The 487,500-nt window shown below is 39.9% G+C and overlaps 2 protein-coding genes, 1 long non-coding RNA gene and 1 pseudogene across 10 annotated transcripts in view; 3 read left to right on the top strand and 1 right to left on the bottom strand.

Moving 5' to 3' along the window:
- Positions 1–19,631: 19,631 nt before the first annotated feature.
- Positions 19,632–421,887, bottom strand: LOC136833991 (transcriptional regulator ATRX-like). Of its 8 annotated transcripts, XM_067096290.1 has the most exons (36): positions 421,792–421,887; positions 415,881–415,998; positions 391,613–391,747; positions 376,500–376,613; positions 375,678–376,338; positions 354,289–354,432; positions 354,037–354,155; positions 339,661–339,795; positions 335,624–335,793; positions 310,785–313,694; positions 304,454–304,818; positions 303,024–303,124; positions 301,072–301,193; positions 300,811–300,915; positions 277,804–277,903; positions 273,048–273,176; positions 270,564–270,701; positions 235,275–235,391; positions 220,328–220,491; positions 198,034–198,197; positions 175,249–175,386; positions 174,934–175,109; positions 172,076–172,300; positions 168,448–168,619; positions 166,064–166,108; positions 165,428–165,605; positions 164,621–164,854; positions 151,675–151,852; positions 151,210–151,380; positions 104,754–104,910; positions 99,045–99,187; positions 98,679–98,789; positions 68,622–68,804; positions 56,290–56,442; positions 54,613–54,630; positions 21,680–21,801 (listed from the first exon to the last, which is right to left on the bottom strand). In XM_067096290.1, the coding sequence occupies exons 2-35, from the start codon at positions 415,953–415,955 to the stop codon at positions 54,616–54,618; spliced, it is 8,247 nt and encodes a 2,748-aa protein (XP_066952391.1). In that variant the 5' UTR covers positions 415,956–415,998; positions 421,792–421,887; the 3' UTR covers positions 21,680–21,801; positions 54,613–54,615. The 8 variants fall into 8 exon arrangements, with proteins under 8 accessions (XP_066952379.1, XP_066952387.1, XP_066952388.1 ...); XM_067096278.1 differs by lacking the exon at positions 54,613–54,630 and having other exon boundaries at positions 19,632–21,801; XM_067096286.1 differs by lacking the exon at positions 54,613–54,630 and having other exon boundaries at positions 19,632–21,801; positions 273,048–273,173.
- A 21,893-nt stretch (positions 421,888–443,780) lies between these two features.
- Arc1 (Activity-regulated cytoskeleton associated protein 1) lies at positions 443,781–444,446 on the top strand. The gene has a single exon (XM_067102260.1). It carries the CDS (start codon positions 443,781–443,783, stop codon positions 444,444–444,446), a length of 666 nt encoding a protein of 221 aa, XP_066958361.1.
- Positions 444,447–448,323: 3,877 nt separating this feature from the next.
- Positions 448,324–449,971, top strand: LOC136837456 (uncharacterized; annotated as a pseudogene).
- A 5,954-nt stretch (positions 449,972–455,925) lies between these two features.
- Positions 455,926–487,500, top strand: part of LOC136833974 (uncharacterized) — a 280,020-nt gene continuing 248,445 nt past the window's right edge. Inside the window, exon 1 of the long non-coding RNA XR_010851636.1 lies at positions 455,926–456,866. This is a non-coding gene — a long non-coding RNA (uncharacterized lncRNA). The remainder of the gene's footprint in view (positions 456,867–487,500) is intronic.

Below are 487,500 nucleotides of genomic sequence, written 5' to 3'. Positions count from 1 at the left end.
AGTCATTATCGAGGCGCTGCACAGCTCCACTCTCTACGATGTTGGTGAGTTTAAATTTGCAAAAGAAAGTGTGGGACACACTCAAGAAATGTATGGTGAATTTGGGATTATTCACACCATGTTGTTTTTCAAGGAAATGGCTAGGTTGGATAAAGTGCCATCAATGCCAATGGCAGATTACATTTCCAAGATGCATGAGTTGATTCAGAAGGTGAGAATGGGCGCATTCAATAAAGTGACACTTGCTTTGCTGCTTTCTTTGCTACTTGGGCTACCACTCAAGGAGTATGATGCTTTGTAAGATCCTTGAGGTGATCTGGATAAGCTCACATCAAGAAATGTGAAGAGCAAACTTGTGATGGAAGAAAGGCGACTATCATTGCACAACAGAGTGACATCAAGAAAAGAAGAACCTGTGGCATTGAAAGCAACGGCTAAACAGCATTCTAAGCAGAAGCAGAATCAGCAGCCTCAGAAGCAGGACACCTCTGGTGACAGTAAGATGAAGTGTTACATCTGTAAGGAGCCTGGACACAAGGCGAGGGAATGCCCAATCTGGAAGAAGTTCAAGGAGGAACGCACGAAGAAAGGGGATGCCAAGGCCTCTGTAGCTGAATTTGAAGAAATAGAAGCAGTGCTTCTATGTGCCGAAGTGGATGCACATGCCTACTTGTCAAAATCATCGGTGGGAAAGTGGTTTCTGGACTCAGGTGCATCAGATCATATGTGCTGTGACATTAAGAAGTTCAAGAACATCGACCTGCAACGCAAGGGATCTGTGAAAATAGGTGATGGACATAGACTTTCAGTGGAAGGGATTGGGGTAATCGTGATTCAAGCCAAATGCAAGATTGTGTGCTTCAGGAAGTGATGTATGTCCCTAACCTATACTGCAGTCTGGTGTCTGTACAACAGATCACTGCCAAGGGTGCTTCTGTATTATTCGTGGGCGACCTAGCAAAGGCATCTAAGGGTGGCATTGAACTTTTCATTGCTAGGAAAAAGGGGAAGATGTACATTATGAATCTGGATTGGCCTAGTAAAGATAATGAGGGAGCTACTGTGGCATTGCCTGCTCAGGTATCGATGCAGACCTGGCATCAAAGAATGGGTAATCTCAACTATGACGCTTTGAAGAAAATTCCAGTTCTGGCTAACTTAAAGAAAGAAGAATGTGGAAAATGTGAAGCATGCATTGAGGGGAAGATGACAAGGCTGCCTTTTCCTGCAAGTACATCAAGAGCATCTAAACCTTTGGTGTTAGTGCACACCGATGTTATGGGACCTTTTAATACCCCTTCGTTTGGTGGGTCCATTTATGCTGTTGTGTTCACGGATGATTACTCCAGGTATCTGACTGTAATGCCAATGAAGTCTAAGGATGAAGCATTGTCTAGACTCATTCAGTACAAGACCAGGATGGAGAATCTCACGGACCACACCCTAAAGAAAATTAGATCTGACTTCGGAGGAGAATACTCTGGCAAAGAGCAGTTGGACAACTATCTGGCTGCAAACGGAATAGTGCATGAAAGGAGTGTGCCTTACTGTAAACAGCTGAACGGGAGAGCGGAACGCTTGTAAAATCGGGTACTTATGGAAATGGTGAGGACCATGTTATCTGAAGCTGGGGCTGACAAGAGACTGTGGGCTGAAGCTATGTCAACTGCTGCCTACAACCGGAACAGGGCACCGAAGCAGTGCCATCGATTATAAGATACCTCTGGAACAAGCAACAGGAAAGGAACTCACAAGCAGTGATTATGAACGCATGAGACCCTTCGGATGCAGAGCTCAGGCAATGAGAGAAGTCAGAAGCAAGCTTGATGGCAAGACTGTTGAGTGTGTCATGCTCGGTTATCAGGAGGATACAAAGGATGGATACAGGCTTTGGAACACAGAAACAGGAAGGGTAATAATCAGAAGGGACGTTGTATTCCATGAAGAGGTTTTCCCATGGAGGAAGAAAGAAGATTCCAGTGACCAGGGGAAGCAGAAGATGGACAATCTACAACTCTCGAGTGAGTCAGACTCCGAGGAGGAAACAGAGGAAAAACAGGAGCAGAAGGGAGACGGTCTGGACAAGGAAGGCAGTGAAGATGACGGGCATGGAGACGTAAACAATGAACAGATTCCTGCCTTTGAAGAAATTCCAGTACTGCCTGAAGATGAAGAAGCTGAAGTCCAAGAAGAAGTCCCAGTCCTGCAAGGTCCGCGAGTGCCTAAACCAAAGAAATGTCAGTGCCAAGAATGTCAAGACGACCCTGAGTGTTTAGTGGTCAAGCCAGATGAAGAGACCACTATCACTGAACCAAAGAGTGCCAAAGAGGCCCTAGCTAGTCACCAAGCAGAAAGATGGAAATATGCTATGGGAGAAGAGATTAAGAAACTGACTGAGATGAATACATGGGAGATTGTACCAAGGCCACCAACCAGAGTCATTGGGTCAACATGGAAGTTCAAACTGAAGACTGATGCTAGTGGCAGACCTACAAAGTACAAAGCCAGGTTGGTTGCACAGGGATTTGCCCAGAGATATGGCTTTGACTACATGGAAACCTACTGCCTGTAATCAAAAGAAAAACCATCCGGTTGATGCTCAGCGCTGTGGAGTGGAGAAGGAACTGATGTGTGAGCATGTCGACGTAATATCTGCCTACATCAATAGTGATATCAAGGAAGAAGTATACTTGGAGCAACCCGAGGGTTTTGATGTTGACAAGAGTAGGATGGTGTGCAAGCTGAGGAAGTGCCTTTACGGATTGAAACAATCGGGACAAGAATGGTACCATAAGATCAAGAAAATCTTTATAGACATGAAGTTCAACCCCTCAGTTGGTGACCCTTGCCTATTCTATCATCAAGAAAGGAAATTGTTTGTTGGACTATATGTGGATGACATTGCTGTGTGGGGGAAAGAAAGAAGATATTGGTTGGTTTAAGAAAGAGTTGAGCCAACAAGTTGAAATACGAAAGCTGGGTGAAATATCTGATTTCTTATCACTGAGGATATTGCGAAAAGGACGAGCATACCATAAGCATCGACCAGTGTGCTTATATAGATCAGATATTGGAGCAGCACGGGTTATCTGAATGCAGAGGAAAACACAGTCCTCTGAGTGCAAATGCATTCTCTATCAACAATGAACCAGACGCAGATGCCGATAGTCATGAATATAGAAGAGCCATAGGAATGTTGTTGTATGCGTTGCAAACGGGACAAGACCTGACTTGAGTTTCGCTGTCAGTTATCTCAGTCAATTCTCGGCCAACCCAAAGAGAAAGCAGATGGCTGCAGTGAAATATCTGATAAAGTACCTAAAACACACCCGTGACTACTGCATAGTATTCAGGAAGAGTGGGAAGGAGGCATTGATTTTTCTGATGCTGACTTTGCCAACAACAAGGTGGACAGAAAATCGTTCAGTGGACTGGTGGTGTGTGTTGCAGGAGGACCTGTGGAGTGGAGGTGCAAGAAGCAAACTGTGGTTGCCACATCCACACAACAGGCGGAGTACATTGCTATGGCTATCGCTACGCAAGAAGCACTATGGCTATGTGGTATTTTAAGGGAGATCAACGCAAGTGATCTTTGCATGGTGCCATGCATCCTTGCTGATAATACAGCAGCAATCAAACTTGCAGAGAAGGACATTGTCAACGATAATTCCAAGGGCGTGGATGTGAAGTATCACTTCAAAGGGATGTGGTGAAGAAGGGTTGGTAAAGTTGCAATACGTGGCATCTCGTGACAATCTAGCTGACCTTCTAACCAAGGGTTTGACTGGGAGGAAGACACAGGAGTTATGTGCAAGAATTGGACTTAACATTCCTTAATGACAGTCAGAGCCATGCCAAAGTTTTAGTTTGTCCTTCTGATAAATTTTTTTTGCAGCATAGTAATCCTTTGCCAAATGTGATCGTGACAGATGTAGTCATGTTTATCCTTTTGTATTCTTTGCAGCAACAGTGTCTATTCAGTTCTTATGTTACTTGCTGCTTGTTCATATTACTCATTTTTTTTTTTTTGCCACTGTGTTATTCTTTATCTGCAATTATTTTGTTTTTGGCTCATGTGCTAATCATTGCATTTTTGCTGGTTTTGTGTCGTTGGCTATCCAATTTTTTTTGAAGTGTCAGTTCTTGTAATGTTCACTGCATTGCAATAAAATCAAGGGGAAGTGTTAGCATATTATGATTTATATTGTTCGTGTTGTGTTAGTAGCATTGCAATCGTTGCTTATGTCAATTTGTCTTTTGCATTTAGTTTTCTCTTTGGCCAGTCATGGCGCCACCTGCATGTAAACAAACCGTGTGTTCGCTGTTCCCGCTTCATTTCAGTCTAAATAAAAATCTACCGACGATAACACAAGTGTCTCAATCAGCCCCTTCCTGGAACTCTGTTAATAAGTGAAACTAATCCTAGAGGATCTAGAAATTAGTAAGGCCAACACTCATTTCAACGTGGGGGCGGCTGTTCCTGTGGAGTGTTGCTGAGGGGGAACTCTAGGTCGCCTGCCTTTCTCCTCACTGATTTCGTTGTCCAACAGGAACGCTGGGTTTAGCCTGTCCTCACGCCCGTGAATGTCTAGCAGGAATGCTTTAGGCACCCACCTGATGACTCTGTGGGGCCCCCTGTAGGGCCTAGTTAAGGGAGGCCGACGAACGTCCACCCTGACGAAGATGTAGGCGCAGGAGTCTAAGGCCGGTGGGTTGTATCTGCTGGTCCTGTCGGTGAAGGTCCTACGGCGGGAGCGAACTTCCGTGTGAGTTCCCTCAGCCTCAGGAGGGGCGTATCTGGGCCCCTAGCTGACAGCAGGAAGAATTCTCCAGGCACGACCAATGTTTCCCCCCGCAGACTTTTTCGGCCTGGGAGGCATTGCCGTCTGCTTTAGGTGCGGTGCGAAGACCCAAGAGGACCCAGGGAAGCTGTGCATTCCAGTTCTTGTTGGTGCAGTGTGCCATGAGAGCTGCTTTAAGAGAGTGGTGGGCTTTCTCGATCATGCCGTTCGCTGCAGGGTTGTACGCAGTTGTGCTGTGCAGCTTCTTGCCCATCAGACGTGCCAGGGAGACCCGGAGTTCTGAGAGGAAGGCAGGGCCCCTATCTGTGGTGATGCTGTTGGGCACTCTGAAGCGGCTGATCCGGCTGGAGAGAAGGGCCTCTGCACATGACGTTGTGGATGCCTCCTTCATGGGGATTGCTTCGGGCCAACAGGTGGAGCAGTCTATAATCATCAGGAGGTATCTTGCTCCTCCGGACTGCAGAAGGGGGCCGACGACGTCGATGTGGATATGGCCGAAGCGCCGGCGTGGTTGGGGAAATTCGCCGATCCCTGATTCCGTGTGGCGAGATGTTTTGCTCGTCTGGCACGCTATGCAGTTCCTCGCCCAATGACGTACGTCCTTGTTGATACTGTGCCAGACGAACTTGTTGGTCATAAGACGTGCCGTTGTGCGCCCTGAAGGGTGGGAGAGACCGTGTATCGTGTTGAACGCCTGCTTTCTCCTCAAAGCTGGCACAAGGGGGCGAGGGCAGCCTGTGCTGGTGTTGCAGAGGAGCGTTGTTCTGGAGTTTCCTAATGGCACGTCTTCCCACTTCAGTACCGTCGGTGACGTTCTGTAGGCTGCCGTCTCAGGGTCCACTGCTTGCTCCTTCGCCAGGTCTTTGTAGTCGATGCCAAGCTGGAGGGAGTTTATTTCTACTCTCGACAGGGCGTCAGCTACTGGGTTTTTTCTCCCAGGGACGTATTTGATGGTGCAGCTGAATTCTGAGATGGCAGTTAGGTGCCGCTGCTGTCTTGCCGACCATGCATCTCCCTGTTTTGCGAAGGTGTGTAACAGGGGTTTGTGGTTTGTCAGGATGGTGAATTCGGTGCCCTCCAGCAGATACCCAGCAGTTCCCTGTTGAAGGCGCTGTAGCTAGTTTCGGCTGGTGAGAACTTCCGGCCTGAAGAAGGCCAAGGGCTGAGGGGTGCTGTTCACCTCCTGCTCCAGTACTGCAACACAGGCGATGTTGCTGGCGTCCGTTGTTAACCTGAGGGTGGCTGCAGGGTTGTGGTGTGTTAAAGTCATGGCACTGGCGAGGGCTGCCTTCATTTCACTGAATGCCTTCTGCTGCGGAGTTTCCCAGGTCAGCGCCTCTGGCTTTCCCTTCAGGACTGGTTAGTGAGTATATGATTTGGGCGATGTTGGGGATGAACCATCTGTAGTAATTTATCATCCCCAGAAACTCCTGCAGGGTCTTGATGTTTTGGGGTTCTGGGAACTTCTCTATGGCCTTCACCTTAGATGCTGTCGGACATACTCCTGCAAGTGAGATCTCGTGCCCGAGGAAATCTATTTTTTCCTTCCCGAAGATGTACTTGTTGAACCTCACCACTACGCTGCTCTCCTGTAGATGTTTTAGGACGCCCGGACGTGTCGAAGGTGTTCCTTGGGCGACCTGGAGAAGATCAGGATGTCATTGACGCAGCAGACACAGAAGGGCAGGTCCCCCAAAATGGTGTCCATCAGTCGCTGGAATGTGGCACCTGCGTTTCTGAGACCGAAAGTTGAATAGAAGAATGCATAGGTCCTGAAGGGCATTATTATGGCGGTCTTTGGGACGTTGTCAGGGTGTACAGTGACTTGGAAATATGATTTGAGCAGGTCCATTTTGGAGAAGATCTTTGCCCCGTGGAGTGCGCTCGTCAGGTCCTGCATGTTTGGGAGGGGGTAGTGGCCTGGTGTCATCACTATGTTTAGGCAGCAGTAATCTCTGCACGGCCTCCACGAGCCATCCACCTTCTTTACTATGTGGAGGGGTGATGCCCACGGGCTCGATGCTTTTTTGCAGACGCCCAGTCGTTCCATCTCTGTGAAGGGCTGTTTGGCGTCTTGTAGCTTTCGTGGGGACAGGCGCTGGAACTACGCATGAGCTGGTGGGCCTGTTGTGGTGATGTGATGGAATATGCCGTGCTTTGCTGAAGCCCCTGGTGACTGTCTTAGCTCCGGTTTAAACATGTCCGGTTGCGTCCAGTAGTCTTTCCCTTTCGACGTCGATGAGAAGTCCGTGGTGTCCTAGGAAATCTGCGACCAGCAGCGGGAACTTAACATCAGCGACAATGAAGGGCCAGTGGTATCTGCGGCCCAGGATGGAGATAATCGTGCGGATGGGTGTCCCATTTGCTGTGATGAGGGCGTTTGTTGAGTCAGGTTTCTTCTTAAGATCTTCCTTCATTGGCGGGAAGACGGGTTGCATTGCCTGTGTCTACCAGCAGGTGGTGCTTGGAGATTTCATCTTTGATGGAAAAACCTGCAGGTCAGGGGTAGATTGGTTTTGCGGCCCACTGCTGTTACTTGTGGCCGCTGATGTTGTTTTTTGGAAAGGAACAGGGGTGTTTGCAGTACTTTGCTTTGTGATAGAAATTCATTTCTCGCTATAATGTGGTTCGGATTCCACAATAAGCTGTAGGTCCCGTTGCTAGGTAACCAATTGGTTCTTAGCCACATAAAAATAAATCTAATCCTTCGGGCCAGCCCTAGGAGAGCTGTTAATCACCTCAGTGGTCTGGTTAAACTAAGATATACTTTTAGTGCCGAATTTCTTGTGGTAGATGCACCACGTCGCAAATGATTTCCCTCTGTTCTCTTTCGGTTTCTCTTTGAAGACAATGTTGATCTCTCTGTCGTCGTCGTTGTTGCTCTCCGTCAGGCTGCAGGCTTCCAGGGTGGGGGCTGCAAGGGCGGCGGCATGTTCGAGGCCTTGGTAGCCTCGTGTACCTTCTGGCCGACGTCTATTAATGTCCTGGTGTCGAGGGCGTCAGTGTCCTTTATCTGGCTCACTTCCTGCGGGAGGCTTCAAAGAAAGATCGCCCTTGCCGGTTCGATTTTCCTTATCCTCCCATTCTCGTCTCGGCCTGGTAATGTCATGAACCCCTGCAGTTCATCCCAGGTCTCTCTGGGTGATGCTTCTCCGAGGGGCTGGGATGCCAGGTCAAGCGCGTGCTGTGTTCTTTCCATCACGGGCATTGAGTAGGTCTTGATTAGTTTATCTTTTAATGCCGCATATGTGACTTCGTCTGCATGCGCGTTGAGCCAGGGGGAGATCCTGTTCAACACCTCTACCAGGAGCACCGCCATGGTGATGATGTTGGATTTGCTTGCATCGTCTGTTATGCGCGCCATGCGGACGTGTACTTCTGCACGCAGGAACCATGATGCCGTGTTCTCGCGAGAAAACTGAGGGAGTTTGACCGAGTCTGCTATCTTTACTGCTCACGCACCAAAATGCGGGAAAATGTGCCGTGTTGAGTCCGTTAATGGTGCTGATTGTACTACCAAAATGTTCCCTTTGTTGGGTGCACCGTATTTAGTCTGTTAATGGCACGGTTTCTGCCAGGATAGGAGCTATCAGAGGCCTAAACTTGACGCCGCGTTTATTCCGTTAAAGGCTCAACGTGTCAACGTGTGGGTCGTTGGTTGAAATCCGCCCAACGAAAAAATCACACTTCACCAAAAACCATTTGTGTATTAGCTACGTGAAGATATTTGCAATCGGGAAATGACGTCGTAATCAGCTGATCTGTGCGAACCTAGCGACACCAAGCGGATTCCCCTGGAACCAACTGGATTCACGCAATTCAAATAGTCTGCGTATTTTTTTAACAGCCCTCGTATATAGAGGTGATAGGATAACCCCAGGGAATGTCCTGTGATAAGATGTTCTATGTAGAAACGTGCTAAGTACTCTACTGCTAACGGACTCTGCACCGTTGACAGAGATGTCCTAGTACTGTCAATGGAATGTGCATTGTAAACAGAGGAGACGTCTTATCAGGAGATCCCCTATGATGACATCAGTAAGCTACTCAAAAGAGGAGTTGCTGTATGATGATAGGACACCCCCCTCCCCCTTTTATTCATTGCATATATGGAAGTCAAAGGGAACTATATCTGTTCTAGCAACAAACCATGTCAGCCACGTGCAATGGGTTTGTCACCACTCCTCACTCCCCTTGCCAGAGAAAGAAGTAAAGGCTACTGAGAAGCATATTTTTAAGTTGTATGGAACATATAAATGTTGTAATTGCATGACTGCAACACTCACTTGCATCAAGCCAGTTCCAGCGTATGACGTGTCATTCTTCAAAACTGTTTGTAGGTCGAGAAGAAAGGAAATAGGGAAAGAAAAAGAGACCAGACATCTCACTCATTCCCTCTTCCACACTATCATGATAGGCAAGATACAAACTGGATGAGCTACACAATTTGTTGAGCAGCCATCACTGGAACTGAGGAAAAAGTGTCCCAGGACCTGTGGGCAAAATCCTTCAGGTAGAAGGAAATGAAAGTGGTCTGACGTAGCCAAGAACCAGCATTCAAAATCCTATGAGCAGACAAGTTCTTCTTAAATGCCATAAGGAACTTATTCTTCTGATGTCATGTAGGCTAAGGACTCGACTACTTAGGCTAGGCTAAGGAAGCCCCAAGCCTAATCCCACCAAGTTCTTTAGGAACAGGAGATATTTCCTTATCTGTCCTTAGCCAAGAAAATCCAGAGGTGTGTTGAATCCTTTCTTGAGCTTAGAAGAGCTTCAACAGTAGTAGGAGTGGTCACAGGTGGGAAAACTAATTCTTCAAATCCTCCATTTCCTATGGTGAAAGAAAACACCATAAGGAAAAGGGAGAAATTGAGAGAGGTCCTGATTGGAAACAGAAGACCTCTTCTCACACAATGGGCTCCCTTCATCCCCCACTCTTGATGAGTCACGTCCTCGGAATGGTGAAGAGTTATGTCCATGGCCATTAAGAGCCATGTCCACAGACACGTAAAGAGTTGCGTCCGTGGACGTGTTAAGGGTCACGTCCATGGACGGACTTGATAAAGTCATGACCATGGACGAGGGCAAATGGATGTGCCTCAGCTCTCAAACGTTGGCTGGCTATTGCCAATGGGCATGGTCACAACTGGCATGGCCATGGCCATGATTTGGCTCCATTCTAGATGTCCAATGAAGTTATATCAGTGCTCTTCACTCGACAGAATGAACGAGGAGAACAGACGGGAAATGGTGCTTCAATGTGGCATGGCCGCAGGCCATCCCATTCCCCTCTTAACCTTTCACTCGAGCAAAGTCGATGGTCTGTTCCTGGACACGCTATCTTGAGACAACTCCCACAACCCCCCATGCGACAGCCGTGTGCCGATATGCAGCTGTACGTCTGTGCTGTCACGTCCGAACTTACGAGACGACCAACTGGTAAGAACCAACTGCATGTACATGTGACAGGACACGTTGAGAAAGCTTGAATGAAGATCAGAGGGCCTTCTGGAAGAGCATGGAAAGTCAGTAACTAATGACACGGACATTCGAACATTAAGGCAACAACAGTCGTAAGGTGGAGACATGTCCAAAGCCTTGCAAATTCCTCACGTACATCAAAAGAAAGTGCATCATTTCTTGGCTGGACGTCTTTGAACATGGGAAGACGAACTCCGAACCTGGTCATGTCTATGGATATCTGGAACTACGGGAACTAAGTCACGAATGTGCAAGGGTCGAGGTGACAGAGCCTATGCTGGAAACACGTCCCCAAACGTCCAGAATCTCTCATGTCCAACGAAGAAAGTGCATCAATTCTCTGGCTGGAACATCTGCTAGAATCTCCACTGCTGCTTCTATCTTGAACCACCTGGTGAGAATCGTCAACTCGGAGTTCCAAAGAAAACCGAGTGCCCTGCTCGAGCCGAACCCCTAGCCAAAGCTGAATGCTCAAGACAAGCATCCCCCAAGTCTCGGATTTCCAAAGAAACCAAAGAAGTTGGAAGGAGCTACAGAGTCACTTACCGGACGAATGTCGGTTGCTCCCTCCACCAGTGTCTGTAGAAACACGGGCGGAGGAGATACTAGTTCGGGGAATATTCCCACAACTAATATAGGTGACACACGTTACCTCTTTAACTTGTCGAATACAAGGAAACCGTGCACCTGATGCTGTGTGTAGCAGGGTCTCGGAGAGACACACAACATGAAGAAATCCCAGTCCATTGACGAGGGAAAGCACTGACAGACGGTGAAGATGATGATGGTGAAAGGATTCTCTTCTTCGACTTCTACTGCAACCGGAGGGTCTCACCATGGTACACGTACGTGTAAAGAAACAGTGAAGAATTCCCAAAAACCCCTAACGTCTGTGATAGCGGAAGACAGGTCGTACTTCTCTTGAAACGCGGAGTCAATTGATTGAAACCATGTTGGAGGAATCAGAAGATGACGTCATAAGAACTAGTCATAATGTCATAATCCTATCCATGACGTCACAGGAGCAAACGACTCTTACCAAAGCAGAAAATACTATGGGTACGAGCAGGAATAATCAAATGTTCTAAAAAAAAAAGTGTGTGATTGATAATACAAGTTTATTTCATATATATGACCAAAGGGCAACCAAAGTGAAGGACACCAGACAATGAAACATCGGGAGGGAGACAAGAAGCCACGAAGCAGACGAAGGCTACATCAGAGAAGCAGTCCGTCTAAGATTGGTACCCCTGAATGATGAAGTAAACTGCGCATCTGAGCCTGGAAAAGAAGAACAATATGGCATTGTCCCCACCATCCCAGGAGGGGATCAACCCCTTTAAGTCACCACATAGATGGGGCTCCCAGGAACTGAAAGAAGTACACTGCTGACAGATCTGGCTCGGTTCCAAGCTTCCACCACAGAACTAATGAGTAGATGAGGTACAACAATATGTGAAGTGGCAACACTATGAGAGCAAAGAGAGTGTAGAGGGGCTCCCAGGATCTGAGCCGTACGACTCCAAGGCGAGCAGCAGGGATGACAACTGTTGCGAAAGAAGACAGGGAAGTCCAGAGGCAAAACAAGATCTGACCCGTTAGGCCCAAAAAGAAACAATATGCCTTTCCCCCTCAGGAAGGGAATAAACTTCCCACTCTGAGAGAAAGGAAAAGAAATATATCTGTATCTAAGGGAAGGGAGTGAGCCAACAGACTCCCACCCCCTCAAGACGGGAAAGAGGCAAGACGGTAAATTCTGACAGGTCCTGAGCATGTAGATGGGACCAGCGCAACCATAGGACTTACGCCCTTAACATTCATGTTGAGGAAGTGGAGGAAAGCTGGCTATGTTAAGTAAGACAAATCCTTGCACGAAACCCTTGGCTGCAACACGAACCTGTAACTTCTCAATCTACACAACAACTAAAGACTAAAACATTACCACATTCCCAAATATTGTGCAGTTTGAATCAAAACATTGTGTGTCTAAAAAAGAAAATAATTAAACACATGGCTGGACGAAGGCTTTAGAGAAACAACAGTGATATCAAGGGAGAAAAACTCCACACCTAATCCTACTATGCAGTATAAGTAAATACAGTCATACCCCTAACTAACGCGAGGTTAGGTTCCGGAGTCCCTCGCGCAAGGTGAATTTTCGTGTAAGTTTGGCATGGTCTTTAAAAATGCCAATAAATGTTTATTTCTAGAGTTTAAGTACTAAATATGATCCTAATCATGCTCCCAAAGAATTAAGCAAACTTTTAAATGAACTAAAGTTAGTGTAATTTTATTTAAAATTTAGCTTATTACCCTTAAAAAAGAAATGGTTGACACAAAAACTGAGTACCGCACATTTTCATAATAGCGCATTTACAGTAGATGTATACGTATACTAATGTTACCCCTAATTCATGGGATCCCATTTTCTTTTTCACTCAGAGTAAAAGGCGTTTTCTTTGCATCACTAGGTAAAATTCATGCATCACAGTCATAACAAAGGTACAACTCAAATAACGAAATAAAATAACGAAAACATGTACATAATGTTCGTAGAAGGTAGTACATTACAGGTAAAATTCAATCAATTTAAAATTATTTACTGTACAGGTAATGACATAGAGAAATAATAAGTTGTAAAAATATGTTTGAGCACTAACTACGAATGAGAGAGAGAGAGAGAGAGAGATACATACACAGGCAGTCCCCCGGTTACTGGCAGGGTTCTGTTTCTGAGGGTGTGATGATAACCGAAAATCGCCGCAAACCGAAAATCTGCAATTTTGAGATATATCAGTGCCAATACTCAAGGCGCCGAAAATTGCCAATTTTCTGCTAGACAAGCGCCATAAAACCGAATCGCTGTTAACCGGGGACTGCCTGTACTGTAATACAGTAACTGTACTGCTCTTGTATCGTATTTATGCGCAAATATATAAATACAAATTTTCCATTCTGATTTTACACCTAAAAACACAAAAACTTATAAAACACACTTTTTGCAGTGGTATCATCTTTGAAAAGTGCAGTAACTAAGGGTATCACATCTTGTAAAACTACACCAATTGAATGTGCTGTAATTACATGCACATACAGATTGCACCAGCACTTTTCTCTGAGGTTAACAGTGGAATTTTCAAAGAATGACACTTATACAACTCTTAGTTACATCTCTGATATTACATTAACGAATTCATTTTATCAAATGAGCTTGACTGAACAACCTCATCTCAAGGTTGTGTAAAGTCCTTGTGACAAAGACTTTGCGAATGGACATAATACTTGTATGATATTTATGTACAAAAATATAAATATAAATTTTCCATATCAATTTTACAGTTAAAAGCGTCAAAACTTATAAATGTACTTCAAACATTAAACAAGCATTTTCTGCAAGGGTATCATCTTTGAAAAGTGCAGTAACTCTGCAAATGGGTATCACATCTTGTAAAAGTACACTAACTGAATGTGCTGTAATTATCTTTGCATCATATTCATGCATGTACAAAAATAAAAGTAATACATTTTTCATACAGATTTTACGCATGAAAGCATGAAATGCATTTTTCATACAGATTTTACACATAAAAGCATGAAATACATTTTTCATACAGATTTTACACACAAAAGCATGAAATGCATTTTTCAAACCTATTTTACACATAAAAGCATGAAAACTTGTAAATTACTTCAAAAATTAAACATAACCACTTCTGCAGGGTTTCTCGAGAATTTCATGTCTATGAAAAAATCACCTGTGCCCATTAGTTAGGTTCCAGTGAAAAGTTTGTGTGTGTGAATTCGCACAACTCGAATCGTGTAAGATCGAAGTATTACTGTATATCATTGAAGACATAGAAACTGAACATATTGACATGTCTTAATATATCAAAAAGCACAAATGTTTCAATATATCCAAAACAATATTTCTAAACTGAACATATTGACATGTCTTAATCTATTAAAAAGCACAAATGTTTCAATATATCCAAAACAATATTTCAAATTACGAAATATAAAATACACAAGAGGAAAAAGGCCGAACGGCAGGACAGAGAAGACAAGCACGTCTTGCCGAGAGTGTGGCCAAAAGTAAACTGAAGAGATTGTAGGCACACTGGTTAGGTTGGCGGTACCTCCACCCCTATCACAGGTAACTGTTACCATAACTACCTTGCAAAAGTTTAACAGTCAGACTTTCCAGATTCACAGAAAGTTGTCCACATGTAAAGACTGAGGGTTAGTATTCGTGTAGGAACAACTCTTATTTAAGGTTATAAACAAACACACTCAACTAAGGTATTACATTTATTAGACTTGAGACTACCCAGGAATGCTACAAAATTCAATATAAGACTCATAAAGACTGAAAAAATAAATACTTAGATTCTACACCTCAGATACCCCGAGTTGTAATTATTAAAGCATAGAAGGGGTGGTTTACATTTCCTTATCTAAATGTTTATGATGAAACTAAAATGTTAAAAAAAACCTGGATTAAACTTATACCCAGCAGTATAATTCACAAGTATCTATCACAGGTATAATTCCAGATGTGCTTCTAGGTTTACATCTGTAATTATCTTCACCTATTAAGTGTATAAATGACAATCATACAGGTCATGCAAATCTATGTGTAAATATATATTCACATACAAATCATAATTGTATACACTGGAATATAAGTGTACTACAGAAGCATCAAGACAAAATAATGCAGCAGTGTACAGACATAACATTGAAATTTTAAAGCAAATAAAACTTTGTTAAAATGTCATATTTGTCCCAACGAAATGCCCAAGTGCTCATTAAAAATACCAGTCCTCCACAATATCCTGAATGTATCTCAAAAACATTTAGGTCTAAACAAACTGAAAATATTTTGAGTACTGTACAAATTTTTCCATTATGTACATAAAATTTACCTTTTTCAATAAGAGGGACTCTAATCAAAATGTGAAACCATACGATGATCGGAACATGCACTCAAGCTAATGCCAGATTCATTACCTTATGACCATTTTTGAGTAAAACCTGATATAAAAAAGTATGACTAACAACAAAATTGCTTTGATACTACAAATTATTTTTTGGCTATACAAGTTGTGAATATCATGTGTGAATAAAGTATTTTGTGATAGGAAAGGTTATTTCCCTTATTAAACAAATAAAAAATTTAACTTTCTATTAAGCCTTTTTAATTTGGTACAATACAGTATAACTGGTTTTGAAAACAGTGATTAGAGATTTTATCAGTTCTTTACAACACTACTTATGAAAAGACATTAAAAAACATAATGTAGAATAGCATAAATTATAAAGGAACCCATGCATTTTAGCACACCCTACCTAATTACATACACACAAGCAAATAGGTGACAATGTACCTATAATTCCAGTACAATTGCTAGGATTTTAATTTTTCAAGAACAGTTCTTCTCCAGTTGAAAATTTTAAAAATTAGCACCTAGTGCTTTTGGGTGCTTAACTGGCACATCTTTAGGACATAAGGCATGCTAACCACATTGTGTCGGGTATACAGTAATATAATTTTTGGATTTGTATCATATTTTCTGAAGCATTAGATATTAAGAAAAAACTGCTAAAAGTACATCCTTAACTACTTTACTTAACTATATCCACTTTTATTATTTTGAACAGGCGAAACATTTAAGTTACTTTCTAGGTTGATTTATAAAATTTGAAAACTTCAATCATACATTTTTTCACTTAAGAAAATAGCGTGCCAAGCCTGCCAAATTGCTGAGCTAACAAATGTTCAGTGATTTAAATTTTGATGGCAAAAAGCAAGATGATGGAAAAACAAACTTTTTCTACTATATAATAGTTCCTTGTACCCATCATGCCCTGTTTATTTTTTTTTCAAGAGTACAGGAAGTCCCCTAGATACAGTCCTTCACCCTGCACACTCTCAAAGATGTGTATGTGCAATATATTAAAAACTGTGGTGGAATTTCAAATTGTGCAGCAACACAGTTTGCGTTTCAGTCCTGTCCTGGCCTGGCTTCATCAACAAGTGGTCGTGTTATTGACTGTATACTGTAACTCCGTTTTTGTGGAATTATTGCGTTACTGTTCTATTTTACAAGGTTAGGCAAATTTTTTTTTTTTTTTAATTATGATTAACAATTTTTTCTATTAATAATCTTGGTGGAATTGGTTGTTGAAATACGTAACACAAAATTAGTGAAAAAAAAATCCTTCCGCTTTTAAAAACATTTTTTTGCTTATAAATAGCTGCAACATTCTTGATACACAGGCTATCATGATTGCTTTTGTAGGCTAACTCTATAGCCTATGTTTCAAAAACAAAGTAACAATGGGAAAAAAATTAGAGTTTGGTTATTAAAGTGCATGGGAAATCAATGAATAAAACACAAATTCCTTAAACTTTTGACAGCATTTTTTTGTCCAAGTAGCTGTACTGTATTCTCAATATGTAGACTAACTTGATTGCCCACATGGACTAGCTTGATAGCCTACGTTTCAAAAAAGGTATTATTGAGACAAACCGAACTTTCAGTTGTTGGTTGTTAAAATGCAAGGAAAATGAAAATATTATATATAAATCCATCATTTTTTAAAAAGAATTTATGTACAAAGAGCTGTAGGAACTCTTGACTAATAAGTACTAAGACTAGCTCCCTAGTAATAGTAAAATCTGCTGACTGAAACCTGGAAAAACAGAACTTTCAGTTGTTGTCATTACAGTGCAAGGGAAATTAAGAAGTAAAATACCACTTCACTTATGTTTAAAAGTATTTTATTATGTACAATAGCTGTATGACTTCGTGATGCATAGGAGCTAACTCACTAGTGGTAAGATCATGTGACTGAAATGTGTTAGGTAAGGAGTTGGAAGATCAAGAGTTAGCTGTGTAGCCTAATTATGTTGTCTGTAAATCTCTCAGTAAGCAAACCTGCTATCAGAATTCAACTGCAGTACATTGTATCTTGGGGACTTATTATATAGAAAGTTTGAAACACATGGTATTTAAATAACTGCCTGTATTGTATGCCATGGACAAGGGTAAAAGCTTTCATATCTGTTAAACATTAGGTAAAAACCAGGATAGAGCTACTGTTTACAAGGTGAAATGAAGGAACAAAGCGGATGCTAATACTCCACAGTTAAGTTGGCAAGTCTGTTGTCCATCACTTAAAAGCTGTAATGACAATTGCATCTTGGTTACCTTCCCAAAGGGAACATAATTACAAGGGAACGCTAAGCCCCAACACAGTACGGTACTACAGAATCACATTTACCAGGTGAATGTCATATATGGTGCTACTTTTTGGTACCATACAAAACAGCAATGGTATGATCACTCAAAAGTGCACTAACCACCCTGAAGATTTACTATCTAATAAGCAACATGAACTCTACATTCTGAGCTCAGGTGAATGAATGTCTAGCAAGTTTCAATAAAATGCTTGAAGGTTTTCCCGATTCTTTTTATACTAAGACAATGATTGCATTTACAAAAGCTTATTAAGCACTCATATAATGAAAAAATAAAAGACCTGGGCTGAAATTGACAAATGTCAGTGTGCCCATAAACAATAATTAATATATGTACTCTGATTATAAAAACTATATATCATTCCCAATGTTCAGTCAACCATCAGCAACATTTAAACTTATTTAAAATACTTAAAGCTACTTTTATGGCTATATACTAGCTCATGAGCTGGACTTTAAGCATTTAGAATATTTAATGCTTCAGAACAAATAGCTTTCTTTGAACAACAACTTTTCTTTTAATGAAGATAGTACTCAACACATACAAGTTCCATAAAAAAAATGGATTTATTAGTTTATAAAAAAACTGTCCAGAACAAAAAATTCAGTCACATCTTCAATATTGGAAGGAAATATCATACTGGAGAAATACCCTTCTGATTTAAGTTATCGTAAGGAGAGCATAAGAACTCTAAACATTCTCAACTAGTTATATTATTTTGTTTGAAAATCTTCAATAAGGAAAAACTGAATTACACCACGTCACAGGTTTGAGAACAGTGATCAATTTACTAATACTCCACTACTGAAAATAATGCAGTTCATTTAATACCTGGCAATTCTTGATGTCACATACTGAAAGATGGATCCTATAATCATTTATGAGTTTCAAAAGTTATTCTTTTTATGATTTCAAAACTTTTGACAATCCCATACCACTGAATTAAAAGTATGGCACAGTCTTTAGTCTTCCTCAAATCACCATTTTATATCAAGCAATACTCTGTAATATTACCCTATTCTGTTAGGAAAAGACATACAATGTAATAACCTAAATTAAGAATACTGAAACTCAGATTTTAAAATACAAAAAAGGTACTGTAAATGTTTTGGTAATGGTTACCATCATATTTAACTGCAATAACTAAATTGTTAATCAAAAGTTATGCAGGGAAATCACATTATCTAGGTTCCTTTTCCCATGGTTATGTATTTGCCACTAATTTTGCAATCTGAACAATTTTACAAGTGCTTTACATCTTTAAATACAGAAAAATGAAATTGCCTATGGCATAGTGATATCAACATGGGTTATGCCATTACAGTATGCAAATTAACTGAATTCATCATTGCTTTTTCAGATTCCCCTTTATGATTTGTGTCTGGTCCAAGTGGAAAGTGCATGACATCAAAGTAGAGAGAATTCACATGTAACCCTTAAAGGTAAAATTATATGCTAAAAACCTTTATATTGATGATTACTTCTTAAACTAGAGACTGCAGTGGCGCAGACTTGAAGATATCAATATGCTATATGGTTTTAGCTTTCAGTTTGAAAATATAAAGCACATTTTGAATTCTTCAACTAGAAAGATTTATAACAAATATGTAAAATGTAGTTAAAGGAACCTTCATAATGAAACCTGCTCAGATCATCTGCTTCTGTTCATATCTCATAATTTACACCTTTGTGATAGACTGCTGGCAACCCACCTAGACATTATGGAAAATGTCCAGAACAGCGATAGGTAAGATATAAAAATGCATATAAAGGCAGTCCCCGGTTATCGACAACCCGGTTTTTCAGTGCTTGTCTAGCAACGAAAATCGGTGATTTTCAGTGACAATTTCCGCTTATCAGCATCAATAATCACATATTGGTACTGATACATACCTAACAGGTGCCAATAACAGAAAATCTGTGATTTTCAGTGCTTATTGGTGCCGATAACCTCCAAAAATCACCAAAAATCACTGATTTTCGGTTATTGGCGATTTTCTCTTATTATCACGCCACTGGAATGGACTCCCAGCTGATAACCGGGGACTGCCTGTAATGTACAGAAGAGAATAAAAGGCAAATATATCAATCTTTAAAATTTCTTATTTATTGGAAATAAATATTACTACAGTGACACCTATTGAAATAAAGAGGGCATTTTCAAAGGAACTTCATTTACACTTGATATATTATTCCATGCAGATTCCTAAAAGCCTGTCAAAATTGCCAGTACACTGAACACACCTTGAACCATTTGGTTATGGGCCCAACATACTGCGAAAGACCCCAAGTTTTTTCAAGCATCATTTCCTATATTTACCGATTATAAAATATCTTCAAGCACTTGGAATCTTAGCATGTGCTTCATTGTAAAACATACTAAATACTTTATGTAAATTACTGCTGTTTTCCCTTGTAAAACATGGCTTTAAAACTAAAACCATTAATTTGAGGATAATAAACTGCTTTTTGCAAATAGGCAGTAATTGAGTAGCTGCAAACAAAATTTATCAGAAAAATTTCCCAAATACACAGGTTCATAATCTCTTATCCAAAACTCTTGGAGCAAGCTGTGTTTCAGTTTTTGGGTTTTCCCGATTTCAGAAGTGAAGGTTGCTCCAACATTTCATTTCCAACAATAACATTCCATAAAACTGAAAAATGCATAGCATCAAAAAGAACCACAGAAAGTAAAGAATATCAAATGCAAATGGTGTAAGGTCACAATGTTTATATTCTGTAATAAAATAACATCATAATAATACATGCAATATACTGTAACTCTGTACAGCAAGCAAAACAACTTTTAAATTGTTATCATATATTGTTGTACTGTTTGACTTGCAAATAATTACTTTTCTCCACAAAATATTTAGGTTTTTCGAGGTTTTCGGTTCTTAGAATTACGGATAAAAGATCGTAAACCTGTATTAACATTTCTTCTCCAAAACTTATACAAAAATTCACCTCTAACCCAGACATTAAACAGGTATAAAAGCACTTCTCCAAAATATACTAACCAAAGCCAACTGGTAAATATTGTTATTTCTGAAAACATTTGTTAGGAAAGAGGTTACAAAAGACCTAGTGTATAGCCTAATAGTAGGATTTTTCATTTTGAAAATATAAGTGAACAAGTTCACCCTTGGTATCAATCCCATAATATATTTCTTTAATTCACATAAATCCCTTTTTTTCATTAACATAACCAGGTTTTTAACTGTGTTTAATACACAAAAAATATAAGTCCGCTGCATTTCTATATTGAATTTTAAACAATCGATATAGCAGTTTTACACTGCATTCTCTGTAGTAGCAATACTTTACTTGGACCTGCTTTTGCATATAAAATTTCATTGTTCCAGCTGTACTATAGCATTAATAGATTGCAAGTTGAGGAGTGGATTCAAATTCTAACATTTTGGGGACAATCTATGTACACACTTTCCAAGTTACATTCTGCAAACAAATTCTCAACATAAACCTTGAAGTAACTTACATCCATTTCATTGGTAATTTTTATTTTGCATGTTAAAAACTCAAGAACAAAAGAACAGCAAATGATGATGACATCTTTACCAGATTTTCTTTAAAAATGATCTACAAACTTATGCCACAAACCAAATATCAATGGGACCTAGATACATCTGCAGCAATAAAAATTTTACATTTTTAAAGGTGTGTGCCCTTACTAATAAAAAAAAGAGGGCTTTTATTCATAAATTTCACAAGTCTCCCACTACACCATAAGATATACATGTTGAATATAACTAGCAAAATTTCCCTGCCATTATTCCATATGGATCATGACAAAGGACTCTTCCTCTCTTTCTGGATAGTGTCCATTCATTCTTGGGAATAGACTAGTCAAAATGTAACTCATCTCTTTAGAACAATAGTGATAGCAACTACATACACAAATTTCCAAGAACCACTTGTACTATATATTAGGATAGCAACTTACGTATCTAGCCCTATACGGATGAATCAAAATATCCAAATATGCAAGAAGCATCCCAATATGGGAAATATGGAAAATATCAAAACTAAGAAATAGAAACAATTAACAAATAACACTCAAAAGTGAAGGGGAGGGATGGACTACACAGTACAAGGGTTCTAAGTGCTGAAGACATGAGATTCCTTAAAACTAGAAAAAATCTTCTTTGTACACACTCAGGAATTCACTGATGCTGCAAGAGCTACAGAAGTGGACCTCAGTCAATCATTATCACATCACCTGTTCCAACCTTCTGTAAAAAATAAAAAGTAAACTAAAAATAAACTGTTCTCAATATAAAAACCTCTCCCAGATATTTTAAAAACTAAATCAAAGTGCTGTTGCAATGACAATGACCATAGGAATTTTTTCAAGTTAAGAGAGAACTAATTTTAAACTCTGGATATCTAAAAAAAAATAAAATACTGAAAAATTATACACCAGAGCTTAATTCTTGAAAAATATCAGCAAACTGGCATATTAATATAACAGTTACAATTATTGTTTAATTTCCATTCAATACTGTCTATATATATATATATACAGTATAGCAAAATTACCTGTCATTTATATTTCCCTTTAGCAAAAATACTGTTAACATCTAGAACCTAATACGATACAATTCTAAGTACAGTATTATAAAAATCTGGCTGATCTGGCTGATTACAATGCAAAACTGTTGATAAATAAAAAAAATATCAGTACCCAAGTATAATTGCCTATTTACCAGCCAACAAACATACTGTGCCAATGTTTAGTTTATTAAGAAATGGTTTTCAAAAATATCATCAGTACTATAGTAACAGAATACCTCACAAATTTACCTGGAAAAGGTAAAGTGTAGTTTTACCTGGAAAAGGTAAAGTCTAGTTTTAAGACACTATAATTGCACCATAAAGATACAACCATTGCCATACAGAGTCTAGAAATACTACTCGCATGAAGCATTTAAAAGATTAAAGTTTTAACCTTTGGTAATACAGTACATTAAAAGATCTATTTCAGTACTATGGTATCACAAGTTAGACAGAATTCTTTTATTATGTAGGAATGTTACTCATTTAATCTTATACTGTATTGTATTATTACATTTGATGTAAAATATTATTTTCATGATAAAATTAAGTTTCATATATACTTACCAAGTAATTACAGAGCTATAGTTTCAACCCGTGCAGCAGCCTTTATTTAAAAAATCGCGCTAGCACTTTCATAGTTTAGTGTAGGTGACAAGCCCTGCCCACTAACAAGAGTACTGGAAACGACTTAGCAGAAAACCTGTACTGGAAACGACTTAGCAGAAAACCTCATTCTGTTTGTGCCTTATGTCCATGAGAGGGGAGGGCTCCGATTCTGTAATTACTTGTTAAGTATGTACAAAACTTAATTTTATCATGAAAATAATATTTTCATATAAGTAACTTAACAAGTAATTACATAGCTGAATCCCACATTGACAGGAGGTGGGATACATGGACGACATATTCTGCTCCAAAACATTAAGTAATAGTAATGAACTTGAAACAGAAAAGTTTGCTAGCATTGAACCAATGCTTGTCGTTTCCTTATGTGGTAAGAGAAATACTGCAGGTGAATACTGCCTCTGGTTGGTGCTCATCTTAACTTGTAGTGGTGTGGCGGTAAAGCCATGGGGTGCCCTCAACTTAAGTGGGAGCTTTGCAACAAAGGATAGGATCAATGGCTAGCAAAGCATATATAAGTGCCCTTGCCCTGGGCACAGTACCAATATAAAAAACAACCAGACAACACTTCCACCTACACTGAAAACACCACAACCCATCCACTGAAACTGGTGGGTACTCAAGGTATATTGTAACTGGCGGCTCCAAAAAACTGAACACCCTGCTTCAAGGCGAACAGATAGTAGGATAAAAAGAGATTCCTATGCTTCCTCCCCCAATACCATGCCAGCCACTGAAAATAGCCACAAGGTACTGAAATTTTCAAACATCGTTTTAACTTCGTTCGAACAGTGAGACGCGAAGATTGGCTCGCACTTCCAGTAGGCCGACTGCAGAACGGAAGTGAGGGAATGTGCCTGAAAGCTAATATAGTAGAGACTGCCCTGATGTCATGAGCTCTCACTTTAAAAGTAGGCGAAATGCCCTCCTGAATCTGAGTGTGCCCCTCAGAAATTAAGTCTTTGAAGAAGAAGGACAATGCCTTCTAGTCAAGAGGGGCCCAACGGGTTCTTGACAGTGCACCAGAGGTCCTGCTCAGGTAGTAACTTGAAGCCCTAGCAGGACAAAGAACTCTCTCTTCTTCTTTAGAGCCAAGGTATCCATTAACGTCTTAATGGAGAAAGAACAGGGCCAGGGTTTGGAAGGGTCCTCATTCTTGGCTAGAGAAGCAAACTGCATCTCCTTGTGAAAAAAACTACCCTTTATCGATGTCTTGGAACTCTCTAATATGTTAGCAGTAGCCAAGGCCAAGAGGAAGAGAGTCTTCTGAGGACAGTTTCTCCAAGAAGAGGAACTAAGGGGTTCAAAAGTGACCTGTCAGCCACTTCTACACTGCGTCCGTTAAGATCTGGGATCGATGCAAGATTCAGGACCCGTGTTTAAACACTGAGCTAAACACAGGTTAATGCCCCTTAACCCTTCAACGCCGAGCCTCTATTTACAAAAGTGTCTGCCATATGCCGGCGGCATTCGGGAGTTAGCGCCAAAAGGGAAAAAAAGTTTTTTTCAAAAGATCACAGCACGCTTAGTTTTTAAGATTAAGAGTTCATTTTTGGCTCTTTTTCTTCTCATTGCCTGAAGTTTAGTATGCAAACATCGGAAATTAAAAAAATATCATTATCATATATAAATATTGGAATATATGACCACGAAAAAAAATTTCATATATAATTGTATACAAATCACGCTGTGAGCAAAATGGTTAAAGCTAATCAGTTATTTTTTTTCGTTGTATTGTACACAAAATTGCAATGATTTTGGTATATAACAAATTGTAAAACGATCAAAGCAACACAGAGAAAATATCATCACAAAATAATGCATGAATTCTTAATGAGCGGACGTAAAAAAAGATGTTTTTTCAAAAATTCACCATAAATCGAACTATTGTGCTAGAGACTTCCCATTTGTTGTAAAATGAAGGTAAATGATTGAATATTGTTGTAAAATGAAGGTAAATGATTGAATATTACTAAACTGAAAGTGTTTTAGCTTACAATTGCAGTTTTCGACCATTTCGGTTGAGTTAAAGTTGACCAAAGGTCAAATTTTTTCTATTTATCGTGATTTATATGAAAATATTTCAAAGCTGATAAAAGCTACAGCCATGAGTTATTTTTTGTTGTATTCTACATGAAATTGCGCACATTTTCATGTATAACACTTTATGTAACGCTTAATATAAAACGGTGCGAAAATTACGACAAGGTGACTAAAGAAATTCTGAGATTTTCAGCAAGTTATCGCGCGCGGAGGGAAGGAAAAAGTTTTTTAAAAAATTCACCATAAATCGAAATATTGTGCTAGAGACTTCCCGTCTGTTGCAAAATGAACGTAAATGATTGAATTTTACTAGAATGTAAGAGTTTTAGCTTACAATTGCATTTTTCGACCATTTCAGTCGAGTCAAAGTTGACCATAGGTTTAAATTTTGGCACATCGTGATTTATATGAAAATATTTCAAAACTGATAAAAGCTACAACTATGAGTTATTTGTTGTTGTATTCTACATGAAATTGCACACATTTTCATGTATAACACTTTATGTAGCGCCTAACAGAAAATGGTACGAAAATTACGACAAGGTGACTATAGAAATTCTGAGATTTTCAGCAGAGTTAGCGTACGCAGAGGGAAGGAAAAAGTTTTTTTCAAAAATTCACCATAAATCAAAATATTGTGCTGGATACTTCCCGTTTGTTGCAAAATGAAGGTAAATGATTGAATGTTACTAGAATGTAAGAGTTTTAGCTTACAATTGCATTTTTCACCCATTTCGGTCGAGTCAAAGTTGACTGTAGGTTTAAATTTTGGCAATTTCGTGATTTATATGAAAATATTTCAAAACTGATAAAAGCTACAACCATGAGTTATTTTTTACTGTATTCTACATGAAATTGCACACATTTTCATGTATAACACTTTATGTAATGCCTAATAGAAAATGGTGCGAAAATTACGACAAGGTGACTAAAGAAATTCTGAGATTTTCAGCAGAGTTAGAGCGTGTGGAGGGAAGGAAAAAGTTTTTTTCAAAAATTCACCATAATTCAAAATATTGTGTTAGAGACTTCCCATTTGTTGCAAAATGAAGGTAAATGATTAAATGTTACTAGAATGTAAGAGTTTTAGCTTACAATTGCATTTTTCGACCATTTCGGTCGAGTCAAAGTTGACCATAGGTTTAAATTTTGGCACTTATTGTGATTTATATAAAAATATTTCAAAATTGATAAAAGCTACAACCATGAGTTATTTTTTGCTGTATTCTACATGAAATTGCAAACATTTTCATGTATAACACTTTATGTAACGCCTAATAGAAAATGGTGCAAAAATTACGACAAGGTGACTAAAGAAATTCTGAGATTTTCAGCAGAGTTAGCGCGCGCGGAGGGAAGGAAAAAGTTTTTTTTAAAAATTCACAATAATTCAAAATATTGTGCTAGAGACTTCCCATTTGTTGCAAAATGAAGGTAAATGATTAAATGTTACTAGAATGTAAGAGTTTTAGCTTACAATTGCATTTTTCTACCATTTCGGTAGAGTCAAAGTTGACTGTAGGTTTAAATTTTGGCACTTATTGTGATTTATATGAAAATATTTCAAAACTGATAAAAGCTACAACCATGAGTTATTTTTTGTTGTATTCTATATTATATGAAATTGCACACATTTTCATGTATAATGCTTTATGTAACGCCTAATAGAAAATGGTGCGAAAATTACGACAAGGTGACTAAAGAAATTCTGAGATTTTCAGCAGAGTTAGCGCACGCAGAGGGAAGGAGAAAGTTTTTTCTTTTTAAATTCACCGTAAATCGAAATATTGTGCTAGAGACTTCCCGTTTGTTGCAAAATGAAGGTAAATGATTGAATATTACTAGAATGTAAGAGTTTTAGCTTACAATTGCATTTTTTGGCCATTTCGGTCGAGTCAAAGTTGACCGTAGGTTTAAATTTTGGCACTTATCGTGATTCATATAAAAATATTTCAAAACTGATAAAAGCTACAACCATGAGTTATTTTTTGTTGTATTCTATATGAAATTGCACACATTTTCATGTATAATGCTTTATGTAACGCCTAATAGAAAATGGTGCAAAAATTACGACAAGGTGACTAAAGAAATTCTGAGATTTTCAGCCGAGTTACAGTGCGCGGAGGTAAGGAAAAAGTTTTTTTTTAAAAATTCACCATAAATCGAAATATTGTGCTAGAGACTTCCCGTTTGTTGCAAAATGAAGGTAAATGATTGAATATTACTACACTGTAAGTGTTTTAGCTTACAATTGCAGTTTTTGACCATTTCGGTTGAGTTAAAGTTCTGTATCAAACTGTGTGTATGTTTCTGTTTGTGAAGACACCAAACGTCTCGCCACTCCGATGGACGACAAACACACACGTGTTTGGAAGAGAAGGTGTCAGGCTCTTACAATCTCAGAAATTCTTTAGTCACTTTGTCGTAATTTTTGCACAGTTTTCTATTAGCCGTTACATAAAGTTTTATATATGAAAATGTGCGCAATTTCATGTAGAATACAACAAAAATAACTCAAGGTTGTAGCTTTTATCAATTTTGACATTTTCATATAAATCATAAGTGCCAAAATTTCAACGTTCGGTCAACTTTGACTTGACCGAAATGGTTGAAAAATGCAATTGTAAGCTAAAACTCTTACATTCTAGCACAATATTTCGATTTATGGTGAATTTTTGAAAAAACTTTTTCCTTACGTCTGTGCGCACTAACTCTGCTGAAAATCTCAGAAATTCTTTAGTCACTTTGTCGTAATTTTTGCACCGTTTTATATTAGCCGTTACATAAAGTTTTATATATAAAAATGTGTGCAATTTCATGTAGAATACAAAAAAAAAATAACTCATGGTTGTAGCTTTTATCAGTTTTGAAATATTTTCATATAAATCATGGTAAGTGCCAAAATTTCAACCTTCGGCCAATTTTGACTCGACCGAAATGGTCGAAAAATGCAATTGTAAGCTAAAACTCTTACATTCTAGTGATATTCAATCATTTACCTTCATTTTGCAACAAATGAGAAGCCTGTAGCACAACATTTTGATTTATGGTGAATTTTTGAAAAAACTTTTTCCTTACCTCCGCGCTCGCTAACTCTGCTGAAAATCTCAGAATTTCTTTAGTCACTTTGTCATAATTTTTGCACCGTTTTATATTAGCCATTACATAAAGTTTTATATATGAAAATGTGCGCAATTTCATGTACAATACAACAAAAAATAACTCATGGTTGTAGCTTTTATCAGTTTTGAAATAGTTTTATATAAATCATAAGTGCCGAAATTTCAACCTTCGGTCAACTTTGACTCTACCGAAATGGTCAAAAAATGCAATTGTAAGCTAAAACTCTTACATTCTATTAATATTCAATATTTTACATTCATTTTGCAACAAACGGGAAGTCTCCAGCATAATATTTTGATTTATGGTGAATTTTTGAAAAAACTTTTTTTACGTCCACGCGTTACGAATTCATGCATCATTTTGTGATAATATTTTCTCTGTGTTGCTTTGATCGTTTTACAATTTGCTATATACCATAATCATCGCAATTTATTGTACAATACAACGAGAAAAAATAACTCATTAGCTTTAACCGTTTTGCTCACAGCACGATTTGTATACAATTATATAAGAAATTTTTTTTTTGCAGTCATATGTTCCAATATTTATATATGATAATGATATTTTTTTTCATTTCTGATGGTTGCATACTAAACTTCAGGCAATGAGAAAAAAAGGAGCCAAAATGAACTCTTAATCTTAAAAACTAAGCGTGCTGTGATTTTTTGAAATAAACTTTTTTTCCGCTTCGGGGCTAACTCCCAAACCCCACCGGCATACGGCAGACACTTTTGTAAATAGAGGCTCAGCGTTTAAGGGTTAACTTGACGAACATCTTGTTGGACGACAGAGTTGCCACTAGGCTCATCCAATGATGGGCCAAGCAAGACAAAAGGGCTAGAAACCTGTGGACTGTCTGAAGGCAGCTGGCAATTCTCTTGGCACACACAAAAGCCTGTAAAGTCCAAGAGCTGAGACTCATCCCCACATAGAGGAACTCCTGCGAAGGGGCCAACTGGGACTTCTGAAGGTAGATGATAATTCCCAGTTCCTGAGAGAGGAGATGTTCAAGTCCTTCATGCACTCTTCCCTCGAAGGGGATCGAAGAGGCAAGTCGTCCAGATATAGACTGATGTTTATGCCTATAAAATGAAAACTTCTGTTAGAGGAGCGAGGCTCAAGTGGACACTTGAGGTGCAGTAGAAAGGTCAAAGCAAAGAGCCTGAAACTGGAAGATTTTAGTTGGTGCCTGGCACTGGTATGCTCCAAGCACTCAGGTGGCGTCAGGCATTTAGACACTTTGATGTGGGGTGCCTGAGAGAGTGTTCTGGAAGATAAACCTTAGATACTTCCTAGAGTCCGGATGGTTGAGGTAGTGGAAGTATGTGTCCTGCAAATCCAAGGTTATCATCCAATCGGCCTGGTGAATGGATTAAAGTACCTCTGAGTTGATGTTCTCGACTTCTCCTATGACTCTCTTTTGAAGAAGAGAGGAGACCTCCTCCAAGAGGGCTGAATGTTTTTCCGAGCCTCGAGTAGGCCGTCAAAACGATGGGAGAAGGGACAAAAGGGGGGCTCTCCATGAGCAGAATGAAGTAGTCCTCCCTTAGAACTTTGACAGTTCACTGTTCTGCCCCTCTGATACTCCACTTCCCAAAACTCGAGAAGAATGGCTCTCATTTGTGCACAGCAGGCATCTTCCTCATTTCTTGGACAAGGACTTGAGCTCCTCTTGTCAGTTCTGGTTGAGAAGCAGACATTGGAGCAGGTACTAGACTGGACTTGGGCTTACTTCCACGAAAGGACTCCTAGCCAGTCCAAGGCGAAGTCTCCAACTAAATCATGCCATATTTCATCTTCTTGGCTGGAGCTCTCACCATCCACTCCAAGAAACCGAAGGCTTCGAGCACCTCAAAGAGGTCAAGTTCTGCCGATGAAAACGCTAAGCAGTGGGAAGAAAACTCCTACAGATTAAGTGCGAGGGAGGAAAGATGAATGAAGCCTTACCTTAGCAGAAAACCAAACTTCAATCTCCTTGAATGCCTTCCTAGACACCATTGTGGGGAGCCTAGGTCTGTCATCTGGATGGCTCCTCAGGAAGTTTGAGGTAGGTGAGACCGGGGCTCGCTAGCGCCAAAAAAGGTTCAGAGAGCTCGCCCGCAAACATTGAAGGAGAGCTGCATAGGCTAGGAGACACTCATTGGAAACGGGCGCTTGGCACTCTGAGCAGGAGATTGATATTGAAGAGTCGGCGCCGGGCACTTGGAAACAGGCGCTTGGCAACTGGCGCCGAGTGCTCAGGAGCTGGTGCTGGGCACTTGGGAGCTGGCGCCAGGTGGTCATGAGCTGGCGTCGGGTGCTTGAACGAAGCAACAGGCACCTGAGAGGGATCGTTGGGCACTTGAATGAAGACAATGGGTGCCTTAGAGGGATCGTTGGGTGCTTGGGAGCCAAATACTGGTGCCCAACAGGAGTACATTCAGGAGAAAACTACTCTTACTGTCCTATGCATTGAAGAATGGTTGAGGACTGCGCCCGCTCCTTAAACTGCTAACTGGGCAGCAGAGAAGAGCTGCCAGCATCACCTGCCTGTCTCTTCAATGGACAAGATGAATCAAGAAAGCAGTTGTGGTACTTCGAAGTCTGGGCTGGAGTCCAGAGAGTCGGACGACAACTGGTGCACATCCAAGATGCCTTTCCAGCGGCTGTCTGTCGAAACCTGGAATAGTGCAATAGGTTCGACTGAGGGGGCAGCAACCCATAGGCAAACTCCACAGGCCTCCTTTGGACTTCAGGCATGTCTTCTCCCAGGTTCAGGGGGAGCAGGACAGAAACGTTTGTCTAGAACTGGTGGGAAGAAAAGCCACCTCCTCCACTTACATAACACTGTTTCCCGTCAAGAGGCCTTTCCAGTGGCTGTCTGCCAATACCTGGGAATGTGCAACAGGTTCGATTGAGGGGCAGCTACCCGTGGGCCAACCCCCTCAGCCTCCATCGGACTTTTAGTATGTTTTCTCCCAGGTTTAGGGGAGTATGACAGTGACCTTGGTCTAGGAGGACCGAAGGGACAAGTAGCCACCTCCTCCACTTCGCTGCATTCACTACTATGTTAAAATCTTGTTAAACTAGACTTGAGACTTGGCAACGGCAAGGGTCGGTAGCAAGGGAGCCACGTGCGGGAGTAGGTGGATTAAAAGTAGGAGGGCTAGTAGCAGGAGAAAAAGTGGGAAGGGGGAAGAAGGAATAGCATTGTTATCTTCTAACCTAGGCTTAGCTAAGAGACGCACGTTTTTCAGCACCTTCTGGGTGCTCTGGCAATCATTACATTCAACACCAGTTCCTCCTTACTACATTACTGCACCCTACACGCTGCAAATTATATATCTCCTTACTACAAGCGTCATATGAAGATTTGATCAATCTGTTTGCAACCTTCGCAACAGTATCAAAACCTAGACGAACTTGAATCAGACAGATTAACAACAAAAACTTGAAGGCTACTCAAAATAAGTGATATGTCATCGAAATCCAGCCATACACCAAAAATCAGTAAACAAAAGCTGCAGCAAACTCCTGATGTCACTCAAGAGCTGGCAGAAACAGAATGAGGTTTTCTGCTAAGTCATTTCCCGTACTCCTGTTGGTGGGCGGGGGCTTGTCACCTACACTAAACTATCGAAGTGCTACTGCAATTTTTTAAATAAAGGATGCTGCGCAAGTTGAGACTATAACTATGTAATTACTTGTTTTACTTATATGAAAGTTCACTGACTAACCATGTAGCATTTTAATAAGACCACTGTATCAAACTTTTTACTTCTCCACAGGTTTTCCAGAATGATTAATCCATGAGTGGCAAAAACTTTAAACAATTTAGATAACCAAGTAAAAAGTTTTTATAGTTCTGGCAGTGTCTCCAAGACTGTAATTAAATACAGTATTGGCTAAATTAAGTCACAACACTGTTTTGCTCTTAATGCTGACTGCATTCTCAAAATTAGGCCTTGAATTTCATGCAGTAATAATCAGATACAATAATACCTTAGTCAAATAGGCCCTTTAAAAATTGACCCCCTAGAAGGAACCCCATAACAGTGCTAATACATTATAAATAAGTTGTTTGATAGTTAAACATTCACTATCTTTTTAAAAATGTATACATTATAAAGACTGTAAAGAAAAAATATGCATACATTCTATTTTACTATAACTATCTTATGGGTGATGTCAATGTGCTCGATGGGCAGAAGGAAGGTAGAAGGGGACTATACTGATGAGGGTGAAGGCTGAATTTCTCCTTTGGGGTTTGTATGCTTCAAGAATCAGTAGGCAGTGCCCATAATTCTGTTGTTTAATCTATAACAAGCAACACACAGTTCTGCACTGACCCCTTTACCTTGGCAAAGTGTTCAGCCCTGGCATCAATCTCCTTGAAAATGACAATGGCTTTGCCAACAAAAGCAAAGGTCTGCCATATCTTCTTGACATAGAAATGTCATGGCTCTGGTTATCATGTCTACTCCTTGTAGCACTGATCCTCTTGAAGCTCCAACTCCTCATTTGTCTGCCTTGAATAATGAGATGACTTCCTCCTCAAGTACATTTTCAGGTCAATGTCACCATGGCTTTTATTTTATTTATGTTAAGACTGCCTTGTTGATGTATCTCTAGACACCCAGCGGTTCTCAACCTGGGGGAAATTTCAGTTTCAGGGAGTGGGGGGGGGGGGGGAAATTGTTACCACAGATTGGCAGGCTCAAACTGGCTCTAGGACCACAAAATGCAGTGTGCACTTATCCGCACTACTGAGAGATCATGCTGGAGGAGGAGGAGGTGGAGGAGGAGAGAGATGACATTCTGACAGATGGTGATGGTGAAAGGGATAACCTATTTCTTATAATATTTCTGAATTGCAAGTACAAAGTGGTTGAGGAACCAATTATAAAAAATAATGAATGTCTCTCAAGCCTTGGGATTATCCATATGACTGGAATAAAGACCCTGAGGATGTTCTTCATTGCTTGAGAATTCTCCACATGATAGACTAGCACAGCTTTAGTTTTAAAGAAACCTGCACAACTGCCTCCAAACAGAAGGGTCAAATGGTCTCTTTGTGACCTTATCCTCCTTGGATATAAATGAACAATCTGGCACTGTATTTCTAGTAAAGACCAGTCTCATCCACATTAAATATTTGCTCTGGAAGAAACTGTGGCTCCTCTATAATCTTTGCCAACATACCACAGAATTCAGATGCTGCCAATTATTGGCCAATTCACTTTCGTCTTCATTCCTGATGCTGTGAAACCTGCCACTGCTTGAACTGCAAATACCATCTTGAACTTCCCTTGAATTCTGTGTATTACTCATCTGGAACTTCAAGTCTGTAAACAAATGCAATGCTTTCTCTGAAATCAAAAGCTTGTTTAATGGGATACACTGATGAGTCAGATATTTGTTCTAAAGAAATAGAAGCTATTCCATTTCTTTGCAGATCTTTCTTCTTTTCTTGCTGATGATGGTGTTCCTCATCGCTGAAGCATTAACCCTGACGTGGGCTAAAATCTGTGCCTTGTCCTGGACTGATAATAGTGTTGTCCAACTCAAGCCAAGAGAATGAGCTACGGTAGAAATTTTCATAATTTTCATTGTATTTTATCATACACATCTTTACAACAAAACAGCATTATGCTTAGTAGCACTTTCTTTGAAGGGATGGGACTAATAATTGAAGACAAATGCAATGCAAACATAACACCAAATAACACATACGCAAGCACGTTTACATTTGCTGTCAAGAATTAACACAGTAATCAGCAGAATGCTAAACCTATTATTACAGCCAGACATCATGCACTGCAAAATTTTTTTATATATGATTTTTAAGCTTTTAAATGGTTCAATTGTGTGTATATGTTATACTGCTGTACAGGCATGGTATACTGTATGGTTGGCCAAAAATCATATAATTAAGACATTTTTAGTTTTTTTTTTTATTATATTATATACTGACATATCATTAGTGTCTATTAGGGTATTTAATATATTTTAAAGTTGTTTTTCAAGGATTTGGCACTTTTTTATTGATTTCTATATTTTTATGGGATTTTAACATTTGTTGCTAATGGATATGAAGATATATAAACTGATGTAAATCAATATTTATTTTTCCATTTACTTTTCCCCATTATTCTCAACAAAAATCTCCGTAATTCTCAACAAAAATCTCCGTAAAGTCAAAAGAAACTTGAAATGACATAACTGGAGGTATTTCTGTATCCCTAGGATAACTATTTTGACCAATTTGAAAACAAAACAAATAAAGACTGCCATAACCCTGTGGTATGTTTATTTTTTTTTTAAAGTTACTCTCAAATTCTAATACAGGGAGTTCCTAGTTATCAGCAATCCGGTTTTACGGTGCTTGTCTAGTGATGACGATAACTGGATTTTCGGCACTGATATGCACCAATCTCCAGTTATCGGCACTGATCCCCGGTTATTGGCACCAATCCCCATTTATCGGCAGTACTAACCATGGTTATAGGTGCCAATAACCAGGGATCAGCACTATTAATGCCGATTTTCGGTTATCGTCATGCTGTCAGGAACAGAACACCCCCCCCACCCCCAATAACCAGGAACTGCCTGTGCATTACGTTTGACCTGGTCACAGTACATATAAGTTGTTCAAAGAAACTCAGGTCTTATTTCAAAACTTTCGCAAGTTTCCCAAAGAATTTGTTTTTAAATGATAAGAACACCAGAGCAGGGTAAAAGTTGAAGAGACCAAAGGGATATTCATACCTCTGTAATGGTCTACAGTGCATTATACAAACCACAAGGCACGCAGAAACCCCAACAAGGCACTGGTCATAGTAAAGTTTACCATCAGTGCACAATTTAGCCTAGTGTTCTTTCTTTAATGTTCATTGTATTTAAGCTTATAATTCTCTCTGGCAACAGTGAATTAAATACTGGTCCAGTTACATTTATACATACAGAATTATAGAGCATTTATGATGAAATTTCCTTACATTCGACATCAAGCTTCTAAATACAGTACAAGTCATTATTCTAGCATCTCATAGTTTGGTAAACCTACTGTGCAGCTTGTGTCAAAAGGTCCACTCCATATCAAATGCTACTGGTCAGGCAATTTTCTGCCAATACCATATTAAAAAAAAATTCTTAAAAATGTTGCTGATGGCTTAAATTTTGCCATGCTAGTGTAATTCCTTAGTGTTAAGCAATATATTTTTCTTGTTTATACAAATTAGATATTCTGCAACCTTGAAAACATATGTACAGTATTTCTTTAATTTGTCTTAAAGTCTAACCACAGGTAACTTATGATAACACTGTAATACTATTAGTTTTTTTTATATTTAATGTCTTGTCCCATATTAAATACCAGGTAAAATTATACATAATGCTTCACTGATTACTAATGAGTGCACATATTCTAATATTTATGAGATACTGTAAGGAAAATACCTATAGGAAGACCCAAAAAATCATGGAAAAGTGAATGGAAAAGGACCTAAATCAAATGATAGTTCAGGCATAATGTAAATAACAGAAGACAGAGAGAACTCAAATCAGAATAACTGTGGAAAGCAATACTCTGTTGTAAAAATGACAACTATTTCCTAACTGCATATTTCATTCAAAGATCTATTTGCCCTCTAACCTTCTCTATAAACATTTTTCATCCAAAACAACTTTTATTCCTTAAATCTTTTGCTCAGTCACGCTAAAAATTTATATTCTTTCACCTTTTTCCTCTAGCTCCTTCAATTATTGTTCTGAAATGTACTTTTAGCAAACCTTAATTCATTACCTGTTGATATAATTCTTTTTTTCCCTTTCCTTTGTACCTTGTACCTGTATAGTACTGTACTTTATCAATTCATTCCACTGCAAACCAATTACTTATAATCAAATTGCATTAATGGTCTTGGAATGACTCAAGACACCTGTTCAACAGACAAGTGAAGTGGTGGTAGCCCACATGTTATGGACCCCTGGGTCTTCAGCACCTGACTGCCTACTTTCCATGTCATAGGTGCTGTAACCAGCTTGGTAAAATTACCCATGTATTCACAGGACTGCTAAAAAGTCATTTAAATAATTTTCTCATTTATATCTTTCAACTAACATTTTGTTTCCCTTGTCTTTATATTTCAGTATGGATTAAAAAACCACATTATAACTCTTGTCAGGTTGAGTAATTTCTGCGACTACAAGGCTTTTGCTGGCATTCTGGATGGTAGTGGGAGAATACTAATACACTTGCTTCAACTAGCATTAATTTCTGGATTTATCAATGTTTTGTGGGTACTCTAGTATTCTGGCTTGAATGGCGTGATTATGTTTAGTAGTTGACAAGAGGTGATCTAGTTATCTAATTTTCTTTTGTTAGCCCTATCTGGTTTTCACATAACTTGAGGTGTGAATAAGGATTAGACTGCTAGATTAGTATTTTAGAAGTGTTTATTCTTTGCTTACCCACTATGTTTGCCTTGGTTACCCTGATTTGTTTCCCTATTTTAACACAGGGTTTTGTTACCCACTGAAGGTTTAAATTTTCAAAGCATTTATATCTACTTTGTACCTTGTCTTTTCAATCATGATTGGGTAGTCTTAATTATTTTAGATATTTTGTAATTTTGCATATTTCATACCATACAAAACATTATCAAATGAGGAAAGCTCTTTGATAGCCACCGATTCAAGAGATTTCGGTGCTAGATGGGAGACTGAATAAAAGGATTCTGCTGCTGAAGACAAGGATACATCCACCCCAGCAGTCTTTCCACTTTATCTGTAGGTCCCCCTGCTATGGTAAAGGCTACAGTGGAAGTGCAACCAATCATAGCAAATGAAACATATAATTTCAGTAACAATTTGCTAACTAATTATATTGTGTATTTGTACCCACTGTGTGTTTTACATTGTCAAATGACACATTTATGTTGCATATTTGGGTAACAGGCAAATTTTTCTATATTTTTTTAGCCTTTTTCATTTCACATGTCTTGCCTCTGTTATAAATAAATTTATGATTAATCATTTTGTTAATTTATATTTCAGTATATTTTATATGGTTAATGCTGCTGGAACCTTCAATCAGTTTCTTTCTTACAAATTTGGAACTGATCCTTATGCATATTATTACATTTATGCTGCTTCATTTTTGCTATAAGGAGCAACAGTCAGATGATTGGAATGCCTGACAGGCCATGCCATGTTTGGCAGGGATAGGTTCCCCAATATTACCTGTTCTATTGTCATAATTGGTTGCCTTCCATGTAGTCTTTACCCTAGTTAGAGGAACTACAGATTCTGTGGAAACACTGCCTAGATGGAAGCATTCTTGTTTTCAGCATCAGAATCTCCTTCAAAAGTGACTGTCAAGGAGTTTGGAGAAAACCCATTTCTTCTTTTGCCAGTGCTGTGGTACACAGCACTGTGGTACACAGCCTGAATGTTACTCCCACAACAATGCCACCTTACTCCAAAAGCTTATGCAGAAACACCTTCAGCAGTTGTTAGCAGGTGCTCCACTCCCTATCTTCTACCATCCTTAGCCAAATCATGATGATCCAAGACAAGTAATCAATGTCTTCAGATAGTTTAAGCCAGGTCAGGATGAAAACAGAGGTGCACAATATTAAGCCTTATACACAGACTCATCTTGAATAATCCCAATGTATACTGATGGCTTCTCCTACTACCTCACTGGCTTCTTTAACTGATCCTGCACAAGCAAGAGTGGAGAACTCAAAACATAAAACATACTCATGAACACTGTACATGATTGGGGCAATGTTTACAAATACCAGCAACCAGTACAAATTCTTGCTAACAATTACTCGCACAACCGCAAAGGGAGTCTGTGCTAAGAATGGGGGCAGCAAGGATTCCATGATCTACAGACACTGTAGCAGTCAGCTTAGTGATCCTACCACAAAGCAATGCCAGGACAAGAGCCATGTAGTGGTTAGAAGCCAATTGGATTTGTAATCACAACCTTGGTACTTGACCGGATAGCGAAATGACCAGAGTCATTGTAAGCATACATAGGCTATGACAATGGGGATGTTAGAGAGACCTTCAACCAGCAGTCTGCAACAAGCAGACTTACACTTGTGGGGAATTGGTGAAGCTCTTGTGACCCTGGACAAGAAGTCCACTATATTGTGATCAGAGCAGAACCATGAACACTAAAATGCCAGATAAGAAAATCATATCTGACAGCAATCCAGAGATCCTCTTCCTGGATATTTAACTCAGATGACACTGCTCTGGAGGTATCACTGACCTAACTGGAAGAAGCCATCACCAAGACCCTGGATTGGCTTAATGTCATTTCTAACAAGAAAGAGGCCTTAACACTACAGCAAAGATCCAGATTCCTCTCCAAACAATCCCTCATATTTGGTTTCAAAGCACCCATGGCTAATGCTACTTTAAAAATCTTGGCAAACAGACTGAATGACATCATGATTAATGCTATGGTAGAAATCTTGGCAGACAGACTGAATGACAAGAATATAACTCTGGTAAAGGGTAAGACAAGCTCATATCCTATCCCAAACTAATTGTTCTCCCTAGCTTAAGACAAAATTCAGTTAAATAGCTAGGTGCTCTATGAGGATACAGCAACAACCTTCAGGCACATTGGAGTTTTATGGCAGCTGAAGTGGACAACACAAAGTGTTTCCTTTCATACTTCCTGGCCATCACCAACTAGCAAGAATGGCTTTTCGGTGTAACCAGCAACCTGTTATCAGAGGGTGAAGACATTACAGGACAAAGGCAAGAGGTTGATGTGTTTCTCTTGGCTGAGCTTCAATTCTCTTCCACTGTACAATTTTATACATGCTTTCAAAAAGCATCCTAAGAAGGAAGACTTAGTGAATGTTACTAGTGGGTGTTCTCTTTGCCTACAGCAAAATTGGTCTGTCAATCTACTGTCACTATCAGTGGGCATCCTTCTGTCTCGTCAAGTGGGAAAAACTGCTCTGTTAACCTAAATATTGTTGGTTCTGCAGGAATCTAGAAATGCTATACCTCCACAAGTGCAGGTTGTCAGGCAGAACTTCGAAGTGGATTTCTGGCAGAAACAGCCAGCTATCACCATCTATACTAGGTGAAGTGAAACTAGTTCTGTAATTGGTGTAGTGAGGGGATACTGATCTGCCCAACACCACCATTCCTTTCCTAGCAGGTTCAGCCATCAAAGGGTATAGAGTGCTCCCCCACTTTTTTGTGGGGATAGGTTCCAGAACCCACCACGCAAATGCAAAAAATCCTCTCTAAAAATGCTTATAACTGTATGGTTATAAATGAGTTTTAAAAGTTCACTGCCTAATTTAGTAGTTCAAACAAAAATATACCTTAAATCATCATAGTAAAACAATATCAATTCAAACAAAAATACACCCTGAACCATCATCCCAAAACTCCCTAAGTCATCTTAAATTAATATCCTTTTACAACTGTTCCTCTTATGTATATACATCCCCTAAAATACTTATAACAATATTTTACTAATTTAAAAATATTGATATTAACCGTTAAATGCCGACTGGACGTATCATACGTCGACTAAAATTGTCTGTTCGGTGCCGAGTGGACGTACTGTACATCGACTACAAAAAATTTCAACCTTTGGTCAACTTTGACTCGACCGAAATGGTCGAAAAATGCAATTGTAAGCTAAAACTCTTACATTCTAGTAATATTCAATCATTTACCTTCATTTTGCAACAAATTGGAAGTCTCTAGCACAATATTTCGATTTATAGTGAATTTTTGAAAAAACTTTTTCCTTACGTCCGTGCGGTAACTCTGCCGAAAATTTCAGAAATTCTTCTATCATTTTGTCATAATTTTTGCACTGTTTTATATTAGCTGTTACATAAAGTTTTATATATGAAAATGTGCGCAATTTCATGTAAAATACAACAAAATACAACCCATGGTTGTAGCTTTTATCAGTTTGGAAATATTTTCATATAAATCACGATAATTGCCAAAATTTCAACCTTCGGTCAACTTTGGCTCGACCGAAATGGTAAAAAAACGCAAATGTAAGCTAAAAATCTTACATTCTAGTAATATTCAATCATTTACCTTCATTTTCCAACAAATTGGAAGTCTCTAGCACAATATTTCGATTTATGGTGAATTTTGAAAAAACTTTTTCCTTACGTCCCAGAAATTCTTTCACACGTTGTCGTAATGTTTGCACCATTTTATATTAGTCGTTACATAAAGTTTTATATATGGAAATGTGCGCAATTTCATGTAGAATACAACAGAAAATAACTCATGGCTGTAGCTTTTATCAGTTTTGAAATATTTTCATATAAATCATGATAACTGCCAAAATTTCAACCTTCGGTCAACTTTAACTCAACCAAAATGGTAAAAAAAATGCAATTATAAGCTAAAACTCTTACATTCTAGTAATATTCAATCAATTACCTTCATTTTGCAACAAACTGGAAGTCTCTAGCATAATATTTTGATTTATGGTGAATTTCTGAAAAAAAAAAAAAAAAAAATTTTTCCTTACATCTGCGTGCGGTAACTCGGCCGAACATCTCGGAAATTCTTTTGTCACGTTGTCGTAATGTTTGCATCGTTTTACATTAGTCGTTACGTAAACTTTTATTTATGAAAATGTGCGCAATTTCATGTAGAATATAACAGAAAATAAATCATGGCTGTAGCTTTTATCAGTTTTGAAATATTTTCACATAAATCACGATAACTGCCAAAATTTCAACCTTCGGTCAACTTTAACTCGACCGAAATGGTCGTAAAACGCAATTGTAAACTAAAACTCTTACATTCTAGTAATATTCAATCATTTACCTTCATTTTGCAATAAATTGGAAGTCACTAGCACAATATTTTGATTTATGGTAAATTTTTGAAAAAAACTTTTTCCTTACGTCCGTGCGGTAACTCGGCCGAATATCTCAGAAATTCTTTTGTCACGTTGTCGTAATGTTTGCACCGTTTTATATTAGTCGTTACATAAACTTTTATATATGAAAATGTGTGCAATTTCATGTAGAATACACCCAAAAATAACTCATGGTTGTAGCTTTTATCAGTTTTGAAATATTTTCATATAAATCACGATAAATAGAAAAAATTCGACCTTCGGTCAACGTTAACTCGACCGAAATGGTCGAAAAAGGCAACTGTAAGCTAAAACACTTACAGTCTAGTAATATTCAATCAATTACCTTCATTTTTCAACAAACGGGTAGTCTCTAGCACAATATTTCGATTTATGGTGAACTTTTGAAAAAAACATTTTTTTACATCCGAGCGTTACGAATTCATGCATCATTTTGTGATAATATTTTCTCTGTGTTGCTTTGATTGTTTTACAATTTGTTATATACCAAAATCATTGCAATTTAGTGTACAATACAAAGAAAAAGAAAATAACCCGTTAGCTTTAACCGTTTTGCTCACAGCGCGATTTGTATAAAATTATATATGAAATTTTTTTTTGCACTGTCATATATTTCAATATTTATATATGATAATGATATTTTTTTTCATTTCTGATGGTTGCATACTAAACTTCAGGCAATGAGAAAAAAAGGAGCCAAATATGAACTCTTAATCTTATAAACTAAGCGTGCTGTGATTTTTTGAAAAAAACTTTTTTTCCGCTTCGGCGCTAACTCCCGAACGCCGCCGGCATACGGGAGACGTTTTTGTAAATAGAGGCTCGGCGTTAGAGGGTTAATGTAAACATCAAACTATAAAACATTTAATACAAATTAAATAAAACATTAATACAAATTAAATAAATCTGTGTTACAGAACATTTGACAACTAATCAAGTTACCCCTTTATACATAAGCATAACCGTTTTCTTTCACAGTATTGAAGTCGTCCTATTTTCTTTATATATTGGTAAAGACAATTAAAATTATCATTAATTCACTTGTTTCTTAGAGCAACACTTTATTTACTAATTACTATATTTTTTCATATTGTGTTCATGACTAAATACAGATTTTTATGATAAAGAGTAATTTACAGTCTACTTACACTGTAGAAATGTTATCTACAAAATTTCCTGAATTAGTGAAAATTCCCCCGCGGAAAAGTGAATAATGCGTTCCACAAAATTCTGCAACAAAATAAAGCGCCAAAAACTCAGGTAGTACTGTAAATTTGTTCTTGCTAAGATTTACAGATTTACAAGCTTTGTGGAGCAGACAAATGTTTTTCAGTGGTGCTGAGAGGATTATGCCAAAATTCTGGGAACTTTTATTGATTCTGAAGTCTTGCTAAACTTCCTTATGAACCATTGAATCAAACTCCTCTTTTACAACTCAAATGGAAGATTCTCTTCTGGTTTTTACACCTTCAAGAGAGACCAGTGAAATTTATACACTATCCAATGAGGTAACTCATAGCAATATACTAGAATTTCAAAGGTTTATCTTTTGGAACTGAATTTGTAAAACAGAAACATATCCCAGATAACCATGACTGATCTGCTATCACTGTTCCTTCTCTTTCAGCCTGTGCCAGACATAGAAGATCTAATCTGCCATTCTTAGCCGTTCAGTTTTATCTTTGCAGAATGAAGAACTAGGGGGAAGTTCATCCAGACACTTTCTAAACTGGGGACTCATTCTAAATCTTGACATGAATTCAGTTTAATTAGCTCTTGTAAGTGCCAAACAAATATGTGAATTCGAGTCTTTGGGCATTCCTGATAGGTGATTATATTCTTAATCACTAAGACCAGTAATAACCATGGAATGGGCAGTACAATATCTACTTCATCTGAGGTTTTGCACTTAACATCATCCTCATCACCTTTGTTGTCATCCCATTTCCCACTGTGGCATCCTTGACGATGTGCACTTTCCAAGGTTACTTACTATCATGTTTCACATAACTGGTAACTACTATTTAGTCTTTTCAAGAATCACACTGACTTACATATACAAACGCCTTAATCTACCTGTAATTAGGACAGTTGCTTCCTTATGAATACGGCTCCCTGCTCATCAAAGAGACGGGGTTCACTTACTGATTTCATTCCCCATGCACTATAAGGGATTCTATAGGTCCTAACCAACCAGTTCTATGTCATTCAACAGCTCCATCATTCATCATAAACATTATTACATAAGATTTTATCCTTTATGGAACTGAAGTTAGTTCTCTTCAATGTGAAACAAGTTCTCTCCACTCTCCTCTGTCCTGTACTTTCTACCCAAAATCCCATCAAGTCTAAGTCTTCATGTCTAATCTTTCCATAATTTCCCAGACCTTCCTACTATTCTTCATCCTGCTCCTTCCTTATACTGTTCCTCATCTCTTCTCACCACATACCCAAACCATTTCAACCTTTGAGATTTTAGTTTAATTTTCATGCCACTCAATCCATCCGACCTAAGCTAATTTCAAGCAATGAGTTTGTGCTAAAACAATTTTTACACAATTGCATTACTTTAAAACTGAAACTTCTACCCCAGCTGAATTTCTTGCACCTAACAGCCCATACACAAAAGTGAAGGCGTTGACCACTGGAGACCCAAGGATTCCTAGGTGCATGCACAAAGCTACCATCAATCCTCCTTTGCCTGCTGAACAAAAATCTTAAGCACCTGGGGCATCTGAAGATCAAAAATGTAGGTTAATTGTCAGTACTGGGTTTGTATGCAAAAAAAAAAAAAAAAAAAAAAAAAAAAAAAAAAAAAAGGATGCTAAGAATGAGGTTGCAGAAATCCAAATATGGCATTTTCATAATAAAATTAAGTTTCATGCATACAGTACTTACCAATTAATTACATAACTATAGTTATGTAATTAATTGGTGCCCTTATGTCCATTAGATGGGAGGAGGGTGGGCTCCGATTCTGTAATTACTTGTTAAGTATATATGAAACTTGATTTTATTATGGAAATGTAATTTTCATATAAGTAACTTACCAAGTAATTACATAGCTGAATCCCACATTGAATGGAGGTGGGATATATGGATATATTCTACACCAAAACATTAAAGCATGGTAATGACTTTGAAACGGAAAATTTTGCTAGAATTGATACAATGCTTGTTGTTTCCTTCCCTGGCAAGAGAGTTACTGCAGGTGAATACTTCTGGTTGGTGCACATCTTAACCTGTAGTGGCGTGGCAGTTGAGCCATGGGTCACCTCTACTTACGTGGGAGCTTTGCCGCAGAGGATAGGCCTGATGGCTAGCAAAGCATATAAAAGTGCCCTTGCCCTGGGCCCAGTACCAAATTTAAAAATAACCAGACAACACTGTCACCTACTCTGAAAACACCACAGCCCATCCACTAAGACTGGTGGGTACTCCAGGTACAATATACCCCTGGGCTCCCCAAAAACTTGAAAACGCTACACCAAGGCGAAAGAATAAGAGGAAAAATGTGCTTCCTGTGAATCCTCAACCAATACCATGCCAGCCACTGGTAATGGCCCCAAGGTGCTCAATTATCAAACACTGTTTCCACTTCTTTCAAATAGTGAGATACGAAAATAGACCTACATTCCCAGTAGATTGACTGAAGAATGGAAGTTAGGGACATATTGTGCCTGAAAGCCAAATTAGTAGATACTGCTCTAACTTCATGAGCTTTCACTTTAAAAGTTGGCAACATGTCTTCATGGATCTGTGAATGTGCCTCTGAAATCATGTCCCTCATGAAGAATGACAAGGCATTCTTAGACAGAGGGCAAAAAGGGTTCTTAACTGAAAACCAGAGGTTACTGGATGGATCTCTGATCATTCCCGTCCTACTCAGATAGTACCTCAGAGCTCTGACCGGACAGAGTAATCTCTCCTCTTCCTCGGAGCCAAGGATGTCCATTAAGTTCTTAATGGTAAAAGAACGAGGCCAGGGCCTGGACAGGCCAGCGTTCTTGGCCAAGAACCTAAGGTAAAGGAGCAAACTACATCTCCTTGGGAAAAACCTACCCTTTTATCGATGGCTAGAATTTCACTAATGCATTTTGCAGTAGCTAAGGCAAAGAGGAATGAAGGTGTTCAAAAGCAGGACCTGTCAGCCACTTCAAGACTACATCCAAGTTCCAACAAACCAAATTGTCCTTCCTCTGTTTTGACATATCAAAGGACTTGATCAGGTCGTTAATATCCGAATTTGACGAACAATCCAGGCCTCTATGTTTAAAAACTGAGCTAAGCATGGCTCAATGCCCCTTAATGGAGGAGGAAGACAAATTTCTGAAGTTCTTCAGATATACGAGGAAATCAGCAATCTGTGTCACAGATGTCTCAGAAGAAGAGACATTGTGATTGTGGAACCATCAACCGAAAAATGCCCACTTAGCCTGGTAGACTAGGCTAGAAGATCATCTCCCGCATCATGCAACAGCCTCTGCAGCTCCCCTTGAAAATCTTTTCGGTCTGACGAGCTTGCGGATAATCTGAAGCCTGTCGGGGCAAGAGTGGACAACCCTTGGTAGTGTCTTCTGAAGTGGGGTTGTTTGAGTCAAAACAGTTTTTGGGAAGAAGTCTTGGAAAATCTACTGGTAACCAAAGAAGGTCCCGGAACCACTCCTTCTGGGGCCAAACCGGGGCTATGAGGGTCATAGTTGCACTGTGGTGAGCTTGAAATTTGTTTATCACTCATTATATATCGGTTTTTAAAGTTTAGTCATTATTTTATTTTTATTTTTCTGCATTGGTGAAACAATATGGGTGTTATTCATTTACAAAATGTATAAACAACACAGGTTTAATTTTATAAGATGTTTTTATAACAAAACAATCTTTAAGTTTCTAATCATTAAACGCTGAGCCTCTATTTACGAAAGTGTCTGCCGTATGCCGGCGGCGTTCGGGAGTTAGTGCCGAAGCGGAAAAAAAGTTTTTTAAAAAATCATAGCACGCGTAGTTTTTAAGATTAAGAGTTAATTTTTGGCTCCTTTTTTTGACATTACCTGAAGTTTAGTATGCAACTGTCAGAAATGAAAAAAAATCATTATCATATATAAATATTGAAATATATGACAGCACAAAAAAAAATTTCATATATAATTGTATACAAATTGCGCTGTGAGCAAAATGGTTAAAGCTAATGAGTTATTTTTTTTTCTTTGTATTGTACAATAAATTGCGATGATTTTGGTATATAACAAATTGTAAAACGGTCAAAGCAACACAGAGAAAATATTATCACAATATGATGCATGAATTCGTAATGCGCAGATGTAAAAAAAAGTTTTTTCAATAAATCGAAATGTGCTAGAGACTTCCCGTTTGTTGCAAAATGAAGGTAATTGATTGATTATTACTATACTGTAAGTGTTTCAACTTACAATTGCAGTTTTCGACCATTTCAGTCGAGTTAAAGTTGACCGAAGGTAGAATTTTTTCTATTTACCGTGATTTATATGAAAATATTTCAAAATTGATAAAAGCTACACCGTGAGTTATTGTTGGTTGTATTCTACATGAAATTGCGCACATTTTCATACATAAAACTTTATGTAACGACTAATACAAAATGGTGCAAACATTACGACAAAGTAACTAAAGAATTTCAGAGATGTTCGGCCGAGTTACCGCGCGGACGTAAGGAAAAAGTTTTTTTTTTTTTTAAATTTACCATAAATCGAAATATTGTGCTAGAGACTTCTCGTTTGTTGCAAAATGAAGGTAAATGATTGAATATTACTAGAATGTAAGAGTTTTAGCTTACAATAGCGTTTTTCGACCATTTCGGTCAAGTCAAAGTTGACCGAAGGTTGAAATTTTGGCACTTATCGTGATTTATATGAAAATATTTCAAAAAAGAACATTTTCATATATAAAACTTTATGTAACAGCTAATATAAAACGGTGCAAAAATTATGACAAAATGACGAAAGAATTTCTGAAATTTTCGGCCGAGTTACCGCGCGGACGTAAGGAAAAAGTTTTTTTCAAAAATTCACCATAAATCGAAATATTGCGCTAGAGACTTCCAATTTGTTGCAAAATGATGGTAAATGATTCAATATTACTAGAATGTAAGAGTCTTAGCTTACAATTGTGTTTTTCTACCATTTTGGTCGAGTCAAAGTTGACAAAAGGTTGACATTTTTTGTAGTCAACGTACGGTACGTCCGCTCGTCACCCGACAGACAATTTTAGTCGACTTACGATACGTCCAGTCGGCGTTTAAGGGTTAAGTTAAACTGTTTGTGTTGTGACATCTTAACCCTTAAACGCCAACCCTCTATTTACGAAAGTGTCTGCCGTATGCCGGCGGCGTTCGGGAGTTAGCGCCCAAGGGGAAAAAAAGTTTTTTCAAAAAATCACAACACGCTTAGTTTTTAAGATTAAGAGTTCATTTTTGGCTCCGTTTTTTTTTTTGCATTGCCTGACGTTTAGTATGCAACCATCAGAAATGAAAAAAAAAATCATTATCATATATAAACATTGAAATATATGACAGCGCAAAAAAAAATTCATATAAAATTGTATACAAATCGTGCTGTGAGCAAACCGGTTAAAGCTAATGAGTTATTTTTTTCTTTGTATTGTACACTAAATTGCGATGATTTTGGTATATAACAAATTGTAAAATGATCAAAGCAACACAGGGAAAATAATATCCCAAAATGATGCACGAATTCGTAACGAGCGGGTGTAAAAAAGGTTTTTTTTTAAAAATTCACCATAAATCGAAATATTGTGCTAGAGACTTCTTGTTTGTTGCAAAATGAAGGCAATTGATTGAATATTACTACACTGTAAATGTTTTAGCTTAAAATTGCAGTTTTCGACCATTTCGGTCGAGTTAAAGTTGACCGAAGGTCGAATTTTTTCTATTTATTGTGATTTATATGGAAATATTTCAAAACTGATAAAAGCTACAACCATGAGTTATTTTTGGGTGTATTCTACATGAAATTGCGCACATTTTCATATATAAAACTTTATGTAACGACTAATATAAAATGGTGCAAACATTACGACAACGTGACGAAAGAATTTCTGAGATGTTCGGCGGAGTTACCGAGAGGACGTAAGGAAAAAGTTTTTTTAAAAATTCACCATAAATCAAAATATTGTGCTAGAAACTTCCAATTTGTTGCAAAATGAAGGTAAATGATTGAATATTACTAGAATGTAAGAGTTTTAGCTTACAATTCCATTTTTCGACCATTTCGGTCGAGTCAAAATTGACCGAAGGTTGAAATTTTGGCACATCATGATATATATGAAAATATTTCAAAACTGATAGAAGCTACAACCACAAGTTATTTTTGGTTGTTTTCTACATGAAATTGCGCACATTTTCATATATAAAACTTTATGTAACGACTAATATAAAATGGTGGAAACATTACAACAAAGTGACGAAAGAATTTCTGAGATGTTCGGCCGAGTTACTGCGCGCGGATGTAAGGTTAAAGTTTTTTTTTTTTTTAAATTCACCATACATCGAAATATTGTGCTAGAGACTTCCAATTTGTTGCATAATGAAGGTAAATGATTGAATATTACTAGAATGTAAGAGTTTTAGCTTACAATTGCATTTTTCGACCATTTCAGTCGAGTCAAAGTTGACCGAAGGTTGAAATTTTGGCACGTGATTTATATGAAAATATTTCAAAAAAGATAAAAGCTACAATCATGGGTTGTGTTTTGTTGTATTTTACATGAAACTGCGCACATTTACACATATAAAACTTTATGTAATGGCTAATATAAAACGGTGCAAAACGACAAAATGATGAAAGAATTTCTGAAATTTTCGGCCGAGTTACTGAGCGGATGTAAGGAAAAAGTTTTTTTCAAAAATTCACCATATATCGAAATATTGTGCTAGAGACTTCCAATTTGTTGCAAAATGAAGGTAAATGATTGAATATTACTGGAATGTAAAAGTTTTAGCTTGCAATTGCATTTTTCGACCATTTCGGTCGAGTCAAAGTTGACTGAATGTTGAAATTTTTTGTAGTCGACGCACGGTACGTGCGCTCATCACCCGACAGACAATTTTAGTCGACTTACGATACGTCCAGTCGGCGTTTAAGGGATAAGATACAATATGGCAGCTGCAGTAGGGTGAAAAATGTAAACAATGAAGTTTGAACCAGCAATGCTTTTTGGTGTGTAAGGATACAGAGAGCTCTCTTTCTTAGGTTGTCAGCTGTGGGTTAAAGTCAGTTTGTGTTTGTTTGTGGCCTGAACCCTCTCACGGTTACGGGGTTTCCTATAGCGCTACCCAGCATGCGACTTAGGCCATGGAGGGAAAAGTGGGGCTCGCGCAGAAGAGTTTCTTTGTAAAAATTGACAGGTCCAAACTATAACTGATATACGCTTCAGGTTTGTTTTATGATGTCGGCAAATGATTGAATTTTTTCCTAAAACAATCAGAAAATCTTTGCAAGGGTTAGAAATAATAAAAAAGACGTGATGAACATGAAATTTTTAAGGAAAATCGTAGATATTTTTTTGAAATAATCATGAAAAATATAATAATTAGGTTTGGGGAGTTTATTTTATACATAAATTGTGGGGAAATGATTGAACTTTCATGTGGAAACAATCACTGTGCTATAAATGTTTGCTAATTAGCTGTTACCGATTAAAAAATGCTAATTTTTTACAGTGCAATTTTCAGATTTTCCAACCTACTTATGTTGACATTTCATTTCGTATCTAAGTAAGGAATAAAGATAGGAAAAACATAAAGGTGGCATTAGAAAGCTGAATAAATTTCCTATAAAATGCACAAAAGAAAGATATATGTGTTGTTAGAATAAAACTGTGCAATTGTCGTTAGATTACGGACAATCTTTTTTTTTTCTAAGAAAATATAGGGCAACGATTATTATATATATAAACGTTGATATTTTTACATTTTGCTGTTCAGCACGACAAAGTACACAGAATGGCCGTTCGAATGAGATATAATACATGCACACTGAAGTTATTTACAGATGCACAAACAGGCACACAAAAAATTATCTAAGCATGCATAAATTCCAGCCAAACTACGGCGTTCAATGCATATATATATATATATATATATATATATATATATATATATATACGCTGACTTTTTTTGTAATTACTCAGTAATACATAATGCTAGAAAAAAGTGAAAACTGTGTTTTCTTGTAGGTCCAAGATCTGTCCACGCAATGGTGCAGTCCTCCCCTTTAGTCAAAAGACAATCTCCCATCTCCTTGGAGGATGAGGAAAGTACCAACTTGGGGAGTCTATTCCTGTCGTCTGGTTGGTTCCTCATCATAAAAGTCGAGGCACGTGACACGGGGCAGCTGGGGTGAATAAAGGTGGGAAAATTTGCCAAAAGATACTGTAGAAGAGCTGCACAGGAAGAAAGAGGAGCAGGTTCTTGATTGACCTCTTCCTCTTCTCAGGAGACCAGGGACAGGATATCATCATGATTCGTCTTAGGAGCTGAGGAAGCTTCTGTTGAAGCCATAATCTCAGCTAACTGTCACTTAACCCTTTAACGCCGAAGCCCTATTTACAAAAACGTCTCCCGTATGCCGGCGGCGTTCGGTGAGTTAGCGCCGAAGCGGAAAAAAAGTTTTTTAAAAAAATCACAGCACGCTTAGTTTTTAAGATTAAGAGTTAATTTTTGGCTCATTTTTTTATCATTGCCTGAAGTTTAGTATGCAACCATCAGAAATGAAAAAACATATCATTATCATATATAAATATTGGAATATATGACAGCAAAAAAAAAAATTCGTATATAATTGTATACAAATCGCGCTGTAAGCAAAACGCTTAAAGCTAATGAGTTAATTTTTTTTAGTTGTATTGTACACTAAATTGCGATGATTTTGGTATATAACAAATTTAAAAACGATCAAAGCAACACAGAGAAAATATTATCACAAAATGATGCATGAATTCGTAACGAGCGGACGTAAAAAAATGTTTTTTCAAAAATTCACCATAAATCGAAATATTGTGCTAGAGACTTCCCGTTTGTTGAAAAATGAAGCTAATTGATTGAATATTACTAGACTGTAAGTGTTTTAGCTTACAATTGCAGTTTTCGACCATTTCGGTCGAGTTAAAGTTGACCGAAAGTCGAATTTTTTCTATTTATCTAGATTTATATGGAAATATTTCAAAACTGGTAAAAGCTACAACCATGTTATTTTTTTGTTGTATTGTACATGAAATTGCGCACATTTTCATATATAAAACTTTGTGTAACGACTAATATAAAACGGTGCAAATATTACGACAACGAGACAAAAGAATTTCTGAGATGTTCACCCGAGTTACACAAGAGAACGTAAGGAAAATTTTTTTTTAAATTCACCATAAATCGAAATATTGTTCTAGAGACTTCCAATTTATTGCAAAATGAAGTTAAACGATTGAATATTACTAGAATGTAAGAGTTTTAGCTTACAATTAAGCGTTTTTACCATTTTGGTCGAAAGTTAAAGTTGACCGAAGGTTGAAATTTTGGCAGTTATCAAGATTTATGTGAAAATATTTCAAAACAGATAAAAGCTACAACCATGAGCTACTTTCTGTTGTATTCTACATGCAAACATTACGACAACGTGACGAAAGAATTTCTGAGATGTTCGGCGAGTTACATGACGCAGAGCGTAAGGAAAAAATTTTTTTTTCAGAAATTCACCATAAATCGAAATATTGTGCTAGAGACTTCTCCTTTGTTGCAAAATGAAGGTACATGATTGAATATTACGAGAATGTAAGAGTTTTAGCTTATAATTGCGTTTTTTTTTACCATTTTGGTCGAGTTAAAGTTGACCAAAGCTTGAAATTTTGGCAGTTATCGTGATTTATATGAAAATATTTCAAAACTGATAAAAGCTACAACCATGAGTTATTTTCTGTTGTATTCTACATAAAACTTTATGTAACGACTAATATAAAACAGTGCAAACATTACGACAACGTGACGAAAGAATTTCTGGCGCGGACGTAAGGAAAAAGTTTTTTTCAAAAATTCACCATAAATCGAAATATTGTGCTAGAGACTTCCAATTGGTTGCAAAATGAAGGTAAATGATTGAATATTACTAGAATGTAAGTTTTAGCTTACAATTGTGTTTTTTGACCATTTCGGTCGAGTCAAAGTTGACCAAAGGTTGAAATTTTGGCAGTTATCGTGGTTTATATGAAAATATTTCCAAACTGATAAAAGCTACAACCATGGGTTGTATTTTGCTGTATTGTACATGAAATCGCGCACATTTTCATATATAAAACTTTATGTAACGGCTAATATAGAGCAGTGCAAAAATTACAACAAAATGACGAAAGAATTTATGAAATTTTCGGCTGAGTTACCGCCCGTGCGTAAGAAAAAAGTTTTTTCAAAAACTCACCGTAAATCGAAATATTGTGCTAGAGACTTCCAATTTGTTGCAAAATGAAGGTACATGATTGAATATTACTAGAATTTAAGAGTTTTAGCTTACAATTGCGTTTTTTCGACCATTTCGGTCGAGTCAAAGTTGACGAAGGTTGAAATTTTTGTAGTCGTCGACGTGCACGTACGTCCACTCGGCACCCAACAGACAATTTTAGTCGATTATGTGATACGTCCAATAGGTGTTTAAGGGTTAATAGGAGCCAGAGACGGTTCATCTTAATCTAAAGGTCTCTGAGCAGACTGAGGAGAAACACGCCTGGGAGCGGGTATTTGGCGCTCAGAAGCAGGTGTCAGGTACTGAAGAGTTGGCGCCGGATGCCCGGGGAGTGTCGCCGGGCACTCAGAAAGGTGAGAGAGACATTTGTTCACTGACACTGTGTGCCTATGAAAGGACGCTGGGCATTTGGGAGCCAGGCGAAGCTGCTCAGCAGTTGGGCGCTAAGGTGAGAAGGCCTCTGGACTGTCCCATGTAGACAAAAGTGGATGCTGGACCGGGGCAGGGACAGAAGGGTCCACAGTGTACCTACAAGAAGGCTGTGGGTTGGTATTAGCTTTCTATACCGCTTAACAGGAAGCTGAAGTGAATGGCAACCAACATCATATGAAGGGAATTGTTTGCGGCACATCCTGTCCACGCTGGAATCGTCAGAACTAGAAGACAACTGATGCACCTCCAAAGAGACACCTTTCCAATGGCTGTCTTCCGGCACCTGGGATCATGCAACAAGCTAGGCTGAGGGGGCGACTACCCGTGGGCAAACCCCAAAGCCCTCCTTTGGACTGCTGGTATATCTTCTCCATGTTCAGGGGACCAGGACAGTGACCTTTTGTCTAGGAGAACCATCGGGCCACATAGCCACCCTCCTCCACTTGAACTACACTGTCACTCATCACTTTTTTGGTGAACATTTTGTCCATAGCTGCTTTCAGTGACTCTCCCAATTCTGCCACTGTACTCAATACAGGATTAATCTTCTTATCAAACCTAGATTTGAGACTGGGAAAGGTATTAGGATTGGAAGCAAGGGAGCCAGGCATGGGAGTAGGTGGACGAATAGGAGGGCCAGTAGTAGGAGAAAAAGCAAGGATAAGAGTAGAAGGAAAAGCAGGACTAGCTTTTAAACTACGCTTAGGAGTAGTTTCTAGGCTAAGTGAACGTCTCTTGGCTCTAGAAGTTGCTTTCCTCTTCCTATCCCACTCTACTTTAAGCACGATTTCAGCACTTTCCACTATTTCTCAGCCCATGAAACACATTCATTACAAATTTTCTCCCTGCTACATTCTTGCCCCCTACATTTACTGCAGACCGATTGAGGATCATAAGGTTTTGTTAACCTAGTTTTACACCCTGTGCTGCAATAGTGAACACTAAAAGTTCTAGAATCTGACATAATTCTGCAAAAACTACGAAACTAATCTCAAAAAAAGCTAGCAGATTGACAAAAGCTTGTTGGCTACCAAAACAAAACAATTGTACTTGACCAAAATCAGCAAAAACAACTGAGTAAACCTGGCGGTTGTTTCTCCCGTGATCCAATAGTGGGTGGGGCCTGTCACCTACGCAAAACAGAAGCACGACAACGAATTTTTTAAAAAGTTGCCGCGCAAGTAGAAACGTTAGCTAAGTAGTTACTTGGTAAGTTACTTTTATGAAATCATGATTTAACCAATTAACAAACTCTGTATTAACCGCATTACATAAAATACAAATTGGCAATCCAACACAACTTGATACTGTATTCCATGTTTAGTATATTATCAACCATACAATTTTTTAATATGTCACATTGAAAGCCATAGCAGATTTTGTTTTTCCTTGACACATTGGGCTTCCTACTCTTCTTTGACACCTTCATCATCAAGATATTTTTTAAAACAAAATCACTCTATAAATGGATGGCCATTAGGAATACTAACAAATCTAAATTGACATTTCTAACAGCAATATAATACATAAACTTTAAAACTTCTGTCAATGAAGCATATACCAACATATCAGCTTCTGGCCAGGCAAAACTAGTGAGATCTATAGTGGGTATTCTTATCACAACTATGCAAATATGAGAACGCAGGTAATCAAAGACAAAACACATTTGTGATAAAATTCAAGTTAAACTATTAAGACAATGCATACTGTACTATAAACAAATCTGACTAAATGAAGACTCTTGCCAATTCCTGAGTGTCAAAATAACAGTCAGATTACTGTAAATTTAAAAATTATATCTTTGGGGAGCACCTGCACCAAGAGAAAGAGAGAGACAAGTACTTGCCACCCACTTCCTAGAGTGTTTGATCCACAAATACCTGTTACTGTAGAGGGATCTGAAAAAGAGGTTCATCTCACTTTCAGAGTTTCAACTTACCTGTTACATGAAGCAGTAGAATCAATAAGAAAAAATCCTATCATAAAGAAAGAGTAAAGCTAATATGCATACAACCTTAAAAGTAAATTATGATTATTATTATCCAAATTGGGCAAAAAGTCATTCATATATAGCAAGTCTAAAAGGCAATTAATTTGTGAAGCAAGTATCCCCTAAACAGAAGGCCCTTAAGCAACATGATGCTGTTTACTATTGACAGAAAATCATGAACATTTCAACCAAATAATTTTTATTCACTCTAAAGCTGATGCAAGAAAACCATATCCATGTAGGGGCAAGCGCTGATATGTAAACACAAAGCTCCCTTCTAGGCCAGAAATAAAAGCTAACTTGTTTCCCAGGCTGGGGATTTTTTTTTTGAGACATTCATTACCAATTTCAATAACCCATCTTGAAATTTTGTTACCAATTTTACTAAAGTCTACTTCAAAATTTTACAAAAGCTCTTCTAGAGTTTGATCTGCTTTAGTAATTATCTTTAAGCATTCAAAACTGAGCAGGTCATAGTTTGTGTTGGAATCCAGCATGAAAATATCAATTTTTCATACCCGTATATTCAAAGCTTGTTGTGTGAGGACATCTAGATATTAAGAAGTCAAAGTGGCTCCTAGACATACATAATATTTCTAATAAATTTCACATTTTATAGTATACAATGAAACATTCACACAAATCTTACTTGGTACAAGTAAAATGTTTTACAGTTATTAATTTAACTGCCATTATCTGAGGAGTAAGGTTTATCTTTGCAATTTCATCATTTTGTAAATAAAAATTATTTGCATAATTGTTGGGAGGTTCAGATACAAAGTTAAACTGACAATATCAGATCATGTATAGCAATTTACAAAAGTTAACAAACTTTATACCTGGATATTTATTTTTCCCCTCTCCTTTTTTTCTCACTTTCTACCTCCTCTTATGATTCCTCTGCAATCTTCATCGCATAGCACCTTATATCTTGCATTCTCCTCCAGTTGTCACATACACAATAAGGCAGTAAAAACTAAATCTCATATACAGTAATGGCTTTTGTATTTAATCAATTTGTTTTATTATATTTCTGCTGTGCTCTCTGTGTAATTCACAAATTTAAATGATGAATCTCTCTGCATTCACTGTCTTCAACACAAACTATAGTGTGTCTGAAGCAATAATTATTCTCATGACAGATCAGTGGAGTACAAGCATGTCTTTTCCCATGACAAACTGTGTATGTGATAAATGGGTAAATAAAGTGCACAAAACAAAGCTTTTCCACATGGCTGCCATCTCCGCACACACACACACACACACACACAAAACTTTGATGTGTCACTTCAGAATGTGATTCATTTTGCATTCCACACCAATGGTGTATTTAAGCATTGAGGTACACATCAGCTCCTGGTATTTGCTCCAGTTTGTCTTAAAAGCAGATCATGGGGTTTAAGGTTTAATAACAATTTTCTAAAATACTGTCAGCCATTTCAACTTGCACTACAGAAATGTACAGTATATCAGCAAACCCATTGTTCTATAAACACTGTTTACTTGTATGATTAACTATTCATCAATTCTAAAAACAAAGGGATTCTACTCAAGATAAGCTGCATACCTTACTAGCTGGAGTTTGCTGCTGTGTTGAACTTGAAGCAGCTGCAAGTCCCTTAGTAGAAACTGATGCAGCAATCACTGATCTTTCCACATAATCTGTTGAAAATGATTTTTCTGCTGTTACTGGCTGACCTCGTACTAATCCCGCCGACATCTGAAAATACAATCAATCTACATAAGGGAACAACAAGTAAAAATTTCTGACTATGATTTAAAGTAGTTATAATGAATGCAAAATATTTTATGGTAAGTAACCACCATCTGAACTTCCAACTATACTCACTTTCCTTCTCCATGTGAGGAAAGGATGTGGTGTTCAGAGGTATTACAAAACTGCTACTTACTCAATACCCATTTTATCATACACTGCCTTACTACCATGAAACATATCCCAGTCACTCATCTTTAACCATTCCATATTGCAAGGACACTACTACAAACATCAAGACATGCAAACGACAATTCGATTCACTCCTCATTCCTCTGTTCTACTCCACTAATTGACACCTGCATTATCATCATCATCATAGCCCATCCCAGAAATCCCATTCATTATCACTGTGATGTTATTTTTCATTAATTATTTTCAGCTGTGTTCCATCTTGCCTTTATCAGTGCCTGTGTCAACTCCCAGTATTCTGCAGACTCTTCCTAGCTCGTTTCCACTAATAAGTCCTTCTGCCATGTATGGGGGCAGATCATAAACAACTCCCCTCAATGTGTTGCGACCACAACAAAAGTCCCCTGCTGCTCATCCACCTCTGACAAACTATATCCACTGTGGCATTTGGCTCCAGCTGTTGGTAATGTTCCTATATTGCCTCCTTTTGAAGCATCATCTTATATTTGACAACTTCAGCTACTCCCAGTCCTGTTATCATGACCAGACTTAAAGATATTCTTCTTTTCGGAGTCCTCCCATGGCTTCCTCTACTGTTACTTTTGTTACTGGCAACCATCCTCCTCCTCATGGAATATATGTGATTATATTTCAAGATCAGATTACTCTTCATCCCCAAATTCACCCAGCAAAAAGATGAGCCCTGAGCTTTCTTGACAGGGCAATTCCTCCTCAGTTTTTGTATGCCACAGTCACTCTCGGTTCACATTCATGGCCATGATCATTCCTCAAAGAACAGCTGAGACTCCATTATTACTGCAAGCCAAGGTGCCACCTTAGGTGGAAAAGAATTATGTTACGAGCATGTTGGCCTTAATAGGGAAGGTAGCCCAGCACAAAATGGGAAACTGAGAAGAATGAACTTTGAAACAAAAAGAAATTGAAAAATAATAAAAATCACAAAATGGGAAATTGAGAAGAATGAACTTTGAAACAAAAAGAAATTAAAAAATAATAAAAATAAGAAAAGCAAAGTAAAATAAAAGACAAAAAACAAAAACTATGATCTGAGACTTATCATCCTGTTCAACACAAAAAAATGTTTGCACCAAATTTGAACTAAGGTTCCCACTATTTGGCAACAAGAGGAAAAGAACTTCTATTAAATTAACCCTCTAACGCCGAGCCTCTATTTACAAAAACGTCTCCCGTATGCCGGCGGCGTTGGGGAGTTAGCACCGAAGCGGAAAAAAGTTTTTTTCAAAAAATCACAACACGCTTAGTTTTTAAGATTAAGAGTTCATTTTTGGCTCCTTTTTTTGTCATTGCCTGAAGTTTAGTATGCAACCATTAGAAATGAAAAAAAATATCATTATCATATATAAATATTGAAATATATGACAGCGCAAAAAAAAAATTTTCATATATAATTTTATACAAATCGCGCTGTGAGCAAAACGGTTAAAGCTAACGGGTTATTTTTTTTCTTTGTATTGTACAATAAACTGCGATGATTTTGGTATATAACAAATTGTAAAACGATCAAAGCAACACAGAGAAAATATTGTCACAGAATGATGCATGAATTCGTAACGCGCAGACGTAAAAAAATGTTTTTTTAAAAATTCACCATAAATCGAAATATTGTGCTAGAGACTTCCCGTTTGTTGAAAAATGAAGCTAATTGATTGAATATTACTAGACTGTACGTGTTTTAGCTTACAATTGCAGTTTTCGACCATTTCGGTCGAGTTAAAGTTGACCGAAAGTCGAATTTTTTCTATTTATTGTGATTTATATGAAAATATTTCAAAACTGATAAAAGCTGCAACCATGAGTTATTTTCTTTTGTATTGTACATGAAATTGCGCACATTTTCATATGTAAAAGTTTATGTAACGACTAATATAAAACGGTGCAAACATTACGACAACGTGACGAAAGAATTTCTGAGATGTTCAGCCGAGTTACTGCGCGGACGTAAGGAAAACGTTTTTTTCAAAAATTCACCATAAATCAAAATATTGTGCTAGAGACTTCCAATTTATTGCAAAATGATGGTAAATGACTGAATATTACTAGAATGTAAGAGTTTTAGCTTACAATTGCGTTTTTCGACCATTTCGGTCGAGTTAAAGTTGACCGAAGGTTGAAATTTTGGCAGTTATCGTGATTTATGTGAAAATATTTCAAAACTGATAAAAGCTACAACCATGAGTTATTTTCTGTTGTATTGTACATGAAATTGCACACATTTTCATATATAAAAGTTTATGTAATGACTAATGTAAAACGATGCAAACATTACGACAATGTGACGAAAGAATTTCTGAGATGTTTGGCTGAGTTACCGCGCACAGACGTAAGGAAAATTTTTTTTTTTTTTCAGAAATTCACCATAAATCGAAATATTGCGCTAGAGACTTCCAGTTTGTTGCAAAATGAAGGTACATGATTGAATATTACTAGAATGTAAGGGTTTTAGCTTATAATTGCGTTTTTTGACCATTTCGGTCGAGTTAAAGTTGACCGAAGGTTGAAATTTTGGCAGCTATCGTGATTTATATGAAAATATTTCAAAACTGATAAAAGCTACAACCATGAGTTATTTTCTGTTGTATTCTACATGAAATTGCGCACATTTCCATATATAAAACTTTATGCAACGACTAATATAAAACAGTGCAAACATTACGACAACGTGACGAAAGAATTTCTGGCGCGGACATAAGGAAAAATTTTCAAAAATTCACCATAAATTGAAATACTGTGCTAGAGACTTCCAATTGGTTGCAAAATGAAGGTAAATGATTGAATATTACTAGAATGTAAGATTTTTAGCTTACAATTGCGTTTTTTTTACCATTTCGGTCATCAAAGTTGACCAAAGGTTGAAATTTTGGCAGTTATCGTGATTTATATGAAAATATTTCCAAACTGATAAAAGCTACAACCATGGGTTGTATTTTGTTGTATTTTACATGAAATTGCACACATTTTCATATATAAAACTTTATGTAACGGCTAATATAAAACAGCAAAAATTACGACAAAATGACGAAAGAATTTCTGAAATTTTCAGCCGAGTTACCGCGCGGACGTAAGGAAAAGGTTTTTTTAAAAAATTCACCATAAATCGAAATATTGTGCTTGAGACTTCCATTTTGTTGCAAAATGAAGGTAAATGATTGAATATTACTAGAATGTAAGAGTTTTAGCTTACAATTGCGTTTTTCGACCATTTCGGTCGAGTCAAAGTTGACCGAAGGATGAAATTTTTTGTAGTCAATGTACGGTACGTCCACTCGGCACCCAACAGACAATTTTAGTCGACGTATGATACGTCCAGTCGGCGTTTAAGGGTTAAACTCCTAAGATTAAAATTGCATATCTAATACTCTGTGGTGGGTGGCGTAGCCTGGGAGATCTGAATTATAAAATATCTTATACAGCACAGAGAGGACTAATTGAATAATGATGCCAGAGATTAACATCAAAACATGAAGAATAAAAGAAAAATATTTCCTTATATGTAAATCTCCAAAAATTTTTAAACACTTATTCAATATGCCAATTTTTTTGTGCAACCAAGAAATTTAAGAGTTGCAAATAGTTAAAGGAATGCAGTCAATGAAAAGGGGGGGGTGTACGTGTGTCTGTTTCCAACACCCAAGACCTGCAAACAACTACACAGTACTTTGAGTTTTCTCAGGTTTAACTTCTTCCCCATAATTTGCACCAAGCACTAATTTAAGCTAAATCTGTCTAGACACAGATTCAGCAACCACAGGAGATGAGATCAAAACAACGTGTACCATCATCTGCATTAGCAATAAGCTTGTTTTCAAGGTCAAAACACATATGTATAACACATTAACCCTTTAACGCCGACTGGACGTATTTTACGTCGACAAAAATTGTCTGTCAGGTGCCAAGTGGACGTAAAATACGTCGACAACAAAAAGTTTTTTAAATATTCGCGGAAAAATACTTACAGGTAGTGCTCGAGTTACGATAATTCGACTTACGATAATTCACTTTTACGGTGGGATTAGCAATTAATATCGATACGACAATATTTTGAAAAAATACGTATTTTTAAATTTCGCGGGCGACTGGCGCAGGCAACAACGTACAGTCAGGCAGCGTACGGTGTATGATACGTTGGCCCGAGAGGCTGGAATAGGTACATTAATTCAATGAGCCGACCTCACTTGCCCTCGTTATGTCGGAAGTTAAAATAGGTCAGTGTTCGTTTGCAATTTTTGTGCGTTTGTAAATACAGGTAGTGCACGAGTGACGATAATTCGTCTTACGATAATTCGAGTTTACAATGGAGTTAGCAATTAATACCGGTACGACAATATTTAGAAAATATTTTTAAATTTCAAGCGGGCACAAGCAACAGCATACACTACAATTGCCGTAGAATCAGGCAGCAAGAAAGACCAACTTACAATAGACCAACTTCTTTTTCTCCATCTCTTTATTCCATCTTCTAGTTAAAAAAGTAAGAGAATAATAAAAGCATTGTTAGTAACCTTATACTCTTGCGAAAATGCATACAGCCATAAACAACCGAACGAGATTCTGTTGTTTTGCTAATAACCAAGTCGGATAACAACTGTTTTGCTTGTATTTCAACCATCGTACGGTTAAACAATTACCGTAGTTATATTAAAAATGACGTTAAGTTCTGATATGTTTTTACACTACCCTTATCCGCTTTGGAGAAAAGATTGGCAAGGAAATATACTGCTGCAGTAAAATTAAGCTGCAAGTTGTAGCTGATGCTGAGAAAAGAATGTTCAAGCTGCTAATGACTATAAATTATCGCACATTGGCAACATGGATGAAACTCGACCGCAAATAAAATTGGAAAGTATTTTAATCAAAACTACTGGACATGAAAGAACACATATTACTGCTGTTTTCACGCCGATAAAAGATACATACGAAAAGCTCGTGGTATGATGATGAAATCAAGAGAAAATAGCGAACGGACTCTTGATTTTTTTTGTTTACACAAAACAAAGGGCCAGCCGCCAACGTCATCTACTAACGAAAAAAATGGCTAAAATAATTTCACAACGAGACATATTTAAGTTATATTTCGACATAAAAACACTTCATATAACAAAAAATACACGTCCTTTATAAATAAAGTATCTAGAGATTCATTTACGCTAACTTGAAGCAAGAAATGCCCTCTGAACCGAGTTAAATGCATCGAAATAAAGACTGCGTGATCGATTCCGAAACCAAAACATTTGATCGCTATGATCGGAATTTATAATGCAAAAGCAGTATAAGAATATTTACGATTGGATACAGTGTAGTAAAGCATAACATTTTAAAAGATCCATGGAAAAGATGCACATTCGTTATTTTGATGTTTGTATAATACGGCGGTGTTATGTGAAAATAGAATACAAAAGTGCAGGCCAGGCCTTGTTTGTTATTCAATTTCTCTTAATACTGGCTTATCATGTCAGTCTGCATCGAACCTGCAGAATTAGCTGACACTAATAATTACTATACCATATATGTATAAAGTATACTGTGTAGTGTAGGCTAGGCTACCATATATGTATAGATGGTACTGATTACCCTAGTGTAGGCTAGGCCATATTCGAGTTACAATTTTTTCAACAAACGATGGGTTTTTTGGAACCTAACCCCATCATAAGTAGGGGAATACCTGTATATGACTCGTTTGCGTAAAATTTTAAATCATGTGCCTTGAAGGATGCTGGGAGTTCACGGATCACGCTGTTGCTTTGTTTACAAGCGTGACCCAGCTGCGCATGCGTGAATTTCTTTCTTATCCCAAAAGAAAGCATCAGCTAACTCTGCTGAAAATCTCAGAAATTCTTTCGTCACTTTTTCTTAACTTTTGCACCGTTTTCTATTAGCCTTTACATAAAGTTTTATATATGAAAATGTGCACAATTTCATGTAGAATACAATTAAAATTAACTCATGGTTGTAGCTTTTATCAATTTTGAAATATTTTCATATTAATGATGATAACTGCCAAAATTTCAACCTTCAGTCAACTCTGACTCGACCGAAATGGTCGAAAAATGCAACTGTAAGCTAAAACTCTTACATTCTGGTAATATTCAATCATTTACATTCATTTTGCAACAAACGGGAAGTCTCTAGCACAATATTTCGACTTATGGTGAATTTTTGAAAAAACTTTTTCCTTACGTCCGCGTGCGCTAACTCTGCTGAACATCTCAGAAATTCTTTAGTCACTTTGTTGTAATTTTTGCACTGTTTTATATTAGCCGTTACATAAAGTTTTATATATGAAAATGTGCGCAATTTCATGTAGAATACAACAAAAAATAACCCATGGTTGTAGCTTTTATCAGTTTTGACATAATTTCATATCAATCATGATAAGTGCCAAAATTTCAACCTTTGGTCAAATTTGACTCGACCGAAATGGTCGAAAAATGCAATTATAAGCTAAAACTCTTACATTCTAGTAATATTCAATCATTTACCTTCATTTTGCAACAAACGAGAAGTCTCCAGCACAATATTTCGATATATGGTGAATTTTTGAAAAAAACTTTTTCCTTACGTCCACTCTAACTCTGCTGAAAATCTTGTAAGAGCCTGACGCCGTCTCTTTCAAACACGTGTGTTCGTCGTCCATCAGAGTGGACAAGACAACAAGAGCATCTCGTTTTCTTTCTCTAAAGGAATGCGATTTCAACCATACAATATTTCTGGCTGTTTCTCCCTAACCATTGTTGTCTTGATGTATCTACAATCACCATTACTTGCACTGCCATGCAAGCATTCTAATCATGTACTCATGATGTTCCAACAAATCTTCTGTATCAAACTGTGTGTATGTTTCTGTTTGTGAAGACGCCAAACGTCTCGCCACTCCGATGGACGATGAACACACGAACACCCCGTTTGGAAGAGACGGTGTCAGGTTCTTACGATCTCAGAAATTCCTTAGTCAGTCGTAATTTTTGCACAGTTTTCTATTAGCCGTTACATAAATTTTTTTATATGAAAATGTGTGCAATTTCATGTTAAATACAATAAAAAAATAACTCATGGTTGTAGCTTTTATCAATTTCGACATATTTTCATATAAATCATGGTAGGTGCCAAAATTTCAACCTTCGGTCAACTTTGACTCGACCGAAATGGTCGAAAAATGCAATTGTAAGCTAAAACTCTTACATTCTAGTAATTTTCAATCATTTACCTTCATTTTGGAACAGACGAGAAGTCTCTAGCAAAATATTTCGATTTACGGTGAATTTTTGAAAAAAAAATTTTTTCCTTACCTCAGCACGCGCTAACTCTGCTGAACATCTCAGAAATTCTTTAGTCACTTTGTCATAATTTTTGCACCGTTTTATATTAGCCATTACATAATGTTTTATATATGAAAATGTGCACAACTTCATGTAGAATACAACACAAAATAATTCATGGTTGTAGCTTTTATCAGTTTTGAAATATTTTCATATAAATCACGGTTAGTGCCAAAATTTCAACCTTCAGTCAACTTTGACTCGACTGAAATGGTCGAAAATGCAATTGTAAGCTAAAACTCTTACATTCTACTAATATTCAATCATTTACCTTCATTTTGCAACATACGAGAAGTCTCTAGCACAATATTTCAATTTATGGTGAATTTTTGAAAAAAAAAATAAATAAAAAAAAAAAAATCCTTACCTCCGCACGCACTAACTGCTGAAAGTCTCAGAAATTCTTTAGTGACTTTGTCGTAATTTTTGCACCATTTTATATTAGTCGTTACATAAAGTTTTATATATGAAAATGTGTGCAATTTCATGCACAATACAACAAAAAATTACTCATGGTTGTAGCTTTTATCAGTTTTGAAATATTTTCATATAAATCACAATAAGTGCCAAAATTTCAACCTTCGGTCAACTTTGAATCTACAGAAATGGTCGAAAAATGCAATTGTAAGCTAAAACTCTTACATTCTAGTAATATTCAATCATTTACCTTCATTTTGCAACAAACGGAAAGTCTCTAGCACTATATTTCAATTTATGGTGAATTTAAAAAAAAACTTTTTTACGTCCGCACGTTACGAATTCATGCATCATTTTGTGATAACATTTTCTCTGTCTTTGATCGTTTTACAATTTGTTATATACCAAAATCATCACAATTTAGTGTACAACGAAAAAAAATAGCTCATTAGCTTTAACCGTTTTGCTCACAGAGCGATTTGTATGCAATTATATATGAAATTTTTTTTTTGCGCTGGCATATATTCCAATATTTATATATGATATTTTTTTTCATTTCTGATGGTTGCATACTAAACTTCAGGCAATGAGAAAAAAAGAGAGCCAAAAATGAACTCTTAATCTTAAAAACTAAGCGTGCTGTGATTTAAAAAAAAAAACTTTCTTTCCACTTCGGGGCTAACTCCCAAACCCCACCGGCATACGGCAGACACTTTTGTAAATAGAGGCTCGGCGTTTAATGGTTAAACTCATGGGCCAAGAGCGCTTCCACGGGAGAACACAAGAGATTACCTTCCTGTTGTCACTAGAATGTACATCAACAGCTACCCTTTATCTACAAGCTACTGTACTTCCACAATGATCCAATGGATGAAGAATATACAAACGCCTCACAAGAAAATAGAAGAAAGATACCAAGACTTTCAACTTTTATTACAAAGTTACCTTCAGGTTACTGAACAGTTTTAAAAATACAAAATCTAATGGTAAAAAAATCCAACAATACTAAGAAATAGTCCACCACCTAAAATGCAGCAGTGAAGTCATAACCACTCATATAAACTTCATGACCAGAAGGTAGGGATTTCTACTCAATACTGGAAAATGAATAACAATATCTTTAGTACCTAGGCTCTTGTGAAAGCCAAACAGTGAAACAGGAACAAATGAGTACTTTCAGAAGCTCTTCAGACCATAGTTTTGGGTAATTCCCCAACTTGCTGGCAGATCCTCACTGGTATTAGTTGTCTAGACTGACTATGAATTCTCTTCCTGTGGATCATGCCTATAAACTGCCCTGTAGACAAGTCCTCAGTTTGCTCTTTCAGTGACTCATCACCTAGCAAGAGAACATATATGAATTATTTGGTGTTATCAGGCATCATAACTCCCAAGCTCAGTGACACTGCAAAAAAATTTCCCTGTAACCAAAGAATCACTCGGCTCAAATTACCCCAGATTAGCAAATGACGGTTTGTGACCCATCCAGGATCCCTCATCCTTGTCTTTCAGGTCTCCTTGAGACCCTTACTCCTGGCTATACTTCCAAGAGGGCAAGGTTTGACTCATTGCAAAATCAAATTCTTTTAGTGAGTGACTCTGACAAGACACTAGATGAAGTTTTTCATGCCTTCTGGGATGACACCTCCCAAAGGTGCTTGTTTGGGTATGCAGCAGTATTGCCCATGAGTGACCTGCTCAAATGCTCAAGGAAACCTCTGTTGCAGAACCTAGACATGATGATGAGGAGTCATCAAGCAGAGGTTATGACCTATCTATGGCAAAGTCAATTTTAACCATCCTCAGAGATGTGCTTTTCAGGACCAAAGTGGGTAGTACCAATTTAGCTTCTGACAAGGAAGCTCCTGCCAATTTTTTTTTTTACATGCTTTTATTTAACTTAATTTCTGCATCTGTCTGTCCTCTAATCTTGTAACTCAATTTTCAACCTGTTCCCTTCGTCTGATGGACTTGAAATTTCGCATGGTTACTCAATCTCTGTGACAATACAACCTTACATGATCAGTAAGTCAGCAGTGACCTCTTCCAGTGTTTTGGGTCCCTCTTCCATCCCCCTTCCCACTCCCCCTTCCGGAGCATGCGATCAAATGTTAATTTAGCTTTGTCCTCATCCTCCATTTCCCTATTCCATCTCCTCCCCTCCCCCTTCCCCTTCCAGAGCACAAAATCAAGTGTTAACTTAGCTGTGTCCTCCCCCTTCCCCTTCCCCCTCCCAGAGCACATGATCAAGTGTTAATTTAGCTGTGCCCTCCCCTTCACTATTCCCCCCCCTTCTTTCTTCCATCCCCCTAAACTTCCCCAACTGCTCCCACTTCCCCTTCCCCTCCCCTTCTCATTTTCCTCCCTTCCCCCACTGGCTCACCTTCCATCTTCCCTCCCTCTCCCCCTCCCGTAAGCCTTCCTCCTTCACCACTCCCCTCCTCTTGCCCTTTCATCCCCTTCCCCCTTTCCTCCTTTCTCCTCCCCTCCACTTTCCATCTTCCCTCCCCTTCCATTTTCCCTTGCCCTCTCCTGTAAATGGATATCAGTTTTGTTAACTACAATCATAAATTGGCTACAATTTCTGTCAAAACTAAAAAGCATAAAATAAAAAATAAATAAAATTTTTTTAAACATGCTTTTATAAAATGCACCAAAAAGTAAAAACTAATTTTTTGAGACACACCAAGATTTTCTTACAATTAATCATGTCTACAAAAATGAAAGCATGAGCCCCAAACAAGGAAGGAAATGCTACAAGAAAAGAAATAGATTTTTTAATTTCTTGTGGCAATTCTTTCCATGTTAAGGGGCCACGCTTTTATTTTTATAGACAAGATTAATTGCAAGAAAATCCTGGTGTCTCAAAAAATTATTTTTTACTTTTTAGTGTACTTATAAGCATGGCTATAAAAAATTATTTTATATTTTTTTTTTATTTTTGGTCCTTTTTCATGGTTGCCTTTGACAATGGATTCCTACAGCAGATTCTGCAAAGAAAGCCTCACATACAAGAGTTGGATAAAGTGGGTCCTTGGTGGCGCCTTTGCTCTGCAAGTAGATAAAGTGTGATCTCCATGAGTATAATCAAAGCTTGTCAAATGATCCTCTTCTTGGGCAAAGATTCCATCCTGCATATATGACTCAGACTGTGTTAACTTGACTAGTAGTTTTAACTAAGGACACCAGAGCAATTTTTAGTAATGGCAGTTCTTCATTAACATCTATGTTTGTCCAACTATGGAAGTTAACTCATAGACCAAGACTGTCCTTTAACCCTTAAACGCTGACTGGACGTACCATACGTCGACTAAAATTGTCTGTTGGGTGCCGAGTGGACGTACGGTACGTCGACTACAAAAAATTTCAACTTTCGGTCAACTTTGATTTAACCGGAATGGTCGAAAAACGCAATTGTAAGCTAAAACTCTTACATTCTAGTAATAGCAAATCAGCTTGATTTAAAGGAATACTTAAAAGGACCTCTGGTAATGTCCCAACATAACATTTAATCCACCAATGCCAGCCATAACATTGTTACACGAGTGGCATTAAGACATGGAAAAAAGTCTTAAGGCATGACATACTACCACTTATATCAATTTCTTGCCTGGTATATTATTAGAAACAAAAACAAGTACAATCAGCAATAAGGGCACGCATTTAAAAGCATAACTGATCATCCATACAAAACAAATAATTCATCATAGTGATAGTAGTAGTACTAACATGTGAGAATAATCATCAAGGCAGCAGTGAACTGGTACAAAAAGCTGGAATTAATAACAAGGAAACTACTAGTTGACAACCCTTACACACTTGTACTAAATGATCCAAGGCAAACATACCAACTCGCACTAAATTCCCTTTATACCACTATCTGATTTTAACATTCCCAATGTTGGCTTCATGATAGACTGATATTAATTCAAACAATCTGTAAACTTATGGTCAGGCAAAAAGTCCCACTGCACTTATGAGGCTTACAATGGGAGTAAAGATTTCACTTCTCTATATAGGGTTGCTTCAGAGTAAAGACTTCACTCCACATGGGGTTGTCACATCTGACCTGGAATTATGGCTTTGCTCATTATGCAATGTACATCAATTCCCTACCTATATCTCTGTTAAGCTGTTACTGCATCATGGAAGGTTTTAAAATCATACAAAAAAAGGCCTGAATACATGTGAAAAGAAAGAAGCACATTAAAAAGTTCTTACCATGCTAGCGTGATTATCTTTCCTCTGAGGGGTAATCTGAGTCATGTGATTGATGACTTGATTTTCACGCTGAATATTATCTTCCAACAAGCGAAGTTGCTGCTCTAACATGGGAAGCATTTCTGGATGGTTACCAAATGGAAGATGTTTGCGTTGTTCAGGAGCTATCATTGGATTCTTGAGCTATAGGTGGCAATAATTAGAGAATTTTAATAATCTTGACATCATATTTGGTAATGAACATTCTTTTACAGCATTCTAAATGTTTTACGACTGAAAAGGAATCAGAAAGTGGTATCTCAAGTAATAAAAGGTAAAAACATTACAATTCACTTGGTAGTGAATGTATTTTTGGCAATAGCTACAAATTATTACCACTTTCAAAGAAAGAAAATCAACACACTGATTTGAGAGAGAGAGAGAGAGAGAGAGAGAGAGAGAGAGAGAGAGAGAGAGAGAGAGAGAGAGAGAGAGAGAGAGAGAGAGAGAGAGAGATATTACATTTAGCAATCTAAGACAAGTTTATGCTACATGTCAACTCAAGCTGTTCTCTAACCAAACACATCATATATGGTATAATTTTTTATATACTGCATTTCAGCAGCTTTAGCAGGCATTCATAATGCAATAGTCTTTATACCATAAAACTAATTTTTCATACAAACCTGCATAAAACTAATTTTTCATACAAACCCGACAATCATATTACAACTACACCAGACTAAGATGATCCAAGCTCATCAATCTATTCTCCATAAAAGAAGGGCACCACCACCAGCATCTTGGCCATTATAATTCATGTACTGTGAAATACAAGGGGTTTAGAAAAGGGATTTTGACAAAGGAAAAATCTATTTCTGGGGGAAGACCTGTGTCACCCGGTGAAATTGGTTCCATATAGCACATTTCAAGGTATAAGAATTGCTATATATACCAGAGAAAAAGCTATCTAGAATGCTGGGGTTACTACCCCCAGTTCGCTCTTCTAAAATAGATGTCGGTATACACAAAGGTTGAGTGTTGCCACTGCCACAGGCCTCTGCCCTGTAGAGATCTCCAATCTCAAAATCCCGGAAAGTGAGGGGCCGTCGCATATCCAACGCCCATCTCCCAGCCAACCAACACCTCAGCCGCCATCTTGGCCTCATTCCAATTTAGCAACCCCCCCAAGCTGGTATGTCATTCAGGGGGGGGAAAGAAGAATAGGGGTGGGTCACCGGGTGACACAGGTCTTCCCCCAGAAATAGATTTTTCCTTTGTCAAAATCCCTTTTCTGGGTTCGACCTGTGTCACCCAGTGAAATCATAGCAGAGAAATAATCATACAAAGCTTGGTGAAGCCCTCTGACAACTACTGTGATGGAGATAAATAAAACTATAAGTAATTACTGAGTTTTAATTACCCAAGTAGCAAAAATAAGACATGATCAATAATCTAGGATAAGACATGATTAATAACATAGGGCATACACACACACAATATTGGTTAACACCAAGACACTTAAATGCTAACAAAAAGGGAATACAGGCAATATGCAACATGGTCAGGAGTCAGGCTGTGAAGCATGCCTGACCTAAGGATAGACAGCAAGGTGAGTAAACGAGGCAGGTAGGCGAGAGAGGAAGAGGGACAGGATAACTAAGATTGCATAGGCTAATCTACAGCGGATGGGACAATACTTCCTGCAGCCACTGTGGAAAATTTTAGGGCCTCTAGAGATTTAAGGTAGTGGCGTTTGAACACCGATGGTGATTTCCAACCCGTATATTTTTTAAGATCCTCAAAGTTCATATTATGAAAATAATTAGTGGAGGTGGCCACTGCCCGGATATCATGAACCTTAGGTACTGAATCCGGGTTAGCTTGCTTAATAAAATACAGTATTTGTTGCCTGATGGCCTTTAGGGAAATGGTTCCTCCACCTTCACTAACAAAAAGAGGGCCAGACATTATATTAGAAGTTCTATCTAAATAAGCCTTTAAAGTAGTGACTGGACATAGGACAGATCCTGTGGAAGGGGGATAACCTTCCAAGGGGACCATCTATCTTGTGGATCTTCATTCTTAGCTAAAAACTTGAGATTCGGGGATAACAGAACTTCTCCTGACGGGAGGAAATCAACATGGTTCGGTTCTCTAGAGAGAGCGGACAGTTCAGAAATTCTGGCACCTGAAGCTAGGCTAATTAAGAATAACGTTTTCCTTAACAGACTCAAATATGAACACCGTTCATTATCAGTGTCCGATGCTAATTTAAGTACGTCATTTAAGAACCAGGAAACCGTGTGGGGACGGGTTGCTGGTCTCAAACGAGCGCATGCTCTAGGGATTGATGAAAAATATGAGTCCGTTAAGTTAATATTGAAACCATGTAAAAATATCTTTTTTAAAGCTGACTTTGCTGTAGTAATGGTACTAGAGGCCAGTCCTTTTTCAAATAATGACCTGAAGAACGAGATTGCAAGGTTCTCGTGGTCATCTCTTTAGCTTCAGATTCTCTCAAGAATAATGCTAACTTTTTAACTGCTGAGTCATATTGTCTGAGGATAGATTCCCTTTTGTCAGATTCTAAGAACAGTGTATTAATAGGATCAATATTAGCATCTTTCTGAGCTGCGAATTTCATAAGTCCATAAAGCCAGGGCATTTAGAATTCTTGAGGAAGCTGACACAGTCCGAGTTTGTACTATTTGTGTCAATTTTGGCCTGGGGATTTGTATGCACCAGAGTTTCAACTCTAGAAGAAGAGGAAACCAACTGCTCTTCGGGCAGTTGGGTGCCACCAGGGCCACTTGACCTTTGAATGACCTGAGCTTGTGTAAAACTTTCATCAACAGGTTTATTGGAGGAAACAGATAGATCCTCTGCCACGTTCCAATCTATTGACAACGCATCTGTGGAGTGAGCAAGAGGGTCCAGATTGGGAGCAACATAACATGGAAGCTTGTGGTTGCTCTCTGTGGCAAACAGATCTACCTGGAGACCTGGTACCTGACGGCAAATCCACTCGAATGATGTTTTGTCCAGAGACCATTCCGACTCCAGCGGAGTTGTCCTGGACAGAGAATCCGCAATGACATTCCGGACACCTGCCAGATGGGTAGCTGACAAATGCCAACGGTGTTTTCTTGCTAGGGAGAAAATTGCTATCATTACTTGATTGATCCGGCTCGACTTGGAGCCCCCCGTTTATACAAAGCTCCAATACTGCGCTGTCCAGTACCAGTCTGATATGAATCTGTCTGGTTGGACGTAGTTTCTTCAGAGTTAGAAATACTGCCATTGCTTCGAGAATGTTGATATGGAACTGGCAGAACATAGTGGACCACGTTCCTTGAACTTTTTTGTGTTGGGAATATCCTCCCCACCCGCTCAGGGAAGCATCCGTGTGGATCACCAACGACGGAGGAGGAAATTGGAGAGGTACTGACTTTGACAAACTCTTGACTGTTGACCACGGTCGAAATCTTTTCCTCAACACCAGCGGAATTAGGGACACCTTGTCTCTGAATCTGTTGTTGGCTCGTCTCCGCCACACTCTGTATATGTCTTTCAGTTTGGCTTTCAGAAGCAGGTCTGTTACAGATGCGAACTGAAGAGAACCTAGGACTCTTTCCTGGGTACGACGAGAGGCTTTGCTGTTTTTGAGGAACTGCCTGGTGGCTTTGGCTATTTCCCTCCTTTTGGCTGGCGGAAGAGACAGTTTGTGTGAGTGCAGATCCCACTGGATTCCTAACCATTGAAATCGAGCCTCCGGAACTAGGCAAGATTTCTCCCTGTTTATTTGAAAGCCTAGGGATTCCAGGAAGCTGATCACTATGGCTGTTGCTCTCCGACATTCCTTGGCGTTGGATGCCCAAATTATCCAATCGTCTAGGTATGCGGCTAACATGATCCCCTGGGACCGCAGTTGCTGGACTACTGTTTCTGCCAGTTTGGTGAAGATTCTGGGCGCTATGTTGAGCCCGAATGGCATGACTCTGAACGAGTAAGCTTGTTTTCCTAGTCTGAACCCTAGGTAAGGAGAGAAATTTCTTGCAATCGGGACGTGATAATAGGCGTCTGAAAGATCTATAGAGGTGGTGACGGCTCCACGGGAAGTAGGGTCCGCACCTGCGAGATTGTAAGCATCACGAAACTTGTCGCATTGAATGTATAAATTGAGACGAGACAAGTCTAGGATTACTCTTTGCTGACTGGAGCCTTTCTTGAACGCTGAACAGTCTGCCTTGAAATTTCAGGTGTCTCACTTTCTTTATAGCCCTCTTTTGAAGCAGGTCCTTTACAAAGTCCAGGAGGGCTTTGGATGGGAACTGATGGAATCTGACTAGCGGAGGAGGACCTCTGCTCCAGCTCCATCCCAGACCTTTGGAGACTATGCTGTGGGCCCACGGACTGAAGGTCCATTGGTCCCGAAAAAGATACCACCTCGCGCCCACCTGAGGAGACTCATTGGGCGGGAGAGGGCTTACCTCCTCTACTACCTTGGCCTCCTCTCCCTCGAGAGAGGGAACGTGACGCAGACCTACCTCTGAAGGAGGCTCTGGCTCTGCTTCCCCTTGCGTTCCTATTAAAGCCCCGAAACGCCCCTTGGCTTTCAAAAGAAGCGTTGAAAGCCGGGGACGCCACGAAGGTTGGAGAAGCAAGGGTATGCTGAGCCGGCTGCATCAGCACAAATTGTTGCTGAGGCTGGGCTTTTGAAGTCGAGGGCTGACCGACCTGGGAGACTGGTACAGCCTGCAGCACAGTCTGGGTGTGAGGTCTTTTGTACCTCCTGAACCTTTTCCCTGATTTGGCTTGAGGTCCGGCGGACTCGGTGGCCTTCCTTTTGAAGGGGAGACCCCAGCAGGAGCAGAGGCTTTGATTTGCCCTGGTTGCCTTCGCCAGGACATTGTTAACCTCATCCTCCGGAAAGATATTGGCACCCCAAATAGAGCTCCTCATGAGCCTATTGGGTTCATGCCTTATAGTGGCGTCCGCAAAGATGTGTCTCCGGCAATTCATCCTCGCCACTATGAAGTCGTACAGGTCTGCCTGGAATCCCGCCAACAGGGATTTGGTTAGGACCTGGAAGAGAGGTTCTTCGGTGTAGGTCACAGCCGTTGCTTCCGTCAGAGTCAAGGAATGCAAGGAGCGACTCAACCTGCACCTGGCTTCAAATTCCGCTTTTAGAAGAGCCTCTGGAATTTTGGGAAGCTGTTCACTGAAGAGGGATGAAGCGCACTCGGGGTCGAGTTTGCCCACCGTGAACGCGGCCGGAGCTCCCAGCCAAAATTCCGAATCTCCGGGGAAGACAAGAGAGGTGGGATCTGTCTCCCGGAGTTGAGGTAGCGGCTTACCCTCGATGCCTGCCTGACTAGTCGGCAGTGCTACCTTAGTCATGCAGGGGGTAGGGATGGCATCACCTACCGAGAACATAATGAAAGTCCCCTTGAAGGGGGTAAGTTTAGTGTTCTCCGCCTCCCACTCCGTGAGAGTGCGCATCAAGGTGGATTGGGCTTGGTCCCTAGGGAAGATGACTGTCTCCTTCGGGACATCTGATCTGATCCAGGCTTCCTCTGTAAGCCTGGCGTAGCCTGGGTAGGGAGGCACCAGGTCGGGTGGAAAGAACTCCAGTTCTTCCAACCTACGTGTACCCAAGCCCTCAATGGTAAGAGTATCTTCATGCCGAGGAGCATGAAGAGCCAGACGCCATGGATTTCCCTTATCGAAGGGAGGAAGACTGGAGGCATCCGGAACAGCGTAAGTCTGTGCCGCCACTCCGGAGCGCATAAACCCGGAGAGCAAGCTCTCCTGGGTCTGCATCCTCTCGGCTAAAGACTTCACCGAATCTCCTGAAGACTTTAAGCCCGAAGCGAGCTGAGAGGAAAGGACATTGATCCTAGCTTCGACCTTCTTGTCGAACTTCTGCATGAGAAGTTCTGCAAAAGCCTCAGGGTCAAAGTTAGGTTGAGGGGGACTCGCCTTAACTGCCCTGGATCTCGACACCTTGGCAGGGGGAGTAGCCTTGCTAGAAGACGCCACTGGGCTAAGAGCCTGTGATGACCTCGAGGGAGCTGCAGGATTAGACCTTTGAGGCCTAGAGGACTTAGATAAGACCTTCGTTTTCAAGGTTTTCACCTTGGGGACAGTAGACCTCGATCTGTCCTCAAGGTAAGAAGATTTTGGGAAACCTTGAAAGGAAGAAGAAGAGGAAGAAGGAGAATTGAAAAGGGAACTAGGAACACTCGCTCCCCCTGCCTCACTTACCCCCCTACCTTCTACCGGGTGGTCCGGATCGACGCTCATCGGTTCAAGGTTGATGTTGATGGCCGCCACCCCTTCCGCCACCTCTCCGCATAGGTTGTCATCTTGGGAGGGTTGCGTCTCCTCCCGGATCTGCTTGATCAAAGGGGCGGCTACTTCCGCCGGAACTGCGGCTGAGATCTGGGCGCCGGTGTAGAGGAGATTACAAATCTCCTCTGACAAGACGTAAGGCTTCCCCGACGCGACATTCCTCCCAAACCCGCCGACCCAGACCTTCAGGGTCGACAGCAAAGAGTCGTGGGAACTACGGTCGGACTGAAAGAAAAGAAAGGCTTACTAAAATAATCTCCAACCGCCATATCTATCAATATAGGCAAAAAAGTCAAAAGGAGACTAAAGGTTAGCGGACTTGAAGCTTACCGACTCATCCAACACTTGCTCGTAGAGAGCGTAGCACGCCTCACAGCCGTCTGGGTGCCAGACGATCAAGTCCCCGACGCGAACCGCGCAGCCAGAGTGAGAGCGACACACCTCATGGCCACAGGGTTGCTGGAGGACCGCCGTACACCCAGGCTCCTGACAGCGTACCATCTGTAAGTGGACAGATGATACATGAGTATGCTAGTTAAGGCCCGCCGGAGTAGGTCCGGTGGAGATAAGATGCCTTAACCTAAAAATGGGTGATGGAGCATGCTTACAGTCAATCCAAATCCTGCCGGAGATAACTCCAGCAGTATAGAGGTAATATACAATACATGAATAACATAAAGTTAAGGGCCGCCGGAGTAGGTCCGGCGGTAACTGTACACCTTAACCTAGGACCATGCATCATACAACAATTATAATACGATTATATAATTAACTAAACACCGGCGGAAAGAGTCCGGCGGCGGTATGGTAAAGATATGCTACGGAATGGTCAACTAAATATGTAAACAGGAGTACTTTAAAGATACGCTGGTTATGATACTCCGCTCTGATTGCCCCGGGAATCTCGTTACCTCATACCTATGGTAGCAGCGGAGGAGGCGGAGAGGAGTCCTCAAAACTGGCTCAACTCTCAGCGCCTGTGGCGGGGAACAGGTAGTGGAAAGCGCCAACCAACCGAACACCATACCCACCGGAGTGGTAACATGTACAAGAAAAACGGGAGACCTGACCAACCCGGCGGAGAATGAACCTAGCGGAAGTCAAGATAGTGTCCCTGAACCTGTGTTCGATGCTCCAGCTAACACTGAGGGAAGCGAACAAACGAAACACTTGCAGAGTGGCGGAAACCGAAAGGCGGAGGCCAGATAAGTGGGTAACACTACCTGGACGCCGACCGAAACTCCCCACGGGGTGCCGGTCATAAGTGAACGATGTCCCTCGCGCAGGAGAAGACTAGGTCACACGCCAAATGCTAAGGAATAGGGAAGGAATAGCAAAGTGGTGGGAACCGAATAGCGGTGGCCAGATGGGTGGGAAACACCTCCTGGACACCGACAGAAACTCCCCACGGGGTGCCGGCCGTAAGAGACCGACGTCCCTCGAGCAGGGAGAAGCTAGGGTCACCCGCCAAATGCTAAGGAATGGGTAAGGAAGGGCTAGGCTAACGACACGAAAAAGTCTGTGCAACCTTCGACCCCAGACCAACTCCCAACGTCAAAATTTGACTTGGATAGGAAGGCTAGCAGAGGTATGGAAGGAGGGGGTGTGGGGGAAGGGGAAATCCACGCAGGGTCTGGCCACACCCTCCAACGCCGACAGCCTGGTCAGGTGGGAGGCTATGTAATGAGGAGACCCTCACTATTCTAACCTACCTTCCGAAACCTATCGGTCTGGACAGGCAGGCTAAAACAGGGGAGGGGGGGGCCGTCTCACAAGCCTAATAACACCTTCCAAAAACATGACGGCATGGTCAGGTGGGCCAAGAGAACGAAGAACTCCCTCAACCATCCAACACCTCCTCCAAGCCTCAAAAACGACCTGGTCGGGAGCTAGGAATGTGAGTTTTGTGAAAAAAAAAAAAAAAAAAGTTGTCCTCGCCATATTGCAGTTCACCCATCACGGTCTCACTGCATTTTCTCTTGATTTCATCATTTAATGTCAAAATTTGTACTGCATTTATCTTTTATCGCGGATTTTGCAGTATTTATTATGTTTATTTTTCATAAAATCAGTAGTTTTGATTAAATTTCATTTCTCCAGTTTTATTTAAAATGATTTACTAATTTTCAAATAATATTATTAATGTAAACATGCAAAATAATTTATAAAATGTAAATTAAAATACCATAAAATTGTTTTACAGCTTCAATGTACATAAACACCCCAGTTCAATCTCTCTAAGTTACTTTAATGAAAAAACAGCAAAATTTCCCTGCTAATCTTTTTTCCAAATACAGAATGACCTATAATATTAAAACATATCATTATATTGTATATGTATAAAAATCATTTGTCCCAACATAACTACTGTAGTAATTGTGTATTTCTTTTTCTCTGAATTACTTGAAATACAAGTTTAACAGTTGTTATCCGATTATCACACATAATTATTAGCAAAACAATATTTTATTACTGTTGATGTTTCATCTCTAGTCACAGTTTAAATATTTAAAATCCGAATTTCATATGCAAGTGACATAAGGCTAGTATACATAATGTTACTAACAATACTTTTGTCCCATCATTCTTTGTTTACTTTTTAACTGGCAGATGGAATAAAGAGATGGAGGAAAATTTCAAGAAGTTTTCCAATGTTTCTAATTTTCAAATTGGTCTCTCTCGCTGCCTGCACAAAATCTAAAAATATTTTTTAGCCTAAATTATTTTATTAACATATTAACAGTATTATAAAACATTGCTAATCCCATTTTCATAAACTTTTAAAATTATCGTTTACTACAGTGTTTCCAATTGTATTATAAATTGCGATCAATGTTTTGTTTTGGGAATCGCACTACCTGTTTATTTGATAATTGTCTTTTCTTTATTAACCAAATGTACTTTATTTATTTGGGATATTTTAATTATAAGATGAGGTGCAAAATATACTGGGTTGTCTTGTATAATTTAGCCTAACAAATTTCGCTAATAAAAGCGCACCCTCCAGGTCCCAAATGATGCCGGACTAGTGATGGTCAACCTGTTTCATCATAATCGAGCTATCTTTTATCGTAAAAAACAGTTTCTTCTTTCTGCCCGAGATGATTGTTTTTTATAAACATTACAAGTTTTATTTACAGATCAAGATGATAATACACTGTATAAATTGGATTCTGTTTTCTCAGCTTCAGCCACAACTTGAAACATATTAATGTATTTACATCTAACAAATAATATTTGAAAATTAGTAAATCACTGTAACATCATTTGTACATAACAAGAGAATTTTTATCACTGTTGATGCTCTGTTCTGTGAACTAGTTGTTATCTTTAAGATTATTAGAAAAACAACAGTTTCCCGTTCGGTTGTTTAAGAGTATAGAAAGTGTTTAAATGCAAAAAATCATTTATAACTGGCAGATGGAATAAAGGTTGATAAAAGAGTTTTTCTATTGTAAGTTGGTTTATAAAAATGTAAAAATATTTTTAAAGCCTAAAAATTTTCATATGATATGCAGTAAATAATAAAATAAATATAAGATCGCTAATTTCAGATTTTCACTACCTATCATAATTGTCTTTTCTTTATTCCAGAACCCAACCCGATTTATGGGATACTTTAATTCTAGATGAGAGAGACTGTTATATGAGTTTGCCTAACAAATGGCTAAAACAGCCACATCATTATCCCGGATGGTATTTTGATAGGCTCAACCTGTCTTAGAAGTGATGATGATTGTTTTTTTATTGAACTGAATATAACAATTTAGATGATAATACCAAAATGGATTCTGTGACCATATTAATGTCATTCATTAACATTAATATTTGATAACTGACAGTGAAAAGTTCTGTAATATGTACATAACAAGAGAATTTTTATCACTGTTGATGCTTGTTCTATGAACTATTAACCTTTAAGAGAGGGTGTTTAAAATAAGATGTTAGAAAGAGAATATGAAAGTGTTTACAGTAAAAGGAATGTTTATAAAGTTGCAAAGGTTAAAAAAAGTATACCTTAGTTTTATAAGACCACTTTAGCTGATTAAAAGCTGTATGCAGTAAATAATAAAATAAATATAAGATCGAAGGATTTTAGACTTATTTTATGTGGCTAGAACCAATTGGCTGATAGATGAAGGGACCTATAGAGTTTATTGTGGAATCAGCCACATCATTATAGCAAGAAATGAATTTCTATTGAACTGAAATAAATTCCTCTAACTCTTCATCAGCCTATGAGGTCATTGAGCTCTGGCCCATCTGACAGTGAAAAGTTCTGAAAGGCTCTAAAACCGCCTTGCACCAATGAAGAGCTAATAAGGGTGGAAAATAAGATGTTAGAAAGAGAAAAAAGACATAAAAGGAATAATAAAGCAAAGTTAAAAAAGAACCTTAGTTTTACCAGACCACTGAGCTGATTACTACAGTGCACAAGACTTATTTTATGACTAAGAACCAATGGCTACTTAGCAACGGGACCTATAGCTTAGGTTGAATTTCTATCACCAGAAATAAATTCCTCTAACTTTCATCAGCCAAACTGACCACTGAGCTGATTAAAAGAACAGCTCTCAGTGCACCGCATGAGGTTAAGTATACTGGCCAGACCACTGAGCTGATTAACAGACTTATTTTTTTACATGGCTAAGAACCAACTGGTTACTTAGCACCAGGACCTACAGCTTATTGTGAATCCGAACCACATTATAGCGAGAAATGAATTTCTATCACCAGAAATATATTCCTCTAACTCTTCATCAGCCAGCCGGGGAATTGAACTCCGGCCCATCGAGTGACAGTCCGCAGCTCTACCAACTCACCCAACGAAGAGCTGTGTGTACCAAGAGTACTGACCTCCTAAGGGGATTAGCAGTGTAAGAACATTATAGGATCTTTGTTGTTTTCCACCAGTTAGAATACCATGCCCCGAGGCATCTGAAAAGTTGAAGTGACATAGCTAATGGGTTTGTAATAAATAGTTTTATGTTATGAACTTACAAAGTTCTTACCAAACCCATTCATATCACACGTAAATTCCTATTTAGGTAAGATACAGGGTCACAATGGCATTGATCATTTGCAAAAGACTAGTGGAAATAGAACTCTTAGATACTAGAGCAGATTTGGGCCCATGGTTCTTAGAAACTCAAATTGGTTTACTCAAGGAGCAGATGAACACTAAGGAGTATAGCAATTTAGTAATCAATTATTTTGTGGTGAAGGATCTGAGTAGAAACAAGCCAACTAACAAGTAAGATGTAAGAGCACAGAAACCTGGTTGGCTACTTCTGAAAATATTAATGGGGCATGAGTGTGTGAGTAGAGGGAAACATAGCTTCATCACCTTCCCAAGGTAATGTTAGGTGTGTCAAAAATACAGATTTAATAAAATCAGATGCATATGTATTAGAGTATTGCCAGCACTGGCATTCTAGAAGCAAATAGATTATCAAAAAATGACACATAACAATGTTCTCACTCTTGCCTATCTATCCTCATCTTAAACTTACATAAAGGAATGATATATCGGTTAGTATGAGACTGCCATTGGGGTATGCTCCTCCAAAGCAGAAGAAATAAATGAAGATATAAAGCGAATGATTGAGCAACGAAATAAATGAAGACATAAAGCGAATGACTGAGCAACGTAAGTACTGATGTGTGGCTCAAAAACTATTAAAGTAACAGGAATACTATGCCTAAGGACCCTAGATAACTAAACAAGATCAGAGTAATCAAGGCCACTCTTGTAAGATGATTACAGATGATGCAAGCACACAACTCTACTAAATAAAACTTATGGAGAACAAGTAAATGGCTGAGAGAGGTGGCAAAGGCCAGAGACCTCTGTCTCAAGAGACCGTGGTTTCCTGGTCAAGGAGAAGACCTACTGATGCTGGGCAGTCCAAAGGGCAAACTACCGATAGACAAAGGCTGGCCCCACCTTGTCGACCACTTACTTCTGGCACTTTTTTCAGTGACACATGGTTAGGTTAACTTATACTTTCAAAGGATTTTTTTTTATGTAAATACTGTCATTGTTGATGTTATTATTGTTTATTGTTCTGTTAGTTAGTTATAAATGATTTGTTTAACCAGACCTCTGAACTCTGTTGATTTTTACAGTGTTAATGTTGTTATGAGTCTGTTTATTAGTTTTGCTACTGATTTTATGTTGTTAATTTTAATTCCTTTGAGAAACATTGAGCTGAACCCTGGGCCCGGTACTTATTACAGTAAGAAGAATTGCAAAATACTTTACTCATATATTCGGGGCTTAAGGTAAAATTTTCTTGATCTGTAGAGTTGTGCCTGTAACTACGATTTAATGTTTTTATCCGAGACTCTTGTAAGTCGTAACGAGTCAAAGGTTGAGTTTTTAATCCCAGGGTTTGATGGCCCAAACTTTATCATCATAACATCCCACATGCACAAGGAATGGCTGCATACACTAAGTCCAGACAGTCTATTTATTGTCAGAAAAATTTGGGGTGTAGTTGCCATGGAGTTAGTTTTAAAATTTTCAAGAATTTCTACAATACCTACGAATTTGCTCTTTACCGCAATCCAAATATCGATGATTCTATATATGACTGTCTCTTGCAAGGGATTATTATGGCTCATTATCAGGATTCAAAAGCTTCATTCATTGTTTGAGGAGACTGTAATGCAAAGCACAGCAAGCAGCTGAATTCAAATTCCACAAAATAAAATGGCCAGTTTGCTTTTGAGTTCTGTGTCTCCTCTGATTTTGTTTAGCTAACTGAGGAACCCACATATTTCTGGTAATAGATTAGACCTCATATTCACAGATGTTCCAACTACAGGTATTCCTCTACTTACGATGGGGTTAGGTTCCAAAAAACCCATCGTTTGTTGAAAAAATTGTAACTCGAATATGGCCTAGCCTACACTAGGGTAATCAGTACCATCTATAGATATATGGTAGCCTAGCCCACAGTATACTTTATACATATATGGTATAGTAATTATTATAGTCAAACTTAGCCTTTTTGGCCACTAAGGTGGTGGCCGCGTTAAGCCAGGAATTTCCGCACAATTGCCACGACAGTGATGACGAAATGTCTCTTGATATTTTTTATACTAACTAAATATAAGGTAATTACTCTGTTTTATAATAAAACTTCATATGTTTAAGAATGACTAAGTTTTTGCTGGGGAAATCAAAATTATTAAAAATGTTTTCCTGAGATTTGACAACACCGCTGTGCTGGGTCAATGAGCCATTGCCACCTCAGCCCGACAAGGTCATTCCGTGTCACTATCCACCATGGAAACATCTACTTCTCGCTGCCCCCGCCTGCACAGTCAAGGGAAGGAAATAATTTACAATGTCAATCGGTACTGTTTAGATGAAAAGGCCAACGGCGCACCTTTGTTACCAACCACTCAAGCCCTTGCTCGGACAGCCCAAGCCACCAAAGTAAGCGAAAGGACAGTTAGAAGGATTTGCTCCAAAGCAAATCAAGAATGGTGGTCAGAGGCTGAACACAATAAACCTATCTTCCATTCACCGACAAAAACTCAGCCTACAACAGTTACGAATTTTGATGACTTTGATAAGTGTCTCCTGAGAAGAACTGTACTGGAATTTTACAAAAGAAATGAAATCCCTACACTCTACAAAGTCACGGAAGAGTTAAGAGATAAAATATCTTACAATGGTAGCACTGAGTCACTTCGAAGAGTTCTGTTGCAGATTGGCTTTCGATTTTTTGCAAGTTCCTTATGGAACGAAGTGATGTTGCTGTTGTTCGCACAAAATTTTTGAGAGAGATGCGGCAAGTCAGACAGTCCTTCGAAAACTTCGTCTTCCTTGACGAAACTTGGGTCAACCAGAATTACACTGTTGCAAAGTGTTGGACTGACATGGCCTCCAAACAAGCAACAGGAGTAAAGCCGCCTACCGGAAAAGGAAATCGCCTCCTCATTCTTCATGCAGGAACGAAAGAGGGCTTTGTCAAGAATGCTGAACTATTTTTTCAAGCAAAAAATGATGGTGATTATCACAATCAGATGAATGCTGCAGTTTTCGAGCAATGGTTTAAGACTCAGTTGTTACCCAACATCCTCTCAAAGTCTGTAATTGTGATGGACAATGCATCCTACCACTTGATGGTGCTTGAAAAAACCCAACATCATCTTGGAGAAAAGAAGCAATAGAGGACTGGTTGATAAAGAACGGTGCACATCCACGTGACGACATGCTGAAAGTGGAGCTCTATGACCTTGCCAAAAAAATGTGTAATGGAAAGAAAACTTACGTGATTAACACACTTGCTTCAGAAGCAGGACATAAAGTTGTACGTCTCCTGCCATACCATTGTCAGTACAACCCGATAGAGCTCATATGGGCACAGGTCAAAACTTACATTTCCAAGAAAAACACATTCAAAGTTGCTGAACTTGAGCATTTGGTCAAAGAAGCTTTAAGCACTGTGACAGCAGAAAACTGGAAGCAGGCAATAAAACACACGGAGAAGCTTCAGGAACAAGATGCAAAACAAGATGTAGCAGTAGCGGTTGAGAGATTTATCGAGTCATTCGTCATCAACATCGAGGACAGCTCAGACGACAAATCTTCTGATTAAACACCATAGAGAGGATTAGGCCTACTGGGGAAACATCTATAAAAAAATGCACCTTTACCTCGAGAGAGAGAGAGAGAGAGAGAGAGAGAGAGAGAGAGAGAGAGAGAGAGAGAGAGAGAGAGAGAGAGAGAGAGAGAGAGAGAGAGAGAGAGAGTGTGTGTGTGTGTGTGTGTGTGTGTGTGTGTGTGTGTGTGTGTGTGTGTGTGTGTGTGTGTGTGTGTGTGTGTGTGTGTGTGTGTGTGTGTGTGTGTGTGTGTGTGTGTGTGTGTGTGTGTGTGTGTGTGTGTGTGTCAGCTAATTCTGCAGGTTCAATGCAGATTGACATGATAAGTCAGTATACAGAGAAACTGAATAACAAACAAGGCTTAGCCTGCACTTTCGTATATCATATACGGTAGCCTAGCCTTCATTACACTGTATTCTATTTTCACATAACACCGTATTATACAAACATCAAAATAACAAAATAACGAATGTGCATCTTTTCCATGGATCTTTTAAAAAGTTATGCTTTACTACACTGTATTCAATTGTAAATATTCTTATATTGCTTTTGCATTATAAATTGTGATCATAGAGATCAAATGTTTTGGTTTGGGAATTGATTGTGCGGTCTTTATTTTGCCGCATTTAACTCTGTTCAGCGGGCACTTCTTGCTTCTAGTTAGCGTAAATTAATTTCTAGATACTTTATTTATAAGGGACATATATATTTTTCGTTATACTAAGTGTTTTTAAGTCAAAATATAACTTAAATATGTCTCGTTGTGAAATTAATTTAGCTGTTTTTTCGTTAATAGATGACGTTGGCGGCATGTTTGTTTTGTGTAAAAAAAAAATCAAGATTCCAATCGCTATTTTCTCTTGATTTCATCATCATACTACGAGCTTTTTGTATTTATCTTTTATCGGCGTGAAAATAGCAGTAATGTGTGTTCTTTCATGCCCAGTAGTTTTGATTAAAATACTTTCCAATTTTATTTGCGGTCAAGTTTCATCCATGTTGCCAATGCACGATAATTTATAGTCATTAGCAGCTTGAACATTCTTTTCTCAGCTTCAACTACAACTTGCAGCTTAAATTTACTGTAGCAGTATATTTCCTTGCCGATCTTTTCTCCAAAGCGGATAAGGGTAGTGTAAAAATATATTAATACTTAACATCATTTTTAACATAACTACGGTAATTGTTTAACCGTATGATGGTTGAAATACAAGCAAAACAGTTGTTATCCGATTCGGTTATCAGCAAAACAACAGTTTCTCGTTCAGTTGTTTATGGCTGTACGCATTTTCACAAGAGTATAAGGTTACTAACAATACTTTTATCATTCTCTTACTTTTTTAACTAGAAGATGGAATAAAGAGACAGCGAAAAAGAAGTTGGTCTATTGTAAGTTGGTCTCTCTTGCTGCCTGATTGTACGGCAACTGTAGTGTACACTGTTGCCTGTGCCTGCTCGAAATTTAAAAATATTTTCTAAATATTGTCGGACCGGTATTAATTGCTAACTCCATCATAAACTCGAATTATCGTTAAGACCAATTATCGTCACTTGTGCACTACCTGTATTTACAAACGCACAAAAATTGCAAACGAACACTGACCTATTTTAACTTCTGATCCAGCCTCTTGGGCCAATGTATCGTACACTGTACGCTGCCTGATTGCATGTTGTTGCCTGCGCCAGTCGCCCGCAAAATTTAAAAATACGTATTTTCAAAATATTGTCGTATTGATATTAATTGCAAACCCCATCGTAAAAGCGAATTATCGTAAGTCGAATTATCGTAACTCGAGCACTACCTGTATTGTGAAGACCAAGGTCTGTGATTACATAGGCTGACCAGCCATGGTTTGATGATACATGTATACAAGCTTACCATGACAAACAGACCAAATTCAAAACATGGAGACAAAATCATTCAAATGAAAATTACACCATTTTTGTTGAGTCTCGCTGTGCTTACCATACAGCTAAGAGAATTACAATAATTCCTTGAGAAGGAAACTTGAAGGAATTACTCACCACATCTGTGGTGGACTAAATTGGCATCATCTATCTTTGAGTCAGGCTCGTCTTCCATTCTGCCACTACTAACAGATAATGGTAGATTTGTTACAGGCCATAGGGAAAAGACTGAACTGCTTCATCAAGCTTTTGAAGCTAAGCAATCAGCTCAGGATGTCCCTCTCCTTGATACTTGTCATCCTGAACATATTCTTACAAAATTTGCATTTTGCTAAATGGATGTTAAGAAAATTCTGGATAATCTTGATAGCTGGGGTGGAGAAGATCCTGGTGGTTTTTTCCCTTTGTTTTTTTAAAAAGTTTCTAGTGTGTTGTGTCCCAAGACTAGTAGATTCTATAGATTTTTAGTTGATGTGGTATCTTCGCAGATGAGCAAAAGCTTAGTAATACAGTGCCTGTTCCAAAGAATGGCATACCTGCAGACTGCAGTAACTACAGGCCATTTTCTATTCTACATGAGCTCTCCAAAGTTGCTGAAAACTTGTTTTAAGCCATTAAATAAGTATGGGGAGTATAAATGATTGTTAGCTGATAGTCAATATGCATATAGGAAGCAGTTAGACTTGACATGTAATCTGCAAGAGAACCTTGATAAGGGTTTTGAGTGCAGAGTAATTCAAATAGATTTTAATGATGTTTTCGATTTAGTAAATCACAAGGCACTTATTTATAAATTTAAGAATCATGGAGTGGATTACTTCAAGATTTCCATACAGGTAAGCAGCAGCAAGTTGCTGTCGATGGGATCTTTAGTGAACCAAGACCTATTGTGTCTGGAGTTCCACTGGATAGTGTCCTTGGTCCAATGATATTTTTAGTGTATACAAGTGATATGGTTGCTGGCCTGGAAAACAAGATTGTTTAGTATGCCAAAGATGCAACGCTTGTGGGTGTAGTAAAGTCTCCACTTAAGAGAAATGAAGCTGCCCTCAGCCTCAATTGGGACATGGACCAGATCGGTGAATGGTGTAGTTAGTGGAGGTATGAGTCTGAACTCCAGTAAAATGAAAACTGTTGATTAGCAGATCTCTTACAGATTTTCCACCCCATCAGGTGGATGGAACTTTGCTGAATGAGTCTGAAGCTTGAATTATTCTAGGTGTAACTTTTGACTCATGTCATACTCTTGAGAAACATCCAATGAAAGTTTCAGCAAATGCCCCATGGAAGTTAGGTCTTGTTCATGAGGCCTCATATTTTTATAACTGATAAAATCAGTGACACCTGTTTTAGGTCATTTGTGCTTCCTTTACTAGAATACTGTTCTCCAGTGTAATGTCTGCTTCTGCCAAAGATTTATCTCTTAGATTGAGTGGTTTTTGTTGGTAGGTTTCTGTATCCTAATATTAGCATTGATCCACGTCTAGAGAAACCATGGAAGAGATCGAAAGGTCCACACAAATTCTTATAAATAACATTTTTTCAAACCATATGATTACACGACAAACCCAAGATTCCATAAATAACTAGCACCAGAAAGGTATGATGGACATCAGTAACAACTAAAGTGGGTCCATAAAATTTTACTACATAAATTATATGCACCAAAAATATTTAGAGGATAAGAAGGCAATCAGGAAGATAATAAAAGAAAATGTCTCCCTTACTGTAGAAAGGGATAAGATTAACCTTAAAAACAACCTTGTGCCCCCAGAAACATCATTGAAGAGAAGTTGTCATCTACGGATTTACAAGCCTGGTGGAAGGGTGCCACACTCGTGCATCAGGATGACCACTACCAGACTCTTCAAGCATCTCTCCTGCCAACTTCAAGAATGGGCCATCTTTAACCATTACATAGAAACAGAATCATAACAAAAGACCAGAAAGAGCTGAGCTTAGAGAGAGAGAGAGAGAGAGAGAGAGAGAGAGAGAGAGAGAGAGAGAGAGAGAGAGAGAGAGAGAGAGAGTGTGTGTGTGTGTGTGTGTGTGTGTGTGTGTGTGTGTGTGTGTGTGTGTGTGTGTGTGTGTACCCAAGCCTACACCAACCTTCAGCCAGCATCACTGGCTAGGCCTAGAAGATCACAACGCCTCTGGGACAAATTTCGTCATCAACCTACGTCCAACCAAAATTCAGCCCACTAATCAACCCACCAGTTGTAAACCACCCTGCCTGCTTTATAAACCTGTGTATCATGTATCTCAGTTCATTCACTTTTATACTCATATAGATGACCGCCAGTGCATGTGTCGACACGTAAGAGGAAATAAACCTAAGACAACAGAAGATCTGTATATGTCCCTAGGGAACTTGATATACCAGCCACTACATGCTAATGAAAAGATTGTAAGATGAATAGAGAAAAGACTGTACAAATTAAATGCCGTGGAAACAGCAATAATTTTTAATGCCACAGCCCTCGGAGGTTGTCTCCTCCCTTATAGGAGAAGAACACTCCGAAATCAAACCAGCGGTCAGCAGGGACCCTTCAGCCTTTGTAGGTAACCCTTCTAAGAGTAGGTTACTCTGAATACAAACCCTGGTCTCCAACCTTGGACTGTGCCATAGCCATTGTACCGTGCATGGGCTTCCAAGGTCTTGGGTATGAGCCCCCTTGCCTGAGGGTACAATCAAGCTTTTTTTTTTTTTAAATGTATAGGTCAGTATGATGAGAAAGCAAAGTTGCTTGGTGGATTATCAAGAAAATCCTTTTGTCTTTACCTGATCTTTTCCTTCTGAGCTTTTTATAATTTCTAAATCCATCATGACTGTCCTGTGCTGGCCCCACCTTGGCGAATAAGGATATAGTGTAAAAAATATATCAGTCCTATTGTACAGTACTTAACGTCGTTTGTAACATAACTACAGTAATTGTTTAACCGTACGATGGTTGAAATACAAGCAAAACAGTTGTTATCCGGTACGATTATTAGCAAAACAACAGTTTCCCGTTTGGTTGTCTATGGCTGTACGCATTTACGCAAGAGTATAACATTACTAACAATACTTCCTCTTCCCCTCTCTCTCCAGATAGCCGACGTCCCTGTGGATGGTTCCGACTATGGCACCTATGCAGCACAGGCACATGCAACACTGCAAGTACGAAGATCAAGGAGATTGGCGCAACTGCCTGTTGAATTTGGTATTACATAGCACCTGGACCAGCACTTCCGTGATGGGCTGTTATCTTCTCGCCCCGCCCCCAATTTTTAAAAACTATTTCATAAGAAAACTACCCTTACTTTGCATATTAACGTTAACACTGATGAGGAACACCGTTCAGGTGTTCGAAAGTCTTTGGTTCTTTTTACACAGTAATATATTTACTATATAATTATGGATTTTTATTACTCAGATTGTTTTTCATGAAATTGTGAATCTATTAACAATACTTTTATCATTCTCTTTTACCTTTTTAACTAGCAGATGGAATAAAGAGATGGAGGAAAAGAAGTTGGTCTATTGTAAGTTGGTCTCTCTCGCTGCCTGCGCGAAATCTAAAAACATTTCCTAAATATTTTCGTATCGGTATTAATTGCTAACCCCATCGTAAACGCGAAATATCGTAAGTCGAATTATAGTAACTCGAGCACTGCCTGTATTTGATAATTGTCTTTTCTTTATTAAAAATTGTACTGATTTATGGGATATTTTAATTCTAGGATGAGGTGCGTAGCTACTGGGTTTTGTGTATTCTAGCCTAATAAATGGCTAATCCAGCACCCTCTAGGTCCCAATGATGGACAACCTGTAATGTACTAAAACCTTAATTCCCAATGACTATAATAATACTGCCTTAAAGGATTTACTCACAAATGCTTCTAAATGACAACACTTAATACTCATAAAATGTAATTCTATAAATTTCATAACTTTTGATTCCCCAGTCTATTTCCATGCACTAGGTAAAGGTTATAGTCTACGTTAGTTGATGCATAATAATAATTAATTATTGGAATTACCATACTAAATTTATATAAAATCAGTACCTCCAAGATTCTAAATTGTTTAGCAAAGCTCACCATTACTCATAATACTCTTGTATTCCCTTGGGAAAATGACAAGCTTCACAACAATTTTTCTCAACACCTGTGGTGTCGGTATCAGTGGAGTAATACCCGTTAGAAGTCAACTCGCATGAATGTATTTCCCTTAACACTTAAAAAGAACCCTGATGTTAAAAAAGTCATTGACTAAGTTTCAAAAACAAAACTGTCTAATATTATTGCATTAATGCTAATTACCACTCTGTTAGACAGGAAAACACAGCACAGCAATTACTGAGTAGCCTAGTGATCTACTCTGAACTTCTCTTCTTGCATGAGACCTACTGGCTCCCAATTTTAACAAATATAAGACTACCCGTTAAAATTTTAAAGAACTAAAAATTTACACTGGGTCTTGAAACTATGTACTTAGCTCGAGTACTATTATAAGGATCAACAAATGCACTGTCGAACACTATTTCTAGAGCAAAAACTGGGGACATTAACTTGTGACAGACCAGAGTAATGAGGAACATAGCTGACATGCATGGTGCTGTCACATCTGTGCAAGTAGGATGAAGGAAAAGCCAAGGCAGTCATTGTGGACAGGAGATAGAGCCATTCTGTCCTGAATCCTTTAAATTCTATCACTGTGCCAACAAGAACTATTCTGGCTGAGACCAACTAAAAGAGAATTCTATAAGATTGGTTGGTCTGTCTTATGGAGGCCTGGGGGGGGACCATGAGTTAAATTACAATTATTTTATCTATTATGCTCTATATGCACAATCATAACAAAGACAACACTGCAAAAGCCTAATAAAGGGATTTTGACAAAGGAAAAATCTATTTCTGAGGAAGGTCCCGTGTCACCCGGTGAAATTCCATTACAGCACGAATTTCTAGGTATAACAATGCTAGATATACCAGAGAAAAAGAGCTTTCAGGAAAGCTGGGGTTACTACCCCCAGTCGAGCGTCTTCTAGGAAGACGTCGGTATAAAGAAGGGTGAGTGAAATACCACTACCACGGAAACCTACTCGAAAGATCTCTCCCTATCAAAATCCCCGGAACAGAGCGGTGAGCCGTTACAGCCCCTACACTCAACACCCGCCAGGACGGCGACACCAGCGCCACCTACCTCATTCCATGCTAGCACTAACCCCAGACTTGGCATGTGCAAGTAGGGGAGTACTAGGTGATCCAGGGAGGGTCACGGGTGACACGGGACCTTCCTCAGAAATAGATTTTTCCTTTGTCAAAATCCCTTTTCTGAGTTCAGTCCCGTGTCAGCCGGTGAAATAGTGATAGAGAATCATGCCAAGGCTGTAACTACAAGGAAAAAGGGGGTAATCTGAAGAAAAAGGCAAAAATTATACGAAAATAATTTTAATCAAGTAATCTCTTTCATGTAGCAAGAATACTAAAACTAAGGTATACTAAATCTAAGGCACATCAAAAAACTTAATACTATGAAACGTGGGGAGGTCCCCGGCACGACAGGGAAGAAACCCCAAAAATCTTAAAATTACTTAAAGCAAGGTGAAACATGAAATGTGCATAAGATAATTGCAAATACAACCTTAATACTATACACGTAAACTTAGGCTAAACACGTAAGAGACAAGATCAATGAAAATTAACATATACAGAACATATACATATATCTGGGGTACATGGAGCCAAATAAAAACCGTCCAGTACCCCATAAGAAAAAACAATCATGGCATGTCAGATTACACTTTTCCATCAACAGATACAAGATACATCAATATGAGGAGCCAGGCAGTGAGGTATAATCAACCAGGAGAATAAGCAGAGAAGTAAATGAGGCAGCCGGGCAGGGGGGAAAGGAAAGGATAAGGATATGATTAGTTAAGGTGGGGAGATGACACTTCCCACAGCTATGGCTTCGAGCGATTTTAAATAGTGGCGTTTAAACACTAGAGGTGATTTCCAACCCGTGTATTTAGATAGTTCTGAGAAGTCCATATTATGAAAGTAATTAATGGAAGTAGCAACTGCTCGAATATCATGAACCTTAGGAACTGAATCTGGGTTGGCCTGTTTAATAAAATACAGAATTTGTTGTCTTATAGCATTCAGTGAAAGAGTACCACCTTTCTCCCTGATAAAAAGAGGACCCGACTTACTCTGTGGAGTTCTTAAAAGGTAAGATTTAAGTGTATAAACTGGACATAAAGACTGGTCTTGAGGAAGGGGCACCACCTTCCAAGGAGACCACCTGTCCTGTGGGTCTTCGTTCTTAGCTAAAAATCTAGGGTCAGGGGAAAGGAGGACCTCTCCAGACGGGAGGAAGTTCACAAAATTATCACCTCTAGTGAGAGCCGATAGCTCTGAGATTCTAGCACCTGAAGCCAAGCTAATCAGAAATAAAGTCTTCCTTAACAGATCCTGATAAGAGCATTGAAAGTTGTCCATCTCTGATGCTAACTTAAGGACGTCATTGAGAAACCACGTAACAGAATGTGGGCGTGATACTGGTCTCAGACGAGCGCATGCTCTGGGGATAGACGAAAAATAGGAATCTGTAAGGTCGATTTTAAAGCCGTAAAGAAATACTTTCTTCAATGCTGACTTGACTGTGGTAATAGTGGCCGGAGCAAGGCCTTTCTCAAACAGTGATCTAAAGAAGGAAACTCCTAAATTAGTCGTCATGATTTTGGCTTCAGATGCTTTCAGGGAGGAGGCTAACTTTTTGACTGCTGAGTCATAAATCTCTTTTATCTGATTCTAGAAACAGAGTGTTGACAGGGTCAATGTTCGCTCCTTTTTGGGCTGCGAATTTTATAAAGTCCATAAAACTAGGGCATTCTGAATTCTTGAGGAAGCTGACACAGTCTTGGTTTGTACTGTCTGGGTCAGAATGGGCTTGGGAATCAAGACTCCGCAATCCCAGTTCCTGAAGAAGAGGGAACCAATTGCTCTTCGGCCAATAGGGGCTACTAGGGCTGGTTGACCTTTGAATGTCCTGAGTTTGTGTAATACTTTCAGCAGTAAATTTATTGGAGGAACAGATAAATTTTCTCCCAATTGTTCCAATCTACTGTCATTGCGTCCGTGGCGCACCCTGAGGGTCCAGGTTCGGGGCCACATAACAGGGGAGCTTGAAGTTGCTCTCCGTCGCGAACAGATCCACTTGGAGACCCGGAACCTGGCGGCAAATCCATTTGAAAGACTCCCCGTCCAGGGACCACTCCGTCTCCAACGGAGTAGTCCTGGACAGGGAATCCGCCACCACGTTCCGTACTCCCGCTAGGTGGGTGGCTGACATGTGCCAGCCGTGCTTTTTCGCCAGGGAGAAGATAGCAACCATTACTTGGTTTACTCGACCTGATTTGGAGCCGCCCTGTTGATGCAATGAACTACCACTGCGCTGTCCAATACCAGCCTGATATGAATCCGGTTGGGGGCGGATTTTCTTTAGAGTTAGAAAGACCGCCATAGCTTCCAGGGTGTTTATATGGAACTGCTGAAACATTGTGGACCACGTTCCTTGTACTTTTGTTTTGGTGAATATCCCCCAGCCGCTTATGGAAGCGTCTGTGTGAACAACTAGTGCCGGAGGGGGAAATTGAAGCGGAACTGACTTGGACAGGCCTCTGACTGTGGCCCAAGGCCGCAGTCTTGTTTTTAAGATTCGAGGAATAGAGGAGACCTTGTCTCTGAGCTTGACATTGGCTCGACTCCGCCACACTCTGTTTATGTCTTTTAGTTTCGCTTTTAAGAGCAGGTCCGTCACTGAGGCAAATTGAAGAGACCCAAGGACTCTTTCTTGGGATCGGCGGGATGCTGATTGATTTTTGAGAAATTTCCTGGTGAGAGATGCTATCTCTTTCCTCTTGGGAGGCGGGAGAGATAACGTGTGAGAGGACAGATCCCACTGGAGACCCAGCCACTGAAACCGGGACTCCGGAGTCAGGCAGGACTTCTCTCTGTTCAGTTGAAAACCTAATGACTCCAGGAAGTTGATGACCATGGACGTAGCCTTCTGACACTCCAGAACTGTTGGTGCCCAAATTATCCAATCGTCTAGGTACGCTGCTAGGGATATCCCTCGGGACCGGAGTTGTTGAACTACCGTGTCCGCCAGCTTGGTGAATACCCTGGGCGCAATGTTTAGACCGAAGGGCATGACCCTGAAGGAGTAGGCTTGATTCCCGAGTCTGAAACCGAGGAACTGAGAGAAGTTCCGCGCAATCGGGACGTGATAATAAGCGTCTGAAAGATCGATAGAGGTGGTGACGGCTCCACGCGAAGTAGAGTCCGTACCTGAGCTACCGTAAGCATGCGAAATTTGTCGCATTTTATGTAGAGATTTAGACGCGACAGATCCAGGATCACTCTTTGCTGATCGGAGTCTTTTTTGGGAACAGTGAATAACCTGCCTTGAAACTTTAGGTGCCTTACTTTCTTTATTGCTTGTTTGTTGATCAATTCTGCCACGTAATCCTGTAGGATTGATGAGAGTGGCTGGTAAAACCTGGTTAGAGGAGGAGGGTCCTTGATCCAGCACCATCCTAGGCCTTTGGACACAATGCTGTGTGCCCAAGGGCTGAAGGTCCATTGGTCCCTGAACCAATACAGGCGACCACCTACCTGTGTTCTCTCAGTGGGAGGGAGCGGGTTTGTTCCCTCTACCACGTCCAGGTTTTCCTCTTGGGGTGGTGTTGGCTTTTCCTCTATGAGGGGCCCTGCCTCTTCCCCCCCTTGCGATCCTGTTAAGGCCGTGAAAGTATCCACGGCCCTCATAGGTGGGGTTGTATGCTGGCGAAGCAACATACGAGGGCGCAGCAAGGGAATGAGCTGGTTGGACCAGCACATATTGGGGGTGAGCCTTTGAGGTGGAGGGCTGTGCCACTGCCGAGACTGGGACGGCTTGAACTACCGCCTGATGGTGGGGCCTCTTATGCCTCCTGAAACGTTTGCCGCCTCTCGTCTGGGGGCCGCCAGATTCTGGGGTCTTGCGCTTGTAGGCAGAAATGCCCCAGCGAGAGCGCAGACTCTGGTTGGCCCTTGTAGCCTCAGTCATAACATTCGTAACCTCTTCTTCTGGGAAGAGGTTAGGCCCCAGATCGAGCTCTTTTGAGCTTGTTAGGCTCGTGACGGATAGTGGCATCAGCAAAAATGAATTTTCTGCATTCCAGTCTGGCCATGATGAATTCGAAAAGGTCAGAGGTCAGACTGAAAGCCAGCTAGCAGGGACTTAGCCAAGACTTGAAAAAATGGCTCGTCCGCGCAGGAGACGGCAGTGGCTTCCGTAAGGCAGACGGAGTTCAGGGACAGGGCTAGCTTAGTCCGGGCATCAAACTCCGCCTTTAGCAAAGATTCCGGCAGCTTGGGGAGCTGTTCACTGAACTGTGAGGAAGCACAAAAGGGGTCCAACTTCCCCACAGTGAAGGTGGACGGAGCACCCATCCAGAACTCGTCACTTCCCGGGAATACCAGGGAAGTGGGGTCTGTTTCCCTCAGCTGCGGTAATGGATTACCTTCAAAGCACGCTCGCACCGTAGCCAGAGCGACTTTGTTCAAACAGGGGGTGGGTAAGTTGTCTCCCAGGGCAAACATGGTGAAGTTGCCCTTGAAAGGAGTCAACTTTGTGTTGTCTGCCTGCCACTCCGTCAGAGTGCGCAGGAGAGCCGACTGAGCTTGGTCCCTAGGGACGATGACAGTCTCCCTAGGAACCTTATCAGAACGTACCCATGCTTCCTCTGTTAATCTTACGAAGCCTGGGTAGGGGGGCAAGAGATCGGCGGGGAAGAATTCTAATTCCTCCAACCGTCTCGTGCCAAGACCTTCAATTGTAAGTCTGCCATCATGTTGGATGGCCCGGAGGGCGAAACGCCAAGGGTTACCGACATCGAAAGGCGGGAGGTCCGCTGTGTCGGGGATGACATACTGGGGTTCGGCTGGGGGTGGGTGAGCCATTCCCGCCAGTATATTGTCATAATTGGCAAACTTTTCGGAGATCTTGTTGAACTTTGTGTCAATATCCTCCGTGAACCTTTTAAATAGCTGGTTCGCGAAGGCCTCCGCGTCAAAGGCAGGCTGGCGAGGAGGGCTTGGTTTTGCTGCCCTCTTACTCGCGCCTTTGGCGGAGGAACCAGACTTGCTCCCGGAGGCTACAGGTGCTGAGACCTTAGCCTTCGACGGGGGGAAAGGCGATGCTTTCTTGGAGGACGAGGACTTATAGCCCTTCGCCTTCCATGAAGTCTTCAACTTCAACTTGGGGATAGCTGATGGAGCTCTATCACCCAAGGAGGAAGACTTCACAAAACCTGTAAAGGAAGAAATGGAAGAAGCTGGGGAGTCAAAAAGGGGCCCGCCCAACAACCTCACCTACCTCGCGCTACTTACCACCTGGTCCTGTTCGGTATTCATAGGTTCCAGGTCTAAGTCCAAGGCGGCGACGTCCTCTGAAACCTCAGCGTAGAGGATATCCACTTGGGGTGGCTGGGTCGCATCCCGGATCTGCTGGATGATGGGGGTGGCAAGATCTTCTGGCACTGCGGCTGCCACCCGTGCGCCGGGGTAGAGCAGGTCCCTCAACTTCGCGTCGAGGACGTAGGGCTTCCCCGACGGAACATTTCTACCAAACCCAGCCACCCAGGCCCGGAGGGATTCCAAGGCCGACTTCTTGGTGGACTCGTCCGCCTGTAAGAAAACCAGCAATTAGCCAAGAACGAAAAAACAGTCCGGGAACCACGTAAACAATATTCAATATGAGGAGCGTAAAACGGAGGAAGACTGTCACTTACCGACTCATCCTGGACGGTTGCGCACAAGGCGAAGCAAACCTCACAACCATCAGGGTGCCATACTACCAGATCGTCGAGCCGGACCGCACAACCAGCGTGGGTCCGGCACACTACGTGACCGTAAGGTTGTTGTAGTGAAGCGGTACACCCCGGCTCCTCACAGCGAACAGTCTGTAAGTGGAAAAAGTACATGAACCTACCACTCTAAGCAATCTAAAGCCGGCAAGGCCGGGAATTTCAACTACAACCGGAATACTCCGGCGGAGAAGAAATCCCTTATCATAAACTAGGCCAATAAGCTCTAAAATACACAGAGCGGAAGGTAAAAGCTTCCAGACCCCGGAATACTCCGGGGAATGAAAGGAATGAGACAACAAGAACTCACCGCAAGGGTTGCCAGTAAAAATAACGGCGGAACCCCCGGGTGTAGAACCGGACTCACGTATATATATAAATGAGGAGAGTACTAGAGTACTCCGTTAGATAAACACACTTATCTAAATATGTATATTCATAAACAATAACATTAAACAAGTGATGGTACAAAGGGCAAATGCTCCGGAGACCGGAGGGATCCGCTCCTTATATAATTATATGAATCCTTCCTCACTTACTTCCCGCCAGAGAAACAAGGTGGGCAAGATGCTCAGATATACATAACATAAGCCGGAGCAAGTATAATAACCCAGCCAAGTAACCCGACGGGGAGAAAGAAGTGTGGGATAGAGTGTTCAAACACGTTCGAGCTACAAGTAAACGAAACACCAACACCAACACAGCGATGCTAGGGACTGTATGGGAGGGAGCGAATCCCTCTACCAAATGGAGGAGTCCCTGAACTCGGAGAAAAAACGCCATCTAGCGTCACCCGCACGAGTAGAGCAAGGCTGGAGGGGTGGGGGTGGAGTAGGGGAGAGTGGTAGGCTACGAAGAAAGAGAACAGGAGACAGGGGGAAATATATCACCTGCTCAACTGCACACATACACCACTCCAAGAAAAATGAAACTTAGGAGGGTGGCCTACTACTAAGGGAGGGAAGCGACCAAGCCTCGATGCCCGACTCCTGCCTAGGCAAAGCCTAATAGGGACCTAACCTAGTATAGGCTAGGAAAATGGAAGGAGTGCGGAGGGGAGGAGGAAGCAAACAGGGAGAGAAATTTTGTGCCGAGAACCAACCGGGATCGAGAAGAGGGGGCAAGAAGGCGATTAGCCTAGAGGAGACACATCCAAAGAACTCTATTCCCCCAAAGGAAGGAAGAGAACTAAGGGGCTCACTCTGCCCACCAAAAACGACCCTGGAGGAAACAGCAACCAAAACTCCTCAACCTGATGGATCTCACGCCGAGGGCAAGGGGATGGAAGCAAAACAACCCTACTCCACTAAATAACCATCACACATAAACATGGAAACAAAAATGTGCTCAATAGGGTGCGTAGCCTACCTCAGGGAAGCGGTTAGATCTGAGGCTGCCGCCACCACGAGGAGGTAAACAATGAATAAAATAAATTAAACAGAGAGCACCATCGCCAAGAATAAAATAATTAGCCTAATACAGACTAAAAATAATAAGGAACCCAACCTGGGGGGGTACCTGGACAGGGCATCACCCTCAAAAAGGCCGATAGGCCAATAATATGTAAATTTCGAAAAAAGGGGGGCCCACCGCAGGGAACCCGCCAGGAGGAGAACCATGGGGCAAAAAATAACATCTATAACGACAAGGAGACAACCCCAACAGAAAAGAACTGATGGGGTCGCCTCGCAGTCGACATGGCTGGCGGAGGACGCCGTGCCGTCATAATAAGATCTCAATATTTATAAAAAGACGAGACCATAACAGCCAAAATATAGAACAAAACCCCACAATAAGATGGTACTTAACTTGGAGATGGTAAAGCTGCTCGATGACATGGCGAAAGATGAAAATAAATCCAAAAAAGGCACGAGCACACAAAAGGAAAAGGTAGCTATCACATGCTAGAAAATGGAATGAGGTAGGTGGCGCTGGTGTCGCCGAGCTGGCGGGTGTTTGGGTGTAGGGGCTGTAACGGCTCACCGCTCTGATCTGGGGGTTTTGATAGGGAGAGATCTTTCGAGTAAGTCTCCGTGGTAGTGATCTTTCACTCACCCTTCGTTATACCAACGTCTTCCCTAAAGAAGACGCTCGATCTGGGGGTAGTAACCCCAGCTTTCCTGAAAGCTCTTTTTTCTCTGGTATATCTAGCATATTATACCTAGAAATTCGTGCTATAATGGAATTTCACCGGCTGACACGGGACTGGACTCAGAAATTATATATAAAAACACCTGGAAAAAAATTATAAGTTACCAAAACCATAATACTACTATAAATACAAACAACTTACATTATAAACCATCCCTTGCACTCTTTGATAGTGGTTGAGATGAATTCTTTGGATCTGCTTTGTAGCAAGAACAACACTTTCACACAGTTCATTCTGACTAAGGTGTGGATTCTGAAGAAAAAAATTCATCTTTATAATTTAAGATTTCATTTAACACATAAACCTATGTGGGGAAGAGAATAATAGGTCTCACCAATATTTTACTCTCATTTTTCGCACTATACTATATTCATAGTAGAATAAGTAAAGTCATTACTAAAATTTATTTATACAATAGAGAATATATGACACTATATTGCACATTAGTATAATCATGATACTATTAGAACAGGAAGGGAAACATGAAACATTGACACAAAAAATTACCTGTGCCTTGATTGTATTGACAACACCCTCAAAGCTGAAGGATGCCAATGAAAGAGATGGCAGACCTTGCTGAGTGTGCATGCCTTGTGTTGCCATCCCCAAAGCTCCAACAACAGGCATAACAGTATTTCGCTGGTGAATTACTGAAAACAAACATGTAAAGTATTAAAAGCTTTCTAATTGTACAAATGGAAATGGCAGTAAAACATTCCATAATGTTATCATAAAGTTTACAAACTTTTCTAAAACATATATCCTGATATGCAATGTTTGGTCGAAAAAGTAATTTCCATCTATAACTTAACAAAAAATGAAGAATTTCATAAGTTTATCCATAAAAATGAAGAATTTCATAAGTTTATCCATAAGATAATCAATGTTATTACAAAATCAAAAAGAACTTAAAGTATCTATCTCCCCTTCAGCTCCAACCAGTTTTTATAAAAAATATAATCTGTTAAAATAAATAACTCCTGAGAGCCTCTGGCATTTTGGAATTGCCAACTTTCATAAACTTGAACAATGGTGCGATTATAATAATCCTATAATCCTTATGGTAGATAAGACAGCAGACAATGCTTCTGTACAGACAAGAGATTATATCTGATAATGAAAACAGAATTTTTCTCTTGTAAGATACTGTAATAAATCCCACAGCACAGAAACGTTTTGAACCATCAGTATATATTGCATAGGAGCCTCTTCATGTTATTGTGCTAAATACAGATTTTTATGAATACAGAGCAGTGCATATTCTCACTTATGAAGGACCCCGATATATCTAACACAAAATGGGGTGCATATCTAATAAAAATATATTATATCAACTAATTACTACCATGTGAGTCCTTGGTTTTGTTTATCTTTACTACATCCATAAATTAAAAGATCACAGCATAAGGATTTGCTTGGGTATAATTCAACTGTGACTGTACTCTGAGGCCATCATTCTGAATTACATTTAAATTCACCGACTGAGTCTGAAGCTTGTCCCATGTGTTAATGGAAAATTACAGTAAAATGAAAAACTACTTTCAAATAGAGAGAATCTAGTGAAAAGACGATAGATTTTCTAATTAGGTATGAAAAGGCTGAGGCAGAGTGTAGTTGAGCGATAGGGAAAAGCATGCTTGAAGGGGAAGCAAAAGGTTTTCATGTACCAGAACAATTGAATCTCACAGAAAATCAAAAACAATTGGTATTAGCAGCTTGTGGTCAAGAAAAGTTGGAATATAAAACAGTGTCACAAATAATGAAAAGAATATTTGAGGGATTAGGGAATAAAGAGGAGGGGGAATGGTTGGGATCAGGAGATTGTGCGAATTTTGGAAAAGGGAGGAAAAACCAAAGATATTGGGGAAAGGTGAATCAAGGTAGAGGCGGAAGAAATCCTTTAAATAGAGAAGGGAAAGTAATGCTGTGTGCAATATGCAAATCGGAATGGCATTGGGCCAAAGATGTCCACAGGATTTTCAAAATAAGAAGAAATCAGAAACTGGACAAGAAGAAGAAAAAGTTTATATAGGAGAAGATAGTAAAATAGAGAAAGAATCTTGGGAAGAGGTTGACGCAATTTTAGACACAGGATGTAAGTCAACAGTTTGTGGTTAATTGTGACTAGCAAGCACTGTTGTGGGTTTGAATCAAGAAGAGTTGAGGAGAATGAATGATACTAAGAAAGAGTCTAAAAGAGTATTTAATTTCGGTGAGTTATCATACAAATCGAAAAGGGTAATGGAAATACCAGTGATATTGAAAAACAAAAAGTTTTATTTGAAGACAGAAATTTTACCCGGTGATGTACCATGATTAATAGGTAAGAAAACCATGAGTAAAATGGGTATGACCATAAATTTAAAAGAGAATTTTGTTAAAATAGAAGTGTTAGGGGAAATGAAGATAAAGTTAAGAGAAGACAAACAGGGCCACTTAAGAATACCAATTTTGAGGAGAAAGGTAGAAGAATTGTTACTGGAGAGATGGAAGGGAAAGAGTCTAAGGGAAATTAAAGGTGCAATGATGAAGTTACATCTACAATTTGGTCACGGAAGTGGAGATAAAATATGGATGCTAACAGAAGCAGCACAGTGGAGTGATCGTTTGAGAGAGAAGGAAAAAGAGGAAATAAAAAAGTTACTAACACACTTAATTGCAAGTTGTGAGGTATGTAAAAGATATAAAAGAAACCCAGCTAAACCAGTAGTAGGATTTTCTTGGAGTAAGATATTTAATGAAGTTGTAGCAATGGATGTGGAAGAGATAGAAGAGAGAAAGTTCTTGTCATGGAAGATACGGCAACAAGGTATTGTCAGGCTTTTTGGATAAAAGACAAGAAACCAGAAACTATTATAAAGACACTTTTGATGGGTGGTTTGCTATATTTGGGGCACCTTCTAAAATATTATCAGACAACGGGGAAGAATTTCAAAATGAAAAAGTAAGGAGGATGGAAGAAAGAATGAATATTAAAGTATTAGCCACAGCATCTGAATCGCCATGGAGCAATGGATTGTGTGAAAAGATGGTAGGCATAATAAAAAAAAAAAGCTGATGAAAGATGATGAGGAAGTGGATTGGTCCATAGCATTAAGATGGGTAGTGATTGCTAGGAACTGCTTAATAAATAACTTAATAAATAATGGTGGTTTCTCCCCTACCCAATTAGTATTTGGGAAAAACCCTTCTTTGCCTAATTTAATGGGAGAAGAAAGTTCAAGTCCTGCAAGCAGAGAGAAAGGTAAGGAAGAAAGCACAGTAAGGGATACACTGAATGCAATGCAAAAGGCCAGAGAAGTGTTTATCAAAAATGAGTCTTGTAATAAAATAAGAACTGCTTTAAACAAAAATGTCAGAAAACATAAATTTGAAGAAGCAGTAGTAGGAGACGAGGTATTCTATAAGTGAGAAAATGAAAATGAATGGAGAGGACCTGCTCAGGTAGTGGGAGTACCCGGTAAAACAGTAGTGGTTAAACATAGGGATTCTCTAAGAGAAGTAGCTAGAATACATGTTACTAGGATTCAAAGACTATCACCAGAAAAAGAGAAGACAGCTAAAATAGACAAAACACACACTGTGAAGGACGAATCCCTTGCATCAAAGGAAGGGTATATAGATGGGCAGGAAGGAAGGAAAGGAGATGATAATGGGCTGAAGAAGGAATGCAGATATAGAAGAAACTATAGAAAGAGATTTGGCAGAGGAAACACTGGAAGATGGAGGGGTAAGTGAGGTAACAGAAGATGAGTTAATAGAAGAGATACCCAAATTCAGAAAGGGAAACCGAGTTAGAGCTATAAACAAAAATACAGGACAAGTAGAAGAGTGGACTATATTGAGTCTTGCAGGAAAAAGATCAAGCAAATCTTGGGCTGATTCATACAATGTAGAAAACTTACAGTCAGGTGACAAGGGACGGGTTAACTTAAGAGATTATAGTCATGTACGAAAAACTGAAGATGAAGAAGAGGTTTTGCTAGGATTCAAAAATACAAGTTGAATGAAGCTAAAGAAGAAGAACTGCAAAGTTGGAGGAAAAACAAGGTATATGAGGAGGTAAATGACATTGGACAAAAAGCTATATCTACAAGATGGATAGTAACTGAAAAGGTAAAAGGGGGGGAGGGAAGGATATGTAATGCAATATTGGTAACTAGAGGTTTTGAAGAAGAAATGGCTGAAATTTAAAAATTTTGTTTGACATTAATAAAACTGAAAGATTGGAATTGTTATACGTAGATGTAAAAACTGCGTATCTACAAGGTGATATAATACGAGAAGTATATTTAAAACCATCTAGTGAAGATGGCTGGAGTGGATTATGGAAACTGAAGAAAACTGTTTATGGGCTCAAGGATGCAGCAAAGGCATGGTATTGTAAGGTGGTAAATGTGGTGGAGGAGCTTAAAGGTGAGAGGAGTAGATTAGAACCTAATATCTTCTTTTGGAGGAAAGACAATAAATTGAACAGTATTTATGTACACATGTAAATGATTTTTGCTATGGAGGAAGTGAAGGACTTTTAAAGGAAACAATTGGGAAATTGAAAGGAAAACTGCAAGTAATAGTAATAGTAGAGCATAAGGAAAATGGAATTTGTCTTAATCAGTGGCAGTATATAAATTCTAAAAGAGAACCAGAAGCTAGAAGATTTACAGGTAATAGAGTATTAGGACAAAAGGAGTTAACAGAACAGAGATCAGTGGTAGGACAGTTGAATTGGGTATCGCTACATACCATGCCAGAAGTACCATATGATGTTAGTGAATTAAGTAAAGCTTTTAAAGAAGGAAAGACTCAAGATATGAGAAAGCTGATTAAAATAGTGAGAAAAACTAAGAGCATCATGGGAAAACTGATAATAAGTGAGTTAGAAGAAGAAAAGATTTATTGGGAAGCCTATGCAGATGCTTCAATCGGGAATACAGTATTGAAGATGGTAATACTCAATTAGGTTATGTGATATCATTGACAGAAGGTAAGAAGAGAAGTCCCATACGGTGGAAATCCAGAAAATCCAGAAGAATAGCAAAGTCCACCATTGAAGCAGAAGCTCTGAGTGTGGCGGAGGCCATAGAAGGATTGATATATTTCAAAGATTTGTGGGAAGAGATAGGAGGGAGAAAATTAGAAGCACTGGTTAAAACTCATAGTAAAACCCTAATGACTGCAATAAAATCAAGTACTGGGTTAAGTAGTAAGAGATTAAAAATTGATATTTCAGCATTAAGAGAAAGAATAGAATCTGGAGAGATAAGTGAGGTGAGATGGATAAAAGGAAAGCATCAAATAGCTGATGTGTTGACCAAAGCTAGAGTTTCAGGAGAAAGTATTAGAATTTACGTAGAGGGTAAAGAATTGGAGAATAATGGAGATTGGAGGGATTAGGATAAGAAGAGGCTGAAGGGGAGGGAGAAGGAGATAAGTGTGATTATATGTTAGTTTTATTTCAGCCGAGGGAGAAGGAGATAAGTGTGATTATATGTTAGTTTTATAAGTTAGTCATTATTTTATTTTTATTTTCTGCATTAATGAAATGGTATGGGCATTACAAAATGTACAAAAAGCACATTTAATTTTTAAGATGTTTTTATAGTACAGCATTCTTTATGTTTAAAAAGTATCTGTTCTTGTTGTGACGTCATAGGAAGTGACGTCATAGGACGAAAATGGCAGGAGGGAGGAAAATGTAAACAAACGCGGGCGGCAGAGTTGAACAGATTGTAGCACGGTAGAGAGAGCTCTCTGAAAGTAGGTCGGTAATTTTGGTTTGTAAGTCTGTTTTGTGGTTTTTGTTGTCATACGCTGGATTGTATAGTGAAAGAAGAACAACATGAACAGGTGGGTGGATCGCAAAATTGAAGCATTTTCGGACGTGTTAGGCTAGGAAAATTTTCACCAATCATCTAAACTGGTACTTTTAAAAGTGATTTTGATGGAATGAGGCTATATGAAAGAGGTATTCTACCCATAAATTCTATAATATGGCAAGAAGCTAAGACTTACCAGGGATTTATTTTCATATTTTACATAATACACTGCACATACAGCGTTAAACCTTTGTTATGACAGGGCAGTCACTTATAAAATTGAGCCGATTGTACTAATTCACCATATTTTTACTAAAAATTCTTTAAAAATCATGAACTTGTTACAGAATGCAAAAGTAATACTCTACTACTGGTTCTTGACATAAAAAAACATACTTACAGAAGCCTTTCTTCTCATTCTCATAATCCTCCCATGCAGCCTTACGCTCCTCTTCTGACAGCTCCTCACTGGTCTGATTTTCTAATAGAGAATCATGTTCATGGTAATTTACTATCCAGTCTTTCTGACGTTTCAGAAGTTCAGCTAACAGTCGATCCTAAAAAACAAAAGAAAAAAAATTTTTTCCCCTCTCCAACCAGAGTCCATTTTACAATTCCTGATAATTTCTATCTTTACTTTTCTATTAGAAAAAACTGGTTGAAATAATTTTCTTTTACTAAACCAATTACCATTCAGTAAAAAAACAAAATACGCTATTGCTTCAAGATACATACTTGGAATTAATTTATCATGTATAGAACACAACCACCAAGGCTGTTCATTGCACAATTCCTATTACATAATTACTTTTTTGATGACCTAGTTAACACTAACTCATTGCGATTAAGCAATTTGTTTCACCACAAACTCATAACTTCAACATAGCCTATTTTGTCTTACGAAATTACGAACCCATTATTCTACTGACGAATGAATGAACAAATTAGGAAATTCAGGCTATAAAGCCAAGCACTGTGGCACCTTCAAACATTCAACATTTGAAGACAGTGAAGAGGGAGTCGGAATGGTTGGACAGTAACATAAAAGAATGCCAGAAAATAAATGAGATGAAGTATAATGATCTACAGGTGACTCTGGGGTAAAACCAACAATTGCACATTAGTAACAGTGTAGAGAAGATAAACAACAAGATGGAGAAAAGGACCAGATTTGAATATAAAATTTTGGCAAAAGGCCAAGTGCTGGGACCTATAAGGCTATTCAGCAGTAAAGGTTAGAAAGAATTCAGGAACGGAGGTAAGGTAAAAGGCTAAAGAATTAGTGCATCTAGGGTTTGAAGGGGTGCTGCAAAAACCCTTTAGTAACACCTACTGCACACCATGTGAGGAGCACTGATGGCACTACCCTGCCATAGGGGTTCCACCATAAAAGAAAAAGATCCAGATCAGTTGACTCAGGTAGACTGACATATACACAAATGTTCCTTACAAGGACCATACGTGGGTAACAGAATTATTCTGTGCGTGCCTACTGACTTGTCACCAGATTTCACAAATTCCCAGACTTGGAAACCATCCAGGATTACTGTGTGTTATTTAACAATGTTAACTTCATTGAATTCATTCCTGTTCATCACAATTTTTTTCTTACCTTTAGTAATAAGTTAACAGATAATACAATTTTCACTTGCCTCACCTGTCTGGTGGTACTCTCAGGAAGTTAATGCAGATAATTTTCTATTACAGGCAGTCCTCGGTTATCAGCAGGGGTTCTGTTCTAAGGGTATGATGATAACCGAAAATCGCCACTAACTGAAAATCGGCGATTGTCAGCGCTTTTTCTGCAACTTTCAGGGCTTATCAGAGCTGAAAAGCGCCAATTCTCAGTTACGGGCGCCTCTGTTAGGTATGTGTCAGCGCCAATACCCAATCATTGGTGCCAATAAGTGGAAATCGGCAATTTTCTGCGCTGATAATTGCTGATTTTCGTCACTAGACAAGTGCCGTAAAACCAGATCGCCATTAACCGGGACTACCTGTATTGTTTTTGTTCATGCTGTTTCAGTACTGTTTTGTAATGGCTTTACACTTATTGTTGCTTCAAGTGCATTTGTGTTAACTTGAAAAAACTGTTAGCTGGTGCTTTACTTTCAAATCTCAAAACTGAATATTACCTTACTAATTCAATGTATAGTCAAACTCAGCCTTTTTGGCCACTAAGGCAGTGGCCGCGTTAAGCCAGGAATTTCCGCACAATTGCCACATTCTCTAAATACGCCACGACAGTGATGACGAAATGTCTCTTGATATTTTTTATAAATAAATATAAGGTAATTACTCTGTTTTATAATAAAACTTACGTTTAAGAATGACTAAGTTTTTGCTGGGGAAATCAAAATTATTAAAAATGTTTTCCTGAGATTTGACAACACCGCTGTGCTGGGTCAGTGTGCCTTTGCCACCTCAGCCCGACTAGGTCATTCCGTGTCACTAACCCACCATGGAAACATCTACTTCTCGCTGCCCCCGCCTGCACAGTCGAGCGAAGGAAGTAATCTACAATGTCAATCGGTACTTTTTAGATGAAAAGGCCAACGGCGCACCTTTGTTACCAACCACTCAAGCCCTTGCTCGGACAGCCAAAGCCACCAAAGTAAGCGAAAGGACAGTTAGAAGGATTTGCTCCAAAAATCAAGAATGGTGGTCAGAGGCTGAACACAAGAAACCTATCTTCCATTCACCGACAAAAACTCAGCCTACAACAGTTACGAATTTTTATGACTTTAATAAGTGTCTCCTGAGAAGAACTGTACTGGAATTTTACGAAAGAAATGAAATCCCTACACTCTACAAAGTCCTGGAAGAGTTCAGAGATAAAATATCTTACAATGGTAGCACTGAGTCACTTCGAAGAGTTCTGTTGCAGATTGGCTTCCGATTTTTGCAAGTTGATGGCTGCAAGTTCCTTTGCAGATTGGCTTCCGATTTTTGCAAGTTGATGGCTGCAAGTTCCTTATGGAACGAAGTGATGTTGCTGTTGCTCGCACAAAATTTTTGAGAGAGATGCGGCAAGTCAGACAGTCCTTCGAAAACTTCGTTTTCCTTGACGAAACTTGGGTCAACCAGAATTACACTGTTGCAAAGTGTTGGACTGACATGGCCTCCAAACAAGCAACAGGAGTAAAGCCGCCTACCGGAAAAGGAAATCGCCTCATCATTCTTCATGCAGGAACGAAAGAGGGCATTGTCAAGAATGCTGAACTATTTTTTCAAGCAAAAAATGGTGATTATCACAATCAGATGAATGCTGCAGTTTTCGAGCAATGGTTTAAGACTCAGTTGTTACCCAACATCCCCCCAAAGTCTGTAATTGTGATGGACAACGCATCCTACCACTCGATGGTGCTTGAAAAAAACCCAACATCATCTTGGAGAAAAGAAGCAATAAAGGACTGGTTGATAAAGAACAGTGCACATCCACGTGACATGCTGAAAGTGGAGCTCTATGACCTTGCCAAAAAAATGTGTAATGGAAAGAAAACTTACGTGATTGACACAATTGCTTCAGAAGCAGGACATAAAGTTGTACGACTCCTGCCATACCATTGTCAGTACAACCAGATAGAGCTCATATGGGCTCAGGTAAAAACTTACATTTCCAAGAAAAACACATTCAAAGTTGCTGAACTTAAGCATTTGGTCAAAGACGCTTTAAGCACTGTGACAGCGGAAAACTGGAAGCAGGCAATAAAACACACGGAGAAGCTTCAGGAACAAGATGCAAAACAAGATGTAGCAGTAGCGGTTGAGAGATTTATCGAGTCATTCGTCATCAACATCGAAGACAGCTTAGACGACGAATCTTCTGATTAAACATCATAAAGAGGATTAGGCCTACTGGGGAAACATCTATAAAAAAACGCACCTAGACTTTTACCTCCATGGTGGTGTGGAAAAAAAGTCAAAATGAGAGCAAAGATAAGTCTGTGGCGGAAGTACTTACCTGGGGAGACGTGGCAACGGTGCGGAAAATCCAGGGTAAACAAGGCCAACGCCTTGGCAGACTAAAAGGCTGAGTTTGACTATAGTATGGGTTGCTTAGTCTTTTCTATTACCAAAAAAAAAAAAAAAAAAAAAAAAAAAAAAAAAAAAAAAAAACGGTTTTACATAAAAATAGATATTTTTATTCAAACCCAATCATTATAGTCAGCCTCATTCTGTGTAAAACAGAACCTGTTACACCATCCTGAAGAAAAGGAAAAAGTACAACCAACATACACATGCACAGCTCACAGGCCACTGTCCACCAACTAAAGCTTCTCATTCTTCGGTGCCGACTTTTATCTGGAAGAGCGAGTGGAAAGGACCAGGCCACTGAAGATTATGATAAATAGGTCTGTGTATAAAATCGTTAAATCGCAAAACCATCGTTTGTAGTACAAAACTCATCAATCACAGTTACCTTGAAACTGCAATTTAAGAGGAAGGACAAAGCAGAAGAGCCCCTAAAGAGAACAGGAGACTCTGATTCAAGAATTTCAATTTCCCATTGGTAATCCAGTGATGTAAAGAAAGATTAAATCTGATTCAAGAATTTCAATTTCCCATTGGTAATGCAGTGATGTAAAGAAAGATTAAATAGGGAAGCATAAGAATAGAATCTTAAAAAGAGAGAAGTGGAAAAAGATAAATTATACAGTGACTGATTGAGTAAGAGGAGAGAGAGAGAGAGAGAGAGAGAGAGAGAGAGAGAGAGAGAGAGAGAGAGAGAGAGAGAGAGAGAGAGAGAGAGAGAACAACAATTAAGCCTTAGTTGTTATGCATTACCGAGGCTAGACATGTAGAGTAAGCTAAAAAGCAGGAAACCGTCTTTACATGAACTCAAAACAGTGAGCGAGTATATCGTGCCCAAGGCCATATAACCGATCATAAAATCTGGGCCATAAAACCAATCATAAAATCTGGAACCTGTGCCCTCGCAACTGAGCTGACCAAGCATAACCTATAACCTCATCAGGAGCCAACGTTCCAGCCATATCTATAACCCTGCCTTCAATAGGAGGCGTTTACATGAATTTCCATGAAAAGGGGCTGGACAAAGAGAAGTAGTTCACCATTTCTCCGATTAGACATTCTAGGGAGGAGCCATTAACAACTCCCCGAGGTCATTTCCAATCAAATCCTCTAAGGAGAGATTCTGACAACACGCACAACTGTCCTTCCCAATCAAGCTGTTCGAGGGGAGGCCTTACAGATAATATCCTCCAATGAGTAACTTCAAGGGAGGAGAAGGAAGATAGCAAAGAGAAGCAGGGATTCCAGAGAAGAACGAAGCCAAAAGAAGGAAGATAGAGTTGCTAGTCACCAGTACGAGAAGACGCAGTACTTCCCCCTAGCTTCCGTGGTCCCAATCAGACTCTGACCGCAGGCTACTTAACCAGATTCTGTCCACGGGCTACTTAACCATACCCTGACCGCGGCTACTTAACCAGGCAGAAACTGAACTTCGACTAGCAAGAGTGGTTTTCAAGAGAGTAAAACTGTAACCGTAATTGTACTTGTGTATGTAATTAACTTTCATCATTAAAGTAAGAAGCTACCCATTTCGTTTCCATTACACCTTTCTAAGAGATATAATTACATTTAATATAAATCCCTTCTAAAAAATAGACTAGTGAGCTACTGACTTCGAGAAGAGACGCTGTGGATGAATACGTCGCCGACTTAGAAGAAAGACACAGGTAAGAAGGGAACAATAATATGTCACACGAGTTATGAAAAGAAACTTGTGCACGACAGTAAGATGGTGAATCAAGGAAGGTAGAAAGCTGAGGAGGGCTTCTCCCTCTGGATGATAAAATCAAAAGGAAAGAGGAAAGCCCAAGGAAACATGACAAACATCCACTACAGACTTATAGGGATCATGCTGGACAGACCTTGTCAATTACCAACACAGCATCATTGTGATCTTCTCCATGCAGGGCAGGAAGTGAATTTAAGAGTGCCAAGGGAGAGGAAATGTCTGATGAACCCTGGGCGGAGCCCAGTTAGTAGTACGGCGTTTTATATGATGATCTTTGTTATTTTTAATAAATCACATCGTTTGAAAGTGAAAATTTTTTTTTAATCAATTTGTATTTTTCATAGCTAAGAAACCTGTGGTATTAACTTATGGATAATTCTTCTAGCACCAGTTGGAAACCACTGAAAATAACAAACAAGGAATTGGTAGCAACAAGGTAGGCTGATAGGCCTAGGTGGCAACCGTTAAGTTCTTTTGTGCATGTATCGAAGGAATGACACCTCAGTTTCTTCCATCCCAAGACACTTGACTGAGGGGTGGCTAGAGGTGGGCCATACAAGTTAAGACGGCAGGTTTGTTAGCTATGAAAAATACAAATTGATTAAAAAATTTGTCATTTGTTCATATGCAGAACAAGCCTGGGTCTTAACTTATGGATAGACTCACTTTTGGAGGGAGGGCAGAAAGTCTAGAACTGACTGGAGGTTCAGCACACCCAGTAACCCTTCCTGGCTTATAGAAGCTAATGGAAGGGAACCAAAGCCTCTGATATAATAAATAAGTAATTATTTAGCAGTCAGACTTCTGGGATTTCATATAATGTGATGAGACAATGTAGGAGGAAGTTGAAGAACTATATCTGTAGATAACAAACCTTCGTGGCCACCAATAGTTCGTAATCAATTCTCTCTCCCCTTGCTAGAGAGGGGATGGACTTGCTTTTGTGAAAGTTTTATGTTCATGTAGGAATATGCAAAACTTACACAAAAATGCTGTACCAGACCTGATCCAGCACATGACGGAATGATTTCTTCACCCACCGGTTAGAGAAGAAAAGAAAGGAAACTGAAAGAGACCAGCCATCTCATTCATTCTCACTTTCATACCATCATCTTAGGTAAGATACAAACTGTCCCGCTAGGGGCACTGGATGAGTTAAACAACCTGCTGAGCAGCCACCACCGGACCCAAGGAAAAAGTGTCGAAGGACCTGTGGGCAACGTCCCGCAGATAGGCGGAAGTGTAGGTGGTCTGACAAAGCCATGTGCCAGCCTTCAAAATCCTTTGAACAGACATGTTCTTTTTAAATGCCAAAGAAGGGCGTAACCCCTAACATTATGTGCTCTTGCGTGCATGAAGTCAAACCATAGGCTTGTCTGCTAGTCTCATGCAGCCAAAAGGAGATCGTATTCTTGGACAATTCTTTCTTGTTTCGGCAGTGCTAAGGAAAAGTCTTTGGCACCTCAGTCCTCTTCAGGTAGCAGCAAAGTGCTCTGACAGGGCAAAGGAGCGATTCGTCCAGATCAGTATCAACAAAGTCATTAAGATACAGAACTGAGAAGGAATCAAATCTGTCATCATGATAAGAGGGGTTTTGGGTCTTATCCATGAATTCCAGGACAAATTTAAAGGCTACAGACATCCAGCCCCTTGTATGCTTGACATCATAGGACAGGCCATGGCGTTCACCAACTCGCTTTGAGAAGGCCAGAGCCAGCAGGAAAACTGTCCTGAGAGTCAGGTTCCTATCTGATGCACGATGCAGAGGCTCAAATGGGGCATGGGTGAGGCTGCCCAATACCAAAGTCAGGTCCCAACTGGGTGGTCTACGCTCTTTTGGAGGACAAGAGTGCTCAAAGCTCTTGAGAAGCATTGAGATCTCCCATGAAGAAGAAAGATCTACATCCTTCATTTGTAAAACTGCCCTCAAGGCAGTTCTGTAGCCCTTGATGGAAGACAGGGAAAGTTGTTTCTCTCGGCGGAGAAAAGCAAAGTCTGCTATCTGCTACCTGCTGAACAGAAGCTCTGATTGGAGAGAGACTCCACTGATGACACCAACCATAGTAAACAGCCCACTTTCCTTGGTACATGGCTGAGGAAGATCTGAGACAGCCAGACATCTCTGACACTGCTCTGCAAGAAAAGCCTCTCACTCGGAGGAGATACTGGATAGTCTCCAGCCGTTAAGAGATAAGGACTACTCAGTCGTGGAATCTCTGCAAGTGGGGTTGACACAGAAGGTTGTGCCACAAACTAATCTCTCTTGGAACTTCTGACAGCAGGATTAGGAGATCGGGGAACCATTCCGCATGGGGCCACATGGGAGCAACTAGGGTCATTCTATGGTTCAGAGAGGCCATTACCCTGTTCAGAACTTGATGGATTAGGGAAAATGGAGGGAAGGCATAGACCTCCAGATTGTCCCAGGAGTGTTGCAGGGCGTTCTCCACCACTGCAAGGGTATCTGGAACCATGGAACAGAGGACCTCTAGTTTTCTGAAGAACCTTGTTGCGAACAGGTCTACTGAGGGACTTCCCCGCAGATGAAAGAGCCTGTTTGCAATGTCCTAGTGCAGAGACCACTCTGTCCTTATGACCTGACTCCGACGACTCAGATTGTCCGCCACTACGTTCCTCCTGCCTGGGATATACCTGGCAGAGAGATCCACTGAATAATCTATCGTCCACTGATGAAGGAGCACTATCAGGGAGTGTAGTTAACGTGACACCAGCCCCCCCTGCTTGTTCACATAGCCAACCACTGTGGTTTTGTCTGACATGAGCACCAACGGGTGCCCCACCACCCTCTCCTGAAACTGCTTAAGAGCTAGGAAGGCAGCCTTGAGCTCCAGAACATTGATGTGAAGCTGCCTCTCTTGTGGAGTCCACACTCCGGATGTTACAAGACCTTCCAAATGTGCTCCCCAACCCTTTCACATGAGGCATCTGAGAGCAAGAGGATCTCTGGAGGAGGAAAATCAAAGGGAACCCCTACAGCCAAGTTCCTTTCATCCAAACGCCACAACAGGTCCTCTCTTAATTCTTGCATCAGTGAAACTAGAAAATGAGGAGGATCCCTTGCAGGGGACCAATACACTTTTAGCCTCCACTGCAGAGACCGAAGATGTAGATGACCATGAGGGACCAACTTCTCTAGGGAGGTTAACAGACCCAGCATCACTTGCCACTGACGAGCTCGCTAGGACTGCTCTGAGAGGAAGGACTGAGCTACAGCCTTGGACTTTTCCATTCTCTGATCTCACGGGAAAACCCTCGATGTGACTGTATCTATGACCATGCCTGTATAGATATCAAATAGGGTATATGTATTCACGCACACTTTCATTATTATTTTACAGGAAGAAGTATGCTTATGTTACCTTTGATATTTCATTCATGTTTAAACTATTTATATATTCTTATAAATACTGTAAGATCACTAGCTGAATTATGCAACATGGAAACACTGTATTTTAGCAGACAATCCTTTTGTCTTTCCTGCCAAGTGTGATGCATGAGATAGCCAGTGGTTGCTGATGAGTGGAGAGCATCGGATCTTATCCTCCGCTCTCACATTTGTTTCTGTCTCTTAACCCTTAAACGCCTGTTGGACGTTTTAAACGGCGTCCAAAATTGTCTGTCGAATGCCGAGTGGACGTTGCAAACATCGACTGAAAATGTTTTTTTTAAATATTCGCGGAAAAATAATTGTAGGCCTAGTTTGCGGAAGATTTCAAATCCCGCGCCTCGGCGGATGCTGGGAGTTCACGGATCCAGCTGTTGTTTTGTTTCTGAGCGTCACCCAGACGTGCATGCACGAATTTCCCCCCTCTCGCAGCAGAGAGCATCAGAGTAGCGCCTTGCGGGAGCGATATTTTGACGCAGACGTGTTTTGCTGAACTTTTGCGAGTGTTAGCGAATGACGTGCTGCAACAGAACGTTTGCAGAGATGTCGCAAAGGCGTCAGGAGAGTGAAAGGCGCACATTGCCTGTCGGAAGTGAGCGTGTGAGGCGAGTTTTGGACTTGGATGCTGGAGAAGGACCCAGCAACCAGAGTGACCCAACTTCTCAGCAGCGTGTTGTTGGCCACGTGTGACCTATGGCGACCAAGGACCACATCCCGTTCCTTTTCGACCCTAGGAAGCATCGGGGTGTCCTGAGGGGCATCCGAAAACATTTGGGAGGCCTCCAACAGAAGGACATTGATGAGTACTTGTTGGAGCTCGATCGAGAGCAGGTCGAAAGTCCTGATTTCGGTGGTAGTTGGTCATCTAGCGATGACGACATAACGCCTGACGTCAGCGATGACGAATATTTGCCACCAATGTCCGTACAGGATCCTCAGCAGGAAAGTGAATTAGAGTTTAGTGGGTTTAGTGCCTACGAGGGAGAAAGTGAGTTGGAGGAGGAAGAGGATGACTCGATTGTGGCTGGTGGGGACGAAACAGAAAGTGATGGAGACGGCCCAGCTGGGAGTGTGAGAGTGCGAAGACGTGCCCATGCACGTGCGCGTGCGCGAGCGCAAACCCGTAGAAGGTCGCAACGTCGCAGCAGCTCGGGTGAAGGCCGTTCGTCCGAAAGTGATGAGGGGTGGTCGGAGGACCCCACCCCACCTAACATGCACCCATTTACGGCAGTACCTGGACTGACCGTCCCTGTGCCTCTCACAGTACTGGGGTTCATTCAGCTTTTCCTGACGCGGGAATTGCTTGAATTCCTGGTTGCGGAGACAGTAGATTACGCTCGGTACTGCCGTGAGGAATTGCGGACGACGTTGTCGCACCGCTGGCGGGGCTGCAACCTCACGGACATGGCGCACTTTTTGGGGCTCCACATTTTCTTTGGGATGATGCCTGCTGCTGACGTCAGGCAATATTGGAGGCAGAATTTTTTTAAAATGTCGCCTAATGTGGCCAGCATTATGTCCCGTGATAGTTTCCTGGCGTTGGACAGGTATTTCAACGCCTTCAACTGAAGGGCTATACCCCGAATAACCCGACCGCCTCATCTTAGTCCGCCCAGTGTTGGAGTTCATTCGTGAACGGTGCCAGACTCGTGGTTCCTTCAAGAACCTTTCTTTGGATGAGGGTATGATGCCATACAAAGGGCGTCTAAGTATCAAAGTGTACAACCCGAAGAAGCCAAAGAAGTATGGTGTAAAGTTATTTTTATTACGGAAGCCAACACTGGATACATCGTGGACTTCTTGGTGTATTCTGGGGTCTTCTCCACGCTGCGTGACACTGTCTTCGGTCTTGTGAATCGTTTCCGTAACCAGGGATACCACCTGTTTATGGATAATTATTATAACTCGGTATCCATGGCCCAGGAACTGTATGAAGCAGGTGTGCACGTCAGTGGTACCCTTCGGTTGGTGCGTGGGGCCCGAATGTCCTCAAGAGGTTTGCTAGCCACCAAACATCTTGCAAGAGGAGAGACAGAGTGGCGGTGGAAGGAGATGTCTTCGTCATCTGTTGGAAGGGGTCCGACTCATGCCCATGATTACGACGAGTCATGAGCCCATCCAAGAGGAGATCACCCAGCGGAAGAAGACACGCCGGCAGGGCTGAGTTACGTATGAGGAGTTTCGTGTCCAACGCCCTACTGTCATCGGGCACTACAACAGGCACATGGGAGGAGTTGATCTCTTTGATCAACTCATCCAGTATTATCCCTTTGCCAGGAGAACCAGGAGGTGGACACAGAAGCTCCTCAAATACCTCCTTCAGTTGGCCCTCCAGAATGCCTACATCATTTACTGTGGGTATAATTCGGACGCTCGGAGGTTGACCCACATCCAGTTTCTTGAGGTGGCTGGGAATGCCCTCATCAACTTTGATCCGGAGGAGTGGCCTTCCAACGGCGCCCTCCTGCCCCGAGCTCCAGCTCTGCCCCGAGAGGAAAGGTCAGATGTCGTGAGATACCCCGACATCATAATTCCTCATCCTGCCGGCGCCCGCCCCTGCTGCCGCCGACCTTGATGATGACGCCGCCCCTGAAGATGCCGCCGCCCCTGAAGGTGCTGCCCGCCTCAATTCCAGTGTCCCGTCGGGTAGCCGACCCTGTGTGTCGGCTGCAGCCAGGAGATCACACACTGGAGCTCATCGAAGGGGGCAGACAGAAACGGTGCCGGTGTGCCATATGAATGGCAAGAGGAGAGACAGCCGGTACGTGTGTCGCACCTGCAAGGTAGCACTTTGCAGGTTGGATGAGTGTAACCGCAGGTACCACAATGCGGTTATTTATTGGAGTGAGCCTGCCCGAGCGACACCGGAGGGCGCAGCAAGCCGCCGAAGGGCGGCCCACCAGGAGTAAGGGCGCGCGTCTCCCTCCTCCGCTTGTGCCCCGTCATGTTGGGAGGAAAAAAATGCAAGACTTTTCAATGGAGGAGGGAGAAAACAAGAAACAGCACGAAGAGTCAGGATTACGAGTGAGTATTCTGCATTTATTTTTTTTTTAGTTTTATATTTACGAGTGAGTATTCTGCATTGAATTTATTTTTAGTTTTATATTTACGAGTGAGTATTCTGCATTGAATTTATTTTTAGTTTTATATTTATTACAAGCTTTTATATATCTGTATTCATTGCTGTTTTGTATAATTTCATTTTATGCAAATACAAAGTTTTTCACAACCATTCCTTTTAGTTATGTTTTCAGAACAAAGTAAAAACAATATAATTTATATGTGTTTATGTATGAATGTCTGTATATATATATATATATATATATATATATATATATATATATATATATATATATATATATATATATATACATATATATATATATATATATATATATATATATATATATATATATAAATATATATATATATATATATATATATATATATATATATATATATATATATATATATATATATATATATATATATATATATATATATATATATATATATATATATATAAATATATATATATATATATATATATATATATATATATATATATATATATATATATATATATATATATATATATATATATATATATATATATATATATATATATATATATATATATATATATATATATATATATATATATATATATATATATATATATATATATATATATATATATATATATATATATATATATATATATATATATATATATATATATATATATATATATATATATATATATATATATATATATTTATATATTTTTTTACTTGGGTCTCTTTTGGGTAAGCAAAAAATCTCATATTCTGGTGATATTCAATCCTTTACCTTCATTTTGCAACAAACGGAAAGTCTATAGCACAATATTTAGATTTTTGGTGAATTTTGAAAAAAAAAAAAAAAAAAAAATTTCCTCCGCGCGCGCGGACTCCGCTGAAAATCGTGTCATTCGTGTCATTTCTTGCGTCAGCTTGCCGTAATTTTTTTGCCATTTAATATTATTCGTTACATAAAGTGTTATACATCAAAATGTGCGCAATTTCATGTAGAATACAACAAAAAAATATATCATTCCTTTAGCTCTTCACAGTTTTTAAATATTTACATCGAAATAACAATAAATAGAAAAAAATCAACCTTCGGTCAACTTTGACTTCGACCGAAATGATCGAAAACGCATCCGTAAGCCATAATTATTACATTCGAGTAACAATCAATCATTTACCTTCATTCTGCAACAAACGGAAAGTCTCTAGCACAATATTTAGATTTTTGGTGAATTTTTGAAAAAAATTTTCTTAAGCTCACAGAATCAGCTGAAAATCGTGGCATTTCTTGCGCCAGCTTGCCGTAATTTTTGCCGCTTCATATTATTCGTTACATAAAGTGTTATACATCAAAATTTGCGCAATTTCATGTAGAATACAACAAAAAATAAATCATTCCTTTAGCTCTTCACAGTTTTAAATATTTACATCGAAATAACGATAAATAGAAAAATCAACCTTGATCAACTTTGACTCGACCGAAATGATCGAAAAAACGATCCGTCATTTAGTAAGCCATAATTATTACATTCGAGTAACAATCAATCATTTACCTTCATTCTGCAATAAACGGAAAGTCTCTAGCACAATATTTAGATTTTTGGTGAATTTTTGAAAAAAATTCTCCTTAAGCTCACTTGCGGAAATCCGCTGAAAATCCTGGGATTTCTTGCGTCTGCTTGCCGTAATTTTTTCGCCCTTTCATATTATTCGTTACATAAAGTGTTATACATCAAAATTTGCGCAATTTCTTGTAGAATACAACAAAAAATAAATCATTCCTTTAGCTCTTCATAGGTTTTTAATATTTTCACCGAAATAACGATAACTGACAAAATTTTAACGTTCGGTCAACTTTGACTCGACCGAAATGATCGAAAAACGCATTCGTAAGCCATAATTATTACATTCGAGTAACAATCAATCACTTACCTTCATTTTGCAACAAAGGAAAGTCTCTAGCACAATATTTAGATTTTTGGTGAATTTTTGAAAAAATAATTTCCTCCGCTCACATGAATCAGCTGAAAATCCTGGCATTTCTTGCATCAGCTTGCCGTAATTTTTTCGCTGTTTCATATTATTCGTTACATAAAGTGTTATACATCAAAATGTGCGCAATTTCATGTAGAATACAACAAAAATAAATCATTCCTTTAGCTCTTCACAGTTTTTAATATTTTCGCCAAAATCACGATAACTGACAAAATTTTAACGTTCGTCAACTTTGACTCGACCGAAATGATCGAAAAACGATTCGTAAGCCATAATTATTACATTTGAGTAACAATCAATCACTTACCTTCATTTTGCAACAAACGGAGAGTCTCTAGCACAATATTTAGATTTTTGGTGAATTTTTGAAAAAATAATTTCCTCTGCTCATGGAATCAGCTGAAAATCGTGTCATTTCTTGCGTCAGCTTGCCGTAATTTTTTCGCCCTTTCATTTTATTCGTTACATAAAGTGTTATATATCAAAATGTGCGCAATTTCATGTAGAATACAACAAAAAATAAATCATTCCTTTAGCTCTTCACAGTTTTTTAATATTTTCGCCAAAATCATGATAACTGACAAAATTTTAACGTTCGGTCAACTTTCACTCGACCGAAATGATCGAAAAACGCATTCGTAAGCCATAATTATTACATTCGAGTAACAATCAATCACTTACCTTCATTTTGCAACAAACGGAAAGTCTCTAGCACACTATTTAGATTTTTGGTGAATTTTTGAAAAAATAATTTCCTCTGCTCATGGCACATGACTCCGCTGAAAATCCTGTCATTTCTTGCGTCAGTTTGCCGTAATTTTTTCGCCGTTTCATATTATTCGTTACATAAAGTGTTATACATCAAAATGTGCGCAATTTCATGTAGAATACAATAAAAAATAAATCATTCCTTTAGCTCTTCACAGTTTTTAAATATTTACATCGAAATAACGATAAATAGAAAAAAATCAACCTTCGGTCAACTTTAACTCGATCAAAATGGTTCAAAAATGCAACTGTAAGCTAAAAATCTTACAGTCTAGTAATATTCAATAAATTTCCTTCATTTTGGCACAATTGGAAAGTCTCTAGCACAATATTTTGATTTTTGGTGAATTTTTGAAAAAATTTTTACGTCCATGCGTTAATTCATGCATCATTTTGTGATAATATTTTCTCTGTGTTGCTTTAATCGTTTTACAATCTGTTATATACCAAAATCATCGCAATTTAGTGTACAATACTACTAAAAAAGTTAACTCATTAGCTTTAACCGTTTTCCTTACAGCGATTTGTATACAATTATATACGAGTTTTTTTTTTTAAGCTGTCATATATTCCAATATTCATATATGATATTTTTTTTTCATTTCTGATGATTGCATACTAAACTTCAGGCAATGAGAAAAAAGGAGCCAAAAATGAACTCTTAAGCTTGAAAACTAAGCGCTGTGATTTTTTGAAAAACTTTTTTCCGCTTGGCGCTACCTCTCGAGGCCGCCGGCATATGGGAGACGTTTTTGAAAATAGGGCTTTGGCGTTAAAGGGTTAATCAAATGGGAGTAGAAAGAATCTACTTTTTCATTTCATCACCCTTCAGTGGGAAGACATTACATGCTGCAGTGAGACATCACATTACACGGTGCAGCGTTATGTAGCCGCTCACTCGATAGAGACTTTAATCAGCCAGACCCTAAGTTCGAAATTCAAGCAACCATCACTGTTGTATTTGCCTCTCACCTTGGATCTTACAGTGACTCAGGATATTATCGACTGTCTACGTGCATAAGTGTCTCCAGGAGTGATATAGTGTTTGTGAAGGGCAGTATTACTATTAATGTATCAGTGCAGTGTTATGTTGCGAGCCGCGAGACTGCTTCCCCTCGCCAATGCATAGGGCTATTCAAATTTGCCCCCAGCGATTCCTTGGAGTGTCCCACCCCTCTCCCTCTCATGCATCCATAGACACTAAGAGCCCAGAAGACAACCGACATCAGCAACACAACACACGTACGCATACACTCGCCTCCATTCGCTGGACATTTTCCTCGCACCCTAAAGATCCTAAGCTTTCTTATGATACCCAACTCCATATGGCTCAACAAGTGGAACAGCTAATTGAGTTATTGGATCAGAGAGGAGAGGATCAGACGGATGATCCAAAGGGAGATGACGGATCCATACATCCCCCCACTGCTGATGATGATACCAGCCCCACCACAGTTGATGAGGATATCAGCCCCTCCTTGCCTCCTCCTCTTACTCCCAACAGGCAAGGAGGCCATGATAAGGACATATTGCACCTCATACATTTTCTTCAAACTTCCAGCTTGAAGGAGCAAGCTCGAAGGAGACAAGAGGAACAGACCTTCAGGCAACAAATGGAGCAATCAAGACAGGAAGATAACCAGCGATTCATGGCTCTGTTTACACTGCTGTCAGGACAGCTGGCAGCATCACAACAGTCTCAGCAACCTGACACCACACTGGCACCTCCTGCCATGCCATTAGGAGCCCAACAGGTAAATACACCCATGACTTCTAGCCAGCCTAAGGTCCATCCCCCTCCACTTCTGCAACAAGATGTAACATATCAATCTTTTCATCACTGGAGACTCCGTTTTGAGGATTATGCAGCCCTAGTTGGACTTGACTGTTTGCATCAAGCTGCCCAGCTGATTCACCTGAGGACCTGCATCTCCCTGAAAGTTCAACATCTGCTTATGCATACACTAGGCATCCCTCACAACACTTCACTTTCCCTCACAGAGGTGTTGAATGCACTGCAAAAGCATTTTCGCAGTTTCAGAAATGAGGCCTTATGACACAGTTATTGTCCTGCAAACAGGCTATGGGAGAATCATTTGTAGACTACTATGCACACCTCAAGGATCTCACCGATGAAGTGGATTTATCCACTGGCAAACCCGCTTCCTGTGCTGAAAAGCAGTTGCAAATGGTAATAATGATGGGTGTGAGGGACGAAGAGTTAATACAACGCCTTATAGCCTCCAACCCTCATCCACCCTCTCAGATTCTGTGAATTGCTGCCGCTCCTTTGAATCTACGCGTGCGACTGCATCAGCCATTGCATCCGCCCCTAGCCAGATCAGCGCTGTATCTACATACAAGAACCAACGACTACAGAAGAGGAATTCTCATCGATCTCCCGACCAGCGTTCTCAACAGTCTACTATCGGCGACCCCTGTCAAAAATGCTCCCACAGGCACAACTCCGGACAGTGCCCAGCCTCGGGTGCCACCTGCAATAACTGTGAACGCGCAGGTCATTGGCCCCCATTTCAGAAATACCCTGCTAAGGATGCCCAGTGTAGTGCCTGCCAGAAACAGGGACACTTCATGAAGATGTGCAGGTCTACCAAGACAAATCGGACTGGATATACAGCTTCATCTCCAACAGCAAGTGGACACCAACCCCCATCACCTACTGAGTCAAACTCCAGCTGCCGTCTCGTGGGTGCCAACTCAGATAACGAGTCCCCTACACCAGTCACTGTCTCCCTGTCATTCGGTGACACATCATCACATCTCCAGTTAATCCCCGACACAGGAGCAGACATTACAGTGATTGGCACCACACCTGGGTGCACTCCATATACCCAGGTCAAAACTGTCACCTCCACCCACGATGGGTGTTGTGACCACAGACGGATCCATCATGCTACCAGCTGTGGGATGTTTACAAGCGACACTTTGCCTCGGGAACAAGTCATGTGTAGTAACCATACATGTTCACGAGGATATCCAGACCGCCCTCCTCTCCCATGGACATTGCCAAGCCCTTGCTATAGTGTCACCAGAATTCCCAAAGCCCATTCTTCAGAAGGTTACACATGTCAACAGGTGTGCCCAGATTCCTGACTCTGCCATGACATCACCTGCAGCTGATAAGGATTATTTTCTCCGCCATTTCAACGATGTACTCGTACCCAAGGCAGATCTGCAGACTCAGCCACTAAAGAAGATGACAGGTCATCCAATGCGGATCCACCTGAAATCTGGTGCTACACCTTTCGCTGTGCATACGCCCAGGCCCATTCTGTTCGCCCTCAAGAATCAAGTAGAAGAAGAACTTGACTCCTTAATACAACAAGGAATCATCACGCCTGTAGGAGATGAACCCTCCGAATGGTGCCACCCCATGGTCCTGGTACCCAAGGACAAAGGTGTCTGCATCACTGTGGATTACACTCACTTAAATTCTCAGGTTGCAGTTCAGCACTGCCATGGCCCGATGGGATTTGCAGCGACGGGTGATGCCTATTGCCTCCGTGGAGATATGGCTCTACAAGGTATTCCCAAATGGTGGTTATAGATAACATCCTTATATCAGACAAGGGTCTCCCTTCCCACATGCAACACAAACCAAATGCTGACCAGGTGCCGTAAATACGGCATTACCCTCGATAAGGAAAAGTTCACCGTAGCTGCCCCTCAAGTTAAATTCTGCGGATATGTCTTATCACCTGACGGCACCGAGGCAGACACCCTGACAAGGTATCTGCTATACATGACTTCCCCATGCCACCCAATGTCACAGATATCAGGTCATTTATGGGTCTCGCCAATCAACTTGCCGACTTCACCCCAGATATCTCATCAGCAGCACAGCCTCTACGCCTGCTCAGGAGCCTGAAACGCTCATTTATCTGGACACCTGACCATGAGCAAGCATTTAAGAATGTCAAGACAGCTCTAACTTCACCAGCAGTCCTGGCACCTTCCAACCCAGCCTTGCCTGTGATCCTGCAGACATACGCCTCACGCCTGTACAGCCTTGGCTATGCCCTACTTCAGGACAAAGGCCACGGTTGGATGTGTCTCGTCCAGTACGGCTCCCGTTTTCTTACGGATACGGAAACCCAATATGCCACTATAGACCTGGAGCTACTCATAGTCACTTGGGCCATGGCTAAGTGCTGCCTATACCTATTTGGGCTTCAGCATTTCACTGTGATGACTGACCATCGCCCCCTGATTCCTATCCTCAACCACTACACCCTGGATGCCATTGAGAATCCACGCCTGCAATGCCTCAAGATAAAAGTGGCCCCCTACATCTTCACCGCAGTCTGGTGCACGGGGAAACGGCTCTGCATACCAGACACTGTCTCGTTCACCGACCAGTCGCCCCACACCTGAAGATGAGGAAGACTGCACCACCTCAACTGCCCACGTCAGGTGCATCGTCACCAGCACCGCCACTTCCACCGACGATCAGGCAACAGGACCCACCATCGAAGAAGACAGGATGCTACAGGAACTCCGCACGGATGCATCTCAGGATCAGGACTGCGGCCACCTCATCCAATATGTCTCCAATGGCTTCCCTACCAACCGCTACGACCTCCACATCTCCAACCTCCCATATTGGAAGCTGCGGGATAGATCATAATACTGTTACTTAAAAAACTTTGCTACTTTAAATGGCTGCTGTTACTTAACAGAGTTTACTACATAATTTGAATAGCCTTTATGCAGATGGAGAGTTAGTGCTATATGGGCCCAGGATCATCATCCCTGCAGCCCTCCGCAGACGCACCTTGGCTCGCCTCCATGACAGCCACCGACGGATCGAAGCTACTCGACGTTGTGCATGACAAGACTATTTTGGCCAGGCATCGATGCTGACATAAAGAATACAGTAGAAGCTTGCAATGCTTGCCAACAGCTTCTCCCTAGCCAGCAACAGGAACCTTACATGTGCAATGACCACCCAAACCGGCCCTTCGTAAGTGTCAGCCGACTTCTTTCACGTTGCAGGGAAGGCATTCCTTGTTATAGCTGATGGACTTTCAGGCTGGCCTGTGACAGTCCCCTGTGGAAGCAGCACGACTGCAGCTAGAGTCACAAGAATGTTTTGTGTCTACTTCCGTGAAGTTGGTGTCCCACTCCGCTTACGGACGGAAGGAGGGCCCCCTTTCTCCAGCCAAGACTTCAAAGCGATTCACAGAACACTGGAGAGTCCGCCATATCATCACTTCCCCGCATTACCCTCAGTCCAATGGACATGCGGAAGCAGCAGTAAAAGCAGCCAAAAGTGCAGCCAAACATCTCATTATGGTGACAGCCCCATCTGGGAATATAGATTGTGAAGATTTCGATAGAGGACTGCTGGAGCTTCGGAACACTCCGACCCCTGCTGTACGCTCCCCTGTGCAGATTCTCTATGGCCACCCTCTCCGCACCTGTGTTCCGGCCCACCCACTATCATTCACAGAAGAGTGGCAAACCAAGACTGAGGACTACCACTGTTGTACTGCTGCCCGCGTCGACCAAGCCATAAGCCGCTACAATTCTCATGCCCACCCTCTAACCAGGCTCACCATCGGCCAGCAAGTCAGGATACAGGACGCCAAGGCACTACAAAGGGACAAGGTTGGCATCGTGATGGGCCATGGCAGGTCAAGACAGTATGAGGTGCACCTTCCTAGCGGCAGCATTTGGTTCCGAAACCGAAGACATCTACACCCAGTGCCTAACACGAGTGATGACCCCTTCCCCCAAGTCCCTGCATGCTCTTGCTTCGGCCAGGAAAGAGAGCCATCACTCAGCAACCCCCGTGCCCCTCGTCGTTCACCCCAACACGCTGAAAGAAGTCAATGTTCCACTCGAGAGGATGCTACGAGCATAAAGGGGGAAGGAGGTGTATAAATACCAAATATATGTATTCATGTACACTTTCATTATTATTTTACAGGAAGAAGTATGCTTATGTTACCTTTGATATTTCATTCATGTTTAACCATTTATATATTCTTATATGTACTGTAAGATCATTAGCTAAATTATGCAACATGGCAACATTGTATTTTAGCAAATAATACTTCTGTCTTTCCTGCCAAGTGCAATGCATAAGATAGCCAGTGGTCGCTGACGAGTGACGAGCATCGGATCTTATCCTCCACTCTCACATTTGTTTGTCTCTTAATTAAATGGGAGTGGAAAGAATCTACTTTATTTCATCACCCTTCAGTGGGAAGACATTACATGTCACAGTGAGACATCACATTACAATGCCCAGGTAAAGATTCTTCTGACTGGGGATGAGATATGACTTCCCCAAACTGATCACAATGCAAGTCGCAATGAAACTGAGGAAGAGGGTCCCTGTCTTGGAATAACTTTTCCTGAGACTCAGCCAAGACCAGCCAGTTGTCGATGTATCTGAGAAGGCAATTCCCCTGGGAGTGGGCCCACGATGAAACCAGGATGAACACTTGTGAAAACTTGAGGGCTGTTGAGAGGCCGAAGCACGACTTTGAACTGGAAAACTGACTCCCCCAGGCTGAAGTGGAGAAACTTTCTGGAGGAAGGATGAATCAGAATCTGGAGGTACACATCATTCAGGTCTCTGACGGCTGTTAACACCATTCAGGGAGTCTCCATCCTGAATCGGGTCTTCTTGATGTAGAGGTTCAGGGTTGACAGGTCTATCACTGGCCGCCAATCACCTGTCGCCTAGGGAAGAAGAAAGCCCTACAATAAAAACCTGGAGAAGGATGCTCTACTGTTTCCACTGCTCCTCTCTCCATCATCTTCGCTACTTCGCCTTGGAGAGCTTGATGTTTCAACAAGCTGAGAGTGTGCGTCAGGTGAAGAAGAGGCTGAACCAAAAGAGGAGGAAAGTTGAAGGGTAGCAGGTACCCTGCCCGAAAGACATCTACTACCCATTCTTCCGCACTGAAGGCCCATCACGTAGCCCAATGGCTCGCCAGGCACCCACCAACTGGTGGAGATTTGTGGGGAGGAGCACCTACTCTATTGCTTGGAACCTATCGCTTACTCTAGAGCCTCTTGTCGGCTAAGAGGAACAGGACTGAAAGGGACGCTGCTGGGAACTCTTCATGGTTACTGCAGCAAGAGTCTGCCCGGACCTGCTGGATGAAGAGGCAACTGCAGTCTTCTTGGGTGGGGCCGAGGATCTTGGTTTCAAGGTACCAGGACAAGGAGGAGTAGAAGACTTAGAGACGGCTTGATGAACCAGCCTACCATTATCATCAGCTCACTGCCGGCATATCTATGGCCAAGTCCAACTGATCTTTAGGGAAGAGAGATGAAGTGTTGAGGATGTCACCATTTCTCAAGGCTACCACAGAATCTGAACTAATGAATCTAGAGACCTTGGTTAAGTGCAGCATCCCTTCTCTTGAGCAAAATATTCACCCAAATTGTCGCGGTTGAATAAGCCAAATATGAAATGGCTTTACCGCCCGGATGCAAAAGCCTACGGTATGAATCATTATCTCTGGAATCACCAAGAGCAGAGGACGAAATCTTGGCCACTGCTTTCGACCATGAATCTAACCAAGAAACTGCTAGAATGCAAGGAACTGTCCCGTCCAGAGACAAGAGAATTTACATGACTAAGGATATATTCCACATGATTAGAACAAGGCAGTCCAATAGAAGTCTTCGATTCTCTCCTCAGTCCAAGGAGAGCTTCTACTCCTGTAGGAAAATTTAAGGGACCTGCTACATCCTCTTGCACAAGACTGTTATATTCGTGGATTAACCCAACCATCTCTTCCACCACCTGTCCCTGGGAGTTCCTACCTGATTTGTCGACGAACTCATAAGAATCCAAAACATTTAGGCTAAGACTGGAGTGTAGACCCTTTCCAGACCTAAAACCTTCCTTGGAGAACGAACACCTGCAGATGTTGAGGGGAAACTGTCTTGAGCCGCATTCCTCTCGACAGAACGGGAGACCGATACACCACGCAAAAACTCAGTGGAAGGATGTGGGTCGACGCACAGACATGAGGGAGTAACTGAACAACTATAAGCTACTGACCTGGAAAGATGAACATCATCTGGAGGGATGAGAATAAGGAGATGGGCAAGAACCTACGCACGGATTTGTAGGGCTGACACCAAGCTCCTTACCAGCACATGGCCATGCTCTGTAACATGGATGCGTTCTTCTGTACGAGCACAGTTGTGCTCAGGAACACTGCCTTGATCTTCCGCACGATCGTGCCCAACCACCCGAAAGCAGGAGCAGGAGTGCCTACTACGGGTCTTGTCAGGAGAATGAGAGGAACATCTAGACCAGACGACAGGGCACCTGGAACACTGAATCCCAGAATGTGAGCTCCAGACATCCTAAGGAGAAAATGGACTTAAAGGATGACGTGGTAAAGGAGGGCGAAGGGGATGCAGACGTGTACCAGAAGAGCTCTCTTCATGGACAGGAACAGCAGGATGAGTCTTTTTAACAAGAGCAAAATCATCCTTCCTACGAACGTTGGTAGAGGGAGGAAAAACCGCACTTTTCTTCAATTTGTGTAAATCCTCGACATCAGAAACACGGACGTCAGGAAGGGGAGAAGCACGGCCGTGGTCTGAAGCAGACAAAGATACAATAGGTCTGAGATGCTTCCTACTAGGGGAAGAGACAAAGTCTCTAATTCGCCACCGCTTGACAGGAACACGGGAAGATGGAGGAGGAGACGGCTTCCTATGACAATTCATTTGCACAATACCTCCATAACTCTTGCGAATTCGATCAACCACTGGGACGAGAGTGGACCAGTCAGCTGGAAAGTCGAAACAGCTGATGAACTGGGCACAGGAGGGGAGGAGCCGCTGGGAAGGGGACTGACAAGGCGGCTGACCCAGGCCCGCATAAATTCAAGTAGTGGGACAATGGGCCATCCAAGGTTGGTAACCCTGATAGGCCAAGAGAAGCCCAGAGACCAGCTATCTTCAGCACATCAGCATCTGAAAGGGTAGAACAAAATGGAGATGCATCTGCCCGTCAGGGGGAAGATGATGTAACCCCCACCCCCAAAAAGCAGAGGTAGCATTAATAAGGAAGTCTCCTGACACCTCTCCCAAAACTTCCATAGGCAAAGCTATAGAAGAGTGGGAAGGGGTAAAATCTTTCAAAAAAAAGACGTAGCAACTGAAGGATGTGGCAAAGAGGAGGCAGAACAAGAAGCAGTATGTGACGCATCCATCGAAGGAGGGAACCCCTTCCAAAATGGGGCCTCCGACTTCCTCCTATACAGCCTCTTCTTGGCAAAAACCCTCCACTGCTCAGGAGGCCAAAAACGACACTCAGGGCATGGATTAGTGATATTACAATCATTAACTCTACATCAGCTACACGAAGGATGGAAATCAGTCTCAGCTGATGCCAAAAAATGAGAGCAAGGATAGCCATCAACGCCAGGCCACATCCTCTGAGGCTTGGAAGGCCTGACAGAAACTGGAGGCTGGGATGATTCTTGAGGATGCATGATCACACAAAAGCACATGGCACACAAAAACAGAATCTCCCAAAAGCGCAAACAAACACAAGCACAACAAAATAAGTAAAAACACTAACTTCGGAGGGACAAGAGAAAGCACATCTTCCTACGAAGGTGGTAAAGAAGAATCCAAGGTGTCATTCCTTCACTACATGTGCAAAGGAACTTGATGTTAATGAAACTTTTCTTTGTAGTTACTGATTTTGCAAAGAATATTTCTTTAATTCAGGATAAGTGGTAAATCTAATTTTTATGATATAAAAAAGAGAAATATACTTTTACTTATTTTTCTCTAGCAGGCCACTTTTGGCCCATGGGGATGGGGTTGGACAGCCCTGTTCTAGGTTACTCATGCAGAAATGAAACTCAATAACAAACTAAAATATTAATTATATGAAAAAATTATAATAAATAAATGTGAGGGAAGAGTAAAAAACTTATACATCCGTATTCAGGAGACGTCAGCAGAAAGAAGGAATGAATTTGCTTCTCGCATAAACATTTGGAGATCAGATGACTCCACAGCTATACTTAGGCACAGTAATACACATTTTATTTGCAGCCAAGATAAAGCTCCTAGCAAACTAAGAAGTATGAAACAAAATACCAAAAAACAACATATTGTTTGCAGCAGCAGCCTGCCTAGAGTTTGCAAGCAAAAACAGGTAGGTCACGTAAAGATTGCACAGGATGTTTGTTATAATACATTTTACTTAAAAGGTCTCATGCTTAAAATTACAGTAAATTCCATAAAAAATCAGGTCTACCCAACAGAGTAGGGACCTTCAATTTGATGCTTACCAAATCCACAGTCTTCTGTAAAGATGTGGCAATACCTTTCCTTATTATAGATTTGATTTCTCACTGCCTTGTATGGATTGCACATAAAACATCAAGCTCCTCTTGACATTAAGAAAACTCAACTGGGAAACCCAATTTTGTGATGGGACCATCAACTACACCCTTGGAAACCTATTCTGATATACAAATTCTCAGTAACCCAATCATGTCAGGGGAAGTGTATCTCTTCTAGTTTCCTTGCCATATGCTTAAAATATAAGTATCCTCTACAGGCAACCAGGTCTATCCAACAAAAGAAGGCTTTTTTTATTTTATGCTAATGACGTCCAGAGCCTTCTGTCAATACATGGAAATCTCTCTTTTGCCATCAAAATTGTGGATTTGATTTCTCAGTGCCTTTTATGGATAGTCTCATTTCCATGGCAACCAAACTAATTCTAGTTGTTAGTGTTACACAACAATGAAGTTTAGATATGTTTATGTGGGTCTTCAAGGGTGGTGAAGCATTCAGCAACAAATTGGGATTTCCTTCAGCCCTACTTTTGCTGAAGATTCTTCTCAGCGGAAGACACGTGTTGATGACATCTCTAACCTTCAGTTCATAAGGACAAGTCATGTCGTGTTCCCTCTCTGGGACCGAGATGATTTTCTCGGGTCTGCAAGCCTTTGGTAAATGGCTTCCTGTTAGACATCAGAAAAGTATAATCAACTGACATTTAAGGTTAAACATGTACTAGCCAGGTTTTAATATCCAACAAGAGGGAGCAACTCATACTTGATCCTAAATTTCGTCCGAATAAGCTCTCATTTGTAACAGTCTTAAAACAAATGATTTTTTACACGTTCCAAATGTTTAAATACAATGAATAAAAAACTTTACTGATAAGCTGAATAGTATTGCTTAAACTTTGCAAGTAAACTAATGAAGCTACTTTAGCAATAGTAATTTATTCCTCAATTACACAGAACTTCTAAAAATTCAACTTATTAAATGCTGTGTTCACCGTCTTCAATCCTTGACTTTTAAAGATGTTCAGTGCCTCTTTTCCCTCATGGTTTCTCTGTTACAGGTTATTTCCTTTCATTTCTTCCCAGAACCCAGGTCTTGTCTGTTCCAGCATAGTTAAAGTGTTCTCCTAATAGTATATTTTCTGAACTTGGGAATTTTGTTGTTGAACTGATAACCTTTCTCAAATATTTGTTTTCCCCTGGTCATCCTGTCTATGGTAAACTTGCTGAGAATATATATAATAGAAGCGAGTCTAATGAAATGAATAAGGGCGTGCAGATAATAACTGATAAAAAGGCACAGGGAAAAAACCACAGAAAAGGGTGATAGCACTATTGTTATTATCAAAGTAGTTTAACCAGACCACTGAGCTGACTTTAAGCTCTCATAGGGCTGGCCCTAAGGCTTAGAATAAAATACCAGGTCCAGGCCCGAGGTCAAGCACTGGGACCCTATAGGTCATTCAGTATGATGATGAACAATTTATGAAATTAAAAACTGCACATACGAACATGCTCTCATACTGGAACACATGCATATAATGAATACATTTACTCATGCTTACACACATACACTAAAAAGGTATACAGTATTAAGATTCAGAATAACTTAAGTAATATTTCAAAATTGTTTTTCTTAAATTCGACAAATGCTATAAGGGTTTTTGTGCTTTTATTATTTATTTTTTATATTTTATGAATTACATCACTGTTCCTCACGAACATCAAAATCGGAAAGACTGAAAATGTAAAAGATTCTGACAAAATTTCCTTCATTGATTTATTTACAGAAGTTGACAGTTGCTGTTGGTCATACTTTGGACATTCGCACAAAATGTCTGACAGTTATTTCCGAGTTCAGCCCCGTGTCAGCCGGTGAAATTCCATTCTAACTCGAATTTCTAGGTATAAATATTACTAAATATACCAGAGAAAAAAGCTTCCAGGAATGCTGGAGTTACTACCCCCAGATCGAGCGTCTTCTAATGAAGACGCCGGTATAACCGAGGGTGAGTGAAAGAATCACAACCACAGAGCCACACTCGATAGACATCCCCATGTCAAGATCCCGGGAAGAGCGAGGGGCGTACCAGCGCCCACGCCACCTGCCCGCCACGCCGGCGACTCCAGCGCCATCTGAACTCATTCCATTTCTAGCACTCGTTTGATCGCAGATTTGTTTGTGGCTTGTGTTTTTTGGCGTGATTTGCCTTTATTTCACCATGTCGTCAAGCACCTTTACTGTTTCCAAGTTAAGTACCATATTCTTGTGGGGTTTTTATGATAAGTTTGGCTGTTTTACATCGTATTTAGATATTATACGTGATCTTGTTGGAACGCTGCGGCGTCTCCTTGTCAGCCATGTCGACCGCGAGGTTCGCTCGTTCAGCTTGTTCTATTCAGGCTTCTCTTGGTCGGTTACATTATTTATCATTCCCCCCATAGGATTCATCCTGGTGGTCTTGCCTGGGTTGGGTCTTTGGGATATCCTCTAAAGTTAATTTCGTAGAACTTCCCATCATAGGAGTTCTTACAATTAGGGTTCCCGTAGTATTTTCCGCCTAGGTATCTCCCCAGGATGTTTTCCCTATTAATTATGGTCATTATAGATTTCTATTATGTTTGTGCTTGATGTCATGTTTTATTATATTTAAATCTTATCATTATTACCGCAAGCGTCAGGTACAGTCCTATCTGTTTACTTCCTGTCGCTTTGTTGGTTAGGCTACGTGCCAAGCACAAGCCGATATCAATGTCTAGTGTATATATTTAGTAATGGTGGTTATTTATTATTTATTTATTATTTCTGGTTAACATCCCTGTCCTAGCCCTGCCTAGTGCAAGGTTAGGCTTTCCTGGTAGCCTATTTGGCCTCCCTCTCTCCCTTGTAGCCCGGAGTAGGTTAGGTGAGAGGAGGGGATCAGCAGATGGAGGGAGTTTCTGTTGTTGTTCCGTCCACCGACCGTTGTTTGGGTGGTGGAGTGAGACCCCATTGTCCTCCCCCTTCTTTTCGGAGGGGTAGAGGTTTTTCCCTTGGGTGTGTCTCCTCCACGCTATTTTAGCATTCCCTTACCTTACGGTTCTGGCTGGCCTTCGACACAGGAATTTCTCTCCCTGTTGGTTCTACATCCCTCCCTTTCATTCTCCCCTTCGTATTTTATAGACTGTGTCTATTACAAGGTGTCAGAGTGGGGGTCGTAGGCTACTTCCTTTTCCCTTCCTGTTAGGGCAGGCCTAGAGCTCTCCCTACTTGGGTATCACTTTACCTAGTACGGCTTGGGATTTCAGTTGAGATGGGTACATGTCTTCCCTAGTCTCCTGTTTTCCTCTTCTCTGGTCTAAGCCCTTCCTTACTTAGCTTTTCCCCCTTCCCTAGCCTACCCTAAGTCAATTCCTTGTCATCTATCATGGTGTGACATCGGTCCCCGATGTTCTCCCCGAGTGCTTGGGTCCTCCCTGGTGAAGGGATTCGCTCCCTCCCAGGGATGGTTCCTGGTGACACCGTCTTGACTTTATGTTTCGTTTACCCGCTCTCCTCGGATCGAGTGGGTCTTCGAACATTTTCAGGGTTGCCCTTCCCCCCTCCCATCATCCCCGGTCCTCCCTTTACCTCCCGCATTCACCTCGGCGTCTGGGTCATTCTAGTCGGAATTGATTGGCGCATACACCTGCCCATGTGGGTCCAGTTGTGTTCTGCCTCTTACTTCTTGTGTACTCTAGCGATAGAGGCTTGGGATCTCCGGTAGTGATGGTACCGGACTTCGGGGGACTCTACCTCATATGTGGCGTTGTTAACTAGTTTCTTTACCACCCTCTATGTGTATACACTTGTTACTGGTCCCCGGCGGCTTAACCCCGCCGTCGGGTTGATATGTTTGCTTTAATCTTATATCAGAGTCCGGTGATCCTTCCCTTGAGTTCCGCCGGTTTCATTACTGGCGGTCCTTGTGGTGAGGGTCCTGTCGATTCAACTCTCTCGTTCCGCCGGAGTATTCCGGCAGTCGGGAGGTTTTCTGTTTACCATATGTTTGTTGCTGGTCCCCGACGGCTTAACCCCGCCGTCGGGTTGATATATGAGTGTTGCTGGTCCCCGGCGGCTTAACCCCGCCGTCGGGTTGATATATATTTGATTTCTTTAATATTATATCAGAGTCCGGTGATCCTTCCCTTGGGTTCCGCCGTTTTTATTTCTGGCGTTCCTTGTGGTAAGGGTCCCGTTGATTCAACTCTCTCGTTCCGCCGGAGTATTCCGGCAGTCGGGAGACTTTTTGCTTACCATGTGTTTGCTACTGCTCCCCGGCGGCTTAACCCCGCCGTCGGGTTGAGATATTTACTTTAATTTTATATCAGTCCGGTGATCCTTCCCTTAGGTTCCGCCGTTTTTATTACTGGCGTTCCTGGTGGTGAGAGTCCCATTGATTCATCTCTCTCGTTCCGCCGGAAAATTCCGGCAGTCGGGAGGCGGTGCTTACCATATGTTTGTTACTGGGCCCCGGCGGCTTAACCCCGCCGTCGGGTTGATTTGTTTACTTTAAGTTTCTTTGCTTAGTAGGTCCGTCTATGACGGGGTTTTTCATTCCACCAGAGTTCTCCGGTAGCATGGTATGAAAATACTTATCCCTACATAGTTTAAGTTTCTTACAGTGGTAGATTCATGTACTTTTCACACTTACAGACTGTTCGTTGTGAGGAGCCCGGATGTGCCGCCATCCTCCACCAACCCTACGGGCATGTGGTGTGTCGGACCCATGCTGGCTGTGCAGTCCGGCTTGATGACTTGATCGTCTGGCATCCGGACGGCTGTGAGGTTTGCTTCGCATCGTATGGATGTCTCCAGGACGAGTCGGTAAGCTAATTACTTCCGCTTTACCACATTAGTCACAGTTTATTATTTGGTCACATTTGGCTCTTATATAAACGCGTATTAGCCCTTCTTTGACACTCTGCCCCTTTCAGGTTGGGACGAGTCCTTCAAGAAAGAGGCCTTGGGGTCTCTCCGCGCCTGGGTAGCTGGGTTCGGGAGGAATGTCCCGTCGGGGAAACCCTATATCCTCGATGAAAAGCTGAGGGACCTGCTTTATCCCAGCGCCCGGATCACTGCAGCCGTACCTTCTGATGTGGCCGCACCTATCATCGACCAGATCCGGGCGCGACCCAGCCCCTGCAAGGGGACCCCTACACTGGGGATTACAGAGTCGTCGCTGCGCCGACCTGGATCTCGAGCCGATGGTCACCGAGCAGGACCAGGGGTAGGTATTGAGGTAAGTGAGGCAGTGGGGCAGGCGCCCTCCTTAATCCCCCTCCTTCATCATCCTCTTCCTTTCAGGCCTTCACCAAACCTGCTATCTTGAGGGACAGAGTTCAGTCTACTGTCCCCAAGTTGAAGTCGTCGTTGAAGGCGAAGGGCTACAAGTCCTCGTCTTCACGAAAAGCCTCTCCTTTCCCCCCGTCGAAGCCAAAGGGTGCTGACCCTTTGCCTTCCAGGAGCAAACTGAGTACCCCGGGCAAAGGAGCGAGTAGATGGGCGACCAAGTCCAGCCCTCCTCGCCAGCCTGCCTTTGACCCGGAGGCGTTTGCGGGGATGTTGTTGAAGAGGTTCTCCACGGAGGTAGACACTAAACTAGATAAGCTTACTGAGAAGCTTCAAGATCATGAGAAGCTGATCGTTGATTTGTCGCGCTCCGGTGGTGCCGGGGTGCACTATCAGTTCCCCGACACCGCTGCCCTCCCTCCTTTTGACGTAAGGAACCCATGGCGGGTTGCTCTTCGTGCTGTCCAGCATGAAGGCACATTGACCATTGAAGGCCTAGGTACCAGGCATCTAGAAGAACTGGAGTTCTTCCCGGCTGATCTCTTGCCCCCGTACCCAGGCTTCGTTAGGCTGACGGAGGAAGCCTGGGTATGCTCAATTGAGGTCCCTACGGAGACGGTGATTTTCCCTAGGGATCAGGCGCAATCTGTTCTCCTGCGCACTTTTACCGGGTGGCAGGCGGAGGACACGGAGTTGACCCCCTTCAAGGGCAACTTCAATATGTTCTCTCTTGGTGGTAGGCTACCCACCCCCTGCCTGAACAAAGTTGCTATTGCAACCGCTCAGGCTTGCTTGGAAGGCAAACCCTTGCCTCAGCTCCGGGAATTAGACCCTACATCTCTAATCTTCCCCGGGGGTGATGAGTTCTGGAGGAACGCTCCGTCCACATTTACTGTCGGTAAATTGGACGCAGATTGCGCGTCAAACCAGTTCAGAGAGCAGCTTCCTAAGCTTACAGAAGCTCTCCTGAAGGCTGAGTTCGAAGCACGGTGTCGGTTGAGCCGGTCTTTGAACTCGCTGTGCCTGTCAGAAGCGACCGCCGTCTCCTTTTCAGAGGAACCATTGTTTCAGGTTCTGACTAAATCCCTGTTAGCAGGGTTTCAGTCGGACCTTTTCGACTTTATGGTAGCAAAGATGAACTGCCATAAGTTCATCTTCGCTGATGCCACTATTCGTCTTGAACCTGACAGGCTCATGAGGAGTTCTTTCTGGGGAACCAACCTTTTCCCAGACGATGAAGTCTCTGGTGTCCTGAGCGAAGCAACCAGGACCAACCAGAGTCTGCGCTCCCAGTGGGGTATCTCCGCTCTTAAGCGGAAGACCTCCGAGCTTAGCGGTTCCCAGAATAGGCCTGGGTAACGTTACAGGAAGCGCAGGAGACCCCAACATCAGGCGGTTGTTCAGGCAGTCCCGCTCTCAACGGTGAGCCAACCATCCACCTCCAAGGCCCAACCCCAACAGTATGTGCTGGTTCAACCAGCCCAACCCCTTGCTGCACCTACGTATGTCTCCTCGCCGGCATACAACCCTACATATGAGGGTTGTGGGGTTTTTCACGGTCTTAATAGGAGCACAAGGGGGGGGTAGAGGTCGAGCCCCCTTCAGAGGCAGGGCTGAGCCTATCTTCCGGAGGAAAAGTGGCCACGGTAGAGGAAGCAAATCTGCTTCCTCTCACTGAGACCAGTTAGGTGGGTGAACACCTTTACTGGTTCAGAGACCAGTGGTCCTTCAGTCCCTGGACACAGTATCGTGTCCAAAGGTCTGGGTTGGAACTGGATCAGGGGTCCCCCTCCCATGACCAGATTTTACCATCCTTCCTCCAAAAGCCCTACAGGTCTTGGTGACGGAACTACTCAATAAATGAGCTATAAAGGAAGTGAGGCACCTCAAGTTTCAAGGCAGGCTTTTCACTGTCCCCAAGAAAGTTTCTGGCCAGCAAATAGGGATTCTAGATGACCGAGTTCCTGGGGTCGTTCGGCTTTCAATTGAACACGGAAAAGTCCCGCCTGACTCTGGAGTCTCGGTTTCAGTGGCTGGGTATCAAGTGGGACCTAACCTCGCACAGGTTATCTCTTCCGCCGCCAAGCGGAAGGAAATCTAATTCTACCAGAAAGTCTCTGAAAGTAACCTTCCATGGGACTTAAGAGAGGTTTCTCAGCCCTCTTAAGTTTGCTTCAGTGACAGACCTGCTCTTAAAAGCGAGATTAAAGACATCAGATTCAGAAACAGAGTCCCTCATCCCCTCAAATCCTGGAGAGTAGACCCCGCCCGTGGACCACATCCAGGGTCTCTCGAAGCCTGTTCCACTTCAATTCCCCCTTCCGGCTCTGGTAATCCACTCAGACGCTTCTTTAAGCGGCTGGGGAGGTTATTCACCACAACAAAAAGTCTAAGGGATATGGTCTACAATGTTCCAACAGTTTCATATAAACACCTTGGAAGCTGTGGCAGTGTTTCTAATTCTCAAGAAACTCCGCCCCGCCAGCCAGTTTCACATCAGGCTGGTGTTGGGCAGCGCAGTGGTGGTTCGTTGCTTCAAAAGGGGCAGCTCCAAATCAGGTCGCGTTAACCAGGTGGTGGTAGCTACCTTCTCCCTGGCGAACAAGCACGGCTGGCATTTGTCAGCCACCCATCTATCGGGGGTGCGGAACATAGTGGCGGTCTCCCTGTCCAGGACTACTCCGTTGGACACGGAGTGGTCTCTGGGCAGGGAATCGTTCAATTGAATTTGCCGCCGGGTTCCAGGGCTCCAGGTGGATCTGTTCGCTGCAAAGAACAATTACAAGCTTCCCTGATACGTGGCTCCCAACCCGGACCCTCAGACCTTTGCCACAGATACGATGTCCATAGTTTGGAACTGTTGGGAGAAGGTGTACTTGTTTCCCCCAATAAACATGTTGTTGAGAGTACTGCACAAACTCAGGTCATTCAAGGGCCATCTAGCTCTAGTAGCCCCTTATTGGCCAAAGAGCAACTGGTTCCCTCTGCTCCAGGAACTCAAGTTGCGGTGTCATCAGATACCCAAATCCAGTCTGACCCAAGTAGTACAAACAAAGGCTGGGTCTGCTTTCTTAAGAATTCAGAATGCACGGGCTTTACGGACCTTATAATGTTTGCTGCAAAAAAGGGAGCAAACATTGACCCCGTCAACACTCTGTTTCTAGAATCTGATAAGGGAGATTCTACTCTCAGAAAGTATGATGCATAGCAGCAAGAACTAACATCCTTCTTGAAGGCATCTGAAGCTCAAACTGTGGCTACTAACCTAACGGTTACTTTCTTTAGATCATTGTTTGAAAAATGCCTCACCCCGGCCACTATTGATGTAGCTAAATCAGCCTTATAGTAGGTATTTCTGATTAGCTTAGCTTCAGTTGCCAGAATTTCAAAGCTATCGGCTCTCGCTAGAGGTGATGATCATGTTGATTTCCTTAATATCCCATCCGGAGAAGTCCTCCTTTCCCCTGATCATAGGTTCCTAGCTAAAAATGAAGACCCTCAGGACAGGTGGTCCCCCTAGAAGGTGGTGTCTCTCCCTCAGGACCAATCCTTATGTCCATTATATACCTTAAAGTCTTATCTACAAAGAACTCCACAGTATAAGTCGGGTCCTCTTTTATCAGGAAAAGGGTGGAACTCTTTCGTTGAGTCCCAAAGGTTCACGTGCAGTGGCTACCTTTACTATCTATTTTCATAATATGAATTTTGCTTAACTTACCGAGTATATGGGATAGAAATCACCTCTAGCGTTTAAACCACTATTTAAAATCACTCAAAGCCCTGAAATTTTCTGCGGTGGCAGTGGGGAGTGTCATCTCCTCACCTTAATTATCCTTATCCTTTTCCTTTCCCCCCCGCCCGCCTGCCTCATTTATTTCTCTACCTGCCTTTCTGGTTCAATCATGCCTCAACTGCCTTGCTCCTCATAATCGATACTAGTATTCCCTGGTTATTATATGTCTTGTTGGTCGGATTTTAATATGCTGTGAGTTTAGATTAAGGTAGAAGTACTGGAGCGGTTTTTATTTTGTTTCATGTACCTCAATTCCTGATTTTGTATATATCTCATTGTTCTTAGATTTAAGTTTGTATTTCATGTTTATACTATTATGTTAAGGGGTCTTTTATTCCACCCCTAATTACATTGTAATTTTATCATTCCACTATGTTCTTAGACTTAAGTTTACATATTCATGGTGTCTTTATACAATTGGGTGTGTGTTGTTCACCCGTACTTATCTGTTATTAAATCTAATTTTCCTTGATGAGATATCGTAATTAAATCTATTTTTTTCATAGCATGTGTTTTTGTTCTGATCACCTTTCGTTTTCTGTTGTAGCTTTGCAGTCTTGGCATGATTCTCTGTCACTATTTCACCGGCTGACACGGGCTGAACTCAGAAAAGGGATTTTGACAAAGGAAAATCTATTTCTGAGGGAGGCCCGTGTCACCCGGTGACCCTCCCAAAGCAGGTTTGCCCCCTACTTGCTCATGCCAAGCCTGGGGTGGTGCTAGTCTGGAATGAGTTCAGATGGCGCTGGAGTCGCCAAGATGGCAGGCGGGTGAGCGTGGGGCGCTGGTGCGGCCCCTCGCTCTTCCCGGGATCTTGACATGGGGATGTCTATCGAGTGTGGCTCTGTGGTTGTGATTCTTTCACTCACCCTCGGTTATACCGACGTCTTCATTAGAAGACGCTCACTCCAGCATTCCTGGAAGCTTTTTTTTCTGGTATATTTTCAAGTGGAAATGTTCTGGACAGAACATCATCAATTCTCACCTGAAAACTGCAATTTGTCAAAAGTTTTGGATAAACCTAAGTAAATGTCCATGGATGTTGTTTTGTAAAGTTTTTAATATAGCATACCTCCATGTAGTATCGTATGCTTTTTTAATGTCAAAACAGACACCTACAGTAATTCGCTTTCATCCAAACCTCTATGTATGTGGTCTTCCAAGTTAGAGAGAGAATCTAATGCAGATCTGTTACATTGTGACCTGAATTGAGTGGGAGTCAAAATTTTATTTTCTTGAATTTGCCATGTTAGTCAGACACTTACCATTTTCTCTAACAATTTGCATAAGCAGCTTCTTAAAGAAACTGGTCTGAAGTTATTTACATTACTGGGATCCTTTCTAGGTTTGGGGATAGGAAGTATTATAGCTTTATGCCATTCATCTAGAAATAAATTTTGGAGCCAAAAGTAATTATAAAACTCTAATACGTAAGACTATTGTCGCCTCCAAGAGCAGATTTATTGTTGTTCGAGAGAGCATATTCCAACTCTTCCATATTAAATTTTTTTTTTATATCTTCTGTTGTTTAACAATTTGTTGTAATTAATTCTATAATATTTTTCTTCGTGTGGAAGCGTTCATCTAAATTTTTATCACCACTTACATTTGCTAAGTTTTCTCCTATCTATTACTTACTTCTTTTGGATCAAGTATTCTTTTCCCATCATTTAATATGGCATGTCTAGGTGGTTTAACATGGGTACCATTTATTTTCCTGAGTTTTCCCCATATTTTTTGTATGGGAGTATTATTAGAGATCTGATATGTACTTCCTCCATGAAATGATTCTTCCTTGAATTACTTCCTTTTTAAATTTTGCAGGTATTTTGTTGTATAGAGGTTTCAATGTATTAATTTCTAGTAATAATAGTCATTTTTTCTAAAGTTTCTTCTAATACTGATGTTTTATTTATTTTACTGAACTTTCTGTTCAAATTATCTAATCATCTCCCTATTGAGTGTTTTATATCTATCAATTCTGTCCGCTTATCAGACCACCATGGAACTTTGTTTTGTTGGATGGGGTTTTCAATTTGGCATTGTTTTATTATCAGCATTTTTAATGAAATCAACAAGGAATTTATTAGTTTCATTATGGTCTTTTAAATATTCAAATGGTGGGATATTTCTACTATGCATTTCATATTGCTCCTAATCTGCTTTATAAATGTTATAGTGAGGGACATGTTTTGCCAGATTATTTTGTAATAAGGAAATTAATATTGGGAAATGATCACTGGTGTGCAAGTCATCAATTGTATTCCAATCTAATCTGTCAACTATACTTATTGTACATAGAGTCAAGTCTACTGAGGAAGATGTTCCATGTGTTTTTGAAAAATATTTGCTAATTTCGTCATCATTTATACAGCACATGTCGTTTGAATCCATGAACTCTTCTATTTTACTCCCTGCTCTATTTGAGTTTGTGCAATTACATTCCCATATCGGGTTGTGAGCATTAAAATCACCTACTAATAATGCAGGTTCCTTGGTACTGCTAGGTAAATCTTTAAATTTATCAATGTCGTAATTTTTATTAGGTTGGTTGCATAAATTATAAATTATGTAATAGTCGTTTTTTTATTCGTATTTTAATACCTGATATTTGCAAGTCAATAAAGTTTACAGGTACTCTGTCATAACATACTTTGCTATGTACAATACAAATATAGCAGTACAGACAGTCTCAGGTTATCGGCAGGTTGATCCATTCTGACAGCATGATAAGCAAAAATTACCGATAACCAAAATTCAGCGATTTTCAGCACTCATTGGCGCCTCTATTAAGTATGTAATGGTGCCACTACCCAATTATCATTGCCAATAAGCAGAAATCGGCAATTTTTTGAACTGAAAACTGCAGATTTTTGTCGCTAGACAAGCACCGTAAAACTGGATCGCCAATAACCGGGGACTGCCTGTACCTAAATTTCCTTCTTCCTCTCTAGATGTACATACAGTACTAAGGTATATTTACCTATTGTTGATTTGTTTGTTGACATCATGTACACATAATATCATTGGTTCATATTCCCGTATTAATCACAGTATTTTTCCCAAATGTAATCTGGTCTGTAGACCATTTACATTCCATTGTATAAAATAATTATTCAAAATATCACGTTAGTGTGTTCAAGTGTAATTTTCTCTTTGTGGATCATCAATTTGCATTTTTCCTAAAATATTATTTATGACATTTATTAGTTTTTTTTTAACACATTAGGTGTCCAATGCACATACAGCCATTTTCGTGAGTGTCTAAACTAGCAGTTTCTTTATTTCTATATCTTATAAATTCCGTATAGTGTTTGTTAAACGCTCTTTTACCAGGCTTTTGTTTTTGTTGCACAGTTCAATGAAACATTCACTACATCCACGTATTTTCATGTCTTTTGTTTCTTTTACTATTGGTGCACCAATTATTGGTGATGGAATACTCTCTTCTCCCATCACATAATCATTCTTGTCAATGGTTTGTTCCTCTACTATTTCTCTGATGTTCTGGGTATCTGTTTCCAATGGTTTTATTATTAATTTAGGAGAAAAGGGTATAGGTAATATTTTTTGGTTTATGTTCTTTCTTTGGGTTTCCCATCTTTAGTTTAATTGATGTATCTCTAAAAATAGTCGGTTTTTTGTTGGTCTTGGGTGGAGTTCTCTCTAAAGGCCTCTTTTTTTTCTTTAGCTTCTAATTCATCATAACTTTCTTATAATATTTCTGTGGTACTTGTATTATCTTCTTGTGTTTCCATTTCTCTTAGGATCTCAAATGAATCTGAAGAAATATTTGTATATGTTTCTTGGTTCTTTGCTACATTAGTTTCTTCTTGCCAAGTAGTTACTTTACCTTGAGATTTATCTCTCAGGGTTTAGTTACTCTTATCTACTTCCATTATGGTTCACCACACCACCGATGTGTGGTATGTTTGTCAGATCTACAATATTACAGCAATTTTGCCTTGAATGTCCATACGTACTACAGTTTTGGCACTGTAGTGGTTTTGGAACAAAGTCTCAGTTCTCTGCTCTGGCCTATGATTTTAATTTTTAAAGGTGATTCATGGCCTTCAAATGTTATCTTTGTTATTCTCAGTGTTTTTCCATTACTCCGTCTACTGGCTATGTATATTTTACAATCTTGTACTTTGTTGTACCTTTTTTTTATGGGAATCCAGCAATGTACTCTTTTCTATTGGTTCTTCATCATTATCAAGGAGTACTATGGTACCCTGTACTCTCTTCATATTGTCATGTTTTTCTATATTATCAATATTTTTTATAGTTAAGTAATTTTCTGATTGAATTTTTGTTGTGGTCTCTATCAACCACACCTGGTCTTTTATTTGTTTGAATGACATTTCAGTCGTTAAATGTCAATTCAACAGGAAGTTTTCTAATTTCACTGCTGATGTTTTCTTCTCTGTTTCTAAGGTTAGGAATCTTGACCAACTTCCACTTCCAAAGAGGGAGTCGAAGTCACGGTTCAGTCAAGGTATTTGCTTTTTTTTGGTTTGCTTTGTACTGGAGCATAGGATTCCAGTGTAATTACATTAGGATTTTTTTCTGATTTTTCCAGAGAAAGGTTGTCAGAGGAAGTTCCAGTGGTTGTCAACTGTGCAGAGTCGCTACCATCAAAGGGTCCAGGGTTACTTGAAACTTTAAACCTACTAGACATTAAGACTGAAGTAAAAAAAAAATTAAATAAATAAACCTGAAAACCTTAAAAAGATATCATCAGCCTTTCATGGAGTTTATTCTTCCACCAATGGCACAAGTGAGAACCAAGTCCCAAATGTCCAAGTCCCTACCCTACCCCACAGGGGATGGCACAATATGATTAGAGTGGCCCAAGTGTAAGCCTAACCCACTTGCTAGGACTAAGAGTATTACAAGAATGCAATCATTCCCACCCTAATCATGTTATGGGCAAAGCGGATAGAATACTGAGAGTCCTATCCCCAGAACCAGACGCCCCCTGGATTCCGTGGTCCACCCCCAAAGGATAGTTCTGCCTTTGAGCTATCAATCTGATAACTCTCAGGTCTGAACATTATAGGGTAGTTGATGGTCCTACTGCAGTCCCCACTATTTACCTTTGGATATGAACCCAATCCCAGCTATGATATCTTTTCTTATTTAACAGGTCCAATCAATTTTAGCATAAGTGGAAAATTCCGCAGAAATTAATCCAAACAAATATATAATCATATATAAGACACTTGGACTCAAACTTGGGAACAAATTCCTGGGGTTCAAGAGCACCCTCACCACGTCAAGGTGGTCATACATTGAGGGGTAGGGTGATGGTAAACTCTGAATGGATTTCCAGTTGTCAGGACCAGACATTCAACCATATAAACCCCTGTTGAGTGTCTTACAGGCAGTCCGCGGTTAACGGCGGGCTCGGTTAACAGCGATCCGGTTTTATGGGGCTTGTCTAGCGACGAAAATCGGCAATTTTCGGTGCCGAAAATCACCAATTTCCGCTTATCAGCGCCGATAATTGGGTATTGGCGCCGATACATACCTACCAGAGGCGCCGATAACTGTAAATTGGGGCTTTTCGGCGCCAATAACCTCTGAAAATGACCGAAAAAGTCGATTTTCGGTTATCATTACACCCTCAGAAACAACCCCGCCGATAACCGGGGACTGCCTGTATAAGGAAAATGAGGTGTCTTCAGCGTCTTAGTGGAAAATATGACATTTTTATAATAAAATAGTTTTATATATACTTACCAAGTAATTACATAGTTGTAAGATTTCCTACCACAGTAGCCTAAAAATTCAAAATTAGCAAAAACGATTCAACTAGCTAGTGTAGGTGGTTAACCCCGCCCACTTTCAGGGTAAGATGAGGATCAACGTGGCAGATAGACTCACTGGTTTTTTGCCCTGAAGTCCATGTGAGGTGAGGAGAGAGGACTCTGATTCAGTAATTACTTGTTACATATATATAAAACTTTATCTTATTATAAAAATGTCATTTTTATATAAGTAACTTACCGAGTATTTACATAGCTGAATCCAAACTGACAGGAGGTGGGATACATGGACATATTCTACCTCAAAACATTAATAAAGTAATGACTTTGATAGCAGAAAAGTTGCCAGCACTGGTACATTGCTTGTTGTTTCCTTACCTGGTAAGAAAGCCACTGCAGGTGGGTAATGCCTCTGGTCAGTGCTCATCTTAACCTATAGTGGTGTGGCAGTATAGCCATGGGTCGCCTCCTACTTTAGTGGAGGCTTTACAACAAAGGAGGTACTGTACTCTGATGGCTAGCAAAGTTAACAGGTGCCCTATAAAAGTCTTAATGTACTACAAGTCTCGAAAACTGTTTCTACTTCGAGATAAAACGATGCGAACACTGACCTGCGCTTCAAATACGTAGATTGCAAGATGGAGGAGAGGGACATGTGTCTGAAGGCAAGAGAAGTTGCCACCGCTCGAACCTCATGAGCTTTGACCTTGAATGAAGGTAGCATGTCCTCCTGGATCCAAGTGTGCCTCGGAAATTAGGTCCCTCAAAAAATAGGAGATCGCATTTTTTGACATCGGATGAAAGGGGTTCCGAACGGAGCACCACAGATGACTAGAAGGGCCTCTATCTCAGTCCTCTGAAGATAGTGACTAAGAGCTCTTATTGGACAGAGAAGCCTCTCCTCTTCCTCCAGTCCCAAGGATGTCCCCTACCCTTTTAGTGGAGAAGGAACGGGGCCAGGACTTCGAAGGGTCTTCGTTCTCCGCAAGGAACCCGAGAGAGAAGGAGCATACTGCATCTCCCTGTGCGAAACCTACTCTCTTGTCAATGGCCTGGCTTTCGCCGATGCGTTTAGCAGTGGCTACGGCAAGGAGGAAGAGCCTTTCTAAGGAGATCCTTTAGAGAGATCGAATGGAGGGGTTCAAAAGCTGGGCCCGACAGCCACTTTCAAGACTACGTTGAGATTCCATAAGACACCTTCAGATCTCCTCTGTCTTGTTGTGCTGAAGGATTTGATGAGATCACTGAGGTCTTGGTTGGAAGAGAGGTCCAACTCTCTGTGCTTGAAAACAAGAGCTTAACATGGACCTATATCCCTTGATGGTAGAGGATGATAATTTCTTGGATGACCTCAAGAAGAGCAGGAAATCAGCGATCTGACTTACAGATGTCTCAGAAGAAGAGACATTATGTCGCCTGTACCAGCTCCAAAAGACTGTCCACTTAGACTGACAGAGGTTGCTAGAAGACTGGCGCCTGCACCTAGCAATAGCCTCTGCAGCTGCCCTTGAAAACCCCTTCGCTCTGACGAGGCTCTGGACAGTCTGAAGCCTGTCAGGGCCAGAGCAGACAACCCTTGGCGGAACCTGTGGAAGTGGGGTTGTTTGAGAAGAAACTCTTTTTGAGGGAGCAGTCTTGGAAAATCCACTAGAAGGCAAAGCAGATATGGGAACCATTACTTCGTCACCCAGAAAGGAGCCACCAGAGTCATTGAGGCGTCGCGATGAGAGAACTTGTTTGGCACCTCTCTGATCATGCCCAATGGAGGAAAAGCGTAGACATCTAGGCCTGACCAGTCCTGGAACATGGCATCCATTGCCCATGCCAGAGGGTTCGGGGCTGGAGAGCAGAGGAGGGGGAGATGATAATTCCTGAACATCACAAACAGGTCAATCAGTAGAGTGCCCCAAAGCTTCCATAGATTGCTGCAGACCAGAGGATCCAGCGTCCATTCCGTGGGAAGTACCTGGTTGCGGCAACTCAATTTGTCTGCCAGAATGTTGAGTTTCTCTTGAATGTAGTGAGTGACTTGAGTGACTTAGTTCCAGTCTGCCCAGGGAAGGAGATCTCTGGAGGCATCATAGAGGGAGAAGGAGTGAGTGCCTCCTTGTTTGCGGATGTAAGTTAGAGGTCGTGTTGTCGGAATGAATGATCACCGTCCTGCCAAAGATCTGAGAAGTAAAGGACTGGAGGCCCAAATGAATGGCCTTCAGCTCCTTGACATTTATGTGGAGGCATCTCTGATCCGTGGACCAAGTCCTGGACAGTTCTTGGTCTCTTAGAAGGGTTCCCCAACCTAAGTCCGACGCATCAGGATATAAGTCTAGATTGGGGTTCAGAGGTAGAAGAGATTTTCCCTGAAGAAGTCTTCCTTTGCACAGCCACCATTGCAAGTCTGTCTGGATCTCCTGTACGATGGGAAAAATTTAAGAGTCCGTTTGGGTCTTCCTGTCCCAACTGGCCTTGAGAAAAAACTGCAGAGGTCTCTTGTTCAGTCTGCCCAACTTCACAAAGTGCTCGATGGAGGCCAAGGTGCCCAGGAAACTCATCCACTGGCTGGCCGAGCAGACCGGGAGAAAGAGAAATTGGGGGACTGTGCAAAGGCTGGAAAAACCTGAGAAGTCGGAGAATTCAGTATCATGCCCAAATACAGAACCTCGAGTGTCGGAGACAAGTGAGACTTCTTTATGTTGATGAGGATGCCCAAACCTTGAGTCAGGCAGAGTTGTCCGTAAGTCCTCCGTGCACCTTTCCTTTGACTGGGAACGAAGGAGCCAGTCGTCCAAATACCGGGAGATGTTGATCCCAAGAAGGTGGAGCAACTTGCCAAGGGAAGTGGGAACACGAGTGAATACCTGACGGGCCATCGAAAGGCTGAAGCATAAGGCCTGAAACTGAAAAACTGTTCTGAAAGATGAAACAGGTACTTCCTGAGTCCAATGTATGGGGGCATGGAAGTAAGAGTCCTGCATGTCTAGGGAAATCATCCAGTCGACTTGACGAATGGAAGATATGAGACTGGTTCATTTTCACATGGAACTTTGTCTTCAGAACAAAGGGGTTCAGAGTGCTGACATCGAGGACGGGCCTCCATCCCCCCCAATGACTTGAGAACTATGAAGAGCCATTTCTAGAACCACCCTGACTCGTGACACTCGACTTCTTCCACAGCTCTCTTGAGAAGTAGGGAGTCGACTTCCTGTGAAAGAGCGGAAAATCTTCCAGAGCCTTCCGAATAAGCGGTCAAGGGAATAGGAGACTTGACTAGCGGAGGTGTCCTCTTCAAAGGAATAGAGTACCCCTCCTTCAGGACTTGGACTATCCAAGGCTCCACACCTCTGCGACTCCACTCCTCCCAAAAGTGGAGGAGTCTGGCTCCTAAAAGACATGAAGGACTGTGTTTTCATTTCTTGGTAAAAGGCTTGAACGATGGTTTCTTGACAGCCTTTGAGTGATGAAGGTTAGCTTGGGGTCTCAACTGGAGTCTCTGTCTGCTTCCACAAAACACCTGAAGTTGGAGGGGGAGAAATGGATTTGGCTGAGGCAGAGGGTCCCTTCCAACATTTAGTGGACTGCACCAGCAGGTCTTGAGTAGATTTCTTTTGGAGGTCTGACGAGATACCGAGCACAGCGGACTGCAGGATGAGATATTGCTTGTCAAGAGGGGAGAAGAGGAGAGCAGACTTGTGTGTGTTGGTTACTCCTTTCGCAGTGAAGGAGCACCACAACTCCCTTTTCTTCAACACACCCATGGCGAAGAGGGAGGCAAGCTTGTGGGAACCATCTCTGGTGGCCTTGTCCACACGATAACACAGCCAACCAGTCGGAGGCCAGGTCCTCCAGCAAGAGTGGACAGCCCTCCATCTTCTTGGCGAGTGCCCCGATGAACCAATCGAGCAAGAACTGGTGATGAAGGGACACTGCTATCCTCTACTGACCTATAAGATTTCAGATTGGCTCTAGCGGTCACCTTTTTCTTTTTCTCCCTCGCAAGCCTAAGCAAATTAGACTTTAAAGTTTTCCACTTTTTCTCATCCCATTCTTGACATTCATCACAAGTATTCTCAATGTTACAATTCTGTCCCCTACATTTGATACATTTAGTATGAGAGTTGACTGACGACTTAACTAACCTAGTTTTACACCACTCGCTACAAAAGCGAACACTTGAAGAAATAGAGTCTGACATAATGCAAAGTAAAAGTTAACTAAGTAACTAAAGAAACAATGAAAAGTAAACACTAAGCAAATCCAATCGGTAGCGAGGCAATAAAACATGAAAGTTACAGTAAATTCTGAGTACATCATCAAATAATGATGTCGGCAGGCTGCGGGAACGAACGACGTTGGTCGAACACTGGCAGAAAAACAAATGAAGTTCTCTGCCACAGCGATCCTCTTCTTACCCTGAAAGTGGGCGGGGTTAACCACCTACACTAGCCAGTTGAATCGTTGTAACTAATTTTGAATTTTTAGGCTGCCATGGTAGGAAATCTTATAGCTATCTAATTACTTGGTAAGTTACTTATATAAAACCCAGATGTGAGAGAAACAGAGAAGGTGTGATAAACAAAACTATGAACGTTTCCCTTATGCGAGACCACCGACCTGGCCCATATCAATTATGGTTGAGTATCTCATAGGAAAAGGGGATGTGTGTACAGTGGTTTAATGAAAAATCTCAGATGCCAGCGAAGGATCCCTCAATGCTGACAACATGTAGACCAAGGAGAATTCGTCATCTTGACACTAGACAAGACTGATGATAGTCTCACACCTCCGGTGACCTTTTAGAGTGCCTTGAATTAACTCGAATGCATTGGAGGGCCTACCTGGCAAATATCAGTCCTTTCTTCCTTCGAGGGGAGAAGCTAAGGACTTAGGCTCCTCCTTAGAGGCCAAGGTCCACCTGATTTGGCCAATGGAGTACCACAGTGCCAGAACCCTAAGGATGTCCTAAGGAAGCTATTAACCAATGCTTAACAAGAGTACTCAGGGACATACCTCCAAAGGTGGGAATTGTGGCAGAAGAGGTGGTGTTCTGAAGGGATCAGTAACCAATAAACCAGATGAATCACCGAAAACACACCAACAAAGTCGAAATGGAATAGCTGGAGGGAGGTGCTAAAAACAAGGGTCTGCGAGTATAAGCAGAAACACAAGAGGCAGAGAGACTAAAGAAAAAGAAAGACAAAAGAGAGAGAGAGAGTGTCAAGTTGTGTGGTAGTGCGACAATGAGCAGACAACCAAGAAATTTGTCAACTTTTAGGGAACATATATTTCATTTAACCAAAAATTTTTTTTTAATTCAACTTACTTTCATCACATCTGCGACATCATTTTGACTAGCATACCGGTTCCACTTGTTGACATCCCCCGCGCTACTAAAACTGGCACACTTTGCCATTATCTATTATTTTTCTTCCCGCTCGTCATACCTAACTGCTCACGCATAGTACACGCTTGGTTTTCTTCATGAAATTGCCTTCGTGATCTCCCTATTCTTTTCTAACACTGGTCCAACATTTGCCCTACTCATTACCACTGCCATACTTCACTGCCAGTTTACATTTTTTTCCCAGATACTTTGAGCTCTCTTGATCAAAGGTTGCCTGATACCAGAACCTTTCCATGCATAAAGCTCAATGTGTTTGAATCGTTATCCTCCATTTACAACTTGTGAGCTTAACCCCCCAATTTCTGGGATTGGAACTGGCTCAAAGCATAAATAATCTTTCTTTGAAAACTATAATGTAACTACCTATTCAAGAACTTTTGTTGTTTGGTGTCTTCTATTCTGAGGTTTTATCTCAACTCTTGCTGACTTATAAATACAGGCAGTCCCCGGTTTACGACGGGTCTGGCTTACGACGTTCCGAGGTTACGATGCTTTTCAAATATATTCATCAGAAATTATTTCCCTGTTTACGACGCATGTTCCGGGGTTACGAAGCGGTACGCCGATCCGACGGAAGAAATATGGCTCCAAAACGGCAGAATAATCATAATTTGGAGGTTTTTTTGATGAAAAACTCAATAAAAATTCAGTTTACATCGTTTTCAATGCACCCAAAGCATTAAAAGTAAGGTTTTCTTATGATTTTTGACGATTTTCGACGATTTTTCGGTTTACGACGTGGCGTAAAAATGGAACCCCCGTCGTAAACCAGGGACTGCCTGTATATGGGACTCGTAACCTTGAAAACGTATACTGTACTTAAGATAGAAGTCTATAGGCGGAACATTCCCCAGATTTTGAATGATCTACTGTGAACGCCATTTCATGCTTAGTTGCAGTGCAATATGAACTTCATAAACTACTGTAAAGAAAGCTGATGTACATTTACTTCAAAATAATGATAAAGATCTTCAAATAAAATTTGCAGAATAATTCTACATTATCTCATATAAGCAATTAATCAATAAAATATAATTTCAAAGTAGTCACAGCAAACCAATTTTCAGTTTTCACATGGCTAGCCTAAGTATTAAAATGCAGAATGACAAATTCCTTCATAGACCTGTGGCCAAGACTTTCTTTTTTGAAATCAAGTTACAACAACAATGTTAAGAAGTCACCTTATGAATTGTGTTTACTATTTACTAAATACAATTTTTCACGCTTTTCACAACTGTTATTGCAAAGATAACAAACCTCAGGAACTGCAGGTGTCTCTCTCTCATCCTTATCTGAAGGAGTAAATTCATAAAGCTGCTGGAGATCTGCCATCTTGAAGTATCGCTTAATTTGATGCTCATCAACAACTCGAAGTGCAGTAGACATTTTTGTTACTTGCCTTGAATAGATCTTCTCTTCCATGGTACCCTGATCATCACAAAAATATATCAATCTTCATGCAAGAGAGCTAGCTGAACTTTTTATTGAAGTTTAAAGTAATCCTCTCTCAGCTGATGTTTCCTTTTCATAAGATGTTTTTTTAATACATATCTAAGATAACTTCACTAATGTGGCTAAGTATTCTGTTGCATTATACACCTTTAATTCTGTTTCTCCATTCTAGTGTGTATCAGTTTTGTTCAACAGTTACATATGAAAAGCATTAAATCTCAAAGGAAAATTCATTAAAAATAACGGAGGCAAACAAAAATCAATGCATACCTGGGCAACAAATCTATACACATAGCATGGCTTCTTCTGTCCAAATCTGTACACCCTAAATATAGACTGAGAGTCATGGGAGGGATTCCAAGAAGAGTCAAAGATGATGACTCTATTTGCAGCAACTAAATTGATCCCAAGGCCACCAGCTCTTGTAGAGATTAGAAAGAGACGACACCTGCAATAATTCAGACTAATCAAAGATAGTTTCTTTTTACAATTACATAAGGTTGAATACTCTGCTGACTGTTACTGAGTTTCTATTTACAATTACAGTAAGGTTGAATACTCTGCTGGCTGTTACCGGTTCTTTTACTACCAAATAAGGATCCTCTTCACAGTACAAAATTCTATTTAAATAAGTAAACTGACAAAAAAGAAAATTCAGTAACTAAAAGACATTTACATAAAATCACATCTAAGAACATCAAAAATGCTTTAAAGTAATTTGTATTTTTCCCTGGGAATAAGAACCAAAGTGTTTTAAATTACTAGTTTCCTTCGTCACAAACTGGGACTGTCATTGAACTTGTAAAATTATATTTTTTTATAATAAAATTAAGTTTCATATATAATTACAAGTAATTACATAGCTATAGTTTCAACTCGTACGGCAGCCTTCATTTAAAAAATCACAGTAGCACTTTGATAGTTTAGTGTAGGTGACAAGCCCTGCCCACTAACGGGAGTACTGGAAATGACTTAGCAGAAAACCTCATTCTGTTTGTGCCCTTATGTCCATGAGGGGAGGAGGGTGGGCTCTGATTCTGTAATTACTTGGCAAGTATATATGAAACTTTGTTTTATTATGAAAATATTTTCATATAAGTAACTTGCCAAGCAATTACATAGCTGAACCCCACACTGAATGGGGGTGGGATACATGGACATACTCTATTCCAAAACATTAAGGCAAGGTAATGACTTTGAAATAGAAATTGCTAGCACTGAAACAATGCTTGTCATTCCCTTAAGTGGTACGAAAGCATAACTGCGGGTGAATACTGCCTCTGGTTGGTGCTCATCTTAACCTGTAGTGGCGTGGCGGTAAAGCCATGGGGTGCCGCAATGGAAGTGGGAGCCTTACAGCGAAAGATAGGACTGATGGCTAGCATAGTATATATAAGTACCCTTGCCCTGGGCACAGTACCATCATAAAAAAAAAAAAATAGACAACACTTTCACCTGCACTGAAAACACCACAACCCATCCATTGAGACTGGTGAATGCTCCAGGTACATTGTAGCCCCTGGCCCCAAAAAATTCGACACCCTACTTCAAGGCGAAGAGATAGTAGGAGAAAAAGAGATTCCTATGCTTCCTCCCCCAATACCATGACAGGAACTGAAAATGGCCCAAAGGTACTACAATCTTCAAACACTGTTTCAACTTCTTTCAAATAGTGAGATGCAAAGATCAGCTCGCACTTCCAGCAGGCCAACTGCAGAATGGAAGTGAGGGACATATGTGCCTGATAAGGTAGAGACTGCCCTGACGGCACAAACTTTCACTTAAAAAGTAGGCAAAATGTCTTCCTGAATCTGAGCATCTCAAAAATTAAGCCTTTGTTGAAGCAGGACAATGCATTCTTAGTCAGAGGGTGCGACAGGTTCTTGACAGAGCACCAGAGGTTACTGGATGGTCCTCTGATCTTCTCGGTACTGCTCAGGTAATAACTTAAAACCACAGCAGGACAAAGAACTCTCTCTTCTGCAGAGCCAAGGTATCTGTTAAGGTCTTAATGGAGAAAGAACAGGCCAGGGCTTCGAAGGGTTCTCGTTCTTGGCTAAAAATCCATTGGTAAGGTAGCAAACTGCATCTCCTTGCAAAAAAACCTACCCTTAACTGATGGCTTGGAACTTGCTAATATGTTAACACTGTCCAAGGGCAAGAGGAAGAGAGTCTTCCGGGTAAGGTTTCTCCAAGAAGGGGAACTAGAGTTCAAAAGCCACTTCAACACTACAGTTTGTCCACGTTCCAGAAGACCAGATCTTCCTTTCTTGCTTAGACGTATCAAAGGACTTGACAAGGTCGTTAAGATCTGGGATTGACACAAGATTCAGGACCCGTGTTTAAAGTAAACACTGAGCTAAACACAGCTCGATACCCCTTAATGGTGGAGGACGAGAGATTCCTAGATCTCTCAGATAAAGAAGGAAATCCACAATTTAGGTCAGAGATGTCTCAGAAAGAGACGTTGAGTCTGAGACACCAGCTTCAGAAAATCGCCCACTAAGCCTGGAAGACGCAGCTAGGAAATCAATGCCTGCATCTTGCAATAGCCTCTGCAGTGTGTCTTGAAAACCCTTATGCTCTGACAAACTTCAAGAATGTTTGAAGCCTGTAAGGGCAAGAGCAGACAACCCTTTGGTATCTCTTAATGTGAGGTTCCCTGAGTAGACACGGTTTTAGGGGAAGGAGTCTCGGATAGTCCACCCACAACGGTAACAAGTCCTGGAACCATTCTTTCATGGGTCAGAACAGGGCTTTGAGAGTCGTCGTAATGTTGCAATGAGCCCCAGACTTGTTTCAGCACTTTCCTGACCATATTGAAGGGTGGAAAGTCATAGAAGTCCAAGTAGGACCAACCTTGCAGGATGGCATCTGTTGCCCATGCTAGAGGGTCCGGGGCCGGAGAACAAAGGAGAGAAAGGCGATGGTTCCTTAAGGTGGCAAACAGGTCCACTGTTGGCCTGCCCCATACTTTCGCAGATTCTGATAGCCCAGGGGATCCAAGGTCCACTCAGTGGGAAGGATCTGCTTTTGACAGCTCAGTTTGTCTGCCAGAATATTTAGTTTGCCCTACATAAATTGAGTGACTAGACTCACTTGATTTTGATCTGTCCACAGTAAAGGGACTAGCTGTCTGGCTGAGAAAATAAGTGAGTGCAGCCTCGCTTCTGTATGTACGTTAGGGCTGTGGTATTGTCTAAATAGACCTCCAGTCTTGTTGTGAATTTGGGTTGAGAAGCACTAAATCCCTAAGTGAATTACTTTCAGCTTTATGACGCTGATATTCCAGCGACAACGTCGACCAGCTATGTTTCCCTGTCCCAGTTGGCCTTGAGGTAGAACTGCCAAACTCTCATATGAAGTTTGCCTAACATGACGAACACCTTGATTGATGACAGAGTCCCCACTAGGCTCATCCACTAATGGGCCAAGCAAGATGAAAGAGCTAGAAACTTGTGGACCGTCTGAAGCCAGCTGGTGATTCTCTTGGCGGTTTAAAAAGCCCAAAAAGTCAGAGTTGAGACTCATCCCCACATAGAGGAACTCTTGCGACAGGTCAACTGGGACTTATGAAGGTAGATGATAATTCCCATTTCCTGAGAGAGGAGATGTTCAAGTCCTCCATGCACTTCTCCCTCAAAGGGGATCGAAGAGGCAAGTTGTCCAGATATAGACTGACATTTATGTCTATTAAATGAAGGCACTTGTTAGAGGAGTGAGGACTCGAATGGACACTTGAGGTGCTGTAGAGAGGACAAAGCAAAGAGCCTGAAACTGGAAGACTTTCGCTGGCGCCAAGAGCCTGGGTGGTCAAAACCAAACCTAATAAAGCCAACATGTTTAAGTGTGGTAACACACAAGTCCTAGTCAACAGACTAGAATGTCAGCTACACTATCTTCAGAGAAAGTTTAGGCTAATAAAAGCGTGCTCAAGAGAGCAGCAGAAGGTGCTATCATGTGAAAGACCATCCCGATCTAAGTGTAACACCACTGCATGTGAACTGATCCTCCCAACACTCAAAAGTACAGTAAATGGTCTGTTGTATGCCACCAACAACCCAACAACCATTCAGTTTGATGACTGCATGCACATTGGAAGGAGAAGGTGGCATTAACTCAACCTTGCTTGCCTAGAAAGGTAAGGGAGAAGAGTCAATGCACACATGTGAAGTTCAAGGTAACTAATCCCTTCTACACTCATGGGAGTTAGTGAAATGTGATCCACATCATCTGCAGATTTTCTCCCCTCCCTTGCTTGTTTCTGATCTTGGCCAAAACCAAAAGTACTTCTCATCAAAGAAGGCAGACAAGATCCAGAAGTTCTGCTGCCTGAACAGAGTTCAGACTTTCAATCAACCACCTGTCAGCTGCTATAATCAGTTGCAAGAGTAAAAAAACAAGGAAGAAAGTGCACCATCCCTCTAAAGAGCAGTTGATGCACACAAAAGGTGGACAGATTAAAGGCAATCTCTCCCTTGAGGGAGAATGCTAGGATTGCAACTGGTTTGAGCGAGCAAGAAAGTGACGCTTGTTACCCCCTATGCTGGCCCCCTCCCTTTCGAAGCGTGGGGAATAAAATATAGTTTTGCTAAAACATACATGGTCCGGAGATCACACATGCACAGAGTGAACAGGTTGTACATTACCCTGCCCTTGGGAGGGCTACCCTGGAGTGCAACATGCAACGGTCAACAAACCCATTATGGGTAAAACAAGTGACATACAAAGATTATGTACCTCTGTTCACCTGCTGAGGAAGAACGAGCAAGACAAGTCTTCTTAAACTTCTAAGGTACAGCCTCTTTCTTCTTAATGCATGGGAGTAGTGAGTATGGGGATGAGGAGATGGACAAAGACTAGCTCAAAGATAACAATCATGAGGAAGGAGGTGAAGAGGAAAAATATTTTTCCTTTTTCCTGAAATGCCTCAATTGCCTTCTACACTGAAGAGCTGGTCTAGCATGGGAGACATCAAAACATCTGCTGGAAGGAAGCTATTGGAGGAGCTACTCAAACTGGAAGATCCCCTTCTGTACAATAAACAGAGAAGCTACAGAGGCTGCAAAAACCAAAATATCTTGAAGAAGAAATACACAATTTGAGGACTTTTCCACAGACTGAACCAGTAAAAGCTAACACATCAACAACAGTATCTGCTTTCGCAGTAGAACAAGGGCAATCTGTGAGACCGAAAAAACACTGGAAAGGCCTAAAGAAAATACAAACAAAGTCAAGGTAAACTAGAGGATGTGCACTTTGCGGAGGCAATCATATTGTAAATCCCATGTAACCAGAGGAGGGAAGATAGAACAACTCAGAACCCTGGGTTTGTGTTTCATATGCGCATCCAATAAACACTTCAGTTCCGACTGTGACAGGCAAGATTGTAACGACGGCTGCATTATTAGACATCATAGCGCTATGTGCAATCAAAACCAACCAAATATATCGAAGATAGGTGGGGTACTAGTTGGAAAACTCTCTTTGACAAATACTGGACAAGGAAATAAGATGACTAGGAAGTCAATCTTACCTACAGCCACAATAACCCTAAAGGGTAAAAGAGGTCGCATTGTGCGAAAGAGGGGGTTGTTGGATACCTATGCCAAGAGTTCATTTATAAAGAAATCTGCTCTTGAGGGACTCCACTATAAAAGCAGGGAAGTTGAAAAGATATCATTGAGAGGCTACTTATCTTCTACACCAGTTAAGGAATATGACATGGTGAACATCACTGTACCTCACCAGGGTAGATTAGTAAATATGGATTGTATAGTGGTAGACGAACTACCATAATATACAAAGAAATTCGATGTTAAGAAGAACTTAAGGTCATTTGTGTAGAACGAAAATCAGCTTGGCTAAAATTTTCATTTACTCACAGAGAAACAATCGCCTATAGAATTGTTAATAGGGGGTTGACAACGTGTACAAGTTAAATATATCTTAGTTTAACCAGACCACTGAGCTGATTAACAGCTCTCCTAGGGCTGGCCCGAAGGATTAGATTTATTTTTACGTGGCTAAGAACCAATTGGTTACCTAGCAACGGGACCTACAGCTTATTGTGGAATCCGAACCACATTATAGCGAGAAATGAATTTCTATCACCAGAAACAAGTTCCTCTTGTTCTTCACCGGCCGGTCGGAGATTCGAACTTGTGACCAAGAGAGTGGTAGCTGAGAACGGAACCCGCTCATCCAGCGAGGAACTAACACAACATTTTACATCCAGGGTTTAAGAAATTTGAAAATTTAGTATTGCTACCAACCATATTTGGTTACGTGGTAACCGGAACATATAGTTCTCCTCCCACCAGGAAGACTCATGTTTCCATAGTAAAACTGGCAGTGGAAACCAACAACATAATTATGCCTAAAGGGGCTACTCATTTAAAAGATCCAAGGGAAGGTTTAGAGCGTTTTGGTATTGACTGTAGTGAAATAACAGAAAAGGAGCAGAAAGTACTGGAGAACTTTGAGAGTACTGTAATTTATTCTGAAATTGACACAGTATGTAGTGGCACTTCCTTGGAAAGGCAATAAAAGGAGATTAACTTCCAACTTTGGGTTGGCTTTGAACAGATTAAAGCAAAAATGTGTCAAGTTTTGGAAGAACGCTCAGTATCTAGAATACTACCAGAAAATCCTGAAGGATCAGGAGGATAGGAGGTTCATAGAGAGTGTGGAATATTTTAAAACAGAGGAAGACTGTCATTTCTTGGCACATCATGGTGCTGAAAGGGACGGTGCAACAACCCCTATTAGGATAGTATTTGACTGTTCAGTCAGACGGGAAAAGTGGGTTAAGCTTGAATGATTGTTTGTCGACGGGACAACATATAACAGCTGACCTCTCAAAGTTCTACTGCAGCTTTAGGGCAAAGATATACCTACAGAATTTGTGGAAGCGACAACTGGATTGGGATGAACAACTCCCAGACCCATTACAGAAACAATGAGTTAAGTTATCCAAAAACTTTGAAAAATGTCTTGATATTTCCTTTCCAAGGAATACTAGCCTAGGAGAGGGAGACTCCTTACACATATTCTTGCTAGTAGCAAGAATGGCCAAATTTATTAAAGAACTCTTGAGAAGGATGAGTTTGCAGAACTGTTCATTTGGTTGGACAGTAAAGTCGCCCTCAGTTGGCTAGTATCGAAAAGTGTTCTCCCTGCTTTTGTGAAAAATAGAGTACAGGAAATAAACTCTTTAATTCCAGAGGCAGTTTTGTCCTATGTGCCTACAGAGGATAATCCCAGTGACTGGTTGACACGTGGGAAAAGAACAGAAGTGATCTTGGATGTTCTTTTTGGTGGGAGGGACCCCCTTAGTTAAAAAATTTCTCTTGGCCAATAGATAGGTCATGGGTTAGTGGATCACTTGTGCAGGATAGGGAAGAGAACATTTTGGTCAATACTGTAAGGGACAACCTGAATGGTAATACTCACTTGCTGAACTGGGGGAGATTCAGCAAGATTAAAAAGGTCTATAGGACTACAGCGTGGATCCTATGATTTTTGAATAATTGTAGTTCAACCAATATGAAGAGACATGGTGAACTGACCTTGGAAAAACTCCAAGAGGCAAAGAATAAGACTACTGCCCTCAAACAAAAGGAATTTTTCCAAGGGGAATACAAGAGTTTGATGAAGGGGGTAAGAAAACCAAAACCAGCTCTCGTACACCAGTTAAATCTTTACCTGGACAATGCGGTAATAAGGTGTAAGGGTAGACCAGAACACGCACAGTTACCCAAAGCTGCTAAGTTCCCTATACTATTGCCGAAGATTTGCTATGTTACTCGGGTAATTATTAAAGAACATCATGATGCTAATGCTCATATGGGCATCAATGCAATTGTGGCGAGTGTCATGCAGGAGTTCTGGATCCCACAGATAAGGCAAATAACTAAGAGTATATTCCACCATCGTGTTATTTGTAGGAGAATGCAAGGAAGGTCGTATAGGCCCACTATAGTTCCTCCATTACCTGAGTTCAGGGTGCAATGTAAGCAACCTTTTAATACCACAGGCGTGGACTACACCGGCACATTATGGGTTAAGGGAAAAGGACAGAGACCTGAGAAGGCTTATATCTTATCAACATGCCCAATAACCAGAGGCATACATGAGGAGCTAGTTGATAACCAGTCCTATGAGGAACAGTTTACATCTTATTAACATGCCCAATAACCAGAGGCATACATGAGGAGCTAGTTGATAACCAGACCTATTTGTAGCAGCATCAGAATACCTTAAGACCATGTCAGAGAATCCCAGGGTAAAGGAACATCTGTTGGATATAAAGTGTAACTGGAAGTTCATTCCAGCAAGAGCACATGGTTTGGTGCTATATGGGAAAGGCTGATAGGACTTCTTAACCCTTAAACGCCTACTGGACGTATCATACGTCGACTAAAATTGTCTGTTGGGTGCCAAGTGGACGTACTGTACGTCGACTACAAAAAATTTCAACCTTCGGTCAACTTTGACTCCTGAATTGGTCGAAAAACGCAATTGTAAGCTAAAACTCTTACATTCTAGTAATATTTGTACCTTCATTTTGCAACAAATTGGAAGTCTCTAGCACAATATTTCGATTTACGGTGAATTTTTGAAAAAACTTTTTTCTTACGCCACAAAATAACTCGGCCAAAAATTTCAGAAACTCTTTTCGTCATTTTGTCGTAATTTTTGCACTGTTTTATATTAGCCGTTACATAAAGTTTTATATATGAAAATGTGCGCAATTTCATGTACAATACAACAGAAAATAACTCATGGTTGTAGCTTTTATCAGTTTTGAAATATTTTCATATAAATCACGATAACTGCCAAAATTTCAACCTTCGGTCAACTTTGACTCGACTGAAATGGTTAAAAAACGCAATTGTAACCTAAAACTCTTACATTCTAGTAATATTCAATCATTTACCTTCATTTTGCAACCAATTGGAAGTCTCTAGCACAATATTTCGATTTATGGTGAATTTTTGAAAAAACTTTTTCCTTACGTCCGCGCCAGAAATTCGTCACGTTGTCGTAATGTTTGCACTGTTTTATATTAGTCGTTACATAAAGTTTTATATATGGAAATGTGCACAATTTCATGTAGAATACAACAGAAAATAACTCATGGTTGTAGCTTTTATCAGTTTTGAAATATTTTCATATAAATCACGATAACTGCCAAAATTTCAACCTTCGGTCCACTTTAACTCGACAAAATGGTAAAAAATGCAATTATAAGCTAAAACTCTTACATTCTAGTAATATTCAATCATGTACCTTTATTTTGCAACAAACTGGAAGTCTCTAGCACAATATTTCGATTTATGGTGAACAACAACAACTTTTTCCTTACGTCTGCACGCGGTAACTCAGCCGAACATCTCAGAAATTCTTTCGTCATGTTGTCGTAATGTTTGTATCGTTTTACATTAGTTGTTACATAAGCTTTTATATATGAAAATGTGCGCAATTTCATGTAGAATACAACAGAAGATAGCTCATGGTTGTAGCTTTTATCAGTTTTGAAATAATTTCACATAAATCACGATAACTGCCAAATTTCAACCTTCGGTCAACTTTAACTCGACCGAAATGGTAAAAAAACGCAATTGTAACCTAAAACTCTTACATTCTAGTAATATTCAATCGTTTACCTTCATTTTGCAATAAATTGGAAGTCTCTAGCACAATATTTCGATTTATGGTGAATTTTTGAAAAACATTTTCCTTACGCTCTGCGCTGTAACTCGGCCAACATCTCAGAAATTCTTTCGTCTCGTTGTCGAATATTTGCACCGTTTTATATTAGTCGTTACATAAAGTTTTATATATGAAAATGTGTGCAATTTCATGTACAATACAACAGAAAATAATTCATGGTTGTAGCTTTTATCAGTTTTGAAATATTTTCATATAAATCTAGATAAATAGAAAAAATTCGACTTTCGGTCAACTTTAACTCAACCGAAATGGTCGAAAAATGCAATTGTAAGCTAAAACACTTACAGTCTAGTAACATTCAATCAATTAGCTTCATTTTTCAACAAACAGGAAGTCTCTAGCACAATATTTCGATTTATGGTGAATTTTTGAAAAAAACATTTTTTTTTACGCCCGCGCGTTACGAATCCATGCATCATTTTGTGATAATATTTTCTCTGTGTTGCTTTGATCGTTTTACAATTTGTTATATACCAAAATCATCGCAATTTAGTGTACAATACAACTTAAAAATAATTAACTCATTAGCTTTAACCGTTGTGCTTACAGCGCGATTTGTATACAATTATGTTTTTTTTTTTTGCTGTCATATATTCCAATATTTATATATGATAATGATATTTTTTCATTTCTGATGGTTGCATACTAAACTTCAGGCAATGACAAAAAAAAAGGAGCCAAAATGAACTCTTAATCTTAAAAACTAAGCGTGCTGTGATTTTTTGAAAAAAACTTTTTTTCTGCTTCGGTGCTAACTCACCGAACGCAGCCGGCATACAGGAGATGTTTTTGTAAATAGAGGCTCGGCGTTTAAGGGTTAAGTCATGCCTAAAAAAGATGGTGGAGCTGGAAGGAATTATCAATGATAGACCATTAAGTTACATGCCCAGGGATTTGAATCAATTGGATATTTTAACCCCTAACCATTTTGACTGTTAGAAGAAAGCTTAAGTCCTTCCCAAGAGAAGTTGTAAATTAGGAAGAAATCTCTAGTGACCCTACCTATGGACAGAGACAGTTCACCGAGAAAAGATTCCTGTATATATCCAAGTTGTGCGATAACTTGTGGAAAAGATGGGAGAGGATGTATTTAACAACGTTAAGAGAGACCTGTCGCTTAGGAATGATGTATGGCTCTTGACCTAGGATAGGGGAAGTAGTCCTCATTCATGACGAGGGGCCATGGAGCAAGTGGAATTTGGGCAGAGTGATCGAGTTACATATTGGGCGAGACAAGGCCCCAAGAGTGGCTACTCTAAGAACGGCCCATAGCCAGCTCATGAGACCTGTAATTAAGTTATACCTCTTAGAATTGTGGCAGGGGATAAGGGAAACTAATCCTGCAACAGAAGACATTCAGTCAAGCACTCGCCTGAGCAGGACTGCTCAAATAGCTGCAAAAGCCAGAAAGGCATTGATAAGAACAGGACTAGCGTAAATAATGTAGGCATAAGTTTCTTTTATGGGGGAGTATGTCGAAACTTTGACAAGAGAGATCTTACTTTTCTGCAAGTTGTGGTTTAATCTTATGTATTCTTTCTAAATTTAAGTAAAGTGGAAATGTGTATTATATACAAGAAAGATGTTATGTTTTGTTGTGTTTATATTTAGATGTGAAAAGTATTGTGCTTTGTGGTTTTGTGTATTTAACTGTAAGTATACGAGTAACTGTTCACTTGTTAGTTGAACGTTTGGTGGTGGTCAAGGATAGCCATGAAGCCAGTCTCGTCACAGCCTTGGTGCAGTGTAGTTGTTTCTATCAGGGACTCAAGAAAAGGGAATGCAGTCATTTAGGGAGATTTCCTTCAGGAGATATACATACCTAAATGTAAGGAGAATTTCTTGAAGTGTGCTTTGGATGAGGGTTACGAACTGGAGATTGTACTCATGCCAATCTCATTCTAATTCAGGCTACAAATATTGAATGCACCACTTGAACTAACTGTAAGTTTATATCGTTTATGTCCTAGATTAATATATACAATGGAATGCAGTGTTTTAAATGCAATTTGGAATAGCCTATGAGTGAAGTAACCTAGGTGTCGTAGTATAAGACTTAGGCTATGATTAGGTTAGTATGTTTCAAACTGTTTAGGCCATACGATTACACCTATGACTTGAAATGCTCTACTTGTTCTGAGTGAGTCGGAATACTGACTTTGCCTTTTTATTCTCTGCCAAGCTGTCAAGAATTTCAGCCAAGGATGGACTAACCTGGAATTTTAAAGTAGATCAGATCTTGTACAGATACAGCTACATCTCAGCTTAACGGACCTCAACTTACCAGTCTTTTGTACTTATCACCTACATTATTATGATTATTTTTTGTTGTGCTGCTATTTGACATGTGATACATTTTTACTATATTCTCTCAAATTCACTGTTAAGTGTAAAGTGCATGTTACATTTAGGTTAGAACTATACGGAATTTCTCTTAGCTGTGTGATATCTAAGAAACATTCTAGTGCAGGTTATAAGAGAGTGTCTTTGTTACTTATCAGAAAGCCAGACCCCAAAAGTGTCTGTTGAGGTGCTAATGTATTCAGATGATGAAACTGCCGAGTGTCACATAATTCCTCATCCCCAGATCAGATGATATGAAAGGGTCTGTTACATTTTATGTTGGAAAGAAAAGAACTGGAGGGATACAGCAGTGTCAGAAGATGGCGAACACCTCCTGTCCTCCTCCTGTCAAGCTACCAAACCTCTTCCACTGAGGAGAGGACCAGTTGCACATACATCACCAGGGAAAGATCATATACGATCTCTATACCTACAAAATGTGCAATATTTGTGTCTACTGATAAGGGGGACATTAAATGGCCACATGGCCACTAAAGTCCTTCACACAAATGTTGGTCATGTTTCTTCTTCATAATGAAAGAAAAACAAGAGAAGTGAAAAAATACTATCTAGAAAATACAGTGCAAAAAACATCAAATGTAACTGCAAAGAAACAAAGGTGGCAAGCTACTCATCCAGCCCAACAAGAGCACACACAGAGTGTGGGGAAATGCATCCTCACTGTACAACAGCCAATGAAAAAGTGGCTATCCCTGGCAAGTGAGTTGGGGTATTCCCCACTTTACCCCTTAACAACCAATTGACTACCTTCTTATCAAGTTAAATGACTTTCCAAGCTCGTGCTGAAGGATACTCCTATTATCCAAGGTGATTATTTATATTACCAAAGGAGCAACTTCAGTTTCCCAACTCTCATATATATACAAAAGAAATAAATATGAGAGAGATAATTCATACTTAATGCATACAATACATTCACCTTTTATATTTAGTGTCAAAATTTTACTTGAGTTCTGGACTAAAATGTTTAATCTAGATTTAAAGGAACTAATCAGTCCTTTGCAGCTAAATTTCAATTAAAATGGTAACTATATAGTAAATGAAAGTAGCTAGGCTATAATTTACATATTACTCAAAATCTTATGACCAACATGCTGTATTATATTTAACTCACCTTTCATTTGTGTGACTGTTAAATGTTTTACACATGAACTTTCGGGTATCAGCATTGGTCGATCCATCCAGGCGAAGATAATCCCTGTCTTTCTTCCATTTTTTAAAAGGAATAGGCAAAGGCTCTTGACCCTCTTCCTCTTCTAATTCAGGGAGTTCCAGTTCTCCCTGATCAATCATTTGTAAGAAATCTTCAATCATATCTAATGCAAGCAAAGACTGACTGAAGACCAAACTGTGAAAAAAAAGTTCATAATAATTAATAATAACAAACTTCAATAATCCCTTATATTATGTACAATACAAAATGCTTCATGTTCAGATCCATATTTGGACAACAACTTTGACTGTACTATAAAAAGAAAGATTATTATTAACAACTCTCTTGGCAATTGACAAATCCGTCATTCTTACAATAAGGCCTGTGAATAACAAAGGAAGCTTATAAAATAGTCTCAATCATAAGCAGAACTAAAGCATACAAGTGCGTTACATCTAAAGCAAAACTTTGGAGTTGTTCTTTGCTGAAAGAATTGATGATAAATGTTAAATTACTTATTTCTCGAAATAAAAAGGCTGCTAAAAGTTCACGTTTCTCACCAATTTATTTACCTGAGTTTGAAGTCTTTCCAAATATGGAAATACAAATTAGTATAAACTACTATTAGAGCATGGAAAACTGACAAAAGTAGCACTAACATAATGGAAGAAAACAAAATTGAAATGGACAATAGCTGAACATAACAATCTTGGAACAGATATTGAAAAGTGCATCCATAACTGGACACTTTTACCAGTAGTTACTTACACTTTGTCACCGATAGAACAGCTCTCCCTCAGGATATCTAGTAACAAAATAAGCTTTCCACTATGTTCTATTCTATCTAGATAGTCATTCTCTTCAAAATTTTCTTCATTGTCAAGCAGCACCTTTTTCCACCAGTCAACTCTGACTTTTCCACTTGCTGTCAACCCTGGTAATGGCCCTGAAAAAGAAAACATCACCTAAACTATATTGCTTCTATCAACTGATCAATGCAAAATCCAAGTCCTTGAAAAGCTTCAGTCAAAAGCAGGTGCTCATTCATGGACTTAAATACAGACTTTGAAAAAGTTTTGGGAAGAAAATAATGCATGCTGTGAACAATCCATATTATGTTGTAAGTGTTTTCTGTCAACAGAAGTTACTTAAAGACATCAACTGCCAAAAACACGTGTAATATTTTTTCTTTTTCACGACCAAGAGATTTGTTTAATTAAATCCTGAAAAATACCTTTTTACTATATATATACTTTAAATTCAATCAATACTACCAGATACTTCAGGTTATGAATGCCTGGTCAAACAAAAAAAAAAAAACTAAAACAACTAAAAATCACAGAATGGACCAATGTCAGCGGTAGATGCTCATCAGAAATACAAAACAAACTTAAAAAAACATACCATCAGGTGTTTTCTTGCTTTTCATTTTAGTTCCATCTGCCCGTTCTGTAAGTGTTAATAGAAATTAAAAAAAAATTCAAGATTGACTTAAAGAAGCCATCAAAGGAAGTTTTACAGTATCTGACAATTGCAAATGTTAAGCTAACTGATGGGAAATTCAGTTGTACTTTTTCAAAGAAACTTGTGACTCCAAAATTTTATGCCACCCACTAAGAGTCAGTTCTCTTTCTGAGTGACTAAGCCATCCAATGAATAATTCAGTCATCCTGTTTCACAAAAACTTGAGGCTACAAAATAGAAGCTGCCCCATCAAAGAAATTCAGCCATCTTTCATAACCAGTGACTACTAAATTTCAAATGCAACCTGAGAAAGCCAGTCATCCTCTTTAGAAATTGGTGATTACAAAATTGAAGCCACCCAACAAGAAAGTCAGTCCATCCTCTTGCAGAGGAACTTGTGACTATACAATTAAAGCCACCCACTGATACAGTCAGTCATCCCCTTTCAGAGAAACTGGGGACTGCAAAAGTTTAAGCCACACACTTACATCAATCGTTCTCTTCCAGAGTAAAAGGGCATTGCAAAATTTAAGCTGCCCACTTACATCAGTTGTCCTCTTTCACAGGAGCTTGTAAAACATAAGCCACCCACTAAAAAAGTCAGTGGTTCTCATTCTGAGGAACTGGTCATTGCAAAAGTGAAGTCACCCACTAAGAGTCGATGACTGACGGCTGCATCAGTACTGAAAGTTTATGGGTTTTTTTGTCATTATTCCTTCAAATGTATAGTAATAAAAACTGTACTTCCATAGTATTCATGTCATTTCAAGCATAATGGTATAAACAACAAATTAGTTAAAATATGTGCTATATGTAGAATGTGAGTATATGTATATGTATATGTATATGTACACAATTCAGTGTCCTCGATCCAAATCTTGCATAAGTTCAGGACAAAATGTAGAGTAGGCTGGGGCAGAGAAAATTTAACACCACTTACAGGACTGAGGTGGAAATGCAGCAAACAGTATTTTGGTTTTGAAGGGCTGTGGCATAATATCTGGAGCTGAATTTTATAGATGAGTGGTATTTTACAGCAGCAGTGGCTCCTCAGCCTCATCACTTACTTTGGCAATCAATCTGCTTTCCTCTGAGCTTACTGCCTAGACATGAAGCAGTCACAACTATCAAAAGCTTTATCAAAATCATAATAATGTTGATTTTACTACCTAATTCTTGTACAGAGAGAGAGAGAGAGAGAGAGAGAGAGAGAGAGAGAGAGAGAGAAAACAATACTGTAAACAAACCACTATAAGAATCACATTTTTGCTGGATTCACAGTCACACATTGTCCTTGACTACCATAATGACAGCATTATGAAACCAGTTTCCCCTTGAAAAATCAGTGCAAAGCTAGAATTCCATTAGCACCTAAGGTTTTATTTTATTTGCTATTTAGAGTGTTGGATCAAAGTCACAGAAATTAGGTTAAACATTTACAAACTGCCATTAAGTTTCTATACACAAAGAATGTTAAATGACCAAAACTGCTGCATCTAATTAGAAAATCACATTATCTAGATCCCAATACGGATTAAACCAAATTTTCAAGATTCTTCCTTATGTGATTGGAGCCACCTACATTCTTTCAAACAAAAGTTTTGTGGAAGCTATTAAAATAATTTAAAACCACTGATATTTTACCAAATATAAATCTGCACTCAAATTCATTAACGTTTTTGTTACCAAATGAACATACAGTAATTTCATATTTTATTTACTTTTAGCTGGCACAGGATGACTAAGTGTGTGGAGGAGGGAAACATCTGTTTTAGCATCTGGATACCTTACAAGATTGTAAATTTAATATTAATAATAATTATGGAAATGAAGAACAAAAGATTCAATGTAAAAACTTTGATTTTGGTCCAATCCAACGGCCATACTAAATTGTACGTCATAAACCAAACAATTTACAAAGTGAAGATGGCAATCAAATGTAAAAATAATTACTGTAGCAATAATCATCTTGGGACAGAATGATGACCCTTTTTATATAATGAATGCTAATATAGTTTGCAGAGAAGAGTTTAACATGATAAAATGGAAGGAAAAGTTTTATACATAGAATAACCTCTAAATAAGTAAAAATGATTAACAGTAAGAGAAAAAAGATATGTCTAACAATTTGGATTTTACTTTTTATCTACTGTCATATATCTGTATAAAAAACAGCACCATAAATCAATGGATACCTAACACTTTTGAAAAAAAAAAAAATGTAAAACAAACCTAAAATAAAACTGCTGATTAACATGTTAGTACAAAAGCCAAAGGGCTTGTGGCATCAACATACTACTTACATATCAAAACAATTCTCTTACCTGGTTCACCTGCCTCCTCTTTATTTACTTCATCTTCAATATCATCATCATCATTGCCTCTATTATTTTTCTTTTTTTGTCCTTTTCTTTTAGTTTTCTCATCATCTGATGATTCATCACTTGTTGAATCATCACAAATGAAATCATCCATATCATCCTCCTCATCTTGAAGCTGAAAAGAGGAAGAGTTCTCAACAAAACCACAAACTTTCCAACCTATGCTACTGAAGCTAGGCAATGGCAACATCAATAAACACATACAGTTACAGCAGTTAAACTGTGTTCAAGACAACCTTCAATATGAATTTAATTTCAAGCTTTTTAAAATAAATCTTACTGCCGATTTCAACTTGGTTAATGAAGGCACTCCATTAAAATTTTGTAAATTGGGTGTCAAATGCTATGTATTGGATCTCATAAGTTTTTCAAATGACCAGCACAAGCTATTTTAACCATTTTTAGTACACCTAGATTTATCTTGTCTGGTGTTCTACAAGGCAGTCTTTTGGGGCCTTTGCTTTTAATTCTCTCCATGCAAAGTGATTGCTGGTAATAAAAATACAGTATGAAGATGAAACAACTCTTTTGTGTAGTTACAGTGGGTCCCCACTAGATCGCAGATCAGCAATCGAGCCTGCAGTTAATCGCAGGTTTTTCTGTGGAACTTATCTCCAAATATTTAGTGGAAAATTAACTAATTTGCAATTTTTTTGTAGAGCAATATTCATTAATTACTGTATTTTCATTTCATTTTCATGGCTAAATATATTTTTTGATAAAAATTTTTTTTTACTAAATTTCAAATAATATTCATATACACAGAGCAAAATATTAATAAAATGACAAATTTTTAATTAATTTGTATTTTTCCTAACACACAAACCTGAAGTCATTACACATGGACAACTTTTGGTGAAGCTGGAAAGTCCAGCCGTTAAACTTTTTGCAAGGTGGTTATGGTAACAATTACCTCAGGTAGGGTTGGAGTACTGCCTACCCAACTAGTATGCATTTAATCTCATCAGTTTACCTTTTAGCCCAAATAAAAGAATGAGGGATGGTATGAGGTGGGCCTTTTATGTAAAGACCTCAGGTTTGTATGTTAGGAAAAATACATATTAATTAAAAATTGTCACTCGTTCCTACATGAATACAAACCCTGTCTTTACATATGGAAACTTACTACTGGAAGGAGGATTCCAAGTAATTCCCTGAACTGACTGGTAGTTTGGCTCACCTGGTATTCTCTTTCTGGCAATGAAAGAGGAATGCAATGATATCATACCTCTGATCTATTGAACATGTGTGATGTTCAACTGCCAGACTTCTAGGCACTTTCAATAAAAGGAATGTATGAAAACCCTTGATTCGGAAGGTATGGACGAACCCACAATGTTGAAGACTATGTAGATAAAAACAACCAACTGGCTTGCCTACACTCAGTCCTTCTCTCTCCTTCCCAGAGAGAAGGTAGGAAATGCATCTATTATCCCAAAGAAAACTGGATTACAGACAGGAAACTCGGTCATGCAGATCACCTGCATGCACGCCAGTCCAGCTCATGATGGCTTGTTCATTCCTCCTCTGTCCACTGGAAGAGGACAGAAAATATGAAGGTAGGAAGCCAGTCCCGCCCACACCTTCTCCCAGTAGCTGCACACCTTAGGCGAGATGCAACCTGTCCTTAAGAGCTGGGTAAACTAGATGACTTATTGAGCATCCACCAAGGATCCAAGGAAAAGGAGCCCAAGGACCCAAGGGCAATAACCCTAGGTAAAAGGATAAGAATGTGAACTGCACAAGTACATTCCACCCAAGATCGACGGGTTCTTCCTGAATGCCATAGATTGATGGATGACTGTGGCCCCTAGAGATGATGCTGCAATGTACTAATGACCACCAGGAAATTGCAGGGTACATTCAGAAGGTCATTCCCCTAGGCAGAGAAATGATCCCTTTGCCTATGGTCAACACTCCATGGTAAGAGGATATGAATGTGAATTTCACAAATACATTCAATCCTTGTACAGGCAGTCCCTGGTTATCAGCAATCCGGTTTTATGGCGCTTGTCTAGTGACGACGATAACAGAACCCCCCGCCAATAACTGGGGACTGTCTGCACTCAAACTGCATGTCCTTTCTGAATGTGACAGACATATGGATGACTTTGCCTTCTAGAGAACCTACCTGAAATGTACTGATGTCCAGTAGCGAGACCGCTACATAGAGAGTAGCCATGGCCACGCAAGAAGAAGAAGAAGAAGAAGAAGAAGAAGGAGGAGGAGGAGGAGGAGGAGGAGGAGGAGGAGGAGGAGGAGGAGGAGGAGGAGGAGGAGGAGGAGGAGGAGGAGGAGGAGGAGGAGGAGGAGGAGGAGGAGGAGGAGGAGGAGGAGGAGGAGGAGGAGGAGGAGGAGGAGGAGGAGGAGGAGGAGGAGGAGGAGGAGGAGGAGGAGGAGGAGGAGGAGGAGGAGGAGGAGGAGGAGGAGGAGGAGGAGGAGGAGGAGGAGGAGGAGGAGGAGGAGGAGGAGGAGGAGGAGGAGGAGGAGGAGGAGGAGGAGGAGGAGGAGGAGGAGGAGGAGGAGGAGGAGGAGGAGGAGGAGGAGGAGGAGGAGGAGGAGGAGGAGGAGGAGGAGGAGGAGGAGGAGGAGGAGGAGGAGGAGGAGGAATAATCTTCTCTGAGGCAAAGCCTTCTTAGATAAATCAAGCTTTTGCATCTCTAATGCAAATGCACGCATATAAACACAAATGTAACACAGAATCACACACACACACACACACACACACAAAAAAAAAGCCAAGGCATAGATAGGGCAGCGCACGTCTTACGAGGAAGACAGTTAAAGAGATGACAGGTACGTCACGTTGCACAAAAGGGGGAAGAGAGGTCAGACTCCGCCTACTCTCCCCCCACTGGCTATCACCCTGCTGCCAACAAGCCTTGTTCTATTTTTAACCAGATCGAGGTAGCCCTTAAGAGATTTTCCCCTACGTAAAGACCTGTGGATTTGTACCGTATATGAACAAATTACAATTACAGCTCACCTAATATCTTACAAGATAAGAACTAAAACCAGAAACAATCCAAAAGTACATTTACAAGAAAATATATTCAAATTGTATATATACAAGATGTACTGGGATGGGGAGATATAGTACCTTTTAACGAGTTATACATGTTCTTTCTAATATTGTTTTGTACTTTATTTTGAAAAATTACAATTTCAGCTTGCATAATTTCAAAAAGATAACTAAAACCAACAATAATCACCGAGTATATTTATGGACAAATATATGTAAGATGTACTGGGATGGGGCGATACCTTCCCCCATGAAATCTAATATGAGACTATTATCCCTCATATCACTGAGCTGAAGTGAGTTTTGTCATGAGTTGCCATAATGTCATTTATGGCCCATTCATGTGATTTAAGTGCTTTCCTGCAAAATTTGTTCAAATATCATGGTACAAAATAAGGATTATTATATGATATGCACCAGAAGTTTTCATATCCAATTATTGGATATCATAAGATACCTACTGTCCCTGAGGGGGTTAACAAAAATATAAAATAAAGACCAGAAAATGACAATAAAAAAAGAATTTTTGTAAATAATGTAACAACTTACCAAAGCTCTTCTCACTGCCAACTCTAGAACTTTGGGATGGGTCCAGACTCTTGATAAAGCGCCATAGTCCACAAATAATCCAGATCCCTGACGTTTAGGACCACCCTGAGCTAAGTTCTCCAAGTAGTACCTGTACAGCTTAACTTGTATCTCAGATAATTGTATTGATATGACATATTCAAATTTGGGAGGTAGGAATGGCTTCAATACTGTGTAGTCGAATCGCTGAAAAAAAAGTTTACATGAAAATGTATGAAAAACATTATATACTGTATTTTATCGACATCATCCTTTAAAAAATTTCTAGCTTGTAAATTCCATTCTTAAACCTTGCCATTCATGGATGATATGGTCAGAGATCAATATAAATTTTCATGTATTTTTCATAACTAACCAACTGTGGTCTGTATCCAAAGTGGCCAAAATAATGAGACTCCAGCGGGCGCTAGAGAAGTTTCCCCTTATGTTAAGATCAAAGGTTTGTTCTGTGTATGAACAACTATTTTTCTATGCCCTTCATAAAAAATTATGATTATTAACATCCATAGCAATACTGCTCACTGATACTAAGCTTAAGATATTTTGAGCACCAGTATAGTGGCTGAGATCTGACTTTAATGGACCTCAACTTATCTGATTTTATTAATTACTGAATGCATCTGAGTTGGTGAAACTGAAAATAAAATTTTGTACTTAACAAAACAATCTGGTAAAAGTAATTTCCTTTCTAAACTTGAGAGCGCAACTGAGGTGGTCATTCAGTGTCTTTTGTCTACCTCAAAGGACTTACGCTGTGTCAACACAATCTTTTATATTTTGCCTTTTGCAGGTACATCATGTGTGGTTATTCTTTGTGTGTATTAAAAGTTCTAACTACAGTGTACAATAGAGTTACATAATGTAAAGTACCTGCTGTATATTTAGACTTGAAAGTGAGCGTCGATCTTTGCTTATCTGGCAATCACACACTCAAAACTCTGAGATGTTTGGCCAAATGAAATTTAATTTCATGGATATACTGTATTTCAAAATGGGCAATCTCCCTATTGTAAACCACTCTTAATAACACATGTAAAAAAGTTACATGAACTTTTATTCAAATGATTAGTACATTCTTCTTTGTTTCACTGTAGGACATGTGCTATGAATTTTAAGATCTGTGGTTAAAAGAAGTGTACCACATTTGATGTCTTAAAATATTCTCTGGCATATTAAATCCACCCTATTTCAGTAGGGCATAAACATGCACTAAAGTTTTGATGTACTTCAGTCTTAACATTTGTTTAGTGGCCTTCAGTTACTTGGGTATGACATGGCAAGACTTGTCAAGCAAGCTGCCAAAATGTGTCAGCACTTGTTGTTCACGTTACTGTTTTGCAAGAAACAGTACGTGGTTAACTATAAAAGCCGTAAGTTTTGCAATTCTGGTTAACTATAAAACAATTCGCCTATCTAATCATATGTATGACAATCCATGATTCATATAACAGTCAAGTTTCTCTGCAGCCTCAATGTTATGTTGTACCAATTATTTCCTTTCAGTTACAGGTATGTCACTTTGTAGTTTCCAGCTGGTTATTGATAGAAGTGTGCCGAGGAACATCTAGGGATGATAATGGATGAGCTGGTACTTGTTTACAATAAATTCCTTTTACAGAACTGGTAACAATTATAATAACAATAACTATAATAATAATTGTATGTAAAGAATATTATGGAATTGGGCTAGGTAGTACTGACCACTGAGTAATGTTAGCCTAAATAAGTGAGCGTCAAGGATAACGTTAGCCTACGGGAGGCCTCACTCTTGCATACAAGACCCTGGGAGATTTTCTTAGCTTTTCTTTTTAAGCATCTCATACGATGTCACATCCGGTAATTGCCTTGTGTGTATTCTTTAGGATAGTAAGTAACTGTTAATCAAATGTATAAAAAAGTTGTGATTCTGATTCAGACTAAAATGTCCAGTCCCGACACCCACATTGGGGCCTCATTATGCTTCACACTGTCATCTAAAAGTTAAGGTAACACAAAATTAATTGTTCATTGTCTCATGTAGTTTAGTATTTTCATTGCCATGTACCGTATATAATGCACTGCTATTTTTATTTTCTCATCTTCCACATATATATCACAAAACATTACAATACATCATTTAATACAGTTTGGGATTTTTACTGACAAAGCACAGTTGTGCCATATGCAATTAATATTTAGTTTGTGTAAGAGTGCACATCTATATATGAATGGGCATCATTTTACAAAACAGTAACTACCCACTTACTGTGGTCCCCAAACCTCTCTCTCAAAGGTATTTCTTAATGACATTCATTTAACGCAATAGTGTTTTTAAGACAGTACAGTAATGTAGTATTACATACATATATTTCTGTCTGAATTTATGCATGTGTATACATACATGGATGCATTGTGGTAACAAATTATACACTTATTATGTGTTTGCTCACCTCTCTCTCTCTTAGAGAGAAAAGCCGGCATAGTAAGCACATAGTGTTCTGTAACTTACATTAAAAAGAATCACAGTGATGTGTACGGTCGTCCTTTATATTTCAATACTAGCTTTGTGTATCTTATTTATCTTGTAAGTGTAAGTAGGTGGAACTTCTCCAATCAATTATGTTTTGTCAGACTACACTGTACAGTCCAGTCTTTTATGTATTTTTAAAGGCAATTCAATTTGCAGCTACATCTCAGAATAAAATTATAAGTAAATATTTTGAATTGAATGATACAAAAAAACTTAACAGACTTGTTAAACTGCGATAGCACTGTAACAAGTTCTTAGAAAATAATCATTCAACAGCACCATTTTATCACATTTTTCCAAATATTCTCACCTGAACACACCCTTCCAAAAGATTGTGAAGAATGTGAGCTCTTCTTTTCATTCGACGAACATCCCTCTGGTCAGCTTCAGCGCACTGGCCTTGCTCTATGGGATTGACGAATCTATTCATAAATTCTTTCTTAGTTCCAAGGAGATTTGGTTTGACAAACTGGATCATGCAATGATCTGAAAATAAAAAATTTTTTACAGTATAAAATACTAAAAATTGTTTCCTTTTTACATAAATACAAAAATAAAAATACCTTTTCATGATCTACATGAGCAAAAAAAAAAATTAAATAAATAAAAACAGGCAGTAACTTACACTCTTTAAGATTGTTTTGAAGTGGTGTTCCAGTCAAAATAATACGTCTCATGGTTTTTATTTTATTGATAGCTTTTGATAATGCAGTTTTTTCATTCTTCAGCAAGTGCCCTTCATCGCACACCATCACATCTGGACCTAAAATATGAATAGGAATAAGAATATAAAATTTAGGCCAAACACCAAGCACTGGGGCCTATGAGATCATTCAGCACTGAAAGGGAAATTGAGCACAACATGATTTCCAAGGTGTAACAGGAGAGAAACCTCGCTTTAATAAATCAAAACCATAAAATAATCATTCAATTTTCAGTCCATTACACTTATACAGAATCAGAAAACAATCAGACTATCTTAAGGGAATGGCAATGTCATATGGCCCTTTTTAACACAAAATGACATTTTCATAATAAAGTAAGTTTCATATATACTTACCTAGTAATTACATGGCAAACGTTTCTAACTCGCGCGGCAACTTTTTTTTTTTTTTTTTTATTCATGGTAGTGCATCTTGTTTTTGTGCAGGTGACAGGCCCCGCCCACTATCAGGGAACACGGGAAACAACCTGGCCGGTAAGCTCACTTTGTTTGTGCCCCTATGCCCATAAGAGGGGAGGAGGGTGGGCTATGATTCTGTAGTTACTTGGTAAGTATATAAGAAACTTTATTTTATTATGAAAATGTCATTTTCATATCAGTAACTTACCAAGTAATTACATAGCTGAATCCCACATTGAAAGGGGGTGGGATACATGGATATATTCTACTCCAAAACATTAAAGCATGGTAATCACTTTGAAATAGAAAAATTTGCCAGCACTGACTGCAATGCTTGTTGTTTCCTTATCTGGTAAGAGAGCTACTGCAGGTGAATACTGCCTCTGGTCGGTGCTCATCTTAACACATAGTGGCATGGCTCTTGAACTGTGGGTCGCCTCTACGTAAGTGGGGGCTTTGCAGCGGAGGATATGCCTGATGGCTAACAAAGCATACAAATGATGCCCTTGCCCTGGGCACAGTGCCAAAATTAAAACAACCAGACAACACTGTCACCTACTCTGAAAACACTGTAAAAAATACTACAACCTATCCAATAAGACTGGTGGATACTCCAGGTACATTGTACTCCCAGGATCCCCAAAACCAAAAACCCTACTCCAAAGTGACAGGACAGTAGGAGAAAAATAGTGCTGCCTGTAATTCCTCACCTAATACCATGCCTGCCATTGATAACAGCCCCAAGGTACTGCAATCATTGAACACTGTTTCCACTTCCTTCAAATAGAGAGGCGAAAATAGACCTGCACTTCCAGTAGGTCAACTGAATAATGGAAGCCAGGGACATATTGTCTGAAAGCCAAAGAGGTCGACATCGCTCTGATATCATGGGCTCTCACTTTAAAATTTGGTAAAATTTCTTCCTGGATCTGGGAATGTGCCTCAAATCTCTCTGGAAGAACGACAGGGTGTTCTTTGGCAGAGGATGAGAAGGGTTCTTAACCGAACACCAAAGGTTACTCGATGAACCCCTGATCTTTTCTGTCTTATTCAGATAGTATCTAAGAGCTCTGACCGATATTCTCTGGTTGAGAATATCAGTGAAGTTTTTAATGGTAAATGAACAAGGCTTGGGCTTGGACGGGTCCTTGTTCTTGGCCAAAAAGCCTAGGGTGAAGGAGCAAACCATCTCCTAAGGAAAACCTACCCTTTTATCAATGGCCTGAATGTCACTGACGAGTTTAGCTGTAGCTAAAGCAAAGAGGAAGAGAGTCTTGTGTCAGGTTCCTAGGGAAAGCAGAACAAAGAGGTTCAAAGACTGGGCCCATCAGCCATTTCAAGACCACATCCAAATTCCAGGAGACCAAATTATCCTTCCTCTGTTTCGTTGCATCAAAGGGCTTGAATAGGTAGTTAATATCAGGGTTTGACGAGAGATCCAGGCCTCTATGCTTAAATACTGAGCTAAGCATAGCCCAATACCCTTTAATGGTGGAGGAAGACAAATTCCTAGTGTTCCTCAAGTAAAGAAGGAAATTTTCAATCTGTCATATAGGTCTCAGAAGAAAAGGCATTTTGGTTGTGGCACCACCAACAGAAGACTGACCACTTGGCCTAGCAGACGAGGCTAGAAGATTTTCGCCTGCACTGTGCAACAGCCTCTGCAGCTCCCCTTGAAAAACCTTTCACTCTGACAAGCTTGCAGACAGTCTGAAGCCTGTCAGGGCAAGAGTGGACAACCCTTGGTGGTGTCTTCTGAAGTGGGGTTGTCTGAGTAAAGATGGTTTTTGGGGGGAGGAGTCTTGGATAGTTTACTAATGGCTGAAGGAGGTCTGGGAACCGCTCCCTCAATGGCCAAAACAGGGATATGTTGGTTGCAGTTATGTTGTGGTGCATCCGAAATTTGTTTAACACCTCCCTGATCATGCTGAAGGGTGGGAAGGCATATAGGTCTAGGTTCGACCAATCTTGTAGCATGGTGTCTGTTGCCCATGCAAGAGGACCTGGGGCTGGAGAGCAAAATAGAGGAAGGCAATGGTTCTTGGAGGTGGCAAACAGGTTTTCCATTGGCCTGCCCCACAGCTTCCATAGATCTAGACAAACCAGGGGATCCAAGGTCCGCTTGGTGGGACCTGCTTTCGATGGCCAGCTCGTCTGCCATCACATTCAACTTTCCCTGGATAAATCAGGTGACCAGTCTGTCGAAACTTCAACAAGAGATTATACTTTTCCGCAAGTTGGGGTACAGTTTCACGTATTCTTTCTAAATTTACGTAAAATGGAAATGCGTATTATGTAGAAAAAAGATGTTTTGTTGTGTTCGTATTTCGTAATGAACAGCGCTGTTTAGGCTGTTTTGTGTATTTAATTCCAAGTACAGTAAACCCCCTATATTCGCAGTCTCATATTCCCGGACTCAACTGTTCGCGGATTTCTCTGTGGAATATATGTAAACATTATTATATATACACATTATTCACTGAAAATTTGCCCATTCGTGGTATTTTTCACTGAGAAATATTCACCAACTACTGTATTTTCATATTTTCATGACTAAATGCACTTTTGGTGGTAAAACTATCAAAATACTCAGGTATAAGCATTTTTAGTTTTTTTTTTTGTGTTTAAACTATCAAAATAGGCAGTTCTAAGTATTTTTAGAGGGGGTTTTAAGTGTTCGTGGGTTTTAGCTATTCGTGGGGTTTGCGGTACACATCCCCCGCAAATACGGGGGGTTTACTGTATACATGTAATAGTGCTTAACTACCTGGGGTTTGTCCGGTTGTTAGTCGAACATTTGGCATTGGTCTGCGACAGTCGTGAGAGCAGTCCCATCACAGCCTTGGTGCAGTGTAGTTCTATGCAACAAGGACTCAAGAAAAGGGAATGCGGCCATAGTTGTCAGTGCCTCCAAGTCCCCTCAAGTATTCCCTTTCATCCTAAAGTTCATTAAGGGAGATTTCCTTTAGGAGATATACATATCTAATTTTAAGGAGAACTTCTTGAGGTGTGTGATTTGGATGAAGGTTACAAAGCAGAGATTGTGCTCATGCCAATCTCATTCTAATTCAAGCTGGGAATATTGAATGCACCATTTGAACTAACAGTAAATTTATATCATTTATGTCTTAGATTGATATATACAACACAATGCAGTGTTTTAAGTGCAATTTGGAATAGCACATGAGTGAAGTAACCTGGGTGTCATAGTATAAGACTTAGGCTACGATTAGGTTAGTACATTTCAAACCGTTTAGGCTATACGATTATGCTTACGATTTGAAATGCTCTACTTGTTCTGAATGAGTCAGAATAGTCACTCAATTTCATTCTATTCACAAGAGTAGCTCTCTTGTTGCCTGGCAGAGAGAAAAGGAATGGGTGCCGCCTTGTTTTCTAATATACTGTATGCTAAGGGCGTGGTATTGTCGGCATGCACCATCGCTGTTTTGTTGCGGACTATGGTTGAAAAACTCTGAAGGCCTAGCTGAACTGCTTTCAGCTCTCTTACATTGATACATCAGAATACAAGGCTAGGTCGGGGCTCAGAGGTTGAAGGGACTTCCCTTCTGATAGTCGTTCTCTTGACATCACAAATACAGGTCCGATTTGATCTCCAGAGTGACTGGGAACACACAAGGGTCTGGCTGTGTTTTCCTGTCCCAGTTGGCCTTCAGATAAAAGTGAAAAACATCTCTATGGATACCAGAGTCCCCAGTAGGCTCATCCACTGTTGAGCAGTGCAAGACGAAAGGGCTGGAAAACTTTGGACCGTTTGAAGGCAGCTGGAAATTCTCTAGGGAGACGGAAAAGCCTGAAAAACCCGAGAGTTCAGAGTCGTCCCCAAATAGAGGATTTCTTGTTACAGGGTCAACTGGGACTTTGAAGATTGATAAGAAGACCCAGCTCCTGAGTAAAAAGAAGAATCAAACAAAAACTTCTTTCAGTTTTCTTCTGAAGATGGAAAGAGAAACCGACAAGATTCTTGTGTATAACTTGTTTACTGGTAAATATTTACATATTACTTTGATCTCGAGCACTTTCAGGTCCTAACTGTGACCCTATTTCAAGAGATGAGGTAGTCAGGCTGGTTCAAGGCCCAGCAATCTTCTGAAACTTCTTCTCCCTGTGCTGTCATTTATATGATGACTGTCCTGGTTTCCATTCTCTTGAGAGTTGTTAATCTCCTCCTGTTGGTTGGATATCCTGATCTGATGGTCAGTGGTATTAATCCTTGTGGTATGTGAGTAGTCACCATCGGTCTGTTGGGCAGGAGACCTAACCTCCAGGTCAGAAGGGTCGATCTTAGCTTCTTTTAATATTAAAGATTAGCTTATGGGATCTTCTGAGGTAAATCCTTTGTTTCCTTTTATCACTTTAATCTGTCTGATGAGTGCCCCTTCCACTACCCTCCTATGACTGATGTTATTGCTTTTGTATATAAGCCTACTGTTTTTAAAATCCATCCTATGGTCCTTTTCCCAACAATGCCTAGCTATAGCACTCCCCTGTGAGTTGAGTTGTACTGCCCTCCTGTGTTCTTGGATTCTAGTCTTTATTCCCCTACCTGTTTCACCCACATATTTGTCTCCACAATTGTTGCAATTAATTATGTATACTCCCCCTACATCATCTGCATTACTATCTTCTCCTTCCAATTTATTTTTACATACTTTGTTTTTTACGGTGTTGTCAAAGGTATACACAAATTTATATTTAATTTCTTTCATTTTTTATGTAATTTGTTTCATTTTAGGCATATAAGGGAGGGAAACTATTTTCTTGTTTTCTGTATTCCATGTACTCTCTGTATTTTCCCTGTAAAAAATCCTCCTAGCTTTGTTGAGTACCCTTTTTCTGAACCATTCCGGGTATGCTAATGTATCAAAGCTTTTATCAATGTAATTTATTTCTTTATCTACCTTACAAGGGTCACACGTTCTCATTGCCCTGAGAAATAAACCTGTTAGAACACCCATTTTTATATCATGACTGAAAACAGAAGAAATGAATATATGAGTTTGTGTGTGTGGGCTTTCTATATGTGCTGAATTCATATCCTATTTCTTTCCTTTCTATCAAGACGTCTAAAAAGGAAAGTTTATTATCGTTACTTTTTTCTAGAGTGAATTGGATATTGTTATCAAAACTATTGAGTTCATCTTGAAAAGTTTCTATTTCACTTTCATCACCCTGCAGAATGGCAAAAATATCATCCACATATCTCCACCAACCTTTCAATTTCAAGTTAGGGACATTAATAATAGGAACTAGATTAGTCTCAAAATATTCCATATATATATTAACAAGTATTGGTGATAATGAGGACCCCATAGCTACTCCATATTTCTGTTTGTATACTTGTCCCTCAAACGTAAAATAAGTATCACTAACACATAATTTGATCAACTCCAGGAAGACACTTATTTCTATGTTTGTATTGAAAATGCCCTCATTATGCTTAGTTTGTAAAAATTCTAAAACTTTATCTGAGGGGACATTCGTAAATAAAGCTACTACATCAAAACTAACCATATGTCCCTTTATATTCTTGTTCTTAACTTCCTCTATGAAATCTACTGAATGTTTAACATGTGATTCTGAAAATTTACCTAAGTATATTCCTAGTTCTCCAGCTAACCACACAGCTAGGTTTTTGTTGGGAGATTTCATACTAGAAACAATAGGGCGTGAGGGGCAGCCATCCTTGTGTATTTTGGGGCTGCCATATATGTATGCAAGTTCAGGTAGTTTACTTGAGAATAATTTATTGCATAGTGTGTCCTTCCCATTACATAGTTTACTGATTATTTTCTTCACATTCTGGTTGAAGGTATTCTGAAGCTTTTGGACTGTGGGAGGATTCTCTATTTTAGCGTAGGTAGTTTCATCATCTAGTAGCCTGTACATTTTTTCCCTATATTCTGAACTATTCATGATAACAATGCTACCCCCTTTGTCAGCTTTCATAATTCTAATATCTTTGTAACTTTTTAATCTCTGTAGAGCGGTGCTAAATCTCACTGGCAAGATATCTCCAAGGTTGTTTTCATTACTCCCTATCATCACTCCTCTGAGAAACGGGGCTGAATCATACCACAAGGACTAATACCACTGACCATCAGATCAGGATATCAAACCGCCAGGAGGAGATTAACAACTCTCAAGAGAATGGAAACCAGGACAGCCATCATATAAATGACAGCACAGGGAGAAGAAGTTCCAGAAGATTGCTCGGCCTTGAACCAGCCTGACTACCTCATCTCTTGAAAAAGGGTCACAGTTAGGACCTGAAAGTGCTCGAGATCAAAGTAATATGTAAATATTTACCAGTAAACAAGTTATACACAAGAATCTTGTGGGTTTCTCTTTCCAAAAAGAATCTTGTGTAAGTCCTTCATGCACTTTTCCTTCGACAGGGATTGAAACAGCCAGTCGTCTAGGTACAGACTGACATTGATCCCTACTAAGTGGAGCCATTTCGAGAGCGGAGCGAGGACTCGAGTGAATACTTGAGGGGATATTGAAAGGCCGAAGCAAAGGGCCCGAAACTGGTACACTGTGTCCTGGAAGACGAACCTTAGATATTTCCTGGAAACTGGAGAGATAGGAACGTGAAAGTATGCATCCTGCATGTCTAAGGTTATCAACCAGTTGCCCTGGTGAATGGATGAAAGGACTGAATGGCTCATCTCCATTTTGAATCTAGTCTTCAGGACAAAATGATTGAGGGTACTTACATCAAGGACTGGTCTCCAACCCCCTGAAGCTTTTGGTACCACAGAGTTGGTTGTAAAACCCCCTCCATGCTGGTGTTCTTGACTTCCTCTATGGCCCTTTTCTGGATAAGAGAGGAAACTTCCTCCAAAAGGGCCGAATGTCTCTCAGAGCCTACCGAGTACACTGTTAATGTGAAGGGAGACGTGATTAGTGGGGAGCTCTCCAGGAACAGGATGATGTAGCCCTCCTTTAGAACTTTGATGATCCAAGTCTCCGCTCCTCTTATCAGCCACTTTCCTAAAAATCTAAAAGTCTGGCTCCTACTAGTACATGAAGGACTTCCTTCTCATTTTCCAAGTACTGTCTTGGAAGAGCTCTTCTTAATAGACTTCGACGTGAACCGGACATTTGTACGGGTCCTAAATGGTCTCTAGGCCTCCCTCCATAGAAGGGCTATTGCTGGAGGGGTGAGGCAGCCCTGGTTTCAAAGGCAGTCAAGTCCTTGGAATGCTTAGATGACTGAGCCAACAAGTCTTGTGTAGGTTTCATCTGAAGATCTGATGCAATTCCCTTCACTGTATCCTGAGGGAAGAGATGATATTAGTCTGGTGGCAAGAACAACAGGGCTGTCTTCTGGGTCTCTGTCACTCCCTTGGAAGTAAAGGAGCACCAGAGCTCTCTTTTCTTCAGTACTCCATAGGTGAATAGAGCAGAAAGCTCTAGAGCCATCTCTAATGGCTATGTCCGCAAAAGACAGAACCTCGAGCCATTCCAAAGCGATATCTCCAGCTAGATCCTGGTGTTTCTTGGCCAGTGCGCCCACCATCCAATCTAGGAAACTAAGAACTTCGAAAACCTTAAAAATATCTTTGAATAAATGGTCTAGTTCTGAAGAGGAAAACATTATCTTTGCCGACGAGAACGCAGAATGGTGAGAAGAGTTGATTAGACCATAAAAATCCCCTTGGGACGAGGCAGCGACTCCCAAAGATGGAGCTTTGCCGGTCACATAAAAGAAGTACCTCCTGCGTATTAAATGAGAGGGAGGAAAAACGTAAGACGCTTTGCCTTGCTCTCTTTTGGTCGAAAGCCAATTCCCATCCTCCTGAAGAACTTCCTAGATGAGGAAGAAAGTACCATCTTTGGAAGTCTTGTCCTATCATCCAGCTGATTCCTCATTAAAAAGGTCGAAGAACATGATGGGGCAGCTGGGCGAAAAATGTGGGAGAATTCGCCAAAAAGTACGGCAGTAAAGCAGCTAAGGAGAAGGGGACACAGGTTCTTGGTCGACCTCTTCTTCTTCAGGGAAGACTAGGGACAAGATATCATCCTGGGAAGACTTGGGAGCGGAGGGAGTTTTCTTTAACAACTCCATGATTTGGGCTAACTGCCGCTTAATGGGGGCCAGAGTAGGATCATCCTGGACCAGAGGTGAAGGAGATGAGGCTGTAGGTCTAACTGGAGGAGGAGAAGGAGACTGCAGTCTATGAGCAGATGAAAGAGGCGATGGGCGGCTGAAATTGGGTGCCGGGTTCTCGGGAGTTGGTGCCAGGTGTTCAGGAAGTGGCGCCAGACATTTGGAAGTAGGCATTGAGGGCTTATGAGCTGTTGCTGGGAGCTTGGGAGCCAGATGAGGGCACTCAGCCATTGAAAGCTCAAGTGAGAAAGCCTCCAGACTGTCCCATGTAGACATAAGTGGATGCTGATGGACAGGGGCAGGAACAGAAGGGTTCACAGCATAACTATAAGAAAGCTGGGGACTGCTAATAGGCTTCTTGTACCACTTAATAGGAAGCAGACCTTGATGGCAACTAACATTCTCGGTAGGGCGCTTTAGTGGTTGGGAAGAGTCTAGGTACTGTTTGTGGTGATTCCTGTCCACGTCGTAGTCATCGGAAGAGCTTGAGGATAACTGATGAATATCCAAAGACACACCTTTCCAATGGCTGTCTGCTAACACCTGGGGCTGTACAACAGGAGCGGCTGAGGGGATGACTACTCATGGCCAAACCCCACTGGCCTCCCTTGGACTTTCAGTATATCTTCTACCAAGTTTAGGGGAGCAGGACAAGGACCTTGGTCTAGGAGAACCGGTGGGACAGACAGCCACCTCCTCCATTGGCACTGCACTATCACTCATCACTTTATCCTAGAACACTTCATCCATTATCACTTTCAGGGAAGCTCCCAACTCTACTACTGTACTTATGTCTAGGTTAATAGGAGTAGTAGGGAAAGCAATAGGACTAACCTCTAGACTAGGTTTTAGACGTAGCTTCTACACTATGAGATCGTCTTTCAGCTCTAGAAGCCGCTTTCCTCTTCCTATCTGTGTCTAATTTGTCGAAGTGAGACTTTAGAATCTTTCACTGTTTACTGTCCCATGATAAGCATTCAATTACAGGTCTTCTCAATGCTATACTCTTGACCCCTACATTTACCACAGATAGAGGGAGGACCGAAGCAAGCTTTAGTGAGCCTAGTCTTACAGCCTTCGCTGCAATAGCAAATACTGGAACTGCTAGAATCTGACATAATTCAGAAAATACTAGAAAACTGATCAAATTATGAAAATAAACTATTTTCATATATTTAGAAAATCTATCTCTTCAGCCCATTAACTAGGAAATAAAATTTAATGGCAGCTGGAGGAGACCCCACTAGGAGGTGGACAATGCCGACGTCTTAACTCCCGCATCATATGATTTTGGGGGACAGAAAGCCGTTAGGGACAGAAGGATCAGTCAGGACTGTAATTGGGCTGCTATGCTGACCCTTAGGAGACTTAACTATAAGAACTATTTCCCTTTGACCTTTGTACTGGTTGTTATTGCCTCCTTCATGATCGACCAATGTACTGGGGCCCCAACGCTAGAAATCGAAGGCATACGCATTGCGACCTTTCTCCAACACTCTGTCACAGACTGCAGAAGCACCCAGTTGGTGCGGTCTCTCTCCCTTTATACTGGCCATGTATCAGAACTTCTGCAGCCATAATTCATCTTTTGCAAGCGAGCTCCGTGCACAGATGCAATAAGGTACATCTTGAAGTTGCAGCTAATGCCAGACTCTTTCCCTTCTCGTGAATTTCTCTCCATTTTCAGTATTTCCCACTTTTCATTCTCCTAAAACAAGGCCCCTTTTTTCCCATAGCCTAGCACACACATTTGCCCTCATGACTTGTTCCAAGCTTAAATTAAATTAGTTCTGATAATAATTAAAGCATTCCCATCACAGTGTTACCAAGTGCTAATTAAATCTAATTGATAATTTCCTCCACCGTGCATAAGTAATTTCATGCGAGAGAAAGCCATTAGATCTGAATGCTAACCTGGAATTCTGCCCTTGTGAACCAAATAGCCTTAGACGTTTAACTGCCATGCAAGAGCCTTCTGACTATCAGCGGTCTAGGGGCGCTTGACAGACCCCTCTTTGCGTTCACGTTGAGCTAAAACCTAGGATTATCAGCCAGTCTCAACAGAAGTGGTTTTCATTTGCATGTCAAACTCTTCAGGGTTGTATCCCTTTCAGATTTATATATCTGCTACGCATAGCTCACTTTTATCGCACATTGTATGTGCCTTGTTTGCTGCTCAGTTAGCCATTTCATATTCATTTTCTGATTGCTCAGTTTGGGGATGAATTCAATTTAAAGTTACTTGACTGGTTTGAAAGGTGGCCTCCATTTCCCTGTTTAAACAGATGTGATATCAAGGTAAGTCATCTTAGTCATTACATTTATTGCTTACATTCTAAGCGCTAGGTGTTAGCCCTAAGGCAAATACATTCAAAATCAAATTTCACTCTTCCAACTGGCCTCAGAATGTAACACTATCTATAGCTTGCTGTGCTACCAAAACAAAGTAATTGTACTTCACCAAATCTGTAAAGGCAGCTGAAAAACAATCAGTTGTTGTTATTGTTTCTGATTAAGCAGGCTTTATGCCAGCAGGGGCTCTTGCTCACAGAACAGCCTGTTAGTCATTTAGGATGAGTAGGTGAAAAATTAAAGGGTATGAATGTGATTTTTGTCATTGCAATTTATGATTGTGCCACTGAAATGGTGTGAAATGAAAGGTTAACAGGTGAGGTTACAAACCTCGTAAGACACCCATCAGTAAGAGATGGAATGGAATGGAAAATAGAGTTTAGGCCAGACGCCAAGCACTGGGACCTATGAGGTCATTCAGCGCTTTAAAGGAAATTGAGAGTAAAAAGGTCTGAAAGGTGTAACAGGGGGAAACACTCGTAATTGCACTATGAATCAATTGTTACGAGTGGGTGGAAAATAAGATGAAGAAAGAGAATATGAATGGAGGCACAGCAAAAGGAATGAAATGGGCTGCAACTAGGGGCCGAAGGGATGCTGAAAAGAACCTTAGTAATGCCTACAGTGCACCCTGTGAGGTGCGCTGACGGCACTAACCCCCCCTACGGGGCATCATCAGTAGGATACAAAGAGCAATAGTGGCGACTTCGAGTCCTGGCAAGTCGCAGATAGCCAGTAAGGAAAATTTGAATGTTTATCGTCTGAGAAAAATCGGAACAAAAGAAAATCTATGGAGACTTAATACCGTACTTGACTTACTTAAGAAAAAAAAAAAAAAGGGAAAAAGCATCAATCTTTTAGTAGTAGGGATCGATGGAGGAGAAGGAAATAATATTTAGTTTTAAAAAAAGTGGTTTCGCCGAAACTGAAGGGAAGATGTATGGTCGTGTTTGTCTCTCATGGAGAACTGTGTGCTATCAAAGTACGGTATATAATGGCACTTGGGCTGTGTTTGCCCCACTAATGAGGACCGTAAAATTTTTTTGTCTCCCTTCAGCAGGCAGGAACAAGCACAGGTAACAGCTTAGTTGAAAGTTTTGGTCATTAGACGTGAGGCAGCCGAAAATGGGAAAGGAAAGTCTTTAGTGGGAGAAATAGGATAATTGCCAATCAAAATCATTAACTGCTACCGGAGCAATTATCAGAGAGCTGCTGTCTGAGGAACTTGTCGGGGAAAGAAATGCCATACTGATTGTAGATTTCGTGGATCAGACTGCTCAATAATTGTGAACCATTTCCGGGGCTTTTTCTCGACATGTTAAATGGTTTTACTTAGGAACTTATAGAGGTCGTGTAGTGAATAGCAACTTTGGCTGTTGTTCTTCCAGGATGAAATATGAGCTTGAGGCTTGAGGTTCGGAGATGGGGTTGGGAGTAGGTTGGCGAGGAAGGGAAGAGATCTGAGGTTCAGGTTTGGGAATAGACTGAGGGGTTGGGGGTGTTGGCTGCTCAGTTTGAGTCCCTTTCTCGTGACACAAAACAGGCACTGCTTCCACCACTTGTTTGGTCATTTCTACCCGTGGCTCTTGGGGGTGTTGTTGGTCTGGGTGCAGGTGCTGCCATAGGAGGTAGTCTTGATGGGTTGGCTCTTGCTTTCAACTGTGCAATGTGGGATAATCGGGTACTGCATCATTTGAACCATGCATGATGATGTTCTGAACAGTTGGGGCACTTGAGTGTTGTAAGTTCCCCTTTTTTCAATTTATCCAGACACAACTTTGTCTCATGTTTCTTGCTACAGATGGCGCAGGTAGCGGGGCTTCTGCAATGGTCCTGGTGATGACCATACCGCTGACATCTGTAGCACCTGAGAGGCTCTGGAGCGTATTCCTCTGTGGGGAAGTATCCCCATATCCTAAGCCATACTTGGCTCTGATGGATGGATGTATGATATTTAGCGCAAAAGCCCAGGCAATGGGACCAAGAAGGCCATTCAGCGCCATAATGAACAGAAAATAAATTTTGTTAAGGTAAATGAATTAATGAAGGAAATGATTAATAAATAAAATGAAGTGATGTGACCAATAAATAAAGATATGAAGTTCAATGAATGATGTGATATATATATAATAAAAAATTTAATGTCACTAAAATTCTGTGTGATGTAATATGTTAGGGAAAAAATTAAATATCGTTAAAAATTTTTTATACACGTTAACCCTTAAACGCCTACTGGACGTATCATACGTCGACTAAAATTGTCTGTTGGGTGCCAAGTGGACGTACCGTACGTCGACTACAAAAAATTTCAACCTTCGGTCAACTTTGACTCGACTGAAATGGTCGAAAAACGCAATTGTAAGCTAAAACTCTTACATTCTAGTAATATTCAATCATGTACCTTCATTGGAAGTCTCTAGCACAATATTTCGATTTAAGGTGAATTTTTGAAAAAACTTTTTTCTTACGCCCGCGCGGTAACTCAGCCGAAAATTTTATAAATTCTTTCGTCATTTTGTCGTAATTTTTGCACTGTTCTATATTAGCCGTTACATAAAGTTTTATATATGAAAATGTGCGCAATTTCATGTACAATACAGCAAAATACAACCCATGGTTGTAGCTTTTATCAGTTTGGAAATATTTTCATATAAATCACGATAACTGCCAAAATTTCAACCTTCGGTCAACTTTAACTCTACCGAAATGGTCAAAAAACGCAATTGTAAGCTAAAACTCTTACATTCTAGTAATATTCAATCGTTTACCTTCATTTTGCAATAAATTGGAAGTCTCTAGCACAATATTTTGATTTATGGTGAATTTTTTAAAAAAAACATTTTCCTTACGTCTCTTGCTGGTAACTTGGCCAACATCTCAGAAATTCTTTCGTCTCGTTGTCGTAATATTTGCACCGTTTTATATTAGTCGTTACATAAAGTTTTATATATGAAAATGTGCGCAATTTCATGTACAATGCAACAAAAAATAACTCATGGTTGTAGCTTTTATCAGTTTTGAAATATTTACATATAAATCTAGATAAATAGAAAAAATTCGACTTTCGGTCAACTTTAACTCGACCGAAATGGTCGAAAACTGCAATTGTAAGCTAAAACACTTACAGTCTAGTAATATTCAATCAATTAGCTTCATTTTTCAACAAACGGGAAGTCTCTAGCACAATATTTATATTTATTGTGAATTTTTGAAAAAACATTTTTTACGTCCAGCGTTTAATTCATGCATCATTTTGTGATAATATTTTCTCTGTGTTGCTTTGATCGTTTTAAAATTTGTTATATACCAATATCATCGCAATTTAGTGTACAATACAACTAAAAAAAATTAACTCATTAGCTTTAACCGTTTTGCTTACAGCACGATTTGTATACAATTATATACGAGTTTTTTTTTCGCTGTCATTTATTCCAATATTTATATATGATGATATTTTTTTTCATTTCTGATGGTTGCATACTAAGCTTCAGGCAATGACAAAAAAAGGAGCCAAAAATGAACTCTTAATCTTAAAAACTAAGCGTGCTGTGATTTTTTGAAAAAACTTTTTCCGCTTAGCGCTAACTCACACCAACGCCTCCGGCATACGGGAGACGTTTTTGTAAATAGGGCTTCGGCGTTAAAGGGTTAAAAGAGAGATGACAGCACAAATATCTGCTTCATCTCCCAAAATATCAGGGTGGGATTTTACCTTGGAAATATCTTTCTCTTTGGTTAAAATATCTGGGACAAACCACCAGAATGTGGTCCACTGTTAGTGTCTCGTCACAGTAAGCACTCTGGAGAGCTGCTTCCTTCTAAAATAACTGATGGGTTAAAAAAGAGTGTGCCCAATCCTTAATCTGGTTAAAATAACCTCTGTTCGTCTGTCAAGCTGGAATGACGAACACCACGGCAGTATATTATCTGTAATATTTCTATATTTTTTATTGTTGGCAAGAAGAGGAGAAGTCCACCTTTCTTACCATTTACTTAAAACATAGGATCTAATAGGACCTTTTAGGTCTTTATGAGGCATTTTTCTGAAAGAGGTTTCTGATAAAATAACAGCAGCTTTCGCTTCCCTGTCTGCCACCTCGTTTCTGCAAATCCCCACGTGAGAAGGGACCCAACAGAAAGAGACCGATTTACGCCAACAATAGTTACGAAAAAGCCACGCCTGAACTTTTTGAATTAATGGATGAAATATACTAAATTTTTAATAGCTTCTAAAGTGCTTTTAGAGTCTGAGTATATGACAAAATTAGTGTCTCTACTTTGAAAAACTATATCTAGGGCAGAGTCTACAGCTGTTAACTTAGCAGTAAATATTGATGCAGTGTCAGGTAATTTAGCTGTGTAAGCTGTATCACCAAGGCCTACAAAGGTGGTGATCTTCCATGAAGGTGCTTTGTATTTGGTTAAGCACCTCTCAGCATTCACAATATAGGGGAGCTCCAAAAGAGGGTCCACAGGGAACTCTGTTGAATAGTTACAGATGATAGCCTTGTTTAACTTCTCATTCAGATTCAATAGCTGGAATGGTGTGTTGGCCTTAAGGAGGTCGACTGTACCTCAGTCCTTTGGAGTGATGGTGAATTCTCCTCTGTGATTCGGCCTTGCAGAGACGATGTCAAGATTGTTCTTCTGAAGAGCCACTACTGCAGAGTACGAGGTCTGTCCTTCAGCTGGGAGCACTCGAAACTTCGGTAATTGAGGGTACTCATTTGAACCCGACACTGGAGGGCGAGGGGTAAAAGTTAGAAGAGGAGGGGAGTGAGACTTCAGAGGACGAGGGTCCAAGGACTTTGGAGGACAAGGAGGAGAGGTTTGTAGGAAAAAGGAAGAGGTGGAGGACGAAGGGGAAGATGGTTGGGTAGGTTGTTGAGGTGTTGCCTGGTCGTTAATGGATCTCTTCTTTGAAGCTGAAGGGGAGCTTCATTCGTATAGGAACCCGAAGGCAGCAGTCATTTTATGTCAGGTCATGGTTTTCACTTCACTCTCACAATGATAGAAACTTCCAACTGTCGAGGATACTCCAAAAAACAGCTGCTAAAGGGGGGTGATAAAGCCATGAAACTGCTGAAACCTGTATAAGGCGTAAGCACTAACCAGTGGGGGTCTTATTACATAAAACCAGAGTCGCTGTTGAATTTTCTGAAAAAACAATAAAAAAAGCTGTTTTAAATGGCACTGATGTATTACCAAAGCTGGCAGAAACAAAGTGAGCTTACCAGCCAAGTTGTTTCCCGTGTTCCCTGACAGTGGGCAGGGCCTATTTCCTACACAAAAACAAAAGCAGCACTACCGCGAATTTAAAAAAAAAAACATTGCTGTGCAAGTTAGAAATGTTAGCTATGTACTTACTTGGTAAGTTACTTACGTTAGCTATGTACTTACTTGGTAAGTTACTTACGTTAGCTATGTACTTACTTGGTAAGTTACTTACATGACACTCCAAGATTTTGGGCTTACGACTGAGATTTACTCAAAATTTTCACATAATACAGGCAGTTCCCGGTTTACGACGGGGGTTTTGTTCTTATGCCACGTCATAAACCGAAAATCATCGTAAAACGAAAAATCATAAAAAAATCCAAAAAAAAAAAAACCTTACTTTTAATGCTTTTGGTTCATTGAAAACCATGTAAACTGCATTTTTATTGAGTTTTTCATAAAAAAAAAAAAAAACACATTTTTATTATTCTGCCGTTTTGGAGCCATATTTCTTCTGTTGGATCGGCGTCGTAACCCCAGAACATGCGTCGTAAACCAGGAAATAATTTCTGATGAATATATTTGAAAAGCATCGTAACCTTGGAACATCGTAAGCCGGACCCGTCGTAAACCGGGGACTGCCTGTATTGTTCAAACATGCTTGACCATGAGGACATCCAAAAACTCAACCTCTAAATTTAGTTAATTTGAGCAAATATGTTTTCCCTAAATTTAAATATTCAAAATTACAACAAAAAAGTACGAGGCCAAAGATTTTTTCCTTCTTGTTTTTCAACCTCAGCAAATATAGGTATTACGTACAGTTGAACCTCTTAAAACTGGCATTCTGTGGTCCAGAAACTCACATGGTTCAGCTCCATTTTGAATCAGCCACCATTAGTTCATTTAGCAGCCACAAGGTGGCACCACATATTGTTTACAACTTCCACACAGCAAAAATTATGGCATACCTCTTTTGTTTCTATGAAAGCAATTTTGTTAATGAAAATGTGTGAAGTCAAATGTTTTCAAAATTAACTTTAAATGAATAAATGTAATTTTTAAAAGATTCCACTTGAGAAGGCTCTACCAAGTCAAAACTTTCAATCAAAACAATGAGACATTTGGCAACACACGAATTACTTACTCTTAGTGTTTGAAGGACTTGGTTTTGATCATTTCTTTTATATATAGCTGTATATTTACCAATTCGATATGCCACCCATACGATCAGATGATACTAAAGGTAAGAAGTGCAAGCATAAAGCTTTATCTATGCTAGAAAAGGTTTCTATCCTTCCCTTTTGGTTAGCAAATGTTTAGTGTTCATTTTCCTCAATAGATGGCGGTGCGCTTTGTTTAATTTTGACGGCAAACTGTCAAATGCAATGAGTAATCGCCAAAATTCATTCTTTATTTTTGTCAGTTCATTACCCTCTAGAACCAAAATGAATGACAAAGAATCTAGTAGCAATAATTATGAAGATAAAAAATTTAGGAGATGAAAGTCACCGATAATATAACAGAGATTTGAGAAAAGTTAAGTAACTGACTTACGGTTAAGCAGTTCGGCTAACTCGGAAATGTAGGCTAAATGTGTTACAGTACACTGTTTTAAAGAAAATTATACAGTATGAAGTTATAAAATGATAAAGTGAAAATATATGAGTAATAAAATTATGAAATGTGGTGTCAGACCTTACCCAAGTAGGCTATGTTGGCAAATAGGCTATTTGTATGTGGAATTAGCTTGCAAGACTATGTTTACATACGGGCTTCATTTTTTATGGGTGTGTTCTATATTTCAGGATTTTCTGTGGTCCAGCAATGGCCTGGTCCCATGGTTCCCGGATTTGAGAGATTGGACTGTAATACTATAGTTCGACAGATCTAAACTGAGAGATTGTTTTTTTCTTTGGGTAAGAACCCTGTTGCCATATCTACCAGTATCCAGTTTTTAATACCTTACTTTATAACGCACGAATCAATAAATGAGTAGTTTAAAGTTTTTAGCATGTTTTGATGTACTTACACGTTCACATATTGTGATTTTAATTTTATTTGTAAAAAAGATGAGAAATCGCATTTATAAACGTGACAAATGCTTTGAAAGACACTGCCACTTTTCTTGTAACCTTTGACAGGCGATATGAAGGTGGGCCAAGCCTATTAAACCATGAAGTTTATCTCTTAAGCTACCCTTTGGATAAGCCCGACCTCCCGGTCTAGCTGAGAACTTAATTACGCGCCAAAAAGAATGACTTCTTCCTTTAGTTTACTGAGAACAATAGTCAGTAGTGAAATTAATTCATTCCTTCAGAAAGTACGCTGTGATACAGTTGATCATGGAAGAGTTTCCAAGTGGTCATCTGCCAGGAAAAGTCCGACGAATGGCTTATTACGTTTATAAGTACTTCGTCAGAGAAAAACTGAATGGCGGTCCACTTCATGATGTATCGCAAGCAGTTCTCCATGCCACTGAGGCAACAAAGTTGAGCGAAGCTACCATTCATCGTTGTTGCAAAGAGGCAAGAGAGTCTGAGGAAAATGATGCAACTCCGCCGTTCAGCAACAAGAAGAAATGGAAAAGGTCAAAACCTGTGACAAACATAGACGATTTTGATAAATGTACTTTGCGGAGAATTGTTCTCAATTTCTATTTTAGAGAAGAAAAACCCAATCTTGATAAAATCCTGTGTGAGTTTAAAGAAAATACGGAATTCAGTGGAAGTAAGGAATCTTTGCGCATAATTTTAAAAGAAATGGGTTTTAAATACGGAAGAGTGGACGGAAAACCATTTCTTCTGGAACGGCCTGATGTGGTTAGTGCAAGAACAGCATTTCTAAGGAAAATGAAAATTATTCGAGAGAAGGGGAGTGATTCAGTGATACACATAGACGAAACTTGGGTAAATCAAAACTATACAGTGAATCATTGCTGGATGGATACGAATTCAAAAAAGCAACGGGAGTGAAACCGCCTACTGGAAGAGGAAAAAGACTCATCATTCTGCATGCTGGCTCTAAGGAAGGATTTGTACAAAATGCAGACTTAGTGTTTGAATCTAAAATGATGGTGATTACCACCATCAAATGAATTCTAAAATGTTTGAAGAATGGTTCAAGTATCAACTTCTTCCAAATATACCGCCATCGTCTATCCTTGTTTTGGATAACGCCTCATATCATTCCGCATTTAATTGACAAACCTCCGACAATGGCAGACAAAAAGACGTTATGAAGGAGTGGCTAAAGAATAAGGGTGCAAATCAAGTGATAATTTGAACAAGTGTGAATTACTGAAATGGTCAAATCACTGTCGTATGGAATCAGAAATGATTATGTTATAGACAGAATGGCACGAGACAATGGACATCAAGTGGTTAGGTTACCTCCATATCACTGTGAATACAATCCCATTGAACTGATTTGGGCCCAAGTAAAGACCTATGTGGCAAAAAGAAACAATTTTAAAATGGCTGATCTTAAACCTCTCACAAAGAAGCAATTCAGTCAGTGACGGCTGAAAACTGGGCAAATGCAGTTAAACATTCCGAAAATTTGCAAATAGCCGATGCTGCAAAAGATATCTGTATCGATAAATATATTGACTCGTTCGTTATTGAACTAAGGTCATCTGACGACGAAGATTCTTCGTAATGTACATTTTGTATATAATCATATTATTGCAATTCCTGTGGTAATTACTGTAAATAAATTATTTCTCTCCCAATGATGAGTTTATGTGCAACAACCTTATAAAAAGTAAAAATTGTTACATGCATTAGATTTATGAGTTATAATCAATCTTTTTTTTTTACACTATGTTTTCATTTCTGTATGACACATATTTTTCAGAAGAAAATGTCATAAGAAATGATGCATAGTAATGGCCGATTTTTTTTTTTTACTTTAAATGCAAAACAGTTTTAGATAAAATGCCATGTATTTTATGCAAAACTTGAAAGGTATACATTATAAAAACATAAGAGAATATTACAACCTTAAAAGTTATAACCAAATAGAATGGAGATCAATGAAATTGTAGTCAAGAGAGAAATAAGGCAGAATACTGTGTGGTTTTAAAGATAAAATATACTATGAAAAAGGAAATGAAACTAAAGTAAATCATAACTTGATGAATGAAGATTAGGGAAACTTATAATACGGGCAATGAAATGCAAAATGTTACAAACTCGTTTAGGAAATGGATAGTATGGCAGACGGAAAAGTTAAATAATAAAAAAAGAATAAATATAAGGTACTCTACTGACGAGATTATATGAAAATGTCATAAGACAATAAATGGTAATTACAGATTTTTATTACTTTTAATGAAAAAGATCATCAAATAAGATATGTAATGTACGTAAAATTTACAGGTAAAAGTCATAGCAAATATAACAATAAATAAAGTCTCCAAAGTAATAACCAAATGGAATGGGGATGGAGTTAACGGATTAGGATTTATACGGTCACTTCCATTGAGTACTGTCCCAAATATTGCCCTACTGGGAGATGGCTGAAGACTTAAGATGGGGACGATTTAAAGGTTAAGAGAGAAGTGGCAGCAGCGCTTTTCTCAAGGAGGTAAACAATCTATCAGTTTAGATCTGTCGAACTATAGTTTCACTCGTCCACTTATGAAAAATTAATTTTTCATTTCTAAGTTTTCACAAAACATCAAATTAACCCTTAAGGAACTGGTTAAATATATATTAAACACACCCCCAGAACAGGCAAACTTTAAGGTTGGCCAGTTTAAGAAAAAATGCATCAATGGAAAGAGGAAGATATGCAAATGCACATGGTGTAAGAAAAAAAAATTTAAAAATGTTTCCCTACCTTTCGCAGGAAGTTGAAAGTGACTATTTACAACCCTGTGTGGAGCCGTTTTACAAGACACATGTCAAATATGCTAATTTAATCAAGTTACACATGTTTTTTCTAATAATCTATTTTAATTCAATTTGTAAAATTATAATTACAGCTCTCAACAATATCATAACAGATAAGAAAATTATAATTACAGCTCTCACAATATCATAACAGATAAGAGCTAAAATCAGTAACAAATTCTGAGTATATTTGTTGTACAATATTTTACAAATTTTACCGAGATGGGGAGATGCAGTAACATTCTGTGAGGTATACATGCTTTTTCTAATATTTCTTCACACTTTTCTTTGCAAAATTACAGTTATAGCTGACATATATCATAAATAAGAACTAAAACCAACAGCAATCCCTGGGTATATTTATGAGCAAATATATAAAAAGACACCAAGGGATAGAGAGGGGCAAAATATTCCCCCATCAAGTCTCAAGGTACAATAATCCCCCTTCTGTCCTGTGCTGAGCTATACAGTTGCCATGAGTCATTTTTCAACCATGTATATATATAAGTGCTATGAACATCTTTCCTGCTAAATTCATCCAAATAGTATGGTGAGTAGTATTAATACAGGCAGTCCCCGGTTATCGCCGATCTGGTTTTACAGCGCTTGTCTTGCAACAACAAGAACTGGATTTTCAACACTTATCTCCAGTTATCGGCGCTGATCCCCAGTTATCGGCGGTGACAATCCCTGGTTGTCGGCTCCGATCCCCGGTTATTGACGCCGATAACCGGGGATCGATGCTATTATCGCAGATTTTCAGTTATGACGCTGCCGGGAATGGAACCCCTGCCAATAACCGGGGACTGCCTGTACTCATATGAGTTAGCCCGTCCATCACTCAAAAGCTGTTATAGATACTCATATGATGATGCCTGTCCATTAAGGGTAAAAAAAAGAATTACTGCATTTTTTGAGTACCCTGAGACTGTGATAAGTAGGAAGTTGACTTTTTGTGTATAAATACTCCATATTAGAAAACTTTTCTAAAAATTTTGCGAGGATGCAATAAAAATGAATATGCTTATGCTTATTTTAAAAAAATTAAAAATTATACAAAATAGTTCGAAAAAAGCCATGAAAAATGGCTAGTTTACACTTGAATAAAAGATACATAAATATTTGCACTAACTTGCATAAAATCATAATTATGTAAAGGACATGTAATCATACATATTAAATAAAAATTCTGTAAAAGCTACACCTAATAGGAGGGTCATTAATTTTTTATCTAGTTAAAGTCATCTCACACAAAATCCTCTACTGAGTGGGTAACTTCAAAAAATCCTCCGCTGAGTGGGAAACTTGCATGAAATCTCAGGTGAAATTTCATGATCTACTGTTACACTTTGATAATCATTAGCATGGCCAAAGAGTATGCTCACAAATTGTTTATATAGCGATAAAAGAATTCTTTTGACTATAATGCACTAGTTTATTTTTATTTACACATTACAATGTCCAAATAGCTAACTAATAATGAATTTTCCCAATCCAAGGTTTTTGGCACACCCCTTACATTTTTGCCATTATTAAATCACCTAACTTTTAATATATCAAAACACTAAACTGAATGACTGCACTATCATCTTAAAAACAAGAGTAATCTCCATCCATGCCATATGTCAAAGAAGTTCAATTTCTGTAGTATTTTGAAAAGGTGATAGAGGTGCAACACTTTACCTGGGTCAACTAAAGTCTTCAGGAAGATTTCCTTCATTTTAGCCTTAAAGCGCTTGCTCTTGGGATTTGAAAGATTTCGGAACATATCATAACCCATGATACACACCCCACCTTCCTTCCACCAATCATCTAATCTGTAGGCACGAGCCCATAAATCCTTGGCTCTGCAAAATAATTGTGAATAAATATCAGCAATTTATAAAAAAAAGTACATGAACTTAATAATAGAAGTGACAGTAAAATTTTAATATCTTTAATCTGGAATTTTCTGGTTCAGTATATTTTGTCAAGACGCTACTTTCACCATTTTTTTATAACAAACTTTCAGTTTTTGCTCCTTATTTGCTTAATTCTATCCATAAAAAACTTTTAAACATGAATACATTCCTACATATATGTATTATTTATCACATGCATTTTATCAAGTGCTTAACGCATCACAGGCAGACATGGAATGTATGTTTGGGATGTTGACCAACTCGGGATGCCACAGTTCTAAGGGCAACAGGTTATCTCATATATTACAATTTCATTCCATATTATTTAGTGTGCTCTGAGCAGTTGACAAGTATCATTTGTTTACAGTATTATAGAATATGAAGTGGAAATGGTTTTTTTTATATTTTGTACAGGAATTAAAGATGGTGTTTCACCCAGAATGGTGAGACTGGAGATGGCAGCAAAACTAATGACATGATACACAATTCTTAGTTATATTCAATAAATTTTCTTTACCAAAAACTGACTGGAATGACAGTACTCAAAAACTGTTTTCTGTGATTCGTCAACAAGGATATTTCCCATTTTCTCAATATACAAAGATTTTTCTAATTATTTTCTGCTAATTCATTTTACCAGTCATACCTATGTTAACCCTTAAACGCCGACTGGACGTATCGTAAGTCGACTAAAATTGTCTGTCAGGTGACGAATGGACGTATCGTAAGTCGACTAAAATTGTCTGTCAGGTGACGAGTGGACGTACCGTACGTCGACTACAATAAATTTCAACCTTCGGTCAACTTTGACTCGACCGAAATGGTCGAAAAACACAATTGTAAGCTAAAACTCTTACATTCTAGTAATATTCAATCATGTACCTTCATTTTGCAACAAATTGGAAGTCTCTAGCACAATATTTCGATTTATGGTGAATTTAAAAAAAAAAAACTTTCCATACGTCCGCGCGGTAACTCGGCTGAAAATTTCAGAAATTCTTTCCTCATTTTGTCATAATTTTTGCACCGTATTATATTAGCCGTTACACAAAGTTTTATATATGAAAATGTGCGCAATTTCATGTAAAATACAACAAAAAACAATCCATGGTTGTAGCTTTTATCAGTTTTGAAATATTTTCATATAAATCACGATAAGTGCAAAAATTTCAACCTTCGGTCAACTTTGACTCAACCGAAATGGTCGAAAAACACAATTGTAAGCTAAAACTCTTACATTTTAGTAATATTCAATCATGTACCTTCATTTTACAATAAACTGGAAGTCTTTAGCACAATATTTCGATTTATGGTGAATTTTTTAAAAAACTTTTCCCTTACGTCCGCTCGCGGTAACTCCGCCGAACATCTCAAAAATTCTTTCGTCACTTTGTCGTAATGTTTGCACTGTTTTATATTAGTCGTTACATAAAGTTTTATTTTATGAAAATGTGCGCAATTTCATGTACAATACAGCAAAATAAAACCCATGGTTGTAGCTTTTATCAGTTTTGAAATATTTCCACATAAATCATGATGTGCCAAAATTTCAACCTTCGGTCAACTTTAACTCGACCGAAATGGTCGAAAAACACAATTGTAAGCTAAAACTCTTACATTCTAGTAATATTCAATCATGTACCTTCATTTTGCAACAAACTGGAAGTCTCTAGCACAATATTTCGATTTATGGTGAATTTTTGAAAAAAAAAAAAAAAAAAAAAAAAAAAAACATTTTTTTCCTTACGTCCACGCGGTAACTCGGCCAAACATCTCAGAAATTCTTTCGTCACTTTGTTGTAATGTTTGCACCGTTTTATATTAGTCATTACATAAAGTTTTATATATGAAAATGTGCGCAATGTCATGTATAATACAACAAAAAATAACTCATGGTTGTAGCTTTTATCAGTTTTGAAATATTTTCATATAAATCACGATAAGTGCAAAAATTGAAACCTTTGGTAAAATTTAACTCTACTGAAATGGTCGAAAAACACAATTGTAAGCTAAAACTCTTACATTCTAGTAATATTCAATCATGTACCTTTCATTTTGCAACAAATTGGAAGTCTCTAGCACAATATTTCGATTTATGGTGAATTTTTGAAAAAAACTTTTTCCTTACGTCCACGCGGTAACTTGGCCGAACATCTTAGAAATTCTTTCGTCACTTTTTTGTAATGTTTGCACCATTTTATATTAGTCGTTACATAAAGTTTTATATATGAAAATGTGCGCAATTTCATGTAGAATACAAAAAAAAAAAAAACTCATGGTTGTAGCTTTCATCAGTTTTGAAATATTTTCATATAAATCATGATAAATAGAAAAAATTCTACCTTCGGTCAACTTTAACTCGACCAAAATGGTCGAAAACTGCAATTGTAAGCTAAAACACTTCTTTAAAATGTTATTACAATACTGTTGCTTATTTGTTTTGAGTACAGGGTATAGTAGAGGAGGAAAATGCATCGATATTGAAAGAAGTTGTTCTTCTATATTTAATTAGTACATTGCTTTGTTTAAGATGGCATTTATTTTATAATCATACTATTAGTATATAGAAGTCAAATTAAGAAGAGGAAATTCAGTCATCCCTCAATTAACAAAGGTATTGTTAGTTAGTTAGTTATAAATGATTTGTTTAACCAGACCTCTGAACTCTTTTAGGGTTCTTCTCGGACTGGGAAAAGAATGGGGGAAAGAGTACATAAAAAAAATTAAGTAGTTAACTAAATAAATAAATAATAAAAAAGGGGGAGTTAGAAAAAACAATCGAGAAAAAAAAAAAAGGGGAGATTATATTTTACTTATCAATTTAATTTTGTTTAGGAAGAGAATGATATTATTAATTGAAAAGTTATTACCTTCTGCTAGAATATCCTTTATTGATTTATTTTGTAAATAAGTCTTTCTTTCATGATGCCATCTGGGACGTCAATCAAGATGTGTTTGATTGTTACTGGGATGTTACATCTTTCACAAGTTATTGGGTTTGTGTGCGGAGTTGACGATTAATAGATAATTTGATTAAAGGACTTTTGTTCAAGGAACAGTTCCACTCCATTAACTGAACTTCGTTTAGAGTAAGGACATACAGAGACAACTCAGCTGGCTAAAACATGTGGGATTAAGCACATCATGAGTGTGGGGTTTCCACCTGAAACAAAGGGAAGAGTTCAGTCTATGTGTGTGTCTTGCTCATTGTATGTCTCTGCTAAACTGTCTTTATTTTTTGTTATTCTGATGCAAAGTAATTGTATTGCACATAAGTCATCATGGTTCCTAAGAAGCCTAGAGTTGCTAGCAAGGCTGAGCCTGTTGTGAAGGGTATTGTCTCTGGGAGAGTCAATGGGCTTGGAGTTCAGTGATGATGATGTGGAGGAGCACAAAGCAGAGCTGACCGCAGAAGACCTGCAAGACATTCAGAGGGACCAGAAACTGACAACAGCTGAGGAATTGTCTTCAGAAAAGGACAAAAGGGAGAATGTCTTAGTTCTTTAATAAAAAGAAATGTGTGCAAAATGGGATGAAGTGGAAAGTTTCCTTGAAAAATATCACCCTGACAGAACTGTAACAGACTGTTATAAATTTGCTGAATGACAGTGTTATCTCTCACTGTAAGAAAATCTTAAAGTACAGGCAAAAGAAGCAACACTGGACAGCTTTTTAGTGAGAAAGAAATATTGAATGTCAAGAAAGCAGTAGAAAGAAACAGAAAAGAGAAACCTCAGAACCACAGTTCCATGCCATTCTTATGGAAGGGGACACCCCTTCCTAACAATAACATCTCTTTCTCTTCACCTTTCTCACTACTTAGAACATGTGTCATCAGCTCTCCCTGTTACACAAAAAGAGAAAACAATTATTTACTTATTTCATCTATTTACTTTTGTTTGTCTTTTTATTTTGCATATTAGGCATGTTAAATCTGAGTTAAAATTATTTTATTTTATTTGCTCTATTTATGGATGCCTAGAACAGATAAACCCAGTTCCTATTATTTCTTATTTTAAACATTCACTCTGTTTAAGGACAGATCAGTTATAGGATATATGGGTTGAATGAATTTCTTCAAGAATGGTTTGAAGTACATTAACCCTTAAACGTCGAGCCTCTATTTACAAAAGTGTCTGTCGTAAGCCGGCGGCGTTCGGGAGTTAGCGCCGAAGCGGGAAAAAAGTTTTTTTAAAAAAATCAGCACGCTTAGTTTTTAAGATTAAGAGTTCATTTTTGGCTCCTTTTTTGTCATTGCCTGTAGTTTAGTATGCAACCATCAGAAATGAAAAAAATATCATTATCATATATAAATATTGAAATATATGACAGTGCGAAAAAAAATTTCATATATAATTGTATACAAATCGCGCTGTGAGCAAAACGGTTAAAGCTAACAAGTTATTTTGTTTTTCTTTGTATTGTACACTAAATTGCGATGATTTTGGTATATAACAAATTGTAAAACGATCAAAGCAACACAGAAAATATTATCTCAAAATGATGTAAGAATTCGTAACGCGCGGACGTAAAAAAAAGTTTTTTTCATAAATTCACCATAAATCGAAATATTGTGCTAAAGACTTCCCATTTGCTGCAAAATGAAGGTAAATGATTGAATAATACTAGAATGTAAGAGTTTTAGCTTACAATTGCATTTTTCGACCATTTCGGTCAAGTCAAAATTGACCAAAGGTTGAAATTTTGGCACATCGTGATTTATATGAAAATATTTCAAAACTGATAAAAGCTACAACCATGAGTTATTTTTTGTTGTATTTTACATGAAATTGTGCACATTTTCATATATAAAATTTATGTAATGGCTAATACAAAACGGTGCAAAAATTACAACAAAGTGACTGAAGAAATTCTGAGATTTTCAGCAGTTACCGCGCACGGACATAAGGAAAAAGTTTTTTCAAAAATTCACCATAAATCGAAATATTGTGCTAGAGACTTCTCGTTTTTGCAAAATGAATGTAAATGATTGAATATTACTAGAATGTAAGAGTTTTAGCTTACAATTGCGTTTTTCGACCATTTCGGTTGAGTCAAAGTTGACCGAAGGTTGAAATTTTGGCACTTACCGTGATTTATATGAAAATATTTCAAAACTGATAAAAGCTACAACCATGAATTATTTTTTGTTGTATTCTACATGAAATTGTGCACATTTTCATATATAAAACATTATGTAACGGCTAATGTAAAACGGTGCACAAATTATGACAAAGTGACTAAAGAATTTCTGAGATTTTCAGCAGAGTTAGCGCGTGCGGAGGTAAGGAAAATTTTTTTTTTTCAAAAATTCTCCATAAATCGAAATATTGTGCTAGAGACTTCTCGTTTGTTGCAAAATGAAGGTAAATGATTGAATATTACTAGAATGTAAGAGTTTTAGCTTACAATTGCATTTTTCGACCATTTCGGTCGAGTCAAAGTTGACCGAAGGTTGAAATTTTGGCACTTACCGTGATTTATATGAAAATATTTCAAAATTGATAAAAGCTACAACCATGAATTATTTTTTGTTGTATTCTACATGAAATTGCTAACATTTTCATACGTAAAACGTTATGTAACGGCTAATATAAAACGGTGCAAAAATTTCAACAAAGTGGCTAAAGAATTTCTGAGATTGTAAGAGCCTGACACCGTCTCTTCCAAACACGTGTGTGTTCATGTGTTCGTTGTCCATCGGAGTGGCGAGACGTTTGGCGTCTTCACAAACAGAAACATACACAGTTTGATACAGAAGATTCGTTGGAACATTATGAGTACATGATTAGAATGCTTGCATGGCAATGCAAGTAGTGGTGATTGTGCATAGCTAGGGAGAAACAAACGGAAATATTGTGTGGTTGAAATTGTGTTCCTTTAGAGAAAGAAAACAAGATGCTCTTGTTGTCTTGTCCACTCTGATGGATGACGAACACATGAACACACACGTGTTTGAAAGAGATGGCGTCAGGCTATTACAAGATTTTCAGCACAGTTAGCGCGGACGTAAGGAAAAAGTTTTTTTTTCAAAAATTCACCATAAATCGAAATATTGTGTTAGAGACTTCTCGTTTGTTGCAAAATGAAGGTAAATGATTGAATGTTACTAGAATGTAAGAGTTTTAGCTTACAATTGCATTTTTCGACCATTTCGGTCAAGTCAAAGTTGACCGAAGGTTGAAATTTTGGCACATCGTGATTTATATGAAAATACTTCAAAATTGATAAAAGCTACAACCATGAGTTATTTTTTGTTGTATTTTACATGAAATTGCACACATTTTCATATATAAAACTTTATGTATTGACTAATAGAAAACAATGCAAAAGACTAAAGAATTTCTGAGATTTTCAGCAGAGTTAGCACGGACATAAGGAAAAAGTTTTTTTTTTTAAATTCACCATAAATTGAAATATTGTGCTAGAGACTTCTCGTTTGCTGCAAAATGAAGGTAAATGATTGAATATTACTAGAATGTAAGAGTTTTAGCTTACAATTGCAGTTTTCGACCATTTCGGTCGAGTCAAAATTGACCAAAGGTTGAAATTTTGGCACTTATTGTGATTTATATGAAAATATGTCAAAATTGATAAATCTACAACCATGAGTTATTTTCTGTTGTATTCTACATGAAATTGCACACATTTTCATATATAAAACTTTATATAAAGGCTAATAGAAAATGGTGCAAAAATTACGACAAAGTGACTGAAGAATTTCTGAGATTTTCAGCAGAGTTAGCTGATGCTTTCTTTTGGGATAAGAAAGAAATTCGCGCATGCGCAGCTGGGTCATGCTTGTAAACAAAACAACAGCGTGATCCGTGAACTCCCAGCATCCTTCAAGGCACGCGATTTAAAATTTTTCGCAAACAAGGCCTGTAAGTATTTTTCCGTGAATAGTTAAAAAAAACTTTTTGTAGTCGACGTATTTTACATCCACTTGGCACCCGACAGACAATTTTTGTCGACGTAAAATACGTCCAGTCGGCGTTAAAGGGTTAATTTTCCAGTAATGACATTTAAATGCATTTGGAGGTATATTAAGACCAATGAGTATATAAATCCCCCCCCCCAAATATTCAGAAGAGAAGGGTCAGATAAACCACTTTTGTGTATTTGCATATAAGGACTTAATGTTGTTTAAATATATAGCTACAGTATGGCTGAATACCTTCGACAAAACATGTAACTAGGGCAGTGGGATAAATTTTTTAATAATAATTCTACTGTAATTTACGACATTACAAAAGCAGCTTAGGTTTAGCAGAATACAGCTTATAACAATTCAACAGTGGCAATGAATTTAGGAGTGCTTAATTTTGCAAAAAAAAAAAAAAAAAAAAATATATATATATATATATATATATATATATATATATATATATACATACACACACACACACACACATATATATATATATATATATATATATATATATATATATATATATATATATATATATATATACTGTATATATAATCTATATATAAAGATATATACAGGGTGCTGCATAAGTAACGCCCTATGTTTAAGTGGAACAAAATTAAAGCCTTTTTGATTATCCTTTATTTTTTCAAACATGAATGTATTGCCACAGGTTAATAGATTAATATAATATATTAACAAAATTAATATACTGCTTATTCGGTTTAATAATGTTCAATACAAATGACATTTCGGCTTTGCACCCTTGGGATGTTAAATTTAGCTGATAACAATCTTGCAGTTTCAGCACCATTTTTATTGTTTTGATAGTACAATTGAATTGCTTTTACTCTCTGTTCCTTTGTTAATCTCATGGTTGTATAAAATATCTGAAAAAATGAAGATTTAGCAAATTAATTAAAGAAAATAATAAAGAAAATATACATTATAAGATATAAAATTAAAAAGGGCGTTACTTATGCCGCATTATTAAACTGAATAAGCATTATATTAATTTTGTTTATATATTATATTAATCTATTAACCTGTGGCAATACATTCATGTTCGAAAAAATAAATGATATTCAAAAAGGCTTTAATTTTGTTCCACTTAAACAAAGGGCGTTACTTATGCATGCATGTATATAAATATATATATATATATATATATATATATATATATATATATATATATATATATATATATATATATATATATATATATATATATATATATATATATATATATATATATATATATATATACATACATATATATACTTTGGACAGAGAAGAACTATGTGATGACCTGTCAGTGGCGCTCGCTGCAGGTGGATTTGATTTGTGGTGACATTGGAATTTGCTTAGTCAGCTGCAGAGAACTATTTGATCATGGTCTGAACACATGGAAACAGCATGACAGGACATTGAACTGATGTGCCGAAAGTGCCCAGATTCCAGGGGGTATGTGCGTGTGTGTGTGCAATCTCCCATAAGATATTTATGGGAGGAACACTTCTCTCACGGGGGAGACTGTCTCGATCTTGGGTGGATCATGTGTGTTTAGCCTGGTGTAGTGTTTAAAGATCGCTACTATAAAGATACATTACTTACGGCCATGGAATGTAAGCAAAAACGCACAGTGACACTGATATCTTTTCCAGGCTTTAGAGGGAAAACCCCCAGTTGAGAAGCAGTGAAACCGAACGATGTCTACATAATGAAATTGTCCATTTGTGCATTTTTTCTGTCTTGAATATGTACATTAATTTTAAGTTTTAATATAATGATGTATTTCTTTCTACAGGAATTCGAACATTGTCCTGGAGGATGAATATATAGGTAGTGGTGTTTTTACTCTTACACACGATATGACTTTTATTGTGGTCGTTACGACCTTATTACCGTATTTGATGGCTTATAAGACGCATGTCTGCATTGGACGCACCCCAATTTCAGCAGGACACTGAGGGGAAAAAAAAATAAGGTTTCCTAGCCTATGCTCATATGAATTTGGTAAGTAAAAACTGTAGTATTAGGTTATCATATGCATATTGTTTCTTACCAACAGAATCAACAAAAACATTAATAAAGAAGTTATTTACCATATTTATATTTATCAAAATATGTATTATACAATCAGCCATTTACTATGATCGAATGTTTCGTCTGCTGCTGAAAGCTACCTCATAGGTTTACCAATAGATTGCAACACATTCATTTGTAAACATTGTTTCTTACCGGCAGAATCAACAAAAACATTAATAAAGATGTTACCTACAGTAATATATGTTATATATATCCATTATATATTATAAAAGTATGCAATCAAGCTCTGGAATTTACTACGTTTCAGCCTTGTTATCCGTAAAGCTCTTGAGATAATCACCAATAGGTGGCAGCACACGTACTGTAAGTCTGTAAATGTGGAATGCGGCGATGCGCTGTAGACGACGATAATGATATTAACACATTTTAATGAAAATATCGATAATAACAACGTAGATATTGATTATAATACTAGCAGTAGTAATTGCGGTGATGGTGTGACAATGATAAATAATTATAATAAACTTTGGTTTGTAATAGGTTATTAGTATAACACCGAATGTTAGGCTTGGCTACAACATCTACGTGACGCTTCATGTATAATTTCGGCCAAAATTCTTAAATTTTGAGCCTACATTATGTACATAGGACGCAGGGGGATTTTTTAGGCCAATTTTTTATTAAAAAAGTGCGTCTTATACACCGTCAAATACGGTACTTTGTTGATGACAAGGAAATTATTCACTAGTATTGCTTGGCATAAAATAATGACTATGCTTGTTTGTGAAACAGATTTTTCTCTAGTTATGTTTTCCAGTGGTAGAGGGTGTGAATCACTCCATTTCATGACTGTAGCTTTTGCTGAGTTACTCTCGTTAAATTTGTCAATAAAGTCTAGTTTAGTATATGAGTGTCTCATTTCAGTAGGCCTTTGTGTAAATAGGTTTAGTGAGAGTCCTATGACAAAGGAGAAGGGATCAGCTGACCCAAGGAAAGAGCCACGGCTACCATAGACATCTCAAGAAAAGTGAGATGCTTGATTCTGTTCTTAAAACAGTTACACCTCAATAGAAGATGGCCCTTAGAACCTGGGCCGCTAAAACACACACACATACACATATGTATTTATATATGTGAAATGATTTTAACCCAGCCAGTGGGGGGGAGAAGCCAGTCCAACTTGCTGCCGGTCTCAAGCCCGGATATATGGGGAGAGCTGCTGCCTGGTCTAGCCAACTGAGTATGAAAATAGTGGCAGAAACTAAATAATGATTCTCAAGTCAATGATGGAATGCAATAGGGCTTGGGCGTACCCCATAAGAGGCGCGCTGCAGTATTCCCTGACATCAGTGAGAAATATGCAAAGGGTACCGCAGAAGTCATTACTGCGGCTAAAGGAGTTTGTGAGGAGAAAGGAGTTGGAAAAGAAAGGAAGGATGAGAATTGGAAATTGGAATGTTGGTAACCTCACAGGAAAGGGAAGAGAGTTGGTTGATGTCATGCAAAGAAGGAAAATTGTGATGCTATGTATACAAGAGACCAAATGGAAGGGGAAAAGTGCAAGTTAAAGTTAAGTATAGCTGAGTTTTACCAGACCACTGAGCTGATTAACCCTCTAATGCCGAGCCTCTGTTTACAAAAGTGTCTGTCGTATGCCGACGGCGTTCGGGAGTTAGCGCCGAAGCTGAAAAAAAGTTTTTTTCAAAAAATCACAGCACGCTTAGGTTTTAAGATTAAAGGGGCCCATACACGTTCAAAAAAAGCGTCAAAATTTCGCATCAAAATTTTGATAACAAAATTTTGATGCAAAATTTTAGTGTGTGTAGGACGTTTTGATGTCAAAAAAAGATTTGATGCATCCATGTCGAAGATTTTGACGATACTGAATTTTGATGGGAAAAACGCCTAAACGTGTGTGGGCAATTATGCATCAAAATTTTGTATCAAAGTTTTACACGTCAAAATTTTGATGCAAAATTTTGACGCTTTTTTTGAACGTGTAAGGCCACCTTTAGAGTTAATTTTTGGCTCCTTTTTTTTTGTCATTGCCTGAAGTTTAGTATGCAACCATTAGAAATGAAAAAATATCATTATCATATATAAGTATTGAAATATATGACATCGCGAAAAAAAAAATTTCATATATAATTGTATACAAATCGCACTGTGAGCAAAACGGTTAAAGCTAACGAGTTATTTTTTTTCTTTGTATTGTACACTAAATTGCAATGATTTTGGTATATAAATTGTAAAACAATCAAAATATCACAAAATGATGCATGAATTCGTAACTCGTGGACGTAAAAAAAAAAAAAGTTTTTTCAAAAATTCACCATAAATCGAAATATTGTGCTAGAGACTTCCCGTTTGTTGCAAAATGAAGGTAATTGATTGAATATTACTAGACTGTAAGTGTTTTAGCTTACAATTGCAGTTTTCGACCATTTCGGTCGAGTTAAAGTTGATCAAAAGTATAATTTTTCTATTTATCGTGATTTATATGAAAATATTTCAAAACTGACAAAAGCTACAACCATGAGTTATTTTTTGTTGTATTCTACATGAAATTGCACACATTTCCATATATAAAACTTTATGTAATGACTAAAATAAAACGGTGCAAACATTATGACAAAGTGACGAAAAAATTTCTGAGATATTCGGCTGAGTTACCGCGCACGGACGTAAGGAAAAAGTTTTGTTTTTTTTCAAAAATTCACCATAAATCGAAATATTGTGCTAGAGACTTCCAGTTTCTTGCGAAATGAAGGTACATGATTGAATATTAATAGAATGTAAGAGTTTTAGCTTACAATTGTGTTTTTCGATCATTTCAGTCGAGTTAAAGTTGACCAAAGGTTGAAATTTTGGCACTTACCATGATCTATATGAAAATATTTCAAAACTGATAAAAGATACAACCATGAGTTATTTTCTGTTGTATTCTACATAAAACTGCACACATTTCCATATATAAAACTTTATGTAACGACTGATATAAAACGGTGCAAACATTACAACAAAGTGACGAAAGAATTTCCAAGATGTTCGGCCGAGTTACCGCGCGCGGACGTAAGGAAAAAGTTTTGTTTTTTTTCAAAAGTTCACCATAAATCGAAATATTGTGCTAGAGACTTCCAGTTTGTTGCAAAATGAAGGTACATGATTGAATATTACTAGAATGTAAGAGTTTTAGCTTACAACTGCGTTTTTCGATCATTTCGGTCGAGTCAAAGTTGACCGAAGGTTGAAATATTGGCACCGTGATTTATATGGAAATATTTCAAAACTGATAAAAGCTACAACCATGAGTTATTTTCTGTTGTATTCTACATGAAATTGCACACATTTCCATATATAAAACTTTATGTAACGACTAATATAAACCGGTGCAAACATTACGACAAAGTGACGAAAGAATTTCCGAGATGTTCGGCATAGTTACCGCGCGCGGACGTAAGGGAAAAGTTTTTTTCAAAAATTCACCATAAATCGAAATATTGTGCTAGAGACTTCCAATCTGTTGCAAAATGAAGGTACATGGCTGAATATTACTAGAATGTAAGAGTTTTAGCTTACAATTGCATTTTTCTACCATTTCGGTCGAGTTAAAGTTGACCGGAGGTTGAAATTTTGACACTTATCGTGAATTATATGGAAATATTTCAAAACTGATAGAAGCTACAACCTTGAGTTATTTTCTGTTGTATTCTACATGAAATTGTGCACATTTCTATATATAAAAATTTATGTAACGACTAATATAAACCGGTGCAAACATTACGACAAAATGACGAAAGAATTTCTGAAATTTTCGGCCGAGTTACCGCACGGACGTAAGGAAAAAGTTTTTTTTTCGAAAATTCACCATAAATCGAAATATTGTGCTAGAGACTTCCAATTTGTTGCAAAATGAAGGTAAATGATTGAATATTACTAGAATGTAAGAGTTTTAGCTTACAATTGCATTTTTCGACTATTTCAGTTGAGTCAAAGTTGACCGAAGGTTGAAATTTTTTGTAGTCGACGTACGGTACGTCCACTCGGCACCCAACAGACAATTTTAGTCGACGTACGTTACGTCCAGTCGGCGTTTAAGGGTTAACAGCTCTCCTAGGGCTGGTCCGAAGGATTAGACTTATTTTACGTGGCTAAGAACCAACTGGTTACTTAGCAACAGGACCTGCAGCTTATTGTGGAATCTGAACCACATTATAGCGAGAAACGAATTTCTATCACCAGAAATAAATTCCTCTAACTCTTCATCAGCCGGCCGGGGAATTGAACTCCGGTCCATCTAGTGACAGTCTGCAGCTCTACTGACTCACCCAACAATGAGCTGGAAAAATGCAAGAAAGCTTGGAGAAGGATATAAAGTTTACTACACAGGGGAAGGTACAAGGAGAAATGGGGTAGAATTATTCCCCATCCAGATCTGCAGGAGAAAGTCACAGAGGTCCAGCATATCAGTGACAGACTTATGGGCTTAAAGTTTGTGAAAGGTAAGAGAATATGGCATATCATCTCGGCATACACCCCTCAACAAGGATGTAGTGAAGAGGAGGAGGAGGAATTCAGAGGGAAATTAGAATATATAGAAAGAGTTCCAAGAAGTGAATTATTAGTGCTATCTGGGGACATGCATGCCCATGTAGGTGAGAGTTCTGATGGCTTGAAGAAATACATGGAGGAAGAGGTTCTGGAAGAAGAAACCAGGAAGGTGATAGATTGTTTGAATTAGCAAAAGCTATGAATCTGGTAGTCATGAATACACAGTTTGAGAAAAGGAGAAGTCATCTGGTAACATACAAAAGTAGACAAAATGAGGCACAGATTGATTATGTTTTGGTTAGGAAGGTAGACAAGAAAATTATTATGGATTGTAAGGTTATTCCAAATGAATCTGTTGTATCTCAAACTGGTAGTGACAGATTTTAGGTTGAAAGCAAAAGGAAAAGAAAAGCCCCAGCCAAGAATAGGAGGATCAAAACTTGGAAGCTGAAGAGGGAGAAGGCAAGAGAGTTCAGAAGTAAAGTGGAGAGAGCCAGAGAAGAGATATGGGATGATATGAAAGGGATTGTGGTTCCAGCAGCAGCAGAGGTGTGTGGGAGGACAAGTGGTAAGCAGCAACAGGAAAGAGGAACATGGTGGTGGAATCAAGAGATTCAAACAGCTGTGAAGAAGGAAGAGAGTGTAGCCAGAAAAGGGTGGAAAGAAGATAACTACCAAACAAGAGAGGAGTATAAATGGACAAAGAGGGGAAACAAAGAGAAAGGTAGCGACTGCAAAGGGAGAAGCCATGAAAGAGTGGTATGAGAAGATGGGAACACCAGAGGGAAAAAAGATAATCTACAGTATTGCAGAAGCGAGAAGAAAAGACAGGCAGGATGTAGGAGAAGTAGGAATTATAAAAGATGAAAATGGAAACATCTTAATTGAGGAAGAAGAGGTCAAGAGAAGATGGAAAGAATATTTTTCATAACTATTAAACAACGAGAATGTGTGTGAAGAACTGGAAAATGTTTCTCCAGTAAAAGGACCAATAGCAAACATCAGAGAGAGTGAAGTCGAGAATGCTATAAAGAAAGGAAAAGTAAATAAAGCTGCAGGAAAGTCAGAGGTAATAGAAATTATTAAAGCATTGGGAAATCTAGGTAAAGAGTGGGTACACTCACTATTGGAAAAGATCTGGGATGTAGAGGAAATGCCAAGGGACTGGAACTATAATTGGATGATTAAAACTGTGGGAACTACAGAGGAATAAAGCTTAAAGCTTTTGGAGCATGTATTCAAAATACTAGAAAGAATAGTAGAAGGGAGATTGAGGGAGCTGATAGATATACATGAGCAGCAGTTTGGGTTTATGAAAGGAAAGAGCACAGTGGATGCTATTTTTATAGTAAGATGCAGCAGTTTGGGTTTATGAAAGGAAAGAGCACAGTGGATGCTATTTTTATAGTAAGACAAGTCCAACAGAAATATTTTTAAGGAAATAGGAAAGTTAACATGTGTTTTGTGGATCTTGAAAAGGCATATGACAAGGTACCAAGAAGAGTAGTTTATTGGTGTTTGAGAAAGAGAGGAGTACCAGAGAAGTTGGTAAGGTTAGTGGAGATGATGTATGAGGGGGCAAGAACCAGTGTGCAGACAAAATATGGGGGGAGTGAGGCATTCCCTGTGGAGGTTGGCCTCCATCAGGGATCAGCTCTGAGGCCATTCTTGTTCCTCGTCATGATAGACACTTTGACATCAGAATTAAGGAACAACGAAGAACTGTGGGAACTGATGTTTGCTGATGATTTAGTCATTATAGCAGACACAGAAGAAGAACTGCAAGAAAGGTTTTTAGCATGGAAAGGAGCCCTAGAAAAGAAAGGATTGAAAGTGAACATGGGAAAGCGAGAACTAATGATTAGTAGTAAAGGAGGACATGAAGTAAACATTCAAGTGGAAGATGGTACAGTGCTAAAACAGAATGATGAGTTTAACTACTGGATCGATAACAGCAGAGGAGGGAGGTACTGAGAAAGCAGCGAGACAGAGTGAACGAAGCATGGCAAAAATGGAGGGAGGTACTGAGAAAGCAGCGAGACAGAGTGAAAGAAGCATGGCAAAAATGGAGGGAAGTATCTGGAGTTGTTTTAGACAAGAAAATGCCATTAGGGCTCAAAACAAAATTTTATAAGAGTTATCAGGCCTGTACTCTTGGGCACTTAAGAGGAAAGAGGAGGGACTGTTGGAAAGAATCGAGAAGAGGATGGTGAGATGGATTGCTGGCATATCGGTACTGGAAAGGAGGGAGAGTCAAGATATAAGAAGAATGTGCGGTATATGTAATGTAAAGGAGAAGGCTAGGGAAGCTCGTCTGAGATACTATGGCCATGTACAGGTAGTGCTCGAGTTACGATAATTCGACTTACGATAATTCGCTTTTACGATGGGGTTTGCAATTAATATCGATACGACAATATTTTGAAAATAAGTATTTTTAAATTTCGCGGGTGACTGGCTCAGGCAACAGCGTACAATCACGCAGCGTACGGTGTACGATACGTTGGCCTGAGAGGCTGGAATAAGTACATAAATTCAATGGGCCGACCTCACTTGCTCTCGTTGTTTCGGAAGTTAAAAACAGGTCAGTGTTCGTTTGCAATTTTTGTGCGTTTGTAAATACAGGTAGCACGCGAGTTATGATAATTCGAGTTTACAATGGAGTTAGCAATTAATACCGGTATGACAATATTTAGAAAATATTTTTAAATTTCGCGCAGGCACAGGCAACCGCGTGCAATCAGGCAGCAAGAGAAACCAACTTACAATGGACCAACTTCTTTACCTCCATCTCTTTATTCCATCTTCTAGTTAAAAAAGTAAGAGAATGATAAAAGTATTGTTAGTAACCTTATACTCTTTCAAAAATGCGTAAGCCATAAACAACTGAACGAGAAACTGTTGTTCTGCTAATAACCGAATCGGATAACAACTGTTTTGCTTGTATTTTAACCATCGTACGGTTAAACAATTACCGTAGTTATGTTAAAAATGACGTTAAGTACTGATATGTTTTTACATTATACCCTTATCCGCTTTGGAGAAAAGATCGGCAAGGAAATATACTGCTACAGTAAATTTAAGCTGCAAGTTGTACTTGAAGCTGAGAAAAGAATGTTCAAGCTGCTAATGACTATAAATTATCGTACATTGGCAACATGGATGAAACTCGACCGCAAATAAAATTGGAAAGTATTTAAATCAATTTAATCAAAACTACTGGGCATGAAAGAACACATATTACTGCTGTTTTCACGCCAATAAAAGATAAATACAAAAAGCTCGTAGTATGATGATGAAATCAAGAGAAAATAGCGAACGGAATCTTGATTTTTTTTAAACAAAACAAACATGCCCCAAAACAGCCAGCCGCCAACGTCATCTATCAACAAAAAAAATAGCTAAATTAATTTCACAACGAGACATATTTAAGTTATACAGGCAGTCCCGGTTTACGACGGTTCCGCCTTCGACGTTCGAGGTTCTGACGCTTTTCAAATATATTCATCAGAAATTATTTCCCGCTTACGACGCATGTTCGGGGTTACGATCGCGTTACACGCCGATCCGACGGAAGAAATTTGGCCCCAAAATGGCAGAATAATCATAATGTGAAAGTTTTTTTGATGTAAAACTCAATAATAATGCAGTTTACGTCGTTTTCAATGCACCCAGAGCATTAAAAGTAAGGTTTTCTTATGATTTTTGACGATTTTCGACGATTTTCCGGTTTACGACGATTTTCGGGTTACGACGTGGCGCAAGAACGGAACCCCCGTCGTAAACCGGGGACCGCCTGTATTTCGATTTAAAAACGCTCCGTATAACGAAAAATACATGTCCCATATAAATAAAGTATCTAGAGATTCATTTACGCTAACTAGAAGCAAGAAAAACGCCCTGAACTGAGTTAACTGCGGCGAAATAAACACAGCGTGATCGATTCCCAAACCAAAACATTTGATCGCTATGATCGCAATTTATAATGCAAAAGCAATATGAGAATACAGTATATACAATTGGATACAGTGTGGTAAAGCATAACTTTTTAAAAGACCCACGGATAAGATGCACATTCGTTATTTAGATGTTTGTATAATACGGTGTTAATATGTGAAAATAGAATACAGTATAATGTAGGCTAGGCTACCGTATATGATATACCAAAGCGCAGGCTAGGCCTTGTTTGTTACTCAATTTCTCTTTACACTGACTTATGTCAATCTGCATTGAACCTGCTGAATTAGCTGACACTAATAATTACTATACCGTATATGTATAGAGTATACTGTGTAGTGTAGGCTAGGCTACCATATATGTATAGATGGTACTGATTACCCTAGAGTAGGCTAGGCCATATTCGAGTTATGATTTTTTCAACAAACGATGGGTTTTTTGGAACCTAACCCCATCGTAAGTAGGGCAATACCTGTAATAAGAAGAGAGGAGGTGGAACCAATCAAGAGAGCCAAGAACATGCCAGTGATGGGGAGGAGGAGTGTGGGGCGTCAGCAAATCAGATGGATGGATATGGTGAGAAGCGATATGGGTGAGGTGGGACTGGAAGAAGCAGATGCAAGGAATAGAAATACATGGAGAAAGTTGACCCGAATGGCCGACCCTGCTATACGGTGGGATTAATAAGGTTGAAAGAAGATGTGAAATGATTTTAAACTTTGTATATTAGAATTAAACTTTGTATATTAGAATATGATTTTCAGTAAGTTTAAATAAATAATGTTACATGTTTTTGTTAAATGAAGTCAATGTGTAGTCCTAGTCTGGATGTCCATATGTACTGCCCACGCATTTTCTATATGTGCATAAGTACATGTATTCATCATGTTAAAATAAACAATGTACTTGCCATGAGCTTGCACTAAAAAATGGGGGGGGGGCAAACAATAAATGGATGCTGTACACAGTCAATGTGCGTGTGCACACTCTTGCTACAGCCCCTTGGTCTCAAGGTGCCAGTTATGAGGGATTTTACCAATAGTAATAATAATATTTAAGTAAATGCTGGGAATATTACAGTATTATAAGAGTTTAGTTAGGTACAAATATTAGTAATTATTATTATTATTATTCAAATAGAAGAAGCTTATTTATATAGAACACGGCCACAGGTTCTATTGACTTAAAATTCAAGCTTCCATGGAATATGGTGTTCAGTAGGAAGTAAGAGGAGTTAAAGGGAAATATAAAGGAAAAAAATTAATAAATTAATATAGATAAAAACGTACGACGATGCAAGGAGAATAGTATTAGGGTACAAATTTATTGCATCTTTACTTGAACTTTTGAAGTTTCGATTGCACATCATCCTCAGGGAGACTGTTCCACAGTCCACCGCTGTGAGGAATGAAGGACCTCCGGAACTGAGAAGTTCTACAATGAGGCATATTTACTGCACACTGGTGCTGCTGTTCAGCAAATCTGGTTGCTCTCGGCAGGAAAAGGGGATCAGAGATCAATTGTGAGTGTGAAAGACCTCTGTTAAAATACAACTTACGGAAAATTAACAAATGAGAGCATCCATCTATGGTCAAAGCCATAACTGCTAATGTCAGGGAACAGAAACCTATCACCATGAACAAATCTATCTGAAAAAGATAAATCTCTGGCAGAAGCAGACATCCATACCATAGAACAGCATTCTAGTAAAGGAAGGACAAATGAACTAAAACAGGTTGCACCGATTTTATCACTTATAAATATATGAGGCCTTTCGTAAAATACCTAACTTTTGTGCGGCATTTGCTGGGGTTCCAGTTGTTTCTCAAAAGTAAGATGAGTCAAAAGCTACACCTTATTCTAGGTGTAACTTTTCAGCAATCCCATTCACCTGGAGGGGAGGATGTGGAAAATCTGTATAAGATCTCCTAATCAACAGTGTTTTCGTTTTACTGGAGTTTAGCCTCATACCCCACTGGCTACACCATTCACTAATCTGCTCCATGTCAAAATTGAGACTAAGGACAGCTTTGTTTCTCTTAAGTGGAGACTTCACTACATCCAAAAAGTGTTGCACCATCGGCATACTGAACAATAACAGTGGACCAAAAACACTATTTGGAACTCCAGACACAACAGATCTTGGTTTGCTGAGGATCCCATCAAAAGCAACTCGTTGCTGTCTACCTGTAAGGAAATCTTGAAGTAAACCTACAACATATCCATCCACTTACGAAGTTTATAAATAAGTGCCTTGCAATTTAGTAAATTGAAAGCAGCACTACAATCTACCTGAATTACACTACACTCAAAACCCTTAACAAGGTTCATTACAAATCACAAGTCAAATCTAAAAGAGCATCGCAGGTACCTAACTGCTTCCTAAATGCACATTGACTATCAGCAAACAATCCTTTAGATTCCACATACTTGTATAGAAGCTTAAAAATTAGTTTTTCTGCAACTTTGGAGAGCACAGGGAGAATAGAAATTGGCCTGTAATTTCTGCAGATATGCAACTCTTTGGAACAGGCACTGTATTGCTAAGCTTACACTTATCAGCAAAGATACTACACAGACATAAAAATCTATGGAATCTACTAATCTTGGGAGACAACACACTAGAAACCTTTTTACAAAGCAAAGGGAAGAAACCAGCAGGATCTTCTCCCCATATCAAGATTATCCAGAAACTTCTTATCATTAGAGCAAAATGCAAATTTTGTAAGAATAGGTTCAGGATGACAAGTATCAGGGAGAAGAACATCCTCAGCTGATTGCTTAGCTTTAAAAGCTTGACAAAGCAGTTAAGATTTTCCTTAGGGCCAGTAACCAATCTACCACCATCTGTTAGTAATGGAAAAATTGAAGATGAGCCTGACCCAAAGATAGATGATGCCAATTTGGTCCACCACAGATGTGGCTGAGTAATTCTTTCAAGTTTCCTCTTCAAGGAATTATTGTAATTTTTCTCAGTTATATGATAAATTCTATTCACAGCATGGCAAGACTCAACAAAAATGGTGTAATTTTCATGTGAACGATTTTGTCTGTGTGTGTTGTATTTGGTCTGTTTGTCATGGTAAGCTCTTCTATATACATCATGAAACCATTGCTGGTCCAAGATTAAATGACCTTTCTATAGACATACCTTACTAAAATAGCCTTCAGAATTTTATTTAACTACTTGAAATCTGGATCTGAAATATTAAGTGGCTGACATGCTTCAATAATGCATTCCCCAATTGGCTCTAGGTTTCAGCCAGACAGTTTTTCCAACGGTGGAATTAGGAATATACTGATTGACAGATATGTCCATCTCAAAGGCGCAGTGATTGGAAGTGCCTGTATACTCGCAGACCTCAGTCTTCACAATATCTGGAACATCTGTGAATATGAGGTCTAATCTATTACCAGAAATATGTCTGGCTTCCTCAACTAGCTAGACAAAACCAGAGGATACACAGAATTCAAGAGAAGACCAGCCATACTGATCTGTGGAATTTGAACTAAGCCACTCGCTGTGCTTTGCACTGTAGTCTCCACAAATAACAAATGAAGCTTTTGAACCCTGTGACTGAGCCATACTAATCCTTTCCAAGAGACAGCCATATATAGAGTTGTCAATGTTTGGATTGCGGTAAACAGCGAACATGTATACACTGCAGAACTTACTGAAAATCTTTAAACAAAGAATTTCATGACAATTATACTCTAAGTTCTTCTGAAGATATACAGGTCGTCTGGACTCAGTGTATACAGGCATACCTTGCAAATGTTGGATGTTATGACAAATAAAATCAGGGCCATCACACCCTGGGATGAAAACTCAACCTTTGACCTGTTGCTGCTGACACGTCTCGCAGATAAAAACAACAAATTGTAGTTACAGGCATAACTCTGGAGATTAAGAAAATTTGACCTTAAGCCCCAAATATCTGAGCAAGTACTCTGTACTTTTTCTTACAGTAATGAGTACCAGGCCCAGGGTTCATCTCACTGTCTCCCAAAAGAATTAAAATTAACTACATAAAATTAGTAGCAAAACTAATACTCTCACACCAGCAGGAAAATAATAAAAATCAACAGAACAATAAACAATAATACAATCAGCAACAATGGTATTTACAAGATTTACAAAAATTACATTGAAAGTATAATTAAACCTAACGACATGTCACTGAAAAAATGCCAGAAGCAACTGGTCAATGAGGTAGAACTGGAACACCTTATAAGGAATATAAGAAACCTGCCAGGTTTGCCACAACAACTGGGGAAGGGCAGTCAGGATGGAGTTAGAAGTTATAAAAAGCTCAGAAAGAAAAGATTAGGTAATTCACCAAGCAAAAACAGGAAAGTTAGCAAAAAAAAAAAAAAAAAAAAAAAAACACACACGCCTGATTGTACCCTCAAGCACAAGGTGTCTGGGTAAACATTAACCTACCAGATACCTAACCTTTACATATAAGACCCAAGTGTATATTTTGAGCAATTTTTTGGGGGGAATATGGGGTTACATATGCCACCAAATACAGTATACTGTAATTTACAATGGTACACAAAAACAAAAATTTGCAGAGATACTTACGATACAAGCTCCCAGACTTCAAAAGGCAACATCTTCCCTTTCAACCAGTTACTGAATTCTGACACCCAATTGTACACAGTATTTACAGGACAACACACCATTACACGCTGCACTGACCGACTTGTGTTCTTGTTAGTTAGTAAGGTGTGCACATATGTGATGACCTGAAAATAACACCAGTATGAAATAAAAACACATGGAACAGCCCTACATACTGCACCTGATTTGATAAGAAGAGTACACAATCGCTGCCTGTTTGAATTAAACATTCTTGTCGCAATGTCATTTGTAATAACATCGAGCATGAGGTACTGGGGTTCCAAAAATTCGCATTAATATTGGAAATTATATTTTCTTTCTCTGATAATTCTTATCACAATGTTGTTTGTAATAACATTAAGCATGAGGTACTGGGGTTCCAAAAATTCACATATCAGAAATTATATTTTCTTTCTCTGCTAATTACAAAAAATATGTCATTTAAACTCTGATAAATTTTCTTAATCTGCCTCCTTGCCATAATAAAAAAAAAAAACCTATTACTCCTCAAGTCTCTGAACTACATGTATACTTCAATACTTTAACTGACAATACTCCATTTGATTATGAAAATAATTTACTACTAATTATTCTAAGTTTAAATCAACTAGAGGGAAAAATATCTTTCTTAGTTCATAGTGAGATGGAAGCAGAAATCCTTGTAAAATGCTGATAAAAACCACACACACCTATAAGCTGAAAAATAACCCAGAAAACCCTGATGAACTATGCCACATAAATATGAGGTCATGACCATTAACCACAATTTGCAGTTTTCACATTCTCAGCAAGTCTGGGGCTAAAGACTGTCCACAACTAGATACAATATACAGTAATACTTTGGTTCTAAAATGCCATAAAACTTATAGAACTCAGTCGGTAGCTGAACCATAAAACTTATAGAACTCAGTCGGTAGCTGAACCATCATTCCTTAAAAAAAAAAAAAAAAAAAAAATTAAAAACTATGAATTTCAAATACTTGAATACTGTACACTTGTTTGAGCATGACGGCATCACCCTCTCTCTCTCTCTCTCTCTCGTCAACCTATTTAAATATGATGGCACACCTCTGGCTAATGCATTTGGAAACAAAGAGAAAACAAAGGATTGTGGGTCAGGTGATCATATTTCACTTTCTTCCTGCTTGCAGATTGTCAGATGCCAGTATATTTTCACAAAATTTGCTAAAAACATTCTGGTGGGGCCAAAGAAAGTTGTAAGCTGTGGAACAAAATGGAGGGTTAAAAGAAACAAAACAGAGGTGAAAAAAGAAATAACTGATAAACATAAAAGTGCAACCATGTACTGGAAGTGGAGTCGATAGTAATTCACAATCTATAATCAACACAATACTAAGTTATAATATCCATCAAAAACCTGATGTTGCAAAAGGTATATAAGTGCAGTACTTACGAAGCTAAGATCACAAACAATGAAAAAAGCGTTTTTGTGAATAAAATAGTTAGTGATAGCGCTTCTGAGCCCATTACGTGTGCAGAAGCAAAGCCGTTGATATTTTGAAATGTAAACCCTCAATGAGGGCTAAAAGTGAAACTTTCAAGGCTAGTAGAAGCCCTTTTCAATATTTTAAGATGATAACTGGCATACATAGTTTTGTGGGCATGATTTTAATATCCTCAATCGTATATGCCTCATAAACAAAGCTTGAGATGGTGTTTCTTTCAAAACTTTTAATCTGCCACTGAAGAAATTATGGCTGGAGACTGTCCTTGTAAAGGACTTGGAAGGCTTGAGGATGACACCAAAGCTGAGACTAACCATATTATTGAGGATATTGTGTGTCTGGGGAGGTCTATAGGGTTGGAAGTGAGTGATGATGACCTGCATGAGAAACAAAATGCTGAACTGACCATTAAATAGTCACAAGACCTTTAAAGGGGAGAAGCAACAGACAGCAGTGGAAGAATTTTCTTCAGAGGAGGATGGGGAAAAGAAGGATGCTTTAAGTTTTGTTGTCAAGGAAATGTGTGGGAAAGGGCTGGAGCTACAAAGCTTTGAATAGAAGTACCACCCATACAAGGCTGTAGCAGACTGAGTATTAGATATGTTTCATGAGGATGCTGGGTTTCATTTCAGAAAATTTCTAAAGCATAAGCAAAAGCAAAGTATACTTGAAATGTTTGTTAAAAAAAAAAAAAAAAAAAAATGAGTCCCAGTGATTCCCAGAAAGTGTTAAGTGCTCCATAAAGGCAAAAAAAGAACAGATTTCCTAAGGTTATGACAAAATAATAACCTCTCCCATTCCTCATGATCTTATCCACTTAAACTTTAATTCTATTGTAATAAATATGTTCAATAGCTTTAATTATTGTACAGAGGGAGTTCTTGAGTTACGATGATTAATCTTGTACGAAACGATACTGATACAACATTGAAAATATTTTAAATTTTACACGATGGGAACAGGCAGCAGTGTACAATGGGTCGTGAACTTCTTGGAGTTTTAGTTTCGTATTTTTGTTTATGATACAGTAATTCACATTTCATTAAAGGGTATGTGTGTACAATACTCTGAGAGAGAGAGAGAGAATATAGTATTCTCATTTATATTTTTACTGCATTTTCTCATTGCTTTTTCAGTTTTATCAACCAAATTATAAATGCAAAAAGTCCGTTGGGTACATGCTATGCACACACTCAATTCCATGGAGTCAGTGAACTTGGTACAAACTGTTGGGTTTGTCTTGCTTACATACAAGATAAGCATTTTAAATATTCTTATGGTGATTAGAGATGAAATATTCCCTCGTTTACTGTTATGTGTGCTAATCATACTTAGAATAAATTAAACTTGTAATAAAAACAGTACAGTAAATCAAGAAAAAAAATAGTGACGTAGTTGAGAGAGAGAGAGAGAGAGAGAGAGAGAGAGAGAGAGAGAGAGAGAGAGAGAGAGAGAGAGAGAGAGAGAGAGAGAGAGAGAGAGAGAGAGAGAGAGAGAGATTACATTGGTAAAAGAAAATCAGCATGAAACAGCTGTTTTGTGATTGCAAGGAATGCTGCTGATTTTACTTTAAACATAAACTATGTTAGTTTACATTTGTATACCCGATTTACAATTATGTTAAAAATAATAATACTACTTCCATTAATACATTTGTTTCTTTTAGCAACAAAAAAAAATATATTTTCCTAATTCTTTGGGTAGTAGGCTGAATCAGCCGATTCTCAGAATCAGTTTTTCGCCAGAGGCAGTACGAATTGTTTCTTTTTATACATACTATGATGACAATATATCAATATAATAATGCAGTGTAAATGGATTCTATAAGTAAAATACGTTTCACTACCATTACCTTTATACGTTTCACTACCATTACCTTTATCTTAACACTTTTGCATCTTTATAGTTTGAGCGCCACGCCTATCGGAGATCCGAGGTGTCTGGGAGTGCTCGACAGCATGAAAAAATAATTTTTTCAAAAATTCAGCAAAAATAGAAATTTTATGCCAGCAACGTTATTTTGCTGTCCCTTTTTCTCAATGTTTATATTTTATGATGGAATAGTCAGAATAAGAGTCCCAGCCCCCTAAATACGAAAAAATTTGAGTTAACGAAAAAAAAATCTTTACTTATTTTTACATTTTCATTCGTAGCCCAAAAACTACGAAAGTCAGGTGAATTAATTTTTTTTATTGAGAAAGCCAACAAAATTCTCCAAATATTGATATATAAAACGATAAAAAACGAATATGTACAGCTGGTGAAAAAATTTATAGAAAAGAGGGTAAGAAACAGAGCGCGCTGCCCGGCATACAGTGAGAATTAGAGCTAGAAAGTTATTTTTTTTTAAGACCTCTACCTCGGTTATTTTTCAGAGGAATTACTTTGTTAATATACAAAAATGTAGAGGAAAGGTTGAGGAATACAGTGAGAGTAAAGTAAAATGGTTTTGGTAACGGCAACAGTTTCATTTTGACATTATAAGTTGATCAAAACGAAAAAAAATGTTACCGTTGTCAACATTATTGTTCGTAGCTCAAAAACTACATCAGTTAGGCAAATGAATTATTTTTTATGAGAAAGCCAACAAAATTCTCTAAATATCGACATATAAAAGAATGAAAAACGAATAAGTACAGTTGGTGAAAAAATTGATAGAAAAAGAGGGTACAAAACGATGTGTTTCCAATAATGTAATCCCACATACAAATCCCACATTTTATAAAAAATGTAAAAAAAAAAAAAAAAAAAAAAAAAAAAAAAAAAATGCAAGATACAAACCCCGCATTTTATAAAAAAAAAATATATACAAACCAATAAACAAACCCCACACTTTATGAAAAAACAAATAAGATACAAACCCATATTATAAAAAAATTATTACAAAATATTAGAAGAGAAATACTGCATGGGAAAAAATTAAGAAATATTCATAAAAACCCACCACCAGAAATTTGAATACTGTACTCACCAAATATCGTGACCCTCCTGAATTCCTATGTACAACTCCTCCCTCAGGTGAAGGACATGCCATCTGAAGGGTTGCTGCAGGAGGTGGAAGCTGCAGGAGTTAGATGTTTATCCTTGGTCTCCCTGCACCTCTTTTGGCAGGGCCTGACCCACGACTTGGTGAAGGCTTGAGTTGCTTCTGTGTGGTATCTGCAGAAGCAATTTCTTGGTGCCCTACGCAAAGGAACTCTACATGCCTTACACACCCATGATGTGTCCTTTCGTATGTCGTCTAGCAAGATGTGTTATCTCAGCTGTTTTGACTTGATGGAGGGAATCTCCTTTATATGAATGGGGCTATGTTCTCCTGGCATAAGACGCTCACAGCTCTCCAGGAAGTTGGCATGCCGGCGTGGCACACCTAATAGTTCCGGTTCAATACCAGGAACAGATGGATCAGCACCAGAGGGACCAGCAATAGAGGGACCCAGCACCAGAGGGACCAACGTCAGCAAGAGAAGAGGGCACAGAAGTACGAGGAGGAGGAGGAGGAGGAGGAACAGGAGATTCAACAGCAGCCTCAGGACTGTCAACATCAGAATCCATAGGATGGGGATCATCAGGCTCAGAATCTTTGCCAGCAGATGCAGCAGCAGCAGGAACAGGAACAGGTAGGCCATCTAATCTGTCAGCTACAGGTAGGTCAGGTAAACGAGCAAAAGAAATACCACTCAAGGGCCAGTCTTCTATGTTGAAGTTTGTAAGTGCTTCAGCAGATTCATACATGAAATCAAGAAGTTTGACTTTCTTACCTTGTGGGTAGTATTTTGCAAACACAGTGTAAGCATTCTGTATTGCCATCTGCAATAAATAGAAATGTAAACTTGTGGGTCCACTTCATTCCCTTCCTGGCCATCGAGTAGTATTTCTTCAGCTGGTCAAACAGGTCTACCCCACCCATATACTGACAGTAGGTGCCAATAATCAAAGGTCTAGACATTGTGACTGTTTCAAGATCTGTTCCAGTAGCCCGCCTTACTCGCCTCCTGTGCACAAACTCTTCTGTTTCTGCATTGCAAGCTGTAGTGATCATTGTAACGAGTCGGATGCCCTGCCAACAGATGACGAAGACGTTCCCCCTCCTACGGAAGTGCATTGCATTCCGAGGCACCCGTTGACAAGTCAAAAGTCTTTAGAAAGTTAGGTGCTCCCCTCCTTACAAGACGCAGTGTCCCTGAACAAAGAACACCATGAGAATACAACTCCTCAGCCAGTTCAATAGAGTTTTAGTAGTTGTCCATGAAAATGTGGTAACCTTTGTCAAAGAGAGGGCCCATTAGTGTGAACACAATGTCCTTTAAGGTTGAGGTACTTCCTCCATATGTCAGGAAATCAATAACATATCCGCTCTTGGCTTCACACAACATATAGAGTTTGATACCATACTTGCTAGGTTTCTGGGGGTTGTAGGTCTTGATAGACAGCCTACCCTTGTATGGCACCAAGCCCTCATCCAATGAGACATTGTGTTCTGGGGTGTAGGTGGCCCTAAATCGTGCCTTCAGGTAATCGATGACAGGTCTCACAAGGAATAATCGGTCGTTGTTACCTTGAGGGATGGCCTTTTGGTTTGCGGTATGAAAGTACCGGTGTCAAACCGGTTCCTTGACATGATCTGAGCAAAACCTGGCATTGAAAAAATTTTGCACGTCTGCCAGTACATTTGCTTCTCTGGTGCTGGAAAAATCCCCATGATAATGATGAGGCCCAGGAACAGAGCCATCTCTTGCCCCGTTACAGGCACCCAGGATCCCTTGTCCCCACGACGCATCTCGTTACACACGTAATCAGCGTACGCATTGGTTTCTGCAGCCAAGTATACCAACAGCTCTCTAGTAATAAAGAGCTGCAAAAACCCGAGAAGTGTCATAGGGGTAGGGACATTCAACCCTGGCATGCCTGTGAAAGGTGGAATCACTGGAGGCATAGGATCCTGGATCCACTCCTCACCAACACATGTTGGTTGCCTGTCATGTCCGCTCATCCTCGAAGATCCAGACTTCCTTCTCCTTCGGGAACGCTCACCTCGGGCACGACGGGGACCACCTACATCTACACCACTAGCAGCACCCTCTGCCTCGACATCAGAACCACTGCTTTCACTACTACTACTACTCCTCCTCCTGGCACGCCTACGGCCTCTTTGAACCCTTGAGGCATCACCAGAAACCAAGGCCTCATCACTCCCAGCATAACTAAGGGCACCATAAAATCCCTCAAAGCCTCCCTCATCATCACTATCACCCCTCCCAGCATCACTGCCTTCAAGAAATCCCTCAAAATCACATGAATGCCTCCCAGGATCAGCTACACCTTCCTTTGCACCTCCAGGATATAGAACAGACACAGCAGCACCCTCAAGATTTATCACTACAACACCATCATCACCAACACTCCCAGCATCACCATCTCCTCCCCCAACACTGCTCCCAGCAACTCCAACACCCCTAGCATCACCATCTCCTCCAGCACTACTCCCAGCATCTCCAACACCCCCAGTATCACCATCTCCTCCAATGCTACTCACAGCATCCCCAACACCCCCAGCATCATCATCTCCTACTCCAACACTACTCAGCATCTCCAACACCTCCAGCATCTCCCAACAAAACACCAACACCAGCAGGCCCTCTCACAAACTTACCCTTTGTCTTTGTCTTAGCATATATGCCCTTCTTACCCTTACCTTTACTCACCATACTTACACCACCTGTTGCACCACCTCGAACAGGCATACTGGTAGAAGCACCAACAGAAACCCCAACAACACCAGCTTCACCAACAGAACCCCCAACAACAGAAATACCAGCAGCATCTCTCCCCAACTTACATATTTTTTTCTTCTCCCTCTTGCCTCTTTCCCTGATGCTTACGCCACTTGTTCCCGGTACTTCACCAACACTAATGGCAGCCTCTTTGAACCCTTCTTCGTGTACCGTTAACACATTTTCCAATGCTACAACTCCTGGGGCCATTACCTCATCAACATCACTCCCCTCAATCATTTCATCAACATCAGCATCAAGCACTTCAGCATCTGAATCTTCTCCATAGGCACTCGTTTTTTTGTCTTTTTCCTTCCATTCCAGACGAAGCAGTTCCATGGCTTGCTTGGTTGGGGTCAGATTTATCCTACGAGCCTTCCAGGAAAAGTCGTAATTAAGCAGCAGCCTCCTTATCTTGGCATCCTCTGGAGATTCAGAGCCCTGCCTAAAATCCAGACGTCTCTTGTGTGATGCATTAACGCGTTTCCCACTAGCTTTACCATAAAAACTTCGCGAATGCATTATATTCTATATTGATGTCACTATATGTAAACAACTGCATGTGTTCATAGTAGCTCGCACACTTGGTCTCTGAGAGAGAAGCGTGGCTGGGATCAGCTGATTTCGTTGTGACAATTTTACTACACCAGGGATTTCCGCATGCGCAGTACAGGAACTGCTTGGCTGACGTATTGATGCCTGAGTTACATGGTCCAAGGTATGCTTTAGCCTATGGAAACCACTAATTGTCACAAAAAAAAAAAAAAAAAAAAAAAAATTTTTTTTTTTTTTTTTTTTCTAACACACGTACGGAAAATTTCTGTGAATTTTATGTTGAGGTACGTCAGTCGGATAGGAAGGGGAGTAAGTTAATTTTACGTACCACTACATCATTTGGGCGTGAAAGAGTTAAATATAGCTGTAATAGCCTATTTGACTTCTGCAAATGGATACTATGAGTGTAACACCTGGGCTAGCCTAGGTCTATAGTTCACACACACACACAGCCTATACATTTTTATCTCATGTATGGTAATACAATATGGTAACAACTGATAAAGAAGTTGCTGTATAAAAATACATTAATGGTCACAAAACCATGGTAGGCTGTGGGTATAGTGTAGGCTAGGCTACCATATATGTATCGATTGTACTGTAGGCAGTCCCCGGTTAACGGAGGGCTCGGTTAACAGTGATTCGGTTTTATGGGGCTTGTCTAGCGCTGAAAATCGGCAATTTTCGGCGCCGAAAATTGCCAATTTCCGCTTATCGGCGCCGATAATTGGGTACTGGCTCCGATATATACTTAACAGACGCCGAGGTTTTTTTTAATGAAAAACTCAATAAAAATGCAGTTTACATTGTTTTCAATACACCCAGAGCATTAAAAGCAAGGTTTTCTTAGGATTTTTGAAGATTTGTGATGATTTTTCGGTTTACGACGCGGCGTAAGAACGGAACCCCGTCGTAAACTGGGGACTGCCTGTAATAATAATAATAATAATAATAATATAATTGTAATTACAAAACTTATACATTTCTATAGTAAATTATGTGATATTTTAAACAAATATAATTTCCTGATCTTTCGAGAAACCTTTGAAGAGAGGGGTGAGGGCAAAGCTGTCAGACATGTCAATCGTTGCCCCAGTGGTCAAAAGATTTCTGGTACTATCTCTCTCTCTCTCTTTCTTCTTTCTTTTTCCTTCATAATTCATGAATTTCCTTCTTTTGATATCTATCATAAGAATAACCTCTCTCTCTCTCTCTCTCTCATTCATAGTAAGAGCTCACACATTTTTAAAACTTATTATTTCTCTGTACGTCTTTACCTGTACAGTAGATAGTTTAAATTGATCTAATTTTACCTGTACCGTCTACGAACTGTAAATGTGCTAGTGTGACAGATACGTTCTAAAACGAACAAAGAGAAAGAGATAAAATAAAGAAGTTATTAAAAAGAGATTGAGAAGACTTCTAAAAATAGATTGGTAAGAAGGGGAGAGGGAGAGAAATTCTCTTCCAACTCTATTTTTATGTCAACCATTTATTTCTTTTTTTAAGGGTAATGTAATAAGCTAACTTTTAAATGAAATTACAGTAACTTTAATTTCATTTAAAAGTTAGTTTAATACTTTGGGAGCATAATTAAGGTCATATTTAGTGTTTAAACTCTAGAAATAAGCATTTATTAGCATTTTAGAGACCGTGCCAAACTTCCGCAAAAATTCGCCTAGCGCAAGGGGTTCTGGAACCTAACCTTGCGTAAGTTCGGGGTATGACTGTACATCAATTTTCATTTAGCCTACCCATGGTTTGCTTCTAGGCCTGTCAAGTGGTCAAAAGCTATCTTAGCTGTAAAATTCATTATCAACAGAATCTGCCAAACCAGAGATAGGCATAATAAGTCTAGTCTAGTAAAGCACAATCTACCAAAAATGAAAGTTGCAAATTAAGTATAGCCTAGCGTAATCTACTGAAAATGCAACTCACATGATTTACATGATATATGATGAAATCATGTTCCTGGGACAAAATTTTAAGCGTTGCAGTGTACAATAATTATAGTTCTTTAGGTGCCACATATTTTTTAATTCTAAAGATGCTGGTGTAAGTACGATCGTAATTATCTCACTACTTTATTTTTTTGTATACTGCCACTCTTTAATCCATTATATTTGTAGTCTTCATTTATCCTACTTAATGTGAGCATTCACATGATCTCGCTGCAGTAGTAATACCTGATTATCAGGGGCTATCTCGGAATTAATGAAGGAGCAAGCTTCAGTTCTGATATCTGAAAACTGAAACACAGTTGGCCCCAGATTTCCACACAAGGGATTGTGAACTTACTTAAAAATTCCTACCCCCCCCAAAAAAAATGGTAAAATGAAGACTGGCAATACTTACCACACAGTTTAAACATACTTGTACTTCTCAAAGAATTAAAACTACATATCAATCAAAAAAATGAAATGCCAGTAGCACCTCAACATAACAGACACTTTGGGGTTTGGACTTCTGATGAGTAGCAAACTTCAAAGTAACAAAGACATATTATAGCTTGTACTTGAATATTTTTTACATATCTGACAGCTAACAGCAATTCCACTTAACCTGAACTAACCTGTACTTTGCACTTAGAATTCTATTTATGAGATCTATTTAAAAATGTAAGGGGAATGGGATAACTGGCCGTTGCCGACTGGCCGTCGTCCAACTGGCCGTCGCCGACTGGTCGCAGCCCAACTGGCCGTGGGGACGACTGGCATAACCTAACTGGCCGCAGGAGAAAGTAAATCTATAAGAGAAGAGATGTGAGAAAAAAAATTATTTCTGTCTCTCTCTCTCTCTCAGAAAATATTTGAATACAGTAAATCTATAAGAAGAAGAGATGATAGGAAAAAATTTATTTCTGTCTGTCTGTCTCTGTCAATTAACGAGTAACAAGGAAACAATGCTATTTTACAATGCCTCTCTCTCAGAAAATATGTCAATTAACGAGTAACAAAGAAACAATGCTATTTTACAATGCCCTCTCTCTCAGGAAACAATGCTATTTTACAATGCCCTCTCTCTCAGAAAATATGTCAATTACCGAGTAACAAAGAAAAAAATGCTAGGATTACCTATTTAGGAAATCTTCGATTTCAAGTTTAGAGTTTAAAATATTCAGTTACATCCAACCTTCTACAATGGCATCGGATATACTCTCACAGCGAGGAAAAGAAAAGTTTGTGCGAGATGGCTATATATACGTTTTCGATCGACATGGAGCTGATAATATCACAGAGTTTTGGAGATGTGAAAGGAGAAGACAATGCAAGGCGAGAATACATGTAAAGAATGGTGAAGTTGTAAAATATATCAATGAGCATTCGCATAATGCTGATCCCGCCGAAGTGGAAAAAGGAAAAACAATATCGAAAATAAAATTGCGGGCTTCAGAAACAATGGAACAAACATCTGTTGTGATTAATGAATGTTTAGAAAATGTTAATGAAGCGTGCCAAGGAGTCATGCCAAGTCATGGTGCTTTGCGAAAAATGGTGAGAAGAGAATGTAAGGATTTTTCTGCGTACCCTGCTAATCCTACATCTTTAGAATTGGTTATTCCTGTTAACCCTTAAACGCCGAGCCTCTATTTACAAAAACGTCTTCCGTATGCCGGTGGCGTTCGGTGAGTTAGCGCCGAAGCGGAAAAAAAGTTTTTTTCAAAAAATCACAGCTAGCTTAGTTTTTAAGATTAAGAGTTCATTTTTGGCTCCTTTATTTTGTCATTGCCTGAAGTTTAGTATGCAACCACCAGAAATGAAAAAAAATATCATTATCATATATAAATATTGGAATATATGACAGCGAAAAAAAAAACATATAATTGTATACAAATCGCGCTATAAGCACAACGGTTAAAGCTAATGAGTTAATTTTTTTTAGTTGTATTGTACACTAAATTTGCGATGATTTTGGTATATAAAATATTGTAAAACGATCAAAGCAACACAGAGAAAATATTATCACAAAATGATGCATGAATTCGTAATGCACGGACGTAAAAAAATGTTTTTTTAAAAAATTCACCATAAATCGAAATATTGTGCTAGAGACTTCCAGTTTGTTGAAAAATGAAGCTAATTGATTGAATGTTACTAGACTATAAGTGTTTTAGCTTACAATTGCAGTTTTTTACCATTTCGGTCGAGTTAAAGTTGACCGAAAGTAGAATTTTTTCTATTTAACTAGATTTATATGAAAATATTTCAAAACTGATAAAAGCTACAACCATGAGTTATTTTCTGTTGTATTCTACATGAAATTGTGCACATTTTCATATATAAAACTTTATGTAACGACTAATATAAAACGCTGCAAATATTACGACAATGAGACAAAAGAATTTCTGAGATGTTCCGCCGAGTTACCGCGTAGACGTAAGGAAAATGTTTTTTTAAAAAATTCACCATAAATCGAAATATTGTGCTAGAAACTTCCAATTTATTGCAAAATGAAGGTAAACGATTGAATATTACTAGAATGTAAGAGTTTTAGCTTACAATTGCGTTTTTTGACCATTTCGGTCGAGTTAAAGTTGACCGAAGGTTGAAATTTTGGCAGTTATCGTGATTTATGTGAAAATATTTCAAAACTGATAAAAGCTACAACCATGAGCTATCTTCTGTTGTATTCTATATGAAATTGCACACATTTTCATATATAAAAGTTTATGTAACGACTAATGTAAAACGATGCAAACATTACGACAACATGACGAAAGAATTTCTGAGATGTTCGGCCGAGTTACACGGCGCAGGCGTAAAGAAAAAGTTTTTTTTCAGAAATTCACAATAAATCGAAATATTGTGCTAGAGACTTCCAGTTTGTTGCAAAATGAAGGTACATGATTGAATATTACTAGAATGTAAGAGTTTTAGCTTATAATTGCGTTTTTACCATTTCGGGTCGAGTTAAAGTTGACCGAAGGTTGAAATTTTGGCAGTTATCGTGATTTATATGAAAATATTTCAAAACTGATAAAAGCTACAACCATGAGTTATTTTCTGTTGTATTCTACATGAAATTGCGCACATTTCCATATATAAAACTTTATGTAACGACTAATATAAAACAGTGCAAACATTACGACAACGTGACGAAAGAATTTCTGGCGCGGACGTAAGGAAAAAAGTTTTTTTCAAAAATTCACCATAAATCGAAATATTGTGCTAGAGACTTCCAATTGGTTGCAAAATGAAGGTAAATGATTGAATATTACTAGAATGTAAGAGTTTTAGCTTACAATTGCATTTTTTTACCATTTCGGTCGAGTCAAAGTTGACCGAAGGTTGAAATTTTGGCAGTTATCGTGATTTATATGAAAATATTTCCAAACTGATAAAAGCTACAACCATGAGTTATTTTCTGTTGTATTGTATATGAAATTGCGCACATTTTTATATATAAAACTTTATGTAACGGCTAATATAGAACAGTGCAAAAATTACGACAAAATGACGAAAAGAATTTCTGAAATTTTCGGCCGAGTTACCATTGGGTGTAAGAAAAAAGTTTTTTTCCAAAATTCACCATAAATCAAAATATTGTGCTAGAGACTTCCAATTGGTTGCAAAATGAAGGTAAATGATTGAATATTACTAGAATGTAAGAGTTTTAGCTTACAATTGTGTTTTTCGACCATTTCGGTCGAGTCAAAGTTGACCGAAGGTTGAAATTTTTTGTAGTTGACGTACGGGACGTCAACTTGGCACCCAACAGACAATTTTAGTCGACGTATGATACATCCAGTAGGCGTTTAAGGGTTAATATTCAAAATTATGGATCAGAGAAATTCCTTCTAGCAGACAACCAAGATGAATCCTGCAGAATCATTATATTTGGAAAGGAAAGCAATACACATTTACTTAAAGCAAAGAAAATTTTTGTGGATGGGACGTTCAAAATTACACCACCGCTTTTTTGTCAAGTGTATGTCATTCTTGCTGAGATGCACGGTGGTATGCATCCGTTTATCTATGCGTTACTGCCAAATAAACTACGTACAACTTATGATATATTGTTTTCTATGCTTCTAGAAATTCAACCAAGACTACAGTCAGAAATAATATACTGTGATTATGAAATAGGGAATTTCAAAAGTCTGCAATATTATTTCCCTTCTGCTAATATTAGGGGCTGCTTTTTTCACTTTGCGCAGAATGTATACAAAAAATTAACAGCTATGGGGTTATCTCAACAATACAATAGTGATGCCAATTTTGCTCTGCGAGCTAAAATGATAACTGCCTTAGCATTTGTACCACCCGATCATATTACAGCAGCTATAATGGAATTAGCAGATGACCTTCCACAAGAACTTCTAGAACTTCTAGATTGGCTGGAAGACAATTATGTAGGAAGAATGAACAGAAGGGGCACTGGCAGACGTTCTCCCCTTTTTCCGTTACACATTTGGAATGTTTACGAACGATGCATAAATGATGAGGATAGAACAAACAACCATGCCGAAGCTACTCATCGTAGGCTGCAAAATGAACTAGGGATGCAACATCCAACAATCTGGGAGTTTATTGATAGTTTGAAAAAGGTGCAACGAGGGCGAGATCTGTACTACGAACAGTTAATTGCTGGTCAAACGCCGCTCATAAAATTGAAGAAATTCCGAGAAGCAGATGCTCGTATAAAATCAGTGGTACTACAGTTTGAGAACAGAAATATTTTAGAGTATCTTAGAGGAATTGCGCATAACTTCTCTTAAGATATATATAGTTATGTAACTGCTATTTTCTGCGGTTTTTTTATTCCAATAATTCACCTTAATAAAATTTAACTTTTTTATTTTCTTTAATTTTCTTTTACTTTTAGTTTTATATTCAATAATTCAGCACACACATACACATACACACACACGCACAAGTTACTTTTTAACATCCAATAAATGCGGATTTCTATGCAACCCTGGTGGCCAGTCGGCTGCGGCCAGTCCTCCCCTACGGCCAGTTGGGCTGCGGCCAGTTGTCCTAGACCCAAATGTAAGACCTCTACAATGGTAGCCACACAAAGAATAATGATATGAAAGTGGCAGATAAGCACGGTAGTCCATTGGGTTCCATTAAGTTTAGGCGTTACTTAGGCAATAACTACAGTACCTACCTGTAATGTTTTGCCAAGCCCCATACAATGAGCAAGGATGCAGCCACTGCCTGGTTTCTGTTCAAGCATTTCAAGACTTTCGATGGTCGAGTCCCACATAAATTTAACACCCTTGGCCTGTGAAGAGATGAATCAGATAATTACATCCAGTACAACTAACATAAAAAGTTTTTACTACTATGAAATGGGTCCTCATACTGTTTGTATAAATCTAAAACTATACAGTAATTATCACAATTTTGAAGTAAAATATATTCATCTAGACGTGGAAAGAACCAATTATCGACATGGAATGCAAGAACTGTACATCATTAGTAACTGGATTCTTGGGAAAACTTTACTTCAAACTGACACCACCACTACATTTTCTGCTACAGGTCTGACCTAAAATTTATGTGAAACAGTTCATATACAAACTCCATCCGCAAAATTACAATCAACTTGTTAAAAAAACTGTATGATATTCATCCATCATATTTAAATTTCCATCATACAACTGTAATCAATTACTCAAAAGGAAAGTCAACTTCCCACTCACATATTGACATAAAGGAAAAAATCCAACACACACCATTAGAAAACTGCTTGTTTATAATCAACAATTACAATTCTTTTAACCTGACCTGTCATGATTTTTGAAGTGTAAAAAGTGGTTCCTTTTTAGTAGTTATAAAATACTAACTGTAACTTGACACTTTTCAAGCTTTGTAAACAGATTCAAGATTCTGACAAAACTTCTTTAAAGGATTTGTGTCCAATACTGGCACCTTGCTGTGTTTAATATTTTGGTACATGCACAGCATGTGTAATAAATTTATTTTCTCAATGCAAATCCATCATTTATAAATAAGCATTTTATGTGGTTAGCAGTTCCTTCCAGACACACTTAAAAATAGCAATTCTCCTTTAACATGGTCAAATGGGTAGGACGGGGACTCTCGTGGTGATATCCTTCATTCCCTATGTTGTCTGCACCTAGATCAAGAAATATGAGGTCAGGTGGCTTGCTCTTTAACTGTAAACTGATGGGTTTATATCAAGAAATTCTTTACAACCTCATCATTTTACATATATCTGAGTAACGTAGTGGGAATGGCTTCTTAATGAGTACTGTATATACTGAATTGGAGCAGAGAGGTTTGTGAACTTCCAAATGCTAGATGGAAGGTCTTGGACCAACAAGAGGGTTAAGAAAGACCAGAGCATGGTCATAAGTTTTAAATTCTCTTGTGTACTGTTATGATACTTGTGATGATCATACTCAAGAGTCAACTAAATTTGTAATGAAATACTCTACTGTAAATCAAGCACACCAAAAAAGAAATATGGTAAATTTGATACCACGCTAAGAAACACATACACTTTGCAGAGACAGGAATGTCAACACTGATGAAATGCAACAAGCAGATGAAACACACACAGACATAGTAAAGCTTCCATATCAGATGTGAAATGAAAAATCATTAATTCCAATAAAACAGACAATGATAAACTACTTTTTAGCAGTGTTCTTAAATTAATTTGCTTTGGACAGTCATCACTGAGAAATGCCAAGAGTAAGTTAGATGTAAACATAGGGCATTTTACAGTTTCCATGATTGTCTTTACTTACCAAACGAATTTCATTTTCAGTGGCTTGTACAAGGCTGGCCTTTTCAAACAAGATTACCAAATGTAACAATTCATAACTATTTCTTATAATTAACAACCACATACCAAAGAATTAACAAACAATACTGAGTATGAAGTAAACAAATGAACTGGGAAACAACGGTTTAGCAATTTTGAGATTTTACTTTAACAAAGTATGTAAGTTTACTTTTGTATACCCTTTTACATCTATAAAAAGAAATCAAAATAATAATTCCAGTAATACACGTGTTTCTTTTAGCCACTAAAAAATTCTCTTAATTCTTTTGCTAGTAGACTCAATCAGCTGATCCTGAGAAAGTAAACATTAGTTTCGTTAATCAATATTTTGATGAGGATATAGCATGATAATACAGTACAAACAGATTCAGTAAGTAAAATATCAGTTTCATTGCCACTGCTGTTATCTTAAATAAGCTGTAATAGCCTATTTGACTTATGCAATTGGATACTGTAAGTGTAACACCTAACCTAGGTTAATATAGTTAACACATACACATTATGGATCTCGTGTATGGTAATACAACATAGTGACGACTAATAAAGTTGCTGTTTAAAAATACATTTTCTGAGTTCAGTCCCGTGTCAGCCGGTGAAATTCCATTACAGCACGAATTTCTAGGTATAATATGCTAGATATACCAGAGAAAAAAGAGCTTTCAGGAAAGCTGGGGTTACTACCCCCAGTCGAGCGTCTTCTCCAAGGAAGACGTCGGTATAACGAAGGGTGAGTGAAAGATCACTACCACGGAGACTTACTCGAAAGATCTCTCCCTATCAAAACCCCCGGAATAGAGCGGTGAGCCGTTACAGCCCCTACACCCAATACCCGCCAGGACGGCGACACCAGCGCCACCTACCTCATTCCATTTTCTAGCACGTGATCATTATCTTTTAAATTTGTGTGCTCGTGCCTTTTTTGTGGATTTTTCCATCTTTCATCATGTCATCGAGCAGCTTTACTATCTTCAAGTTAAGTACCATCTTATTGTGGGGTTTTTCGTTCTATATTTTGGCTGTTTTGGTCTCGTATATATATAAATATTGAGATCTTATTATGACGCCACGGTGTCCCCCGCCAGCCATGTCGACCGCGAGGCGACCCCATCAGTTCTTTTCTGTTGGGGTTGTCTCCTTGTCGTTATAGATGATATATTTTTGCCCCATGGTTCTCCTCCTGGCGGGTTTCCTGCGGTGGCCCCCGAATTTTACATAATTTTACATAATTTTGGCCTACCGGCCCTTTTGAGGTGATGCCCCGTCCAGGTACCCCCCCCTCCAGGTTGGGTTCCCTATTGTTTTAGTCTGTATTAGGCCAATGATTTATTTTATTCTTGGCGATAGTGCTCTCGGTTCTTTTATTTTACCGTCGTTTACCTCCTCGTGGTAGCGGCAGCCTTAGATCTAACCATTGCCCCGAGGTAGGCTACGCACCCTATTGAGCACATTTTTATTTCAATATTTTTGTGTGATGGTTTTTTTAGTGGAGTAGGTTATTTGCTTCCATCCCCTTGCCCTCGGCGTGGAGGTTCATCAGGTTGAGGGAGTTTTGGTTGCTGTTTCCTCCGGGGTCGTTTTTTGGTGGGCAGAGTGAGCCCCTTAGTTCTCTTCCTTCCTTTGGGGGAATAGAGTTCTTTGGATGTGTTTCCTCTAGGCTATTCGCCTTCTTGCCCCCTCTTCTCGTTCCCGGTTGGTTCTCGGCACAAAATTTCTCTCCTTGTTTGTTCCTCCTCCCCTCTGCACTCCTTCCATTTTCCTAGCCTATACTAGGTTAGGTCCCTATTAGGCTGTGCCTAGGCAGGAGTCGGGCATCGAGGCTTGGTCGCTTCCCTTCCTTAGTAGTAGGCCACCCTCCTATCACAGTTCCCAAAAAGACTCAGATCATTCTTGGAGTGGTGTAGTGCAGTTGAGCGGGTTATATGTTTCCCCCGTCTCCTGTTCTCTTTCTTCATAGCCTACCATTCTCCCCTACTCCACCCCCCCCCCCCCCCTTCCAGCCTTGCTCTACTCGTGCGGGTGACGCTAGATGGCGTTTTCTCCGAGTTCAGGGACGTCTCCATTTGGTAGAGGGATTCGCTCCCTCCCATACAGTCCCTAGCATCACTGTGTTGGTGTTGGTAGTTCGTTCACTCGTAGCTCGAACGTGTTCGAACACTCTATCCCGCACTCCTCCCTCCCCGTCGGGTTACTCGGCTGGGTTATTATACTTGCTCCGGTTTATGTTATGAATATACGAGCATCTCGCCCACCTTGTTTCTCTGGCGGGGAAGTAAGTGAAGAGGGATTTATTTATTTATATAAGGGGAGCGGATCCCTCCGGTCTCTGGAGCAATTACCCTTTATACCGTCACTTGTTTAATGTTATTGTTCATGATATACGTATTTAAATATCTGTGTTATCTTCGGAGTACTCTCCTTATTTTTATACGTGAGTCCGGTTCTACGCCCGGGGTTCCGCCGTTAATTTTACTGGCAACCCCTGCGGTGAGTTCCTGTTGTCTCATTCCTTTCATTCCCGGAGTATTCCGGGTCTGGAAAATCTTGCCTTCCACTCTGTGTATTTTAGAGCTTATTGGCCTAGTTTATGATAAGGTAATTCTTCTCCACCGGAGTATTCCGGCTGCAGTTGAAATTCCTGGCCTTGCCGGCTTTAGATTGCTTAGAGTGGTAGGTTCATGTTCGTTTTCCACTTACAGACTGTTCGCTGTGAGGAGCCGGGGTGTACCGCGTCACTGCAACAACCTCATGGTCACGTAGTGTGCCGGACCCACGCTGGTTGTGCGGTCCGGCTCGACGATCTGGTTGTCTGGCACCCCGATGGTTGTGAGGTTTGCTTCGCCTTGTGCGCAACCATCCAGGATGAGTCGGTAAGTGACAACCTTCCTCCGTTTTACGCTCCTCATTTTGAATTTTGTTTATGTGGTTTCCGGACTGTTTTTTCGCCCTTAGCTAATTGCTGGCTTTCTTTCAGGCGGACGAGTCCTCTAAGAAGTCGGCCTTGGAATCTCTCTGGGCCTGGGTGGCTGGGTTTGGTAGGAATGTTCCGTCGGGGAAGCCCTACGTCCTCGACGCGAAGTTGAGGGACCTGCTCTACCCCGGCGCACGGGTGGCGGCCGCAGTGCCAGAAGATCTTGCCACCCCCATCATCCAGCAGATCCGGGATGCGACCCAGCCACCCCAAGTGGATATCCTCTACGCTGAGGTTTCAGAGGACGTCGCCGCCTTGAACTTAGACTTAGAACCCATGGCTACTGAACAGGACCAGGGGGTAAGTAGCGAGGTAAGTGAGGTTGTTGGGGCGGGCCCCCTTTTTGATTCCCCAGCTTCTTCTCTTTCTTCATTTTCAGGTTTTGGGAAGTCTTCCTCCTTGGGTGATAGAGCTCCATCAGCTATCCCCAAGTTGAAGTTGAAGACTTCATGGAAGGCGAAGGGCTATAAGTCCTCGTCCTCCAAGAAAGCATCGCCTTTTCCCCCGTCGAAGGCTAAGGTCTCAGCACCTGTAGCCTCCGGGAGCAAGTCTGGTTCCTCCGGCAAAGGCGCGAGTAAGAGGGCAGCAAAATCAAGCCCTCCTCGCCAACCTGCCTTTGACGCGGAGACTTTTGCGAACCAGATGTTTCAAAGATTCTCTGAGGATATCAACAATAAATTCAATCAGATATCAGAAAAGTTTGCCACTTATGATAATAAGATATCCGAAAAGTTTGCCACTTATGACAACATGCTGGCGGGAATGGCTAATCCACCCCAGCCGAACCCCAGTATGTCATTCCCGACACAGCGGACCTCCCGCCTTTTCGATCTCGGTAACCCTTGGCGTTTCGCCCTCCGGGCCATCCAACACGATGGCAAACTCACTATTGAGGGTCTTGGCACGAGACGGTTGGAGGAGTTGGAATTCTTCCCCGCCGATCTTTTGCCCCCGTATCCAGGCTTCGTAAGGTTGACAGAGGAAGCATGGATACGTTCTGATAAGGTTCCCAGGGAGACTGTAATCATCCCTAGGGACCAAGCTCAGTCGTCTCTCCTGCGCACTCTGACGGAGTGGCAGGCAGACAACACAAAGTTGACTCCTTTCAAGGGCAACTTCACTATGTTTGCCCTGGGAGACAACTTACCAACTCCCTGTTTGAACAAAGTCGCCCTGGCTACGGCCCGAGCGTGCTTTGAAGGTAATCCGTTACCGCAGCTGAGAGAAACAGATCCCACTTCCCTGGTGTTCCCGGGAAGTGATGAGTTCTGGATGGATGCTCCGTCCACCTTCACGGTCGGGAAGTTGGACCCCCTCTGTGCTTCCTCACAGTTTAGTGAGGAACTCCCCAAGCTGCCGGAATCTTTGTTAAAGGCGGAGTTTGATGCCCGGACTAAGCTAGCCCGGTCCCTGAACTCCGTCTGCCTCACGGAAGCCACTGCCGTCTCCTGCGCGGACGAGCCATTTTTCCAGGTCTTGGCTAAGTCCCTGTTAGCTGGCTTTCAGTCTGACCTGTCTGAGTTCATCATGGCCAGACTGGAATGCAGAAAGTTTATCTTCACAAATGCTACTATCCGTCACGAGCCTAACAAGCTCGTAAAGAGCTCGATCTGGGGGCCTAACCTCTTCCCAGAAGAGGTTACGAATGTCATGTCTGAGGCTACAAGGGCCAACCAGAGTCTGCGCTCTCGCTGGGGCATCTCCGCCTACAAGCGTAAGACCCCAGAATCTGGCGGCCCCCAGACGAGAGGAGGTAAACGTTTTAGGAGGCATAAGAGGCCCCACCAGCAGACGGTAGTTCAAGCCGTCCCGGTCTTGGCAGTGGCACAGCCCTCCACCTCAAAAGCTCACCCCCAACAATATGTGCGCTGGTCCAACCAGCTCATTCCCTTGCTGCGCCCTCGTATGTTACTTCACCAGCATACAACCCCACCTATGAGGGCCGGGGTTACTTTCACGGCCTTAACAGGATCGCAAGGGGGAAGAGGCAGGGCCCTCACAGAGGAAAGACGAACACCACCCCAAGAGGAAAACCTGGACGTGGTAGAGGAACAAACCCGCTCCCTCCCACTGAGAAAACACAGGTAGGTGGTCGCCTGTATTGGTTCAGGGACCAATGGACCTTCAGCCCTTGGGCACACAGTATTGTGTCCAAAGGTCTGGGTTGGAGCTGGATCAAGGACCCTCCTCCTCCGAACAGGTTTCACCAGCCACCCTCACCAATCCTACAAGATTATGTGGCAGAATTGCTCAACAAACGAGGAATAAAGAAAGTAAGGCACCTAAAATTTCAAGGCAGGTTATTCACAGTTCCCAAAAAAGACTCAGATCAGCAAAGAGTGATCCTGGATCTGTCGCGTCTAAATCTCTACATAAAATGCGACAAATTTCGCATGCTTACAGTAGCTCAGGTACGAACTCTACTTCCGCGTGGAGCCGTCACCACCTCTATCGATCTTTCAGACGCTTATTATCACGTCCCGATCGCGCGGAACTTCTCTCAGTTCCTCGGTTTCAGACTCGGGAATCAAGCCTACTCGTTCAAGGTCATGCCCTTCGGTCTAAACATTGCGCCCAGGGTATTCACCAAGCTGGCGGACACGGTAGTTCAACAACTCCGGTCCCGAGGGATATCCCTAGCAGTGTACCTAGACGATTGGATAATTTGGGCACCAACAGTTCTAGAGTGTCAGAAGGCTACGACCATAGTCATCAACTTCCTGGAATCGTTAGGTTTTCAACTGAACAGAGAAAAGTCCTGCCTGACTCCGGAGTCCCGGTTTCAGTGGCTGGGCCTCCAGTGGGATCTGTCTTCTCACATGCTGTCTCTCCCGCCTCCCAAGAGGAAGGAGATAGCATCTCTCACCAGAAAATTTCTCAAAAATCAATCGGCATCCCGCCGATCCCAAGAAAGGGTCCTTGGGTCCCTTCAATTTGCCTCAGTGACAGACCTGCTCTTAAAAGCGAAACTAAAAGACATAAACAGTGTGTGGCGGAGTCGAGCCAATGTCAAGCTCAGAGACAAGGTCTCCTCCATCCCTCGAATTTTGAAAACAAGACTGCGGCCTTGGGCCACAGTCAGGGGCCTCTCCAAGTCAGTTCCGCTTCAATTTCCCCCTCCGGCACTAGTTGTCCACACAGACGCTTCCCTAAGCGGCTGGGGGATATTCTCCAAAACAAAAGTACAAGGAATGTGGTCCACAATGTTTCAGCAGTTCCATATAAACACCCTGGAAGCTATGGCGGTCTTTCTAACTTTAAAGAAAATCCACCCCCCCAACTGGATTCATATCAGGCTGGTATTGGACAGCGCAGTGGTAGTTCATTGCATCAACAGGGGCGGCTCCAAATCAGGTCGAGTAAACCAAGTAATGGTTGCTATCTTCTCCCTGGCGAACAAGCACGGCTGGCACCTGTCAGCTACCCACCTAGCGGGGGTACGGAACGTGGTGGCGGATTCCCTGTCCAGGGCTACTCCGTTGGAGACGGAGTGGTCCCTGGACGCAGAATCTTTCAAATGGATTTGCCGCCGGGTTCCGGGTCTCCAGGTGGATCTGTTCGCGACGGAGAAAAACTTCAAGCTCCCCTGTTATGTGGCCCCCAACCTGGACCCTCAGGCGTACGCCACGGATGCAATGACAATAGATTGGAACAATTGGGAGAAAATTTATCTGTTTCCTCCAATAAATTTACTGCTGAAAGTATTACACAAACTCAGGACATTCAAAGGTCAACCAGCCCTAGTAGCCCCCAATTGGCCGAAGAGCAATTGGTTCCCTCTTCTTCAGGAGCTGGGATTGCGGAGTCTTCGGATTCCCAAGCCATTACTGACCCAGACAGTACAAACCAAGACTGTGTCAGCTTCCTCAAGAATTCAGAATGCCCTAGTTTTATGGACTTTATAAAATTCGCAGCCCAAAAAGGGGCAAACATTGACCCTGTCAACACTCTATTTCTTGAATCAGATAAAAGAGATTCTACTCTTAGACAGTATGATTCAGCAGTCAAAAAGTTAGCCTCCTTCCTAAAAGCATCTGAAGCCAAAATCATGACGACTAATTTAGGAGTCTCTTTCTTTAGATCACTGTTTGAAAAAGGCCTTGCTCCGGCCACTATTACCACAGCCAAATCAGCCCTGAAGAAAGTATTTCTATACGGCTTTAAAATCGACCTTACAGATTCCTATTTTTCATCCATCCCCAGAGCATGCGCTCGTCTGAAACCCGTATCACGCCCACATTCCGTTACGTGGTTTCTCAATGACGTCCTTAAGTTAGCATCAGAGATAGATAACTTTCAATGCTCTTATCAGGATCTGTTAAGGAAGACCTTATTTCTGATTAGCTTGGCTTCAGGTGCTAGAATCTCAGAGCTGTCGGCTCACTAGAGGTGATAATTTTGTGAACTTCCTCCCTTCCGGAGAGGTCCTCCTTTCCCCTGATCCTAGATTCTTAGCCAAAAACGAAGACCCACAAGACAGGTGGTCTCCTTGGAAGGTGGTGCCCTTCCACAAGACCAGTCTTTATGTCCAGTTTATACACTTAAATCTTACCTTTTAAGAACTCCACAGAGTAAGTCGGGTCCTCTTTTTATCAGGGAGAAAGGTGGTACTCTTTCACTGAATGGTATAAGACAACAAATTCTGTATTTCATTAAACAGGCCAACCCAGATTCAGTTCCTAATATATTCGAGCAGTTGCTACCTCCATTAATTACTTTCATAATATGGATTTCTCAGAATTGTCTAAATACACGGGTTGGAAATCACCTCTAGTGTTTAAACGCCACTATTTAAAATCGCTCGAAGCCCTGAAATTTTCTACCATAGCTGTGGGAAGTGTCATCTCCCCACCTTAACCAATCATATCCTTATCCTCCTTTCCCCCCCCCGCCCGCCTGCCTCATTTACTTCTCTGCTTATTCTCCTGGTTGATCATGCCTCACTGCCTTGCTCCTCATATTGATGTATATTGTCTCTGTTGACTGGAAACTGTAATCTGACATGTTACGATTGTATTTTTTTGTGGGGTACTGGGCGGTTTTTATTTTGCTCCATGTACCCCAGATATATGTATATGCACTGTATATTTTGTATACCAGTTGGTTGATCTCTTACGTGTTTAGCTTAAGTTTGCGTGTGTAGCTTTAAGATTGTGTATACCAATTAAGATTGTATGTGCCGTTGAGCCTATCCAATTTTCGTGTGTTATTGTGCTTTAGTAGTGTTAAGTGGTTTTGGGGACCCCTTCCCCATCGTGCTGGGGACTTCCCCCACTCTTTACTGATTTTAAGTCTTTGATGTGCCTTAAGTTTAGTGTTCTTCTCACATGTAAGAGATTCCCTCATTAAACTGCTTTCGTAATTTATGTTTTTTTCTTCAGATTACCCTGTTTCCTCGTAGTTTGCAGCCTTGGCATGATTCTCTGTCACTATTTCACCGGCTGACACGGGACTGAACTCAGAAAAGGGATTTTGACAAAGGAAAAATCTATTTCTGAGGAAGGTCCCGTGTCACCCGGTGACCCTCCCTGACTCACCTATAGCTCCCCCTTTCTTGCACATGCCAAGTCTGGGGTTAGTGCTAGCATGGAATGAGGTAGGTGGCGCTGGTGTCGCCGTCCTGGCGGGTATTGGGTGTAGGGGCTGTAACGGCTCACCGCTCTATTCCGGGGGTTTTGATAGGGAGAGATCTTTCGAGTAAGTCTCCGTGGTAGTGATCTTTCACTCACCCTTCGTTATACCGACGTCTTCCTTGGAGAAGACGCTCGACTGGGGGTAGTAACCCCAGCTTTCCTGAAAGCTCTTTTTTCTCTGGTATATCTAGCATATTATACCTAGAAATTCGTGCTGTAATGGAATTTCACCGGCTGACACGGGACCTTCCTCAGAAATAGATTTTTCCTTTGTCAAAATCCCTTAATGGTCATAAAACCATGGTAGGCTGTGGGTAAACACCAATAGGCTCCCTACCTACTGATTTGTGTCATATACAAGAGAAAAAGACAGGGTTACATTTTTTCAAAGGTTTCGTGCCATTTGCTATACATGTTAAAACAACAGTAAAATGTGTTCTTTCATGCCCAGTATTTTTTATTAAAATACTTTTCTCTCCAATATTATTTACGGTCGAGTTTGATGGCATATTGAAGTTTAGGAGTTTCATCCATGCTGCTGATGCACGATAATTTTTAGTCATTAGTGCTTGAACAGTTTGCTTTCTCAGATTCAGCTACAACGTGCAGCTTAAATTTAGCAGTATATTTCCTTGTGATTTTTTCTCCATAGAGAATATGGGTACAATGTAAGATATACATCAGTCCTATTCTACTAACATCATTTGTAACATAACTACAATAATTGTTTACTATCATACAATGGTTGAAATGCAAGCAAAACAGCTCTTGTTATCTAATTTGGTTGTTCATAGCCATGGCCTAGACCATGTTCATAGCAAAACAGTTGTTTCTCGTTTCGTTGTTTATGGCTGTACTCATTTACTCAACGAGTATAATGTAACTAACAATACTTTTATCATTCGCTTTTACTTTTTTAAGTTATTTAACTAGAAGATGGGATAAAGAGATGGAATAAAACAGGTTAGTCGACAGTAGTCTGGTCTCTCAAAAAAGGAACTTGCATGATGCACGAGATACATGATAAAATCATTTTTATGGGTGAAAATTTGAGGGTCGCACAATGCGTGAGATCGTGTGTTAACGAGTATATACTGTAAACGAAATGACAAAGTCAATTCTATATCATGTTTTTCTTACAGACATCGCCTAAAAGGGAAACCATTTTTTGTTTACGTTTCATCGCCAACCATAAGCAACCCCTAACAACAATACAATAAAGTATGATAGTTAGCTTACATTATTATCATTCATATGACTGAATTATTCTAAAGTTACAAACAGCCTGAATTTTGAAAGAAAAATGAATATGTTATCCCAAACATTATTGCTACCATAATTACACTACATTACCAAAAGATAAAGGTTGCTGCGAGTGCAACCGTAACACGACATTTACATTTTGTCAGCTGGCTGGCCTCGCATAGATAAAAGTTGATTTCACTGATGTGGATTATTTTTCAAATAGGGTATTTATTATGAAGACATGCCAATAATATGTAAGGTAAAAATGGTTTATTACCTTTATTATCAATTTATTTCATAATGTGAATCTTTTCATGTATGTCGGTGGTTATCGCACTGAGGCCGAGGCTAGCCTACCAATAAACATCTCTTGGGACACGAAACAAACAATGCTTCGCTTGAACAGACAATCAGCTTCAATGGACGCCTTCCCCCCATTACTCCATTAAAAGCAAGGTTTCACAGTAGAGTATATATATAGAGCCTTTGGCACATTGCTCTCCCCTACCTACCCTGCCACCATCCAGGCCAGACAACCAGATTTGCAGGAGGGTGGATGTCTCCCCTACCCTCCCATTCCCCTAGCTACCCCAACCCCACCTAGGGGGGGGGGACAAACCAGATTGCAGGGGTTGGTGGCTATGTTGTCTCCCCTACTGTCACCCGGGGAGAAGAAACGGAGAAGAAACAAGAATCTACGGGAGATATACTGATGACATTTTCATCACAACAAAGGGCGACAATGACACAGATGGACTGGTAAATAAACTCCGAGCAAACTCAACATTAAACTTCACCGTAGAAAAGAGTTAACAAAATGCTTCCCTTCCTGGACGTACTTGTGACACAAAAAGATAACAAATACAATACCACCGTATACACTAAGACCACAGATGCTGGGAGATGTTTAAATGTGAGAGGAGACTGCCCTGATACATATAAAAGGTCTGTAGTTAATGCATACATAAAAACTCCATAACACACTGTTCAACATGGAAGGTGACAAACGAGGAAATTAACAGAGTTCAACAGCTGCTCACAAATAACCCAGATAATACGATCCAGCAAGTGTTCAACAAGAGACTACAGGAGTTCCATAACCCTGCCCAGAGGGACGACACACAAGAAAAAGACAATACAACAAACACCATGAAGATGAAAAGAAAGTCATCCTTGGTATACTGCGAAGAGGAGCCACCCCTGTAGCCTCATATAATAAAATAACTACAAGAATTTACTGTAAGCCAAACCTCACGGCCTCATTAATAATGAAAAACAGTACGGCCCCATCAACGGAAATAGAGGTTCAATCTGATATAGTATACAAGTTTGTCTGTACTGATGAGCAATGTAAGTCCCCCCAAAATGCTATATCGGACACACAACCACTACACTGGAATGACCTATGCAGGCCCATGGAAATCAAGGTGTTATTCATCAGCACTGTGTAGACACCCAAGATAAGAAACCATCCCTGCGAGAACTACTCCTGAACACCAAAACTGTAGAGAGTGAATACAATTACAACTGTTTATTGGTAGCAAAAGCAGTCAGCATCGCCATACAATGCCCCGGCTTTAACATCCAATGCGGGGCAGAAAGATCCTTGCCCTCATGTAGGAGACAGCCCTTCAACCACATGGGACAAGACCACGAACACGTGGATAGGAACACATAATAAATATATAGAACTTGAACATATGTGTAATTAGTATATATTCATGTATAACCTGTACATTACTTTTACTGTACAACACTTAATTTTTGTCAACATTTCACCATAATTTCTTGTAAATACTTAAATCTAAGTCTTTAGATACCTGTACTACCTTTCCGTCCTCATGACGGCACAAAATGCATGTGTTTCCACTTTTGTATTAGTACGCTTAATAACGTCAATACGTATAGGTTGACGAAACAGCTGTCGCGTGTATAATTACTGAAGTAAATGGAAGAACCCCATTACCTGAACGTCTCTATCAGTAACCTAAGCAATGAAGTGAAGAAAATAGTAGGAAAATATGAAGCAATATATATATATATATATATATATATATATATATTTTATATATGTATATGCATTATATATATATATATATATATATATATATATATATATATATATATATATATATATATATATATATATATATATATATATATATATATATAATATATATATATATATATATATATCATAATTAGCAAGAACTCACTAGCATATTCCTTCCCTCTTTTTCATTTTTTTGTTGTTTTCATTTACTGTCGGCCGATCGATATTTCGCACGGTTAGAATACAAGAGATTAAAAACTGATTGTAGGCCACTCCCTTTAAAGTAGATAATTTCTGAGGCAAAAGTGAATCTGTCTGGTTTTCCTTTTCAGGCAAAAAAAAAAAAAAAAAAAAAAAAAAAAAAACACACACAACAACAACAACAACAACAACAACAACAACAACCCTGCAGGCATCAGCTGAACATGACTCAACCCCGCCTATGTGTTGGACGTGCCCCTGCCCCATAGGAGGAGATAAAAGCGGAAACCAGACCGAGGTTCACTCTCACGTGCGCTGGACGAGACGAGATGGAGTAAGGATCACAAGTCACATGGCCCTGGCCCACAGTGCCCTTAGCTCCTAACCACGTGGCCCTTTTCAAAGTATACCTTTTCCTCGTGCACTTCAACTGCCAGCCACGTGTCGCTCCGCCGCTGGCCTGACTGATGCCTCATGCCCTTGCCTGGCGCTTCGTGAAATTCCCACACATTGCCCTTTTACGGAAGCCCCTGCACCTTGCCACGTGGAAGAAACCTCGCCCTCAGAAATCGCAAGTCATCCACGGAACTTTCTGTGCTGAAACCAAATCTGCCTTACGGTAAAGTGCTCTGGAAGACCTCCATTCAGTCACGCTTAATCTCGTAACATTTACTTAATTTGAGTGCCAGTAAGCACCAAATCTCGTCAAATGTCCGTGCTCCTCAAGTGTCGGCAGTGCTAAGCTATTATTAATTCATCGAAGCCCCTTGGCACCTTCAGTGCAGCTTCGAATTCATTATTCTTTTGTCTATTTTCATTACTGGCGTATAATGTGCATATCTCTCATTTCAGAGGGACCCTATATCGTGGAAGCTTCTTGGACTGTGTCTGGAATCCCCCAGTTTCATTCATCCCGTAGGAACCCCCTTCAGGATCAATAATCTAATTGCATTCCTCTTTCCCGTACTAATGTTAGTTGTGTAAATACACTCCTTTAAGTTTGCCCACATGTTTACATAATATTTCCCTTCAGTAGAAGAGCCTTATGCTCATATGAAATTCCCCTTTTGTTTTCCTCTTTTTGTATGTTTTCCTGGACCCCCGAAGTCAGAATCACAAGGCTAAATTACCTGAAATTGTTGCTACCTGTCTCACAGAGAATATTTCAAACTAAATTGCCAGGAAACACATAAAAATGGCGACCTCTTGCCTGAGATTCTCATTTTAGCGGTTGCATCCACCTATTTTTTTTCTGCTTTTGTTTGGGTTTGCATCTGCCAAATCAGCAATTAGCAAAGCTATGCTGGGTACGAGACAATTACGAACCCTTTGTGTAAAACCAGCACACAGATCCAGAAATTCCACGTAAGTAATGTGTTTATCTTAGCAAAATTTTTTTTACAATCGTGACTGTTCCTAGGAATTAGAAATAGGGACGCATGTATTCACTGAGAGAAGAGAACCGCCATATTAGATTCATTAATGCATGCCTTTCTGGATAGGTAGTTAGGAAATAACCAGTGCTAACCATCCTTTGCTTCGAGGAATACTGTGAAATTCCTCTGTGGTAAAATCTTTGCCATATCTTTTGCTTCGAGGAATAGTGCGAAATTCCTCTGTGTTAAAATCCTTACCATATTCTTTGCTTGAGGAATAGTGCGAAAGAAATTCCTCTGTGATAAATTTTACTTATATTTGAATTGGCGAGTGTTATTTAGGCACGAATAAATTCCCATGTGGGACAAGACGGTCAGCTTGCATTGCTGAAATTCTCTCAATGTAGTTAGAATTCGAGTTAGGTGTTAGGAAAGCGAAATTTAAACTCCGCTTATAGGGAAAATTACTAGGTCATTTTACTGTTATCCTCTCATCCCGGGAAATTCCCCGGAACCCCAGACGCTCTAAGAATAGACGGGTTCATTCACACTGAATCTAAAAATAACTCCGGTGATGGTTAGAAGTCCTTCACCCCCCCCACCTCGCCCATGCCCGCGTGTGTAGCCCTTTTTTTTTTTTTTTTTCATTTCTCAGCAAACATTTTTCTTTGGGTTTTCCCGTTAGTAATTTCTAAGTCCTAAGGGACAAATCGTATTTCCAAGTCCTACGGGCAAGCCAAATAAAATTCTACGTCACACGTGGCGAGAATTTCTCCAAATTCCAAGTCCTCAGAGACTCCTACTAAAATTCTACATCGCACGTGGCGAGAATTTCTCCAAATTCCAAGTCCTCAGAGACTCCTACTAAAATTCTACGTTGCACATGGCAAGAATTTCTCCAAATTCCAAGTCCTCAGAGACTCCTACTAAAATTCTACGTCGCAATTGGCGAGAATTTCTCCAAATTCTAAGTCCTCAGACTCCTACTAAAATTCTACGTCGCACGTGGCGAGAATTCCTCATTCCTGTGGGAACCCAAGATTAAGTCCTATTGAGACATTATATTAGCCGTTAAACGCCTACTGGACGTATCATACGTCGACTAAAATTGTCTGTTGGGTGCCAAGTGGACGTACCGTACGTCGACTACAAAAAATTTCAACCTTCGGTCAACTTTGACTCAACCGAAATGGTCGAAAAACGCAATTGTAAGCTAAAACTCTTACATTCCAGTAATATTCAATCATGTACCTTCATTTTGCAAGAAATTGGAAGTCTCTAGCATAATATTTCGATTTATGGTGAATTTTTTAAAAAAACTTTTTTCTTACGCCCGCGCGGTAACTCGGCCAAAAATTTCAGAAATTCTTTCGTCATATTGTCGTAATTTTTGCACTGTTCTATATTAGCCGTTACATAAAGTTTTATATATAAAAATGTGCGCAATTTCATGTACAATACAGCAAAATACAACCCATGGTTGTAGCTTTTATCAGTTTGGAAATATTTTCATATAAATCACAATAACTGCCAAAATTTCAACCTTCGGTCAACTTTGACTCGACCGAAATGGTAAAAAAACGCAATTGTAAGCTAAAACTCTTACATTCTAGTAATATTCATTCATTTACCTTCATTTTGCAACCAATTGGAAGTCTCTAGCACAATATTTCGATTTATGGTGAATTTTTGAAAAAAACTTTTTCCTTACGTCCACGCCAGAAATTCTTTCGTCACGTTGTCGTAATATTTGTGCCATTTTATATTAGTCGTTACATAAAGTTTTATATACGGAAATGTGCGCAATTTCATGTAGAATAAAACAGAAAATAACTCATGGTTGTAGCTTTTATCAGTTTTGGAATATTTTCATATAAATCACGATAACTGCCAAAATTTCAACCTTCGGTCAACTTTAACTCGACCGAAATGGTAAAAAAACGCAATTATAAGCTAAAACTCTTACATTCTAGTAATATTCAATCATGTACCTTCATTTTGCAACAAACTGGAAGTCTCTAGCACAATATTTCGATTTATGGTGAATTTCTGAAAAAAAAAAAAAAAAAAAAAAAAAAAAAAAAAAAAAACTTTTTCCTTACGCTGAACACGGTAACTTGGCTGAACATCTCAGAAATTCTTTCACACGTTGTCGTAATGTTTGCATCGTTTTTACATTAGTCGTTACATAAACTTTTATATATGAAAATGTGCGCATTTTCATGTAGAATACAACAGAAAATAGCTCATGGTTGTAGCTTTTATCAGTTTTGAAATATTTTCACATAAATCACGATAACTGCCAAAATTTCAACCTTCGGTCAACTTTAACTTAACCGAAATGGTAAAAACGCAATTGTAAGCTAAAACTCTTACATTCTAGTAATATTCAATCGTTTACCTTCATTTTGCAATAAATTTGAAGTCTCTAGCACAATATTTCGATTTATGGTGAATTTTTGAAAAAACATTTTCCTTACGCCTGCTTGCTGTAACTTGGCCGAACATCTCAGAAATTCTTTAAATCACGTTGTCGTAATATTTGCACAGTTTTATATTAGTCGTTACATAAAGTTTTATATATGAAAATGTGCGCAATTTCATGTACAATACAACAGAAAATAACTCATGGTTGTAGCTTTTATCAGTTTTGAAATATTTTCATATAAATCACGATAAATAGAAAAAATTGACTTTCGGTCAACTTTAACTCGACCGAAATGGTCGAAAACTGCAATTGTAAGCTAAAACACTTACAGTCTAGTAATATTCAATAAATTAGCTTCATTTTTCAACAAACAGGAAGTCTCGCTAGCACAATATTTCGATTTATGGTGAATTTTTGTAAAAACATTTTTTATGTCCGCGCGTTCACAAATTCATGCATCATTTTGTGATAATATTTTCTCTGTGTTGCTTTGATCGTTTACAATTTGTTATATACCAAAATCATCGCAATTTAGTGTACAATACAAAGAAAAAAACAAAACAACCCGTTAGCTTTAACCGTTTTGCTCACAGCGATTTGTATAAAATTATATATGAAAAATTTTTGTTGCGCTGTCATATATTTCAATATTTATATATGATAATGATATTTTTTCCATTTCTGATGGTTGCATACTAAACTTCAGGCAATGACAAAAAAATGAGCCAAAAATGAACTCTCAATCTTAAAAACTAAGTGTGCTGTGATTTTTGAAAAAACTTTTTTCCGCTTAAACGCTGACTCACCTGCGCCACGGCATACGGGAGACGTTTTTGTAAATAGAGGCTCGGCGTTTAAGGGTTAGTGTATTTCACACACACATCTGAGCCCTTACGGGACTGATCATTCTAGTTCGTTATAACAACTCCTTAATTTCACGCTACAGCCGGCCAAGTCCGAGCGTGACAAAATCCAAGTACGTCTTCCGAGACATATTAAATTTTAACAAAGTCTCCTCAGACTTATTGATCCACTGTCTTATTCAGACAGATCCCTTCTCCTGCAGTCTGAACAACTGAGTGTTTCAGATTCCTGCAATATAGTCTTTTCAGACGTATTTGATTCATTAGAAAGTCCAGTCCGTATAACCATTATTTCAAGATGGCTAATACCAGAGCCCATCAAAACGAGGACTTCAAATTCTACGTCCCCTGGAAAGGACATGGGGCTATCGGGGCAAGATCTGAGAGAATGGGTTCAAGAGCGAGTGAACGATGCCAGGGTGGAGAGAGAGAGAGAGAGAGAGAGAGAGAGAGAGAGAAAGAATTGCCCAAGAGAGAAGAGAGGATCTAGAATGGCAGGAGAGAGTGAGAGAGCGCGCCCATGAGCTCCAGATGTTAGAACGACAGCACGCCACCCCCGCCTCCTGCGGCGGGAATGAGTGCCCTCAACCAAGCTCACTCGTTCATGCCAAAATGGACAGAGGCAGAACCCGAAGTATGGCTTGAAAGGGCCGAACGAGTCCTGGAGTGCTGCGACCTCTCCCCCGCGGAACTCTCCCTTGTTCTCACTAAATTCCTGGGCGGAAAAGCCCTCGTTGCCTACCACACCCTTTCAGCAGAAACAGGGGGAACTGGGAAACCGTACGCCAAGCAGTTACTAAGGCGTACGAGATTACCCCCGAGCGGTGGAGGAGACGTTGGAGAGAACAGCCCAGAGAAGCAGGACAGACTTGGTCCAATTGGGCGTACCATTTGGAGTGGGCATTAACAAAATGGCTCGATTCCGAAGGAGCCACGAGCGCTGCCGAGGTACTCGTGCGGTTTAAATTTGAGCATTTCCTGCGCTATGCCCCTCCTGCCCTCGCCACTCATGCAGTGGAAAAAGCCCCACCAACCCTCACTGAGTGTTGCCGGATAGCAGACGTGGGAAACTCACCACCCTCAAGAAGAATCCATGGGGCAGAAGATAAATCCCCCGTCCCTCCTCGGAGGATCAAATTCCCACAAGAATGGGAACTCAGGCAAGCCCCTAACTTGCCATTATTGCAAGAAAACGGGGGCATTCCTCTAAACAGTGCCGGAGCAAGAAACCGGCGCCTCTCTCGCCCAGAAGACCGCCCAATAACTCACCTGCGCCCTCCACAGGGGCAGCGCGGAAAGACTTCAGCCAGACCTTTTGCACGGCATGCAAGGTTTATGGCCATTCTCCCGCATGGGCGAAATGCCCGAGCAATAATAAATCAAATACTCCCACCGTCGACTTGGCCGTCACAGATCCCAAGTCATTAGGCCCTCCCGCAGAAGGGCCTGTATATGTGACTCCTCCACGAGGTAGCCACCCCGTACGCCGAGTCACGGCATTCAAGGACTCGGGCGTGAAAATCTCCCTCATCCGAAGGGACAGAGTTCCCTATGGAGCCATCGTCAATAGACGAAAACTCATCATGATCGAGGTCATGATCGAGGGAATAAATCAATTTAAGATGATACTCCCTACGGTCCAATTGAGAGTCACAAGACCTCACCTATCCAAATTTGCAATCTTGCACTACCAAGCCATCTCCCCGGAGGCTATGACGTCATCCTGGGACAGGACTTTCAGTCCCCACAGAAATCACGACAATCTAGGGGTCTACATTCCCCGAATCATTCCTCGGGCGCGAGTAATCCTCCCCGGCTTCTCCCTCAGTCAAGACTGGAGCCCCCTGAGTACCAGGAGGACGTGCAGTCCTCACCAGTGCCACCTGAGTACCATGTACAGTGGCCCCCTCGATCGGTTCCCGATCCAATTCCAGTGCCAGGCCCTGCCTCAGTGCCAGGGCCCCAATCAGATCTCCCTCCCGGAGATGCCAAATTCCTGCCGATGCCACTTGCATGCACCGAGCAGTGCCAAGCTTCGCCCGGCCTGACTGACGAGCACAAGAAACCTCCGATAGTGCCTGACTCTGCCCTAGTGCCAGCGCCAGAGCACTACCCCGATCTCTATTCAAGGGATCCAACTCAGGACCCCCTCTCTTCCCCTGCCCTGGCACCACTACCAGCGTCGGTAAGAGAGACGGTTCCTCTTGACCACAGCGGAAGTTCGCCTAAAGGTGCAGCCTCGCAACCCGTGCCTGAGCTGGTCATTGATACCTGCGAGCCGCTCACACCGCCCCCAACCGCCTCCTCTCTGCCTCAGTCCGTCGCCGACACAATTGCAAGTCAGGATTCTGCCATATCTTACTTGGCCGATGAACTACAAGAGCTGCGACGGATCATGGTAGAACCAGCACGGAAAACTCCTGCGTCAGCTGTCGCAGCAGCAGGCCCAGGTGGCACTCCGTGCCGCTCTCCGTTCTTGGGCCCTCCGCTTCCCCAGCCGAGGACGACTGTCCCATTAATAAAAGTTCAAGGCGAAATTACCACGGGCGTGGGAAATTCCAGGTAGTTTACAAAGAGCTCTACAGCTCCCCTGGCACCTGTGCCACCATTTCATTTTTCGAAGGTCTTGGCACCTCTAATCCAGAAGGCGATGTCAGGCCCTCCGCTATCTTCTTCCGTTCCTCATGAACTTCTATCTCTTATTATCCTCTATTAATCTTTCCTTAAATTATCACCACAAGAGGCAATTAAGTACAGGATACCATTCTCCACACAATGTATAAATCATTGAGAATAACAGAGTGAGAAGTGGCACGCCCTTGCGCCCATAACTTGGCACTGGGCGTGAGTGTCAGCTCTTCCTGAAGGAGTCGCGCCCTTCAGGTGCACTTTTCTCGCCCTGGGACTGTGATAGTCCAGGCCGTAATTTATAGGCGAAGGACGATAAATTCCCGCCTAACACAATAAAACCCTCACTCTTTTTCCCTTAGCTCTACTGCCAACATCATTTACTCTCTTTTAGTTACTTATTTATCCTTCTTTTTAAAGAATCGCGAGTCATAGACTCTTGCCCTTGTGATTTAAATGCCCCTTTCGTAAGCTCTGAGAGATGTGTCCGCCCTTCCTATGCGGTCACATTTTCCTTCGTAACATCCCGTTACTTTTTTTTTCCCCTTTTGTTATTGTTATTTTTCTTTTCTTTTTCCTCTTCCCTTCCTTCTAAGAACTCTGTTTGTCCTAGACCCCACGTCTTTTGTCTGCTCACCCCATCATAACATTGAGTACCCAAGTGTGGGCAGTGGATGCATAAAATTAGCGTAGTTTAAGGTTAGCGAATTAAAACTCGCAAATAATCTCGCTCGCCTACAACTGTCAAAATACCTCAGTATGCGGGTCGGCCATCAACTATCGAAGTTGGTGATGCGTTGAACTATTAGCTAAGCAATTACCAATGCAAATATGTATAGTCATTACAATATCATGTAACTATTTATCATTTATAAAGCCTCTTCAAGGCAGACTGTACCAACCTCATGTATTTAGGGGTATCTAAAATTAAGTAACCATGTATTTTATTTCTTGAACAATAACCTTTCTTTTCATTTGTTTGCCATTGCCTCATATACTTGGTCTTATAAACCTAATTAATTCACATTGTTCGAGTCACTTTATAAAGTTATCATGTGTAACCAAATCCAAAGTAATTACTCTTGTGCAAGTGTTGAAATTACCTTGTGTCCTGTTAAAGAAATTTGTCCCAGTGTGTTATTAAAAGTAATGTCACAGTTTCATAAATCCTTAGGAGTAAAGTCTATTGCAAGGCAGAATGTAGAGTAAAGTAAAGCATTTGCCGCTTATTCTTGTATATTGATGTTCACACCCGAAGGAAGGTGTGGACATCATCTTGTATGGGGAGGTATCATAATTAGCAAGAACTTGCTAGCAAATTGCTTCCCTCTTTTTCTTTTTTTTGTTGTTTTCATTTACTGTCGGCCGATCGATATTTCGCACGGTTAGAATACAAGAGATTAAAAACTGATTGTAGGCCACTCCCTTTAAGTAGATAATTTCTGAGACAAAAGTGAATCTGTCTGTATGTCCTTTTCAGGCAAAAAAAAAAAACCCTGCGGGCATCAGCTGAACATGACTCAACGCCCCCATGTGTTGGACGTTCCACTGCCCCATATGAGGAGATAAAAGTGAAAACCAGACCGAAGTTCGCTCTCACACATGCGCTGGACGAGATGGAGTAAGGATCACAAGTCACATGCCCCTGGCCCACAGTGCCCTTAGCTCCTAACCACGTGGCCCTTTTCAAAGTATACCTTTTCCTCGTGCACTTCAACTGCCAGCCACGTGTCACTCCATTAACTCATTGAAGCCCCTTGGTACCCTCAGTGCAGCTTCAAATTCATTATTCTTTTGTCTATTTTCATTACTGGCGTATAATGTGCATATCTCTCATTCAGAGGGACCATATATCGTGGAAGCTTCTTGGACTGTGTCTGGAATCCCCCAGTTTCACTCATCCCGCAAGAATCCCCTTCAGGATCAATAATCTAATTGCATTCCTCTTTCCCGTACTAATGTTAGTTGTGTAAATACACTCCTTTAAGTTTGCCCACGTGTTTACGTAATATTTCCCTTCAGTAGAAGAGCCTTACGCTCATATGAAATTCCCCTTTTTTTTTTCCTCTTTTTTTATGTTTTCCTGGACCCCCGAAGTCAGAATCACAAGGCTAAATTACCTGAAATTGTTGCTACCTGTCTCACAGAGGATATTTCAAACTAAATTGCCAGGGAAAACATATATATATATATATATATATATATATATATATATATATATATATATATATATATATATATATATATATATATATATATATATATATATATATATATATATATATATATATATATATAAAATATATATATATATATATATATATATATATATATATATATATATATATATATATATATATATATATATATATATATATATATATATATATATATATATATGCATATACATACATACATACATATATACACACACACACACATATATATATATATATATATATATATATATATATATATATATATATATATATATATATATATATATATATATATATATATATATATATAATTTTGGTCAAGTCAAAGTTGACCGAAGATTGAAATTTTGGCACTTATCGTGATTTATATGAAAATATGTCAAAACTGATAAAAGCTACAACCGTGAGTTATTTTTTGTTGTACAGTCATACCTCGAAATTACGCGAGGTTAGGTTCCGGACCCCCTTGTGCAAAGTGAATTTTCGCATAAGTTTGGCATGGTCTTTAAAAATGCTAATAAATGTTTATTTCCAGAGTTTAAGTACCAAATATGACCCTAATCATGCTCATTTAAAAGCTAACTTTTAAATGAACTAAAGTTAGTGTAATTTTATTTAAAATTTAGCTTATTACCCTTAAAAAAGGAATACAGTAAATGGTTGACATAAAAATTGAGTACTGCACAGTTTCATAATAGCACATTTACAGTAGGTGCGTGCACGATATACTAATGTTACCCCTAATTCATGGGGTGCCGTTTTCTTTGTCACTTAGAGTAAAAGCTGTTTTCTTTGCATTACTAGGCAAAACGTCATGTGTCAGTCAACAAAAGTACAATTCCATAAAACATCGAAAACATGTACATAATGTTCGTAGAAGGTAGTACAGTACAGGTAAAATTCAATCAATTTAAAATTATATACTGTACAGGTAATGATGTACAGAGAATAATAAGTTGTAAATGTATGTTTGAGTGCTAACTACAAATGAGAGAGAGAGAGAGAGAGAGAGAGAGAGAGAGAGAGAGAGAGAGAGAGAGAGAGAGAGAGAGAGAGAGAGAGAGAGAGAGAGAGAGATACAGTAAAAAAGTAACTGTACTGCTTTTGTATCGTATTTATGCGCAAATATATAAATACAAATTTTCCATTCTGATTTTACACCTAAAAACACAAAAACTTAAAAATTATACACACTTTCTACAGGGGAATCATCTTTGAAAAATGCAGGGTATCACATCTTGTAAAAGTGCACCAACTGAATGCGCTGTAATTACATGCACATACAGATTGCACCAGCACTTTTCTCTGAGGTGAACAGAGTAATTTTCAAAGAATGATACTTATACAACTCTTAGTTACATCTCTGATATTACATTAAAGAATTCATTTTATCAAATGAGAGCGAAACAACCTCATCTCAAGGTCATGTAAAGTTCTTGTGACAAAGACTTTGCAAATGGACATAATACTTGTATGATATTTATGTACAGAAATATAAATATAAATTTTCCATATCGATTTTACAGTTAAAAGCATGAAAACTTATAAATGTACTTCAAACATTAAACAAGCATTTTCTGCAGGGGTATCATCTTTGAAAAGTGCAGTAACTTTGCAAATGGGTATCACATCTTGTAAAAGTACACTAAGTGAATGTGCTGAAATTACCTTTGCATCATATTTATGCATGTACAGAAATAAAAATAATACATTTTCGATACAGATTGTACACATGAAAGCATGAAATGCGTTTTTCATAGATTTTGCACATTAAAACATCAAATGCATTTTTCATACAGATTTTACACATAGAAGCATGAAAACTTGTAAATTACTTAAAAAATTAAACACCCACTTCTGCAGGGTTTCTCGAGAATTTCGTGTGTCTGTGAAAAAATTGCGTATGCCCATTAGTTAGGTTCCAGTGAAAAGTTCGTGTGTGTGAATTCGCGCAACTTGAATCGTGTAAGATCGAAGTATCACTGTATTCTACATGAAATTTTGCACATTTTCATATATAAAATTTTATGTAACGGCTAATAGAAAACGGTGCAAAAATTACAAGAAAGTGACTACAGAATTTCTGAGATTTTCAGCAGAGTTAGCTGATGCTTTCTTTTGGGATAAGAAAGAAATTCATGCATGCGCAGCTGGGTCACGCTTGTAAACAAAAAAACAGCGTGATTCGTGAACTCCCAGCATCCCTCACGGTGCGTGACTTAAAATTTTTCGCAAACGAGGCCTGTAAGTATTTTTCCGCGAATATTTAAAAGAACTTTTTGTAGTCAACGTATTTTACGTCCACTTGGCACCCGACAGACAACTTTTGTCGATGTAAAATACGCCCAGTCGGCATTAAAGGGTTAATATAGGACTGATACAAGGAGAAATTCACAATATACAGGGTTGGGGGACAGTACAAACATACAAACCACTGGAAACCCAAACTCTACACCTAACAGGCCTGATGGATGCCAAGAGGTGGAGCTGGATACTTCTGTCTCGCTTGAGTCAGTTCCTCTGTTTACAAATCTGATTATCCTTTTTCTCATACATACCTAATAATTTCAATAAAATTAAAGCAAATTTACATATTTCTCTTGAAATGAAAGGATCAAGTTTACACATGCCTTGACTGAGATTCATATTCTTACAAAAGCTTTCTTTTATAGAGTGAGTATTTTGCTTTCATAAAATTTCCTGGCACAAATTGCCTAGCAAAATTTGATTTGATGTACAAATTGCCTATTACCATACCAAAGTTTCTAGAGTAGCATTTCCTACGGTCTGGTAAGTCTCTCCATCTTGGTGATCAATTCTGTCTTGCTGATTGTCTTCCCCAACTGGCGGACCTCCTGTAATCTCTTTCCCTGAGGGAGGAAAATTCTCTCGAACAATGCCTCACTCTACCCTCTGGGGAAATTCTAGTTGTCACTGAGACCAAGCATGAATGTCATGCGCTGCTCCCCCTCCCCTCAGGGGATCGCTCCATCCTGTTTCATCCTGACTCCCAGTTGACAGAAGGTCCCTCTCTCTTTCTACTCTCTGGGAAGAGGGGTACACACAAATGGGACACACAAGGCACCAACCACTTCCAAAAGCATGCCAACCCAAGCATAAAATGCTGGAAAACACATACTAGGCTATCAAAAGGGGTACCACAAGGAATATGATCTTTCGGGGAACAGAAAAGATCTCTTATACAAGATCAATAAAAGTGCAAGCACAGTGACAAACATTCATACACATAAATGATCCAACTAAAAGCAAGCACGGTTGGTAACACAATGGACATGCCAGGCCAGCAGAGGTCAGGGCAACACCACTGGGTTTACCAAATAAGATTTTTTTTGTCAGTACATCCACCCGAAAAGTGAGACGCTCTCACTCATTACTTGAGAAAGCATAGGCTGGTATCTCCATAGGAACAATGCAGACTTTGGCATGCAAGATTCCTTAACTAGATCAGTGGTGTGGACAAATCTTTCAGATCTTGTAAGTAAGTTTCTTTTTAATATGATATTTTAATGATAAAATAAAGTTTGTTCATACTTACCTGGCAGATATATATATAGCTGTAATCTCCGAAGTTCGACAGAATTTCAAAATTCGCGGCACACTCAGTGGCCGATTAGGTGGTTAGTACACATTCCTGCCGCTGGGAGGCGGGCATCAGGAACCATTCTCATTTTCTATTCAGATTTTCTAACGCCACTGTCTCCTGAGGGGAGGAGGGAGGGCAATAATATATATATATCTGCCAGGTAAGTATGAACAAACTTTATTTTATCATTAAAATATCATTTTGTTCATGAGACTTACCTGTCAGATATATATATAGCTGAATACCACCTTTGGAGGGGGGTAGAGACAGCCAGGAATTAGGGAAAACAAATTTAAAGGTAAAATTATTTTGGTTCCTTACCTGATCGCATAGCTGACTGCGTGGTTACTGCCACCCTAGTCTGCTTCTGCTTTCTAGAGACCCCAGCAAGGTAGTGACCTATAAAGCTGGCGACTGCTAGATGATCTGTCAACGGGGGCGTGACCACAATGTGACTAGATCATAGACCATACAACAAGGACAAAAGAGCATACCAACCACCTAACCAACACTAAGACATTAGTCTGCAATGGATTGGGAAGACTGACTCCTTCAATCGACCCAACAACCATAAAAACACAATTAAAAATCCCTTCCTAAGCAGGATTAAAGGATAGGAGCAGAGCTACACCCTGACCCCAAGGTTGTTGAACCAGCAATGTATGGTCCCAGCGAAAAGCAATTTTCGTATGCTACCTTAACATCTCTCAAGTAGTGTGAGGCAAACACCGAATCGCTTCGCCATATTTTTCTGGAACGCCATGGAGGTAGCGACCGCCCTCACCTCGTGGGCGTTGACTCTCAACAACTTGAAGTTGGAGTCGTCACAACAAGAATGTGCCTCCTTGATGACATTCCTAATGAAGAATGCCAGTGCATTCTTCGACATGGGATTAACTGGCTGTCTCACAGAACACCATAAGTTATCCGAGGGACCACGAATGTCCTGAGTTCTTTTAAGGTAATACTTGAGAGCTCTAACAGGACATAGAACTCTCTCAGGTTCCTGTCCAATAAGGTCCGTCAAACCTACAATTTAAAAAAATCTAGGCCAAGGATTAGAAGGCCTTTCGTTCTTAGCCAAGAACGTAGAGGTTAAAGAGCAGACAGCATTGTGTCCCTTGAAGCCCACATGACGGCTGATAGCTTGAACTTCGCTCACTCTCTTCGCCGCCAGAGCAGTGAGGAAGACCGTCTTCCTAGTAACATCCCTAAAAGAAGCAGATTGGAGAGGCTCAAAAGGACTGGACATTAAAAACTTGAGCACAACGTCCAAATTCCAAGTAGGAGGAATTGGCCGAGGAACCTTAGACGTCTCGAAAGACCTCAAGAGATCGTGGAGGTCCTTATTGTCAGACAAATCCAGACCTCTGTGTCTGAAAACAGAAGAAAGCATGCTCCGATAACCTTTGATTGTCGGAACTGCTAACTTGAGATTTTTGCTCAAATAAAGGAGGAAATCAGCGATCTGGCTCACAGTGGTCGAGGAAGAGGAAATTCCCTTCTTGCTGCACCAACTTCTGAAGGTTGCCCACTTCGCTTGATAAACTCTGATAGAGGAAGCTCTTCTGGCTCTAGCGATGGCCCGTGCCACTCGGCCAGAAAACCCCCTCGCTCTGACCAATTTTTTGATAGTCTGAATGCAGTCAGGTTCAGACCGGGGAGGTTTTGATGATATCTCGCGAAGTGGGGTTGATCCCAAAGTTTCCAGAGATCTTGGCAAACCTCCTGATGAAGGGTCCATTCCGTCGGCAGAAGTTGATGGCGCCGACTGAGCAGGTCTGCTCGAACATTTTCGACCCCTGCAACAAATCTTGTGAGGATTGAAATGTTGCGAGCATGAGCCCAAAGGAGAATCTCTCTTGCAAGGCCGAACAGGGAACGAGAGTGTGTTCCGCCTTGTTTCTTGAGGTAAGCTAACGCCGTAGTGTTGTCCGAGTTCACTTGAACAACACGATCGGAAACTTGGACCTCGAAGAATTGTAGGGCTAAGAAGATCGCTGCCAACTCTTTGATGTTAATGTGCCAGGACACCTGTTCCCCTTTCCAGGTTCCTGACACTTCCTTTCCCCCCCGTGTTGCCCCCCAACCTGCTGATGATGCGTCGGAAAACAACACTAGGTCGGGGCTCAGAAGCTTGAGGGAGATCCCTTTTCCCAACTTCGCAGGATCGAGCCACCATTTCAGGCACTTCTTGATGGAAGGAAGGATCCTCAATTCCTCTTCCAAGTCTTCCTTGTTTCGCCAGTTCTCCAATAGAAAGAACTGAAGAGGCCTGAGATGCAGTCTTCCCAGAGAAACAAACTTCTCCAGCGAGGAAATGGTCCCCAGCAGACTCATCCATTCCCTTACCGAGCATGTTTCCTTCTCCAAGAAGACCGAGACTTTTTCGTAACATTGAAACTGCCGTTCTTGCGATGGAGACGCTAGAAAAGCCGCTGAATTCATCTGAATCCCCAGATAAACAATGGACTGTGAGGGGATCAGCTGCGACTTTTCTACATTGACTAGAAGTCCCAGGGACTTCACGAGTTCCAGAGTTAATTGAAGGTCCTCCAGACACCTTTGTTTCGACGACGCACGAATCAACCAGTCGTCTAGGTAAAGAGAGATCCTGACAACTGCATCGCAACGCTTGCCGAGAGGTGCAACCACATCGCTACGTTCTTCATAAGAAGCGTAAACACCCTCGGGGCTGTGCTGAGTCCAAAGCAGAGAGCCCTGAACTGGTAAGTCTTGCCCCCCAAGACAAACCGGAGATACTTCATCGAACGCGGATGAATAGGAACGTGGAAGTAGGCATCTTGGAGATCCAACGATACCATCCAATCCCCGGGACGAAGGGCTCCTAATATTGACTGAGACGTCTCCATCTTGAACTTGTCCTTCAGCCTGCTGACGTCCAAGACAGGTCTCCAACCTCCTGAATGCTTCGGGACTAGAAACAGTCTGTTGTAAAATCCAGGTGATTTTGTGTCTAAGACCTGCTCCACTGCTCTCTTCTCGATCATCTGTTCGAGAAGTTTGAACAGAATTTTCTGCTTGGCAGGATGGTAATGTGGAGACAGATCTCTGGGGGTTGGAGACAAAGGAGGAAGAGTCAGAAAAGGAATTAGGTAGCCTCTCTCTACTACTTGAAGGGACCAAGCGTCTGCCCCTCTCTCTCTCTCCAGGCTTGGGCAAAATGAAGAAGCCTGGCTCCTACTGGTGTCTGGAGGTGGAAGGAGTCACTTGCCACCTCTCTTGGAGGCGACTTTGCCTCTAGGGAAAACTCTCCCTCGAAGCGCGGGTTTTGAGAAGCTCCCCATGGAAGCTCCTCCACGAAAGGGCTGCTTCTTCTTAGCCTGTTGTGGAAAAGAAGAGGACGATGATGGAGCTGAAGGGCGCTTAGAAGACCTGGAAAGGAGGTCTTGAGTCGCCTTCTCTTGAAGGCTGGCAGCAATATCTTTAACCAGGTCTGGGGAAAGAGATGGCTTGAGAAAGGAGCAAACTGTAGCTCTCCCTTCTCAGTAGGGGAAACCAACTTTGCGGAGAAAGAGCAAAACAATGCCCTCTTCTTTAAAAGGGCCGACGAAAACTGCGAAGCAAGTTCTTCAGAGCCATCCCTGACGGCCCTGTCCATGCACCGCAGTACACTGGACAGCTCCCCCAGACTAATGGAACTCGGGCTAGTAGCCTTGGTGTGTAAAACTCCCAGACACCAGTCCAAGAAGTTAAAGACTTCCACAGTCCTGAAGAGTCCTTTAAGATAGTGGTCTATTTCTGTAAGAGTCCAAGAAACCTTAGAAGAGGACAAATGAGATCTTCTGGAAGCGTCAACAAGACTCGCAAAGTCTCCTTGAGAAGTCGAGGGAACTGTCAAGCCAATATCTTCACCTGTCTCATACCACATGTCTGCTTTGCCAGACAAACGAGAAGGAGGCAAAGCGAAAGAAGACTTTCCTTGGTTTTTTCTCGTAGTCATCCAGTCCTGAACCTTCTTGAATGCCCTCTTGGTAGAGAAGGACTTCCTCATCTTAAGAAAACCAGGAGTTCTTCTCGCTTGAGACGAAGCCAACTGTGAAGGGGGAGAGCGAGGAGCTGAAGCTTGAAAAGTATCAGGAAAAAAATCCTTAAACAAAACAGTCAGAGTTTGATAATAAGTAGAAGAAGAAGCTTGTTTCTCTTCGTCCGAAGGCTCTGACGGGAGGGGTTCTTCTTCCTCCGCTGGAGGGTCAAGAGAGCGAGGAGGAAGGAGACCCGACTCGCCGATACGTAAGCGGGACCTGTCGTATTTAGAAGAAGTCGTGGCTAAATCCTGAAGAACAACAGAAGTTGAAGCGGGAAGTTGAGCATCAAGAAGCACTGCAGGCGTGGAGTCAACGAAAGAAGGGAAGTCGAAGCGGGAAGTTGAGCATCAAGAAGCACTGCAGGCGTGGAGTCAACGAAAGAAGGGCGTGAAGATATAACGCGAGGCGAGCGAGGAGCGTCCTGGCGGGGAGCGCGCGCAGCTCCAAGGCTGGATACGGAAAGAGCTTCACGTTGTGGCGCGTGTGAAGCGTCCTGGTTGGGAGCGCGCCGAGACTCAAGGCGAGGCGCGCGAGAAGCGCGCGAAGCGCAAGACACACGCTCCTGGTGCGTATCGAGAGAAACGTCCAACTCTTCAAAACGGGGAAGACGAGAAGGAAGCTTCTTTATACCTTCTTTAGGTGAAAGACGAGAAGCTTCATGCAATCTAGCAGACGAAGACGACGAAGCAGGAGACGAAGGAGAAGGCCTGGACTTCTTAACAGGCAGATGCAGATCCTTACGACGAGGCCTGTCCTTTCTATGGTCCATGAGAGTATCCAGCTGCTGTTGCAAGCCCAACAAAATCTGACGTGTTGGAGAAACAGCTCTCTCGGGAGAAGGGCTGAACCTGCGAGAAGGAGAGGGGAGAAGGGACGTCGTCTTCTTTCTCACCGGTGAATAAGCAACAGCCCTTGCCTTAGCGCGACTGGGGGGTCGAGCAGCGTCATCATCCGTTGCACAACGAAACTTCTTCCGATGAGGAACATCCCTGAAACTTTCAGGGAAGAGCACAAAAACGTCTAGAGGAAGAGGGGCGTGAAGCGTCCTCTCCTCTCAAGCTTCTCTTAAGAGGGCGAGAGTCCAACCAAGCGCTCCAACCCCTACTTGGGGAGGACGTGTCGGAGGACGAGAAGCAATCCTTATGGATACATGCCAGTGCATGATCCTTAGCAGCCTGGGTAGGGTCATCAAGACCTGCCGAAAGGACGTCAGATCGGTGGGAAGTCCCCGTAACCTTCATGCGGCTTTCGACATGCCCCCTCCCTGTATCCTGGGAGTTCGGCAGAGGTCCAGGCCTAGAAGCATTATAGGGCCGAACTGACGCCCCCTCCACAACACTAGGGGCATTAACACAAACAACACTTTGCGCTTGCAGGGCATTCACTTTGTTTTCAAGAGCGCGAATTGACTCTAAAACGAGAGCCAAGGTATTATTCTCTGCAGCAACAACCTCAGGGCCCGAAGGCAACACTACGGGTTAGGACTAAAACTACAGGGTTACTACCATGAGAAATCCCTGACTGTCCGTCTACAGAAGCACTCCTGGAGGAAGACCTCCTCACCCTGTCATGCTTCAATTTGCGCATATAGGATTCACACTTCTTCCACTCCCCTTCAGATAATCCCTCACATTCATTACAACGATTATCCATAGAACATTCCATACCCCTGCATTTCATACATAAAGTGTGAGGATCTACAGAAGCCTTCGATAGCCTCACCTTACAATCACCCAAGCTACAGACACGATAGCTAGAGGAAGACATCTTATTTAAAGAAAAGTCAAAAGCAAAAACAAAAACGGTCCAGAAAAGCGTATGCCAAGTCACAGATCCAAGTCGAAACCAAAAACAACCAAAATACTTAAGTGACAACAAACTTGAAATCCAAATGGCGGGAACTGACAACAGGTGTTGACAGTCCGGCGACAGAGAAAATCTGAATAGAAAATGGGAATGGTTCCTGATGCCCGCCTCCCAGCGGCGGGAATGTGTACTAACCACCTAATCGGCCACTGCGTGTGCCGCGAATTTTGAAATTCTGTCGGACTTCGGAGATTACAGCTATATATATATCTGACAGGTAAGTCTCATGAACAAACTACAAATTTTCTATCTATTTTTCTCTTTGGTTTGCTGCTAACCTTCTTAGGCCCTCTGATGACAGATGCACTGAAATATATGAAAAAGAAACCACGAAAAAGTTTAGCAGCTGTGCACTGACCAACAGCCACGGGAAACCTAACCACTTCCCATTTGTTTTGGATGGAAAATGCACACACATGACACTTCCCTCATAAATGTCCTATAGAGTTGTGGTTGTCTGGTTGACCACAAGTGATTTTTTTATTCCGTGTCTGAATACCAAACTGCGGAGCTGACAACTGTTCGACCACTGAGGTACCACTGTATAAAAAAAAACTTCGAGCTTACTCTGAAATGACCACTGTGCCCAAATAATCTGCATTTGACACTAACCAATATGCACATATTCTGACAGTAAACAATGTGCACATACTCTGCAAATATTTACTGATAAAACACAATCATCAAAGTTACCCTAATAACTTATGTGCCATCTCCCAAATAATCTGTAACAAATGATCACGTTTCTCTAATATAATACTTAAGAGAATCAGCTAACATGCATTTTGCCACAAATGACTTAAAATGTTCTACTGGATAAAATTCTATTGCTATGGTCAATTTCAAAGGTTTTGACTCCCAATAAAAAACTCCGACTTATTCAGTGTTGGTAAACACTAAATATGTGCTAGTCAGATAATACATAAAACCATACAATCATTACAATACAAAAGAAATGAGTCAAGGCTAAACCAAATTTTTCAACTTATGGCAATCATCAGAGTTGCAAAATTACAGTTGTTGATGAGTAGACAGTTCATTCATAAAGTGAGTTAAGCTCTGGCACAATGGAGGTTGCAGCATTTCTGAGGCGACTGTCAAGCAGGCCAAAAACACTGTTTGGCAGCACTAACCCACAAAGCCCTATGCATCTTTAACAGCATTGTTTTATTTGTCACATAATGACCACCACTGATATAAGCAATACTTCACAACCCCCCCCCCCAAAAGAATCAAGTCTCACCCTTGAGCTCAGTTTCATTAATGGTCATAAATCACAGTAACCATTCAGCACTAGTATAACACAAATAGTTATCCAAGTTTTACTGATTTTTTATACCTAATGGGAAGAATACATTTCATAATGAGCGATTAATTTTTTCTGTGTTGTTTCTTTGGCATGTGCCTTAAAAGTGTAATTTGGTTTTGTTGAGTTTGTTAATCATTCATTATGGCTATGTATAAAAGTGGAGCAGAATTAGATTCATGTCATTTAGAATTTGTGCCATATGCCCCAAAAAGGCATCCATAAAAAATGTTAGCATAAGCTGGAGTACTACTTTAGGGTGAAAGGCCACCTTAAAAGGAAGTTTGACAAATAAACTGCAAGAAAAGAAATGTAAATACTGTCTCTTGGTGGGTAGACACTTCCTTTGCATTACTTGATTTTGCTTCTGCCTATACATCGCAATTTTTTCATGACTGGTAAAAAACAGATTAATACAATGCCGTATAAGAGTAGCACAAAAATGCTCATGGAGATATATCCATTCATTTCATAATTGCCATGTAAATAATTACTGAACCTTTTATACTTGGTTAAGTGTTTTAACAACTAAATTTAGATCCTTTAAACGAAAAACATCCGAATTATCATGAAGCTTATTCAGCAAATAGTTCCAAAGTACAGTAACAAGATTTATTTTTTTACATTTTAACATCTGTTTAGACATTTTTAACAACAATTTAATATTCAATAACACATTGCAATGAAAATGGCAATTCCAATTATACATAATGTATGTTTTGTTTACAGATTACAAAAATCTAAAATAATGGTTTTGTATGATTTGGAACTGCATATTGCTACGGTGGTCCTTAAGCAGCATCACTGTATTATATCCTGTTTTAAGCATGGATCCACCTTTGAGAACATATTTATACCAATGTGGAATATGCATATCGTTACAAAGCAATTCCCTTAGGAGTCTCAAAGGTAAATTTGTGGTCTAGCCAAGGCTAGGTTCCAAGAATGCCAGATTAGAGGTCCACCTTGTACAATGAGTAGGCAAATAGTGTTGAAGGAGAATGGACTCTTTATTCACTTGAAAGAATAGTGTACCTAGTAGTATTACGTAAGACTTTTGTACTGACTAGACAAAGAAAATGGACCTGTCATAACAGGTTTAGGACACTATGCAGAATAATTACCCTTACCCCATTTTTCAATAGTATACAAATCTACAAACTTTCCATGCTTTATGATATGATAATAAATGTTCCTTACCTGATGAGGCTTCAAATGCTTCACCAAATTGTTATTCACACACACCAACTCTTTCTTCGTGTCTGGGTTAAAATCAAGTACCAGCTTGTCTAAATCTTTCTGATCAGACTCCACATCAATTTCAAAGATCTGATTAAACTGTAAAAAAAAAGAAAAAAGAAAAATACAAACATTTGCAAAGGATGTCAGATAAGGATATAGGTATTTTCCAAGAGGTTGTTCTAACTGGTAGTAGCAGTTACAACTTAGAATATTTTATTTACAAAAAAAACAATAGAACAGATAACTGAATCTCTCTCTCTCTCTCTTATATATATATACTGTATATCTCTCTCTCTCTCATATATATATACAGGCAGTCCCCGGTTTACGACGGTTCCGGCTTACGACGTTCCGAGGTTACGACGCTTTTCAAATATATTCATCAGAAATTATTTCCTGGCTTCTGACGCATGTTCCAGGGTTTTCTGGCGTCGTCATGCCCGATCCGGACGGAAGAAATATGGCCCCAAAATGGCAGAATAATCATAATTTGAAGGTTTTTGATGTAAAACTCAATAATAATGCAGTTTACATCGTTTTCAATGCACCCAGAGCATTAAAAGTAAGGTTTTCTTATGATTTTTGACGATTTTCGACGATGTTCCGCTTACAACGATTTTCGGTTACGACGCTTGCGCAAAAGAACGGAACCCCGTCAGTAAACCGGGGACCGCCTGTATATATATATATATATATATATATATATAAAACACTATTTGAACGTTGCAACCATATATTTCGGGCAATTCCTTCTGTGCCCCTGTTCACTGGTAAAATATGGACAGATGAAATGTTACAAGGGTATATATACAAAGCATATGTAGGTGTGGCATTAAGTCTCTGATGGTATGCAGGTGACCGTTTCCTAAGAAGGAGGAGAATAAACAATTCCCTAGTGGTTTTTGGTCTCATTAACTCCTGTTTGGCGATGATTCTGGTGGTCGTGTTCCCTGGAACACCTTCTTCAGAAGCGGTCTGAGGATTAAAGCATCAATGTCGTCCGATTTCCAATGTCCTCCTAATAAGTTCATATTGTTAGTTTGATTGATGATAGCAGATTCCAGCATCTTTCTTTTGTACGGACAGCTACTTTTGGAAACCAGCTCCGCCCCACTCCAGTTTATGGAATGGCCTGTATCTCTGATATGTAGGAAAATCCCCGAACTCTCTGAAGCATAACATACTGATCTTTTGTGCTCTGTTATTCTTTGTGAGAGCGATCTACCTGTCTCCCCCACGTAAATATCACTACAATTATCAACCTCTGTGTAACTAACAACGTGTTCTCTTTCAATGGTAATTTTTACAAATGACAATTTGGCTGTAGCATAGGCAGTCCCCTATCACCTCTTTTAGCAAACTTGTACATGGAATATTTCGAAATGGAAATTTTGTCATCTATCAAACCCTGTAATATGATCTGGCTTAGATACGTAGATGATATTTTTGCTTTCTGGGACAATAGCTGGGGAGACTTTAATGAATTTTCTAATAGGCTAAATTTGCTAGTTCCAACCATAAAATTCAAAACGGAATGGGAAAAGGACGGAAAAACTGCCGTTCCTAGATGTACTGATCATAAGAGAACAGAACACATGCATTTACAGTATATATAAAACCCACTTTCGCTGTTTCCTACATTCATTTCTTAAGCTACCACATGGGGGAGACAGGTAGATCGCTCTCGCAAAGAATAACAGAGCACAAAAGATCAGTACGTTATGCTTTGGAGAATTCGGGGATTTTCCTACATATTAGAGATACAGGCCATTCCATAAACTGGAGTGGGGCGGAGCTGGTTTTCAAGAGTAGCTGTCCGTACAAGAGAAAGATGCTGGAATCTGCTATCATCAATCAAAACAACAATATGAACTTGTCAGGAGGACATTGGAAATTGGACGACATCGACGCTTTAATCCTCAGACCTCTTCTGAAGGTGGTGTTCCAGGGAACACGACCACCAGAATCGTCGCCAAACAGGAGTTAATGAGGCCAAAAACCACTAGGGAATTGTTTATTCTCCTCCTTCTTAGGAAACGGTCACCTGCATACCATCGGAGACTTAATGCCACACCTACAGTATATATGCTTTGTATATATACCCTTGTAACATTTCATCTGTCCATATTTTACCAGTGAACAGGGGCACAGAAGGAAGTGCCCGAAATACATGGTTGCAACGTTCAAATAGTGTTTTATGGGCCTTTTTATCTTCATATATATATATATATATATATATACACAATATCTTTTAGATTTCATGGACACAGTTTACATAAAATTTTAATTTATAATTAACTGATAATTTAAACAGGAAAACTCATGATGTATAATTATACGCAGACACAACATTTTATGACATGCCACAGGAACCATACTATATTATGATATCTAACCAGAGCATACAAATAATTTAACACCGTGTTGGCAAGAGAAACGAACCTGCTTTTGACGTTCTGCAATACGTTTACGTCGCTCTTCCTCTTCTTGTGTAGCATTTTTAGTCGATTCCAATAGATCTTCATCTCGGATGACACGCCTGATCTTTTTGTGCTTACTGGGGGACTCCTCCTTAAAAAAAAAAGGAAAAAACAAAACCAAAGCCTTAGAGAGAGAATGGGTTTGGGCGAGTAGCGTACATTCAACAATATTTACTGGCAGTGTTCCAAAATGGGGCTTCTCACACATGTGAAGTCATTCCCAAAGTAGCTGGTGTTAAAAATTATTAATTCCATTTACTAATATGGTAAAAGGAACCTTGCTTCTATTTTCTCTCAATATCCATTTACATGGATGAAGCCAATACAGCTGTTGGGATTGTATGGGGCGGTAAAGATGACCTCAGTGAAGGCATAACTCACACCCTGGTCCTGTATCTTATTAACAAAGGTTCATGCCATGTTCGTCCTTGTCCACATATTCTTACCATATTTATCAGCTTTGCACCTTACTACTGGACATTTACTGTAATACTACATGTACTGTAAGCTGATAAAATAACATCCATACACTGCACTGCTCTCTTCTCCTGTTCTTAAAATTATTTTATAATTCTGCTTTGCTTTCCTTATCTTACATTGTTTACTTCATAATTTACTTCTACAGGCAGTCCCCGGTTATTGGCAGCCTCGGTTACCAGCGATCCGGTTTTACAGCGCTTGCCTAACGACGACGATAACCAGATTTTTGTTGTTGATAACCGGTTATCGACACTGATTGCCTCTTATCGGCGGCGCTGATCACCAGTTATCGGCGCCGCTAACCAGGTATCAGTGCTATTATTGCCAATTTTCAGTTAGTGGCGATTTTCAGTTGTCGTCACGCCGTCAGGAATGGAACCCCGCCGCTAACCGGGGACTGCTTGTATATTCAAGGGGAGCGCCGACGCCAAAAGGCCCCTTCATAAAGTAAATGATTGAAAGGATCTGCTTCAACTTTATACCACTTATTCTACAACTAATACTGAAAATTCCCTTGTGGGAAAATTTTGAAATTCTACTTCTAAATTATTTTTTGCAGTTGAAAAAATAATTTTTCAAAAATACAAAAAAAAAAAAAAAAAAAAAAAAAAAAAAAAGTTAATCTCAAAAATGACTTCCTAACGCCTAAATACAGTCATACATTCACCTTACACGATTCGAGTTGCGCGAATTCACACACACACGAACTTTTCACTGGAACCTAACTAATTGGCATACGCAATTTTTTCAGACATATGAAATTCTTGAGAAACCCTGCAAAAGTGGTTATGTTTAATTTTTGAAGTATTTTATAAGTTTTTATGCTTTTATGTGTAAAATCTGTATGAAAAATGCATTTCATGATTTTATGTGTCAAATCTGTAAGAAAAATGCATTATTTTTATTTCTGTACATGCATAAATATGATGCAAAGGTAATTTCAGCACGTTCAGTTAGTGTACTTTTACAAGATGTGGTACCCATTTGCAAAGTTACTCCACTTTTCAAAGATGACACCCTGCAGAAAATGCTTGTTTAATGTTTAAAGTACAGTAGAGTACATTTATACGTTTTCATGCTTTTAACTGTAAAATTGATACGGAAAATTTATATTTATATTTTTGTACATAAATATCATACAAAGTCTATGTCACTAGGGCGTCTTTACATGACCTCGAGATGAGGTTGTTCAGTCGCGCTGGTTTGATAAAATGAATTCGTTAATGTAATATCAGAGATGTAACTAAAAGTTGTATAAGTGTCATTCTTTCAAAACTACTTTGTTAACCATGGGGAAACGTGCTGATGCAATCTGTATGTGCATGTAATTACAGCACGTTCAGTTAGTGTACTTTTACAAGATGTGATACCCATTCACAAAGTTACTGCACTTTTCAAAGATATCCCTGCAGAAAGTGTGTTGAATTTTTGAAGTACTATTTTATAAGTTTACGTGTTTTTAAGCGTAAAATCAGAATGGAAAATTTGTATTTATATATTTGCACATAAATACGATACAAAAGGAGTACAGTAGTCCTGACAGAAGAGTTTCCTCTATCTGAAGAGAAGGACTCTGAGGAGCTGTAACTCCCCAAGTATGCTGTGCAGTCATATCATCGTCATTCATCAGACTGCACAGCTTATTCATCACCACCTTCAAATCAACATTCATCACTGGTGAGTACCCATATGTACTGATTTTTTATTACAGTCCAATATTTTTAATGCGTACCTATCTCTCTCTCTCTCGTTCGTAGTTAGCGGTCAAACATATTTTTACAAATTATTATTTCTCTGTACATCATTGCCTGTACAGTATATAATTTTAAGTTGATTGAATTTTACCTGTACTGTACTAACTTCTACGAACATTATGTACATGTTTTCGATATTTTATGGAATTGTACCTTTATTATGACTGTGATGCATGACGTTTTGCCTAGTGACACAAAGAAAACCGCATCCCATAAATTAGGGGTAACATTAGTATATGTATACACACCTACTGTAAATGCACTATTGTGAAACTGTGCAGTACTCAATTTTTATGTCAACCATTTACTGTATTTCTTTTTTAAGGGTAATAAGCTAAATTTTAAATAAAATTACACTAACTTTAGTTTATTTAAAAGTTAGCTTGATACTTTGGGAGTGTGATTAGGGTCATATTTAGTACTTAAAATCTGGAAATAAACATTTATTAGCATTTTTAAAGATCTTGCCAAACTTATGCGAAAATTCACCTTGCACGAGGGGCTCCGGAACCTAACCTCGCATAAGTTAAAATTTCGTTGAATTTGTTTGCCGTCTTGGAGATCTAAGCATTTAGTTTTGAAAAGATGCAAGTTTTCATAAAACAGCATAACATAAATTTTTTGGACTTTCAAGAATCTTGAGACAATCATGACACCTTGAGCAAGTTATCCCTTTATCATTATAACCCGTTTTCTCTAACGCAAACACTAGAGAGAATGGGTTATTTTAGTGGGTGACGAGTATTTTTGTACAATTCTTTCAACACTTTTTTTACATGTTTTTTTACAGTTTGTCGTTCACAAAGCCGTACAAGCAACGAACAAAATTGTCCATGAACCAGTCTAAACATTTTTTTTAGAAATAACACTTCAAGATATGTTTATTTGCAAATAAAACAGTCCAAAACAGTCTATAACTCACTTGCACCTATCCAGAATTAGTCACACACACTTTTTACAAGTTTCTTTACAGTTTGTCATTCACGATGCCATACACGCGATAAACAAAATTGTTAATAAACCAATCAAAATATATTTTTTAGCATTAGTACTTCAGGATATGTTTATTTAGACATAAAACAGCTGATAACTGGTAATAACATTCGATAATTCCTGGATATTCAGCCCTTAAATTATTTTACCCTGCACTAAATTTATGTTGATTTTAGCAAACAAACAATTTTGGGAATTTTATACATACAGTGATTAAAATTAACCTTTTAGATATGAATATAGCTCCCGACTAGGTATTTTTAGAGACATGACATGGGGCACTCATTATTTTATAAACAAACCCTATGTAATGGTCAAACACTTCACACTGATTTAAAAAACAGATCTATAAAACACCTTGCACATTAGAAAAGGCTGTAAAGTACTGTAATAATACAGAATAGGATAAAGTATAAGATATTAGTAAATGTTAAATTATTACTCTGTTCTGGCATTTTTGTTCAGTGTTACAAGATACAAGCTGAGCACTTTTTCAGACATTACTTGTTTATCAAAGTTTTTCTATCTCTTCCTTGTACTTAATAAGGTATGCTATGTTATAGCCTCTCAAAGTGACTCTCATTAAAAACCTAAAGTACTGTAGTTTGATGTGTATTAGTCATACTGTAGGCTTTGATATATAACAAGGCTTGCCCTAATTATTAAATAAATGAATAATAAATCTAGAACCAAATTTTAATGGAGAAAATTATAAAATAAAAAATTCCTGAGACAAAAAGGGAGCAGAATATACTATCAATGTTCATTCATTTAATTTTGAGAATTCTGAGTTTGTATAATGTAATTATGTACTAAATTTCTAGGAGGGGGTTATGAATACAGTAGTCCTGATATTACTGTTTTTCACATAATTGTCAAGTTTGTTTTCTGGGAAAATCTTCATCTTATAACTGCAACCCTTTTCTTTTAGCTGGGACTTTTCTTTTAAGATAATGTAATTCCTAGTAACTACAGTGCTTCAATTCAAGCACTCACTTCACAGTAAAAAGTTACTTTCAGTTCTGTTTATACTTTTTTATGCTTATTTTATCTTTACTTTGAATTAATTTTCAAGCTCTTTCAAAACTGGTGACTGCTTAGGATTTCTGATTTTCTGAATTTTGGGGGGGAAATGGTGCAAGTTTGTGACTATGCTTAGGGAATTTTTCCATTTATGAGTTTTGTGACTTCATGAATAATGACTTTGGGCAAGTTGTGCTTGCTACTGTTTGTCTATGTTATTTATCAGTCATGTGGCCCACATCTGAAAAGTTTATGTAAAAATTCACATGTAGAAATCTGTTTAATACTGCTTACATTTAGACAACCAAACAAGCAGGCAATCTTAACTCCTCAAAAAATAAACCTTCTTTATTGGTGGGGCTCATGAAGTAGAGTTAAAAACTCTCATATAAATCTGAACTCCCTGTATTTACTAGCTAATTGTTTCAGGTAATAAAGAGAAGGAAAAAATTATTTCATAAACCTTACCTTTTTTCCGTCTTCACCTTCTTCGCCTTCATCTGAAGATGAGGAAACCTTTTTAATACGTTTTCTCTTACCCTTTGGGGTTTCTTCTTCCACCTCTTCACTGAAAAGCATAAACCATAAAAATTACCTACAAATCTTACTGACTTATAAGATCATTCTCAATACATAGTTCACAATAATTCGGAGTAACCAATGAAAAAATTCTCTATTAACACCTGAAGTAAAGATGCAGAACCAAAAGGGGATCAAGAGTCAGTGACTGCAACATGACGAGAAAAAACAGATTTGAGGGAGATTTAGAGTAAAGTAACATCAAATCTATCATGAGCCCCAGGCTTGCCATGCGTTTTTTTTTTATCAGACAGAACTTTTACTATGCATGCTCCTGAATCCTTAAGTATGCATCTGGCAACACCTTAATTTTCAGTGCAATCAACTCTTTGCCCCTATTCCATGAGTTTGCCTCAGGAAAGATTGTAAGTCAGATTGCCAGAGCATAAAATAGTAGCTGGGAAATTTGCTCACAGTGCCATTGCTAAACACTGTCGGGAGAATTATCATGTTATGCAATGTGAGGAAGCGAAAACTATACACAGGAGTAGTAAAACAGGTTGTAGAAGAGTGGCAAATATTTGTAAAGCATTAGATGGCAATAAAGCCCTTGTGCAGGAAGAAAAACACACTGACAAGGTAGTATGTCATCATAAATTTGGATTTGGAGCAGTTACTCTTGGCCTCCTGATATTGAAACTTCATCTCTCCCCATACAGGTTTGCAAAGTGGCAGTTGTCACAGAAGCAAGAAGCACTGATGCTGGAGGTCGTTTACCACCTAAAAATCACCTGATCACCACTAACAAACCAAACTGTATGAATGAAAGGCACACAGATGGGGGGAACAGCCACTACATGAATGCCATTTCATAGATAAATCTGAGGGATTATTTGATGTTTTTCCAGGCTGTTAAGAAATTTGGTCGATTTTTTATTAGGAAATTCACTTATCTTTTGTCCAGGTGGCTGAAGAGGCTCATCATGCAAACAGTCAAAATATGCCATTTTTAGTATTTCCTTACTTGTATTATTTCATAATACAGTATTTTCTTATACACACAACTGTGGATTTTCACTTATTGTCAGTCAGTGCTCATCAACATTAATTTTTCACTTTTTTTTTTTAACATTCATTGTTCAGGAGATAATTTAGTGGTTTCTGCAAATATTAAGTGCTTTGGTGTTGCTGTATTGTTTTTCTACATTACAAGCTTGTAAGAACTGACTTTTATAAGTAAAACAATAATTACCACCAAAAGAAGTAGGCTTTGCAGTCATTTCCTTTTCAATATTCAGAGCTACTCAAGTCTGTGTTTATGACTCTTTCATTAATCGTTAAATTTTGTGTGAAGGTTTTGCAAGCCTTGTCTTCCTTTAACTAACCTAGGAAACATGTTGCCACTGTTTGCATAACCAGTGGTACTGCCATGGCCACAGGAGGATGTATTAAGATCTACCCAAAATGTGTCACTGGTGGTGTCTCTTCTCCTGCTTTGGACTCTTAAGTTCCAAAGGCTCCTGAATCTTAATTACCCCTGGTGTTTGTGAGGGAGTAATAATAGTTTTGGAAGCATCAGTACAGCCTTCACAAACAAATTGCCCACTCATCATATTCTAAGAATGCTCATGGCCTGGCCAACTTCTGCCAGTTTTAGTAACATAGCTGCGGTCACGCCCACTTCCAGTATTCCTCATTCTTTGGCTATTGTACCCATGGGTTGGCTTACTCATTACAGCTACAGTATCATGGTCTCTTCCTTGGCACAACTCCATCATAGGTTGGTCAACCTCTACAACTCTTGTACTTCCTGTGGAACAAGGTGGAAGTCTCAGTAACCACTGAAGACTGATATACAGACCCTGTTCTTCTCTGTAATATCAGCTTATGCAGCAAACCGATAAAAGTTTGGCTATGCTGTCTCCTCCTTTGGATGCTCCAATCCCAATGTCCTTACATAAAATTACTCATTCCTCTAGAACTAGGATAAAAGAGCTGTATAAGATTTGCAAATTTAAGATGATTTGCATTTTTCCTTGAGAAAACCTTTCACATGGATATACTTTTGGTGAAAGCTGGTTTGGTCACTGAAGCTTGGTAACAAGGTAGTTAACCACAGGCAGGTAAGTTGGGGGATGGGGAACCTCTCACTCACTCAGTAACTAGTGCCCACTTTTTCCTCCAGCAACAGGAACAAATGTGAGTTTGGTTAGAGGTTGGATTTTGATGAAAAAATCTTCAGATTTGTATCTACAGGCGAAAATCGTTAGGTGTGTATCGGTGCCAATACCCAATTATCAGCACCAATAAGCGGAAATCAACGATTTTCGGCACCGAAAATTGCAATTTTCATCACTAGACAAGCGCTGTTAAACCAGATCGCCAATAACCAGGGATTACCTGTATGAAATAACAAAATTTCCTTACAGTTCCAACTTCTTCACGACTGGTGTTGATCTTCCGAATGTGAACGTCAGCTTCCCAGTCACACGCATGCGCCAGGGAGGGATAACTCCCGTAATCACCTGCACAGCCTGTCATAAATGATGCCATGGATATCTAGGCATTGTGCCAGAGTCTTCTTTTTTGTAACCTTCATTCAGCAAAGAACAACTTTTGGTTTCCCATGTGGGACAGGAACACCAGCACAAAATTACACTTAATAAAAATATGCTTTAACAACCCCTGCACCCTTAACCCTTTGCAATTTAAGTTAAAAGTAAAATCCCTTAAAATTTCAAAACAGGGGTTTCCCAATTCCTTCATTTACCTAAGTAAGCATACCTCTCATCTCTCTCTCTCCACGAGAGAATATTTTATCACTGTTGATATTTCATCTCTAATCACTGTAAAAATATTTAAAATGCAAATTTCATAAGAAGGCACCCTATGCTGAGAACTGCAATTTACCTTTTGCTTGTGAAAATTTTAAAAAATGATAAAATACAGTAAAAATATAAACAAGAATTCTATAGCATAAAATATACACAAAACAATGTAAGAGTGTGTGAGCTACTGTATTAGGCTTTAATGTAGACATACCACAGTTGTTGCTCTCTCTCTCTCTCTCTCTCTCTCTCTCTCTCTCTCTCTCTCTCTCTCACTCCACTGTATCTCAGTACTGTATATATCTTTTAATGAAATATGAATTACTGTACCATAAACATAAAAACACAAAACTAAACAAACTCCAGGAAGTTCAGGGCGCCATCAAAAGAGTGTGTGCATATGTGCCTGAACTGCACTGTATTTCATTACAAGTTTAGTTGACTATGTATGATAATCACACATACAATAACAGTACACATGAGAATATTTTGTCACTGCTGACATTTCATCCCTAATCCAAGTAAAATATTTAAAAAGCGAATTTCATATGTAGGCAAGACCAAAACCAAACAGGCTGTAGCAAGTTTACCAACAGCATGGAATGAGTGCGTGCATACATACGTACCCTACGCACACAATTGCATTTGTCTTTTGGTTTGAAAGTATGAAAAATGAGAAAGTACAGTACAACTGTAAACAAGAATACTGTGGCAGAAAATATAAATACAAAAGTAACAGGTGTGCGTTACTGTGCTTAGACTTCAATGTAAACATATCTCAGTTGTTTTCTCTTTTTCTCTATCATAACCTACACACACGCCTATATTTGTCTTTTGATTTGAAAAAAGAAATAATGAGAAAATACAGTAAATTATAAACAAGAATACTGTAGCATAATATATACAATCTAGAATTACCTACCAATGTGATTATTAATTTGATATCCCTTGTATAAAAAATTGTGAATTCACTTTCAATGGTAATTTTTATGAACAAATATTTGGTATGGCTATGGGGAACCCTCTTTTGCCACTTTTGTCTAATATTTACATGGAATTCTTTGAGTCCAGCTTATTCCAAGAAATCTATTCTCTAAGGTGTTTTCGGTTATATATGTAGATGATTGTTTTTGTATAGTAAAAGAAAATGTAAATATTCCTGATTTCTTGCAAACAATTAATAATCTTGTAGCATCCATAAAATTCACAATAGAATATTAAGAAAATAATTGTATACTATTTTTGGATGTCTTAGTTATTAGAAATACCAATTTTTGTTTTAAAGTATATAGGAAATCCATGAATAATGTCATATATTCATTTTTACTCTAACCACGCTAAAAAAATGAAGGTGCTAACATTTTCCAGTATGTATCTTAACCCATTCCTGTCCAATTGACGTAATATTACGCAACAACCCCCTACCCCCCTTCTTTTCTGACTGACGTAATTTTACACGTAAAATTTACCGACATTTTTAAATGCGTGTGGTAGGGGTAAATTTTTTTATTTTCGGACAGTTGGTGGTTTCCATAGGCTAAAGCATACCTTGGACCGTGTAACTCAGGCATCGATATGCCAGGCAAGCAGTCCCTGTACTGCGCATGCGCAATTCCTGGCATAGTAAATTTCTCACAATGAAATCAGCTGATCCTACCCACGTTTCTCTCTCGTATCTTACATTTTTTTATAAAATGTAGGATTACATTATTGGAAACACTCTGTTTGGTATCCTCTATTTTCTATAAATTTTTTAGTTCCTCTACTGTGCATGCGCAAATCCATGGTGTAGTAAAATTCTCACAATGACATCAGCTGATCGCACCCACGCAGGCCTGGCAGGCCACACTTCTGTTAGAGATCATGCGTACGAGGTTGGGTGAACACGTGTGGCTGTTTACATACAGCGACGTCAATCGAGAACAGTTTCCAACATGCTTTCGCAAAGTTTTTACGGTAAGACTAGCGGAAATTCGTTAGTGCATCACATAAGAGACGTCTGGATTTTAGGCAGGGCTCTGAATCTCATTTTTCATTATCATATATATCGATATTTAGAGAATTTTGTTGGCTTTCTCATAAAAAATAATTCATTCACCTAACTGTTATAGCTTTTGAGCTACGAACGATAATGTTGACAAAGGTAACATTTTTTTTTCGTTTCGAACAGCTTATAACGTCAAAATGAAACTTGCTGTTACCAAAGCCATTTTTCTTGACTCTCACTTTATTCCTCAGCCTTTCCTCTACATTTTTGTATATTTACAAAGTAATTTCTATGAAAAAATCTGAGGTAGGGCTCTTCAAAAAAAATGTCTAGCGATAATTCTCACCGTATGCCAGGCAGCGCGCTCTGTTTCTTACCCACTTTTCTATCAATTTTTCACCAACTGGACTTATTCGTTTTTCATTGTTTTATATGTCGATATTTAGAGAATTTTCTTGGCTTTCTCATAAAAAATAATTCATTCGCCTAACTGTTATAGTTTTGAGCTACGAACAATAATGTTGACAACGGTAACTTTTTTTTCGTTTCGATCAATTATAACATCAAAATGAAACTGTTGCCGTTACCAAAGCCATTTTTCTTGACTTTCCTTTATTCTTCAACTTTTCCTCTACTTTTTCGTATATTTACAAAGTAATTTCTATGAAAAATAACCGAGATAGGGCTCTTAAAAAAATTTTTCTAGCGTTAATTCTCACAATAGGCGGGCAGAGCGCTCTGTTTCTCACCATCTTTTCTATAAATTTTTCACCAACTGGACTTATTCGTTTTCCATTGTTTTATATGTCAATATTTAGGGAATTTTATTGGCTTTCTCATAAAAAATAATTAATTAAATCTGACTTTCATAGTTTTTGGGTTCTGACGAAAAACATAAAAATAAGTAAAGAATTTTTTTTTTTTTCATTAAATAACTCACATTTTTTTTCGTATTTAGAGGGCTGGGACTCTTATTCTGACTATTCCACCATAAAATATAAACATTTAGAAAAAAGGACAGCAAAATGAACGTTGTTAGCATAAAATTTCTATTTTTGCTGAATTTTCGAAATAATTATTTTTTCGCACTGTCGAGCGCTCCCAGACACATCGGGGCTCAAGTACCCTCAGTGATGTGATAACTATACAGATATGAAAGGGTTAAGAGCTTTTAGAATTTGTAGTCCTGAATTTTTGGAAGAGGAGTTCAAAATTATTGATAAAATAGGAGAGTCATTATGTTACCCTCCATATTTTTTAGAACTTAGTGAAAAAAAAAAAAAAAAAAACACACACACACTAAATCCAACCAGTGTTAACAAAGAACTTGAGAATATTGTGTTTACCATTTCATCCTAATTTCATTCCTGCAGTGCCCATTATAGATGTTTTTATAATAAAATCACGTTTTATATATACTTATCAAAGTAATTACTTAGCTAACGATTATGCTCGCACAGCATCCTAATTTCAAAATTCGTGGCAGCACGTTAGTTGCAAAGCGGGGAGATACGCCCTGCCCACTGCAACGGGAGCAACAGAAGCCAGCAGTGTCATTCAATTTATTGCTGCAAAGTCCATGAACAAAAGAAGCAGAGGGGAGGAGGGAGGGCTCTGATTCAGTAATTACTTGGTATAAAACTTAATTTTATTATAAAAATGTAATTTTTATATAAGTAACTTAACAAGTAATTACTTAGCTGAATCCCACATTGCAAGGGGGATGGGATGAATGGACTATTCTAATTCAACACATTAGGTGTGGGTGTGGTAAAAACTTGAACTACAAGTAAGAGTGTTACAGCAGACGAATGCTGCCTCTGGTCGGTGCTCATCTTAATCTGTAGTGGCGTAGCGGTGAGCCGAGAGTTGCCTTTACATCAGTGGAAGTCTTGCAACAGAGGATATGCCTGTTCGCTGACAAGATGTAATGCAGGAAAAAAGACACAATTGCCCTGGGTGCAGTACCATACCAACAAACCAGAGAACACCTATCACCAACCCTTACACAACCAAAAAAACCACTACCCATCCAACGAACTGGTGGGCACTCCAGGTACAATATACCCCAAGGCTCCCCTAAAACTCAACATCCTTATAACAATGTGAAGAGACAAAAAAGAGACAGGATCTCTCCCATGCTTCTTCCCCAATACCATACCAGCCACTGCCAAGGTCCAAGGGTACTGCAGTTTTTAAATACTGTTTCCACCTCTTTTAAATAATGAGATGCAAAGATCAACTTGCACCTCCAAAAGGTCGACTGAAGAATAGACGAGATGGATAAACTATGTTTGAAGGCGAGAGACATGAATACTGCTCTGACTTCATGAGTTTTGACTTTGATCAACAGAAAAGTGTCTTCCCGAATCCAGGAATGTGCTTCAGAGATCACGTCTCTAATAAAGAATGATAAGGCATTCTTAGAAAGTGGGCGAGAAGGATTCTTGATAGAACACAAGAGGCTGCTAGCAGGTCCTCTGATCTTCTCGGTCCTATGCAGACAGTACCTCGGTGATCTGACTGGGCAAAGAACCCTCTCCTCTTCATCCGGGCCCAGAATATCCATTAAGTTCTTGATATGGAATGAACGAGGCCAAGGCTTAGAAGGCCCCTCAATCTTAGCCAAGAAACCCAAAGTGAAAGAGCAAACTGCATCCCCTTGGGAGAAGCCAATCCTCTTGTTGATCGCATGTACCTCACTTACAAGTTTAGCCGTTGCCAAGACTACTAGAAAGAGGGTCTTCTGCAAAAAGTTCTTGGGAGAGGTGGGACTGAGAAGCTCGAAAGGAGGGCCCGAAAGCCACTTAAGGACTACATCCAAGTTCCAAGACTCTAAATCAGACTACTTCTGCTTGGACGTATCCAAAGACTTAAGGAGATCATTAAGGTCCTGATCAGATGAAATATCCAAAGCTGTGCTTGAAAACCGAGGAAATCATCGCTCAATATCCTTTAATGGTGGACGAGGAGAGTCTCTTCGAAGTCTTCAGGTACAGGAGAAAATTTGCAAACTGAGCTGAAGACATCTCAGAAGACGAGACGTGATGTCTATGAAAATATTTCAAAACTGATAAAAGCTACAACCATGAGTTATTTTTTGTTGTATTTTACATGAAATTGCACACATTTTCATATATAAAACTTTATGTAACGGCTAATATAAAACGGTGTAAAAATTACAACAAAGTGACTAAAGAAATTCTGAGATTTTCAGCAGAGTTAGCGCGCGCGGAGGTAAGGAAAAAGTTTTTTCAAAAATTCACCATAAATCGAAATATTGTTCTAGAGACTTCTCGTTTGTTGCAAAATGAAGGTAAATGATTGAATATTACTAGAATGTAAGAGTTTTAGCTTACAATTGCATTTTTCGACTATTTCGGTCGAGTCAAAGTTGACCGAAAGTTGAAATTTTGGCACTTACTGTGATTTATATGTAAATATTTCAAAACTGATAAAAGCTACAACCATGGCTTATTTTTAGTTGTATTCTACATGAAATTGCACACATTTTCATATATAAAACATTATGTAACGGCTAATATAAAACGGTGCAAAAATTATGACAAAGTGACTAAAGAATTTCTGAGATTGTACGAGCCTGACGCTGTCTCTTCCAAACGTGTGTGTTTGTTGTCCATCAGAGTGGTGAGACATTTGGCGTCTTCACAAACAGAAACATACACACAGTTTGATACAGTAGATTCGTTGGAACATTATGAGTACATGATTAGAATGCTTGCATGGCAATGCAAGTAGTGGTGATTGTACATACATCAAGAGAACAATGGTTAGGGAGAAACAGACGGAAATATTGTATGGTTGAAATCGCTTTCCTTTAGAGAAAGAAAACGAGATGCTCTTGTTGTCTTGTCCACTCCGATGGACGACAAACACACACGTGTTTCGAAGAGACAACGTCAGGCTCTTACAAGATTTTCAGCAGAGCTAGTGAGCGCGGACGTAAGGAAAGTTTTTTTCAAAATTCACCATAAATCGAAATATTGTGCTAGAGACTTCTCGTTTGTTGCAAAATGCAGGTAAATGATTGAATATTACTAGAATGTAAGAGTTTTAGCTTACAATTGCATTTTCGACCATTTCGGTCGAGTCAAAGTTGACCGAAGGTTGAAATTTTGGCACTTATCGTGATTTATATGAAAATATGTCAAAATTGATAAAAACTACATGAGTTATTTTTTGTTGTATTCTACATAAAATTGCACACATTTTCATGTATAAAACTTTATGTAACGACTAATAGAAAACAGTGCAAAAATTACGACAAAGTGACTAAAGAATTTCTGAGTATTTTCAGCAGAGTTAGCTGATGCTTTCTTTTGGGATAAGAAAGAAATTTGCGCATGCGCAGCTGGGTCATGCTTGTAAACAAAACAACAGCGTGATCCGTGAACTCCCAGCATCCCTCAAGGCGCAATTTAAAATTTTTTGCAAACGAGGCCTATAAGTATTTTTCCGCGAATAATTAAAAAAACTTTTTGTAGTTAATGTATTTTATGTCCACTTGGCACCTGACAGACAACTTTTGTCAACGTAAAATACGTCCAGTAGGCGTTAAAGGGTTAAGTATGTATCGGTCCCAATATGTGATTACTGGCGCCAATAAGTGGAAGTCAGTTCCGAAAACTGCAGATTTTTGTCGCTAGACAAGCACCAAAAAACCAAACCAAGCCTGCCGATAACAAGGGACTGCCTGTAATAGCAGTCTAAAAGATTTAATGAAGAGAAATCTTTCAATCTGGCGATCACTGAACTTTCAGTCCAATTTATCCTGTGAGATTTTTCACTTAAATGAATGAATATTGCACTGGATGTTTGCCCAGTTTTGAGAGAATACGGTCATTTTATGTGTGGCCTGTCTCTTTCAATGTATAATCTTTTAATTGACTTTTCCCTGCTTCTGAGCTATTGGGCCTAATCTTCTGTAAAAACTCTTAAATATTTACCCCTGTTTTGGTAGGTCTACTAATTCTTCAACTGTGTTAGATTCCAGGTACATAGTTTCCTTTATAATCCCCATCTGTCATTTATAAGAGCTTTCTTTGTAAACTTATTTTATATTATAAGAGCTTTCTTTGTTAACTTATTTTTATATTTCTATCAGTCTGTTAACCCTTAAACGCCTGTTGGACGTTTTAAACGTCGTCCAAAATTGTCTGTCGAATGCCGAGTGGACGTTGCAAACATCGACTGAAAATGCTTTTTTTAAATATTCGCGGAAAAATAATTGTAGGCCTAGTTTGCGGAAGATTTCAAATCCCGCGCCTCGGCGGATGCTGGGAGTTCATGGATCCAGCTGTTGTTTTGTTTCTGAGCGTCACCCAGACGCGCATGCGCGAATTTCCCCCATCTCGCATCAGAGAGCATCAGAGTAGCGCCTTGCGGGAGCGATATTTTGACGCAGACGTGTTTTGCTGAACTTTTGCGAGTGTTAGCGAATTTGTGCTGCAACAGAACGTTTGCAGAGATGTCGCAAAGGCGTCAGGAGCGTGAAAGGCGCACATTGCCTGTTGGAAGTGAGCGTGTGAGGCGAGTTTTGGACTTGGATGCTGGAGAAGGATCCAGCTACCAGAGTGACCCAGCTCCTCAGCAGCGTGTTGTTCGGCCAAGTGTGACCTATGGCGACCAAGGACCACATCCCGTTCCTTTTACGACCCCTAGGAAGCATCGGGGTGTCCTGAGGGGCATCCGAAAACATTTGGGAGGCCTCCAACAGAAGGACATTGATGAGTACTTGTTGGAGCTCGATCGAGAGCAGGTCAAAAGTCCTGATTTCGTTGGTAGTTGGTCATCTAGCGATGACGACATAACGCCTGGCGTCAGCGATGACGAATATTTGCCACCAATGTCCGTAGGATCCTCAGCAGGAAAGTGAATTAGAGTTTAGTGGGTCTAGTGCCTACGAGGGAGAAAGTGAGTTGGAGGAGGAAGAGGATGACTCGATTGTGGCTGGTGGGGACGAAACAGAAAGTGATGGGAAAGTGAAGGAGATGGCCCAGCTGGGAGTGTGAGAGTGCGAAGACGTGCCCGTCTGCGGCGTCTTGTGGCGCAAACCCGTAGAAGGTCGCAACGTAGCGGCAGCTCAGGTGAAGGCCGTTCGTCCGAAAGTGATGAGGGTGGTCGGAGGACCCCACCCACCTAACATGCACCCATTCACAGCAGTACCTGGACTGACCGTCCCTGTGCCTCTCACGGTACTGGGGTTCATTCAGCTTTTCCTGACGCGGAATTGCTTGAATTCCTGGTTGCGGAGATGGTAGATTACGCCGGTACTGCCGTGAGGAATTGCGGACGGCGTTGTCGCACCGCTGGCGGGCTGCAACCTCACGGACATGGCGCACTTTTTGGGGCTCCACATATTCTTTGGGATGATGCCTGCTGCTGACGTCAGGCAATATTGGAGGCAGAATTTTTTTTTTTAAACGCCTAATGTGGCGGCATTATGTCCCGTGATAGAGTCCTGGCGTTGGACAGGTATTTCAACGCCTTCAACCGAAGGGCTATACCCGAATAACCCGACTGCCTCATCTTAGTCCGCCCAGTGTTGGAGTTCATTCGTGAACGGTGCCAGACTCGTGGTTCCTTCAAGAACCTTTCTTTGGATGAGGGTATGATGCCATACAAAGGGCGTCTAAGTATCAAAGTGTACAACCCAAGAAGCCAAAGAAGTATGGTGTAAAGTTATTTTTTTATTACGGAAGCCAACACTGGATACGTCGTGGACTTCTTGGTGTATTCTGGGGTCTTCTCCACGCTGCGTGACACTGTCTTCGGTCTTGTGAATCGTTTCCGTAACCAGGATACCACCTATTTATGGATAATTATTATAACTCAGTATCCCTGGCCCAGGAACTGTATGAAGCAGGTGTGCACGTCAGTGGTACCCTTCGGTTGGTGCGTGGGGCCCCAATGTCCTCAAGAGGTTTGCTAGCCACCCGCAACATCTTGCAAGAGGAGAGACAGAGTGGCGGCGGAAGGGAGATGTTTTCGTCGTCTGTTGGAAGGGGGTCCGACTCGTGCCCATGATTACGAGGAGTCATGAGCCCATCCAAGAGGAGATCACCCAGCGGAAGAAGACACACCGGCAGGGCTGAGTTACGTATGAGGAGTTTCGTGTCCAACGCCCTACTGTCATCGGGCACTACAACAGGCACATGGGAGGACTTGATCTCTTTGATCAACTCATCCAGTATTATCCCTTCGCCAGGAGAACCAGGAGGTGGACACAGAAGCTCCTCAAATACCTCCTTCAGTTGGCCCTCCAGAATGCCTACATCATTTACTGTGGGTATAATTCGGACGCTCGGAGGTTGACCCACATCCAGTTTCTTGAGGTGGCTGGGAATGCCCTCATCAACTTCGATCCGGAGGAGTGGCCTTCCAACGGCGCCCTCCTGCCCCGAGCTCCAGCTCTGCCCCGAGAGGAAAGGTCAGATGTCGTGAGATACCCCGACATCATAATTCCTCATCCTGCCGGCGCCGACCTTGATGATGCCGCCGCCCCTGAAGGTGCCGCCGCCCCTCGAATTCCAGTGTCCCGTCGGGTAGCCGACCCTGTGTGTCGGCTGCAGCCAGGAGATCACACACTGGAGCTCATCGAAGGGGGCAGACAGAAACGGTGCCGGGTGTGCCATTTGAATGGCAAGAGGAGAGACAGCCGATGCGTGTGTCGCACCTGCAAGGTAGCACTTTGCAGGTTGGATGAGTGTAACTGCAGGTACCACAATGCGGTTATTTATTGGAGTGCGCCTGCCCGGCGACACGGGGGCGCAGCGAGCCGCCGGCGGCGGCCCACCAGCAATAAGGGCGCGTCTCCCTCCTCCACTTGTGCCCGTCATGTCGGGAGGAAAAAAATGCAAGACTCTTCAATGGAGGAGGGAGAAAACAAGAAACAGCACGAAGAGTCAGGATTACGAGTGAGTATTCTGCATTTATTTTTTTTTTAGTTTTATATTTACGAGTGAGTATTCTGCATTGAATTTATTTTTAGTTTTATATTTATTACAAGTTTTTATATATCAGTATTCATTGCTGTTTTGTATAATTTCGTTTTATGCAAAAACAAAGTTTTCACAACCATTCCTTTTAGTTATGTTTTCGTAACAAAGTAAAAAACAATATAATTTATATGTGTTTATGTATGAATGTCTGTGTATATATATATATATATATATATATATATATATATATATATATATATATATATATATTTTTTTATTTTTTTTTTTTTTACTTGGGTCTCTTTTGGGTAAGCAAAAAATCTCATATTCTGGTGATATTCAATCCTTTACCTTCATTTTGCAACAAACGGAAAGTCTCTAGCACAATATTTAGATTTTTGGTGAATTTTTGAAAAAAATAATTTCCTCCGCTCCACGCGCGCGGACTCCGCTGAAAATCCTGTCATTTCTTGCATCAGCTTGCCGTAATGTTTTCGCCGTTTCATATTATTCATTACACATCAAAATGTGCGCAATTTCATGTAGAATACAACAAAAAATAAATCATTCCTTTAGCTCTTCACAGTTTTTAATATTTTCGCGAAATCACGATAACTGACAAAATTTTAACATTCGGTCAACTTTCACTCGACCGAAATGATCAAAAAACGCATCCGTAAGCCATAATTATTACATTCGAGTAACAATCAATCATTTACCTTCATTCTGCAACAAACGGAAAGTCTCTAGCACAATATTTAGATTTTTGGTGAATTTTTGAAATAAAAATTTTCCTTCACTCCTGAACTGAAATCCGCTGAAAATCGTGGGCATTTCTTGCGTCAGCTTGCCGTAATTTTTTTCGCGTTTCATATTATTCGTTACATAAAGTGTTATACATCAAAATGTGCGCAATTTCATGTAGAATACAACAAAAAATAAATCATTCCTTTAGATCTTCACAGTTTTTAAATATTTACATCGAAATAACGATAAATAGAAAAAAATCAACCTTTGGTCAACTTTGACTCGACCGAAATGATCGAAAAACGCATCCGTAAGCCATAATTATTACATTCGAGTAACAATCAATCATTTACCTTCATTCTGCAACAAACGGAAAGTCTCTAGCACAATATTTAGATTTTTGGTGAATTTTTGAAACAAAAAATTTTCCTTCGCTCACATGAATCCGCTGAAAATCGTGGCATTTCTTGCGTCAGCTTGCCGTAATTTTTTTTCATTGTTTCATATTATTCGTTACATAAAGTGTTATACATCAAAATGTGCGCAATTTCATGTAGAATACAACAAAAATAAATCATTCCTTTAGCCTTTCACAGTTTTTAAATATTTACATCGAAATAACGATAAATAGAAAAAAATCAACCTTCGGTCAACTTTGACTCGACCGAAATGATAAAAAAACGCATCCGTAAGCCATAATTATTACATTCGAGTAACAATCAATCATTTACCTTCATTCTGCAACAAACGGAAAGTCTCTAGCACAATATTTAGATTTTTGGTGAATTTAAAAAAAATTTTCCTTCGCTCCGCACATGATATCCGCTGAAAATCCTGGCATTTCTTGCGTCTGCTTGCCGAAATTTTTCAAGCCGTTTCATATTATTCGTTACATAAAGTGTTATACATCAAAATTTGCGCAATTTCATGTAGAATACAACAAAAAATAAATCATTCCTTTAGCTCTTCACAGGTTTTTAATATTTTCACCGAAATAACGATAACTGACAACATTTTAACGTTCGGTCAACTTTGACTCGACCAAAAATGATAGAAAAACGCATTCGTAAGCCATAATTATTACATTCTAGTAACAATCAATCACTTACCTTCATTTTGCAACAAACGGAAAGTCTCTAGCACAATATTTAGAATTTTGGTGAATTTTTGAAAAAAATAATTTCCTCTGCTCCGCATGCGCGGAATCAGCTGAAAATCCTGGCATTTCTTGCTTCAGCTTGCCGTAATTTTTTCGCCCTTTCATATTATTCGTTACATAAAGTGTTATACATCAAAATGTGCGCAATTTCATGTAGAATACAACAAAAAATAAATCATTCCTTTAGCTCTTCACAGTTTTTTAATATTTTCGCCGAAATAACGATAACTGACAAAGTTTTAACGTTCAGTCAACTTTGACTCGACCGAAATGATCGAAAAACGCATTTGTAAGCCATAATTATTACATTCGAGTAACAATCAATCACTTACCTTCATTTTGAAACAAACGGAAAGTCTCTAGCACAATATCTAGATTTTTGGTGAATTTTTGAAAAAATAATTTCCTCCGCTCCTGCAATCAGCTGAAAATCGTGGCATTTCTTGCGTCAGCTTGCCGTAATTTTTTCGCCGTTTAATATTATTCGTTACATAAAGTGTTATACATCAAAATGTGTGCAATTTCATGTAGAATACAACAAAAAATAAATAATTCCTTTAGCTCTTCACAGTTTTTAATATTTTCATTGAAATCACGATAACTGACAAAATTTTAACGTTCGTCAACTTTGACTCGACCGAAATGATCGAAAAACACATTCGTAAGCCATAATTATTACATTCGAGTAACAATCAATCACTTACCTTCATTTTGCAACAAACGGAAAGTCTCTAGCACAATATTTAGAATTTTGGTGAATTTTTGAAAAAATAATTTCCTCCGCTCATGGCCTTGCGGACTCCTGAAAATCCTGTCATTTCTTGCGTCAGTTTGCCGTAATTTTTTCTGCCGTTTCATATTATTCGTTACATAAAGTGTTATACATCAAAATGTGCACAATTTCATGTAGAATACAACAAAAAATAAATAATTCCTTTAGCTCTTCACAGTTTTTAAATATTTACATCGAAATAACGATAAATAGAAAAAATCAACCTTTGGTCAACTTTAACTCGATCGAAATGGTTCAAAAATGCAATTGTAAGCTAAAACCCTTACAGTCTAGTAATATTCAATCAATTTCCTTCATTTTGGCACAATTGGAAAGTCTCTAGCACAATATTTTGATTTTTGGTGAATTTTTGAAAAAAACTTTTTTTTACGTCCACGTGTTACGAATTCATGCATCATTTTGTGATAATATTTTCTCTGTGTTGCTTTAATCGTTTTACAATCTGTTATATACCAAAATCATCGCAATTTAGTGTACAATACAACTAAAAAAAATTAACTCATTAGCTTTAACCGTTTTCCTTACAGCGCGATTTGTATAGAATTATATACGAGTTTTTTTTTTCGCTGTCATATATTCCAATATTTATATATGATAATTATATTTTTTCATTTCTGATGACTGCATACTAAACTTCAGGCAATGAGAAAAAAGGAGCCAAAAATGAACTCTTAATCTTGAAAACTAAAGCGCTGTGATTTTTTGAAAAAACTTTTTCCGCTTTAAAGTGCTACCTCTCGGAGGCCGCCGGCACACGGGATATGTTTTTGAAAATAGGGCTTCGGCGTTAAAGGGTTAAGTAAAGGACTGTAAGTCGAAAGGCCTAGCACCACTCCGTTGTTTCATATTTCTTTGTGGCATTTGCCTTTATTTATATATATTCATTAGGTTCCATATTTTCGTGATTCAGTTATACACTATTGACAATACATAAAAAGCATTGAGCTACAAGCTTTGAGATTGGTTACTTCCAACCCCTTCAGGTCTATGTTGAGGGATTTTACTTTAACATTTGATTGATATTTTGCTGTGCTTACATCAATATTAATATATGAAAATTAGTAAAGTCTTTTATCAGGAAAAATGTATTCAGTCACGAAAATAAAATGGAAATACAGTAATTAGTGAATATTGCTTTACGAAAAAAAATTGCAAATTAGTGAATTTTCTGTGATATATTTGGAGATAAGTTCCACAGAAAAACTTGCAATTAATTGAGGGCGAGACTGCTGATCTGCGATCTAGCAGGGACCCACTGTATTGGTTCATTTGTTGTTTCCTCTTCTGTATTGCCAAACCCTATGGGTATCCGGAATAAAGAAAATGGTTAATAACCTGTGACTATACCTCAGACCAAAAATTAATCTGGGTTGTTGAGATTCATTTAATAGGAGCTAAGCCATTTCGTCACCTGTCATTTCTTTTGTAAGCTCCTTTGAAGACGAACAGTGGCTACAGTATCAAAATACAGGTTTTGACCTGCTGTGAGTCCTCAAACCCAACGACTTTCCCTGGCAAAAAGGCACAGGACTGGGCTGAATATTTATCATGCACAGACCTGGCGTGTACTGAAGATAGCACTGACAGCTGTTGTCACATCTGTGCGAGTAAGACATAGAGCCTTGGTAATTGTTGTAGGACAGGAACTAGAACCCTCTTGTCCTGAGTCCTTTACATTCTATCATTGTGCCAACAAACACTTTTTTGGCCAAGACCAACTATAAGAGAATTCTTTGGAACTGGCTGGTCTGTCTTATGCAGCCCTGGGGGGGACCATGAGAGTGTAACTCATTTGAGGACTTACAGCAACTACCAAAAATCACAAATTTTAAAAATAATTTGTATTTTTCATAACTAACAAACCTGAGGTCTTATCACTAGGATAAACCTTCTAGTGCCAGCTGGTACTGGTAAAAAATTCAATAGGATTGTATATGCAAGGAACTGGTGGCATCTGTCCTCTGTTACGAGTTAGGTGGAACCACCAACCCAAGCTGGGACTCATGATGTATCAGTATTCTTCCAACACAAGTTAAACAGTCAGAGGGGTGGTCAGAGGTGGGCCTTAAATGTTAAGACCACAGGTTTGTTAGTTATGAAAAATACAAATTATTTTAAAAATTTGTGATTTGTTCATACATGGAACAAACCTGGGGTCTCAACATTAGGATAGGCTTACTCTTGGTGGGAGGTAAGTACCAATTAACCAAATGGAGGTTTGCCACATCTGGTCATTCTTCTTGTATAAGAGAAATCTAGGAAAGACCTACACCTCTGAACCTTAGGTAAGTGCACAACTCAAGTTCAGACTTCTGGGTTTTAATACAATGCCTAAGTTCATTGCATAAGCAGCAGATGAAGAGCTATCTGTTCAAATAACAAACCAATGTAGCCACCTATGTAGGTTTGTTACCATCCCCCTCTCTCCTTGCTAAAGAGAGGAATATTCTGCTACTGAAAGGTAACTTCATTTACTAATGATTACTCTAACAGCATGACCACTGCACTCACCTGTATCATGCCCATTCCAGCTCATGACGGAACAAACTTCATACCGCTCGTAGGTAAAGACAGAAAGGAGAAAAGAAAAAGAGACCAGTAATCTCATTCATTTCACTTTTGTACCATCATTTTAGGCTAGATACAAACTGTACCTCCAGGGGCACTAGATGAGCTACACTTGTTGAGCAGCCACCATGGACCCAAGGAAAAAGTTTCCAAGGACCTACGGGCAATATCCTTCAAGCAGCAGAAATGAAAAGTGGTTTGGTGACACCATGAACCAGCATTCAAAATCCTATGAACAGATAAATTCTTCTTGAATACTAAAAGGGGCACTCTGCCATCTAGCGTCATGTGCTCTTGCATGTACACTACTGGCTGAAGCAACTGCTGATGATGAATATGCATTCATGATTGTTTCTCGTAGCCAGAACGAGATTGTATTCTTGGACACTTCTTTCTTGATTTGGCCTGTGCTAGCAAAGTCTTTGACATCCCAGTCCGAGATGTTGAGTCCTATTTAGATAAGCACGCAGCATTCTGACAATTTAGATAAGCATGCAGCGTTCTGACAGGACACAGCAACATTTCGTCAGGGTCATTGTTATCAAAGTCTCCCAAAGAAGGTATAGAAAAGGAGACATATCTGTCATTATGAATTGAGGGATTCTGAGTCTTAGCAACGAATTCCAGGACATATTCGAAGACTATTGACCTCCAACCCCTGGTATGATTAACATCATAAGACAGACCACTCAACTCGCCTACCTTTTTTGATGACGCTAATGCTAATAATAAAAAAAAAAGGACTGCTTTCAGGGTCAAATGTCTATCCAAAGCTTTCCGCAACCATTCATAGGGGGCTCAAGTAAGGCTACTCAATACAAAAGTCAAATCCCAACTAAGAGACATGAGCTCTCTAGGCAAACAGGACTGCTCAAAGCTCTTAACCGGTTAAGCGTCACCAACACAATAATGTGTTTCTCACGATCTACTCGGTACCACCTTCAACGGGGTATTACATTCAAGACTTTAAATGCACGTCAAGCCGTCAGTCCTGTAATAATACGTTTACTCGTATGGAAAGTGTAGGAACATCATTTGGCAACACTCTCAGCACATGTAAGCTGTAAATGGAAACTTATTTGCTGCCTGGCAACGTTTTCCTGGGGGTCGCTCGATGCTAGAAAGCTGGTTTTCTTTCAGTGTACTTCGGACGTTCATCGAGAGAAGTCGATTTTTCGCTTCTTTCACAATGAGTCTCCTAAAGAGGAGGTGTATTTCTTCAGGTGAGATCAATCAAATAGTAGATGAGGAGTCTGATATTGATAACCTATCTGATGATGAGAGCTCTAGTTCTGAATCCTCCAGTGATGAGGATAATGAAGGAACAAACTTTTCTTCTGATAGCGATAGTGAAGATGACTTTTCGTTGCCAAGTGATCCCGGCGTGAAAAAAGAAAGACCTGCTCCCTTGCGCAGGCCCCCACAACTTGCAGCGAAACCTTCGCGGCTAATTGACAGGCACTTTCCTGATTATTGCCCACCTACAGATAAACAGAAGGGGCCACAAGGGACTTGTGCTCAGTGCCTGAAGAACAATATAAGAGGGATAGCTCATATTGGTGTAAGGACTGTGAAGTAAGATTGTGTGTAGCCACTTGCTTTAGAGATTGGCATACGAAAGAGTAATAGTGCATTTATGTACAACATTTTTAATTCAGTATTACGTAGTCTTTAGAAATACAATAATACAGGTTGACCATCACTAATCCGGCAATCAGTAATCCGGCACAAATTTCGGCTGGAGTAATTTCTAATGTTTCGGCACTAATTTTCAAATTTCCCAGGTCGCTGCACTAACTTGCTTGCCGGCCGCTTCGATTTGGTGGCGCAGTGTGCTGCATCAACAAACTGGTAGCCTAGCCTAAATTATACTGAACTCTATTCACATATTAACAGTATTATACAAACATCAACATAACGAACATGCATCTTTTTCATGGATCTTTTAAAAAGTTATGCTTTACTACATTGTTTCCAATTGCATATATTCTCATATTGCTTTTGTATTATAAACTGCAATCAACGTTTGTTTTGGGAATTGATATTGCGATGTTTATTTCACCGCATTTAACTAAGTTCAAAGAGCTTTTCTTGCTTCTAGTTAGCGTAAATGAATATGGATACTTTATTTATTTGGGACAAGGATATTTTTCGTTATATACAAAGTGTTTTTAAGTCGAAATATAACTAAAATACGTCTCGTTGTGAAATTAATTTAGCCATTTTTTTCGTTAATATATGACGTTTGCGTGAATCGCAGCTGGCTGTTTTGGGGGCATGTTTGTTTTGTGTAAAAAAAAAATCAAGATTCCGTTCGCTATTCTCTCTTGATTTCATCATAAGACAAGCTTTACGTATTTATCTTTTATCGTCGTGAAAACAGTAGTAATTTGTATTCTTTCATGCCCAGTAGTTTTGATTAAAATACATTCTCTCCAGTTTTACTTATGGTCGAGTTTCATCCATGTTGCCGATGCAAGATAATTTATAGTCATTAGCAGCTTGAACATTGTTTTCTCAGCTTCAGCTACAACTTACAGCTTAAAGTTACTGTAGCAGTATATTTCCCTGCCGATCTTTTCTCCAAAGCGAATAAGGGTATAGTGTAAAAAATACATCAGTCCTATTGTACAGTACTTAGCGTAATTTGTAACATAGCTACATTGTGTATTACCGTACGATGGTTGAAATACAAGCAAAACAGTTGTTATCCGATACGATTATTAGCAAAACAACAGTTTCACGTTCGGTTGTTTATGGCTGTACGCATTTACGCAGGAGTATAACGTTACTAACAATACTCTCTTACTTTTTTAACTAGCAGATGGAATAGAGAGATGGAGGAAAAGAAGTTTTTCTATTGTAAGTTGGTCTCTCTCGCTGCCTCAGCCTGCGCGAAATCTAAAAATATTTCCTAAATATTTTCGTACTGGTATTAATTGCTAACCCCATCGTAAACTCGAAATACCGTAAGTCGAATTATTGTAACTCGAGCACTACCTGTATTTGATAATTGTCTTTTCTTTATTAACCAACTTGTACTGATTTATGGGATATTTTAATTCTAAGATGAGGTGCTTAGCTACTGGGTTTCGTGTATTCTAGCCTAATAAATGGCTAATCCGGCAAAATGGCTAATCCAGCACCCTCCAGGTCCCAATGATGCCGGATTAGTGATGGTCAACCTGTAGTAGTATTAATTGTTTTTTATTCCATCATTTAATTAATATTCCTACACTTAACTACAAGTATGAATTATAAGCATGAAAATTAACATTAACTTTGAAAAACTATCATCAGTGAAACGACCACAAACTACAAAAAAAACTTGGCGGTACGTTAGCAGCGAGATCATCCAGGGGGGATGCATTACAGGTTAATCAGCATAGATATCTCCCAAGATGTAGTTACATCCATGTCCTTCATGTGTAGAACTAAAGCCAAAGCAGCTCTGTAGCCCTTTATGACAGACGCAGAAAGAAGTTTTTCTGTTCTGAGAAAGACTAGAAAATCAGCTATCTCTTGAACAGAGGTTCTGCATGGAGAGGAACCCCGTCTATGACACCAATCACAGTAGACGGACCACTTCCCCAGGTACATGTACGTCGATGACTTCCTGAGATAACCTGACATCTGAGACGCTGTTCTTCAAGAAAAGCCTCTTGCTTGCAGGAGATACTTGATAGTCTCCACCCACGAAGAGATAGGGATTCTATCAACTGATGATGCTTCTCCATATGATGTTGACACAGCAGATTGGGCCAGGGAGGTATCTCTCTCAGACCCTCTAACAGCAGAGAAAGCAGATCCGGAAACCATTCTGCTTGAGGCCATAGAGAAGATATCAGAGTCATTTTGAGATTCTGGGATGTCATCATTCTGTTCAGGACATAACGAATCAGGCAAAACGGAGGAAAGGCGTACATGTCCAGGTTGTCCCACAGATGTTGAAAGGTGTCTTCCGCCGCTGCAAATGTGTCTGGGACTACTGAATAATAGACCTCCAACTTCCTGTTGAATCTTGTAGTGAAGAGATCTATCACTGGCCTCCCCCACATGTTAAACAGCCTGTCCGCAATCTCCCGATGCAGAGACCATTCTGTTCCCAGATTCTGTCTCCGCCAACTCAGTTTGTCGGCCACTACATTCTTTTGCCTGGAATGTACCTGGCCACAAGATCCACCGAGTTGTCTACGGCCCACTGATGCAACTGGACTGTCATTAGGTGAAGTTGGCGAGACACCAGGCTCAAAACCTGTTTTACTGTAAAAACAGTTTGTTATTAAAAATTCATTAATCATAACCTGCGTGAACCACAATTAAAGTGGGAAGAAAATACAGATAAGGCCTGGACAAGAAAGTTAAGACTAATCTGCTGGACATCTTATTACCAAAGAAATGTGATGGTACTCAAGAAAATACATGCCTCTATTTGTGCCACATTATTAGGGATGAAGTCATGAAGTGGATGGTGATGAATGACCTGGATCCACCAACTGCAAACAAATGGCATGCTGTGACAATAAATCCCAGCAAAGAACTAATGTGGATTTGTTGCATGGAATAGAAGAGAAATTCATCTCCTTCATATTTGGATTTCTGATGAATTTCAGTGGGAGTTACACCTTAGTTTATTAAGAAACAGAGTTGAAATAACTGATAATTACACGGAAGAATTACAATATAAATTAAGTTCAAATATCAAAATTTACTTGATACAGAGGACTGTCTGAACTTCTTAACACATTAAAATCCACTAAATTTTAACAGCCCAATTAAAAATCTAAAATTAATGCCTTTGGCAAAAAAAAAAAAAAAAATGAAAATGATCTGAGACACAAAAGAAACTCACAGACCTGAATATGCAGTCTCTAGAGCAAAATACTGCAAGAATAAGAAATGCACAACCTTACCATTCATAGTCAGACTCCTCTTCTTTTTTCCTTTTCTTTTTCTTTCTACTTATGCTACTGTCACTATCTGAAGAAGACAACTGGAATGTTCGGCGTTTCCTAGGCCTGCAACCAGAAAAAACACAATTACCAGGGATATTTTCATAGGATATATATCCTGGTTTATATATTACTGACATCACAAAATGTAAACGAAAAAAGTAATAGAGACTTACATTACTGACATCTCAAAATGTAAAAGAAAAAGTTAGAGAGACTCACGATTCTTCAAAATCACTGTCAACATCATCATCATCATTATTTTCAGGCTTAAAATCCTCATCATCTTCATCAGATGTTATATCCAATCTCATATAGCCCTTTTTGGAGACTTTCCGAGTTTCCTAAAAAAAAAAAAAAAAAAAAAACAGATCAATACATATACGAAAGTAATTATCTCACCATTTCTTCCCATGAAGTAAAAAATATTTCATTTAAGTTCGGATCAATGCTACCTTTGGGGATGAAATTACTACTTTAGAGTAATGCAGATGCTGACAATAATGGACTCCAATACTTTATAAGATTTATTAGGTAATAACCAATATCTGCTACCAGGGAAGACTGGGCTATGGTGAACTACAAATACAAAGTACACTGAAATTTCAAAGATCGGAGCTTCAAAGGCCTCAATTTCATGAAGATCTAAAGACTTTATTGCAAGAAACAAAAGTGCAACTAAGAGGAAAAAAGTTTCAGGAAAAACTAATGGGTGAAAATATACTTTAAGAAAGTGTTCAGTATAAATTTGGTAGTTTCTATTTAAAGTTTGAATTTCAAAACATTAAAAAATTACAATCCATTTTGCAAATCAGAAAGCCTAAGCTTCAACAACTACACAATAAACTGCCTATGGCAACTTACCATTACGGTTAAAATACTTAGATAATATAAAAAATAGCTACAAACTACTTGGCCACAAATCATAAAATTCAATATACTGTAACACTTTGCAAAGACCCGAGGCAAGTCTAGAAATCCAAAGCTACAGTACAAAGAAAGCTATATTTAAAATATAATGGTGGTTTAGAACATAAAATAAATTGCCTGAGAAAAAAACAGCACATACATTCATTGCCCTTTTAGCTGTTATTATGCTCTTTGGACATTATTAAAAACTTTATTGAGTGACACCTGATACTGCAAGATTCTATGGGCCAGTGAGCCATGGGTTAGACTGCTACATAATTTGGGATGATCCAGAGTGATTGAATGGCCTACATGGATCTATGGCACGCATGAGGAAAACCCATGAGCACAAGTGAGGGTGATAAAATTGTTTACTATTGTGAGATAGCCAATTTCATGTAACATATGTAGTCACTGTTTATCCATCGTGACCAATGCTGATTAACTGATGTTTGTGAATGTATTGTTAAAATAAAACCTTCCTCATACATCCTCGCGACTGATCTGAACCTACTGTACACCCATTGAGATCATTTCATACAGGTAATGTCATATCATATCATATTTTTTCCCATAGTACAAAAATTATAAGATTTGAGTGTTCATGCTCACAATACTAACTACAGTGAACCCCCCCGTATTCGCGGGGGATGCGTCCCCCACCCCCACCCAAAATAGGTCAAATCTGCAAATGCTCAAAACCCCTCTAAAAACACTTAGAACTGCCCATTTTGATAGCTTAAACCAAGAAAAACCCTGTAAAAATGCTTATACCTGAGTATTTTAATAGTTTTATCACAAAAAGTGCGTTTATTCATGAAAATTATGTGAAAATACAGTAATTAGTGAATATTTCTTAGTGAAAAATACCGCGAATGGGCGAATTTTCCGCGAATGATGGCTAGATATGTTCCACAGAGAAACACGCGAATGCATGAGTCCGCCAACCATGAGAACGCGAATACGGGGGGTTTACTGTATATTATTTCATTCACTTAAATGATTATGGTAGCTGGCAATAAATTTTACTAAAGGAGTTTACAAAAGATTAAAATTGATCAATGTAATAGCAAAAATCTTATTTGGCCAAGAACTGATTTGTTAACAGATATCCCAAACACCAATAGTCTAATTCTGCAATGTTTTATACCAATACACACACTTTTACATTATCTGTTAATGGTGGTCCAAATTGCACACACACACAAAATTTAAATAAATTCAGTGATGTGAACTTTCAATCAGCATGACTCATCACTGTTTACCTCATCCACATCCTCTCCCTCTTCTTTCTTCTTCTTTTTTCTTGTCTTTTGCATCTCGTGCTTTATTCTTTCCCTGTTCTCCATTTCGCGTTCAGCCGTTTCTGGAAAAAGATGTGAAAATAATAAGAAATACTATACTTTTCAGTGCTAAACCAAATTAACAATCATGAGCAATAATGCTCAACAAAGCCTTAGCAGTGGCAATAATAATTAAACAATGTCACATTAAACTCATTATTATAATAACATGGATAGTAATTTTATTCATACAAACTTTCTTTTATTTTATATGAAGTGCCAAGTGAGAACAGCACAAAAATAAAAAAAAAAAAACATTCACAGAGTTTGGTACTGGGGTGGCTTAAATTATGATTTTATCATTTGACTGCTCATTCTCGAGCTCTGGCTGTACTTTTCTACATGCTGGCCTGACATCATAGCATGCAACAAATAGGCTATTAGAGTAACTCCTTAACGTGACAGACCATAACATTTATATCGTTCAGTCCAACAAATCACAATTCCAAACTCTCACAGGAGTGTCGAAAATTATTTGCTCTAAAAGGGGGGGGGGTAGAAATTGAAGCAAGATAAAAGTTAAAGGAAGAAAGCACAGGTAACGGACCTAAAGTAACCATCAATGTACATGGATTGGGGCCTGAAGATGTGCTCCATAAGGACCACTACAGGTGGTAATGTTAAACATTAACAGCACTACTACTACTTCTTTTAACGTGCTTTTTTCCCATTTGTATGGGGTAAGCACGATGCCTTCTTTTTGAAGAATTTTGATTTGGCTTTGGGGTAGACTTTGTGTCTCGGTCGGCTGCCCTGCCTGTCATCGCTTAGACCTGGTAGCGTATGTACAAGTATTGTACCAATCACCAGCGCCCTTTCTCCCCGCAGCGAGGAGTCGTTGCACGGTTAGGTCGACAGTCGAGACATGTGAAGTGTCTGTTATGTTTTTAGATGTTGGGGTGGCTTTGTTTGTGTGTATATTAGTCTGTTACACCCATCTGCTTTTAAGCAAAGCTATCCGTTGATTACATACATAATCCCGGGGTGTCTACACGGATAGCAAAGTGCCCTCCTCTGACCAGTCGGCTGCGGATCTGAACCCGCGCCACAGACCTCTAAAGTCCGAGGCTGCTGCTCTAACCGACTTGGCCATTGAGGCTCTCATGAATGCACTACAGAGGAACATACAACACTCTTGTCAACAATTCTCAACCTTTTTTAGAGGAATAAAGTTCAGTTCAGCAATATTCCTATTGGACTAACACGATGAACAAGGACGTATTTATATAGGGTAAGAGACAAATATTCTTTCAACTTCTTGACCAAATTAGATGAGAGCTGCCAACTGTGCATGAGATAGATACTTGTGAAACAATCCCATATAGCAATAACATTGTGTACTATGTACTTACTTTCTTCCTCATTGTCCTCATCATCTTCCTCCTCCTCTTCCTCATCAGAACTTAAAAGCAAGTTCTTCTTTAACTTCTCATTTAAAGTTATTCCACCTTTCTTTTTCTTTTTGGAGAAGCTATCCTCTTCCCCATCATCCTCATCTTGATCCTGATCCTGATCAATATCAATGTCTAGCAGACCTTCTTTCTTCTTCTGAGCAGGTTTTTTTCCTTTTGATTCATATCCCTTCTGCTCATTTGATCCATTGCTTTCTTCCTCATTTTCATCACTTTCTTCGTCATCATCATCACTGTCATCAGGTAAAAAAAACTTCTTCTTGCTCTTAGGACCTGGTTTGCAGAACTTTGTGTTGACATCAAACCTGAAAATAAATATTAAAGCATTTTTATTAGATGTTTCTTGCCCATGTCTCAGCAAAACTTGCATTTGTTAAGAAACTAGTCACACAATTCTTAAAGAGACTATATCATTCCTGTCTTTCATGCCTTGTTCAAGATTACTTAGTAATAATAATTTTAGCTGGACAAACATTAAAACATTTCTGAAGCAAGCTCTAAAGCTGCGCACACACACACAACTATTTCTCCAGACATTTGGTAAAGACAAAAAAATCTGCCTAGGTTCAGACAGTTTTGGGTAAATTTTTTTTAAACTATTTTTTTAACCTCAAAATATTCATAATAAAACTATAGGACAGATGAAAGTGTGATTCAACTTAGAATACATTAATAAAGTAAAAAAGTTAAATGCATTTTACCATATTTGTGGGAGAAAGGAGGGTCACTCCAGTGACATAGAAGTTACTATTATCATGAAGAGAAATTTAGAGACCGTTGAGATATAAATTACAGCCAAAGTGTGCTCTCAAACATGTGGCAGGATTTCAGATGAACTATTCTCATATATCCCAATTAGTACTGACATGCATGCAGATGAGTGCATTTTAATAACCCTGGTCTTTCCAGGAAGCCAAGAAGATGGAATTGCATATAATTATCTGGAGCTGAGGGCAGTCTAAATTTGAAGGTCTTTGTTCATCATGTAAAATACACAGTAATAAAAAATTGAGGAATGCCAATCTTGTGCCTATTGAGAAAGATAATCTTTCCTTGGAGCTATGTGGTGTCTCTGCAAGGAGTTGTAATTTGTCTTTCAGCATCAGTCATAACCTCCTGGTAAAAAGTCTGGAAAGTGGGTAGGTAGCTTTGACTTTTAATAAATATTTTCCAAGCCAAACTTATTGCATCAAAAGCATTTGTACCGTTTTGTACTCCCTCACAAAGTGAATGATACCTGTTCTAAAGCACTAGGCTTCTTCATACTGCAACAGTAACTTTTGTTTCAATTAATGAGTAATTATTTCTCTATTTCTAGTTTTACTAAAGACATAATAAGTTCCAATAAGAATCAATGATGTTACCCCAGTAAAATAGACTGCTGAATATCTTAATAAACTTCCATGCACAAGGCAAAACCATCTTATATAGTTATTATAAAACCTCCTTCAGAAACCAAGGTAAAATCAGATTTGCCTGTCAACGTCTCACAGACAACAAAAATAATATTCAAGAAAATGGTAAAAAAGATGTTAACATAGGAAAAATCCATTTTTGGTAGCTGCTGTTTGTCTTCAAATTACACTCTCATGGTCACCCCAGGGCTCCATAAGAAAGACCAACCAATCTCAAAGAATGTTCTTATAGTTGGTCTCAGCCAGAACAGTGCATGCTGGAATAGTAATATACAGTAATATATATGACTCAGGACAGGAGGATCTATCTCTTGTCCACACATCGACTGTCTCGGCTTTTTCCTTTCATCTTACTCGCACAGATGTGACAACACTTGGTATGTTGGCTTCTTCCTTATTATAAGCCAGGTCTGTGCAATATAATATTCACCCCAGTCCCATGCCTTTTTGTCAGGAAAAGTGGGTGGGTTTGAGGACTCTCAGCATCTACCAAAAATAGGTTTTTCCTACGTCAAAACCTGTTTTTTGATAGCGTCGCTGCTGTTCATCCTCAGTGGAGCTTACAAAAGAAACTGACAGGTGATGAGATGGCTTAGCTCCTACAAAATACATCACAACCATGGTAGATTGTACCCGATGGTACATATGGCAATTAACGTGTTAAAGTTTACCAATCTAAGGATGTGCTTAAAATATATTTTAGCCTAGCCTGTAGGGGTTACAGAGAAGATTGTTGACCCATTTCTGAGGTGGCAAAACCTGAAAAAGAACTGAGTCTCCATCCCTAGATTATGAATCAACTGAGCTGGAATCAGTTTGGACTTTGGAAGGTTGACTTCTAGACCTAAATTTTGTCAACTTCAGGACTAATTTGTTTGTTCTCAGACTTCCTTCTAAAGAATTTGCTACAATGAGGCAATTGTCCACACTCAAGAGACTTCTCACATTTTCTAGGTGGGCAAAAACTTGAGTGATGCTCTGTTCAAAACCTTGTTGAATACCTATCAGAAATATTTCTTGGATTCCACTTTGATAAGAAAGTGGGAGTGTCATCCTTGAGATCTACTATAATCCTTCAATTATCCTTGAGAACCATCTTGATTGACTCCATGGAGAATCTCAGGAGCTTCAAAAACTTACCAGCTTCTAGACATCCAGTACTGGCCTCCAACAACCTGATGCCTTTGACTCTAAGCAAAGGCGAATATAAAACCCAAAGTTAATTTGAATACAGGCTCTTAAGGCTCTTTTTCTAGCAGTGCCTGAACTACTACTTGCAAGGATCTGATTTTTTCAAAGTTGTGCAGGTAAGCCTGAAAGGCTTCTGAGACCAAAGAAAGGTGGACTTCTCATGAACGGGATTGAATAACCTCCCTTCAGTATTATGCAGGTACCACACAAAATGACAAATTTTAAAATTAATTTGTATTTTTAACAGCTAACAAACCTGCTCAAACAAACAAAAATTGGCTAATTCTGGTGCCTACTTGGATCCGAGAGCTTCATTTCCCATTTTCTACAATATTCTTACACTGAAAAGGGACATCCTTTTGGGAAACGGGACGAGACATGAAAGGGCTATGTCCAAATTTCTTTGGTAGCTCTAGAAACCAGAGGAGAAATTACTTAAGTTTTAAACTAAGAAGCTTGAATAACCAAGTCCTTAAGTGTCCTATTTGGAAACCTCACCTGAAATGTCTTTGACAAGACTCAAATCAGAGAGTTTTAAATGGTCAAACCTGTAGAAAATTATGGCTGCTCTTTGACCTGGACGAACATTCTTGGCAAGAGATTACACAATTGTTCCCTTCTCCTATGGGTAACTTACAGAATAAATCAGCCATCTCTCCAATAGCATACATGAGCCTTATCTATATTCTTAGGAAAACCAAGTGTTTCTTGTCCTAAATGTTCAAATTCTAGTGGTAAGTGTAATGCCTTTTCCTTAATGTTATGAGTTACTGTGCCAAAATACCAGTCTAGAAATGACCTAATTACTACAGAATTGAATATTTTAATGAAATGTTCCACTTCAGCTATAGACCACTGACCGAACACACTTCCTACTAGCAAAGTCTACCCAACTGGTAAACTCTGAGTCAACCAAGGCAGTCAAAGAGACAAATGTGGTGGCTCCTCAGTTCAGTAATACTTTCCTTGCTCAATTTCAAAAGCAGAAAAAACAAGGCAGGTCTGGAGGTACTAGCTTTGGCTTTCAAAGATGCATTGATGGACTTATGTCTGGCCAGTACAGGCTTGGCCATCACTAGAGGCTGTTTCTTTACAGGCAATTCCAAAAAATCTAATTGGAAGGCTGACCATCACATTTTCTTCGACAAGTTCTAAGTTTCGTTGTAGGTAAAATTCATTACAGCGCTTAATGAGTTGTCTAAATGCAGACATGAACGGTTTATCTTGATCTTCCAATTCAAGAATTATTGTCTGGCTCAGGAATAATGAGCTGTGCTTGCTGCTTCAAAGCCCAAAAATGTCAATATTTACATCAGCCTTAGATGAAAATGTAGCTAAAGGATCTTCCAACCCCTTCGTCGATGTCTCGGTTAAAGAAGAAAACCGAAAGGTCTAGGCAAGGAAAAGGAATCATGTTTCCATTGAAACATGAGATGGAGAGCTGGGTGAAACAGGGGAAAATGTGCACTGACTGGTGCACTCTTGTTTCTTACTTGTATAGGCAAGTTTAACAAGTGTACATACCAATCTCAATTAATTACTATGTTTGCCACTTTTTTGCAAGCAAACTTCTGTTGTACATTTGTAAAAAAAAAATTACCATCTTACCTTTACCACTTACAAACAACAAATTGGCAAATAAATTATGCTGCTACTTCTCCCCACCATGTTTATCATACCACGACCTAGGAAAAAAAAACTTCTGGATCATAAAAGGACAGTAACAATACTTGTATATTAATTTTCCTGGTTATTTTTGGATGTGCTACATCCAATTCTGATGAATCTGAAGTATCATGAGTCTTGAATTTTACCAAACTTGTCTTTTGGCAATTGTTTTGTCTTACCCTTTTTCCCCCTGAATTTGTTGAGCACAAATGAGGTGATGAACAATGTAAGAGAGAGAGCATGACCCATCCTTGGTTGATTACTTTTGCCAGTCTACACCATCTTCATTTGGTTCCATGCATGCAAATGGCCTTATGGAATCCACCAGCCCATCACGGGATACTTCTAATTAAACATTGAAGGGGAAGGATAAACCGATGATAAATGATGGATGGGACCATCATCATCAGACTTTTTCAAAATTTCTTTCATCAAGCCATTTCTGACTTTGTTTCCTTAAGGATATCTACATTCCTAGTTACAGTAGCTTGATTTCTATGGCAGTCTGAAGGAGGTTGACTGATAGAAGAAAAAAGACACGGAGGTAAGCTGAAGGTGGACTGTCCAATATACAATCCTAAACTGACCTTTCCTCATCTAAGCTAACATTAGTATTCCTACCTTTTCTAATTCCGAATTTTCTTTACTTGCCTTGATTCAATTTTTACTTGTTTAGCCAAAAAAAAATTTTTCCACATCCTAACCTTCAAACTCATATCTCATTCTCTATACTGTATTACATGTCCTGTCTATACAATCCTCACAGTGAGAGTGTTATCATACTTTAATTTAAACAAACTATTCAAGCAATTCTTTGTTTCACAAATCCTGATTGAACTCTCAGTTGATGACATTGTCCTACGATTAACAATTCAACAACAGATCATAAATACTTGGTGTGAAATTCCTCCACATTGTCAACTTTCTGAGAAATGAAACCTCTCACAATGGCAGCACAGTAAAGAATGGTTGGAAAAGTCAGAAATTGTTAGTTATCTGAAAGTGAGAAGGTAGTAAATGGACAGCCTACCAACCCAACAATTCTTTGCCCTGTCAGTGAAGTTACATCTACAAGAATGTTTAAGTTTTATTGACACAAAAATGAAAATTTTACTTCCAAATGAGTTAGCACTTCCTTGAGCTACATGAAATATGATGTAATACTATTCTGAGGGTTGATATGAGAATGCATCAAAAGAAGTTAATTTTTTTTAGTGTGAAGCAGGAGTCCAGACATTAGGTATATGTATGATTAATGAATTTATATGAAAAACTTCTGTTACAAAAACAGTACTATCTACAACTGAATGGTTAGCAACATGTATTTTCGTTTAAATTTAAAAAAAACTTATTACATTATGATTACTTTTTCATCCAAACTGATACAAATTAGTCATCAAACCAAAGAACCTAATTACAATAACCATATCTGGACATTATCATTTCAGCAGAATTAGAAATTTCACAAATAAATAGGCTGATAAGACGACACATCATAATTTTCAAATAATGAAAAGTTAGCATGATATTGTTCATACCTAAGAAATATAAGTTCAACAGATGAGCATTAGAATTTGAATGCCACTGATTAACATGAAAAACTGAATCTAAAGCTTCCAATACCTACAAATTAATCACTTCATATTTATTTCAAAACAAAACAAAGCAACAGCCTTGCACAAACATTAATTCTGAGATCTGTAATGCAACCACGTATCTGCTCCAAAAGGACCCACCAATAAATTCTATCCTGTTCAATACTACTACTACTATTACTGCTACTACTAATACTCCTGCTGCTACTACTGCTACCACTACTACTACTACTAATAATAATATAATAATAATAATAATAATAATAAAAATAAATAAATCCATTATGTAACTCTGCAAGCATCTTAAATGTAGAGCTATCCATGCAGTAATTATTTTTCCTAAATACATTCTTCATTCAATAATTAGTATTTAAAGTTATTTATAGTGAGCTGGAAACTTACTTCATCAATTTAGAGAATTCTCGATCAGATTCTTCCTCCTCTGCATCTCCATCATAAGTATCCTGTTCTTGCTCAAGTTTGGCAATCAAGTCTGGGTATTCTCCAGTATCAATGTAACCACTTCCCTGTAAAGCCTCTTCAAGATCAGGAGCCATGCGTTCAACAGCAACACTAGCTTTGGCCCCCAGTTGCTGTTTTTTGAGCTGCTCTCTTTCTTCCTCTGATAGTTTCACCTTTTGACTTCTACGCCGGTACCTCCGAGTTTCATCGTTATCTCTTGACCCTTTAGAAAGCTTGCTTTTTTTTTTACACTTAGGTTTTGGTTTGTCTTCTAAATTATCACTACTCTCACTTTCCAGAAGTGCATCTTTGGCTTTTTCATTATCATTTAATCCTGATTTCTTACTTTTATTTTTACCTTTTTTTCTAAACCCATCAACTGAAATGTCTGTGTCACTTGACTCACTAACTTTAGTCTTCATCTTCCCTGTTTTTACTTTCCCTCTTTCCTTCACTTTACTGCTTTTAGTATCACTATCCTCTTCTGAATCACTAGCTAACAGAGAAGACAAAGCTGCTTTATTTTTCTTCTTCATTTCACGTTCCTTTTCTGATATTTTTTTCACATTACCTGTCTTTCTACTCTTTGGTGAAAAGACATCAGCATCAGCATGCTTCTTCCTCCTTTTCTCTGGTCTGTCATTGGAATCATCTGAACCAATGCCCAAAAGACTATCGCCACTACCACTATCACTACCACTATCATCAGATTTTTTCTTATTCTGTTTTGATACTTGTTCTAACTCATCTGTTGCACTTCTATCATAACCTTTTTTCTTCCTCTTTTTATCACTATTTTTTTTCAGATCCTTCACATCTACCATTTCTTTCTCCTTCTTCTTTTTCTTGATCTCATGTGCACTACTATCCTCCTCTTCTTTTTTGACTTTCCCACTTTTTTCCATCTTTTTATCTTTAATGCCCATTTTTTCATCATTCATACTTTCTTTCTCATCATTTTCACTCTGTGGTTCTCCTTTATCATCACAAATTCCATCCACTTGTTTCCCTGTGGTTCCTCTCCCAAGAGATACTTTAGATGTCCTTCTGGTTTTAACCTTTTCTGTTACTCCATCCTTGGTGTTATCTTCATCATCATTTACCTTCTTTATGACATCTACTTTATCCACAACTTGCCTTTCTTTAGCTTCTTTATTCTTGTCACCATCTTCAGATTCAGCTTCCTCACTACCATTCTTGGGCGTCTTACTTGTACCCTCTTTCGTTTTACAAGAAAACCTCTTTTTTGTATTGACCTTGATGAGTGCCTCACTTTTTCCTTCATCACAAGGGACACATTCACTATCATTCAGTTCCGCAGATGATTCTGACGTTATGTTGGATTCGTCATTATTATCAACTTCCTTCCTGTTCATGGACTGCGAACCTTCCAAATCTTCATTACCAATTAGAGAGTTTTGTTGTGTTTCTATCTTTCTTGATTTATCACATTCACTCCTATCACTAGAAACCAAGCTCTCTTCAACCGCTTTCTTTGGTCTTCCCCTTTTCCTTGGCATGTTGTTTGTGCTATTCCCAGAATTATCTGTGTTTTTGTCTTTGTTGTCATCGTTACCCGACTTATCTAATTTATCCCTTTCTGGTTTTTCCCCTTCTCCATCATTATCATTCAATTCCATAGATAATCTTGGCATTTTACTGGAGTCATCATCATCAACTTCCATAGAACTAGTGTCAATGTGAGGAGGACTATCGTCATCATTGTTAACCTCACTGTCTTTGGTGTCCTCTCTGTTCATGTGTTCAGATCCTTCTGACTCTTCATTATCAATGGGAGACTTTTGTGGCTTCTCCCTATTACTTGATTTATCACATTCACTCCTATCTCTAGAGACTGGGTTCTCCTCAACTACTTTGCTTGGCCGTCCCCTCCTCTTCGGCATGTTTTCAGTTCTATTCCCATCATTTTCTGAATTATCTAATTTATCCCTTTGTGGTTCTTTTACTTCCCCATTGTCAGATTCTTCTTCAGTACTTTTTGACTCAATAGAAGCAATTTTCTTTGGCCTTCCTCTTCTATTTTTTGGTCCATTTCCACTGTCAAATTCACCAGAAATTTCCTTTCCTTTCTCATCGCCTTTCCCCTCCCTCACATCCGACTTTCTTGGTCTTCCTTTCTTCCTTTTGATAGGAGTCTCCTCCACATCCTTTGTTTCACTCATTTTACTGGTACCTCCCTCTTCGGTGTCTTCAACTTTTTCTTCAATACCTGAAGAACCTTCTCTCTTGAGATGTTCATCCTTTTTGCCGTTACTTTCTTGCATATCATTTGGTTTTCCTAAGTTCTCATTTAGATTATTTTCTTCAATGTTATTCTCTCCTGAATGATGAACTACCTCATCGGCCGCACTGCAGGGAGATTCTTTCTTTCTGCCTGCCTCAGTTTTCTCCACAGTACCCTGTTCTCCTCTACTCTTGGAATGCTGTTCCTTGCTATCATCTTTTGATCCTGATACTTCATTAAAATCAGATGAACCACCTTCAACAGGTTCATTAATGTCCAACTGTGGCCCTTGTTTAGCAATATCTTCTTTCATTAACACAAAGTTATGCTGCATGGCATCGAGCTGTTTCACAATACGATTTGCAGTCTTCTGAGTAGCCTCCTCTGAATAATTATGCTTTTCCCAAATATTTTCAATCTTTTCTATATTATTAAAACAAATCTGAAGCATGTCAGTAAGGTTATAAATGATATCTTTCAACCAAGGCTTTCCTTTAGGCCCTAGGGTCTTCCCTTTTGGTGTCTGGGCATCTTTCAGTTTCTCTTCCCGGGCTTTCTTCAACAAGGCAAATTTGTTTTTTATTTCTTTGGCCTGTACCTCTTTCCTAAAATAAAACAGAAGTAATGAAGGAACAATTAATATTGATTATACCTGGATACCAACAAAATCTATATGGTGTCTGATGGTATTCCTTAAACAACAAATGACAAGAAATTAAGAGACTATAGTTCATACAAGGCTAAAGTAAGTATGTATGTATGTATGTATGTATATACTGTATATATATATATACACAGTAATACCTTGATCTTATGTGCTTCAAGTTGCCCGAATTCACAGACAAACGAACTTTCCATTGGAACCTAACTAATTGGCATTTGCGTTTTCTTCACAGACATGCAACATTTGCAAAATCCTCAAGAGACCCTACAGAAGTGGTTATGTTTAATTTTTGAAGTAATTTATAAGTGTTCATGCTTTTTTGTGTAAAATTGGTATGAAAATTTGTATTTTTATTTTTGTACATAAATACCGTATGATACAAGCATACTTTACTTAAAATATAGTAAAATCAATCAAAATCACAAAACAACTGTTGATGTAAACATATCTCTCTCTCTCTCTCTCTCTGTACTTCATATATCTCTCTCTCTCTCTCTCTGTACTTTAATATTTGCTTTGATGTATGAGCTGTATTTTTGTTCTCTTTCCCCCTCACTGAGATGAGAGATTTTTTATGCATATGTAACATGTATGTTTATTTGTTTTGTATACTGTGGTTTTATAGATAAACATGACATTACTTTCTTAATTCTTTTATATTTTCCATGCTATAATTATAACTTTTTGCATTTCTATAGTAAATTATGTAATTTTTTAAAAGAATACACATGGATTCCCAGTTTTTTCTCCATCCTTTGGAGTGAGGCGGGTGTAACCAACTGTCAATTATCTTGAGATATTGACCGTGAAGGAGACAAAATGTTGCCCACTGATCTTCAAATAAAATATCACTTTGGAGGGATACTGAAAATTTTTTTATCTCTCCCTCTCCTTTTCCTTCATAAATCATGAATTTCCATCTTTTGATATCTAATATAAGAATAACTTCTCTCTCTCTCTCTCTCTCTCATGAATAATTTCACTCTCTTGATATTTAAAGTAAGGACAACCTCCGATCTCTCTCCCTCTCTCTCTCTCTCTCTCTCTGTTGGTACTGTAATGAAAAATGAATTACGGTACGGTATTAAGCTAACTTTAAAATGAAATTATAAGTGGCTTGGGAGCATGATTTTGTCATATTTAGGGTTTAAACTCTAGAAATAAGTATTTACAGTATACATCAGCATTTTTTGTGACTGTACCTAACTTACACGAATACTCGCCTTACATGAGGGGTTCTGGAACCTAACCATGTAAAGTCAAGGTATATATATATATAATATACAGTGAACTCCCCGTATTCGCGGGGGATGCGTCCCACAACCCCACGCAAATAGGTCAAATCCGCGAATGCTTAACACCCCTCTAAAAACACTTAGAACTGCCCATTTTGATAGCTTAAACCAAGAAAAACCCTGTAAAAATGCTTATACCTGAGTATTTTAATAGTTTTATCACAAAAAGTCCATTTATTCATGAAAATTTTATGAAAATACAGTAATTAGTGAATATTTCTCAGTGAAAGATACCGCGAATGGGCGAATTTTCTGCGAATGATGGCTAGATATGTTCCACAGAGAAACCCGCGAATGCGTGAGTCCGTGAACCATGAGAACGCGAATACGGGGGGTTTACTGTACTTTTACAAGATGTGATACCCATTCGTGAAGTTACTCACTTTTCAAAGATGATACCCCTGCAGAAAGAGCTTGTTTAATGTTTGCAGTACATTTATAAGTTTTCATGCTTTTAACCCTTTAACGCCGAAGCCCTATTTACAAAAACGTCTCCCGTATGCCGCGGCGTTCGGTGAGTTAAGCGCCAGCGAAAAAAAAAAGTTTTTTCAAAAAATCACAGCACGCTTAGTTTTTAAGATTAAGAGTTCATTTTGGCTCATTTTTTTGTCATTGCCTGAAGTTTAGTATGCAACCATCAGAAATGAAAAAATATCATTATCATATATAAATATTGGAATATATGACACCAAAAAAAAAAAAAAAAAAACTGTATATAATTGTATACAAATTGCGCTGTAAGCAAAACGGTTAAAGCTAATGAGTTAATTTTTTTAGTTGTATTGTACACTAAATTATGATGATTTTGGTATATAACAAATTTTAAAACAATCAAAGCAACAGAGAAAATATTATCACAAAATGATGCATGAATTAAGTAACGTGCGGACGTAAAAATGTTTTTTTCAAAAATTCACCATAAATCGAATTATTGTGCTAGAGACTTCCCGTTTGTTGAAAAATGAAGCTAATTGATTGAATATTACTAGACTGTAAGTGTTTTAGCTTACAATTGCAGTTTTTACCATTTGGTCGAGTTAAAGTTGACCGAAAGTCGAATTTTTCTATTTATCGTGATTTATATGGAAATATTTCAAAACTGATAAAAGCTACAACCATGAGTTATTTTTTGTTGTATTGTACATGAAATTGCACACATTTTCATATATAAAACTTTATGTAACGACTAATTTAAAGCGGTGCAAATATTACGACAACGAGACGAAGGAATTTCTGAGATGTTCGGCCGAGTTACCGCGCAGACGTAAGGAAAATGTTTTTTTTAAAAATTCACCATAAATCAAAATATTGTGCTAGAGACTTCCAATTTATTGCAACATGATGTTAAACGATTGAATATTACTAGAATGTAAGAGTTTTAGCTTACAATTGCGTTTTTTGACCATTTCGGTAGAGTTAAAGTTGACCGAAGGTTGAAATTTTGGCAGTTATCGTGATTTATGTGAAAATATTTCAAAACTGATAAAAGCTACAACCATGAGCTATTTTCTGTTGTATTCTACATGAAATTGTGCACATTTTCATATATAAAAGTTTATGTAACGACTAATGTAAACGATGCAAACATTACGACAACATGACGAAAGAATTTCTGAGATGTTCGGCCGAGTTACATGTAGCAGACGTAAGGAAAAATTTTTTTTCAGAAATTCACCATAAATCAAAATATTGTGCTAGAGACTTCCAGTTTGTTGCAAAATGAAGGTAAATGATTGAATATTACTAGAATGTAAGAGTTTTAGCTTATAATTGCGTTTTTGACCATTTCGGTCGAGTTAAAGTTGACCAAGCTTGAAACTTTGGCAGTTATCGTGATTTATATGAAAATATTTCAAAACTGATAAAAGCTACAACCATGAGTTATTTTCTGTTGTATTCTACATGAAATTGCGCACATTTCCATATATAAAACTTTATGTAACGACTAATATAAAACAGTGCAAACATTACACGACAACGTGATGAAAAAGAATTTCTGGCGCGGACGTAAGGTAAAAAGTTTTTTCAAAAATTCACCATAAATCGAAATATTGTGCTAGAGACTTCCAATTGGTTGCAAAATGAAGGTAAATGATTGAATATTACTAGATCATAAGAGTTTTAGCTTAAAATTGCGTTTTTTTACCATTTCGGTCGAGTCAAAGTTGACCGGTTGAAATTTTGGCAGTTATCGTGGTTTATATGAAAATATTTCCAAACTGATAAAAGCTACAACCATGGGTTGTATTTTGCTGTATTGTACATGAAATTGCACACATTTTTATATATAAAACTTCATGTAACGGCTAATACAGAACAGTGCAAAAATTACGACAAAATGACGAAAGAATTTATGAAATTTTTCGGCTGAGTTACTGCCGTGCGTAAGAAAAAAGTTTTTTCAAAAAATTCACCATAAATCGAAATATTGTGCTAGAGACTTCCAATTTGCTGCAAAATGAAGGTACATGATTGAATATTACTAGAATGTAAGAGTTTTAGCTTACAATTGCGTTTTTCGGCCATTTCGGTCAAGTCAAAGTGACCGAAGGTTGAAATTTTTTGTAGTCGACGTACGGTACGTCCACTCGGCACCCAACAGACAATTTTAGTCGACGTATGATATGTCCAATAGGCGTTTAAGGGTTAACTGTAAAATCGATATGGAAAATTTATTTATATTTACATTTTTGTACATAAATATGATACAAAGGCAATACAGTTACTGTATTATGTCCATTCGCAAAGTCTTTGTCACCAGGACCTTACATGACCTCGAGATGAGGTTGCTCAGTCACGCTGGTTTGATAAAATGAATTCGTTAACGTACTAAAACATATCAGAGCTGTAACTATGAGTTATATCAGTGTCATTCTTTGAAAATTACTTTGTTAACCTCGGAGAAAAATGCTGGTGCAATCTGTTTGTACACGTAATTACAGCATGTTCAGTTGGTGTTCTTTTACAAGATGCGATACCCATTCGCAAAGTTACTGCATTTTTCAAAGGTGATACCTCTGCAGAAAGTGTGTTTAATTTTTGAAGTACTATTTTATAAGTTTTCATGCTTTTAGGTATAAAATCAGTATGGAAAATTTGTATTTATATATCTGCTCATAAATACAATACAAAGGCAGTACAGCTACTGTATTATGCCCATTTCCAAAGTCTTACCTCACATGACCTCGAGATGAGGTTGTTCAGTCGCGCTGGTTTGATAAAATAAGTTCGTTAACATACTAAAACATATCAGAGACATAACTAAGAGTTGTATTAGTGTTGTTCTGTTAAAATTACTTTGTTAACTTTGAAAAAAAGTGCTAGTGCATCTGTATTACTGTACAAAATACAGTAGTAAATTAACTACTGTATTATGAAACCCCAAATCGCATCGTCCAAGTGTATCTGGCTTGGGTGATGACGTAGTCTCCATAGAGAAACGCCACTGGCTATAAGAATAAGAGGTAGCCAATCACAGAGCAAGCCAAAGTTCGCTGAATGTTGGAATGCTTCAGCATCAGTTAAAACACGCTTAATACGTATCTTGTGAGGTTGTGAGAAATTTTGTTCTCAAGTATTTCACCAAAATGCCTAATCGTCCTGCACCTTCTAAGGCTCCTAGCAGTCTTCCTAAGAAGCAGAGGAAGGTGATGAAAATAGAAGAAAAAGTTAAAGTGTTAGATATGTTGAAATCTGGGGAGACTGCTTCAAGCATTGGGCAGCAGTTGGGGTTGAATGAGAGCTCTGTACATTCTATAAAGAAGAAAGGTGGAAATTCAGAAAATGGTCTCCAAGAGCTACCTCAATAAAGCGAAGCAGGTTTTGACCAAGAGAGACCCAAACATTGTGAAGATGGAATCTGCCCTTTCGTTATGGATAGAAGACTGCCGTGAAAAAGACTTCGCCTTGCATGGCAACGTGATTCGGGAGAAGGCTTTGCAATTTTATAATAAGATTTTGAAGAGGGTCCAGAAGAACCACAGCCAGGAACACCAATATCACCAGACTGTGGAAGTTTTCAGGCCAGCAGGGGGTGGTTTGACAAGTCTGCAAAGCATTTTAACATCAGGAGTGTGAAGTTGCATGGACAGGCTGCATCTGGTGACATAGAAGCTGCAGAGAGCTATCAGGAGACCTTCAAAGAATTCATCCAGGAAATGGGATACAGGCCTGAACAGGTCTTCAACATGGATGAGACTGGGCTATTCTGGAAGAGAATGCCATCAAGAACATACCTGATGAAGGACGAAGCCAAAGCTCCTGGATTTAAGGCACAAAAAGACATAATCACACTCATTATGTGTGGGAATGCTGCTGGCCACATGCTCAAACCAGGCCTGATTTATAAGTCTACAAACCCCAGGGCCCCCAAAATTAAAAATACGAATACCCTGCCTGTCTACTGGATGTATAACACCAACCGGTGTTTCATCCCTGAAGTGAAGACTTAACTTTCCAACCTAGGCCTTGAATTTAAGGTGTTGCTGATCATGGACAATGCTGGAGGGCACCCCACAGATCTGTGGCATGATGGTGTGCAGATCGAACTCCTCCCTGCCAACACCACCTCTCTCATACAACCTACGGACCAAGGCATGATCTGTGCAACACCTGGTTAATGCAATGGATACGATGGAGGACTTCACCTTGAAAAAATATTGGAAGACATTCACCATAGCATTGTGCCTTTCAATAATTCAGTCTGCCCTCCAAGATATGAAAATGGAAACACTCAATACATGCTGGAAAAAACTGTGGCCAGATGCAGTCCATGACTATAAGGGCTTCTCGCTGGAGGAGATTCACAATGGGGCTGTCAATATGGCTGTGAAACTGGCGAAATTGCTTGGGGGTGAAGGATTTACTGATTGCACCAAAGATTGCCCACTCTGCTCCCCTGACGGATGATGATTTACTTGAGCTGAACAAGTCAGCAAGTGAAGAGGAAGAAGAACCAGCTCAAGATCGAGAGGATGAGGGTCTTTCATCTGAACTTCTTGGGATAATCCTGAGGGCACAACAGCAGGTGCTATCCTATATAGAAGAGTGGGATCCACAGTTTAAACATGCTCTGAAAACTAAAAATGCCATAGATTCAGCCATGGAGACATACAGAACCCTCTACCACACTATGAAAAAACAGCAGCAGCAGAGCAAAATAACTTGGTTCTTCAATCCAAAACCCAAACCTTCACAAGATCCCCCACCCAAAGAAGCCCTGGCAGAAGTACCTGTAGTCCTGGCAGAAGAGTTTCCTCTATCTGAAGAGGGGGACTCTGAGAAGCTGTAACTCCTCAAGTACACTGTGCAGCCATATCATTGTCCTTCATCGGACTGCATAGCTTATTCATCATCATCTTCAAATCAACATTCATCACTGGTGAGTACCCATACTTACTGTTTTTTTTTTTTTTTATTACAGTCCAATATTTTTAATGAGTACATTTATGTATTTCTCTCTCTCTCATTCGTAGTTAGTGTTCAGACATATTTTTACAACTTATTATTTCTCTGTACGTCATTACCTGTACAGTACATAATTTTAAATTGATTGAATTTTACCTGTACTACCTTCTATGAACAGTATGTAAATTTTCATTATTTTATTGAATTGTACCTTTGTTATGAATGTGACATATGAAGTTTACCTAGTGATGCAAAGAAAAGGTCTTTTACTCTAAGTTTACCTAGTGACACAAAGAAAATGTCTTTTACTCTAAGTGAAAAAGAAAATGGCATCCCATGAATTAAGGGTAACATTAGTATATGTACACATACTGTAAATAAACTATTATGAGACTGCGCAGTACCCAATTTTTATGTCAACCGTTTACAGGCAGTCCTCGGTTATTGGTGGGGGTTCCGTTCTGGGGGTGTGATGATAACCGAAAATTGCCACTAACCGAAAATCGGCGATTTCCGGGCTCATCGGCGCCGAAAAGTGCTGATTTTCGGTTATCAGCACCTCTGTTTGGTATGTATTGGCGCCAATACCCAATTATCGGCACCGATAAGCGAAAATCGGTGATTTTCAGTGCCAAAAAATTGCTGATTTTCGTCGCTATGCAAGCGCCATAAAACCAGATCGCCATTACCCAAGCCTGCCGTTAACCGGGGACTGCTTGTACTTCTTTTTTAAAGGTAATATATCAAGCTAAATTTTAAATGAAATTACATTTTTAGAGACCATGCCAAGCTTACACGAAAATTCGCCTTGACCGAGGGGTTCTGGAAACTAACCTTGTGTAAGTTCGGGGTTTATACAGTGAACAACCCGTATTCGCGGGGGATGCATCCCACATGCCCCCCGCAAATAGCTAAAATCCGCGAATATTTAAAGCCCCTCTAAAAACACTTAGAACTGACCATTTTGATAGTTTAAACACAGAAAAACCCTGTAAAATTGCATATACCTGAGTATTTTAATAGTTTTATCACAAAAAGTGCATTTATTCATGAAAATTATATGAAAATGATATTTTTATGATAAAATAAAGTTTTGTACATACTTACCCGGCAGATATATACTTAGCTATAGTCTCCGACGTTCCCGACAGAAATTCAAATTTCGCGGCACACGCGACAGGTAGGTCAGGTGATCTACCATACCCGCCGCTGGGTGGCGGGAATAGGAACCATTCCCGTTTTCTAATCAGATTTTCTCTTCCACCTGTCTCCTGAGGGGAGGCTGGGAGGGCCATGTCGTATATATCTGCCGGGTAAGTATGTACAAAACTTTATTTTATCATAAAAATATCATTTTTGTACATGCAACTTACCCGTCAGATATATACTTAGCTGATTGGCACCCTTGGAGGAGGGCAAGAGACAGCTATTAACTAAAAAACGGGAAACAACATATGTTGTAGGATAAACAAAATCCATGGTTCTTACCTGATTGGGCAGAAGACTTCATGGATACTGTCTATGAGTCTGCATGCCTCAAGAGCTTCAGCGAGGAAGTGACCTATGACTGACAGCCCTTCTGGATCATATCAATGGGGAAGACCCACTTACATGACAGAGCCTGTTATGGATCGTGTCAATGGGGATTAACCCACTTACAAGACAGAGCCTCTACCTGAATCATATCAATGGGGGCTATCCTCTTACATGACAGAGCTAGGTAATAATAAAAACTACAAGGAGCTAACAACCAAACCCGACCACCTGACCAAGCCTAACCTTGTTAGTGATACGAGATGAAAGAGAGAGTATCTTCACACTCTCTTCCAACCGACCATAAAAACACAACCACGCATTAAAAGAAACAACCAAATAGTTAGACTAAAAAGGATTAGCTTCAGCTCCTTGACCCAGCACCGAATCCGCGGATACGTAAGCTCCTAGAGAGAAGCACTTCTCATACGTAACACGAACATCTCTCAAATAATGAGAAGCAAACACTGAGTTACATCTCCAGTACGTAGAGTCCACAATAGACTGGAGGGACCAAGACTTGTGGAAAGCCAGAGAAGTAGCTATGGCTCTCACCTCATGAGCATTCACTCTTAGGAGCTGTAAATGTTCATCTTTGCAAGAAAGATGAGCCTCCTTGATAACATCTTTAATGAAGAAAGCCTGGGCGTTCTTAGAAATTGCTCTTGAAGGATCCTTGACAGAGCACCAAAGACTTTCAGTGTTACCTCCGAGCTGTTTCTTTTTCTCCAGATAACATCTAAGGCTTCTTACTGGACAGAGAGTGTGCTCTAGCTCCTGTCCTGAAATAGTGGAGAGTCCCTTGACCTCAAAACTCCTATGCCAAGGTTTTGAAGGGTTCTCGTTCTTTGCTAAGAAGAGAGGCTTAAAGGTGCAGATCGCAGAGTCCTTCTTAAAGCCGACTGAACCTTCCAAAGCCTGTAATTCGCTCAATCTTTTAGCAGATGCAAGAGCAAAAAGAAACAACGATTTCCTGGTTAAATCCCTGAAAGAGGCAGATCGAGGAGGCTCAAATTTATCAGACATTAAGAATCTTAAGACCACGTCCAAATTCCAGCTGGGAGGTCTAGGGGACTTGTTTTTAGACGTCTCAAAAGACCTTATAAGGTCGTGAAGGTCCTTATTATCGGAGATGTTAAGACCTCTGTGTCTAAAAACTGAGGAAAGCATGCTTCTATATCCCTTGATGGTAGAAACCGCCAGGTTACACTGTTCCCTTAGATAAAGAAGGAAATCCGCTATCTCCATTACAGAGGTACTGGAAGAGGACACTTTCTGAGCTCGGCACCATCTCCTAAAGATTTCCCACTTCGACTGGTAGAGGCGCAAGGTAGAGGATCTTCTGGCTCTGGCGATAGCCCTCGCAGCCTTGCGCGAAAATCCCTTCGCTCTAACCAGTCCTTCGACAGTCTGAAGGCAGTTAGGTTTAGAGCGGGAAGGTTCTTGTGATATCTGTCGAAGTGGGGCTGTTTGAGAAGATCGCTCCTGAGAGGGAGCGACCTGGGAAAGTCTATCATCCATTCCAGTACCTCTGTGAACCAGTCTCGGGATGGCCAAAAGGGAGTGATCAGGGTGAGCTTGGTGCCCTTTGAAGAAGCGAACTTTCTTATCACCTCCCCTAGAATCTTGAACGGGGGAAAAGCATAACCGTCTAGACCTTCCCAATCTAGGAGAAGGCCGTCTATTGCTACTGCTCTGGGGTCCGAGATTGGGGAGCAGTAGTTCTCCAATCTCTTGTTCCAATGGGTGGCGAAGGGGTCGATATGAGGTCTCCCCCACAGGAACCACAGCCTTCCGCAAACCTCTTGATGTAGAGACCATTCCGTGGGAAGCACCTGGTCTTTCCTGCTGAGCAGATCCGCTCTCACATTCCTTTCTCCCTGAACAAATCTGGTGAGGAGAACGATGTTCCTCTCCCCCGCCCATAACAGAAGGCTCCTTGCTGCGACATACAGGGAGAAGGAGTGAGTCCCTCCTTGCTTCCTGATATAAGCCAGGGCTGTGGTGTTGTCTGAATCGATAAGGACTACTGACCCCTTGACCAGACGTTCGAATCGGACGAGCGCTAGATGAATGGCTACTAGCTCCTTCTTGTTGATGTGCCAGGACCTCTGATCTGTGTCCCAGGTGCCTGACACTTCTTCCGAGCCTAGTGTTGCTCCCCAACCGGACTCCGACGCGTCTGAGAACAACACTAGGCGAGGGTTCGGCGGTTGCAGAGGAATTCCTAGACCCAGTTTCTGGGGGTCTAACCACCAACGGAGATGTTCCTTTACTTGATTTGTGATCTGAAAGGAGTCTGACAACTCTTGGGACTTCCGATCCCAAGATTCGTTCAGGAAGAACTGTAGAGGTCTTAGGTGAAGCCTTCCTAGAGAAACGAACTGTTCCAGCGAGGAAATGGTCCCCAGCAGATTCATCCATTCCCTCGCCGAACATCTGTCTTTCCCTAAAAAGTCTGTCACCTTTTGAAGGCAGCGTTCCCTTCTTTCCAGGGAGGGAAACGCTCGAAAACCCCGAGAATCCATCAGAATCCCCAGGTAGACAATTTCCTGCTGAGGAATCATCTGAGACTTCTCGAGGTTCACAAGAAGTCCTAGAGACTGAACCAGTTTTAAAGTACAAGAAAGGTCCTCCAGACAACGGTTTTTCGAATTGGCCCGAATTAGCCAATCGTCGAGATACAAGGAAATCCTCACCCTCTCCAAATGCAACCAGTGAGCTACATTCCTGAGAATGGTCGTGAACACTTGGGGAGCTGTGGAAAGTCCGAAGCACAGAGCCCTGAACTGAAAGGTTCTTCCGCCTACCATGAACCTTAGGAACTTCCTGGAGGAGGGATGGATGGGAACGTGGAAGTAAGCATCCTGAAGGTCCAGGGACACCATCCAATCTCCTTGACGAAGTGACGACAGAACAGAGGACGTCGTCTCCATTGAGAACTTCTTCTTGATGACGAATGAGTTCAGGGAGCTCACATCCAAGACCGGTCTCCACCCTCCCGAAGTTTTTGGCACTAGAAAAAGCCGATTGTAAAATCCCGGGGAGTGAAGATCTTGCACCGGTTCTATGGCAGCCTTTGCTAGCATTTGCTCGACGGCTAGCAGAAGGGCTTGCCTCCGCACAGGATCCTTGTATCTCGCCGATAACTCCCTCGGAGTTGTTGTCAAGGGAGGCTTTGAGATGAAGGGAATGAGGTAACCCTTCCTCAAGATAGAGAGGGACCATTCGTCCGCCCCCTTCTGTGCCCAGGCTTCGGCAAACTTCAGAAGCCTGGCACCTACTGGCGTCTGGAGGACTTGCTTCTCACTTGGACTTCCTGGCAGGGAGTCCTGAAGGTCTTGATCTTCTTTCAGGCCTACGCCTCCTGATAGACCTGGATCCTCGAAAGGGCTCCTGAAAGGGGGCCTTCTCCTTCTTAGCAAGGGGAGCAGTAGGTCTCATCCTCTTAGACGACTGCGCTAGCAGATCCTGAGAAGCTTTCTCAGACAAAGAACGAGAGACCTCCTTCACAGTCTCTTGCGGGAAAAGATGGCTTGACAGCGGAGCGTACAAGAGGGAAGACCTCTGGAGAGGAGAAACCGATTTGGAGAGGAAAGCACTGAAGACTGATCTCTTCTTAAGCAGGCCAGTGCCGAACAGGGAAGCGATCTCCATAGAGCCGTCCTTAACAGCCTTGTCCAAGCAAGACAACACACTGCTGAGGTCCTCCATACTGACCGAGTCCTCTTCAAGACTCCTCTTAGCTAAGGCCCCTACAGACCAGTCCATAAAGTTAAAAACTTCCAGATTGCAGAAAAGGCCCTTGAGGAAATGATCCAATTCACATAGTCCCCAAGAAGCCTTGGCCGAATTAAGCGAGTCTTCTGGAAGAATCCACTAGCGAAGAGAAGTCTGAGCCAGCCGATGAGGGGAGGGCTAACCCCATCGGTTCCTTAGTCTCATACCACATTCCCGCTCTGCCCGAAAGCCTAGAGGGAGGCAAGGAGAAGACAGTCTTGCCGGCATCCTTCTTCGAAGAGAGCCACTCTCCGAAGCCTTTAAGCGCTTTCTTCATAGAGATCGTCGGTCGCATCTTAACCAAAGAGGAAGACTTCGAGGCATTGGTGCTCGAAAGCATGGAGCCAGGAGAAGGAGGAGAAGCAGGCTTGAGGGATTCTCCATACTCCTGAACCAGCAAAGCTGTCAACCTCTTGTAATCTGAAACGTTGATATCCTTGGGGGATTAGTCCTCCGATAACACTTCCAGGCCTGCAGGAGGAGGAGAACGTTTGGAAGCAGAAGGGCACTTGCCAGAAGAAGAGCGCCTAGAAGGAGAGGCCCTTTGTCCACTGAAGAACGGCGATCCGGAGAGAAGCGCCTGCTAGATGACTGGCGCCTGACAGGAGAAGAGGCTCGAGCGGTAGAGGAGCCCTTGCTCTGAGAGGGGCGCCTACCAGAAGGGAGGAGGCTGGGCTGGGAGGAGCTTCTACGAGGCGAAGAACGAGACTGGCGAGAAGAGCGTTTCACTGGGGAGAAAGCATCTCCAACAGGAGAAGAGGCGCTTGACGACGAGGCGCGAGTGCCTGGGAGAGGCGCTATCCGCCGACGAAGGCGCCCTGGGAGAGAAGCGCCTACAAGGAGAGGAGCGCCTACAAGGAGAGGAGCGCCTACCAGGAGAGGAGCGCCTACCAGGAGAGGAGAGCTTAACAGGAGAAGAACGCTTCACAGAAGATGACTTGGTGGGAGAAAAGTGTCTCTTGGAGGACTTGATCGGAAGAGAGGCATCCTTCCTACGAGAAGAGCTCTTTGATAAAGAGCCAGCAAGAGCAGCGAGCTGAGCCTGGAGGCCCACCAGGATCTGCTTGGTGGACTCCTGACCACCAGAAGAAGAGGAGGGAGATCTTGAGTTCTTTTCTTTGCAACGGAGAACCCTCAGGGAAGCGCTCAGGGCTGGAGTCCAATGCGTCTCCTCTAGGAGCCTTCAAGTCCTCTTCAAAGGGCGCGACTCCTCAGCCGAACTCCAACCACGCTTGGGTGAAGAAGAAGCAGAAGGCGAGAAACACTTCTTCAAGATCCCTTTTCTACGGCGATCTAAGGCAGCCTGGGGCGCGACAACAGGCGCTGCCGAAGGGGCCGCCTGACCGTTGGGGCGCTCTTCATCCCCCTTGCAGCTGTCGACATTCCTCCTCCACTGGGTCTGGGAGTTTGGAAGAGGTCTAGGCCTAGGAGCGATGCGGAGCCGGTCAGATGCCCCCTCCACTACACTGGGGACACTACACACATCACTATCACTTCTCACTTTCTTTTCCTCCAAAGCACGCATCTGCAACTGCATCTTGCGGATCGTGGCCTTCATTGCAGCCATCTCCGACGACGAATCCACAGGTTCGACGAAGGGTGAAGGAGCTGAAACAACAGGAGTGACAGGCGAATCTGGAAGAGTGTTAGGTTCTAATTCTACCTCCTTAGAAAGAGACCTACTTGAGCCTCTAGAAGAAGCCTTCCTAACTCTATCCTTCTCCAACTTGCGTACATAAGAGTTCAAAGCTTTCCATTCCAGATCAGTGAGATTCTCGCATTCAACACAAGTGTTCTCAATCGAGCAATCATTCCCCCTACACCTCAAACACACAGTATGAGGATCTACCGAAGCTTTCGGTAGTCTCACCTTACAATCAGACATAACACACACATGAAACACTGGTGCAACACTCTGATCAGACATTCTTACAGAAAATTCCAAAGCCAAAATCAAAATCAATCCACAAAAGCGTATGCCAAGCCAAAGATCCAATACGTCACCAAAGGTCAGTCCAAAATAATCCTCAGCAAGCGAAAAATGAAAATCTAAGCAGGAGGAACCAACAACAGATGTTGCCGGAACCAGCGACAGAGAAAATCTGATTAGAAAACGGGAATGGTTCCTATTCCCGCCACCCAGCGGCGGGTATGGTAGATCACCTGACCTACCTGTCGCGTGTGCCGCGAAATTTGAATTTCTGTCGGGAACGTCGGAGACTATAGCTAAGTATATATCTGACGGGTAAGTTGCATGTACAAAAATACAGTACAGTAATTAGTGAATATTTCTCAGTGAAAATATCCACGAATAATGGCTGGAGATGTTCCACAGAGAAACCCGCAAATGCGTGAGTCCGCGAATCATGAGAACGCGAATACAGGGGGTATATATATATATATATAAATATACAGATACAAACACACACACACACACATATATATATATATAATATATATATATATATATATACACACACACACACACACACATATATATATATATATATATATATATATATATATATATATATATATATATATATATATATATATATATATATATATATATATATATATATATATATATATGAGTGGGAGTATGGTCTGTTTATCAGCAATGTCCCTGAGAGTCTATTGTGATTTTTAGCCAAATGAGTTTTAAAGGCCACTCCTACCTCGACACCGGCCTGAGTGGGGATATGGAGTCTCTAACGGTTGTGTATGTTCGTCAGTACTGTTCTTGTAGTATATATATTTGTGACTTCTCACACTCTGTATCAGTCCTTCAAAACAATGGCTTGGAAATAAAGTAAACCGTCAGGACCTATACCCCGTTTCTTATTTTTCACCTGTAGTAATGTGTGATAAATGAATCCTACAAAAAGTGATAATAATCATATATATACATACATACCCAGGTAGTGCTGAGTTACGATGGGGTTAGGTTCCAAAAAACCCATTGTTTGTTGAAATAATCATAACTCGAATATAGCCTAGCCTACACTGCACAGTATACTGTACATATATACAGTATAGTAATTATTAATGTCAGCTAATTCTGCAGGTTCAATGCAGACTGACTTATGATAATTCAGTATAAAGAGAAATTGAATAAAACTAACGTGAGTTAGGATAGCGTACAGTATGGTAATCGAATATGTAAACAGTAGCTAGCCTACAGTATATTCTATACATATATGATAGAGTAGTAATTATTAATACTAGCTAATTCTGCAGATTCAATGCAGATTGACTTATGATAATTCAGTATAAAAAGATACTGAATAATAAGAAAAAGAATCAGACTGTACCATAAGGGGTACTCACCAAGATCCGGTCCGTCGTCGGCACACGTGATTCACATGAACAGTGTCAGGTTGTTCAAGGCTATGTATAACTAAAAATCGGAAGAGGAGGAGGATGATAAAGCTGCAGGATCATCAACTTGCTCCTCTTCAGATAGTATTTCTTCTTCTGTTAGTTCAGGTGTTTCAAAATTAAGAGATGAAGGGGATCGAGGCTCAAATGTCGGGGTAGGGGAGGCGGAAGGCGATGCCACTGGAGTCGTTCTCTTGAAGAAGTGTTCCATCGTCGGTTGCATAGTGCATATTTTTCGTTCTTCGTAAATGACTTGGTAACATGTAACAGCGTCTTGATGTGCTCTCTTAACTTTAGCAAACCGTTCCATGTTCCCATCCATTTCATTCAAAAGTTTCAGTCCATGTTCAAATGAGGCAAAAACCTCTGCCAGTGCTTTTGTCGTAAACTTTCGCTCTGGCTCTTCTTCAATTTCTTCTTCCTCATCTGCTCTTTTTCTCTCTTCTGCAAGCGCAATTAAATCTTCTGCCGTTAGTTCTACATCTTGCACATCTAAAAGATCTTGGATGTCTTCCTCATTAATTTCTAAATATATACTTCTCCCAAGTGTCAAGATCTTTTTTTTTAATTTCCACAACTTCTTCATCTTTACTGAAACCTTTGAATGAGTTCACATACACTTGTAGCAGATTTTTCCAAACCCCATTCATACATCCTTTCTTTACCTCCTTCCACGCCTTTCCGATGTTCATAATGGAGTTCAGAACATTGAATTCCTTCCAGAAAGTTCTGAGATCTTTCTCCTTATTATCCGTAGCCTGAACAGCCTGGGCGAACGTGTTCCAAAGATAATAGGCCTTGAACGTAGCCACAGCGCCCTGATCCATGGGTTGTATGAGAGAAGTTGTGTTTGGTGGCAGAAACACAACTTTTACGTTCTTGTTAATATCTCCGATGTTCTGAGGGTGGCCGGGAGCATTGTCTAGAACCAGCAGAATTTTGAAGGGGATTTTGTTTTCCCTACAATAATCTTTAACTTCTGGAATAAAGCAATGCACAAACCAGTCTTCATACAGCATTGCAGTCATCCACGCTTTCTTATTATGACGGTAATGCACAGGAAGCGTATGCTTGTCAATTCTCTTTAATGTCCCTGGATTTTCGGAGTGATAAACCATGAGTGGCTTAAGTTTATACCCAGCCACATTTCCCCCAAGCAGAAGAGTCAGTCGATCTTTGTACGCCTTAAACCCTGGCATCATTGTTTCTTTTTTTATGGATGTAGGACCGTTGGGGCATATGCTTCCAATACAGTCCTGTTTCGTTGACATTAAAGATCTGCTCCGGCAAGTACTCTTCATCAATGACGATCTTTTGCAAAACATCCTTGAATTTAGCGGCTCCTTCGGCGTCAGCGCTTGCTGCTTCACCGCTAATTTTCACACTATGAAAATTATGATGGTTCTTGAAGCGATGAAACCATCCAGCACTTGCTACAAAACTTTTGTTGTGGTTCTCATCATAGTTTTTCTTCAGTTCATCAAAAAGCATGCGAGCCTTTGTTTGGATGGTTAAGAGACTGAGTGGCATACGCTTCTGTATCTGGTCCTCCATCCACGTGACCAGTAACTGCTCCATTTCTTCCAAAGGTCCTATCCTCTTCTTTGATATAAGTGTCGAATGAACTGAAGCAGATGCCCTTATGGCGTTCATTATCTGTTTCTCGTCTTTAAGGATGGTGGATACCGTCGACTGAGATAGATGTTCGTCACGTGCGATTACCATGACTGGTTTTCCAGCGGCACGCTGGTTGACAGTTTTCATTTTCTGCTCCAGAGTGATAGACTGCCTCTTCTTTTTTTGCACTACCAGCACGAGACACACTTGGGTGTTTGACAGACATAGTGATACAAATTTGAGTTTTAGAGTTTTGTGTATTTACAAAAGGACAAAAATCGCAAACGAACACTGACCTATTTTAACTTCCGGCACAATGAGAGCAAGTAAGGTCGGCTCATTGAATTATTTTACCTATTTCCAGCCTCTCGGGCCAACGTATCGTACACCGTACGCTGCCTGATTGTACGTCGTTGCCTGTGCCAGTCACCCGTGAAATTTAAACATACGTATTCTCAAAATATTGTTGTATCGATATTAATTGCTAACCCCATCGTAAGAGCGAATTATCGGAAGTCGAATCATCGTAACTTGAGCACTACCTGTGTATATGTATATATATATAAAAGGGACCCATAAAAACGACAAATGCAAAAAGTTAATGCTATATGTTTTGGAGAACAACTGTCTGCCTCTACAGGCAGGTAATGAATGAAAATAAGTTACGGAAAAGCAGTAATTCGAGAGATCCAGAGGCCAGCCATTATGTCACTCCAGTTGACAATTTCTCCTTAGTCTTCTTAAAAGCTGGTTGTAGGAAGACTTTATCTGTAATATCTGAGTCCAAAGCGCCTTTGTTTAAATATTGCTGGTTGTACCCTCTGGCTTTTGAACCAACAATTGCTGCTATAAATTATACATTACAAATTCCAGTTTATTCTGTGATTATGGTTATTTATGTGGTTAAAAATAGCTGAGCTCTCTTGGCCACACCTTACTAAACGTTCATGTTGTATTAATCTGTGTGGGAGTGATTTACCTGTAAAACTGATGTAAGATTGGTCACAGTCAAGGCAAGGGATTCCGTATACTCCTGTGTCTTTGGGGACTGGCTTTTGTTGGACATTAATCAGGGATTTGGCTAAGGTACTTGGGTAGGCAAAAGCAAAAGGGTTAGAGTTTCCAAGTTTGTGTGTCAATGTCTTAATCCTGTCCAGGCGTGGGATTTTGATTTTATTGTTGGGCATCTCTCTAGATTATGTTAGTTTTATTATGGATTGCTTTCTCAATTATATGGTCAGGGCACTTTCAAGATAACAGGTGCCCATGGATTAGTTCAATTTCCTTTTTCAGGAAATCTGGGGAGCAAAACCGTAAGGCTCTTAGAAAGTTGCTGGCTACGACAACCTTGATAGAAATGTCATGATAACTAAAATAGTGAATGTATGAAAATGAAAATGTTGGTTTTCTGTATATGGTAAATTTGTATTCTGTCATTCTCTAATTATTAAAACATCAAGAAAATGAACTTTGTTGTCTCTTTCCCATTAAACTTTAAATCTGATGCTCGGCACTCATACATTCAATTTTGAAAGAAATTCGTTGAAATTGCCCCACCTCTTATCCCAAAATATTAGGATATATCATCTACATATCCATAGCATGTCTTTAGGTTTTATTGCATTTATTATTATAGTTTCAAGGTATTCAATGTACAGATTGGCTAAAACAGAACTTAAAGGTCTGCCAATGCTGTGCCTGAATTTTTATTCATAGAATGCCTCCCAAAATGAAAAGACATTATTTGATACACATAATTTAACTAACTTTATTATTTTATCTAGGGCTAGTGGGAAATGATCTAAATAGGGGGGGTAAATTTTCTCTCAAAAACTGCAGAACATCCTGTACTGGGGCTTTTGTGAATAGGGAATCTACTTCTACGCTTAAAAGTTTTATACTGTGAAGTGGTATGTGTGCTTCTTTGAATTCGTGACATATCTTCAGAATGTTTAATGTGCCTGGGAGAAAATGTGCCTAAGAGTTGGGAAAGGAGACCAGCTAACTACTTAGAAATTTTAAAATTGAAAGCTCCCGCACGAGATAATAGGTCTGAATGTAAGACTAACTTTTATTAGATGGAATTCTTTTATAACAGAAAATATTTCAGTCACACACACACACACACACACACACATATAGGCAATCCCCGGTTACTGGCAGGGGTTCCGTTTCCAACAGCATTACGATAATAGCGCTACACACACACACACACATATATATAGGCAATCCCCGGTTACTGGCGGGGGTTCTGTTCCCGACAGCATTACAATAATAGTGCTGATAATCGGGGATCGGCGCTGCCGATAAGTGGGGATCAGCTCCGATAACTGGAGGTGTCAAAAATCTGGTTATCGTCGTCACTAGACAAGCGCCATAAAAGCGGATCACCGATAACCGGGGACTGCCTCTATCTATCTATCTATGCACAAACAGTCATGCAGGCAGTCTCCGGTTATCAGCTATCCAGTTTTTCAGGGCTTGTCCAGCAACAAAAATTGGTGATTTTTGGCACCAATATGCGCTGATTTCCACTTACTGGCGCTGATAAGTACCTAACAGAAGCGCCCAAATTTGATGATTTTCAGTGCTTATTGGTGCCGACAAGCCGAAAAAGCTCCGAAATCACTGATTTTCAGTTATCAGCGATTTTCACTTATCGTTACGCCGTTAGAACAGAACTCCCGCTGATAACTGGGGATTGCCTGTACCTCATGCATTGCATTTCTGGATATGCAAAATTTTCATTGGAACCTAACTAATTTGCATCCGCAATTTTTTCAAAGAACTGCATAGAGTACGTACGTTTTCTTTATTTTATTGATTTGTACCTTCGTTATGACTTCTGTGACATATAAAGTTTACCTAGTTTACATTCCTGATAATGGCAAAGCAGACATCAGTCATTCAGTTTACAGTCCCAAACGTTACTTGGTTTTACCTTACTGCAAGTGCAATAGAAAACGGCAGCCAATGAATTAGTATAACGTACTGTAAATGCGCTAGTGTGGCAAATACCCATTAGGTGATACTGTACTCTATTTTTACGTTAATCATTTATTTCTTTTTTTTACCCTTAGTGGACGGATTGAGCCTCAGTGTGAAGTAAAACAGGTTTGGGGAGGTGGACGGATTGCGCTTCAGTGTGAGGCAGAATTACGCACCACTGTTATGGTAATAATGATTCGAAACAAAGGTGCCAATACTTCTATATGCTATAAATTCACTAATGGCAACTTTTATACAGACGTGAGAGTTAGGCCAGTATCAGTAATGCTTGTGACTTCAAGGGGGAAAGTACTGCATCTCTCTCTCTCACATGAGTCTTTTTGTAAATTTGCTTGTAAATATACGAAGGGGTTGCTGTTGTTTTTTGTTTTTGTCTTTTACGATAGTATGTCAGCTGTAAATGTAATTCTACAAAGAAAATTGCAAAGAAATGTTAGAAAAAGCATGTAAAAGTGAAAAAAAAGTTACTGAATCTTCCTTCTCATAAATTTACATGAATATTTTACAACAAATATGCAAAAAAACTTGTTACTGCTTTTATTTCTTATCTGTTTTGATATTGTGTGAGCAGTAATAATAATTTGACAAAATACAATGAATTTATTTATTAGAAAAAACATATATAAGTCGGTAAAATTTACGATTGTCTTGTAAATGAGGCCCCACAAGGGGATGTAAATAGTCATTTTCAACTTCTCGTGGAAGGTAGGGAAAATTTTTTAGAAATTTTTTATTTATACAGTGTGAATGTACGTGCCATTCTCTTTCCATTGGTGTGATTTTTTTTCATTTTGCCGACCTCAGAGTTTCCCCGGTCTGAGGTGCTGCACATTGATAAATTATGCCGTCCCTTAAGGGTAATGTATTAAGCTAACTTTTAAATGAAATTAAACTGCTTTGGGAGCATGATTTGGGTCAGATTTAGGGTTTAAACTCTAGAAACAAACATTTATTAGCATTTTTAGTGACCTGTACCATACATTCGCGATTCCTCTTGATCCGCATTGGGTTCTTGAACCTAACCTCGCTAATGTTCAAGGTATTACTATGTGTGTATATATATATATATATATATACATGCAGTCCCCGGTTATCAGCGGGGGTTCTGTTCTGATGGTGTGATAACCGAAAATCGGCAATTTTGGCGCTTTTTCGGCGATTTTCAGGGCTTAACGGTGCTGAAAAGCACCAATTTTCAGTTATCGGCGCCTCTGTTAGCTACGTATTGGCGCCAATACCCAATTATCCCAAATTGCCGATTTTCGTCGCTAGACAAGCGCCGTAAAACCAGATCGCCATTAACCAGGGACTGCCTATATATATATATATGCTGTATATATTAAAAGGTCAATTTCATGATGATATATGCATTACTTTACGAATTAATAACAAATGCCATAAAAACTGTTAGGAAAACTTTTCTTTATGTATTTACAGCACCGACAAATTTTCTTTGGCCGTATCATACAGATAGGCATCTCGACAATTATTGTGTATGTAGATAGCTGTACTTTATTTCAAATGTAACAAAAGACAGAACAAACCTGAGTGAATTAACTATTAACAAATGGTGTGCCTTACACTAAATCCCATATCAAGAATAATAACACCATTCACTACAACAAACATCACATGGTAATTTATTTGTGTTATGACCTCCCAATGCTCATTATCCTACCACAGGTTATTATTAGTGTTATGACTTCCTAATACTACTTACCCCAATCTAAAAATTAAAAATATCTAACCTTGGATTACATATCCAAATATTATGAATTCCTCAAATACCCTTAATCAATACAATTTTTATTACTCATGTTCTTAATTTTACCTAAAAACATGACATTACCTTGATAAATTAGATTTCTTTGCTTCTTCCTCTTTCAGGTTCTGTAAGACTGCTCGATGCAAAGCTCGAACTTCCATTAAAGGTGCTCTGTTACACACATAGCAGGCCCAGTTTTTGGCTTTTTCAGCATCCTTGAGTTCTGTCCTACCAATGACACGCTTAATGCACCGCTGAAATATAACAAATTTGATTTATATTAAACAATGAAGCTCAGCAATCAACCATGTATTGCCCAGACACTTGCTGTATATAAAAAGATTTGTCTGACACCCATATTAATACAACCAACTATAATTTCACAGCTCCTTGCAGATATGACATAAATGAACATCGCACACTAACTTGAAATACTTTCCCATGAGGAGTATAGGGAGTGTTTGAATGTCAGTGATCTAATTAAGCATATGATTAAGTTAATTTACCCAAAATATCCTACAAAAAAAATTGCATTCACATGCCATATTGATAGGCTAACTGATCTCATGAAAGCAAATGCTACTATATCAAACCTCTGGGTATTTAAATGCCAAACCACACACACTGCAAATGCTACGTTGATCTACAGCAGTCACTGTGATATACTATCATATACTGTAGCTTCAATGTTAAGCTGCAAAACAAGAACAGGAACTGAGAAAACCTAATACTGTACTATATGAAAAGTCACACAGTAAACCCCCTGTATTAGCAAGGGGTGCATACCAGACCCCCCGTATTCATGGGGAGGTGTACCAGACCCCCCTTATTCTTGGGGGATGCATACCAGACACCCCCGCGAAAAGTTAAAATCCACGAATAGTTAACACCCCGCCTCTAAAAACGCTTATAACTGCTTATCTTGAAAGTTCAAATACCAAATTTATGCTTAAATTACCATCCTACATCAAATATACCTTAAATTATTATTTTAATACCGTATTAATCTTTGAAATATTATCATTACCATTTCAAAGTAAAAGTTCCCATGCGTCATTTACGGCCCATGGAAGTGATCTGAGCACTTTTCCCACAAAATTTGTTCAAAATGTATGGCTCAAAATCTTGAACATATATGTATGTTAGCCAGAATTTACCCCAAATCTATAAGTAAACATATATGTTTGTTACCCGTCCACAAGGTGTTAATAAAATGTGATTTATAAAATTGTGTTTTTCAGTAAACACACTGCATTACACTATTTATTTACCAAAGGTTTCAACTAGTGTTATACAATTGCTTTAGTTTACTTATGATTTGTTTTGAACGAGTAAGGATTAGTAAATTTATGTATGCTATACATATAAAGAGCAAGCAAGTAACATAGTTTATCACGTGATGCATAAATGCACATATACAGAAACACACACACACATACTTGGTGTATGTATGGGCAAGAAATTTTCTGAAGCAACAAGGCTGAGCAGTTTCTACCACTACTATTTTGTAATCTGTTCAAGTTTTTCAGTTTGCTAGTATTTAAACTTCTGAAAAGCTTTTTTTATATTAAAATCAACAAACATGAAAGACATTTTATAACAAATGAAGTGAAAAAATTACATGAGACCGAAGAGGCCCGCCCAACCCCACCTCCCTCAGCTCTCCCACCCTGTAAACACTTAAACTAGCCTAAAATCCCCTCCTCCCACAATACTCGGCCACTTAAAAGCAATAAACAATATAACATTTATATGACGATGTACCAGGAAGAGAAGCCTGGGTAAGACACCAATGTAAGCACTTACCCTAACATGATGCATACGCGTATGTATACACCTAACATATACACTGACTGAAAAAGATATCTTCATAATGCTATACTACTGTCTTACATACAACATTGTAGTGCATTAAATAAATGTCAGTCAAAACTATGTACAGTACCTGTAAAAGAGAGAGAGAGAGAGAGAGAGAGAGAGAGAGAGAGAGAGAGAGAGAGAGAGAGAGAGAGAGAGAGAGAGAGAGAGAGAGAGAGAGAGAGCGCGCATGGTGTTCCTTAACAAGACGCTTGTGTACAAATAGCACTGTACTGTACCAAATATCCATAAAAATATTGTGCCACAGAGGGAGGTACAATAAGTGTGAATGTTTTGTAATTTTATATTAAAACACACGAATCTGTTTATAGTTTTTCTTTTATATGGTTTGGTGCTGTGTATTTTACATATCTCTTAAGTATAAAAATGTAGAGCTATTGCAATTGACTATGTTTTCGTTAAGCTAAACTGTACAGTACTGTATTAAACATAAGATTAGAAGCAATTCGTTTTACGTATATATCTCATATACTGAGTAAGTACATTAACATTTTATATTGAATACTGGTTAGAATAGGCTACTAATTGCTTTATATGGAATTTCTGTTTAATAGTTATGCAAGTTGGCTCCAGGGTACTGTATCATGTAGGCTATATGCCAATCTTGATTACTAATCAGATTTCATTACTTTTTCAACTGGGGCAGACCCTCTATTTGTTAAGTTGAGGTGCCACTATACAGGCAAATAAAAGACTGTATGAAATACTATTCATAAATGTAAAAAAATTATTAGAAATAATAAAACAAGATTCTGGCAGGCATTTCCTGAGAGAGAGAGAGAGAGAGAATGTGAGTAGTAAATGCAAAATAATAAATGGTAAAAGAATAGGATACTTATGATGTGTAAATAAACAAAAAGAATATAAATGAAGAAAATAAGATCAGAAAAGCTTTCAATTGTAAGACTGAATGTTATTGAAGTCCCATATCCAAAGGAATATGTATTAGCCTTCATGTGTGAATGCATATGCTTACCAAGTATGCATTAAACTGACCAAAGGGGACCAAGAGGTTGGGTGACAGTTAAAAGGTTAATATATGTTTTTAAACTTGCAATGTTATACAGTTTATAGGTTGAATCTTACTTTGGATTTTGAAAAATACTATATTCAGAATTTTTATTAAATTATCAACAAAATGAGGAGGATAAATCTGGCAATGTTGTTTCGCCATCCAAAACCCACTAGTAAGGTATATTGGCACATTACAGCATTACTTATTTCTCTACCTTATGTTTTTTTGTGACAGTTCTTAATTATTTATGATTTATATTTAAAATTCTGTGTACTGTTTTTATACAATAACTTTGTAGTGATTATTAATTTTGTCTGCTTAGCTGCAATTCACATTTGACGTGATCAAACAAAATATAAACTAGTATAATCTGACTTTTCTTATAAAATACAACAACATTAATGCCTAAATTACCATACGTAAAAACCTCTCTAATATAGTATATTTTCTGTTAACAGATACCCCAACGCCCGAGTTTCATAAGAGGCTATTATAATCTGTCATTCTTATACCTACTGACATTCAGTAATTATGTAGTTAAAAATTTATAAGACAATTATAAAATGGGGTTGAATACTGACCATAATTTCTATACTCCTAAGCCATAAACTACTTTCCTCTCAATATGTAGCTAAACCAGCAAATTGTGTCCTGGTTATAATACATGTTTCAGTATATTCTGCCCTTGAATAACCAGGAGATACAATTACCATAATAATTCTTTCTGATGAAAATAACTGGTAAACTCCTGGTTTAAGAAAAGCAACATGGCCAGACTGATTAAGCGTTGGTACAAAATTAACTGCTCCAGCTAGTACACTCAAACTGACTGAATAAAATGACATGGAATGAGCAAAATACAACAAAACCTCATTACAGCATTACCATCTGAAGAGAAGCATCAACAATACATGAATATAAAAAATAATTCATTCAGCTTTTTTTTTTTACACAAGCTTTCAATAGCACCAAATGTACAGAAATCAACAACAATTAGTCTAAAACTATTAACAATTACACAGTTTTTACCCCAAAGAAAATAAAAATTACCAATAAACTTCAATTCAGTTAACTGACACATACTAGTGTGTAAAAGCCAGAGTAGTTCTTCTAGTGGATGATAGTACTGTACAAGAAATGCTCTCCTACACACTAGTAGCTGAATTTTATGCTGCCTTTTAGGTCACAAAATATACATGCATTCATTTTGCAAACATTAGACTCTTACCTTACAGAACCCATTGAAACAACCTTCCTGCTCACAGCAAAGCAAGTCACCCCCTTCAGCACAAAGTCGGCAATACTCATCATAGCCATCTTCATCCTTACAAAATTTTCCTTTTCCATAATATTTACGACAACGCTGAAAAAAGAAATCTTGTTTATATAATATAAACATGCATTATTTATAGAAGACCAAGACTGCTAAGTGAAATCAAACTCATACTTCCAGAACTATAAAAATTTAAATTTTTTGGGTCACTAAAGTAAAATCTAACATTTATGGATCTAGTTTAATATTTTTTCGATCACTATTAGGCAAAGTAACACAAATGATTAATCAGAATTATTACAGAAGTTCCTCAAGACTAAAAATCCTAGACAACCTTCCTCTTCATGATACCAATAATTTTAGTCACTTCTTACCACATCTAGTTTTCATTCAAGATATATTATCTAAAAAATTAGCCCTTACGGGGAGCCATTTAGGGTGGGCTTTATGTGGCACACACTTAATAGCATTAGTGTCCTTCAAAGAATCCCTCCAGTCCCAGCTATGCTACTTCTTCCTTTTACTTTTCATCAAGTACATTTGGTCTCCTACTTGGCTTTCCAACTTCTTTAGCTTAAGCACTGTTGGTTCCATTTTTTTTTACCTATCCTTAAAAAAAAACGTTTAGTCAAGCCTTCTGAGAATCTAGAAATGTGACTCAGCTGCTTCAATAAATTAATTTATATCAAATAAAAAATAAAAGCATCCTTGACAAACTAAACAGTAGGAATGATTCCAATCCTTTAAAAGGATGTCTTGGATATTTCTTCTAAGTTTACAATAATTCATAATTTTTCATTTCACAGTATTTTGTCTAACAAGAAATGATGTAATAATGTTATACTCTGGTATCCCAAAGGTTTATGTATGCACTAATAATTACAGAGCAATCGCTAACCTTTCAGTATCCTTTAGACTTTAAAGTTACTAGAGTTCATCTTGATGATTGTAAGGGTTCCCTGAATCTAAACACTTATGAAAAAATGCAACAATTGGGTAATTTCATGCCATTTTATACCTGGAATTGGGCTCGGGGTACTTCCTGAACATGCATGTCTGAAGAGGAGCATGTTCAGGAAATACCTCAAGCCCAACTCCAGAAGAGAGAAACTGATCACTGCCTCTGAAAACATTAGTAGCTGAACCTCTTGTAAACTTGAGGTGGATTCTCAGTCCACACCATAAAAACCACTCTTGCACGAGATGGTTATTACAGTCGTGAATATATGAAGCGTGTGGAAGCTTAGAAAACTTCAGCATGTGGGAATTTTAGATTTTCCTGAAAGGACGAGTTCTAGGGAGATATACCAAAACAACAGATCCCAAAATCAACCCACCTATATACTGTAGAGCCACCAAGGAACTACTAGGAACATCCTAGATTTCCTGGATCCTCTAAACTTAACAAGTACCTCTCTTCCAATCACAAAATAAGAAATACAGCAAACCCCCTATTCACGGGGGATGTGTTCCAGATAACCCCACCCAAATAGTTAATATCCACAAATACTTAGAACCCCCCCTCTAAAAAAGCTTACAGCTGCCTATCTTGAAGTTCAAATAACAAATGTGTATTTAAAGTATTATCTTACAACATCAAATATACCTTAAATTATTATTGTATTACTGTATTACTCTTTGAGATTATTTTATTAACCCTTAAACGCCGAGCCTCTATTTACAAAAAGCGTCTCGTGCGGCGACGTTGGGAGAAGTCGCATAAGCGGAAAAAATTTTTTTTAAAAAATCACAGCATGCTTAGTTTTTAAGATTAAGAGTTCATTTTTGACTCCTTTTTTTGTCATTGCCTGAAGTTTAGTATGCAACCATCAGAAATGAAAAAAAATATTATTATCATATATAAATATTGAAATATATGACCGCAAAAAAAATTTTTCATATATAATTTTATACAAATCGTGCTGTGAGCAAAACGATTAAAGCTAACGGTTTATTTTTTTTTCTTTGTATTGTACACTAAATTGCGATGATTTTGGTATATAACAAATTGTAAAACGATTAAAGCAACACAGAGAAAATATTATCACAAAATGATGCATGAATTTGTAACGAGCGGACGTAAAAAAATGTTTTTTTCAAAAATTCACCATAAATCGAAATATTGTGCTAGAGACTTCCCGTTTGTTGAAAAATGAAGCTAATTGATTGAATATTACTAGACTGTAAGTGTTTTAGCTTACAATTGCAGTTTTCAACCATTTCGGTTGAGTTAAAGTTGACCGAAAGTCGAATTTTTTCTATTTATCGTGATTTATATGAAAATATTTCAAAACTGATAAAAGCTACATCCATGAGTTATTTTCTGTTGTATTGTACATGAAATTGCACACATTTTCATATATAAAACTTTATGTAACGACTAATATAAAACAGTGCAAACATTATGACAACGTGAAAAAGAATTTGAGATGTTAGGCGAGTTACTGCGCGGACGTAAAGAAAATGTTTTTTCAAAATTCACCATAAATCGAAATATTGTGCTAGAGACTTCCAATTTATTGCAAAATGAAGGTAAATGATTGAATATTACTAGAATGTAAGAGTTTTAGCTTACAATTGCGTTTTTCGACCATTTCGGTCGAGTTAAAGTTGACCGAAGGCTGAAATTTTGGCAGTTATCGTGATTTATGTGAAAATATTTCAAAACTGATAAAAGCTACAACCATGAGCTATTTTCTGTTGTATTCTAAATGAAATTGCGCATATTTTCATATATAAAAGTTTATGTAACGACTAATGTAAAACGATGCAAACATTACGACAACGTGACGAAAGAATTTCTGAGATGTTCGGCCAATTTACCGCGCACAGACTTAAGGAAAAAGTTTTTTTTCAGCAATTCACCATAAATCGAAATATTGTGCTAGAGACTTCCAGTTTGTTGCAAAATGAAGGTACATGATTGAATATTACTAGAATGTAAGAGTTTTAGCTTATAATTGTGTTTTTTTACCATTTCAGTCGAGTTAAAGTTGACCGAAGGTTGAAATTTTTTGTAGTCGACGTACGGTACGTCCACTTGGCACTTCAGCAAAAATAGAAATTTTGTGCAAACAATGTTCATTTTGCTGTCCTTTTTTTCTCAATGTTTATATTTTATGGTGGAATATTCAGAATAAGAGTCCCAGCCCTCTAAATACAAAAAAATTTCAGTTATTTAAAAAAAAAAAAAAAAAAAAAAAAAAAAAAAAAACTTTACTTATTTTTACATTTTCGTTTGTAGCCCAAAAACTATGAAAGTCAGGCAAATGATTTTTTTTATGAGAAAGCCAACAAAATTCTCCAAATAATATATAAAATAATGAAAAATGAATAAGTACAGTTGGTGAGAAAATTTATAGAAAAGAAGGTAAGAAACAGAACACGCTGCCTGGTGTACGGTGAGAATTAGCGATAGAAAGTTATTTTTTTGAAGAGCTCTATCTCGGTTATTTTTCATAGGAATTACTTTGTAAATATTCGAAAATGTAGAGGAACGGTTGAGGAATAGTGAGAGTCAAGAAAAATGGTTTTGGTAATGGCAACAGTTTCATTTTGACGTTATAAGTTGATCGAAACGAAAAAATGTTACCATTGTCAACATTATCATTCGTAGCGCAAAAACTATAATAGTTAGGTGAATGAATTATTTTTTATGAGAAAGCCAACAAAATTCTCTAAATATCGATATATAAAATAACGAAAAATGAATAAGTACAGTTGGTGAAGAAATTGATAGAAAAGAGGGTAGGAAACAGCGCACTGCCCGGCGTACAGTGAGAATTAATGCTAGAAAGATTTTTTTGAAGCTCTATCTCGGTTATTTTTCATAGGAATTACTTTGTAAATATACGAAAATGTAGAGTAAAGGTTGAGGAATACAGTGAGAGTCAAGAAAAATGGTTTTGGTAAAGGCAACAGTTTCATTTTGATGTTATAAGTGGACTGAAACAAAACAAAAATTTTTACAGTTGTCAACATTATCATTCGTAGCTCAAAAACTATAGCAGTGAGGCGAATTAATTATTTCTTATGAGAAAGCCCACAAATTTCTCTAAATATTGACATATGAAAGAGTGAAAAATGAATAAGTACAGGTGGTGAAAAAATTTATAGAAAACGAGGGTATGAAACAGTGTTTCTAATAATGTAATCCCACATACAAATCCCACATTTTATAAAAAATGTAAACAGAAAAAAAATGTAAGATACGAGAGAGAAGCGTGGGTAGGATCAGCTGATTTCATTGTGAGAATTTTACTACGCAAGGGATTTGCGCATGCGCAGTACAGGAACTGCTTGGCTGGCATATTGATGCCTGAGTTACACGGTCCAAGGTATGCTTTAGCCTATGGAAACCACTAATTGTCCGAATAAAAAAAATTTACTCCTAACACACATCCGAAAGATTTCGGTAAATTTTACGTAGCGGTAGGTCAGTCAGGTAGGAAGGGGAGTAGGGTAATTTTATGTACCACTACGTCATTTGGGCATAAAAGACTTAATACTAAACCATACGGAAACTTTCCTCTACAAAGCAGCTTTAGTTGACTGGTTACTACCTGGCCGAAGCAGCTAAACCCACTTAAGGGGATCGGCCGCCTAAAAAACCTAAAAAATCTTTAAAAAAGTCGATTTGCTGAAAAAAATTCTATGGCTTCGTATAGCGTTCAAGAATGTGTCCACGAAATATTATGCTAAAATTTGCCTTATTTCTCTAGTTATGGCCTCAAATGTAACAATAACTATATACCCATGAAACACCAGTAGCGCAAATGATTAGTCTGGTATAGTTTTTGTGATGTATGTTACGAAAACTTCCTTTGAAATGAAATGTATAATGTCAATAATATCCTACTTGGCACCTTTTAGTTATTCCTAGCCATGACAACGCACACGTCATACCATGGCCTTGACTGTAAGCCAAGAGTTGCATATAAACTTCCAAGCCAGAAGGACACGTTTTTCACGCCGCTAGCCTTGACTGAACTCTGTATTTTCTGCGGTGTTTTGTTTTTTCACCGTGCCTAAAAGGTCAAGTTCACTTCATGCTTCTAGAATGCCGAAAAGCCATGTGGAAAAGTCCAGGCGAGAAGTAGAAGAAAGAATTCAAGAAATTAGTGCCATAGAGGGGAATGGAGTGACGGAGAGAGAGAGAGCTGTCGCCCATCAAACAGCGCAGGCAGCGATCTCTGCTGACCAGAGACCAACCACATCTACCCCTAAAAGCCTCTTTATTCGTTCGTCACTACTAAAGGGCAAAGATATTTTAGAAGAAGAAAGCAGTAGCTCGGAGGCTGATATTATAGACGATCGTGAAAATAAAATGATCATAATAAGTGAAGCAAGACTTGATGAATTACTTGAATCACGAATCCCTAATTGTGAATGTAGAGTAATTTCCAGGATCCATTTGGCAAGGGATGGATTCGAGACAGTAATAAAAAAGTGTAGGCAACTATGATACCCTAGAGTAATACCTAGCAACAAGATCAGACAGGGGGGGACCAGGAACCTAAAATTTATAATAATGTGTCTTAGGCACATAAATAATCAATTAATATTCTTATTTATAATCATTTTGCATTAATTAATAACCAAAAATAAAAATTAAAACCATAAAATTAATTGTAACACAGTCTTTGAAGGCCCTTTTACTTTTTTTATGTAACTAAAACTTTGAAGGCCCGTTTCTCAAAACATAAGTTTTTCGCCTTCAAAATGTATCTCCTCCCTTAGTATTGGACCAATCTAAATGAAATTTCATATATAATATGAGGAAACATGGTAGATTAAAACAAAGCTGGGGATTTTAATATTTTGAGTTTCTGATTTTTGGCAATTTTTTCCTGTAATTTTTCCGGAAAATTTCATAAAAAAAAAAAAAAAAAAAAAAAAATTCATATCTCGAAAAATAATTGAAAAATCAAAAATCGGCTTTATATCGAAGGTCCATATGTGTTTTATACGTGGTTCAAATCTCATCCCTTAAAACCAAAAAGCAAAGGAGGAGATGCATTTTGAAAATGGCCATTTTGGCGAAAAAATGCTCTGGCGTCACAAAACCTAAGGTCACTTAACAAAAATTTTTTCCCCAGAAGTTCCACACAATATCCTTTAACAAACCCCCTATATATCAACAACCTGTCATTAAAAGTGGGAAACCGGCCGATCCCCTTAAAAATTATTGCTCTTCAAGCATCACTCCTACCAAGCCAATCAGATACAGTAAAATGATATTTTTATGATAAAATAAAGTTTTGTACATACTTACCGGCAGATATATACTTAGCTATAGTCTCCGGCGTTCCCGACAGAAATTCAAATTTCGCGGCACACACGCGACAGGTAGGTCAGGTGATCTACCATACCCGCCGCTGGGTGGCGGGAATAGGAACCATTCCCGTTTTCATGTCAGATTTTCTCTTCCACCTGTCTCCTGAGGGGAGGCTGGGCGGGCCGTGTCGTATATATCTGCCGGGTAAGTATGTACAAAACTTTATTTTATCATAAAAATATCATTTTTGTACATGAAACTTACCCGTCAGATATATACTTAGCTGATTGGCACCCTTGGAGGAGGGCAAGAGACAGCTAAGAACTAAAAACGGGAAAAACAACATATGTTGTAGGAATAAACAAAAACCATGGTTCTTACCTGATTGGGCAGAAGACTTCATGGATACTGTCTATGAGTCTGCATGCCTCAAGAGCTTCAGCGAGTGTGACCTAAGACTGACAGCCCTTCTGGATCATATCAATGGGGATAAAACCCACTTACATGACAGAGCCTGTTATGGATCGTGTCAATGGGGATTAACCCACTTACAAGACAGAGCCCTCTACCTGAATCATATCAATGGGGCTATCCTCTTACATGACAGAGCTAGGTAATAAAAATACAAGGAGCTAACAACCAAAACCGACCACCTGACCAAGCCTAACCTTGTTAGTAATACGAGATGAAAAAGAGAGAGAGACCTGTAACACTCTTTTTCAACCGACCATAAAAACACAACAAACAATTAAAAATAACACTAAATTAAATAGGATTAGCTTCAGCTCCTTGACCCAGCACCGAATCCGCGGATACGTAAGCTCCTAGAGAGAAGCACTTCTCATATGTCACACGAACATCTCTCAAATAATGAGAAGCAAACACTGAGTTACATCTCCAGTATGTAGAGTCCACAATAGACTGGAGGGACCAAGACTTGTGGAAAGCTAGAGAAGTAGCTATTGCTCTCACCTCATGAGCATTAACTCTTAGGAGCTGAAAATGTTCTTCTTTACATGAAAGATGAGCCTCTTTAATAATATCCTTAATGAAGAAAGCCTGGGCATTCTTGGAAATTGCTCTTGAAGGATCCTTGACAGAACACCAAAGACTTTCGGTGTTGCCTCTGAGCTGTTTCTTTCTCTCCAAATAATGTTTAAGGCTTCTTACTGGACAGAGTGTGTGTTCCAGCTCCTGTCCTGAAAGATCGGAGAGTCCTTTGACCTCAAAACTCCTAGGCCAAGGTTTTGAAGGGTTCTCATTCTTTGCTAAGAAGAGAGGCTGAAAGGAGCAGATTGCAGAGTCCTTCTTAAAGCCTACAGAACCTTCCAAGGCTTGTAATTCGCTCACTCTTTTGGCAGAAGCAAGAGCGAAAAGAAACAGCGATTTTCTGGTCAAATCCCTGAACGAGGCAGATCGAGGAGGCTCAAACTTGTTAGACATCAAAAACTTTAGGACCACGTCCAAATTCCAGCTGGGAGGTCTAGGGGACTTATTTTTTGAAGTTTCAAAAGACCTTATAAGGTCGTGAAGGTCTTTATTATCCGAGATGTTCAGACCTCTGTGTCGAAAGACTGAAGACAGCATGCTCCTATACCCCTTTATGGTGGAAACGGCCAGGTTACATTGCTCCCTTAGGTAGAGAAGGAAATCCGCAATCTCCATTACAGAGGTACTGGAAGAGGAAACTTTCTTAGATCGGCACCATCTCCGAAAAGACTTCCCACTTCGACTGGTAGAGGCGCAAGGTAGAAGATCTTCTAGCTCTGGCGATAGCCTTAGCAGCCTTGTGCGAAAATCCCTTCGCTCTAACCAGTCCTTCGACAGTCTGAAGGCAGTTAGGTTTAGAGCGGGAAGATTCTTGTGAAATCTGTCGAAGTGGGGCTGTTTGAGAAGATCGCTCCTGAGAGGGAGCGACCTGGGAAAATCTATCATCCATTCCAGTACCTCTGTGAACCAGTCTCTGGATGGCCAAAAGGGAGCGATCAGGGTGAGCTTGGTGCCCTCTGACGAACTGAACTTCCTGATTACCTCCCCTATTATCTTGAACGGGGGAAAAGCGTAGCCGTCTAGACCGTTCCAATCTAGGAGAAGGCCGTCTATAGCTACTGCTCTGGGGTCCGAGATTGGGGAGCAGTAGTTCTCCAACCTCTTGTTCCAATGGGTTGCGAAGAGGTCTATATGAGGTCTCCCCCACAGGAACCATAGCCTTTCGCAAACCTCCTGATGAAGGGACCACTCCGTGGGAAGAACTTGATCTTTTCTGCTGAGCAGATCCGCCCTCACATTCCTTTCTCCCTGAACAAATCTGGTGAGGAGAACGATGTTTCTCTCCCCCGCCCACAACAGAAGGTTCCTTGCTGCAATGTACAGGGAGAAGGAATGTGTCCCTCCTTGCTTCCTGATATAAGCCAGGGCTGTGGTGTTGTCGGAGTTGACTAGAACTACTGATCCCTTGACCAGAAGTTCGAATCTGGAAAGAGCTAGGTGAATGGCTACCAGCTCTTTCATATTGATGTGCCAGGCCTTCTGATCCGTGTCCCAGGTACCTGACACTTCTTCCGAGCCTAGTGTCGCTCCCCAGCCCGACTCCGACGCGTCTGAGAACAACACTAGGCGAGGGCTCGGCGGTTGTAGAGGAATTCCTAGACCCAGCTTCTTTGGGTCTAACCACCAACGGAGCTGTTCCTTTACCAGAGATGATATTTGGAAGGAATCCGACAAGTCTTGGGACTTCGATCCCAAGATTCTTTCAGGAAGAACTGAAGAGGTCTGAGGTGAAGCCTTCCCAGAGAAACGAACTGTTCCAGCGAGAAATGGTCCCCAGCAGACTCATCCATTCCTCGCCCGAACAACTGTCTTTCTCAGAAAGTCTGTCACCTTTTGAAGGCAGCGTTCCCTTCTTTCCAGGGAGGGAAACGCTCAAAACCCAGAAATCCATCCGAATCCCCAGGTAGACAATTTCCTGCTGAGGAATCATCTGAGACTTCTCGAGGTTCACAAGAAGTCTAGAGATTGGACCAGGTTTAAAGTCGAGAAAGGTCCTCCAGACAACGGTTCTTTGAACTGGACCGAATTAGCCAATCGTCGAGATACAAAAAATCCTCACTCCCTCCAAGTGCAACCAGTGAGCCACATTCCTGAGAATGGTCGTGAACACTTGGGGAGCTGTGGAGAGTCCGAAGCAAAGAGCCCTGAACTGAAAGGTTCTGCCGTCTACCATGAACCTTAGGAACTTCCTGGAGGAGGGATGGATGGGGACGTGGAAGTAAGCATCCTGAAGGTCCAGGACACCATCAATCTCCTTGACGAAGAGACGACAGAACTGAAGACGTCGTCTCCATAGAGAACTTCTTCTTTACGACGAAAGAGTTCAGGGAGCTCACGTCCAAGACCGGTCTCCACCCGCCCGAGGATTTTGGAACAAGAAAAAGACGGTTGTAAAATCCCGGGGAGTGAAGATCTTGCACCGGTTCTATTGCAGACTTTTCTAGCATTTGATCGACGGCTAGAAGAAGGGCTTGCCTCCGCACAGGATCCTTGTATCTCGCCGATAACTCCCTCGGAGCTGTAGTCAAGGGAGGTTTGAAAAGAAGGGAATGAGGTACCCCTTCCTCAAAACAGAGAGGGACCATTCGTCGCTCCCTTTTGTGCCCAGGCTTGGCGAACTTGAGAAGTCTGGCACCTACTGGAGTCTGGAGGACTTGATTTTCACTTGGACTTCCTGGAAGGGAGTCCTGAAGGCCTGGATCTTCTCTCAGGTCTACGCCTCCTAATAGACCTGGATGAACGAAAGGGCTCCTGAAAAGGGGGCTTCTCCTTCTTAGCCATAGGCGCAGCAGGTCTCAATCTCTTCGACGACTGAGCTAGAAGGTCTTGAGAAGCCTTTTCCGACAAGGAAACGAGACTTCCTTTACAGTTTCTTGTGGGAAAAGATGGCTAGAAAAGAGGAGCGTACAAGAGGAAGACCTCTGGGAAGGAGAGACCGATTTAGAGAGGAAAGCGCTGAAGACTGACCTCTTCTTAAGCAGGCCAGTGCCGAACAGGAAGCGATCTCCATCGAGCCGTCCTTAACAGCTTTGTCCAGGCAAGACAACACACTGCTGAGGTCCTCCATACTGACTGAATCCTCTTGAAGACTTCTCTTGGCTAAGGCCCCAAGAGACCAGTCCATGAAGTTGAACACTTCAGCACGCGGGAAAAGGCCCTTGAGGAAATGGTCCAGTTCACACAGTCCCCAAGAAGCCTTGGCGAATTAAGGGAGAGTCTTCTGGAAGAATCTACCAGCGAAGAAAAATCCAAGCCAGCAGAAGAGGGAGAGCTAACCCCATAGGCTCCTAGTCTCGTACCACATTCCTGCTCTTCCCGAAAGCCTAGAGGAGGCAAAGAGAAGACAGTCTTGCCTGCATCCTTCTTTGAGGAGAGCCACTCTCAAACCTTTAAACTTTCTTCATGGAGATCGTGGGGCGCATTTTCACAAGAGAGGAAGATTTTAAGCCTTGGTGCTCGAGGAGCATAGAACCAGGGAAGGAGGAGAAGCAGGCTTGAGGGAATCTCCATACTCCTGGACTAGTAGAGCTGTCAACCTCTTGTAATCAGAGATTGTGATGTCCTTTGGAGAATCGTCCTCCGATAACGCCTCCAGGCCAGAAGGAGGAGGAGAACGTCTAGAAGTAGCAGGGCATTTATCAGAAGAAGAGCGCCTAGAAGGAGAAGAGCCTTTGTCCACTGGAGAACGATGATCCGGAGAGAAGCGCCTAGAAGCTGACTGGCGCCTGACAGAAGAAGCAGCTCGAACCGAAGAGGAGCCCTTGCTGGGAGAGGGGCGCCTAACAGACGAAAGGGAGGCTGGAGAGGAACTTCTACGAGGCGAGCGGCAGGGCGTCTGACTGAGGAGAAAGTATCTCCAACAGGAGAAGACCGGCGGCGACGATGGCGCGGCGCCTGGGTGGCGCTATTGAGACGAAGAGCGCCGAGGAGAGAGGCGCCTACCAGGAGAGGCGCCTACCAGGAGAAGAGCGCCTATCAGGAGAGGAGCGCCTACCAGGAGAAGAGCGCCTATCAGGAGAGGAGCGCCTACAAGGAGAGGCGCCTGGACGGAGAGGAGCGCCTGCAGGGAGAGGAGAGCCTGGAAGGAGAGGCGCCTGCTGCTGGAGGGGCGCTTAACAGGAGAAGTGCGCTTCCTAGAGGGCGACTTGCTGGGAGAAGAGAGTCTCTTGGAGGACTTAATCGGAAGAGAGGCATCCTTCCGGCGAGAGGAGGTCTTTGATAAAGAGCCAGCAAGAGCAGCGAGTTGAGCCTGGAGGCCTACCAGGATCTGCTTGGTGGACTCCTGAACACCAGAAGAAGAGGAGGAAGATCTTGAGTCCTCTTCTTGAAACAGGAGAGCCTTCAGGAAAGCGCTCAGGGCTAGAATCCAGGCGTCTCCTCTAGGAGCCTTCAAGTCCTCTTCAAAGGGCGCGACTCCTCAGCCGAACTCCAACCACGTTTAGGAGACGAAGAAGCAGAAGAAGAGAAACACTTCTTTAAGATCCCTTTTCTACGGCGATCTAAGGCAGCCTGGGGCACGCGTCAACAGGCGCTGCGAAGGGACGCCTGACCGTTGGGGCGCTCTTCATCCCCCTTGCGGCTGTCGACATTCCTCCTCCACTGGGTCTGGGAGTTTGGAAGAGGTCTAGGCCTAGGAGCAATGCGGAGCCGGTCAGACGCCCCCTCCACTACACTGGGGACACTACACAAATCACTATCACTTATCACTTTCTTCTCTTCCATAGCGCGCATCCGCAACTGCATCTTGCGGATCGAAGCCTTCATAGCAGCCATCTCCGACGACGAATCCACAGGTTCGACGAAGGGTGAAGGAGCTGAAACAACTGGAGTGACAGGAGAATCTGGAAGAGTGTTAGGATCTAAATCTACCTCCTTGGAAAGAGACCTACTAGCGCTTCTGGAAGAAGCCTTCCTAACTCTGTCCTTCTCCAACTTGCGTACATAAGAGTTAAGCGCCTTCCATTCCAGTTCAGTGAGATTCTCACATTCAACACACGTGTTCTCAAAAGAGCATTCATTCTCCCTACACCTCGAACACAAGAATGAGGATCTACCGAAGCTTTCAGTAGTCTCACCTTACAATCAGACCTTACACACACACGAAAACACGGTGCAACACTCTGATCAGACATTCTTAAGAAAATACCAAAGCCAAAATCAAAAACAGTCCACAAAAGCGTATGCCAAGCCAAAGATCCAATACGTCACCAAAGGTCAGTCCAAAATAATCCTCAGCAAGCGAAAAATGAAAATCAAAGCAGAAGGAACCAACAACAGATGTTGCGGAACCAGCGACAGAGAAAATCTGAAATGAAAACAGGAATGGTTCCTATTCCCGCCACCCAGCGGCGGGTATGGTAGATCACCTGACCTACCTGTCGCGTGTGCCGCGAAATTTGAATTTCTGTCGGGAACGTCGGAGACTATAGCTAAGTATATATCTGACGGGTAAGTTTCATGTACAAAAACTAAAGTTGGAAAAACATCAGGTGACTCCTCTTATTCTCTCTCGAGCAATCCTCTCAAAGAATGAATTCTGGCATCAGACCTAGCACTGCGAAAATTGGAACTGGCACCACTGACTGCAGACCGAACAGAAGGAGACAAACGGCGCAGGTCTACACAACTTTCTGACATGTCCCGGTTCCCAGTTGCTCCAGGCCCAGAAGGAGCAAGACATGACAAGGCAGGCCAAAAGCGGGGGCAACAACCCTTCCTCCAAAGCGGGGATATACCTGAACTTAAACAAGACTAAGGGCAGGTAGTGAAAAAAAAATCATGTGAAACTTATGCCAAGTGAACATAAAAAATTACTTAATTCTATCAAACCTAATGCCCTGAATTAATGGGAAGTTTAATTGGAGTAACACTTCAAAGAGAAGCAGCAGAGGACCTATCCAGTGACTAAAAGACGGAGCAGACAAATACTCACTGTTTAACACGCTTTATGAGACCTATCTCCTTGTTTTTAGTTGTTTATACCACAACCACAAGCTCTCTTCTTCACTCACTACCAATTTCTGCATGATTTTGTTAGACTATACAGGCAGTCCTCGGTTATCGGCAGGGGTTCCGTTCTGGGGGTGTGATGATCACCGAAAATCGGCGATATCTGACGCTTTTTCGGCTTATCAGTGCCGAAAATTGCCGATTTTCGTCACTAAACAAGCGCCATAAAACCGGATCACCATTAACCGGGGACTGCCTGTACTTCACATCAATTATTCCAATCACAATGCTTTTCTCAGCAGTACACACATCTCATGAGGGTCAATAAAACTGAAATAATGCCTATCACGGCAAATCTTATCTTGCAGGTTATTACTGATCAAATATATTCAAAATAAAATCAAAGAAAATCCTAAAACAAACCATCAGAAAACAGAGTACATTTAACAATCTGTCTACCTCCTATTGAAACCGGCGACAGAAATAGACTGACCTGCTATGACTGTTTGTACCTATTGGTCCCCTGGTGGTGGGTGAGGGAAGAAGATGGATAGAAAATGGATTTCATAAAAAACCGAGTGTTATCGTTTTTCTTTTGTAATCTAACTCCTGCTGGCGTAAAGTAAAAGCTATATAATGGAGAGGTAAGGTTCATTTAAAAAATACAGCCTAGCCTAAGAATAGACTACCAAGAAAATCATGACATACATTCTGCTTGGAGAATATTATGATGAAATAATATTTGGGGAGGTGGCACTCTGATATAACAAAGTCATAAATTACACAATTACAGTACAGTATATATAGTACATGACATTTTAAATGGATTATGAGATGGCTAATTTTTGTTTAGCAGCAATCCTTCTGAACTTGGGATTTTTACCAATCTTGAACTCTCTAGGATTAGCAAAGGTTCACCTGTAATAACAATAAACTAGGAAACTAACAAATTTATACTATACTGTATATATATACTGTAGTGTATCAAAAGACCAAATTATTTCATAGTGACAATATGTATCACATAATAACCATACAAAAATAATGCAGCATACCTTACAGAGAAAAATCCCAAGCACTGGGTGAGTGTTCACTAAACTTGGAAGCTGATGATTGACTTGCTCAAAGCAAGATGAGCAACGGACCACTGATGATGTCAGGCGTTTCTGTATGCCTTGAAATCAATGATAAACCAAGCTAGAGTTTTCTTTATGACAAAGGTTCCATGAAATTATATGGAAATTATTACATAAAAAGATAGATATATGAAGGACCATTTTGGAAGCAAACAAGATTATAAAACTTACTTTCAAAATTCTTATTATAGTAATTATTTTCTTCCTTTGAATATAAAATGCATTCATCCTCCTCCTTGGATTCCTTTTCTTCGTCATTCTCTGGAATCTCACTTTTTGTTCTTATTTTTTTTTTGGAGTTATTCTCATCTCCACCTAAAGAAAAAAAAGTTACAGCCTATTACTTAAGATTAGTGATTAGTAAATGTACAGTAAATCAGGTTTCTCATGGTTTTACCAAGCAAGAAAATATGTGAAGTGTATATCATATATTTAAAATACCAGATAACCAGTTTTACCACTAACAGCGAGCCTTACACAATGCAACTTGAGCAGAACTAACAATTATTGAGAACATCCTTTAACCTTAATCATCTGCTTTCAGTCTCTTACTTTTCAGCTGGTATCTTAGGTCGTTTCTCTCCTGACTGTTAAAAACTTTATGAATTGTCCTGTTCTGATTTTTACCAAGCACTCAAAAACACCTCTTTAAACTCTATAGTCTAGCAATGAGACTTCAATGGTATTACTGAATTATAAATAAAAATAAAAATGACATTTTTATAATAAAGTTTTATATATAATTACCAAGTAATTACATAGCTATTAATTTCTATTAACTGGCAGCTAAAATTTGAAAATTCGCAGTAGCAACTCTTTTTTTTGTTGTGCTTTTGGTGTAAGTAGCTAGCCCGCCCACTTTCAGGGAAGAAGAGGAACACCACAGCAAGAAGGATCAATTTGTTTATGCTGTAATGTCCATGAGAGGGGAGGAGGGAAGGGCTCCCACTCTTCAATTACTTGGTAAGTATATAAAACTTTATTTTATCATAAAATGTCATTTTTATATAAGTAACTTACCACGTAATTACATAGCTCATTCCCACACAACAGGCACAAATCCACACTGCTGTCTGACATGTTTCGGTTCCCTATTACTCCAAGCCACGAGGAAGTAAGGCAGGACATGCCAAGGACAAGGCAAGAAAAAAGAGGGGGCGTTAACCGTTCCTCCGAAGCAGGGAAAAATAAAACCCAACTTACCAAGACTCTTGGGAGGGTAGCACAGAAATGAAAAATTAATATTATCATGCAAAAAAAAAAAAAAAAAAAAAAAAAACTATCAAATCTAACGCCCTGCATTTGGAATGCCAGATCAAAGAGAAGCAACAGAGGACCTAAACACTAAACAGGGAAGCAGACAAGACATGCATCCCTCTAACTTAAGTCTTACAAGACCTATCCTCTAAAGATGTTTCTACAACCTGATGAGCTCTCTCCATTTCTGATCAATTTCAGCATTTCATTAAAATAACAAATTTTCTAATCAATTTGTATTTTACGTAACTAACAAACCTGCGGTTTTACCTTATGGATAATTCTTCTAGTGCCAGCTGGGAAGTGGTAAAAAGAAAACAAACAAGGAATTGGTGGTGACAAAGTAGGCTGATATGCCTAGGTGGCAACTGTCAACCTCCTTTGCTTATGAATCAAAGAGATGATGCCTCAGTTTCTTCCAGACCAGGGAACTTAATTAGGGGTGGCTAGAGGTGGGCCCTGTAAGTTAAGATAGCAGGTTTTTTTAGCTATGAAAAACACAAATTGATTTTAAAATTTGTCATTTGTTCATATGCAGAACAAACCTGGGTCTTAACTTATCGACAGACCCACTTTTGGAGGAAGGAAAGAAAGTCTGGAACTGACTGGAGGTTCAGCACGCCTGGTAGCTCTTCCTGGCTTATAGAAACCTATGGACAGGAACCAAAGCCTCTGACACGATAAATAAGTGATTCTTTAACAGTCAGACTTCTGGGCCTTCGTACAATGTGATGAGACAATGTAAAAGGAAGTTAAAGAACTATATTTGTAGATAACAAACCTTCGTAACCACCAATAGTTTGCTACCAATCCTCTCCCCTTGCTAGAGAGATTGAGGGACTTGCTTTTGCAAAAGTTTTGACCCTTAAAAGACAGGAAGCGTCATATGAGTATCTATAACAGGTTTTGAGTGATGGACGGGATAACTCATATGAAACTTTATATTATGCGCCATTCAGTTTGGATGAATTTAGCATGAAAGATGTTCATAGCACTTCAATAGTCCATAAATGACTAATGGCAACTATAATAGCTCAGCACAGGAGAGACATTGATCAGCATGCCTTGAGATTTCAGAGGGGAATGTACTGCCTCTCTGCAGCTCCAGGACATCTTTTTATTTATTTGCTGATAAATATACCCAGGGGTTGCTGTTCGTTTTAGTTATCTTTTATGATACTATGTCAGCTACAATTGTAATTTTGCAAAGCACAAAGAAATATTAGAAAAAACATTTATACCTCACAAAAAGGTTACTGCATCTCAGTAAATCTCGTAAATATTTTACAACAAACATACTCAGAATTTGTTACTGAGTTTAGTTCGTATCTGTTATGATACTGTGTGAGCTGTAATTATAATTTTACAAAATAAAATAAAATAAATTATTAGAAAAAACATGCATAACTTGGTAAAATTAACACATTTTTACAAGTATCTTGTAAGAAAGGCCACACACAGGGTTGTAAATAAGTCACTTTCAACTTCCTGTGGCAGGCAGGAAAAAATGTTTGAATTTTTTTTCTTACACCATTGGCATTTACATATCTTCCTCTTTCAACTGATGTTTTTTTTTCTTAAATTGGCCAACATTAAAGTTTGCCATGGTCTGGGGGTGTGCTTGATATATTTAGCCCATCCCTTAAGGGTTAATATTTATGTAGGAATAAGCAAAACTCAAAAAAAAAAAAAAAAGTCCACAGTCTCACCTATATCAAACCCGATCCAGCACATGGTGGACTGATTTCTCATTGCCTGCTGGGTAGACAAGAGGAAGGAAAATTCTCTCTCATTCATTTTCACTTCCATACCATCATCTTAGGTAAGCTACAAACTGTCCCACTATGGGCACTGGAGGAGTTACACAACCTGCTGAGCAACCACCGCTAGACCCAAGGAAAAAGTATCCAAGGACCTGTGGGCAACGTCCCACAGACAGAAGAAGTGAAGGTGGTCTGACGGAGCCAAGTGCCAGCCTTCAAAATCCTTTGAAGAGACAAATTCTTTTTGAAAGCCAAAGAAGGGCTAACACTATGTGCTCTTGCATGCATTGTGTTAGGAATGGGGCATGAAGTCGAACCATAAGCTTGTCTAATAGTTTCACAAAGCCGAAAGGAGATCGTATTCTTGGACAATTCTTTCTTGTTCCAGCCAGCGCTAAGAAAGTCTTTGGCACCCCAGTCTGAGATGGCGAGTCCTTTTCAGATAGCAGCGTAGTGCTCTGACAGGGCAAAGGAGCAATTTGTCTGGATCGTTGTCAACAAAGTCATTAAGAGACGGAATGGAAAAGGATTCAAATCTGTCATCATGAGAAGAGAGGTTTTGAGTCTTAGCCACGAATTCTGGGACAAATTTGAAGGCTACGGACATCCAACCCCTCGTATGTTTAACATTAAAGGACAGGCCATGGAGTTCACCAACTCATTTCGAAGAGGCCTGGGCCAACAGAAAAACTGTCTAGAGAGTCAGGTTCCTGTCTGATGCATGGCGTAAAGGCTCAAATGGAGCATGGGTGAGGCTGCTCAGTACCAAAGTCAGGTCCCAACTGGGTGGTCTCAGTTCTGTTGGAGGACAAGACTGCTCAAAGTTCTTGAGAAGCATTGAGATTTCCCACGAAGAAGAAAGATCGACATTCCTCATATGCAGAATTGCACTCAAGGCGGCTCTGTAGCTCTTGATGGAAGGCACGGAAAGTCGTTTCTCTCTGCAGAGAAAAATGAGGAAGTCTACTACTTGCTGAACAAAAGTTCTGACTGGAAAGAGACCCCGCTGACAACACCAACTGCAGTTAATGGCCTACTTGCCCTGGTACACAGCTGAGGAACATCTGAGAGAGCCACACATTCTGTGATTCCAAGAGGCCATTACCCTGTTCCACTTTCAGCAAACTGGAAATCTGGCCATTAAACCTTTGCGAGGTGGTTATGGTAACAGTTACTGATGGTAGAGGCAGAAGCACCACCCAACAAGTTGGTGGACATTCAGTTCTACGCAGTTTAACTTTTGGCCCAGCTAAGGGAATGGCCCAGCTAAGGGAATGAGGGGTGGTAAGAGGTGGATCCTTAATATAAAGACCTCAGGTTTGTGTGTCAGGGAAAGTAAAAATTGTTCTAAAATTTGTCATTTGTTCCTACACAACTACAAACCCTCAGTCTGTAATCTCTTTCTAGTCATGAAAGAGCAAAGGAGGGAGACCATACCTCTGATCTATTGAACAAGAGAAATGTTCAATCGTCAGACTTCTGGGCATTTCAAATTAAAGGAATGTAATATCCTTTATTCAAAAAGGTTTGGATGAACCCACTGTCGAAACTTCGACAAGAGAGATTGTACTTTTCTGCAAGTTGCGGTATATTTTTATGTATTCTCTTTAAATTTACGTAAAGTGGAAATGCGTATTACGTAGAAGAAGGATATTATGTTTTGTTGTGTTTGTATTTAGTAATGAAAAGCGTTGTCTTGGCTGTTTCGTGTGTTTAATTGTAAGTATACGTGTAATAATGCTTAACTACCAGCATCGGTTGTTTGTCCAGTGGTTACTTGAAGGTTTGGTGTCGGTCAAAGACGGCCGTGAAGTCAGTCTCTTCATAACCTTGATACATAGTGGTTCGAGCTAGTGGGGACTCAAGAATGCAGCCATAATTGTCGGTGCCGACAAATCCACTTAAGTATTCCTATTCATTTTAAAGTACATTTAAGGAAAACTTCCTTTAGGAGATATGCACATCTAAATGTAAGGAGAATCTCTTGAGGTGTGCTTTCGATGGGGGTCATGAAATAGAGATTAAGCTCACACCAATCTGACTACTGTATTTAAAGCCAGGAACATTCAATGTGCCAACAGCAAGTCAATATAGTTTGTTTAGTTCATATACACAACGCAATGTATTGATATAATCACAATTTGAACTATCATAAGAATGAAGTAACCTGGGTGTCGTAGTATAAGACTTAGGCTATGATTAGGTCAGTATGTTTCGAATAGTTTAAGCTATACGATAACACTGACGGTTTGAAATGCTCTACTTATTCTGAGTGACTCGGAATACCCACAGGGTCAAGACACTATAAAGCTAAGAATAACCAACTGGTTTGTTCATACTCAGTTCCTCTCTCCCCATGCTAGAGAGATGGAAGGATTTGCATCTACTAATCCAAATAAGAGCTAGATTATAGATAGGATACTCAGTCATCTAGATCACCCGCATGCACACCAGTCCAGCACGTGACAGCTCGTTCACTGTCCTCTGCCGACTGGAAGAGGAAGGAAGACAGGAGAAAGGGAGGAGACCAGTCCCAAACATGCTTCTCCTTGCAGCCGCACAACTTAGTTAAGATGATACCTGTCCCTCAAGAGCTGGGTGAACTATATGACTTGTTGAGCATCCACCATAGGATCCAAAGAAAAGGAGTCCAAGGACCTCTGGTCCGAAACATACTGATGTCCACCAAGAAGTTGTGGGGTAGACTCATCTGATCATCTCACTAGTCAGAGAAACTGGACACTTTCTCAGCCAACTCGAAGCTAACGAAAGTGTCATTGGCACTGGGTTGAAAGTCTAGTCTTTATGGAGGCAACAGAGATGTCATACTGTCACTGGCACCACAGGACCATAGAAGTGGAATGATCCATCTCACTGATCACTTTCAAAACATAGAATGAGGAAAGGAGTAAGCTTCCCGATGTAAATGGGTACCAAAGATGTCTTACTGTATTCAAAGGTGGCTCCATCTTATGGGGATCAACATCTGCCTATATTTGGACAATTGGCTCCTACGCTCCCCCTCATGAGCAAGATGCACGGAGACCTTCAAAAGACACTTCTCCTTGCCCTAGAATTGGGCCTTTTAATCAACCTGCAGAAGTAAGTTACTCTTGACTCATCGATTCTCTCTTTAGAGATGAGGACTGATTCTATGATTTTTTGGGCTTTTCCATCCCACAAAAGAGTCCAATCCTGCCTTCGGACAGTACGAAACTTCCTCTCTCTCCCGTCCTGCTCGGCCAATGAATGGATGAGTCTACTGAGCACTCTCTCATCCATCGAGAAGTTCGTACCTTTAGGTAGACTCTACACAAGAGTATTACAGTTCTTCCTAAAGGCCAGTTGGCATGGGAAGACTCTTTTGAACTCGTTTATTTTCCCCATCACGCCCGAGATCAAGGAGGACCGTTGGTGGTGGCTCACAGAAGGAAGGTTTTTAATAAGGAAGTCGCTGCATCCTATTAGCCCACCTTACCTTATACTCAGAAGCATCAGATCTGGGTTGGGGGCCTCTTCTACAGAATATGGAAGTTTCCAGGATGTGGTCTCAGAATGAGAGAAAGCTCCACATCAATGAAAGGAGCTGAAGGCAGTTTGTTTGGCCCTCTGGTCTTTTGTAGTAGTGACATTAGACAAAACAGTCGCAGTCCACACAGACAATACGACTGCGGTGGCTTACATCAAGAAACAGGGAGGTACTCACTCACTCCTCCCTTTATGAAGTGGCTAAGGATCTCCTCCTCTGGGTGCAAGGCAATCACACCAGGATTGTCACATGCTTCATCCAGGGCAAATTAAATGTCCTAGTGGACAAGCTAAGTCACTGCAGATAGGTTCTACCTACAGAATGGACACTGAATCCGCAGGTGTGCACCAACCTGTGGAAACGGTGGGGAAAGCCATCGATAGACCTGTTTGCAACGTCAATAAATCATTGCCTTCCCTTGTATTGTTCTCCAACCCCGGATCCTCTGGCATGGGCTACAGATGCAATGCTCCACGACTGGTCAAACCTGGACATGTATGCCTTCCTGCCATCCAGAATGGTGAAAGAAGTCATAAACAACTTTCTTTCCCACAGCAACATGTCAGTGACCCATGTAGCTTCATTTTGGCCGCAGAAGGAGTGGTTCCCAGACCTTCTCAGGCTCCTGGTGGACTTCCAAAGACTTCTGCCACAGAGACAAAGTCTTCTCAAATAGCCACATTTCCTACATTTCCACCAAGGCTTATCTGCTCTTGCTCTGACAGGCTTCAGACTGTCAGGAAGCTTGTCAGAGTGAAGGGCTTTTCAAGACCAGCTCAGATAGTGAGAGGCCATCCATGCAAGCTGCAACTTGCATAACATCAAGCTAAATGAATCTAACATCAAAGAGCCCCTTTGTGAGAAGGGTCCTCAGAAACTAGATTCATATAGACCCAGTGACTGGTATGCAAAAGATCCTGCAAAATCTGAGTTGGAAGGTGTAAAGGAAAGGAAACCAAAACTCCCTATGTGGCTTCTGGCAACTGCTTAAGTAGAAAATTATAATTTTTTTAAGACTAGTAGATATCTTCAGAAGAAAGTAGGTTTCATTAAATCTGGAGATATTACACAATTTGGAAAGAAGACTGTCCTAATTCATGCAAAGTCAAAGAGACAATGTGTCATGCTCAGTCATTTAAAAACAGATAAGGAAATGGCCATGGGCATCAAGCATCACCTTAACTTCAGTTATGGCAGAGGAGTGGTATTTAATAGAGATTTGCATGATTTTAACAAAGAAGAAATTCTAGATGTGTCCAAAAGAAGTCTGGAAGGTACATATGGTTCCCAAAACATTAATAGTTATACTGTACTGACATTTGAAGATCCAGAAATACCTCTAAAGTAAACCCCCCGTATTTTACGATATTCGACGGTATTTCAGACGACGCCAGTCCGACGACGATCTGAAGAAATATGCATCCAAAACAGCAGAAAGGTCAATATATGGAGGGTTTTTATTATGAAAAACTCAATATAAATGCAGGATTCATTGTTTTCAAGACACGCAAAGGATTAAAAATAAGGTTTCCTTACGATTTTCGATGGTATTTCGGGCGACGACACCAATCCAAAGAAATAGGCATCCAAAACAACAGAATGGTCAATATTTGGAGGGTTTTTATTATGAAAAACTCAATATAAATGCAGGATTCGTTGTTTTCAAGACACCCAAAGGATTAAAAGTAAGGTTCTCTTAAATTTTCAACGGTATTTCGGATGACGCCAGTCCGACGACGATCGGAAGAAATATGCATCCAAAACAGCAGAATGGTCAATATCTGGAGAGTTTTATGATGAAAAACTCAATGTAAATGCAGGATTCGTTGTTTTCAAGACACCCAAAGGATTAAAGTTTCCTTATGATTCTCTACAGTAATATTTGGGATGACTCTGTGTCCAATGCATACGACGGAAGAAAATTTACATTCGCAGATTTTTTCATAGGTCAATATTCACTAATTACTGATTTTTATTTTATTTTCATTCATGACTATATACATTTTTTATGATGAAAAAATTATTTACTAATTTCAAAATATTAATATTAAGGTAACCATAGCAAAGTATCAATGAAAGTTAAATTAAAATCCCGTGAAATCATAAAACTGCTTACCGATGTAATCACTTCATTCAACCTCTCTCTCTTCGCAGTGGGGTTGCGAAGAGAGAGAGGTTGAATGAAGTGATTACATCGGTAAGCAAAACCACACCACACATACCACTGTCACCCACTCAACATGGCTACAGACCACACCACTCCACAACAACACTACTCACCAACCTTACACAAAAAATACAAGATGGCATTAACTCCAGACGCCCACCACAAAGAACACTGCTAATCACAATAGACATAAGTAAAGCCTTTGACGCCATCTCTAGACCACTTCTCATCAACAAAGTTTACAACACCACACTACACAACAACACCAAACGCTGGCTCGCCAATTACTTAACAGACAGACAAGCATTTGTACACTACAATGGCGAGTCATCCAAAATCAGAAACTTCCCGAACAGGCGTCCCACAAGGCTCCGTCCTGACCCCAACACTTTTAACCTATTCATGCATGACATACCAACACCACCTAACAACATATACATCTCCTCATATGCAGACGATCTAACAATCATATCAATACATGCAGACAAAAACGTATGCTCCACACAAGTACAGACTTACATAACACAACTTGAAAACTGGCTCACACAAAACAGATTACAGATAGCACCAACAAAATCCACAAGTACACTACTCACTAGTCACAACAAAGAACATCAGTATAGACCCACAGCAACGCTGAACAACACCACAATTCCACACACACACGAAACAAAAATCCTAGGAGTCACATACAACACTTCAATGTCATTTGCTCCACATGTCAGTAACATCATCAAGAAATGCAGACCTAGACTAAATGCACTAAGATCACTAACAGGCACAACATTTGGACAACAAAAAGAAACGCTCATCACAGTATACAAACAATACATCCGCTCCATAATAAACTCGCCAGCCCAGCCTGGCACCCTGCCATATCAACACACAACTAAACAAACTACAAATAATACAAAAACACAGCTCTGAGAATCATCCTTGGCAGTACACAATCCACACCAACAGAACACTTACACGCGAAACCAAAATTCTCACCATCAGGCAACACTTAGACATGAGAGGCACACAATTCTTGGCATCGGTCATAAACAACACAAACAGCCCATGCTATTACCTTCACGACCACCCTCCAACACACAGGCAAATAGCGAATACACCACACAGACACTATACAAATATCTTGAATTCTATACCACCACCCACAAACAGCACACAAAACAAAAAGCACATCCATACTCACCTCACCAGACAAGCACTTAATAACCTTCCCAACAACAAAATACTAGCGGCACCCCACCCAACATAAGCAGCACAGAAACACAGCTCTCAAGATTGGAGAGAGTACACCTGACTCGACTTCGCTGTGGTCATCACCAATCACTAAACACCTACAAACACACATAGACAACACCCAAACAGACATATGTCCACTCTGCCAAGTTAGTCCCCACACAATTACACATCTCTTAGTAGACTGCCCTAACTTGGCAGCCCTTAGACAACAACACAACATCCACACTACCACACAGTTATGGTCAGATCCAGTAAGCGTGGTGTCCTTCTTGCGCGGTGCAGGCTTCCTGGCATAACAGAGTCTGGGGAACCACAACAACAACAACCTCTCTCTCTCCTCGAATAATTTCACTTTTGAGATTTAAGTAAGGCCAACCGCCCATATCTCTCTCTGTACTGCATATATCCTTCAGAGAGATATCGATTACTGTATATAAACAAAAATATACTACAATTCCATCATCGCTTGCGTGACAATTTTTTTTATTGCTTTGACGTAGGCTTATGACAATACCGGCTCGGGGGATTAGAAGTAGCCAATAACAGAGCTCGTAGCAACTCCTTCTCTCCATGACAACCCCCTCTTCCCCTTCCCGCCCTCCTTGATGACATGCTATTGGCAGGAAGGGTGAGATTTTAACCAATCACAAAGCTTGTACCTCACGGGCTTTGCATACACTATAAAGAGGGTGCGTACTATTTTTTTCTCTCTCACTCTCCGACGTGAGAGAGAGAGAGAGAGAGAGAGAGAGAGAGAGAGAGAGAGAGAGAGAGAGAATGACTGTGTAAGATTTTTCTAACAAATTTGTGGGAGATGACGACTAACCATGTTTGTATGATATATAAATGACTTAACTAATAATAAATGCTAATTTTCAAATATTACTAAGATTAAATAATAATAATAGTAGTATACTGAAATTACAACATTTATGCAATTTCAAAGCATACTAAGGGCAGAAGATCAGTTTCTCCCTTTCTTCCTTCCTCTCTCTCTTTCTCTCTCTCTTGCCAAAAGGTAGAATGAGGAATAGTTAGTTAGTTATAAATGATTTGTTTAACCAGACCTCTGAACTCTTTTAGGGTTCTTCTCAGGCTGGGAAAAGAAGGGGGGAAAGAGTACATAAAAAATTAAGTAGTCAAATACATAAATAATAAAAAAAGGGGGGGGAAATAAAAAAAAAATAAAGAGGAAAAGAAAAAAAAAAAAAGAAAAAGAAGGGAGGGAAAAAAGGGGAAGATTATATTTTACTCATCAATTTAATTTTCTTTAAGAAGAGAATGATATTATTAACCCTTTAACTTGTGACCCTATTTTCAAAAACGTCTCCCGTATGCGGCCTCCGAGAGGTAGCGCCGAAGACGGAAAAAAGTTTTTCAAAAATCACAGCGCTTAGTTTTTAAGATTAAGAGCTCATTTTTGGCTCCTTTTTTCTCATTGCCTGAAGTTTAGTATGCAATCATCAGAAATAAAAAAAAATATCATTATCATATATAAATATTGGAATATATGACAGGAAAAAAAAAACTTGTATATAATTGTATACAAATTGCGCTGTAAGGAAAACGGTTGAAGCTAATGAGTTAATTTTTTTTAGTTGTATTGTACACTAAATTGCGATGATTTTGGTATATAACAGATTGTAAAACGATTAAAGCAACACAGAGAAAATATTATCACAAAATGATGCATGAATTCGTAATGCGAGGACGTAAAAAAAAAAGTTTTTTTCAAAAATTCACCAAAATTCTAAATATTGTGCTAGAGACTTTCCAATTGTGCCAAAATGAAGGAAGTTGATTGAATATTACTAGGCTGTAAGTTTCTTAGCTTACAATTGCCTTTTTGAACCATTTCGATCGAGTTAAAGTTGACCGAAGGTTGATTTTTTCTATTTATCGTTATTTCGATGTAAATATAAAAAAACTGTGAAGAGCTAAAGGAATGATATATTTTTTGTTGTATTCTACATGAAATTGTGCACATTTTGATGTATAACACTTTATGTAACGAATAATATGAAATGGCGAAAAAATTACGGCAAGCTGACGCAAGAAATGACAGGATTTTCAGCGAGTCCGTCTTGTGGCCATGAGCGAAGGAAGATTTTTTTTTTCAAAAATTCACCAAAAATCTACATATTGTGCTAGAGACTTTCCGTTTGTTGCAAAATGAAGGTAAATGATTGATTGTTACTCGAATGTAATAATTATGGCTTACGGATACGTTTTTCGATCATTTCGGTCGAGTCAAAGTTGACCGAATGTTAAAATTTTGTCAGTTATCGTGATTTCGGCGAAAATATTAAAAAACTGTGAAGAGTTAAAGGAATGACATATTTTTTTTTGTATTCTACATGAAATTTCGCACATTTTGATGTATAACACTTTATGTAACGAATAATATGAAACGGCGAAAAAATTACGGCAAACTGACGCAAGAAATGACAGGATTTTCAGCGGAGTCCACGCGCGGCGAAAAAGAAAATTTTTTTCAAAAATTCACCAAAAATCTAAATAATGTGCTAGAGACTTTCCGTTTGTTGCAAAATGAAGGTAAATGATTGATTGTTACTCGAATGTAATAATTATAGCTTACGGATGCGTTTTTCGATCATTTCGGTCGAATCAAATTTGACCGAATGTTAAAATTTTGTCAGTTATCGTGATTTCGATGTAAATATTAAAAACCTGTGAAGAGCTAAAGGAATGATATATTTTTTGTTGTATTCTACATGAAATTGCGCATTTTGATGTATAACACTTTATGTAACGAATAATATGAAACGACGAAAAAAGTCCCGGCAAGCTGGCGCAAGAAATGATAGGATTTTCAGCGGAGTTAACGCGCGGAGCGGAGGAAAATTTTTTTCAAAAAATTCACCAAAATTCTAAATATTGTGCTAGAGACTTTCCATTTGTTGCAAAATGAAGGTAAATGATTGATTGTTACTCGAATGTAATAATTAAACTTACGGATGCGTTTTTGATCATTTCGGTTGAGTCAAAGTTGACGAATGTTAAAATTCACTTTGGTTGCTGGGTCCTTCTCCAGCATCCCAGTCTAAAACTCGCCTCACCGCTCACTGGCGCTTTGTGACTTATCTATAAACGTCCTGTTGCAGCACGAATCGCAAACACTCGCCAAAGTTCTGCAAAACACGTCTGCGTCAAAATATCGCTCCCGCAAGAAGGTCCGGCGCTGATGCTATCTGGCGTGAGTAGGAGGGAATTCGGCGCATGCGGCGTCTGGGTGATGCTCAAAAACAACACAACACCTGGATCCGTGAACTCCCAGCATCCGCCAAGGCGTGTGATTTGAAATCTTCATAAACTAGGCCTATAATTATTTTTTCCGCGAATATTTAAAAAAGCATTTTCAGTTGGCGTTTTAGCGTCCACTCGGCATTCGACAGACAATTTTTGACGACGTTTAAAACGTCCAACAGGCGTTTAAGGGTTAATTGAAAAGTTATTACCTTCTGCTAGAATATCCTTTATTGATTTATTTTGTAAATAAGTATTTCTTTCATGATGCCATCTGGGACAGTCAATCAAGATATGTTTGATTGTTATTGGGATGTTACATCTTTCACAAGTTATTGGGTTCGTGTGCGGAGTAGACATCAGATGACCATGTGTGAGTCTGGAATGTCCTATTCTGAGTCTTGTTAAAATTACTTCTTAATTCTTTGCTTTTGGGTAGAAGAATGCCACTTTTTAACTTCGTTTTTAATTTGTTTTAGTTTATTTTGAGGGGGTATATTTGTCCAATCATTTTGCCAATCCCTATAAATTAAGGGTTTAACTGATGCTAGCCAGTCTGCTATGGGGGCTTTCGTAGTATTTGGGGGATTGTACAAGCCAATTTAGCAGCTTTATCTGCTTTCTCATTACCCTCAATGCCTACATGGCCTGGGATCCAACAAATGTGAATTTGAAGGCCGTTTGTAATTAACTGATGAATTTCCCGTTGGATATTTTGGACAAGGTGATTACTTGATTTAAATGATCCTATTGCTTCAATTGCACTTCTTGAGTCGCTCAATATGAGTGCTGAAGGAATTCCTTTTTTTGTTATAATCTTGAGAGCCAATTGTATAGCTGTTAATTCTGCTGTAAATACTGATGATATTAGAGGAAGGCCCATTTGGATAATTTTATCACTTGAATAGGCTGATGAGCCCACTCCAGCTTCATTTTTGGATCCATCTATGTAGATTATGAAGGGATTACCCTTCCATCTTATGTGTTCCATGGCATGTTGATGGTACATTTCTGTATTGAACATATATTTCTTTGAAAGATATGATAAGTATATGCATATTTTTGCCCTTTTAGTGTCCATGGTGTGATCAGATTTATTTCTTGGGTAAATTTGGTATCATGTTATGTAAATTCAACAGATGATTAGTTGTTTTAGTAAATGAGTTTTGATCTGGGTTATTATTTGTATTTTGATTGAGAAATTTATTTGAAACAGGAGATGTGCCTGCTTGAAGGGATAAACCTCTTCTTAAAGTAATTAGATCTCTGTAATATTTTAGAGGCAGTTGGCCTGCCTCTGCTAGGATAGAGACAGTTGGAGGTGAGCGGAAGGCTCCTGTACATATACGTACTGGCTCATGATGTAGAGCATGGATAGATATATTATGAATAGATACTAAGTTCAGCCCTTCACTCTCTCTGGAAAAGATACTGCTAATTTGAGTCTCTTTACCTATGCACACTGTGTGTGTGTGTGTGTGTGTGTGTGTGTTCATGGTGCTTCAAAATGCTTAGTAAAAGTAGTAGTAGCCTACATCTTTGGAAGACAAAGAAAAAAAAAACCAATTTTTTGTTGTTGTCAGTTGCAGTAAAGAGAAATGGATTAACATTCCTCGAGGGATTAAAGAGATAAACCCTCTCTCTCTCTTGCCCGTGCCAGCACAAGAATCCCGTGCCAGCACAAGAATGGCTGAATGTAAGTCGTAGTGGCAATTTTCTCTCTCTCTCTCTCTCTCTCTCTCTCTCTCTCTCTGTACGTCAAATACAAAAAGTTTTTTAAATATTCACGGAAAAAGTTATAGGCCTAGTTTGCGAAAGATTTTAAATCACGCATCTTGAGGGATGCTGGGAGTTCACGGATCACGCTGTTGTTTTGTTTACAAGCGTTACCCAGCGGCGCATGCACAATTTCTTTCTTCTGCTTTACAGAGCATCAGCGATGCATCTCAGAAATTCTTCCATCACTTTGTCGTAATTTTTGCACCATTTTGTATTAGCCGTTACATAAAGTTTTATGTATGAAAATGTGCGCAATTTCATGTAGAATACAACAAAAAACAACCCGTGGTTGTAGCTTTTCTCAGTTTTGAAATATTTTCATATAAATCACGATAACTGCCAAAATTTCAATCTTAGGTCAACTCTGACTTGACCGAAATGGTCGAAAAACGCAATTGTAAGCTAAAACTCTTGGATTCTAGTAACATCCAATCATTTACCTTCATTTTGCAACAAACGGGAAGTCTCTAGCACAATATTTTGATTTATGGTGAATTAAAAAAAAAAAAAAAACTTTTTCCTTACCTCCGCTCGTGGTAACTCTGCTGAAAATCTCAGAATTTCTTTAGTCCCCTTGTCGTAATTTTCGCATCGTTTTATATTAGGCCTTACATAAAGTGTTATACATGAAAATGTGCACAATATCATGTAGAATACAACAAAAAATAACTCATGGTTGTAGCTTTTACCAGTTTTGAAATGTTTTCATATAAATCACAATAAATAGAAAAAATTCGACCTTCGGTCAACTTTAACTCGACCGAAATGGTCAAAAACTAAAATTGTAAGCTAAAACACTTACATTCTAATAATATTCAATCAATTACCTTCATTTTGCAACAAACGGGAAGTCTCTAGCACAATATTTCGATTTATGGTGAATTTTAGAAAAAAACTTGTTTTTACGTCTGTGCGTTACGAATTCATGCATCATTTGGTGATAATATTTTCTCTGTGTTGCTTTGATCGTTTTACAATTTGTTATATACCAAATTCATCGCAATTTAGTGTACAATACAATGGAAAAAAAGTAACTCACTAGCTTTAACCGTTTTGCTCAGAGCGCGATTTGTAAACAATTATATATGAAATTTTTTTTTCGCAATGTCATATATTCCAATATTTATATATGATAATGATATTTTTTTTAATTTCTGATGGTTGCATACTAAACTTCAGGCAATGACAAAAAAAGGAGTCAAAAATGAACTCTTAATCTTAAAAACTAAGTGTGCTGTGATTTTTTGAAAAAAACTTTTTTCCCGCTTCGGCGCTAACTCCCGAACGCCGCCGGCATACGACAGACACTTTTGTAAATAGAGGCTCGGCGTTTAAGGGTTAATAATATAATTTCAAAGATTAATACAGTAGTAATAGGATAATAATTTACGCTATATTTGATGTAGGATGATACTTAAAGTAAAAATGGGAGAGCAATGTAGTTCTGTGAAATTCCAAGTCTTTTTCTGGTAGATAAGTGGTGAGGCAGTCTCTCTTACTCTCTCTCTCTCTCTGGCTTCAAAACAGTAGAATGGTAAAATTTTGATGGATTTTTTATGAAAGACTCATTAAAAATGCAGGTTATGTCATTTTCAAGATACCCAAAGGATACTCAAAGGATTAAAAGCAATGTTTTCTTACAATTTTCGACGATATTTCCGGTTTACGACGACTTTCAGCTTACGACATGTCGTCAGAACGGAACCCCCTTCGTAAACCGGAGACTGACTGTATTTCTGGATCTTCACATGACAATATAACTATTGATGTTTTGGGAACCATATGTACCTTCCAGACTTCTTTTGGACACATCTAGAATTTCTTCTTTGTTAAAATCATGCAAATCTCTATTATAAATACCACTTCTCAGCCATATCTAAAGTTAAGGTGATGCTTGATGCCCATGGCCATTTCCTATCTGTTTTTAAATGACTGAGCATGACACATTGTCTCTTTGACTGCATGAATTAGGACAGTCTTCTTCCCAAGTCTTGTAATATCTACAAATTTAATGAAACCTACTTTCTTCTGAAGATATCTACTAGTCTTAAAAAATTATAATTTTCTACTTTAGCAGTTGCCAGAAGCCACATAGGGAGTTTTGGTTTCCTTTCTTTTACACCTTCCAACTCACATTTTGCAGGATCGTTTGCATACCAGTCACTGGGTCTATATGAATCTAGTTCCTGAGGACCCTTCTCACAAAGGGGCTCTTTGATGTTAGATTCATTTAGCTTGATGTTGTGCAAGTTGCAGCTTGCATGGATGGCCTCTTCACTATCTGAGCTGGTCTTGAAAAGCCCTTCACTCTAACAAGCTTCCTGACAGTCTGAAGCCTGTCAGAGCAAGAGCAGATAAGCCTTGGTGGAAATGAAGGAAGTGTGGCTGTCTGAGAAGACTTTGTCTCTGTGGCAGAAGTCTTTTGAAGTCCACCAGGAGCCTGAGGTCTGGGAACCACTCCTTCTGCGGCCAAAATGAAGCTACATGGGTCACTGACGTGTTGCTGTGGGAAAGAAAGTTGTTTATGACTTCTTTCACCATTCTGAATGGCGGGAAGGCATACACGTCCAGGTTTGACCAGTCCTGGAGCATTGCATCTGTTGCCTACGCCAGAGGATCCGGGGTTGGAGAACAATACAAGGGAAGGCAAAGATTTATCAATATTGCAAACAGGTCTCCCCACCGTTTCCACAGGTTGGTGCACACCTGCGGATTCAGTGTCCATTCTGTAGGTAGAACCTGTCTGCAGTGACTTAGCTTGTCCACCAGGACATTTAATTTGCCCTGGATGAAGCATGACAATCCTGGTGTGATTGCCCTGCGCCCAGAGGAGATGATCCTTGGCCACTTCATAAAGGGAGGAATGAGTGAGTACCTCTGTTTCTTGATGTAAGCCACCGCAGTCGTATTGTCTGCATGGACTGCGACTGTTTTGTCCAATGCCACTACTACAAAAGACCAGAGGGCCAAACAAACTGCCTTCAGCTTCTTTACACTGATGTGGAGCTTTCTCTCGTCCTGAGACCACATTCTGGAAACTTCCATATTCTGTAGAAGAGGCCCCAACCCAGATCTAATGCATCTGAGTATAAGGTTAGGTTGGGGGCTTGGGGCTAAGAGGATGCATCCCTATTAAAAACCTTCCTTCTGTGAGCCACCACCAACGGTCCTCCTTGATCTCGGGCATGATGGGGAAAGCGAACGAGTTCAAAAAAGTCTTCCTGTGCCAACTGGCCTTTGGGAAGAACTGTAATACTCTTGTGTAGTCTACCTAAAGGTACGAACTTCTCAATGGATGAGAGAGCGCTCAGTAGACTCATCCATTCATTGGCCGAGCAGGACGGGAGAGAGAGGAAGTTTCGTACTGTCCGAAGGCAGGATTGGACTCTTTTGTGGGATGGAAAAGCCCAAAAAATCATAGAGTCAATCCTCATCTCTAAAGAGAGAATCGATGAGGCGAGAGTAACTGACTTCTGCAGGTTGATTAAAAGACCCAATTCTAGGGCAAGGAGAAGTGTCTTCTGAAGGTCTCCGTGCATCTTGCTCATGAGGGGGAGCCAATCATCCAAATACAGGCAGATGTTGATCCCCATAAGATGGAGCCACTTCGCTAGAAGGGCGAGAACACGGGTGAATACTTGAGGAGCTGTTGAGAGGCCAAAGCACAGAGCCTGATATTGAAAGACTGCCCTGGAACACAAACCGCAGGTACTTCCTGGAGTCCGGATGTACTGGACAAGGAAGTATGCGTCCTGCATATTGATGGTCACCATCCAATCTTCCTGGCGAATGGATGACAGGACTGACCGGTTCATTTCCATCGAGAATTTTGTCTGAAAAAAAAATTCAGTGTTGACGTCCAAGTTAGGCATCCACGCCCCCAATAATGACTTGGGGATTACAAACAGACGGTTGTAGACACCTTCCGTGCTTATGTCTTCGACCACCTCTGCAGCTCTCTTCCTGAGCAGGGAAGAGACCTCTTCTGACAGGGCCAAAAACCTCTCCGAGCCTACCGAGTAGGGTGTCAAGCTGATGGGCGATGACACTAAAGGAAGTTTTTCCCTGATTGGGATGGAATAGCCCTCTCTGAGGACTTAAAAGACCCATGGCTCTACATTCCTGGCTTCCTGTTTGCCCCAAAAATGGAGAAGCCTGGTTCCCACAGGAACACACAGGACAGGATCCTCACTTGCAAGAGGAGGGTTTAGCGGATTTCTTAACGGGCTGGACTGACCCAAGGTTCGTGCGCAGGCAGGGCTGAAACTTTGCTCCGCCGCCTTGAAAGGGCGAGACTGTCCTTGCACTAAAGGAGACCGTAGGACCATGTCCCGACTCCTTGGGGCGCTTAGTAGACTGTGCCAGCAGATCTTGAGTTGATTTCTTCTGTAATTCTACTTCTATGTGTTCCACTGTAGCAAAAGAAAACACACTAAAAGGGTCCAAGGGCACAAACTAGAGAGCCGACCTTTGGGAGGGAGTGATCCATTTTTTTGTGGTAAACAAACACCACTGCTCCCTTTTCTTGAGAACTCCCACAGAATATAAGGCACCCAGTTCTTGGGAGCCATCCCTAATCACCTTATCTGCACATGAAAGGACTCCCAGCCAGTCCGAAGAAAAATTCTCTTGAAGAGTGGCCCAGTCTTCAGTCTTCTTAGCTAAAGCCCCTACAGTCCTGTCTAAGAAATTGAAGATTTCAAAGACCCTGAATATGTCACAACTAAATGGTCCAGTTCTGACAATGTAAACATGACCTTGGCAGAGAAAAACTCTGACCTACGCGTGGAATCAATCAGGCTGGGGAAGTCCCCTTGGGAGGAGGCAGGATCTCCCAAGGAAGGAGCTTCTCCAGTGGCATACAAAAGATACCTCCTTTTCAACAGCCGTGACAAGATCCCTCTTCTCTGTTAACCAACCATCAATCCTGGATAAGGCTTTCCTTGATGAGGAAAGAACCACCTTGGGCAGCCTGGAAGACTCTGCAGGCTGTCTCATCACAAACACTGAACCAGGAGACGTTGGGGTCGCTGGAGTGAAGAAGGTTGGAAAACAAAAAAGGAAGAATTTCAAGAGAGCTGCATAAGCCACAGTCGGTTGCTCCTGCTTGATGTCTTCATCATCAGATGAAATTGAAGAAGTAGCTAAGTCCAGTATATCCTGAACAACAGGGGTAAACAAACTCACTGAGCCAGACTGAAGAGGTGGGGTTCGGCACCCAGAATGTGGCGCTAAAAGCTTGACAGATGCTGGCACAAAGCAGACAGGTAGATGCACAGACACAGGTGGGCGTGCGGGCACAGGAGAACACTCAGACACTGAGAGCTCGAAATGCTTCCTAAAGGAGGAGGACCACTTCAGAGCCAAATCCTGGCGCTCTACCAACCAAAGGCTCAGGAGACAAACGACTGGGACTGTCCATGAAGCTACAGGTAGGCTTGGGACTATGCTCCTGTTCTCTGTGCTGCTTATGAGGCAGCTGGGAAGTGTGCTCAGCAGTGGATGCATACCTTCTCAAGTGCCAACTACAACCCTTGTTCACACTGGAGTCTGAACCACTAGATGACAATGCATTCACTTCCAGCTGGACACCTTTCCAGTGGCTGTACACCAAGTCCTGGGATTTACATACAACAAGCTCGGCTGAGGGGGCAACTACCCATGGGAAAACCCCACCAACCTCCCTTGGACCTCAGGTTTACCTCCTCCCATCTTGTCCATGAGGCCCTTGACTGAAGCCCCAATTTGGGCTACAGTATTGACCAAAAGACAGAATTTCTGGTCTATCCTGACTTCTAGGCTGGCGATGGCATTGGATTCGGAAGTTTGGGAACCAGGTAATGGAGTTGGAAGGCAGGTATTGGGGGAAAAAGCATTCACAGGCACAGACAGAACAGGTACATCAGGAGAATAAACCTGGCTAGCAGAACCCCTAGCTTCGACTCTAGCGGCAGCCTTTCTCTGCCTATTGCTTTGAAGTTTGTCAAGATGTGCACTCAGTCTTCCATTTCCCCTGATCCCAATCCCTACACTCTTCACAAGTTAGATTAGAAGAACAAATTTGCCCTCTGCAATGACAACAAATAGTATGCGAGTCGTATCTGGCTGACATTAGTCTGGTATTGCAGCCTTTGCTGCAAAACTGGATACTAGATGAACTAGAGTCAGACATAATCAAAAGTCACAATCAAGAAAAAAGTCTGTCAAATCTAGCTAAGCTAATTGTAATTAGCATGAAGGCTAACAAAAGGAATGAATACTTCACCAAATATGGCAATAGCCACAACCATCCAGTGAAAAAAATAAAAAAAAGCTGCACAAACAACCAATTACCAGTCGCTGACTTGCAGAAACGAATTGAGCTCTTCAGCTGTGTTGTACCTATTCTTCCCCGAAAGTGGGTGGGGCCTTGTTACACCAAAACAATAGAAGAGCTACCTTGAATTTCAAAATTTAAGCTACTGCGACAGTTAGAAACTAATAGCTACGTAATCACTTAGCAAGTTACTTACATAAAACTCACATTTAAATAATAAAAATAACTTACTGTCTCCAAATTCATTTGAAGTAAATTCATCTTCCACTTCTCCTGCATTATGGTTTGAGGTATTGGTTGACATATCATCAGGATCCTCATTGCTATCACTGTCATTTGTGTTATCTTTACTCTCAGTTTTCATCTTACCTCTTTCTTCCACATCTGTCTTATTTTCATTATCTTTCTGCTTATCATCATCATTTTCTTTACCATTTTTATTTTTATCACAATCCCTCTGGTCCTCATCATGCTCCTCATTTTCACTAAGGGGATCTACTTCCATATCTTTATTATTCTCAATGTGAAGTGGATCTATTTCCTGTACCTCATTTGTATCTTTACCACTAGTATTGCTCGTCTTATCACTGCTTGAGTTTATATCACTTTTGTGTTGTGCACTGGTTTCACAATCACTCAGAACTAATGGGTCTACTGTATTCTCACAAACATCACCTTCTTGTTTAATAATGACCTCAACTACACCATTTTCAGTACCAGTTGGCTTCCCACTAGCAGAAGCCCCTGCTGAGGCCCCATTTTCTATTCCTTGCTCAAGATTCTCCCTAAAACCAGTGAAGTCTTTAGGGAAACCAAGTGCAGAGAACACTTCCTCTTGTGTAACCCCCTTCTCAACTGATGCAGTTTCTGTTGGATTTGCCTTCTGTACAGGCTTAAGGAAAAAAGTTAAAGAATATTAGTATGGTGGAATAAAAATTACCATATAAAGCCTTAAACATTTATAGCGTACAATGCATTTTTGATGCAAGTCATACATTCAAGAAAGAAAACCTAATTCCAAAATTTCTTAAACCCTTAACTCATCATAATTACCTTGGTTTTTAGCATAGCAAGGCTATGAAATCCCATGTTCTTCTTAGATAAACAAAAGCGACGCATAAAGTTGTCAAGCCAAGCCACTGTTGGCCGGAATTCTTTATCTCTCACCTGAAAGATATCACAAACCAGTTAATTACAGCACTTCAATATAACATTTTAAGAATGAATTATAATATGAATCTGGAGGTAAAACTTTGAAAGTAATTTGTGTTTCAGCATCCCATTTAGACAGTATATGACTGACTTAAAATCTGTAATTACAACATAGTTAAAACAAATGAAGTAAAAACTTCAAATACAAACAATTATGTGAAATGAAACTACAAAGATTGATATATGACCTGCATTGTATTCACACTTCTAGTTAATCTTTATTCAATAAACCTATTAGCCACAAGACACTTTATTCTGTGCAGTCACACCATTATCCTGAATAGGGTGCACAAGCTCCATTTGCCTAGATCCTACAGCCACACCACACCTACACTTAATCTTCTGTGTAACTAAGGAACATCACCATCTCAGCAGTGTTCTCGCACATCAGTTCTGTGTACTCTTAGCCTTTGTGCAATCTTGTTCTTACACCAAGTTTTTTCTCACCTTTGCTATTTATTATTAAACTGGGTCTACAGTACCCATATTGATGTGCAAGTCAATGGAAAGAACCTACTTCCATTTCCCTTTACAGTATTTAAGTAATTACTCAGGCTTTGCTCTTTTTCACAAGCTTCCTTTGACGAGAATTCTTCCCTTATTTCTTACTATCAACACATTCCTCTTAGCATTCATTTAATCCAATTGGTACAAAACCGGGATATCTAATTTAATCTTAACTTCATCTTTGACTGAATGCATGTAGTGAATTCTGCTGATTTATCACATTTATACCCAGAGAAAGATAACTTCTACACAGTAAGCAAATAAGTGGCCATACTTTTGCAAACACCCTCATTGCACACTAGTGTTATCTGCAGCACGAAAGTACTTCATGAATCATTCAACCAGCAAAATCTGAGTCTGTATGCAGAACTGCATCCAGAAAGCACTAATATTCCAACAAACACCTTTATCTCCCTGCATGATCAAGAAAATTGGTGGTTAGCAGACTTACATGCATACTGTAGAATTTGAATGGTTAAATGTTCTATGGCAACAGAATCTAGGAAAAGTAAAATATTTCTATTGGTGTATAAGGTACATCAGCAATAGCAGAGCAATGTGAAAGTTGAGTTTTATCCCTTCTTGTTGAACATTTTTAGCTTACCATTGTCTCTTATTTCTTTGCGTGGATCTTAGACTTAGGTTGTGATGAAGTGTTTTTACAAATGGACTTGAAAAATATATTTATATGATAAAACAAAGTTTTAAATATACTTACCCAGTAATTACTTAGCTAAGAATTTCTACTCGAATGGCAGCTTAAATTTTGAAATTCGCGGTAGTAATTCTTTTGTTATTGTGTAGGTGACAAGACCCCGCCTACTTTCAGTGTAAGAGAAAGGAACAACTAAGCCAATTGACCAACTTGTTTATGAAAAAAGTCCACGTGCGGGGAGGAGGGTGGGCTCCATTCGTAATTACTGGGTAAGTATATATAAAACTTTATCATAAAAATATCATTTTTATAGAAGTAACTTACCCAGTAATTACTTAGCCAATTCCACACTGAAAGGAGGTGGGGAATCGTGGACAGTAAAATAACAATTTACATATGAAAGTTAATAGTCTACACAAGGCTGTAGACCATTTACATTCCATTGTAAAATATAATTATTGAAAGTATAACGTTAGTGTGTTCAAGTGTTATTTTCTTTTTGTGGCTCATCAATTTGCATTTTTTCTAAAATCTTATTTACAATATTTATTTGTTTTTCTTTATAAGACACTATGTGTCCAATGCACATACAGCCCTTTTCGCGAGTGTCTAAACTAGTAGTTTCTTTATTTCTGTATCTTATAAAATTTCGTATAGTGTTTGTTAAACTGTCCTTTGTTATGCTTTCATTTTTGTTGCACAGTTCAATGAAACATTCATTACATCCACATGTGTTTTCGTGTGTCATTTTTTCATTTACTCTTACTGCACCTATTGTTGGTGATGGAGTAATCCCTTCTCCCATCACATAATCATTATTGTCAATGGTCTATTCCTCTACTATTTCTTTGGTGTTATGGGTATCTGTTTCTATTGATTTTATTATTACTTTAGGAGACAAAGGTATATTCTTATTATTTGGTTTATGTTCTTTCTTGGGGTCTCCGCCTTTATTTTAATGGATGTATCTCTAATAATAGTTGGTTTTTTGTTGGTCTTGGGTGGAGTTCTCTCTAAAGGTCTCTTTTTTTCTTTAGTTTCTAATTCATCATAACTATCTTTTAATATTTCTGTGGTGCGTGTATTGTTTTCTAGCGATTCTATTTCTCTTAAAATCTCAAATGAATTTGAGCGAAGATTTGTATACATTTCTTGGTCCTTTGCTATATTAGTTTCTTCTTGCAAAGTGGTTATTTTTCTTTGAGACTGATCTATCAGGGTTTTGTTACTCTTATTTATTTCCATTTTTGTTTCTTTGTTTGATCTTATTGAAGAGAAAGTTCGTTTCTTAGCGGGATCACGCATTCCTCTAACCTTTAATTCTAATTTGGCCTCTTTTATAGGCATTCCTGTCCTTTCCTGAAGTAATTTCAATTCTGTATTGTATATATAATACATACATTCCTTAGATCTTGCATGGTGATTTTGTCCACAGTTCATGCATTTTGGTTCACCACACCTCCACTGTGTGGCATGTTTGTCAGATCCACAGTATGCACATACAGATGTATTACGGCAATTTTTCCTTGTATGTCCATACATACTACAGTTTTGGCACTGTAGTGGTTTTGGGACATACGGTCTCAGTTCTCTGCTTTGCCCTAGGATTTTCATTTTCAAGGGTAATTCATGGCCTTCAAATTTTATCTGCTATTCTTAGTATTTTTTCATTACTCTGTCTACTAGCTTTGTTATATATTTCGCAGTCTTGTACATTGTTGTACCTTTTTTTAAGGGAATCTGTCAATATTTTCTTTTCTATTGGTTAATCATTATCAGGGAGTACTATGGTACCCTGTACACTGTTCATATTGTCATGTTTTTTAACATATACTTTTACATCATCAATATTTTTTATATTTAAGTAGTTTTCCGACTGATTTCTTGTAGTGGTTTCTATCAACCACATCTGTTCTTTTACTTGTCTGAATGACATTTCAGTAGTTGAATGTCGATTTAATAGGTAGTTTTCTAATTTCAATGCCGATATTTTTTTCTCCGTTTCCAAGGTCAGGAATCTTGACCAACTTCCACTCCCAAAGAGGGAGTCGAAATGGGTCAATGTTCGGTCAAGATATTTGGTTTTTTTTGGCTTGTTTTTCATCGGAGCATAGGGCTCCAGTGTAATTACGTTCGTATTTTTTTCTGATTTTTCCAGAGACAGGTCAGAGGAGGTTCCTGCGGTCGTCAACTGTGACGAGTCGCTACAATCAAAGGGTACAGGGGTACTTAAATTGTTAACACAATTTTGCATTAAGACTAAAGTAAAATTGAGAAAAAAAAAAAAAAAAAGTAAATAAACCTGAAAACCCTAAAAAGATATCATCAGCTTTTCAAGGGGTTTATTCTTCCGCCAATGGCACAAGTGAGAACCGACTCCCATGTGTCCGCGTCCCTACCCTACCCCATAGGGGATGGCACAACATGATTAGAGTGGCCCAACTGTAAGCCAAATCCACTTGCTAGGACAGAGTATTTCAAGAATACAATCATCCCCGCCCTAATCATGTTATGGGCAAACCGGATAGAATGCAGAGAGTCCTATCCCTAGAACCAGAGCCCCCTGGAATCCGTGGTCCAGCCCTAAAGACCGCCTGATATCTCTCAGGTCCGAACATTATCGGGTAGTTGATGGTCCTACCACAGTTCTCACTATTTAGCTTTCGATATAAACCCATTCCCAGCTATGATATCTTTTCCTATTTATCAGTTATAATAAATTTTAGCAACAGTGGAAAATTCCACATAATTTAATCCAAACAAATATATAATACCATATGGGACTCTTGGACTTAAACAAGGGAACAGATTCCTGGGTTCAAGAGCCCCCTCACCACGTCAAGGTGGTCCCAAGTTGAGGGGGATCTCTTGAGGTAACAAAGAACACTCACTAAGTTTGTGCGCCAGAGCGCCCACAGCCCAGTCAAGGAAGCTCATCACTTCGAAAACCTTAAAAATATTTTTAAGCTGTGCACAAGTTCCGAGGCCGAGAACATAACTTTGGCTGAGGAGAAAGCTGATCTCCTAGTCGAGTCGATAAGGCAGGAGAAATCTCCTTGAGAGGAGGCAGAGACTCCCAGGGAAGGAGTTCTCCAGTCGCACAAAACCTGTAGCTCAACCTGGACAATTTGGAAGGAGGGAAACAAAAACTGTTTTGCCTTGTTCCCTTTTCTCAGAAAACCAATCTTCTACTTCCTCCAGTGTCTTCCTTGCTGAAGAGGAAAGAACTAACTTCGGTAATTTCGAAGGACCAACTGAGGGGGTTTCCATAAAGAAAGTCGAAGCAGGAACGGAGGGAACAGCTGGCAAGAAGCAGCTTGGATAGGTTGCTATCAGGAACCTCTACAGTGCAGAGTACGCCGATGAAGGAGCATCTTGATCGGGAACCACCTCTTCCTCAGAAGAGACAGGAGAAAGCAATAAGTCCACTGTTGTCTGAGCTGTAGGGGGAGCCTTCTGAAGCAAACTAAGAATAATATCCAGTTTGCTCTGAATCAGGTCAACTTCAGGAGGAACAATGTCCGAAACGACACTACTATGAAGCGGTGGAGGAGAGGGCGCCAATGGGCGCTCAGGAGGCGCTGTAGAGACGGGAGCCAGTGACGAAACCTGTTGGTGAACGGGCGCCAATGGGCACTCAATCGCAAACGGGAGCTTGGGCGCTTCAATGCTAGTTGCTGGCTACTTGGTCACTGATTGTAGAGACGAAGGTGCTGGGTACACAACTCCTGATACAGTAGCTCCTTTATACGAGGAAGAACGTCTCCGAGCCACAAGGCGCCTCGGTGCCAATTTACGATCATCATCAGAAGAAGCAGAAGAGAATTGTTTGGGAATATCCCAATGACTACACGATGGGCGCACTGAATCCTTGCCCTTCTTGCAAAGAACAGGGGAAGAAACTTGAAACTCCACTGCACGCCACTTCAGCAGGCATGACTTGTCCGCATAGTGCCGCGCGCGTCTGGGACTCAAATCCTCGGAGCTGGAAGACATACAATGAGCACTCACTTGAAAGCCTTTCCAATGGCCTTTGGTTGCAGTCTGGGATTCAACAACAGGCTGAACCGAGGGGGCGACTGCTCAGGGCCAGACCCCACCGACCTCCCTTAGGTTGCCAGTTTGACTACTCCCAGGTGCTGGGGAGTATGTCAGGGACCTTGGCCTAGGAGAATTGGTGGGTGGAACAGCCACCCCCTCCACTACCACTGCACTTGCACTGGGCGCCAATTAACTAGAAGTGAGTGTCAATTTTCAACTCCAGACTGACAATGGTGCTGGGGTCGGAAACGTGAGAGCCAGTTAAAGGAGAGGGTTGCACAGGTGGAGGAGATGGAATGGGATCGGAAGAAATTACAGGAGCAATTGCATCCGAATTAGCAGATGAATCCTGACTAGCTAAAGCTTTACTAGATTCCCTAGCCATTGCTTTCCTCTTCCTATCTCTAGCTAGTTTATGTGCATCTAAAGTCTTCCATTTCTTAATATCCCAGTCATTATACTCCCCACAACGTAAATTTACTGAACATGTTTGTCCCCTACATGGAATACAAACAGTGTGCGAGTCAAAAGATTCTTTAGTTAGTCTAGTATTGCAGCCTTTGCTGCAATACCTAATGCTAGCACTACTAGTGTCAGACATCCTAGAAAAGTCTAATACAAGTAAAAAAAACGGGCAAAGAGTCGTCAATCCATGATCAAAATTCGCCTAACACTATGTTAATTATGCCGAGAGGCTACAAAATTAAATACTTCACCAATTGAAGATAAGTCAAACAACCAGCAAAGTATAAATTCCAAAATTCAAGCTGCTGCCAACCACAGTCCTTCAACCACAGCCGGCAGAAACAAATTGAAGCTCTTTGCTATGTTGTACCTTCTCTTACACCCGAAAGTAGACAGGGCATGTCACCATAACCATAACAAACTAGTGGATCTGCAATTTCAAAATTTTGAGCTGCCAGTTAAAAGAAACTAATACTGTAGCTATATAATTAGTGGTCTGGTTAAACTAAGATATACTTAAACTGGTAAGTTACTTATATAAAACTACTGATTTCCAGGAAGGCTAGGCACATGAACAATATTTTCATCTCCATATAAAACTATTGATTTCCAGGAAGGCTAGGCACATGAACAATATTTTCATCTCCAGAATCTTTGTCTGTTATTCCATCATTTTCTGGTGAAATGATTATTGTCACCTCTTCCTTCTTTCATAATGATTGTCTGACCTTCATCGTCATCCCTTGGATAATCAATGTTGTTCCTGTGCCATTTTAGTTCTTCTAATGTTTCCATCAAAGTAAGTAACTGAAAAAGAAACTACATACATACATTATATATATAAGGAAGTCCCAGAGTTATGACAGAGATAGTTTAGGCTAGGCTAGGTCAGGTTAAGTGCCCAACCTAACCTAACCCAACCTAATTTCTTGAAGTGTAAGTGACTGCCTTCTGGTTGGTGCCTCGAGGGACGAAGTATCTCCAGAGGGAAAGCATGTAATGACACTCCAAGGAGATACTAGTCATCTAACCATTAGGTTAAGTCCTGTCTCTCTTTTCTGAGAGAGGATGGGAAGAAATGGAGCTAAGAAGCTCCACGATCCAGAAATGCAAGCCTTGAGGCTCAAGTATCTTCAGAGGGGAAATGTGCACTGAAAGTTAATCCCATATGTAAACACCAAGGGTTTGTATATGTGTAGGAACAACGAAACATTTCCGAAGAAACCCAATGATGAACTTTCTGGATGTAATTCAACTTAGGAAACGAGTGAGGGTCTGCCTTTTTAATGAGGGACACTATAACAATTCTCAACTCATGTACAGAGAATGGTTTGTTTGTGCTGGGGTGTAGGAAAATTGGACAATCTGGCATGCTTACCTTGACCTCTAGGTAAACCTAGAGTGCTTGAACTGGGCATAATGTTTTATCTGAAAAACTGAGTTCCCTTATTAGAATAGATTTCCTCCTTGTTAGGAACAATCGTTTGTCGATTGTTCCCTTGGTGGATTGTTGCCTCCTTTTTTTTTTTTGTTTTCTTGTTGGCGAGTTGACGCGTGTGGTGGATGGTGTCAGACTTCGCCAGTCAGGTCCAGGACAGCAGCAGGTCACGGCAGTAGAGCAGCGGAGAACATTCTTTTGGCCGCGATGGTTGTCGTTATCAGCTCTGTCATGGGAGTCCAGTCTGGGAGAACTGTTTCTGAGGACTTGATGGTTGCCGTGTCGGCTCTGTTTAGTTGTCCTGCAGTGTTGGTTTTACAGTTCTCGTTTTTTTTTCCTTTATGCTGCTTGTTTATTATTTATTGTTACTATTGTTGTTTATGATTTTATGCTGCCTGTGTCTTATGATTTTTTTTGTATTTATGTGAATTTTATGTTGCTGTCATGTGTTTTGTTCATTGATTTTGGTATTTTAAGTTTTTGTTCTCTCCTGGACCTGACTCACTTGTAAATTTTTGTAAATAAATTAATTTAAGGTAACTTTTTGTATTTGTTCTGCTCCTCTCTCCTTTGTTTGTCACCTCTCGTCAGTCATTACAGCCCAATTGCTTGTTTCGTTTAGAACCTGTCGATCTCCAGAGGTCGGTTCATAATATTGGCGACCTTAGGCCAGGGTTGGTTCTGTTTTGGCTGGCGGGGGTGTGGCAGCATCGGGGGAGTATTTTGTTTGTAAAAAAAAAAATTTTTTTGTAATTTTTTTTTTTCTGTTAGGTGGGGAGGTGTTAGGAACAATCGTTTGTTGATTGTTCCCTTGGTGGATTGTTGCCTCCTTTTGTTTTTTTTGTTTTTCTTGTTGGCGAGCTGACGTGTGGTGGATGGTGTCAGACTTCGCCAGTCAGGTCCAGGACAGCAGCAGGTCACGGCAGTAGAGCAGCGGAGAACATTCTTTTGGACGCGATGGTTGTCGTATCAGCTCTGTCGTGGGAGTCCAGTCTGGGAGAACTGTTTCTGAGGACTTGATGGTTGCCGTGTCGGCTCTGTTTAGTTGTCCTGCAGTGTTGGTTTTACAGTTCTCGATTTTTTTTCCTTTATGCTGCTTGTTTATTATTTATTGTTACTATTGTTGTTTATGATTTTATGCTGCCTGTGTCTTATGATTTTTTTGTATTTATGTGAATTTTATGTTGCTGTCATGTGTTTTGTTCATTGATTTTGGTATTTTAAGTTTTTGTTCTCTCCTGGACCTGACTCACTTGTAAATTTTTGTAAATAAATTAATTTTAGGTAACTTTTTGTATTTGTTCTGCTCCTCTCTCCTTTGTTTGTCACCTCTCGTCAGTCATTACAGCCCAATTGCTTGTTTCGTTTAGAACCTGTCGATCTCGAGAGGTCGGTTCGTAATACTCCTTAAAGGGTTTTCATTCTTGGCCAGGAATGATGGGCCAGGAGACAATAATAAATGACAACTAGCAATATGAGTGACTTAGCATTGTCCCTGTCTAAGAGAGTCCCATGCACTAATCTGAGTTCCTGATGCCAAGGCAGCCAAGAAGACACCACCTTTTGCAGCATATGAGTTGTAGTTGTATTGGGCTGAATGAACTGAGAGGATGACAAGAGTCTAAGCACCTTAATTCAGGGACCAAGCAATGGGAAGCCTTGCAGGAGCAGTGTTTGCAATGCAAAAGATCGGAGAAGGGAAGTAACAATTTCTATGTTAGAATCAATTCCAAAACCATAAAACAAGGGTTCCGACAATGCTTCCTTATAAGCTATGATTCATGTAATAGCAAGGCACTTGTCTTCAAACAGATATACCTTCAGGTACATTCCCACTTATGATGGTTCATTTTACGATAAATCGAGTTTGCGATGGGGTTAGCAGTTCCAATAATTCCAAAGTTATGAAGCAATACTGATGCGGCAATTTTGAAAATAATTTAAATTTCGTGCACAATGTAATTCATTTTTTATGTTTATGGTACAGTAATTCATATTTCATTAAGGGATGGATGTTGAAGAGAGGATGGATGAGAGAGAGAGAGAGAGAGAGAGAGAGAGAGAGAGAGAGAGAGAGAGAGAGAGAGAGAGAGAGAGAGAGAGAGAGAGAGAGAGAGAGAGAGAGAGAGAGAGAGAGAGAGAGAGAGAGAGAGACCAGTAACACACAGACACCGTTACACCATTTTCGTTTATATTTTATGCTATAGTACAGAGTGTCACTGACTTATGGCTGAATCCCACACTGAATGGGAGTGGGATACATGGACAAACTCTATTCCATAATATTAAGGCATGATAAAGAGTTTGAAATATAAAAAGTTGCTAACATTGAAACAATGCTTGTCATTTCCTTACCTGGTAAGAGAGCTACTGCAGGTGAATACTGCCTCTGATTGGTGCTCATCTCAACCTGTAGTGACGTGGAGATTGAGTTGTGGGTCGCCTCTACTCAAGTGGGAGCCTTGCAGAGGAAGATAGGCTTGATTGCTGGCAAAGCAGACAAGTGCCCTTGCCCTTGGCGCAGAGCCAATAAAAAAAAAAAAAAGACAATGCTGTCACCTACACCAAAAAAACCACAACCCATCCACTCAGACTGGTGGGTATTCGACACCTTACTTCAGAGCAAAGAGGTATTAGGAGAAAAAGAGAGCTTCCTAAGCTTCCTCTCCGAATACCATGCCAGCCACTGATAACAGCCCCAAGGTATTACAATTTTCAAATACTGTTTCAACTTCTTTTATAGTGAGACGCAAAGACCAATTTGCACTTCCAGTAGGTCGATCACTTTAAAAGTAGGCAAAGTATCCTCCTGAATCTGAGAGGGCACCTCAGAAATTAACTCTTTGACAAAGAAGGACAATGCGTTCTTAGTCAGAGGGCAAGATGGGTTCTTGACAGAACACCAGAGGTTTCTGGATGGTCCTCTGATTTTCTTGGTCCTGCTCAGGTAATACCTTAAAACCCAAACAGGACAAAGAACTCTCTCTTCTTCCTCAGAGCCAAGGATGTCTGTTAAGTTCTTGATGGAGAAAAATCAGGGACCAGGGCTTTGATGGGTCCTTGTTTTTGGTTAAAAATCCAAGAACTGGAGCAAACTGCATCTCCCAGTGAAAAACCTACTGCGTTATTGATGGCTTGGATCTCACTAATCCATTTAACAGTAGCCAAAGCCACCAGGAAGAGAGTTTTCTGGGTAAGGTTCTTCAGAGAAGAGGAACATAGGGGTTCAAAAGCCACTTCAAACACTATTCCCAGGTTCCAGGAGACTGGCTCTTCCTTCCTTTGCTTGGACGTATCAAAGGACTTGATAAGGTCATTAAGATCTGGGTTTGATGAAAGGCCCAGGCTCCTGTGCTTAAACACCAAGCTAAGCATAGCTCGATACCCCTTAATCCTTCAAGGGACAGGCTAAATATATATCAAGCACACCCCCCCGACCAGGCAAACTTTAAGGCTGGCCAATTTGAGAAAAATCACATCAATGGAAAGAGGAAGATGTGCAAATGCACATAGTGTAAGAAAAAAATTCTAAAAATATTTCCCTACCTTCCACAGGAAGTTAAGAGTGACTACTTACAACCCTGCAAAGGGCCTCTTTCACAAGACTCTCGTAAAAATATGCTGATTTCACCAAGTTATGCATGTTTTTTCTAATAATTTCTTTTATTTTGTAAAATTATAATTGCAGCTCACACAATATCACAACAGATAAGAACTAAAATCAGTAACAAACTCTGAGTATATTTGTTGTAAAATATTTACGAGATTTACTGAGATGGGGAGATGCAGTAACTTTTTGTGAGGTATACATGTTTTTTCTATATTTCTTTGCAAAATTACAATTAGCTGACATACTATCAGAAAAGATGAGAACTAAAACCAACAGCAATCCCTGGATATATTTACGAACAAATACAGGCAGTCCCCAGTTATCGGCGGGGGTTCCGTTCTGAGGGTGTGATGATCGAAATTGCCGCTAACCAAAAACCGGTGATTTTCGGGGCTTATCAGCACCGTAGAGCACTGATTTCCGGTTGTCAGTGGCCCTGTTAGATATGTATCGGCAGCAATAAGCGGAAATTGGAGATTTTCGGCGCCGAAAATTGCTGATTTTCGTCACTAGACAAGCACCGTAAAACTGGATTGCCATTAACCAGGGACTGCCTGTAAATAAAATGACGGCGCTGCAGAGAGGCAGTACATTCCCCCCTGAAATCTCAAGGCATACTGAATGATGTCTCTCCTGTGCTGAGCTATTTCGGTTGCCATAAGTCATTTATGGGCATTGAAGGAGCCTGAAACTTGTTCAGTACTTCCCAGACCATGCTGAAGGGCAGTAAGGTGTAGAGGCCCAAGTTGGACCAATCTTGTAGCATGGCATTTGTTGCCCATGCTAGAGGGTCAGGGGCTGGGGAACAAAAGAGAGAAGGCGATGGTTCCTTGAGGTGGCAAACAGGTCCAATGTCGGCCTGCCCCATAGTTTTCACAGATTTCGACAGACCAGGGGATGCAAGGTCCACTCAGTGGGATGAACCTACTTCCAACGGCTTAGTTCATCCATCAGAACATTTAGTTTGCCCTGAATAAATCGAGTGACTAGAATCACTCGATTTTGATCTGTCCACAGTAGGTCGTCTCTTGCTGTCTGGCACTACAAAGAGACAGTTGTAGAATCCCGAAGAATGAATGTCCTCTACTGCCTCTATAGCCTCTTTCTGAACAAGAGACTCGACCTCTAGCAAGAGAGCAGCAAATCTCTCTGAGCCTGGAGAGTAAGCTGTCAGTTTGACAGGCTTGCAGGTTAGAGGAGATTTGTTCAAAAAGGGGATAGTAAAGCCTTCCTTCAGGACAGACACTATCCAGGGTTCCACTCCCTTTTGTTCCCACCATTCCCAAAAGCGGAGGAGCTGCGCTCCTACCGGAGTATGGAGGACTATGACTTCGTTTCTTGGAGGATGACTTGGAGGCAGACTTTTTGATGGAACTCTGTGGGAAATGGGTATATGCTCTTGATCTAGTGTGTTCTGGAACAGGAGCTCTGAAAGGGACTAGGCTACAGAAGAGACAAAGATCTGGGAGGAAGAGTCGAAGAATCCTTGGGGCGTCTCGCAGATTGGGACAGCAGGTCCTGAGTGTTCTTTTGCTGCAGGTCACAAGCAATGCCCGGTACTGTAGCCTGGGGAAAAAGATGTGTCTTGTCCAAGGGGAGAAGAGGAGGGCTGATCTCAGAGACGGAGTGACACCTTTCGAAGTACAAGAACACCAAAGCTCTCTTTTCTTATGCACACCCATGGCGTAAAGACTAGCTAACTCCTGCGTACTATCGCGAATGCCCGTCAATACAGAAAAGTACTCCTAAGAGATCTGAAGAAATTTTTTGAGGTAACAAGCAGCAGTCTCTAAGCTTGTGCACTAGAGCACCCACAGCCCAGTCTAGGATGCTCATCACTTCAAAAACCTTAAAATATTCTTGAGAAGTTGTGCTAGTCCCAAAGCTGAAAACATAATTTTGGCTGAGGAGAAAGCTGATCTAGCTGAGTCGATAAGACCGGAGAAGTCTCCCTAAGAGGAGGCAGAGACTCCCAGGGAAGGCGCTTCTTCGGTTGCATAAAGCCTAAAACTTGATCTAGACAACTTGGAAGGCGGGAAACAAAAAACTGCTTTACCTTGCTCCCTCTTCTCAGAAAACCACCCTTCTACTCATTCAGTGCCTTCTTGGCTGAAGAGGAGAGAACCAATTTCAGTAACCTCGAAGAACCGACTGATAGGGCTTCCATAAAGAAAGTAGAAGCAGGAAAGGCAGGAGTAGCTGGCGAAAAGAAACTTGGAAAAGTTGCTAGCATGAACCTCAACAACGCAGAGTATGCCGACGAAGGAGCATCTTGATCTGGAACAACTTCTTCTTTAAAAGAAACAGGAGAAAGCGTTAAGTCCGCTGTTGTCTGAGCTGTAGGCGGAGCCTTCTGAAGCAAACTTAGAATATTATCCAGTTTGCTCTGAATCGGGTCAACTGAAGGGAGAACAATGTCTGAGATGACAGTACAACGAAGCGGAGGAGGAGAGGGCGCCAATGGGCACTCGGGGAGTACTGTAAAACAGGAGCCAGTGATGAAACCCAATGACAAACGGGCAGCAGTGGGAGCTCATTTCCAAACAGGAGCTTGGGTACTTTGACGCTAGTTGCTGGCTGCTTGGAAGCTGATTATAGAGATGAAGGTGATGGGTGCGCAACTCCTGATGAAGGGGTTCCTTCATTCAATGAAGAACGTCTATGCACCAAAAGGAGCTTGGGCGCCAATTTACGACCATCATTTGAAGAAGCAGAAGAGAATTGCTCCTGGCTATCCCAGTGACTGCATGAGGGGTGACCTGAATCCTTGCCTTTCTTACAAGGAACAGGAGAAGAAATCTCGAAATCCGCTGCACGCCTTTTCAGCGGGCATGACTTGTCCGCATAGTGCCTGGGACTAAAATCTTCGGAGCTGGAGGACATACAGTGAGCACTCACTTGAAGGCCTTTCCAATGGACTTTGGTTGCAGTCTGGAATTCATCAACAGACTGAACCGAGGGAGTGACTGCTCAGGGCCAGACCCCACCAACCTCCCTTAGGCTACCAGTTTGACTCCTCCCAGGTGCTGGGGAGTATGCCAGGGACCTTGGCCTAGGGGAATCAGCAGGCCGAACAGCCACCTCCTCCACTACCACTGCACTTGCACTGGGTGCTCTGACTCACTCTTATCCATTAACACTTTCACTGACGAAGCTAATTTAGCAATGGATTGCACAATTAACTCAAAGTAAGTGTTGAATTTCGACTCCAGACTGACAATGGTGTTGGGATCGGAAATGTGAGAGCCGGGTAAAAGAGATGGAATGGGATCGGAAGAAATTACAGATGCAATTGCATCAGACTTAGCGGATGAATCCTGACTAGCTAAAGCTTTACTAGATTCCCTAGCAATAGCTTTCCTCTTCCTATCTCTACCTAGTTTCTTAAGATGTGAATCTAAAGTCTTACACTTATTTAAATCCCAGTTGCTACATTCATCACAACGTAAACCCGCTGAACATGTTTGTTCCCTACATTGAACACAAACAGTGTGAGAGTCATAAGATTCTTTAGTCAGTCTAGTATTGCAGCCTTTGCTAAAATACGTAATACTAGAACTACTAGTTTCGGACATCCTGGTAAATTCTAAGACAAGTCCAAAAATGGGCAAAAAGTTGTAAACCAATGATCAAAACTTGCCTAACAATATCTAAATTGTGCCGAAAGGCTACGAAAATAAATACTTCACCAATCGAAGATAGAACAAACAACCAGCAAAGTATAAATTTCAAAATTCAAGCTGCTGCCAACACAGTCCTTCAACCACAGCCAGCAGAAACAAATTGAAGCCCTTTGCTATGTTGTACCTCGTCTTACACCCAAAACTGAGTGGGGCACATTGCCATAACCAAAACAAACTAGCAGACCCACAATTTCAAAATTTTAAGCTGCCGGTTAAAAGAAACTAATAGCTACGTAATTACTGGGTAAGTTATTTATATAAAACCCTAATTTTTGTTTAACAAACTTTGTTCCCTCTGCAGCATTAACATGGAATGCAGATAAAACCCTTTCTTAACAAAGTTTGGAAAAAAAAAAAAGTGGTAACTGATTTTGACGTGAATTTATGTAAATTATTCTCTATCAGCAAAATAGAATGGGCAATCCTAACAATGTCAATACTAGGTGTATGGTAACAATGAATTAAAGGCATACAATCTAATGGTAATATAAAAATACTGCACATAAAACTAAAATGGACTAAATACACATGTTAAACATGAGATACTGTACTTACCCCAACAGCAATAGAAAGTGCCATTAATCTAACATCATCTCTTAACTTGTGCTTGCCTATTCGACAAAGTCTATCATACAGTAGTCCTTCAACTTCTGGATGCTTACTGTGTTTCAGGCCAGCTTCCCGATAAACCTGTGGAAATTGGAAATTTTCTATTACTGTTTTCAAGACTCAAATTTCTACATCATACTCAAGAGGACTACAAAGACAAGCTTCTTGTGAAATACATGTGGAAACAAAGGAATATATTACTTTCTATCAACTTTTTTTCATAAGACAATTTGGAAAAACTTTTAAGGAGCAGATACAGTACGTCAACAGAGTATGTAAGACATTACAAATAATACAGTAGAACCTTGGTTCTCGACGCTAATTCGTTCCAGAAGAAGTGTCGAGATTCGATTTTGTCGAATTCTGAGTTAATTTCTCCCGTAAGAAATAACTGAAAATGGATTAATCCATTCCTGATCACCAGTCATTACCCCAACCTTGCCTTTTTATACAAAACTTTACACAAATTACAATTAAATAGGTTCAGAGTGTAATAACTTACCGTATCAGAAGCATTTTTTACATTTTTAAATGCATACTGTTTCAAAAAAGTTGGCCTATGACCAATGTGGCCGTATTACCATAGGCTAGGCTAAGTAGCCTTATAGGCACTACCAGAATGTACTGTAACAGGTACACATGAAAACTGTTGTTAATAATGATAACATTGAAAAACAAGCCATATCACATGAAATTAATAATACAGTATTTATAAACCGAATTACTGTATGTCTGTTATCATAAAATTAAGAAAAATTTCCGAAATTACATCGGAACTCGGCAGCCTGTGGCAGATATAAACAAACCAGAACGCCGCCCTGGTGGTGTATCACGGTACTAATTACATAAACATTGCTCCTGGTTTGTTTATATCTGCCACAGGCTGCCGAGTTCCGACGTAATTTCGGAAATTTTTCTTAATTTTATGATAACAGACATACAGTAATTCGGTTTATAAATACTGTATTATTAATTTCATGTGATAATATGGCTTGTTTTTCAACAGCAGCAGCAGCAGCATGTGTGGGCTTTAAATGCTTTTAAATAAGCATGGGAAGAACGCCACCAACAACGCCAACTAGCGGCAGCCGCCCGAAACTCTTTTTTTCTACAAACATCATATGATTCATCGGGTCGGATTCCGGTTTGTTGTTTGAACTCCGACACAAAATTTACTCAACATTTCGTGTTGAAATCCGATTATTTCGAGTTCTAGTACAGTCGAGGACCGGGGTTCTACTGTATATAGGTACTGTAACAATAATAATAATAATATTCTTTATTGCAGCTCAGGGCCATATACATGGAATATACAAATACATTACACACAATCTAGATGCATAAGACAACATGATAAAAATAATAATTGGAAGTATCCACACAGTTGCTGAAGAAGAAAAAGTAAAATTCATAATAATGGTAATGACAGTAATTATATGGAGAATAGAAAAAAAAAATACTAAAAATTATAATAATTAAAAATACAGATTGCAGACGATTGATTTCCAGCTAGGGACCTTAAGTGGTTACATAAGGCTAAATAAGAGAATTGAAAACTGCAAAACTCTACAAGGTTATTATTCACACTAGCAATAAAAAGGAAAAATACCAATAATAACAAGAAATGTAAAAATATAATAATAATAATACAGTGAACCCCGTATTTGGGAAGTGCACTTCCATGAATAGCTAAAATCTGCGAATACTTAAAAACCCTCTAAAAACACTTAGAACTGCCCATTTTGATAGTTTAAACACAAGAAAAACCCTGTAAAAATGCTTACACCTGAGTATTTTAATAGTTTTATCACAAAAAGTGTAGTTATTCATAAAAATTATATGAAAGTACAGTGATTAGTGAATATTTCTCAGTGAAAAATACCGAGAATGGGCGAACTTTCTGTGAATAATGGGTAGATATGTTCTACAAAGAAACCCACGAATGCGTGAGTCCATGTATTGTGAAAACGCGAATATGGGGGGTTTACTGTATTAATAATAATAATAATAATAATATAATAATAATATAATAATAATAATAATAATAATAATAATAATAATATTGGCAAGAGGCCCTCTCAAACAGGTACTATTGAAAGAAACTGCTGCATCAGCTGCACTGATCTTGTATAGAATCTTCTCTATTTTTCTTATAACAGTTTTCTTGCTGTTACTACAACTGGCGAGTAACGCACCAATGTGATTCACCAGTTGGAGATGTCACTGGTCAGGGGACCCTCTTTAGTACGTCTAGCAGAATGAGACAGGAGGTCCTGCATACTCTTCTTTTGAAGATCAGTAGCGATGTTTAGCACTGTCGCCTGGGGAAAAAGATGAGTCCTGTCTATGGGCGAGAACAGAAGAGCTGACCTCTGAGAAGGTGTTACTCGCTTGGATGTAAAGGAACACCACAGTTCCCTTTTCTTGAGGATCCCCATGGTGCAGAGACCAGCTAACTCCTGGGAGCTGTCTCTAATACCCCTATTGATACAGGGGAGAATTCCTAACCAGTCGGATGAAGAATCTTGAGGAAGTGCCATGCAGTCCCTGATCTTGCGAGCAAGTTCGCCTACCGCCCAGTCTAGAAAGCTTATAACCTCAAAGACTTTAAAAATGTTCTTCAGCAGATGTGCTAACACAGAAGCCGAAAACATAATCTTCGCCGAAGTAAACGTCAATCTCCTCGCCAAATCTACCAGCCCTGAGAAGTCTCCCTGGGAGGAGGCAGAAACTCCCAGAGATGGAACTTCCCGTGGCATAAAAGCGGTAGCTTACTCATGAGTCTTGAAGGAGGAAAAATTGCATTTTTTAAAAGTAAAATGCATTTTTCCTAACATACAAACCCGAGGTCCTTTACATATAAGGAATACTTTCGGCGTAGCTGAACTGGCTGCTAAAGACTTGCAAGGCATGTGTTGGAATTACTACCAGCTGGGCATGTGGTTGGTAACAGTGGGAAGCCCACGGTATCAACTGCCCAGCTTCATGCATTCACTATACTTTCTGGTCTAGGGCAGATTGTGGGGAGGCTGAGGTGGGTAACCTGGGTAAAGGACCTCGGGTTTGTATGTTAGGAAAAATGCATTTTACTTTTAAAAAATGCGATTTGTCCCTACACAAATACTAACCCTTGGTCCTTTACATATGGGGGCTCAAGATTTGGTGGGAGGAATCTGAGAGTAGGTCTCTGAATGACTGGAAGTTTAACTACACCTTGTGTTCTCCTGGGGTAAGAGCCAGGAGGACATGGCCACTAGACTGTGATCACTGTTGTGAGAACTGTGGTGTCGCAGACCAGTCTAGTAGACCGTCCCTGCTGTGACGAGGTTATGGTAGGTAAACGAGCACACAGCGAGGTGAAAGCTAGAAAGAACCCTTCCCAGCCACATAAGGGGTGACTGGGAAACATTGGGGACTAAGGACCAACATAAGGAATGGGTTTGGTAATTAGCCCACAACCCCCTCCCCGCCTTGCAGGGAAAAGAGGGGACATCACATCTAATGTGTACCTGGAAGGCAACAAAGATTAGGATACTCAAGGAATGAAACTCACCTGTGTCAGACGTCTGGTTCAGCTTGTACGGCCTAGACTCTCTGCCCGAGGGTGAAAGTTGGATGATATGCGGGAAGAGAGAGCCAGTCACTCACCTTTCACGCCCAATCATGCACGTACAACAGACGAGATGCAAATCTCCCCTATACTGGAGCTTGTTGAGCAGCCACCACTGGTCCCAAGGAGAAGGTATCCAAGGACCGATGGGTAACGTCCCTTAGGTAAAAAGAGGTGAATGTGGTCTGGCGTGACCACACCCCAGCCTTCAGTACCTGCTGAACCGACAGGTTCTTCTTGACTGCTAAAGAGGGCGCAACCCATCTGATTTCGTGAGCACGGGGCGTAGGATGCTGGTATCGTCCTCTCCAGCCGTTGCATACGCTTTCTTGATAACCTCACGAAGCCAGAAAGAGATCGTGTTCTTGGACACCTCCTTCTTAGGGATCCCGGTGCTAATGAAAAGTCGTCGACAATCAGGCCTGAGGTGCTGTGTTCTCTTCAGATAGCACCGTAGCGCCCGTACAGGACAGAGCCACAACTCGACAGGGTCATTGTCTACGAAGTCACTCAGGGATGGGATTGTGAAAGACTCAAACCGAGTTTCAGGGACCGCTGGGTTTTGGGTCTTCACTACGAACTCCGGGACAAATTCGAGCATCACCAATGCCCATCCCCTCGAGTGTTCAACTGCAACCGAAAGTCCCTGCAATTCACTAATCCTCTTTGCCGATGCCAGGGCTAGCAGGAAGACGTTCTTAAGAGTCAGATCCCTGTCTGTGGCTTCTCGCAGTGGCTCGTAAGGGACACGAGTCAAGCTCCACAAAACGAGAGACACGTCCCACTCAGGGGGCCCGAGTTCACTGGATGGGTAAGACCGTTCGAAGCTCTTCATCAGCAAAGATGGATGGATGGATGGATGTATGATATTTAAGGCAAAAGCCCAGGCACTGGGGCCAAGAAGGCCATTCAGCGCCGTAATGGAGAGAAAATAAATTATGTTAAAGTTATGAATTCATGAAGGAAATGATTAATAAATAAAATGAAGTGATGTGACCAATAAATAAGGGTATGAAGTTTAATGATGATGTGATATATACATAAAAAATTTAAGTCATTAAAATTCTACGTGATGTAATAAATTAAATAAAATTAAATATCGTTAAAAATCTTAATACACTTTAAAAAAAGAGATGATAGCAAAAATATCTGCTTCATCTCCCAAAATATCAGACAGGGATTTACCCTGAAAATATCTTTCTCTTTGGTTAAAATATCTGGGGCAGACCACCAGAATGTGCTCCACTGTTAGTGTCTCGTCACAGTAAGCACACTCTGGAGGGCTGCTTCCTTCTAAAATAAACTGATGGGTTAGATGAGTGTGCCCAATCCTTAATCTAGTTAAAATAACCTCTGTTCATCTGTCAAGCTGGAATGAAGAACACCACGGTAGTATATTATCCCTAATATTTCTATATTTCTTATCATTGGCAAGAAGAGGAGAAGTCCACCTTTCTTGCCATTTACTTAAAACATAAGATCTAATGGGACCTTTTAGATCTGTATGAGGCACTTTTCTGAAAGAGGTTTCTGATAAAATACTAGCAGCTTTCGCTTCCCTGTCTGCCATCTCGTTTCCGCGAATCCCCACGTGAGAAGGGACCCAACAGAAAGACTGATTTATGTCGACAATATATACAGAAAAGCCACTCCTGAACTTTTTGAATTAATGGATGAAAGCTATTAAATTTTTTAATAGCTTCTAAGGCACTTTAGAGTCTGAGTATATGACAAAATTAGAGTCACTACTTTGAAAAACTAAATCTAGGGCAGAGACTACAGCTGTTAATTCGGCAGTAAATATTGATGCAGAGTCAGGTAATTTAGCTGTGTACACTGTATCACCAAGGATAACAGTGCAACCAACACCACTACCTGACTTTGATCCATCTGTATAGATCTTTGTAAAATTAGTATGGGTGACATCGTGCTCCAAGAATTTTCCCCTAATCTCTTCTTCAGTGCAGTCCTTTTTGTTAAACAGTTTCTTACATATTGATGTTTCTGGGATAAGCCATGGAGGATTCACAGGATATTCTACTTCCAGGACTTTCTGGGATTTAAGATGATTATTCCTAACATCATCATTCAGTCGAATTTGGAATGGTTTAGAAGCTCTTGTACCAGAAAAACTTCGAGAGTCTGTTTCCTTTAGTGCTTGAAAGGAGGGATTTTTGGGAGCACTTTTCATTCTAGCCATGTATCGCAACCCTAGCTCTTGCCTTCTTAGATCAAGGGGAAAATGATCTGTGTCGACATATATGCTTTCAACAGGCGAAGTTCTAAAAGCCCGAGCATATTCTCAACCCCATGTTGTGTACAACGTCCAGTTCCTTTAGCTTGGTTTTACAGGCTGAGAAATAAATTTGACAGCCATAGTCTAGCTTAGATCGACACAGAGAGTCATATAGCCTCAGAAGGGATTTCTTATCAGGCCCCCAACTAAATCCACAAACAACCTTTAAAATATTCATAGATTGTTTAACATTAAACTTTAGAGTATTTATGTGGCTAGCCCATGTTAATTTATGGTCAATAGTCATCCCCAGAAATTTAACTTCACTCTCGTAAGGAAGGATGGACCCTTTTAAACTAAGTGTGGGAACCTCTTCCACACGCTGGCACCTGGTGAACCTTACTGCAACTGTTTTGGAAGAGGAGAATTTGGTACCATTCTCATCAGCCCACTTAGTAATAGCATTAATAAACCTTTGCAAATGTTTACATACAGACAAGGAATCATATCCTGTGCAGTATATTGCAAGATCGACAAAAAGCGAGCATTTAACAGGGGGTGAGATTTTTTCAACCACACTATTTATTGCCACTGAAAAAAGTGTTACACTTAATACACTTCCTTGGGGAACTCCTTCCTCCTGCATAAAAGGTTGGGAGAAGGAGTTTCCCACTCTTACCCTAAAAAGTCTGTGTGTTAAAAACGAATATATAAACCTGATCATTCTTCCACATATGCCCATCTTGTGCAATTGTTTCATGATGCCAATTCTCCAGGTAGTGTCATATGCTTTCTCCAAGTCAAAAAATATGCCAATGGTCTGACACTGTTTGGCGAATCCTTGCTGGATTTGGTTGGTCAGCTTCAGCAGGGGATCAAGGGTGGAGAGGTTTTTTCTCAAACCAAATTGAAATGGCGATAGTAATCCTCTGGTTTCCAGGTGCCAAACTAGTCTAGTATTTATCATTTTCTCCATCAGCTTACATACACAGCTGGGAAGAGCTACTGGTCTAAAGCTGGTGGCTTGGGAAGCATCTTTATTAGGCTTTTTAACAGGGACAATTATGGATATTTTCCAGTCCTTGGGTAGAATTCCAGTTTCCCATATTTTGTTTATAATCTTCAGTAAATATTTTTGGCATCATCTGGGAGGTGTTTCAGCATTTCATATATGATTGTATCCTCACCTGGAGCTGTGGATTCACTTGAGGAGAGAGCCTCACGAGTTTCTCTTAGGAAAATTTGTAGTTGTATGGTTCAGATTTTCCCAAATCAAACTTTAGACACATTTCAGAATTCCTAATTCTTTGAAATACTGGAGAATAATTGTTAGGGCTGGAAACTTTAGAAAAGTGTTTTCCTAGCTCATTGGCAACTTCAGTGGGCTCTGTGATTAGTGTCATTTATTTTTAATGAGGGTAATGGTGACGCAACAAATTTTCCACTCAGTTTCCTTATTTTGCGCCACACCACTCTTAGTGGGGTCTTGGAGTTTATTCCATTAATAATATAGTAAAGCCAACATTCTCTTTTGGCTTTCTTATAAAAGCGCCGCTGCTTGGCTAAAGCACGTTTGTAGATTAATTTAGACTGAGGAGCCACTAGTTTTGTAACGTCTGTAGCATTTCCTAGTCACTTTTCTCAGAATACCACGTCTTATTCCACCAGGGAACTGCAGGTCTCTGAGGTTTGCCTTTGTTTTTGGAATCGAGCCTTCAGCACTCTTCAAAGTAGATTCAATAAAGTAATCACAGGCATCTAGATGAGAATGAAAGGACTCAAACTCCCTATCTAGATTGACACCCTTACTGAATTTATCCCAGTCTGTGTCCTCTACCCTCCACTTAGGTAAAACTTCAGATGGAGCATTCAGAGCATATTTCAAATGGATCGGGTAGTGATCACTTCCATTTAAATCTTCATTAACAGACCAATTAAAATCAAGGTGGATACTATTTGAAGAAATACTAAGGTCCAGTGCAGAGAAATGATTATCATGAATGTTGTGGAAAGTCACTGACCCATTATTATATAGGGTAACATCATTCCTGTCAATAAGGTCTTCGATTAATTTCCCTTTACTATCTAAAAACCGACTTCCCCAAAGGGGGTTGTGGGCATTAAAATCACCTGGCAGAAGTAAAGGAGCTGGAAGTTGGTCAATTAACGACTGAATATCTCCAATGTTAAAAGCAAGGTCTGGTGGAAGGTATATGGAGCAGACTGTTATCCTCTTTTCCAAAATGACTGAAATAGCGACAGCTTGTAGTGTTGTATTTAATTGTATTGTGGAGTGCTGTAGAGCTTAATAATAACTGCAGCACCTCCAAGGGCACGATCACCAGTTGGGGGATATGATTTAAATATTGAATAACTTAGTCCAGGATTATAAGCAGAGTTGCCTAACATTGTTTCCTGTAGGCATATAATCCCTGGATTGAATTCATGCATTAAAACTTTAAGGTCTTCTGTACGGGCTCTGAGACCTTTACAGTTCCACTGAAGGATATCGAGCAAGAATGATAAGGTGGTAAAATGTGCTACTTCCCACTCCTTGGAGGGGAAGTACTGTTCCTAGGGTGGAGTGGGAAATTCTCCTTTATAAGAGATTGTTTTCTTAATCCCTTTTCATCTGAATTGGTGTTCAGGGTCTTTGGTTGATCTTCATATTTTTTATTATGAACCTGTTGTTCAGAATTACTACTGTGGTTCTGTGCACCACTAATCCTATTTGTCTTAGGGCGGCAAGACTGAATTGAACTCCGATGTTTTTGTTCTGAATCTACTTTTGGTACCACCTTTCTAGGAGGAGAGATGTCTTCCAAAACACTGAACCCATTTGAAGTTTTTATTATAAAGTTATCACTATTTGGGGAAGTATTTCTTGTGCGCTTCTTGGTAGTTGCAACTGTAGTTTTATTATTATTTTTGTTTGTGGCTGTGGCAATTGATGGCTCTGAACTAGCTCTATCTAATTGGGATTGTTCCTTTAGCTTATTTTTGTTTGAAGTATTTTCAGAATATTTTCCTGAATTATTGGTTGATTTTGGCACCCTTATTTTTGGAGATGAATCGACAGCTGTGGATGTGGTGGAAGATAAATTTTCTGTGCTTTTGGAAGTACAATTTTTGGTATTGGACTCCAAAGCACTTCCCGACGAAAGTTTCTGACAAGTTTGGAGATTTTCATTATTATTTATAGTTCTTGAAACAGCAGGTTTGTGATATCTACTATCAGACGCAGTTATTGGTGGCCTTACACTGCTGGAAGTCTTAAGTTTTATTACAGAAGCATACGTAGAGTTGGCACTTTTGTTTGCCCCCATTACCGTGTGCTTTGCTTCACTAATGGTGATATGTTCGTTATCAGCCACTGCCAACACTTCTTGTTCAAATTTATATCTGGGACAAGCCCTAGAATTTGGAGTGTGATCACCCTTACAAAGAAAACAGTATCGGGCTGCTTGGCAATCGTCAAAATTATCGTGCTCTGCAGAGCACACAGGACAACTTTTATTATTATTATTATTGCAAGAGCTTTGAATGTGGCCATAATCAAAGCATTTGTGACACTGTTTAGGGTTTCTTTTATATTTTTTTACCTGCATCCTCTCATGGCCAACAATGATGGTATCAGGTAGGTAATTGGAAGAAAAGATTAAAAGGATAGCTGCATCACCCAGTTTTTTTACATGAGATACACAAGGAGGACATCGATGGAGAATCTCCTCCTCTTTAAAAACATGCAAGTCTTTTGAGTAAACTACCCCTTTCAGCGTGTTGAAGAATCTGTGAGATGAAATGCATTCAATATTTCCACTTTCAGGAGGTTTAAAGTTAGATAACAGAACTGCTTGAGTCTCATTTCCAGCTTTTATTAGAAGGTTCTTTGCACAGCGTTTTAAATTTCCAATGGGAATGGAACCAACCTTGCTCTCAATGCAGTCAGCAGCTTTTATCAAATTTTTCCCTCGCTCCTTGTAGATAGCAACATGCCATAAAGGGGGAGGAAGAGCTCTGGTACATGGGACTGGTCCATGTTCTTCAGCCTTTGGAATAAAGTCAAATGGCTCATCATTCAAGTTTTTTACTGAAAACACTTTCGTGCTGAGAACTGAGTCATTTAGAATGTGGCCATGGAGTCTTTGTTGTGCCTCACTAGCTTCCAAGGGAGAGGAAAATGACAAAAGTAGAGAATGACTGCTTATCTTTTTCTAGAATTAATTTAATTCTTTCCACTTTGCCGAATTGTTTCACTACACTGTATAAACATTCGTAATCTAACGAAAAGCTTACATTAGTGCAATAAAGGACCCTATTATTTGAATCAAATCCACCAGATTTATTAACACCCTGGTGTCTCAGTGTTTGATGGATGGATGTATGAGTTTTAGGGCAAAAGCCCAGGCACTGGGGCCAAAGAAGCCATTCAGCGCCGTAATGGAAACTAAATAAATTATATTATGAAAAATGAGTTAATGAGTGTATGATGATGGTTCATAGATAAATTACAATATGATAAATGAATGAATTAATGAAGAAAATGCTTAATAAATAAATATATATATATATATCTATGATGTGATTAATAAAATATAATTAAATTTTATTAAAAATGTTTATAGACTTTAAAAAGGGGATGAGAGCAGAAATATCTGCTTCATCTCCCAAAATATCAGACAGGGATTTACCTCTAAAATATCTCTCTCTTTGGTTAAAATATCTGGGGCAGACCACCAGAATGTGCTCCACTGTTAGTGTCTCGTCACAGTAAGCACACTCTGGAGGGCTGCTTCCTTCAAAAATAAACTGATGGGTCAGACAAGTGTGCCCAATCCTTAATCTCGTTAAAATAACCTCTGTTCGTCTGTCAAGCTGGAATGACGAAGACCACGGTAGTACATTATCCCTAATATTTCTATATTTCTTATTATTGGCAAGAAGGAGAAGTCCACCTTTCTTGCCATTTACTAAAACATAAGATCTAATGGGACCTTTTAGATCTGTATGAGGCACTTTTCTAAAAGAGGTTTCTGATAAAATACTAGCAGCTTTCGCTTCCCTGTCTGCCATCTCGTTTCCGCGAATCCCCACGTGAGAAGGGACCCAACAGAAAGAGACTGATTTACGTCGACAATATATACGAAAAAGCCACTCCTGAACTTTTTGAATTAATGGATGAAAGCTATAAAATTTTTTAATAGCTTCTAAGGTGCTTCTAGAGTCTGAGTATATGACAAAATTAGAGTCACTACTTTGAAAAACTAAATCTAGGGCAGACACTACGGCTGTTAATTCGGCAGTAAATATTGATGCAGAGTCAGGTAATTTAGCTGTGTACGCTGTATCACCAAGGATAACAGCGCAACCAACACCACTATCTGACTTAGATCCATCTGTATAAATTTTTGTAAAATTAGTATGGGTAACATCGTGCTCTAAGAATTTGCCCCTAATCTCTTCTACAGTGCAGTCCTTTTTGTTAAACAGTTTCTTACATATTGATGTTTCTGGGATAAGCCATGGAGGATTTACAGGATATTCTACTTCCAGGACTTTCTGGGATTTAAGGTGATTATTCCTAACATCCTCATTCAGTCGAATTTGGAATGGTTTAGAAGCTCTTGTACCAGAAAAACTTTGAGAGTCTGTTTCCTTTAGTGCTTGAAAGGAGGGATTTTTGGGAGCACTTTTCATTCTAGCCATGTATCGCAACCCTAGCTCTTGCCTTCTTAGATCAAGGGGTAAATGATCTGTGTCGACACAAATGCTTTCAACAGGCGAAGTTCTAAAAGCCCCTGAGCATATTCTCAACCCCATGTTGTGTACAACATCCAGTTCTTTTAGCTTGGTTGTACAGGCTGAGGAATAAATCTGACAGCCATAGTCTAGCTTAGATCGACACAGAGAGTCATAGAGCCTCAGAAGGGATTTCTTATCAGCCCCCCAACTAAATCCACAAACAACCTTTAAAATATTCATAGATTGTTTAACATTAAACTTTAGGGCATTTATGTGGCTAGCCCATGTTAATTTATGGTCAATAGTCATCCCCAGAAATTTAACTTCACTCTCGTAAGGAAGGATGGACCCTTTTAAACTAAGTGTGGGAACCTCTTCCACACGCCGGCACCTGGTGAATCTTACTGCAACTGTTTTGGAAGAGGAGAATTTGAAACCATTCTCATCAGCCCACTTAGTAATAGCATTAATAGACCTTTGCAAATGTTTACATACAGACAAGGAATCATATCCTGTGCAGTATATTGCAAGGTCATCGACAAAAAGCGAGCATTTAACAGGGGGCGAGATTTTTTCAATCACACTATTTTTGGAGATGAATCGACAGCTGTGGATGTGGTGGAAGATAAATTTTCTGTGCTTTTGGAAGTACAATTTTTGCTATTGGACTTCAAAGCACTTGCCGACAAAGTTTCTCACCAGTTTGGAGATTTTCATTATTATTCATGGTTCGAGAAATACCAGGTTTGTGATATCTTCCATCAGACACAGTTATTGGTGGCCTTACATTGTTGGAAGTTTTCATATGTTTTATTACAGAAGCATACGTAGTGTTGGCACTTTTGTTTGCCCCCATTACCGTGCGCTTTGCTTCACTAATGCTAATATGTTCATTATCTGCCACTGCCAACACTTCTTGTTCAAATTTATATCTGGGACAAGCCCTAGAGTTTGGTGTGTGATCACCCTTGCAAAGAAAACAGTATCGGGCTGCTTTGCAATCATCAAAATTATCGTGCTCTGCAGAGCACACAGGACATCTTTTATTGTTATCGCAAGAGTTTTGAATGTGGCCATATTCAAAGCATTTGCGACACTGTCTAGGACTTCTTTTATATTTTTAACCTGCATCCTCTCATGGCCAACAATGATGGTATCAGGTAGGTAATTAGAGGAGAAGGTTAAAAGGATAGCTGCATCACCACCCAGTTTTTTTACATGAGATACACAAGGAGGGCATCGATGGAGAATCTCCTCCTCTTTAAAAACATGCAGATCTTTTGAGTAAACTACTCCTTTCAGTGTATTAAAGAATCTGTGAGATGAAATAGATTCAATATTTCCACTTTCAGGAGGTTTAAAGTTAGATAACAGAACTGCTTGAGTCTCATTTCCAGCTTTTATTAGAAGATTCTTTCCATACCGTTTTAAATTTCCAATGGGAATGGAACCAACCTTGCTCTCAATGCAGTCAGCAGCTTTTATCAAATTTTTCCCTCGCTCCTTGTAGATAGCAACATGCCATAAAGGGGGAGGAAGAGCTCTGGTACATGGGACTGGTCCATGTTCTTCAGCCTTTGGAACAAAGTCAAATGGCTCATCATTCAAGTTTTTCACTGAAAACACTTTCGTGCTGACAACTGAATCATTTAGAATGTGGCCATGGAGTCTTTGTTGTGCCTCACTAGCTTCCAAGGGAGAGGAAAATTTGATAAAAGCACAAAATGACTGCTTATCTTTTTCTAGAACTAATTTAATTCTCTCCACTTTGCCGAATTGCTTCACTACACTGTATAAACATTCGTAATCTAATGATAAGTTTACATTAGTGCAATAAAGGACCCTATTATTTGAATCAAATCCACCAGATTTATTAACACCCTGGTGTCTCAGTGTTTGGTTCTGTCCAACAGCCAAGCCCGTATCTATGTTCATGCCAGAAGTCGTTGCCAGTGCCGTTAAGTCATCGGATCCAGGGAGGGAGAACTAAAAGCCAAATCCATAAGTTTAAACCAGTCCACATGCAAAGGTCCAAAAGTGCACACCCGACACCCAAGAGCCCCGCACAGACCCCGACAGCATATCAAAAAGGACAAACTGGGCAGCTCCACTGCTCAGCTTCCCCACCCCAACACACTCCCAAAGCCCATGAAGAGACCCCAAGCTGCCAAGCATGCACACATCAGACCACCACACACAAACTGGTTCATCCACCCACCCAAAACTGCTTGGTCATATCAAGAAAGTATCGTAGATCAGTCAGGTATTTGAATTCTCCACCAATGGCACAAGTGAGAGTTGACTCCCAACAGTCCACCCCATACTCTACCCTTTCAGGATAGCACCAGTATGCTTGCAGTGGCCCAGGTATAAGCCAATCCGCTTGCTGGGAGTTCTGCCCCCACTAATGGGGACTGACTCCCCACTCCAACCGTACTGGTGGGCTTCCGGACAAAAGCCAGGAGTCCCACCTCCAAAAACCAGCTCCCCCCTGGATTCCGATGGGCTGATCCCCAGAGATGGTTCCGCCCTAAGATAGCAATGGGAAAAATCCCATCATCATCTCTTAGGTCCAAACTATCTCAGGTGGCGACTCAACCACCACAACTCCCACAATTAACTTCGAATGCGAACCCCTTCCAAAAAACGATCCCTTCTCAGACTCACCTAAGAAGTAAAATTTTGCGAATGTGGAAATGTCCACGCCATTTAAACCAAAAACTGTGTAGGATGATTTGTCAGGACCCAGGCCCAAAGGCCAGGGTCCCTTAGCCCCTCACCTCGTCAAGGCGTCCTACTTGAGGAGTCATCAGCAAAGATATTTCCAGGGAGGACGAAATATCGATGCCTTTCAACTTCAGGACCAAGGCTAAGGCTGCCCTGCATCCTTTTACCGCTGAAACTGATAAGAGCTTCTCCTGACGAAGAGTGGCTCCGACCGGAGAGAAACCCCGTCTATGACACCAACCACAGAAGACGGCCCACTTACCTTGGTAAACCGCTGCTGAGGACTTCCTGAGGTATCCTGCCATCTCTGTCGCTGCCCAGCGAGAAAAGCCTCTCGCTCGCAAGAGACGGTGGATAACCTCCAAGCGAGAAGAGACAGGGAGGCCACGGCCTGGTGGTACCGTTCTACGTGGGGTTGATGAAGCAGGTTGTGCCAGAGGGGAAGCTCTCTCAGAACCTCGGAGAGCAGAGCCAGCAGGTCTGGATACGGGGGCCACCAGGATCATATGAAGGTTCGTCGACACCAGAACTCGACTGAGAACTGGGCGAAGGAGATACAACGGGGGAGAGGCATACACTTCGAGGTTGTCCCACGAGTGTTGGAAGGTGCCTTCAGCAGCTGCCCATGGGTCCGGTACGACAGAGAAGATTGGAAGCTTCCTGTTGTACCGGGTGGCGAACAGGTCCACTACTGGATGCCCCCACAGGTTGAAGAGCCTGTCCGCCACGCTCTGATGGAGGGACCACTCGGATCCCACTACCTGATCCCGACAGCTGAGCGTGTCCGCCACAACATTCCTCTTGCCTGGAATGTACCTGGCCGACAGCTACACAGAGTGGGCGACTGCCCATTGGTATACTGCAGCGTCAACTCGTGGAGCGCGTGGGAGACCAGACCCCCTTGCTTGTTGATGTATGCCACCACAGTCGTGTTGTTGGTCATCAACTCCACCGAGTGTCCCATCAGACGGTCCTGGAAGCATCGAAGAACTAACACTGCCTTCATATCCAGGACATTGATGTGAAGGTGCCGGTCGTGTTGATCCCACACACCTGAAGTCAGCAACTTCTCCAGGTGTGCACCCCAGCCCTCCCTCAGTGCGTCTGAAAAGAGAAGCATGTCCAGAGGGCGAGAGGACAGAGGTGTCCCTATGCAGAGGTTCCTGTCGTCCCTTACCTCCTGAGAGGGGATGAGAATTGAGTGGGGTTCCCAAGACTCATCCCAGAAGTCCCTCAGTCTCCACTGGAGAGACCGAAGGTGGAGCCGACTGTGCGGAACGAGTTTCTCCAAGGATGACAGGTGTCCGATCATGACTTGCCACTGCTGAACTGGCTGGTCCTGTTGTGCCAGGAACTGCCTCGCCACCTTCCTGAACGTGCTGATCCGAGCCTGAGGAGGAAAGACTCTGCTTGCTGCCGTGTCGATCAGCGTGCCCAGGTACTGATTCCTCTATTTGGGGGTGAGATCCAACTTCCGGAAGTTGATCACGACGCCCAGTTCATGACACAACTCAAGGAGACGATCTCTGTCCTGCAGCAACTGCAAGCGGGAGCTTGCCAGGATCAACCAATCGTCGAGATACCTCAGCAGACATATCCCGTGCAAATGGGCCCAAACTGAAATGAGGGTGAACACTCTCGTGAACACATGCGGAGCGGTCGACAGTCCGAAACAGAGAACCTTGAATTGATAGACCACTCCGTTGAGGACAAAGCGAAGGTACTGACGATGGATGAACTGGCACCTGGAAGCACGCGTCCATCAAATCAACTGTCAGTATAAAGTCGCCCTCCCTGATGGCCAACAGTACCGTCTGCACCGTCTCCATCTTGAACCATGTCTGGCGAACGAAACAATTCAGGGGAGAGAGGTCGATCACTGGCCTCCAGCCGTCGGAAGCTTTCTCCACGAGAAAGATCCTGCTGTAGAAGCCCAGGGACTGATCCTCGACGACTTCGATGGCTCCCTTGCTCAACATAGTTTCGACCTCCTGAAGAAGGGCCTGTTTCTTCAGGGGATCTAGGAGATAAGATGGGAACTGGACCGGAGTGTCGGTGAGGGAAGGCGGCAACACAGAGGGTAGAGCATATCCCTACCAGAGGACATCCACTACCCAGGTTTCCGCTCCGTATCACCACCACGTTGCCCAATGGCTTGATGGACACCCACCCACCGACGGCAGTATCTGAGGGGGCTTGCCGTCCCTAGTGAGCTCCTTCCCTCTTTTTCCCGGCCTTACTCATCCTCTTGGGGGGGGGACAGGTTGGCGAAAGGGACCTTGCAGTTCCTTCCGCAGAGGCGAAGAAGCAGAGGGCTGGACTTTACCCCGAGTGCCTGCCGAAGCACCAGACTTCTTCAGGGCTGGGGTGCTAGCCTGGTTCACTGACCGGGCCGCAGGGCAAGAGAGTTGCGCAACACCTTTTGTCGCTGCCTGATGGACAAGATGGTCACTTTCGTCGGCCTTTCTCTTGTCCACCGCAGCATCCACCTCTCCCCTGGGGAAGAGGGAGGCGGAGTCCAGAATGGGTTCATTGCGCAGAGAAACTGCAGCTTTGGAGCCCACCGATCTGAAGATCCGGGATAACAACGCATCCCTTCTCTTCAGAACCAGGTTCACCCGGAGGTCTGCCGTCTGGTGGGTTATCAAGGAGATAGCCTTACCCCCAAACTGGCAAAGACTCCTGAAGGTCGGGTCTTCGCTCTGAGTAGACGAAGACACAATTCTTGACAACGCGAAGGCCCAGTTGTCGAGCCAAGAGATCACCTGCAGGGCAGACAGAGCCGTACCCTCCAAAGCGTTCAGCTCAGCTTGCGAGAGAAGCCCCTGCTCTCCCATCAGCTGAGCCGAAGTGGCACCAGGAGCTAAACGAGTCAACCATGGTTCCACGACCTTCTGCTGCAGTGGACCTTCCGATGGAACGCAGTACTACTTCTGTCTCGGGAGAGGGGGAGGTAACAGCTTGGTGGACCAAGTCGAGCTAAGCGAAGAGGGTTTGGGCTCCCTATTGGAAGCGTAAAACTCCTCCAGCCTGGACGACCGTTCTTCCAAAGGAACTGGAAGCGGTTCCTCCAAACCGTTGTGCTGACGGATCAGCGCAACGACCTCTACAAAAGCCCTCTGCATTTCCGGAGTGTCCGGATCTCTCGGAAAAAGGCCCTCCAAGAGATGGTCATCCGTAAAAGCCTCACTCACAGGAGAGCTTGAGGCAGACCCCGTCTCTCTGTCTCGCACGACAGAAGCGTACGACCTCTCGCTCGCTTGGAGCGAGAGGGGACCGGACGCGCCTGAAGTCGAATGCCCAAGGGCCTCAGTCCCAGCAATCTTACCGACCCCGTTTCCTCCCGGAGAATCCCTAGGAAGTTGAAGGGGTGGGAGAGACAAGGCGAACACTACCGTCGCGTCCACTGTTATACCCAGTTGAGGCAACGGACCCCTCACGGTCTCCAACCCACAGTGGAGGATCGTGAGAGCCTAGACGGACTTACTCGTCTGGGCGAGCGACTGTCACGACGGTCTCCTCACAGCCGATCCACGCTCCAATGCTGGGATGGGCCTCTACACTGGGGTGTGCAGAGGAGACCAATGCAGGAGCGCGGACTGCTGATTGGAGGCCGCTGTCTCTATCGTCGGGGCGTGTTCCAGCCTTCTTCGTCATCGAAACGGACGAAGGAGGCTGCGGGGACCCCTTCGTGGTTCCTCCCGACGTCTTCGGGGACGAGACATTCTTTGGCACCCTCCCCGCCGAACCTTTGTCCGATCTGGGTAAGGGCAACGGTTTGGGTGGAGGAGAAGCCCGAAGGCTCCTCCCCTTCTCCGTTCCATGCTCGAACTCGCAACTGGAGTCGAGACCACGCAGTCTCCCATAGGAGACCGTGCCTTCGGCTGCACACGCTTGGGAAGCACCAAAACGGAACTAGTCTGGGAGGACGAAGCTCCCGAACCGTCTGAGGAGGGTACCGAGGTGTCCTTCTCAGCAAGAGAACCAGCAGTCTTTCCCAGAGGGGAGGACTGCGCCCCTTTAGAAGTTAGAAGAGCGAGTCTTCTTAGAGGGGGGAGGGACTGCCCTCCCCTTCCTAGCCCAATTGGAATTAGAAGAGGCAGGGGAAGAGGTAGACGAAGACGAAGACAAAGACGAGGATGACGACAACGATGAAGAGGAAGACGAAGATGGGGATGGTTGACGAGCATGTTCCTTCTTCTTCTTCTTTTTCTTGTCAAGCAGAGATAAGACGGCGTCCCCCAGTTTACCGAAGATAGACCAGGGGTCAATGGAAACTGGGGCAGGGACAGCAACAGGGGCAACTGGCCAAGGTGATACGTGCTGAGAGCGTCCGGTGCCAGGAGCAATAGGCAACACAGGGAATGTTGGGCGGTCTGGAGACGGCACATGTAACGGTGGAAGCGAGGCAGGAGGCGTGAGAGCATAGCCGGGAGGTGGCAGAGTGACCGAACAAACCGGACCGGCTAGTGTCAACACTGAGATGGCAGGGGCAGAAACTGCACCACATGCATGATGAGTCCCAGCGAAGTGACCATGCTCCTCGGCAGCACAGCAGTAACAGTTGTGGTTGTAAGAGCCTCCACCGTGTGAGTAGTGGAGGGAGGGAGCAATACTCCCGCCCGCACAGCAGAGCTGATATGCTCAAGGAGTGAAGGCATATCAGGGTTGCCAACCATCTCGAGCGACTCCCACGCCTGACTCAAACCCGGCACAAATACCAAACCTGAGGAAGACAAAGGAGGGCAGGGGCCCCCCCCCCCCGTAACCCGGGGATCACGGACTCTGGGTGAGGGGGAGAACTGAGAGGAGTGTAGGCTAGGTCGACCGATCCCGCCTCCTCTGTGACCGCGGATGCAGACACAGGGAGATAGATTCCGTCAGGGGCAGTAAGGGAAGGAAATCGGGACTCAGATAAGACTGAGAAGGATTAACCACTATCAGAGTCGAAGGAGCCAAAGACAGCCCCTCTGACGCCTTAGATTCCTTCCGTTTGTATCTCGGTCTCTGAGAGTACCTATTCCACTGCTCGGGGGACCAAAGCCTACACTCATCACAGGGGTCACCAACAGAACAATCGGGGGGGTCCTTGCTCCCTTTACAATATTTTAAGCAAAGGGAGTGGGGGTCAGATTCCGCACTACAGCAGAAAGTGCCACATTTCTTGTCCTTGCCAGGGCAAATCCAACGCACAGGCTTATCCAAGTCATGGGTTTGTAAAAGATCATCCACATTACAAACACGCACAAATACACAAGGAAACAAGCCAAAATGAAAACAGGAACAAACACACCGTGAGAAGGTTGAAGCTTTGGCATCCAGGAAAGTCCAAGCAGAGTCAGGAAAATACATCCGCTTCAGACGAGGCAGGAAAGTAAAGTGAATGCGTGAAGCTGGGCAGTTGATACCGTGGGCTTCTCACTGTTACCAACCACATGCCCAGCTGGTAGTAATACCAACACATGCCTTGTAAGTCTTTAGCGGCCGGTTCAGCTACGCCGAGGTATTCCCCATATGTAAAGGACCAAGGGTTTGTATTTGTATAGGAACAAATGAAAGTTGCTTTGCCTTGGTCTCTCTTCTCTGCTAGCCATTCTTCAATGTCGCTCAGAGCTCTCTTTGCTGAAGAAGAGAGGACTAACTTACGCAAATTGGAAGAACCAGCAGTCAGAGCTTCTATAAAGAACTTCGAAGCAGAAAAGGCGAGTCACTCATCATCTCCTGAGCAGCTAAAATTTCTTCCTTGGAAGATACAGGTGACAAGGATAACTGCAGGCGCCTGGGCAGACGGAGGAGCTTTTTTAAGTAAATTTAAAATACTATCGAGTTTACTTTGGATAGGATCAACGACTGCAGGAGCTTGAACAACCAAAGAAGTTTCCACAGCATGAGCACCTGAAGCAGTTTGAATGGAAGGAAGACGAGTGGGCGCCAATGGGCGCTCAAACGAACAAAAACAGGCGCCAGAGGAGGAACACGTGGGAGCTCGGGTGCCAGGCGTACGTCGCTAACTGGGAGCTTGGGTGCCAAATAATGGACTGGAGCTGCTTGGTGCTTGGGTGCTGAATGACGCACTGAACATACTGGCTGCTCGACAACTGGAGGAAGTTCCGATGCTGCTGAGTGCTCAGACTCTAAATAGTGATCCTTGGCAGACGAACACCTACGAGATGCCTGGCACTTTGGTGCTGAATGCTGATCCAAGATATTATCAGCAGAAAATCATTCCGAGCTGTCCCAATGACTACAAGAAGGGCGCTCTGGATCCTTACTCCTCTTGCAAGGAAAGGGGGAAGAGTTCACAGCATCCACGTCTTTTCAACAGCTGTGACTCGCCCGATAAGTGCAACTGACGCCTTGGGCTTAATTCCCCAGAACTAGAAGACAGCATGAACATCCAAGTTAAGGCCTTTCCAATGGCCTTTGGCTGCAGTTTGGGATGCGTCAACAAACTGAACCGAAGGGGCAACTGCTCGGGGGCAGACCAGTTTGACTCCTCCCAGGTGCTGGGGAGTAAGCCAGGGACCTTGGCCTAGGAGAACTGGCGGGCCGAACCGCCACCTCCTCCACACACACTACACTGGCACTAGGTGCCAAGGCGCTCTGAATCACCTTTACTATCCATCAGCACTTTAACCGAAGAGGCTAACTGAGCGAATGATTCCACAACTAATTCAAATCTCTTGTCAATTTTTACTCAAGACCGGCCATGGTGTTGGGATAGGAAATGTGAAAGCTGGGCAAAGGAGAGGTTTGAACAGGTAGAGGAGATGGGACTGGGTTTACATAAATTAAGGGAACATTTGTGTCCGATTTAGCAGACAAATCCAGACTAGCTAGTTTACTAACCTCCCTAGCAGTTGCTTTCCTTTTGTTCCTAGCAAGTTTCTTCTTTTAAAGTCCCAGTCGTTACACTCTGCACATCTCAAGTCAATCGAACAAATTTGTCCTCTACATACAGTACACATTGTATGAGAATCACACGATTCCTTAGTCAGACAAGTATTGCAGCATTTGCTGCAATACCTAAGCTAAAAGTACTAGTGTTGGACATTATGAAAAAGTCAAATACGTCCAAAAAATGGGAATACAGTCGTAATCCAATGATCAGGCCTCACCTATCACTATCCAATAAAAGCTGTAAGGCTTACAAAGAAATACAGGTAGTGCTCAAGTTATGATAATTCGCCTTACGATATTTAGAGTTTACGATGGGGTTAACAATTAATACCGATATGACAATATTTAGAAAATATTTTTAGATTTTAGACAAACTTCTTTTCCTCCATCTCTTTATTCCACCTTCTAGTTAAAAAAGTAAAAGAGAATGATAAAAGTATTATTAGTAACGTTATACTCTTGCGTAAATGTATACAGCCATAAACAACTGAACGAGAAACTAGTTTTGCTAATAATTGAATCGGATAACAACAGTTTTCCTTATATTTCAACCATCGTACAGTTAAACAATTACCGTATTTATGTTACAAATTTAATGACATTAAAGTACAATACAACTGATATATTTTACACTATACCCTTCTTCGCTTTGGATAAAAGATAGGCAAGGAAACATACTGCTACAGTAAATTTAAGCTGCAAGTTGTAGCTGAAGCTGAGAAAACAATGTTCAAGCTGCTAATGACTACAAATTATCGTGCATCAGCAACATGGATGAAACTCGACCGTAAATAAAATTGGAGAGAAAGTATTTTCAACAAAACTACTGGGCATGAAAGAACACACATTACTGCAGTTTTCACGCCGATAAAAGATAAATATGTAAAGCTCGTATTGTAATAAAATCAAGAGAAAATAGCGAACGGAATCTTGATTTCTTTTTTTACACAAAATAAACATGCCCCTGAACGGCCAGCCGCCAACATAATGTCGTCATCTGTTAACGAAAAAAATTGCTAAATTAATTTCACAACGCGATGTATTTAAGATATATTTCGACTTAAAAACACTTTGTATAACGAAAAATATCCTTGTCCCATATAAATATAGTATCTAGAGATTCATTTACACTAACTAGAAGCAAACAAAGCGCCCTGAACTGAGTTAAACACGGCGAAATAAACTTACCGCGCAACCAACCTCCAAACCAAAGCATTGATTGCTATGATCGCAATTTATAATGTAAAAGCAATATAAGAATATATACAATAATATTGGATACAGTGTAGTAAAGCATAACTTTTTAAAAGATCCATGGAAAAGATGCACATTCATTATGTTGATGTTTGTATAATACGATGTTAATATGTGAATACAGATTACAGTATAATGTACTGTAGGCTAGGCTACCGATAGACTAAGCCTTGTTTGTTATTCAATTTCTCTTTATACTGAATTATCATAAGTCAGTCTGCATTGAACCTGCAAAATTAGCTGATATTAATAATTATTATATACTGTATATGTATAGAGTATATTGTGTAGTGTAGGCTAGGCTACTATATATGTATAGATGGTACTGATTACCCTAGGCGATATTCGAGATACGATTTTTTCAACCTATGATGGGTTTTTTGGAACCTAACCCATTGTAAGTAGGGGAATGCCTGTACTTCACCAATTGACAAAGAAATATCAACCAGAAAAGCACAAATTCTAAAATCAAGCATTGAGCTCTTTTGCCAGGTTGTTATTCTCTTTCCCCCCAAAAGTGGGCAGGGCATGTCACCTACCAAAAAATATGAGCACAACCCAAGAACTTCAAAATTTTAAGCTGCCGATGAGTGAAACTAATAGCTATGTAATTACTGGGTAAGTTACTTATATAAAATCTTAGTTTTGGATAAAATTTTAATGATTGCTTGACACATGAGATCAGATAATACACAAGTATATGCAAATTATGGTTCTTTTGTGTGTTATATGTGTTTGAGTTTCACAGGTTTTTCTTGGAAATAAACTTGTGTAATTCTGGAGCAACTCCAGTTACGAAATGCGAAAAAATCCAAAAACTGAAACATGTAGCGTCCCTCTCGTAACCGCTCAAAAACTAATGGCAGCGGCTGATTCAATAATGTCCCAGATCATGGGAGTTCCTGGACAACGAAGTGCTGGATTTAAGAGGTCAGGCTGTACTTACCCTCTATCATTTGCCTTATCTGAGACTACTGTACTTGGTGCAGGTTCGACAAGTGTTAAAATTTCAACAATTGTTGATGAATACACCCCATAGTTACCCCAACTCTTTGGAGGGTCAGGGTAAGACTTATTATAGCTACTAAAACTAGCGTTAAAACACCTGGGTTATTACGTAGCTGAATCCCTCATTGATAGGGGGTGGGATGAATGGACATACAGTATTCTACTTCAAAACATTAAGGTGTGATAATGACTTGGAAATAAAAAGGATGGCTAGCATTGAAACTATGCTCGTTGTTTCCTTACCTGGTAAGATTTTAGCTATTTGCGAGGGGTGGGGGCCACGATCGCCGCTTAACTGTAAGTAATTCCTAATGTAAAGGACCGATGGTTTGTATATCGTGTAGGAACAAATATAAATTTGTTCCAAATATCATCTGATTTTAGTACTGTACAGTGCTACACACACACATATTTTAAATACAGACAATTTTCTATCAGTGAGAAAATAATCTAGCCTAATTTAGCCTTATTTCTATCGCTTTCTTTAATTTCAATTTACATATACTTTTTTGTGATTTTTTTCAACTGGGTATAAATGTATATCTTAAATTTTACTGACCCTGAAGATGGGCATATTCTTAATCTTTACAGAATCTAACGATGGACATAGGCTAGGCCTGAAACACTGTACAATTGACCACATGAGGTAAGAAGGAAATATTTAGCTTTGCTTTGGTATTACAATGTTTCACAAGACTACAATTTCTTTCATTTAAAACTAATAAATATAAGATTACCTTTCCAGTCATAATGACTGCCACCTGTTGGGTGAGGCCATCAGGATCTGGCTCCATTTTGGAAAATGACATCATTAAATTTTCTCAGAGGAGTGTGTTACAAGAACATCAAGTTAACCTGAAAAAAGAAAGAATAAATCTCAAAGTCCTAATATCTAAACTCTTTAAATAATCTTTAAGCCATTACTCATCCTGACTCATAACCATCCCTTCTTCGAGACAAGTTCATTGCTTAAATCCTACTTATTTTCTTTTTTCTTGTTTTTCTCTGGTCTGGGCTGGAAGGGGGTATTATAGTCTTACAATTCAACAAAAATATAAAACCCATTAGAATAGAATAGAATATAAGATTTAGGCCAAAGGCCAAGCACTGGGACCTATGAGGTCATTCAGTGCTGAAAGAGAAACAGAGTAAGGAAGTTTGAAAGGTGTAACAGGAGGAAAACATTGCAGTTACACTAAGAAACAATTGTTGGAGAGGGTGGAAAGTCAGATGGAAGAGAATATGAACAGAAGTGAAGTAAAAGGAGTGAAAGAGGTTGCAGCTAGGGGCTGAGGGGATGCTGCAAAGACCCTTTAGTAATGCATACAGTGCACCATGTGTAATGCACTGATGGCACTAGCCCCCTACAGGATAAAGCCCATTAGGAACATTATCACTTCTCGAAAAACATAGTATGTACAGTATTGTAATCTGTCTCTAGGCCTCAGCCTTTCTCCATATGGAATATTAAAATCCAGTCATAAAATTTTGTTTCTGAATCGTGAAATTAGTTTACAATTTTATCATTACTTAATCTTATACATCTGAAAACACACAAAAAGCAGGAAGGAAATTTACATAGGAAGCATAAAATTAAACAAGTGCATATGCATGTTTTGTATACAGTAGGTCCCTCTTTACTTGTGGCTGAGCACTCGCGTCTTCAGTTACTTGCGGGTTTTTCTGTGGCACATATCACCACATATATCGTGGAAAATTCACCACTTCGTGGATCTGTCTGGGTTACATATATCGAAATGTATCACAGAAAATTCACCACTTCACAGATATTGAAACACTTTAAAATCATTTCAAAGTTTAAGATTAAGATAACAGTACACAGTACTTCACCGAATACACAATGCGAATGTTACAACACACAGAAGTAATGCAGTGAACTGAGAGATAGAGATGCGTTGTACCGCAAACTGTGAGTTTATAAAAAAAATTACATTTTATTAATTACTGTATTTTGCCGTGTTTACATTAACATTACGGTACCGTAATATTTGAAAATTAGTACAGTACAGTAAATCACTTTTTTATCATAAAAAATGTAGTCATGAAAATAACAGGAAACGGATCGATGTGACGTAAACAAACTTACCATTTTATTTTGAGGTACTGTATAGTAGTCCCATTTTTCTACAAACTACCCACTTATTTTAGATATGCTCTACCATCACCCTAAAACACTTTACTACTGTAATATTTCAAAATCATCGTACAACACAAAAAATATCAATAAAATGCACAGTTGTGCAGTATATGATGTGCAGATGGCCCAACATCCCAGGTTTGCTTTCTAGCATCAGCCCAGTTCTCTGTTTAGGCTTCTAGTGTAGTGTAGCGTTCCCATGTTCTAAATTGTGCATACGTACACGTGCACAGTATTTATCTTCGTGGTTCATACCACCATAGGATGCCTCCTAAACGCCCTCCTTCTTCTATGGCTTAAGGGAAACAGCCTAAGCATCAGAAGAAGGTTATGACACACGAGGAGAGGGCAGAAGTTATTGATATGTTGTGCAAGAGGAAAAATTACACCAAAGTAGCCGCCCATCATGGCGTGCCCAAGTGTCGTCTACTTGATCGAGAAGGAAGAAAATGTTGCCATCATCATTCATTTACTCTCTGACCACCCGATGGCACAGGATTTGGAACAATTTGAAGGTGTGTACCAAACTCTGAGGAAAGGCAGGGAGCTGCAGAAAAGAATAGAGGCATGGGATCCTTATCTGAAACACTCCATGAACTTTCCATTTGCCCTTAATGCTGACATGGAGCCCTATAATAACCTTTGTCAGCATGAAGAGGCACATGGCCATGATGCCGCCTCCCGAAACCCACGAAGAAGTCCATGTAGTGACTCAAGCGCCTCCTGAAGAAGGGGGAAGAGGCATCCCCAAGGGGAGACGTGACTCCTCGGCTTTATTGTGAAGTCACATCATTTATTCATCGGACTGCACAGCTAATTCATCATCATCATCTTCAGCCAACACTTGACCACTGATGAGTACCCATAAGATTTATGTAATCTTAATATTAAATATTTTTAATGTGTATATGTATTTCTCTCTCTCTTGTGAATTACTGTACTAATGTTTCCCCTGTAAAAGAAATGAGATGGCTTGAATAGTGTTGTATGAAAGAAAATGTGCGTGCCTAAATACTGTATAGGGATAACTTGATTAGTTTTTGCATGTAGCTGCAAGCCATATATTTATAAGGGTAATGTTTTAAGATGACTTTGAAATGATATTAGTGTTTTAGGATGATACTTTAAGGTATATTTTGTCTGTGATAATTTAAGGTATATTTGGTATCTGAACTATTGAAATAAGCAGTTATAAGAATTTTTAGAGGGTGTCTTTGGCGTTTTACTATTAAAATATGCAGTTATAAGCATTTTTAGAGGGGGGGGGTTCCAACTTATAGAGGATTTTCTCGTTGCAGGTGGTTGTGGCCCTAACCACCACAATATGTGGGACCCACTGTAGTCATTCTTTAAAATAATGATGCCCTTAATGAAAGTAACATCTGCTCAGAGACACTGACTTTAACAATTATAATACCCATGGTCAAACCAACCCACCCTTTGGAATTCAAATGAGGATTACTGAACTTAGTCAATATTTGTAATTGTTTCCATTTTTTCTTTCTTTGCCAACACACTTCAAATCCTTCTTTGCACAGATGGTAAACTGTACTTCTGCATACTTTAGTTGCAGCCATAGTACATTGGACTGCATGGTCAAAGCTATCCACTACAGTGATTTTCCTTCTTCCATTAGAAATACTTATTTTAAATCATTTCTCAAACTGGCATTTAAAGATGTTCCAGAGAGCCTTCCATTCTAGGTGTTGTATAACAAATCACCGACCCTTGCTTCGTTATTTCCAGAAGCTCCCAGCACGTTGTTCCCAGAACTTGTGGTCTCTGATCCAGTAATTTATCCAGCTGGTATCTGGTTAATGGACAAGATAACTAGTACTTGAAGAGTTGTGATGTGAAGATTTCCACAGAGTCCTTCTTAGGAATTGCGGGAGAAAGCAGGAAGAAACATGGTGCAGCAGGTTTGAGTGTTGAAGTAAGAGTTGAGCAGTGTTGCAAATTGTAAGTCGAAGCAAGGATTCGGTCATTTTTCGTGATCAGGAGAGATGCGAGTTATATTGTTGTTCATCTGCTTTTTTACTAAGAACTTTACTACAGCTCCTCTTGAAATTCACATCACAGCACAGACACAATTGTATTACAGAATATTGAAACAACAACTAAGAGAAGAGGATTAATATGTGTAAAATAAAAGGAATTAGTTTATAATGTTAGCAAACAAAATATTGACGATAAAAATGATACAATAATACAATCTTTAAGGGAATGAGGCAAGAAACGTAAATTTAAATTTGATAATGTGTGTGAAAATTCTCACACCTAACCTAACCTATCCAGGGGTGCTGTGCCTAACCTGGCTAAGAGCCCAGACACCTGGGAAGGAGGAGTCTGTAACCCTGATGAACATGTCTCTGACAATTTCACGTCGACCGAAATGGAAGCCATGGCCAGTGCATGTCTTTGAACAATCAACTCATAACCATGGCAATCAGTAGGCCATTTAGGCTAATGAGTATAAAAATGAGTAGGAACAGACAAGGCCAAGTAAAACTGAGGACTACTACTGTTGCCTGGTTCCAGCCAGTCACCAAACAGAGTGTTTACCCTATGTTTTTGCATTGTACATTCAGATATCTACCATTTTTTTTTTATTTTCATGTTTATTCCATTTTGCACTGGTAGCTAGCAAACCAGAGGGGTGCAGTAGTAGTCTAATTTTCAGTTTTATCCCAGTCCATTACTACTTTTTTTGCATCAATAAATTTTTAAAAATTAAGGATTAGGCTAACTTTTATTCTACATAATTTGTCAACTGGGCAAAACTGCAGACTACTACTGTGTCCCTCATGTGCAAAATGGGTTCAGTGTTTAGTACCAGCCCCTTGAGGATGAATGTAAAGTATAAGCAAAAGATGGTATATACCACAAACATAAACAAAAGACATAAGCATAAACAACATAGAAGGTGATAAATATTCTGTTTGACGACTAGCGGGAACCGGGCCGTGGTGGCAAACTTGAGTTGGTAAAACTACCGGGTAACTCCGCATGGACTATTACCTTGGAAATTGACTTTTCCTGTACTTTTAGTGTTGCTGATGCAGGAGATGGTGTTGTTTATTGGTGGTCAATTACTATTAAACTTGTATCTACCCAACACGGTTGGGAACCCTTTGGGAACGCAAGGTTTTGGGTGGGGGAAATCTTTGGATGAATGACTGGACTGCCATGTTTTTGTTATGGAACGGTTCCACGCATGTACAAGTCAATAGGGAGCCATATGTTCAACAAGGGATTGGTTACCCAACCTGACCTAGCAGGCCGTGTTACTTAGCTGGGGGGGTCTGACCCCTGGGAACCCCCTGTGAAGGTAACTCCACTTTTTACTAAAAGCTTCCCTATAACACCATGCATGCGCGACTGCATTCCACGATAGCCAGCATACAAAAACCTATCAGTTCTGATGTTAATAACAGTCAATTGACAAAAATTAAAGGTAAATTGTTAATAAGCAACCAAAACACTACAGGAAGTGTCAATTTCCAAGGTAATACCCGACAAGGAGCAATCCCATTGTTCTACGCTCAAGTTTTCCATCAAAGTTAAGAAAGAGGGCTATACCCTAGCTGTTGCAAATTCGGTATTATTTTATAAAGTTGCCAATACACAATGTGAAATTGTAACCTAGATTTTTGAAACGAGCTCTTCATCAAATTACGACTTATAAGGTAAGACAATACCAGCTCCCTCGCCCTCCATAACCGATACGGCAAAATTGTAAACAGTAAATAACCCTAGGTTACGTGGTATTATTTAGTATTGGCAACTCAAAATTTTACCGCAAATTCTACATAGGGTAGCCTACCACCCAAAGAATCACAGGTTCCTTTGTTTTTACCCTCTACTACACTGACACATTTTGCAGGCTGAAATATACCATTTAAACAATAACTTACAGAAACCAAGGACCAAAGTAGGGGTGGAAGTAAGCCTAGGCTAACTGCAGCTACAGCAGTTAGGCCTACAGATGCTGGACAATGAGTTGGACTGAGCCGAACCCAGAAGGTGGCAACCCTCCACACATTTCACAGTAGACTTTTGAACCCTCGTGAACTTTAGTCCAGCATCTCATCAAGAACTGCATAACTTTTGAAATAAACCTAAGGCTAAGCCTGGCCTAAACAAATTCGTTCGAGCCTCTGCCTACCGTACCGTACCTTCAGATGGGCTTATCGCACTTAGTCCCAGCCCCTGAAAATGACCGTTCTAAGTTTTCCGTAGTTCGTCGATGCCCGCTGCCATTCGTTACGCATGTTACGAATTACTTGTAAATACAGTTGATGCATTACATCCTCACCAGTCTTAGGTTGTATGACCTTCGATGTAGCATACCCCTACCTGGTCATTTACCGACAAGGTTTTTTTTTTGTCTGAAGTATTAATTGCTAAAAACTTTTAGTCTACAGTCTAACAAACACACAAAACTACTTTCGCAATCAAATTAACATCACATTACGAGTATACAAACTCACCATGATACAAGTCAACTGACTTACAGCAAGACTGTTTACGCTAACAGCGACATGGCGGGGGCCAACGAAGTTAGTAATTCTACGGCAAGGAATGAGATAACCAACCAAGATACTGAGTTCTGTTTATTATTCACTGCCACGATAAAATAAAATCATTCAGGATGTAAATTATAGTTTTACTTTTATACTTTCTCGTAATGAATCGAGGGCATACTTTAACTTTTTAATAAGATAGTTGTAAGTGTGAAGGTATAAATCAAAGGAAACTCCTTACTTGAATCCTATTAATTTTAATTAAAGATGATGAAACCAGCATTTTAAAACACTCCTATGATCTATCGATATAGATCGTCTATATAGGGCGTGAAAAAATAAACTGGTACTCTATAAGGTAGAATGTGAACCATAGAATCCCAAGGACAATTAAACCTAAAACCGATTTTACTGTAACTGGCCTATTCATAACATGCAATCGCACGTGGGAAGATGTGTGCAACTTGTGCAATGATATCAAAGTAAGGTGTTTATTTCTGTCTCTTTCTGAATTGAAAAACATCGCAGGCATAGCAAGAATAAGCCTGAGGTTTGCAGTCATAATTCATGGTCTTACCTGTCCATGAGGGCAATGCGCAAGGCGCCAATATTTCCCATTTTCAATGGTGATGAACGAATATTTTTTTGCCGATACAGTAAAACATAATACGTAATATTACTTTATTTTCTGAATATGAATGTGCTACAGCTGTTTTTCCAGTGAAATTTTAACAAATAATACTTCAGTCATATACTCACTTGAGTCTTAATAAATGACATATAGTGCAAAATGGTGAATTAATCGAGGAAAATGGGAAAATAGAGATGCGCATCAAGATTGCATGAGGATTTGTCCCAGAGAAGCTACACACCCCTATTACAGCAAAAGATTCATCTTTCTTCTGTTTCCATAACCTTGCTTAGTATTGCTGACTATTCCATAACTGTTTAGTATTGCGATGTGGAAGCCCACCTTATAAAACATTTTATTCCATTTTATTTTACTGTCTTTGATTCCAGTGCTATAATTGTGCATCGAAACGCCCTTTCTTCATAAAATTTAACCAGAAAGAATATTTCAATGACTATAAAAAAAGTCCGGTAAGAATAAAACAAATCAAGAACGTAAACGTGAACTGAGATAAAAGAAAAACCAAATAAAAAGGGAACATGAAATAAAAATGAAGGATAAAACCAAGCAAAGATGAAAGCGAAAATGAAATTTTTTAACTAAAAACAAACAAATTAATATTTAAACAAATTAATATTTAAACATTGAAAACAAAAACCATGTACTCATTTCACATCCAATAATCCTATAGTGCTACGCTAACCTTCTCTAATGTAAACAAGAAGCAATTCAATAAAATCAGGGGACCAGCAGCTAGCCAAACAGTGGGTGAGAATCAAATTCATAGATTCTTCAGTTTATTCTCCTCGGAAACTCGGGTCTTCTACACACTCTCGACATGTTCCTGGATCACTTGGTTCTTTTCTTTGGCTATGCTACACATGTATGCTTATCTAATATCTCAACTAACAACAATTTCTTCCAAATATCAAAGTGTATCAAAGACTTTGATACACTTTCTTTGCCATACTTAGAGCACTGAACCGGTACAATTGTTTTCACGAACATGAGTGTCAGTTGCACTGTTCCCTTGTCATATCTTATATTTTTTTGCGCTGAAGATATGGTGGAAAGGAAAATAATTGAATCCAGTTTTATAAAAGAACGATTTGTAAAATATCGGTATCATCCAAGGAATGTATAGAATTTATCTATTTGTTTCAAAAGAAATAAGTGAAATGTCTAGATTTTAAGGAGAGTAGTTTACGTGGGCCTAACAGCAAAGGTGCGATGCCATCTGCATGGAAAAACAAGATTTGTTAATGGAGCGCTGACCTCTCACAAATGGGATGACGACTCTTCACCGCCACACCCGCTTTTTTTTTTGTGGAAATAGTTTTTTCAGCTATCTGTGTTTTCGTTTGAACTGTCACCTCAGCTCGTATAATGTAAATTTCTACCACAATGTATCAGTCTTCATAACGATATCCTAATAATCTGAAGAAGAAGCTGATCAAAATGTATAGGCCTACTCTGCATTTTATTTTCTCTGTGGTATAATATAAATTACACACACACACACACACACACACACACACACACACACACACATATATATATATATATATATATATATATATATATATATATATATATATATATATATATATATATATATATATATATATATATATATATATAAAGGGAGCCCATATAACACCAAAATGTGGAAAATAAAGGCTATATTTCAGAGACCAAATTGTCTCTCTTCTCAGGCAAACAGTGACTGAGAAAAAATTACAGAAAAGTTGTATTTACACCAGAAGATCCATAGGTCAGCCGTTAAGTCAATCCAGTTGACAATTTCTCTTTAATCTTCTTAATCGCTAGTTGGAGGAAGATTTTATCTATAATATCTGAATCCCAGGCGCCTCTTGGAATTATGTTGTAACAGAAAATATTTCGCAGTCATATATATATATATACTGTATGTATACAGTATATATATATATATATATGTGTGTGTGTGTGTGTGTGAGGTAAGATTCACAATAAAATGTATGTTACAAAACATAGTGTATTAAAATACACACACACACATATACAGGGTGTTTCGAAATTAGAGGGGCCCCCTTCTACAGCATAAACTAAAATTGATATGGACAAAAACAAAAGTAATTCAGAACAGGTATTTATTTAAGTTTCTCTCTGAGTATTTAATATTTTGTGTGGTCTCCATCTGCCTGTACCACAGCCTGCATTTCAGCAAATCGCAAAAAAGCTGAGACTCAAACTCCATTTCCCTGAGCACTTCAGTCACCTCTCTTTGCAGGTCGTCGAGGCTTGGTATACCATCATAGTTCACTGTGCGCGCTTCAGCACGATCCTTTAAGATACTACCAATGTTTTCACACGCATTAAGGTCAGGGAGTTACCTGGAAATTCACTTGACAAGAAGAAATCGATACCACTGTTTCGAACAGCTCCTGTGTCTGAAGAGCCTTGAAACATGGTGCCTTATAATGCAAAAATGTGACTTCTTCAACAGATAACACATTTTCAGGATCTTTGAGGAAAGGAAATACTCCACCAGTAAGCACAGTTTCTCTGAAGTATTCGTCATTCCATGACTATCCTTTTTCTTTGATGATCCACATTAACCGTTTGGCTGTGAAACAGAGAAAAATTCCCAAACATTCAGGAAATTTCACAATTTGGCGATAGCGCACGTCAACGCTGATACCATCCAACTTTGCAGCCCAAAAGATGTTATTTTTATGATTTAGCTTCCTGACTGTGTAAATGAAGAATTCATCTGATGCAGCAACATGGAGAAAGTCAGCTTCATCCCAATCTTTAAGAAATGAACCACAAAACCATGCACAGTCTTCTCTCTGTTGCTGAGTGATGTTGGGCTTGCTAATAACATGAAATGGCTTGATACCAGATTTTTTCAACTCACGATATACAGTAGTATAACTTCTCTTCTTTCCCCTTTTTGTTTCTAGTTCAAGTGACAATTTATGTAAAGACTTTCTTGGTCTACCCACTGCCTCAGCTATGATGTCTTTTGACTCCTGAGAAAGGACTTCAGGCCTTCCAAGATTCTCACTCTTTTTGCGATGACAGTCATATGGATTTTTGTTCCAGTTTCTTTTAACAAAGGATTCATCTCTTTTAATGTATTTAGCTATCCAGGAACGTGAAATGAAGGATGCGCCAGCATCCCTGGCCTCTCTGAAGGTTATAGCCCGGATTCAGTCAATCCATCTGATTTCCTCTGAGTCGTTAGCCATGGCTGTATCTAACTCCATCACTCAGTCTGAAAATACAAGCAATGTGAAATGAAAAATAGCTTAATAAAAACTTAAAATAATGTACTTGGAGATAGGCTATAGCAGAAAACTTCATAACTTTACATTTGTTCTGTGGAGGGGGCCTCTAATTTCAGAAACACACCCAGTATATATATGTATATATATATATATATATATATATATATATATATATATATATATATATATATATATATATATATATATATATATATATATATATATATATATATATATATATATATATATATATATATATATATATATATGTATACATATATATATACATATATGTATACATATATATATACATACTGTATCTTCCAGCTTTTCAGTGAGCTAGCAGGAAGACTATTCGACATTTTTCTTACCTTTGGTGTTCTAGTGATAGTAATAGTTAGTGGTCGTAGTTCTAGTTGGCCTGTAGCTGTGCTCTCGTAAGTTTAGTTTCTCTCTGGTACTAATTTACATAATGCTTTTGATAATTTTTTTCATATTACCACTTTTTCTCTTTAGTGAAAGCTATGCAAAGTAAAAAAAACTGTTTGTGCCCCATTAGTAACTGCTGAGCAATAAATGGTCTACATCTTCATTTCCCTGTCTACATTGTAAGTTTTTGGTTTGTTAGTCTTTCAGCCCTTTCCTTTTATTTAACTATGGCGTGTTTATTCTACATTGTAAGTTTTTGGCTTACTAATCTGGCAGTCCTATAGCGTGTTTACTCTAGCTCACTTACTGATATGGAGTTATTATACCAGGTTTATTCTTCAAACCTCTTTTTTTTTCCTTTTATTTCTTAAGACCAGTAGACATTCAGGGTTAAATTCTAGTTTGGATTGAAATAATCGTATCATAGATCATATTTGTAAGTCTTGTGTTCAGCCCTATTTCAACAAAAATGGCACAAGTAAATGGAAAGTTATCATTACACAGCTTTTTGTGTGACGCTCTAATTAGATTACTTCACTCAAGCATAAAAAGTAACTCATATGCTGTCTAACTGGTAATTTAAAGGTGAATATTCTACTTAAGAAAGCCTATGTGAATGCTAACTGCAACCAGCGTCTGCGTCCATGCAATGAGGATGGTTTCCTATATTTATACAATGGAAGCGTCATAAATGCACTGTCTCTAGGTAAAGGAAAGAGAAAGAAAAATTTGACTGGATTTTATTAACATGTTCTTGGCGAATGTGGTCACTTATTCATGCTAGGGAGACTGAACCGGTCTTCTGGTTCTAATCTCAGCTCATCCGTTCAGTTTACATAAGAAATTTGGTCTCTTTTTTTTTAGCACTCTTGTTCTTTTGGATCATTTCCGTTTTATCCTCATTTCAAGTGTGACTGCTACTCCAACTTTCATCGCTAGTTGTCGAAAAAGCAACATCTTTGTTTGTCAGTCGCACAGCATCAAAGGAGGTTGGTTTTGAATTTAGTATGAACGTCTATAACCTCTTTAAACATTGTCAAGAATGTTTGATAACTGAGTTGCAATGCAAGTATGAGCATGTGAATGGGCACTAACCCCTTCGGATGCCACTCACGTATAAAAGCACTTCTTTGGTTTCCGAGTCTGAGCCTTGTGCCATCCATTTCGTCTTGACCAGCTCCCTTTTGAAATGACCAACGTTTGTTTTTTGTTCACACAGAATTGTAAAATTTCATAGTTTAGGAATTAAGAAGCCGTTTGTTTTAGAACGTCTTATCTGAACATGTTAACATCATATGATAGTAATTATCAACTTGTATATGAACGAAAGAACGTCCATAGAGAACATTTTTAGACTTCATTTTTATGTCCTTACTTTTTGGTGTATTTTTCCTTTTTGCTTCATGTAAACCGTGTGGAAATATTATAAATTTCTTATCATGGAAATTTTTTTTATATTATGTCAAAAGTCTTTTTTAAACGGATCAACGAAATGTGATATTGTTTTATGGATTGGACCACTGCTCCTTATCTTATTACGTGTGAAGATACACAGTACCGAGATATGAAACGAATGACAATCATATAGTCAATGATTGGTCCAAATGTTAGGCGAATAGGTAATACGACGTGGATAGTAATTTTGTATAATGCATCCTTGGATATGCTTCATTTTTATACGACGTAACGTAGTAAAGGCTACTTTTTAGATCTTCTTATTCCGTATATTGCTTTTCAAAGATTAGATTTTTTAAGGTTTTGCCTTGTTAATGGGTAAGTAAATGCAAAAAAATAAGAGGCTTAGTACCAATAACTTCAGGGTTTCTTTCGCTTAATTATTTTGGAAACCAGAGTAAATGAGGTTACAATCCACATCTTTGGATGACCATTTTTTAAGCATCACAACATCTTCGTAGCGAGTATATCTGTTATTTATTCCTTATTATGTAACAATAAGAAACTATTAACCAAACCTAAGGACAGAGCAAAACTATTTCACGGGGACTTTGTCTAAATAGTCTTCTATTGATGATCTTCTTCCTGATACCTATCGTCCTTCCACGTTTCACAAAAGTAGCTCTCCATTCAAGGAACATGAAGGTATCCAAGAAAACGGAGGTGACAAAAATTATTTTACAAGATGTCTATGATATTTCCTGAAGCTACTATGACATGTTGTTTAGTACTGTGGCTAATCCTAGGGTCTGTACAAATTTTGATACATTAATAACAAATTAATGAATATTCTTCTACTGTTCTTGAAGGTTACTGAAAAGGTGACATTCAAGACCTTATAGAATAAAAAATCTATACACTTCATGACAAACATCGTTATTACAGGTAGCAATACTAGATCTGATTATATGAGTGTGTCCAGAATTGCTCTGGTTGGCTTTATTGCCGCTTATAGCAGGCATATATAGTTCTCCCTGACTTCAGAGGAATATGAAAAGTCTTGGAAGACATTTTTAAAATGGAGATGCTGTGTGTGAAGCTAAACCAATCACCTCCACCAATCACCTCCTGCTTCTCCGGCCATGTAGCAAGTAAAGATGTATCTATTAAACTTTCATTATTTTAGATATGACAACCTTTACAGTCAGCCATATCTGAGATTCCTTCACTGAATCTAAGTCTCCTTCCTACTTGGATATCTATTTGTAGGGTGGTAATGATATACGGGGCTTTCGTCTGCAAGACGGTTTTTTTAACTAGGACTAGGCGTCACGAGGGATACACGGTGAATGAGGAACAACAGTGTCTTGCCAAAAGATTGGCGGGTAAACATCGGTAGTGCACGGCTGCTACATGTACTCTACAGAGCAATTGCATAAGCAATACCATACAATCAACATATCTTGCACTATCCAAGTACAAAATACAGGATGACAGACAAATAATTAAAAGGAGAATTGTTTCGTAAAGCCAAAATTTCTCATCTGGGGAATAGCCACACGGGACGACTTGCTATACTCTCTTAACTCCTTCTCCCTGTAAAGATCATGGATTTTCTTCTTATATGAATGACTCGCTAGTGTACGGCAGAATGTTATGTTAAAAGCAGAACCTTTCCCTGTAAAACTGTAGGTAATGAATCTATTGGTGTTTGAACACATGCAGAGTATATCCTGGAGAGGTTCTTGCACTCGCACTGGAACACTTAATGTCGAGAATTTTCTCGATGATAGCTTAATTTTCCGGCTCTTGCAGGACCCACTGAGACAGGTCGGCCAGACAGGGGATTAATGATGAATCATCCGGGTTGACTGCATAAGTGGGCCATGAGCCTTGGTTCATAGGTTGTAAACCAACGAGCATGGACCTTGCAAACAAATAGTTCCTGTATTCCACGTGTGTGTGAGCGCGGTATTTCAAGATACATTCTTAAAGAACTTTTTATAGCCATGCCGAATAATTGTGCAGTGTATGGTTGTTCGAACCCCAAGTTTAAATAAAAAAAAACTTTAGGATAAGGTATTTTAGATTTCAAATGGGGAAACTACCGAGATAAGTGGTCGAATACATGTCGTCGAGCAGATTCAGTCATTCCTGAAAATACAGTGATATGTTCTGTTCATGTCAAACTCCAGGATCATATACAGTAGATGAAATGAGGTCACGGCTGCTGATTATTTAAAGCCCTAACAAAAAGCGGTTATTAAAGGAAGACGCTGTGCTATCTCTTCATTTGGCAAAGCAAATGGTGTTTAAAACTTCCTTGTTGCCTATGTAGGCTACATGAATAAAAAATTAATGCTTCAAATGTAATATATATACATACAACGCATCTATGTATATGCATTGTGTATAAATACTCACAAAATCTATTATTTTCTCTCCGTTAATAAAGCTCAGGGAAAATGTATAAAACCTTGTCATCTAGACAGGCGGGAGTTGATGTACCAGTTGAGGTGTCGATTTTTTGCAACAATACTGTATTTCAGAATTTGGCACCTCAGCAACGTGCTAAGAATTTCAAAAAATTTCGAGAAAATTGAAACCTCCAGGATTGAAATGAGGAAATAAATAGATTTAAATATTAAGCACAATTGTACATAAATACAGGTTACACGAGGAAAAATTTCTTTTCATTTATTGAACGTTTGGGGTATTCTGGGTAATCTTCATTACAGCTTACCTTATGTTTGCCTAAGATGTTGTTGAACACAATACAAAGAGATGTTTATTACTTCAAGTTCTTACCCTTGTCTATCGATAAAAAAAATTAACTTATAATTTTGACATAGGCTGTATTTTTTTAAACAAAATAACCGACGCTGTTAAATAACGAGGTTACGGGTAGACCACCATTAAAATATAAAGTTAATATAAAACTGAAACTATTAATAAAAAGACGAGGAAGAGGGTCGATCGTTCTGTTGTATCTTTGAGCCGGTACCCACGTCGTGGGTCCTGCCAGCGACCTATCTTAGTGGGTCCTGGGTTTTTGCCCGATGTTCTGGGCCTGATACAAAATCTAAACAAGACGCCGACACAAACAAGAGGCCATTTTCTAAGTTTTAATGCAAAAATAGACTATAAACATACAAAAATATACCCAATCTATTTCGATTTTATGTTAATCACAAAATACAATTAAATTTACAATGACACTACTCTAAAGCTAACTATAGCTGGGTTTACAAAAACTGGTGACCACGAGGTCACATGAAAAATAAATGAATCCAAACCACAGAAAATGAGATACACTTTCGCTACGAGCGACTTGTGAGAGAGGTGCGAAATAATGAGCAGGAAGACAAGTACTGCTAGTTTATTGATGAAGCGATCCGCTTATAAGCCGCGTGCGGACGCCTGCGTATAACGCAGAGAGCGAGAGTACAAAAATTTACAGGTGACCTGAGGTCAAACTATTTCTCTACAAAAAAACAGGACAGGTACATATAGAAAACATAATGATTAACAATGTCTGGTTAGATATAAAAATACTCTGTTGCATATACATATTGCATGGTCAATTGAACAGATAATAAATATACAATTCATAATGATAATTATATTTTGTTCGTCTGACCCTAGGTCGAACGTGAAGGCACCGCAGAAAACGGGATGTTCATTACAGGGAACATGTTGAGCAGGGACTTTACAATACTCCCCCTCCTCAAGATGTAGGTAACATCTGATCAAAGCAGGTATCTGCTGGGGCGGCAGAGGGGACCCCGCTTTCTCAATGCCAGCTGGAAGGGGTGGTCGTCTTCTTCGGCGCCCATTGGAGAGGTGAGTTGGGGTGCCCTCCTGCCTGGTTTTGGGATTTTCCAGGGACGCCCACGACGTTTTCCTGCATATGGGGCAGGCCGGGGGTCGCTATTTCCTGCAGGGGGCTTTGGGAACCGCCCCTGACGTCCTCCTCCAGGAATGCGGGTTTGAGACGATCTATAGATATCCAGTCTTCCTTTCCATAGACAGCTACCCGAAATGCCTTTTTGTTCCTCTCGAGCACGAGGAAAGGTCCCCCGTAGGGCCTGGTTAAGGGTGGCCGTGCGACGTCGTCCCTGACGAAGATGTGGGTGGTGGAGGATAGACCGGGAGGCATGAAGGGGGACATCCTGTCAGTGTATGTCCGCTGGCAGGGGGCAAACTTCCGAACCCTGTTGCGGAGCCTCTGCGTTGCCAAGTCGTCCCTGTCCTCTACGGTGAGTTCCCCCGGGACCACCAGGGTCTCCCAGTAGACTTTTTCTGCTGCGGATGGGTCGCCGTTGGCTCTGGGGGTGGTACTTCCAACTCTTGGAGGTGCAACAAGCCATGAGGGACGCCTTCAGGGACCTGTGGAACCTCTCCACCATTCCATTGGCTGCAGAGTTGTAGGGGGTGGTGCTGTGGTGAGTGGTCCCTAGCAGGCGTGCCAGGGCGGTCCACAGCTCGGACAGGAAAGCTGATCCAGCTGGAGAGGAGGGCCACTGCACACGCACTGGAGGTGGCTTCTTGCATGGGCGTAGCTTTGGGCCACCTGGTGGAGAGGTCGACGACTGTTAGAAGGTATCTTGCTCCTCCTGATGGGGGAAGAAGACCCACCACGTCAACGTGGATGTGCCTGAAACGTCTCCTTGGCTGGGGAAAATCGCCCAACCCAGACTCAGTGTGCCGCCCTACTTTGCTGGCCTGAAGCTGCATGCACTGCCTTGCCCAGGCCGTTGCATCCTTCCGTATGCCGTGCCAGACAAACTTCTCTGTCAGTAGCCTGGCCGTCGTCCTTCTGGAGGGGTGGGACAGTCCGTGAATGACGTCGAAAGCCAGCCGACGACGGGAGGCCGGCACCAGTGGGCAGGGCCGGCCGGTGCTTACGTCGCTCAGCAGTGTTGACCCTCCAGGGCCGAGGGGCACGTCCTTCTACTTCAGCGACGTGACGGCTGTGCGGTAAGCTGGGGTCTCTGGGTCAGCGGCTTGTTAATGGGCGAGGTCCTCGTAGTCAATCCCAAGCTGCACCGCGTCGATTTCGATCCTCGAGAGGGTGTCGGCTACTGGGTTCTGCTTGCTGGGGAGGTACTTGATGGTGCAGGTGAACTCCGCGATGACTGCAAGGTGCCGCTGCTGCCTGGAGAACCATGTGTTCCCCAGCTTCGTGAAGGCGTGGACCAGCGGCTGGTGGTCAGTCCAAACCGTGAAGGGTGTACCCTCCAGGAGGAACTTGAAGTGGTGTACCGCCTGGTACACTGCAAAGAGTTCTCTGTCGAAGGTGCTGTAGCAGGACTCGGTGGGGCTGAGTTTCCTGCTGAAGAAGGCGATGGGCTGAGGGGTCCCGCTGATGACTTGTTCCAGGACGGCACCTCAGGCAACGTTGCTGGCATCCGTCATCAGCTGGAGGGGAGCGCTGGGGTCCTGGTGGGCCAAAGCTGTTGCCTTGGTGAGGGCAGCCTTTGCCAGGGAGGAGGCCTTCTGCTGGTTGGGGCCCCACTCTAAGGTCTTTGGACGACCCTTGAGGACCTCCGTCAGGGGGGCCATGGTGTGCGCGATCCCTGGGATGAATCTCCCGTAGTAGTTGACCATTCTGAGGAATTCTTGTATGGCCCTGATGGAGGTAGGGGTGGGGAACCTCACAACAGCCTTGACCTTTGATGACACTGGGCAGACGCCTCCTGGGGATATCTCGTGGCCCAGGAATTCCACCTTCTCAACGCTGAAGGTGCACTTGTCGAACCTGATGAAGAGGCCGCTCTCCTGCAGGTGTTGCAGGACCTTCTGGATGTGCCGCAGGCGTTCCTTGTGGGATCTGGAAAAAATTAGGATATCGACGTACCAGACGCAGAAGTTCAGGTTCCCCAGGATGCTGTCCATCAGCCTCTAGAAGGTCGTGCCCACGTTCCTCAGGCCGAAGGTGGAGAAGGCGAAAATGTAGGACCCAAAAGGCGTGACGATGGCGGTTTTGGGGATGTCTTCTGCCGCTACAGGTACCTGAAAATATGATTTCAAGAGATCTAATTTTGAGAATATTTTGGCCCTGTGGAAGGAGGCCGTTAGGTCCTGCATGTTTGGTAGAAGGTAGTGGTTGGGTTCTGCAGCGAGGTTGAGCTACCTGTAGTCGCCGCAGGGCCTCCAGGTGCCGTCCACTTTCTGCACCATGTGAAGGGGGGAGGCCCACGGGCTGGGAGCCTTCTTGCATATGCCCATCCATTCCATCTCAGCAAAGGCCTTCTTGGCCTCCTGAAGGCACTGTGGGGGAAGCTTCCAGAACTTCACGCACATTGGGGGACCCTTTGTTTTGATGTGATGATATATCCTGTGTTTGGCTGGTGCCCTGGGCACCTGATGAAGCTTGGGTTTGAAGACTTCTGGGAATTCCTTGAGGAGGGAGGCGTACTGGTGGGGCACGACGGAACAGATTGCGGGCTCCCTGGGGCTCGGCGACAAGGGCAGGGACTGGCAGGACTCAGTGTCTAGCAGGCGCTTGCAGCCGACATCGACTGCCAGTCCAAAGTGGGCAAGGAAGTCTGCACCCAGGAGCGGGGTCTTAACATCAGTGACGATGAAATTCCACCTGTACCTCCGGCCAAGGATGGAGATTGAGAGGAGCTTGGTACCGTAGGAGAGGATGGGGGACCAGTTGGCGGTTGTCAGGGAGGCAGCTGGGTCTGACAGACGTCTGCAGTCCTCTCTGGAAGGTGGGAACACTGACCGTATGGCTCCAGTGTCGATCAACATCATCCTGCCAGAGATGGTTTTGCTGACATAGAAGCCTACTGGTGCAGGGCCCCTGGGTGTTTTAGTTGCTGCTGCCATGGCGGCCTGTGAGGGTGGCCGCCGCCACCCCCGTTTTTTGGAGGGAAGAAAAAGCAGGGGGCTTCACAATTCCGGGCTGCTTCTCCGAACCTCTGGTGGTAATAGCAAAGCCCCGGCCTCTCCCTCTTCTGCTGGTGGGGTGGCTTCCTCTGGCCGACAACGTTGATGCTCTCCGTGGTGGGGTCCTCTGGCTGGAGGCAGTTGATGTGGTGTGCAGGCATGGATGCCCGTTTTGTCGCCTTCGTGGAGTCTGTCAGCTGCTGCACCACCCTGATCAGGTCCTCGACCGGCAGGGTGTATGCTTCTGTGATCTGCCCACGGACTTCTGGTAGTAGCTGCCACAGGAAGATCTCCCTCAACAGGCTGATCTCTTTGCGCCTGCTGCTGCTGTCAGCCTCAGGGAGGAGGAGGAGGTCCTGGAGGGCATGCCACGTTTCCAAGAGGTTTGTGTCCTGCCGGGGATTGAGGGCGAGGTCAAGGGCACGGACGGCTCTCTCAGAGACCGGCAAGGAGCAAGTCTTAACGAGAGTAGCTTTTAACTCCTGGAAGGTGGAGGGGCTCGACGTTGTCATTAATCATGGGGCGATCTTCTTGTATATCTCCTCCGGGAGGGTGTTGATGGCGATGTCCGCCTTCAACACCTCGTCGGTCAGGCCTGCCACCCTGAATTGCCCCTTGACTCTGTAGAGCCAGGACGCTGGGTTCTGATGGGTGAATGGCGGCAGCCTTGTGCTGAGGGCTGCCCTTGGTTGGTCCGTCAGGGGGGGTCATCGCGCGAGGAGCAGGCACCAGCATGGAGGAGTGCGCGGGAGGGGGTTGCGTGAGGGAGACGTCTGCCTCCGAGAAGTTCGTGGTAATTTGTATATGGTTGGGGATATCTGTGTCCATGCTCATTCCGCGCTCTCACTTGGAGTGTGAGGGAACACTTGCGTCAATACACGCTTGGGAGCATGCCATGTGGGTCCGCTAATGACACCGGTAACTTGCCAATGAGGGTCGGTAATGCCTGAATGCTTTGTTAGAACACTGTAATTAGTCCGTTAGGGGCGTGGGTTGGTTAATCGGGCCAAGACTAAGTCGCCATTTGGGTCCGTTAATGGCTTCCGGGAACCACTTCGGGGTCACCACTGTGAGAGAGGTGCGAAATAATGAGCAGGAAGACAAGTACTGCTAGTTTATTGATGAAGCGATCCGCCTATAAAGTGGCGTGCGGATGTCTGCGTATAACACAGAGACCTCGGGTACAAAAATTTACAGGTGACCTTAGGTCAAACTATTTCTCTACAAAAAAACAGGACAGGTACATATAGAAAACATAATGATTAACAATGTCTGGTTAGACATAGAAATACTCTGTTGCATATACATAGTGCATGGTCAATTGAACAGATAATAAATATACAATTCATAATGATAATAATAATACTGTGTTCGTCCGACCCTAGGTCGAACATGAAGGCACCGCAGAAAATAGGATGTTCATTACAGAGAACGCGTTGGGCGGGGACTTTACAGACTTACTCTTAAACAATTCAAGGAACAAAGAATGAATTCTGGACCACATGTAGGTCATCAACTAAGATACAAAAACTACTTTAAAATTGACAAAAACTTACTTGATTGTGACTTAATCGAGTGAGCATAAATCTTATTACTGGACCTGATTCACGTCCATACAAATCAATGATGGGCCTTGATTAAGTTAGATACAAATGATGGAACGGTACTTACGTTTTCAAGCAATATCTAGCCAGTGACCGGCTTCCTAATCTAGAGCACACCTGCCACAAGTATAACGTCTGAGGGCGCTAGAGGAAAAGTGAACATGGAATGTGTCGCATTGTTGGTATGAGCGACCGCCGAAAGGAATTCAGTGCTGATGTCACATGTAATTGTAATGGTCCCAACTGCAAAAGAAGTAAAATGGAAGTAATATATCGTATTAGAAAATGTATAAATTTGGAAACTCATATACAATAATACACCTTTATACCCTTTTCTTCACAATGCAGGCTGGATTGCAAATTATCGTTTTAGGCAAAATGTGTTGTTGCTGCTATTTCCAGTTTGTACTGCATCTTGACTTTGATCTGGAACTCTCATCTGAGGAATATTAAAGTCAATATGCCAGACATAAGATACTAACCTTTTGTAAAAATACAAGTTCATGTTGTTAATTGCTGCTTTCTTGTTTTATTCTTTTAAATGAAAGGATTAGAGCAAAACCAATGTAAGAGGATTATGGCAATATTAGAAGCTGTGAGCAAACTGACTGTACAGCCGAAACCTAGTTACCTTGGGAAACATGTCCAAAACAGTTTGTCGACCCCTCCAATGACTGAGCTAATTGCCTAGAGCGTGTGACTTTGAGTTCCCTGCTCAGTGCTCCATAAGCCACATTGCCAACATGATAGTCAGGGTCAGCTCCGAGATGGAGTAATTCTTCAGTTTCTTTTCTATTCGACCATAACACCACCCTAAATAATGGAGCAGCAAGCTGAAAAAGATGCTCATATCAAACATTTAACAAAAGAACAGATTTATGTTAAAACAACTGAAAGACTCGTTATTCAGTTTCCTTGGTTATATCTAGTTAAAAAAAAATTACTGGGCTGAAATGAAACCTACCAAATCCTTGTATGTATTTTGATCTTTGTCCTCTTTGTCTGGATTCATGTTGCAAGTCGGACAATACATTCCTGAGTGTTTCTGTGTGGCCATCGACAGCATCCACGCGAGATGGCGTTGTTGATGACATTAGGGCAAATATGTCACCAGTTCCACATGATTGTTTGCAGCTGCTCGGTGTAAAAGTGTTCAGTGGCTCCTGGCTTTACTTACTGCTGGCCCACAGTCTTCTATAAGCTTCTTTACCGTTTCCAGGTCACCTCTCTCGACTGCGTCAAAAATCTTGTACTGAAAAAATTGGGGAGATATGAAATTAAGTTGATAGGATTGCATATGGATTTGCTGTGAATAATCATATATTATCCTTAACTATATTTTTAATTGTAAACAGTTCCTCTTACCTATTCCTCAAATGAAACCCTCCAGGTTCAGAGGGTTTCTTAATTTTCCTCTCAGAATTAAGCTTAATAAAAAAAAAATGTTAAAAACATGGCAGTGACAGTGGCTATTTTAATTGCACTTTTCCGTAAACGTTTTTCCAATTTATTACCAACTTCCACACAAAGACAATAAAATTTCCGTGAACCTACCTCTTCACTAATGTTAAAACGATGGGCCATAGCTATGAAGTAAAATAATCTGATTGTAAGAGTAATGACAATTTTCACTGTAACCTGATAAAGGAGGCCGAAAGGGTTTCAGAAATACACTGGGTTTTCTAATATTAAATGATTTATATCTCTTCTGTGCTTTCCTGGGTAGTGATTTCAAATTCTACTCATTGTCTTACGGGCAACCTCTGTAAGTGTTTCTCCACTGCATTCATACAACGACAATATGGTTCAATGAGTACATAGTGGACTCTGCGCATACAATGCGACTGTGGGTTCTGTCTTGTAGTAGGCCGTAGGTGATTTATAGGGGTCGTAGCTGTGACGGTGTCTCTCCACCAACTGACGAACACACTCAGTGGCCACATGCTCCAACAGGACTCTCATTGATCAGATCTCAGCTGTGAAAACTTGTCTCTGAGGATTTGTTGATTTTATCTTATTATTTTGTTCTCTCCCTCACACTCGCGCGCATGCTCAAAGTATGCAGACGTTACAGCTTTGGCCAAAATTTTCTGCACTTGCTCACGGGAAGAATTTATTTCATTGTGCAAACAATTTGTTACAGGGCTTGTGAGGTTCAAGAAATGTCAGAAGTGAAAGACTGATTCTTTATTATTCTCGATAGGTGTTTATAATGCGGAAAGTGGACAGAAAGGTAGCAGGCAACCTGAGGGCCCTGCTGCATCCATACAGAAATTGTGTTTGTTAACAGGCATAAGAAGACATATATAATGTGTTACAGAACATGTAAAAGGCAGATACATATATTGGTGGAAAGGCCGTACAATGATGCATACAATGAGATGCATAAAGAATCTGAAATAATAACAAGTAACATATATGGCGTGATTAATGTACATATGAGGAGCAAAACACAAGAATGGAGAGGCGATTTGATGCCCATACAAATACTCCCCCCCACCAAGACAATAATTAGAGGAGCAATTATTGGATGAAACAACATTAATTACGCAATCACTGAGGTAGTTGGAGTGGGCCCCTACTCCTCGAGAACTGTGGGCGTGGGGTGGAACCAACATCTGGGGTTGGTTCGATGTGTCCCCTGGGCTGCCCCGGACCCTGCTTTGGTGGGGCGCCGGGTGTGTCTGCAGGGAGGTACTGAGGGGGAACTCTGGGGCACCTGCCTGCCTCCTCGTGTACTTCGCTGTCCAACAGGAATGCCGCCGTCAGTCTGTTGATGGTGACCCAGTCTTCATGCCCGTGGATGTCAAGGAGGTATGATGAATCGGTGGGCCCCCTGTAGGCCCTGGTTAAAGGTGGTCAATGGCCGTCCACCCTGAAGAAGACGTAGGCGCAGGAGTCTAAGGTGGGTGGGCTGTAGGTGGTGGTTCTGTCAGTGAAGTTCTTATGACAGGGCGCGAACTTCTGTGCGAGTTCCCTCAACCTCGGGAGGGCGGGTATCAGCGCTGTCGGCCGACGGCAGGAAGAATTCTCTGGGAACGGCCAGTGTCTCCCCGTAGACTTTCTCAGCAGGGGAGGCATTGTCATTTGCTTTCGGTGTGGTGCGGAGACCCAGCAGGACCCAGGGGAGCTGTTCCTTCCACCTTTCGTCGGTGCAACGTGCCATGAGAGTTGCCTTAAGAGAGTGGTGTGCCCTCTCAACCATGCCGTTCGCTGCGGGGTTATAGGCTGTTGTGCTGTGTAGTGTTGTACCCATCAGGCGTGCCAAGGAGACCCAGAATTCTGACAGGAAAGCTGGATCCCTGTCTATAATGGTGCTGTCTGGCACTCTGAAACGGCACTGTTGATGCCTCCTCCATGGGGGTTGCCTCGGGCCAGCGGATGGAGCGGTCTATGATCGTCAGGAGGTATCTGGCTCCTCCTGACTGTGGAAGATTCTGTGTGCTTGGATGTTTTACTCACCTGGCATGGGATGCAGCTCCTTGCCCACTGTCGGACGTCCTTGATGATGCCTTGTCAGACGAACTTGTCAGTCATGAGGCGCACGTTGTGCGCCCTGATGGATGGGAAAGACTGTGGACTATTGTCAAACGCCTGCCTCCTCCCCGAGGTGGGTACTAGAGGGCAGGGGCGGCCCGTGCTGGTGTCGCAGAGGAGAGTTGTGTTTGAGTTTCCTTAGGGCACGTCTACCTACTTAAGAGCCATCACTGCTGTTCTGTAGTCTGCCGTCTCTGGGTCTGCTGCTTGTTCTTTTGCCAGGTCTTCATAGTCAATGCCAAAGTGAAGGGAATTGATTTCTACTATTGACAGGGCATCGGCTACTGAGTTCTTCCTGCCAGGGATGTAGTTGATGGTGCACCCAAATTCGGAGATGGCGGTCAGGTGTCACTGTTGCCTTGCAGACCAAGTGTCTCCCGGCTTTGCAAATGCGTGCAACAAGGGTTTGTGATCTGTTAGGATCGTGAATTCGGTCCCCTCCAGCAGGTACTTGAAGTGTCTCATGGCCTGGTAGATAACCAGCAGCTCCCTGTCAAAGGCGCTGTAGTGGGTCTCTGCTGGCGAAAACTTGTGGTTGAAGAAGGCCAAGGATTGGGAGGCACCATTCACTAGTTGCTCGAGTACTGCGCCGCAGGCGATGTTGTTGGCATCCGTTGTCAGTCTGAGGGCGGCTGCGGGGTTGTAGTGAGTCAAGGTATCTTTTCTAAATCTTCCTCAGATGGCGGGAAGACCGACTGCATTGCTCCCGTATCTACCAGCAGGCGCCGTTTCGAAATTTCGTCTCTGATGAAGAAGCCTGCTGGTCGAGGGGAGCTGGATTTCGTGGTCACTGCTGTTACTTGTGGCTGCTTTTGTCGTTTTTTGTAAAGGAACCGGGAGGTCTGCAGTTTCTGGTGTTAGTGCAGAATTTTCTATGGAAGAAGCACCATGCCGGGTTTGACCATGTCCTGTGTTCCCTGAATGGTGTCTTCTTCCTGTAAACGGCATTGATGTCTCCTTGCTGTTGTCATTCTCCTCCGTCAGGCTGCAGACTCCCAGGGCAATGGCTGCAAGGGCGGCGGCATGTTTCGAGGCTTTGGTGGCCTCGTGTATTTTCTGGGCAACGTCGACTAAGGCATCCATGTCAAGGGTGTCTGCGTCTTTTATCTGGCCCCTAACTTCCTGTGTGAGGCGCCGAAGGAAGATTGCTCTCGTTAAGTCTACCTTCCTCTTCCTCCCATTTTTGTTGTGGCCGGGCAGTGTTACCAACCCCCCCATAGTTCGTCCCAGGTTTCCCTGGGTGATGCTTCTCCGAGGGGCTGGGATATTAGGTTGAGTGCACGCTGCACTCTCTCAGTCACGGGCATGGAGTAAGTTTGGATGAGTTTACCCTTCAAGGCCACATATGTGACCTTGTCCAGGTGCGCGTCGAGCCATGGGGAGATTCTGTTGAACACCTCTTCTGGGAGCACAGTCATGGTGACATTGAATTTGATAACATGGTTAAAGATGGCTCCCTCTTGGGCGTGGCAGGAAATCCTCTTGGAGAAACGCATGGTGGTCATACCGATGTAAGAACTGAGACATCCTCGGATGGGGCATGAGTACTGGTATACCACTTTGGTTTTCTTCAAGGGGTCCTGCTGAGGGGGGCCAGGATTGTTACGCATTACCAAGCTGCTCGTCTTTTTGCTCTTGTAACAAATAACCAGATGAATATTCTTGTTGAGGTCAACATGGCTGACATTATTCTCGATGATGTTCTTGAGGGCTTGTTCGTCTTTATGTTTATGGTGAAATTGTCCTGAACGCATAGAGCTCTTCTATAAAGGACCGCCCATAATTATAACCAGAGAATAGCAAGAAAAGACATAATCACGAACATGGAAATAATTGACCGAACTACCAACCACCGCCGCCTGCGCCTCTTGGAAACATTTGGGAATGAGAAACCAACCCTCAGCATTATGCAAGAAACCTTTCTCCTCCCCATGACCGCCAGGAGACCTACACCGAGCGACCCCCATAGCGAACGAGTGAATAAAAATTCGGAATCTGAGGATCGAAATTCTCCCATTCATTCCCAGCACTACAATGTCGCTCGCACGCAAGACGAGCCCTGAACATCAGCGTGAGAGAGAAGGCTCCGCCCGAGATGACCTGCCCCGGGCAGCCAATCATAATTCAGCACCGATCAAGGCACCCCTATAAATACCGACCCAAGCGCCTTTTTTCTCCAGATCTTCTTCAACCACATCCAGAGGATGACCAACGAGCTGGTCGAAACATGTTGACGGTACCTGAAATAGAACCTGAATCCAGACGACGAAGGATTTCTGATTGGACATTTCAATAAAAGACTTCCCGCATTCCACACACTATCCTTTTTCCAATATGAATATCGGCCAGTTGCAGACTAACTTCGCTGAGCCCGAAAAGCAAATCATAAGGAAAATAGAAAAGACTTTGTAGAAGATAAATTCGCATAATACAGCCATCCTTTTTAACAAGACCTGTTTAAAAGAGGATCTACTCCCTTCAAATAATAATAATAATAATAATAATAATAATAATAATACCGACGTTCATGGTGAGCGGTTTAGCCTCTACAAAAAAACGTCTCTCGGTGCCACCAGCGCCACAGTCGCTCCGACAAAATAAAGTAAGTGCCATTCTAAAACAGATATGGTTCTGTTTCATTTCTCAATCTCGCCAGGCATTAGAGATAAGTATACTATCTTACAAATTTCATTAATATGCAAATATACGTCCATGACATTTAACACGAACAAAGCACATAAAAAGGGTATAGGAATTTAATTCTCGTCTGGCTGTTACCAGCCAATTGGAAATTTACGATAAGGAAAATCAATAGCGTAACTAAACCTAATACCATATTGGGTAAGAAACAGGTCTCATGTATGTATTACCATACATAAATATATCAAAAGATTACTGTTCAGGAGAGAGAGAGAGAGAGAGAGAGAGAGAGAGAGAGAGAGAGAGAGAGAGAGAGAGAGTAACTGTAATGAATATCTGCAAGAAAGGCAAATTGTATTGTTCATCCCTAGAGAGAGAGAGAGAGAGAGAGAGAGAGAGAGAGAGACTAATAAATATTCTGGAAAGGTATATTGTACTCTGCATCCCAAAGCTGCGTTTGGTGGACCGATGATATCCGACTTCACCTGTCACAAAGATTTTGCAATGTAAAGTTACTGAATTTCGTAGCCGTCAACTCTCGAGATCATAGCTCTTTGGGATATTAAAAGAAGTTGTCCAGAATTCATGAATAAGCCGGAGGACGTATGATTACAGGTTTACATTTTACTTGACTCAACCTGCACGAGAGAGAGCTTGCTGGCACAGTCAGTGACGTCACACTTTCATCAAGAATGCGTCATAACCATGACAACGCGCAGAGGGAGGAACACTGATCAGGCTGCTGCCTGTTCTCCTCGCTCGTGAGTCGTGTACTGTATATATATACGAACGGAAGACTGTTGCGTCATTACGGGCTGCTCTGGAAGCAAGAGCCCGTGCTGGCACAAGGCCAGCTAAATCTAAAACAACAACAACATGTTGCCGCTACAGTCATCACTGGGGAGTCTTCCCGATTAAGTGACCTTTTGTCTGTGCCGCACTTTTCATCGTCTAGGCCAGAGGTGCTTTTTCTCTCTGTTGTGGCGACGGGAGGACAATGGCACCAAGTTGGGATACAGATTCAAAGGTTTGTGTCTTCTTCATCTAGAATTCTAGATAACAGAAGCTCCTGAATATTTTAAGTATTGACTCTGAGGTCTTGCATCTTTTGAGTAAAAGGATAATCACTTGAAACGAAATGCATTATTTAAAAAAAATGACGTATAGGAGATATGACCAAAGAACAAATGCTGTCACATATGTTTTTCACCATAAAACATTACTTAATTCATCACATTTTCTTTTCTTCCCATCACTTTAGATATCCAGTAATGTGTATTTTACCCATTTTAATAAAATCTAAATACTGTTAGGTATTTATGTTTATAACTACCTATAACCAGAGGTTATATTTGTGTTTACAGATACTTACTACTCATTAAGCATAACTACCCTGTTAACTATTTTGTCTTCTTTTAAACTGTATATCATTATAAGTTAGTCTTAAAAATAAAGTCATTCAGGAAGGATCTATCTGAGTTTTGTGTCCATCCAAATATACTTCAATGGCGACGAGGAACTGACTCACGAAAGGGAAAATTAAGGATGGCGCATTTGGGTAATATAGCAGCATATGACAAATCCGAGGACTTTGAAGATTATGTCGAAAGGTTTGATCAGTTCTGCTTAGCAAATGACATAACAGAGGAAGATAAGAAACGGGCAGTTTTCTTGAGCGCCGTTGGCGCTCCTACATATGGACTTCTGAAAACATTGCTTGCCCCTAATAAGCCCTCATCAAGGACTTATCGAGAACTTACTGAGCTTTTGAAAAATCACCTCCACCCAAAACCCATCCTGATAGCTGAACGTTTCAAGTTTTACAATAGGAAACAACGTCCAGGAGAATCCATCACTGATTACGCAACGGAGCAACGGAAATTGGCGGAAACATGTCAGTTTGGTGCTTTTCAAGAGGAAGTTTTAAGAGACTTGTTTGTTATTGGATTGGCCAACCGCTCGGCACAGAGGAAACTATTAAGTGAACAGGAGCTTGACTTAAAGAAAGCATTTTCGATTGCGCTAAGTCAGGAAATGGCGGATGAAAACGTCACGAAGATTCAGGGTCAAACTCAGGAGGTAAAAAAAGTTGTTGGGCCGAAAGCTTCTCTCCTTGAGTGTTACCGTTGCGGGAAGACAAACCATAAGGCTGATGTTTGTTTCCATAAGGATACTGAGTGTAATGGGTGTCATAAAAGGACACCTTCGTAGAATGTGCCGAAGGAAAATCATACCACGGTCAATCGAAATTGGAAATATGGAAGACAAGGAAGGAAACGATCGACGATCAACATGGCAGAGGAGGAGACTAGCGGCTCGGAAGAAGAAACTACAGAGTGCAAACTACAGGATGAATTGGTGCATACAATGAAATACTGTGTTAAGAAAATGAAAGCAAGACATAATAAGGTTCCAGAGATAATAGTGAAAGTTAAGTTAAATGGGATACCAATTGATATGGAATTGGACACGGGAGCTTCTGTGTCACTGATAAGTGAAGAGTATATTTTTCAGAGTTGGTCAGCTATCCAGACCCGCCATTACCAAAAGAGTTCATAAATACTCGTGAAGAGTTAGGCGATGCAGTTGCAGGTGCAGAGAAGAATGAAATCCCAAATGTAGAAGAAAAGGAGGCGGCAGCTGCAGAAAAAATATCGGGAAGTGAAAATGGTAAAACTTCTGATGACTCACCTGATAGATCGATATCTGAATTACCAAAACTTCGAAGGTCTACCAGGCAAAGTAGACCACCTGACTATTTTAGAATGTAAAATGATTAATAGTATTATGTATGTTTTGTATTATTTATTCAAAGCTATGCCACCATTTAATTATTGATTGCTTTATCCTTTTATTTGCTTTAATCTTTCATTCTTTTCCCGAGGGGAAAAGGTGTTAGGTATTTATGTTTATAACTACCTATAACCAGAGGTTATATTTGTGTTTACAGATACTTACTACTCATTAAGCATAACTACCCTGTTAACTATTTTGTCTTCTTTTAAACTGTATATCATTATAAGTTAGTCTTAAAAATAAAGTAATTCAGGAAGGATCTATCTGAGTTTTGTGTCCATCCACTTCAATCCAGCGATATTGTGCTGAAAACGATGACGGGAGAAAAAATAGAAGCCGTCGGGATATGCTACGTAACTATGGAAGTTCATGGACACAGAGTGGAGGAAGTGCCATTGTATGTGGTACAGGGGAATGGACCTGCCTTATTCGGTAGGGACTGGCTGCATTTTGCGAAATTTGACTGGAAAAAGTTAGCTGTAAATCATCTGCATTCTGGTATTCTGAAAACCTCAAAGTTAGAAGAACTGTTAAGGAAATATGGTGATGTCTTTGATGGTGAACTGGGTACAGCCAAGAATATAAAGGCTCATATTCGTGTAAGAAAGGATGCAAAACCAATCTTTTATAAAGCGAGGGCAGTTCCTTATGCAATCAGGGAAGCTGTGAATGCAGAACTTAAAAGACTAGAATTGGAAGGAATTATTGAAAAAGTTGACTATAGTGAGTTTGTGTCTTCTTCATCTAGAATTCTAGATAACAGAAGCTCCTGAATATTTTAAGTATTGACTCTGAGGTCTTGCATCTTTTGAGTAAAAGGATAATCACTTGAAACGAAATGCATTATTTAAAAAAAAATGACGTATAGGAGATATGACCAAAGAACAAATGCTGTCACATATGTTTTTCACCATAAAACATTACTTAATTCATCACATTTTCTTTTCTTCCCATCACTTTAGATATCCAGTAATGTGTATTTTACCCATTTTAATAAAATCTAAATACTATAAAGAAAATTAAGCGATTCCTTCTCTAAATAAACTTGTCGAAAATCCAACAGGACGTTTTCATTGTAAATATATTTTAAGTGAAAAGTTTTCTGCCTGTTAGTAAGTGACCTGGTACGTAATGGAAGAATTCCTTTAAGGGTTAGACTAGAAGTATTTATGGATAACCGGATTTCTTTCAATGGAGACGTTCCACTGTAACCTGTATTTGCTCCATATTATTGCGCCAGAGTATATTTTTTGCATCTCAGCTTCTTTCATTTTTGTTCCTAAAACATTTAGCATACATCTGCATTCCACCATGACGGGTTTCTTATTTTCTATTTTACCTTCATGTTGACATTTGTTTATATAGAAACTCGTTTATATATAATTTATGTCATCACATTTAGCCAACTGTTGTCTGTCTAGTGTAGTGCTTGTCAGAAGGATCAGTTAAATTTTCAGCTCTGTTACAGGAAAGAATAAGATCAAGAGTCTATATTAAGGCAGCTATAAAACCATGAGCAAGAAATGGTGTTCCCATCCTCACCACGGAGGGACAAACATGAGAGCAAAGAGCAGGCACAGGAGATTATCCAAGTTGAAACTCAAACGCTTCCCTCACGTAGAGAGACATGTGAGTATTTTTAGTCATGTCACGGTTCGGCCCTTAGAAAAACGTTCCAAATGACATGTGTGCTGATTTCAAGAATCATGATGTTTTATTTTCATACACAAAGAATTGTAATGCTACTTATAAAGCAAGAGTTCTCTGTCAAATAGGGTAGGAATTCACACAGTTCTGTAATAAAGTTAACTGTGGAAGAGCCTTATGACTGACTACGGCACACGGGTTTCATTGCATTTCAAGAAGATACTAAGACAATGAAGCAATTGCTACGAGAGGGGAAATTATTATTATTAAAGTAGTTTAACCAGACCACTGAGCTGACTTTCAGCTCTCATAGGGCTGGCCCGAAGGATTTGATTAAAATACTAGGTCTAGGCCTGAAGTCAAGCGCTAGGACCCAATAGATCATCCGATACAAAGATGAATGAATTAAAATGAAATTAAAAACTGCACATAGGCAAATCCTCTCATACAATTAATACATTTACTCAGACTTCCTTACATACATACTAAAACGGTATATTAAAATTCAAATATAAATTAAACAAAATTTTAAAAAATTTTCTTTTTTGTAAAATTCAAATGTTAAAAGGGTTTTCATGCTTTTATTATTTACTTATTTTTATATTTTGTTAATTAAATTACAGTTCTTCAAGAACATCAAAATTGGAATGATTGAGAATGTGAAAGATTCTGACAAAATTTCTTTCACTGATCTATTTCCAAAAGTAGACATTCGTTGTCGGTCATACTTTGGACATTCACATAACACATGTCTGACCGTTATTATTACTCTGCACTCTGAGCACTCGGGAGCCGGGCCACGTGGGCTGCTCATTAATAAGTGCCCATGTGTCAGACGAGTATGGCCTATTCTGAGGCGTGTTAAAATTACTTGTGCGTCTCTCTCTCTCTGATATGATGAACTCCATTTTTTAACATTAGGTTTTAGTTCTTTCAGTTTATTACTTTCAGGTTCTTCATCCCATATATATTGCCATTTATTTACGATACCCATTTTTATGTGAGTTGCATAATCAGTAACAGGGATATTCACATTTGATCTTGTCATGTGAGTTGCTGCTTTAGCTGCTTTGTCTCACCATCATTTCCTTTGATCCCTACATGCGCAGGGATCCAACATATTTCTACATTTTTTCCATTATTATATAATTTATGGAGACATAATTTAATTTGTTGTACTATATTATCTTTTGATTTGTAACTTTGAATAGTTTCTATAGCACTTCTTGAATCACTGAAAATCACAAAATTATTGAATGATGATTCTTTTATTATTTTTATAGCTGATGCAATTCCATACAATTGTGCTGTAAATATAGAAGCATTATTAGGAAGAGAGAACTGATAAGTTTTGTCTTGGGACACTGCAGCATATCCCACTCCATGTTCTGATTTAGATCCATCTGTATATATTGCGTAATGTGGACCTTTTCGGTTTATATGCTCTATTGTATGCTGTTTATGATGTTCTGTTGTATATGAGTTACTTTTTGATAAATACTTGAGGTGTGTGCAAATTCTCATTTTATTCATTGTCCAGGGAGGAGGTGATTTTACTATTAAAGGCACTTATTTATTTATATTCAGCGACTCAATCTTCTAGCTCTAATTGGGAAAGGTGGTGGATGGTTGTTTATAAGGAGGGATGCGACAGAATGGTTGTAACTGTACTCTGCTGCATCTGTCTGCCCGGAATGGCCTGAAAGACATCGTCCAGGTGATGCAAAATGCTGTTGATCCAAATGCTGTCAACCGCAAAAAAAAAAAAAAAAAAAAAAAAATCATAAAATTATTTAGAGAAAATGCTGATTTTTTTTACGTTTTTTACAATATATCTTTCTTTTTTTTTCTGCAGCTGGCAGCCCCTTTGTTTACTGCTGTGCTTTGGTCTGATACTGACCATATTGAAGAATTATTAAAATTAGGAGCAGATCCTGACAATCGTGCTGGAAAACTGGAAGAAGGAATCTTGGCACAGAACTCAAAGTTAGTACTCCAAGGGAACTAGCCATGGCATTAAACAGAAAATCAATAATTGACAAGTTTTCAAAGGTAAGAGGAATTACTTTGGTATTTATCACCATCTAGATATGCCTGTCTTTTGAGTACACAGAAAACTGCCTTGTCCTTGAAATATATAATATCCTTTTGCCGTAAACTTCTAAAAACTCAGAATTGCTGTGGCACACTGAACAGTAATTGGAGGTAAGCTTCTTTTTGCTTGGATGCATTGGTAAAATCTGAAATCCCTACAAACTTTTACAAGTGACTGACAACTATTGTTCTTATTTGCATAGGTTTATTACTGAAAATAACATATCACAATTTCCACCTCCATATATGAAGATTTATAATGCTGGAAATGTGCTCTTATTTTCATGCATTTCAATTCTGATTTCATTTATGTTTGAATCTACAGTATGTCATGGAAAAGACATGTGCAGGAGCAGCAATCAACGGCGTAGTACAGACTCCAAAAATCAAGAACACAACAAAAGGCTTTGTATCTATCTTCACCTATGGCTCATTCAAAGGCCGACAAGATTTAGGAAATGGAGCTTCTGAAAACGATGCTAACAACTTGGCCAAAGTTTTCAGCGATATTGGTTACAAAGGAGATATCACTTACTGCAAAAGAGACCTTAAGCGCTTTGGAAGATATCCGACAGATGGAGATGCTGGATGATGCTGACTCCCTCATCTTCTACTTTAGCAGTCATGAAGTAAGTGAGGAAGGGGCCGATGCGTCCTTCCTTACTTCTGACATGAAAACTTTAACTATTAGCCACATCTTAGAATCTTTCAGCGAATCTAAATGTCCTTCTTACTTGAAAAAAAAAAAGCCTAAGATATTCATCTTTCACCTGTGTAAATGGCCAAAAGAGAGGTTGGATCCGAAGAACTTCGTTAGTTGTCAAATAACGAGAAGTCAAAGAAAATTGAAAGAAACTGCTTGTATCTTTTCGAGCATTCAAAAGGACTCTAAACGTGATGGTTCATTATAAAATAAAACACTGTGCAAAATCCTTTCCGAGCAAAGCCAAGGGGTTACTGTTGCTGTAGCCTTTGACAGAGTGAGAGCTGAAATGGGCGTGTGGCGGGATTTTAAAACACAAAAAACAGTACACAACACTCACCCTGGTCCTCGGTTGCTGGAAGATGGAGTAAGGCGTCCACGGTCGCCAACACAGCACACAAAACCACACAAACCAAACCAAAACAGAAAAACACACGACTCACGAACACACAGCAACAAGAACAGCACACTAACAAGGAAAAACAACAACTCTGAATCAGCACACAAACAAACTGTTTAAGACCAAAAAACGACTGACCGGCACTAGCTCTGACTCAAAAACTGCCTCCAAAACCGAAAAATCCTCACATATATTCCACACACAGACAGCGCTGTAAACAAACTAACGACCTCATCCCTCTTCCAACAACCGAAGCACTCACTAACGACAATTACACTCTCTCTCACAGAACGTTGGGAAATGCTAAATAAAAACAAATTTATTCATCCCTCTATAGGCGGAGTTGGTATCGAATTCAAATCCATTTTGTGGACCTATAATTATCAAGAAAATTTTGTTTTAATGCCTAGTATACAACGGATTACAGACTGGAATGTCTGAATGTACTGAGCTACTATGTTTTGTCTGGATGAAGTATCATCAACGCAATACTGACTTCTAATATTAACATTTATTTTGTATATATCTTCTTACAATTATGTAGTTATAAACACCTTTTTATAAAATATTTCGACAATGTGATCCTTTCCTACCCTTTACTTTCGAATGTTTCCTAGAAGCTTCAGGAAACAATAAAGAAAGTGTAAGGATGGTATTGAGTGACATACTGGCTGGGTGTAGTCTAGTTTATTGGTGGTTCCTTACTGAATGAATGTACATGTTTCAGATTTAGCTGGCCTTGTGCCAGCACGGGCTCTTGCTCCCAGAGCAGCCCGTAACTCTATGTTGATGAGTCTGTGAGATGGGTATGAATGTACATGTTGCTGTTGTTTCAGATTTAGCTGGCCTTGTGCCAGCATGGGCTCTTGCTCCTAGAGCAGCCTGTAAATGAATGTACAGAATCTTCAAAGTTGTTATTGGCTAGTGCGAGCCGCAAAGTAGTTTCTACACACGGCCAAGGCAAAACAGAGATTATATTTCGGGCATCTGTGCTTGTAGACAGACAAACAGATGGCGATTGTGAGACACAATAAACGTACAATGATAAACCATATTTCAATGGAAAGGCCAGGAAATTCCGCATATGGACATTTGCATGAGATTCGAGACATATTAATGAATACAATGCAGTAGCATAATATATGTGAAATGGGGAGACGTGTAAGGACTGAGGTATGAGTGACATACTGGCTGGGTGTTTACTGGTTTATTGGTAGTTCCTTACTGAGATAAATGTACATTGTTGTTTTGGATTTAGCTGGCCTTGTGCCAGCACGGGCTCTTGCTTCTAGAGCAGCCCGTAAATAAATGTACAGAATCTTCGAAGATGTTATTGACGCGTGCGAGCGGTAATGTAGCGTCTACACACAGACAGGTAAAACAGAGATAAAAGATTCAGACATCTGTGTTTGTCGGCAGACAAACAGATGGCAATATCAAGAGACATGATTAACATACAGTGATGAAACATATATCAATGGAAAGGCCAGGAAATTCTACATATGGCCAATTGCATGAGATTCAGGACAGATTAATGAATACAATGCAGTAGCATAATATATGTGAAATGGCGAGACGTTTGGCGTCTTCACAAACAGAAACATACACACAGTTTGATACAGAAGATTCGTTGGAACATTATGAGTACATGATTAGAATGCTTGCATGGCAATGCAATTATTGGTGATTGTACATACATCAAGACAACAATGGTTAGGGAGAAACAGACGGAAATATTGTATGGTTGAAATAGCGTTCCTTTAGAGAAAGAAAACGAGATGCTCTTGTTGTCTTGTCCACTCCGATGGACGACACACACACGCACACACACACGTGTTTGGAAGAGACGGCATCAGGCTCTTACAATACTCTCCCCCAAGACGTGGGTAACGTCTGATTGTTTGGAAGAGATGGCGACGGGCTCTTACAATGTTTCCCCCCCAAAGCGAGGCATCGATGCAGAAACTGTCTTGCCGACAATTGTAGTTGGCTCGAAGGGCTTGGGCTAGGGACGAGTAGGAGGCTGAAGGGCGACGCCGATGGGCAGGAGCTCGAGGAGGATGGGAGCGGGTTGAAGGGTGACGTCAGATGATCCTTCGGTGGCCGGATCGAGGGCTGAAGGATGACGGCAGCTGATCCTTGGTAGCCAGCTTGAGGGGGGCGGCAGCAGGCTGAAGGATGACGTTGGCTGGTCCTTCGTTGGTCCGCTAGTCCAGTACGAGTGTGGGGGTGGCTTCAGGTTTCCTGGAGGAGGCAGCCAGGTCTCCGGTGGTGGGGTGGGTCATCATTATTTCCTATGGTTATCATTAATTATGAAATTAGAAAATTATAATTTTCTAGTATATTTTTATAATCTGGAGGTATCCCACTTTGTGGTACAATCTACTTTATATTATTAAAATCTGTATTATCAGCTAAGATAATAAATTTAATTGAATTTTTATAATTCTTTGCCTATGACCTGGCTCATTTTTTATCACCTTTACTCACTAAGCTCTTTGGGCATCTCTTGACGCCCTGTGGGCAGCTCGTCACCTCTTAGGTGCAGTAGGCTGAGGGGGTTCGGGTCGTTTCGGCCGTAAGTCATTTCGGCCGTAATCATGTTTACGTGCAAAATGGACGCCGTGTTTAGTACCAGCCCATGGGGATGTACGTAAAACATAAAATAATAATGGTAAACACCATAAACATAACGGTAAATACCATAAACATAACGTCTTACATTATTTTGGATGTTACGGCTGTAAGTGACTTACAGCCGAAACGACCAGGACCGGGCTGCGGCTCACTATCACTATCTAAAATATGAGAAGTGCACAGATACTACTAAAAGCAGAACTATATTCGTTTCGGTAAGATCCCTGTAAAACATTATCAAAATATGTTTTTCGTTACATATCTGCTAATGAATTTGAAAAACATGTATATAAGAATATTAGACACCTTTTGAACAATACTTGTACTTAAGTAGGTCCTACATTGTTAGTACGTAAAGTCCCCGCTCAACACTTTCTCTGTAATGAACATCCCATTTTCTGTGGTGCCCTCACATTCGACCTAGGGTCGGACGAGCACAATATTATTATCATTATTATGAATTGTATATTTTATTGTCTGTCCAATTGACCGTGCATTATATATATGTAACAGAGTATTTTTATATCAGGCCAGACATTGTTAATTATTATGTTTTCTGTATGTACCTGTCCTGTTTTTTGTAGAGAAATAGTCTCACCTCAGGTCACCTGTAAATCTTTGTACCCGCGGTCTCTGCGCTATACGCAGACGTCTGCACGCCGCTTTATAAGCGGGTCGCTTCATCAATAAACCAGGTACATGGACACCATAAACCTAAAACCACACCATATAACCAAAGACATGTCACGGGCCCTAGCAGTCATAATCCATCGGCTAAGGCTAGGATACCAATGCACATGGCAAAGAATAGTAGACAACCCCCAACCATGCAAGTACTGTGAAACAATCCCAGAAGAACCCCTGGAACACTACCTTCTTGACTGTACAGAAACAGAACAGTTAAGAACAAGGTATGAAGGAAATGAAAGAACAGCTATCCAAATACCAAAGCACATACTGGCAAACATTCATGAATTTGCAGGCTTCCTATGCTCCTACCCACCACCACGGTAACTCTAAAGAATCCTTACCTTTAACCACCCGCTCTCCTTCCCAATTCTTAAATCAGACACAACAGACCCCACCCCCACTTTAAACCAGACAACAAATCAAAAGCCACTCCATCTCATCTCTAACTGCTGACTCTTTAGCAATCACTATCTCCCCTATCAAAATCACCTTTCATCCACTACAATCAACACCCAACAAATGCACAAAACACATACACACACAAGAATTAGGACCGGACAAGGAATATGGCTTTAGATCATCATGAGCTAGCATACTAGCTACCTGTGCCTACTACTCAAGTTCTTCTTTTTCCCCATTTGTTGGCCTCTCCCACTAGCCAACACTCACTGCTATCATACTTTTATCCTCATCTGATGGATACTTTTGGGTTCAAAGAGGTTGCAACCTTGCCTGTAAAATCTTTTCACTTCAAAATCACCCACACCAAAATCACTTTCATGCATCATAATAAAGTTTTCATCTAACCTACCCATCTCACAGACTCATCATCAACATAGAGTTACGGGCTGCTCTCAGAGCAAGAGCCCGTGCTGGCACAAGGCCAGCTAAATCTGAAACAACAACAACATCAATAAACCAGTTACAGGCTGCTCTAGGAGCAAGAGCCCGTGCTGGCACAAGGCCAGCTAAATCTGAAACAACATCAGTAAACCAGCAGTACTTGCCTTCCTGCTCATTATTTCGCACTTCTCTCACAAGTAGGCTACTTGGACTTAAGTACTAAGCAAATCTTCTGCACTTGTACACTAAATTTCTTCAGTAGGCTACTTGTACTTGTCCACAAGTACTGGCACATGTACTTTAATCCATCCCTGCTTGCGAACAATGTTGGGTTTAATAGCAGCAAACAATGCTACATATCACTTGTTTCTTGGTCCTGAGGTGACCATTCGCGTCTACTTTAACAAATCATAAAATATTTTCAGCAATTCTTTTGTATAAAGTGATTATCCTTATCAAGAGATTCAAGAACTCAAATTAACCACTTAGAATGTCCATTTGTTCGATAATTTTGAACAGCATTTTAAACAAGAAAAAGGCGAGACATTTTTAGTTAATTTGCTGCACCTCTGAATGCAAGCAGAGACCTTGCATGTATTACACAAGTCATGACTTTTGCAATTTTTCACTTTTATCCCACAAACTGATTGATATCAATTACAGGCACCATTAAGAAAAATTCTCACAGTGAGAAGCCAAAGTCACATAGCTGCAATAGGAAAAACTCATACTTTAGCTTGGAGATACGTACTGAACACAATGGGCAACCAAAGTGAAACAACAAACAAGCTTAGTGAGCAGCGGCGTAGCGGAGGGCGGCGGGCATGGGTCCTCGCAATTAACAATAAATAGTTGTATTAATAACAATAAAATTATAAGCAGTTTTTCAAGATTGTCGATATTTTTTCGGGGAAAAAATGGCCACATTTGTTTTTGCGTTTGCTTGCATTTATTCAACTCTTCTACACACACACACACACACACACACACACATATATTATATATATATATATATATATATATATATATATATATATATATACAGTATATAGTATATATATATATATATATATATATATATATATATATATATATATATATATATATATATATATATATATATATATATATATATATATATATATATATATATATATATATATATATATATATATATATATATATATATATGACTAACACATATGTGTGTGCGTATATGTATGTCTGTAGCCTATGTATGAATGTATATAAAGAATGTAGCGATTATATATTTTTTATCTCCCGAAATATTCCTAATTTTTGCATGTAGACATGATATCGGTTTCGGGGACGTTTTGTAGGTTCCTGATTAGCCTATTCTGAAAAAGCATTGACATTAAAAGTTTGCAAGTCGAAACAGGCAAATACCTAAAACTTGCGTTGAATGCGTTCTGGAGGCCCGTCCCGATTGACATTGCATCATTGGCTATATTGTATGGTCTGCTGTGAATTTTCTAGTTTATTATCCTTTTATTAAATTCTTGGAGACACACTGAGAATAGACGCTTTCAATAAAGATTAAAAACTAAGACAGTAGAAGTTCCCCAAATGAGAAGGAAAAGGGGGAGGATATATATATATATATATATATATATATATATATATATATATATATATATATATATATATATATATATATATATATATATATATATACATTATATATATAGTCATAAAAATTGTGCAATATTGAAAATCGTGTTGACTCTGGCCACCTCCAATAAAAATTCCTGGCTACAGGTGGATGCCAATACATATGCATGCGTAAAGACCAGAGTTGGATATGAAGCATTAGTTAGCTGCTATGACATAACACGACACCTAAAAGTGACGACCTAGGCCTAGTTTGAAAGGACATCTAATCTAAAATATACGACGTTACAGGATTTAAGAGTCGGTGTGAACCTCTGGATATCACCCAGACTGCTATGATTATTTGTTTTTTATCTTAAGTATTGCAACAACGAAGCAAATTTACAATGAATAGTTAGCACTATTGTAGTAACCTACCCGGTAGGTGTCCTCTTTTGTGCTTTATATGATAAGGAAATTACCTATGGGACAGATTGAAAAATTGATGGTGGCATGTAAGAACTGCAGAATTGAGTAGCTGATGAAGATACATGACTGTTTTACAGTAGTAATATCTATGTGGCTTTGCCTGAACTCAACTGTTCAGTAATCCACGTCTTGGGTAGATTAACGCAAACGAGCTTGTCAGTTAGATTCCTGTGAGTGCTTTGCGTTAGAAAAATGAAGCCACGTAATAAATAATATGGTCATTACAAACGCTGATGGAACACTGATTTACATTTCAAAATGTTTTAAGTTGTGAGTTTGATGTTCCACGCACCTTGCGATCATACGCTTCGTGATTTTATTTGTTGGTTGTTTACAGAAAAACACAATGTTGTGATGAACAAGGAAAGGTATGAGTCGCATGACTCTGGACTCTGGAGTCGCTGTGCAGTGAGGTAACCCCTCGAAACGTTACACTGTCCTTTACTGACTTACTGTACTGTTTGAGCTGTGTAAACCGAAACTTCCGTTACCGTGTACCAGCAACGGTTCCTCAGTGTTAGTATTAGGTGAATGTGTTGCTCTCAGCGAATGGAGCCGTGTGAATGGGGTATCCTAGTGATGAATTTTCGATCATCAAAACTTAGTGTCCGCCACAGTGTCATAGGCTAGCCCAGGCCCAGACCTGTTTGCAAGGAACAGTTGGAGGGAAATAGGTCTTAACCTTTTGGCCTATCGCTGGGAGGTATTATTGCACTTGAGGGTAAGTGATTGTATATGGGTTCGTTTACTATTTAGTTAGAACTAAGCAATACCTCCACTTGGGTATTACTTTGGAAATTGATTTTTCCTCTAGTATTTTGGTTACTTACCAAGAATTTACCGTTATTTTTTGTCGTTCGACTGTAATTAACCTGTAATTAACCTCAGAAGTTGTACGCTGGCCATCCTGAAATGCTATTAAATTAAGTATACCCTAGTTTAACCAGACCCTGAGCTGATGAACAGCTCTCCTAGGGCTGGCCCGAAGGAGTAAATTTATTTTACGTGGCTAAGAACCAATTGGTTACCTAGCAACGGGACCTACAGCTTATTGTGGAATCCGAACAACATTATAATGAGAAATGAATTTATATTACGGTAATTCTAAGCCGGCTGTCTGCGGTGAGCTAGACTATGGCAATTGACGTTTTTCTATGTTACTTTACTTGCTTTACAAGAATTTAAAGTAATATTTTGTCGGCCGGCTGTAACTAAGCTGTCATTGACCTTTGAAGACTACGCGACTTGAATTGCCTAACGCAGGGTAGGTCTAAGCCAGCATTCTGCGGCAAGGCTCCCACCCCTCCATAGCTAATACGGCAAAATTGTAACCAGTAAACACCCCTAAAAATACCAACATAACGTACCTAGAGGTATTTACTGGTTACAATTTTGCTGTATTAGCTATGGAGATGGGGGGGCGGGCTTGCCGCGGAATGCCGGCTTAGACCTACCCTGCGTTAGGTAATTCAAGTTGTGTAGTCTTCAAAGGTCAATCACAGTTTAGTTACAACTGGGCGACAAAATATTACTTTAAATTCTTGTAAAGTAGGTAAAATAACATAGAAAAACGCCAATTGCCACAGTCTAGCTCACCGCAGACAGCCGGCTTAGAATTACCTATATTACCAGAAGTAAATTCCTCTAATTCTTCATTGACTGGGCGGAGAATTGAATGTGGGACCAGCAGAGTGCTAGCTGAGAATGATACCCTCCCGTCCAATGAGGAACTTAGAATGCTATTGTGCATGCGCAGTGTGATAGGGGAGCTTTTGGTAAAGAATGGCGTTTACTTTACTGGGGGATCTGCCCCCTGGCTAAGTAACACGTCATGCTAGGTTAAGTTAGGTTAGGGTATGTTAAGTTAGTATACAGGCAGTTCCCGGTTTACGATGGGGGTTCTGTTTTTACACAGTGTCGTAAACTGAAAATCGTCATAAACCGAAAAATCATCGAAAATAGTCAAAAATCCTAAGAAAACCTTACATTTAATGCTTTGGGTGTATTGAAAATGATATAAACTGCATTTTTATTGAGTTTTTCATAAAAAAAACGGTAAATTTTTAGAAAGAGGAACCAGCCCAAAATGACATGAAAATATGTTTTTCTAGGTGATTTTGATGTGTTTTGCACGAATATCACCTTTATTTTCCTCGGAAATTAACGGTTTTAGACTTTACTCGAGCACCTACAGTTTCCGGGCCCACTCGACCGCCCGACCTTAATCGGGAAGAACACAAAACCAACATGTCGTCCTGTTTATGTGTGCTGTCAGTAAGGCCGTGGCAGAACTCTGCGGTGCGCGCCTTATCCGCATATTTAAAGATTCTTGGCAAGCATGACATGTTGGTTTTGGTGTTCTTCCGCCGATTTCGGGTCGGCGTCGAAAGGGCCCGGGAAACTGTAGGTGCTCAGTAAAGTCTAAAACCGTTAATTTCGAGGAAAATAAAGGTGATATTCGTGCAAAACACATCAAAATCACCTAGAAAAACATATTTTCAAGTCATTTTGGGCTGGTTCCTCTTTCTAAAATAATACCAAAAAAACTCCAAATTTTGAATAATCTGCCATTTTGGAGCCATATTTCTTCCATTGGATCGGCGTATGATGTGTTGTAACCCTGGAGCATGTGTTGTACACCAGGAAATAATTTCTAATGAGTATATTTGAAATGCATCGTAACCTCGGAATGTTGTAAGCCGGACCCGTTGTAAACCGGGGACTGCATGTAGTTCCTTTTATAATAGGTTTCCATAGCCATTCCCTTCTTACACATACGGCTTCCTGATGACTTGCGCATGTATGGAACTGTTCCATAACAACAACATGGCCGTTCGGTATACCTCCCAATGCTTCCAAAACCCTGCATTTCCAAAGGGTCCCCAACCATGCTGGGTAGATATGAGGTTAGTGATAATTGACAGACAAAAACCAACACCAACACCTTCATCAGCAGCACTAAAAGTATAGGAAAATTCAGTTTCTAAGGTAATAGCCTAGTCCATGCAGAGCTCTTAATTAGAAACACCGTCTTTTATTTTTTATATTTCTGTACTATGCAAGCGTAGTATCTTAAGTACAGAATGACCATTTGTCTTCAGATTTTGACAAGGCAACCTAATGCACTGTTAAGGCTCACATTTGCTAGGATTCCATTAGGAAAAGTGAGGCCCATCTTATAAATTTCTACTGTGGGTTAAACCTTAATTGTATTTTGGAATTGAAAATATGATTTCCATATATGTTAATGCTTGATTTGAAAATTTCTGGCATTAATTTGTGTAGTAAAGTAGTTATTTTAAGAGGTAATGATCCCCTTCCAAGATAGGTATTTTACAGTTAGGCGTATGGATGACCACAGTGGTAAAGCACAAAAGTGAGATTAAAGGATATTTAACCCAACCTAACCGACCTATCCTTGGGCTCACCCCTTGACCCCTCCACTTAACCTAACCTACATCATCAAGCCCTTGACAAGTGCAAGGTGTCATTTTTATGTGTTGGTGCTGCTATGCTCTTAACTGATGCAATATGATTGCATAGGATTTAGTTCAAAATTCACGAACTAGCAACCTAACATGCTCCATATTTATCGGTTATTTCAATGCAAAAACATGATTATTGCATATAATAAGGCCATAATATGTTTCATAAGAGTGAAATCTGTCATTTATTTCAAAACTGTAAGAAAATTTCATGTGTAGCCAAATTTCAGAAAAAAGTTACGAAACATTTTCAAAACTTTCGTTCACTCATCGCCAATGCATTTGACAAAAAAAAGTCATCATCAAACCTCGGTTCAAATGTTAATTAAAAGAATGAAAAAAATTTCATAACATTAATGTTGCTTCCAATGCAATCATAAAATTGGAAATAGGCCTATTTGATTGTTTTTATGCCTCAACGCTGAAAAAATGCATCCACAGATATCAACGGGTGAGCAGAGAGTGTGTGACGCAACCATAAGGCTACGTACACATAGGGCATTTTTAACGGCGCGGTGAGATACGCGTGGTTGATTGTTTAGTGTTAGCTTATGGAATCGTTCACACGTAACCGCGGCGGTTTCCAATACGCTGCGGTAGCGAGATTCCCCTCGACAACGTGCGATTACCGGGCGTGTCGAGATATATATAAGTCAGTGAGATCGTTCACACACAGTGGTGAACCGCGCTTTTTGAAGACAGCAGGTGCCATCATTGTCTGTGTGTCAGCCAATGAGAAAAGAGACTGTGCATAACATAGCAACTCTGGCCACCACGCCTGGTCCCCGTGATCACAGTCGCACACAGTATTGCATCGCTGTCACTGTCAACTGTTAACTATGGAGAGGGATCATTCTAACACTGGATGTCATAAAAAAGTTATATATATATATATATATATATATATATATATATATATATATATATATATATATATATATATATATATATATGGCAACTCTGGCCACCACGCCTGGTCCCCGTGATCACAGTCGCCACACAGTATTGCATTGCTGTCACTGTCAACTGTTAACTATGGAGAGGATCATTCTAACACTGGATGTCATAAAAAAGTTATATATATATATATATATATATATATATATATATATATATATATATATATATATATATATATATATATATATATATATATATATTGTCATAAAAGTAGATGAATATATATATATATATATATATATATATATATATATATATATATATATATATATATATATATATATATATATATTGTCATAAAAAGTAGATGAATATATATATATATATATATATATATATATAAAAGTAGATATATATATATATATATATATATATATATATATATATATATATATATATATATATATATATATATATTGTCATAAAAAGTAGATGAATATATATATATATATATATATATATATATATATATATATATATATATATATATATATATATATATATATATATATATATATCTGTTACTGAAACATTTTCAAAACTTTTCGTTCACGCATCGCCAATGCATTTGACAAAAAAAGTCATCATCAAACCTCGGTTCAAATGTTAATTAAAAAATAAAAAAAAATTGTCATAACATTATTGTTGCTTTCAGTGCAACCATAAAATTTGAAATAGGCCTATTTGATTGTTTTTATGCCTCAACGCTGAAAAAATTTAAATCAGTAAATACAGTAGTTGGATGCATCCACAGATATCAACCGGTGAGCGGAGAGTGTGTAACACAACCATTAGGCTACGTTCACACGGCGTTTTTAACCGTGCGGCGAGATACGTGTGGTTGATTGTTCAGTGTTAGATTATGTAATCGTTCACACGTAACCACGGCAGTTTCCAATACGCCGCGGTAGCGAGATTCCCCTCGCCAACGCGCGATTGTCAGACGTGTCAAGATACATACAAGTCAATGACATTGTTCACACACAGCGGTGAACTGCGCTTTTTGAAGACAGCAGGTGCCATCACAGCCAATGAGAAAAGAGATTGTGCGTAAACATAGCAACCCTGGCCACCACGCCTGGTCCCCGTGATCACAGTCGCACACATTATTACATCACTGTCACTGTCAACTGTTAACTATGGAGAGGGATCATTCTAACACTGGGTGTCACAAAAAAGTAGATGAATATATATATATATATATATATATATATATATATATATATATATATATATATATATATATATATATATATATATATTATATATTTATATTTATGTATATATATATATATATATATATATATATATATATATATATATATATATATATATATATATATATATATATATATATATATATATATATATATATATATATATATATATATATATATATACACATATACAGTGAACCCTCGCTACTTCATGTTTGACTATCGCAGATTCACGACTTCATGGATTTTTTCCATTACGTATGTATATTATAAGAGAAAATATATAGCGGATTTTCCGAAATTTCAAAAATACTCGCGATATATGAAGACCCAAATATTTCATTAATTCCAGTAATAATTATTAATATCTGCTAGTACTGTTGGTTCATTGCATTATGACATATAATTCAGTACAAAATGAAATTAAACAAAAAGATGCTTCACTGCATCGCGGATTTTTCAGAAATATTGCGGAAAACCGATGTTTCATCATGTTACGTGAGAAGAACGGCTTGCGAGACCGACGTGCAATGACTGGAAGCTTCGTATATACCCACAGGCACTCGGACAAGGCACGTGAGTGGTACATAAGAGAATATCTTATCACTGTTGATGTTTCATCTTAAATCACTGTAAAATTAATTAAAATCCGAATTTCATACGTAAGCAACTCAAGGATACTGTATACAGTCTCGTCCCAAGCTACTGTGCTGTACAGTACACACCATTCTCTCTCTCTCTCTCTCTCTCTCTCTCTCTCTCTCTCTCTCTCTCTCTCAATGAAATATGAATTACTGTATCATAAACTTTTATGTACAGAATTAAAAATAATTTCATTGATAAATTTGTTTCTTTTAGCAACTAAAAAATTATTTTCCTAATTCTTTCGGTAGTAGTGAGCAGCTTCAGTCAGCTGATTCTCAGAACGTAAACATTACAAATATGGGACGATCTTTTTTTTATGCATATTACTTTGATAGGAGATCAAAATAGTAATACAGGCACTCGGGCAAGGCACGTGAGTGGTACATAAGAGAATATCTTGTCACTGTTGATGTTTCATCTTAAATCACGGTAAAAATAATTAAAATCCGAATTTCATACGTTAGCAACTCAAGGATACTGTATACTCTCTCATCACCAGCTTGTCAAGACTTAGTCAAGACTTAGTCTCGTCCCAAGTTACTGTGCTGTACAGTACACACCATTTCTCTCTCTCTCTCTCTCTCTCTCTCAATGAAATATGAATTACTGTATCATAAACTTTTATGTACAGAATTAAAAATAATTTCATTGATAAATTTGTTTCTTTTAGCAACTAAAAAATTATTTTCCTAATTCTTTCGGTAGTAGTGAGCAGCTTCAGTCAGCTGATTCTCAGAACGTAAACATTACAAATATGGGACGATCTTTTTTTTATGCATATTACTGTGATAGATCAAAATAGTAATACAGTACAGTGTTTAAGTGCATAGGAAGTGTTTATAACAGTGTGGGAAAGGCTATAAAGCCTTTAAATATATACCATGTATATACAGTATATGCCTCCCTAGGGAGGGGCCAATGCTACTTAAGTGAATTTCACTTATCGCTGGGGGTTCTGGCCCCCATTATCCATGATAGACGAGGGATCACTGTATATATATTTATATTTATACTATATATATATAATATATATATATATATATATATATATATATATATATATATATATATATATATATATATATATATATATATATATATATAAGAAGCATTACCGTCAATGGCCACGTCAAAAAAACGCTTCATGTGAACAATTACAGCGTTAAACGAGCAGTGGCCACCGCGGTTAAAAATGCCCTTTGTGAACCTACCCTTAAAGTAGTGCCGCAGTATGAATCACCTGGTGTAACAGAGGTCTGCAATGAGTAGTAACATTGAAATTATTCCAAAGTGTCCACAATAATATACAGTAATTGTTAACAATTATATTATTGTGAACACTGTAGAACATTTATGAACTCTCGTGATAAAAAGTTTTTCTCCCAAGTGAAATTATCTTGAAACCATTTATTTTATATTTGTAAGAGGAATATTTGGATTTTCATAAAAATAAAACTAATTTATATTTCTTAACCACTTCAAAAATTATGGTTTACTAGCAAATGCCTTTGCAATTATTCTTTTACTATAAATAATTTACACTTAGTATTCACATCTCTATATTAATAATTTCTGGCCATAAAGCTTATGAAGTTATCTACACATTCTTGCACTTCAATTTACCTTATGAATGAATAAATTATACACCAAAAGCAAGCAGAAAGACTAAGAAAATAATATTTTAAGCCAGTTAAAAAACAAGTGTTCCATAGGCCTTGACATTAATACCAATAGATATTTTGATTAATAGTCATCTACTCCATATAATTAAAATCATCATCATGTTTTATTCTTCAAAGAACAGGCAATCTCTATAAATAAATTCTTTAGTAACAGATTACATCTCAGAAGGCTTAGATTATCTTTTTTAGACCTATAAATCATTTTTCAACATAAGGCAGCTTGAACACAGCCTAAAACTCCAACATTCAAAGAAAACTTACTATAATTCATATTCCCATTTTGAAAATATTGGTATGACTGTTGAGCTTATTAGGTCTACTGTTATACAGTAATAGTAATACTGCAGAGGTAGTTACGTTGACCAGCCCGAGGAGCACATAAGTGCTCTGTCATTGACGGCACAGCTAATCTTATCACACCATGCTTTGAGCTAAGAAATAAAAAAAAAATCAGTTCAAATCGCACAGGTTACAAATTATACCAGCACATAAAAGGGATCGTTTATGTATATAACCATAGGGAAAATAGTGTTAGCTGTGAATTCGGAAACTTGCTGACATGCATGACATTGGAAATAAAAGAAAAAAGTTTAACACTGCTTGGCAATGTTACGTTGAGTCTGAGATTTTGGACGATACAAAAAGAATCATGTTGCCTCAGATATGAACATAACTGTACATTTTTACTTTAGCCTTAATTGCATGCTGGAGTTGAAAATATTATTTTCATGTTTTAATGTGTACTTTGAACATTTCTGAGGTTCATTTTGTTAGGGATTGAGTAGTTTTAGAAATATGGGGAACCTCTGATTTTTTTGGGTGGGGTAGGCTAAATGAGTGAAATACAAGTACTGTATTGATTTTATCTAACCTAACCTAGGAGCTGGGTCCTTACCTAACCAGGGGCTTCACTCCCCTGGATCCCCCACTTAACTGTTAAGCATATAAACCAGTGTGGCAAGAGGAATCAAAGACAGATAACAAACTATATTGTAATTATCAGTGACCTGATTGACAAGGGGCCTACAGGCTACATGGTGACTGACTCACCCCTTCACCCCAACATCACTAAATAAACATTAACAAGTGACGATCACGAAGCACACTGTCATACATAAGTATTCTGAACAGCGTTAACATATTCCCTCTCTTTTAAAAGGAAACAAATGAAATATACTTCCAGAGTAATAAGCTTTACATCACAGAAAAGTCTAAAACAAACATGAAATGATATTCACAAAAATAAACAATAAAACTTGAAGTTATCTATTTACAGAAACTATTTAAAAATTTCAGCGATCTGAACCAATTCTTTGAGAATAGCTATATCAGTTCTCAATCTCTTTTCTGAAATGTTTTTAACTGAGTACACATTCTCATAAAGTGAAAGGTGATCCACATAGAGTTCCACAGGCAGGATTTTCTTTCCATCATACAATATTTGAGAACGTTTTCAAGATAGTTGGCCATATACACTGCCTCAGCAGCAGCTGCTAGTGTTTCTGCAGCAGAAGTGCTCTTTACAACAAAAGTGTAAAGGGCAACTAGCCTAGTTCCATTTTCACCCACTAGAAAAATCATGAAGCCCCAGCACTACTAAATCCATCAGGGAGATGGCGTAAGAAGCATCACTGTACACAACCAACTTATACTTAAAACTGTCGCCCAGTCCTGAGAAGTACACACAGCTCTCAAAGGTACAGACTTTTCTTAGACATTTGTTTGACTCAGTCAGATCTTTTACCATAGGATTATTTATTTTACAGTGAAGTTCCAATATCTCATATGACAAGTCTGGATTTGAATTAGTACTTAACCATCCTAGTTGGCCTACTAGACTCCTAAAATTCTCCTTTTCTTCTTCATCACACTCCATATTCGTATTTAATCCTCTTTCAGCACTTACATTTAAAGATTTCAGAGATTTACAATAATCATTTTTATATAAGTAAAACTTACCGAGTAATTACATAGCTATACTGTGGTTTCAAACTATCGCGGCAGGCTAAATTTCAAATTTCGCATTAGCGCTTCAGTTGTTTTAGTGTAGGTGACTAATCCTGCCCACTAATGGGATTACCAGGAATGACTTAGCAGACAATCTCATTCTGTTTCTGCCAGTCTCGATGTCAGCAGTCCTCAGTGCTGGTCTCCTTAGCTTCCAGTTATGGAGCCCCAGTATTTGGCGCCACGCTCAACGTCTTGATTTATGTCGCTCTCCTAGTATTGTCCAATCATCCAGCATTTTCCGAGCGTACAGTTTTGTCCTAGTGCCCAGCAATGTCCGAGCACTATCTCTTGTCCGTTTGGCGCCAACTGTCAGACATCCGACACCAGCCTACGAGTGACTGGCGCCAGTTCCTCCTTGGCTTGGTGCTTGTTTCTTTTCAAGAACATACTCTTGTTCTTTCTTGGGCACCAATTCCGATTGAATAGGGATCAAGACAGCCCCGACTTTCAAGTGGCCGGTGACTGTCCCCGAGCACCGGATGCCAAATCTCCGGTATCAGACCAGAAAGCCAGCTTACAAGCGTTGTTTTGTCTCTCTTCAGTCTGTTCCAACTTCGTTTCAAGTTCAAGGCAAGCCGACATGGCTTTCCTTTAATGACTTCAGTGTCTTGGAATCCTGTCCTTTGCGGACAGAGGCTTTATGTCCCTTTTTTTGTGAGCTTACTGAGAAAGCTCCCAACTCTAGCATTTTTGCCTTCCCCCCAAAGTCTCCTAGGAGTTGAGTGTTGGACTTTCGTTGATAAGGAGCTGACTAAACAAGTATCTTTTGAATTGCCTTCTCCTGGTACTTTGACAGAACTAGACCTCCTTGTTGAAGATCTTGTCTTGACTGGAGCTTAAGATAGAAACTCCCAAGTGTTGACCAAGAGAATTTGCCTCATTTTACCTCTTTTCCTGTCTTGTGCAGACAAGGACAGTTGAGATGAATTTTAGAGATTTCCACTCTTTTTCTTTATAATCTCAGTCAAAAGAATAATGAATGCTTTCAGACGGTCCGCTAATTTCGTACTCGGAACATTAGAGGATGAGTCCGCTGGGGACTGTATCATCCTCTGAGACATTAGCCAAGTTAGTCAGACTTCTCTGAGAGTTTTGCTATTCTTCCTCTAGTTTCATCCAGTTGTGAAGTTTCCGATGCAGAGGTTTGCTTCATCTCACAGCCTTCCTGCAGTTTTGCTGTGCTTCCATCTGTCTCGTCCTCAATCCGTCTTCCTTGGAATAACAATTTCTTCTCCTGAACGTCCCCTTGTTGAAAGGCCTCTCTTGAGCTCCAAGCAGAATATTAAACTCCATGCTCTCTCATGAACCAGTACTTTTTAGCGGCTCCCATTCCCGAATGTCTGGAATCATTTCCCAAACTCCTGGCGCCAATGATACCTGATCCAGAGTCCTTGGCACTATCCAGCCAGTAATAAGCCAGCTGAATGCCTAGCTCCCACTCAGAAATATATTTTCTGTTTAGAGGATTTTTTCTGTCGGCCAAAGAATTTGTCGTAATTAGTTTTGGAGAATGCCACTGTTATCCCAGGCCTTGTTTGTTTCCTCTGGACTTTTCAAGCCTTTAATAAAGTGTGTCAGTTATTATTTCTGCCATTTACAGTGTCACATGTGTCTCGGTCTGTACGAGGTATCATCCACGGAGGTATTATCGAGTCCAATAAGTAATAGAGCCTGCACAGATGCCACATGTCCGCACAAGTGTCAAGAGTCACCAGGGTCAGCTTGTAGTCCACACAGCTTTCTGGAAGTCTGTACGATTGGCTTCATGGTTGCTCAGTTGCTTATGAGTCCGCAGGATCGTCTGTGGGTCAGTATGACTACAGCTTCTCTTTTTCTCTTTGAATGGGGAATGAGACAAGATCTTCCAGTTGGGTATCTAAGCTTTGGCCTCTGTGGCACTTGTCTTTTCTCGAGTCCTCGCTCTTCTTGCCTTAGACCAACTGGGACGGGGAACACAGCCGGGCCCCGTCGTTGTTTCCCAAAGCCCCATTTTTAAGTTGGGCCTGCAGTGGTGGCTGTCTGAGCTTAGCCTTTCAGAAGAGAAGTTCCTTCTTCCATCAAGACTAGTCTTAGTTTTCTTCTCAATATCTTGATTTACGCTGGGGAGCCCGCTTGGGGATCTGTGATGTTCCTGGGACGTGTCCCCAGGAAAACGAAGCCTTCACATCTATGTCAGAGAGTTGAAAGCGATCCACTTAGGGCTTTAGTGCTTTTCGTCCCTAGTTCACTCCATGCTGTGGTAATCCATTTAAACCAGACCACAGTCCTAATGTGTATTACTTTAACAAAGAGACACTCACTTTTTCCTGCTAACAGCAGAACTTCTATAGTGTATGATCAGTCAACTGTTTTAGTCACTCGATTTTTTCAAGCCAACTAAAGTTCTGGTGGACTAACTGAGCCATTAGAAGCTTGTTCTTTCTTCCAAGTGGACCTTGATTCCCCTGGTCTGTCGGGTTCTGTGAAATCTATGGGACAGGCCGACTTTGGACCTGTTTTACCACATTAAGAAACCATTGTCTACCTCTCTTGTGTTCTCCAGCTCCAGACCCTCTAGCATGGTCAGCAGACTCCATGCCCCAAGCTTGGCCCTTCAGAGACCCCTACACCTTCCTGCCCTTTGGCATAGTTAAGGAAGTGCTAAACATTTTTAAGCCCATTGCATCATTACGATGACCCTTCTTAACCCCGTTCTGAGCCATGATGTGATGTCTTCCGAACCTACCACGGTTGGTGAACCTTTTAAGACTACTTCCCCAGTCCATGTTAACTCAGTCAGCCTCACTTCAAGAGATACCACCAAGGGTAGTGCGCTCTTACCCAGACGGACTGCACGCTGTTGGGAAGCTTATCAGAATGAAGGGATTTTTCAAGACGTACTCCAGAGACTATTGCTAAATGCAGTCGTCAATCCTCTTGCTCTGTCTGCCAGACTAAGAGAATGTTTTTTTCTGTAGGTGGCCTCTCAGACTCCTCGTTCCTTCTTCCAAGACATCTGTGGCCTAATGGTGGATTACCTCTTTGAGGAGACCTAGACACTCTCATATTCCATCATTAAGGGGTATCGAGCCATGTTTAACTCGGTAACAAGGTTTGCTCATTTACCCTTGATCCTTCTAGCCAAGAACGAGGACCCTTCCAGTCCTGTTTCTGTTCTTTCTACCTTAGGAATTAAGGGAAGAGAAGTCATTCTTGTCAGCCGAGAGCAGTGCTCTAAGCACCCAGGAGTGCCCTTCAGCTCCCGAGCTCTTCCTTGCCTGACTTTCAGCTCATCTGACTACGGCTACACCCTGGTGCCAGCTCATGCTCCGAGCGCCTAGGAGTGTCAGACATCTCTCAAGCAATACCTCTCCTGGCACCCAGATCGTCTGACGCCAGCTTCAGCTTGGCATCATCTCAGAGCACCTGGCGCCAGCTACGGGTCATCTGGCACCAACTCTCCCCTCATCTCTGGCTCTGGGGAGAGTAGTGAGCTCTCTTCTGGTTGGAGCTTTCAGGTATTGCCTGAGCAGGATCGGAAGAGCAGAGGACCTTCCATATCTCTAGTGTTTTAGCAAGGACCCTTTTTGCCCTCTAAGAACGTACAGTGTGTTGTCTTTTGTCCCCAAGGGATTTTATTCATGAGACCACTCTCAGGTTCAGGAGAGCAGTTTGCCTACGTTTAAGTGGAAGCTAAGCACGTCAGAACAGCTTCTACCTTATTAGCTTTCAGGCACAGGATGCCCCTAACTTCCAATCTGCGATCGACCTACTGGATGTGTAATTGATCTTCGCTTCTCACAATTTTAATGAAAGTTAAAATGGCTAAAATTTTTGCCTTACCTTGTGAAGCATTAGTAATTGGCATGGTATTATGGAAGGAAGCATAGGATTTTCTGCTACTGTCTCTTCACCTTGTAGTGAAGTGTCAATTTTGAGGAGCCGTGGCGGGTACGAGGTACCTCGAGCACTCGCCACTCTCAGTTGATTGTTTGTGGTTTTTCTTCAGTGTAGGTGATGACATTGTCTGGTTGTTTTTATTTTGAAACTGTGCCCAGGCAAGGGCAGCTTTCAAAGATTTGCCAGCCATCGGATAACTCCTTGAGCTGCATAACTTCCACTGATGCTTTGTTAGCAATCAGAGTACTCCTTTGCTACAAAGCTCCCACTTAAGTAGAGGTGCTCCTCAGCTTTACCGCCACACCACTACAGGTTAACCAACCAGAGGCAGTATTTTCCTGCAATAGCTCTCTTGACTGAGAAGGACCAACAAGCATTGTGTTCAATGCTAGCAACTTTATTTCAGTTCATTACATGACTTAATTCTTTGGAGTAGAATTTGGCCATGTATCCAACCTCTTGTCAGTATGGGATTCAGCTGTAATTACTTGGTAAGTTACTAATATAAAAATGACATTTTTATAATAAAATAACATTTTATATATACTTGCCAAGTAATTACAGAATCAGAGCTCACCCTCTTCCCCTCTGATGGACATGGGGCACAAACAGAATGAGATTGTCTGCTAAGTCGTTCCTGGTATTCCCTTTAGTGGACAGGACTAGTCACTTACACTAAAACAATTGAAGCACTAGCGCGAATTTTGAAATTTAGCCTGCTGCATTAGTTTGAAACTATAGCTATGTAATTACTTGGTAAGTATATATAAAATGTTATTTTATTATAAAGATGTCATTTTGATGAAATGTGACACCATGTTCATTCAGTACAATATCCAGGCCAGTTTATCTGAATAGTATAGCATTACTTTGCTCGCTAACCTGAAAATGATTTCAGACTTGGGCAATGACAACATTTTCAAATCTCTTTGTTCCTCCCTGCAAGAAATCTACATACATCAAAAACATACCACACAGTTCTCCTTCACAATACCAATAAAATGCTGCAGGGTCAGTTTTCACCTGATCACATCCCATCTTCATCAGGAAAGTCTTCACTGTGAGATAACATTGTCTAGCATCATCATTAAGACCATATATAATTTTTAAAATTTCCATAGTACATTACCATCACAACCAGCTTCAACAGGTGGAATAAGATACACTTCACGCTCAAACCGTTCACCCTGTAGGAATGCAGCCTTAATATCAGTTGAATTCACTTCCCACATTTTGGAAGAAGATATACCAACAAAGGACCTCAACACTTCCTTGCTAACAGTGGGAGAATCTGACTGGATTTCTTCTTTTCCTCAAAACTTCTGGCAGCTAGCCATCTTTAATTTTCTTTTTCCTATTAATGTTTTCCTTTTCTGTTACCACCCATCGAACTGACAATGCCTTTTGATCCAAGTTAGGAATTTCCTCATCTGATAAAGTCTGTACTGTATGTATGCATTTAACCAATCACTACCACACACACTGTAGAACTGCAGGCTGTGCCAGAACAGCGTAAGTAATAGATTCTGTTACCATCACTGACATTATTTTAGGATTTTCAGTAACAGAATATAACTCCTCCCCCCCACCCCCTTACACTACTTGCATACACATTTTTTGGACATGCTGGAGGCAGATGGTACTCTGATCCACACACATACACACATTTTCTAACATTACCATATATGTCAACTGAGTTTCTCTGCCTATTTTTTTCACTTCTGCTGTGCTTCCTCTACCTCTACCTCTAAACCTTCCATGTCCTCTTCCATGTGTAATGACATATACCTCCTCCTCGCTAAACACTGGTTCAGATTTTATCACCACAGCAGGGGTCTCACTCTCACTCCTGCTTGATACTGCACCCAGTGACAACACTTCTTGACTTCCAAAAAATTTCCATAAGGGTTTGTGGCATGGAATCAAACATGTTATCTGCTTCACTGAAGGACACTGCCGTCGACGCTATTTGTTTGTCTTTAACTTCTAGTCTGGCACTGTCTAGTAGCTTGAATGCTAAAATACATTTTGGTATGCTCACTCTGTACCTCTCCAAAACTATACTTACCTTCACAGATTCCAAAATGTACTGCTCCATTATATGTTCCTTTTCCTTTTTATAGCTGTCAGACCTTGTCCATGCCTCTTATGCTGCTGACATGTCATCCTTCTTGTACCACTTGTCCAAGTGTTGAAGCAAAACTCTCATTCCATTTTCGTCTGCCAACTCTTCAATACTGTATTCACTTCCTCAAAAATCTTGCTCCTTACCTTGCTTCCTTCTGGGAACAAGAGAGTAACAAAAACCACAGCTTGCTGCTTCTTCTAAACTTGTGACAAGCTGCCATGTTTTCAGCTCTTGTTTCCAGTGGTCATAATTTTTATCAGCACTGAAAACTGGCAACACTGGCTGCTCACCACAGTCGCCGACGTCAACCATGTTTACGTCACCTTTTCTTCTAAGTACTCATTAACATCCTCCTTCCTGCCACAACCACGCACTGCTACCATTTGTTGAACATGTAGACCAGTGTGGTAGGAGAATTCAGGGGCAGATACCAAACTATCTTTGTCCATGTACAGAACAAACCTTAGGTCTTAACATAAGGGGATTTCTCTAGCACCTTGCTGGAGCCTGGTTATTACTAGCACAAGGTTTTGGTGGTAACGGGAGATAGCCAATAGGTAAGGAGGTGGGCGGAACCCAACCTGGCTTCCCCTAACGTACGTTGTGGCACCAGTTCTCTCTTAACTGCCTTCCTAGGTAGACGGCGCTGAGTTCTGGTTTTTCTTTCTGTATTTTGTTTGTGTGTTTCTGTGTAATATTATCTGTGTGTTTTTGCATTCCTGGAAAATGCAAACCCATGAATCATCTAAGCAATCCAGGCCTCAGAGAAGATGCCCAGGCATTGATCAAAACCCATGCTCTTGTTATTTGGCCTCCTTGGAGACCGACCCACAGATTTAACAATTGTATTTTAAGTAATCCCTGTTCCAAGTGTCGTTATTGGTCTCCTGAGCAATGGAAGAATTTTGATGAGAAGAAGAGATTTAAGTGGAAATCAGTTGCTGCATCTTGGGAAGGCTTTCTTCTTCCAGTGGTGAGACGCATCCATTCCCTGTTGTTCTACCTCTTGCCAAAATCTCCACTCTTTGCATCATCTTCTCAAGGAGATTTTACCCCTTGCATCAACTTCTCAAGGAGATTTTATCCCTTCTCATTCTTTTGTGGCTTCAAGGTGGGGTTTGGGAGATCTTGTATTTGAAGCTGCTGCCCCTGTTTTTTTGGGGGGGAAGCTTCCCCCCCCCCCTCCTTGTGAGGGAGGAGTCAGCTCCCTCTTGTACAGTCTTTTCAGGCATGGATGGGCAGAAGCTTTCTGAGTTTTGCACATCTTTAGGCCTACCAGGGGTACCAATTTTTGATGGCCTGCAATCCCACTTCATGTCTTCCCGCACCCCTGTGTCCTCTGCCATGACGGTTTCCAGACCTACAGATTCTTGACGTCTTCCTGAGTTACCACAGCTGCTTTCCCAGCACCATACACCGCTCCATCATCAGCTGTGTCACTTCCATCGACTTCCATTCCTGGACCATCTTCGTCTGCTACTCCCGACTCTCGTTCAAGCCTTCTTTGATAGAGTTGGTGTTTTTCTGAATATGGCCTAGTTGCTGAAATTAAAGAAGAGACGTTAGATCTCCATGTTCCTCCCCTCCCTCTTCTTCTTCCTCCTCTTCCTCGTCATCTGTTCATTCCATCCCTGTCAGATGTTGGAAGAGGGACTTCATTGCTCCTCCACACAAAAAGTTTTGTAGGCCCTCTTCGGAGTCTCGCTCCTCTTCTCCTGCAGCTGGTCCTCGTTTGCCCAAACATGTCCATGTCGAACCCATTGCTGCTTCACACATCCGTGCTTCTATCAAGGCATGCAGCTGTGTTTCTTCTGCTTTAGCTGATGAACAACGTCCAGTTCCTGACTCCCGTGCTGCAGTACACACGCCAAGGGAAGTCTCTTAAGAACCGCTGATCTATGGATCGGACTTCTCTGCAAGAGGTCTCATTGATCTCGACGTCTTCTACCCATCCAAGGAACAAGTGTTGTTGCTAAGGCCGTGAATAAGGATGATAAGGCTCCTATTGAGAAGTCTATAATCAGGGAACGTTCTCAGAATCATTACCATTCTCCTTTTAGATCTTCTAGTCCTCACTCTTGATCATGAGGCTGTGACTGTCCTACACATAATGGGAGCCTTACATGGTCGCGCATTCACCCAGGGCTCTTCTCCTCATCATTTATCTTGTTCCCGTTCTCCTGCACGGGACCGCAATCCGTGCTCTTGATCACGGATGGGATCACAATCAAGACAAGATTCCTTCATGTTCTGCAGAACCTTACACCCCAAGAAAGTCTTAGGCCCTGAGTGATCTTATGCTCCAGTAATTAATAAGGATCATTCCTGTTGCCTCCAATTCGGTTGACAGGCTGGATTATGAACCCTGTGGCACGGAAGTAGAAGGTCCTTTCTCCCTCGATGCTAATAGTCAAGAATTTGTGACAACCTACGCAGAAACCGTTGAACTCATTCGTGGGTATAATGACTTAGCTTAAGAGACTGTGGCTACCACTTTCGCTTTTACTTAAGGTCTAGAAGCCCTGCTTGGGCCAAAGAAAGAAACAAAGACATCTTTAAGGTTGTGATGCTCTAATCATGCTGACTTCATTCTCAGCCAGGTGAATGTCTAGTGTCCACCCACAGACTATTTTTTTCTGTTTAGAGGATTGTGTCTGACGGCAGATATATTCATCACACCTGGTTTTGGACGAGGACACTGCTATCCCGTGCCCAGGCTTTTGTGTCCCTTATGGACTTTTCAAGCCTTTTATAAGCATGCCAGACAGTAGTTACTGCCATGTAAGGTTCTGCATATGATTCGGTCTGTACAAGGTATCGTGGAGTCTATGCAAGGTGTTATGGAGTCCAAGAAGTCAAGCCCGCACAGCTGTTAAGAGTCAGCAGGGTCAGCAACTAGTCCGCACAGTTGTCTGTGAGTCTGCACAGTGATCTGCAAGTTCGCTCGGTTGCTTGCTAGTCTGCAGGGTCATCAGCAAGCCTGCATGGCCCACAGTGCCCTTTTTCTCTTTGAATAGAAAACGAAGCTGAAGACTGAGACAAACCAGACAGTCCTGTCGTCCATTCTCCAGGGCGAGTGGATGGAGACCTTGGATATGCAGGATACTTCCTTCCATGTCCACGTCCAGACTTTAGAGAGTATCTCAGGTCCGTCGTATGAGACAGGATTTTCCAGTTCTGGGATCTAGGCTTCGACCCCTACGGCACAAGTCTTCCCTTGAGTCCTCACTCCTCTTACATTTGACTTCATTTTCTGGCCATGAACTTCAGTTTTTCCTGGATGACTGACTACTTTGATTCCCTTCGGAGGAAAAATGCCCGAAGGTTTTGAACACAAGACCAACTGGGACAGGGAAACAGCCAGACACCGTCATTTTTTCCCAAAGCCCCAGATTTAAGTTGGATCTGCAGTGGTGGCGTCTGAACTGTCTTTCGGAAGGGAAGTTTATTCATCCTCTGAGACTAGACTTAGACTTATCAGTGCCTTGATCTAGGCTGGGGAACCCTCTCAGGGAACCGGGAAGTTTCCGGGATGTGTCTCCGGAAGAATGGACCCTTCACATCTATGTCAGAGAGCTGAAAGCAGTTCGCTTAAGGTTTCAGTGCTTGTCGACCCCAGTTCACTCCTAGACTGTGGTAATCCATTTAGTCAAGACCACAGTTGTAATGTTTATTACTACGTTAGAAAGGAGTCTCTCATTTTCTCTCCACCAAACAACAAGAGAACTACTGTGGACAATCAAAATATAGAGTTTTCTAGTCTCCCAATTTATTCAGGCTAACTAATAAGTTATGGCGGACGAACTGAACCATCAGAAGCTTATTCTTCCCACCAAGTGGACCTTGAATCCCCTGGTCTGTTGGGATCTGTGGAATCTATGGGGCAGTCTGACTTTGGACCTGTTTGCCACCTTAAGGAACCTTCGTCTTCCTCTCTTTTGCTCTCCAGTCCCAGACCCTCTAGCATGGGCAGCAGACTCCATGCTGCAAGTTCGGTCCAATTTGGACTCCTGTCTTTCCGCCCTTCAACATAATCAAGGAAGTGCTGAACAAGTTTCAGGCTCATCGCAACGTTCCATGACTCTCATAGCCCCGTTCTGACCCATGAAATGATTTTCAAACCTGCCATGGTTGTTGGTGGACTCTCCATGACTCCTACCCCAATCTGTGTCTACTTCAAGAGATACCACCAAAGATAGCTTGCTCTTGTCCGGACGGGCCTCAGACTGAAGGGGTTTTTCTAGATGTACTATAGGGACTATTGCAAATGCAGACATCAATCTTTTAGCTTCTAGATTTGTTTTGGGCCATTTGATCTCGCCTATACTGTATCTGTACAGGGAATTTATGGCCAATCCATTCTAGCGAGCTTCTTCTTGTGCCCTTGATTCTACGAAAGGCAACTCTTTCTCTCAGTCATTGCAAACCAACACCACAGATAGTCTCAATTTTCTCTCAGTTAGCCTTCTTTTAGTCTGTTGCTAGACCATATCCAAGTGAGGAGAGTCTCTCTCTCTCTCTCTCTCTCTCTCTCTCTCTCTCTCTCTCTCTCTCTCTCATGAAGGTAATGGCTTAGAGTTGTCTACCATATGTGTTTTAGGTGGGCTTTGTGCAGGATCTTTGATCCTTCACTGGAGAAATGTAGCACCTTTTACAAGGGAGTTGATCAGAAAGTGAAGTCTGCATTCGAGAAGCATTTTGTCTGGGGTAGTATTTTTTGGATACCCAGCCCACCAGACTACTACCTGTGAGCCCCTTTGCTTTTTTAGGGAATGGGATATAATGTTGTCTTGAGTTCCGGACAAGTTTTGGCACTGAGGATTGGTTCAGCTTGGGGGTCTAGTTCGATCATTTTGGAATAAAGTAGAAGCCACAGCAAGGTCGGTGCAGTTGAATAACAGCACTTGTCGTTGCCAGGCAGTGCCCTATAGGCCTCTGGGCGTATAAGGCACTGCAGTTGAACTTTTATGTTCAGTTGACCTTCTTTTTTTGGACAGCAGAGGTTCAGACTTAATTTTTTCTTGTCCAGAATTCCAGACCACTACTGCTGTCGGGAGTTTCATCTCACCATTAATCATTCTCCCATTTTTAGAAAGGTGGTAAGGGGTAGAAGAGAAGGGGGAATGCAAGGGCAGTATTTTTTCCCTTCAGCTGCTAGTCATAAGAGAGTGCATGTCGAGTAATTTTTTTTGTGACGGTGACTTTTTTTTTGGTGACCAGAGATGTAGATGCCTGATGGAAAGGATACCTACGCCTACTTATCTTATTTGGTTCTCCAGCATCTCGTGTGTTTTATTCCAGTCCGTTTCCTCACCTTATACTTGGCTTACAGTAAGACCTTGCCCTTAGTAAGGGTGTGTGCGATGCTGAAGATTGGTGCTAGAAGTCAAAGGAAAATAACTTATCCTTTTGCGGACTTTAAGGATGGTTTTTTGCGGACTTTAAGGATGGTTAGTTTTCAAATACAGTACTGTATGCACACCTTTTGGTTCTCTTGGAAGACCTCAACTTTACTCTCCGGGAGAAAGGTCTTTTGTTCAGAGCTTTTCAATCTCTCTCTCTCTCTCTCTCTCTCTCTCTCTCTCTCTCTCTCTCTCTCTCTCTCTCTCGAGAGAGAGAGAGAGAGAGAGAGAGAGAGAGAGAGAGAGAGATGTACAGTATTTGGGTATTGGTGTGTCCTGGTGAATGGCAGTTTTGGCCATAGGACAACCTTTGTTCTCATGTATAGTGGTGATGAACTTGAGATTTTAATCCTCTTTCCCAAGCAGAGAGTGAGCACCTGGGTTGTTGGGTTATGGCAGCTGTGAGTCTTTCCTTAGGATTCTTGTATCAGCAAACTTGGGGAGGTTGTGCACAAGTTCCTGTTGTGTCAGGAATAACTTCCTTGTCAGTGTCATTTTTCTTTAGAGCTCCTGTCGTCCTTGTAGAAGTGGGTTCCAGGGGCAACTTTGCCTCCTCTCCCAGCATAGGGTCTTAAGAAGTTGCGTCTTCGGGAGAATTTAGACTGTGGCAGAATGGTGGGAACTGTGCTTTGGTGGGCCATTATGCACTTTCCTTCAGTGATGCTTTTATGGTTGGACACATCCAATAAGGGGTAGGACGCATGCCTGGGCATTGTTCAGAGCAGTGAGTCTCGCTTATGGCTGATGTCCTGGGACTTTTTTACACCAGCTTTACCATCAGATACAGGTAACAAGGAGATATGGTCCCTAAACACCTTTGTGTCAGAGAAGTTCAAGATTTTCAGGTTCCGAATTAACATCTACCATTTATAAAAACAGGTAGCTCTGGGGTTCCTTTCTTCTCCATGCTTGCATTGTTGTAGGCATGGGGGAAGGCTTCTTTCTTGGAGGTATGAACCCTACACCTTTTTTTGCCATTCTGCCTTTTTACTACATAACAGCAGATTGATTTCTTCTTTTTTCTGAAATAATATCTGGACCTGCTAACTCTGCGGTCTGAGGCCCTAGAGTTATTCCTCTTTGGTTAACCTTTGGATTCAGCTGCTCATGGTTTGGTATCAGCTGAGAGGAATCATGTTCAGCAGAACAGATTGGTCTTGGGTTCCTATATACACTCTCCAAAGGGCAAAGTTGATGTGGCAATGAAGAAGAACTTTTTGATAGCTGGTACACCTTGATCCACCATGCTGTCTCCTCAAGCCCTCCATGGAATCAAAGGGTACTGCAGCCAGGTCCCTTTACGGGCTGGCCACCATACCTTAGGTGTCTGGTCTCATCCCTCACCAAAACCATGCCAAGTAACTTGGGTTTCTTCTTCCTCATAAAGAGGCAGGTGTCTTCCAGCCCTTTTGGCACCCCTCCTTCAATTTCAGCTTGATGGGGAGGGAGAGCACATAGGGAGAGAAACACTATGGTAGACTTTTTATGCTCTGGCTATCATATGTAGGGATAGTCTGTGTCCTTTAGGACAACTACAGGTTACTTTCAGGGACTGCCAACCTCCCCTCTCACACAGTGATCCCCTGGCTTACCCTGAAGATCTTTCAAGCTCTGGCCCTGTTAGCAGAGGCAGGGGCGGTGCTGGAAAAGAACGCATAAGAAGTTGTAGACAACCTGTCCTCAGCCTTGGCTGGGGCTTTTATAGCAGCTTTCTTGTTGAGAAGCAGGTGAGGGTTGGAGACTTTTCATCAGCTTTTTTGCTGAACAGTTCTTTTTTGGTACAGATGAGAGATTCAGATGGAAACAACTTGTTCCTTGTTGGATTCAATCAGAGAGGGTGATTCTTGCTTTCAGTGGATCTAAAGGGCGTGCATTTTCGGATGGTTATTGAGCAGTCCTCTAGGAATTACCTCCTTTTTGTCTTAAAAGGGATTGACTACCAGTACAAATCCCTTTGCTTCAGACTGTGCAACTGCGAGGTTTTCATCCTGTTACACCTTTCAAACCTACCTACTCTCAATTTCCTTTCCAGCCCTGAATGACCTCTTAGGTCCCAGCGCTTGGCCTTTGGCCTAAACTCTGTATTCCATTCAATTCCTTCGTCTGCAAGGAAGCAGACAGGCCAAGTACATAATGGGCAGGCTACAGTACAGGTAGGCTTATCAATCGGTTATGGTCAAAGCATAATTTAGAGATTATCATTTCCTTTTTATAGTTCCTCCCAGCACCGTTTCTTGTTGCAGTGTTGAAAAGGATTAATAAAAACTGAAATTTCCACCGAGATTCTAGAAGTATTGACATTGTAAGTTAATTTCAAGTGTAAGTTAGTTTGCAGATAAGTGTACTGGTAAAGTGTTAGTTTGCAGATAAGTGTACTGGTAAAGTGTTCGTGAAGTTTTATTAATTTGCAGTCACGTCTTAAAGCCCTTTAATATGATCTTAGAGTTTATTCAAGATATTTACAGACTGGTAATGCAAGCGTATACAGGAATCTTTGGGAGTTGGAGCAGTTATATACAGTGGCTACGGAGAAGACAGAAGGCAGGTTATCTTGCATCTCATCCTGTCATTTCATGCACAAAGGAGAACCAAGATCTTCATCTAGAGAAATTTATTTTAGCGGCAGGTGAGAGTTAGGAGACATTATACGAAAAAGAGGTGCAGACAGAACCTCCGCCATACCATTTCCATAAGGCAATTGTGTCTAAAATGAAATCATCCTGTCAGAGTTGTGAATAATGTTTTATTTTTTATATCTTTTGTTCGGTGTTTTAAACTACACCATTTTATGAAGTCAAAAGTCCACCTCCACCAGGAACTTTCACATCACATATTGCAATTGGCGTTCATACTCGGAGCTTCGAGTCATAAAGGTGTGATGCCTACCGCTCTCCCTTTCAAAACGGTTAGGTGATGGGAGATCGGCAAAATTGTCATCTAATCCATCGGTTGATGATTGAACTAAGTACTAGCACCCGTCCGACCTGCGCTACGCAGAGACATCGCATTCTGGCCCAGGACCTTATATCTTGAATCCCTATGCCAAATTGTATTGGAGGTTGCAAGATTCATTTCTTTCCCACTCAAGATCGTGATCAGGAGCTTCGTAATCCCGGGTTGAAGATTCAAATTCCCAGTAAGTTGAATCTCCACCTACGTGAGTCTCCAGAATAAAAGTCGATGGTTTGTATCGGAGTTCGCCGTTTTTGAAGGAAACATGTATTTTTCCTAGGTATATTAACCAGATCCTTTTATCATACGTTTGTCTCAATCACCTCCACTTAGACCTACAGTAGGTGCCGAAGGTTCTCACTTACCATGTTGCCATGTGTCAATTACCGACTCCAGCTCCCGCGGAGAAGTAATACAGTATAATAAATCACTCTAGAAAATTGATGGTATTTTATCGAATGTGCAAGTTATGAAATAAGGCGAATAAAATAGGCCAAGGCAAGTTTCATTGAAACAGTATACCATACAACTTTGTTAGAGAGAAAACCACAAACTAATAATATAGAAAATAAGAATAAGACAGTTGCGATTTGATATGGTAGACTATTGTAAAATTCACACAGCCCCTGACCTTACACACACACACACACACACACACACACACACACACACACACACACACACACACACACACACACACACACACACACACACACACACACACACACACACACACACACACACACATATATATATATATATATATATATATATATATATATATATATATATATATAATTTGTGTTGTGTGTGCATATTCAGTCAATAGGAAGTATTTATGGGTTGAGAGTAGAGAGTTTTAATAAAAAAAATAGACGGGTGGGATGAGGAAAGGAACTGCGAGATGTAGTGAAAAAGAAACTTATTTTATAAGGCCCAGTTGCATCACAGAAGAGATGTGCAAAGGCATGCTGGAGGGTAACCAAGAACAGAGAGAGAGAGAGCGAGAACAATTAAGCATTGAAAATACTAAGTGGAAGAAAGAACTTTAGGAAGAATAAAAAGTTGTTCTGAAGGGAAGTGAATGTCGAGAGATAGCCAAATGAGGAAATAAATCTTTGAATGAAAGTTTAAAACAGTGAGAAGTCTGAAAGGAATGCAGCCATTTGTCAATAAATATAGTATTTTGAAGATTTGTTAAATGACCCAAGAGTGGACAGGTTGGGCATCAGTATGAGAATGTTTGATGAAGTGACAGTCAAGTCCCCAAGGATGCCAATTACAATAGGCTGAAGAGAGGAAATACGCCAGGTGTCGATGGAGTAGTAAATAAGGTTTTGCGTCGCAGCAGTGAAAATATTATGTGGCATAGGGAAGGACATTAGAAATGGCTGGATAGATGGTATGAAAGAGCTATTGGAAAGGAAGGGTCTTAAAATGTAGGAAATGTGGTAGTGGTTTTAAGGTTTGAACTTAATGAGCCTCCTTTATATGAAGGATCTGATGTAAAATTTTCTGCACAAGGGGCCTTTTATGCAAAAAACAATATACATCAGATACTTCATTTGCTTACCAAGAAGCTCAGCATCAAGTTGAAACCTTAAAATTACTATCACACTAACTAGATTTTAAGCCCCTTCCTCTACCATACCTCGTTCACATCACCTAACCAGCCCACTGGTTCATTCACACTTGAACTGCTGAATTGCAAATGAACCCCCTGTACAGACAACTTCCATAACACCAACCATTTCGTATGCTTCCACAGAAGGCTTACCAGCAGTGTTTTGAAACCTACTCACACTACCATTAACCTCATCTTGTACAGATACTCTCACTTCCTGGATTTTGAGACCCCTCCTTTCTGTGGTTCTTTCATTCTTATTTTTCCATCCCTTTGTTAGTCGCCTTCTCTTCCTCCTAACAGTTCTGAATTGTGTTCTTTTTCACCAACATGTTAATCTCCGTCTTTTCCAGTTGTATGAACCATCTCTTAACAGATCCATTCTTTTACCTATACTAGTCCTTTTTACCCGTCTTCAGATCCACTCATGATGTAAAATTTAATCCCCACAATTTTTATCGTTTTTTCTATAATTTGCATTCAGTATCCACATTTCACTTTCATAGAATAGAGTAAGTTAACAGTCTGTTCATACCTTCCAACTTTGGGCTTCCATAGACATTTCTGGTTTCCTCCCAATCGGGCTGTTTTTCTTGGTTCACCTACTTTGTGAATCACCTCGTCTGTAATCTCACAGTCATCCAAAATCTTTGCCCAATGTACTTATTTGAATATGTAGCTCAGTTTTCTTACTATTCATACTAGCATTTACCGTTTCCCTTTCATCATCAGAACCTTACTCTTGCTTACACTTACTCTAAAATCTCTTGTAAGCACTTGGAAACCCTGAACTAATCTCTGCAGTTTCTTTTCACTCCCCAACAGTACTGTTTCATCTATAATTATCAGACATTACAGATTACTTATAACTTATCCTCATGTCACAAATTAACACGCATATCTTCTGTTCTTTTTCAGACTTCTCACATCACTTCACCCATAGACATATTAAACAGTCACGGAGATACAACTCACCCTTGTCTCGGCCCCATTTATGCACCAAACCAATCGCCTTTGTTCGATCATAATAAATTTTTACAACTCATCCATTTATCTTACGTCATACGTTCTCAACAGTCTCCACATTGCATCTTATCAGTCCTTAATAAACTTTCTGGAGGTCCTTGTATATCGCAGAAAGCTTTTACCATTTATTTTCCAGCTTCCGACATTTGTCTACATAGCACTTAATCCACACATCGTCCCTGTCGTATTGCATACCGTTCTTCCTCCCCTATTAAACTTTGTCATTTGTTCATATGTATGACCTTCTCAGTCAAAATTATACCATTCACCTTCCCTAGTGTAATAAGCAAAGTTATGGCCTCATAATTTTAAGTCTTTATCATCTTCACCAATTCCTGTGGAACCTTTTCCCCATCTAGACATACCTTTCAAACATACTTTCACCACCTGACTGCAGCATATCAGTGGTAACCCCATCAAGTTCTGTTGTCTATTTCTCAGCCTCTTAATTGTCCTCCTGCATCTTCAACAGCAACTTCCTCAAACATTAATTCTCAGACTCACCCTAAACATTCCACTTTATACGATTGAGTTCTGCTGCTCTTCTATCTTCCATATTCAACAGATCCTCAAAATACACTCTATTGAACCGGTACAGCATCTCTCCATTAGCATTATTTATTCTGAGATCTATTGCTCATTAACCTTTTTCTCTGCATGTAGTTTCTTTGTAGAACAACATTTATTCTCCCTGAAGTCCTTGCTCAATTTCCCCCACTTTCCTTTATTCTCATCTTCTGAATCACCTTATCCATCCTATTGTATTTCGTCACACGATCTTCCCTTCTGCCCTCCAGTCGCACCTCAGATAACCTACTTTTTTCCCCTTCACTAAACTTATTTCACCATCCTACCACTCGCTTCTTATCCTCTTCCTACCATCCTTATCCTAACCCTGGAATTTTACGCTCCACATACTCTCTTCCACTATTATTCTTTTGTATTACTGGCCAGTAAACTCTAACATGCTCCTACCTTACCCCCACAGTTCTCAAACTAATGCATTTTTTTGCTTTAACCCCCACCCCCGTCTCCCAGCATCCCAATCACTGTAGTTTTCCTAGCTCTACATTTTTTTTTTAACCCTAGACACAAATACGTTTTTGTCCTTCCCATCGTGCACACGTCCTTTTATCTTTGTTTCACAAAGGGCCACCAGTTTCCTCTCCAACAAATAAACTGCTGTAGGCTATATTTCTTCTCATCTACAATGCAACTACACTATTGAAAACATTAAGACGCATTATTCTTTTACTTATCAATAAGGGCGTTGGTCTGCAACCATCGTTTTCCCAGCCAGTGATGACTGTCCCATGGCATGTTACAGGAGTGAGAATGTGATTGCTATTGGCCTCATATAAAGAGGATTAACTGCCGTTTGGTGAGTAGGCTAGCTCATCTCACAAGAGGGCCGCAACCCCTCATTACATGCATTTTAGGTAAATTATAGTCGAACGTTAGCACTCCTTAGGACAAGCAGGTCGTACTTTTACTTCCATAAGGTGTTAACGGCCGTCTATTTTGTGCTCCTTTGCCTTACTAGGGTAGCAGTAAATAGGCGGTATCCTTTACCACCATTGTGCGGTATTATAGAGAATATTCTTGGAAAATGCATGCAGACAGCCCTCCGACAAATTTCCTAGATTAGCCTTGGTACATCGTTTTCTCAAACTTGTTTGACAGCGTTCGAGACACTGTATGTTGGACAAATAGATAGACTGTATGAAAGATTGTTAGATTGCTGTTTGCAAGGACATTTAATGATGTTTGCTCTAAACAATTAGATAAGTGTAGGTTTTCGTTAGTTTTGATGTATGAATTGAGGGTTTCACACGGATATGGGTCAAATAGATTATTCTAATATGCATTATTTAAGATGGAACAATTTACTATTTTGTGCCGATTCTTAGGACAAATGTAGGGACTTTGTGAATTAAATGTTGAAACAGTCACCAATATAAGCTATGCGTGTATAGTTTAATAAATACAAATACAGTTAAATTTCATTGTCACTCAATTTTACATGGCGCTAGTGCCTTGTTGAAGTGTATTTTGTCGTGTTGGTTTTCGTTTTATAGAAAAGAAAATATCCCGGTAGGAGATGCCTCGTGATACAGGTTATTGAGAGACTCCATAACAGAGCAAAAGTTGCAGATATGCTCATGATTACATCGATCTGACAAGAGTATAAATTAATGTGATCACTTGGTAAGAGTCCTGCAGCTCACTACTGAAGATGAGATTTTTTTAGAGAAATAGTTTTTCTGCGTTTACGTTCACATCTACTCATCAGATTATTGCAGAACTACATTTCGCTTTCACAAAATAGCGCCAGTGCAATCCAAGCAGACCCAGTCTAAAATGAAAATTCCATTAATCACACTACGTTAGTTTTCTGCTGTTAAATTGATGCAATTTGTTTTAAGAATTAGATTTTGTAATTTTTTATGACCATTTCTTCAGAAAGGTATTCGTAGGCTTTTCACTGATGGATAGATAGAGAGAGAAAAAATGAGAAAGTATAACTAATAGAAAGGGACAAATAGATAGGGAATTTGCTAACTTTGGATTGAGAAAAAACAAAGGAATAAATCTATTGCCCTTCGTAAGGGAATTGCAACTTCATTTCGGTAAGGCTAGAATCTAGCTTTCAGAATAGACACATTCAACTGGTAATGTGCAGCATAACATTTGGTAAGACATTCCAAGCCTGCGAGGTAGTATTTTTCTTCATTTCTACTGTATTAGCTGTCCTGCAGACCTACATGTCTGTAACGCAATTCCCCGGATTTGTGCTTTAATCTCCCTCATGATGGGTCGATCCTTAGAGTTCCCTTCCCCGCAGATGTTGTAGAACTGAAGGATTTGGGGATTGCGCTGACGTAAAATGTACCCCTCTGAGTAGAAACTGGTGAGTGTCGCGAATATACGTTTCTTTTCTCTTCTTTGCTCTCCTGAGTAAAACACTTTCAAAACGCATTCATATACTCTTCTGTTTATTTGTCTGTTGTTATGTTTTTATGAAACATGTAATGGTTTGAAGCAATTTAATTGTAGTTTGCGCCTTCGGACTTATGAAAAAACCTTAGCAGTTCATGTGTTTTAGTAGCCAGGATGATGCTGGGTGTGACCATTGGTGTTGACGAGGGCTTGCTATTGGTTTCTGCTTATCGCGAACGTTCCATTTGCAAACTTGGTTTCATTTAGACTTTAAGGGTAATATTTACTATAACCTCCCTGAATTTCCATTGTATCTTTACAGAAGACTCATGGTTATTGAGGCTTCTTGGTTCAGTGATTCTCTCTCTTCTACCCAGCATTTTGACAGTTCCTGTCCTCCCGTCTTCCAGTATTTATGAATCACAAAATTTTTTATAAACATGTCGTCCTCTGACGTCATTGTATACGACCAAGCCTCCTTAGAACACTGATTCATCATTTTATTTATGCTAACCTTATTTCTAATTCATAATAACTCCCCACTTTTCAGTCTTTCATTCCTTCATACTCCATAGTGCTTAGGTTTATCTCAAAGCTTCAGTCTTTTTTATCTTTAATTTGTAATAACAGCTGTGTTTTCTAAGTTTGGATTCAGTATTGAGTCTCTTCTCCAAAACTTACGCGCACACACTGCCACCTTCCTTGCTTCGCTTATTCTGCAACCAACCTCCTACTCTTGTTTGTTTCATTTATTCCGTAATGCTTATGAAAATCAACCTCATTCATTCTTCACGATCTGTATTACGACTGCGTCATAACGCTGCTCTTCTTCACATCACTTTCATCTTTCTCTTAGTAGACACTTACAAATTTTAATGTAAAAGTCAGCAGCTTCTCTCCACTATCACCGGTCAGTCTGCGTTGTCTGCAAATATTACCCATCCCTCATTCTGATCATAACCCATTTTTTCCAATCTGTAAATTTGCACCTACTCTCTCTTCAAGAAATGATGAATAACCATTGAAACAACATTGTCTCTGACCAACTTTCACACCAAACCAGTTAACTCTTATCTGAACATGGCTAAAACAAACGCTTTGCTTGCATTGTAAAAACATTTAATTGTCCTCAGGAAATAACCTTTCTCAAGGTACATCCTCAACGTCTGTACCAGTTTTGTCGTAAGCTATACTCTCAGATCTTTTGCATAACTTATTTCTTGACAAACGCTTGGTCCACTTGACCTCTTCTTTGTGTGAATGTACCCTCTCTGTTTTTTGTGTCATGTGGATTATGTCTCAATCAAAATCCTACCGTACACCTTCCTAAGTATAATAATTAATACTATGTTCTTATAATTCTTAGACTTGCCTTTATCACCTTTGTACTAAAACAAAGGGATAG

The sequence above is a fragment of the Macrobrachium rosenbergii genome, chromosome 4 (assembly GCF_040412425.1).
Source record: "Macrobrachium rosenbergii isolate ZJJX-2024 chromosome 4, ASM4041242v1, whole genome shotgun sequence".
Taxonomy (NCBI): Eukaryota; Metazoa; Arthropoda; class Malacostraca; order Decapoda; family Palaemonidae; genus Macrobrachium; species Macrobrachium rosenbergii.
The sequence above is the reverse complement of the archived record's forward strand: the minus strand, read 5'-3'. Positions and strand labels throughout refer to the sequence as shown.

Bases quoted from the DNA above. Each gene is read 5' to 3' on its own strand.
- Arc1 (XM_067102260.1), top strand. From the start codon at position 443,781: ATGGCGCATTTGGGTAATATAGCAGCATATGACAAATCCGAGGACTTT.
- LOC136833991 (XM_067096278.1), bottom strand. From the start codon at position 415,955: ATGATGTCATTTTCCAAAATGGAGCCAGATCCTGATGGCCTCACCCAA. The intron at 166,109-168,447 runs GTAAGAGAATTG...TAACACTTACAG, and splicing joins AGAGGAGGCAGGTGAACCAG to AACGGGCAGATGGAACTAAA. The intron at 98,790-99,044 runs GTAATTTTTTGT...TTTTTTCTTCAG, and splicing joins TCAATACAATCAAGGCACAG to AATCCACACCTTAGTCAGAA.